The 554,450-nt window shown below is 48.4% G+C and overlaps 14 protein-coding genes, 1 long non-coding RNA gene and 1 other non-coding gene across 31 annotated transcripts; 9 read left to right on the top strand and 7 right to left on the bottom strand.

Moving 5' to 3' along the window:
- Positions 1 to 6,276: 6,276 nt before the first annotated feature.
- Positions 6,277 to 11,414, bottom strand: MSRB1 (methionine sulfoxide reductase B1). The gene is made up of 4 exons (XM_066640820.1): positions 11,304 to 11,414; positions 9,923 to 10,065; positions 8,888 to 9,002; positions 6,277 to 8,666 (listed from the first exon to the last, which is right to left on the bottom strand). The coding sequence occupies exons 1-4, from the start codon at positions 11,356 to 11,358 to the stop codon at positions 8,638 to 8,640; spliced, it is 342 nt and encodes a 113-aa protein (XP_066496917.1). The 5' UTR covers positions 11,359 to 11,414; the 3' UTR covers positions 6,277 to 8,637.
- A 17,452-nt stretch (positions 11,415 to 28,866) lies between these two features.
- LOC136663838 (testis-expressed protein 2-like) lies at positions 28,867 to 51,394 on the top strand. The gene is made up of 11 exons (XM_066640798.1): positions 28,867 to 30,210; positions 32,137 to 32,337; positions 33,261 to 33,591; positions 39,950 to 40,182; positions 41,558 to 41,704; positions 43,279 to 43,378; positions 44,829 to 44,961; positions 47,363 to 47,500; positions 48,723 to 48,935; positions 49,847 to 49,967; positions 51,235 to 51,394. The coding sequence occupies exons 1-11, from the start codon at positions 28,867 to 28,869 to the stop codon at positions 51,355 to 51,357; spliced, it is 3,084 nt and encodes a 1,027-aa protein (XP_066496895.1). The 3' UTR covers positions 51,358 to 51,394.
- Positions 51,395 to 54,021: 2,627 nt separating this feature from the next.
- On the bottom strand, positions 54,022 to 62,220 carry RPL3L (ribosomal protein L3 like). Its single transcript, XM_066640742.1, has 9 exons — positions 61,919 to 62,220; positions 61,021 to 61,189; positions 60,282 to 60,417; positions 59,192 to 59,378; positions 58,801 to 58,961; positions 57,702 to 57,803; positions 56,887 to 56,982; positions 55,604 to 55,723; positions 54,022 to 54,515 (listed from the first exon to the last, which is right to left on the bottom strand). The coding sequence occupies exons 1-9, from the start codon at positions 61,956 to 61,958 to the stop codon at positions 54,459 to 54,461; spliced, it is 1,068 nt and encodes a 355-aa protein (XP_066496839.1). The 5' UTR covers positions 61,959 to 62,220; the 3' UTR covers positions 54,022 to 54,458.
- Positions 62,221 to 68,699: 6,479 nt separating this feature from the next.
- On the top strand, positions 68,700 to 73,724 carry NDUFB10 (NADH:ubiquinone oxidoreductase subunit B10). The gene is made up of 4 exons (XM_066640457.1): positions 68,700 to 68,928; positions 70,772 to 70,910; positions 72,041 to 72,180; positions 73,470 to 73,724. The coding sequence occupies exons 1-4, from the start codon at positions 68,781 to 68,783 to the stop codon at positions 73,577 to 73,579; spliced, it is 537 nt and encodes a 178-aa protein (XP_066496554.1). The 5' UTR covers positions 68,700 to 68,780; the 3' UTR covers positions 73,580 to 73,724.
- A 1,861-nt stretch (positions 73,725 to 75,585) lies between these two features.
- RPS2 (ribosomal protein S2) lies at positions 75,586 to 80,965 on the bottom strand. Its single transcript, XM_066640456.1, has 7 exons — positions 80,778 to 80,965; positions 79,733 to 79,822; positions 78,931 to 79,038; positions 78,427 to 78,600; positions 78,138 to 78,297; positions 77,375 to 77,466; positions 75,586 to 75,717 (listed from the first exon to the last, which is right to left on the bottom strand). Exons 1-7 carry the CDS (start codon positions 80,958 to 80,960, stop codon positions 75,634 to 75,636), a joined length of 891 nt encoding a protein of 296 aa, XP_066496553.1. The 5' UTR covers positions 80,961 to 80,965; the 3' UTR covers positions 75,586 to 75,633.
- Positions 80,966 to 82,666: 1,701 nt separating this feature from the next.
- LOC136633684 (uncharacterized) lies at positions 82,667 to 83,663 on the top strand. The gene is made up of 2 exons (XR_010793282.1): positions 82,667 to 82,843; positions 83,422 to 83,663. It is a non-coding gene; the product is annotated as an uncharacterized lncRNA (long non-coding RNA).
- LOC136633851 (small nucleolar RNA ACA64) lies at positions 82,911 to 83,041 on the top strand. The gene has a single exon (XR_010793284.1). It is a non-coding gene; the product is annotated as a small nucleolar RNA ACA64 (small nucleolar RNA).
- A 3,786-nt stretch (positions 83,664 to 87,449) lies between the features above and the next one.
- TBL3 (transducin beta like 3) lies at positions 87,450 to 125,828 on the top strand. Its single transcript, XM_066640563.1, has 22 exons — positions 87,450 to 87,563; positions 89,756 to 89,807; positions 91,311 to 91,406; positions 92,108 to 92,155; positions 93,813 to 93,954; positions 96,630 to 96,714; positions 97,766 to 97,936; positions 98,821 to 98,896; positions 99,943 to 100,039; positions 101,376 to 101,581; positions 102,375 to 102,516; positions 103,422 to 103,480; positions 106,651 to 106,754; positions 107,587 to 107,728; positions 108,158 to 108,388; positions 112,201 to 112,271; positions 115,353 to 115,509; positions 119,788 to 119,846; positions 121,362 to 121,465; positions 121,762 to 121,833; positions 123,206 to 123,364; positions 125,547 to 125,828. The coding sequence occupies exons 1-22, from the start codon at positions 87,478 to 87,480 to the stop codon at positions 125,693 to 125,695; spliced, it is 2,508 nt and encodes an 835-aa protein (XP_066496660.1). The 5' UTR covers positions 87,450 to 87,477; the 3' UTR covers positions 125,696 to 125,828.
- Positions 125,829 to 127,456: 1,628 nt separating this feature from the next.
- On the bottom strand, positions 127,457 to 135,778 carry NOXO1 (NADPH oxidase organizer 1). The gene is made up of 8 exons (XM_066640797.1): positions 135,713 to 135,778; positions 133,416 to 133,496; positions 133,013 to 133,088; positions 131,820 to 132,000; positions 130,792 to 130,985; positions 130,066 to 130,170; positions 129,661 to 129,778; positions 127,457 to 128,111 (listed from the first exon to the last, which is right to left on the bottom strand). Exons 1-8 carry the CDS (start codon positions 135,776 to 135,778, stop codon positions 127,457 to 127,459), a joined length of 1,476 nt encoding a protein of 491 aa, XP_066496894.1.
- A 24,487-nt stretch (positions 135,779 to 160,265) lies between these two features.
- GFER (growth factor, augmenter of liver regeneration) lies at positions 160,266 to 166,124 on the top strand. Its single transcript, XM_066640663.1, has 3 exons — positions 160,266 to 160,439; positions 161,948 to 162,159; positions 164,025 to 166,124. The coding sequence occupies exons 1-3, from the start codon at positions 160,266 to 160,268 to the stop codon at positions 164,185 to 164,187; spliced, it is 549 nt and encodes a 182-aa protein (XP_066496760.1). The 3' UTR covers positions 164,188 to 166,124.
- An 11,345-nt stretch (positions 166,125 to 177,469) lies between these two features.
- On the top strand, positions 177,470 to 207,764 carry SYNGR3 (synaptogyrin 3). The gene is made up of 4 exons (XM_066609428.1): positions 177,470 to 177,693; positions 194,610 to 194,844; positions 201,427 to 201,563; positions 204,325 to 207,764. The coding sequence occupies exons 1-4, from the start codon at positions 177,595 to 177,597 to the stop codon at positions 204,532 to 204,534; spliced, it is 681 nt and encodes a 226-aa protein (XP_066465525.1). The 5' UTR covers positions 177,470 to 177,594; the 3' UTR covers positions 204,535 to 207,764.
- A 7,802-nt stretch (positions 207,765 to 215,566) lies between these two features.
- ZNF598 (zinc finger protein 598, E3 ubiquitin ligase) lies at positions 215,567 to 237,437 on the bottom strand. The gene is made up of 12 exons (XM_066640528.1): positions 237,091 to 237,437; positions 228,609 to 228,721; positions 226,816 to 226,945; positions 226,502 to 226,713; positions 226,096 to 226,313; positions 224,903 to 225,020; positions 222,240 to 222,415; positions 222,028 to 222,112; positions 220,681 to 221,453; positions 218,652 to 218,787; positions 217,859 to 218,003; positions 215,567 to 216,719 (listed from the first exon to the last, which is right to left on the bottom strand). Exons 1-12 carry the CDS (start codon positions 237,340 to 237,342, stop codon positions 216,360 to 216,362), a joined length of 2,718 nt encoding a protein of 905 aa, XP_066496625.1. The 5' UTR covers positions 237,343 to 237,437; the 3' UTR covers positions 215,567 to 216,359.
- Positions 237,438 to 294,781: 57,344 nt separating this feature from the next.
- On the top strand, positions 294,782 to 374,064 carry NHERF2 (NHERF family PDZ scaffold protein 2). Of its 2 annotated transcripts, XM_066640396.1 has the most exons (8): positions 294,782 to 295,077; positions 304,854 to 305,111; positions 348,359 to 348,538; positions 353,973 to 354,126; positions 358,859 to 358,902; positions 359,920 to 359,982; positions 368,853 to 369,021; positions 373,199 to 374,064. In XM_066640396.1, the coding sequence occupies exons 1-7, from the start codon at positions 294,799 to 294,801 to the stop codon at positions 369,009 to 369,011; spliced, it is 1,137 nt and encodes a 378-aa protein (XP_066496493.1). In that variant the 5' UTR covers positions 294,782 to 294,798; the 3' UTR covers positions 369,012 to 369,021; positions 373,199 to 374,064. The 2 variants fall into 2 exon arrangements, with proteins under 2 accessions (XP_066496493.1, XP_066496494.1); XM_066640397.1 differs by lacking the exon at positions 359,920 to 359,982.
- A 1,922-nt stretch (positions 374,065 to 375,986) lies between these two features.
- NTHL1 (nth like DNA glycosylase 1) lies at positions 375,987 to 389,518 on the bottom strand. 2 transcript variants are annotated; one of them, XM_066640893.1, is made up of 6 exons: positions 389,446 to 389,518; positions 387,454 to 387,689; positions 383,049 to 383,219; positions 380,495 to 380,654; positions 377,283 to 377,388; positions 375,987 to 376,436 (listed from the first exon to the last, which is right to left on the bottom strand). In XM_066640893.1, the coding sequence occupies exons 1-6, from the start codon at positions 389,498 to 389,500 to the stop codon at positions 376,313 to 376,315; spliced, it is 852 nt and encodes a 283-aa protein (XP_066496990.1). In that variant the 5' UTR covers positions 389,501 to 389,518; the 3' UTR covers positions 375,987 to 376,312. The 2 variants fall into 2 exon arrangements, with proteins under 2 accessions (XP_066496990.1, XP_066496989.1); XM_066640892.1 differs by having other exon boundaries at positions 387,454 to 387,692; positions 389,446 to 389,502.
- An 87-nt stretch (positions 389,519 to 389,605) lies between these two features.
- On the top strand, positions 389,606 to 448,937 carry TSC2 (TSC complex subunit 2). 12 transcript variants are annotated; one of them, XM_066640387.1, is made up of 42 exons: positions 389,606 to 389,662; positions 392,377 to 392,540; positions 393,215 to 393,301; positions 393,802 to 393,912; positions 395,197 to 395,341; positions 396,648 to 396,765; positions 397,932 to 397,980; positions 398,437 to 398,562; positions 399,868 to 399,941; positions 401,634 to 401,760; positions 402,129 to 402,272; positions 404,794 to 404,931; positions 405,856 to 405,959; positions 406,506 to 406,587; positions 408,303 to 408,458; positions 409,936 to 410,052; positions 410,194 to 410,316; positions 411,887 to 411,993; positions 413,170 to 413,323; positions 414,686 to 414,808; positions 416,109 to 416,243; positions 417,468 to 417,657; positions 418,927 to 419,020; positions 421,001 to 421,103; positions 421,918 to 422,012; positions 424,829 to 424,957; positions 427,601 to 427,765; positions 428,327 to 428,482; positions 429,238 to 429,350; positions 431,869 to 432,084; positions 432,809 to 433,024; positions 435,156 to 435,224; positions 439,380 to 439,540; positions 441,074 to 441,576; positions 442,100 to 442,175; positions 443,050 to 443,136; positions 443,999 to 444,185; positions 444,772 to 444,911; positions 445,898 to 445,976; positions 446,162 to 446,253; positions 447,337 to 447,435; positions 447,810 to 448,937. In XM_066640387.1, exons 2-42 carry the CDS (start codon positions 392,400 to 392,402, stop codon positions 447,972 to 447,974), a joined length of 5,496 nt encoding a protein of 1,831 aa, XP_066496484.1. In that variant the 5' UTR covers positions 389,606 to 389,662; positions 392,377 to 392,399; the 3' UTR covers positions 447,975 to 448,937. The 12 variants fall into 12 exon arrangements, with proteins under 12 accessions (XP_066496484.1, XP_066496482.1, XP_066496485.1 ...); XM_066640385.1 differs by having other exon boundaries at positions 435,129 to 435,224; XM_066640388.1 differs by having other exon boundaries at positions 424,826 to 424,957; positions 431,923 to 432,084; positions 435,129 to 435,224.
- A 3,122-nt stretch (positions 448,938 to 452,059) lies between these two features.
- On the bottom strand, positions 452,060 to 543,409 carry PKD1 (polycystin 1, transient receptor potential channel interacting). 3 transcript variants are annotated; one of them, XM_066640787.1, is made up of 45 exons: positions 543,284 to 543,409; positions 539,869 to 539,940; positions 536,364 to 536,533; positions 533,402 to 534,070; positions 532,534 to 532,717; positions 527,696 to 527,910; positions 525,900 to 526,015; positions 525,645 to 525,771; positions 522,953 to 523,227; positions 520,621 to 521,370; positions 519,559 to 519,690; positions 517,650 to 517,825; positions 516,063 to 516,196; positions 510,743 to 514,368; positions 509,089 to 509,235; positions 500,111 to 500,254; positions 496,808 to 497,087; positions 494,341 to 494,557; positions 492,556 to 492,715; positions 491,781 to 491,933; positions 491,114 to 491,258; positions 489,406 to 490,005; positions 488,899 to 489,052; positions 488,029 to 488,284; positions 487,691 to 487,886; positions 486,081 to 486,251; positions 484,087 to 484,230; positions 483,594 to 483,804; positions 480,970 to 481,096; positions 479,254 to 479,370; positions 478,991 to 479,040; positions 477,658 to 477,860; positions 476,877 to 476,982; positions 476,277 to 476,398; positions 469,599 to 469,801; positions 468,073 to 468,267; positions 467,713 to 467,852; positions 466,780 to 466,907; positions 463,702 to 463,876; positions 462,009 to 462,134; positions 460,572 to 460,746; positions 459,891 to 460,178; positions 459,304 to 459,438; positions 458,008 to 458,322; positions 452,060 to 454,600 (listed from the first exon to the last, which is right to left on the bottom strand). In XM_066640787.1, exons 1-45 carry the CDS (start codon positions 543,394 to 543,396, stop codon positions 454,028 to 454,030), a joined length of 12,915 nt encoding a protein of 4,304 aa, XP_066496884.1. In that variant the 5' UTR covers positions 543,397 to 543,409; the 3' UTR covers positions 452,060 to 454,027. The 3 variants fall into 3 exon arrangements, with proteins under 3 accessions (XP_066496884.1, XP_066496885.1, XP_066496887.1); XM_066640788.1 differs by having other exon boundaries at positions 463,702 to 463,873; XM_066640790.1 differs by lacking the exons at positions 517,650 to 517,825; positions 519,559 to 519,690; positions 520,621 to 521,370; ... (7 more) ...; positions 539,869 to 539,940; positions 543,284 to 543,409 and adding an exon at positions 517,405 to 517,467.
- Between the last annotated feature and the right edge of the window lie 11,041 nt (positions 543,410 to 554,450).

Genomic DNA, 554,450 nt, shown 5'->3' with positions numbered 1-554,450 from the left:
AACATTCCCTTATTTTGAGGAGGCCTCTGTGAGTGCCACCCACCTGCAGGATGCAGCACACGTCCCATTGGCACTGTCATGCCAGTGCTGGAAAGTACTGACATAAGGGTTTAGGATTGTGCCCTTAAGAGCTGATCCTGCACTGGAGAAGGGGGTGGTGGTGTCAGTGAAATGTTTCTTTCCATTTTACGGAAGTTAAAAAATTGCGTAACTTCATCTTCCAGAAAGTGGAGAAAGGAACGGGGGGGGGCGCCATCCTCATCCTGATTTTAACCAATAAGGAGGAATTGGTTGAAGAGGTCAAAGTAGTAGGAACCCTACTAGGAACCCAAGGAGAAAGCGATCAGGAACTGCTGGCATTCTCAAACGTATGGGAAACAAAAGGAACATGCAGTGAAACCCGTACATTGGATTCCAGGAAGGTTGATTTTAACAAGCTCAGAGAGTTGCTAGGCGGAATCCTAGGGGTTGATGAACTAATGGGAAAAGGGGCTCAAGATGGGTGGGAGCTCTTTAAGAAGCAGCTTCTAGAGGCTCAGGCAGAAACAATTCCTATGAAAAAGGAAGGGGAAGACTCCTCAAAAAACCAGGATGGCTCAACAGGCAACTCAGCAGTGAGTTGAAGATTTAAAAAGACATGTATAGGAAATGGAAGAGGGGACTGATCACCAGGGAGGACAGCCAGACAGCCCAGTCTTGCAGGAGGAGGGTCAGGAATGCTAAAGCTCAGTACGAGCTAAGGCTGGCCAGGGATGTCAAGAATAACAAGAAGACTAAAATACAAAGACAGATGTATGGGAAAATCCCCCGATGGGTGGCGCCATTGGAAGCATGTACCCGACCAAGTTTATTAGAGATAACAAAAATGATTAGATATGAAAATTTAGTGAAGAAAGATGGGAAATTAAAGACAAAAGAAGAATTGTTAAGGCAGCGTGTGGAGATGGACTGGTGGACTCGCCTACAATTAGACTCAAGATTTGGGAGAGACAAACAAGAAGGTTTCTATATGGAACATATTGAATATGGAGCATTTGATAGACTATTTCTAGAAACGAAAAGAAAAAATATATCCAAAAAATGTATATGTTCTTATTGGACTTTGAGATGCAAGAAGAAACAGTAAAGCAATGTATGATAAAATGGGCGCAAAATATAGGCCATAATATCACAATAGATAAATGGGAACAGATCTGGAAGCATAATATAAAATTTACTAGAGCAACAAATTTCAAAGAAGATATGTATAAAATGTTTTATAGATGGTACATGACACAAAAAAATTGGTAAAAATGAAACAGGATATATCAAATAGTTGTTGGAAGTGTAAATGTGTGGAAGTAACGTTTTATCATACGTGGTGGACATGTAAAAAAACACTATTGGAGAATGGTATGTAATTTAATACAAGAGATTGCTGGATTTACTATACCATTGAAACCTGAATTATTTTTGCTCAATATTACTTTAGATGTTATAGATAAAGAAAACGATGTGTACCTAGTTATTACGATTTTAACTGTAGCGAGGATTTTATATGCTAGATATTGGAAGGACGTTAAAATACCAATGAAAAATGAATTAATAGAGAAAATAATGAATGTGGTGGAAATGGACAGACTTTCAGAAGTTTTGGATCACCAACGAAAACCAACACAAATTGAGCAATGGAAACCTTTCTATGCTGCGTTGAAAATGAAGTTTTAGAAATATATGATAGGACGCTTAGATGATTGTACTATATATATATTATATGATATACGAATGATGAATGAAAAATGATATTAAGAAGTAAATTTAGAAGAGGAAATTAAGATTTTTAATGATATATTAATTTTAGTGATATATGAAAATGATATATGATTTCCTGCACTCTTTTTTTTGTGTAGTGAAGTGTGTTATGTTTTTTGTGTTACGTGTGTTTGTTTATATTTGTCTTTGTAAAATATTTTAAAAATAAAAAAAAAGAATAACAAGAAGGGTTTTTTTTTAGATATGCTCAAAGAAAGAGGAAGAGAAATGAGGGGGTGGGATTGCTCCTAGACAAGGATGGTGAATTAGTGTCTGGAAACCAAGAGAAGGCGGAGCTGCTCAACTCCTACTTTGCATCTTTTCTCAGAAGGAGGATTGTGCAAATGTGGGTGCTGGATCCTTGGCTGATGAGGGGATGTGCTTACATCCCCAAAGAGGTAATTAAGAACTGGATGGCACAGGACTGCAATTCAGGATTGACAGAGAACTAGTTAAAAACCACTTACTTGGCCTAAATGTATGCAAGTCATTTGGACCAGATGAACTGCCAGATGAACCAGATGAACCAGTACTCCTTTAGAGTACTAAAGGAACTTGCGGAGATACTTGCAGAGCCTCTGTCAATTATCTTTGAAAAATTCTGAAGGACAGGAGAGGTCCCACTAGACTGGAAGTGGGCTAATGTGGTCCCAATCTTTAAAAAGGGGGGAAAAGAAGACCCAGGAAATTACAGACCTGTCAGTCTGACTTCAATACCAGGGAAGATATTAGAACAAATCATAAAGCACACAGTTTACACACATCTTGACAACGACTCAGTGATCAACAGAAGCCAACATGGATCAGGTTACTAGCTTACTGGACTGTGGGGAAGCAGTAGATGTAATATATCTTGACTTCAGTAAAGCATTGGACGAGGTCACACATCCTAATCAGCAAGTTGGTAAAATACGGGTTCATCAGATGTATTCGCAACTGGTTGGACGGCTGTATACAGAGGGTGTTTGTCAATGGCTCTGCATCAACATGGAGGGTGGTTTTGAGTTTTGAGCCCCAGGGCTCTGTCTTGGGCCCGGTTCTCTTTTAATATCTTCATCAATGACTTGGATGAGGGGATACAAGGGAGCCTCATCAAATTTGCAGATGACACCAAACTGGGAGGAGTAGCAAACACAACAGAAGACAGTAGAAACCTTCAGAAAGACCTGGACAAAATGGAATACTGGGCTGAAATGAATAAGATGAAGTTCAACAGGGATAAATGCAAAGTTCTGCACTTGGGCAAAAACAACCAAAGATGCAGGTATAGAATGGGAGCTACCTGGCTTGGCAGCACTACATGTGAGCAGGATCTTGGAGTTGTGGTGGATCACAGGATGAACATGAGCCAGCAGTGTGATGCGGCTACAAAGAAGGCAAATGCAATTTTAGTATGCATTAACAAAACCGTAGCTTCCAAGTCAGGAGAAGTTGTGGTTCTACTTTACTCTGCACTGGTTAGACCTCACCTGGAGTATTGTGTCCAATTCTGGGCACCCCACTTGAAGAAAGATGCAGCCAAACTGGAGCAGGTCCAGAGGAGAGCAACGAGGATGATCAGGGGGCTGGAGGACAAGCCCTACAAGGAAAGGTGGTGGGAACTTGGCATGTTCAGCCTGGAGAAGAGAAGGCTGAGAGGGGATATGAGAGTTCTCTTCAAATACCTGAAGGGCTGTCATATGGAAGAAGGGAATCATTTATTCTCAGCTGTCTCTGAAAGTAGAACTAGAACCAAAGGGTACAGACTGCAAGAGGAGATTTCAATTAGACATCAGGAAAACATTCCTGACGGTCAGGGCGGTTCGGCAGTGGAACAGATTGCCGAGAGAGGTGGTGGACTCTCCCTCACCAGAGATATTCAAGCAGAGGCTCAACAAGCACCTGTTGGAGATGCTCTAAGACAGGGGTGCTCACACTTTTTTGGCTCGAGAGCTACTTTGAAACCCAGCAAGACCCGGAGATCTACCAGAGTTTTTTTACAATGTTCGCGCCATCATAACATATAACATTTATGTGTACAATGTATGTTGGTGTACCTTGCATAACTGCATGAGCCAATATTGCACAACACAACTTAATTAACTATAAACATTTTTTGTAATTACTTGAGTTTACTTTGATGACTAGCACTGAAGTGAATCAGCCAAGGATGCATAGTCCGGACAGTAGCTGCTGGCAGCCAGCCTCAAGCACACTTCCAAATGTTCATCAGTCATGGTGGAACAGTACTTGGACTTAATGATCTTCATGTAGGAAAAGGCTGACTCACATAAATAAGTGGAGCCCTTCCTGCCTCAGGTGCTCTTATATCCCTGAGGGCCCTATTGCCTTCAAGTGGCTGCAGCTGTGCAGCACGCTCTGCTGGATGCCCAGGCCTTACCCTTAAAGGGGCCACTGCTGACACCACATCTACCTCCTCACCAGATCTTCCTCGATTCCAATACAAGTGGGGGGGGGGAGCAGATCTCTATACAGACCAGTGCAAAAGCAGGGGAAAGGTGTGGGGGAGGGATCTCTATATAGACATCACAGCAAGACCAGTGCAAAACCCCTTGCACACAGAACCAACAGATGGAAGTTGGGGGGGGCAGATCTCCATACATACCAGTGCAAAAACAGGGGAAAGGTGTGGGGGAGGGAAGATATCTATATAGACATCACAGCACGAACAGTGCAAAACCCCTTGCACACAGAACCAACAGATGGAAGTTGGGGGGGGCAGATCTCCATACATACCAGTGCAAAAACAGGGGAAAGGTAAGTCAGCCCCAGTAGAGTCAACGGAGCTCACTTCCAGGGATGCGTGGACAGGAGAGAAGCCTGCCAGCGGCTCCACTCCCAGGGAGGAGCCTGCCAGGTGCTCACTCCCCGGGCTCACAAGCCTGCCAGGGGCTCACTCCCAGGGATGCGTGGACGGGAGAGAAGCCTGCGATCGACTCATTTTGCCTGGCGATCGACCAGTCAATCCCGATTGACGTATTGAGCACCCCTGCTCTAAGAGGATTTCCTGCCTAGGCTAGGGGGTTGGACTATATGACCTATTAGGCCCCTTCCAACTCTATGATTCTATGAACCACTGCCCTACATGTTTGCAACGAACTTGGCACACTCAAGAATGTTTTGCAGACAGAAGAAAGTGCTTGTTCTCTTCAAGAAAATATTCTTTATTATTATGATTATGATTATTATTACAGTCATATTTATGCAAGCACCCAAGCCCTGGTGTTAATCTGAAATGTTACATTCAAAGTTGCATTTTAAATTGCTGATTCTTCCTCTTGTGCCTGCCACAGGAGGCAAAGTGGCCAGAGAAGGAGTCACTGAGTGCAGATTAGCCATTAATACTGGTGGCTGTGAGCTCGATCACATGCATGTGCGGGCATAGAAAAGAATCCAGGAAGTGGGACTTCATCCACAGAGACTCTAAATAAACCTTGTGCTCTTTGGACTTTTATTTTTCAGCAGCTGGCGTGAAATCCCTTTCTTTTTAAAGTGCAAAGTCAAGAACAGTCTTGAAAACATTTGGGGCAGGGTTCTGGGCTAGCAACTATAGTGGGCCATCCTTACCTGCTAGCTTGGCATCTGCAGATTTCAGTATCCATGGATGCTGATCCCATGGCTGGAAGGCCTCCGAAGATCTAATGGATGCAACCGTAAGTCACTTCCAGTATGTGCCAGTGACTTCCAGTCACATCCAGTGGTGTTCTGAGGCCTCCTAACCAGAAATATAAATATCCACAGAAATATGGTATCCAGGGTCCTATAACTGATTGCCCGTGGATACCAGGATCCATTGCGCTGTCATTTGTCACGAGAGGTGAAGGACATTTGAGAGACTGCAGCTCATCTACTTTCAGCATGGAAAAATCAGGTTCTGCAAGTTTTTGGTTCATAAACCTGCAAGATCTGTTTGACCAGAGGCAACTGGGGTGTAAAAGAACCAGGCCTGCGAGGAAGAAAGCCTCTCAAACACTTCCAACTCTCTTTAAAAAATTGTTGTCTTTAGCTCCAATTTACACAATCAGGCAGACATACCAGAGACAACCAGACACTGTGGAGAACAGCCACCATACAGCTGAAACGAAAGATGGCTGTGTAACTCCATCCTGCATCACACACCCCCAGTCTGGCTAGACCGAATGTTTCATCTGACTACACAGTGGAAAAGTAAGCAAAACCAAATACTATCCACAGGGCATTTGTTCCAGGACCGCTCTCCTCCTCCTGGATTCCAAATTCTGCAGATAATGAAATCCACGGGGGAGGGGGGCTACGCAGCACTGCAACTGCTTATCTGGGGGCCATGCCCAATCCTTTGGAGGTTGAACATGACCTCCTCAAATGTCTCATGGATGCAACCGGAAGGCTCGTTCTGCCAGAATTCACCAGGCTGAACCGGAAGTGCCTTCTAGTCATGTCCGGGAGGTCTTTATTTAAATCTGTAGATGCTGACCCTGAAGGTAAGGAGGGCCCACTGTAATGGCAATGGGATTGTCACCAGTGGACACCAAAGACCACGTCTAAACTGCAAACACAAACTTAATTAGCTGTCTTGAGTTCCTGTAAGTGAAACCTGGAAATTGCTCATTGCAAGAAGGTGCTGAGAATTCTCAGATTTGGCCCTGAGAGGGTTGCTCTGGGAGGCAGGACACTGGATAGACAGGCCTTTGGCCTGATCCAGAACTACAGTTCTTGAGAAACCTTGGAATCATGAGGCCTGGAGAGTTGAGCCAACATTCCCTGTGGTGAGGTGATGGGTGTCATTATCCTCCCTTTTCCATATTTTGCAAGGCTTTATGGTGCTTCAAAGCCTCTGAAACATGCTAGGACAAGGGACTGTGTGCCAGGAAATGGCCCCTCTGTTGCCCCACTTTTAGTCCTCTGAAAAAGGTCTAGTCTGCCTCCAAGGTAAAGCTGTCATGTAGCAGTAGCCTGCCCAGTGTCAGTCAGTCAGTCAGTCAAGAATTCCCATTTTGCAAGGGGTCATCCTCCCTGTCCAGGAAGGAAGATCCCTCTGATGCAAAAGGCCAAGTGGAAGGAAAAGTTGCTGATGTAGAGAATGCATAATGAAGCATTATGCACAAGCCCTTTGCGCACAGAGAGGTATTGCTGGTTTCTAAAGCCTGAGCAAGGTGCAACAGGATGCGATCACCTTCATGTAGACTAATTTCACATTTGCAGGAACCAGTCTGTAGATTTAGGACTCACAGGAGTCCTGCAAATGGATAAGGAGCCTGTGTTTCAGATTGGTCTTGACCAGATGGAGATTCAACCATTTCTCAACCAAAAAGAAAAAAAAAAAGTGAGAAAATAATATCTGTTGTGCACACAAATTCAATGACAACTAGGTTGCCAGCTTTTTTCCTTGAAAAAGCTCATGTATCTTAAACAGAGGCCTGATAGGTAGACATTTAGCCTGTGAAGCAGTTCCTGGCAGGGAATTAAAAGCCTGGGGAAGCTTCTTCTGCTGCATATTAATATGACAGGCCATTTTAAAGCACAGGAGCCCTGCCAAAAAAGTAATGCTGACAACCCCAATATGAATTGCCTGGAGCATTTTCTGGGTAGCTCATCTAGACCTTCCTCACCCCTGCTCTCCAAAAAGGGTTTACAAGGAGCAATTCATACCATGATGCTATGCCAGAAATTGCCCCATGGCAATGGGGGTGGAGAGGGAGGGGGCAGCTCTTTGTCACACAGAATGTTTTTCAGATGCCACAAAGACCTGCCTGGGACTAGGACAGGAGGAGACAGAATAGCAGTCAGCAGGAAGGGTAGGAGTGGGCAGGGGGAACAGTCGAGGAAGTCTTGGAAGATGCAATCAGAATGGCTGGAGCACAAAAGCAACCCAAGGGCTTCCTTGTCAAGCAGTGTTCTAAGAGAAACCAGGGCATCCCAGGCAGTGTCAGAGTCAGGACTGGGGCACAATTTTCAGGGGATGCCCCAGTATCCTCAGTAACACTGCAAAGGAACCCAAGGCAGGCTTTTGGAGAACTGTTTCCATTCCTGAGTAATCAACCGTTGAATGCCTCTGGGCCCTCCAGAACCCCTGAGGTCAGGGGTGGTGTGACTCAGAACACCACCAGATGCTCTCTTGGAGCCATGACATCTGTGCGTCCCCACAAAAAAATCCTTACTGTGCTCCTCACTGTGCTGCTGTGAACCCCGGAAGTGCAGGACATTTACAGGGACAGTGCAAAAAAACCCGGCTATCCCACACTCCTGGGTTTCACAGCAGTGCAAAAGCTGTGTTATGGCCACAGAACATACCAACAGTCCACTGGAGGTGCGCAGGCTGATGTGCTACCTCATACTGCCTCCACCTCCAAATGCCCTCCCCCCCCCCCCAGGAAAACAAGTGCCAAGCAGAGGCCTACAAGATTAGGCAGGGAGTTGTGGCATCTGAAACCTACCCTGGACTGAGCACCACTGTGCTGGCTCTGGATCTCCAGGACCAGAGAGGCAGACAGCCTGCTGCTAGAAGACAAGCTCCGCTAGCTGGTCACTGGCATCAACTGGGCCTCAGCTGGGTGAGAAGCAAGAGGGAGGCAGGAGGCGGAGAAATGGAATCAAAACTTGGCTCCTGAAGATCGGAATGGAAGGCATGCGGCAGGAGATGGCAAGTGCTCTAATGAGCAAGGGATGTCCATTTGGGAGGAATGTGTCAGAGTCGGAAAGCATCTCAATTTCCCTCTGCAATCCTCAACCTTCCTCCTGCCAGACCTCCAAATGAAAACCAAGATGTTATCAGAGTCCAAGCCACAGGAGAAGGGCCAGCCAAAGGGTCTCATGTAGCTGGTGGCTGGTCGGGACTCTTGACAGCCAGCTTGACGAGCCACAGCCTGCTTACTCCCCCAGGTCCTTCTGGTTCTTGTCTGGAGAAAGAGAGGGAGAGAGCTGGGTCAGTGGCTGCAGGGGAACCCCTTGGCTCAGACTGCAATTCTGGTTTTCCACTTGGATGATTCTACTTCCCCTCAGTAGAGCCACAAACCCCTTTGCTCCCTGCCAGCATTCTGGGATTCGATGAGCTGAGACCTTCGCCAGCCAGCCAGCCAGAGAGAGAGGGGGAGAGAGCTCAGCTTTGCAAGCAACTCACCTCTCGAGACGAACCTGAGGGAGCTGCTAAAGATTCAGAAGCGAGACTGGCCCTTCTTTGGGCCGTCGTTGAGGAACTCGTGGCCCAGACCATTGCCGCACTTGCCACACGAGACCTAGAAGGGCCAGAGAAGGAGAGCTGTTTTGAAGAAATGGCCCAGATTTATAGCCCATCTCTCCTCATTGTACGGATAGATAGATAGATAGATAGATAGATAGATAGATAGATAGATAGATAGATAGATAGATAGATAGATAGATAGATAGATAGATCGATCGATCGATCGATCGATCACTGTTGGCATCCTTCAGTCTCGGAAGACTATGGTATCACGCTCTGAATAGTGGTTCTGGAACAGTATCGTCTCCAGTGTGCGAAGCCTGGGTAGAGTATAGAGAGGGTATAGAGTATAGAGAGGATAGACTGTTTTCCATGCAGCAAATCCCCCCTCTCCACGTTGCTGAAATGGTCCAATGGAAAGGCAGAGGCCAATACGGTTGGTTCCAGCGGCGTTGCAGGAGTTGCCAGAACGTGACTGTGTTCAGCCATGAACTGCCTCAGGGACTCCGGCTCTGGATTTTGCCTCGAGGTTGACTCCTGAAGCCTTTTCCACAACTGGATGTAGCCACACGGCAGTGGAGGTTTCGGATCAGAGTTTTCCTTCTCTCAGATGAGCTGCCTTCCCAGGCTAACGAGTCCCATCTACCCAGCTGTTTAGTCACCTCTTAAGACAAGTACAGCCAAACTGAGGGCCTATTCTTATCCCCAGCCCCCAGAGAATGGATGGATGGATGGATAGGGTAATACAGTGGGCCCTCATCCACAGGTTTGACATTTGCAGATTTGAGCATCTGTGGGTGCCAAGTGTGCACCTCAGAAAGCCTCCTGGATGTGTGCTGACTGCCACTCTTCAGTGGCGAGGGGAAGGCACTCTGCTCATGTTCAGAGATATGCTGCTCTCTCAGGCACTGAAAACACACACAAGGCCAGGACTCTGGTTAAGGTCAAATCCAGCCAGGACTCCTCTGCACGCACCTTTAGGGCTCCTGGGCGCTCTGGGTACTTGGAGACGCTGTCAGCATGGACGGTTTCAGTAAAAGCTGGCCAGGGGGAAGAGTGGGGGTACTTGGACTTGCTGGAGAAGAGCTCGTAGCCACATTTGGAGCAGATGTAGATGCCTGGGTCAAAAACCAGAGAGCCAAGAATGAGATTGTGGGGAGCCTAAACACAAGCTGGTCATAGTTGTGCACAAATGGTGTAGGCGGGAAGCAAGCCAGCTGGGAGGCAACATCAGTCCAACACCCGAATACCCTGGCAAGTTGATCCTGTCAGCCAGAAACCCCTTAGCTACCTTCTCCGGTGATCCCCGCATTCAAAACCATTTCTTTTCTTCCCTTCTCTGGTCAGATTCTGTTCCTTTTAACTTCCACTCAGGCAGGCAAGCTGCTGCATGAATTCCAGTGGCGTAAGAGCCCAGCTGGATCAGGCCCAAGGTCCATCCAGTCCAGCCTCCTATTTCTCACAGTGATCTGCCAGCTGCCACTGACAAGCCCACAAGTAGGAGAGGAAGGGCTCTCCCTCTCTCCCCACTGCTCTCCTGCAACAGGGATCTGAAGGCAGGCTGCCTTGAACCTGGCGGCAGCCCACAGCCATTATGTTTGGTGCCCGCCACTGGTCCTCCAGGAGTTTGCTCAATCTCCTTTTCCGGCCATCCAAACCGGTGGCCGTCACCACATCTAGTGGCACTGAGTGGTCGAAAAAGTGGATCAGGGCTCTGCAGGGGAAGGTGGTGGTGGTGGCCAACCTCTGCTCACTCGCTCTGGGGACCCTCACAGTGCAGTGGGCCAGGAAAGAGGGAAGACCCCAATCACTCCCTCCCAGGTCATCTGGGAGACCAAAACTACCCTGGGGAGGGGGGTGCCCCAAGAAGCTTCCCCAGAGCCCCGCTTGCTGGAAGGAGGGTTGATCTCTCCCTGCGGAGGCGGAGACCTCCCCCCCAGGGACGCACCTGTGCTAAGAGCCCCCCGGTTCTGTCCTCATGGCATTCAGAAAGGGGGTGCCTTGAGTGGGCATCTTTCAGCCAACGTGGTGCCCAGGCAGGCAGGCAGGCAGGGGAGGAGCAGAAGGCTGCAATCCTCTGCACTCTTCCCTGGGAGTAAGCCCCAGTGAAGCCAGTGGGGCTTACTTCTGAGTAGACCAGCCCCGAACGGTGCTGTAGCTGGGTAGCCAAATGGGCGGGCTCGCCTGCGGCCTCGGGGAATGGACTCCTTGCCCAGCTGGTGCGCCCAGGGCGGTTCTCGGAGAGGAGCCCGCGCCCTGCACCCTGCCACCCGGGACCCCCCCCGCCCCCGCGGGGGAATCGGGGCCCAGCCGGCCGCCCTCCAGCAGCCCTCCTCGGTCCCCGCTGCCCCCTCACCGGCCTCGAAGTGGTTCTGATAAACCTCCCCCCCGGAGAAGGCGCAGAAGGCCATGGCTGCGGCTGCTGCGGGCGCCGGACTCTGCCCCTTACACAACCGGCCGCCCGCCCGCCCGGCCCGGCTCCGCCTCTGGAGCGCGGTCCGCGCGGCCACCTGCAGTGCCAGCGGGGCAGGCGCCAGAGGGCGCTGTGGCGCAAGCGCGGAGGAGGCGGGCGGGGGCCTCGCACCCTTCAGCCCCCCAGATCAGACCTTCCAGTCAGTCCCCGGCGAGGCTCTGAGCAGGACCTGGACCCGTCCAGATGACCTCCAGGCCCCTCCAGCACCAGCCTGCGATGACCCTGGGCCAGAGCCCTGCCCCCTCCTTGCTCCAGCACCCGGATTCTGCCACCGCCAGGGAGGGTCTTCGTAGACCTTCGTAGATCTTCGTAGGATCTTTGGTGGGTGCTGACTGCTGGTGCAGTCATCAAAGAACAGAAGAGGAGCCCTGCTGGCTCAGGCCGAGGCCCCCCTAGCCAGCCAGGTGCCTCCGTTGCCTTTGCCCCCTATGGTTGGCTGGCCCACTGAGATCCACTGCCCCTGAACCTGGAGGCTTCACTTCCTTACAACTTACTGACCAAGCATAAAACCTGACACTTATTGGGTGTGTTTCAAGGGTCCAGCAAATGTCACATAGAAGAGCTTGCATTTCCTGCAACAGCTTTGCCAGGTAGGCCAGCACAGTTATCTTCATTATTGGGGCTGGGGGGAAAGCAGCTGGTCTAAACTGGCACCTTTGTCCCCCTTTGCTCGAATTTCCTTCAAGGAGCTCAACGTGGCATGTCCAGACCTATAAGAACAGCCCCACTGGATCAGGCCATAGGCCCATCTAGTCCAGCTTCCTGTATCTCACAGCGGCCCACCAAATGCCCCAGGGAGCACACCAGATAAAAAGACCTGCAAGGCTTCCTGGGAATTGTAGTTAAGAACATAAGAACAGCCCCACTGGATCAGGCCATAGGCCCATCTAGTCCAGCTTCCTGTATCTCACAGCGGTCCACCAAATGCCCCAGGGAGCACACCAGATAACAAGAGACCTCATCCTGGTGCCCTCCCTTGCATCTGGCATTCTGACATAGCCCATTTCTAAAATCAGGACTCCCCTGGGAGAATCATGGGAGGAAGGAGCTCTCTTGAGCTGTGCCACAGGAAGTGTGTGCCCCACCCTCCAAGGAAAGGGGAGGTGGAACATGCAATGGGAGGACCTGGCCAGGGATAGAAGAGGGTGCAGAGTAAGAGGGTGGGGGCAACAGCCCCCCCTTCTCAGTTCCAAAAACCTCCTGCAGACCAGGGATGGGGTTGGCTGGGCTGAGGCTGAGGGAGCCACCGTGGACATGGCCCAGCCATTCCCAAGGAGGTAAAACTACCCTGAGGCAGTGGAGGGGGGCTGCCCAAAGGTGAGGATCAGCTCCTCCTTGCAGGTCACTTAGAGGCCTCCTGGGGCTGCAGGTAGAACAGGACCTTCTCTGTGGTGGCACTTCACGTGTGAATTGCACCTAATGGCAACCTCTCATCATTCTGATGGCTGCCAAAGAACCACATTTTTAGGTTGCATTTGTGGCTTAATATTTTGTTACACACACACACACACACACACACACACACACACACACACACTTATTTGTTTGTTTGATTTTGACCCCGCCTTTCTCCCCAAAAGGCACCCAAACCCAAGGTGCAGATTAAAAATACATATACAATATTAACTATACATAACTATACATAACATAACTATACATAAACTATAAAATACATAAAACATTATTAAAAGCCAGCCAGTGGCAAACAGCAGCAGAAAACCAGAAGTCATTAAAGCATTGAATAACAGCCCAATCTTATGCACCTGTACTTAGAAGTAAGTCCCATTAGATTCAATGGGGCTTACTCCCAGGAAAGTGTGGATAGGATTGGGCTGTAAGTTAGTAAAAAATTAGTGCACAGCAGTTTGCTACCAGTGTGTGTGCATGTATTCCCCCCTATCTGCAACAATTATAACTGTGTAAAAATTGGAATAAGCTGTTTCCCCCCTACTTTTGTTTCCTTAGCAAAAGGAGCTAAAAGAAGCTTGTTTTATGTAGTAGTAGTAGTAGTAGTAGTAGTAGTAGTAGTAGTAGTAACTTTATTGTCATTGTGCTACAGCACAACAAAATTTATGCACCTTTGAGATACAAGCATAAATACTGTATATACTACAATTCCAACAATCACACTCTACACACTTACCTACACATTCTATACAACATGCATTATAATATAAAAACAGTATAACAGAATGCCCAGGAGTATGGTAATAACTATATCACCTTATTCAACGTAATTATGGCTGTGGGATAAAAACTGTTCAGGAATCGTGTGGTGCTGCTCTAATAGTTCTGTATCGTCTACTCGAAGGCAACAGTTCAAAGAACTTATGAGCTGGATGGAAGGGGTCTCTCAGAATACTATGTGACTGCTGCAGACAGCGAGATGTATAGATGTCCTCCAAAGCTGGTAGATGAAGGCTGATGATGTGTTGCGCGATCTTAATAATTCTCTGCAGAGCTTTTTTGTACCCTGCAGAGCAATTTCCGTACCACACCAAGATATCATAGGTTAGGACACTCTCAATGGTGCAACGATAGTAAGACACAAGCTGCTGCTGTGACAAATTTAACCTCCAAGCTTCCTCAGAAAATATAACCAATTTTGTGCCTTTTTAATCAACATACTGGTGTTAATAGTCCATGAGAGGTCCTCTGTGATGTAAATACCTAGGAATTTGAAACTAGCAACCCTCTCCGCCTCCTCACCATTTATGTATAATGGTGTGTGTACATCCCTCTTTTTCCAGAAGTCAATTATAAGTTCTTTAGTTTTTTTTTTTGATGTTGAGAGATTATTTTCTTTGCACCACAATAACAACTCCTGTACCTCCTTCCTATAAGCAGACTCATCATTCCCACTAACAAGCCCCACCACTGTAGTATCATCTGCAAATTTTATAATTTCATTGATGGGGTACAAATGTGTATACAGGGAATAGAGGAAGGGGCTCAGCACACAGCCTTGGTGAGCTCCTGTATTTAATATCAGAGTGGAAGAATGATAAGAGCCCATCCTAACTGACTGTGGCCTATTTGTCAAAAAGTCCTTTATCCACAGACAAATGTCTTGCTGTATGCCCAAACTAGTCATTTTAAAAAACAGCCTGCTAGGTAGAATGGTGTTAAAAGCAGAACTATAACCCACAAATAACAGCCATACATATGTACCCCGTTGTTCCAAATGACGCAGGACTGCATGTAAAACAATAGAGATGGCATCATCAGTTGACCTATTACTCCTGTATGCAAATTGACAACGATCCAAGGTGGGTGGAAGACCAGACTTAATATGTTTCAACACCAGCCTCTCAAAACACTTCATAATTACCAAAGTTAGAACCACAGGTCAATAATCACTGAGAGAAGCAACTACTGTCTGCTTAGGAACTGGCACTATAATAGATGTCTTCAAGCAAGTAGGGACAGAGCACTGTGAAAGAGAAGCATCAGAGATGTTTCTTATTATTGCTCTTTTTTAATTAAATGAAATGTAATCCACTCTGGGCACCTCCTGATTGAAGGGGTCAGGTGGGATATAAAAACTGTAAATAAATCATATATAAGAATCAATTCACCCCTGCTTTTTATCACAGTTCAACAGCAACAGGGGTTGCAGACATGAGAGGAAGAAGAGAAGCCCAGGTGTGATGATTGTGACCTGTGCCTCTGGTTTTATTTATTTCTAAACAGCTGCAAGACAGAGAGAGAATATTGCGCTGGGTTCCAGTTCCCAGTCGCTGCAACAGTGCCCGTGCTTGGGGAGCATAGGGTACGTGTCCGTTTTTGTTTTTTAACCCCTGAGATGAAAAAGGACTGACTGCCACAAGGGGGATACACTCAGCTGTCCTGAACTGACCCACATTGCAGGCTATGGAGGGGGAGACAAACCACACCCTCTTCAATTGCGATTGGCCCACTCAGCTTCACTCTCCTTGGTAAAGACAGAATGGAGGATGGGGGGCCTGAGCGTGCAGTGCGGAGGGGGCTCCAAAGGCCTTGGGGTGGGTGGGATGGAGTCTAATTTTAGCCTCTTCAATGTTGTGCATATGGAGAAGTAGGTTAGCACTGAGCTCTCTGCATAGGAAACTAGGCCCACATTGTGGTTCAATTGTATCCCTGCAAAATTGGTGTGTGTGTGTGTGTGTGTGTGTGTGTGTGTGTGTGTCAATTCCTTGATCTGGCTGACTCTGCCCTCCCCAGAGAGATTACAGGCAGCCTGCATATGCATTACCCAGGTGTCAAGTGGATTTGTCACCCTTGCTCCGGACATGCAGGGGATGGCATCTCTCAACTGCACCCCTTCCTCCCCCCCTGTGATTGGACTGCAGCAGCAGCAACATCAGCCCCAGCATGAGCTAAGGATGCAGCCCTCACTGCATCCCTGGCAGGGTTCTCTTTGTGCCGACCTGCAGTTCTTTTCTCCTGGCTCCTGGTGCCTGCTTTGGCCAGAGTGGAAGTAGCTGGAGCCGCCGTTCAGCTTAAATTGGGATCAGATCAGGTAGTGATGCAGACAGCCGGCAGCAGCGCAAGCCGCGATGCTCCTGTCGAGACTGGTGGATAATCTTGTGTTCATGGCTTCTCAGCCTCATTGAAAGGAACTGCTTTGGCCCAATGTCCTGGTTCCAGCAGGAAGTGGGGAGTCCTGATCCTGTGCCTGACAGAGAGAAAGAGAGAGAGGAAAAAAGACTGGTAAGCTTGATTGAGAACATGGCAATTTCCAGTTTGTTTTTCATAGTGTGACACTGAGTGCCTGGGACGTGCGGTGTGTAGGCACCACCTACTTAAGGAGCTAACTTTTAGTGGCTGCAATCCTATGCACACTTTCCTGGGAGTGAGTCTCATTGAATTCAATGGACTTTCTTCTGAGTAGTCGCGCATAGGATTGTGCTGTGACTGTTGGTGAGCGTAAAAGGGGTGGTCATCTAATCTGAAATTAGATGGTTAGACACATTGAGGTTTGAAATTCTCATTGGACCTTTGATTGATTGATCAATCAACTAATTTGGTATGTAAGTGGGGAGCTGCAAAGCTTTTCTCACTGAAGGGGGAAAATTCATTTGAAATGATGATCTTTGTAAGTCTGCAATCCTAAATGCACCTTCCTAAGTCCCACTAACATAAAGGGGATTGCTTCTGAGTAGATAGGACAAGGATTGTGCTGTTGGAGAGGTAACCTGTTTGATTGGCGGGAAAGTCCACAGGGCCACAGCTGGCAGCCACTTTACATGTAGATGGTGCCGGGTTCAAATCCCTGCAGGCATCAACAGGCAGGGCTGGGAGAGACTTTCATTGGCTGCTGCCAGCCAGTGCTGACCCGAATGAGATGGTTGGACCGAGGGTTGGACTCAGCTGAAAGCAGCTTCCTATGATCCTAGATGCACAGTCTGCCGGCCCCATAGAATGAAGGAATGAAAATGTCTTCCTTTTCTGTCAAGTGGCTTGCGACAGCCTCTGGCCAGTGGAGGTGGGATCACGTCCCTCTCAGCACCCTGTTTTGAAGAGACTTTGCAGACTTGTTCCCATTCTTCTGACTTTGGAGCAGGGCCTGGTTCAATTCTGCAGTCTTTGCCCTCCAATGTTGGAAGGAAGGTGGTCTGTTGGGCGCATCACCTGCAATTCTTTAGTCAACTGGAATTGGTGCCATCAATTGGTGAGAGGAGACGGCAGTACTGTTTGTGTCCCCTCTGGACCAGCTGCGTGATTCCTAGCCACTTGGAGCACTGAAGCTAAAAACATACCTGTGAAGAATTGCAGCACACCAAAGGAGCTGCGGGCACAAGACGGGTGGAAAGACGTCTCTCCTTGTGAGCCAGTGTGCAAAGGAAGCAATTATCCAGGTTGGGAATTGGTCAAAGAGCAGTCACCACCAGATACCAACGAACTCCCCATCAACTCAGGTGAGTTTTGTAGAGACTTTGAGGCAGAAAGAGGCTTTTCTTCGTGAAATGTCCTTCTCAGGACTGGTCCAAAGGCAGAAAAGAATGATTAGCAGGACTGCACAAAAGCGAAATTGAGGATCTTGTTTTCCTGGCGGCATAAGAGTCAAAATATAGAAATTGTGCATTGAAGACTGTTGGCAATAGTTTCCCCAGAGCAAAAGGCCCACCAATGATTGTCAAACGTGACTAGCTATATCCCTGCAGCAGAGTGCTGTCCCTGTTATGCAGGGGATGGATATAGCGGATAGTGTTGGGAGGGTAGAAAAGAAAATATTTCTTTATCCAGCGTGTAATTAATCTATGGGAGTAGGCTGTCTCTTGAATGCCAGATGCCAGAACAGCAACAGGATGCAGGTATCTTGCTGCCCTGAGTGCTTCCTGAGGCATCTAGTGAGATACAGGAAGCTGGACTAGATGGGCCTTTGGCCTGATCCAGCAGGGCTCTTCTGATGTTCGTAGGTTGTTGTTTTGGCCCTTGGTAACTGCTACCATTGCAGCCTCAATGCTGCTGCTGGCTGTTACTGTGGGTGCAGGCCTGTGGGACAAAGATTGGCTCCAGTGTATGGCTCCAGCAAATCTGTCAGTGGCTCTTATTTATTCATTACTCGATTGAGTAATGCAGTGCTTGTCCACATGCTCAGCACTTTACAAAGAAGAAGCAGACAGCTCACTGCCCCAAAGAACATACAACCTATGCTGCCCCACAACACAATGGACAGGAGAGAGATGGAGGCAGATGTAAACGGGGGAAAGGAGCAATTGTTTCAGTTATGTGTGCTCAGACTTCAGCCTGAAAAGTTTGGAAAATGCTGGATATTTCTTTATCCAGCATGTAATTAATCTGTGGAACTCCTTGCCACAGGACGTGGTGATGATATCTGTCCTAGAAGCTTTACAAGGGAATTGGATGGATTAATGGAGAAAAAATCCATCATAGGTTACAAGCCTATTACGTTGATAGAGTTAACAGAGTTATTACGACTCTGTCACTGAGTCTTATGCTTTTCAACATAACAAGACAGATCCAAGGAGCCTAACAGTCTCACTGTGCAAGTCAGGAAGACAACAGAGGGAGGGGCAAGTGAGCAAAGCAGGTTTGACCCAAAACTGCCTGAAATCCAGACATGTGGCTCACAGCAGTGGCAATGGCCCCTGAAGTACCCAGATTGCCAGGGGAGCTCCATGTATCCCAGTAAGCCTTGCAAATGTCACTTGCCAAGAGCACCAGATCTGCAAGCAGGAAGAGTAATAGCTCACTCTTCCTTCCAAACAATACCAAAGAATGCAAAAGAATGCAGGAGATGGATCAGGTTCAGGGCCCATCCAGTCCAGCTTCCTGCATCTCACAGAGAGAGACCCACCAGATGCCTCAGGGGGCCCACAAGACAACAAGATCCCTGCACCCTGTTGCCGCTCCCTTGCAGTTGGCATTCAGAGAGAGGCTACCTCTAAAACCTGGAGGCTGCATATGCCCATCATGGCATGTAACCTGTGATGGACTTTTCTTCCATCAATCTATCCAATTCCTTTTTCAAGTCATCTAGGCCAGACGCCATCACATCTTGTGGCAAGGAGTTCCACAAGCCCATAACTGAATCAGCAAAAGCCCAATCCCCTTTGAAAGCCATCTAGGCCTGGTGCTATCACACAGTGACTACAGCCACATTGAACACTTCCAAAAGCCCATGTTATAGGGACGGTGCAACTCAGAACACCACCTGATACCATCTAATGCTCCTCTGCTTCTGCACTACAGAACGAAACCAAATCCCTTTCCATGCTCCCTGCTCACTGTTGTGAAACTTGGAAGCTGAACTTCTGGGTCTGACAGCAGTGCGCAAGGAGCGCAGTAAGGAGGGGAATGATCTGCTTCTTGCTCAAGCGCGTGGGAAGCCAATCCTTTCTACTTACTTTAGTAGGAGGCTGGACAGAAGCAGTGGCTGCAGGCTTGGGGTGAAAGGCACACTGAATCTGCCACCCCCTTGAAGTCTCTCACTGACGAAGCCTACCTCAGGGGGGCTCAGGGATGGGGCTACAGGGTCATGTCACATGCACTGTCACCAGGACTGGTGCTGGTGTTTAAAAGTATCTGCTAGCCAGGAAAAGAGTGAGAGTTCATGAACTGCGCTCTGCACATGGGTGTGTGTGAAATCTAGACAAGGTCATCTTGAACAACAGTGACTCATCAAGTTCAGTATTCCATTAGTGCTGAGATGCTGAACTTTTCTCTAGCAAATTGGAGCTGCAGGTGTGTGAGTTTTTGGACTGTGGGGGGTGGGAGGGCTGTAACCATTTGCCATGCTACAGTCCCAGTTGGGATCAACCTCCCCACCCCTGCCTGCAGTAAGAAGTGCTTCCATAAAAGACCTGCAACTCCTGTGACATTTGGCGAACCTCTTGGCACCTGAGGCCCATGGGGTCGGGCAACTGGGTCCTCCAGGGCAGCAAATGGGGCAGTTCTTTGGGGGGGGGCCCTCCTGCCTGATTAGGTAGATAGGTGACAGCTACAAAGTTTGTGTCTTGTAAGGGTTGGACTTGTTGGATGCTGGCTATGCTGACTCCTGAACCTTCACTACTGGCAGCTCTGGAAGAACCCAAAAGCACCATGGCAGGGTGGGTGGGGGCGTCGCATACAACCCAGTGCAAGACAGAGGTGGGTGGGCCCAGGATCTCACCTAGCAGAAGGCTCTTCCATATATTCCTCTCTTCCCCATTGCCACCCCCTTCTGAATGCTACTGGGGTCTGCATTGGGGTCCAGAGGCAATGCCTCCCACCTCCTTGGAGTCCATCGCTGGCTCTCTGAGCAGGGCTATGACATCAAGCTAATTGATCTCAGCCATCTGGAAATGTGAATTCAGGTCAGTTGTGACCCAGGAAAGAGATGAAGGCAAGTCTATGGATGGCTCTCACGCAAATGCAGGCTGGTGGTTAAGCATGGCTTCTCCGGGCCTCTGAGCATACACCCACCTGTTCCAAGGGAAACCTCTCTTGGTGACATCTAAGATGCAGGTCAGCACAGTCAGACGTAGAGCTTTGGAATTTGCAGGTGCAGGACACTGTTCTGCCCTCTGGATGCTGCCACTTCAAATTAGGTCAGCTCCTCATTCTGGAGAGATTTCTGCAGTGCTCCCCTCCCCTTGGTGCAGAGTGGTGTTTATGATGGGTAGCAGGTGCCAAGCAAATGCCTGGCAATCAGAGGCCTTTCCCCCCTCTTGCTCTGCTGTGCACCCCAGACAGGTGAGAGGAGAGAGCAACAGATCTTCGAAGAAGCCACAGGTAGTCACAGCTTGCTCATTTAAGAACTGCAAGCAGGCCCATGGGGGGGGTGCAAGGGGTAAATTGTGAACTGGGCCCAGAATAAAAAAAGGGGGCCCAGGAACCAAAGGAGGGGAACCAAAAATTTCCTGGGGTCTGACATTTTCCGATCTCACCAGGGCCCAGTGATGTAGCTAGAGGGGGTGCAAAGCACTAAGTTTTGCAGGGAGCATCGCGGCAGCATGCAAGCAGCCCCTCCCCTTCAGAGCCATTCTGGGCGGTGGGAGCAAAACAGAGGTGAATGCTCCCACTGCCCAGAATGGGTCCAAAGGGGGAAGGGCCGCTGCCATGCTGTGGAGAGGCTCCCTGGGAAACTTAGCACTTTGCACCCCCTCTAGCTACGCCACTGGGTCTACATAATTTTGTATATAGTAATACTGTATGTAGCAATTGTGATGCAATGGAGAAGGGAAGGGGTTCAAAAGAAACTTTGTACCCCCTGATAAAATTCTTCTCGGAGGCCCTGGCTGCAAATGTTGTATCCCCTCAGCCACTCTGAATTAAGCTAGATTCATAGCCTTCTGTGAGAACCACTGTGTTAAAGTCCCTGTTAAGAGCCTCCTTTTTGGCCCTGAAATGAGATGCCCATCAGGGCTTTTTTTTTTTTTTTTTTTAAAAAGAAGCCTTGCAATGTGATGCTTTCCTATACACAGTGCCCCCTGACCCTGCCTTCTAATCCGATATGAAAAGGCCGTCCTCTGTTCTCCCTTTTATCTCTGCTTCTATTTCTCTCCCCCATTCATCTGTCTGCTCTGGTGTTGAATGATAGATTGTAAGCTCTTTGGAACAGGGACCTATCACCTTGTCTTTTGTAAAATGGTGTGTGTTGAGATGATTTTAAAATTACGAATCACTATACAGCATGAGAGATAACAAAGAAAGGGATACTCTGAGCATGGATGAAGTGCCGTTCCTGCACTGAGTGTTGCCACGATTTGTCATATGTAAAGGTGGGAGAAAACAATTTTATTTTTATGCAGGTTTTGGTGTTTCTAAAGGTAGAAATATTATTTTGAAAGCTGCCTTGAAGGCCCTTAAGGGTATAAGTGCAGAAAGTGGTGTTATGTGTTTTTATTTCATTATCACTGTTTTCTCCCACCTCTAGTCATACGTTTAATAACAGTAATCAAATGTTTGACAGGCTTCAGCAACACTCAGTAGTGAGGAAGAGGAACTTTGTCCATGCTCAGAAGTATTCCTTTCTTTATGATGACTTCTCCATTCTGTACTAAAGACATGACTTTGAAACTTGCTTCTGGGACTCAGCTCTACCTCGTGGGTAGCAAGAACTGGGTGATTTTCTGCTTTAGGATTCAGGATGCAGAGTCTCCCAGCTAGGTAGCTGTCTGCCTTTTATCCCAAAGCACATGTTCAACCCTCATTGCTGAAGAGATAAACTTGGAACCAGGCCCATCAGAGAGTGAGGAAGGCACTATGCAGATCCACATCTCTCCTCTGACTTCTTGCTAGGTTCTTGTCAGTGACCTGCTTTTAGCTTTGCAAACTGCATGTCATTCCGAGACACAGTGTGAGGCTGGGAGCCGAGGGAGATGAGATGCATGGTGAGGGGGAAGGTGAAGAGGTGCTGCAACACCCTGTATTTTTATTCATTTATTCCACCTTTATTGGCATAAAAACACCCTGTATTTTTAGCCTATCTGAGTGACTAGCATTTCAGCTAGAGACCAGCTCTGCATGCCATCAGCACTCTCCACCACTCTCCAGAGATGGAGACTCATTCTAAAGGAGGGAGGGGGTGAAATGCACTCCAGCCACTGGGCCAGAGGTTCCCAAACGTAGGTTAGGACCCACCAGTGGGTCACAACCTGATTTAAGGTGGGTTGTGAAACTGACAAGCGGATAGCTGACAAGGAAAATGTATGGAAAGAGAAACTGAGCCTCACATGTGGATTTACTTAAGGAGGAGGAACTGACCTGTAGCATGCATGCTCATTGCCTGCACATCACTTAGCTTTGTTTAAGCAAGTTTAAAGCAAGACATGCCCACACTTCCAGCAGAACTGTGCATAAAATGAGGTAATGTCATGGACACATATAACACCCCCCCCCCCGCTATTTGTTTAGCTTTCCCACCCCTATATGTGATTTTCTTATCTGCCGGGGGGGGGGGGAACCCTCACGGATACCAGGGCCACCTGTATTCTCAAATGGAGGAAGGCTACTGATTGCTGGAGCCCCAAAATTCCAACAAAGTTATGGGAGATAGAAAGAAGCAAGGTTTTGGCATTGTGGTACTATCAACAGTCTCACTTCTGCCTTCTCCAACAAGGACCTTCAGAAGAGTGAACAGCTATGGGTGCTTTGGGGGACTTCTTTGGATTTCACACCCAAGCAACCCAGCTCTTAGGCTTGGGCTCAGAGTCTGGTCTTTTTCCTCTCTCCCCACCCTGATCAATGGGTCGAGGTGGGTGGAAACGGTTTTATTTTTTCATGGATTTCGGTGTTTTCCAAAGTTAGAAGTGTGGAAAGTGGTGTTGTGATTTTTTTGCTAAGGACACATTTTTGTAAATTATAATTATAAATTATAATTGCTTTAGAAGTGTACTAGGTAGATTATATATAGGTGGTATAGTGTCACCTGATGCAACCACATGCATACAGAGGTGTTAGAGAATTTTTTTTTGCTGATTTGCATATTTTGGGTTTGTTTTTTTTTTAACAAAACTGAGAAGTGCAGAAAGTGGTGTTATGTTTTTTATTTCATTATCACCGAAAAACCCTACCTCTATAACGCCGTTGTACGAACTGATGGTAAGGCCACACCTGGAGTATTGCGTCCAGTTCGGATCGCCACATCTCAAAAAGGATATAGTGGAAATGGAAAATGCACAGAAGTGAGCAACCAAAATGATTACTGGACTGGGGCACCTCCCTTATGAGGAAAGGCTACAGCATTTGGGGCTCTTCAGTCTAGAAAAAAGGCACCTGAGGGGGACGGACGGACATGATTGAGACATACAAAATTATGCAGGGGATGGATAGAATGGATAGAGAGACGCTCTTTTCCCTCTCACATAACACCAGAACCATGGACATCTGCTAAATCTGAGTGGCAGGAGAGCTAGGACAAACAAAAGAAATTTTTTCTTGACCCAGCATGTCATTAGTCTGTGGAACTCCTTGCCACAAGAAGTGGTGATGGCATCTTGCCTAGATGCCTTTAAGAGGAGATTGGACAAATTTCTGGAGGAAAAGTCAATCACGGATACAAGTCATGATAAGTATGTGCAAGTTCCTGATTTTAGAAATATCCTCAGAATGCCAGATGCAGGGGAGGGCACCTGGACGCAGGTTGTTGTCTTGTATGCTCCCTGAAGCATTTGGTGGGCCACTGTGAAATACAGGAATCTGGACTAGATGGGTCTTTGGTCTGATTTAGCAGGACTCTTCTTATGTTCTTATATCAATGGGCCTTTCGTTGCAAGACTCTGAGAGTTGGAGCAGCACGCCAAGCTGTCTTGCCAGATTCCTTGGGAAATGGCTGAGCAGCCATGTCAATTCCACCAGTTTGAGCTTGCCTCCTGAGCTTGCCCTTCATCAAGGGCCAACGAAGTGAGCTCTTCATTTGCAGAACTAATAACGGTAGCAATTAGCTTTCCACAAGGGAGCCCATGAGAGATAATTAGCCATGGGAATTTCTGACCCTCACTGTCTTCATCCCAAAGTCACTGCCAAGCAAAGGACTTCACAGCACTTCCTGTTGATGAGAACAACCTGTAGCCAGTGGGCCTGATGAGCAAGGAGGTGGGAGTGCCCTGAAATGGAGTTTTCTTGTAACAGAAGCCAGCCACAGAATGTCCAACTGGCTTGCCCAGGAAGAAGACGCCTGTTATAAAATGCACAATTTGAATGAGTCCAGAATAGACTGTCTGCCAGCTGATCACCAGCATTCATTCAACTTTTCATTCTGAACACAAAAGATGGCCAGCAATGGATTCCTTGGGTGCCACTCCCCTAGGATCCAGCTGTCGGCACTCAGCAAGTGAGGGCAGGCTTCAGGCCATCAGGGACATGACCATCCAAAGAGTCCAGGAGCAAGCCATGGTTCAAGATCAGCAGAGGTCAAGGTCCAGAGCAGGAAGGAAGAAAGGCCTAAAGGGCCACAGCCAGGTGTATCATCAGTAGAAGACAAAGCTTGGGACAGCATCAGCATCAGCATCAAGCACATAGTCAAATTCTGCAGGACATGGATAGAACAGATAGGGAGATTATCTTTTCCCTTTTACACAACACGAGAACAGCCACTAAAATTGACTGGCAGGAGAGTTAGAACAGACAAATGGAACTACTTCTTTACCCAGCATGTAATTAATCTGTGGAACTCCTTGCCACAGGTTGTGGTGATGGCATCTGGCCTGGATAACTTGAAAGGGTACTGGACAGATTGAAGCAAGAAAAGTCCATCACAGGTTACAAGCCATGATGAGAATATGCATCATCCTGGTTCTAGAAATAGGCTCTGAATGCCAGGTGCAAGGCAGTGGCAATAGGATGCAGGTCTCTTGTTGTCTTGTGTGCTCTGGGAGGCATCTGGTACGCCACTGTGGGATATAGTAAACTGGATTAGATGGGCCCTTGGCCTTATCCAGCAGGGAAATTCTGACGTTCTTGTACAACTGCAAGCAGGGGTCAAGTTGATGCTTGCTTTATGGGGCCTGGGATTGGCCCCTGGTCAGTCACCTGACTGAATGCTCAGGCAGTCTGGTATATTGCAGCCTAAATGGCGGTCTTTCGAGCCACAGAGCTCCATCTGCCAGGCTGGCCGTTGGTCAAGGACAGAGATGGCACATCTGGCATCGGAATATGACTACTAGGAGCCGTGGTTGGAGACACACCCTTGGTGGAGATGGGCTTGCAGGAATGTGAAATGAAGGGAGAGGCAGGAAGAGGTTGGCGAAAGCCTGTTGTTAAATGGTTGCTTTATATTTAACAAGCTTGACAGGGGGCACATCCTCCCTCTGCCTAGCCAGCCATTGGCTGAGCTGTTGTGATGTCACAGAATGTTCAGTAACATTTTTCTTGCAGCAGAGGAAGAAACATTGGCAATTACAATACTCTCCTATTGTGGCTTCACAGGTCCCAGGGCACTGGAAAGGTATTCTGGAACCTGGGAGTTATGGTTCAAAATTAAATCTGGCAGGAGAGTTAGATCAGACAATTTTCTTTACCCAGCAAGTAATTAATCTGTGGAACTCCTTGCCACAGGTTGTGATGGTGACATCTGGCATCATTATGATGATGGCATCATTAGGTGGGTATGCTCTGTTCAGGGACTTTGAAAGTGCAAGGCCATAAAATCTACCAAACCAGCAATATTAGTATTTCTGGATAACTCTATTGTCCTCTGCTGATGGTTTGGGTGGCTAGGCTGGCGTCCTCCCCCTCCCCCCAGTGGACTGGCTGCTGCATTGTCCATCATTTCTACCTCTTGGCTGTGTACTCTGAGTTTCTCCTGGATGAAATGAGCTTTCTAAATCTGGACCATCATTATTGCCCGATCGATCGGACTCTCAGCAAGTTAATAACCTCTCTGGGGTGGGGGGGAGGTGCTGCCTATTGACTGTGTAGAAGCTACACAGTGCAGGCGGGCAGTGACTGGCAGCTGAGAAAAATGCTGAGCCCATGTGAGAGGGCACAGCAGGGTGACAGGCAGTCCCCTTTGTTCCAAGAGCTGAAAGCAGAAAGTCAAGAGGCAGGGATGGCAAGAGGCTGTGTTTGGAGATGCTCCCTAGGGGGAGTTATTTTCCCCTAGGAATTCCATATAGGGGACTGCATATTCTTGCCCATTTACCCTGAGACCAACCTGAAGTACATTACTGGAAATTGTGTGTTGCAGTGACACAAAGGCCCAAATCCTAACCAAATTTCCAGCATTAGCATAGCTGTGCCAATGGGGCATGTTCTGCATCCTGCAGTTGGGTGGCACTCCTCCAAGTAAGGGAATCTTTGTTCCCTTCCCTAGGAGCTGCATTGCACTGCACTGTGCTGAAAAGTGGGTTAGGATTGCGCCCAAAATGTATTAAGTGGAAAAGCTGGCAATAACTAATCAAATCCCCCTGAATATGTGTGCAATAAATATGTGAATAAATAAGCATATTTATAAATAAGCCAGGACTCCATTAATAATCAGGGGTGTGATTATACCAGGCACTTAAAAATCTGTGCCAGGAATTGCCAGCCTCAAGCACATTTGCAAGATCTGATTTGTTTTATTTTTCAAAGTGTGGTGTGGTTTTCATGGGCAGCAATAATCCAACAATTTGACATGTATTTATTTGGGTGAAAAGACCTTGGTTGTTTCAAAAAATTAGAATTCATGTTGTTAAGAAAAAAGTCCAATGTTTCCTTCTACTTTTTCCAGAACCATCAGGGAAAATGTGCCTAAACAGGACACATTGCTGGAGAGCAAGCCAGAAACAGCAGTTAAAAAACCAGGACCCTCCAGCTGCTTAGAGTTCCATTTGACTGCTGCATTCTTAAAGCAAACTCAGCCTAATCACAGTATCGATCTCAGCTGGAAACCCCTTATAAAGCTCTTTAATGTCTGTCCTTTTTAGGACTGAGAGCCAGGTATTGCTAACATGTAGAGCGGCTGCTTTCCTGTTGACATTTTGGGGATGCTTAACTATTTTGATAGTTTCTCTGTAAAGCCTTGGGAAATAAAACCAATTACAGGAAAGAACCTGTGTGGCCTTGAAATTTTTGCACACTGGGCTCTAGTGTTGCCCCAGCAGTGAGGATTCTGGCCAAGTGGGCTCTTTGCCAGTGCAGCAACTGTTACACTGCACATGCCTGATCTCATCTGATCTCAGAAGCTAAGCAGGTCAGGCCTGGTTAGTACTTGGATGGGAGACAGCCTGGGAATACTGGGTGCTGTAGGCTTATACCATGATCTTGGAAGCTAAGCAGGGTCAGGCCTGGTTAGTACTTGGATGGGAGACCGCCTGGGAATACCGGGTGCTGTAGGCTTATACCATGATCTTGGAAGCTAAGCAGGGTCAGGCCTGGTTAGGACTTGGATGGGAGACCGCCTGGGAATACCGGGTGCTGTAGGCTTCTACCATAGTCTTTCGAGACTGAAGGTTGCCAACTATTTAACCTGGGTGACCCCTGAGTTGAATGACTTCTGTGGGACTTGTGGGGCTGGCAGTCTCTCTCTCTCTTCCACAGCATTTTGTTTAGAGTTGGGTGCTGACTTGAGTATCTATCTAAGCTTGGATGTCCTTAAATAGAGATTATATAGATTTGTAGAGGGGAATTCAACCAGCAACTCTTAAGCATGATGGCTATATGGTATCTTCAGCTTATAGCCCCACTATAATGCTGGCAGGGAGGGCAGAATGGGGTGGATAGGGTGGTGATGTCATCGCCAGTTACTTCCAGATTGGGATGCCAGACACAATGCGGCCAACCCCAGTAAGAGGCTCAGGGTGGACGAGAGGGCTTTTTTGAGTGTGCAAAAAGTGTATGCTGGAGCTCTGCCCACCAAGCTGAGCTTCCTTCTGCTGCTTGTCATGTTGCATTGCTAGTCTTGCTGCCAGGAGGCAGAGGTCTGGGGGTCCCACGAATACCACTGGATGGGCACCACATCAAATACCACCTGGGGTATGAGTACCAGTGGTTGGGAAATGTTGATATATGGTATCTCCAACCAGTGGTGTCATTAGGGTGTTGTATAGGAGGCCAGGACATCACCCCCTTGATTGACCTGTCCCATACAGTTGGCGGAGCAATGCCCTGGGCACTGAAGCACTGTTGCCCCACCCTGATGGCTATACTTTGGATAGAATAGAGATATTTCAACATGGTTTGTTTCATTGCGTTCTGCATGAAATTAAGCATTGAATGATGTGTAACATGATGGTGTTGTTCGAAAATACCAAGATTTCAAAATTTTTGGCCAGTAGTGGTGTCAGCCCCCACGTGTGTCACCCGCACCCCCGAAGCAACGCCACTGCCTCCAACTTTCGATGCAGTCTGTTTCTGGATACCAGTGTGGGCATTACAGTGGAATAGGGCTGTTGAGATTATGTTCTGCTTGGGGGGGGGCATCTGGTTGGTCACGGTGAGAAACAGCAATGCTGGACTAGACGGGCTCCAACAAGGCTCACCCCCTTATTACCCTTCTTCCCTGTCTGTAGGTTCTGCATCAATGAGGATGTGAAAGATGGCCAGTCGTTCTTCTAAGATCGCATCAACTCTGCCTACAGCTAAACCTCCTTTCCTCCAGCAGGGAATTGCACCTTCCAGTTCCCCAAAGTTGCCTAGCCTGCTAGCTGGGCCCAGAAAAGAGGACAACTGGGAAGCCATGGATGGGAATGAGCTTATCTTTGCCTTAGATAAGGATGAGGAAGAAATGACTACTGACTCACAGGAAGATTTTCCCTGGGCTGAAAGTACCGGGCAAGAGGAAGCCCACCAAGCAGGGTCCACATGCCATGTGACATTCCCACTCCCCTCTCCTCCTGAATCCTATTTCCTGTCCGCCCTCCCCATCTCCAACTCACCCAGCTTTCCACCTCAGAGGTCAGTTGGCCTCATCAACCCTCCAGGCCCCAAACCATTAATCAACTTGGTGAAATCCCTCTCGACTGAAATTGAGCCCCGGGACAGCACCTCCTCCTCTCTCAAGCCCCAGCCACTGTTGAGCTTGGTTAAATCCATTTCCACTGAGATCTCCCGCCAAGAGCCCGAGGTGACGCTGTCAAAGTCAGACTCCAAGCTCAACGTCCACCTGTGGCGCCAGATCACCCAGCCGAAGAGCAAGGCCAGCGACTCCAGGACAGCCCCCTCCTCCCCTAACATCTCCCCTTCGGAGAGCAAGGGCAGCTTCTTCAAGGCCCAGGAGGCCAAATTTGAGGACACCAAGCGGCGGTTTTCAGAGGCCATGCAGGAACCCCTCAGTCGACTCAGCAAAATCATGGGGGATGAGAACAATGTTTCTCCAAAACACAAGGCGCCTCTTTCTGGCAACCATGCCCATGACTCCCCTTTTGGCCACAGCAGAGACCTCCCCATCTTGGAAGCTGAGAGTCCCAGTCATGAAACTGACCAGCACGGCACCATTTCTGCCCAGTTGTGCAGGCGGAGTCAAGCAGAAGAGTATTTTCCTGCAGAGCAGAAGTGGGGACCTTCTGCAAACTGTCGATACGAAATCTGCTCTTACGGGGACGTGATCCAGGTAGTGGAGGTGGCTCGGGACAAAGGTGGCGGCGGCTCAGAGAATGTGCCACCCCTGGAGGTCCTCCCTCCTGCCAAGCCTTGTAGCCGAGTGCCATGCAAAGCCCTTGCCTGTGTCGCCATCCTGGCCTACAACTACTTGGTCCTGCCTTTGCCTCCATATGTTTCTGGCCTCTGCCTTGGCTTGGCTTGTGGGTTCATGTTGGGCTTTCTGATTATTCTGCTGCTGGTGCCAAAGCGTTCCTGGTCTGCACAAAATATGCACCCATCTCAAGAGAAGCAGCCGCTGGAGATGCTGAATGGGCAGCAGCGAGAAGCCAACATGCTTAAGGTAGGAGATGCTAGAGATCTGCTGCTGTCAGGAGAGTTAGAGCAGACAAAAGGGAAAATATTTGTTTAACTAGAGTGTCATTTATCTGTGGAACTCCTTGCCACAGGATGTGGTGATGGCATCTGGCCTAGATACCTTGAAAAGGGGATTGGACCAATTGATGGAGGAAAGTCCACCAAAAGTTGCAAGCCATGGTGGGCACATGCAGCTTCCTGGTTTTACAAGTAGGCTGCCTCTGAATGCCAGGCGCAGGAGAGTGGCAAAAGGATGCAGGTGTCTTGTTGTCTTGTGTGCTCCCCGAGGCATCTGATGGGCGACTATGAGATGTAGGAGGCTGGGCTAGGTGGACCCTTGGCCTGATCCAGCAGGGCTCTTCTGAGGTTCTTCTGTTCTTAACCCATTTCAGACCAAATGTGTAAACAAAATCCTTGCATTTCTCTGATGTTTGGAGAATGCCTGTGGTGTGGGCAGTGGTGGCTACGAAATATGTGTACAAATTTCCTCTGAGGGTACCCCAATGCAGGAGCATCATGACCCAGCATGGCCCCTAATGTCGCCTTGGGTCTACTGCCTCTGCACCACCAAAAATACCCCAAACCCCGTACCAGAAGTGTGAGAGGTTTCGTGGCACTGCATGAGGAGCACGGCAAGGAAGGGGGCTCTCAAGTGAGTGGGAGCGGATCACTGCGGCTTGCCTCAGCTTCAGACTGGAGGGAGGCAGCAGCGGCAGACTCAGGGTGAAAGGCATCTCGAATCCACTGCCCTCTCAGATGCCTCACAATCTGCTGCTGATGCAACCCGCTTCAGATGGCCTCACGGATAGTGCTCCAATGAGAGGCTACCACTATTCTTTGGAAAGAGTGTGAGCCTGCCAGCTGCCCCTCCCCAGTGTCCAGAACTTCTATAGTTATGTGTTGCATTCATGTCTACCTCCTGATAAGACTCCCCACTGGGCACTGGGCCCATGTCTGGTTTACTGGGCAGTCCCAGCAGAAATATTTGCAAACTGGTGTTTGGGGGTTGGGGAGAGAATTGTCTGCTGCTGCTGCTTCTCCACGCTGCCCCCCCCCTCAAGGAAGCCAACTGGAAGCCCTGAACCCAGTGGGGAAGCTTCCTGGAAGTCAGTGGGGAGGAGGCAGCATCCTCCATCTTTCCTTACTGCTATGTAAACAATTTTTAGATGCCTGAACACAGCATCAGGGGGCAGGACACATCCAGAATTGTAAACTAGCACTGGTGGGGGGAGAAGGAGATGGCCCTGTGCTCCCATCACTCCCTTAAAATGCACCACCAGGCCCACCTATGGGGCCACACCTGGGTCTGGGTACAGAGGAGAGGCTGATTCACCCCCATTGTGGTGTATCTTCCTCCTCCACTCTGCCCTTCTTTTCTTTTTCAATACAGGTCCATCCTCATTATCCATGAGTTCACAATCTGTGGATTTGACTCAGCGCAAATCACCAGCCCAAGCTGGAGGGCCTCAGAGGACCTGCCAAGCGCAACTGGAAGTGTGTCCGGAGGTCTTCTAAGGCACATGGAGGCGGCATGAGACCTCCCCACAGCAAACATCAGAAAGTCTCTGAAAGGCACTTCCAGTTGCATCTGGGAGGTGCTTTGAGGGCCCTCTGCATCCACAGAATTGGTATCTGCAGGGGGTCCAGGAACGGATCCCCCGCGGATGCCAAGGGCAGACCTGTATAGGGAATGGGAGAAGGTGGATCAGTGAAATTGGGTAGGCTGTTAGAAGTGTGAGCCCCCTGCCAAGCTGCTGCCTGAGACGACTATCTCAGTTGTCCTTTTGGATGGAGTGGCCTTGGGCCTGCTTCAGCAACAGGTTACTACAGAGTCTACCGCTATGAACTGACAACCATGGCCACAGCAAGGAACGTTTATACGTCCCCACTCTGAACAAGCATTTCTCTCCAGGGGTGGATGAATGAGATGTATTTCTACGACCCTGAGATCTACCACCCATCTGTGACCCATTCTGTGTTTGTGACCTTGGAGGACTACACCCTGAAGCTCTCCTACCCCAAGAATAACATCCCCCGAAGGGCCACCTTCGAGGAAGAGATTGCCAAGCCGACTTTTGTGACTCACCGACACTATGACATGAGTGGCACGAAGGTAAGGCTCAGCCGGGGCAAGGGTGGCAGCAGTGAGCCACTGCTTCTCAAGAGGGGAAGTGCCTGCCAGCCAGCCAATCTTCTGTCCCTTTTAGGGCACAATCCTAACCCCTTGTGTCAGTGCTTTCCAGCACTGGCATAGCAGTGCCAATGGGACATGTGCTGCATCCTGCAGTTGGGTGTCACTTACAGAGGCCTCCTCAAAGGAAGGAAAGGTTTGTTCCCTTAGGCTGCATTGCCCTTATGCCAGTACTGGAAAGCACTGACATAAGTTAGGGTTATGATTGCGCCCTTAGTTGCACCCAGTTCACATATCAGTCAGATGAACAAAGCTGAGGCCGAACCACTTAATGCTTTTTTATCTTCAATCAGACATATAAATACCTTCATGTTTTTAAGCAGCATTGAGAACATCTTGCTAAACAGACATTAGAAGTCAAAAGCGTGATGGGATCTTTTTTTTAGAGTAGGCCCTCCTTATCCGTGGGCTTGGCATCCATGGAGTTGAGTATCTGCAGATGTAGAGCCCGCAGCTAGACGGCCTCAGAGGAGGGTCACAGGATCTCTCTCTCTCTCTCTCTCTCTCTCTCTCTCAAGTTTAAGTCATCTCAGCCTATCAGGGAGGAAGGATTTTCAGATATTCGCTGTAGATGTGCACATTTCTAAGCGGAAGGGCAGGTGTGATGTGCACACACATGTATGTATGATCATGATGCTATGTGAGCATCCCAGAAGAAGCCTGAAAAATATGACCCACACAGTGCCATTTAGAAGAGCTGCCCCTCTCTTCTCCCCTCACTCTCTTCTCCCAGCCAAACTAAAGGCCAGCAGCAACCACCATACAGGCAACCAGTGATAGGAGCTGTGCCATCTGTGGGCTAGTTGGTGGTCTCTGTGGCTTGACATCTCTTGTTGTTCTTCCAGGTCTTCCTCTTCCCACCTGGTCTGGCCCGCAAGAGGATGTGGAACAAGAAATACCCCATCTGTATTCTCTTCCCACCAGACCGAGATGACCTGGGTGGCAAAAGTGCCCCTGAGCATGAGACAGATCCGTCAAGAGAGAAAAGTGCGAGGTGGAGGCTGACTGCAGGCCAGGAGAGCCCCCTCAAGCACCCCACTGATCCCCAGGAAAGGACTCTTTACCTCTTTGGAAGGACAGGAAGGGACAAGGAGGAATGGTTCCAGCACCTGCTGAAGGTTACCCAGGCAGAAGGCCACCAGCTGCACCATGCTGGTCAAGAAGAAATGCGACTAGGTAAAGCAACAGGTTTCCCTTGACAAGTGGCATAGCTAATGAAGGTTATGCCCTGGAAGTGATGTCACTTCTGGAAATGACGTCACATCCAGACTTTTAAAAAAGTGAAAAATGGGGCAGTAGCATAGCTAAGGCATCTGCCATCCGGGCTCATCTGCCTTCCTCCACGATGAAATTTAATTTAATTTATTAAGTAAATAAATAAATAAAAAGTTTTCTGGTTAATTGACCATAACTTTTGATAGAATACAGATTGTCCAGCATGGTTTGTTTCATTGCATTCAGCATTAATTTACCTTTCAATGATATATAACATGATGGTATTATTTGTACATCCCAAGGTTTTGGCCACTGGTGTCCAGCTCAGCTTGTTGTCCCCCCTAAAGATAAAGCTTGTTACCCAATGCAGTCGCAGCACCTCTTTAGCTACGCCACTGCCCTTGACGCTTTTCCGCCAGGGGGACTTATAGCACAACTATATGCAGGTCTGCTCAGCAGTCAGTTCCGTTGTGTTAAATGGGGGCTAACTCCCAGGAAAGCATATATGGGACTGCAGTGCAGCCTTATTCTGTTTTAGGAGCTCAGAGGTTACAGTCCACAGTTCCGTGGCTCCTGGGCTTCTGTACAAGCAGTTTGGCCTGAATCACATAAGTACCACATTGCAGCACCACACCCTTATTTCTTCAGCAATGTGCAAAAAATACTAACAAGCACTTTGCCAGTTAATCTGCCTCATCCAGACATTCTCTCTCTCTCTCTCTCTCTCTCTCAAGGCTTGAATTCTGCAACCTGTGTTAATTATGCCAAATAAGCATGATTCTGTTTGCTTAAAAGCAGTATTTAACTGCATATACAGTGGAACCTCGGCATCCACGGTCTTGGAATCCACAGGTTCCCATAACCATGGATGCCTCCCTACACCTCAGAACAGCTCCCTGATGTGAACTGAAGAGACTTCTGGTTTGTGTCCATTACTTCTGATTGCGTTTGGGAGCTGTTTGGAGGGGGGAGGCAGTGGGCTGCGTGCCCAGCACAACTTCCAGGTAATCGCAAAGTCGCAACTACAACATCCGTGGATTTTAGTATCAATTGGTTTTATAAACCATTTGTATTGTATTGGCAACCTTCAGTCTCGAAAGACTCTGGTATCGCGCTCTGAAAGGTGGTTCTGGCACAGCGTCTAGTGTGGCTGAAAAGGCCAATCCGGGAGTGACAATCCCTTCCACACCGGGAGCAAGTGCAGTCTGTCCCTGGTCTGTCTCCCTGGCTATGGGCCTTCCTTCTTTGCCTCTTAGCCTCAGACTGTTGGCAAAGTGTCTCTTCAAACTGGGAAAGGCCATGCTGCACAGCCTGCCTCCAAGCGGGCCGCTCAGAGGCCAGGGTTTCCCACTTGTTGAGGTCCATCCCTAAGGCCTTCAGATCCCTCTTGCAGATGTCCTTGTATCGCAGCTGTGGTCTACCTGTAGGGCGCTTTCCTTGCACGAGTTCTCCATAGAGGAGATCCTTTGGGATCCGGCCATCATCCATTCTCACGACATGACCAAGCCAACGCAGGCGTCTCTGTTTCAGCAGTGAATACATGCTATAAATTTTATAAACCAATTCCCGTGTATACTGAGAGCCCACTGTATCTAGTTAATAGATTTAAAACACTTGATACATGTGTCGTATCCCAGTTATTCCAAGGAAATAATTCACATCCAAATGCATCCGAATAAAAGAATCCCAGCTGAAATGCTTCCTGATGTTGAACACATTTCCATTCTGGGATAGATTCTCAGCAACTTTTTCTTCTTTCCTTCCTGAGATCTCAGCAGTCCTCAACTGTGGGACCACAGTGGTTTGCAATACCAAGTCAATTCTTCCTGGCTGGTACAACCCTATCAGCAATGATCCTCTGTGATGGATGTGTTTACTAAAAGTCTAGGCACACCATATGCTCAGGCGACTAAATGCCTATTGGGTTGGAAGCAAAATGGGGAAATTCCAAAAGAAGACAGGAAGACAGGCAAGGAGGGAGAGGAGAGGGCAGTGGCCTACTTGAGCCATTTGGGTGGGTAAATGTGTTGCTGTGTTACAGGTCCCTCTTGTTCCTGAAGCTGAGAAGTCAATAATAAAGAATGACAAGGGTAGAACATGAAGAAATTACAATACAGTGGACCTTACTTATCTGTGGGGTTGGCATTCATGGATTTGAGTATCCGTGGATGCCAAGCCCAGGGTTGGCGATTCTCCGAGGAACTCCTGGAAGTGACCGGAAATGGCATCTAGTTGTATCCAGAGGTGTTCTGAGGCATGAGGAGGCTATATTAAATACTGGAAGGTATTTCTGGTTTGCTGGTGCAGCCTACTTCCTCCAACCCCCACAAATTTCATTATCTGTGGAATTTGGTATCCGTGAATTGTCCTGAAATGGATTCCCCACAGATACTAAGAGCCCACTGTACTAACACCTGCCATTTCTAGGCCAAAGCAGATATGACATAGAAGATCAATGGTTAGAGCTTGCATGGTTAGATCAATGGTTGCACGAGCGCTTGAGGAATCTCTTCCAGGCCCGGTCGATGCAAACGCATCCAACAGATGGGAACATTTCAAGAATGCCGTTTACAACAACGCCTTGTCCATATTTGGCAAGAAGACCAACAAGACGGCAGACTGGTTTGAAGCCCACTCTGAGGAGTTGACACCAGTCATTGAGGAAAAGAGGAGAGCTCAAGCAGCATACAAGGCCTGTCCCAGTGAGCGCAACCTGCAGGTCCTCCGAGGTGCTCGCAGCAAAGTCCAGCAGACTGCCAGGAGATGTGCTAACGACTACTGGCTCCAGCTCTGTTCCAAGATACAGAAAGCAGCTGACACGGGCAACATCAAGGGGATGTATGATGGTATCAAGCAGGCCGTAGGTCCAACACAGAAGAAAATTGCCCCTCTGAAGTCTGCAACAGGCGAGGTCATCCAGGATCGGGCACAGCAGATGGAACGCTGGGTGCAGCACTACTCTGAGCTATATTCCAGAGAAAATGTAGTCACCGAAGAAGCGCTGAACAACATTGAGTGCCTGCCTGTGCTGGAGGAGCTTGACAGTGAACCAACCCTAGAAGAACTTCACGTGGCCCTGGACTCCCTTGCCTTTGGCAAGGCACCTGGAAAAGACAGCATCCCTGCTGAAGTCCTAAAGTGCTGCAAAGAGATCATCATCACTGAGCTGCATGAAATCCTTTGTCTCTGCTGGAGAGAAGGTGGAGTACCTCAAGACATGAGGGATGCAAACATCATCACGCTGGCAAACATTAGCCGCCCTGGGTCCCTTTTTGGGAGAAGGGCGGGATAAAAATAAAGTTTTATTATTATTATTATTATTATTATCACGCTGTACAAGAACAAAGGTGACAGGGGTGACTGCAACAACTACCGTGGCATCTCTCTCCTTAGCGTTGTAGGAAAGTTGTTTGCCCGAGTTGCACTAAAGAGGCTCCAGGTACTTGCAGAGAGCGTTTATCCAGAATTACAGTGTGGATTCCGAGCCAACAGGTCCACCACTGATATGGTATTCTCCCTTAGACAACTGCAGGAGAAATGCAGGGAACAACGACAGCCACTCTTTATAGCCTTCATAGATCTCACGAAGGCTTTCGACCTGGTCAGCAGGGATGGCCTCTTCAAGATTCTCCCCAAGATTGGATGTCCACCCAGGCTCCTCAGCATCATCAGATCCTTCCACAAGGACATGAAGGGCACTGTTGTCTTCGATGGCTCCACATCAGACCCCTTTGACATCCAAAGCGGCGTGAAGCAGGGCTGTGTTCTTGCACCAACCTTGTTTGGGATCTTCTTCGCTGTCCTGCTGAAGCAGGCCTTTGGAACTACAACAGAAGGCATCTATCTCCGAACCAGATCAGATGGAAAGCTCTTCAACCTCTCCAGACTGAGAGCAAAGTCCAAAGTCCAGCTGAAATGTCTGCGTGACTTCCTCTATGCCGACGATGCAGCTATCACTACCCACTCTGCCAAAGATCTCCAGCAGCTCATGGATCGTTTTAGCAAGGCCTGCCAAGATTTTGGACTGACAATCAGCCTGAAGAAAACACAGGTCATGGTTCAGGATGTGGACTCACCTCCCTGCATTACAATCTCTGCGCATGAACTGGAGGTTGTCCATGACTTTGTGTACCTTGGCTCAACGATCTCCGACACTCTTTCTCTCGATACCGAGCTAAACAAACACATCGGTAAAGCAGCTACCACATTTTCCAGACTCACAAAGAGAGTCTGGTCCAACAAGAAGCTGACGGAACATACCAAGATCCAGGTCTACAGAGCTTGCGTCCTGAGTACACTTCTGTACTGCAGCGAGTCATGGACTCTTCACTCACAACAGGAGAGGAAACTGAATGCTTTCCACATGCGCTGCCTCCGACGTATTCTCGGCATCACCTGGCAGGACAAAGTTCCAAACAACACAGTCCTGGAACGTGCTGGAATCCCTAGCATGTATGCACTACTGAAACAGAGACGCCTGCATTGGCTCGGTCATGTCGTGAGAATGGATGATGGCCGGATCCCAAAGGATCTCCTCTATGGAGAACTTGTGCAAGGAAAGCGCCCTACAGGTAGACCACAGCTGTGATACAAGGCCTTCTGCAAGAGGGATCTGAAGGCCTTAGGAGTGGACCTCAACAAGTGGGAAACCCTGGCCTCTGAGCGGCCCGCTTGGAGGCAGGCTGTGCAGCATGGCCTTTCCCAGTTTGAAGAGACACTTGGCCAACAGTCTGAGGCTAAGAGGCAAAGAAGGAAGGCCCATAGCCAGGGAGACAGACCAGGGACAGACTGCACTTGCTCCCAGTGTGGAAGGGATTGTCACTCCCGAATCGGCCTTTTCAGCCACACTAGACGCTGTTCCAGAACCACCTTTCAGAGCGCGATACCATAGTCTTTCAAGACTGAAGGTTGCCAACTATAAGGTTAGAGCTCATCTTCGTTTTTTTTCTTTCCTTAAAAGGATTGGGTTCCCTTTGGGGAGAAAGGCAGAATACAAATAAATAAATAAATAAATAAATAAATAAAAACCACCATAGAGGCAGTGAAACCTAATTTGGATCAAAGGCATAGCATGGGGGGGGGGTGAACATAACTTTTTCTTCTGCCTTGTTTCTCTGATTTAAATTCCCTTCCCTAAAGCTTCTATTAGCTGGGGGGGGGGGGGGAACAGGGCCTTTGAATGTGCCTGCTTTTTTTCTGCTAAAGTTGTCATGGGAAATCAGGGAAATCAGGGAAATGGTGCAGTAGGTAAAGCAGGAACCTCCCCCTCCACCCCTGAGCTGCAATCCTGAACCAAATGTGTGTGTGTGGGGGGGGGGGGAAGTAAAGTCAAAGAAACCAAAAGATCCAGTTGTGGAACCCATCACATCTCATTTGGCTGTTTATCCAAAAATCCCAGACTGAGCATAGCTGCTTCTGGTTCTGCTAAGGGAGGAATGAAATGCTCCTCAGGGCATAGAAGAACCCTTTCCCTTATCCAAAGACCACAGGAAATATTCAGCCATCCCTTTGGCCTTTTTAGGTATAGCCTCTACAGCAGTGTTTCGCAAACTCTGGGTCAGGACCCACTAGGTGGGTCACGAGCCAATTTCAGGTGAGTCCCCATTCATTTCAATGTTTTATTTTTATATATAAACTTGATGCTACCCTGGTATGTGACTGCATTTGGGGAAATGCTACAGATCTGTACAAGTTACTATGTATATTCTTTTAACAATGATAGTAAATGGGATTTACTCCTAGGTAAGTGTGGGTAGGATTTCCGCCTAGGATTGTTAAAAATTTTCCTGCTTGATGATGTCACTTCTGATCACGGCATCACTTGCGGTGGGTTCTGACAGATTCTCATTCTAGAAGGTGGGTTCCGGTGCTAAATGTGTGAGAACCACTGCTCTGCACCCTTAAACCTGTCACAATGGCCATGAGAACCAGAAACTTGTGAGGCGGGGTTTTTCAGGAAGTTAGATACTGAAGCCAAAACCATCTTTTCCGTGCTTACAGAATACCCAGTGCCCAACTTATTCACTTATTTTATTTATTTTTCACATTTGTTTGCCACCCTTCCTCCAAGGAGCTCAGGGTGATGAACATAGTTGCTTCCTTCCTTTGGTCCTCACAGCAGCCATGTGAGGCTGAGAGACAGTGACTAGGCCAAGGTCACCCAGGAAGCTTTATAGCTGAGCGGGGATTTTAACCTGGATCTTCTGGGTCTAAGTCCAGTTTGCAAACTGCTACCATTCTGGCTCTCTGTTCCTCTCACTCATCTGTATCAAAGGCAACCCCAACTCCCTGTCCCTCTTTTTCTCTGACTCAGGTTTAGGCCAACTCAGCCCATCAGGGAGAGGAGCCCACAGCAACAGCAGCAGCAGCAGCCAGGGCAGCACAGAGGACCTTCCTTTGCTGGCCAAGCCCAAAGACCTTGTTGGAAATGTCCACAAGAACCTCCTCTTGGATTACAACATGTACATGTCCCAGATAGTCCCAGCAGCAGATGATCCCAGCCTGCCCAAGAGTCCATCCCACAGCGTGACAGGCAGCCCGACACCAAAGAAGGTAAGACAACCCCATTCCGGGTCTGGCTGCAGGCTAGGCCAGTGGTCTTTCTAAGGCCAAGTCTCAACCGGGGATGGCGTGACCCAGAACGCTGGCTGATGCCATCTTGGGTGCACTGCCCCTGCACTACAAAGAGAGCCAAAAACCTGACCATGCTCCATGCGCCCTGTTGTCAGACCCAGAAGTGCAGAATTTCTGGTGCTGTTTACAGGGACAGCATAAGTTTCTGAATTCTCTACTTTTTGTAGAATTTAGAGAAGTAGCTTGGCAAATTATATTCAAGTAGTGCTGAAGTAGTTCAGTAGTGCTGAACTACATTACCTGTAGTTCAGGTAATGATCCTGCTTCAAAAATCCCTCATTAAAGTGTCTTCCACCTCAGTCTCAAAAAGGAACCTTTTTTTAATACATGACTAAGGGGTGCAATTCCGAGGCACACAGGAGGGTTGCAAATGTGCCATAAAACACATTTGTGCCTCCTTGTGAGTTGGCTGGGCCAGCACAAGGATGCACGCTGGCCCGCAGAGGCTGAATCCAGCCTCCACGCCGACTTGTGTCGACCAAGCTTGGCTGATGCAAGGCTCTGGGGTGGGCGGGGAGGAGGTGGGAGGGAGGCATTCCGGGGCGGAGGAGGGCAGGGGGAGGGTGGTCTTGGGGGTGGGTGGGAGCAGAAGGTGGGGCTGGAACCCGGCTCTTATGCCAGTTCCCAATCCCCATCCCCGAGCAGCGCGGAGTGGCTTCAAAGCTGCTCCTTTCTCACCACTCAGGAGGTGGTGCAAGTCCAAGCAGACCCATTGGGGTTGTGGTGGCTTATCCAAGGGTAAGGGGAAGAGTTTCCCCTTACCTCTGGCTGAGCCACTTCGGGGCTCTATCTTGTGCTGGATACACTGCAGGCCTCCTGACCTGCCTGTTCCAGCGCAAGGTAGGATTGCGCTGCACAATGTATAAAATTATGCAAGGGATTTTCCCTCTCCCACAGCACCAGAACCAGGAGACATCCACTAAAATTGAGTATCAGGAGAGTTAGAACAGACAAAAAAAATATTTTTTACCTAGCATATAATTAGTCTGTGGAACTCCTTGCCACAGGATGTGTTGATGGTGTCTGGTCTAGATGCCTTTAAAAGGGAATTGGACAGATTGATGGAGGAAAAGTCCATTACAGGTTACAAGCCATGAGGCTATCTCTGGATGCCAGATGCAAGGGAGTGGCAACAGGATGTAGGTCTCTTCCTGTCTTGTGTGCTCCCTGAGGCATCTGGTGGGTCACTGTGAGAGATAGGAAGCTGGACTAGATGTTCTTAGGAGCCACCTTCCACTTGAAGAGCATTCAGGGTCCACTAGTGAGCATCTCTCTCCTCCATTTGTCTTTTCAGTTTCTTGGGGATGCAGATGTCACTTGCGAGTCCCACACGGCTTGGGCAAATGCAGTGCTCGGGCGCATGTTTTGGGACTTCCTGAGGGAAAAGTACTGGGCAGACCAGGTTTCCAATAAGATTCAGAAGAAGTTGGGCAGAATCAAGGTGAGAAAAGAGGCACTGTTGGTTTTTCCTCTTGGGCTTTGTGTCTTCCCAGTGAAATGTACCCAGGCCTGGGCTGAGGGTGACCAAAAACCTGATGTCACACTGCCCCATTTTTCCTCAGTGCCTGAGCACAGGAAGTCCTACAAGGTTGCTCCCAGCCTTACCAGTGCTCCCAACATCACTTTGGAGCTGCCATATCAGTTGTCAGGCTCTTGGTTCATCTCTCTGGCTATTGTCAACGCTGACTGGCAGGTGCAGTCCAGGCCTTTCTTCACCCCATCTGGAGATGCTGTCAGGCCAGGGTGACCAGACGTCCTCTTTTTCCAGGACATGACCTCTTTTTTAGCTTCTTGTCCTGGAAAAGAACTTAAATGTTCTTCTTTTCCCTGTTAGCAGGCAGCGCATAGCCTTCTTTTAATTAATAAATTGTATGTAATATAGTTTTAAATTTAATAATAAGTAATATCCCTTATTATTGGCAACCTTCAGTCTCGAAAGACTATGGTATCGTGCTCTGAATGGTGGTTCTGGAACAGCGTCTAGTGTGGCTGAAAAGGCCGATTCGGGAGTGACAATCCCTTCCACACCGGGAGCAAGTGCAGTCTGTCCCTGGTCTGTCTCCCTGGCTATGGGCTATGCTTTGTCTTCTTTGCCTCAGACTGTTGGCCAAGTGTCTCTTCAAACTGGGAAAGGCCATGCTGCACAGCCTGCCTCCAAGCGGGCCGCTCAGAGGCCAGGGTTTCCCACCTGTTGAGGTCCACTCCTAAGGCCTTCAGATCCCTCTTGCAGATGTCCTTGTATCGCAGCTGTGGTCTACCTATAGGGCGCTTTCCTTGCACGAGTTCTCCATAGAGGAGATCCTTTGGGATCCGACCATCATCCATTCTCACATGACCGAGCCAACGCAGGCGTCCCTCTTTGGTCCAACTAGAAGCTGACGGAACATACCAAGATCCAGGTCTACAGAGCTTGCGTCCTGAGTACACTTCTGTACTGCAGCGAATCATGGACGCTTCGCTCACAACAGGAGAGGAAACTGAATGCTTTCCACATGCGCTGCCTCGGATGCATCCTCGGCATCACCTGGCAGGACAAAGTTCCAAACAACACAGTCCTGGAACGAGCTGGAATCCCTAGCATGTATGCACTGCTGAATAAGTAATATAGTGTTTCAATTAACCACATGAAGTCAATATACGAGTGTTTTTAGCTTTTATTTTGTCATGTCTTACATTTTTCTTGAATGTCTTACATTTTTGCGGTGCTTTGTCCTCTTTTGTGGTTATGACATCTGGCTACCCTGTGTCAGGCTTGGAACATTCTGGAACATTTGGCATGAAAATTTGGTGCAAATGAGCTCAATGCCCAGAATGCTTGGCTGTGAAAACACAAATGCCAGTGTAGACTGGCACAGCCGGTACTTTTGAGAACTGGAACTGGAATTTGGTCCCTCATTCTGTACTGGGGTTCTTTGTGCCCAGCCGAGCAGCCTTGGGTTCTTCAGCAACCTGCTTCTGCCACTTGGATGTGTCAATACCACCAAGTTTTCCTCCTCTTTTTTTGTCCAACCCCAGTTGCCATACTTCATGAACGAGCTGACACTCACCGAGCTTGACATGGGGACATCCATCCCGCATATACTCAGTGCGTCAGGCCCACGTGTGGACCACAGAGGTAAGCGGTGATGTGGGGAGGTGTGCTTGGACATGCATTGATGTTCTTCTAACACTACTTCTGTTAATTCTAACTAGTGGCCCATCTTGCCCCAGGACACTCCCTGCCGCTCAGTAGCCGCTCCTAAGCCTGCCGGATTTTATTATGATCATTCAAAATATACGCCCACTACTTTGCAACAAACAAGCTCACAAAACTTGTATGCTTAACAAAATAAATGAGAAGGTAATTTTCTGGCCCCAAGAGGCTCCCAAAAGTAAAAGAGCCACAAGCAACAGTCATTAGGGTGGACTTGTGTTGGGTGACAGAGGCAGTTTTTCATCTTTTTCATCCTTACCACAGGATGCCTTTAAAAGAGGATTGGACAGATTTCTGGAGGAAAAGTCCACCACAGGTTTCAACCCATGATAAGTATATGAAACCTCCTGGTTCTAGAAATAGGCTGTCTCTCAATATCAGATGCAATATCAGATCAGATATCAGTGGCACCAGGATGCAGGTCTCTTGTCTTATGTGCTCTCTGAGACATCTGGTGGGCCACTGTGAGATATAGTAAGCTGGACGAGATGGGCCTTTGGCCTGATCCAGCAGGGCTCTTCTTATGTTCTTATGTTCACTTGCTCTCCTCTTGCTCAAGATAAGAGAACCCCCACTGAAAACATGCCCTGTTAGCAGGGAGGGTTTTCCCCAGCCCTGTTCCAGAGACCCTTTTGCTGATCAGTTCTGGAAAACCGAACCAGGGGCCTTCAAAGCGCAGCTACCTCTTGGCACCTGAGGTGGGATGCCAAATGCTGCTCTCCTTCGATGTGCCAACCTTGTTCTTCCAACTCCCTGGATTGTAAAGGGAAGAAGGAGACAGATCAGAAGAGGCCATATGGAGGAGAGGAGAGACACTCTAGCCCACCTCTCTCCTCTCCTCTGCACTTTCCCTCCACCCCTCTTCCTTTCACAAGCCAGGGAATAGGATTAGGAGCAGTGCAGGCAAGTGGGCACATTGGGCTGGAGCCCCCCACCAGCTTCTGTTGGCCTCTGGATGGCTGGCACTGCTTTGGAATGCTTGCTCTGCCTCTCAGCTACAGCTTCTCCCCAGGCCTCAAGCACACTCATGAGCTGATGAGTCTGCCTAGTCCACAATATGGGGATTCCCTTGCAGCTGGCGTGCCAGGGCTGGGGACTGCTTTTGTGCCTGGGGGAAGCTGACCAAATGAGAGGGAGAAGGGGGGGTACCGAAGGCTCAGTGTGCATCGTATGGATGGATCCTGAGACAATACTTGGAGCATGTGTACATTTCACAGCAACAAACCAGTCCAGGATCCCTAACAAGCAGCCTTGGATGCCACCTGTATTCTCAGAGCAGGCCTCCCATCCAAGCTCATTTGCTATTGGCAAGGAAGCTGACTCCCGCTCAGAGTCCCAACCAGCCTCCTGACTCCTTTCCTCTGATCCTCAGGACTTTGGGTGGACATGGAAGTGACCTACAATGGAGCCCTGCAGATGACCCTAGAGACCAAGATGAACTTGTGCAAGCTGGGCAAGGAAGCTCTGGGAGAAGAGGGCAGGAAGGCGGACAATGGCGGGGAAGGGTAAGCCCCCCCCCATCCTTTCTGGACCAGCCAAGAGTCTCTCATTGGGACAGCAGAAGAGCCTGGCTTCTGGATCGAACCAAAGCAGGCTTGTCTAATCTAAAATCTTGTGTCCAGCAGAGGCCCACCAGGGGTTCTAGGAAGGAGGGTGTGAAGGCAAATATGTGTGTGTGTGTGTGTGTGTGTGTGTGTGTGTGTTGTGTGTGTGTGTGTGTGTGTGTGTGGTTTGAACAGCACTGATTGAAATCTAGTCTTCCACAGTGTCTGTAGTTCCAGTTTTGTACACTGGACCCTACAGGCTCTACATCTGGATCTACAGGCTCTGCATCTGCAGATTTGAATATGTGCAGATGCCGGGCCCACCGCTGGAAGGCCTCAGAGGACCTCCTGGAAGTGGTGCCTGGTTGCATCCTCCCTGGATTTCATTATCCATGGAATTCAGTATCCATGGATGGTCCTGGAATGGATCCCCTGCAGATATCAAGGGCCCACTGTACTTCATTTCCCCAGCTCCACAATGCCTGAATTGAATGATGCCAACTTTGAACCTGTGCCACAATCAAAGGGTGCCTTGCACAGTCATCGTGCCTGTCCATTAAGGAATACGCACCAGGTGGCCCAGTGCGCTGATGAGCAGAATGAACTTTGCATTCTCAATAAAACTGTTGCTTAATTGCAGATGCCCAGAAAATCGTGATTTGCTCTTAGGAGCAGATCACATTAGACTACTCCACTAATGGGGGCAAAGGAATCCGTTACACTCCTGGACAGCCAGGTTAAATTTCACCCAGCGATGGCAGGATAAGGGAAAACAAGCAGAACAAGAAATCACTTCTGTGCCCACCCGCCCCTCGGAGGATTGCACCAGAGCAGCCATCTGTCCGATCAGATTATTCTTGTTTGTCAGGATAGGAGACAGCTGGATGGGTTCTAGGAATCATAGCGGAGATCAGATTTTGCTGGCCAGTTTGTGTATGGCTTTCCTAATTTGGGGGATCAAGAGCTGTTAGGAAATTATGTGATGGCTTTTCTAGATTATTCCTGCCCCCTCCCCCCCAAATGTTCTTGTCCAAAACAACTGTACGTTCACAACCAAATGCAACCCCTCTCTTGCTCTCTCCGGAATTGTAAAATGAAGTAACAATGAAGAATGTAGCAGGAACTGAAGTCTAGTTAGGGTTGCCACCTTTCTTACTAGCCCCTGCTCCCATGCCTTTAACTGTTGCTTAATCTGAAGACATGTGTGATGCTTGCATTTGGTTGTGAACCAAACATTTGGTTGTGATGGCAAAGGAGCTGTGACAGTTGAAGACAGCACTACCCCCCTGATAAAAATCAGTGCAGACCCCCTCCCCCCAGTCTGAGAATACACCAACTCACTTGCTCCTTGAGCTGCTAGAAAAGACAACATCTTAATCTGGGGAAATTAGGATGAGACTCACTCCGGTGCTTTCTCCCTCCAGCTTGCAGCCTAGGGTGAACTTTCAGGAGGCTGGAATACTGACCTTCCTTCAAGTGCAGGGCTGGCCTTAAGGAACTACTTGGCCCAATTGGAAACATTTTTTGTGGGGTCCCATGTTCACAGCCAAGCAGCACAGCCCTATGCTTGACTACACAGAAGTAAGTCCCATTGTCTTCAGTGGGGCTTACTCTCAGGAAAGGATGCAGAGGATTGCAGCCAAGGTCTGTAGAATCTTAGGATAAAAATAAAATCCATTGTAGCTTTTATATCTCTAAGGTAGAATGGAAAGCTATCAAAATGTGCGCTTCAGAAGTGCATGTGAGTTAATGGGCCACATGGATCGAAGCACATTTTAAAATAAAATTGCATACCAGGAAGCCTACCAGTAAACCAACAAAATCTATAGATTGCTTTTGAAAAGTAAATAGTTAGTGACTGTGAAACGGTTTGTAAAAATATTTTCTTTTTTCTTACTTTCTGGAAAGTAAATAGTTACCAAATCCCTTGTTTCAGTGACTGTAAAATGATTTATTGAAAGTATAAACTTTATGTATATTGTGACCTTAGCATGGGGGCCCCTCAGGCGCAAAGTCCAACTGGGAGCAATTGGTCCAACTGGCTTAAAGCTGTCCTTGTTGGGGAGGTTGGTGTGCTGACTTGACCATTGCACAAGCAAAGCCCATTAAGGGCTCTCAGGCCATACTGCCTTCCCCACCACAGATAAATCCTGCTCAGCCTCTTCTTGTATGTAGGTCACGGTCACCGGGGGTGCCCCTTCCTAATCCCATGTTAAGGGACTGAAGTGCATCACGCAGGCTGCTCCTGACGCATGTGGACTTGTGCGACTGCAGGTCTTCCAGGGCCTTCGCCAGGCGGGGTGGGTGCTGCTGCAGCATTTCTGTAGGGCCATCTCACCCATGCACACTCTTTTCCTTGCAGCTTGAAGCCCCGGTTGGTTCTGTTGGCGGACAGTGACGCTGAGTCCTCCAGCGCTGGCTCATCTGACGAGGAAGATCTCCCCGCAGTGGAGCCTTCAGGAGCCCCAGGAGAGAGGAACACCCCTCCCGGGGCTGAAGGGTAAAACCAGAGAGAAAGAGAGAGAGAGAGATGTCAAGGATAGAGCCAAAGAGAGAGGGCACCAAGTCTCTTGTTGTTTGCTCTGAACTGTTCTACTTGTTTGTTTCTTCTCAGCATTTATTTACCACTTTTCTTATGAACTGGCAGTAGAATCAGAACAAACCAAAGAAACCCAGCATGTAATTCATCTGTGGAACTCCTTGCCACATGATGTGGTGATGGCGTCTGGCCTAGAAGCCTTGAAAAGGGGAATGGACAAGTTGATGGAGGAAAAGTCCATCACTGCTTACCAGCTGTGATGGGTATATGCAACCCCTGGGTTTCAGAAGTAGCCTAATAATAAATAGAGTAATATGAAGCAGCAGCCTTTTTAGGCTGCTAACTCTTGGGTTTCATTGCTTATCTCTTAGGTATTTAAGCGTTAGCAGCATTAAAAAAAATAATGAAACCTTTTAGGTAACAGTACAAGAGACAAACCAGAACCTCAAAAAGAGACCACAGCAAAGCAGAAACTGCCAAACAGTAGGAGAGGAGTTTTCATTCCCTGCTGGAAAGCTGATAGGGAGGACTAAGTAGGAGCACTAGGCAGCACTACCTCCCCAGCCCCTGGGCTAGATTATGCACACTAGCGTTGGCTACATCCACCCCCTGTGGATGTAGCCCCCTGTGCAGTTTAGGGCAGTGGTTCCCAAACTTTTTTGACTGGTGGCTCGTTTGATCTACTTGGCCATTGGCAGTGGCTCCCCATTAGGGCTACAATCCTATACAATTGGCAGCAATCCTATACAGGGCAGCGGGTTTTTTGGCAAGGATTTGGTGGTTCCCCTGGCTGGTTTCCATGGCTCCCTGGAGACCCCCAGGTCACAGATTGGGAACCACTGTCTTAGGGAAACAGTGTTGGTTATTTATTTATTGTGTACATTTGTGTCTCACACTTCCTCCAAGGAGTTCAGGGCCGTCTGTATGGCTCCTTCCCCCTCCTTTTATCCTCAAAACAGCTCTGTGAGGTTCATCTGAGAGAACATGACTGGCCCAAGGTCACATGACTAAGCAGGTTCCGTGCCACATTTTGTGGTAGCAAATCCCACAGATTAATCATGCACAGTTATCGCAAGTCCTCCCTAATGTCCACCAATCCAGGTGCTTTGAGCTGGGCACATGGAGGGGGCTCCATCCCCCCTTTTTGTGGGCCAAGGCCGACCTTCATTCCCTCTTTCCTTAGCCATGTTGTCAGCAACAGCACCGGCCGGAAAATCCTACGCTTCGTGGACAAGATCGCCAAGTCCAAATACTTCCAGAAGGCCACTGAGAACGAGTTCATCAAGAAGAAGATTGAGGAGGTCTCCAACACCCCTCTTCTGCTGACAGTAGAGGTCCAAGAACTGACAGGCACCTTGACTGTGAACATCCCTCCACCACCCACAGATCGAGTCTGGTAGGAGACCAGAAGGCAGAGGGAGGTGAAGTTTGTGCCTTTTGATCAGGTTGGGGAGGCTTGGGTGGGGGGTGGACAGCAAAGGTGATGGGATGCAAGAACTTTCCTGGCCAGATCAGTCCCTGGATTCATCTGTGAACTCTGTGGTCACAGGATGTGGTGATGGCCAGTGGTCCAGATGGAGGATATGTCCAGGAACACTCTGAATATCAGTGGCACCGGGGGGGGGGGAGCTTTTCCACCCTTATGCAGGGGATGGATGGAACAGATAGAGGGATGATCTCTCGCACAACACCAGAACCAGGGGACATCCATTAAAATTGACTGGTGGGAGAGATAGATCAGATAAAACAATATTTCTTTACCCAGCACATAATTAATCTGTGGAACTCCTTGTCACAGAATATGGTGATGGTATCTGGTCTAGATTCCTTGAAAAGAGGATTGGACAGATTAATAGAGGAAAATTCCATCACAGGTTACAAGCCATGATAGGTATGTGCAACCTCCTGGTTTTAGAAGTAGTTTGTCTCTGAATGCCAGGTGCAAGGGACTGGCAACAGAAACAGGCCTCTTGTGGTCTTATGTGCTCCTGGAGGCATCTGGTGGGCCACTGTGAGATGCCAGAAACTGGACGGAATGGGCCCTTGGCCTGATCCAGTGGGGCTCTTCTTAGGTTCTTTTGTTCCACCCCCATGAAGCGCCTGGCTGGTCCTCATGGGCAACAGACTGCCTGATGAGTTGGATTCTTTTAGGTTCAATTCTGTGGCAAAGCGCATCTTCTGTGCTTTTGGCAGAACTTCCTTGGAGCAAAGGGAAATGAAATGCCAGGGAAGGGAAGGGGGTGAGAACGCGATGAGAATGGGCAGGCTGGAGTTCATCCAGGGTCTCTGTTTCACCTCCTGCTCCAGGTACAGCTTCCAGACCCCGCCACAGCTTGACCTGAAGGTCCACCCAAAGCTGGGAGAGCGGGAGGTCACCTTCATCCATGTCACTGAATGGATCGAGAAGAAGCTTCAGCACGAGTTCCAGGTACTTGCCTGCAGTGGTGGGGCATGGGGGGTCCGGCATTGGACTTGTCTCGTGGTCCAGAGAGGGCCTGGTCTGCAAGCACGCCCAGCATAGGACCACAGGAGGCCACTGTGGAGCAAATCTGGAGACCAAGGATAGCCTGCTGCTTCCAGGCATCACTGTGCCATTCAAAACGGAGGCCCTGTCCTCCCTGGTGGTCACCAAGGGATGTGGCTCAACCCACTGCTGGATGCGAGAGGCCAAAGGCCAAAGTGATAGGTAGGCTGCTCCCACCCTGTAAGCAGGCCAATGCGGGAGGTAGAGGGCAGCCCAAGCCCATAGTTATGGATGCAGGGGGTGTAGACAAAGACCCTTTGCCTGGTTCACCCCTCCACACTGGTTCGCAAGCTCTCTCTGCCTGTTTGTAGTCAGTAGTGTGTGCAGAGGAAGTTAAGGACTTGGCACAGCTCTCCCTGGGGTGCTAAGTCAGATGGCATCCTCTGCTAATGAGGAGGAGGGTGGTCATTTGGCCTTTGAAGAGCTGGTGCCCTGCCCCAGGCACCAAGATGTCATGGGCTTTTGTGCGACCCCATCTCTCATGTGGTGGCCAGGAGGAACAGAGGCCATCCTGATGGGGAAGAAGCCAAATGGCAACTGGCCCTGGCCAGACAGAGGGAAAGGCTTTGCTGCACCATCTCTTCCCCCCTTGCGTGGACATCATTGCACCATGTTTTCAGCAGCAACTTCAGAAGGTGGGGGAAGCTGTAGCCCATCATCACAGAGCAGGGGACAGAACCTGGCATGTTCATCCACAGCCCCAAGTCATAGTGACATAGCTAAGGCATCTGATACCTGGAGGCACAACCCATATACTCTCCATAACACCTCACCCCATATGACAGAGACCACTGGGGGGGGTGTCTTAGAGGCCTCCAAAAGGCAACCAGAAGTGCCTTTTGGAGATCTCTAAGACACCCCCTCAAGGCGCAGTACTCAGGGCCATGTAGCCCCCTGCACCCTTTAGCTACACTATTCTTGTGTCATCTTGCCGCAAGAGCCAAACTGGACTTTTTGGAGTAAAGAGGCCCTTCCTGGGTTTCAGCCTCCTTGATGCACTCCCGCGACTGTTTGATGCCCCTCTGCCAGCAGGAGTGCAGACCTGCCCCATCCACAGACCCCCCCCCCCTGCCACTCTGCTGTGCAACCCTGAGGCTTCTGAAGGCACAGGTCTGTGCAGACTGCTTAGCAGTTTCCTTTCAATCTGCTTTCCTTTCTCTCCCACTCCTAGAAAATTTTGGTGATGCCGAATATGGATGACCTCATATTGCCCCTCATGCATTCGGGGCTGCCCCAACCGCCCTCAGAGGGGCTTCTGAAGGATTTCCCCGGCAAAGGAGAGAAGAAATGTTGAGGCAATACCCACTCTTGGTGTGGCCACCCCAAGTCCTGGATGGAGTTGGATGAAATCCCTGGGCCTGAGACCCAGATGTTACCACAGCTGCTTTCTTGCCTCCTGGGTTGCCTCTCCCGATTCTGCACCGCTCCTTTCAATCCAAGACGTTTTGTGGCCCAAGATACCTTTGGCAAGTGAGAGAGGTTCACAGGTGGACGAAAGTTCCACCTTTCACCCCAGCAGGCACCAGACTCCTCCCAGTCCAAGCAACCATGCATATTTCAAAATCATTTTCTCCAAGAGGGAGTCCAAGTCTGCAGACTACCTGGAGATTGGACTACCTGGTCCCAGGTCCCACCTTTTGCAAATAACAGCCATTGTTCGTCCCGTCAACAAAATCCGACTGGAAATGGCTAAAGGAGACAGGAAGTGGCAGAAAGAGCCCAGGTGTTTGGAGAGTTGGTGGTGTGGGAGAGAGTTCAGTGTTCAGGCGGGCCTCCATTTGGCCAGACCAGAGCCTACAGATTTGGTGCCAAGCGGGGGACACATCAGATTGCCTGAAAGGGTTGGCTCTTTCCTGGATTCAGGCAGGGCTGGAGGTGGGAACTGACTTCAGGATGGGCTGGGTGGGGGACTTTCAAATGTCATTTATTGCTGTGAGATTGGGGACCATCTAAGGCAGGGGTTTCAAACTTGTTTCGCATAGTTAGTTGAATAGCATTCATGGTGCCTGCTGAGGGCCAGAAGTGATGTCATTAAGCAGGAAGTGATGTCATGAAGCAGATGAAGAACGCTTCATCCAAGAAGGAAAGCTTTGTTCTCACATAGAAACTTGTTAGCAACAAATGACAGAAGAGAAAATGTGCAAAACTGGAACATATTTTCAAGATATGGGAGAGCCCAGTTATCATGAGGGCTACCTTTCAGCAGTGCCGCTTCTGCCACAGCATCACTTTGCAGCTCAGCAGCTGAGTATCTGCAAGTGATACTTCAACAGAAGCTGCACTCTCCTCCCTCTCGGATTGACTCTTCCCCTGTAGCGTTCCTTGCCTTCTGCCATCTCTCCTTCCCTAATCCTTGGTAGAAGCAGCACTGCTGAAAGGGCGGCTCTGGGAGAGCCCAATTATAACAGGGACCCAATAAAGAGCTTCCAGGAACTGAATCTGGCCCACAGGCCTTATGTTTGACACCCCTAGTCTAAGGAAACCACTGTGGAGCCAGGGTGGTTGGGTTGCACAGGCCCAAACCAGCCTGCCAAAGGTTAAGGTGTCAGACTGTGCATTGCCCACAGAGAATTGTTGCTGTGAGAACACACAAAACCCCAGGAGTGTGGGAGTTTGCTTTCTCTGCCCTGTGGCAAGCAAGGTGGGGGTGTGTGTGCTTTCTTACCCCACCCTTGTCTCTTAACATGACATGTCAACATGACATGACAAGTCCCTTGTGTGATATTTCCCACCAGGCGAACATAGTGTAGGGGAAGCGGAAGTAGCCCTCCAAGGTGACGGCCTGCACTGCAGCATGAAGCCAGGTGCCCCCGGGACTGATTTAAACTTCCATTAATGCAATAAAACGATTTCGCAGAGCAATAGCTTTGGGGCAAGTTAATGACATGGTTGAGTCTAACCAAAGGGCTTTGCAAACCTGGAGTGATGGTGAAGCAAGAAATGGTGTGCGGAGAATGGCGGGAAGAAAATAAAGGTTTGCATCAATCCCTGGGAGTGTGTTTGCCTTTATTCTTAGGTCATGTCGAGGGGGGTGGCGAACAGAAGGATCAGCATCTACTAGTAGGTCTCTGGGAGATACTTTGCTCCCCCACCCCACAGATGTGGTGATGGCATCTGGCCTAGATGTCCTGAAAAGGGAATTGGATAGATGATGGAGGAAAAGTCCATCACAGGTTGCAAGCCATAATAGGTATGTGCACCCTCCTGATTTTAGAAATAGGCTACCTCAGAATGCCAGATGCCAGAGACTGGCAACAGGATACGGGGATTTTGAGGTCTTGTATGCTCCCTGAGGCATCTGGTGGGCCACTGTGTAGTATGGGAAATTGGAATAGATGGGCCTTTGGCCTGATCCAGCAGAAAGAGAAAACAGGTAGTGGACTTTTGTGTGAAAGGACTATGAGCTGAGTTCTGGTACTGCAAACAAATTCCTGGCCTCAGCATGTTTCAAAGGACGCCCCCTGGGACTTCATCCTAGAGTGTATGTCCCCCAACCACTGCTTTTCCATTGCACTGCAAAAGAACAGGCAAGTCTGTCCTCTAGTGGACACATGCAGTAGAGACTCTGGAATGGAACCCTCGCATAAGACAAAGGGTGACTGTCTTAAAATCACACAATGATAAAATGTTATAATCTACTATGAAGTAGATTATAATCAAATACAGATCAATCTTAATTTGCTCTGGAATATCAATAAGGGAGCCTGTGTCTGGAGGGCCTCAAGGACCTCCTGGATGCAACCAGAACTGCCTTCTGGGAGGTATTCTGTGATGTGTCCTGGAGGTCCTATGAGACCCTTCTGTGGATTCGATCATGCACAGAAATCGGTATACACGTGAGGTCTGGGAACCAATCTCCCACAGATACCAGTGGCCCACTGTACTTTTCTCAAAGAATATAAATGAAAGACTGGAAGCCTAATGCACCTCACCAAAGCTTGATGATCATTATTCTGAGGTTTTAATACGTGTCAATTTTTTTCCCAATGTCATTTTTTTTTTAACACTAAGCTGTTTGTTTAGCTTTCTACCTGAATCCTTTGCATACGTCTCTAGAATCAGTCAGTGGGAGGTGCTAGTTTTAAAACAGGGGAAGATTGAAAGACCCAGCCAAAGCCAGGATCTGTTCAGAGAGAGACAGAGAGACAGACAAGTGCCTGGGATTAAAATAGATTTCTAAGGGTCACTCGGCCAACATGGGCACAAATATCCCTTGGTCAGCTATTGATATAACTATAAAGCACTGAAAGGCTTTGGGTGGTGATTGAGGGCAATCCCTTTCAAACTGCAAAATACCACACGTGATACACTCGTCTCAGGATATTTGTGTTTGCAACTCTTGCTCACAGTGAAAGCAACATGAATTCCTAAAGTGACTTCTTAAGAGAACCCCCTTTACAATTCCTCCTGGGGCTCTGGCTTCCCTTTTAACAGATGCTTCTTCTGTGGACCCTGTGGAAACAGAAGCAGAAAGAAAATGGCCATGGAATCTTAAGCTGTTTTTTGCATCAGGAAAGGCAAGGTGGAACAAGGGATGCACAGTACCCACTCATCAGTTGGAGTTTAGGAAGTTGGAATCATGCAAATTGGTGTGAAAAAATAAAAGGGATTTGTTCTACTGGCTGCTGCTATGACAAAAGTATTTAAACCCGTATTCTCAGATAGCTGTTCTGAAATTTTCCCCTATCACACATCCTAAGAGGAAAGAACATCTGGGCAACTTTCAGGTGGAAGGTCGCACAAATTCTACAATGTACCTTCTGCTGTAATGATAATGGACTTCTCATCCCATAATGCATTTCCTGTTGCCTTCCCCTACAATTCCTGCTCAGGCTGGCATAACAGATCAAGAGGACATAAGAAGAGCAAAGGTGGGTCCACTGAGTCTGTGGCAACATACAGGTATAACCTAATTATCCACAGATTTTTCATCTGCGGTTTTATCTCAATGCGATGAGAAGGGCCCTTTAAATTAAAGGGGAAAGGTTGTTTAACAATAGCCTTTTTAATGCAGAGAGGGCAGCCAGCTGACAATCCATCAATCATTCTCTCTCCAGGCACTTAGAACAGCTTCACTCCTGTAAATGACCCCCTCCCTTCCCTGTGAGTATGTGAAAGAAAGATAATCGCTGTGCATTCTTTCCCAGCTCTGGGTAAAGGGAGAGATCACTGGCTCAAACCTTTCTAAGCACCTGGAGAGAGACTGATTGATGGATTGTCTGCCTAATGACTCTGTCTTACATCAAAAAGATCAGCAAGGCTGTTTTTAAATCATCTAGCAAAGGGACATTGTTTTTCAAATGGATTTGCTTTAATGCAATTTTTGCCATCCATGTGAGTTCTGGGAATGGAACCCTTGCAAATAATGAGACTCCACCTGTATTCAGGATGGACTGTGAGTCCTCTGTTTGAGTCCTGAATCATCTGCTAATTCACTTTTCTGGGTGGTGCTAAAACCAAGTATCATGAGAGGGAGGAAATTTTTACTCTCTCGTGTCACACCCAGGTTATGCTCAGTGGCCAATGGGACTAAGACGTACCATAAAAGCACGCTTCTCTTGGGCGGTCTGGAAGCAACCGTGGCCAAACTTGGAGGTCGTGTCGATGAATTTTAGCTCAATAGGCTCCAGGGCCCGCCGGCTTGTGTGCACCAGAAGTGACTAGAATGGGGGAAAGTGTTAGTTAAGCAAGGTTAGCAGCAACACATGTTCCACTGAATCAGTCGCATCGCATAGCACTACACTACAAACTTCAAAACTGGTGTAATATTCATCCTCCCCACCCCCCCGAAACTCTGGGAATTATAGGTTATGTGTGGGATAGCAACTGGGGATTTTCAACTAAGAATTCTCAGCATTCTCAAGGGACTGAGCTACGAATCAGGAAGTAGTTCAAATGTCACCTCTGCTATAAACTAACAAGGGCACCCTAGACTAGTTGGTCCCTCTCAGCCTCCCCCTCTGCAACATGAGAATAATTATATTCACTCACCTTACAGGGTTGTTGTAAGGATTCCATCTAGATCAGTGTTTCTCAAACTGTGAATTGGGACCCACTAGGTGGGTCGCAAGCCAATTTCAGGTGGGCCCCCATTCATTTCAGTATTTTATTTTTAATATATTAGACTTGATGCTCCCATGGGATGTGACTGCATTTGAGGAAATGTTACAGACCTGTACTTTTAACAATGTATATTCTTTTAACAATGATAGTAAATGGGACTTACTCCTGGGTACGTATGGGTAGGATTGCAGCCTAGGATTGTCAAAAATTTTCCTGCTTGATGATGTTGCTTCTGGTCATCACTGATATATCACTTCTGGTGGGTCCTGACAGATTCTCATTCTAAAAAGTGGGTCCCGGTGCTAAATGTGTGAAAACCACTGATCTAGATAACACAAGTGAAGCACCAGAGCTAGGCAACAGCTAAGTACAGTGGAGCCTCCTTACCTGTGGACTCGGCATCAACGGATTTGAGCATCCACAGATGCTGAGCCTGCACCACAGAGGGCCGGGTGCAACTGGAAGCCATTTCCGGTTTGTGTGGTGACTTCCAGTCATATCCAGAGGTGTTCGGAAGCACAGGGAGGCCACGCACAGCCCACCCATTTCAGTATCCGCGGATTTCATTATCTGCAGACTTCGGTATCTGCATCTGCAAAGATCCCCTACAGATACTGAAGGACCACGATATTCTTATTCTCATCGGCTCATGGGTCCATTGGTGTGAGCAGCACGGGACCCCTGCAAGCATCTCCCCCTCCCCCAGGAAGCTGTGTCTCCCTGACAGGTGCAAGCCCAGGACGAAAGAAGGGGGACTCACCTTTCGGAGAGTGAGCACCCGCTTCTTGGTGCCCACAACACAGCCCTTCACCATCACAAAGTCATTGTTGACTTCTCCGTACTTAGGGAACCCGCCCTGTGGGCAGAAAGGCCAAGTGAGTGGGGAGAAAGAGGCCGCACAGCTGCAGAGGACAGAGCACACAGCAGCCAAGGCCCATGAGGGGCCTTGAAACTGAGGCTGAGGTCCCTGTTCCAAAGATCATCCTCTGGTGGGGTTTGCACTGTTGCTCATGGGTTCCTCGGCTTCTTCCAAGTCTTTGCTGTGCTCATTTAAAATGTATTGAATTGTCCAATTACTGTATGTTCAGTAATCAGTAACAACGTACCCCCTCTTTCTCTTTCAAAAAAGAACCTTGCCTCCCTCCCTCCCACAATGCTACTTGTGAATTACCCTTCTTATCCACCACTGAAAACCGGAAGTGCCAGATGCCTCCGGGAGGCTTTCTGAGGCCCAGTGAGGCCGCATGCAGCCTCCACACACCTCAGAATACTTCCCAGATGTGACTGCAATGTGTTTCCGGTTGCGTCTGCGAGGTCCTGTGAGGCCCTTAGCATAAGAACATAAGAAGAGCCCCACTAGATCAGGCCAAAGGACCATCTAGTCCAGCTTTCTGTATCTCACAGTGGCCCACCAGATGCCTCAGGGAGCACACCAGACAACAAGAGACGTGCGGACCCCAGTGTCAACAGGGTCCTGGAATGGATCCCCATGGATACCGAGGGCCCACTGTACATTCTAAACAACTGACACTGACCCTCTTCTAAGACTCTCTCTGGTATCCTTCGCTCTCTTACCAGGGGCGTAATGGCTTTCTCTGTAGTGTCGTAATTGGTAGATGCATTGCTCCTCACCACTTTGCCATCTTCTATGCGCACCCCACAGCCAATGCGATAAATCTAATGACAAACAGACAAAATGCTGGTGTGTGTTCATATCAGAAGAATATGGGAGATCAGAGAGTCTACACGATGGGGGATTCCTATGAATGGCAGATGGACAGGAGGAATCTGTCTTCTTTCATCTCCACCACCCCTCCTCCTCTGGCTTCCAAACAATGAGTTTATATTTTTATCCGTTTCTCCAAGGAGCTCAGAGTGGCATGCAATCTCTCTCTCTCCCCCCTCCCCCCTCCCCCACTGCCTCACAAATTCTGCTTCTTCTTTACTTCCTCTTTTACCATTTCAGGGGTCGAGGGGTTCCATACCCTCACAGTTTATGGTCACAATAACCCTGTGAGGTTGGCTGGCTCAAGATCACCCAGACAGTTTTATGGCTAAGTGAGTGAAAACGGTGATACCGAAATAAAAACACACAACACTGCTTTCGGCACTTCTCATTTAAAACAAAAAACAAACAAACCCCCAACTAAAATCTGCAAAAAATTAAAACCATTTAATCTGGTTTTTATTGATTTTTTAATGGGGGAGTGCATGGGTGCTGTGGCTGCATCTGCTGACACTATACTACCTATATCACCTACCCAGTACACTTTTAAAGTTATTATAATTTATAATTATAATGTAAATTTTGAATAAAAACACATAACACCACTTTCTGTACTTTCAACTTGGAAAAACACACTGAAATCTATAAAAAAAATAAAACCGTTTTCCCTCACCTCTAGTTATGACTAAGCAAGAAGTTGAATCCAGGTCTTCCAAGTCAGACACACAAAGTACACAGGGTACTTTGCTGGGCTCAGGTAAACCCTCACTCAGAGAAAATGGGCCTGCTTCAGACACCTTGATCTGGTCTCTGGCCAGCAATTCTGTGACAGGCCCCAGCAACACATGAGACAAGGGAGAGGGTCCCACTCCGGCTCAAGCCCAGCATGAATGTGTGTCAAAAGAGCTGGAAGGGGGTGGCAGAAGTGCCCATCGGGAAGCCCAATACCTTCTTGTTGAGTTCTGTGCGGTGGTGGTAGCCCTTCTGTCCGGCCCGGGCAATGGAGTAGCCCACCCGCGCAGGGTGCCAGGCCCCAATGCAGGCCACTTTGCGGAGGCCTTTGTGGGTTTTCCTGGGGAGTTTCTTTGTGTGCCATCGACTCGTTACTCCTGCATAAAGAAGGGAAGGAGAGCAGCAGGGAGCCTTCCAGCAAGCCTCAAGCACAACCTGTTAGCCCTGAACCCTGCTGTTGTGAAGCCCAAGCACATTTAAACAAAATCACTCTCTCCCCTTTCTCTGCTTATGCATCTGTTTTCTAGATTGCAAGCTCCTTGGGGAAGGGGCCTGTCCCAAGTCTTTGCAAAGTTCCAGGTCCACAGAGGGTATGGCCCCTTTCTACCTTTCATCCCATGCCCCTTGGTGACCCCGATCACATCGATCATCTCGTTCTGGCAGAAGACGGTGTGCACAGCCACCTGCTTCTCCAGCTTCTTGCGGGCCCAGTCCACTTTCTGGGCTACGGTGCCCCCATTCAGCTGAATCTCCATGATGTGGGCCTTCTTCTGACGCAGTGGGAGGAGCTTCATCTACAACCAAAGAGCTCCATATTACATGCCATGGAGAGTCCAGGATGCTAGCGCTTCATCTGCTACTTGATTCACACCAGGACTCAGGGCCCACTGCCTTTCTACCAACTGAACAGGGAGGACTTACCCAAAAGAACCCTTGTCTTTGTTGTGGGGTAAAGAGAGTACTGGATATTCTGTTAGAAATCCTGAGCTTGCCAGGATTCCTTGGGGAGTGGGAATTTATGTTTTATTCCATAAAACAGACAATCCTTGTACCAGGTCCCAAACACTCCTGGTTTTTGAAAAGTTCATTTCTGGTTGCCCTATTTCGAACCCAGTAAGATTCTGGCCAGCGGTCAGCAAACTGCTCCCGGGGACACACGTGCACCTGCAGGACCTCCTGGCACCCCCCTTAGCCAGCAGCAGGCCAGCTGTTGCCACCCCTCCTCCTCCTCTTCCTGCTCCCTAGATATGACACGGAAGAAGGGGAGGGAGCAGAAGGGGACATGTGGAGGAGAGGAAAACAGGCACAGGGGTTTCAAAAGTGTGCATCGCTACACCTTAGTGGTGTCACAGGGGTGTCATGGGATGCCCCTAGTGACCCCTCCTACCTGTTCTCCCAAGCACTGCCATCTTGGATCTCATGAGATTTGGGCGCCGCCATCTCAGATCTCATGAGATCCGAGATGGCGGCGCCTAGCTGAGCCAGGAAGAAGAGACTGTGGGGGCATTGTAAGCCAGGTACATTTGGGAACCACTGAGCTAGGATGTCTATCTCTCCCATCTCCTCTCCTCCAGCTTCCGCTTCCACGCAGCCCTCTCTTCCTTTTCCAATGCAGGATGGAAGGACATGAGGTGTCCCCCAGCAACCTGCTGCCTGTTGGCCTCCACTGCTGGCCCCGGCTCATGGGAGGGGCTCACCTGAGTGTGCACGATGACACGGATGACCTTGCTGTACTTCTTCATGGCTGCCAGGTCTTTCTCCAGATGTTTCTTTCCTGCCTCATCCTGCCATTTTTTGCAATACTTCGTAAAGGCCTTTTTCTTGCTCTTGTGCCTGGAAAGAAGGGAAGGTTTCTGTGGGGAGCCCCAGACCACAGAATCTGAGCACTGCTGCAACATCCCAGCCAAGCATCAGCAGGCCATTTGTGTGACGCTCGCCTTGAGGGACCCCCAACGTGACCTTGGGGCTCGAGTAGGCAGCTCACCTCTCCCCCTGGAATTTTGCTACCATAGGTAGCTTAAGACACTGCTTCTTGTAGGAAACAGACCACAGCCGGCTTAAATGTAGAACTTGTCATTATAATTAAACTCCTTACTTTTTTCTTTCCAGCAGTTATTTTGATAAGAAACAGCAGGTTTGTGCATCTGCATCTAAAGCTCAGTCAATCACTATCAGAGGTTATATTACACCACAAAACCCCTTTGTGCATTACAAAACTGGTAGTGTAGTTGCCCAAAAGGAAGCAAATATTTGGAGGATGGAGGGGAGCTGCAGAATACAAAAGAATTTGTAGAGCCTGATAATTTCACTCGGCAGTGTCCATAACGACTAGAGAAGCTTTCTCTGTCTGGACACTGTGGATGGGGTTAGTCATAAAGTGACGGTTGTGGGAAGCATGTTGTCTCCTCCACAACCTTCCATGCAGGGAGGCCTCACCAGTTCTTGTAGAAACGTCTTCTACATTCGTCACTGATGTGCTCTGCAAATATGGTCTTGAAATTCCTCAGGCCCCGGGGTGTGTCGATGTAGCCCACTACTCCAACCACCACCACAGGCGGTGTCTCTATGATGGTGACAGCCTCCACTTCCTCCCTCTTCGAGACCTCTGAAAATTAAAGAGATGCCAAAGATGCAAATCCCTTGAGTTCATCACATGATACTTTCCAGGATTACTCAGTGGTGAGACTCTCTGGACTCATATGATAACACAGGCCAACAAAATAGAGGGTCAGAAAAGTTTTTCCCAAACTTTATGGTGGTTTGATATGAATTTGGGGTGTTGATTCCAAAAATGGCATCCATTTTGCCCTATCATGTCTAGTTCGGGAGATATAGTATAGCCTCATTAGTGCATGGTTCAAGCAGCTTCCTCATGAGGAAGCCATGGCATACGCTTCCTCATGAGGAAGCTGCTTGAGCCATTCACTAAAGAGGCTATGCCGTGTCTCCAAAACTAGATGTGATAGGGCAAAACAGATGCCTTTTTTGAATCAGCACCCCAAATATACCCAGGAATTGGTGTAATGTTTAAGGAAGCAAAATGTGTGTTGACCTGTATCATCAACATTTACTCATGGAAAGGCTACTAGACCACATTTCCATCTTTTCTTGATTTGATGTTTATGTCAAATCAAGACATGTCAAAGAGTAAAAATGAAAATCAAGAAAGCGATTCCATGCTGAATTTTGAAAATGCCCTGCCTCAAATGCTTGTTAAGACCAACTGATAGCCTTCACAGAAAATAGGAGAGAAGTAGAACCCTGACTGGTAAGTTTTGCCAGACTTTCTTGGGATTTTCTTGGAGAAACTGTGAATAACAAAACCACAAATTACTTAGCCCTGGCCTGTGAACTTCCCGCAGGATGTGAGTCATGCCGGCTTTGTAGCCCAGGAAGGCAGTGAGGTGGACTGGCTTGCTGGGGTCATCTTTGGGCCACGTCTTCACCTTCCCCCGGTGACGATGGCTTCTCTTGTGACAGAGGAAACCTAGATGGCCATGCCTAGGAGCTGAAAATTTCCGATGGGACTGGGGAGGGAATCAGAAAAGAAAGCAATTAGTTCTGTGATTCTCTAAAGGTTCACAGCTCAGTGACAGAGCATGTGCTCTTCAGAGCATGTGCTTTTTGGCAGGAATGAGCCGTGGACTTGGATGACTCGGACTCGAGTGCAAAAATGTGTTTTTCACAACTCATGGATTTAAGTCATATGTGTCAAAAACTTGGATGCTGTCTCAGGACTCAGGGATTTTACCCTAAAAATGAAAAGACTCAAATAGACTAGAGCAGGGGTGTCCAAAGTTTTTGGCAGGAGGGCCACATCATCTCTCTGACACTGTGTCGAGGGCCGGGGAAAAAAAGAATTAATTTACATTTAAAATTTGAATGAATTTACATAAGTTTACATAAATGAATATATTAAAGATGAACTTATATGAATGAATGTTGGCATCCTTCAGTCTCGGAAGACTATGGTGTCACGCTCTGAATGGTGGTTCTGGAACAGAGTGTCCTCTCCAGTGCGCGAAGCCTGGGTAAAGTAGGTATGGAGGATAGGCTGTTACCCATGCAGCAAATCCCCCCTCTCCACGTCGCTGGAATGGTCCAATGGAAAGGCAGAAGCCAATACGGTTGGTTCCAGCGGCGTTGCAGGAGTTGCCAGAACGTGACTGTGTTCAGCCATGAACTGCCTCAGGGACTCCGGCTCCGGATTTTGCCTCGAGGTTGTCTCCTGAAGCCTTTTCCATAACTAGATGTAGCCACAAGGCAGTGGAGGTTTGGGATCAGAGTTTTCCTTCTCTCAGATGAGCTGCCTTCCCAGGCTGACGAGTCCCATCTACCCGGTGGCTGTTTAGTTGCCTCTTACGACAAGTACAGCCAAACTGAGGGCCTATTCTTATCCCCAGCAAAAACTATATATGCAGTATTATCTTCATTTTAGATGTCAAAAGGGTTTTGTGGCTCCCGAGGTTTTTTTCCTCTGAAAAATGGGTCCAAATGGCTCTTTGAGTGTTTAAGGTTGCCGACCCCTGCTATAGAACAGCAGAAGATGCTTCAGAGATGATGAGATCCTTGTGACTGCCAGCCAGTCGCTGCTGCTGCAGCAGTGGGACTGGCCATCGGAAACATGCATTCGCACATGGAAGGCCGTGCACACATCTCCCGTGGCCAGCATGGCATTTCACCCAACGTCAGCCTTGCTAGCCACAGGTATGACCCAGTTTCTGCAGAATTGGTCTGTTGTGGGGGGCAGGTGAATGAATGACGGTCTTGCAATAGCTCAAGGCTATTGCACAAAGGCCTTGCACAAAGCAAGGCTGACCTTTCCTTTGCTGCCACTACTACATCACAGACGTGAAACAGCAAGCAGTGGAGGAAGCCCTTATCCCACAGCTCACACGAGAGGTCAAACAGTCACCCTCACTCTGAGAGCAGTTGCGTCGGGCCAGTGCGGGCTCCAACAAATCTCCAGAGGGCCAGAGGCTCATTGGAGACTGGGGACTCCCTGAGGGCCGCATTGAGAGGCCTCGAGGGCAGCATGTGGCCCCAGGGCCGGGGTTTGGGCACCCCTGGACTAGAGTCAAGACTCGCTTTTGTGCATGCTTGTGACTCTGTTCTTTGTGTGCTTGCTTTTCTTTCCCACCATTCTGCGATTCAACTCATTCTACAAAAAGACGGACTTGAGTCAAAATGACTCGAAAAATGCCTCATGATGGCCACTGTTATGACTCGTTTGCGACTTGAGTCAAGGAGGGTGGAGACTCAGGACTCAACTCGAGATTTGAAGAAGTGGCTCCAGCACATCCCTACTTTTTGGCATGTACAGTGGGCCCTTGGTATCTGCAGCGGATCTGTTCCGCCCCCTCCCCCCACAGATACTGAAATCTGTGGAGAATTAAATCTGTGGGGGACCAGCATGGTGGTGCAATAACTTACCTGATCTCCTCGAAGCCTGCTGGATATGACTAGAAGTCACAACTTCCCCATGTCTCAGAACACCTCCAGATACAATTGGAACTCACGGGCGTGAACCAGAAGTGACTTCTGGTCACGTCTGGAAGGCCTTCTGAGGTCTTCCAGCCACTGGTTCAGCATCCATGGATGCTCAAATCCACAAGTGAAAAGCCTATGGATAAGGAGGGCCCACTGTATACCGTGCCAGATTCGTTCTCTGGAATCTTCAGGTAACACCACATACAGTGGGCCACTTCAGGTTGGCTTAGCATTACATAGTGTTATTGTGACCCCTTGGCTGTAGTCATCCACATGGTGGTAATGCCCCATTTGGATTACTACAATGAATGGTATGTGGGGCTGCCCTTGAAGGCAGTTTGAAAACTGCAGTTGCTATAAAACATGACAGATAGGTAACTAACAGGGATCAACTCACATCAGTCTTAAAACAACTGCACTGGCTCTTGGCCCATTGCTAGGTCCAATTCAAAGTCCAAATGAACCAGCCTGGTTATAATATTTGAACTAAACAAGCAAATAAATAAGCAAGCACTCCTTGGCTTTTAAATCTGTGCTGGAAAAGATAAAGGGGTTTCTGAATACAGCCAAGAGCAGGCAGTGAAGAAGCTGAATTTGGTAGCATGTAAATTGTCAACATCAGGCAGATTCCTGTTAGGAGAATGGGAACATTACAACACAAATGCCTCTCTTTTCACTATCGAAAAGTCTGAGGCCATGTGCCACTTGCAGGCTTCAATTATCAACCATGAAGCACAGGAAGTTGGTGTCCAGGTGCCCCCCCTCCCAACACAAAGCTCTTATGGCACTACCATACCTGGATCAAAAGCACCCCCACAAAAGACAGGCGTGGCCCCCACCCACCCAAGCCAGTACTGACCATGATCAGATGTCTTCTCAGCTCACAGTGACTGCCGAGAAAGAGGCAACCGACAGGTTCCTCTGCCGTCTAATACCGAAGATGTTTCTCGGCCCCCAAGACATAAATTTAGCAGCTGGCTTCATTCTGATGCTATATTCATTTCAGACTCGGGCAGGCTGACAGGGGTCTGACACCACCAGCCAGTTGGGTGGAGATGAAAGGTCATCATGGAAGCACCGGGCTCCATTTACCATCAGGAAAAAAAAATAAAACACCTCTCCAACATGGCCCTGGAGCAGATGACAGAATAATTATCAAATTGCTCAAATAATCATCTGAGCATGCACAAAGTATTTTTCTTTTACTGCTGAACATCCAAAGACAGTCCACGTGTATCTTAGACTAAGAGGTAGCCTTGAAAATGTGCATCTGGGGCCCAGGGTCTCTTTTTTTAAAAACAGGAACCACCAAAGAAACTTTCATCAGTGTTTGTTAAGAACATCACAACAGCCCTGCTGGATCAGGCCAAAGACCCATCTAGTCCACCTTCCTGTATATCACATTGGCCCACCAGATGCCTCCTGGAGCACAAGACAAGCAGACATCCTGTTGCCACTCCCTTGCACCTGGCACTCAGTGACAGGCTACCTCTAAAACCTGGAGGCTACATCTGGGCACCATGGCTCTTAACCCATGGTGGGCAATTCTTCCATCAAGCTGTCCAATCCAGTCCCCTTTTCAAGGCATCTAGACCATGTGCCAACACCACGTCCTGCAGCAAGGAGTTCCACAGCCTAATTATATGCTGGGTAAAGAAATATTTCACGAAAGGATTTTCAGGTCAAGACAGAGCTGCCACCTTTTTCATTTGCCCTGCTCTTGGGCTATTAAGCAGCAGTCTATCAGATACAGCAGGAACATGCCCTTGAGACAACCGGTGAGGAAAGTTTCATTTAAGTATACTGTATTCCAGATGTCAGGGTTTGTACAGGAACTGGATCAGAAATAAGGGTTTCTATACCAATTAAAAACAAATACAATTAAGACCGTAACCAGTCTGAGAGTCACCTGGCCTAGCTCAGAAATTGTTACTGCATAAAAAGCCAGATATTATTTTTTTAACACTCAATTTTAGTGGATGTCCCCTGGTTCTGGTGTTATGTGAGAGTGTAAAGAGCTTCGCTCTAGCCACTTTATCCTTCCCATGCATAATTTTGTGTCTCAATCATGTCCCCCCTCTTTTAAAGGCTGAAGAGACCCAAACACTGTAGCCTTTCCTCATAAGGAAGGTGCCTCAGCCCAGTAATCATCTTAGTCGCTCTCTTTTGCACCTTTTCCATTTCCACTATGTCCTTTTTGAGATGTGGTGACCAGAACTAGATGTAATACTCCAGGTGTGGCCTTACCATTGATTTGTACAATGGCATTATAATATTAGCCATTTTGTTCTCAATACCTTTTCTAATGATCCCAAGCATAGAATTGGCCTTCTTTATTGCCGCCGCACACTGGGTCGACACTTTCATTGACCTGTCCACCACCACCCCAAGATCTCTCTCCTGATCTGTCACAGACAGCTCAGAACCCATCAGCCTATATCTAAAGTTTTGATTTTTTGCCCCAATGTGCATGACTTTACACTTCCTGACATTGAAGCGCACCTGCCATTTTGCAGCTCATTCTGCCAGTTTGGAGAGATCCTTCTGGAGTTCCTCACAATCACTTCTGGTCTTCACCACTCGGAAAAGTTTGGTGTCATCTGCAAACTTAGCCACCTCACTGCTCAAACATTTCTCCAGGTCATTCATGAAGAGGTTGAAAAGCACCGGTCCCAAGACAGATCCTTGGGGCACACTGCTTTTCACCTCTCTCCATTGTGAAAATTGCCCATTGACACCCAGTCTCTGTTTTCTGGTCTTCAACCAGCTCTCATTCCATGAGAGGACCTGCCCTCTAATTCCCTGACTGTGGAGTTTTAAAACTCAGTAGCCTTTGATGAGGGAGTTTTAAAACTCAGTAGCCTTTGATGAGGGACCGTGTCAAACGCCTTCTGAAAGTCCAGATATATAATGTCTACGGGTTCTCCCGCATCCACATGCCTGTTGACCTTTTCAAAGAATTCTATAAGGTTCGTGAGGCAAGACTTACCCTTACAGAAGCCATGCTGATTCTCCCTCAGCAAGACCTGTTCGTCTATGTGTTTTGAGATCCTATCTTTGATGAGGCATTCCACCATCTTACCCAGTATAGATGTTAGGCTGACCGGCCTTCAGTTTCCCGGGTCCCCCCTCTTTACCTTTTTAAAGATAGGCATGACATTTGCTATCCTCCAATCTTCTGGCCGTTTTGAGGGACAAGTTGCATATTTTAGTCAAGAGATCAGCAACTTCATTCTTCAATTCCTTAATAACTCCTGGGTGGATGCCATCAGGGCCCAGTTAATTTAAACACATTATTAAATTTAAAACTATATTCATATAATTTATTACATATATTTTATTAATTGCAAGAAGGTTGTGCATTGTCTGCAAGGGCCCACTCACAGGGAAAAGGAGGATATTTAAACTCTTTCTCAGGGCACAAGGCTAAAGAAGAGGACATCTTGTGGAAAAAGAGGTCACCCTGCCCAAAAGTCCTGCCACCCAGAGCTCTTTCCTTGCTCTGGGCGGTGTCCGTCTGGTGCGGGGCCAGTGCCAGGACAACCTCCTCTCTGGGTATTATGGATGCAGCTTACAGCACATTTGGGACACCTGGCACTGGCACCGAGGCCCACAGGATTGGGCCCTCATCTTGCAAGAGTTAAGAACATAAGAACAGCCCCGCTGGATCAGGCCATAGGCCCATCTAGTACAGCTTCCTGTATCTCACAGCGGCCCACCAAATGCCCCAGGGAGCACACCAGATAACAAGAGACCTCATACTGGTGCCCTCCCTTGCATCTGGCATTCTGACATAACCCATTTCTAAAATCAGGAGGTTGCGCATACACATCATGGCTTGTACCCCGTAATGGATTTTTCCTCCAGAAACTTGTCCAATCCCCTTTTAAAGGCGTCTAAGCTAGACGCCAGCACCACATCCTGTGGCAAGGAGTTCCACAGACCGACCACACGCTTAGTTGGAAGTAGTTGGAAGCAGTTGGAAGGCCTGGAAGTAGTTGGAAGGTAGAATGTAAGTTCTTCAAATAAATATTGTGAAATAATAACTATTTGACTTAATTAAGCAGGTGCTCATAAATACTCCCAGTCTCCCACTATTTGCTCCGCCTCCGTTTTCCTTCTGCGCTCTCTGCAGTCTCTCATGCCCCTGTTTTCTATGTAAACTCCTTGGGGCAGAGACTGAACTGGCCATATATAGATGGCTTTAATAGCAATACATTAATAATAAACGGTGCGTTTTGTTGGAAAGTCTCCCAGCAAACGGATTCCTGTGGCCAAGTATTCTATGGAAGCTCCTTGGGGCAGAGACTGACTTGCCCAGGGATGGCCATATATGAACAGCTTAACAGCAGTACAAGGATCATGAATGGGGAACTGGCACTTGTGGCCAGGAGGGAGGCAGCCAAGCCAGATCTGCTTCTTTCCCTAATTAGGCCTGGACCAGGGAAGGGAGCAGCAGGACCTTCACCTCCCCACCAAGTCCAACCCAACGGACCACATCTCCCAGCAACCCTCAGCGCACTTAGCTTCGCGAATCTCTTTGACATTTGTGCATACGTATTGCGCACGCGCGAAGTCTAGCGGCCTGGAAGCTCTGCAGCGCGCGTCCTGGGCCGCGCATGCTCAGTACCTTCTCCTCCTCACCGGGTCGCAGAGGCGGGAGGCTGCCATTTTCTTTGCCCCGCTTGCCCTGTCAGGCAGCCGCGATGCCTCCGGAGCCGGACCGGGACGTGTACAAGGAGCCGCCGCGCCGCACTCCGGCGCCCAACCCGGAGACGACGATCCCCAACCCGCTTACTCTGATAGAGAAGGTCTTTTACTACACCGTCGATGCGCCTGTCACCGCTTGGAGGGGTAAGTGGGCGGGGCTGTGTGAAGAGGGGCGGGGCTAAAGGGAGGTTTGGAAGGAGATCCCCCCGTCAAGCCGGGGCTGCGGGCGACCCCTGGGTGAGCCAGTGCGGGGAGGAGGGCGAAAGGCTGCGGGTATCTTGTGGTCTCACCCGGAACCGGGGCGAGCATCCACTGACCGTGACAAAAGAAAATATTTCTTTACTCAGCACGTGGCTGGTCTGTGGAACTCCTTGCCACAGGATGTGGTGATGGCGACTGGCCTGGACGCCTTTAAAAGGGGATTGGACAAGTTTCTGGAGGAAAAATCCATTACGGGTTACAAGCTATGATGCATATGTGCAACCTCCTGATTTTAGAAATGGGCTATGTCAGGTGGAAGGGAGGGCCCCAGGATGCAGGCCTCTTGTTGTCTTGTGTGCTCCCTGGGGCGTTTGGTTGGCCGCTGTGAGATACAGGAAGCTGGACTAGATGGGCCTGATCCAGTGGGGCTGTTCTTATGGGAGGGTTATATGGAGACGTTCTTTACCCAGTCTGTTGTTAATCTGTGGAACTCCTTGCCGCAGGATGCGGTGATGGCATCTGGTGTCATTACCCACAGTGGACTTCAAAGTCTTCATCGTCCCTCTTGCTTCATTGATTGAGATGTATAAAGTTATACATGGGATGGATAGAGGGATAAAAGGATGTTTTTCCCCCGCTCATACAATACCAGCACTAGGTGATACCTGCTAAAATTGTGTGTTGGGAGAGTTAGAACAGACAAATGAAAACATTTCTTTACCCAGCCTTTAATGTCATTAGTCTATAGAACACATAGCCACAGGATAGCAGTAATGGCATCTGACCTGGATGCCTTTGAAAGATTGGACAGGTTGGACAGATTGATGGAGGAAATGTCCATCACGGACATTTGTGAAGCTGTGAAGGGTGTGTGCAGCCTCCTGGATTCCAGGTGCAAGGGAGTGTCAGAAGGATGCAGGCATCTTGTCTTGTGTTCTGTCTTTTCCTGAGGCTGCTGGTGGGCCACTCACTGTGCGATGAAGCTGGACTACAGATACCTTTGGCTGATCAAGGGGGGATATTCTTACGATGTGGAAAGATGTCAGGTGAACACCTTATGCACCTGACCTTCCCACTCGGTGTTGGATACTTTCTGGGGTGACTGTGAAGTCATCTTGATGCAGTCCTAAATAGGTTAGTTGCTATTTACCAGGGAAAGGGGGGAGCAATGGGGGTTGCATCTCCTGCTGTTACAGCTGCCCTCCACTGATGCTGTTTTCCTTCCTGTTGCTTCAGGGCTGTTGCTTCCAAAGGAAAGGCATAATTCATTGCACAAGGTTGCATTTTGATGGGGGTAGGATTTGCATATGTGATCTTTGCATAAGGATCTCGAAAAATCCTTAGAATTAACATCTGCCAGAACACTGATCTGCCAGAACACTCTTGCATTTGCCACCACAGTTAGCAATGCACCAAAACGCTGACTAGCCTGCCTTTATGCCTCCTTAGTCCTTTGAGGCACATTGGTGCCTTTGGGAGATGACAAAGTGAAAATAGGAAGACTCAGGCTTCTCAGCAGTTTCAGGATTGCCAGGAAGTTATTTTTGGCTCACTTCAGGCAAGTAGCTATTGACAAGCCTGCCATGTTGCAGGTGGGGGAGGGGGCTGAGGCAAAGGGCTTGTGGGCAGTCGCCTAGAGCAAGATTTGAACTACAGCCACTGCTCAAGCTCCTAGTCCTCACACCTCACAAGCTTGTAACTAAACTAAGTTGTTGTGGCAGTTTAAAACAGTGCAGTTTCCTTTTGGCTTGTGTCTTGATGTGCCTGCATGTGTTCACTTCCACAGACTGGATCGAGCGCCAGCACGCCAAGAACAGAATTTATTACTACCACCAGAAATTCCGTCGTGTGCCGGACCTCACGGAATGCTTGGAGGATGACTTTGTGTGCTTCTATGAGGCAGAGATGCAGTGGAAAAGAGATTTGTGCGTATTTCTGCGATTCATCGCTCTTACCAAATAGAATTGGGGAGGAGGGAGGAAGGAAAGGTGAAGGACAGCCTTTTAAAGGCAAAGTGGCTTGCAAACAGAATGGGAGTTGTTTTATCCTACCCCAAGGAGTTTGCAGTAAATTGGCAACCAGAACTCCTGGAGATTTGGGTTTTGCTTTCCCTAGGTCAAGATCACTTCCAGAAACATCCCTGCTTTCTTGAAGTTGTCAGGAGACTTAGAACAAAAGGATAGTCTGTGTGGAATTCCTTGCCACAGGATTTGATGATGGTATCTGGCCTAGATGCCTTGAAAAGGGAGACTGATGGAAGAAAAGTTCATTACAAGCCATGGATGGGTATATACAACCTCCTAGTTTTGGAAATAGGCTATCTCAGCATGCCAGGTGCAAGGGAGTGGCAACAGGATGCAGGTCTATTGTTGTCTTGTGTGCTCCCTGAGGCATCTGGTGGGATGTAGGAAGCTGGACTAGATGTGCCTTTGGCCTGGTCCAGCGGGACTCTTCTGATGTTCAACTCTTCTGTTGATATTTTTATGGACATTTGGAATAGGGAAATTCAGAACACAGCTGGGATAGTGCTCAAGTTTAACTTCTCCCAAAATTGCAAGGAAGCAATTATGATGACTGAGAACTACTGTCAAGTACCTCACATGGCTGCCTTTAGCTAAATATAAGACCATAGCTATGAGGATGGAGGAAGGAGTCTCACAAGAAAATTTGGGCCCTTCTTCTCAATTTCCCCCTTTTGTTTTTCAAACAAGTTTGTGGCTCTTGGAGAAAGAAGGAAAAAAAATGCATATGTTTTTCTCCCTGACCTTTTAGGAAATAGCCCCATCTTCTGGTGTTCTGCCAGTAAATACCCAGCACTGGGATGACTGGCAAGCATTTGACACTTATTTGTAGTAAAAAATATAGTTGGCTTTAAACATTAAACTGCTTGCATTTGGGTGTTTGCTATTCTACACAGTGTATCTGTGTCTACCTCCCTCATCCCAGTTCAAATTTTTTTTTGCTGAGCCACACAAAATCCCTGAATATAGGAGCCCTTCTTACATCTCTCTGTCTCTCTGATTTTTTCACACTCCTGTTTCTCCTGCCCTGACAGCAAAGTTGACCAAGAGATCATAAAGATAGTCCAGGAACGGTTAGGCGCCTGCAAGCAGAGGGAAGGAGAGAGCTCCTTTCAGAACTGTGCCCAGGAGCTTCAGCAGTTCAAAGATGTGGCCAAGGCCTATCAAGACAGATGTGAGTCTCTTTCTGGCTGGGGGTTGAAGAAACAGTTTGGGGTTGTTATTTTGAGTCCGTTGCTGTGTTCTGGGTATGCTGAGTATTCTTAGACAGGGAAGGAATTTGGAGCGTCACCAGGGCAGGAGAGCTGGTTCAAAGGGTCTGCAACCAGGGGCAGGGAGCTTATTCATTTTTCCCAGTACAAATTTTCAGTTTCTTCTAAGCCAGGAGAGCCTCCTGCACATTGCCTTGAGCATCAAGGCCTTGTGACATCTCCTGAGCTCCACACAATAAGGATGAGTTGCCCCACAGGGCCTTGGAGGCCCTTCCAATGCTTGGGGTGATGCCAAAAGTTCACCAGACCTCTTCTGGAAGGTGGTCAGGGATAAGCAGATCTAGCCAGGCCAACCCACATTGCTGCCCTTGATAGAGCATTTGATTGGCCACTGTTGTGAAATGGGCTGACCAGGGCCTCCTTGACCTGATCCAGCAGTGCTCCTCTTGGTGTTGACTAAATTGCACTTCCATGTTTGGAGGTAGTGTGCCACCAAGCACCTGTTGCTACTGGGGAATAGAAGGTGCAAAAGAGAGCAACCAGAATGATTACTGGGCTGGGGCTCCTTTCTTAGAAGAAAGGTTACAGCATTATGTGGCTCCTCAGTATCAATAGAAGGCACCTGAAGGGGTATAGATAGAAACAAAATTATGAATGGGATGGATACAGGGAGGTTCTTTCCCCCTCACACAACCAGGGGACAGCCACTAAAATTGAACATCAAGCAGTTAGACAAGACAAAAAATATTCCTTTACCCTGTGTGTCATTGATCTGTGGAACGCCTTGCCACTGGATGTGGTGCTAGCACCTGGACTTTAAAAGCAGAATGGACAGATTTATGGAGGAAAAGTCCATCATAGGTTACAAACCATGATGTGTATGTACAACCCTCCTGATTTTAGAAGTGGACTACCTGAGAATGCCAGGTGCAAGGGAGTGGCAACAGGATGCTGGTGTCTTTCATCTTGTGGGTCACTGTGAGAGGCAGGAAGTTGGACTCTTAACAGCAGGAAAGATGTCATCTGCATGAAGACATCTGGCTGGGCCAATACAAGGCTTGTGCTGAGGGTCTTGCAAAATCATTGGCCTGTTTGAGCAGAGCTCTTACATAGTTGCTGTGAACCCCAGGCCTTCCTAACTTCTAACCAGCCTGGCTCAACAAAGTAGGTCTGCATTCAAATTTGGTTTTTGTATCTTTTGGATGTATGACAGATTCCCTGCTGCCCTTTTAAACCTGTTGGTTTTTCCTAGATGGTGACTTGGGTGCCCACGGAACAGCCCGCCAATGCTTAATGAAGCAGAAACACCGGATGATCGCTGAGAGGAAGAAGGGCCATGTGCCACAAGAGGCACAAGGTTAACTTCAAAGTGTGAATGTGATGAGTAGTGAATGTAGATGGAGGGAGCAGAGCTGTACACAAAGCACCAATGTGGTGGTCACAACTACTGTTGTCTGCAAGGCAGACCTGAAAATGCCTGTTGGAAATAAATCTTAATATGCAGATATCCCCCTCTTATTATTGTATATAAATGCATGTGGAGAAAAGGGGAGGAAGCTCAAGCACTAGGCAACAGAATATTTACACCATTTATACTTGATTTCCAGGACAAGGATTGAAGTGGCATTCTGTAGGAACAGAATTCCCTGAATCATACTTGCTCTCAAGCCCTGCTTCTCAAGCCCCTGCTTCCCAAGCTTTATGCCTGAACTAATATGTAAAGCAGTCCCATGAAACCCCTGAGTTGGCAATGGTTTAATCTTAAGAACAAAGGGTTTTGCTCTGAGGCTAAAAGACACCAGACATGCCTGTAAGCATCAATCAGTATCTAAAGGTATCAGTAGCTAAAGGCAATTTTGCAAGTTCTGACTGTTTTTTCTAAGTTTTTGCCAAGATTAACCAGATGCAGAAAACCACAAGCTTGCTTGCAGGTAGCCCAGGTTTGCTGCCAAACAAATATAGCTATAGTGTAAGTCTCACTTGCTTCAGCAGGGAATGCTTCATCCTCTCCGCCCTAGTGGCTGCCATCCAGGAGCCTTGTACCTTCGACACACACAAGTTCTTGAAGGCCACTTCACAAACTTGCATACATCTGCCTCCCTATAGCTTCTACCCTGTGCTTCTGAATTGACTCATGACCACCTGAATTTACTTATTTCTGCATTCATGGGGTGCCCCAACTCTGTTCACAAAACAGAGCCAACCAGAGATAGTAAACCTGAATGGTATGCCTGCTATTGCCACAAAATGTTGCCTCTTTACAACCCATCTGGCATCTGGCCTTAGCAGCTCAGGTCCTTACCCTTATTTCCCCACACTTTCTTCAAGTCCCTGAGCGTGCTCAGGGTCTTGTGCTGTCCTTTGCAATTGCCACATGTACCTGGAGAAAAACCCAGAGTTTGAAGTCAGTACCTTCACTGTGTGACCTCATTTCATATGCAAACCAGTGGACCTGGTACAAGGGCTGGCAACCACCACTGGCATAAATGGCTTTCAGAAAGAATTGAGTCCAACAGCTGTCAGCCCTGATGGCCAGAAGTGCAAATCTCCAGCCAAACCAATGGTCTGGGGGCTCAGCGTAAAGCAGCTTTATTTCTGTTCAGCTGGCATCTGAGTGGGCTGGCTTTATATGATCCTGCAATGCCAATCCCAATTTCTCTGTATAATTTTTTAGCTGTTTATGTACAGCGAGATCTTATCTGCAAATGCTGAGCCTGTGGCTGGAGGGCCTCAAAGGACCTCACAGACACAACCAGAAGTCACTTCTGGTTCACACCAACAACTTCCAGCTGCATCCAGGTGTGCTGAGGCACAGGGAGGCCATGCACAACCTCTGGAGGGTCCAATGCAGCCCATTTGGGGAGTCACTGCCACACCACAACTCTGGCCCCCAGATTTAATTATCCACCGAATTTGGTATCCACGGGGGCTCCTGGAACAGATCCCCTACAGATTCCAAGGGTCCACTGTATTTAGTATATTTTTTCCTTCCCTTTTTTTCCTCTTTTAAGTTGCAAACTTTCTTTTCACCAAGAAAAGGGATGGGGTTCTGATCCAATGATACAGCCTCTGCTGGGTGTAGTGGACAGTCCCGCACAGAAGAACCATCTCTAAGCACTGCCCATGCAAGTAAAGATATACTTCCTCTATAGCACTGGTGTCCAATCACCAAATAGCACTTTCAACTGCAGACAAGAACCAAACAGCAGAGGAATTTGTCAGACAGGACACATCTGGGTCAAAGTCCTTGTTTGGGCTAGTTGCTCTCAGCCTGACATAGCCCATTCAGGATTTTAACAAGAACAGAGTAATCCTGCTCCTGTATGCCACCCTCAATCCCAACAAGAAAAACACATTTCCCAAGCTGGTTCAGAAACTGCAGTGGTTGCGTGTTGCTTTATTTTGTACAGAGACTCTTAAGTAGTTGCCACAGCAGCTGCCTGGGTTCTCTGGACAGATACTCTGGAGGCATGTGTCTTGGCCAGATGGTCAGTGAACTCCTGCAGGAAAGGGAAGAAGTGAATCAGGAGTGCTCTGCTTTCATTGAAGGCTGCTGCATAAGTCAGCATGCTTTCCCTCTCATCATATATGTTGTATATGTATATATGTATATACACACACACACCACATCATATATCTGTTCCTATATCCCCTAGCAAACTGCATTCCTTCACTAGAGGCTTATAGATCAAAGAACTGGGACTAAACGCAAGGCTAGCTGGTATTGTTTTGAACAATATGGGAAAAGGCAAAATACCCAGTCACCAGACACTCCCCCCCACAAAGGGTGTATATATACACAACAATAATTTGAATCACTTTGACAACTGCAGATACTTGGGATTTTTCTGATCTGATCTTTGGTTTGTGAATCCTTTAGTGTCCACTTTTCACTTGATTTTTTTAGAGCCATGCTTTCAAAGGAAAATGTCAAAAGTGACTTTTTTTGCCATGCCTGATTCTATATACCCCCACTGCCCCCCATAAAATTATAGTTGAACATTGGGCATTTGCACTTCAAGTTGGATTGCACTCGAAGTGGATTGCACTTCAAGAGAAAAATAAACACCTGTAACTAGCTGTCAAGGATAATGCTATGTTCAAGCAACAGTGGGAGTAGTCTAGAGCAGTGTTTCTCAAACTGTAGGTTGGGACCCACTAGGTGGGTTGCGAGCCAATTTCAGGTGGGTCCCCCCATTCATATTTTATTTTTAATATATTACATTTGATGCTACCATGGTATGTGACTGTATTTGAAGAAATGTTACAGACCTGTACTTTTAACAAGCTACTATGTATATTCTTTTAACAATGGTAGTAAATGGGACTTACTCCTGGGTAAATGTGAATAGGATTGCAGCTGAGGATTGTTAAAAACATTCCTGCTTGATGACATCACTTCTGGTCATGACATCACTTCTGGTGGGTCCTAACAGATTCTCATTCTAAAAAGTGGGTCCAGATGCTAAATGTGTGAGAACCACTGGTCTACCAAATCAAGATACTGGATTTTTCTATGGTTGCATTTTCACTCTGTGTTCTTACTGTCCTAAAAACATTCACCAGGTAATTTATCTTGGCATTTAGGAGCACCATAGGCTCAGTACAAGCTAAACTGAAAGCAAAATGTCTGGGCAAGCTGAGGAGAATGAGTTAAGCAGTAAGGACATTCTGAGCATAGCCTCTAAAGATCACAGTGCACAGAGGCAGATTCAGATGGAGTACATGCTCCAGTTTCATGCTACATAAAGCTATCAAGCTATAGCAACATTACTCCTATGTGCCCAGGAACAAAGTTTATGGCCTAGTGCAGCCATTTTCAACCACTATGCCATGGCAAACTGGTGTGCCGCGAGTGGTCCACAGGTGTGCCGCAGGAATTTGGGGGAAGGTCATTTATTAATAGGGCCAATGGGAGATGTGAGCCCCCACTGGCAGCATGGTGTGCCTTGTCAATTGTCAAAAACCTGATGGTGCCCCATGACCATTTTAGTGCCTTGTCAGTGTGCCGTGAGATGAAAAAGGTTGAAAATCACTGGCCTAGTGTAAAGCCAGTATAATCAACCCTAAGTCCCTGAGAGCAACTGATAATAAAGCAACCCCTCCCCCCACTGCCTGAGATTGGGTCCCAATCCTCAATGGGATTCCCCCCTTTACCTGATAAGGAGACTTGGTGAATACAGTCTCTTTCCAAAGATCTGGGGTCAGGTAGCTGTAGGTCTTAGAAATGGCATCAAAAGTAGCCTTTGCTGGAGAAAAGACAGAAAGCATCCCAGTTAAACAGGGATTAATCCCCCAATCCACCACCGCTTTCCCCTTGGGGCAAATGAAGGCCTGCCCCTGCATGAAAGCTTGTTGAGTTCAGAAAGGAACAGAGAGACCATTTCAGAGTCTCACTGCCGTGCAAAGACAAACTCATTTGCTTTCCCTCTCGAAAAACGACAGTTGCACCACTAGAATCAGGTGCTGCTGAGCAGAGCTGAGAGGAACTGGAGCATCGCCCCAAGAGCTAAGAGCTGCTAGGCAGGATCCACCTACCAAACAAGTTGCCTGATCAGGGCAAACCAAGCCCTGCCCTGCAGCCTATGCTGGTTAACATTTTATCTGTAAAGCTTCATTAAACCAATGTAAGAAAATCATGTGCTTGGAACATATGAAAAAAATATCATTCAATAGCCAGTGTGCCACCATCTTGGGTCTCACAAAGTTTTGTGAGATGTGAGTGCTGCTGTTTTGGATCTCAAGATTTCACAAGATCCAAGATGGCAGCACTGAGCTGAGCCAAGAAGTAAAGGTTGCAAAGATAAGTTTGGGAATGGCTGTGTAAACCCAATCAATGCAGTCCATGCTTGACACTGCCATGTTCAAGCTAGGGCCAACTAGAAGAATTCAACTGCAGTTCACATGCACAGAAACATACCAAAGTTGCCCAGGGTGGCAGTGCAGCCCCTCGCTGAAGTGTAGCAGTCGTCAATGCCAGCCATCATCAGAAGCTTCTTAGGAACCGGGGCAGACACTATTCCAGTACCACGGGGCGCAGGGATGAGACGCACCAAGACAGACCCACACCGGCCTGTTACCTACATCAAAACAGAGAAACTGTTTCCATGTGTTCAAGAACCCTCAGCATTATTTTCATGTAAACAGGCTAATTCATAGCTGGTTTTTGTAAACCTAAGCCCTGGGTTTGCGGAATGGGGATGTTTTACCTTGCAAGGTACGGTGTGGGGCTTGCCAATCTTGTTGCCCCAATAGCCTCGCCTCACCGGCACAATGGACAACTTAGCCAAGATGATGGCCCCGCGAATTGCAGTGGCAACTTCTTTAGAGCATTTTACCCCAAGGCCGACATGGCCATTGTAGTCGCCAATAGCAACAAAGGCCTGCAAGGAAGTAATAGACAGTTAGACAGCTAACATCCCTTTGGCCAGACCTCAACAACCTTGAGTGTGCACACCACACCAAAGAATAAGGGCAAGCCAGGGCCGTGAGCTCTGGGCCATGAGCTCATTCAAGAAGTGAATGTAGCTTTCAAGCAGCTCCAGCTCTCGCACACTTCCAAACAGAAACATGGCAGGCATGTGCGTGGGCCTCCACTCTTGGAACTTTTGAGGAATTCCACTGATGATGGTATGCACTAACCAAAGACAGGAAGACTTGCCCACATGTGAAGAGGCTGGCTGTTTCTAGAAAGACAGCAGCGCCTGCCATACCTTAAACCTGGTGCGCTGACCAGCCCGGGTCTGTTTCTGGACAGGCATGATCTTCAAAACCTCATCCTTCAGTGAGGAACCCAGGAAGAAGTCGATGATTTCAGACTCCTGCAGGGTCAATGTAGGATAATCAGTCCTGGAGGCCCCACCCAGCTTTAAAGTTACTTGTAAGAGCCTAGTAGGAGTAGGCCACAGATCCCAGGCCCAGTCCAGCATTCTACATCTCACTGCACCCCACCAGATGCGTCTTGAAGGCTCACAAGCAAGGAAAGAAGGCAATTCCATCCTCCAGAGCACTGATCCCCAGAACAGGAATTCCATGGAAAGATGCCTCTCTGTTCAATGCAGCCATCAAAACAAACAGCCATGGATGCCCAGTGATACAGTGGGCCCTCTTTATCCATGGGCTCACAATCAGTGGATTTTAATATCCGCTAATGCCAAGCTGCTGGTGGACCTCAGAGGACCTCCCAGATGCAACTGGAAGGCAATTCCTGTTAGCTGGTGCAAACCCCCCCCCCCCCGATTTCATTATTCATGGAATTTGGGATCCACAGGGGTCCTGGAATGAATCCCTGCAAATACAGAGGGCCCACTTTATTTTTTTAAGGCCCCAAGTGTTTTCCCCACCACTAAGGGGGAAAACATGTCTCTGCCTACCTTCCCTGTAATCTTTATGGGTTTGATAAACCTGCACCCTGCCCTCCCAAGGGCCTTTTTACCACTGACTGCCTTCCCCATAGCAGATCCACTGCAAGGCTCTCCTTTCCTTTATTAGGATAAAGCCCCCGCCCAGCAATACCTTGATTGGAAGGGAGAACAGATAAATCTCTTCTAGAGACTTGATCTTCATGTCCTTCACCAGCCGCCCAAGCTTGGTAACTGGAATCCACTGGGAAAAAGAAAGTCAACCAGTTAAGAATCTAGACTCTTGGAAGAACAGTTCAAAGCAAGCGTGGCTTCTCCCTTCATGCTAGCTTTCTATTTGCAAGAAATTTTTGAGAAGCTTTAACATACATCATGCACAACCCTCCCACTTGTTGCCTGATACAGTATAGTCCTTTCAATCCCTTCTGCCACCTTGTTCTTCTACGTAGGCCAACCAGGCCTTATTTGCAAAAACTCTATTGTCAGTAAGGGAAGCAAGATTTGTTTTGTGCTGGTCGCTAGTGAAGCAGACTGGTTCAAATTCCAGCTCACAGCAGGTTCCTGAGAGGAACCTCAGGGCAAGCTGCTCTCATTGGGATCAACCAATAAAATGGGAATTCAAGAGCCAAGTCATAAGTTGATCCATTTGTGCAGGGTCGGCAGCTAACATCCCTTAGCCCAACTTGCACAAGGAAGTGCAGCATTGCCACCATTTCTCAAAGTGTGGGTTCAAAATCAGATACTGCTAACTGCTCTGTAAAGAGCCGAGCTCCTGCAGTTTGCAAGCTTGTGTTAATATAGGGAGTGTCTTTTCTGGTGTGTTATTTTTTCCAGTTCCATCAGTGACAGAATAGGGAGCAGGTGAAGGCTGGGTCACAGAACTCAGCCGCTCAAGCCTCGAGGCTATTCATTAGGGCTGCCTCATTATGAGAAATGGAATTGAGTTTTATGTAAATAAATAAAACATTAGTTTTAAATAAATAAAAATATTTCTTTCTAGATTACTTTTTCAAAACTCTTGTAAAGTTAGGTGGGTCCCAACACAATGTCATTTTAAAAAGTGGGTCCCAGTGCTTTAAACATTTGATAACCACTTTACTATTCCATTGGCGTGCAACTTTCTAGCACAACACAAGGCCCCACAGTAGGGTTTGCGCATGAAAGACAGAGAGAGAGTGTAGAAGCAGAGTCTAACTCACTTCTTTGTCTTCTGCTTTGCCTCGGGCCCCACGGCCTCTTCCGCGGCCTCTTCCACGGCCCCTACCCCGGCCGCGGCCCCCACTGCCAAAGCCTCCTCGGAAGCCCCCCCTGGCAGCAGCTCCTCCTCCTGGTCCACCGCTGCCACCACCTGCTCCTCCTGCAGCACCGGCGTCGTCCGCCATTTGCTGAAAAGACAAAACATGTGCAACTTTTTAGCATCAGGCAAAACCTGAAAACAACAAGTCATACTCTAGAACAGGGGTGCTCACACTTTTTTGGCTCGAGAGCTACTTTGAAACCCAGCAAGGCCTGGAGATCTACCAGAGTTTTTTTTTACAATGTTCGCGCCATCATAACATATAACATTTATGTGTACAATGTATGTTGGTCCTGGAGATCTACCAGAGTTTTTTTTTACAATGTTCGCGCCATCATAACATATAACATTTATGTGTACAATGTATGTTGGTGTACCTTGAGCCCCACTGAGTATAACAGGACTTACTCCTGAGTAGACATGCCTAGGATTAGGCTGTGAGGCTGCAATCCTAGCCAAACTTACCTGGGAGTAAGCCCCATTGAGTACAATGGGCCTTACTCCCGGAGTTTCCTCCCAGAGGCACCTGAAGGGGGGGTCGGCACTCCGTGATCTACTCATTTTGCCTCGCGATCTACCGGTAGATCGCGATCCACCTACTGAGCACCCCTGCTCTAGAAGTTACAACTAAGCCCAGGGAAACATGCATGAAAAAGACATGTTCTCCCCCATATGCCCTGCCCCCTGCCTTCTTTACATCCATTTTCAGCCCCTTGTCACCTAGACTAAACCAGTCTTTTCTTCTATTGAAAAGTACAATGAACACAAATGGCAAATAAGCAGCAATATTAGAAACCAAGAAAACCAAACCAGGCCATTGATAAATCTGTCCATTTTTGGCTAGTGTGTCATAGCACCACGTGTGCAGGCGTGACAATGACATTCTGTATTAAGACCCGGCATTTTAAGCACACACAAACTTCCATGAACTCTAGCAGGGAATTACTTCCAAGTAACACCCACAGGGACCAAGATGCACACTTAAAAGAGTGCAAGAAAACATATTGCAAATTAAAACTCAAGCTGTATTAGCTGAGATAGACTTCACAGGTATGGCTGGGACAAAAAACCCAAGTGCGCTACTGGATTCGCATATAGTCCAGCATCCCATGGGAAGCAGCCAGGTGGACACATCCACTGATAAGCCTCTTCCCTGTTCCATCCCAGCAAACACAATCCTGAACATGGAAATAGCCAAAAACCCACTGACCAACTGTTCCCCTCTTCTTTTGTCCAAACCACTTCATCACATAGCATGTGGCAGGGAGTCCCACAGGTTCACTTCAGGTTGCACAAAGGAAGGCTATTCTTTTGCCTGATCTGAACCCACTTTTGGGGGGGAGGATCTCCCCCTGCACGTCTACCACAGGGAGAGGTCCTCTCATGTGATACACTGAAATGCTAGCTTTCTGCTTGCAGGAAAGACCCTCGCTTGTCCCCAGGAACCGCGCGAACCTCGCCCTGCGCTGTCAAGCGCTATGGGCCCCTCGAGCGCGCATCTGCCCGCCCAGCGCCCCAAGCCGAGCCCGAGTGCAAAAGACCCCAAAAATATCCTCCTCCCCAAGGGGCCGGGACCCAACCCAAGCCTCTTCAGCCGCCCGGACCAGCACCGCCCTCCCCACGGAGAGGATGGTCGCGGATCCTCCCCACGACACAGCGCGCCGACTTACGTGTATAATAGACTAGAAGGCCGCAAACCGACCGCGAGCGCTATTTATAAGACTCACTTCTCGCGAGAGGTTGACCGCGGGACGTTAGTTCCGCCCATCTGTCTCACGCGCAGGCCCAGAATGCTTGTTCTGGGGTATGCTGGGGGGCCCCGGATCGAGCATGGGTTATAACGTCAGCCCTGAGCACGTGCTGCAGTCAGCAGTGTAAGTTGGAGGGTGTAGCCCCTGGCTGGGCTGGGAGCACGCTCAAGGAGAGCAAAACGCAGAAGGGGTGGAATTTGGTGCGTGTAAGGTAAAGGTAAGCGCTTTGCAAGCTGAAGCTGGGCTGGCCTGGCCTGGCCTGGCCTGGGAGGTTTTTGAAGGGCATAGTCTGAAAATCACCCCGGCCTCTTTTCAGTGCACTGGGGTGAGATAACTGTGCCAACAGCAAAGAGAGCAGAAAGCTTATTGCCCATAAGCCTGAAGTGTGGGCAATAAAACCCATGCTCTGATAGGTGCCACACATGCAGGTGGGAGAAAATGGCTTTATTTATTCCATGGATTTGGTGTCTTAGAATTGCAGAAGCGGAATTGTGAGTTTTTATTCAAAACTTGTGTTATAATTGCTTTAAAGGTGTGCTGCGGTTTGTGATATAAGTGGTATAGTGTTGGGAGATTTGGCCACAGTCATGACCCCTACATCCCCTTATTAAATAACAAATAAAACAGTTCAATTTTTTTAAGACTTTGGATGCTGTGTTTTTGTTTTGTTTTTTTACAAAAAGTGCAAAAAACAGTGTTGTGTGTTTTGTTACCAGGATTGCCTCCCACTTCTAGCTATAAAGAGAAAAAAGTGCTTAACAAAACTCAGGGCATTCATGTCTGTTTCTTTTTCAGCATCTCTGGAGGAGGAGCCATTCTGATATGAGCATCTGGCAAGAACTGGCAACACCATGCATCTTTGCACTCAAAAAGAGAGCTGCAGCATGGGTGGCCCCCAAAAAGTGACTGACTTCAAACTGGAGAAAAATTGCTGTATAGGTTCTGCTCAGGTTTGGACAGAGTTTCTCAGAATGTTTCCAACAATGTAATTTCAGGTCTGCACCTGAGTGAATGAATAAAATGCTATTTTCACATCATTGTATGTTGTTTTTGGCTATGCTGAGCATCTGAGTAAGGATAGCTTTTCTTATAGTGCAATCCTTGTACTGAAGTGGCTCTGGCACTCCCATGATGTTGGTGTAAAGTGTGAGTTGCCCAGCAAATCCTTAACCAGGCTAGCACAAAGTGGGAGGGAGAAACAAGAGCCCAAACAGGGTTAGAGCTAGAGCGGCAACCATGTACTCCCTCAACATTTATGGAAATGCCTAACAGTACCCACCAATAAGAGGATGACATCCTGGGCCACATGTAGAAAGAGTCTATCAATACCTGATGATGGGGGACACCTTGGGATACCCACCAGCCTCAGACAAGGAGGCCATAGCATTCCACAGCACCCTAATCCTGCATAGGGCAAGTTATTAAAGTGGAAGGGGGCTGGTCCAATGCATATGTGACCAGGGGTTCATGCAGGGATGTGTTCTCTCCTTGGAATGAGCTTGGAAAGATTCCAAGTAGACACACCTGGAGGCTAGCATGTGAGCCAGTTAGTGAGAACTCTGGGCAAGTAGATCAATCTCCTGACCTTTTATGGGACAGGCTTCCACATTTGTATCAGCTCATATAATACCCCATGGTCTTCTGTATCCTTGTGAAGTGTCTGGTGGTGGTCTTATGGGTAGATGAGCCCTTGCCTTGAGTCATTAGGAAGGGTATTGAGAACAAAACGGCTAATATTATAATGCCGTTGTACAAATCTATGGTAAGGTCACCTGGAGTATTGTGTCCAGTTCTGGTCGCCGCATCTCAAAAAAGACATAGTGGAAATGGAAAAGGTGCAAAAGAGAGCGACTAAGATGATTACGGGGCTGGGGCACCTTCCTTATGAGGAAAGGCTATGGCGTTTGGGCCTGTTCAGCCTAGAAAAGAGACGCCTGAGGGTGGACATGATTGAGACATACAAAATTATGCAGGGGATGGACAGAGTGGATAGGGAGGTGCTCTTTACACTCTCACATAATACCAGAACCAGGGGACAGCCACTAAAATTGAGTGTTGGGCGAGTTAGGACAGACAAAAGAATATTTCTTTACTCAGCGTGTGGTTGGTCTGTGGAACTCCTTGCCACAGGATGTGGTGCTGGCGTCTAGCCTAGACGCCTTTAAAAGGGGATTGGACAAGTTTCTGGAGGAAAAATCTATTACGAGTTACAAGCCATGATGTGTATGCGCAACCTCCTGATTTTAGAAATGGGTTATGTCAGAATGCCAGATGCAAGGGAGGGCACCAGGATGAGGTCTCTTGTTATCTGGTGTGCTTCCTGGGGCATTTGGTGGGCCGCTGTGAGATACAGGAAGCTGGACTAGATGGGCCTATGGCCTGATCCAGCGGGGCTGTTCTTATGTTTTTATGTTAATAGAGCCCAAGCCTAGCCATATCTACTCAGAAGGAAAACCCATTGTAGTCAATGGAGCTTACTCTCAGGTAAGTGTCCCAGGATAGGATTGCAGCCTGACAGTCCAATTCTGAGCTGCTGTAAGAACAGCCCCACTGGATCAGACCAATGGTCTATTGCAGGGGTGTCCAAAGTTTTTGGCAGGAGGGCCACATCATCTCTCTGACATTGTTGGGGTCTGAGAAAAAAATTAATTTATATTTCAAATTTGAATAAGTTTACATAAATGAATATATTGAAAATAAACTTATATGAATGAATGAAGGTCTGGCCTGTAAATATAAGGTCTATAAATATAAAGGCCTATAAAGGCCTTGCACAAAGCAAGGCTGTCCTTTGCTGACGCTGCTGCATCACAAACGTGAAACCACAAGCACTGGAGGGAGCCCTCATCCCACAGCTCACGCGAGAGGTCAAGCAGTCACCCTCACGCTGAGAGCAGTTGTGTTGGGCCAGTGTGGGCTCCAACAAATCTCCGGAGGACCAGAGGCCCATTGGACACTGGGGGCTCCCTGAGGGCTGCATTGAGAGGCCTCGAGGGCCACAAGTGGCCCCAGGGCTGGGGTTTAGGCACCCCTGGGAGTCTATTCAGTTCAGTCCAGCTTCCTGCATCTCACAGTGGCCCACCAGATGCCTCAGGGAACACACAAGACCTGCATCCTGGTGCCCTCCCTTGCATCTGTCATTCAGTGGTAGCCTACTTCTAAAACCAGGAGGTTGCCCATTGTGGCTTGAAGCTTGTGATGAACTTTTCTTCCAGAAATGTGTCCAATCCCCTTTTCAAGGCATGTAGGCCTTCAGATGCCATCACCACATATTTTCTTTTGTCTGTTCTAGCTCTTCCAACAATTTTAGTGAATGCTCAGTTTTTATCAGCGTGCACCAACAGCCTGCCACCAGCAGGAAGAGAAAACTGGTCACTAACTTGTTCAACTATGTTGCTTGCTGGGTCCCACCTTGAATTCGGGGTTGGAAGGTGGGCCCCAACTTTTGACAAGTTGATGATCACTGTTTCTGAAAATACACAGCCTTATCCTATGTGGGGAAATGAGCCCTGTCCACCGATGCCTGCACAAGACCTTTCCCAGTGCAGCACAGATACAGAATGGACATGCGTGTTGCAGCAGGAGTGCCATGGTGCTGAAATGGCTGCCGCGACAGCCTATGAGCAACAGAGCAGCCACTGGCAGTTCCTTGGAAGAAGGGGCCTTTCATTTCCTTCCCCCAGTTAAGGCAAGCAGCCCCCCAATGGGGCTACTTGATTCTACGGCAGTCCTTAGCTCTGGATGTGGCAGAGCAAAGCTCTGCTGCCCCGCCTCCCCCTGGAATGCTGCCTTCCCCCATGCCCACTCACCTCTCTGCCAGCAAACAATCTATGCAACCACTGAACCGGGGAGCACTGGTAACCCAGTGCTGGATGGCACTGAGCTAGCTCCGGCACTGGGCTGGTGTTGAGGGCTGCGAATGTGCTTTACCGCACGTTTGTGACAGTCACCGCCTCCAGCAGTACGAGCTCAGGATTGGGCTGTAAGGCTCTTATGTCTGGTTTCGGAGTGCATTGCTCAGCTCCAAAGACAAAAGATGTGGGGAACCATCCATGCTGGGGGTGTCAAACGTAAGGCCCGGGGGCTGGATGCAGCCCTCGGGCTCTCCCAGCCACACTCTCAGCTGCTCTCAGCTGCTGAGTTGTGGTGTCGCTGCTGAGTCACCCCTGTGAAACTCCCAAATCTTGGAAAATATTTTGAAGATGTGGATGCGACTCACACATTTTCTTTCTGTCTTTTGCAGCTAATGAAAAAAAGGTGAACAGGGTGTTTTTTGGGGTTGATGACATCACACCTTGCTTGATGACATCGCACCCAGCCCTCAGACCCCATGGATGCTGTACGGTCCGCTGCATGGAAGGAGTTTGACGCTCCTGCTCCATGCCATTGACAGACACCTGTGGGCACAGATCTGCAGGCTGGAGCTAGGGAGGCCTGGGTTCTAATGCCTCACCGCTTCCTACCTTGCAAGGTTGTTGTGTGTATAAAAAGGGGGGCAGAAGCGAGTGCCCAGCCTGGGCTCTGGGGAGAAGAGCCTGCTCTGGGCAGCGCCCTGGACGCTGTTGTCTCCCAGCCTGTCACTTCTGCCAGGGGGGCGGGGCCAAAATAGCCCCCCTTTGATTAGGACACATTTTACCGCAGAACTAAATGGAAGGGGCCCAATTTCCGCCCGGTGTCTAAAAACGATTTCCGGTTTCCTCCCAGTCCAGCGCGCTGAACCGGAAGTGCGACTTGTGGTCGCTCTAGCGCGTGGCGCTCTCTATGGTGCCCCGGCACGGGCGCTCTCTTTGACGTCACTGGAGCGCGCCGCCGCCGGAAGTCAACGATGCTTGACGAAAGCACGTGTGGGTCATGCCGGGAGCAGCACCCGGGAGCGTCCCGGGGCCCGCTGCGGGCTCCGCTGCGACCAGCTCGTCTCGTTCGAAAGTCAAGCTCGAGTAAGGGACGGGGAGCGGCCTTGTCCGGAGAATGGCGGCTGAGGGGAGGGGGCAGCGCGTGGCAGTCTCTATGGCAACGGGGGGGAGGCAAGTGGGCGCTCGGGCTTCGCCTGTCTTGGCGCCACCGCAGGAGCGGGTGTGCCCCGAGTATGAGCAGAGTGCCCTGCCTCTCGCTCACCTGAGGGCGCCAGGAGGCGACTGGGGGCTGCCCTTGTCCCCTCTCCTGCCCTGGGCCTCCCTGCTAGCATAAAAGGACCTCTGTGTCAGGCCCTGGCGCCCGTCCAGGCCGGCTTACCGCCCCCCTCAGGGGCCCGCAAGAGACCTGCTTCCTGGCGGTGGCGTAGCTGGAGGGGGGCGGAGCACTCAGGCTGGCGGGGAGCCTCAGGGAGGCAAGCAAGCGGCCTCTCCCCTCAGAGCCATTCCCAGCGGGGGGGAGCAAAATGGAGCCGTATGGCTTTCTCCCCCCCCAAGGGCTCTATTTTGCTCCCCCGGCCGGGAATGGCTCTGAAGGGAGGGGCCGTTTGCCCACCTTGCTGAGGTTCCCCGCCAGCCTGAGTGCTCCGCCCCCCTCCAGCTGCGCCACTGCGTCCTGGTGCCCTCCCCTGTGCCTGGCATTCTGAGCAGCTCCTCTAGAAGCAGGAGGGGGCACGTGCCTTTTCCTTTATCAGTCTTTCCGGTCCCCTTTTCAGGGCTTCCAGGCCAGGTGCCCTCAGCACATCCTGTGGCAGGGAGTTCTACAGACTGATGCCATGCCAGGTCAAGAAGTAGCTGCCATTCTGAGGTCGCCTCCTACAATCCACCTGCTTCCTTGACCTGTGGCAGGACCTGCTGCATTCTTAGGCACGCTAGTGGGTTTGGTGACCCTTTGGTCAGTGGGGTTGTGTGATGTGCTCGAAAAGGGGGCATAGCCAAAAATGCTTGTAACTACTGTCATTATGCTAAGTCAGACCCTTGGCTTATTTATTTATTTATACATGAATGCATATCCTCCTTTCCACCCTGCTTAAGAACATAAGAACATGAGAACAGCCCCACTGGATCAGGCCATAGGCCCATCTAGTCCAGCTTCCTGTATCTCACAGCGGCCCACCAAATGCCCCAGGGAGCACACCAGATAACAAGAGACCTCATCCTGGTGCCCTCCCTTGCATCTGGCATTCTGACATAGCCCATTTCAAAAATCAGGAGGTTGCGCATACACATCATGGCTTGTACCCTCTAAGCTTAAGGCAGCTTACAAATATTCCAATACAATAGTGCTAAACACATTAAAACAATTAAAGCCATAAAAACAATAAAACACAATTGGATCACAGATTAAAAGTTGGGTGGCCAACTTCAGAGCTCCTGGACCTTTAACAGTTGTGTAGAAGAGGGAATTTCAGCAGGGGCTGCTTCTTGTCTCAGATATGACAAGCTGCACCCGCTGAAATTCCTGCCTTACACAATTGTAAAGGTCCAGGAACCCTAAAGTTGAAAGGTTGGCCACTCCTGGAGCAGGCAGTGAATTACCAAGGGCTTGGGCAGGGATCTTTCCCCATAACTCTACCTGGCAGTCCTACTCATTGAGCCTGGAACCTTCTGATTGCAAAACAGGTGCTCCCTCACCGAGCTACATCTCTCTCATATACCAGGCTATAATGCATGTAGCTGCTAGGCCCAAATTGGAAGTGGGGGAGAAAGAAAGAAAGAAAGAAAGAAAGAAAGAAAGAAAGAAAGAAAGAAAGAGTTAGTCAAAATGTTTACATCTTACTTTCAGGTTCAAAAAGGGACTCACAGAACAGCTAAGAATGACCAACAGATCCAAACAAATCTATAAACTAAACAAACAAAATTGTCTAAATAAAAAAAGCAGAGCTGATAGCAGAAATTAGCACAAAGTAGGAGCTATGAAAGCCTTTGAGCACAACACAGTGAAAATGGTTTTCACCTGATGCTGAAATGTTATGCTGGGGGAGGGAAAGGGGAGAGATGAGTCTCCTGGGGCAGTGCCAACATTTGGGTACCACAACCAAGAAAACCATCCTCTGCATCCCCACCACCTAAGTCTTCAACAGTGTTGGATCTGGTCTCTTGCTACTGTGGTAGGGAGAAATTCTGCTCTTGCAGAATAGCTGTTTGTAATGCAGCTGTGCTGTGGCAAAACTGCCTCTCTCAACTCTCACTGAGTTGGTATTTCCTATACTTTTCAGGTATGTTGAGTCCAAGAGAATTGAGCCTTTCTACACTGGAGGGCGAGTGCAGGTAACACCAAGTTCTAATTTCCTTTCCTGTTGGCTTTGTTAGGTGCAGCTCTGAGGTGCAGAAACATCTGGTTTTCATGTAGTGTTTATCTTACTTGATGGATTTTGATTCTTGGGATTGTTGCATGATGTTGTTTTTGCTCTTTGTTCATGTTTGTTTTAATCTCACACTCATTTGTGTTTCATCATATGATGATAAGTTTGTTTTTGCAAACTGCCTTGAGTTGTCTCAGCAAGAGAGGTGTGGTGTAACATTAAAAAAAGCCTTGCTGGAACAGGGCAAAGGCCATCTAACCCAACACAGTGGCACACTAGCTCCCCTGCAATTAGGATTCAGGGGCATACCTGCCACTGAACTTGGAGGTAGCACAAAGCCATCATGATTAGCTGCTGCCAATAGACTTCCTTATATTTATCCAACCCCCTTCTAAAACCATCCCAGCTAGTGGTCATCAACCCATCTTGTGGCAATGAATTGCACAGGCTAATTATGGGCTGTGTTAAGAAGCAGCTCCTTTTTGTTTGTCCTAAATCGCTCAGCAGTCAAGTTTCATTCATTGAATGTTTGAATTTTGTGTGTGAAAGAGAGACTGTCCACACTGTGCATAATTTTATAGTTCTCAATCATTTCCCTGCCATAATCACCTTATTTCTCATAAAGTCCCAAACACTACCCTTGCATCGCTAGGAAGGTGCTGCAGCCCCATGTTCATTTTGGTTGCCCACTTCTTAACTTTTCCAGACCTACAGTAGCCTTCCTGAGAAGGCAAGTAGAACTATATGCATTATTTCAAATGTGGTCATAACACAATCTTTTATGTAAGCATATTATTTATTTATTTAATTTTTATACCGCTCTTCCTCCAAAGAGCTCAGGGCAGTATACACAGCTGCTTCCCTCCTTTTGTCCTCACAACAACCCTGGAGGTAGGTGAGGCTGAGAGAAAGTGACTGGCCCAAGGTCACCCAGGAAGCTTCATGGCTAAGGGGGGATTTGAACCTGGATCTTCCAGGTCTAAGTCCACTTCCCAAACCACTAATATTACAGTATTAGCAGTCTTATTCTTGATCCCTTTCCTAATTATTGTTAGCATGGAATAGGTTTTCCTCACTCTTGTCACTCTGGGTTGATGTTTTCATGGCGATTTGCATCAGGACCCCAAGATCTCTTTCCTGGTTTGTCACTGACAGCTCAGACCCCACCAGTATATATATGAGAACTTGGGATGTTTTGTCTTGGTATACATTATGCTAATTGTTCCTGGATCACAATTGCCATTTACGGTAGTTGCCTATTCTGCCATTCCCAGTTTGGAGAGGTTCTTCCCAATCTGCTTTGGTTTTGTCTCCCTGAATAGTTTGGTGTCCACTTGGTCACTTCACATTTACTCTGCACATTAGAAAAAGAAAAAAAGAGTGCTTTACATAAGTTGTAAAAGAGTGAAAGTAGAAGTAAACTTCCAGATGAGGTTTATCCAGTTTTTTTTCCTCCTTGTTCTTCTAGATAAGCCAAGATGGAGAATATATGTTTTGTACCTGTGGGAGCAAAATTAACGTACTGGACATAGCAACAGGAGCTCTCGTGCACTGTATCGAACCGGTAATACGACCAAAAAAAAGTGTTTTATCTTTCCAAAGAAGCTGTTGTCCTAATCCTCAGAAAAGCTACTCCTCTTCTGGTGGTAGCTGGTGTACCGCAGCAGCTAAAAGACTGAGCTGTAGCCAGGAGATCCCTGCTTCAAATTTTCTTCCACTGTGATTTCAAATCTCACCACTGCTGATGTGGCCTCAGTCAAGCTGATCGCCCCATAGCCTTTGCTCCTCAAATCAGTAATACAGGAGAAGTAAATCTGGTCCATTTCAAGGGATGGTTGTCAAACTTACTGAAATAATTAATGAAAAGCACTTGCTTACTTTCTATGTTCTTCCACTAACACTGCTGCTGTTCTCTTGTGAATGAGGGAATCATTTGAAGATTTCACATGAAGAAATGAGAAAAGTAATTGGGTCTCAGAGTACGGTCTGGGGATACACAGTACAGTCATTCTGCTGTATGAGGCCTGAGTGTGTCATTGCCTGGGAACCTACTGTCATTTCATTAGAGTTCTTTGATAGAAAAAAGATGAGACGTAAATGTAAGAAAATAAGAAGAACAAAAAATGAGGGGATTGCTCTGTGCTTCTGCAGTGGTGCTGGGAAATGACTCCTTAATACATTCTATTGAGCAGTTCATAAGATTGACCCTTGTGGTACAAACCACTTAATTGTTTTTCTCTGTTTTGGGTCTGTCTGTCCTCCTAGAGTGATCAAGATGAGATTACGGCATTTGCTCTGAGCAATGATGATGAGGTAAGTGATCATAGCATTGCGGAGCAGCGCTCCTAGAGCAGGGAAGAGCCAGGGGGCTCATGGTGGATAGAATGGGGTACCACAGTAGAAAATACTGAGCTCAGCCCATCGTGTTTCTCCTGCGCATTTCCCGCCAAAGCGAGTGGGGGGATCTGTGGTGAGCCAACTTCGCCCATGAGAGATGTTTCTGGTGCATTGTGCCATTTCTGCCTGGCATATTATTGAGCTAATCTAAGCAGCATTCACTTAGTCTCCTGTGACTTTGCTCTCCTGACAGCTACTTCCTTGTGCCCAAGTAGGGCTAGCGATCTGGTGGTCCACGGGTCATAATTGACTCACAAAGAGACCTATCAGGCCCCTTAGTCTGAACAAATTTGACTATATGTTCCTATGGTTCCCTTCACCCTGGTAGTCTGGTTATACAGTGGGCCCTTGGTATCTGCAGAGGATTGGTTCCAGGACCCCCTGCAGATATTGAAATCCACAGATGCTGGAGTCCTGGTGGGGGCAGGGTTGCAGCGCTGCAGTTACTTACTTGGAAGTCTCGCTGGGCCAGTAGCCCACTCTGTTGGTCTCCCCATGTCTCAGAATGACATGACTGGAAGTCACAGGCGCCGATTGGAAGTAGCTTCTGGTCACATCAAGAGGCGAAGCGTGGGGGGGGCATCTGCAGTTGCTGGAATCTACAAATACTGGAGGATCCACTGCATGGGCATAATATCTATGAAACTTAGCCTGAATCCTAAAATCTATCACAGTGGAGTAGGCAGTCTAGAAGGAAGGAGGGGGAACATGTGTTTTGCCTCTAAATTAAATGTTAACTTGCACTCCCACTGAAATCAGCTTAATATTGCACTGGCATCAGGGCCACTAGGAAGGACGGGGGAGGAAGTCTGATGTGTGCCCCATTTTCCAATTTCTGCCATGTTTAGAGCCTTCCACTGGCAGAATTGCACCAGCAAAATAGGTCTGCCAACCCAAGCTAGGGAATCTTCAGCATAGCACTGGCACAGGAGGCCCCAGCTGCATCTTGCCATGAGAGCTGGCACAGATGGCTACTGCCAAATCCTGAAACCCCGAGCCAGGTTTGCTCTCTGAAGGTGTGGATAGACTGCCTTTTGTGTTCTTGTGAAAAGGGGAAAAATTACAGTTTGGCCCTCCTTATCCACAAGTTTAGGACCTGCACATGTGACTTACCAAATCTCCCAGATGCTACCAGAGATCCTCTGAATCACCCCCTTCCCCATGGATTCTGCGGGTTCTTTATCCGCAGAGGGTCCGGGAATGGATCCCCTTTGGATACTGAGGGCCAACCTGTATGCATCCTAGCTGCGAGGTAGAGAAAGGTGTTCTTTACTCAAATATTACAAAACCAAAATGAGAGATGTCATTGTCAGAGCTGTCTTTATCTGTGTACCACTTTTCTGTACACCAGCATGCTTAAAGTGATTCACTGCAGACAAAATAGCAAATTTAAATAGACTGTTGAAACTGCTTTAAATAGGGAGTTGCTTATGAGGTACCTGGATAGAGAATGCCATGTGCACCCTTAGAATGCAGTTGTCCATCCCTGGCTTGATGGCATTGGAAGTTATTGTCTGCCAGCTGGCTTTGGACATTTCCCTTTAATTGTTTCCTCTTTTGCTTCTCGCACCAGATCCTTGTGACTGCCAGCCAGTCGCTGCTGCTGCAGCAGTGGGACTGGCCATCGGAAACATGCATTCGCACATGGAAGGCCGTGCACACATCTCCCGTGGCCAGCATGGCATTTCACCCAACGTCAGCCTTGCTAGCCACAGGTATGACCCAGTTTCTGCAGAATTGGTCTGTTGTGGGGGGCAGGTGTCATCTCTGAAGCATCTTCTGCTGTTCTATAGCAGGGGTCGGCAACCTTAAACACTCAAAGAGCCATTTGGACCCATTTTTCAGAGGAAAAAAACCTCGGGAGCCACAAAACCCTTTTGACATCTAAAATGAAGATAATACTGCATATATAGTTTTTGCTGGGGATAAGAATAGGCCCTCAGTTTGGCTGTACTTGTCGTAAGAGGCAACTAATCAGCCACCGGGTAGATGGGACTCGTCAGCCTGGGAAGGCAGCTCATCTGAGAGAAGGAAAACTCTGATCCCAAACCTCCACTGCCTTGTGGCTACATCTAGTTATGGAAAAGGCTTCAGGAGACAACCTCGAGGCAAAATCCGGAGCCGGAGTCCCTGAGGCAGTTCATGGCTGAACACAGTCACGTTCTGGCAACTCCTGCGACGCAGCTGGAACCAACCATATTGGCTTCTGCCTTTCCATTGGACCATTCCAGCGACGTGGAGAGGGGGGATTTGCTGCATGGGTAACAGCCTATCCTCCATACCTACTTTACCCAGGCTTTGCGCACTGGAGAGGACACTCTGTTCCAGAACCACCATTCAGAGCGTGACACCATAGTCTTCCGAGACTGAAGGATGCCAACAAGATAGTTTTTTTTAACCTTTATGCTCTTATAGGTCCCATTTTTATAATGCAGCTCCCTCTTGTAGCCTTTAGTTAGTTTTGTCATACATTCTTGTCCTGTGTTTTCAGATGCCTGGTCCTCTATGGTGTTTTGCCCGATTCCAAGGCCATTATCTGCCTGGAGAATTATGCCCACTTTAAGCAAATTAGCTCCCCTTCTTTCCCCCAACAAATGACCCTGGTTCTGCCCTGCAGTCCTGCTGGACCCCACCTCCAGGGTAGCTCGCCTGTTCAAGCTGCAGAGGTCCTCTCTCCTGCCAGCAGCCTCCCACCACTACAGCAGACCCTGGGTTGTCAGCAGGTCTTGGGCACAGCAGCCACACACCAAACTCCAGTGTCTCCAGCAGTCCATTAGTCACAAAGTCAGTCAGAGTATCCAGGGCAGAGTCCAAAGTCAATAAGCCAAGTCACAGTCCAAGGTCAGATTCCAAAGTAAGTCAGAGTGTCAAAGTCAATAAGCCAAGTCAGTCTCCTTCTCCAACCCACACCCTCTTCCTGCCTCAGGTGTTCCTTATATCCCTGAGGGCCCTATTGCCTTCAAGTGGCTGCAGCTGTGCAGCACGCTCTGCTGGATGCCCAGGCCTTACCCTTAAAGGGGCCACTGCTGACACCACATCTACCTCCTCACCAGATCTTCTGCGATTCCAATACATATGGTGGTCGTGACATCTGCTTATCTTACATGGATACTAAAGAACTCCCCCCACCTTCCAGAGGCACCCTGCTGGAAGGAAAAAAGGACAGACTCCAGAGGTGGGGAAGAGAAGAAGCCAGAGCTTGGGGGGGGGGGAAGGTGGGGGGGCAGCCACAGGCCAGCTTCTGCCCTGCCTGCCTGCCCTCCTTCACTCAGGCTGCAACCCTCTCCACACTATCCTGGGAGTAAGCCCCATTGACTACAATGGGACTTCTGAGCAGACAAGTTGGTTGGAGCTCTCAGGTTGCAGTGCTCTCCACACTTTCCTGGGAGGAAGCCTCACTGACTACTTGTGAGTAGACCTGCATAGGAGGGGGCTGAGGCTGCAGCCTTCCACACCTTCCTGGGAGGAAGCCCCACTGACTACAGCGGGGCTTACTTGTGAGTAGACCTGTACAGGAGGGGGCTGAGGCTACAGCCCTCCACACCTTCCTGGGAGTAGCCCAGGGACTACAGTGGGGCTTGCTCGAGAACAGACCTGCCGGGCGCAGGCTCCCACTCACCCGTCCTTGCGCTTGGCCTTGAGCAGGCTCCAAGGCTGCCATCCCAAGCACCCTTTCCTGGGAGTAAGCTTCATCCACTGTAATGGGGCTTACAACTGAGTAGACACGCATAGGAGCAGGCTCCAAGGCTGCAATCCCAGGCACCCTTTCCTGGGAGTAAGCCTCATCTGCTGTAATGGGGCTTACTACTGAATAGACACACAGGATATCTCCTCTGCTGTGGAGGAAAAGTCTCTCCTTGCACTGAGTGGGGACCTGCTCAGGGAAAGGCAGGCTGCAAGGGCTCGCAATGGCTGAGGAGGAGGGCGACCTGCTGGAGAGTTGGGGAAGGGAAAAACAGGGAGCTTAAGCCTGCAGAGTGGGCAAAATTGAAAAGGGAAACCAATGTGGGGCAGGAAGGGGTGAAGGGAGAGGAGGGCAGTGAGCTCAGGGGGTGGAGGGAAGCAGCCTGCCCTCCCAACACAGGCGCCTCCTGTCACCCCCTTTGCCACTTTCACCCAGAGGAGCTGCGGCAGACAGCTGAAAGAGCCGCATGCGGCTCCAGAGCCGTGGGTTGCCAACCCCTGTTCTATAGGAAGAAAAACAGCTTCTTCCTGGGACTGGTGGGTGAGAAAGGGGAGTCTCCTGGGTGATTTGTTCCACACCTAGTGGATTCGTCCCACGCTTAGTGGGGATTATTAGTGGGGGCCTACAGGCTCATACTTGGCTAAGTTCCACAAGGATCTCTTCATTAAGCTGGTAGTTCACTTCCTGTCTCCTTTCTCCTGTCAGGTGGCTGTGATAGCACCATCAAGGTCTGGGATATCACCAATGAGAACTGCACGCACAACCTGAAAGGCTCATCAGGGCTTGTCAAGTAAGGACATCAGTCTCCTAAGTGCCTTCTCTTAAACAGGAAAGTTTGTTCCAATATCGCAGGTTGCAGAGCAGCATCTTGTGGGGCTCACCTGCTCCAGTTCAAAAGGGCATGCTGTGTGGTGGCAGGCCCCATGCCCCTTCTGCCCATCCAGAACCACCACATTGCCTGGAGTTTCCTGTATACAATACTATGATCAAACAGCATGGTGGAACTTTGCTTTGTTATGAGTCTTGTAATGTAACTCAGGAGGCCTGAACTGGGATTGAGCTAGAGCACTGGTTCTCAAACTGTGTGTCTTAGCATCAAGGGCTCTATAGTGAACTTGCAGGGGCACTGTGGAATATCCCCAGTGGCCTCTTCTTACTGGCTTTCCCAGGTGGTGCCAGCTTGAATTACATGAGATTCAAAATGGCGGTGGCCAGGCGATGGGTGCCAGGGTGACCATGGTAAGAGATCTGGGATGGTGGAGTGGTTTGGGAGTTGAACTTAGACCTGGCAGATTCAGGTTCAAATTCCCACTCAGTACCAAAACTTCCTGGTGAGCTTGAGCTCTTTCAGTTTCACCTACCTTGTAGGGTTGCTATGAGGACAAAACGGGGCGGGGGAGGAACCATGTACACCACCCTGTGCTCCCTGGAGGAAGGATGGTATAGAAATGTGGAAAATAAGTTTGGGAACCCTTATTCAGACCTATGTCCCCAACATCTAAGAAAAAGGCTTCTCTCAGCATGACTGTTCTTGGTTGATGTGAAGGTTGCACTTTCACAGAGCTGGAGAAGCAAAAAGATAAGTTTTTCCCCCTGCTCTCAGAGTTTACAGTGTAAGTTTGGAGTTGGGGAAGACAGAGGAGGAGGGGGGGGTAGTTAGGCAAACGCATAAGAAATGCAGATATATTTAAAGTTGGGGTGAGGACTTGACTTATCTTCAAGTTCCAGTTATTCACAAGTAGAGCACCCCAACCTTTCTGGCTGTGTAGCTCAAGCTGGGCAGTTTTTACTCACTTTCTAAGAAGGCCCTTGGCCTGCTTTTGGTCTGTGTCCCTCCCCAGCATTGTTACGTTCCATCCAGACCCTGATAAGCTGCAGCTCGTCTCAGCCTCCACGGACAATGTGATTCGGGTGTGGGACCTGAACAGCAGCCAGTGTGTCGCCGAGCTCAAAAACCACTACAGCTCCGTCACCTCCCTGGCATTCACAGAGGACAACAAGACACTTGTCAGGTGGGAGCAGAGACATACCCCACCAATCAGGAGAGGAGCATCTCCTACCATTCAACATTTTCAGGTTTATGGAGTCTCAGTTTACAAGGAGTTGCTTGTTATCAAAACGATTTATAGCCATACAGCAACTATTTGAGGTTAAGTCACTGCGGCTGTTTCCATTTCACAAGCACGAAACAGAAGGTAGCCACAAATTGCATGCCCATGCCAAGACCATACTGTTGGTCATGTGTAGAGGTATAAAAACACCACACGTTTGTGTTTATGATATTTTCCAGAAATTATAATAGATTACGTTTTTAGTTAGAAATACTACTGTGGTTGCATCTTCTGACAGTATCTCGCCTGTCTTATATCGCCTGCCTAGTACACTTTTAAAGCATTTAAAATTAATAAAAATTAGAACTTGGAATCAGAACTTAGAATAAAAACACATTACACCACTTTCTGCCTTTTGAAATCTGCAAAAAAAAAAAATCATTTTCAAACACTTCTAGTCATGGCAAGTCTTAAACTCAGATCTCCCAGATCCAAGGCTGGACTGCTTCTTGCTGCCTTGTATCCGGGCCACGAGGAGATGGGTCAGATGGTTCCTTCTGTACTTGAGCTGCTTCACCTGTAGAATGGGTGCCATAACAGTGCCCATTCTCATGGCTCAGCCTTTCTTGAGCCTGCAGTTGGACCAAGATTCTTTGGTTCGAAGTAGCAGCAACTGTTACCCTGCGCATGCCCAATCTTGTCTGATCTTGGAAGCTAAGCAGGGTCAGGCCTGGTTAGTACTTGGATGGGAGACCGCCTGGGAATACTGGGTGCTGTGGGCTTATATCATAGACTTTCGAGACTGAAGGTTGCCAACCAGCTAACAGTGAGTTCCTTGATTGCAGCGCCGGTCGTGATAAAATCTGCACCGTGTGGGACTTGGAGACGAACAAGATCCAGAGAGTCATCCCTGTCTATGAGGTAATGTTTCTTTTTGCGCCTGCCTGGTTCTGGTGGGGGTTGAGCTGTGAGGAGATGAGACTAGTTCTCCAGAGAGACTAAGGTCCTCCTTCCTTGTTTGCGGGTCTTGGGGAACCGCATGCAGCTGCCCTTTGTGCCACCCCCTTTCTTATTAAGCTCTCAACTGTATGTACAAATAGTTGATTCAGTTTAACAAACCAGCCTCTGGTCCTGTTGGCTTCAGGGGCTGGTCTGCAGGGTGTGGGATTTCAGAGTAAACAAACAGCCTTGCCTGGATTCCCTTGAAGGTGAAGTGAAAGGGAGAGGTCTGGGGGTGGGCGTTGTAGAAGCACATAATATCATTTGCCTGTCTTGATGTGGACAACGCTATGGGCATCTTTCACTCGCATCACATTAGCAGAATTTTCAAATGCCTTGGCCATTTGGATGCAGAAGGAAAATTTCTTGCACAGCAAATGACTTTTTTACACTTGGGAGGAGTATCGTCCTCCTCTTTCATTACCCACGGTGGTCTTTTGAAGTCTTCCACTGTTCATTGTCCCTCTTGCTGCCTTGAATGAGGCATACAAAATTATGCATAGAATGGAGTGGATGGAGGGATGTTCTTTTCCCTCTCTCACAACACCAGAACCAGGGAATATCCATTAAAATTGAGTGCTGGGAGAGTTAGAGCAGACAAAAGTCATCATTTCTTTACCCAGCATGTAATTAGTTTGTGAAACTCCTTTGCCAAAGGATAGTAGTAATGGTGTCTGGCCTAAATACCTTTAAGAGGGGATTGGGCAGATTGATGAAGGAAAACTCCATCACAGGTTACAAGCCATGATGGATTTGTGGAGTGCCCTGGTTCTAGAAGTAAGCTATCTACGATATGCCAAATCCAAGGTATTGGCAACAGGATGCAGGTGTCTTGTTGTGTTGTGTGCTGCCTGAGGCACCTGGTGAGTCACTGTGTGATACAGGAAGCTGAACTAGAGGGCCTTATCCTTTGGCTTAATCCAACGGGGATCTTCTGATGTTCTTATGCCTTATTTCTCCACCTTAAGACTGTGGAATCAATGATCTTGTTACCTGAAGGAGGCGACTTCTCGCAGCTGGGGGTGAAGCAGCAGAGTGTTCATGTTCTTACTGCGGGAAGCAAAGGTGAGCCAAGCCCCTGGCATGTTCTTTCCTTGCAGCCTTAGGAGGGAGCCAGGCAGCGCCCTCTCTCAGCTGCTGGCTATCATGACATCCAGTCCTTCTGGGGACTCTTCCCTGCTGGAAGACAGAGATCCGTGGGGAGTCGGAACTGGATGAGCAGAGATATTGCAGGCGTAGAGAGTGATTATCATGTTGTCCTGAATGTTTAAATCTTATCCCCAAGTTAGAAGAAAACCTTGTGCTTTCCAAGGTTTCTCTTCCAGTCATGGTGTCTAGAAATTTGTCTAAGAATATTTATAAATAAAGTCATGCTTCCAAGGCTGTTGTACGTCCACACAATTGTATAGGGTGAAAAGCATACCTGCCCAAGATGTGTTATTGATCCCCATCACTTCTTCGAATTGGCTGCTTTTCTAACCATTCTATATAAGTTTGATATATACACACTCACCTCAAGAACAGTCTGCTCCCACAGGTGTTCACCCACTCGTTAATGTCCTCACGTGAACATGCAGAATCCTGAGGTCATGTAACTTGTTCCTGGCTGTGTTCTCATATTTGTGTTGTATTTTCACTCGATTGTGTGCAATTTTAACATTGGTGTAAACTTCTGTAAGGTTGTAGTGATAATGCAGCTGGAGAGATTTTTTTTTTTTTAAAGAGCTGTATAAACTTGGATTCTAAGATGAACGTACTCTGCCTGCTAAAATCCACAAATTCTATGTGGTCTGCTATACTGTATAGCTCTCTCCTTTTCAGTGGGGCTGAATCTGTTGGGATTGTTGGGTTTGTTTGTGTATTTAAAAGATTTGTATGGCCCTTCTCCCAAAACCGAAAGCAGAGAGTTGAGAATGGTTGAGTATAGCTGCTCCTCCGTTAGCATACAAGGATTTTGGCTAGCACAGTGAACCCTTGGAATCTGTGGAGATCGATTCCAGGATCCCCACAATTCTGCAGATAATGAAATCCATGGCGGAGGGGTCTGCATGGAACTATAATTGATTACCTGGGAGCAGCACCAAGCCCTCCAGAGGTTGCATGTAGCCTCCCCTTGCCTCAGAAGGCCTCGCAGATGCGGCTGGGGGTCGCATCTGGGAGGTCCTCTGAGGTCCTCCAGCAGCGGGCTCAGAATCAGCAGATATTCAGATCCATAGATGCTGAGCCCATTCGTAAGGAGGGCCCACTGTATTTGTAACCAGGGGAAGCCTGCCTTTAAAGTATGAAATGTTTAGAGCTGCATATGTTTAGAGCAGGTCTCATTTCCCTGCAAGCCTATGCTTCAAATCTTGTCCAGTTCTCCAAACACTGACCAGCAACTCTATCGTGTCCCCTGCATTAGGGATCCTCCAGGTCTGGGACGTGTCCTCAGCTAACTGCGTGCACAGTCAGTCACTGCCCTATCTTCTCAAAGCATCCTTGGAGGATGTTGGGGAGCATAGTCTTATGCACTGTGTTCTGGTGCCTGTGAAAAGTGAGGTCATCACCGTGAATGCTGACCACAACATTATCTTGTACGATGCAAGGACACTGGAGCCCAAGAAGCAGGTATTTGTCCATGGAATAAAGACTGCCAGGGGCTAGAATGCCATTGAGGGGAGGTGAACATGCAGCAGGGCCATGTTGATGGATCTGGAACTGTGGGGAGTTTTTCAACTTAGGACAAGAGTGACTAAAATGGGGCACGATCAAGGCTTATAAAAAAGTATGCAGTGCAGCGAGACAGAGAAGCTGTTCTTCCTCTCTCATAAAGTTAGGACCAATGAAAGGGCATCCAGTGATACTGGCTGTCAGGGGATTTAGGTAAGGCAAAAAGGAGAGGACTTTGTCACACAGCACCTAATTAGCATCTAGAACTCACTGCTGCAAGGGGACACATGGGTGATTTAGGCACAGTGGCTTCAAAAGGGGATTAGTTCTATTCATGGGGGTGGAGGAGGTTCTTGTCAAGATGGCTACATGCTGCCTGCAGGTTCAGAGAAAGCATGTCCCTCAATATTAGCTGCTGGGGAGCAGTGATGAGAGAAGAGTCTTGCCTTCCTTGCAGGCTACTGTCCTTTGCTATTCTTCTGGGCTTCTTGGAAGCCACTGGTTGGCCACTATAAAACAGGATGCTGGAAGAGATGGGCCCTCTTCGATCTGATCCTGCAGCCTCTTATGTCATCCTTCCTGGAGCCTGACCATTTTGCCTGTCTGTCATGCAGGCATGCGACCTTGCTTCCTTTGTCATCTTTGTGTGGGGAGGGGTTATTTGCCCTCTTCCCTGTGTTCTGGGGCTCTTCTTCAGCTAGCAATTTCTTCCCTAGGATAGTTTGCTCTTAACGCTTTTTTCCTCTTGCAGTTTTCAGGTAACAATGGGGAAGTGTTAGATGTTCGGTTCATTGGCCCAGGAGACTCCCACATCGTGGTCGCCACCAACAGCCCCCAACTGAAAGTGTTTGACGTGGCAACGTCTCACTGCCAAATCCTACACGGCCACTCAGGTAGGTATTGGAGCGCTTCTGTTGCTTGATAGGAGTTGCCTTAATATTGACTCGGGCTTATTGCTTAAATAGTTGCCATAGCAGGACATACGAATGCATGAAGCCAATTGATCTAGAGTAAGCCTAGCATTCCATCTAGCTCAGGGTTGTGTTGTGGCTGAGGGAGGCTCTTCAAAGGCTCTTTCCCAACACCTTCTACCTGTTCTTCATTGGAGATGCTGAGCTGGTAGGCCTGCGTTCTGCCAGGCTGCAGCCCCCAAGACTTCTGCAACCGGGCCAGAGTCTTTTACCTTCTGTTTGTGTTGCCAAGGCACAAAGGAAGTATTGTGTATAAATGCATGTCAGTGTGGAAGAACTAGGGATATTCATTTCTCTTGGTGAGAGTTTCCTGTGACAGTCAAACAATGTTGTGTTTAACACGTGAGTTTGACTGTCACAGGAAACTTTCACCAAGAGAAATGAATATCCCTAGTTCTTCCACACTGACATGCATTTATACACAACACTTCCTTTGGTCAATTAGATGTGTTAATGTCTTGAGGGGGTGACAAGAGTGAGAGATGCTAAAGCAGCTTAACAAGGTGAGAGTTAAAGATGACAGCAGTGCAAAATACAGGCATCCCTTTGTATTTGCGGATCCAGTATTGGTGGATTCAGTTATCTGTGGATCCGGTGGGCCCCCCACGCCCATTACATTGCCTTTGTTTTTGTTTAATAGTGCTGGCATTTTCCTTGTCAGCTATCACCTTGTCTGTTTTGCGACCCATAGTTTAGGAACCACTGGTCTACAATCAGATGACATAGGAACACAGGTCGCCCACCTTTATGTTGATCACCAGTTCTGCATGCCAGAATATCGCCACATCACAAATGCCTATTTTTTCTTTTTGGTTTTGTTCTAACAGACACTGTTCTTGCCCTGGATGCCTTCCGGAAGGGGATGATATTTGCAAGCTGTTCTAAGGTACTTCTCAGTTGAGGGTTTTGTGTTTTTAATTTACTGTTTATCTAAATCAGGGTTAGGGGCTCCAAGACTTAACCCAGGAATCACGAAGTCTGAGACTGACCCTTGGCCTAGATAGCCCCTGGGGACTGTGTCTGCTCTGGAGGCAGCAGAAGTGTAAAACATGGTACCCAGACATGTGATGGGCAGGATCCTATTTAGCTGCTGGGGGGCTCATGTTTGGCCTCGGCCTACTCGAGAGTGTCAGATCCATCTTAAGGCACCCAACCCCATCCAAGTAACTGACTCCAGAATCCCAAGGCTTGGACAACCTGCTCCTCTCATCTTGGATTTGGGACTGCCACCCCAGCCCCATCTTGGCCCTGAGAATGGGATGTGCCATTTTTGAAGGCAGGAAAGCCTTAATTCACAGACATAATGCCTGCTTGAACTAGTCTACAGAATACACCATAGTTTCACTTGTCTGCCTTCTGGAAATTAAAGTAAATGTTAATGCTATGTAGGAATTTTATCCTGTCGGCCACAAATTCTAGTCTGGTCCCATGTGATTTGGGGCTTCTATAACTGGAACTCTCACCACTCTTTTGTGAGTGTTCAAAAAGCAAGTGCCAAATAAAGCGAGATTTGGATTATTTGCCCATGTACACATTTCTTAACCTAAATAATTCCACACTGACAGCAAGGTGGGGGGAGTGGAATTTAAGTCTGGAAATTGATGAGGGGCTTAGACCCACCCACAACCCTCCTTCAAGTCTGCCTGATGCAACCCTGCTGAGTGTGCCGCCACCAGCAGAGTTGAGGGGGATGGTGACTAAAAATTGGACCTTCTCGATGGTGGCTCCTCATTTGTGGAATTCCCTCCCCCTGGAATTAAGAACAGTTCCCTCTCTGAAGACATTTTGGTGGGACCTCAACACCTTTTTGTATTTAGGAAGACATGTTATTAACATTATGGGCTGGCATTTTTACAGTTATACTCTTGCAAGAAAGAGAAAGCATTGAGAGTTCCAGGTGTAGGAAGTCCTGAGTGTGGGCCTTATTTTGCAGACCTCAAAGGCCAAGTGGGACAGTTCTTCCACTAGCACCCCATTTCTAATTGTGTCCTCCGTTTCTCCCCAGTGTTATGTGGAATTGGCAGAGAACTGCATGTCACCCCCCTTCTCAGGGTGAAGGAGCAGGTGCAATTTCTGCCTCTCTCCTAGGAAACTAACTGGTGCTGCTCTATAATTGCCACCTTTGGGTAGTTGCCAACCTCTGCTTGTTTGATGTTGGGGCGGTATATGCAGTTGGGCTGTTGGCTTTAACTTCAAGTTTAGCTCAGGAGCTGAGAAGCATCCGAAATATGTGGACCATCCAAGTGTTGGATTAATGGGAGTATTGTTTGTGTGACAGCAGATGTTCAGGAAGGCTGCTTTGAAGGAGTTCAGAGGGCTGTTTGATACACTTCCAACCTTTGCTGCTACCGCCCGCAGAAGGGTTTGGTGCCAAGCCGGGGCCCTCTTCTGGTTGCAGCCCTCCGCATCACACCACAGGGGCATCAAAGTTTCAGTTCCAGGCTTCCAAAGCAGGCTGTGGCTTCTCTACTTCTGGTTTTGCACCTCCTGTTTACAGAGTGTAGGGGCCCAGAAAGTTGTGGTTCTGAACCATGTTCTTAAAAACAAGCGGTTTTCAAGTCGGTGTGGATGAGACATGTTTGAAGCTTGCCTTCAGGGCCTATGCTAGAGGCAAAGCCTTGTGTTGCAGCCCCTTGGTGTTGAGCACCTCCTCAGCCATGATACTGGAGCTTTAGCGGTTGGCTCAGCCAGTGCCTGACCTGACTGACCCCTGCTTGCCTCCCTCCACCTACTAGCACAATACAGTGGGCCCTCAGTATCGCGAGGGATCTGTTCTAGGACCTCCTGCAGATAGCAAAATCCATGGATAATGAAATCCCTAGGGGCTGGCACAGCACCTGGGGGCCATTCTTGGCCCTCCAGAAGTCACATGCAGCCTCTAGGCCTCTTCAGAAGCCTCCAGTACATGATAGGAAGTCAGGAGGTCCTCTGAAGCCCTCTAGCCACGGGCTCCGCATCTGCAGATACTCAAATAAGTGGATACGGTGGGCCCACTGTGTACTGACTTGGAGAGGAAACAGGAGGTGGGGACTGGAGCAGATGGTATCCATGTTTAGAGGTCTCAAGGACGAGTTCCTGGCTCAGGTAGGAGAGGTAGAAGCACTGATAATAGCTGGGGTAGGGGGAATTGCAGAAGGGAGGGTCAAGTGATGCCCAGTGGAGGTTGGAGGGGAGCCAAAGCAAAAGAATAGAATGCAAAGCCATCAGATGCTGTGGCATCAGCATTGGTTAGGAGAGGGTGGCTGTTGGGGGTGTGGTTTCTTACAGCTTTCCGCTCCTGTGAAAGTTTGTGTATGATTCCTGGCTCAGGCACCATGTCTTGTCAAGACCAGGCTTAAACTTGGCTTTGTTAAGCAGATCTTTGGGCTTAGCTGAGCATAGTATTCCTTTGTCTTCTCTTTTGCTGACCTTTTTTTCCTAGTCCCTACTGGAATGAGTGTATTTATTTTTGCTCATGGTCCTTTACTTGAGTTTTCTTGTGTATTTTTCTTGTGTATTATCACTTCTTGGCGTTTTGGCTAAGATCAAGCGAAACATTCCCTTGTGTTAACGCTTTCAGTGTCAGCCCCTTTGAGTTACAGTGGGCCCTTGGTATCCATGGGGGAATCTATGGGGGAATCTGGGGGGAGTGTGGTGCTGTAATAGCTTACCTAGGGGCTACACCCAGCCTCGCAGCCTTCCCCTGCCTTGGAACACTTCCGTACATGACCAAAAGTCACCAGCACAAACTGGAAGTGATTTCCAGTTGTGTCTGGGAGGTCCTCTGAGGCCATCCAGCCATGGGCTTGGCATCTGTGGATGCTCAAATCCATGGATAAGGAGAGCCTATTGTATTTTGTAAGATAAAGTGGGATAGAAAGTGTTAGGAAAAAAAAATAGACGCCTCTTCCCAGTATGAGGGCTTGTGTTTGTGTGTTCTGAAGTTCTGTTCCCCTTCACACTACTGTGCACTGTGTGTCCAGTCCTTGTCCAGACCAATGCCATCATGAACAGAAAGGCCATCAAACAGGCATCTTTGAGCTTAAAAAAAAAATCTACCCATTTTTTTGATTTCAGGATAACAGCTTCCGAATTTGGCGAATGAAAAAAACTGGCGAGGTTTTCTGTGTTGCACAGGGGTTGGGCCATGTGCATGGAGTGGGCTCCATCGTTTGTTCCAGGTAATGAAATCTCACCCCCTTTGCAAAGGCCACATATTCTTCTTGAACCTTCTTAATTCCACAAATAATGAATTCCTGTTACCTGGCCAACTGAAAGTGTGTGCCTCCCTGCACCTCAGACATGACTAGAAGGCACTTCTAATTTAAGACACTTCCAGCCACGTCTGGGAGGTTCTGTGAAGCCTTCAGCCACAGGCTCGGTACCTGTGAGTATTGAAATCCTCAGATGCTCAGTCCTTGGATGAGGATGACCCACTGCATCCAAAATTCTACTGAAGACCTAGGAGTAGGAGGCGTCAGTTGGCCTGCGAGGGCCTTGGCGTTTGCAGATCGTGGCAGACGTAGCCAGTGCGCTGGTAAATCCCTCCCTTTGGATCACGTCTTACAGGTTGGGCTCCTTAGTTTTTGGTTTTTTTCCCAGGGCAGGTGAAACTCATTAATGAAACTCATTAATAATTAATTAAAGGTAACTCACCTTTGAGCTGGTGGTGGAGCAGAGATGATGAGCAGCAAGAAGGCCATAGAAATTCTTTGTGTTGTCTTGACTCCCCTTTGAAGTCCAGAGCCTGGGGCTTTTTAAAGTTTTATCATTCTGTAGCTGTGCCTTCAGCTGGAGGACTCCCATGTTTGGGAAGTGTTTTAGGAGCCCTTGAAATACTTGGCGCTCTTTTAGCCCTGGTGAAGGACAGAATCTCTCATCGGTGATAACAGGTTGAAAAGAGGTTCATTCTTCTGTGCAGGTGGAACAATTATTTTTTTGCTCTGGTGTTTTTGACCTTTAAAAAAGACAACTCATCATTCTTCTCCTGTCTGTTCCGGATCTTTTCTCCAGGGTCAGCAAGGGCTTTGTGGTCACTGGCAGCCAGGACTGTACGATCAAACTGTGGACTCTCCCTGAAATCCTCTCATTCATGGCAAAAACAGACAATATTGTCGTTCTTAACAGCAACCTGACAGTAAAGGCACATGACAAGGTAAAGCCACTGTGACTGTTGGAGAGTCTAGAAACTGCATGTAACAGTTAACATTTATATTCAGGTGTCCCTCCCCCTGTATCCTCAGATGCAGTATCTACAGTTTCAGTTATTCATGGTTCAGAAATGCCCCATCATGTAAATGTTTCATCTGCTGGTGTTTGCAGCCTTCCTGGGTCTCACAGGTTCTTTGACTACAAAATAGATGCAGGAACTCACAGGAAGTGAGGCAGAAGACTGAAGAGAACCATAGAGTTCAAAGAGCTTAGTGTCACATTTTTTTCAGTCCTCTTCCTCGCTTCTTGTAGGGTTAGCTACTGTCCTCGGTAGCAGCAGCAGGAACCATCCCATGCGGATACAAGGGGATGTCTGTAGTACTTGCCTTGCAAGAGAACGAAGTTGCTTGATGGTTCTCTCTGCTTTGTTTAGGATATTAACAGTGTGGCAGTTTCTCCGGATGACAAACTCATTGCTACAGGATCCCAGGACAAGTTGGCCAAGCTGTGGACCTGTGATGGTTTGGTGCTCTTGGGCACCTGCTGCGGGCACAAGCGGGGTATCTGGTGCGTGCAGTTTTCACCAGTTGACCAGATCCTGGCTACCTCCTCAGCAGACGGCACTATAAAACTCTGGTCTCTGCAAGACTACAGCTGCCTGAAGGTACCCCAGGGTTAGCAAAGTGTCAATGTGTACAAGACTCAAGCCTTAGGAAAAGAGTGTGTTGGAACAGAAAGTTGAATGCTAGGGCTGTATAACAAGGGCAATGTGATGAGGTCTGGCCCCATCCAGTCGCTTTCTAACCTTTTTATTTGCTTCCCTTTCCTCCCCCACAAAACCTGGATCTCTAAGAATGTTTTGCTTTTTTATTTTAATTGTTTTTAAAACTGCTTAAGATGCCCTATATTTTAGGAGGAGATGCAAGATATAAGTCTTTGAAGTGCAGGAAAAGCAACAGTAAAATTTTAACTATGGGATGCTAATATTAAAATTAAATATATGAAGGATTCAGATGGAACACTTTTTCAGCTCAGTTAAAATAATTCTTGCAGCAAAACACAAATACCGGAGACACCCACCCATAAGTTGATCTCACAGATAAGTCGAGGGCAGGTTTTGAGCCCAAAATCATGGAATGTTCTGTGATACTTGGATAAGTCAGGGAGAGGGGTTTAAGCTTAGAGGAGTGACTTACTAGTTTTTTCTGATTCTACCCGAGGCCAGATCCTGAAAAATAACCTACCAGTAATTAAGAATAGCCCTGCTGGATCAGGCCATAGGCCCATCTAATCCAGCTCCAGCTTCCTGTATCTCACAGCGGCCCACCAAATGTCTCAGGAAGCGCACAAGACAACAAGAGATCTAAATCCCTTACCTAAGAACTGTGCAGTCTCTAATATATTAAAAATATAGTAAAAGATCATAAGATACATTTTTATTCCTTAACTTTTTAAATTCTGATCTTCACACCCTTTTTGTAAGGGTGCACTCAACAAGGACCTTTAGGAGTGCTTGAAAAAGAATTGAATAATGGCAGAAAAAGGCAGGTAGTGCTCCAGAATGCCTTGGAAGGGAGGTAGCGAGTTGGCTGTGAAAGCCCCACCAATAGCTTGTTTTTGGTCATCAATTCATGTATGAACCAGTGATTGAAAACCAGCACAGTAAAAGAGCTGAAACATAATATGGAAAGTGATCAATCACCAAGAATTTCTCAGGACACTTTTCTCATAAAACAGTGAAAAGGCCTAGTCATCAGCTCTTCAAACAGATAAAAAGAGAAAATACTGCAATGAATACATGAAGTCTTAAAATATAGAGGAGATGAGGGCTTATATTATTCATATTAATTACAAACATTTTGCTAATATGAGGGGTACAATTTACGGAATGGGCTGCCAAGAGGTATGCAAGTGGAAAAAAGGTTGGGAATCACTGCAGGAGAACCATTAATCAAATCCTTCTTTATGGTGCCTGGTGTGTTAAGCCTAAGGTTCTACAGATAACATATATCTTATAACATAACTGGGACTGTGCAATTCAATTCACAGCAGAGAGTCAAGCAACAAGGAATTACTGTGAGCAAGAACAGCTGCATATAGTTGCAACCCTATTTACTCAGAAGTAGACCCCTTGCTTTCCATGGGTGGTATTCTTAAGTAATGGTGCACAGAATTGTAGCCTGGGACTTCAGGGAAATGAGGATTAAATCCTGGTGTTTAAAAAAAAAAGACCTTTGCAAAGTATTTGCAGAGGGTGCAGCAGCATTTGCAGAATGGTAGGAGGCTTGCTTGATTTAAAAGGAAACCTTTGGCAAAATAAAAGGTTAACTTTGACTGGAGTTTTGTCCTGGAGGAGTTTAACAGCCCTCTAATTATCTCTATAATGCATCTGCAACTTTGCTTGCAGAAGTTGCTTGAAAAGCCCTGAGGAAAAGTCTTGTCTCCTGAGTGATCTTGGAGGAAAGGCGAGGTGATGATCTAAGCTTGATTTATTGGCAAAAATTCTTGCCCTGTAGGCGAGTATCTACGGTAATATGTGTTGTGCAATCATGCCTATGCAAGAAATGTTAGCAAGACCATGTAGTCTTCTGACAATCCAAAAATTAATTAAAACCATATTTAATAATTATTTAGAATATTGCATGTTCAGAAATGGAGTAACTCTCTGGCAGAAGACAGGTACCTCCAAACCCCAAACTGGGGGCTAGATCCAGGGTTTGGAGAAATCCCTGCCCTCTGTGAGCAGAGCTTACTGTTCCGTCTCCACTCTGTTCATAGATCTGGGCACCAGGATGCTCTGGGCAGTTGCATCTGCCTGGACATCCTATTGCACAGCCTTCTGGGACACCGGGCAGCAGGCGCAAGTGCCCAGAGCGTCCCAGTGCCCAGATCTACTTGGAATACAAGCAGTGCAGAGGAGGAACAGTAAGCTCTGGTTCGAACAGGGACCACTTTTCTGTCCAACAGCTGTTGTGAGTTTAGCGACCGCTGCCTTAATGCCCTCAGGGAGGCAGACTTCAGCACAAGCAATGCCAAGGACCTGTCTGGGCAAGGCAAGACAGGAGGGGAAAGAGGGCTGTGAAGGTGTTACCAAAAGGGCTGTTTTGTTTAGGGGAATTATTACACTGCCCTTATTGGAACCTTAGTGTCGTAGGCTGGATAACAAGACGGAGTAATGCAGAGAAATTCCCTTTAGCTTAAAGAGGAGACTGAGAGAAAGATAACTTTCAACAAAAGATTATAGTTTTATTACAAAAGCACAAAGGTAAACATAATGCACAAGTGTATGTTTCTTGGTCCTAGTACTTGAATCTAGTGTACCTAGCTTTCATGGTGGTTGTGTGTGAAGAGTATTTGGTGCATCTGAGGAAATTAGAAAAAAGGAAAGGTTGTAGGGAAGGATTTTAGGGGTCCCTGATCTGCCAAACCCAAACTAAAGATGGGGAGAGAAGGGGAGAAAAAAGGGGTGAAGAAGGGAAAGAGTTCAAGGTGCAAGATAGTTACCTGTCCTGTAGAGCAGTTGGAGGGGGGGAGAGTCCTGTGAAGAGGACCCTCTGACACAACACAGATGTGTTGGTCCTTGGAGAGAGAGCGCCAGCATGTGAGAGGAAGCCCTCACTTAAAAGGGGTTTGCAGACAGTGCTGGTAGCTTGATTACTGCCACAGAGCAGGGTGCTTGGAGTGTGTAAAACATTGAAAGGATCAGGATGTCAGTTATCAGCAAAATTCAATGGGGTCTATGGCTGGCTTCCTAGATGGGGGAACTTAAGCAATACAATGAATCAGCAACTCAAGAAGGCAGTTCAAGTTTGCATACAGTATTTAAACAGTGATTGAGTTAAAACAATACAATGAATACAGTAATGTAGGAGACACTTAAACTATTATTTAAGATGCCAGACTTCTACCATAATTAATGTGTGACCATAGGGAGGTGGTGTTTGTGTAACCATGAGCTTGTGACTTGACCAAAGTTTTGGAAATGTGGCCTGTGTGAGAAGTTTAGCCTGCATGATATTTTAGTAACATAACCAGATATAGAGAGAAAATTACAACTAAAAGGAAAAAGGGGATTTTCACGTAACAAAGGGACTTTCCCTGCTCCCCTACTAGACTGGAACCCAGAGTGAGTCTTATGTCCCTAGAACAGAATTAGGAGCCTCAACTTGGGGGGGGGGGCGCACAGTGAACTATAACTGCCTATGGTTTTCATTGATGCTGGTTTCATAGTGCCTGCATTTTCAGCTTGAAGTTCCCCAACCCCTCTAATGCAGAGATGCCTCAGGGAATGGCAAGGACAGGCCTGTGCTTTAGGATAGCAACACATTCAAGAAGCAGCACAAAGAAGCAAAAACACAGTAATAAAGTGCAGGCACTGGCTACTACTGAAGGCTGGGACCCCATTTTTAAGGAATAAACAGCCCCTGCCCTCTCCACTTTTCTGTTCACGCTTCCCAATCTTTTATCTTCCAACAGACTTTCCAAGGTCACGATTCCTCCGTGCTGAAGCTCATCTTTGTGAACGAAGGGACGCAGGTGCTCAGCAGGTGCGTCCTCCTGATGGCCAGAGTGATGATAGCTTTGTTGCCCTTGATCATGTCCGCTTAGGTGCTCTAAAGCACTTTCCAGCGTTCAGAAAGGTCTTTACTGAGCATTGGGACGTAATGCTATGGAACCAATTCCTCCACGGCCAGAGAGAGTGGCAAAGGGTCACCTTCAGGCTGTCTTAATTTCACAGGCTTCAGTATTCCTTTGCTGTCTACCTTTCACTGTTGATAGGCTTGCTGCAGCTGCTGAGCCAACTCTTGTCAATTCTGTTGTTCTGGTCGCCAATGGCCATTGCTTTCTGTTTTTATTTTGTAGAATTCTTGGTTTCTTTACTCCTTTTGAGGAGGCCTTCTTGGGTGGAAAAGTTTTTGTTTGTTACACCTTCATGTACAATTTATATTTCTGAGCTAAATGGAACAGGAAAACCACAGGTCAGTAAAACTGTATGATGGGCTGGTTTGGACGATCCACCAAATGACCCATCTAATCAAATGGGGGAGACATGTTGGGGATTTATATCCCCCACCCCTGTGGTCCATCAGCACAATACCCACAGATTAGGGTTCACCCCAGTTATGCTCTCACAGGGTTAAGTGGGACAGTGTGCTGGTATGCTCATGTTCCTCCCCCACACATTTAGAATGGGTCAGTGGACATACGGTGGGCCCTTGGCATCAATGGGGGATCCATTCCAGGAGCCTTTGTGGACACTGGAATTCGTGGGGGTGGAGGTGTGCTGCTTTTACTCACCTGGAGGTTGCGCTGGCCTCCTAGAAATGACTGGAAGCTGCCGGCATGAACCACAGGTGGCTTCTGGTCATGCCCAGGAGGCTGTCTGTGTTCCTCTGCAGCACAGGCTTGGCATCCATGGATGCTCAAATCTGTGGATGCTGAGCCCGCAGTTAAGGAGGGCCCACAGTATTATCAACATGCCCAGTTGTGTCTAGCAGTCCAAGCTGCCACTGTCACTTATTTCTTTTTGTCCCACAGCCCAAACGTAACTGTCCATAAATACAGTTGTGCCTTATCATCCGCAGGGGTTCCATTCCTGGAACGCCCATGGATGCCAAAACCTGTGGATAATCAAATTCGTGGGTCGGGCACCTTGTTGTCCTCTGAATGCAACTGGAGTTGCACTCCATTTGTGTCCAGAGGGAGCAGGTCCAGCCAAACCCACAGGTTCAGAACCTGTGGTTAGATAAAACCGCAGGCCCTAAATCCGTGGATAATCAGTCTGAACCTGTATTCACATTTGTTTCTCTAACCATTGTCAATTAGAGACTTGCTATTTTTTTAATTAAAAATATAATCTACAGCCCCATGTTGCTCATGGACATTGTGGTTTGAGTGAGGGCTTCATGGTAGCCTGCTTTGCTTAGCCCCTGAGCAGAGGGGCACCTTTTGAAAGAAGTGATTCTTTTAAATTTCACAGAGAGAGAACAGCTGTCGCCAATCACCCTTTCGTTGTAGCGCTTCCTCTTTAGGTTGTTGGGCCCCTTGGGGACAGAGACTCCTCTTATTGCTTTTGCTATGTCAACTTCCGTAAGAAATCTCTTGTTGACAATCAGGATATTCTAAAATCTAAATAATAATAACACCCACTTACTTGCTTTGTTCTAAAAAGGCACTGAAAACATTTGGCATATTAATTTTATCCTTCCCAAAGAGCAGTATACTGATACTTGTAGGTATGTATGCTGCTTAGGAATAGTCACCTGGAAAAAAAGTTAATGGTAACTTTGAAACTGCCCAGTTTGATTACATAGTGCATCCATACATCAGCCTGCTAATTAATGTTATAAAACATTGCACTTTTAGAAAGGGGGATGTTTCTGCCAAAAATTACTGCCCTGTGTCACAGCCTGCGATGCATGACTTGTGGGGCATTGTTAGATGTGTCCTAGGAACTGTTCTCAATTCACATGGGGTGATAGTGAGATGCAGCAACCTTGACTAGTGTGCACCCCTCCCATAGATTAGTTTATGCCCTGGCATCTGCCCCAGGATTTTCTGCAGCGTTCAGGAGTTTCTGGCCACCAAAGTCATACAGAAAGGATTCTGAGAACACGGAAAACTTTTTGAAAACTGCTGGTGTTCTTTCCTGGAAGCTGGCTGGATGTTGTGGGTCATCTGATCTTGGAAACAAGAAGGAAAGATGTCTCTTAGGAAGCGTCTAGCAATACTGTGGGCCCTCCTAATTTGTGGGCTTGACATCTGTGAATTTATCCACAAATGTCGAGCCCATGGTTGGAGGGCCTCAGAAGAACTCCCAAACAGGACCAGTCATGTCCAGGAGGAGTTCTGAGGCATGGGGAGGTCATGCACAACCTCCCAGCCTTATCAGAAGGCCTTCAGGGTGTGCTAACAACATCCAGTTGCATCTGGGAGATGTTCTGAGGTACAGGAAAGTCACATGTGATCTCCCATCCTCCTCAGAAAGCCTCCAGAATGTGACCAGATGTTGCCAGCATGAACTGGAAGTCGCCTCCTGTCACATCATGGAGGCCTTATAGGAGGCCAGGAGGTCATACACAGCCCCCAGGTAAGGAATTTTGGTGCTACGCTGGCTCCACCCAGCAGATTTTATTATCCACAGAATTTGGTATCCACAGGGAGTCCTGAAATGGATCTCCTGCAGATACAAAGGGCCTACTGTATTCTCGGTTGCTCGTCTCTCCCTGTCCCAGCAGCACCTTACTTGCCCTGCCAGTTTTGCACCTGGGTACCTCCTCTCACTGGAGCCTGCACAGGTGTTCTGTTTATCAACAGATGCCTTTGCTGCCATCAGGCCTGGTCAGTGCCCTCCTCGGAGAAATCCGCTCAAAGGATGGCAGGCCAAGGCTATTTCCAGTGTGCTGCCACACTGATTCTTCATCTGAGGAGTCTTTTTATGAATTGACTCTTTTTGAGTATGGTTTGACTGTTCTGCTGCATTAACTTACATTGCAGTTGGTGTTTTTTTTTGTGATGAAGCATGCTGAGAATGTATTCAAACTGAAGGACAGAAGCCCCAAATGAAAACAGAATCCTGAAATGCCACAGACACTACCCTCTGACCTCATCTCTTTTTTCCCCCCAAGTGGCTCCGACGGCCTCCTGAAGCTGTGGACAATCAAAAACTGCGAGTGCGTGAAGACCTTGGATGGCCACCAGGGCAAGGTGTGGGGTTTGCACTCCAACAAGCAGCAGGACCTGGTGGTGACAGGCGCCAGCGACTCGTCCGTGGTGCTCTGGAAGGTACAGGCTAAACGGGACATTGAGCTCATGGCCGTCCTCCAGGGCTGGCTGGTCTTCTTCCTCCTCATGTCCCTCTTTTTCTTCTTTTTATGGTTTTCTACGATATACAAAGCCAATACCTAGTGCATTTTTATAGAAACAGGAGCAGAAAAGGATCCCCGTTGGCTGTGTCCTTCCAGTCTATAATAAAACAGGTGCCATTTCTGAACTCCATCCAACCATGGTGCTTGTCCGTTTCTTTGGAGAACCAGATTTGTCCATTTATTCATTTGGGCACCATCCTGGGCCCCTTTTGCTAACCAGCTGACCACATGCAGGTTTCCGTCATCGAGCTAATAGGATTTTTGCTGCCACAAGAAGATTTGCAGTAGCCCAGTGGTAGAGCATCCCACTTGGCACATGGAAGGCTTCAGCAGTCAAGCCCTGGCATCTCGAAAGGATCTCAGGTAGTGTCAGACTCTACTTGAGACCTTGGTGGGCAGCTGAGTATCAGCACTACTGGGCTAAATGGGCTGGTTGTCTGACTCAGGCAGCCTTCCCAGTCATTTAGGAGTAACGCAAAAATATCCATTTTTGGTCTCTTGCCGTCACCTGCCATTGAATGTGATGAGGATGTGTGTCGAGCCGTAAGTATCAGGTAAACACATTTAGATACTAGAAGGATTTTATTTATTCACTGAGTGATCACGTTATTCCCCATTCCCCACCCCCACATATTTACAGTGGGTCCTTGGTATTCTCTGGGGATCGGTTCCAGGATCTCCTTGTGGATACAGAATTCAATGGATAATGAAATTATCCATTTCATTATGGAATGGGGGTCCTGTGCTGGCAAACCCGAAGTGTCTTTCAGAAGCATACTTGAGACCTTCTGAGGCCCTCCAGTCATGGGCTCAGCATCAGCGAATATTCAAGAGTTGAAAAGCGATAGACAATGAGAAGTATAAAAGTAAAACAGGAGCAGCAAATCTGCAAGAATCAATTGCACCCCCCCCCCCCCCAAAGAGCTTGGGAAAACAAAACCAGGCTTCAGGCAAGCCTGTTGCAACAGAAAGGAATTCCATTGGTGACCAAAAATAATCTAGGTGGGAGCCAGGTGGATCTCCTGGGACAGGAAGTTCTGCAGGCCAGGCACAGCACAATGGAGCAGGTCTTCTCATGTACTCCTGCCAATCAAACGGTGGATGTGCAGAAGGGCCTTCTCAGCTGACTTGAACAACAGACAGGTTTGTGTGAGGTGATCTTTTCAAGTGTTGCTTTGTGTTGGGTGGTCTCAGGAACTAGTCCATGGACACCCCCTGCCCAGGCACCACCTATGCCTTTTACGAGATGCTGGCTTCCATGTCCCTGGCCCAGATGGTTTTATATTAATCCTATCTAATGCTTCCAGTGGTGCAGTGGGCCCTCAGTATCCACGGGCATCTGTTCCAGGACCCCCAGCATGTGGTGCCACAGGTACCTTGGAGTTGTGCACAACTTCCTTGTGTCTCAGAAAACCTCTGGATGCAACCAGGAATTCCAGTCACATTCAGGAGGTGCTCTGAGGCCCTCCACCTGCAGACTTGGAATCCATGGATATTCAGATATGCAGATGCCAAGCCCACGGATAAGGAGGGCCCCCTGTATTGTGACTATTATATTTCGTTATCTGTTTGCAGAGTGTTTACAGTCTCTGTTGGGCTGTCTTTAATTCCTGATTTTAAGAAGCATTGAATATGTGGGTACTAAGAGACAAAGGTGCCGCTGAAATGAGAACACAGCGATAGCCCTGCGAGGTCAACCCAATGTGGCCGGCTTAGCTCCGCACCCTGCTTCTCGCAACAGCCACCTAGATGCCTCTAGGAAGTACTTGAACAGGGACTGAAGGCCCCTCCCCCATAACTGATAATCAGTAGCTTATTAGTGTCCCTCCCATACCCAATCCGTGAATCCCGTTCTCTGCCCCTCCCCATGCCCATGTTCTTTGTTTAGCTTCCTTACCCTGGCTCGAAGCAAGTACAAGTGGGCCCTCTTTAAATGCAGGTTCGGAACCCACAGATTTGACTCGCCTCAGGTTCCAAACGCAAGCTAGAGGGCATGACCTGACTTCCCGGACACAACTGGAAGCACAACTGGTCGCCTCTGGGAGGCTTTCTGAGGGCCAGGGAAGTCGTGCGCAGCCTCTCAGAAAGGTTGGAAAGGTACTTCCAGTTTTTACGAAAACCAGAAGTGCTTTCCCAATAAGCTTCTGGACACATCCGGAGGTCCTCTGATGGACCAAACCTGCAGATTCTAGTATCCTTGGGGGGGTCCGGGAACAGATCCCTCACAGATACAGAGATCCAACTGTACTGTATGCATCTTCTGTTTACCAAGCACTGTGAGCTGGCAAGTTCCAACATTTGTTTAGTTTTCTCTAGAGCCTGCCTAATTGTTTTCCTATAAACTTGCTAGCTTGTAGCATTTGTTAAAAGGAAGACACATACAGTACTTGTTTTGCATCAGGTTTGACCCAATTGAATCTTAGAATGGACTAAGTTTAAACCATATTTTAGCAATGGGAAGAATTTTTTCTTCAAGCATGTCTTCACTTTAATTTTTTTCAAGTCAAGGTCAGGGTGTCCAGTAATATTGATATCGGTTCTTTTAATGTTCCACATTGGATTTATCTGCCTGTGATGTTTTCCTTCTCCAGTAACTTTTGTGCAGCCTCTTAATGATCCAGTGCAGGCCTCAGATTCCCACTCCAGTAAACGATGGATTGGGAGTGAGCGATATGTTTGCCTGTGCTTTTGTTTCCTCTTTCCCTCACGTGCACAGGTTTAGAGATTTCCTGGCTTCCTAAATTGTAGGTTGCTGTGAAATCCATATTGGGGAAACCTTAAAGCCACATGCATCCTTCTCCCTGTGTGTGCAAGGAGAGCTCAACTGGCAGTCTTGGTTTAGAACAAACTAGGATTTGTTGTCCATTTGAACCCAACAGATCCTAGCTTATTCTAACCACAGAATGTGAAATTGAATCCTAGTACAGTTGACCCTCGATATCCACAGGGGATCTGTTCCAGGACCCACCGTGGATACTGAAATCTTTGAATAAGTAAATCTGCGGAGCGGGGGGAGTGCAGCATTGTAATAACTTGCTTGGGGGGAGCACTCGACCCTCCAGAGATGATGCTTGGCCTCCTCACGCCTCTGAACACCCCCAGATGTGACCAGAAGTCACCAGCATGAACTGCGCACCCAGGAGGCCTTTGAAGGGCCTCCAGCTGCAGGCTTGGTATCCTGATGGTCAAATCTGTGGATGCCAAGCCCACAGACAAGGAGGGCCCACTGTATTTCCATTGTGGGAGTCTGGTGTCTCCTTGGGACTTGCAGAGCTTTGTCAAAAATTCCTCCTTTGGGTGTTATAAGACCTGTTAGTCTTGAATAGAACGAGCAACTTAACTAGCAACCCCCACTTATAATTAATGTTCTGTACAACATGAAGACATCAAGGCCTGCCTCTTTGTTAATATGTCTGTGTGGAAGTCAACTGTGATGCCAGTTTAAGACTCCCCAGTTACCAGCATCTTTCTCGGTTCAATATTGTCCAAACAGCATCTAACTTGCAGACCAGTCAATTTCACGAATAGTCTTTTGTTTTTCCTTTTCTGGAAGCACTTGTTGAGACTTTCTCTTTGGTAAATCTGTTTAGGGTTGCAGCCCAAATTCCCTTTCCCAGACATTCCTTAGTTTTATTTCTTTGTATTTCTATGTATTTCTTTGCATCTTTGGCTAGAGAAATGTCGGAAGAAGTGGCCATTTGTTCCTTGAAAGGCTGCCTGTGCCAAGCAGGAGAGCAAGCTCTGAAATGGTCTCGGTGGGGAAAATCTGCTCCTGATCTCTGGGCAGCATTGCCTACCTGTCGGAAAGAAGCTTTGAAGGGGCATTTTTCCAGAGCATCTTCCCTCTCTGACTTCTGGTTCTGTCAAAGAAAGAATACGCTGCTTCACATCTAAAGGCTCTCTTTGTAAACAAATGTCTAAACTTGGTGTCAGGATATGTAGCTGAGAGTGTTGTGCATGCCGGCTTTTAAACTTATGCGATCTCACATGACTGCAGGCTTTGGTGTGGGCTGGGTAGGGAGCAGGGTTGCTCGCTTCAAGGCATTTTGTATGTTTGAAGAGTGACGGCTGCTGCTTTGGGTCCCCTGAATATCTGCCAGGCTCCCACACGGTTCAGAAGTTCCGTCCCAGACATCAGCTGTTCCATTTGGCCATTTGTCTTTCTTTGTGTTTCAATTTTTCTTGTCTGTTAAAGGATGTCACTGAAGCGTTGCTGGAGGAGGCTCAAGCCAAGCAAGATGAGCAGATCCTAAAGTAAGTGTGATCAAGCAGCTTCTGCACTTTGAGTGCTGTGGGGGGCAAGCTGCAGAATTTCCCCCGATGCCTTTTATCACGCCTTCCAATAGAACTGCAGATGCCTGATGCAGGGGTCTGCATGTTGGACTAGGGGAGCCAGGTTCAGATCCCAACTTGCTCATGGAAGCACACTGGTTGACTTTGGGCCAGACACTTTCCCACAGCCTAATCTGTCACACAGAGGTTGTTGCAAGAATAAAAAGGGGGAATCAGTGCATACCACCCCTCAGAACAACCATTTTCAACCTTTCAACCTCACAGTGCAGTGACAAGATGCTAGAATTGTCAAGGCATGCTATCAGCGTTTTGACATAAGAACATCCAAAGAGCCCTGCTGGATCAGGTCAGACGCCAATCTAGTCCAGCTTCCTGTCTCTCACAGTTGACCCACCAGATACCTCAGGGAGTACAGAAGACAACACTCCCTTGCACCTGACATTCTGAGGTAGCCTACTTCTAATACCAGAAGGTTGCACATACCCATCATGGTTTGTAATCTGTGATGGACATCAATCTCTCCAATCCCCTTTTCAAGGCATCTAGGCCAGACGCCATTACCATATCCTGTAACAAGGAGTTCCACAGATTAATTACACAGTAGGTAAAGAAATATTTTCTTGTATCTGTTCTAACCCTGTCAACAGAGTTTTGAGTGGCTGTCCCCTGGTTCTGGTATTATTTGAGAGGGAAAAGAACACCCCGCTATCCATGCAATCCATCCCATTTTATACATCTCAGTCATCTCTCCCCCCCCCCCGTGCCTCTTTTCTAGACTGAAGAGCCCCAAATCCTGTAGCCTTTCCTTGTAAGGGAGGTGTCCCAGCTCGCTAATCATTTTGGTTGCTCTCGTCTGCACCTTTTCTAGTTCCACTATATCCTTTTTGTGATTTGTCAACCAGAACTGGACACAGTTTTCCAGATGTGGCCTTACCAGTGATTTGTACAATGGCATTATAATATTGGCCATCTTATTCTCAGACTCTTTTTTTTATTTATCCCAAGCATGGGCCTTCTTCACTGCCGCCGCACACTAAGTTGATACTTTCATTGAGCTATCCACCAAACACCTCAATATCTCTCTCCTGATCTGTCACAAACAGCTCAGAACACATTATCCTATATATGAAGTTTTGATTTTTGCCCTAATATTCATACCTTTACACTTACTTGCATTGAAGCACATCTGCAATTTTGCTGCCCATTTTGGTGAGATCCTTCTGGAGCTCTTCCCAATCCCTACACCCTGAAAAGTTTAGTGGCATCTGCGGACTTGGCCACCCTGTCATCCCTGTCTCCCTTGGCCATCCCTGTCTCCAAGTCATTTATGAACAAGTTGAAAAACACCAGTCCCAAGACAGATCCTTGAGGCACACTGCTTTTAACTTCTCCATTGTGAATAACTGCCCATTGACACCCACTCACTGTTTTCTAGTCCTCAACCAATTCCTAATCCTACTTGTTCTGCCCTTCCAGAGATCAAGAGCTGTCCAATTTGCTGCACGAAAAGCGGTACCTGAAGGCGCTGGGCTTGGCCATCTCCTTGGACCGACCTCACACAGTGCTGACAGTGGTCAAGGGTAAGATCCTGCAGGGAGAGAGAGAGAAGGGAAAACCCGTTGGCTTTGTCAGGGCTTAGTCAAAGTCCTTGTGAACAAAACAGGAACTCCCCTGCTTCTGGTTCTTATGGAGGTGCAAAGAACATGGTAAAGATTTTGGGGTTTGTAGCATAGAGGCAGCGGACCCAAGATGACATCAGGCAGTGCTGTGAGTCACGCTACCTCTGGGTGATAGGGGCTCCTGAGCACTTCTTTAACTTTCCAGTGAGGTTTTGCCTGCTTAGAAGTTCATGCTGATTGGCCATTTTCTCTCTTAGCCATTCTTAAGGAAGCCAATGGGAAAGAAGACCTGGAAAAGAACATACTGAAATTGCGGAAAGACCAGAAAGGTTGGTAGCCCTCTTGCAGGGATCTGTCCAAGGGCAGGTTTTTTTGGGGGTGGGTGGGTGGGGGGAAGCACACAAACTAGAAGTTACATAGCAGTCTGGTTTGGTTTAAAAAACAAACTAAATGAAAGCAGCCACTGGTGTCTGTCAGTGTGAGCAGAGGAACAATGGAGGGGATGCTGAACCTTCAGTCCTTCAGGTATCTTCCCCTTGTGACATCACTCTTGCATACACTCAACCACCAGGTTCCATGACCCCTCTCCCCCAGCCTCTTAGCGAGAAGATGGCTCCAGGTGGTCCCGTTGGCCCACAGTTGGAAGGAAGAGAAGATTTTCAGTCATTATGAAAGGCTGCAGGAGACCAGGCCCTGACTCTGCCTCCCACCATGTGCCACTGCTGAGCATTTCCCAACTGCCACCTCAACATTCTGTGGTTTCCACGGCATCTGAGCATGCTCAGTCCATGTCACACTGTCTTTTGGGATTTTTAGCTTGACTATTCCTTTTAATTTACAAATGTATGTATCTTTGTGTTCCTGGGGAGCCCTCATCAGTATGCCAAAAAAAATCCATGCCTGATTTGAGGGGATTGCTGTTTTTCGGACTCATTGAGATGCAGTTGACCTGTAGAGTTGACGTTTGAGCTAAAGACAGGACAGCCTGACTGAGTAGCAGCCTTGCATTTTGTGGCTTTTTGGTCCCCATTGACTATAACAGTTTCTCAAACTGTGGGTCGGGACCCACTAGGTGGGCCCCAAGCCCATTTTGGGTGGGTCCCCATTCATTTCAATGTTTTATTTTTAATATGCTAGACTTGATGCTACCATGGTAGGTGACTGCATTTGGGGAAATGTTACAGACCTGTACTTTTAACAAGCTGCAATGTATAAGCTTTTAAGGATGATAGTAAATGGGACTTACTCCTGGGTAAGTGTGGGTAGGACTGCAGCCTAGGATTGTCAAAAACTGTCCTGCTTGATGACATCACTTCTGGTCATGACTTCACTTCTGGTGGGTCCTGAAAAATTCTCATTCAAAAAAAGTGGGTCCTGGTGCTAAATGAGTGAGAACCACTGGCCCTATAACATTTGTTTCTCTGAATGGATAATCTCTTTCCCTGTCATCTGTCAACTAAGCTTCCTGCTTTGACATGTGACCAAATGAGCTCTGGCGCACCACATTTATGCTTGTTGGCCCCTACGGTGCTGCAGGACTCTTCCTTGGGGTTTGCTACATGCAGCTAGCTCCTCAGGGATGCTGGCAGTGGCTCTTGCATCCTGTGGCCTTGAGTTTCTCAGGCTTCAAGGTGCTGGTCTGTCAGCTGCCAGACATTAGTGGTGATGTCTCTCCCCTCTCCTGCTTTTCTGCCACTCCAGAGGCTGTGCTGAAGTTCTCCACCACTTGGAACACCAACTCGCGCAACTGTCACGAGGCTCAGGCAGTCATTGAGACCCTGCTCAAGCACGAAGCCCCAGAGTGTCTCTTGCAGTATGATGGGATCAAAGCGGCGGTGGAGTCGCTTCTGCCCTACACAGGTGAGTGCTGTTTTTCCCTTCCTCCTTGGGGGTCTGACCACTTTGTCAACAGAGATAGAAAAGTTCTCCACCATTTTTAAGTGTGTCTTAATTGACTGACTTCCTCTTCAGTCTTCTCTCTTTACCTGCTGCTTTTTACTTCTACACTAACTGTCAGTTTATGATTTGCATTTGGATATGCTATGCTTTTAATGTGCTTTCTGTTGTTAGACACCCTGTGATGCAAGTTGCAGGAAAGGCAGGCTATAAATCCCTGAATCAGTAAGTTCAGGCCCACTTGACAATTTGTATTCTTGGCCCACTTGTGTTCTTCCTTCTTTGAGAACTACTGATTTAAAATCTTTTGGGCTCTGGAGCAATGAAAAAATGCTGACTTTCCTTCCTGACATCAGGCCAGTCTGACCTGGGCTCTCCCCCTTTTACTAGAACCTTAGGGATGACTGTCTTTCCTCCTTGGTTTATGACAAAACTTACTCCCTGTCTGTCCATTACATTAAACTTGTAATGATTAACCTGCCCTTTCTCCAAGGCACAATTGGTTGCATTTTGTTGCTTTGCTCTAGTTGGGGCATGTTTTGCCTGCAGCAGTACTTCCAGAAGGGAGATGGGGGGCTTCTGCCTCCACCAGCAATGCTCTAGGGTGGCAACTTGTTCTCTTCTTTCCTTTCTCCCAACCTCTGAACAGCCATGCTTGTCCTCGGCCTTCTCTTTCCTGAGCCACCAAGTCCAAACCCAAGCACGTGCCTCCAGGCAGGCCCATACACGAATGGCTGGGTTCTGCCTGTTCTAAAGAGTTCTTCCATTAGGGATTCTCAGCTGCTAAGAAGGGGAAAGGGGAGGCCATGTTCTTCTCCTTAGGCTGCAATTCTTAGGCACAGGCAGCCAACCTGAAGAGCACTGTGTTGCCTAACATGTGGAGATGAGAGTAAGGGGGAGGAAGAGGAATGCTGATTTCTCATATCCTCCATTCCCCCCTCCCATTTGGTCTTGCCCTTATGTCATGACTCCCTGTCTCCACCAAGGCAGGAAACACTCTGTTCTGGAGAAGGAGGAAACCACCTCCTTTGGCAGGTAAACAGGCCTTTGTTCCTGCTTCCTCCTATCCCAGAAAAGGGGGAATTCCCAAGGACTGAAGTTGTCCTCCTGTGCTTGACGTTTGTTTCTTCACTAGACAAACAATGATTTTTTCCCCCCCAAACAACTATTTAACTTTAATCAACTCCAAGCAAGACTGCCCAGCTTCTTAGAGAAACTGCAGAGATCTACTACATGGATTTCTTTTTTTGTTTGTTTGTTTTTGGGTCTCTTGCTACATTCTCTTTCTCATTCTTGGGAGAAACCTCTCAGCACTTTCCACAGGGCCTAGCTTCAGGGAGTCCTTTCCTTCCTTCTTCTCTCCCCCATTCACAAAAACCCTGCAAGGTGGGCTTGGATGAGAAAGAGGCTGGCCAAAGGTCACTGAGATCTGTGTCTGTGGTGGGGTTTGGACCCAGGCGCTCCCAAGTCCTAACCAAACATTCTAGTCCTGTAAGCTAGTGTTTCTTGTAATTTTTTTTCAGGGAGTGTTCAGAGCCGTACGGTGGCTGTGTGGGGGCAGCTCTGGAGTGCTCATTGATGATGTCCCTCAGTGATGAGGGCCAAGAGGGTAGCTGCATGGGGCATCAATTCCAGCTGCACAGGGGAGGCTACCTATAGCCACAGCACTGCTCCAGCTCACATTCTCCCAGGGTGGAGCCCTCAGAAAGCTTCCCAGAACACAGTTTGAAAGCTGCTGACTTCAAGGAATAGCGGGAAGGGGAGCTGCTGTCCACCCCTGTGGTGTCTCCAGTGCAGGCACCACCCAGCATAGGTGTCATCTCCCCTGTGCTGTGCAACAGCCCCTTGTACTCAGTGGAAGCAATGTATGGCACCCAAAGTGGTTCAGCAGTGATTCTCGCAATGCCGAATCACTTTCTGGGTGGCCATTTTTGGCCATTTGGAGCCTCGGGGGAATGGGATAGCCCATCAGCCACCCAAACACAGCAGAGACTTCTGCTTGGCAGGGGCTCCAGTGGCATACCCATCACCCTCCTAGGGCATGTCACCCAGGGCAGAATGCCCACCCCACTCCCTGCTTATAATGCTACTGGTTTACCCCTGCCTTGTGAATTTCAGTCTAGATTTTCTCTTTTTTCTCTTGCAGAACGTCACTTTCAGAGGCTGAGCCGGCTTCTCCAGGCCACCACATTCCTTGATTTCATGTGGCAAAATATGAAGCTGGGTGATGTATCCAGATTGAATGAGGCCATGGATGTTCAGTCAGATCTGGATGTGAGTGATGGTCAGGGTTGAAGAGCCTAAATCCCTCATCTGCCCACAACCTACTTCAGCTGATTTGCTGCGCATAAAGATGGATCTACTCTCTATCAGCGGTGTTTTTCTAAATATTTATACAATAAACATGTTTAATTTTTCAAAGGCACAAGTTTATCTGTTGGATGTGTGTGTTGTGAATGCAGAATTATCATGATAGAGTAGACCCACAGAATCACAGAGTTGGAAGGGATAAATGGTTTACTATCTGCAGATTTGCTGTCTGCTGGGGTTTGCAGGAACTTAATCCCAGCGGATAATGAGAACTGACTGAATGAGCCCACAGGAGATCCATTCCAGGATAGATGCCTAATTTCGCGGATAATTAAATCCACAGTAGAATGCCTCAGAATACCTCCCATATGTGACAAACTGGAAGACACTTCTGGCCACGTCCAGGAGGTACTCTGAAGCCTGCCAACTGCAGGATCAGCATCCGTGGATACTGAAATTTGCATAGCAGGCAGATAAAGAGGATCCACTGTATATAAATACATCTGAATAAATGAATCTCAAATTCATAGCCCCCATTCCAGGGATCCAATCACATGCAGCAGTTCTTACAAAAAGCTTTGTCAACTTTGGACAACTTTATTTCACTACTTTACACAATATATTGAAATATATTAATGTCTATATTTAATTTGCATGCATGTACAGTCATAACACTAATACACTGCTTATTAAGAAAACTGAGCGTCCTTGGTAATGGTGGGGATTTTGTTAAATGTGATGGGTTTATATTTTGCAGAACAATAACTAAGGCTGCAATCCTAAACACACTTACATGGGTGTAAGTCCCACTGAACTGAACTTCTGAGTAGGATTGTGTTCTAAGTTACAAGAAACACTAGCTTACAGGACTAGAATGTTTGGTTAGGACTTGGGAACAATCTAGGATTGTGTTCTAAAAATGACTGACACATGGTTTATGCAGCCCTTTAGCTGACTAGCATGGTGGAGTGTTTGTGGGTTGCTGTTTGTCCAGAGAATTTGCAAATTGACAAGGGTTTGATTATGAGTAGAAGTGGGAAAAAACAGTGATAACAAAAACGTAACACTTGCTTTCCGCACTTCTGACTTTGGAAAACACCAAAATCCACAAAAAAGTAAAACCATTTTCTCCTACCTCTAATTATGACTGATTCTAGCCTACTCCTGTTCATCGGCCTGATCAAGTTATATAAAAATTGCTCAACATTAGAACCTTCCCCTGCACACTAGTTGAGGCTTTTTCTCCCACTTCTACATTGAAATATATTAAACATAATTGAAAGATGCAGCTCATCTCATCCCAAATTGCAGGAATAGGAAAATACTTTTAAAACAAAGGTGTATATAACCATTGAAAAATCTTTAAAAACTCAAATAAATATGAAGGGTATCTTACGGTGTTAGTGTCTGCATGTTAACCTAGAAGTTTTACTGTGTTCATTAGGACTTCTAGGTAAATGAACATAGGAGAATAGCCTGGACATAACATGAGCTACATGCTGTAGATAGTCTTTGTGAAAGATGGCCTTTAATGTATGCCCCGGGCACATTTCTCAGTTGGCCCCTGTTGAGCCTAAGCTAAGTTTCAAAGGCAGCATCTGAGAGCTCTCCCTGTAGGAGGAGTCTTTGAGTACCACTCCCCCTTGACTACACCCCTGGTCCTAAACATGAGCAAATCACAGGATATGATTTCCACCCATGCAAAGTGCAGGTGATGAAGTTGTCCTGTTTGCTCTGTGATGCCATTTAAGGCCAGTTGCATGAGTACGCCGGGGGGTCGGATTTGGGCCAAGCCCCCTGCACTGTCCTCTTGGTTATGGTGGTGCATCTCTGGAGGATCTCCTGGGTTGAGGGTCTTGGCGGCACTCTGGGGCCACCGAGCATGGGCTCAGCCCCCAAGGAACAAAGTGGCTTCGCTGGGCAGCCAAAAGGCTTCTCCTCAAACCCAGAGTTGCTCCACAGCTTGCTCGCCAGGGATACCAAGGGGCTGTCTGGACTCCCAGGGGTGTGTTGGAGGCTACCTATGGGGAAATTCCCCACCCTCTTGATCTCGGGTTTCTGGGACTGATAGAATAATCCCTCTTCGCTTAAGTTTCCTGAGCTGTCAGATGAGCTGTCTGTCTCGGTGATCAGATCAGAGCTGGTGATGCCCAAATCCCTGCTCAAGGACTGGGACCGGACTTGTCTCAAGGGAGAGTCTTGTCCTTCCCAGGTATGGTCTGGGGAATGAGCATGAGATACATCTCCATCAGAGCTCTTCTTGCTTGTAGGGCTGATTGCTCTGGAGAGATTTGGGGTGGAGACACACAGGCTGCCATGAGTGAGAGTCAGGAATCTGCTGTGTGGGTTTCGGTATGGCTGGAGGAACATGGAAGGGACGTAGCCAGCTGTCCTGTTGTACCTGGAAAATGCAAAATGCAATGGCACACTACTTAGTGACAAAAGTAGCACCATTGTGGCAAAAGGCGGTACAAGACATTTGTGTCACTGCTGCCTATCTGGGCTCACATGCATTCCAGTAATTGCCCAGGAGATGAAATGCCACTACCTGTTCAGTCTAAAGCAGGGGTGCTCAATAGGTGGATCGCGATCTACCGGTAGATCGCGAGGCAAAATGAGTAGATCGCGGAGCCCTGTCTCTCCAAACTGTTAATATGTCAGTTTCGTCTAGTGACTAGACGAAACTGACATATTTAGCTGACACTAAACTGACACTGAAACTGACACTTTAGCTGCTCTTCAGGCATGCAGCAACAAAACTGAGGAAACTGACTAGACTCTAGTCAGTTTCATCAGTTTCATGGTGCTGCATGCTGGAAGAGCAGGAGCTAAAGTGGGCGGCGGCGGGAGGGGGAGCTGGGCTGCACTGGACTGAGGCGCTTCCTGGGACTCCGTAGCGGAAGGGGGGAGGGGCGGGAGTTTGAGATGGAGTCGCTCTGATGGCGGTATCTGTCAGACGCTTCCTTCCCCCCTGGTAGATCTCCGGGCCTTGCTGGGTTTCAAAGTAGCTCTCAAGCCAAAAAGGTGTGAGCACCCCTGGTCTAAAGTTTTGCAGAACCAAGAACTGGTGCTCTTCTTTTGCTACAAGTCTCACAGTCATGTGCAGAACTATGTGCTAAGAAGGGCTGATTTTTTTCAAAGGGTAGAGTATATGCCGTGAAGCATGTCTTAGGTGAGAGGGTCAGCTCACTTGGGGGGGGTCAGGGGTCACGTCAACCTTTCAAAGCCTGTGCAGGAGAGGGCTTGGATCCAATCCAATCATGGTCCTTGCCTTATCAAAACTGAGTTCTTGCTATAATCCTGCACAGTCTCTTCTTGTTGTCTTGCCCCACAGCTCCTAAGGCCAGCCTAACCCAAGGTCCTACCTCAAAGGGTTGTCACAAAGGGACAAGAGTCAGGGGGAGATGGGGCAGGGGCTGGGCAGCAGCAATGGGCAGGCGTGAGCTGAGTGGACCTCTGGGAGCCTTTATCTGCCTCTTCACTGCCACTGCTCCTCTGCCTTCCTTGTTGGATTGAAAGGAGGGGAAACAGGAGATTTTTCAGGGCTCTAACACCCCATTATCCTCTGCTTCACATTTCCCTCTTCCATTTTGAATCCAGAAAGCAGGAGGAACAGCTGAGGAGGCTTCCAGTTGAGCAAACACCTGAGGCCACAACCTCAGCTGACCTCCTGGACAGGCTGGTCCTGTGCTGCTGTGTCTGTGGTTCATCTTTCTTTGTTAGCTGTGTTGGTGTTTTGAAAGTTAAAAGCAAAATGATGTGACTGTTTTATGCCAAATCATTTTTTGCAAGAATTCCAGCAGACAGGCTCCTGGAAACGGGTCCATCAGTGGTGGCGGAACTGAGATGGCATCAGGCGGCACTGCTGCAGCCAGAACCCGGTTTGCATCAGCAAGGTGGCTGCATTACGGGCCTTCAGTCCACAGCCTGAGATTCCTGCCCGTCCTTACCTAACAAGCCACCAGCCATTGTCAGATTTCTCCAGAGCTTCCACCACCACTCCAGTGTTCACTGAAAGCTCATCCACCTTCTTCGCCTTGTAGGTCCGTGTGACATAATACAGCAGGCCTGGAAGAGGAGAAGAGGGCTGCAGCTACATCCTGGCTTGTGGCTTGTTCCCTTGACAGCTCATTCATCCCAGGGAGGACAGATTCAGAACCATGGCTCTTCAGAGTCCTTCCACCACCACCACAACCACCTAAGATCCTTTCAACTAGCCACAGGAGCCCCATCAGTCCACTTTCGGCATGCTGGTCCATTAGGAACACTGGGCCAGATGCGCAATGGACTGGATCAAGCAGGCTCAGAATATCAGCAAGTGGCAGAGCTGCTCTGAAGTCCTGCCTGAGTGTTACCTTCTTCACTGTTTTCCCTGCTGTTGGCTGCCTCCACCGGCTCTTCCAAGTATGGGGCTGGGAACCAGGCAATTTGCTTCGTGTCGTTCTCCACCAGCCACCAGCCTGCAGGGAAAAGGAGCACGGAAGGGCAACAAGGAAGTCAGCTGGTTGCCCTCTGTCCTTCTTCTGACTCCTCCAACAGTGTCTTTTCTAAAAAGGGCACAAGGCTGGTGGAGGGATGGGCCAGCTCCATCCCTGATGAGTGAGAGCATTTTGTACATGCCCAGAGGCAGTTGGTTATTGCTCCAAGCAATCAAAGCCTGTTCAAAGGGTGTTCAGGAAGTCACCGCTTGGGAGAGAAATTATTCTGCTTACACCCCCTACCTTTCAGCACCAGCATTGCACAGCTGGGGGATGGGTGTTGGGGGGGGGGGAAGGTGGATAATCCTAAATGAAATGCAGCACATTAGTGTGCTAGATATGCAAGCGATCAAAGCACACACATATAATCTTCCAGTGATCCTTACAACAACCATGTAAGGTAGACCGCTGTCACTATCTTCCTATTGCAACTGCAGTCAGGGGGAGGATGGAGAGAACAATGGTTTTGGTTCAAATTTTTGGTTCAGTGAGGCTGGTCTGTCCGTGAGGCTGACTGAGGCATTGCTTCAGGACCACCTCATCTGCTCCTTCCCCCCCCCACCTCCAGCATTCTATCAGAAGCAGCCCCTCAAGGAGCCGTACCTGTCCTGTCTTTCACGAGCACCTCGAGTGTTTCCTCCTTGCTGGCTTTGAAGAGCTTGTTCTTCGTGTCTTGGGTCTCAAAGTTCTCAACGCATCGGTAACTCTGAGAGATAACCGGCTGCGTGATGACTGGGCTGGATGGCACGACTGCCTCTGCCTTCTGATCTCCGATGGCAGAAGGCAAAATTATGACACTGCAGCAAGGTAAGAAAAATAAATCAGGGGCTGGTTCTGCATCTCATTTTGAGCCAGCTTTTCCTACACAAAGTCATGACAGCCACTGACAAATTAAATATCGCAAAATACAATCAAACAACACAGAATGAAGGCCAACAAATGTGTTACTTTCGCAATCACAATTGCCTGTATTGCTTTATTGTGAATGCAAAAGTAACACAGACCAGTAAGACAAACACATTTTGCAATAGTGGTTATTCCAACGTAGACCAAAGGGGGCCTATCCCCACAGCACTTTGTGACTTTTGGCAATTTGTATGCATTCATCACATTAATGTGCCCATTTCCACCATGGAAGAAAGTTTCTCTGAGTCAGTCCCCAATCTGCAGTGGACCAGGGGTGGGCCAGGACTGCCCTCTCTGCGAGGCTAACTGAGACACTTGTCTCAGGTTTCAGATTGTGGGCAAGTGCCTATGCAGTCCTCTGACACTCTAGCCCACCATTCTCTTCTTCCTCTGAGACACTCTAGCCCACCACTCTCCTCTTCCTCTGCCATTCCAGTTCGCCACTCTCCTCTCCCCCATACTTCATCTTCCACACTCCTCTTCCTGTTTAAACCTAGGGAGGTAGTGGTTGGTGTAGCACTGAACCAAACGGGAGATGGGCAGATAGACAGATGCTGCTCCAGGCACTGGGAGACACTGAATCTTGTTTTCTACGCCAGGATCCCTCAGCTGGAGCCAGGTGCAACACAGTGAGTGGGTGGGGGAGCCAGATGCAAAATAGCTAGTGCACCCTGGTGCACATGTTCCCCAGCCCTCTCATAACCAACTTTCATATATGTTAGTACCTGTCATCAGGGAACGAAGGGTCCAGATCTCGGCTCTGTGCCTCAAAGAAGCTGATCACGTCTTCCCCCTGGGAGATTTTGGCCCCCGCCTTCAGCAGTTCCTGGCAATAGGTCTCCAACAGTTTCAGCCCCTCCATACATCGGCTCAGATTCTGGGTCTTCCGCAGCTTCAGATTTGCATCTTTGAAAGAGGTAAAAAAAGAAAAAAGCCTTCAAGGACTGGCTCCTCCCAGCCTTCTGCTGCCTTGTTACCCTTGACCAGGGGTGCCCAAACCCCAGCCCTGGGGCCACTTGCAGCCCTCGAAGCCTCTCAATGCGGCCCTCAGGGAGCCCACAGTCTCCAATGAGACTCCGGCCCTCTGGAGATTTGTTGGAGCCCACACTGGCCTGATGCAACTGCTCTCAGCATAAGGGCGACTGTTTGACCACTCGTGTGAGCTGTGAGATGAGGGCTCCCTCCACTGCTTGTTGCTTCACATCTGTTATGCAGTAGCAGCAACAAAGGAAAGGCCCAGCCTTGTTTTGTGCAAGGACTTTTATAGCCTTGAGCTATTGCAAGACCTTTATTCATTCATAGAAGTTCATCTTTAATATATTCATTTATGTAAACTTATGTAAATTCATTCAAATTTTAAATGTAAATTAATTCTTTTTTTCCCCAGCCCCCGACACAGTGTCAGAGAGATGATGTGTCCCTCCTGCCAAAAACTTTGGACACCCCTGCCCTTGACCATACTCCCTCTGTTTGTCCCCCCCTGCTGTTTAACCTAAATAGTACTTTATGCAGTGTGTAACGCCTTGCCACATGATGTGATGATGGCACCTGAAGGTCTAAGATGCCTTTAAAAGGAGACTGGACAGATTTCCGGAGGAAAAGTCTATCACACGTGAGAAGCAATGATGGGCATGGGCAACCTCCTGGTTTTAGGCTCCCTCAGAATGCCAGATGTAAGGGAGTGGCAACAGGATGCAGATGTGCTCCCTGAGGCATCTCGTAGGAAGATGCAAAAAGCAAAACTAGACGGGCCTTTGGCCTGATCCAGCAGGGCTATTCTGATGTTCTTTTGTTCTTAACCTGCTGTTGGAAGTTCCTTGGGGCAGAAGCCTCTCCACTTGCTTCTGTTACCCTGTAAAGCTCCATGAGTTCATTGGTTGGAGTGACAGGGAGTGGCAAACCTTAGATGCGTTTGTACCTCGCAACTTTGGGATGGTCCGGTCAGACTTCTTCAAGAGGCCGCTCTGAATGGGGAATTTGCTCTTCAGTTCTTTCTAAACCAGGGGCAAAGCAAGAAAGAAACTCATCAGATCCCTCCCTTCTCAACCAGAAAAAGAAAGGCATGCAACTTATCATTATTTATTTATTTATTTATTTATATCCCACCTTTCTATCCCAGTAAAGGACACTCAAGGCGGTTCACAAATAAAACCATATTAAAAACATAAAATATATAAATATATATAAAAATAAGACATTTAAAAACAATAAAACACAATAAAACTTGGATCTTTAAATTAAAATATGTTTAAAAAATCATCATCATTATCAACATCATTATTATTATTGCACATTGCATGTTTAGTTCAAAAGCAACTTACATGGAGTTTCTTAAACTCTTCAAATGTCCTGTAGATGAGAACAGTGATGAGGTCTGACCAGGATACAGAAAGCATATAGGCCTGGAAAAAGTGAAACAGAATGCATGTTTAATATAGGAGTTTATTGCTTCTTATTATTTGGGTTGCTTGACTTTTGAGATTGGCACATTTTGCTCCACATGGTTTGAGACCAACTGCTCCCAGCTGGTCCCCATGCCGAAGGGGGCTCCAGGATAGTGTTAAAATAAAATAAAAAATGAAATTAATATTTTTACTAAGTCATTTCACAATCACTAAAACAAGTGGTTTTGCAACTGTTTATTTTTCAAAGGTCACCCACACATTTTGTTGGTTTACTTGTAGGCTGACCTGATCAGCAGTAGTAGTAGTAACTTTATTGTCACTGTGCTACAGCACAAGGAAATTTATGCACCTTTGAGATACAAGCATAAATATATACTACAATTCCAACAATCACACTCTACACACTCACCCATATCTATACGACATGCACCATAAAATAAAAACAGTATAACAGACCATAATGCCCAGGAGCAGGGTAACAACTATATCGCCTTATTCAATGTAATTATGGCTGTAGGATAGAAACTGTTCAGGAATCATGTGGTGCTGCTCTAATAGTTCTGTATCGTCTGCCTGAAGGCAATAGTTCAAAGAACTTATGAGCCGGATGGAAGGGGTCTCTCAGAATACTATGTGACTTCTGCAGACAGCGAGATGTCCTGCAGAGCTGGTAGATGAAGGCTGATGATGTGCTGCGCGATCTTAATAATTCTCTGCAGAGCTTTTTTGTCCCCTGCAGAGCAATTTTCGTACCACACCAAGATATCATAAGTTAGGACACTCTCAATGGTGCAGCGATAGTAAGATAACAGATTGCAATTTTGTATTAAAATGCCTTTAGATCCATTTGGTCCATTACCTCACCTGCACTTTTGAAGTACACATTTTGATTCCCTTTCATTCTACCATAAAGGAAAGAAGCCGCAAGGTAAGTGAAATGACTGAGCCCTGAGCTTTTCAAGGAATTCCTGGCAGAAACTTCCCCACAGTCTCTGGGTTGGCGGAGTCAATTTCTGGTATCCCAAAATGAGGGCATCTCAGGTGGAGTGTCTTAAGCATAAGCAGAATGGCACAGCAGCTTTTGAAGATTTTTTTAAAGGGACTTAAGGTCAAAGTATCTCAGAGCATGTGCAGAGAGTCCTCAATGATCTTTTGCTAATTGAAAAATGCCCCTTACAGGAAGGAAGGAAATCATGATGAGAGCAAGGATGAACGTGACACTTTCCACAGCTAAATTGAGGAGGTTTGCAATGGTCGTGCCACAGCAGAAAGTGATGACAAGTTTTATAGGTTTGAGATTCAAGCCATAGGCATTGTTTTTGAGATAGGGTGGGGCGACACCCACATGCATCATTTGAGCAGTCTGGGGTTACACCGCTGAAATTTTGTTCCTAGTCTTACATTCAATGTTGCTAAATTGGTTTTTATTTTGACTTTAATTAGCAGTGTGGATTTGGTATCTCAAGAAGTTAAAAAAATCAATGAAAAAGGAGTGTTAACTTTACATGCTCTGCCAGCAAACAGGGAAGGTGAAATTGCTTGGAGCTGGTCAAATTCTGACCAAGTTGCCAATTCTGACTTTAGGGGAGATGCTGTTGGACAGTGGTGATTACACGAACTTCAGGTTTACACTGACACACACTAACCAGAGACTATCCCATGCAAATCAGTGTCTTTTCACTTACAGCGTCATACTTTCTCACACCAGAGATGACGCTAACTTGGCTACCTGCAGACATGAAGTGTATTTCAAATGAATTCCAAAGCACTATCATTGAAAGTTAATTCAATCAGGGCTGGCTTCAATTGCTCCCAGTGGGGTCCCATGCCTCGGGGGCCCCTGCGCTGGGGTCATCTACTCTAGCAATGTCAAATGCACGCACTGCAACACACACCCAAATGATTAATATTAGCTGATTTTTAGAAATCCAAAAAAGATAGTTTGTTCCCAACAGTGCTGTTCATTTACATTTTGAATTCTTTTTCTAAACAAAAAATAAAATCAATTATTTTACTAAATCATGTCACAGTCACTAAATGGTAATTAACCTTAAATTAAAAATTCAAAGTTCGTTAACCTTAATTTTATATTTGGTTATCTTTGGTTGCAACCTGTTTTGTGGCAGTCGATTCTCAGTCCAAAAGAGAACAAATGGTGCTGTAAGAGTTACCGTCCACCGTTCCAAACCTCCCTCACTCCAGCTTGGACTGACCTTCTGTTTCCTATGCTTCAGCAGCCCCACAGCTCTCACGTCCACTGGGAACCTGTCGCTGCACATCTTCCCCAGCCAGTGAATGCTCACCTCCAGGTGCTCACAGGTGCATTGCCAGGCCTCTTTGAAGGACTGGCCTCCTGCAGGCTTGGTATTTAGGAGCAGGAAGGAGGAGCCAGGGCAGCCAGCCCTGTGTCTTGTATTCAGCTTGGCTTCCTCCTCCACCCAGAAATTCCAGGGTCTGGCAATCTGTAGTTCTGTACTGCAAAAACAGATGCTGCCATTCTCAACAGTGCACTGCTATAGGACTCACTGTATCTGGACCAGAGCATCGTTGGGAACCCTGCCTTGTCATTGGCAGTGGGAGCGATGGGAAAAGCTTTCACCAAGGGCCATTTCGCACCATCCTCTGCAACAGGCCTTGGTAGCCGCTTATGGCATGAAGCCAGACTCCTTTACATGCAAATACTGAAACCATACCCCTGGGGGCTGGGGATAAGAATAGGCCCTCAGTTTGGCTGTACTTGTCGTAAGAGGCGACTAAACAGCCACCGGGTAGATGGGACTCGTCAGCCTGGGAAGGCAGCTCATCTGAGAGAAGGAAAACTCTGATCCCAAACCTCCACTGCCTTGTGGCTACATCCAGTTATGGAAAAGGCTTCAGGAGTCAACCTCGAGGCAAAATCCGGAGCCGGAGTCCCTGAGGCAGTTCATGGCTGAACACAGTCACGTTCTGGCAACTCCTGCGACGCCGCTGGAACCAAGCGTATTGGCCTCTGCCTTTCCATTGGACCATTTCAGCGACGTGGAGAGGGGGGATTTGCTGCATGCTGCCTATCCTCCATACCTACTTTACCCAGGCTTTGCGCTCTGGAGAGGACACTGTTCCAGAACCACCATTCAGAGCGTGACACCATAGTCTTTAGAGACTGAAGGATGCCAACAACTGAAACCAAAATCATTGTACAAAGGAATAAATATTTGCAGAGCTCATGTGCATGGATACGTGTTTCCCTGGAACGGTCTTGACGGTCAGCTTCCAACCAAAGTTTACAATTGTGACACACAAGGAAACAGTGACTTTTTGTGTGTGTGGCACAAGGAAGTGACCTTCGTAAGGCAAAGTGGGAAGAATTCTTGGCTGGGCAAGAGTGAGTCAGAGGCTGAGCAGGGGTGGACCACTCCAAAGTCCTTCAAGGAGAAGATGCCTTGTTTGTTCCCCCAAAGCATTGTTGCTATTTATAGCCACACAGCTTGCTTTGAACATAAGAACATCAGATCAGTCCCAGGATCCCATCTAGTCCAGCTTCCTAGATCTCATAGTGGCCCACCAGATGCCTCAGGGAGCACCCAAGACAACGAGAGACCTGCATCTTTTTCCCACTCCCTTGCATCTGGCATTCTGAGGTAGCCTCCTTCTAAAACCAGGAGGTTACACATACCCAACTTGTAGCCTCTGATGGACTTTGCTTCCAAAAATCTGTCCAATCACCTTTTCAAGGCATCTAGGCCAGACGCCATCGCCAAATCTTGATCCAGGGTGTTCCATGGCTGCCTTGCTCTACCTTAGCTTGCCATGCTGCTTCTGGGAAGCTAACTGCATTAGATGCCCTGACCCCTGTTTCTACCTCTGGTTTCTTGGGTATCTGTCTCCTTGCTCCAGAACCTGATACAGTGGATCCTCAGTATCAGTAGGCAATTGGTTCCACGACCCCCACCACAAATACTAAAATCCATAGGTGCTGAAATTCTTGGAGGGGGGTAGGGTTGCAATGCTGCAATAACTTACCTGGAGGCCACACTGGGCCCTCCAAATGTCACACTGACCTTCCATCCTCCTCAGAAGACCTCCTGGACGCAACCTTAAGGCACTTAAGGTGGCTTTAAGCCACCTTAAGTCACTTAAGATGGCCACATGGCTTCCCCATGCCTCAGAACACTTCCCAGATGCAATCGGAAGTCACTGACACAGACCGTGACTTCTGGTCATACCTGGGAGGCCTTCTGAGGTGCAGGCTTGGCATCCATGGGTACTCAAATGCATGAATGCCAAGTCGGCCAATAAGGAGGGCCCACTGACCCTGCTGAGGTGTGAAAGGAGCAATGTAATTTTGCACATGGCTGCAATGCCAGTGGCAAATCACAGTTGCCTGGAAGTGTCCTTGGAGCACCAGGCAACAGGTGATTTGCCACTGGGACTGCAGCCATGTGCAAAATTACAATGCTCCTTTCACACCTCAGCAGGGTCAGTGGGCCCTCCTTATTGGCAGGCTTGGCATTTGCACATTTGAGTACCCACCGGTGAATCTCCAGGCTGAGATGCTTGACAAAAGACTCCAGTAGCAGCAGTATCCAAGGTCTGCAGCCCTGTAAATCCGAGATGACACAATATTTGCACTACTCCAAGACATGAATGTCCATGCTACAATTTCCTTGTATGTCAACACAGATATAGTTTTTTTTCTTCTGATATCAAATAACTCCTGATCTTATTTCCTTGTAAAAACGCTGCTTTGATTCACGTTTCAAAATCATCATTTCCTAGTAGCCACCTTACCTCTCATTTGCTGGAGGCCTCATAATGCATGGGGACATGATACAAATCAATAATAATATTTTATCATCACCTGATTCATGCCATACAATTGGCCCTTGGTATCCACAGAGGATCCATTGCGGACCCCCTGCAGATAATTAAATCCACAGGGGGGCATCAGAGGACCTCCACATACGTCTCAGACAGGAACATACAGGGTGGGGAGGAAGGTGAGGCAGAGTCTCCCCACAGGAGTCCTTTGAAAAGTGAGGCTGTGTGTGAGGTTCTCAAGTGCACTCAACCTACACACTCTCCCAACACCCAATTTTAGCGGATATCCTCTGGTTCTGGTGTCGTGTGTGAGGGAAAAGAGCATCTCTCTATCCACTCTGTTCATCCCCTGCATGATTTTGTATGTCTCAATCATGTTCCCCCTCAGGCCTCTCTTTCTTAGACTGAAGAGCCCCAAACACTGCAGCCTTTCCTCGCAAGGGAGGTGCCCCAGCCCAGTCATCATTTTGGTCTTCACTGGTCTTCCAGTGCCATCAATTTTTAAAAGTGCAGCAAAAAACTGCACTCATTCCTCATTTCAGGCCTCAGCTTTGAAGTACGCAGAGTCCAAGTATTCTGCGTACTTCTGAGCACACCTAGAGTTCTTTTTCCTCACCACTCATGTGGCACCGGGGCATTTTGCACAGAGGCTGCCTTTCCAGCCAGAGGGAATGTCTTTTGTGGAAAGGCAAACCGCCACACCTGTTCATTTCAAAATAAAACACCACTCAAATTGCTCAAAGGGACAAATTAATTGCCTCGATGGCAGACAGCAGAATCCAGGGTTTGGCAGGGACTAGCCCAACGGCATCATTTTTTACAGGCAGTTGGTCAAAGGCTGCTGAGCTTTTGAGTGTAACCCTGTAATTTAGCCATCCAACGTCGACTGGATTCCCTTTGAGGTTCCACAAGATGTTCAAGGCCTTTGCCGACAATGCTGCTACTTCTTTTGCAGTGTTTATATCTGCAAAGATTATATGAGCCGTTCTGCCTAAGTGGAGCTCCCACACTCAGCGGCAACTGGGCTGGGGACAACAACAAGGGCTTCAGACCCTGCCTGTGGGCTCCCTGGATACTTTTGGTCAGGCACTGTTAGATACAGGATGTGGGACTAAATGAACTCTAGTCTGATTTGACAGGGTCCTTGGAATTTGGTCAGCCCTTCCATGAGGCATGACAGAGTTGCAACAATAATTCTCAGGAATTTATGTAAAAAGTATAAACTACCTTCAAGTAACAACTGATGGAGTAACAAAATTGAAAAAACTGTAGAGAACGAAGAAGTCAAAGTGCTCTGGGATTTTAGAATACAAACCAACAAACATCTGCCACACAGACATAACCATAATTGATAAGAAGGATAAGAGAGTCTGGATAATATACATTGCAGTATCTGGTGACAGTAGAGTAGAAAATAAAGAACTGGAGAAAATCACCATAGAAAGACCTTCAAATTGGCACAAGAAAGCAAGAATCCCAATAGTCATAGGGGCCTTGGGTGCTGTCCTGAAACAGCTGGAAAAGTGCTTGGATACCCTTGGGATGAGCACAGGCACCATCAGTCAATTACAAAAGGCCGTCTTACTAGGAACAGCACATACACTCCGGCGATATTTGTAACGCAACATCATGAAGACAAAAAATAGCTACCTACCCTAGGTCCTCGATAGGACTCGATAGGTGGATACAAACAAAATCCAGTCAAAAACAACATGACTGTGAGAAAATATAACAACAACATCAACAATAGATTGATAATTATCAATCTATAATTATAATTGATAATTATCAATAGATTGATAATTATCAAACAATAGATTGATATATATATAATTATATATCATTATATTTTTTATAATGATAATGATAATGATAATGATTAATATTTATTGCTTTTCAACAAAATGCAGCATATGGGAAACATGTAAACGTTTTCTGGAAGCAGAAAGTTTCCAAATGGCCATACAAGAGAATGCTATAGCTTCCTTACAGTGCAATCCTAGGCATATCTACTCAGAAGTAAGTCCCACTGCATTCAGTGGGGCTTTGCTCCCTGGAAAGCATGTATACAATTGCAGCCTCTGTATTAGAAAACAAGCATTCCGCCGGGCTGAACACACTTAGGACTAGTGCAGAACGTGTTTTGGTCAAATATCTTTATCATGCAATATCAATTCCAAGCGGAACAGGGGCATGTAGCTATGGAACTCGCCAAATGCTACCCCCTAAATCAGAATGATGGGTATTGAATTTGATTCCCTGGGATCCTTACCCCAGATGGAAGCCTACCAGGTTATCAAGAGAAGGCTTTTAGATATTCAGTGGCAGAGTATGCTAAGTGCAGCAAACAAGACTTGTTCACCATTGAATATTCAGTACTCATTTATGGCCAGTCAGCCTGCAAGGTACCTGTATCTCCTTGAATATCCACAGAAACTAAGGGCTTTCTCTTTGGTAAGATGTAATGTTATGCCTTCGGCTATAACAATTGGAAGATATAAGGGAATCTGTTTTAATGACAGGCATTGTGTGTGTAAGCTGAAAGAAGTCGAATCGCTAGCCCACATAATTTTGTATTGCCCACTGAACTCTGAAGCTCATTTGAAATTTTTAGACTCGTTGTTGCATTTAAAGAAAAAGTATGATGGCCATGAGAAAAAGATCCTAAAGTATATCTCATCAGTTAAAGGTTTCTAAGTCTAAGGGCGCAATCCTAACCAACTTTCCAGCACTGACTTAGCTGCAGTGCAGCCCCCAAGGTAAGGCAACAAACATGCCCTTAGCTTGAGGAGGCCCCCTTGACTACCTCCCCACTGCAGGATGCACTGCACACCACATTGGCACAGCTATGTCAGTGCTGGAAAGTGGATTAGGATTGTGCCCTAAGTCTACTCCCTAAATCTTGAATGACTGGAGAGGCCCACCCTGCTTTTTGGCACTCTGTACTAGAGGCAGTGGCACAGATTTGATTTCTTCGAGGGGATTTCCCAACTTGGATTGAGTCAAAGAGAAAGTATGTTGAAAGAGGCCATGCCAAATTAGTTTGAACTTCCTATCTGGCGCAAATTGCAAGTGTCAGCAGCTTTAGGGGAGTAATTTTGATGCCTTGTCCTTGGCCCCAAATCACAAACACCCAACATCACTTGAAAAAGAAAAAGGTATCCACAGTTCAAATCACAGAAGGCCCACTTGACATCTGGTTCAGTAATTCATCTGCTTTGTGCGTATTAAATATTATTGTGCCAAGGGAAAATGTAGGTCTGTGCTCCAAGTGGCTTACAATCAAGTTAGTGACGCACGTGAGACAGCAAGGTGGAGGGGAACTATTTGGAGGGTAAACAGGGGGAGTGCCTGCAATGTTTTCAGTGACAACCGGGAGGGTGTGGGGGGCCACAGAGGGCCTCAAGGAGGAGAGTTTGTGCTGGATCTTGGAATGCAGAGGGAAACAGTGAAGGGTGTTAAGAAGGGTCTTAGCATGACTGATGCAACAAGGCAGGTGTTCTGCTCATCATCCAGAGAAAACAGCCTATTTTATGTAGAAGACTCTCCACCCTTGTGTGTGAAAAACCCTGATCCCTCCCTCCATTTTTGCCTATTTCCCCCCTGTGTTGGACCTTTCTAACACCTGAGAAGCTTTTATGATGCCTGAAGTGGCTGCTGAATCATTATGTCCACAATTGTCCAGCCATGTTGCTGGTTGCTGCATGAGCATCTTCTCCTTCCCCATGTCATTGACAATCAAAGGAACAGGCTTGGAGCCAGCTCATTGAACCATAAGCAGAGCCCCGCTGGGTTATGAGCCCCGCAAAGGCCCATCTGGTCCAACTTCCTGTAGCCCACCAAATGCCTCAGGGAGCACACAAGACAACAAGAGACCTGCACCCTGTGATCACTCCCTTGCATCTGGCATTCTGAAGCAGCCTACATCTAGGCTACCTTGTAACCTATGAAGGACTTTTTCTCTTCAAAAATCTGTCCAATTCCCTTTTAAAGTCCTCTAGGCAAGGCGCCATCCTGATGCAAGGAGTTCCACAGACTAATTACATGCTGCGTAAAGAAATATTTTCTTTTGTCTGTTCTAACTCTCCCAACACTCAATTTTAGTGTATTTGTGAGGGAGAAATTTGTGTGAGAGGGAAAAGAACATCCATCCACTGTATCCATTCTCTGTATAATTTTATACATCTCTTTGGGACTTAGATATACATACAGTGGCTACCTGCTGGTGTTTTGCATCTTTTTAGATTGTGAGCCCTTTTGGGACAGGGAGCCATTTAGTTATTTGATTTTTCTCTGTAAACTGCTTTGTGAACTTTTCGTTGAAAAGAGGTATATAAATACTGTTAATAATAATAATATGTTGTTGGCATCCTTCAGTCTCGGAAGACTATGGTGTCACGCTCTGAATGGTGGTTCACGCTCTGAATGGTGGTAATAATAATAATAATAATAATATAAACCCCCCCCCCCCAAGTAACCAAATCCACAGGTTACAAGAAGAGGAATTACACACAACCCTTTGTGCATTTATCCAGGTCCAATGTCAGGAGCTCCACAGGGCTTGCCCACAGAGTGCGTGTAGGGACCAGAGAGGTGGAACCATGACCTGAATCAGAACAGGAAAGGAAATGCCCAGAGAAGCTACTTAAGGCTTTGTTTTAGTTGCTATTTGCATTTAACCTCCTCCCCTTCTTCCTTTTGCTATTGCTTTTCACCCTTGCATTTTTTAAAAATACCTTTGCAGCCCTGTAATAAACTCCTTGTATTTGTTTTTTTTCACTGCACCGCCTGGTCACATGTTTTTGCCATCATCTTGCATGTTGGTCTGGGAGCTCAGCATTTTTCTAAGCGCCTTGCAAACAAGGGACCCCAGCTGGGAGAGAAGTTTCCCCAAGGCACTGGGCTTCCCGTCCAGGAAGCCACCTGATGTAGGTTGGAAGGGGTCTAATGGGGTGGTGCATTCAGGGTGCCTTTCTCCCTGCATCTGCTGCCGTTTCCAGTGATGTATTCAAGTCCCTTACACCAAGTCTTGAGTCAAGTCTCCACCCTCAAATCTCTGCTCAAATTCTCAAGCTGAGTCTTGAGTTCGAGTTTCAAGTCTCTGAGCCAAATTCAAAGAAAAAAGTGAGGTGGTGGTGGGGTTTGTGTGGGGAAAGTTGTTACTACACACATGATGCAGGCATTTCTGGGTGCCTTCTCCCCACCACCCAGCTGATCATGGTGATCAAAGTGCCACAGGCAGCCTGGAGCAACCAGCAGCAGCATGCCTTGCCCAGGTGATCGTGCTCACTTCCAGATGCCCAAGAGGTCTTGTGGCTATTAGAACAGGACAAAAGGTGATCAGCCAAAAGAATTGCTGCTTGCAATTCTTGGTTTGCAAGCAACCCCGGCTGCTTGCAAACCAAGGCACAAAAAAAAACTTAGGCTAAAGGTTAAGATTGAAAGGAAGTTTACTTACAATCTGATGTAAGCTCATACAGACACTTACATCAAGGTTCTTGCTGTCCCTGGATGTGTGCAGGCATAATAAAAACAACAACTAACACCAGAGATGAGGAAACACACACCTGTGGTTCAGCAAAAAAAAGAAGCTATATATACACAAAGAGGAAATCAGCGAAGGACACACCTTTCACAATGACCATTAGAGGGACCAGATACAATATTACTTCAAAGAGTTAGATGTTCCCTCTGCTGGTGGATACTTCTCAGACCCAAATCCTGACCCACTTTCCAGCACTGGCAAAGCTGTGCCAGTGGGGCATGTGCTGCATCCTGCAGTTTGGGGGCAGTCATGGAGGCCTCCTTAAGGTAAGGGAATATCTGTTTCCTTACCAAGGAGCTATATTGCTCTTATGTAGGTGCTGGAAAGTGGGTTAGGATTGCACCCTCAGTGTTGCTATTCCCTAACAGTGGCACTATTCAAAAGCGCTGAAAAAGTAAGCAAGAACACACACACAGTGACTCAGATGCAAAAATGGCTTAGAGTCCTGAGTTGAGTCCAAATCTTTGATTGATGGGACTTCAGTTCGACTTGGGAGCAAGTTATGGGACCCAAGTTTGCAACACTTGCTGTTTCCCGCTGATGATCTGCTTCCCACTTGCTCGAGCAAGAAACAGATGGTTCCCTACCTTACTGTGCTACCTTACATTTAAATTCCTGCAAATGACACCAGAAGTACCACATCTCTGGCAGCACATGGCAATGCACAAAGAGAACAGTAAGAATTTTGGGTGTTTTGAGTGTGTGTGTGTTTTTTGAGGAATAAAGACAGAGACAGAGTCAGGCCCCACCCCGCCCCAAGATGAACTTTTTTTTTTTGGCTTGTATCCCAACTTTGGGTGGCAGCAGCAAACCTTTCCTAGTGCAGTCCCAGTTTACCTTGTAAAAAGGGTGCAATAGAGATCAGGGAGGTGCTGGTTAACCTCTCAGTGCTCCACCCAGTTTGCCCTCCAGCTACCCTTACCCCTTCTCAAAACAGCCTCATTCCAGGAAGCAAAGAAGCCTCAGCAATTTTCAGGAGGCCTGAAAGAAAAGTTTGTGTTTAATTGAGGGCATCAGCAGGCAGCAGCCAAGACTCCTTCCCATCAGCTGGACTTTTTACAAGACCTGTGGAAATTCCCTTGCTTCCAATAAAAGGAAACAGAACAAGCTTCCTCCTCATTTGCCACTGAAACAGCATCCAGCAAGATGGTAAACAAGAAAAGTTTGGTCAAGAAGAACCCTCATCTTAAGTTCCAGAAAACAAACAAACAAACAAACAAACAAACAAACAAACAAACAAACAAACAAATAATAATACTGGTACCGCCTTTCTGGTCATTGGATTACTCTTTAAAGCCTTTAAAGACTCTGGTCTTTAGTTCAGTTCAGTTTAGTTCAGTAAGACCTTTATTGGCATAAAACTCCTCTGTCTTTATTCAAGGCGGTTCATATAGACAGACTATCTCTAAACCCCCAAGGGGATTTTTACAATCACAGAAAGGTTCTGTCTTTCAAGAACCGCACAACATTTCAGATGGATCTTTCACGGTCTGGTGTCACTTCTGGCCCCCAGTTGCCTCCCACACTGGCTGACAAGCAGCTCCTTCATCTCTCACTTGAAGGGCAGCCAAGAGGCTTCTTCGCTCACACCAAAGAGAAGGTGGAATAACTCCGCTCAGTTTGTCAGCTGCTTCAAGGTCACAGAGCCGCCAGTGGCTTCAAACTGGCGACCTTCAGATGTTATCTTCGGGCTAAAGGAGGCTCTACCCTCTAGACCAGACCTCCTGCCCTCTAGACCAAAACTACTGCCAGTCAGCCAGCGGCATCACTAGGAGGGTGCAGGGGTGGGGGGAAGGACTGCACTGGGTAACACCCTCAGGGAGGTGACACCACAAGGGCCAAAGTTTTGGAAACCTTTTGGAAAATGTGTATTTATGAATAATACACATTCATAAGGTCTGGTCTAGAGGGTAGAGCAGGAGGTCTGGTCTGGCAGGAGGTCTGGTCTAGAGGGTAGAGCCTCCATTTGCCTGAAGATAACATCCACAAGGTCGCCAGTTCGAGGCCACCGGCACTGTGCGACCTTGAAGCAGCTGACAAGCTGAGCCGAGCTATTCCATCTGCTCTGAGCGTGGGAGGATGGAGGCCAGAATGTGAAGCCAGATCAGAGTGAAACATCTGAAATGTTGTGGTTGTTGAAAGATAGAACCTTCTTTCAAATTGTAAAAATCCCTATGGGGATTTAATTAGCCTGCCTATGTAAACCGCCTTGAATAAAGTGCGAACGATGAAGCAGCAGGGCAGACATCTAGAGCAACGATGGCAAAAGCCTTGTGCTGAGTCTGACCACATAGAGGCCAGAGTCCATCTCAGAGCCTATTCTAGGGCAGTGGCGGCAGCTAAAAGATCATACTTTTCTGCCGCCGTCACGTCCACGGAGAACCGTCCTGCTCCATCCCCCCTACCAATGGGGAGGAGCACACAAAGGCTCACTGTGACAAGTTCGCTAAGCACTTCGCAGACATAGTCAATCAGATCCGGCATGACTTGGACGCCACATTAGCAGTTCCTAGTGATGTCCCTGGGGCATCTGTCCATCCTATCTTGTGGGATTCTTTCCAGCTTGTAGAACCTGAGGCTGTGGACAGGATTCTCTGGAGTGTGAGACCATCTTTTTGCCCCCTCGATCCTTATCCAGTATGGCTAATTAGATCCACCCTGGGGGGGGACTGGCCAAGTGGACAGGGAGGGTGGTAAATAGTACTGCCACTGACCTTGAAGCAGGTAGTGGTTCGCCCCCTCCTAAAGAAACCCTCCCTGGATCCTACTAACTTGAACAAATTCTGGCCAGCCTCTAATATTCTAAGGCAAGATGATCGAGCGGGTGGTGGCGTCCCAACTCCAGAGGGTCTTGGATGAAGCTGATTATCTAGATCAGGGGTGCTCAAACCCCGGCCCGGGGGCCACTCGCGGCCCTCAGGGACTCACAATCTGGCCCGCAGGGAGCCCCCAGTCTCCAATGAGCATCTGGCCCTCCGGAGACTTGCTGGAGCCCTTGCTGGCCTGACACAACTGCTCTCAGTGTGAAGATGGCTGTTTGACCTCTCACATGAGCTGTGGGACAAGGGTTCCCTCCACTGCTTGCTGTTTCACATCTGTGATGCAGCAGTGGCAGTGAAGGAAAGGCTAGCCTTGCTTTGTGCAAGTATTTTTATAGGCCTTGAGCTATTGCAAGACCTTCATTCATTTATACAAGTTCCATCTCTAATATATTCATTTATGTAAATTTATTCAAATTGGAAATGTAAATTAATTCGGCCCCCAACACAGTGTCAGAGAGATGATGTGGCCCTCCTGCCAAAAAGTTTGGACACCCCTGATCTAGATCCTTTTCAGTCTGGCTTCAGGCCGGGGTTTGGAACAGAAACTGCCTTGGTTGCCTTGGTGGATGATCTACGCCGGGGAATGGACAGGGCAGTGCGTTCCTGTTAGTCCTGCTGGACCTCTCAGTGACCTTCGACACCATCGACCATGGTGCCCTTCTGGATTGGTTGGCTGAGTTGGGGCTTGGAGGCACTGTCCTGCAGTGGTTCCACTCCTTCCTGGCTGACAGATCCCAGAAGGTGGTGCTGGGGGATGCTTGTTCAGCATCCTGGCCTCTTAGGTGTGGGGTGCCGCAAGGCTCCATTCTGTCTCCCATGCTGTTTAACATCTACATGAAACCACTGGGAGAGGTCATCTGGAGGTTTGAGGTAGGGTGCCATCAATATGCTGATGACACCCAGCTCTTTCTCTCCTTTCCTCCTGATTCCAAGGAGGCAAAGTTCTGGACCGCTGTCTGGAGGCTGTTGGGAGCTGGATGTGGGCGAACAAGCTGAAATGGAATCCTGATAAGACAGAGGTTCTCCTGGTCCAGAAGTCCAAGACTCGGGTATTGGACTACCGTCCTGCTCTGAATGGGGTTGCAGTCCCTCTGAAGGAGCAGGTCTGCAGCTTGGGGGTGATCCTGGATCCAAAGCTGCTCCTGGATTCCCAGGTGGCAGCTGTGGTCAGGTGAGCCTTTGCTCAGATTTGGCTGATTCGCCAGCTGTGACCATACCTGAGTTGTTCAGACCTGGCCATAGTGACCCATGCCCTAGTGACATCCAGATTAGACTACTGCAACATGTTCTACGTGGGACTGCTTCTGAAGACGGTCTGGAAACTACAATTAGTGCAAAACGTGGCCGCCCGTGTGGTTGCTGGGGCTTGTCAGTTCGACTCAGTCAGGCTGCTGCTTCAGTGGCTACACTGGCTGCCAGTTCATTTCCGGGCTGAATTCTAAGTGCTAGCTTTAACTTTTAAAGCCCTATATGGCTCGGGTCCAGGGTATTTGAGGGACTGCCTCCTTCCATACAATCCAACCTGTCCTCTCAGGTCATCAGAGAGGACCCTTCTGACTGTGCCACCACCAGTGGAGGTGTGGGGGATGGCGGCAAGAAAGAGGGCCTTCTTGGTGGTGGCTCCCCGTCTGTTGAACTCTCTCCCCCTGCAACTGAGAACAGCTCCCTCTTTAGAGCAGCCCAAATGGGAATACTCAGATCTGTGCCACCTGACGAGGTGGCACAGATCTGAGCAGTCCGGAGCCGTGCCACGCTGTCTGGGAATGGGGTCAGGATCCGGCATACCTGAAGGATCCTGGCCCCACCTCCTGCTCCCCTCCCGCTTGCTCCCAGGAATGCCAGCTACATGCCCTCCCCCTGCCCCAAAATGCCTCCTTTCTGCCTCCTCTCTTCCCATATCCCCCCAGACTCCTGCATCAGCCGAGCTTGGCCGACGCAATGCACCCTTTCCCCAGGGAACACATTGGCATGGGGAAGCTGGCATATGTCTGTACGCTGGCCTATCTCCCCTTTGAGTGGTGCAAAAGTGCTTTACAGCACTTTTGCAACACTCCTGGGCCAGTACAAGGGACTTGCATTGGCCCAAGTGTGGGTCTGGATTGGGCCAGACTCAATGGAACTGACTTCTGAATAGACATGCATAGGATTGGGCTGTAAATCTGCCTTGTTTTGACGCCTTGTTTTGAGTGCCTTGTTTTGAGAATCAGTGATAAGGCAAGGCCAAAGGGAGAAGCCAAACTTAGGCCAGAAGGAAATACAGTAAAATGTCATGATGTTTTGTTCAAATGTATGTATGATGCCAAGATGTATCAATGCTGAATAGTGCTTATGAACCAAATGTTATGTTATGTAAGGAGAAAATGTATTTTGCTCAAGAAGCAGCCTTCTGCTCAAGCAGGCCCAGAGAAGCAGCTTTGCTCTCTTTCTTTCTGAGAGGGTCTGTTTGTGCAACAGGCCACTGTAAGCAACTTAATGCTAAATGTTTACTCATGTTTACTTATGCTGAAACTAATCATTTATGCAAATGCTTGTTCATGCAATGTTATGAGTAAATTAGTTAGGTTTATATATATGATCCCATAAGACAAACAGCAAGATTCATTTCTGCCCTCTCTCTGTTTGAGACAGTTGGAAGTAGGCAAAAGGTACAGCTATATATCATTCCAATTAAAGTGCTATTTGACAGCTAGCAAATAATTAGAGAGGACCCCAGCTAAAGGAATATCCAGTTTTAAGGAATGTCCAGGCAAATTGCCAAAGGAACTGATAAGTCAAGATGAGTGGCTAATTAGCAAAAGTTGTATTTTGAACAGTTTTAATTGTATGCAATAGGAAAAGCTAAGGTGAATGTTAGAATGTGATTCAACAAGATTCCCTTTTTAGCCAAATAAACAAATAAAGTACACAATAATGCTTAAGAACATATCAAATGCTAGAAGCCTGAGTGTTTTAAGCATTTCACAAATAAACAAAGGCAAATTTAGGGGTATGCTCAGAGGACAGAGAGTGGAAGCTGGTCAGGCAGTCCTGAAGGGTGCTGCTCTTGGCAGCCTACCAGAATGATGAGTTCAGAATGATCCAGTTGTCAAGAAGTTAATTGAATTGATAGATGGAGCCAGGCTGAACAGAGAACACACCCCCAAAAGCTTGGAAGTCAAACTGGACAAAAGGAGCAATTTGGATATAATTAAACCAGGAAAATAGCTTTAATAATGACTAAAGCTATTTTTTAAAGTACAAGTATGGTATTTTAAGTGAATTTAATAGGAATAAAAGTTAGTTGGAGTACATTCCAATTCTGTAAGATTCAAAGTCTTGTTTGATGTTTTAACTGAAACATAACTCATAATGAGATTTGAAATTAATGAGAAGTCGAAAGATGCACCGGCCAGGAAATGAGATAATTTAAAGAACTTATCTCTTAGTACCATGAAAGAGACATAACTCAAATCAGTTTAAGAAAGTTTGAGCTAAGCAGCCATTAATCTAGTCTCACTAATGAGGACACTTGTAAATCAAGTCCAGCTAACTAACATTGTGTCTCTAAGATAAGAGAAACACCTGCATATTGAGGTGATAAATTGTCTATGAAGTTGTCTAATTGGCCAACATTCTTGAAAGTCCACTGGTCAGCAAAACATTAATGAAGCTTCTAAAAGCTGACAGAAAAAGTTAAGTTTAATTAAAATAAATAAGAAAAGAGTTCTAAAAAGAGAAATCTTTATTTAAAAGTTAGTTTCCCTGTACAGAATAAATATATGTTTACTACTATACCTTGCTAACATCTCCTAAAGTACACATATAAGAGAAAACTTAGTTTAAACAATGCTGGCACACAGCCCTATGAAGCCTGGTACTAAGAATGTTAAAGAGATGGTCAAGGTCAGGCCAATAGAAGAATAAGCAGAGACAGGCAAAGACAGTAATAATTGGGTGAACAGTGCCGCCTCTGGACATGTTTTATGCAAATTTCTATTTTTCTTATTGGTCAGCTCAACCTAGCCAACCAAATGTCTGTAAAACGAGCTAATTAATTTCTAGCGAATGAGAGTGTGAGATTTAGAGACAAAGAGGCCAGAATACTATTTAAACAATGTACACCTATGGGAAGTTTGCTTTTTCTCTGGGACACTGAGAGACCACAGCTCTCTGTGTTCCCCATTTTGAACCACCAAGAGAAGCCCATTGCTGGCAATGAATAAAGCTTGAAGATAACCACAATTTCAGTCTGCTGAGTTTGTTTTGAACCCTAAAGACACCGTGCAACAGTGAGACTGTCAACGTCTCTTTTTTTAAGCATCAGAGGTGTAACACTGTCCTGGCACCTGGGCAGGGTCATGAATATGTACAGTTTAGTACTGAACTCTAGGGTTCGAGAACCAAGAACTCTGAGCACCCCAAACCCCGGGAGTGTACGATAGGCAGCGACATCACATGACATTGTGATGTCACTTCCAGGTTCTCTCCTGAGGAGCAAGCTCTCGCTGTGGCTGCTTTGGGTCCTTCTCCTAAGGAGGCTCCCCTTGGAAGGAGAAAGAACAGGGGAGCAAGGCTGTCTCTGCTTCCTCCATAACTACGATGGAGCCTGAGGTGCAGTCAGGTGTAGGGCAGGTACCCCTCAGGCCCCAGGTTGTAGATTCTACAATTCTATAATTATAATTCTATAATTAACATATTGTGTTATTCAAGTATGGTAAAAAAAAACCAATTCAAAATATAAACAGTGGAAACGAACACTGCTGAATTTTAAGAATTCAGAAGATAATTAAAATTGTTGATGTTCTCTATACAACCTGCAATACGGTGTTAGGTGTCTGTTGTAATGTGTTGTGTGTATTTGACAAGACTAGAGGAGATGACCCTAGCGCAAGGCCCTTAGGCACGGGGCCCAATTGGCTTAAAGCCAGCCCAGCCCACTGTCCTTTCACTGTTGCAGTCTCACATGAAGTCAGGCTGACTGCGTGCTTCGCAAGGGTATACTTCTCCATTCTTTTGGTGAGTGTGTCAGTTCTACTTTGGCTCAGAGATTTTTGCAGGGCCTCAGAACCGAAGACGTTCATCTCGCCAGACTTGCAATGAACGCTGCTCACCTTCGCATGAGAAGCAGCTCCTGTTTGGTGCCAAAAGTATGGCTGAAACACACCCAAGGGGGCAGTGAAAAAGAATGTATCACCTGAGTCAGGTGACATTGCACTGTACTTTCCAAACCACGGAAGATAAGAGGATCAAAGCCATTTCCTCGCCATAAAGGCCTGAAGTTGACATCAAGTCGGACAATACAGCAGCTCTCTCTCTCCACCCCCCATCTGTGGTTTGAGAAATCAGCCACAGCCTTCTATACAGATGACCCTCCTATCTGCAGGGGTTCTATTCCCCTCCCCCAGATATGGATACAGATACAGGGGAATTTATATAAATAGCGGCCCCATGCAGACTCATTACAGTTCCTTTGATTTCCATGGTAGCGCTTGCAGCACAAGTGTTTCTTACTTAACATTCTTGCTGAGAAGAACTGAGAGTGCAGGAAACCAGCCTGCACACTAGAGGGAGAGTACCTGAATGTTAACAGGAAGCAGGTCCCTCTGGATCCACGGATAAGTGAAACTGTGGATACTGGATCTGTGGATATGGGGGACGCCTGTATAAATCAGAGAAATCAACCCAAAAAAGAGCTTTCTGACCACAGCAGAGGAAGGGTAGAAAGACCCCCATACTGAGTCAGACCAGTGGTCCATCCAGCCCAGTTTGGTCTACACACCGACTAGCAATGGGCTCTGCGGGGTTTCCAGCAGGGGTCTTTCTCAACTCTACCTCGGAATGCTATTAGGAATTGAAAGATGAGCCCTCTACCTGACGGGCAGGTGCTTTGCCACTGTGATACAGTCCCCCCACTAGCCATAGCTGTGGCTGATGGCTTACACATTCTTCCAAGCCTCTACTGCAGCGGTTCCCAAACTGTGGCTCACAACCCACTGGTGGGTTGCGACCTGATTTTTGTTGGTTCACAAAGCGTAAAGCAGAGACTCCCATGAAACACAGTGATGAATAACAGTTAACTAATTGCCTCCAACCCCGAGGCCCTTCAAAAATCAGGTAGCTGCTAATTGCCCTACAAAGAGCTCAGCTCCTGCAGTTTGCAAGCCTGTGTAAATATAGGGACAGAAATGTTTGAGAATCTTTTTCTGGTTATTATTAGTTGTAAATGAATGAATGAATAAATAATTTCTTTTTAAAGCTCCTTTATTAGTCTTGTTTGGACCTAGGTGGGTCCAAATAGAGTTGTCGTTTTAAAAAGTGAGTCCTGGTGCTAAAAGGTTGGGAACCATGGCTCTACTGCATTTCAGAGCAATTTCTGTTGCCCAGAAGCACATTAAGTAGCATTGCCTGACACCAACTGGACATTCGAGAATTTAATTAGCCAGGAATCTGTCTCACGAAAGAAATGACCAGCCAACTGCCCATAAAGATATTTATAAGGCCAAGCAAGATGCAAGATCCCCGTGGCTCCTCTGTTCAACCCAGACAGCATTTTATTTCTCCCCTGACTGCACAAGACTCATTTGTGACATAAGAGCCCATTTTGGGTGTGGTGATTATTATCTGGGCTGCCACACTAGTAACTGCTCTGAGAGGCTCTGGGCTGCTAAAAGGCCAAAGCAAGATTTTAAACTGTTTGGAGGAATTAACTCTTGATCTGCTTTTGATCATTACTGATACAACAACGAGCTTTCATCCTGGAACAGTAACATTTGCTTGGGATCCTGGCATGGTTTAAGGGGAACATCCTTCTTCGTTGTAGCAGATTTTCCATCACCTGTGGATGCTCATTTTAGAAGCTGCTGATCACCCAGTATCCACAATCCATCTAGCATGGTGGCTTCAGCAGACGGATGCAGGAAGGAAAAGAGACATATGATGCTGGTGTTCTATTGGCCGAAGAAGAACTCAGTCCTACAAAGTAACTTGCACCCTGTTCGTGCTAGACCCTGTGAGTCTACACCAACATGCAACAGTCCTCCTGTTTCCTCCTACTTCACCAGGAGACAGGCAAAAGTCACTTCTCTCCAAAGAGACCCCCCACTGAGAGTGTTACCACCACGGAAAGCAAAATTAGCTACAATGTCTTTGTTGTCTCGTCTTGGGAGCATTGACAAGGGGAAAAACCAGAAACGCCACAAACAAAAGAAGCCCCTTGCAAAAACAAGGACTCAGGTAAGGGATAGATGACAGGTAAGGCAAGGCGAGGTGAGACTTACACCCATCAGTGAGTTCTGCTTCGCAATGGGGCAAACCCAGGATACTTTTCACACTTTGTTAGGACTGCAAACATTATTCATGATCTTGGAGATGCAGCAATCAATTCTTAAATTTGATGAAGTGCTGGAGGGGTCATGAGAGGATCCAATAAGGCTTTTATCCACTATAATTGAGTGTTGGGAGAGTTAGAACAGCAAAAAAAAATTTTTTTCTTTTATCCAGCGTATCATTAACCTGTAGAACTCCTTGCCACAGGATGTGGTGATGGCATTGGCCTAGATGCCTTGAAAAGGGCATTTAAAAGGGGAATGGACAGCATTTAAAAGGGGATGGGGCAGTGATAGAAGAAAAGTCCATCTCAGGTGACAAATCATGATGGGTATATGAAACCTCCTGGTTTTGACAGTCAGCTATCTCTGATATGCTAGGTGCGAGGGAATGGAAACAGAGGCAGATATCTTGTTGCCTTGTGATGCCCTGAAGTATCTAGTAGGCCACTGTGAGATGCAGGAAGCTGGACTAAATGGGCCTTTGGCCTGATCCAGTGGGGCTCTTCTTATGTTCTGATGTCCATTGTATCATGTTGATTTCTCACATCTCAGATGTTAGTGGAGATTTTGTTTGAATATTGTGAAACCCATCCACACCCTCCAGGTCAGGAGAAGACAGCCCAGTCCATTGAATCAGGAATTCCAAGCACAGGAGTGCAACTGTGCAAATGCAGTGGATCTACCCCAGAGTAACCGGGTGACACGTTCCACAGTAGTAAGTAGACCTCACTTTCAGCACTGATGCAGCTTGCTCTTTTATAATTATACAGTCATTTAGCAAACTAGAATTAGAAATAATTAGGAGTGTTATCATTCTTCTGGCAGACAGCGCTGTAAGGCACAGGCAGATGTACTGAGACGTTCCAAAAGGCACTCGGGAAACCAGACAGAGTCTTCATGAGATTGGATATACAGTTTGGAGTTTGGATATAGAGTGAGCCCTCCTTATCCACGGGTCAGCTTCCGAAGATTTCCATGGATGCCAAGCCCATGACTGGAGCACTCCAGAGGACCATGAGCAGAAGGCACTTACGGTTGTGTCCATGAGGTCCTATGAGGGTCCTCCAGTTGCAGATTTAATTTTCTGCAGAATTTGATATCCTCAGGGGGTCCTGAAACAGATCCCCTGCTGATACTGAGGGTTGACTGTATTGGCAGAAGTATGACAAGCACATCTTAAAAGTAATTGTAGTTCTTTTTAATTGATTGGACCTGTAGATTTTGATGGAAGAAAAATCTAGGAAGCTAAACAAGTGCTAAGTCACATAGTTGTGTTAATTTTTTTTTTTTAAGTATGTACTGCTTTCCAACAAGAATAGTGCAGAAAAGCAATTTACATCGTAAAATAAATTGGATAGTTCCCTGTCTCCAAACGGCTCACAATCTTAAAAAAAACAAAACAAAAAACACAAAGGAGACACCAGCAACAGCCACTGGATAGATGCCATGCTGGTGTGAAGTGGGACAGTTGCTCTCCCCTCACTAAATATATGAGGGAAGCACCTTAAAAGGTGTCTCTTTGCCCAGTTAGCAGGGATAATAGTAAATCAGCAAACAAAGAATGCCAAATGGCCAAGCCCAACCTCCTCCTTGGTGGCTTCTCTTCCTGGTAGCCTCAAAATAACTATTTTCTACTTTTTTCTAGTAGAAATGGAACTACTGTACTTTGTGCAGGTCTCTAGCCACCCTTGGCATTTTGCCCCCCCCCCCCCCGGTTGTTTTTGCACACACTCTTTGCCCCCTCCCTGTCACATACATTCTGTGACAATACAGTTTCAGGGTCATCCTGAAAAGGTTCAGGGTTGGAGCCATAAGGAGACAATTCTCCACATGAAGCTTTTTCTTGGCCTTCTCTTCATTATTATGATTCAGAACACTTATATACCACTTTTCAACAAAAAAAAGTTCACAAAGTGGTTGTCACACTCAAAGCGCAATGCTATCCAACTCTCCTGTGCTGATGCAGCCATACAGATAGGAATATGTACTGCAACCTACGGGGTGGGGAGGTGGGCAATCATGGAAGCCTCCTCAAGGTAAGATAATGTTCCCTTACTTCAGAGCAGCAGCAGCAGCGCTGGAAAGTTGGATAGGATTGGGCCCACAGTGTGATCCTATGCACACTTTCCTGGGAATGAGCCCCGCAGACAACAATGGGACTTACTTCTGAGAAAAGGTGACTAGGCGTGTGCTGAAAATCAAAGAACCACACGGCTCCCAGTCCCAAAAGGGCTCACAATCTAAAAAGAGACAGAAGAGACACCACGGCACTGAGGTGCACAGGGGCAGTTGCTTTCTCCCTCTCGCACCACACCAGAATCAGGGGACATCCACTAAAATTAAGTGTCGGGAGAATTAGAACAGACAAAAGAAATTTTTTTTACCCATTATGTAACTAGGCTGTGGAACTCCTTGCCACAAGATATGATATTGGCATGTGGCCTAGAGGCCTTGAAAAGGGGATTGTTCAGATGGATGGAGGAAAGGTCCATCAAAGGTGACAAGCCATGATGCAACCTCCTTGTTCTAGAAGTACATTCCCTCAAAATGCCAGGTGCAAGGAAATGGCAACAAGATGTAGGTCTCTTGTGCTCCCTGAAGCATCTGGTGGGCCACTGTGAGACCCAGGACTCTGAAACTGTATTGTTACAGAATATACGTGACAGGGAGTGTCACATAAACACCCGAGAGGGAAACGGCTGGCTGGAGACCTACACAGAGTACAGTAGTTCCATTTTTACTAGAAAAAAGTAGAAAATAGTTATTTTGAGGTTACCAGGAAGAGAAGCCACCGAGGGGGAGGTTGGACTTGGCAATTCTGCATTCTTTGTTTGCTGATTTATTATTATCCCTGCTAACTTACCCCTGGTAACAAGTTACCCACCATGTAACTAGTCTGTGGAACTCCTTGCCACAAGATGTGGTGTTGGCATGTGGCCCAGAGGCCTTGAAAAGGAAGGATGGAGGAAAGGTCCAGATTGGATGGCCTTGAAAAGGATGGATGGAGGAAAGGTTCAGATGGATAGAGGAAAGGTCCATCAAAGGTGACAAGCCATGATGGTTAAATGCAACCTCCTGGTTCTAGAAGTACACTCCCTCAAAGTGCCAGGTGCGAGGAAATGGCAACAAGATGCAGGTCTCTTGTGCTTCCTGAGGCATCTGGTGGGCCATGGTGAGAACTAGGAAGCTGAACTAGATGGAATTTGGGCCTGTTCTACCAGGGTTCTTCTTATGATCTCTGCTCAACAGAAGAGGTGTGCTATATGAAAAGGACCTCTTTGCCCAGCTATCAAAGTTATTTGCCCCTGAAAACAAATTGTGTGTAGCCTCAAAGATCCACCAGGGGAACCCCCATGTCAAATCAACGGAAGTTTAATTGAAATGTACAAGATTACACATAGGGATAGAGTTGCTAGAGGGATATTCTTTTCTCTCTCACACAAAACCAGAACCAGTGGACATCCACCAGAATTGAGTGTTGGGAGAATTAGAACAGCCAAAAAGAAAATATCTCTTTAACCAGTGTGCCATTAGTTTGTGGAATTCCTTGAACAGGATGTGGTGATGGCATTGGCCTAGATGCCTTGAAAAGGGGAATGGACAGCATTTTTGATGAAGTGCTGGAGGGGTCATGAGAGGATCCAATAAGGCTTTTATCCAGGGGACGTCCACTATAATTGAGTGTTGAGTGTACTCCCTGAGGCATCTAGCAGGCCACTGTGAGATGCAGGAAGCTGGACTAAATGGGCCTTTGGCCTGATCCAGTGGAGCTCTTCTTATGTTCTGATGTCCATTGCAATATGTTGATTTCTCACATCTCAGATGTTAGTGGAGATTTTGTTTGAATATTGTGAAACCCATCCACACCCTCCAGGTCAGGAGAAGACAGCCCAGTCCATTGAATCAGGAATTGCAAGCACAGGAGCGCAACTGTGCAAATGCAGTGGATCTACCCCAGAGTAACCGGGTGACACGTTCCACAGTAGTAAGTAGACCTCACTTTCAGCACTGATGCAGCTTGCTCTTTTATAATTATACAGTCATTTAGCAAACTAGAATTAGAAATAATTAGGAGTGTTATCATTCTTCTGGCAGACAGCACTGTAAGGCACAGGCAGACGTACTGAGACGTTCCAAAAGGCACTCGGGAAACCAGCCAGAGTCTTCAGGAGTTTGCATATACAGTTTGGATATAGAGTGAGCCCTCCTTATCCATGGGTCAGCTTCCGCAGATTTCAGTATCCGTGGATACCGAGCCCGCAGCTGGAAGACCTCCTGAATGTGAGCAGAAGGCACTTACGATTGTGTTCCTGAGGTCCTATGAGGTCCTCCATTTGCAGATTTAATTTTCTGCAGAATTTGGTATCCTCAGGGGGTCCTGAAACAGATCCCCTGCTGATACTGAGGGTTGACTGTATTGGCAGAAGTATGACAAGCACATCTTAAAAGTAATTGTAGTTCTTTTTAGCCAATTGGACCTGTAGATTTTGATGGAAGAAAAATCTAGGAAGCTAAACAAGTGATAAATCACACAGCTGTGTTATTTTTTTTTTAAATTATGTACTGCTTTTCAACAAGAGTAGTTCACAAAAGCAGTCTACATAGTAAAATAAATTAGATAGTTCCATCTCCAAAGGGCTTACAATCTTAAAAAAAAAATACAAAAGAGACACCAGCTACAGCTACTAGAATAGATGTCATGCTGGGGTGAAGATGGACATTTGCTCCCCCTTGCTAAATATATGAAGGTAGGTGTCTTTTTGCCCAGTTAGCAGGGATAATAATAAATCAGCAAACAAAGAATGCCAAATGGCCAAGCCCAACTTCCTCCTGGCTTCTCTTCCTGGTAGCCTTAAAATAACTATTTTCTACTTTTTTCTAGTAAAAATGGAACCACTGTACTCTGTGCAGGTCTCCAGCCACCTGTTTCCCTCTCGGGTGTTTATGTGACACTCCCTGTCACGTATATTCTGTAACAATACAGTTTCAGGGTCCTGGGTCTCACAGTGGCCCACCAGATGCCTCAGGGAGCACAAGAGACCTACATCTTGTTGCCACTTCCTTGCACCTGGCATTTTGAGGGAATGTACTTCTAGAACCAGGAGGCTGCATCATGGCTTGTCACCTTTGATGGACCTTTCCGCCATTTATTTATTAATTATTATTTATTAATCACATTTTTATACCGCCCTTCCTCCAAAGAGCTCAGGGCATTGTACATGGCTGCTCCCCTCCTTTTTTCCTCACAACAACCCTATGAGGTAGATGAGGCTAAGATGACTGGCCCAAGGTCACACAGGAAGCTTCATGGCTGAGGGGGGATTTGAACCTGGGTCTTCCAGGTCTGAGTCCACCTCCCAAACCACTACACCACCCCGGCTCGCTCTCTCCATCCATCAAGGAATCAAGGCCACATGCCATCATCACATCCTGTGGCAATGAGTTCCACAGATTAATTACATGGTGGGCAAAAATAATGTGTTTTGTCTATTCTAATTCTCCCAACACTTAATTGTAGTGGATGTCCCCTGATTCTGGTGTGGTGCGAGAGGGAGAGAGCAAGTGCTCCTGTGCATCTCAGTGCCCTGGTGTCTCTTCTGCCTCTTTTTTAGATTGTGAGGCCATTTGGAACTGGGAGCTGTGTGGTTCTTTGATTTTCAGCACACACCTAATCATCTTTTCTCAGCAGTAAGTCCCGTTGTAGTCTATGGGGCTAACTCCCAGGAAAGTGTGCATATGATCACACTGTGGGCCCAATCCTATCCAACTTTCCAGCGGGGGGGGGGGGGGTTTGAGGGTTGGACAGATTTCTGGAGGAAAAGACCATCCCAGGTGCCCAGCCGCAGTGAGTGTCTGCAGCCTCCTGGTTCTAGACCAGCAATTGTCAACCTTTTCCATCTCATGGCACACGGACAAGGCACACCATCAGGTTTTTGCCAATTGACAAGGCACGCCCTGCTGCCATTCGGGGGCTCACAACCCCATTGGCCCTACTAATAAATGATCTTCCCCCAAATTCCTGTGGCACACCTGTGGATCACCAGTGTGCCCAGCCACAGTGGGTGCCTGCAGCCTCCTAGGGTTGCAGGGGAAGGGAAAGCTTGTGGGCCTCCCTGAGTCTCCCCTGTGAGCGCAGGAAGCTCCACCTGCGCCCCAACAGCCCGAGGCCGCTCCCACCTGGGTACCACTGGGCACCCGAGCATCCTCCTGCCTCCCAGCGTTGCCACGGCAACCACCCTGGCGGCCCTCCAGGCCTTCCTCCGTGGCCCACCATGCTTTGCGCAGCCGCAAGATGGCGGCGCCCAGTCCCAGCGCGGGCCGGGCAGCCCCTGCTTCCCCGCTCCCTTTCCCCGTCCCGGGGGGGCCGCAGCCGGAAGCGGCCCCCGCCAGGAAGAAGCAGCCGCCCTGCCGCGCCTGCACGGACTTCAAGAGCTGGACGCGGGAGCAGAAGAAGCGGGCGGGCCCGGTGAGGCTCTGTGGGTCCCCGGGGGGAGGGGCGGCTGCCAGCCCGCAGGCGTCCCTGGGAGGCCTTGCGGGGTCGCCTGTAGGAGTCCGGGCAGTGGGGGGGGGGCGTGGAGCTGTGGGTCTGCCTTGCAGGCACGGAGGGAGAAGAAGGGGCTTCTCTTGCCGCGGGGCTGCAGGGCCTGGCCTGTGTCTGTCGCACGGGGGGGGGGGGGGCTCCGGGTCTGCTCTGTCTTGCAGAGTTCACTGGAGGGATCCTGGGACCTGGTCGGTGGCGTAGCTGGAGGGGGCGGCGCGCTCAGCCTGGCAGGGAGCCTCAGCGTGGTGGGCTTTCTCCTTCCCTCCTCCGTATGGTTCCGTTCTGCTCCCCCCCCGCCGGGAATGGCTCCGAAGGGAGGGCCGCTTGCCCGCCACTTTGAGGCTCCCTGCCAGGCTGAGCGCTCCACCCCCCCAGCTACGCCACTGGACCTGGGGAAGGGTCTGCCCCATGGCTGGGATTTAGCAGCCTGGCTTGGAAGGGCCTTTTGGGTGAGCTCTGTTTGCTAAACTCTTAAATGTGGGGAGGGCAGCACCTTTCTGTCTTGTAGGATTCAGTTCAGTCCCAGAGGGTCTTTTCAGCAGGGGTTTATTGAACAGTGTTCACCCTCTAGCAGTTGTCTTCAACCTTTTTCGTGCCACAACCCTAAGAAAGGCATACAGGATGAGATACATACATACATACCTAAATATGTATTTACATAAATAAATAGAGGATGAGACTGGGGACCCTCACCTTCCCCCCCTGGACCTTACCTGCCTACCCCCCACCTTCTATTCACCCCCATAATGCTCCCCCAGTACTGTTCACTGTAACTAAATATTCTTATTAGTGTAGTGGTTTTCAACTTTCAGCACTGGGACCCACTTTTTAGAATTAGAATCTGTCAGGACTCACCAGAAGTGATGTCATGACCAGGAGTGACATTGTCAAACAGGAACATTTTAACACCCCCATAAACAAAATCAAATAAATTAAGTAAATAAGTAAAGGTTTTTCTAACAGGTAGAAATATTCCTGCAGCCTTCTGCCACAGTAAATGTATAGCAGGTATGCTCAACAGCACAGCGTATTTTTCTGCAACTTCTTTGCCCACCTAAGGGCCCAATCCTATCCAGCTTGCCAGCTCCAATCCAGCTGTGCCAACAGGGTGTATGCTGTATCCTGCGATGGGGAGGGGCAGTCATGGAGGTATCCTCATGGTAAGGGAGTATTTGTTTTCTTACCTTGGGGCTACATTGTGGCTGCATCAGTGCTGGATAGGATTGGGCCCTAGGTTTCATTGAACATTTAAGTTAGGATAGTTTGTGCTGGTTGCATCATGTGGAAGAGGAGCCTAGGTGAAAGGTGCAATTGCTGAATAACCACACTTAGAATATAGGGAATTGCAAGCCTGCTAGATAGGTACGGTGTGCACGTATCACTGGTCTGCTGTCTCTACCTTGTTGCTAACAAGTACATGTTTTTCATCCCAGGCAACACAAACTCTGGAAGGGGGCGTGATGCCTTTTGGTTGTCCTCTTGATCGAGAAGAACTGGGGAGATGCTCGTGGTCTTTCCTTCACACAATGGCAGCGTATTATGCTGAGAAACCAAGTCAAATTGAGCAGAAAGAAATGGTGCAATTTATCAACTTGTTTTCCAAAGTTTTTCCTTGTGAAGAGTGTGCCGGGGAGCTAAGGGAGAGGTGAGTTAATTTATTGAGCATGTGAAGGGCTTATGTAGTATGCATTAAAACAAAAAACCCAGAAGTTTTACAGCCTGGGAACCTAAATTCAGCTCCAAGACAAAGCACAAACAGAGGGTCTTATGCAAACTGATCAAATTCTGTATGATATTTTTGATTCTGTATACTCTTGTCGTCTGCCTTTTCTCTTTTGCATAAGTTGTTCTGGTTTTGCTTGGCAAGGGGAAGGGCTGTTTCTCAGTGGTAGAATACAGTAATGAGAGATGTAATTTTTGGTCATATTTCCAGATAGGGCAGAGCAAAATTTGTGCCTAAAATCTGGGGAACTTCTGCAGGTCAGTACTGAACTAGATGAACATAAGAAGAGCCCTGCTTTATCAGGCCTAGGGCCTGTCCAGTCCAGCTTCCTGTATCTCACAGTGGCCTGCCAGATGTCTTAGGGAGTACACAACACCGCAAGATACTTGCATCTCCCTGCCATTTGCCTACATCTGGCATTCAATTACCCTTGCACCCCCCAACAAAGAAACCAGACTGTGCTTGGGTTTAACTTGAGCTACTTTATTAAACACAAGTGACCAAATTTTAATGCATGAAATCTACTGAACACACCTTCCCTCCCTTGCCGGTCTGGGGTAGGTGAAAAAACTGCCATCCATGGCCAATTCAGAAGACAGAAAAAAATTCTTATCTGGCCATGATGAGCAACCAGCTAATCTCAGACTGTATTTACCCCTCATGGCTTGTAACCTGTGATGGAGTTTTCCTGCGGAAATCTGTCCAATCCCCTTTCTAGGCATCTAGGCTAAGGGTATGATTTGGTCAAAGGCAATTTTCTATAGTCCTGAGTTCTTTTACTTTTTCAAATGGTTGCTTCCTTGACCTACTGGGCCATTGGCTGCAGCTCCCTATTAGAAATGCAATCCTATACATTGTATAGGGTGGGGTTTTTTTTGCAAGGATTCTGTGGCTCTCCTGTTTGGTTTCCACGGCTCTTAGTTTGGGAGCCACTGTCCTAAGTGGAGGGAACATCTTTATTAATATTGTTGAATGGCCACTGCATGAAAGACAAATGGAGGTATAAATCTGGACCCTTCCCCTGTTGCAGTAGTGATTAGTGGCAAAGAGGATCTAGGTTTCAAAATATATGTTCCATTGTAGTGATGCTCATTTCCTTAGTACAGGTATAGGATAAAAGGCATTTTCTTATTTCCTCTTTCTCTGTCCACTAGAGAGCAGAGTTGCACTAGACTATAATCTAGCATGTACCAGAACGAACTGTCAAACAGGAACTAGCCACGTATTCTTTTTTGTGTCGGGTATTTCTTGGATAACCAGCAGACCTCAGCCGTCAGAGCAACATGTTGGTTTCATGAATGCTTTTGTTATGCACTATCTAAACTAGCCTTCAGCATAGCTCTCCCTTTTTTGTCATCCAGGATGGCCCCAGTAAATTTGAAGCCTTCCCCTTCCTGTGTGTAATGGTACTGCCAGGCATGTACTGTGTACCCCTGGTATCCGCGAATCCAGCATCTGTGGATTTAACTCACTGCGGATGCCATGGAGACCAGGGGAAAGCCACTTCTAGTTTGCTCATTAAAGTGGAGCTGGCTTTCTGAGGTCTCCAGAAGACCTCTGCAGGATCTGCAGACCTCAGAAGACCAGCCACTTCTGATATGTTCATCAAACCAGAAGCAGCCGTGGTTTCGTGTATACATGGGAGTGGGGAGTGGGGAGTTCCTAGAACAGATCCCCATGGATAAAAGAGTATATAACTTCTATGGAATCTAGAAACCTTGGGATGAGATGGGCTGTACATGGACTCTTTATGGTTTTTTTTTTCTCCACCCCCCTCCTTCATACAGATTACAAAAAAATCAGCCTGATGCCAGCAGCAGGACCAACTTGACACAATGGTTTTGCCGGCTTCATAACGAGGTGAATGAGAAGCTGGGCAAGCCCAAATTTGACTGCTCCCTTGTGGACGAGCGTTGGCGAGATGGCTGGAAGGATGGCTCCTGTGATTAAGTGCCTTTGTGGACATATGATGGGGTCCACTGTCATTAAAAATTGTGATGATGATAATAATGAATGAGTGGCCAAGATCAAGCCTGGTGTGAACCTGAAGCAAGGCATATGACTCTGCTATTGTATTGGAGTTGATGTGACAAAAGGCAGAGATTCTAATGTGATCCCCGCTGATTCTGTTTCTGGAAAACAGGGTAACCTGCAGTTCTTATCATTTATGGGAAGCTGCTCCTGCTGATTGTGTTTTTTTTCCCCTTGACTGCCTGAGACTCTTTCTCTCAATATGTCTTTCAATTAACCAGCAAGCACCATCTTGGCAGTGCTTTTTCAGACTTGGAAAAAGATGTAGCCAAACCCTGCAGTGGCCTGAATGCACCTATCAAAAGTCCTAAATGCTGGTTTTGATTCTGAGGTGCCCACGGTGGTCCCCTCTGATTGGCATCCTTTCACTTTGTTTTCTTCTTTGTGACTTGTTTGTTAACAAAAGGTCCTGCTACAAATCGGGCTGATTTCTCTGGGGTGCTGTTGAGAAGACTCTGCAATTTCATTTTCACAGCTTTGGCTCTCAAAGCTGCAGTTTAATGGCTTGCTGACACCCCTGCAAGATTATTGCCCTCCCCCAGGAGCGGTTGTATTCAGTACTCTGAAATACAGTGGGCCGTTGGTATCCACAGATTCCACCATCTGCGTATGGCTCCCTGTGCTCAGAGGGCCTCTAGAACATGACGGGAAGCCACTTCCGGTCACATCCAGGAGGTGTTTTGAAGTGCACAGAGACCCACAGTCCATTCCATGGGCCTTCCTATGCCTCAGAACACCTCCTGGATGGGACCGGAAGTCATGGATGTGAAATGGAATTGGCTTCTGGTTGCATCCTGGAGGCCTTCTGAGGAGGCAGGAAGGCCTGTGGAGTGGGCTGCGGACCACAAGATAAGATGTTGCGTGGTGGAGAGGTAAGTGCCATGCACAACAAGGAAGCCTTTTTTGGCATGCAGTACTCCTGCGGTTTGGAGACTGTTGGTCTAGAGACGTAGGTCTGTTTCCTGCTGGGGTCCACAAACAAATTTGTTCATTTCTGGTACTGTTTTAGTGGTCCCTTCTAAGAGAGGCTTGAGTGGCACATTTAATGCCCAACTGAGTTTCCTCACTGGATTTAAATGGGTGCTCTCAAGCACCTTCCTAGCACAACCTGAGTGTTTTTCGCCTGGAAACACTAATTACATTCATTTTTATAGGAATTTCTAAAGCACTCTGAAGTCCTGTTTATTGCAAGTTTGGGAGAATTCATCATGCACACAGACCCACAGTGCACAGGGCACTTCCTGACAAGGAGGAATCAGTGTACGTGGCAGAGCCCTGCCATTAGATTTTGATGATAGTGCCTTTTTGCAGGGATGGGAGCCTAGACAATGCGAGTGACAGTTCCCCAGGAGAATGGACTCATCAGTGAATTCAGGGTATGGTTGAGCAAGCTTCCTTTGCCAAGTGATCTCACCATGTCACACTTTTTTTCTGCTTCCTCCCCCCAATCTAAGTATCCTCAAAGTTTGTGTCTGCTGCCTGACATAGACAATGGGATAAGGGTTTCTAGATCCTGTCCTTGTGGCGAAACATGCATGTACTAGGCAACTATCTGCTTTTCTTCCCCCCCACCTTCCTGTGGGTCAAATTAGCATCCCGCTGGTCAGGGAGGACTATGGCTCTACTTGTTGCGTTTATAGGTATAATTAGCCTCTGGGCAAAGATCAGGCTTCCCAGTGTGGCCTTTCACTGAGGTCATTGTGGAGGGGTAGTTTGCTCACAGAGAAGCAGGGTGCAAAAGATGATGAGTCTAAAAAGAATAAATGTTTTGAGTTGCTCTGTATGATTTCCTGTAGACATTTCTGTTGGCAGAGGACATGATTGACTTGAATGCACTTAATGAAGGCAAATGTAAAGTGTGTCTCAAAATGTATTTATTTCCTGTCTGACTGAATAGTGGTCGATATTTCATTTCTTCTCTTCACCTTCCTTAAAAAATTTTTTTTAAAAATACATTGCTGGTGTTAAGCCCCTGTGGCCTTGGAGGGAGATCATCTGAACATCTCTCTCTGCAAACCATTTTTGGACACATCATGGTCACAGAGGGGTGAATGAGGCATCAAATTAATTCACAGCATCTACTGATTTGCAGGCAGATAGCAGCATTGCCCACTCATTCTGAATCTTAGTGTTGCAAACTTAGGGGGTTTGGGGTGCTCTGAGTTCTTGGTTCTCAAACCCTAAAGCCCTCAATGCCCCCTGTTCAGTAGTACTGCCACCACCCTGTATGACACTGAGACCCTTTAGGCTTAATTCTATCCCTTGCAGGCACTGAGTGCTTTCTCCAATTAAAGCTTCAGTCCTCTAATTACTAGAACTCAATCAGCACTTGGTAGCTTGCTGAATGGCTAGGCAGGAGTCTGAATTTTTGTCCCCAACAGACAGTGAAACAACTTAGTAAAAGATATTTTAGTTTAATACATAAGGTTACATAAGGCAGCAAATACTAGAGGCATAAACATCTAGGAAACATATCAGCAATAAAATAATAAAGCTAGCTGGCTATCTCTATTAATCCCTATCTCTCACCTGAGTCAGCTTCTTATAGATCTTTTAGCTCCAGGCTACCTGTGAGGCCAGATGCCTATGTTGGACAATGGAGCTCGCCGCGTGCAGGATGTTGCACCCAAAACTTCTGTCGAGGAAGGAACCGGACACACCCCTTGGGGCACTCATTATACTTCTTATGCTAATAGTACTGAGGTGACTTCATACTTATTTAGACTGTCCAATCAGAAATTTTTGATGACAGAACCTTCTTGAAGTGGGTCTGGTTGCTAGCCCTCTTAGTTCTTACCGCTCCCAACTGGAGATCCACAGCTGCATTTCATCAGCTTGATAAGGCGCAGTTCTGTCTGCAAAGGTGCTACATTCCAATGGGTTGTAATTCTTGTCTGTCCTTTCTGGCCAGCAGAGGAGAGACAACAAACTTTGTGTTTGTTTACTCACATTCTTGCAGCTAGGAACTGCTAGCAACTTCTCAATTACTGACTTAGTTTGGTTCAGGCTCCACATGCTAACCAAGGCCTAACGTACATATTCACGACACTTAGATCAACTCAGAAAAGAATCTGAACTAAACAGGAACTCTGGGTTTTTTTTCAGCTGTATCAGCACACCAGGTCCAGGGACCAAGTGAGGCTGTGGGTGGGATGGGGTGCAGAAAAGATGGGGTCAGTGTTATTACAGTGACAGTCAGTGGTTAGGCAGACAGGTCTACTGCTGTCCTGGGAGCTGTGGCACCAGTGTGAATACTGGCTCAGTGTAGTCATGATCTTGGGCACTCCCAGCAGAAATTAGAAAGTGACACACACTCCCTAGTGGAAACCGAGGTAACAAATCTGCCTCAGTCCTAAGATGGGCATGAGAGGCCCTGGGCTCCAGCTTGCCTTTAACAGATAGTTAATGAGCAGGTCCTGGGACGGCCTTCTCTGTAGTGGCACAGCAGTGATGGCATTCTCCCTCTAGGGAGACTGAGAAGCTCTCTACCTCCAATTTTTATATGGGTGGCAGTAGTTTGTATGTTAAATGGTTTTGTGCTGTGTTAGTTGCTGCTGAATTCTTAAGTCTTCTTGGGGCCCAATCCTGTTTCAAGAAGGGGCTGAACTAAATGACCTTTGGAACCCCTTCCAAGTCTAGGATTCTATGATCCTAAAATCTGGCACTCAGTTTGAAGCTGTATAATTGTTGTGTTTTCCACTTTGTTTCTTTTTATCTTGTATATACTTATACAAATCTTGGACAAAATTTTAAAAAATTTCAAAGTGACTTTTTCCTCCTCAAAATGTTTTCCTTCTATTCATTTCTATTCTATTCTATTTCCTGTTTCCTTACAGGCCAAAGTATGCTGCTGTTCTGCTTGAACTGTAGGTAAAGTGGTTCAGAATCAGAGGGGCCTGAAGAGTTAAAAAATACTCATAAACCAGAACCAGAATGAAAGCCCATTTTAAAAAACTTGTTGGCTTATGTTTTTAACTCCAATTTCACAATATACATTTACACAAAAAAAACTTCCAGTATATAAAGATGCAATTATTATACGATTAAGGAAGCAAATTACGCTTGTCATGTTTGTTTTTCCCCCCCAACAGTGGTGTTTGATATCTTAACATCTAATCAGTGGTTCCCAGACTTTCTAGCACTGGAACCATCTTTTTAAAATGACATTTTAAAATGACATAAACCTAGGGACCCACCTAGGTTTATGAGGCTTTAAATAAAGGAGATCTAGAAAGAAATAATATTTATATATTTACATGTATTGTAATAATAACCAGAAAAAAAGATGCACAAATATTTCTCTCCCTATATTTACACATGCTTGCAAACTGCAGGAGCTGAGCTCTTTGCACGGCAATTAGCAGCTATCTGATTTTTGAATAGCCTCAGTACTTGAGGCAATCCGTTATCAGTGGTTCTCACACATTTAGCACTGGGACCCACTTTTTAGAATGAAAATCTGTCAGGGTCCACCGGAAGTGATGTCATGACCGGAAGTGACTTTCATCAAACAGGAACATTTTTAACAATCCTAGGCTGCAATCCTACCCACACTCCACCCAGGAGTAAGTTCCATTGACTATCATTGTTAAAAGAATATACATAGTAGCTTGTTAAAAGTACAGATCTGTAACATTTCCCCAAATGCAGTCACGTACCATGGCAGCATCAAGTTTAATATATTAAAAATAAAATATTGGAATGAATAGGGACCCACCTGAAATTGGCTTGCGACCCACCTAGTGGGTCCTGACCCACAGTTTGAGAAACACTGAGTTATCTGATTTTTCCATCACCCATGTTTTCAGTGAAGGTTCTGCTCAGGTGCTATGGAACCCACCCAAAACTGAGTCCGGGAACTGCTGATCTAGATATTTGTTAGACAATAGGATTTGAAAGTTTAACAAAGCAGACATTCAATGGTCACTTGCAAAATGATTTTGCCACATTTATGTGCATTTTTAAAAGGAACATTTTTTTCCAGAAAACGTTCTGGGTATCTTGGGGCAGACATCACTTTGACTGCATGGAAAATTTATCCGTACAGTGGGGCCTTGGTATCCTCAGGGAGGTGCCTTCCAGTTGCATCTGGGAGGTCTTCTGTGTTACAGAGAGATCTCAAAAGGCCTCAAGGCACCTTCCAGATGTGGCCTTGAATTCGCATATCTGCAAGGGGTTCTGGAACAGACCCCCTCCTTGTCTTGTCACAGCTCCTCCCCACTGGGCCTTGTGCCCACTTAAGGCTGATTAGTTTTCCTTGGTTGACTCACCAGTACAGCACGCAAAAGTCAGAGTCCAAAGTCAGTAAGCCAAGTCACAGTCCAAGGTCAGTTTGTCAGTCAGTCAGTCCAATCAGTCAAAGGTGCCAAGTCAGAATCCAAAGTCAGTAAGCCCAGTCAGTCAGTCAGTCAGTCAGTCAGTTCAATCAGTTAGTTAGTCTCTCCTCTCCATATTAACTCCTCCTACAACCCACAATCCTTTCTATCTCAGGTGCTCCTTATATCCTGAGGGATCTCCTTTAGCCTCTAGTGGCTGCAGCTGTGCAGCACACCTCCAGCTACCACCTGGGCCTTAATCCTGCATTCACTTAGAGCAAGGGGCACTGTGGACACCACACCCTATCTCCTCGGTAATATCTTCCGCAATGTCACTACACTCCTACAAATAAAAAGGATGGACTGTACACACTTTTTAAAGATAAACCATTGAACTTCCTTTTGATTTATTTAGACTGTGAGCGCCATCTCTGAGCATTTGATCAACTGGCAGCAAATGACTGCACCTTGCATAGACTGTGTGGTATTTTGTAATTCTTTTGACTATGTTGTCAAGCACCTTGCATGCCTCCCTGTTGGGCGGGGGAGGAATGGCAGGCTATATAAATAAATAAATAAATAAATAAATAAATAAATAAATAAATAAATAAATACAAATTTAGTAGGGCCACTGGAGGAGCCAGATAAACCTGCTTGCTGGTTTATATCTCCTGCTCTTCGGTCCATAGGCCTCCCAGGGTAGCTCGTTTGGAACAGCAAAACATGAGGACATTAATACCAGAGCTCACAGTATAGCACATAAAGGGAGCTGAATAGGGCAGGCAATGCTGAGGCCTACAACTCTGAAGGCTTAAAAGATGTGATAGGCTGGGCAAAATAATATACCTTTTTCTTAGGCTGGCCTCACAAAGACGTCAAGCTCAGTGCCAGGTGAGCTTCTGGGGAGCAAAGGGGATTCCAACCCTGGAGTGCCATGACCAAAAAGGCCCTGTTCCTGGTCAACATCTGCCCTAGGCAATGGAGGAGCTCCATTGAGGGTCTGGATCTGGCCCTCAAGCTGCCGGTTGACCACTGCTGAGGAAGAGGGATGTGATGCTTCTTTTCTTTTTCTGAAAAGAAACCAGTGCTAAGCCAAAGGGGGGATGTCCAGGAAGGAAACTCTGAACCCCGTCCTTCCAGCTGGAAGTCAAAAATAGACGCGGAGCGACAGTGAGCACTGATAACAGGGAAAGCACAAAAAAGCACCATAGGCCTTGAAAATGACATTTCTCTTAACTCCCCACTTGTGTGCAGGCACACACACACCTTTGCACACCTGCCCTGTACCCAGGGGGAAAGAATCTGGACATAGTCCAAGGGAGAGAATGGCAAAAAAAGGAGGACAAGGGACTTGGTTTCCTTACTTCTTTTTTCTTTTGAGCCCTGCTAGATCAGGCCCAGGGCCCACCTAGTCTAGCTTTCTGTATATCACAGCAGCCCACCAGATGCCTCAGGGAGCACACAAGACCACAACATACATGCATCTCTCTGCCGCTTCCCTGCATCTGGCATTCTATTTACTCTCACACCCCCCAACGAAGACACCAGACTGCACTTGGGTTTAACTTGGGCCACTTTATTAAACACAGGTGACCAATTTTTAACGTGTGACACCACCTGAACACACCTCCCCTCCCTCGCCAGTCTGTTTCTTTTCTCCTTTCTCGGTCTCTTTGGGCAGGTGCTCATCTTGTGCAATGGCTGTTCCAAGATATGTGGCATCTGTGGGGTGTTTCTGACCCATGAAATTTTTTTCCATGCTTGGTGCAATGGGAACCAAAGGAGGCAGCACATTCAGGAGGAAGGCAAGCCCTCAATGTCCCCAGTGCCCATAATTCTGGGTGGAAAATGTGTGCTTGTTGGGTCCATGTGTGTCCCATCCATGTCTGTGTCCGTCCGTGTGTGTGTGTGTGTGTTTCTTCCCACTCCGCAGCAGAGAAATGATGTCAGAGTTGTCATGGTATCAGTATCTATGGAACAAACATCATCATTGTGGTGTGTGCGGGGAGGGGCCAGATGGGGGCATTGCTGCAGCTTTGAGAGGGAGGGTATTCCTTGGCAACTGGTGACTTGGGGATCTTGGCACCTCTGGATTCTGGATTCACCACAAACCTGGCCAAGTGACCATCTCTTTGTTCTGTACTCCAGAGCTTTGACCATGGCTTTAACTCTTCCTACCTGCTCCCAAAGGAGAGGGGAGAAATCCACCTCTTTAAAATGCTCCTTACCTGGGAATGCCACACTGAAATTGTAGCACAACTGCATTTTTTTACATAGCGCACACAGCACACATAGACATTCATGTCTTTATTAAGCATATTTATAATGTGACAACTCTAACTGCAGTGAAATTGGGAACATCAGGTGGTTTGGTCACTAGAACACTTACATCACTGCTCTTAACCTTACCCTATAAGGTAGACCAGGATAATTATTTCCTCTGTCGCAAGTGGCAGGATTGATGCCGAGGCTCCCTTCTGAGTTTGTGGCTGAATTCAAACCTATATATATATGAAATACTGTCTCCTGAGTCAGGCCCTTGGTCAGTAGATCAGCATGGTCTACACTGACTGCAGCAGCCCCACTGGGGGTGTATATCTTGGGCCATCCCTGTGTCCTAATTTATTTAAGGTTCTGCAGGTCTGAGTTGCTTTTTACTTTTTTAACAGCTTCTCATGTCTGAGGTTAGAAAAGGCAAAGGTGTTGTTGAGCATGTGCAGAGTGCATCTCCTTTACCACTGCCAGGATTCCAGGGCAGTGCTCTTCAGCTGTCCCATCTCCCTTTGGGGAACTTGTCTGTGCACATGTAAAAATCAACCTTTGTGCAGTGACTATGGAGGAGTTATCACTTTAGAAGAGGAGCAGGTGGCAATGGCTGTCATTGCAGGGAAGGAATGAAACTATGTTATGATCTTTGGGGATGCAAGAGGTGGGGGGGGTCAGCGGGAGCAGCTTCTGAGTGTGTCTGTCCCTCTGTGTCCCTCCCTGTAATTTGGGCCTTGCTTGGTTCTCTTTTCCAGGAAGAGATTTTTTGTTGTTGCTTTCAACGGTATTCTCACTTCCGACTTGTGAGACCACATGCCACAGCCTATCGCAGCAGGATGCTTTGTGCTCACAACCTGACCCATTGTGGTACCATGCGTCTCCAATGGCACGGAGAAAGTCAGCTCTTATGTGGCAGCTGAGAGCTTGCAGCCAAGAGCACCTTCACTGTGAGCCATGAGATGCTGCAGGGAGCCTTTGAGAGAGAAGTAAGAGCCGCCCAAAGTCTTGGAGGTTGCCAGCAAGGCTGAACAGTACTGCCATCACTATCGCTAGCCTGAGGAATATATGTTATTTTTGTAGAACTCCCAAATCCACTAAATCAGTGTTTCTCAGCAATGACATCATTGCTAGTTACTTCTGGGTTGGGAGGCCAGGTGCAACACAGGAAACACTAGTAAGAGGCTCAGGGTGGATGGGAGGGCTTTTTCGAGTGCAGAAAAGCATGCTTTGGAGGTTTGTCCACTGAGCCAAGTCTCCTACTGCTATTTATTGTGTCGTATTCCTGGCCTTGCTGCTGGGTGGCAGGGGTCCAGGGGTCCCACGAGTACCACCAGGCACCACCTCAAGCACCACTGGTGATACCCATACCACTGGTTGAGAAACACTGCACTAAATCTTTAGTAGCTAGTAGTGACATAGCTAGAGGGGGTGCAAAGCACTACGTTTCGCAGGGAGCCTCACCGCAGTCTGCAAGTGGCCCCTCCCCTTCAGGGCCATTTCAGGCAGTGGGAGCAAAACAGGTGAACGTCTAGCTCCAAAGAGGAGGGGGAGGGACCCTTTACATTCCACAGTGAGGCCCCCTGGAAAACTTAGTGCTTTGCACCCCCTCTAGCTATGCCACACCACTTTAAAAAGGTCACCTTTGCCCAGTTGTCTGGCATCCGTTTCATCAGCTGCTACCTGAATATGAGAGAACACGGCATGCAAATATTTGCCTGCAGCATTTATAGAATGCTCTCTAATTGTTCCCGCAGCCTTGTGCATTTCAAAATGTCCGAGTAGAAGAAGACAACTCTGCATTGGAAAGTGTGCAGTGAAGCCTGCAGGCTGAGGGGGAAGCGGAAGAGAAAGAAGGAAGGTCTCCACTGCCTTTGAACAGTGTGGCTTCTGTTTTCGTCGTGTTTTATGGTCTTGTGCAGTGCAGTCCATTGTGCACGTTTACTTAGAAGTAAGTCCCGCCATGGGGCTTACTCTCAAGAAAGTATGCATGCGATTCACGGCCTGAGCGATGCTGTATTTTGATGGGCTGTACCATTTGCCTGGAAGGGGCCTTGGTGGGATATTGGGAGATGGGTAAACAGGAAACACAAAAACCGTTGAACTAAAGAAATCAGACAGTTGGAGGCTGGTTTGATTGAACCTGTGTGTGGGGGTTAGACTACTCTAGTTACCGGAGTTGTGTAAGATAACTTAGGGCCCAATCCTATGCTGCCCTTGCACAGGCCATAGAGCATGTTTATGGCACCTTCTGTGTAGGGAGTGCTGGCACCGGGCCAGTGCCAGTTGGCACTGGGCCCAGCACCAAATAGAGGATGCAGCATGGCACCAAAAAGACCACACTGGAGAGGCAGCAGTGCAGATTTTCGGGGCAGGGGGGAGGCATTCCAGGGCAGGGGGGGCAGGGGGCAGGAACCAGCCCAGATCCTATCCTCCATGAAAAGCACCCCTACTGAGGATAAGATTGGGCTGTTACAGTCCTTTTATCACGGGCCCTCAATAACCACAGGGGATCCATCCCAGACCATCTGCAAATACCAGTTTCCAAGGATAATCAAATCCGCGGGGAGGGCATCAAGGACCTCCTTGATACAACTTTCCCAGACCTCAGAACACCTCCAAGATACATTCGGAAGGCACTTCTGGACCGGTTTGCAACAGTGACTGGAAGTGCCTTCTGGACTCAGCTGTGAGGTCCTTGAGGCCCTCCAGATGCAGGCTCGGAACCTCAGCGTTGAGTGAAATCCATGAGTGCTGAACCCACAGATAAGGAGGCTCAGCTGTATTTCCAGGATAAGGTGGGGTTCAACCATTTTTTTCATGCTTCCTAAGCAACCCTGTGTGTCAGGCTCTCCAAGTCAGTTTCAAGCTGACGTGGAAACCTAAACTCCATCTTTCAAATTGACAAGCTTCAGGCTCTTGGGGATCTGCAGTATGTCCTGTTGTTCCCTCTTCTTTTGCTTATCACCTGGCCTGATGAAGAATCCTGTAGGATTCAAAAGCCTGCTGTCACTTTGTCAGTATTTGGTTGGTTGCAAAAAAAGCATGACAGTGGGTCCTCGGATTCTGCTGTCTGCGGATGCTGAGCCTGTGCTTTTGGGACTCAACTGGAAGACACTTCTGGTTGTGCCTGGGAGGTGTTCTGAGGCGTGGGGAGTTCATGGGCCTCGCTGTGCCTCAGAACACCTCCCGGATGTGACCAGGAGTCAAGAACCGGAGGTGGCTTCCAGTTGTGTCCTGGAGGCCTTCTGAGGAGGTGGGGAGCCTGTTGAGTGGGCCACAGGCCCAGTGCAGGCTCCAAGGGCTAGTGCAGCCCTAATATGAGTAATTGTGGCACTGTAACCCTGCTCCCTTGCGGACCACAGCATCTGCAGATTTCGGTATCCACAGGAGGTCCTGGAATGGATCCCCAGCAGATACTGAGAACCCTCCATACTCTCCTTCGAATTATGACCCAATCATTCTCTCTCAGGTGGGTCTCTGTGACCCACCTAACAGAGTCATTCTTGAGAGAAATGGGAGGAGGGGCTTAGCTACATGGGGTGCAAAGCACTAAGTTTTGCAGGGAGCCTCACTGTGGCATGTAAGCAGCCCCTCCCCCACCCCTTCAGAGCCATCCAGGTGGGGAGAGCAAAACAGAGGCATTCCTCTCTTCTCTGGGTCTTCTCTAGCATTCAGAGAAGTCAATGGGGCTTACTCCCAGGTACATAGGGATAGGACTGCAGCCTCTATGAATTGAAAGAAAAAAAAGGAGAGCTTGAATGAAACTATTTAAGAATGCTCCTATGAAAAATTAAACTCTATTGGCTTGTTTCAAGAAAAATAAATGTAGATTGTAAGCTTCTGTGGGCAGGAACCTTGTCTTCTCTCCTATGTAAATGGCAGTGTGATCCTATGTGTACTATTCAGAAGTAAGTTTCACTGGGGCTTACTCCCAGGTACATTTTTATAGATTTTTTTAGATTTAGAGACCTTTATTGGCATTAAACATTTGTATAGGATTATAGTCTGAATGAATGAAATTTAGCGGGGGCGGATGGGTTCCCTATTAAACCCATTTTTCTCAGTTGCTGTTTCCTGGTGTCTCTCACCTCACTGTCCCTTTTCAGAGACTGTGAATGAACTCTTTTAGGAAAGATCTAGTACTAGTTCCTTTTGGCAGGCAAACAGCTTTGGGAACTGCTTTTTGTGGAAAAGCAGCATATAAATTGTTATAATAATCATATGAAAATGATTAATCATAACACTGGAGACGCTTCATCGTCCCCATGGCGTGTCCCGTTCCTTTCTTAGAATTGCATCATTGTGGGTGGGTGTTATTCTGAGATAAGCCAATGGAGGTATTATAACGGCCAGAGACGCCGTGGTTGTAAAGCAGGGTATTAAGAGACAGACAAAAGAAAAGCGTGTCATTAATCTGTGGAACTCATACACAGCTCATATACAGCTAGGGGCCAGGATACTTGAGAGACCACCTTCTTCCATATAATCCAGCATGTCTTCTCCAGTCATCGGAGAGGGTCCTTTAACGAGTGCCACTGCCTATGGAGGTGGGGGTGGTGGCGGCAAGGAGTAGGGCCTTCTCCTTGTTGTCTCCTACTCTATGGAATTCCCTCTCTCTCAGTTTATGAACTGCTCCCTCCTTAGAGGCTCTTCAGTGGGGCTTAAAGACATTTCTTTTTACTCTCGCATTTTTTTGGGTTTGGGGTTTTTTATATGGGTGAAGGTTCTATGCACTAGTTTTGTGGACTTCTTTCAGTGTGAACTGTTGTTTTTCTGCTCTTTGCCTCTGGCTTTTAATGAGATTTTTAGGTTTTAGGGAATCTTAATGCTTATGTTTTTTATAATATATTTTCTGTTTTTATTGACTTGTTGTTAGCTGCTTTGAATGCCCACCAGGGAGATAAAGTGATAAATGAATAAACTAACTCCTGGCCACCAGGTGTGGTGACGGCACCTGGCCTGGATGCCTTGGACAGGGGATTGGGCAGACTGAGGAAGACTCCATCACAGGTCATGATGGGTGCATGTTAGAAGCCTGGTGTCAGAAGCAGGCTGTCTCCCAATGCAAGGAAGGGGCAGCAGGATGCAGGCCTCTTGTTGTCCTGTGTACTCCCAGGGGCATCTGGTGGGCCACTGCGAGGTCCAGAAAGCTGGAGGAGACGGGCGTTTGGCCTGACCCAGTGGCGCACTTCTGATGTTCTTATGTGCACAGCGGCAAGCAGGAAAGCGCTGGACTTCCATACCCAGGTGTCATTCATCTGTGGAACTCCTTGCCACCGGGTGCGGTGATGGCGCCTGGCCTGGATGCCTTGAAAAGGGAACTGGCAGAGCGAGGGAGGAAACCTCCCGGGCCCCTGCGGCCTCCTGGTTTGGGAAGCAGGCTGCGGGCCAGATGCGGGTCTCTTGTTGCCCCGTGTGCCCCCAGAGGCAGCTGGTGGGCCCTGGGAGGTTCGGGGTGCTGCAGGGCCCTTCTGGCGCGCCCTTCCAGCGTGCGCTCCAGCCGCGCACTGGGGCGCACCTGCGAGGGAGGGAGGAAGCCTGCCCGCCGCGCCGCGCCGCCCCCGCCCAGCGCAGCCCCTTCCTCGCAGCGCCCCGCCCGCCTGCACACGGGGAGCGAGCGAGGGGAGCGGCTGCTGCAGCCGGAGCGGAGCGGGGCGCGAGCCCGCAGCAGAGCGAGCAGCCCGGGCCAGGACGCCGCGCCAGCCCAGCCCAGCCCTCGACTGCGCTGCCGCCGCGGAGGAGAAGCATGGAGGGCGCCTCCTTCGGAGCCGGCAGGGCGGGCGGCGCGGTGGAGCCCCTGGAGTTCCTCCGGCGGCCGCAGACCATCCTCCGGATCGTCTCGGGGGTAAGCGCCGCCCGCGCCACCGGAGCGCCCAGGGGGTCTCGCAGGTGCGCGGCAGGTGGCAGAGGCGCCCCCGGGGAGGCGCGTCTCTGGGGCGCTGCTTTCCGCAGGCGGCGCCGCCCCGCTTCGGCATGCGGGGTGCGGGGGGGCCGGGAAGCGCGCCCAGCCCTTCTCCCGAGCAGGCTGTCTTGACCTTCCGGAGCCCTGGGGGGCGCTGAGCGCCCCACTCCTGCCGCAGTCACTGGCACGGCCGCGCCCCCCGAAAGGGCGAGGGCTCTTCTTGCCCCGCAAAGCCTTCCAGACAGGACAGTGTCCCCAGCCGGGCCAGCCTGGGTGGCCAGGAGAGGACAGGCTGCCCCCGATCCACCTGCACGCCTGGCTTGGGGGTGGGGGTGACCCAAATGATGCCCTGCTCCTTCCTGGGCTCTGAGATGATCCCACGCCCGTCCTGGCTGTGGCTGGGAAGGAAGGCTGTGTGGAGATGGGCCCCGATTCAAAGAAGGGGGGGAGGAATCCGGACAGCCTCTGACATCAGCCTCTCTTCTTGCGCCTGCATGTGACAGGGACTGGCAGGTCTCATGGGCCTTGATGCTGAAGGCAGCACAGGCCTCTGCGGGCAAGCTGGTGGCTGTGTTTTATGAGCACATTAGATATGCAATAGTAATAATAATAATAATAAGGTACAATAATAAGCTGTCTGATCAAAGCCCAGACACTTAGAGATGCTCACAGCCTAAGGACCTAAGGTGTTCCCTGGGATGACAACACCTAGTGAGGAGGGGATTTGGACTGGAGGCTTCCAACCCTTCTCCCGGCATCGTGACTCTAATCCCAAATCACCCCTCTATTCGCTGCAAGGGGGAACATTTACAAGCACAAAATGGTTTTGCAAATGCATGCTTTTCAATGCAGGTGGGGTGGGATGTGGCAGAATAAACGAATGCAACATGACCTGCACTGTGCAGGATGGTTGAGCAGGGTGGAACTGGGGTGTCGGTGGGACGTGCACCCTCAGTGTAAGAATAATGGAGTTAGCAGCAGGGACACATGAGTGCCCCCTTTCTCTTCTGTGATGTACTGGAGGATATGATGTACCCTACTGGAGGACTGAGCATGAAGGGGGAAAGCAGAGTCAGTGAAACAGCCTGATAAGCAGTAGTTTGGAATGGACATTGCAAAATGGAACTTTAGTGTCAAGACCAGAAGATGTACCCATTTCCACCTCCACAGTCAAGAGCTTCAGAGGTCTATTTGTCAGACAGGGCCCCCCCCCCCCGGCCCTGATGCAGATTCTTGCCCCTGGCAAAATTATAGAGAGAGTTCCAGGCACAAAACTGGAGCATTCCTCAGCCCTGATTTCAGCAACTTGGGAGAGGGGAGGACATTTAATTAGGAAGAGACCGCAGATGGGTCAAGGACCACAGATGGGTCCAACTTTCAGGTTGGGTCTAACCTTCATCTCAGTTGTACGCTGCTGTGTGGTGTGGATGGAAACATAAGAACATCAGAAGAGCCCCACTGGATCAGGCCAAAGGCCCATCTAGTCCAGCTTCCTGTGTCTCATAGTGGCCCACCAGATGCTTCAGGGAGCACACAAGATAACAGGACACCTGTATCCTATTGCCACTCTCTTGCACCTAGCATTTGGAGATAGCCTACTTCCAAAATTAGGAGGTTGCACATACTCATCAAGGCTTGTCACCTGTGATGGACTTTTCCTCCATCACTTTCCAATCCCCTTTTGAAGGCACCCAGGCCAGATGCCATCACCACATCTTGTGGCAAGGAGTTCCACAAGCCCATGACCGAACCAGAAAAAGACACTGGGCTGTTTTAGAAGCACATGAACCCTTGACTAGCGTCTGTTTCAGGTTGTGCCTGACAGCATATCAGCTCAGCGGAGAGTTTTCGAGACCCCTGAACATAGATCTGTTGTCTTGGGAAAATGAACTGCTTGTTCATTCATACATTTACAGTTTTACTTACTTACTTACTTACTTACTTATTTGATTTTTTTTCCTGAAACCCACTTAGTGAACTATTTTGTTAAATACTAATAATAAATACTAAATATTAATAATATAATAAAAGGTTTCTGTACCGCTTTTCTAAAACTCAAAATGGTGTTCAACACAAAATATACTGAAGATAAAAACATCAGAATAAAAACAGAATAAAAACATCCTGTGGCAAAGTGGAAACCATTAAAACAATTGCTAAAACACATAACAGCAACACAAGAGCAGATTAAAATGTAACCTAGCTGTAAAATAACATAAAAGCAAGCCGTAGAAGTTGAGGTCACTAGTGAGTACCTCCCTCCTCAAAGGCCAGGTGGAACAGATGGGGCTTCAAACCCCACTGGAAGCTATATAATGAGGAGGCTGCTCTCAGATCTTCTGGCAGCTGGTTCCAGAGGCATGGTGCCACCACTGAGAAGGCCCTGTACCTTGCTGCAATTCCCCTGCCTTCAGATGAAGGTGGGTAACCAACCTCCTGCTGTCCTCTACTTGGTCCAAAGGATGTCCAGGATGAAGGGGGAGGTGTTGCCAATTCCAGGCACCACCAAGGCAAGAACGGTTTGCCAGGGCTGGCCTAAGCCTGTCTAGCACCTGAGACAGTGTGCCAGTGCTCTCCCCCTTGCCTGATGATGTGCCAACCTCTGCTGCTGTTACTCTTTGGATTAGAAAAGGAAGGGGAGGCAGAGCAGAAGAGGAAATGTAGAGAGTTTCTTTCAACTCAATATTTGTCTGCACTGATAGTGCCTCTTTTCCAAAATTCCAGGCAGATATTTTGCAGACAAGCATGTTGTGAGCTCATGTGCTGTTCATGGCATGTGGGCTTTTATCTTTCCTGCCATGGCAACAATGCAAAGGTCTTGATGAATAAGCCTTGACCACAAAGTCTCCTCGAGATCTGGCCTGGTGTCAAAACCACTTTCTGGATAAATACAGAAAAAATTACAAGCAAATATTTACGTCCACCCAAACGTAGCTATGCGTTCATTAGTCATTCATGGTGCATTAGCAACTGAAGGAAACCACAAAATCTTCCCTTCCCGGTTGCCTGAGGGGCTTGTACTGGAGTCTGTGCCAGCCCCCAAGCCTGCATGAACCACAGTTTGAAGCTTTTCCCTCCTCAACTTTTCACACTGAGAAGCAGTGCACACATGTTGCAATGTGCTGGACGTTGTTGGCTTCTGGCTAGTAACTGTTGTGCACTTCCCGCACATAAGAACAGCCCCACTGGATCAGGCCATAGGCCCATCTAGTCCAGCTTCCTGTATCTCACAGCGGCCCACCAAACGCCCCAGGGAGCACACCAGATAACAAGAGACCTCATCCTGGTGCCCTCCCTTGCATCTGACATAGCCCATTTCTAAAATCAGGAGGTTGCACATCCACATCATGGCTTGTAACCCATAATGGATTTTTTCTCCAGAAACTTGTCCAATCCTCTTTAAAGGCGTCCAAGCCAGATGCCATCACCACATCCTGTGGCAAAGAGTTCCACAGACCATCCACACGCTGAGTAAAGAAATGTTTTCTTTTGTCTGTTCTAACTCTCCCAACACTCAATTTTAGTGGATGTTCCTTGGTTCTGGTGTTATGTGAGAGTGTAAAGAGTATCTCTCTATCCACTCTGTTCATCCCCTGCATAACTTTGTATGTCTCAATCATGTCCCCGCTCTGGCGCCTCTTTTCTAGGCTGAAGAGGCCCAAACGCCGTAGCCTTTCCTCATAAGGAAGGTGCCCCAGTCCAGTAATCATCTTAGTCACTCTCTTTTGCACCTTTTCCATTTCCACTATGTCTTTTTTGAGATGCGGCGACCAGAACTGGAAGCAATACTCCAGGCGTGGCCTTACCATCGATTTGTACAACGGCATTATAATATTAGCCGTTTTGTTCTCAAGACCTTTTCTAATTATCCCAAGCATAGAATTGGCCTTCTTCACTGCCGCCGCACATTGGGTCGACACTTTCATCGACCTGTCTCCTGATCTGTCACAGACAGCTCAGAACCCCTCGGCCTATATCTAAAGTTTTGATTTTTTGCCCCAATGTGCATGACTTTACACTTACTGACATTGAAGCACATCTGCCATTTTGCTGCCCATTCTGCCAGCCTGGAGAGATCCTTCTGGAGCTCCTCACAATCATTTCTGGTCTTCACCACTTGGAAAAGTTTGGTGTCGTCTGCAAACTTAGCCACTTCACTGCTCAACCCTGTCTCCAGGTCATTTATGAAGAGGTTGAAAAGCACCGGTCCCAGGACAGATCCTTGGGGCACACCGCTTTTCACTTCTCCTCATTGTGAAAATTGCCCATTGACTCCCACTCTCTGTTTCCTGGTCTTCAACCAGTTCTCAATCCGTGAGAGGACCTGCCCTCTAATTCCCTGACTGTGGAGTTTTTTTAGTAGCCTTTGGTGATGGACCGTGTCAAACGCCTTCTGAAAGTCCAGGTATATAATGTCTACGGGTTCTCCCACATCCACATGCCTGTTGACCTTTTCAAAGAATTTTATGAGGTTCGTGAGGCAAGACTTACCCTTACAGAAGCCATGCTGATTCTCTCTCAGCAAGACCTGTTCATCTATGTGTTTTGAGATTCTATCTTTGATGAGGCATTCCACCATCTTACCCAGTATATATGTTAGGCTGATGGGCCTATAGTTTCCCGGGTCCTCCCTCTTTCCCTTTTTAAAGATCGGCGTGACATTTCCTATCCTCCAATCTTCTGGCACCGTGGCCGTTTTGAGGGACAAGTTGCATATTTTAGTCAAGAGATCTGCAACTTCATTCTTCAATTCCTTAATAACTCTTGGGTGGATGCCATCAGGGCCCGGTGACTTATTGATCTTTAATTTATCAATGAGGTCTGAAACATCTTCTCTTTTAACCTCTATCTGACTTAATTCCTTGGTCAGGAGGGTCCGTTCGGGCAGTGGTATTTGCCCAAGGTCTTCTGCCGTGAAGACAGATGCAAAGAACTCATTTAATTTCTCTGCCATCTCTAAGTCTCCTTTTATCTCCCCTTTCTCTCCCTCACCATCCAGAGGGCCTACTGCTTCTCTGGTGGGTTTCCTGCTTCTAACATATTTGAAGAAGCTTTTATTATTCCCGTTAATGTTGCTGGCCATGTGTTCCTCATAGTCTCGCTTGGCCTCCCGTATTACATTTCTTTTGCGACAGTTTATGTTCCTTTTTATTCTCCTCATTAGGGCAAGACTTCCATTTACGGAAGGAAGCTTCCCTTTACGGCCTCTCTAACTTGGCTGGTTAGCCATGCGGGCACCTTTCTGGACTTAGTGGAGCCCTTCTTCCTTTGCGGTATGCACTTCTGCTGGGCCTCTATTATTGTTGTTTTAAGCAGCCTCCATGCACTCTGGAGAGATTGGACTCTTTTTATCTTCCCTTTCAACCTCCTTCTAACCAGTCTCCTCATTTGAGGGAAGTCCACCCGTCAGAAGTCAAGGGTTTTTGTGAGAGATTTGCCCAGTATTCTTCCCCCTACATGCATGTCGAAACGGACTGCAGCATGATCACTGTTCCCCAACGGCTCCGTAACATTGACATCTCTAACCAGGTCCTGAGTACTGCACAATATTAAATCCAGAGTCACCTGTCCTCTGGTGGGCTCCATGACTAGCTGCTCTAAGGCACAGTCATTTAGCATGTCAAGGAATCTGGTCTCCTTTTCGTGACCGGAACACAAATTGACCCAGTCTATATGAGGATAATTGAAGTCCCCCATGATTACAACCCTGTCCCTCCTTGTCACCTCCCTGATCTGTTTCTTCATTTCTAGGTCCCCTTCCGATTTCTGGTCTGGAGGACAATAGTACGCCCCCAGTATTACATTGCTCCACAGGCCTGGTAATTTAACCCACAGAGATTCTACGGTGGAGTCGGACCCACCTTCAATCTCTGCTTTGCTGGATTCTATCCCTTCCTTAACATAAACGGCCACCCCACCTCCAACACACTCCTGCCTGTCCCTCCTGTAGAGTTTATAGCCCAGGAATCCCACTGATTCTCCGCATTCCACCAGGTTTCCGTTATGCCCGCTATGTCAATGTTTTCCCTGGTCACCAGTCATCCCAGTTCTCCCATCTTTGCTCGGAGACTTCGGATATTTGCATAAAAGCATTTGTACATGGAATGCCCCTGGATGGGCTGCTTATTCGCTCCTATGTCTCCGCATCTTCTCATTGTGCCAAACCGTCTATCACATCAGATCATGCTACCATTCCCAATTTCTTCTCCTACTCTGCCTTTGTCTTGTTGTTCTCTAACCTCCCCATCCTTGTTGCATAGGGATGAGGAGTCCTGAACCGGAAGCCCCTCAGCTGCTGTCGGCCATCCCCCAGGGATCAGTTTAAAAGCTGCTCTACCACCTTTTTAATGTTATGTGCCAGCAGTCTGGTTCCATTCTGGTTCAAGTGAAGCCCGTCCCTCTTGTACAGGCCCCGCTTGTCCCAAAACGTTCCCCAGTGCCTAACGAATCTAAACCCCTCCTCCCTACACCACTGTCTCATCCACGCATTGAGACCCCTGATCTCCGCCTGCCTAGCTGGCCCTGCACGTGGAACAGGTTGCACTTCCGAGAACACTACCTTTGAGGTCCTGGCTTTCAGCTTCCTACCTAATAGCCTAAATTTGGCCTCCAGGACCTCCCAGCTACACTTGCCCACGTCGTTGGTGCTGACATGCACCACAACCGCTACCTCCTCCCCAGCACTGTCTACCAGCCAGTCTACGAGAAGTGATGTCTGCAACCTTCGCACCAGGCAGGCAAGTCACCATGCGGTCCTCACATCTGTTGCAAACCCCCCTCTCTATGCTTCTAATAATCGAATCCCCCATTACAAGAAGCCCCTGACCCCCCTCCCGCCGAGGAGTATCCTGAGTGCGTTCAGATACGGGCCCGTCCCCTGGAGAAGGGGTCCCCCCTAGGGGATTGTTTCCCTCCTCTCCAGGATGACGTCCTCCAGCCCCGAAACTTCCCACCTGGGCAGCTGAGGAGCTGCACACCTGAGGTTGGGACGAAGCCTGATTGTCCCCGGAAGTCTCCCCACAGTCCTTGTCTTCTCCAGGTCGGCCACCAAGGCTTCAAGGGAGTGGATGCGTTCCCTGAGACCCCGGAGCTCCTTGCACCGAGGATACACCCATGACTTATGCCCCAGAGCCACATGCCTGCATGCACCACCAGGATGGAGAGAGAAAGATCTACCATTTGATTTGGCTGGGCGTGTGGTGCTCCTGCAGTGTTTTGCTATCTCTGTGTCAAGGGTGCAAGTGTGCAGCATTGAAAGGTGTGTGACCACATACTGTGGGCCCTCCTTATCCACAAATTTGAGCATCTGCGGTTGCTGAGCCCTGATCACAGAGTGTGACCAGAAGAGGCTTCCATCATGTATCCAGGATGCCTTCTGAGGAGGCTGGTGCGACCTCCGGAGGGTTGGACACAATCTTGTGCCATGCTGCCCCCCCCCCCCGGCAGATTCCAGTATTGGAACCATTCTGGTGGCCTTGCTTTCCCCTTTGCTTGGCCTTTGATAGGAGCTAAGGCACGGTGGCCAACTTGTGAATAAACGTGCACGTGCAATTCTGTTTCACTTTCCATAGGACTCAATACTCAAGGACTCTTGTCAGCTTGGGGGAGGGGTCTGCGTTCATAAGATCAGGCACATTCTGGTAGCATTGCATTCCTTTTGGCCTGCCCTTGGAAGTGGACTGAGGCAGGGTCACCTGCTTGCAAGTAAACACACACCTGCGGCTCAGTTTCACTTTTGATAGGGCTCAATACATTTTCCTTATCAGCTATCAGCTTATCGGTTTTGTGACTCACCAACGAACAGGTGGGTTGGGCTAGACAGCAGGATGTGCAAAAACGTTGTGGTGTCCAAATGTGAGCCAATAGTGTGATGCGGCTGCAAAAAATGCGAATGCATTAGCAGAGGTGTAGAATCAGAGAGTTTGGAAGGCCATTTAGCCCACCCCCTGGGCTGAAATGTTCTCTGGGGCATCTCCAAAAGGTGTCCATCAAGCCTGTGTCTGAAGAACCCATCACTTCCCTTGGTTACCAGTTTCATTGTCAATTGGAGTCCCAATCTCAAGAAGTAATAATTCCACAATATGCTTTGCTTGCCTGACCTTACTTGCAATCCTGAATCCAGTTTTGGGCACCATGTTTTAAGGAGGACATAGCTAAGCTGGCACAGGTTCAGAGAAGGGCAGCAAAGATGGTTTTGGAAACCCTATGATTAAAACAGCTTTTAATGCTTAGGCCTGGAGAAGAGAAGGCCAAAGAGAGAAAGGAGAATCATCTTCAAGTATCTGAAGAGCTGTGATGCAGAGTGATGGTGAGGACTGTGATTTCTGAGGACAGGACTAGAACCACTGGGCTGAAACTACGGGGAAGCAGATTTAGGGAAGATACGAGGAAGGGTTTTCTCACTGTTTGGGCACTGGAGCAGCCTGTGTTGTAGAGTGATGGGGTCTTCCTCTTTGGAGGTCTACAAGCAGAAGCTGGATGGCCACCTGTCAGAGATGCTGTAGTCACCTACCTTGAGCAGGGAGCTGAACTCAGTGATTTCCAAGATCCCTTCTGACATTCTGTGTTTTTATGGCACTAACACTGGGATGAACCCATAGAAAAGTGTCTCTTATTCTGCGAGCGTAATGTTTAAAAAGTACCTTGTGCAAGGGGGCTGTATGGCTCAAGGAGCTCTATAAAATCCAGCATGAGTACTTTGCATTCATCTCGTTAGTTCTGTCTGGCCCTGATATTCTATTGTCCCTACACAAATCTGATGGTGCAGCCACAGTTGGAAGACCGTGTTCAATTCACCACATCTCAAAAAGAGTATTGCAGAGTTGGAAAAGGTGCAAATGTGGGCAAGCAAAATGATCAGGGGTCTGGAACATCTTCTTCGTGAGTAAAGGTTACAGTAATTGGGGGTTTGTTTTTTTTAACTTGGCCGAAAAGGCAATCAAAATGGAATATGATTGAAACTGCTAAAACTATGCATGGTATAGAGAGAAATCTCTCTCTCTCTCTCTCTCTCTCTCTCTCTCTCTCTCTCTCTCTCTCATGATATTAGAACTGGGCTGGGTCATTCATTGAAACTGATCGGCAGGAGATTTAGGACAGGCAAAAGCATACTTCACACAGTACATAAATACTGTGGAACTCCTTGCCATGCTATGTGGTGATGGCCAGTAGACTGGGTGGTTTTAGAAAGGGATTGAACACATTGATGGAGGAAGAGAGGTCTATTCATGACTCTAGTGGTGATCAGCGTTTCCTCTAAGGTAGAGTTTCTCAATCAGTGGTACTTGTACCACCAAAGGTACTTGAGGTGGTGTCCAGTGGTACCTGCAGGATTCCCACACCCCGTCACCTGGCAGCAAGACCAGCAGTGCAACGTGACAAGTGGTGGTAGGAGGCTAGGCTTGGTGGGCAGAGCTCCAGCATGCACTTTTCACATGCTTGAAGTAGTCTTTCCATCCACCCTAAACCTCTTACTGGTGTTTGTTGCGTCGTATCTGGCTGCCTAGTCTGGAATTAACTGGCGATTACATCATCGCCAGTTATTTCTGGTGGTACTTCTGGTGGACCATGCAAAGTGATGTGGCAGGGGACAAACGTTGAGAAACACTGCTTGTGCACAGACCCCTTTGCTAGCTGCACAGTGTTGCAGCAAGCCATGACCCTGCCTCTGGACATTCGGCAATGTCCTGATGACATTGCCAAGCTTCTGGACTGCAGAACTCCACTCTGCATGGAGATCGGCTGGGAGGTGTGTGGCTGCTGCACCATGTGCTTTTGAGGGAACACTGGTGTTATGGCTATGCGCTTCATTCAGGTTTGGGGAAGTCAGCCCTTGAATCCCAGTTGGAGGGAGCAATGGTGGGAGGGAGGAATGCCTTCATCTCCAGCTGTGAGCTTCTAGAGGCAGCTAGTGGGTCACTCTGGGAGCCAGAATGCTGCGCTAGATGGCCTTTGGCCTGAGCAGGCAGGGCTTTTCCTCTGCCCTTGCCCCAAATGAGCAAAAATTATTTCCTTCCCCCTCTCCCCTCAGCCCCAGTCAGGAGGAACAGCAGCAGTAAACAACGGACAGTTCGGAAAAGTGGGGGAAACTTGGAATTGTCATTTTTATCTGTGGAGGGTGAATAACCCAGAGCAGGCTCTGGGGTGGCCTCATGCATCCCCCTGCTAGTTACCCTATACAGCAATAGCTTTTATTTTTGTCTGGTTAGGGGCCAGAGCTTGAATGCAAGTCAAAAATTGATGGATTTCCAACCAGGTTCACTTTCAGCCAGGTCCAGATGTTCTGAGGTGCAGAGAGGTCACGTGTGGCCATCCCCGTGCTTCAGAACACCTGGATGTGAACTGGACGTCGCAGATGCGGAAGTGATTTCTGCTCGTGTCCGGGAGACCTTCTGAGGAGGCTGGGAGACTGGTGCGACCTCCAGAGGACCCAGCACTGCCACTCGCTACGTTTTTGTGGCACCAGCATCCTGCTCTGCATGGATGAAAGTCAAGCTGTATTTGAGCATTTCTGCGGGGCAATGTATGCGGAGAGAACCCGCAGATCCTGTTTCCGTCCAGCCAGATCAATTCCAAAGCCACTTGCAGTCAGCCACAGATTAAATACTAACCCTGCAGAGGTCAGGGGCAGGGAGCAGGTCTAAGCAGTCTGCGGATAGACAGTGCCTTGTGCTGGTGCCTTTGAGAAGGGTGCTGCTCGTGTGCAAACCAATGTTTCTGGCCGTTTTAGTGAATTAGGCAGGTATTTCTGACTTGGGGCAAGCCAGTGAATTCTCTTTTGGTTTGGGTCTAGTTGAAATTGGATGTCATCCGTTTCCAGATTCTTGCAGCCTGTCCCAGAGCAAAAAGGTGCAGCCCCTGAGCAGCAACAGCAGCAGCAGCAGCAGCAACCACAATGAATTTCACTTTTGCTTTAGGATCTTATTTTTTTCCTGAAGCAGCTGTTACTTATTCGGTCTCAAAAGAACAAAGGTTTCTGGAGTATTAGAAAGCTGGAAAGTCCCAAAACACTTCCTCTTTTCCTCCCCTCCCTACACTGTTAACTGGTTTCGTTTTTGCAAAGACAGTGACATTTGGTTGTCTGCTTTTTCTACACTTGTTATTTGCAAACCGAACAGAAACTTTTCCTTTAGATAAAAAAATGATATCGCCTTTGGCTGTGTCCCTTTTTACCAACTTAAGCCATTTCTGCCCAATGTTGCATTTACGCAACAGGGACCAAATGTGTACACACATGGGCCGGGCAAACATGGGGTGAAAAAAGAAAAAGGAATATGATACACTGGGCCCCTAATATCCACGGGGGATCCAGGACCCCCTCTGCAGATACCGAATTCTGTGGATAATGAAATCTGCAGGAGGACTCTGCAATTACTTACCTGGGGAGCAGCCCTCTGGAGGTTGCGTACGGCATCTCGGCCTCGTCAGAAGCCCCCTGGACACTACTGCAAGTGACTTTTGGTTCTGTGCAAACCGGAAGTGGCTTCTAGTCACATCTGGGAGGCCTCCTGAGGCCCAGGGAGGCCTCTCTGCACCTCAAACCCCTTCTGGACGTGACTGCAAGCCACTTCTGGTCATGTTTGGGAGGTCCTTTGAAGCCCTCCAGTTACGGGCGTGGTATTTGTGGACACTCAAATCCACAGATGCTGCATAGGAAGGGCCTGCTTTACATTGTCAAATGAAGAAAGCCACAGTGTGTTCAGGTTAACACCCCTAGTGAAAAAGTTGTGAAAAGAATATCAAACTCTGTCCTCAAACCCCCCCCACTCCATTGCCACTTTTCTCTTGTGTGTGATCTGCCAGCATCCTCTCCTCTCACCTTCACTTGTTCACCTGTCACCTTCGCTCGTTTCTGTGTGAGATTTTTCCCAATCCCACTGTCCTTGCAGTATCCTCATGGCAGTTGCAGTTTTTGTCAACTTCCTGTGACTGGTGTAGTGTCTCCTGAGCAGCTGGAACTTTTTTGTGACATTGCTGGATGTCACTCGGCCAAATCACAAGCAAAGATGGGTGGGCAACATGACACCCCTTGCCTTGTGAGGAGGGTGGCCCCTTTCTGTCCTGAAATGCTAAGATAAAACCAACCGCCCCCATTGCACCTTTACAATGCTTTTCACCACAACCAGCACCACCCCCCGCTCCTCTCAGCTTGAGTTTGTTTTGTGTTTTAAATAGGAACAAGGGTGCTGTATCTGTCCGCGTTTAGTGTGTTCAGTACAAGATGTTTCTGGGCAAAAGGTAAAAAAAAAGCTTGAACAGACGGGTAGTGAAATTGCACAGATGCCAGGCAATTTAATGCCTCCCCACTGTGTGTTGTGGAGTGGGCAGGGGTGTTTGTGTATGGAGGTGCCCGGAAACAGCAGGGCTGGTGTGGCTCAAATGTGCCCCATGTTTCTAGCCAGCCAGAGTGTCTTCATCTAGCCCAGTTCCTTGAATCTGGCAACACGTGAGCCTGGGAGAGTGTCTGTTTGAAACCAAGAGCAAGTTGCTAGTCCTCATTGTTTGTGACGACATTGAGAAAATGTTAGGGCAGAAAATGGACAGGAACCAAAGGGGTGGTGGGAATAGGCTTGAAAGAGAAGGTAAAATAGGGAATTAACAATGAGAGGAAGGCACATGACAAGTCCGTGAATGACATTGGAACAGACCAGGGCAAAGGATGATCTTGAGAAAGAAAAGACTAGTGAATCTTTAGGATGCTTCTCTTGGAATCAATTTTCTTGATTTTTAGGTTGCAAAGTGGGCACAACAGAAAGTGCAAGTAGGGTTGTCTGCAGGGTAGAACCCAGCATACACTGATCCTCCCAGGGTCACATTCTTCGGGTATGTAAGACTGTGCAACAGTCTTCCCTCCAGCAAATGCCAAAGCTCACTCTGCATTCCCTGCCCCACTCCCAGATCACTGGAATCCAGGAAAACCATAGATTTAGTCCCTGGAGCTAAAGTCAAATTTGTAAGGGCTCCATGGTTGGTGCCATGTTTATTGCATTAACCTGCAGTGGCCCCCTGGTTTGCAATTTGCATTTTTTAAAAGTTAAACTGTAGAACTTAAGAGACCAATTCAACTCTGCAAAACCCTTTGAGGAGAATCACCAGTGTGCATAAGCTTAGGCTATAGGTCCGTCTAATACGGCTGGCTGCCAGTATCCATCTGTTCTGGGACCCCCTGTGAATACCGAGATCCACGGGTGCTGGATCTGTGGAGGGGGGCCCTTTGTGGTGCCACAGTAACATACCTGGATGCTGCTCCTGGCCCTACGGAGGTCATGCCAGGCCTCCACAGAAGACTCCCAGATGCGACTAGAAGCCACTTCCAGTTCATGCCAGCGACTTCTGGTCACGTCTGGGAGGCCTGCTGAGGCCCTCTGCAACGCGGGCTCGGCAGCCACAGATTCCAGGCCTGGCAGATAAAGAGAGCCCACTTTCTTGCCAGGCAGTGACTGGGTTTCAGCTGGAGAAGGACCTAATGCAGCCCTTCTTGGAGGAGTGTCAGGGATTGAACCTGGGACTTTCTGTCTGAAAGCAGGTGATCTGCCATAGCCCTCCCCTAGTCATTATCACAAGATCTTCTTGGCAGTGTGACTTCGGAGTTTTCTCTTGTGTCCTCCCTTTATGAATGTCATGAGCTGAGGCCATCCGGTGCTCAGATCCTGTAGCTTAATGTGGATAATTGAGTTACAATAATGCACATGTGTTTCTTGCTGAGCATGGCCTGGAAGCACATCACTGTGTTAGGTGCATGAGAGAATGTGCACCATTATAAGAAATGCTGTGCTACTGTAGCGTCATCAGTGATGTGGGTTTTCTGGGAAATGTTCTGAAGCCCGAAATTAGTCGGGATGTGATTCAGCCTGTTTATTTAATTTGTATTTAATAAATAAAACTAAAACAACCCAACCATGTTAATTTTACATGCTGGATAAATACCTTAGATTTGGTTTTTTTTTTCTTTTTTCCCCAATAGACAACAGTGGTGTTTGGTTAGGGATTGGGGGAAAAATTCATTAAGCCCACTTAAATGATATTTAAATTTCAGGGCTTTCTTTAGAAACTATTTTCATTGAAATACGTGTTAATATTTTAAGACACAAAAGCTCAATAGCAGACAATCCGCTTATATTGTTTTAAATTCTAAGGGGAAAGAAATGAAGTTGTTCTCATACTAAATTTAGGACCCTGAAGAGCTGTGCATCATGTTGAGTGCATCCACAGGCTTGCATGTGCTTTCCCAGGGATGGCAAGAGAGAAGTGAATTCTGACTGTGAAACTGCCCACTTGGACTATTCTTGTAGCCGTCCGTTTCGTTATTCGTTTAGTTTCTGAGACGATCCATTTTTAGAAGTGTGAAAATTCTGCAGCCCCCTTGCTCTGCTTGGTGTGATCCTGCCACGATGGGACGTGCCTTTAGCTGGCACTCCTGTTAAATTGCATGTAGAAATCACGGCTTTTGAACCAACATTGGTTTGGGGATCATTTACTCTTGCCCTAGTTCTTTGTTAGTACCTTTCTTCTAAATACATATCAAAATGTATAAGGAAATGTAAACAACTGTAGCCCACTCTGTACCCAGCACTGAGAAGGAGCAGACTGGAGGTCTCCTTGAGGTAAGGGCACATTCACCCCCTTACTCCGGATGCACAATGGGGCTACTTGGATCTGCACCAGCAAAATTCTGAGCAGCCTCATGTTGGGCTTTCAGGCCCGGAGGGGGAATAGGATTCAGCATGGGCCAGCGCTGCTGATGCAACCCCCTCCTGGGCCCAATCCACTTTGTCTCCCCCTGCCCCATTACACCCCCTTCTTGCCCTCCCCCTGCGCCTCCCGTTGGGCGTTTACCTGCTCCATCGGTCACTCCTTGTGGATCTGCACAGGCCTTCCCATTGGTGCTGCCTGCTCTCTTTTCTGTCGCAACGTGCTTTACGGCATGTTTGCAACACCCTAGGCCAGTGCAGCGGTTGCTCCCCAGCCCTGCGCCAGGGGCAGAGGCCGCCTCCCCCATGAAAATCCACCCCACTAGTCACTTGAGGTTCATGGAGCCTTGTGCAACCCGAGCCCATGATGGAGAAGTCTCTCTGAAGTTCCCCGACGTTATAATCTGTTCTTCCGGAAAACTGGCAGCACAGTTTCTAACCCCTTCAGGAACCTCAGAGAGGCTTCCACGGGGTCCTAGAGGCTTGCGCCTGGGGCATTTGCCCCATCGGACCTAATGGTAGGTCTGCAATTGCATAAAATTGTGCTGTTATCCTGCTATTGTTTCCTGCTGGGATGAGTGAAGGAAATTGCGCAGATAGCAGGGAGCAGGACGTGAGCCCTTCCAACGTCCTGGTCTGGCCAGAAATCACCAGAGTGCTCTATTTTTGAAGACAGATTTTTTAAAAAATTATTTGCATTTGGTTGGGGAGAGTGATATCATGACCATTTCTGCCTTTGCAAAGTGCAGCTAGGAGAATAAGGTGACGGCAGTGCGTGCACTTATTGGGAGGAAGCCTCATTGATACAGTCAGACTGAACTTCTGAGTAAAGACAGAGAGGATTGCACTACAAAACAGGAAGCGTGGGAGGAATGGGTGGTGAATCCAGGGGTCTGCAAATCTGGCTTGGCTTCCTAGCCAGCCATTATTTCTAGTTGCCACGGACTCCATCTCCTTCCCCGTGTCCAGGACTTGGCAGAGAGGTGAGACCGTCTCTCATTTGTGCCCAGACCCCAAATCTGCTGCTATCGCCACCACTTTCCTCCAGTCTGCCATCAGTGCAGGCCACAATGTTCTGCTTCCTGCTCACATGAGTGAGAAGCAGTTTGCTCCCCTTCTTACCATGCTCCTTGTGCGCTGCTGTGAAAACCAGAATTGCAGGACTTCCAGGTTTCACCGCAGCACATGGGCAGCATAGTAAGGGTTGGGGGGGGGGTTGGTGGTGCACCCAAGATGGCATCAGGCTGCATTCTAGGTCATGCCACCCCAGGGAAACAACTCTTAAATTTTTAAAAAATCCCTGCAGTGTTGAAAACCAGCATGTCAGGGAGAATGGCAGGCTGGGTAACAGAGGGGCAGCCCAACCTGTGAGCTCCCCAGCGGCAGCCCAGATACAAATTGAGCACTCCAGGCCTTGGGAGCTGGAGCTCCTTCTCGTATGTTTGCTTTCCCAAAGCATGCCCTATGCCCTGTTTGCCTTCCCTGCCCTCAGGAGCATTTATTTCAGGCGAAAGACTGCTACGAATCGTATGTGGTGTTTATATCACCCTTTACTGTAAATGCCTCTCAGCAGTTCTGGGAAAAGGCTGTGAAAGCCGTAATCGCAGCAGACAACAGGCTGTCAGAGGCCTGCCATGGTGAGACACCCATCGTGAAGCCGCAGAGTCTGGGCGCCATTAAGGGCAGCAGAGATGTCAGCTGACTGATCGGGCCCAGGGGTCGATCGGACGCTCTGCTGCACAAGCAAGCACACCACTGTTTTCTCCAGTCAATTCCTGATTTAGTTCTATACTCCTGTGTGCTACTATTGTGAAAAATTTTGTTTATACAGTGGGTCCGTGAGGGATCCGTTCCAGGACCTCAATGGATACCAAATTCACAGATACTGAAATCGGTGGGGGGAGGGGGTATCGAACCAGAAGTGCCTTTCAGAAGCCTCTGGGAGGTCTTCTGAGGAATGGGAAGGCCATGTGCGATCTCCCCCCACTTCAGAAGTCCTCCCAGATGTGACTGGAATGCACTTCCGGTCATGTCCAGGAGGTCTCAGAGACCCTCCAGTCTGGGACCCTGTAGCTGGTATCTGCCGATATTCAAATCGGATTTCCAAGCCTGCAGTTGGGTGTTGTTCTCCCTCCTTGTTAACCACCTGCTTCAAACTCCATCTTGCAGGTCTTCTCCATAGTCGTGTTTGGCTCCATCATCAACGAGGGCTACCTCAACAACCGGTCCTCTGAGCTGCGGTGCATCTACAACGAGAATGAGAGTGCCTGCAACTACGGAATCGCGATTGGTCTAATTGCCTTCTTGGCCTGCATTTTCTTCTTGGTTGTGGACCTGTACTTCCAGCAGATCAGCAGCGTGAAGGACAGAAAGCGCGTTGTCCTTGTAGACCTTGGCTTCTCAGGTGGGCCAACAGGGGAAGAGTGGAAGGGTTTGTTTGGGGCAACACATACATGAAAACTGCCACCCTGCCCAGTTGGGTGTGTAACCAGAAGTACAGGATGTGTTCCTGGGAAACATGGGTACAGGAGTCTCCAAGATCCATGAATCCAGTTATCTGTGATTCCCAACAGATTGTTTATAATCACACAAAGAAACTGTGTACTTGCTTTAACCAGATACTATAAGCAGAAAGCTTATAGCAAGACAAGCAGGCAGGCAGCTTGCAGCTAGAGGGGACGATTCAGTGAACGTTAGCGGGAAGCACACTTGCTGAGTCGTCCCCTCTAACTGCAGGCTGCCTGTCTTGCTATAAGCTTTCTGCTTATAGTGTCTGGTTTAAGCAAGTACATGATTCCTTTGCATGACTATATACAACATAAACAAAGATAATGGGTGTGGGGTGGCTGCAGGGGCAGCAGAGGTAGGGTTCCCCCGTATCCATGGTTTCCTGTATCTGTGGTGGGACCAGGAATGCATCCCCCACTGGTATAGGGGGACACCTGTATTTTAAGGGTGTGATACAGAAGGATGGGGTTGGAAAAATGGTATGGACATGCCCAGCTGCCTTCCACAAGTCAGCAGGTTGGTCCAATGCTGGCCAAGTCTTCCCTGGTTCTCCAAGATTTCAGAGGTCCTTCCCAGCCTTGCAACTGATGATATTTTGACATGGTGATAATTGTGTTTGCCCAGTGATCCATTGTTCCCCAGTACCCATTTGGGAAGTTAAAGTTGGCCACTGGATCCTGACTAGGGTTGCCCACTGGAACAGAGTTTGACAGATCTCTGTCTGGATCAGACTTCTGTAAGGGTGGTGAAGCTCCCACCAGATCCACACTGTTGGTTTGTTTCTTTCCTATGCTTCCCAAGTGCATCACTTGACAGCACTGGTTCCTAAACTTGTTTGACTGGTGGCTCCCTGGATCATTGGCCGTGGCTCCCCATTTGGGCTACAATTCTGTATATTTCATAGGGCTGGGGTTTTTTATGGGATTCCACAGCTCCCCTGGCTGGTTTCCTTGGCTCCCTGGGGAGCCATGGCTCGGTTTGGGAACCACTAGTTTACAGCAACCCTCCTTCACATCTTGGGATCAGAGTCTGTCTTCTCTACTTAATGTCCTGTGTGGTTTCAGGTGCCAGGCCTGCCACTTGTTGCCAGCGACCTCTACTGCACTCACGGAGGCTCTAAATTCAATTAGACTGCTTAAATTCCTGCAGATTAAGGTCACTGGAGAGTCTGTGACCGTTTCCACTGAGTGAGGGACTTTCTCAACCCTGTTGCTTTGGTGTCTCTTTTGGACAAGGCTCAGTGTTCATATTTTTTGTGCTGGGGAAGCCCATCAGGGCAGATACTATAACAACATTATGGGTTATGGCACGATCTGGCTGGTTATGGACCCACCACAGTTAATTTCTAAATAGGCTTAAACTTTAGATGCTCTCTGTCTGGAAGCCGGTTGTCCAGGTTTGTGCCAGGATGGGAGGAAAATCTGAATTCCATCGCAGAAAGGCAGGATGACAGTAAAATGACAGTATGTTTATTTAGTACGGTGGGCCCTCCTTATCTCTGGGCTCTGCATCGTCGGAATATCCACAGTTGCCAAACCCATGGCTGGAGGGTTTCAGAGGACCTCCCAGATGCAACTGGACGTGCTTTCCAGTCACGTCCTGGAGGTGTTCTGAGGTGCTGGGAACCTGCACCCCATGCCTTTGAAGGCCTCCCAGAGGCTTCTGAAAGGCACTTCTGCTTTGCTGGTGCAGTCCCATCCCATTGTTTTCATTATTCATGGAATTAGGTATCAGAGAGGGGTCCTGGCATGGTTCCCTAACGGATACCAAGGGCCCACTGTACCAGTGGTGTGCACCTGGTGCTCTACAGAGTATCACAGACAAAAAAATTTCAACTGCAAAATTAGTAATTGCCCCAGTGTCCATTTCTGTTCTTGCAAGGGTTGGGTGTGGGTGGTGTTAACTACAGATTTCTCCTCATTACTTGTTTCTTTCTTAAATACTGAAATAGAAATTCAGTAAGTGAAGCTCCCCCCCACCCCCAAACACTAGAATAAAAGCTGATATGGGGCAATTCACAGAGATGCTGTTGAGGGGCAATTACTGATCTGTCAGTTTGGATAAACAGGAGGTAATAAAGCAGACTGAACTTGCAAAAAGGAATTGTTTAGTTTTAAAGTCACAGGAGCTCTGAACAAAACACGGTGTCTGTCCTGGACAGGCTGAAGCTGCAAGCGCACTTTTTTAAAAGCAACAGTTGTCGCAGGCAACAGGTTTGCACAGGATGCAAAAGCATAGCAGAAAAATTGTGTGGCAACCATATAGTCTGGAATGTATAATGTGGGATCTCAGGCAAAGAAGGAAGGCCCATAGCCAGGGAGACAGGCCAGGGACAGACTGCACTTGCTCCCAGTGTGGAAGGGATTGTCACTCCCGAATCAGCCTTTTCAGCCACACTAGACGCTGTTCCAGAACCACCTTTCAGAGCGCGATACCATAGTCTTTCGAGACTGAAGGTTGCCAACTATAATGTGGGTAAATAAAGGGTGACAATTCCCAAGAAAAGAGCTAGTGTGGAAGCAACCAGAGTCAGGGGACGACAAAGGTGGAAAGAAGGAAGAAGCAAAGGTTATGGGACAAAAGAAAAGAAAATATTTCTTTACCCAGCATGTAATTAATCTGTGGAACTCCTTGCCACAAGATGTGGTGATGCCACCTGGCATAGATGCCTTTACAAGGGAATTGATGGATGAAAAGTCCATTATAGGTTACAGCTGTTTATGGCAGGGGTTCCCAAAGTATGTGTCACAACACCTTAACACATTGGTGCACACTCAGAGGAATGCCACGGGATATCCCCAGTAGCCCCTCCTACCTGTTCCCCTGGGTGCTGCCATCCTGGATCTCACCAAATCTTGCAAGATTTGGGTACTGCCATCTTGGATCTTGCACACTTTCACAGGATCCAAGATGGAGGCACCTGGCTGAGCTGGGAAGAAGAGGCTGCAGGGGCATCGTGACCCAGGTGGGTTTGGGAACCGTTGCTTACATGGTTGCATGTTTGTGGCACCTTGTAGGCTGCATTCTGGGAGGGGTTCCGGGCCTAAGGGGCAGCAAAGGTGAGAAGCGGAGCTGTTTAAGGCTGCAGCTGGTGACTGTGGAACAGCTGAGGGAGTGGAACCACACTGCTCTATTTGGCCGAAAGGGAAATCGCCCTGCACGTGCTCAGAGGCACAGTCGTTTTTTCAGTGTTGCCTGGCATCTTCCAGGGCTGAAACTTGTCACTGAATAATGGCTTAGCCTGGCAAAGTTAGCCATCACTCAGGGTGAAGAGCTGCCTTCCTTCCTGATGCATGAGATTGTGTGACTTTGTGGCTACTCTGTAAGTAGTCATTTAAGCCACATAGGAATCTTGTGACCTTGTACAATGGGCAAGGTTCAGCCATTGCATCTGCATGTGCACTGAGGACTGCAGATGTGCAGGGTGGCTTTTTTTTTAATTTCTTTCAAAGATCCTCTTGTTTCTCTCCCGAAACCTGGTTGGAAATTCCTCTAGTGTTCAAAAGCTGCAGGGGAGTAGGACAAGTGTCTGCTTTTCAGAAAGGAAGTGAGCCACACCATGAACTCCCCCCTCCCCATGGAACTTGGCCAGCCCACGCAATTCCACAGACTATTATCACTTCTCTATTTTTTTTTTTTTTTTTTTGCACACGTGCCAGGGCTAGTTTTGACAGTTGGAAGACCCAAGTGAGAAAGAGCGTTTTCTGGGCTCCTTCTCTTTCAGTCTGCGAGAAGGTGGGTGGAGAGACCACAGGAAGCCCTAAAAATGTCTTTGCACATTTAAAACTGGCAACTTGGTGTGGGAGGGGGTCAGCTGAGTCTTTTTCCCACCGTGATGGTTCCTTTTGGGGGAACAGGCCAACAGCTGGCCTCCTCACCTACAGCCTGAAATGGTATCATTAGCTGAAGCGTTTCCACTTCACTCTGCAGGTGCAGAAGAGAGCGGCCAAAATTATGACTGGGCTGGGGCACCTCCCTTATGAGGAAAGACTACAGCATTTGCAGGGACTGGAATGCACTCACCATTCCCTGCAACAGTATCCTGGGGTTGCGGGGAGCCCTGCGCAAGTGCATGAGTGTCTGCAGGGCTCCCCGGCCTCCAGAAAGTGAAAGCAGAGCGATTGCGCTCCACCTCCACAAAACCGGAAGTGGAGCGCGATTGCTCCACTTTCACTTTTAGAAGGCTGGGGAGTCCTGCAGATGGTTGCGCAGGGCTCCCCAGACCCCCAGGACGCTGCTGCAGGGACTGGTGAGTGTATTCCAGTCCCTGCAGCCCCCCTTAGCGATGCGATCCTGGGGATTGCGTTGCTGCCTTCCCCCTGCCCCCACTGCCTCCTTCCCTCCCTTGCAAGGACTTACTGCAGCCTTCAAACTCCCTGAGAGTTTGAAAACTGCAGGTCTAGAAAAATGTGCCTGAGCGGGGACATGATTGAGACATGCAAAATTATGCAGGTGATGGATGAAAGGTGTTCTTTTCCCTCTCACGCCACCCCAGAACCACTCTGGTGGGGACATCCACTCAAATTGAGTGTTGGAAGAGTTGGAACAGACAAAAGAAAATATTTATTTGCCCAGCATGTAATTAATCTGTGGAACTCCTTGCCACAAGTTAGCACTTGACCTGGATGCTTTGAAAAGGCCATTGAACAGATTGTTGGATGAAAAGTCCATCCCAGGTGTCAAGCCATGATGGGTGTGTGCAGCCTCCTGGTTTTAGAAGTAGGCTGTCTCCGAATACAGGATGCAAGGGAGTCACCACAGGATGCAGGTCTCTTCTTGCTTTGTGTGGACCCAGAGGCGTCTGGTGAGCCACTGTGGAATACAGAAAGCTGGACTAGATGGGCCTCTTTTGGCCTGATCCAGCGGGCTGTTCTTATGTTCTTATTCTGCAGAATTTGCCCTCAGTATCTAGCCCTAAAACAAAAAGAAATGTTGTAATATTAGGAGGGGGCATGAGGTAAACCCACCTTATTCTTTAGTGTGATCATCGTCTGGATCAGGACTCCCTGACCTGCTTACAAGGATAAAGGCCAATGACGTAATCAGTCACATTAGCTTGGTCCTAAGAAGAGGCATTCCCTTTCACTCTCACACAGGAGGGAATGCCTCTTCCAAAACAGCAGCTGTTCTTGCATCTGGAAGCACTAGCTAAAAACCAGGGAAGGTTGCCTTTTTCTTCATAGCTATTGTTTGGCAATGAACTGGACAACACTTTATTTTTTCATATATTTGTACAGGTAGCAGATGCCATCTTGGAAGACGCATTCCCGCCTGTGGGGGTGAAAATGGGGAGTGCCTCTCCTAAGATGTCACCTGCCACCTGCTGTTTATAGAAGTACATATATGTATTAAAAATGGATACATGTGAGAAGCAATTTATAGAAGTAACAACATAAAACAATGGCTTCTTGTTAGCAACCTCTTTCCTTCTTAATTGAGACAAAAGGTTGCGTCAGCTAATTCAGGGGCTCACCTTAGCGTGTCATGGCACGCTCACAAAGACGCTGTGGGATGCTCTCAGTGGCCCCTCCTACCTGTTCTCCTGGGCTCCACCATCTTGGATTTTGCAAAATCTTATGAGATCCAAGATGGCGGGGTTCAAGTCTTGCACAATTTGGCTGCTGCCATCTTGGGTCTTGCAAGAGCTCACAAAATCTTGCAAGATTTGGGCACCGCCATCTTGAATCTCACAAGATTTTATGAGATCCAAGGTGGTGTCACCCGGCTGAGCAAGGAAGAAGAGGCTGCAGGGGCGTCTTGACCCAGGTAAGTTTGGGAACCACTGAATTAGTCCAACAGAAGAATTGATTTGAAATAGGCCTCCTAATTCTGAAGCCCCAGCCCTAGATGCGCAACTGCTCTGGAGGACAGCAAGTTGCTGAAGAGTTTTATTGATGCAGCCTGCACATTAGCCCAGCTTTGTGCTCTCCGGTACGTCACTCCTTCAATCAAACTGAAGTGCAGGTACAGCCAAAGGAAGGACAGCCTTGACAGTTCATTGTCCCCTGGAGGGTGATACAGCCTTATACAAGGAGGGTCACAAGCGGCTGGCGGCAATAGATTTGCCTTGTCTGGTATTTTGGTGCTGCCTGGCAGCTTCTCTCGGGTCTTCAGCTAGAGCTCTTTCCCAGCTCTGCTCCTGGAATCCTTTTACTGGAGATGGCAGAGGTTGAACCTGGGATCAAAGCACAAAGCGAGGGCTGTGCCCCAGAGCTGGGCTCAACCAGTTTTTTGAGTAGTGCTCATGTATTTTACTGATCGCAACCCAGCTTGTGACTTTCATTGTCTCCACACCAGGAAAAGCTTCTCCTGCTCAATTTTTTTCCCGTTAAAGCTACAAGAGCCTTGCGGGGGGGACGGGGGACGACCCAGCTGGCAGCCCTCTGTGCAGGAGGAGGGAATGACTTCTCCCGAGGTTCTGGGGCTGGCTTGACTCTCCCAGCAAAGCAGGACACTGATGGGCTTTGCTTCTCCCCAGGGTTCTGGTCCTTCCTGTGGTTTGTGGGCTTCTGTTTCCTGGCCAACCAGTGGCAGAAGACGCCAGTCAGCCCAAAGACCGGTGCAGACGCTGCCAGAGCCGCCATTGCCTTCTCATTCTTCTCCATCATCTCCTGGGTACGTTTTGGGGGTGTGGCGTGTGCGAGTTGCAACAGGAGGGAGTTCTATTTTCAAAAGTTCAGCCTTTCTCTGGTTTGCACTGCTGTTTCCTTGCCACCACTTTGCTCAGCTTAATGGGGGGGGGGGGTTAATAGAGATGGATGGGACCTTCAAGATCATCAAGTCCAGCCCCCTGCCACGATGGGGAGTAGAGCACCTTCTGAGGCAGACTGTTCCTCCACCGCATGGTTCTTGTCATCAGGAGTTCTCCCTAATGTTTAATCAAAATCTCCCTTGTAATTTAAACCTGTTTGTTCTGGTCCCGAGAACAGGCCTGCCCCACCCTTCCCAAACATTTATAGTTATCAAGTTGCCCCTTCACCATCTCCTCTCCAAACTAAAACATGCCTGGCCCCTTTAGCCTGACCCTCGCCATGCTAGTCGCCCCCTCCCCCGGATGGGGGAGGAGATGGGGTGGGGGGGTTGGTCAGGCCTGGGAGAGGGGTGGGATTGGTGGTGCCAGTGTGTACTGTTTCCAACACCCTCCCTGGACCTGATCCACCTGCATGTGGCTGCTGGGGCTTACCCAGGGGCAAGGAGAACAAATGTCCCCTTACCCTGTGGAGACCTCCAGCAACCAAAGTTCTCCCGCAGGATGCAGTGTGGCCTGTGCTGGTGCTGTGGCATCACCGTGTGGGAATTTAGTTAGGTTGGGGCTGTCGATAGCTTGGGCAGAATTTTCACTGTGTTGCTTTGTCGAGGCCAGAAGCCCACAATAGCCGTGACAGCAGGGGCCATCTTGGCTGAATGGCTCTCCTCCCCTTTTTGCTTCTCACTGCTGCTCTCCCCTTCTCCCTCTTCCCCTCTGCTCTTTTGCATCCAGGGAATGGGAGGACATGGATAGTGCAATAGGAGGAAGAAGGTAGAGCACCCACTGATGATATCCCCCCCAAGGGAGGGGGGACAGGCCGGCCACTGGCTTCAATCCAGGAATCCCTGGGAGGCACTAATGCCTGTGTTAGTGGTCCCTTCGGAGCCCACACGGCCATTTAGTGCATGATCCGGGGCTGCTGAGCTGCTGTGAAGGCTCTGACAGTCCCAGCAAGACACTCTTGACTTGTTCAGGACTTTCCTCTAAGCGCCTGTCAGGAGTTACAAATAGAGATGTTAAATGGGACGCTCTGATCTAAAAGGGGAGGGAAGCTCGCAAGACTCCCTTGCATCTCCCGCCGCCATTTCTGACCTGAATATGCAGAACCTCAAAAAGAGGGGGAGGGCAGTTTGCCAAGGAGGCACAGAAGAACCGACCCACTTCCAGCCCTGCTGAAACGCCAAGAGCCACGTCCCAGCCTGGCCCTCCAGAGCATGGACTGCAATTTATTGCTTTAGTTCATACCCTGTGTTTTTGGTCCCAGAGGATCCCCTCCCTCCAAGCAACCTTGGAAGAAGACAGAAGTCCTCTTCCCATTTTTGGTGTCCATGGCTGAAAACGGGGGGTGGGGGTGTCAACAAGCCCTGCTCCCAGATCCAACATGCTCAGGAGCTGAAATGTTTTAAATTTAAGGGCGTTACTCCCCCTGCAGCTCATTGGCCTCAGTAGGGATGCTGTCCCTGGAGGGAGTGGGGTGCAACAGATCGCACAGGGCGGGACTTGTTGGAGAGTTCCCCCCTCTCCGTAACCATGGATGAGGGCTAGGTGGCCAACTGTGAACCCAGGACAGTGGTGAGAATGCCTTTCTGTCCACAGGGTCTTCCAAACAGGGCACCAGTAAGTCCCATGATGCAATGGCCATGACATTAGACGGCTAATTTAAGAAAGGATCCTGTTTGTGGGAGGCTGCTCTGTTGAGAGGTCATGGCTATGCCCTCAGACCTCCTTTCTGGTTGCAGTCCAACTTTCCAGTGCCCTCCACAGAGCTGCCTGCCTGCCCGCAACCCAGGTGCACAGTGGATCCTCTTTATCTGCAGGCACAGCATCCGTGGATTTGAACATCCACGGATGCTGAGCCCACACCTCAGGGGGGTCAGAGAGTCTCCTGGAGGTGACCAGAAGTCACTTCCAGTTAGCATTGGCAACTTCCAATCACATCTGGGAGGTGTTCTGAAGTGTGGGGGCCTCTCAGATGCTACCGGAAGTTGCCAGCGTGAACCAGAAGTGGCTTCTGGTTGCCTCCGGGAGGCCTTCTGCTGAAAGGGTCTGGTGTGGCCTCCAGGTAAGTTATTGCAGCATCATGACCCTGGCACCCCGCAGATTTCAGCTTCCACTTATTTTGGTATCCACGGGGGGGGGGGCAGTCATTGAAACAATCCCCCACAGATACCACAGGCCCTCCATACTTTAGACCCAAATTGAAACGGTTCCACTTCCCAGGTCTCTCAGTTCAGGTTGCGTGCTGATTTTGTCTGCTTACTCCTCCGGAAGGCGGTTTGTGCTGGTCTCTGGTTACCTAATGTTGTGGTCAGGCTGCCGTTACCCTGTGCTTGCGACTTTTTCCTCCCTTCTTTATTGGTTGTTTTCCTTCATAATTGTTTTAGTGCCAAATTTCTTAGACATCCTGGAGTTGTAAGGAGTTGGGACAGAAATATATGTCAGCTTAATAGAGCTTCCATGTTCCAAGGCAGTCTACCCCAGAATCTTAGGTGCTGGGGAGGGGCTGAGAGCAGGGAGGGCTCTGACTTTCCTACCTGCTTGGGGACTGGGTTGATGGGCCAGCCACGTTGTGCCAATAGATGGACTGCTGGCAGGACACCTCTGAACCATTCTCCTTTTCCCTTCCAGGTTGCCCTGACTGTCAAGGCCCTCCAAAGATACCAGCTTGGGACTGACATGTCTCTGTTTGCTCCAGACCAGTTCCCCACCGACCCCAACGCGGGTTATCCGGGCTACCCTACGGGCAGCGGCATAGAAAGCACGGAGACTTACCAGAGCCCTCCCTTCACTGAGACCCTAGACACCAGTCCCAAAGGCTACCAGGTGCCAGCGTATTGACGGGCAGGTGGCGCCCTGGAGATTGTATAGAAAACGGGGGTCCGTGCCCTGAGAACTGGGCCCGGCTCCGTTCCACAGTGCAGTATAGTCAACTGATCAGTTGCCAGGTGTATTCCAAAAGTCCCATTTGTTTTTTGGGTTTTTCTCTTTATTTTTTTAACGTGGCAAGTGAACGTGCTGGGTTAAACTTCCTCCTCACTAGTGGTCCAGTGAATTCTCTGTACAGTAGCATTGGTTCTTGTCTTCCCTGTCCAAGGTATTTTTATATGAAAAAAAGCCCAACAGTGTTCCCTCTAAGTGTGAAAACTCTAGGAAGGCCCTACTCCTGCCTCACCAGCTGCCTGGACGATGTTTGATTGTGTAGCATTTGTGTAGCTGAAAGCGCACAGCTGAGCTGGTGATAGGCCAGCCAGAGAGAAACCCCTCTAGCCAGAGGAGTGGAGACTTGAGCTCAGGGCCAGCCCATCCCTGAGGCTGTCAGAAGTGGTCAGGTGGTGGATTGGTGCGCACGCGCGCGCATGCACGTGTGTGTGTGTGTGTGGCTGCCTTCATCCCTTCAACTGCCTGTGCTGCTCCTTCTCCTCCCTGGAGTCTGAAAGGAAAGGGGGAAGGAGCAGAAGAGGAAGTATGGAGAACTAGAGTGGCAGGCTAGAGGGTCTCTCCCCCTCCCTCTCCTTCACACTTCTCAAGAGGCAAGAAGGAAAGGAGGAGCAAGAAAATAGTGAATGGGGCACCCCCCTGCATGCTGGAATGGCACCCCCTCAGGTGCTGAGAGATTTTGGCCCCTCCCTTCTTTCCCCTCATAGTTTCAGGGCTAAACAAAATGGCTTCCACGATTTTTGTCAGAGATAACCTTCCACCTCATCCTGCCTCCATTTTCTAACATTCCCCTTTCAGAGTCCTAGAAAAGGTGGTTTTAAGGAATGTGCCAAATTTAAAAGCCAAAAAAACAATTACAGTATTTTTATTTTTGTGTCTGTCGGAGTCCCTGCGTCGGAGTCCCTCTCGGAGTCCTTAGCTGAGTGAATTGACACTGCACCTTTTAGCTTGTGGCGATTCTGCAGTTCTGGATTGCAAGTGGGGGCTTTCAGGTGGCATCTACATTGTTTTTTTAAAACCTCTTTAGAGTGGCATGAAATTTTTCCGATGGGAACAGTTCTGCTGTTCAAGTGGCAACCAGGACAAGCCTCTTGCAAGTGGAAATGTAGCACTTAGATCTCTCAGGTGCTCCCCTAAAACAGGGCAGAGCAGCTGGCAGCCTCCCAGCCATGTCCTGCCCCATGAGGGCTGGAGACTGGCTGCCCAACCCCCTCCCATTTTCCCCCATGCCAAAACCAGAAGTATCGGGTGAGAGTGAGAGGTGAGAGTTGGCAAGAGGAAGGCAGAACTGTGAATCTTGGGGAAGCAGCCGCTGAGGTGATGGACTGGAGCGGTGGGTTTGCCTTCTCAAAATGGTGCCTTCCAAATAGGCAGCAATTGCCACTGTTGACAGAGCATAGCTACTGGGTACCCTCTCTTTACATTAATGATACCAAAATCTTAACTCCTGCCAGCCTGTCAAGAGTTGAGGGGGGTCGAGTCAGGTTTATCTGTCTTATAAAGGAGAGAATGGATGTGAACATGAGAAGTTGGGTTGGCCAATGGACGTAAAATTGACTGGCCCACCAGTTGGGGAAAATGGCTGCCTCTTTGATGGCTTTTAGCAGCCGGGGTCGATTATTTGACATTGAAGCAGCTACATATGTTGTTGGTTTCCTTTTAGCTGCGATGCTGAGTATGGAAATCCCATAGCAGAGAGAGGGGCACCAGTCGGAGAGCATTTTGCGCATAAGAACCTTGTGTGTGTGTTGTTAAGGCATGTCCCCCTTGCACATGGTCCCGACCCTTGCTGAACCAGCAGGATATCTGAGGATACACTGCTGGCCTCTACTAGAGCTAGATTGGAACAACATTTCTGCCTTGAACACTGAGCTTTGGCCATGTAGATGGTGGAAGCTGCTCACATTTACCTTTGTAATACAGGTTTAGAGTCCACCCTTTTTATCTGCAGGGGTTCCATGACAGGATTTTGGGTTCCACTGATACACAAATCTGTGACCACTTTTGGTTTGTTTGACAAGCAAACCAGAAATGACTTTCTCCCAGTAGCCACATCCTTAGGCCCTTTCGATGTGTCTGAAAGTAAACAGATTCTGATGGAAATCCCATTCAAAGCATGAAGGGTAGCTGAACTGCAGTGGATCATGGTTCTAGCAGCCTAGCAAATGATACATGATGCCTGTTTGGTGCATGGATTTCTTTAGCTGGATTGGGGCCCAGGATGTCAGCTTGCTACATTTCAGTAAGCCCCAATCCTGCAATCAGCTGTTAAAAATAACATCTACTCCTTTAGTAGAAATTTTTTTTTCTGTCACGTAAAGTACGTATGTTCATTGGAAATGAGCAAATTCCAAGTTCCAAGGTACAGGCTGCCCTTTCTATCCACAGGACCCCTCACGGATTTGCAAATCTGCCAATCTGTGCCACTCCCGGTTTGATAAGCAGATCAGAAGTGGCTTCCCCCGGTATCCACAGTGAGTCAAATCCATGGATGCCAAATCTGCAGATACTGGAGGTAGACTATTCATACTTTCCAGGGCATGCATGTTCATGCCATATTCAAACAGACTTTTCTGAGGCACGAGAGGTCTTTAAATGGTGAATGTGCCCTTGATGAGTCAACAGATACAAAAGTTTCACAAGGCGAACAAAATTGACTGCCACTGAGGAGGGTGGCACTGAGGGTCAGCCTTGAAGGCTCCAGAGGGGAATGCAATTGAGTCAGTCTTGCTACCATTAAAAAAAAAAAAAGACTCCCACCCCTGAACAGAGGATGGTTTTCATACAGGGTACAAGCAGAGCTGTAGCAATATTGGCCTTAGAGGGAACACTCGCGTCGTAGCAGCACACAAAAAAAGAAAAAAAGAAAAAAAAGAAAAAAAAAACAAGCTGGTGTTTAAATATTTTAGGGGGACAAAACCTATAACAAACTCAAATGTTTCTTGCAATTGATTGTATATGTGAAATGTCTGTTCAGTACAGTGTATTTTTTCTAACTATAAAGAGATTCATTCCAGAATATCCTTGTATTACATGTAAAAAAAAAAAGCAAAACCAAGAGAGCTGCGTTCTGTTTTACTGGTGGAACTGTCTTGGTCAGTGGTGTTTGTTTGCTGTATATTACAATCTTGAATGTATGCACCTGATGCCTACATATGTATTCTCTTTTTTTTTTTTTTAAACCCACCCCAAACATTGATGGAAGACCTGACGGAACGGATGCAGTGGTTTGCCTAAATCAGGAAGATCCCATGTAGTATGTCTGCAGTCCAGGAGTTTCTCCTGTGTAAACCTTGTTGAAATGAACAGGAGCAGGGCACGACCGTGATGGTGGAAAGCACCACTTGGCTAGTGCCTGCAGTGATCAGGCTTTTGCATCGCTCCTGTCCGTTTTCATGGGTGTGCCACGGCAGCCAGCTCGGTTCACCCCCTAGTAGATCACAGAATCCACTTCCCAAGGCCTGAATTATTGGTGAGGGGATGGGGCTCGGGACTGATGGCAAAGCAGGCTCCCAAATGCTGAAATTGAGGGTACAAAAAATATGCAAGGCAGCCTATAGGTGTACAGTGTGAGCCTTGAAATTCCCCCCTCCCGACTTCACCTCTCCAAAAGTGAGCATTTCGGCCTCCTTCCACTTGCAGGCAAACTTTTGCAGCTGCGATGGGGTGTCTCAGCACAGGCCTGCCCCCTTACATGGGGGGGGGGGAAACAGCCTCTTTTGCAGCTTTTGAAAAGGCTAGTGGGGGGGGGGCAAGTGACACACACACACACACACACACAATTTTGATAAAATGAAGCAGAGGGTCAGCAAGTGAGGCCTTTGAAGCCTTAGAAAGGCATTTCCAGTTTTTGTGAAAACCAGAAATACCTTTCTACGGCCTCTGGCAGGTCTTCTAGGGCCTTTCAAGGCTCGGGGAGGCTGTGCCAACCTCCCTTGACCGCAAGGCCTGCTGGAGGTCCCTGCCTGCCTCAGGATCCGCCATCAGGGGTACAGGTTAGAACCCCCTCAAGGCATGGTACCCCAGGCATGGTACCCCTTAGCTACACCACTGGCTTGTGGATTTCAGCAAGGCTGGCTCCCCCCCTCCCCCCGCAGACAGGGTCTGCAAGGATCACACAGTGCAGCCCTTCTTGTATACAGGTCTAGCCTTTTATTCAGATTTGGGACCTGTGGATTCAACTCTCCAGGGGTTCAGAACCTGCAATGGAGGGCTGGACCTGAACTCCCAGAGGTGTTCTCTGCATCCAGTCATCATCTTGGCCCAGACCCGCTAATCCCTGGGGTTAAGTATTCACTGGGAGGGGAGGGACAGATCACCCCCAAATACCGAGGTCCAACTATAGAGGGAAAACAGCTCAGCTGTTCTTGAACAGTCAAAAGAAAGGACATAATCCAGACTCTACCTGCAGGGGCCACAGTTTTGGAATCTGTCATCTAGTGTCATTGGCGCTTTGCAGTAGAAAGCAGGCCTCAGTCCCAAGGGGTTCGCACTCTAGCACAGGCACAAGGGGGCAACAGTGAATGGGAAGGGGTGGTGCCCATCTAGATGGAGAAGAAATGTCAGTTCACATACATGTACCTCGGCAGAGTTGCAGGGTTTAAGGGGTGGGGGTCAAAGTTTTGGGGAAAAGGGTTTTGGGATTTCGAGGACAGATGGGGTGATCAGGTTGGGGTGATCAGGGGGTCTCAGGCTTTAATTCTCCTGGGAATTAGGAGAAATAAAAAGGTACAAAAAAGCTGCATCTCTGAAGGTGGGAAAGAAGGTGGAGAGGAAACATTTTCAAGAGAATGAATGTGAAGATTTCAGAGCAGCTGGAAGAACTGGGCTGGGCTTATGCTTGAGCCAGACCACAGACCCAGATGCCAGTGCAAAGCAATTGCCAGTTGCCTTCAGGTGGGGCCAGTCCAAGGTATTGGGCTTCACTCTGCTTTAAAGTCACAGCTCATGACAGTGCAGCTTTCAGCAAGGGAAAGAGAAATACAAGGTTTGGCTAGAATTGTTTTTTTCAGGAATTGCAGTGCCTGGTCGAGGAAGCCAAAGTGCAGAAGTCCCACCACACCAGTGGCCTTGGCATGCGATGCAAGATGCTCTGGGAGCCATAGGTTGACTGCCAAAGCAGTCTCTTCACCCAGTTTTGGCTTCCATGTTTTACACCAGAGGCATTCCCTAGAAATCAGCCACGTCACTTATTGCAGAAACCGCACGTAAGTAAACTGATAAAACCAGATTAGCCACTGGCCGTACAGGCACAGCAAGGGGTGTCACTTTGCCAAATTTTTATGCTACTGGGATAGAGACAGATTAACTCTCTTAGGAGAACTTTCAGCTGACTACACAGAGCAGTTATGAAAGCCCTCTACACACACACACCCCCATTGCCTCCACTGGCTTTTCTTGCAAAACACAGCCAGAAAAACCTGTCCTAGTTTTTCATATTCTGAGGGGTGAGAGAGGATAGGAGAAGGAGCAAAAGACAAAACCAGGCTCAGGAGCCCCTTTTTGCTTCCATTTCAGCTCCTTGCTGTTTGCTGCAGTACACCTGCATTTCAAACTCACATTCTTTTGTCATTTTCAGTAAGATACCAAAACTGTGAAGGTACCTCTCTTCCAAAGCAGACTGCTTAAAACGGGGGGGGGGGGGTAAATTGCAGTTGTTAGTAACCCAGTAATATGCAGTTATAGTAGACAAGGGAGTCTCGTGAAGATAGGTCCTGAAAAGGTTTACAGTTTGTTGTATATCACTTGATAAACACGTTGTGCGTTCTTTTAATTGTGTTGCAACTGCAACTTTTAATTTTCCAATAAAGATTTCAAAATGAAAATAATAATAATAATAAAAAACTTTATTTGTATCCCGCCCTTCTCCCTGAAAGGGACCCTGAAAGGGAAAAAGCCTTGGAACTCTTTGAAGATGCTGTTGGGAAGAAGGGACCATGGAGATTAGGAATGGCCAATGCTTGTTAAAACAATTTTGTTGACTTGCAAATAGCTGGACCACCTGTAGAATGAAAACCTGTTAGGCCACCTGTTAGAACCAAAACCAGGCAAGGACATTTTTACAGAGATTGTTTCTTTTAGGCTTCAGATGGCCAAAGACAGGCCTGAATGGACAGGCTAGCAACTGGTGACTTGTTTACAAGGCTAAACCAACTGTATGTGCTGCTTAATTATTGAGGACCAGTAACTGCAGCTTAAGACAGAAATAAACCACAAGTTAAGGGGGAGAAGAGGGTCACACTTGAAGGCATAGTGCAGCATTTTTTTTTTTTCATCACAAGGATTGGAAAGGCAGGAATTTTGTGGATGCTCAATAAAAGCAATAGATAGAACAGTGCTGGACCCAACCGCTCAGTCGCTCTGATAGTTGAACAGAGCTCAACCCAGTGCTGGATTTAGGAAAAAGCCAGTGGTTCCCAAACTGTGGCTCCCTGGGGAGCCACAGAAACCACCCATGGGAACCATGGAATCTTTGTGAAAAACCCACTGCCCTATACAATGTATAGGATTGTAGCCCTAATGAGGAGCCACAGCTGATGGCCCAGTAGGTCAAGGGAATCACCAGTTGAAAATGTTTGGGAACCTAAACAAAAGCTAAACAAGCTACAGTTTAGGGCAGGAGTTCCCAAACTCGCCTGGGTCACGACCCCTCCTCCCATAGCTTTTTCTTCCCGGCTCAGCCAGGTGCTGTCATCTTGAATCTCGTGAGGTCCAAGATAGTGGCACCCAAATTTCACAAGATTTCATGAGATCCAAGAGGGTGGCACCAAGTAGGCACCCCTGTGAGTGTGCCATTATGCCCTAAGGCAGTGGTTCCCAACCTAGGGTACATGTACCCTCAGGGACACTTGCCAGGACCTTTAGGGGTACTTGAATAAAGATGGAAAAAGGCAGAATGCTTCCTGGGGCTGGCAAGGCAGGAAGGAAGGCAGCTAGCTAGCTGCAAAAGTCCCACCAACTGCTGTTTTCTGGTCATCAATTCATGTATTATCAGATATGAATCAGTAGTTGAAAATATAATTTGAAATAACAATAACTATATTAACTAAAACCATTTTGCTGATATGAGGGTACAGTTTATGGAAATGAACTGCCAAGGGGTACACAAGTGGAAAAAAAATTGGCAACCAATGCACACTTTGGGAACTCCGGCATAGGGCCTCACAATCTGCAGGGGCCTAAAAAAATTTTTTTAAAATTGGGGAGGGGTCTTTTTTTCAAATGACTTGTGCAGAAATTTTGGTGTAGTTTTTTTTTTTGAACAAGAGGCCTTCAAGCTTTATACAGTGAAGCTCCTTATCTGTGGGTTTGACACCCACAGATTTGAATCAACACAGGTGCTGACCCTGTGCTGGAGAGCCTTAAGGTCCTCCCAGACACAACTGGAAGTACTTTCTGAATTCCCCCAGAAGGCCTTCTGAAGCCTGTTCACACCCAGGAGGTCATGTGAGGGCTGACTGTGGATTTGATTATCCATGGAAATCGGGATCCAGGGATGTCCTAAATTGATCTTCTTCAGATGCCGTATAGCTCTTAGGGCCTCACCAAGTCTAAATCCGGCATTGGTTCCACCTCAACCATTTTAATGTTACAAACTCTTTGCCAGTGAAACTGCCTGCCTTAGAAGGTGCTATTCTCCATCACTGGATAGAAACTGATCAGAGATGCTGCAGCCATAGGCAGCCTGCGTTGGCAGGGGGTTGGAAATGATCTTGTGGTTCCCTTCCAGCTCCATGATTTGATAATGGAAGGACTCCACGAGAGCAAGTATTCCTGAAAAATGGAAACCACATGCTCAGAAGAGATCTCAGTGCACTAAGGAATTGGTGTGAGTTTGGCATTGTGAGGTTTTGGCCATTGAGATGGCAGACATACTTGCTCCTTTCCCAAATCCACTGCAATGCTTGTCATAGCAACCAGCGGGCAGGCTTTGCAGTTCCTCCAGCATCCCCATTGCAGTTGCAGACACAGACATCAGTAGGTAGAGTTCTCTGTTGCCTGGTCCTTTGCTAAACTTCATTGCAGTTCTGGACACAGCCACTAGCGGGCGGGTTTCTCTGTCCCCAGGTTTACAAACTCTCAGGGACAGTTTCTTGTGGGGGCAGGGGGGAGGCAAAACCGGAGCGTAATTGCTGCGTTTTCACTTTTCAAGACCTGGGGAGCCCTGTAGACCCTTGCGCAGGGCTCCCTGCACCTCTGGGAGGCTGCTGTAGGGACTGCAGCCCCCTGAGCAATGTGATCCTGGGGATCGTGTCCCTGCCTTCCCCCTGCCCCTTAAGGGGAAAGTAGCCAGGGCTCACAGGCTGGGGAATCATGACGCCCCCCAGTTAGAAAAGCCCTGCCCCAGCCCAATGCAGTTCCCTCCCTAGCGCTAACTGAGGTGGGCTACTATTAGGAAGTTCTGTATCTGTTAATGAAGATGAGTGCTGATCGAGGCAACGGTTTTTTCTGAACTGTATCAGTGACAGAGCAGCATCCGAGTTCTATTCTTCTTGAAACTCTGAACAGCACTTTGCACATGCTCAGAAGCACCCTTGTCACCTTTGCTTCTCATGCCTTGACACTGAAAACACACTCTGGGGATAAACCTTTTGGTCCAAATGAAGTGGTGTCAAGATGTTTCTCAATGTAAATATTCTGAGCCAACGGATTGGTTTTGCTTTGGACTGCTAAGAACCCACAATGCAGAGAACAAACAGGCCAACCACACAGGTCTGGTCTCCATTTGAACATGGTTGGAGCTCAGTTTTGCTACATTTCATAGCATCCTCGAGTTTTGAGGCAACTGATGTCAATTAGTTAAATTAATATTAAAAACTCTCCAAACCCTGAGTTGATAATTAGTTTGCATTTGGGTTGTGACACCCAATTTAGCTCCGCATTTTTTGGGCAGGGGCACCCAGATTGAAAACTCAGATTTATACACCTGCCTCACTTGTTTATTGGCTCTGCAATGGCCAATAGTACAGAGAAGCTTGCCCTCTAGTGGCTGTGACCGGAACTGCAAAAGGATTGGGGAAGTCACAGACCAGCCTGCCCTCTAGTGGTTGGGATGACCAAGACAGAGAACTCCATCATGACTGGAACTGCAATGGCATTGGTAAAGCAACAGGTCCTCTTTGTTGCCTGTTCTTATGCCCATGCTGGTGTTTCTGCTGCATTGTAGCCTCACTATATGACCCAAGCCACACACACTCCCAAGTTCTAGATACACCTGAGTTGCCTGGGGGATAGCCGGCTGGCTTTCCTCCCAACCTCCTTTCCACAGAGGTGCAGAGAGTGGACCTAGGGGAAATAGGGGGGAAAAGCCCAGCATCCCTGGGTATGGTCCAGTCTCCCAGGAAGTCAGGCCTGGGCTCTTCCAGTTTGTGGGCAGCACTAGGCTCAAGGTCCATTTCTTGACTTCCAGCTGCATAATGTATTTCTGCTTAGGTGCCATTCAACCTCGAGCAAATGCACACATGCTTAAAAGAAGTGAGGCAGTAGATAATGGGATTCAGGTGCAGTCTAGACTGAGAATTCTGTGAGTGGAAATTCATTTTTGGCCTGGACAGGTGGGGGTGGGAGAAATGGTAAAACTTGGCTCTCTATCCTCCCCACGTTGGTCTAACGTGCCTTCCTGCAAACAAAATGAGGAGATGGAGCAACAAGCCAGCAAGGAAGGGAGAGATGTTCTATCCCTCGTCTTGCCCAGTCATGCTTGATTACTAGGCACACTGAAGCAAGAGACCTTTCCCACCCTTCTACACAAGCAGCACACAGCAATACAATATAGGAATCATTTTAGTACCCAATTATAAGTTGAATGCTTCAATCAAGCCTTCACCTCAATCTGCTGGGTGATGGTAAAAAAAATTTGAGAAGTACAGTGGGACCCCAGTATCCGCAGATTTGACTCATGGTGGCTGCCAGCAGATACTGGGGTCCAATTTTAAAGTCCTTTAAGCACAAGAGCACCAAAAATCAGGTTACCTACTTTTGTGCAATCAAATAGCGCCATTTCCAAGCCCCTACAGCAGTGTGGGTCAGGATCCACTAGGTGGGTCGCGAGCCCATTTCAGGTGGGTCTCCATTCATTTCAATATTTTATTGTTTATATATTAGACTTGATGCTACCATCATATGTGACTGCATTTGGGGAAATGTTTTAGACCTGTACTTTTAACAAATTACTATGTATATTCTTTTAACAATGATAGTAAACTTACTCTTTGGTAAGTGTGGGTAGGATTGCAGCCTAGGATAATTAAAAATTTTCCTGCTTGTTGGTGTCACTTTCAGTCATGACATCACTTCCGGTGGGTCCCAACAGATTCTCATTCTGTCCTGGTGGGTCCTGGTGCTAAATGAGTGAGAACCACTGCCTATATTTAGGACTTAAACATCAACTTCCAGGTTGCATGGAGGTTTCTTGCTCCTCAGAATGCATCGCAAGAAACCTCCTCATAACCCAGAAGTAGGTCTTTAAGTCCTAAAAATAGCTGTAGAGGCTTGGAAACAGAGCAGTTTGGCTATGTAGAGATAGGAAATCTGATTTTGGTGCGCTTTTCTTGTGTTTAAAGGGCTTTAAAATCCAGCCCTGATATCCATGGGGGTCCTGGAACAGAACCGCCACGGATACCAAGGTCCCACCTTGTATTTGCAATTTCTACTCCTCCACAATAACAAAAAAATTATACCCCCATCTACTGGTGCTTCTCTGATCTTTTCGGAGATAAATCCCAAAACATTCTCCAGGACTGCTTTGTGTGGTGCTATGAGAGGAACCTCCTATGACCAGAGATGAGTTTTAAAAGGATGTCCCTCCCCAATAAGAGAAAAGAACTTGCTGGAGGCAGTAGCTACAGCTCTTGCCAGACCCAGATCCTATTCCCCTCAAAAGAAGCCCCCAGAAGAGGGTGTTTCAAGGCACCAGACAGCAAAGCCGGGACAGTGAACATGGAACAGCATTTAATGAGTCAACCGCAGATGGTTCCAAACCAGTATAGATCCCTTCAAGACAGTGGAGATAAACCAAACTTGCATCACAGGGCGAGAAATGCAAAGGTACAGCAAGAAGGAAGGGAAAAAAGTTCTCAATGTGACTTTTCTTACATGCAGTTCTGGCCAAATGAAAAAGGGGTTATTTTGAGAAACGTTAAGTTTCGCAGAAAAGGCTGATGAACTGATTCAGATTCAAAGTGCCAACTCCCACTATGGGAGGTTCTGGTCCTGCTCACAGAAGACGGTGACTCTGCTCCATGAAAACTGGGGAAGGGGGTTGAAGAGGACAAAAGAGAGGCCCACAATACACCCCTCCCCAATTCCTTCCAAAACAGTGTTCCCGGCAGAGCCCCTGCCGCCTTAACCATGATGGCTTAGGAGTCCCTACTGTGCACTTTTCTGCAGCCAAATGGAGACCTTCCCACCTTAAAGGCTGACTTGATCCCCTCCATCCCACCTGTCCCATTTCTGCCAAGGTCAGAAGCCAACCCACCACCCCACCCCCCAACCCTGCTCCTCCGCAGCCTGTTCTGCATTTTGGAAGGACCAACCAACCACTGCAGGGATTCTCCCAACAGCCACAGCTGCTGCCAGCCGGTCCCGCCTTAGCCTACCACAGACTTCCATCCACAAATGCCCTGCAGCTCCTGCTCCGGGGCCGGCTGCCCTCCTTCTCCTTTCTGCCTTCCAAGAAGCGCAAATGTTAAGGTGGAGACTGGCTTTTATTGCTCGCCCGGGGAGAGCTAGCTGATGATGCGGCTGATGGCCTGCAGGGATGGAAACTCGTCATCCTCCAGGTGCAGGGCCTTGTGGGCAGCCAGGTCCTGTGAGGTCAGCACCTGCTGGCAGGTGGGGCAAACGCAGCAGTCTAGCTCGGCCCCTGAATCTGCTTGCCAGGGGCTCTTCCGGTTCTTTTTGGACTTGCTGGAGGAGGAGGGGCAGCCTGCCCTCCCCTGGGCCTTCAAGCTGTGGTGAGCGGCCAGCAGTTCCTGCTGTTTGGTCGTGTCTGGCAGCAGCACAAGGAGTTCATTGAAGATCCTCTTGAAGTTCTCTCCCAGGAGCTCCTGGCAACTCTGGTAATATTGAACTGCAGAAATCAGACCCTGGAAGGAGCAAGGAAGATAAGGGTAGTCAGGCAGGAAATCAGGGAGACAAGCACCCAGCCCCACTCATGCAGGTCTGGGGGGAGCGAAACATAAGAAGCAGATACTGCGGAGTATCACTTCTGGTGAGCAAGTCAGGAACAGGGCTGGCAGGGCCAGCCTTGGGTGCTGCAGGGTTCAATTGGAAACCGTTCTGGTGGGGCCCCAGGCTCACAGCCAAGGGCTGGAGAATCTGAGACAGATACAAAAAAATTATTGGACATATAGCTGTTTGTTTCCTGTGAGTAAGACTGGATTACAGCCTAAGATTTGACTGAATACAATGGGCTTACTTCTGCATAAAACACCACTGTTTTCAAACACCTCTAAATTATAGACTTTATAGCTTTAAGGTAGAATGGAAAGCAATCAAAATGTGCGCTTCAAAGGAGCATGCAAGATCATGGACCAAATGGATCTAAGCACATTTTCACATAAAACTGCATGTAGGTAAGGCTACAAGTAAACCAACAAAAGGTGTAGATTACCTTTGAAAAGTAAACCAAGTCTAGTCTGGTTTAGTGACTGCAAAATGAGTTAGAAAAATATTTATTGCGTTTTTCATTTTTATTCTATTGTGGGGGGGCAGGTGTGGGGCCCAATTGGAAGCAATTGATCCAACTGGTTCAAACCGGCCCTGTGGGCTGGTGTTGGGTACTGGCTCAAGAGCCCACAACTCCCTCGATGATGTCACCTGGCCCCCCGCCCCAGCACCCACCCTGATGGTTATGCATGAGCAATGTGCTCAGCTGAACACAACCCTGTCTTCCAGACGTGACTGTGGGGAGATCCATATGAAACAGACATCCATGAGACAAGGAACAAGGAGAAACTTGTGAGAGCCTCGTGCAGGCCCCTGCTTTCCCCTGCCAGCTGGGCTCCCCCAAGGACCACCTGGACACAAAGGATCCAGGGAGCAAACTCCCACAATGCCCCCTGGACTGCTAAGCAGTCAGACTATCAAGCAGGGCTGGGGACAGGTCCGGAGGGGGGCTTGGCAAGCCCAGCCCAGTGCTGCCACCACCACCACTATACAGGGGAGTCTCCTAAGCTGTCTGGCTGTTCCAGCAAGACCACCGTTCCGGTGCTTCCCCACTCACCTGCCTGAACTGCCCTGAGTACGTCTTGAATTTATTGAACTGGGATTCGTCATTTTGAAGAAATTCCTTTATAGACTGGATGAGCTGGATGTTCCTCTGCTGGAAGTTTTCCAGTATTAGGTAGGATCCCTGACAAGGTTTTGCCCTGTTTGGAGGGAGAAGAAAAACACAGGAACACAAACATTACTTGGAAGCATCTGAAGAAAAGGTGCCAGTTTAGGAAGCTCCCAAAGGGAGGCTTGGATTGGATGGGACGAGCCATTCAGATGACTACTCTGATGTCACATTGAGACCCTCTGAGGACCACGCTTAACTCTTTCCATTCCCACTAATTCCAAAATTGTGTGCTGGGAATACTAGAGAAACTGCAATTATTTTTAAAGTCAGATTCTCCTCTGAGTCCCTTTACCCAGACATAGATGGGGTTGCCTGCTGCACCCCTGTATGAGCCTACTACACCAACCTGGCCTCTTTCTAATCACTGGGCTGCATCAGGACCACCAAATCCTTCCCAACAGAACCAGACACCTTCAGGAGGCACATTCAGAGATGTGGGCAGAGGGCAGAATACTGGGGTGAATCCAATTCTTACTGACACACTCTAAAAGAAAACCCTCACGTACAAGAACAAAGAGCGACTCCAACAACATTCTGAGAGTCTGGAAATGGCACCCTAATCTCGATGAAACCACCTGGAAGGGGAAGGTCCCACAGCTCAGTGGCAGAGACCATGCTGGGCAGGTGCGGAAGAAGAAGGGGGCATCTGGCACTTGTAGGAGGAGCGCCTACTTACTCTTTCCCAGGAGTGGGGGCAGTTTCTGAGGCCCCGACAGGCGGAATGGAAGCAAAGCCGGGAGGCGGCTTGCCAGGAGGCACTGGCAGCCCTGGAGGTGGTGGAGGGCTGTTGAGCAGCACCACAGAGTTGAAACCTGGTGGTGGGTGGAAGAAGACAATGTTTAGAGAAACACAAGGAGCCCAATGTAGTAGCAGAAGAACTTTTGGTAGCTGTCAGTGTGAAGGGGGAAGCAGCGCAAGGCCAAAGAATGGCAGAGAAGACCTCAGAACATGGAGGGCCTACCTCAGGCTTGGGGACTCAGGTGCCAGTTTGCCAACAGCTTCATGTGTTCAGATGACTGGCAAGGTCTCAGCCCTGGAGCTCATGGGGGGGGGCTAGGGCAGCATCCATTTTTCCAGGGCTGCAAGGGAGGCTCTCACAGCCACTGGCCCTTCCTTGCAGCTAGCAAAACCCAGGCTCTATAGCATAATGCGAGAAAGCTGCCCCTCTGCTCTACCTGCCTACCAGGCCACAGAATGGAGTTCATCCTCCAGAACAGGGGTGCTCACACTTTTTTGGATCGAGAGCTACTTTGAAACTCAGCAAGGCCGGGAGATCTACCAGGGGGGAAGGAAGCGTCTGACAGACACCCCCTTTAATGTATGGAGCCCCTGCTGGAGTCTAGTCAGTTTCGTCAGTTTTGTTGCTGCATGCCTGAAGAGCAGCTAAAGTGGCAGTTTCAGTTTAGTGTCAGCTAAATATGTCAGTTTTGTCTAGTCACTAGACGAAACTGACATATTAACAGTTTGGAGAGACAGGGCTCCGCGAGCTACTCATTTTGCCTTGCGATCTACCAGTAGATCGCGATCCACCTATTGAGCACCCCTGCTCCAGAACATTTGCATACGATTTAGCTCGCTGTCAACCAAGCCCTGCTGCTCAGCCCTTTGGGGAAGCCCAGCTTGGTATCTCTCCTCCTCCAGCCAGCCATCTCCACAAACACTAGGCACATGACAGCCAAAAGGGCTGACATGAGGCACTTTACACATGCTTAGCGGCATGCTAGGTTGTAACAGAAATGTGGGTGTAGCCCAAAGCAGGGGACACTCGAGCCTCTGGATCCAAGTTCAGTGGCCTCGGGGGGGGGGGTCACCAGCTGATCCCCATGCACCTTTGAGTGTCACTTTGCAGCCAGATGCCGAGAAACTTCATTCTTCAATGAAAGCTTCAGTTTTTCTGGAAGCAGCTTCTGTGCCCAGCACCACAGTTGGTACTCCAGCAGAACTGACATCACTGTGGCGCCCTGGGTACAAGAGCCCCACTCCTTCCATACATTAATGCAAAAAATGTGTGTTACGATGTCTTACAGCAGGGGTGCACAAACCCCGGCCCTGGGGCACTTCCGGCCCTCGAGGCCTCCCAATGTGGCCCTCAGGGAGCCCCCAGTCTCCAATGAGTCTCTGGCCCTCCGGAGATTTGTTGGAGCCCACACTGGCCTGACACAACTGCTCTCAGCTTGAGGGAGACTGTTTGACCTCTTGCGTGAGCTGTGGGATGAGGGCTCCCTCCACTGCTTGTTGTTTCACATCTGTGATGCAGTAGCGGCAGCAAAGGAAAGGCCAGCCTTGCTTTGTGCAAGGACTTTATAGGCCTTGAGCTATTGCAAGACCTTCATTCGTTTATATAAGTTCATCTTTAATATATTCATTTATGTAAACTTATGTAAATTTATTCAAATTTTAAATGTAAATTAATTGTTTTTTTCCACGGCCCCCAACACATTGTCTGAGAGACGATGTGGCCCTCCTGCCAAAAACTTTGGACACCCCTGTCTTAGAGCATCATGGCACACTCAAAGGGGTGCAACAGGATGCCCCCGGTGGCTCCTCCTTCCTGTTTTCCTGGGCACTGCCATCTTGGATCTCATGAAATCTCACAAGATTTGGATGCTGCCATCTTGGCTGAGCTGGGAAGAAGAGGCTGCAGGGGTGCCACAACCCAGGTAAATTTGGGAACCACAGCTGTCACAGGACCCTACAGCTCTTACCTGGTGGCGGAGGCATTCGAGGGGGTGCAGAGCTCCCCAAGGCTGGGAAGTCTTCCTGAGGCAAGAGGGGCTCGCCAGCTGCCAGGGGCTTCTTCAGGCCAGGTGGCTCTTTGGATGCTGGGCAGGAGACTCCAGATTTTTCCGTGTGGCCATTCACAACAGCTGCAACTCTCCCTGACAGGATGCCCACAGGGCCCCCCAAAAGGGAATTGGCCTCCAGTGCCTTCTCTGTGGGAGGAGCAGGGGGTGGCACCTCCTGCAAGATGGCAGGCGATGCTGGCCTCTGCTTCTCAGAGCCCACCTTCTTCTTCTTGCCCACCTTGACGAAAGTTTGCGAACTAGAAGCTGCCAGCAAGGAGGAGACGTCCACCATCGTGGGGGTGCTGCGGATTTCCTGCATGGCCGTGTTGTCGGTCCCGCTATCTTCCTCGTCGTTGGAGGCAGCTGTGTTGCTCTTCTTGCTCCCTCTACTGCTGCCAGCAAGGGCGGGTTTCTTGGCTGGTTGGTTTGCTCCAGGGCCACTGGCTGGGACAGCTCGGACAGCCTTTTTACTGGAGCCGCTGTTCCAGGCAGAGGCAAGCGTTGACATTGTCTTGCTGTTTGAACGGACCTTGGACACCAAGGCAGGAAAGTCCTCCTCCTGGAAGGACGTCTTCTTGGCAGTGGCAGTGTACGTCAGGGACATGGTGGGAGTGAGCGTGGGGGTGGCCGAGGAGGAGGAGAGGCTTGGGAAGTCCTCTTCCTTCAGCTTCATCGATGCTGGTTGGTTGGAGCTGTGAGGTAGAGGAGCAGTGCATATGACAACCCACCAAGGAAAACCATGTGCAGTCTCACAAAATGTAAGACCTTGTGAAAGGCAGGGGCAGAAGAACTCCGCCCAGAGGCTCTCAGGGGACACTCCTGCCTGTTGCAGCAGCCTAGACCAAAGGGAGATGGAGGGCAGGGCCTGCTTCATAAACTAGACAGCGGCCAGGCCCAAGTGAGAGCAGCAAGACAGTGCGAGGGGTAAACATAATTTAACTACTGGAGGTCAACTTGTCAGGAGAAGGAGGAAGAAGAGCTGGGCCAGTGCCATTAATCCCCCCTCCCCCAGTTGAGATCAGGAAAATGCAGCAGGAAGCAGAAGGCAAACACAGGGATTACCTTCAGGAGAACACACACCTCACAACTCCCCTGTGCTCAAGGGAGGAGCCCAGTTAGAAGCGGGACAGGCAGCCTAGCACTGCATTCAGGGCCATTTCCCCACACAAAGGAGGGGCCAACACACAGACAGAATCACCTTGCACATGGGGATGACTCTGGCCATTTGACGCTGCCCACTTTTCCTCCACAAGCTCTGAGACTTACCTCTGCACAGAACCTGCAGCTGTCGAGCCAATGGCAGGAAAGTCCTCCTGGGTCAGGATGGCTTGTGGAGCGGTTTCCTTGGGAGCTGGGAAGGCAGAACAGAGACATGGTCAAACCCAGAGCGTCACCCATTCTTTTATGGCTCTAGATCAGCACCGGATAGGCAGCGGGCCAGGGCTGCTCCGTCTCCCACAGGCCACAGTGTGGCTCACCTGGCACTTCTGCAGGTTTCGGGCCTCGCTTGGAAACACCCATGTCTGAGTCCTTTCCGTCCTCCTTCCTGGCGTGGGAGCTATCTTCTTTGTCCTCCCCCCGCTTCTTGTCTTCTTGCCTCTTGGCAGCTACTGATGCCCGGACAGCAGCTGCAATGTCACGGTCCTCTTCTTCCCTGCAGAGTTTGGGGGCAGCAAAGTAAGGAGGGACCATTGTCTGCCTTAAAACTAGGGCTGCTCGAGGGGCTCTCCAACGGGCTGGGACGGCATCCCCTTTAACCTGAGGCAGAGTCAAGTGCCAGGACCCCGTGGGGGGAGAGGGGACCAGCGAAGGCAGCCAACACAAGACAGGACAGAAAGACATGGCATGTGCGATTTATCCAAGGCCCAGAAAGCCCCCTGCTCCACAAAGTCTTGCACGCCAAAATGCCACCATTCAGCCACTCCGCTCCCCACAGCAGCCAAGGGAGCCTCAGGCCAGGCTGGCCTTGCTGCTGCAGGGAGAAGACACAGAGGCTGACACTCAGCCACGAGTCTCAAACTGGGCATGCGCCTTGGAGAAGAATTGCCAGGAAGCTGAACTTTTGGTCTTAATCATTTCACCCAACAGCCTGTCAAATTTTTCTCTTCCAGTCTCGGAGTGTGTCATCCGCTAAAGCAGTGGTTCTCACAACTTTTAGACCAGGTCCCACTTTGCAGAATGACAACCCACTGGAAGTGACGTCATCAACCTGGAAGTGATGCCATGGCCAGAAGTGACATCATCAAGCAGGAAGTGACATCACTGTTCTCACCTAGTAGTTCATAAACTGCAAATGACAAGAGAAAATAGTCCAGCTCAGAAGCTTGTTTCTATTCTCACACCCCATTGCTACCAAGCATCCCACCTGTTCACTGTATTAAAGGGAGAGTATCTCATGGTGTTTTATTAGCTTTTATTGGGTTATTTCTCAGCTATTTACCAACAGCAAAGTCTAAGGAGAAAAAACCTATTTAAACCTTGACACGTATTTAAACCTATTTAAACTTCAGGGATCTGCTGAGGTTCAAGTGCCTGGAGGGGGAGGGAAGGGCAGAGCTGGGCTGGATGCAAGTGGGGAAGAGGGGGAGCTGGATCACAGGGCAGAGCTTGAACTGGAAGGAGGTGGTAAAAGAGAAAGCAAAACAAACATGCCCCCCATTTGCAGGGCTCCATTTGCAGCCCACCTCAAGATAATCCAACAACACTCCCTGAAGACACTCAGTAGCCACACTCACTCCTGTGCAAGCCACTCTTTTGCTCCTGGGTGGAGCTCTGAGTACACACAGGCAAGCTGGGGCAAAGGCAGTTCTAGCTTCAAAGATGGCTGCCTGCCCTCTTTGGCAGCTTCCAAGATGGCGCTGCCTGCCTAATTTGCCAGCTACCAAGATGGCCACACACATACATAGCATGATTAGGCAAATGCAGTTCCAGCTTCCAAAATGGCGCCAGCTGCCTAATTTGCCAGTTTCCAAGATGGCGGTGCCCATCTTTCCGTGACCCACCTGACCTCAGATCGCAACCCACCAAGTGGGTCATGACCCACAGTTTGAGAAACCCTGCTCTAAAGACACGCCTGAAAAGATACAGTCAGCAGTCTTCCCAGTATCAACCCAGGAGTAGTTGGGGCAGAGAGAATTGGGACCCTAGTGAATTGGGACAAGGGGAGAATTGGGACAAGGGGAACCCCCCCTTTGTGAAGACCCTGCCCACAGCTGGGAAGATCCAGTGGAGGCAGACCCCATAGTTTGCCTCCAGTGACAAGTTATTCTGGCCCTCAGCGAACCTGGACTTGTTGAGCCTCTACTTCAGGTGCCTGTTATGGATAGGACCTGGGGTGAAGAAACCACAGGATACCCTGATGCGGGGGGGGGGGGGGGAGGTGAACAATGCAAAGCAACTCCGGCTTTTCGTTACTGATAAAGTACCCATATTCTGCCCCCTCAGGATGTGGAACTCCCCTCTGGGGATGAGGTGCCCCTCCCAGTGACAACTGACCAGAGTCTCCAACACAGGTGGAGTCCCAAAGCGGCCCAGTACTACCACCTGCTGAAAAAAACATGCTAGTGCTCTTTGTGTACCCAAGAAAGTGGACATGGGTGCAACGCTCATTGTGCCCTCAACCCTTGGACACGAAGAAGGACCAGCCCCAAGCCAGGCTGCAAAGTCACAGGTGGAAACAGGTTCCACAAGAATGGTGCAGTCTTCCTTGAACTACTTTACAGATGGAATTTGTTGCAGAAAACAATATTAAGCATGCATCCATTCCACCTTGTTGTGGACTCCCACTGAAGGCAGCAAGAACAGAAGACAGTCAGCTAGTGGGGCACTCTGCAGAGGCTGTGCCCGTGCCCTTAGCGAAGCGGGTGTCACCACGTCGCTTCTTAATGCTCAACAGTATTTGCATTTGTTTAGCACTCCACGTCAACTACAGCATTTTAATGCAGTCCGTGCAACCCCATCAAAGGAAACTTGTATTGTGGCTGAGGCTAAGAGGGAGTGGCTTGCCTATGGCCACCTAGTGGTCTCACAGCAGAGGTGAGCTCTGACCTGGGGAAGCCTGCCTCTGCAGCTCAGCCTCTAGGCCAGCTCTCTGGATTTTTGTCCCTTCTCCCCGTCCACTACAGAATGGCTGCACCCTTACCTCTTGTACCGCCAGCTGCCTCTCCTGTTCTGCTGCCCTCCTCGAAGTCCCGATCGGCCTCCTCTCCCCTGCCTGCTGTACCTGTCAACCTCTTCATAGTCTTCACCACTCACAACACCTGGGACACAAGGAGACACACGTGACCAATCACAGCTTTCAGCCAATCATTCCTCTGCTTTAAGGGAAAAGTCAGACATCATAGCTGGTGTACTATGCTGAGCCACCCAGGAATGCTACGGAATCTGGACCCAATTCAGGTACTAACAACGTTTCTGCTAATCAAATGACAAAATTTTGCACAACCAAAAACTGAAGCCTGCAATCTGCTTAATTATGCAAATCAATATGACTGATTGTGTTTGTTTGCATAATTTATTCTGCTTCTCCCAATTCTGAGGCGGGGCAAAAAACACTGCCAGAAAGTATATCTTCCAACTGCTGAACATTTCAACAAATTCACTTTTCTGGGTTCTGCAATTCCACTAGGCAATTGCCACAAACACTCATGCTCGCCTTCAGAGCTACAAACTTGCTTTCTATAATAACACAGGCCTATAGGCATTTTGCTGTCTTAAAACTTAGATCTATTTTGGGGTATTTTGGGGATGCTGAATCAAAAAACGTGTTAACTGGTTTTGCCTAATTAGCTTTAGTTTGGGGGCACAGCATAGCAACCTTATATGCTGATTCAAGCAGCTTCCTCAGGAGGAAGGCATGGTGTTGGTTTCTTCACAAGGAAGCTGCTTGAATCAGCCTTTAAGGTGGATATGCTGCACCCCCCAAATGGGAGTCAGGTAAAACCAATGCCATTTCCTGATTCAGCACCCCCAAAATATCCTAAATTGGTTTAAACATCCTTGCCAACTAAAAAAAGGTGCTTTTGGGGGGCAGGCGTGTATTATTATAATTAATAATATCTTAAAGAGGAGCCAAGATTCTTGAAAAAGTGTGCTCTATACCCAACCTCACATTCTGTGCTCTTCTGATGCTTCCCCAGACTGGTGTGCTGTGGTTCATAGGGTCATGAAGAGTCAGACACAACTTAACGACTGAACAACAACAAAAAACCAAAACCCACACATCCCCAGGCATGCAAGATTCCTACAGTAGCAAGGGAACCTCATTATTATCCAGTCCACCCCCAACCTGAGGTAACATCTTCTCCCATCCTTTGCTCCTTCAGCCCGCCATACCCTCGTTCCTCCGCTGATGCCTTGGGGCGTAGTTGAACTGCAGGTCAATCTGCCGGTTCTGCCGGGCTTCAGCCCGGTTCTTGCTGTGACAGGCCGTCTTGTGCGCTTTGTAGTCGATTTCAGTCCGGAAGGCATGGGTGAACTGCTCCGTGCTGCACCGGCCCTCCTCACAGAGGAAGTGCTTCTCCCGAAAGTGTTCGCGGAGGTACTCATAGTCACTGCAGGGAGGGCCAAGGGATGTGTGTATGTGAGAGAGAGAGTCAGTTTGGCATAAATTTAATACACAATAAGACAGAATAAAATGCTATATGCTCCCTTGGCCAGCTGCTGCCACCTCCATTCTTCCTTCCTCCCTTTGTCCCCGATACCCAGATGTGAGGCTCAGATCCCACCGCAGTTCACACACCTGTAATATTCCTGAGCCCCATCAGAATCACAGAAATGGCAGAAATAGTGGTCTCTCCGCAGGTGCTTCAGCAGCTCATCGTTGTCCAAATACCGCTCATCACAAAATTTGCACAAGGGGTGGCCGCGGTGAGATGTGTCGTCAGGATCTCCATGAATCCTGTGCCGGGCAAGGTCCTTGCGTGAGTACCACTTGCGCTCGTACGTGAAGATCTGCAACACAAGAACACAGCCTGCTAGCTGCAAAGCAGAGGAGCGGCTCCTTTAGAGGCCAGCTGAGCCCCTCAGTCCCAAAGCACTCCTGCAGCCACTTGCCTTCAGGTGCTTCACACACAGCTTGCAGCAGAAGAGCTCATGCTGCTTCCTCATGTGTTGCTCCAAGTCCACAATGGTGGCGAATGGCCTGGCCTCCGGGCACAGCGGGCATTCATGCTGCAAGAGTTTCCTAGCAAAGGGGGAGAGGCAAGAGACAAGACCTGAATAACAGGGTAGAGAGCTCAGAAGGGCTCCTGTCCCCCTTGCCTTGGTGGTGGCTTCCTGGTCCTTCCCCAATAATTTAGCCACAACAAAACATTCATGGACTTCCAGGTGCCTTTCCTATGTTTCCTTTGCCCAGTGGTCCCCAAACTTACTGGGGTCATGGCACCCCTGCGGCCTCTTCTTCCCAGATCATGAGATCAAGATGATGGTGCCCAAATCACACAAGATCTCATGACAGCCAAGATGGCGGTGCCCACATCTTGTGAGTTTCAACATGGCAGCACTTGGGAGAGACGGTAAGAGGGGCGACTGGGCCCCCAAACACCTCATGCACAGTTTGGAAACCACTGCATTTATTGGAAAGGCTGTAATCTTCTAGACTAGAATCTAGAGCGCTTTAAGGGCATATTGTCTAAGCGCCTGGAGCACAAACTGTATTTCAGTTTAATCTTTACAGCAACCTGCACTTAATCTTGACAGACACCCTGTTTACGAACGCTGCACGTCGGTTGCACCACATCATGCACAGATGAGTTGCTGCAGAAAACTGGAAGTCCGTCTCCACCACTCAGGTGGGCACAGTGTGCCTACTGTGCCCAATTCATCCTGCATCCACTAACTTGCTGAGTGGGCAATGCAGCCCTGCCTCTTTGGAGGCAAAAGCCTGTTTTGTGCCTAGTGAGCTTTTATTAGGGGTTGCACACAGACCTTCATGCAGGACGCCTGGAGGTAGTGCTGGTCTGATTCACTCAGCACTGAGATTTGCACGGTAGAGTGATGGCAGTAGCTGGCCCTTGCTCAGCTTTCAGTGTCCAGGTGGCATCACCTTGAGGCACTGATGCCCAGGAGGCACTTCTTAGGAGCATACAGCCAGGTAACTTCCCTCACCAGTCCACAGCTCAGTTGGGTCACAGTTCCCTTTCCTGATACCTCTCTCTCTGCCTCTAGAACAGGGCAACTCGAACCACAGCCTGGGGGCCGGATCTGGCATCCACGCAGATCCATCCACCCAGTGAGTGGACCTTTCGGTTCTACCCAGTCGCCACGTAGAGTTCCTCTCAGTTGGGTGACAGGGACACTCTGGGCAGTTGCATCTGCCTGGAAGTCCTGTTGTGTGGCATTCCAGGACACCAGGCAGACGACACGATTGCCCAGAGCATTCCTGTCCTCCAAACGAGGAGGACTTTGTGCAGAGCCCAGACAGGGACCGCATTCTGAGTGCACTGTGGTCACAAGTTTGAGCACCTCTGCTCTAGATGGTGAAGGTTTTTTCAGAGGAAAGGCAACAAGGAGCCAGGCCGCAGACCCTCCTCTCAATGGCCTGCAGCTGAGGGTGGTGGGGTGAGAGGAAAAGGCAGGCAACAATAACAGCCTCAACTCCTTAATGTGGAAAGGGTGGAGACGATGCTCCCCCAGGGCAGGAGGGGTAGAGGTACCTCTGACATATCCTTTCCTTCTAATATTTTATATAAGCCGTTTTTTCAGATCCTTCTAGACTACAATCTATCGCAAAAGGCAGGACGCAAAATTAATACATGAAGTGCACCCACAGATGCTTTCTGGCTGTTCCTTTTCTGACCCAGAAGTCTGACCAAGTTACCCAAGGAAAGAAGCTATGGAAGGCTTACCTATAGAGAGCATATACTTTTCCATCAGTAAAATAGATGTCATATTTTTTATCGTGCTGCAGCTGGCTGAGCTCTATTGTTGAGAAGGATGTCAGCTTTCGGCCAAAGACCACCTGTGCCAAACACAAGGAAGAGTTAGAGAACTTAGCACACCCCAGACTGCAACAGCAGACATAGATATGCTCTAGAGGACCAGATCGAACGTAACTGACACTCCTGGGTGGGACCCCAGAGTGGGCATCAGACAAGTCATTCTCAAACGTGAAAAGTCTCAACCTCTCCCAGGTTCACAGCACAACCCAACACTGGGGGCTAGCAACTGTAATGGTCTGATGACCTGCTCCATCTTTCACAAATACAGCGGGCCCTCTGTATCCATGGGGGCTCAGTTCCAGCATTCCCTCTCCCCCCCCCATGGATACTGATTTCCACAAATTTGAATCCGTAGGAAGGGTCTTCCAGGACCTCCCAGATGCGACTAGAAGTGTCTTCCGGGTGCATCCGGGAGGTCCTATGAGGCCCTCGGCCATGGCCTCAGTGCCCGGGGATACTGAACCCATGGATAACGAGGCCCCACTGTATTCAAAATGGTGTGTGGGGTGAGGCAGGGCCTGGAGATTCCCACCATTTTGAGAAACTGAAGCATTATAGAAACAAAATAGACCAACCAGTCAGGCTTCTCCTATGCCTTTCTAGCTGACACAAATGGAAGAGGCACACAGGACCCCTAAGTTGCTCATCCCTCCTTTCAAGACTGGTATAGTCAGTCCAGAGAGCGGTGCCCTCCTTGCCATGCTAGTTAACAAATCATAATACTCAACACGGATAGAGCAATTTAAGTGCACAATGCTCTTCATCTGCATTAATTTATTTGCTATCTTTTCCAGCCACCCTATAAGGAAAAAGCCCTCTCAAAACGATGCTCTGCAGATCCTTATCTGGCCACCAACGCATTTTCTGACCCCAGTTGCATTATAATCACATGTGGGTCCCCTTCTCCTTCCTTTCCTTCCCTCACTATGCACCTTCTTCCTGCTGGATGAAGTAGCTGCTCGGCCGAGTCACTTGCCAAGAATGAGACACCAAGCAATCCTGGGTAAGAGAAAGACTGACTTGGGTGGCCCTGGCAGCTGAAAGTTTGGGGGCACTGCTGTAAAATGAAGAATATTATCCCCATAAATTGTAGCTTGGGAGCTGAGGCCAAGTGGGAGGGATGTGCTTAAGGCTCCCTAGTAGGAATTCATGGTGGAGGAGAGAGTCCAACCAGGAAGTCCTTATCCATGCAGCTGAAAGGAAGTGCCTCTGGCCACTGACACACTGTAAATGGAATGCATCATCAAAAGGAGGGACAGGGAAAAACCACAGGGGCCAGTCATGCAAAAGAATTGGGGTGGGGAGGAGAGAGCCCTTGGAAACAAACTGGGTCACTGAGGGAGAAAGTTAATTCAACAGGCAGCCACACAACTCTAAAAATGAATCCACTGCACCTGTCACACAGGCCAGCAGCTGACTGGCGGCTGACTCAAGAGATTGCCTGCAGCTTTGTTTGTACAAGCGTATGGGATCTGCTTCAAATGCTGCCTGCTCAACCTTTCAGTTCTGAGTGAGCTGCTGGGTCCCCTTCCTTGTCCCTCAACGCAAATGTTAAGGGCTGCCTTAAGCCATCACTTCAGAACAAGACTCAGGCTAAAAAAGCGCAGAGAAAGGAAGCAACTGCTTTGCTGTTATGGACCGATATCACCCCCTCTAGCTGGGATGAGTGCACTCCTTCCCCATTTCCCTTAAGGCAGGGGTGCCCAAACCCCGGCCCTGGGGCCACTTGCGGCCCTCAAAGCCTCTCAATGTGGCCCTCAGGGAGCCCACAGTCTCCAATAAGCGTCTGGCCCTCCGGAGATTTGTTGGAGCCCGCAATGGCCTGACGCAACTGCTCTCAGTGTGAGGGCGACTGTTTGACCTCTCGTGTGAGCTGTGGGATGAGGGCTCCCTCCACTGCTTGGTGTTTCACGTTTGTGATGCAGTAGTGACAGCAAAGGAAAGGCCAGCCTTGCTTTGTGCAAGGCCTTTTATAGACCTTGAGCTATTGCAAGACCTTCATTCATTCATAGAAGTTCATATTTAATATATTCGTTTATGTAAACTTATGTAAATTTATTCAAATTTTAAATGTAAATTAATTTTTTTTCCTGGCCCCCAACACAGTGGCAGAGAGCTGATGTGGCTCTCCTGCCAAAAACCTTGGACACCCCTGCCTTAAGGCAACAGTCCCAAACTTACCTTGGTCATGTTGCCCTTCTTTTGGGGCTGCCTCTTCCCGGCTCTCCTGGGCACCACCATCTTGGATCATACGAGCTCTTGAGAATTGCACAACATCTCACATGATGCCTGGGAGAGCCAGGAAGATGGGTGCCACCATCTTGGACTGCATAACATCACATGCGATCCAAGATGATGATGCCCAGAAGAAAGAGGCTACCGGGGACAACCTGCAGCACCCCTGTGAACACACGTGAAGGTGCTACGGTGCACATTTTGGGAATCAGTGCCTTAAGGAAAGCCTCAGCATAAAGTTTTAACAGGAAAGAGACACTTTGGAATCTGTGTTTTGTGGATTCTATAAATTCATTGCCCAATTTCCTCCAAGAACACTTGGGCTTAACTGGCCCAACTGCTGAGACTGGCATGCACCTGTCCATTGGACATCCAAGCCTAGGTGCAGTGGCCCAGGTAGTCATAAGCCATCCAATCATACCAATGGCTTCCCTGAGCCTGACTTTTCTAAGGTCAAACCCAAGGATACTCAGGTGTATTCTGGCTCTGCCTCCTCAGAGACCATATCTGTGCAAAGCCAAGCTCTCATCCCCCTCCCCAGTGACCAGAAAGGAAGGATTCTCTAAGCCAATACCAAAAAAAGTAACAGATAGGGAACCATGAGATTTAGACCCCTTCGGGATCTATTGAAGGCCTGTAATTTTGCTAAGATCTGCACCTGGGCACTGCCAACACTCAACACAGTTTGTTTTGTTTCTCCCAAGATCACAGTGCGCTACTCTGGCACTTCAAAGCACCCATAGCCCAGGGCTACTCTGCAAAGAAAATGGAAGCAAACAAACTCGGGCACAGTAAGGGAGGAAGAAATGCACAAGGCCAGCTGCCCCGTGCAAAATTAAGTAAATGCACGATGACACCTGGCCACTGATTTTCAACCACTGAGCCATAGCACATTGGTGTGCCATGAATGGTCTGTTGGTGTGTCACAAGTGTTTCAGGGAGGGTCATATATTTGTAGGGCCAGTAGGGGATATGCGCTCCTGGCTGGCAGTGTGGTGTGCCTTGTCAATTGTTAAAAAAACTGACAACATGCCTTGACTATTTCAGCACCTTTTCTGCGCCATGAGATGAAAAAGGCTAAAAATCGCCAGTGTAGACTGCAGATCATGGGAGGGAGTGGAAGGAGGGCTACTTTCTGCTCCAGGGATGTAAATTCAGTTGTGCAGAGCAACCATTTTCAAAGCCTTAAAATAGCAGAGGCTCCAGACTTTATCCTGGGAGCCCAGTTTCAGTGCTGAGCACCACCAAGGGTCCTGCCACTGCAACCTCACTCAGCCCATGTCTCGGTTGCTTCTCTCTGCATGGCCTTGTTTCCTTCTAGCTTTCCAGTCACTCATCTATCTTGGCCCTCATACCCTGCCTTTGAGTAGCACCCAATGGCGCTGTTGCCCTCGGCTGTATGCAGCCTGCTAATTGTCCTTACCACTATCAAGAACACTTTTCTAAAATGCAGCCCAGTGTGCTAAAATTAATATTTTTTTAATACCAAGTGCAACTGGGCAAGGGGATTTTATTTTTCTTAGACTCCCATCAAATAGATGACCCAGGAAAATAAGAATGGTGGCAGCAGGAGTCCTGCACTTACTATCCTGTCTTTACTCCTAAGTAAACCACAGTATTCAAAAGGTACACACTGGAAACCACAGTATTCAAAAGGTGCACATTCTGCCCAAGTCCCTACCCCACCCACAATGCCTCACAAGCCAAAACCCCCTGCCACCAGGCTTAGGAATACACAAGACTCAATCCTTAAGAGGGGACAAGGACCTTCTGGGTGGGGCATTTCCCTTCTCTACTTCCTGACAGATACTTTTTGAAAACTGCTTCCTTCTGGGAACACCCCACAGAGCATCAGTCCCAGCTTGCCCAGGGTTTCCAATGCCTTTTCAGCACGCAAGAACAGATTCACTCTGAAAAGAAGAGGATGACCTTCACTGAATGATGGTCCTAAATGTAATGCTGCACACCTAATAAAGGCAACATCAGGGGGCCAAGGACAGGAAGGACAAGACCAGAAGCTGTCCTGTTCTACAGCATGTACACCTTACAAGCAGGTCTACACTAGAACCTCCCTGCTGAAACAGCCACTGAAAATACTGCTGCCACCTTTGTGGGCACCTTTCAGCACAGAATGAATTGTTCGTCAGAGACACAGTAGACATCCCAAGGGCCCCAGTATCCAAGGGGCAGTTCTGCATTTCAGTAATCCAAGTCCCAAGTCCCTTGTACCACTAACTAGAACATTCTTTACATTCTCTTGCTCTTCATGAAGCTCTTCTGAAGGTCCACCCCTTTTCAGTATCTGACAGACTGGTGACTGAATTTCGAACACATGCTCAGCCCTGACACAAGGTGCACACAAAGACACTGCACTACCAAGACATGAAGCTGCCACATGACCAACACTGAAATCAAAGGGCAGAAACATGGCGTCCGACCTTATTCATGATGGCTAGGGAAGCATTAAAACAACAAAACCACTATTAGAGACACACAAATAGCCAGAGGACTCCCAGAATATAGTCATAAACACCTTGGAAAGCCCTGGAGAAAGAGCTGGACACAGGCCCCTGCTAAACCAGCATAAGAGACCCTTTTAAGTGGTGGCTTTCTTATATCAAGGAGGAAAAGAATGACTGCCCCAGAACAGCATCTCCGCAGTGGCTGTTTGCTGGGGTCTCCCTCTAAAGACTGGAAACCACCTTTTCATTTACTTAGCCACATGAAGTGCTTTATGAACTCTTGTAGAAAAGCAGTATATTAATTTTTTTTAACAAACTAAAAGATCTGTGGGTATCCGTGGGGTAATCCGTTCCCAGACTCCCCACAGATACTGAATTCTGTGGATAATTATATCCATGGGGGGAACAGGACTCCAGCAACCGGAAATGCAGCTCCAAAATGTCCAGGAAGCCACACAACCTCCTCAGGCATCAGAACATCTCCTGGATGCTTTGGAGAGGCATTTCTATCTGACATGACTTCCAGTTATCCCACATCTCAGAATATCTCTTGGATGCAACCAGAAGGCACTTCCAATTGTGCCCAGGAAGTCCTTGAGGCCCTTCAGATGTGGGTTTGGCACCCGTGAATTCATGGGTGCTGAACCAGCGGATGAGGAAAGCCAACAGTATAACAAACTTAGGTCATGAATAGTAACATCTATTTAGGAATAAACAAGGTACAGTGGGCCTTCCATATCTGCCAGGGGCTTGGTTCCAGGACACCGCACAGATACCATAATCTGCAGAGGCTGAAGCCCCCTGCATAATTTCAAGGCCAGCTGGTAGAGCAGGCAGCAGGAAAGCCTTGGAGGGAGTGGCAAGGAGGGGTGTCACTGAGGCCACTTCCTCTCGCAAGTGCGCAGGTGACTCCTCAGTCGCTGCGTGGTGGTGACAACAGCAGCCAAGGAGGCGCATGTGAGTGACGGGAGAGGTCCTTTCCACTCACGAGGATGCCGGGGGTGGGGGTGATGCCTGGTAGCAGGGAGGATGAGATTTGCCAGAAAACACTGCAGCTGCTGGCCAAGCTCTGCTCCGTCGGGGCGACTCTGGATGAAAGATGGGCGGAGGGACTGCTAGAAAGGTGAGAAAGAGCAGGAGGGGACGTGAGTCGGAGAGACTGTTCCTGCAACAGAAACAAATGCTTCTCCTTTGATGGACTGTATGGAGAGATAGCGCCTCAACAGCGTCATCAGAGTCCTACATTCCTCAGTGATGGGGTCTGAATCTTTGCCCCCATCATCAAATATTGAATTTTTGATCCACACCTGGCTGAATCCATGGGTAGGGATATGCAGATATGGAAGGCCCACTGTATTTATCAAGTTTTTCCCAGTCAAATATGAAACTCCCATTTCAGATACTTGTGGTCAAGGATTTTTCCCACTTCCCAATCCACACAGGCCTCCCACTGGCAAGCAGGAGGTGTGACATCAACGCTCCATACCCTCCATATCCTTTTCAAGCACAACACACCCCAAAATGATGGCTTTCCACTCCACCAAAGGAATGAGACGCCAAACCGATTTTACTGTAAAGAAAATCCATCTAGAATTACAAGGTGTTGAATAAGCCAAAAGGGTGGGTCTGTCTCTCCACCCCTTTGTGCATCCAATTCTATTTAATTTGCCTTCAAAGCCTCTCATTCCAAGCAGGCATGGGGTAAACAAAACCAAGAAGTGTATGAGAAAAATCTGTGCTTCAGTTTCACTTTCTGTGAACATTAAAAAATTTAAAAGTTAGTTCAAAGGTAAGAAAAAGTTGAAGGCCTATTCAAAGGGGCTGAGTGGGAAATTTCACCTGCCCAATCCCAGCCCAGTGCCCAGTCACTCCCGTTCGAAGAGCTCTGAGAAGAATAAGCAGAAACTGGGCTTATGTGGACTTTGTCCACTTACAAGTCAGCAAGTTGTCCAACTAATGTCTATCACTCCCTTCCTTAACTTTGCTACTATGATTGGGGGGGGGGGAGAGGCTTCCAGAGCCAAAGTACGGCAGATGCTTTGAAAAATAAGAGCACACATGAGCTAAACATAAAACACCACGTTGTTTGGTAGAATTAAAACCACTGTTTGCTGGCTGGCTACACCACTTCCAAAACAGAAGTTTCTGGTTAGGGCCCATAAGGGCTTCTACATACCAGCTGGCACAAGTGGCTTGTGCCCCCATTGGTGTTGGAGAATTAAATGTGGCCAGATCCTCAGCGTGGTTTTCTCAGAAATTAAGACCTGCTGAGTTCATGCTGGTGTTCAACTACTCAGATGTGCTCAAGACTGGATGGCACTCAAGCAGGGCCCATGTTGCTCAGCAAGCAGTGCCCCACAACGACCAACTGGAGATGCCTGAACAGCACACTGGCAGGACATCTGCATGACACCTGTTGCAAGTAAATTCCCCCCCACCAGAAACTAGTACCCCAATAGACTGCCGCTGCGCACGGAGGTTCCAACCACCTGTAGCAGACAATAACCAGGTCAGATACCCTTCCTCTTCCTCCAATGTGCTCAGCCTCCTTTAAACAAAGGCAGGCAAGTTCATCCTGCCCCAACAGCTGATTGTGAGCCAGTATTTTGAGGAAATTCTTAAGCAGAGCAAAACCCTTCACTGCTCCCAACCTGGCATACCAGAGCAGGCACAAAGGCCCAACCCCACTGCTAGGTCAGGGGTCCTTCCTCCTCTTTGGATAGGTACCTCATTTAAGAACAGTCAAGAAAGCAGCCCTGCTCAGTGAGAACGAGGCCATGCCCATCCTGCCCCAGCTGCTGCCTGTGCAGCAGGAGCTTCTGGGAAACTCCTGAGCACAGCGGCCCTCTGGGCTGCTTCCCGCTTGGCGCTTGGCACTCTAGGATAGACTGCCTCTGCAGAAGGAGTCTCCATCCTGCTGTCCAGCCAGAGCCTTTTCCTCCCCCGTCAGCCTGGGTCCCACTTTCACGCTCTATGGTAGGCTAGTGCAGTGCTTCTCTGCCAGCGGCACTTGAGGTTGTATCTGGGGCCTGGATGCCTGCTGTCCAGCAGCAAGAGCAGGAACGCAGCACCAGCAACCGCGGAAGGAGGCTCAGCTGGCAGAGTCCCAGGGCCTGCTTCTCCACCCACCCTGAGCCTCTTACTGGTGTGGGTCACTAATGTGGCATCTGGCTCCCACCCAGAGGTCACTGGCGGCTATATCATCACCAGTTACTCCAGTGGTACTTCGAATAGGCAGACCATGAAGCAGCACAGTCAAGGAACACGGGTCTAGGGCCACCTCTTCCTGCGCAAGGCGGCTCCACCTGCTGCCAGGCCCGGCCCTCCACTCCTGGCAATCTAAGGTAGACTGCCTCTGGGCAAGGAGGCTCCGTGCTACTTCTGGAGCAGAGATTTCCCTCCCTCCCTCCCTCCAGGCTGCTTCCCACTTGGCGCTCCAGTACAGGGGCCTCCGCACAAGGAGGCCCCACTCAAGAGGCTTTTCCTCCCCCTGCAATCTTTGCCTCACTAGGCGCTCGAGGGTAGACTGCGCCCACACAAGGAGGCTCCACCACTGCCAGGCCAGGCCAGGCCTCCCTCCAGCCTGCACCCGGGGTAACTGCGCCCGCACAGGAGGTTCCCCCACGGCCAGGCCAGGCCAGGCCAGGCCCTCCCCTGGGCGCCCACGGGCCCGGCCGCCGCCCCCCGCTGACCTGGGCAAGCTCCTCCCGGCAGACGGCGCAGTAGCGTCCCCCGCAGAGCGCGCGCATCCGGACGGAGCAGCGGTAGCAGACCGGGTGCTCGCAGCGGCCCAGCGCCACCACCTCCAGCTCCCCGCAGCACAGGACGCAGCAGCCGCCGGAGCCCGGGCCCTGCACGGGGGGCGACGCCGCCATGGCTACCAGGCCGCCGCCGCCGCCGCCTAGCAACGCCCCTCGCCCGACCAGAGCGCCGCCGCCCACCATAGAGCGCGCGTCCTAGAACGCACTTCCGGCCACGCCACAAGGGCGGCCCCCCCCGGGGCATCCCCGTCGCGGCACTCCCCAGTCGAGACTGGCCAGGCCTGAAACAAACACCCCGGATGCTCCCAAGGAGATCCCAAGCGAGTCGGGTCCTGAACCCGGAAGCGCCCCATCAGGATTCGGCGACTCGTCTCTCTCTATGTTTTTGGATCTATGCGCCAGAGTGCTAGTTCCTTGGCACGCGACGTATGACCATAGACATCAAAAGCCTAGAGCGGACCCCAAGCAATGAAGAAATAACATTAGCGCGTCCTCCTCAGGCGCTGGGCGGTGTCTGCACTACAGGTTGCTGTGCAGTTGGTGCTCCTGGACCGCCTATAGTCCACTGATGCTCAGGGCCGGCTCCATCCCAGAAGCCGACTGAGACAGTCGCCTTAAGGCAGCAGGTTGGCAGCGGGTGCCGTCTCTGTCCGCTGCTGCTCCTTCTCCCCTGGAAGAGGGGAAGGGGTGGAAGCATTTGGGGAGAGAAGAGTAGTGGGCTAGAGCGTCTTGCTCTGGGTGACCAGGTGCCCTCTTTTTCCAGGACAGGTCCTCTTTTCCAGCCTCATGCCTGGAAAGAACACAAATGTCCTCCTTTTCCCTGTGAGCAGGCTGCGCAGAGCCTTCCTGGAATTAATAATAAGTGTTTCTCAAACTGTGGTTTGGGACCCACTAGGTGAGTTGCAAACCAAATTCAGGTGGGTCCCCTTTCATTTCAGTATTTTATTTTTAATAGATTAGACTTGAGGCTCCCATGGTATGCGACTGCATTTGGGGAAATGTGACAGATCTCTTCTTTGAACAGGCTACTCTATATATGCTTTTAACAATGATAGTAAATGGGACTTACTCCTGGGTAAGTGTGGGTCAGGTTGCAGTTTAGAATCACTGAAAATTTTCCTGCTTCATGATGTCACTTCCAGTCATGACATCACTTCTGGTGGGTCACAACAGATTCTCCTTCTAAAAAGTGTGTCCTGGTGCTAAAGGTTTGAGAACCACTGATTATGTGTAATCAATTATATGTAATATTGTTTTAAATTTAATAAGTAATATAGTATTTAAATTAACCACATGAAATCAATATATGGGTGTTTTTAGCTTTTTTGTCATGTCCTACCTTTTTTTTTATGTCCTACCTTTTGGGGTGTCTTTGCAGTTATGATGTCTGGTCACCCTGTTCTCACTCTGCACTTCCTTTTTCCATCCACCTCTTTTTTCAGTTCAGACAGTTGGGGGAGCAGGGCTGGCACATCACCAGGTAATAGAAGGAGGCTGGGAGCAGTACTTGGCATATCAGCTCATTTACAAGGAGGTTCTGCGTTGGCCTTTGTTCTTGTACAGCGTGATGATGTTTGCATCCCTCATGTCTTGAGGTACTCCACCTTCTCTCCAGCAGAGACAGAGGATTTCATTGCAGCTCAGTGACGATGATCTCTTTGCAGCATTTTAGGACTTCAGCAGGGATGCTGTCTTTTCCAGGTGCCTTGCCAAAGGCAAGGGAGTCCAGGGCCACGTGAAGTTCTTCTAGGGTTGGTTCACTGTCAAGCTCTTCCAGCACTGTCAAGCTCTTCCAGCACAGGCAGGCACTCAATGTTGTTCAGTGCTTCTTCGGTGACCCTAGGTGACAGGGGTGACTGCAACAACTACCGCGGCATCTCTCTCCTTAGCGTTGTAGGAAAGCTGTTTGCCCGAGTTGTACTAAAGAGGCTCCAGGTACTTGCAGAGAGCGTCTATCCAGAATCGCAGTGTGGATTCCGAGCCAACAGGTCCACCACTGATATGGTATTCTCCCTTAGACAACTGCAGGAGAAATGCAGGGAACAACGACAGCCACTCTTTATAGCCTTCATAGATCTCACAAAGGCTTTCGACCTGGTCAGCAGAGACGGCCTCTTCAAGATTCTCCCCAAGATTGGATGTCCACCCAGGCTTCTCAGCATCATCAGATCTTTCCACAAGGACATGAAGGGCACTGTTGTCTTCGATGGCTCCACATCAGACCCTTTTGACATCCGAAGCGGAGTGAAGCAGGGCTGTGTTCTTGCACCAACCTTGTTTGGGATTTTCTTCGCTGTCCTGCTGAAGCAGGCCTTTGGAACTGCAACAGAAGGCATCTATCTCCGGACCAGATCAGACGGAAAGCTCTTCAACCTCTCCAGACTGAGAGCAAAATCCAAAGTCCAGCTGAAATGTCTGCGTGACTTCCTCTTTGCCGACGATGCAGCTGTCACTACCCACTCTGCCAAAGATCTCCAGCAGCTCATGGATCGTTTTAGCAAGGCCTGCCAAGATTTTGGACTGACAATCAGCCTGAAGAAAACACAGGTCATGGTTCAGGATGTGGACTCACCTCCCTGCATTACAATCTCTGAGCATGAACTGGAGGTTGTCCATGACTTTGTGTACCTTGGCTCAACGATCTCCGACACTCATTCTCTCGATACCGAGCTAAACAAGCGCATCGGTAAAGCAGCTACCACGTTTTCCAGACTCACAAAGAGAGTCTGGTCCAACAAGAAGCTGACGGAACATACCAAGATCCAGGTCTACAGAGCTTGCGTCCTGAGTACACTTCTGTACTGCAGCGAGTCATGGACTCTTCACTCACAACAGGAGAGGAAACTGAGCGCTTTCCACATGCGCTGCCTCCGACGCATCCTCGGCATCACCTGGCAGGACAAAGTTCCAAACAACACAGTCCTGGAACGTGCTGGAATCCCTAGCATGTATTCACTGCTGAAACAGAGACGCCTGCGTTGGCTTGGTCATGTCGTGAGAATGGATGATGGCCGGATCCCAAAGGATCTCCTCTATGGAGAACTCGTGCAAGGAAAGCGCCCTACAGGCAGACCACAGCTGCGATACAAGGACATCTGCAAGAGGGATCTGAAGGCCTTAGGGATGGACCTCAACAAGTGGGAAACCCTGGCCTCTGAGCGGCCCGCTTGGAGGCAGGCTGTGCAGCATGGCCTTTCCCAGTTTGAAGAGACACTTTGCCAACAGTCTGAGGCTAAGAGGCAAATAAGGAAGGCCCATAGTCAGGGAGACAGACCAGGGACAGACTGCACTTGCTCCCGGTGTGGAAGGGATTGTCACTCCCGGATTGGCCTTTTCAGCCACACTAGACGCTGTGCCAGAACCACCATTCAGAGCGCGATACCATAGTCTTTCGAGACTGAAGGTTGCCAATATCTGCGTTGGCTCTGACCAAAGGTAAAAACAACTAGCAAGCTTCCAAGTTCTACAGAACATAAGAACATAAGAACAGCCCCACTGGATCAGGCCACAGGCCCATCTAGTCCAGCTTCCTGTATCTCACAGTGGCCCACCAAATGCCCCAGGGAGCACACCAGATAACAATTGACCTCATCCTGGTGCCCTCCCCTGCATCTGGCATTCTGACATAACCCATTTCTAAAATCAGGAGGTTCCGCATACACATCATGGCTTGTACCCCATAATGGATTTTTCCTCCAGAAACTTGTCCAATCCCTTTTTAAAGGCGTCTAGGCTAGACGCCAGCACCACATCCTGTGGCAAGGAGTTCCACAGACTGACCACACGCTGAGTAAAGAAATATTTTCTTCTGTCTGTCCTAACCCGCCCAACACTCAATTTTAGTGGATGTCCCCTGGTTCTGGTATTATGTGAGAGTGTAAAGAGCATCTCCCTATCCACTCTGTCCATCCCCTGCATAATTTTGTATGTCTCAATCATGTCCCCCCTCAAGCGTCTCTTTTCTAGGCTGAAGAGGCCCAAACACCGTAGCCTTTCCTCATAAGGAAGGTGCCCCAGCCCCGTAATCATCTTAGTCGCTCTCTTTTGCACCTTTTCCATTTCCACTATGTCTTTTTTGAGATGTGGCGACCAGAACTGGACACAATACTCCAGGTGTGGCCTTACCATGGATTTGTACAACGGCATTATAATATTAGCCGTTTTGTTCTCAATACCCTTCCTAATGATCCCAAGCATAGAATTGGCCTTCTTCACTGCCGCTGCACATTGGGTCGACACTTTCATCGACCTGTCCACCACCACCCCAAGATCTCTCTCCTGATCTGTCACAGACAGCTCAGAACCCATCAGCCTATATCTAAAGTTTTGATTTTTTGCCCCAATGTGCATGACTTTACACTTACTGACATTGAAGTGCATCTGCCATTTTGCTGCCCATTCTGCCAGTCTGGAGAGATCCTTCTGGAGCTCCTCACAATCACTTCTGGTCTTTACCACTCAGAAAAGTTTGGTGTCGTCTGCAAACTTAGCCACTTCACTGCTCAACCCTGTCTCCAGGTCATTTATGAAGAGGTTGAAAAGCACCGGTCCCAGGACAGATCCTTGGGGTACACCACTTTTCACCTCTCTCCATTGTGAAAATTGCCCATTGACACCCACTCTCTGCTTCCTGGCCTCCAACCAGTTCGCAATCCACGAGAGGACCTGTCCTCTAATTCCCTGACTGTGGAGTTTTTTCAGTAGCCTTTGGTGAGGGACCATGTCAAACGCCTTCTGAAAGTCCAGATATATAATGTTCACAGGTTCTCCCGCATCCACATGCCTGTTGACCTTTTCAAAGAATTCTATAAGGTTCATGAGGCAAGACTTACCCTTACAGAAGCAATGCTGACTCTCCCTCAGCAAGGCCTGTTCGTCTATGTGTTTTGAGATCCTATCTTTGATGAGGCATTCCACCATCTTACCTGGTATGGATGTTCATCAGGCAGATAGTGAATTCTTCATCAGGCAGATAGTGAGCAAATGGAGAGGGAGGGAGGGAGGGGAAAAGAGAAGGTGAGCAAAAACACTCCTGGCTACAGCTGCCACTGACACCTCTGGGAGCACCCCAGCCTCTGCCCTGGATCTGGTAGGTTTTTGAATAAAGAATGGAAAATACTCTCAGTGATCCCATGGTTCTGGCAGCCTTTTGCAATTTGAAAAGTGCCAGAGTTCCAATGAACCTGTAGTTACATCCTTTGCCCTTGGAGCCCATTACTCTTGCCCCAATATGGAGGACCTTTGCTGAAAGAAATGCAAATGATGTCCAGGATGAAGTGTCAGTGGTCCAAGGGCCCATTTATTCATTTTGGTGTGAAGTGAGCACACACCAGTAGAATACCAACATCTAACCATCACACCACACGTATGGATGAAATTGCTGCATGATTGCCCAACCAAGGCAAGGAGCCCATCCAAAGCTATAGAGCAGTGTTTCTCTAACTGTGGGTCAGGACGCACTTGGTGAGTCCTGAGTCAATTACCGGTGGGACCCACAGAGCCTCCAGTGAAAACAGGCTGATGGAAAGATCAGGTAAGTAATTGCCTCAAGCTCTGAAGAGGGCTGCTAACTGTCCTGCAAACAGTTGAGCTCCTGCAGTTTGCAAACTTGTGTCAATATCGGGAGATCAATGTTTAAGCATCTTTTTTCTGATTTTTTTCCCCCCAAGTTTGTCAATGACAGGTAGTGTGCCCCAGGTGAAGTCTGGGGCACAGAACTCACAGCCCAGTCCTATCCAGCTTTTCAGTACTGGTGCAGCCACAATGCAGCCCCTTACCTCAAGGAGCCCTCTGTGACTGCCTCCCCACTACAAGGGGCAGTGCATTCCTCGCTGGCATGGTTGCACCGACACTGGAAAATAGGATTGGGCCCTCAGCCCCTCAACCCTTGAGGCTGTTCATTAGAGCTGTCTCACTATAAAAATGGATCTAGTTTTTTTTGCAAACAAACAAACAAGATATTATTTCTTTCTTTATCAACTTTTTAAAAGTCTCATAAAGCCTGGTGGGTCCCAGCTGAGTGTCCTGGTGCTAAAAAGTTTGAGTACCACTGCTGAATGTTAATTAAAAGGGCACTTGTAGGTTCTTTTAAGCAACAGCAGGTGGCATGATAGTACCGTGCAAAATAGCAACAAAGCTATGGAGGGGTTTGGGAAGGTGTTCAGACTTGCTCCATGATTAAACTTCCCCCATGCAAGTTCTGTTGTGCAGGTAGAAGGACAGCCATGCATGCATGCCTGCTCTATCTTAGTGCACTTTTAACCCTGCCCAGATGAGACACTGTTAAGCCAGACCGTGAAGCCTCTCTGATTGTGAATGCAGGCAAAGGCTTCTGTTCTTGCTTTGCCTGATAGAAAGATTACCTGTGTGCTGAGCACATGCCTGTGTGATTGGGGTGTTGCCTTGCTGTCAGTGGCAGCGCACTGTTTTCCTTGCCTGCAACCCCAGCTTCATGTGGAAGGAAACTGTCAGCGTCCTTATACAGATCAATGGTGCATATGTGCTTGTGGTGCAATCCTATGCTGAAGTTGCACTGATATCACTGCCATCAGCCAGTCCTAGTGCCACCCAGCCAAAAGGTGAGGGCAAAATGACAGCCTGCTGCAGGCACGGGCCACACTGATCTGCTTCCTGCTCCCTGAAAACGAGCACAAAGTGGATCATGTGCTTCCTTCTCCTGATCCATTCATTGGATGGTTTTCCCCACCCAGGACATTCAGGACGTGGATGTATGCAAAGGAACCACTTAAATTGGGGACTTTCTTCCTTCACATGTCTCTGTAAAGAACACTGGAAGTCGTGCACTTCCTGGTGTGCACAAACTGTGACGAAGCACAATAAAGGGCTTTCTTAATGCACATCATGGCAATGGTGGACCTGGGGGAGCAAGGCAATGAGTGGTGTCCCCGGTCACACCATGTCTGTGTGGGGGCCTGTCTGGCTGTCTGAAGAGGGAGGGCTTTCCAATGGATGCCTGCTGAACTTCTGACAACCTAGGCACCTGAAGCAAGGCCTCAGACATTGCTTGAGCATATGAGGGGAGTACAGTGGGCCCTTCTTATCCGCAGGCTCAGCATCTGCAGATTTCAGTATCCACAGGTGCCAAGCCCATGGCTGGAGGGCTTCACAGGACCTCCCTCCCTGCACTTCAGAACATTTCCCAGTCACAACTGGAAGGCACTTCCAGTCATGAACAGGAGGTCCTGTGAGGCCTGTCCCATGGATTTCATTATCCATGGAAACCGGTATCCACAGGGGCTCCTGGAACAGTTCCCTGGCGGGTATCAAGGACCCACCATACATTTCGTGTTGTGTTGGCAACCTTCAGTCTCGAAAAACTCTGGTATCGTGCTCTGAATGGTGGTTCTGGAACAGTGTCTAGTGTGGCTGAAAAGGCCAATTCGGGAGTGACAATCCCTTCCACACTGGGAGCAAGTGCAGTCTGTCCCTGGTCTGTCTCCCTGGCTATGGGCCTTCCTTCTTTGCCTCTTTGCCTCAGACCGTTGGCCAAGTGTCTCTTCAAACTGGGAAAGGCCATGCTGCACAGCCTGCCTCCAAGCGGGCCGCTCAGAGGCCAGGGTTTCCCACCTGCTGAGGTCTACTCCTAAAGCCTTCAGATCCCTCTTGCAGATGTCCTTGTATCGCAGCTGTGGTCTACCTGTAGGGCGCTTTCCTTGCACGAGTTCTGCCTAGAGGAGATCCTTTGGGATCTGGCCATCATCCATTCTCACAACATGACCGAGCCAACGCAGGCGTCTCTGTTTCAGCAGTGTGTACATGCTAGGGATTCCAGCTCGTTCCAGGACTGTGTTGTTTGGAACTTTGTCCTGCCAGGTGATGCGGAGGATGCGTCGGAGGCAGCGCATGTGGAAAGCGTTCCGTTTCCTCTCCTGTTGTGTGCGAAGAGTCCATGACTCGCTACAGTACAGAAGTGTACTCAGGACGCAAGCTCTGTAGACCTGGATCTTGGTATGTTCGGTCAGCTTTTTGTTGAACCAGACTCTCTTTGTGAGTCTGGAAAACGTGGTAGCTGCTTTACCGATGCGTTTGTGGTACAGTTGCCACCATACATTATTGGAAGGCAAAAATCAAAACATTTCAATTCTTCAGAATATGACGTGATCTTTGCTGTGTTTGGAGATGTTTTCAGTGGCCTGTACGATGTATCTAACCAGAAGAGGCATGTTTGGTGCAGGTTTCATTGGAGTGAAGAGGACGGGGGTTTGGGGATGAAGAGGGTGATGAGAAATGACAGGATGTGCTAGTAGTAATTACTCCATGAAACACTCTGTGGTTGAAATGACTCCCCTCCCTCCCTCCCAATCTCTGTCCTAGACTAATGATACTTTGACAAACGTTTGTCATGTCGAAAGAGGCATCAGCCCCAATTTGGGAGAGCAGTCACCATGAAATGAGACGGCGGAGGCTGATTGTAACCGGGCCATCTTGCGGAGTGTCGTTTGTCTGTGAAACTACGCAAGACCTCAAGTGATGGGGAGACGGTACATATACCACCGTAATTAAGCTTTGTGCATGTGTGCATGGGCAGGCAGGCGCACACGCTGTTTGTCACAGTGATGATCACCCTGGCAAAGCAAATGGGGCAGAACTGTTCTTCCAGCCTCTGTCTTCACAGTGTCATGTCAGTAAGGAGGCAGTAAAGGTGGGGCTAGACCTACAACTGCTGGAATCCAGCTTGCTGGGTGGGGCTGCTTCCAGGGAGTCAAACCGTTAACACAAGTCAGGTTCTGTTTCTGGATCAGCCAGTGTTTTTTCAACTCACCGATTCAGATGTTGCCGGCACAATCATAGGCATGTCTAAGCAAAATTAAGTTCCATGAAGACTGGTGGAACTTAGTATGTGTGCATAGCAATGGTTATTATTATTTTATTCACATCAAAATGACAACACAGCTGATAATGATTGTATACACACAAAAACCACATTTTAATAATAATAATAATTAATAATAATTAGTAGTAGTAGTATTTATATACTGCTTTTCAACAAAACGTTCACAGACCGTTCACAGAGAAAAGCAAAATAACTAATGGCTCCCTGTCCCAAAAGGGCTCACAATCTAAAAAGGTGCAAAAGAAGACATTCAGCCACTAGAAAAGACACTGTTGGGGTGAGCAGGGCCAGTTACTCCCCTCCTGCTAAATAAAAGAGGAGCACCCACTTGAAAAAGTGCCTCTTATCCAGTTATCAGTGTTTAACTGGGTTTCGTTCCCAAACCATCCACTGTGGCTCCCCGGGGAGCCATAGAAACTAATCAGGGGAGCAGCAGAATCCTTGCAAGAAAGCCTTATACAATGTACAGTTGGACCTCAGTATCCAAGGGGGATCCATTCCAAGACCCCCTGCATACAGATAAGTCCATGCCAATATGACCTCCAGATGTGATCAGAGATGTTCTCCATCAAATCAACCCTCTTCCACACTTACCTAGTTTACCACCAGGGATATCTGTTAGTGCTGCCGCTGTGGGATGCTAAATGTCCCATGAGCTGGTCTTTCTGCATGTCCTGCTATGACTGAATGGTCAAAGAGCAGCTCTGTGGACCGACCAGCATGGGTTTGAGACGCATCTTCTAACAGTGTATATTAAGAACGTAAGAGCCATGCTGGATCAGGCAAGGGCCCATCTAGTCCAGCTTCTACCAGATGCTTCTCGGAGTCACACAAGACAACAAGAGACCTGCATCCTATTGCCACTCCTTTGCACATGGTGTGTCAGAGATAGCCTACTTCTGGAACTAGGAGGTTGTATTCACCCACTGTGGCTTGTCACCTGTGATGGCTTTTTCCTCCAGAAGCCTGTCCAATTGCTTTTTAAAGGCATCAAGGCCTTTGATGAGTTTGATGTCAAACTCATTTCATGCGGAGGGCTGAAGTGAGCATTCATGGTGCCTGCTGAGGGCCAGAAGTGACATCATTAAGCAGATGGTGACGAGAAATAAGCACTTTGGTTCTCACATAGAAACTCATTAGCTGCAAATGACAGAAGAGAAAATGTGCAAACCTTGATCATAATTTCAAGATATGAGAGACCCCAATTATCACTCAGGGAGAGCCCAATTATAACGGGGGGAATAAATTGCCTCTGGGAGCCACATTCGGCCCACAGGCCTTACGTTTGACACCTCTGATCTAGGCCATCCTGTGTCAAAGAGTTCCAGAGATTAATTGCACACTGGGTAAAGAACTCACCCCCCTGCATTACAATCTCTTCGCATGAACTGGAGGTTGTCCATGACTTTGTGTACCTTGGCTCAACGATCTCCGACACTCTTTTTCTCGATACCGAGCTAAACAAACGCATCGATAAAGCAGCTACCACGTTTTCCAGACTCACAAAGAGAGTCTGGTCCAACAAGAAGCTGATGGAACATACCAAGATCCAGGTCTACAGAGCTTGCGTCCTGAGTACACTTCTGTACTGCAGCGAGTCATGGACTCTTCGCTCACAACAGGAGAGGAAACGGAACGCTTTCCACATGCGCTGCCTCCGACGCATCCTCGGCATCACCTGGCAGGACAAAGTTCCAAACAACACAGTCCTGGAACGAGCTGGAATCCCTAGCATGTATGCACTGCTGAAATAGAGACGCCTGCGTTGGCTCAGTCATGTTGTGAGAATGGATGATGGCCAGATCCCAAAGGATCTCCTCTATGGAGAACTCGTGCAAGGAAAGCGCCCTACAGGTAGACCACAGCTGCAATACGAGGACATCTGCAAGAGGGATCTGAAGGCTTTAGGACTGCACATCAACAGGTGGGAAACCCTGGCCTCTGAGCGGCCTGCTTGGAAGCAGGCTGTGCAGCATGGCCTTTCCCAGTTTGAAGACACTTGGCCAACCGACTGAGGCAAAGAGGCAAAGAAGGAAGGCCTATAGCCAGGGAGACAGACCAGGGACAGACTGCACTTGCTCCCAGTGTGGAAGGGATTGTCACTCCCGAATCGGCCTTTTCAGCCACATTAGACGCTGTTCCAGAACGACCATTCAGAGCACGATACCATAGTCTCTCGAGACTGAAGGTTGCCAACTAACAGGTAAAGAACTATTTCCTTTTCTGGTCTGTCAGGCGGAAGGCGAATGTGCTGTTAGTTACAGCAACTCCTTTTCCTGGACTCAAACCTGCCTGTCCAGCTCTCATTCTGGGTGTCCACAAAGTGAGGCACCAGCTGTAGCATTAACTTCAACACAACTTCAGCACAGGATTGCACTGTAAGACTACAATCCACAGCAAATTGACCTGCTGAACACTGTGGGACCTACTCCTAAGTAAGCATGCATTGACTAGCAAGCTAATGTGCTTTTCAGATTTACCTGAGATATTTTTTAAAATCTGTTTTTACCAATGACAAATGTTTTGGATGAATGAAGCCAGAACTATAAATGACCTAGCATCAATTTAAAAGGAGGAATAAACAACCCAATCTAATGCATGTCTACTCAGAAGTAAGTTCCTTTGGGTTTGATGGGGCTAACTCCCAGGAAAGCACATATAGGACAGCAGCTGAACATCTTAATTTAAAGCTAATTTTGCTGTTGTTGTATGGTGCTTGTGGAGTTTGGCTGAACAGTTGTCTCGAGGACAACCCCAACATTATGTAGCAGAAACTACTGTTGCATTTCTGCTGGCAGTCACATGCAGAGTTGCAACACCCCTCCCACCCCAGTGTGTGTTTGTGGGACAGAATAGAGGGCTCCTGCCCTTTTGCCCTTCCTGCTCCCACCATGGATCAGCTGTGTCTGGGCACACACCGCTCAAGTAAGACAGAGCCCTCCCACATTCACCACACATGCAGTCCTTTGTGCTGTGGTGTAGCTGTTCTCACAATCACATTTTCTCTATTAGTTGATCTGAATGATTAAGGCATGCGGGAAGCAAAGGTGAAGGGTGATGTGTGAACCCCGCCTGCCCCTACAAAGTGTGACTGTCCCAGACTAAGCACCCCATTCAGAAGTATCCTTGGGTAGCAATTGCCTTTGGGCACACCTGCCTGTGTTTTACAAGATGCATTTCACGTCCTGTAGTCACTCACGGCTCTCTGGAGGCCTCGCTGAAATCCTCCAGGCTTCCGTTCCTCAGTTTGGCATGGAGCATCTCAGCAGTGACTGCCTTTCTGGGTGATCTACAACCTCCGTCAGATGGAGGAACCAGAGATGAGCCATTCCCCCCAGCTGCGGCCTACCCAGATGAGCCTTTTTTGAGCCTTGAGTCAGGAGCTGTGCTGGAGGAGTGTGCGAAAGAACTGCGCAGCGACTCCAACACAATCCTCTGAAGGGCACGTATGTGTGGATCAGAATGTCCTTTCTTGCAGCTGAGACCCCAACCAGGGAGAAACAAAAACACCAGGGAATATGTCGTGTACAGATGCTCTTCTCTCAAGCGACTCTTTCTTGTCTGGATATGTTCTGAGAGGGTTTCTGCAACTGTGCCAGGTGCACCAATGCTGCTGTTTCTTGCTGAGGGTAGACTGCCTCTGATCACAGAGGTTCTATATTGCTGGCATCGCTAGGGGTGTTTGAAAATGGTTTTATTTTTCACAGATTTTGCCATTTGAAAGGCAGAAAGTGGTGCGATGTGTTTGTATTCCGAGTTCTCAGTTTTATTAAACACTTTTAAAGTGTACTAGTTTGGTGATACAGGTGATCCGATGCAGCCACAGTATTATTTCTAACTGGAAAAGAAATCTACTTTAGGGCGCAATCCTACCCTGTGCTGGAACAGGCAAGCCAAGAGGCTGGAGCTGTATCCAGTGCAGGATAGGGGCCTGCATTTTGTTGTTTAGTATATTTTCCAGAAATTAAGGGCGCAATCCGGAGAAGAACTTGTGCCAGCCCAGGAGGGTTGCGCAGTGTCTTTTGTAGTGGCTGTTTGCTGGTGTTCTTATGCACTTCTTAGATTGTGAGCTCTTTTGGGACAGAGAGCCATTTATTTGATTTTGTCAACCACTTTCTGAACATTTTTGTTGAAAGCAGTATATAAATATTCTTATTAGTAATCATTATAACCACAATGATAATAGATGCAGCACCTTCTTTGCTGCAGTGGCCAACCATGTACATCTCCCACCTCCAGTAGCAGCATTCAGAGGAAGACTCGCTCTGATGACGAAGGCTACCCCTGCCTCGCAAGGTTGATTACTGCTGGCAGACTCCTGGAAGAATTGCCCGGCTATATCAGGCCAAAAGCTCATTGGGTCCAGAATTCTATTTCCCATGTGCCCAAGCAGATGCCTCCGGAACACCCTTGAGCAGGACCAGAAGGCAACATGATACTCCACCCCCCACCTCTGCCCTGTGCACTGTTTGCTAGCAGCAGTTGATGTTCCTAAATGGAATTGGATGGAGATCTGCAGGTCTTCATGGGAGGCCCAAACTATCTCTGTCAGAAATGAAAGTTCATCTCAGGAGGTCCCAGGTTTCAAGGAGGAGTCCCTTGGCAAGATACTCTCAGGGGGCTGCCTTTCAGGAGAACCCCCCCCCCCCACTGCTACCAAGAGGGAGGGAGTGGGCAAGTGGGTGATAACTGCGCTTTCTTGTTTCCATCCATGGGGTGCCTGTCCACCGCTGCCAAAAGTTTCTGGGAAGTCCTGGACAAGCAGGTTCATATTTCTGAGGGGGTGTATTGAGAGAGGGGGGCGACTTTGAATCAGTCTGGACCCTGCTGTACCCAAATGCAATGCTACACCCTGGCTTTTGTTTGAATTGTCTCAAAACTGGTTTCGAGTCTCTAGCCCACTACTTTTGTCTCCTCCACACTTCCTCCTGCTCATTGTGAAAGTAATCTGTGCAACTCCTTGCCACAGGATGTGGTTATGGCACCTGGCCTACATACCTTTCAAAGAGGACTGGACAGACTGATGGAGGAAAATTCCATCACAGGTTACAAAGCCATGATGGGTATGTGAAACCTCTGGGTTTAAGAAGTGGGCTGTCTCTGAATGCCAGGTGCAGGAGAGTGGCAACAGGAGGCAGGAATCTTGTGTGCTACCCAATGCTTCTGGTGGACCGCTGTGAGATACAGAAAGCTGGACTAGATGGGCCCTGGGCATGATCCAGTGGGGCACTTCTGATGTTCTTAGGAAGCCAACTGACCTGGTCGGTCCCAGCTCCTCTGCACCAAAGCACATCTCCAGTGCAAGATCTTGTGGTGTGATCCCTAAGTCCACAAGAAGCCATCGCTCTCTGTTCTGGCCTGATGGAAACAGAATGGCGACTTTTCAGTCGGAGAAATAAAAGAGGGTAAAAGAGAGAAAATAGGCAAACTTTCACTACCAGGCCCTTGAAGTTAGCCTAAATCAGGTCTTAAAATTAGAGGCAACTGAAATAAAATCCTGATGAGAGTGCCTGAGGCTCTCTTTAGTGAGACTTCTCATACTTACTGCACCAGCCTAAGAATGTCTGCACAGAAGTCCCACTGAGCTCAATGAGCATTACTCCAGGGTAAGTGTGTATAGGATTGCAGCCTTAGGTGCTTTCCTGGGTATGAGCCTCACTGAACACCATGGGATTTACTTCCGAGTAGACATATGGCTAGGCTTGTGCTGTTAGTTGCAGTTTCTTGTTCATCACCTTCACTCTGCAAATGCAACTGAATCCGGACATGGAGTTTACAGGGGATGCTCCTTTTCCCCATTGGCCTTGATAGCCATGGGAAATACTAGTCCCTGAGAACTCCCTTGGTCATGGGTTTGACCAAAGGACAGAGGTGGACCGATGGACACACCCAGCAGGGTGCAGCTATATCTTACCTGGCTCACTGTTCTACTTGTTCAGGTCTCAGCTACACTTATGCCGTGGGGTCGAGGCACAGAGCTCAGAAGGGCAGGCTGTACAAGCCGACCCAGGTGAGTCAGAGCCGTGTGATGTATCCAGTAGCATAGCAAGCAGGAGGCATGGGGGGCGAGACCGCCCCAGGTGATACATCCTAAGGCGTGCCACCTGTGCCTTTGCAGAGGGAGGCCCCTGCCATGTTTGGTGGCATACAAGCCCTCCTGTTGACCTGAGGTGCCAAATGGCTATGTGTTGCTCCAGGTAAGGAGGGGGGTGTTGTATGGCACAAGGAGGTGACATCTGCCACAGGCAGCTGTGGCAACACCCCTGGACATATCAAGAGGGTGAAGGAGCACCATTCCACACCCATGCCCTTCTTTCTTGGCATTTAAATTGTCCTGCTCTTTTGCACTGTGAAGTTTTTTGTTTTGTTTTTGCAATGAAGAGAAATAACTCCTCCCCCCCCCCACATTGTTTTGGGGAAATATTCAATGAATATACCAAATCCAAGACATGCATTTCTGAAGCAGACAGAAATCCTCGCCCATCCAGCCTCCTGTCTTCACCCGCAACCAGCCAAATACTTCTGGGCAATTCACGAGAAGGCCACTGAAGTGCAGGTTCTCCTGTTGTTAGTCCTCAACTTCTCTTACACAGAGAAGGCCTGCCCTTGCACATGCAGGCTCCGTTGTGCCATCATGGCTAACTGCTCCATAAACAGCCCAGTGCTAAGGGCTGGTGCCACCACCCGGTACAGTGGCACTGAAATGGCAGCTGCTGTATCCTGTGGGGCCAGAACAGCAGCTGGAGGTTTCCTTGGGGAAGGGAACATCCATTCTCTTTCCCCACGTAGAGCCCCAGCAGCCCCGGTGAGTCTACTTGGATCTGTGCCAGCCCCTTAACTGGAGCAGAACTACGGAGAACTCAGGAGGGGGGATAGGGCTCAGTAGCAACCTCTGCCACTGTCCCTGCCCTCCTCCCTGGCCCAATCTGCCTTCTGGCTGGCCGGCCCTCTCCCAACCCTCGTCTTCCCCCCACCCTCCCCCATCCGAAAATGCCTGCGCACTGAGCAATGGGGACACTTACTGCTGGCTGCTTTTTGCCAGTGTCCCACTGGCATGGAGGCCCAGTGCCAACTGATGGGAGCCTCTCTGCCAGTGCTGTGTGTCTCCCACTGGTGGCAACCAGCACCGGTGCTGGTGCCTGTGGGATCAGGTTGCCCATAGGCTCCGTTGATTAACAGCTCAGAAATAAGTACTATTGCATTCATTGGGGCTTACTGCCAGGTAAGTTCGCATAGGGTTGCAGTGGGAGTACTGGTAGCCAAGAAGGAGCAGAATTTGTTTGATTTAATCTTGTTTTTAATGTGTTCAGCATCCCAGGAAGAAAAAAAGAGAGTTACACGTGATATTGCTAAGAAGCTGTTCTGAAGAGACTCGTTGATGTACATGTACCCCTTTCTTTGTGTGTTTCCCCCAAGATGTGCGCATGGTCAGGAAACAAGGAGTGCCCCTGCCCACATCCCAGCAGTTGGAAAAAAGAAACCACTAGAGGAGGTGTCTCTGGTCCCGAAGATCAGAAAAGTGCAGGGTCCTCAAGTGGCCTTTGGAGAATCTGTGCAATTGTGATGTGTGGGATCACAGCCTGCTTTCTTTCAGGGGCAACGATGTATGCTTGTGAACAGAAGGCACTTGGAAAATCTTCAACTGTCAGCCGTGGGAATACATTGCCATGTCAGTCCATTGGTGTTCAACTGGTGACAACTGTGGACCAAATCCTATCCAATTTTGTATTCTGTAGTAGGGAGGCAGTCAGGGGGGCCTCCTCCAGGTTAGGGAATGTTTGTTCCCTTTCCTCAGGGCTGCATTGCGGCAGCACCCGCACTGGAAAGTTGGATAGGATTGGGCCCCTTGTTGGCAGGACCCAGAACCCCATCGGAGATTAGATCTTGGGTTCAAAAATGCTGCAGAGAAAAAGAGAGAGAGAGAGAGAGTGGGTGTGTGTCTTTTTAATGTGTTCGGTTGACCATTTTCACCTGTCAGTTGCCTGAACCAAAGCCACACCTTCCTGTTCTGGCCTCAGTTTTCCATGTCTGTAAAATAGGCATGAAATTTTAAAACACTTGTAAAACATCTTCTACTTGGGTGGGGGGGAAGGGGCAGAATGAAAATTACAAGGCACACAGGGTGACTCCCCAAAACAGTCACACACACACCCCCATCCTCTGCTTGTATTTGGTACACTTTATTCTTCCCTGGACATCATCTGGTCATCTGTTCTCCCATCAACACCTGTAGCAACCAAAGAGAGTCAATTTGGGATTGTGGAGTGGGAACCATTCGCTGATCAGCAAATCAGTGATCATCTGTGGGGTGGGATCCATCCAAAGTGTGGTGGGATCTATTCGCTGATCAGCATCTGATCAGCAGCAGATTCTCAAGGGTTCCTGACTCTCAGTTATTAAACTTTCCTCTTTCCAAAAGATCTGTTAGAGTGTCCCATCTATGCAGGGGCAGAGTGACCTGGAATTCCACCTCTGCCTCAGGTCTGCCACCTCTGCGCTGCAGAACAAAACCCAAAACCTTTAGCATGCTCCTCATGCGCTACCATGAACACTGGAAGTGTGGGACATCCAGTTTCATTTACAGGGACAGCACTTTATTTACTTATTTTTCACATTTTTATAAAGCGCTCCCTCCAAGGAGTTCAGGGTGGTATCCTTGGTTCCTCCTCTCCTTTTGTCTTCACAACAACCCTGTGAGGTAGGTGAGGCTGAGAGATAGTGACTGGTCCAAGGCCACCCAGGCAACTTCATGGCTGAAGGGGGCATTTGAACCTGGATCTTCCAAGTCTTAGTCCAGCTCCCAAACCACTATACCATCCTGGCTCTCTACCTAGACACAACTGTCAGGACAGAGTTTCCACACTGCTCAAGAACTTTCAGATCTGTGAAACCTGGAAGTGTGGGACAGTTTGCTCCAGTGCCAAACAGCTCTTAGCAAACACTTCCTCACATCTATCTTAAATCTACTTCCCTGTAGTTTGACTCTCGTCCTGCCATCAGTAATCACAGGGAGTAAGTCCTCCCCTTCTTCTGCTTGCCAGCCCTTTAAGCACTTGAAGATGGTCATCATATCCCCCTTCCGTCTTCTTTTCTCCAGGCTAAACGCCAAAAGCTCTTTTAACTGCTGTACTGTATTCCTCACAGAACTAGGTTTCCAACCACTGAATCTGCTCCAGCTGACCAACGTCCTTAAAACACCAACATTCCTCGACCTGGGGTGTGGATTTAAAGCCCACTTGGAGTGATATCAATTTATATTTCTAGGCCACTTCTTAATCCAGGAGGGCCCCCAAAGCATGCACAACTACACTGAAAATAATAATATGGTTTATTGTCCTCAGTATTTGGGTGGACTCACCTAACTCAAGCAGGAACTCAAATGAGAGACCAGCACTCAGAGCTCATACCAGCTGAATTTTAAACTGCATGTCAGATGTAACTTTCCTCGGTCACTCTTGTGAAATGGAAAGTGGATCTGTGACTCTAAGAGCACATGCAGACGCATGAACACACAGCACAAACTGCATTTGGGTCACATAAGACAAGATGACCCCTTGGACTCTGGAATAACGAACCCCAAATAACTGCTCCAACCTGCTGCCCTGCTCACAAACACAGGCTGAGAATCCACCCTGAAGCATGCATTGAAACAAGGAGGAGGGGGGAATCCATTTTTTTTAGCTTCTCCTTAGCACCCTGGCCTGGGAGCAACCCATCTTCAAACAGATCCCTTAGGTTTGCTCCATTTGCCGGGGACGTTCTGGGCGGCTCTGTTACTTACGGTGTGTAATTTACCTGGCCTCCCCAGCAGTGTCCAGCTACTCGTGCGTGCGCATGGCCCTTTTCAGAAGTTTTGGGATGGTGAGAGGCAACATCTGGGGTGTCAAGCCTATTCCTGGGTTCCGGAGAGCATCCAAGAGGCCCCTGCCGGTGCGGCTTCTTGCTGAGGCCTGGTGTGAGAGTGTTCTCTTGCTTGGGTTGCCTTTCCATGGTCCCACCTTGGACCTCTGGTCCAGGGCTCTCCGTGGCTTGTCTTCCACTTTCAGCATTCGCTGCAGCCTTTGCCACTGAGTTACTCCAGAAGCAGACTCCTCTTCCAGCTCTCGGCGCTCCTTGTAAGGGGAGCATTTGGCCGACAACAGAAGCCCGGCGGCTCGCCCCACAGTGTGGAACTTAGGGTTGGGCTTCTGCTTGTACCAGCCTCCAGCTGCGAGGGGCAACAACATCAAGCCCAGTAAGGCGAAGGTTATCCAGGGCCCTCTGGACACCAGCCTCAAAATCATTTTTGGAAAGAAGGACACCGACTGGAGGGCTGGATCTGAGGAGGTTCAAGAGCAGGTGGAAGGCACTCACACTCCAAGGAGAGGCACAGGGATGCAACAACGAGGAGTGGAGGTGATCAGTTGACAACCAAAGTTGAGGCTGAATGGAGAGGGCGATGGAGATGGGCTCTTCCTTTCTCTCTCCTGCTTCTCCAACTGGTATATAAGCTCAAACAGGGGGAGGAGCAGCAAGCCCCTGCCTCCCCCTGTGGCTCCACCCTTTCCCCAGGGTATCAAGAGCTGAAATCTACCAGTGAGCAAGAGCCTGCCTCCCCCTTCATAGGTACCACCCCCACCCCCACCCCACGTTTTCCTAGCAAACATTCAAAGCACATGGCTTTTGCCAGCCTTCATCTGTGCCAGGGAAAGACAGACCAGGTGAATTTCTGCCTAGGAAATGACTAACTTTCAGGCTGGACTGTCAGGGGCATGACCAACAAGGTCAGGGCACTTGCAGACCTGGGGAGGGGGACATTCGCCCACCCAACAAATATTTGCAGTCAGCGACTCGTTAGAGGCTTGATGTGAAAACAGATGTACTCCATCTGGGTGAGATGAAAGGAGAACGTGAGGCTGTAGCCCAGTTCTCTGTGTCAGGCAGTTGCCAATGACCAAGGAACCCCCACATCAGCATAATAAAAAAGTCACAAGCCTAAGCAGGTGAAGTGGTGAGCCTCGTTGGCTCTCCCTTTGCCCCACACCAGGAGCCCACCCCAGCTTGCCTGGGTCCCAGCAGCTTGTGGAACGCGTGAAGGCCCTCAACACCCAGTTGGGTGAATAATGCACACCAGAGCATCACATCAGTGGGTGTCAGCTCAGGAAGCCACAAACACTGAAGCACAAGCACAAACTTCTGTGTGTCTGACTCAACACAAGCCTGTTTTTGCTTCTGCCCCAGAGGCATCGAGATGCTTGTGATAAAACGCAGTGATTCAAAGCAAAATGAGCGCCAGGTCGCTAATGAGATTTTAAGCAGGCGTCGTCTTGCTAAACCGAATCTCGCCTGACTCTGTCTTTCTCAGACTCTCTCTCTCACTTTGTGAGCACACACACCGATGCTCACAAAGGCACAGAGGTGCACCCCTCTCACTGGGCTTGCTGCCCTGCCTCTCTGAATCTCCCTGGCCATCCCCCTGCACGGCCAGGGTAGAAAATGGTGAGCTGTTGGCAGGGAAGCTGCAGTGTGTTTCTGCTGCAGGCGGCAGCCAGGCAGTCCCTCTTGAGGCATCCTCAAATGCTCAGGGCACAGTCATTCATGGTCCTGTCTTCAGATGGAGCCCAGCCAACTCCACGGAGGTGCAGCCCCCAGCGCTTCACCAGTGCTCATGGCAATACCAACACCACCCACTAAGCATGGGGCAGCAGCCTCAAGAAAGACCCACATCTGGATCGGATGTGTGAATAGGTTGGAACCACAACTCATCCAGCCCAAAGGCTAGTGGCCAGCGAAGCCCCCCCAGAGTGAACCAATCAGGGGGAGGCAGCAGAGGCAGGTCCAATGAGCAGCCACTACTTGGTCTCCGTCTCCCAAGCAGCTCCTCAACAGTGGGAACCAGCAGTGTCCATGACCAATAAGTGGTTGAGGCTGGTGGCTCTTGTGATGAACCTGCCCCCTTGCATGAGGAACAACATCATGCCAGTGCTGCACAACACACAGTGCGTTCACACACCCAAAAGTCTCCACCACACGCCTCTCTTACTTTCTCAGCTTCTCCGGGTCAACACCCTTGACTTCAAGGGAGTGGCTTTCTTCCCTGAGAAGACACACCCATGACAGATGTGGCACTCAGCACCATACGGTAGTCCCTCGGCATCTGCAGGGGATTGGGTCCAGCCCCTTCCCATGCAGATATGGAAATCTGTGGATGCTGGAGCCCAGAGCCAGTTGCACCAGGCCCTCTGCAGATTGCGGGGGCCTGCAGCCCACTCCCTAGGCCTCTCCGGGCCTCAGAACATCTCTTTGATGTGACTGGCAGCGACTTTCTGTTCACTCCACAACTTCTGATTACACATGACTGGAAGTCGCAGACGCGAACTGGTTGCATCGTGGGGGTATTCTGAGGCAGGGGGTGGGATCCGCAGTTGATCAAATCCATGAGTGACAAGTCCACAGGTAGGGAGGGCCCACTGTCACTGGAAAGCTCTCCCCCCTGCTAGCTTTCCACTTTCATAGCCAGTTGTTTGATAGCTTGGCTTCCGCTGGGGCTTCTTTTAATTTTTTTACAACTCAATTACTTGAAAAGCAAAGATACTATCTCTTTTTTCTGCCTGGGTTTCTGGTTGAGAGTTTTGCTGCTGCGAAGCCAGCAAAGCTGTATGTTTTTGCAGAATTTGCTCCCTGGGAGCTCCTGACAGTCAGCGCAGTGCCCTTGTTTCAACCTCAGCCAGGTTACCCACCTTAAGGCTCACTTTCCTGAGAGTAAGCCCCTCTGAAGAATGGTATTTACTTCTGAGTAGGCAAGCACAGAATTGTTTTGAAGACTTGCTTCTGAGTAGGCAACCAAAGGCTTGTGCTCTCAGTCCTTCAGTCGATTAACTGCTAGAACTTGGCTTCTCCTTGCACACAGATGCCCAATTGCTTCTTTGTTTTTTGGGGTGCTACATCACTGGGGCCCCCTCATGCTCATCGAGCTTTGTGGTCTCCTTTGTCTGTGGCCATTCTTTAAATTAAAAAAAAATGTGTTCCAATGGTGTGTTTCCACACCACTGCCAATGGGGCATTTTTGCACCAGTCTCAGGGGACCTCGAAAAAGAGGTAAATGCCTGCAGAAAAAAATTCAAGGGGCATATACCTGAAACAGAGGTGTTGCATATGCCAACACTAGTAGGAAAAGGTATCATTATTTGCAGCACTGTCCTGGGTACTGACATATAGATTCTTGTCTAATTCGTAGTCAGAAGCTCAACTCACCCAAGAAAATCTTTTTAAAAAAGGGTTTGCTGAGCACACAAATTCACTTGGTGGGACAGGGCTGGCTTCCCTTCTCTCTGCAGCCTGCTGAATAAATTCACTTGGTGGGATGGACACCCCATGATCTCCCCTTCTCTGGACAGAGGCACAATTTCAGTGCTTGCCATGAGTGCCATTTTCTTGTGATACATCACTGCTTTTGCCTTCTCTCCCAGTTTGAATCTAATGCTAAGTTTCATGTCCTGTTATCAGGGTAGTTTTATGTTCTTTCCCATGCCATACAATTGCAGCTTGGCTTTCATTTCCCAGAGCCTGGAAAATGAGATGATGAACCTTCCAAGGGAAAATCATTTGGAGATTAAATTATAACTTGCATCTGTTTACGAGAGGCGGTTGCTCAGGGGTAGTGTTTACGGCACTGCCACCCTCCACCGTCTGCTGGGCGCTTGCAGGGCTTTAATGCCTGATGCTGCCAGCTAATTAGCCAATTATTGCCAAGTGTGGGGAAGAATTTGCTGCCGTTGAATTAATGCATCAGAGAGATTCAACAACCGAGGACGACTTGGCTGCCGCTGACAGCGTGACACTGAAGTGCGCACTTCACTTTTTCCATTCATTTGAAACAAGAAAACAAGTTGATGGTGTAAAAATATATGGAGATAAATTCTCATCCAGCAGAGGGATTATGGCCTTTGCCCCAACATCAGTCTCAGTGTCACAGTGTCACTTTTGACCTGCTATGGGCCTGGCCTGTGCTCAGCAGGTAGAAAAGGGACATGGTGTGTGAGATTGATGTGGGCCAGTGTAGGCACATGCAAACTTCTGGGTTTCATAAACCTTCTGATGTTGTTTTGCTACCCAGGGGTAGCAGCTGCAGTTTGGTTTTAATGGTCTTCTTCATCTTTTGTCTGTTTCAGTAGTGTAGCTAGAGGTCTGCCTCCATTTTCCTCTCAATGCCAGGAATGGCTCAGAAGAGGAGGGAAAGAGGTGCCTGCAAAACAGTGCTTTGCACTCCCTCTAGCTACACTACTGGTCTATTTTGTTCTTTTCATAATACCACTTTTATGGGTTTTTTTTCCTGAAGCTGTTCAGTGGCTGCTGCAGCACAAAAATCCTCTTCAATAAATAATTTGGCATTTGCCTGATGAAGAAGGAGAATTATGTGCAACTTGAGACCTTGCACAATGCTGTCGCATCACCACATGCCTCCTCAGAAGTAAGTCCCATTGTGTTCAATGGAGCTTAGTCCCAGGAAAGTGCTTTGTAGGGTTGCAGCCCAAAATGACGTCAATCAGATACAATTCAGGCAAAACAACCTGTGTTGTGTCTCTAAGGGCGCAATCCTGACCCACTTTCCAGCTCTGGTGTAGTTGTGCCAGTGGGGCATGTGCTGCATCCTGCAGTTGTGGGGGCAGTCATGAAGGCCTCCTCAACGTAAGGCAATGTTTGTTCCCTTTCCTTGGAGTTGTATTGCCCTTACTTCAGTGCTGGAAAGTTGGTTAGGACTGCGGCCTAAGTGGTGCAAAGTGGGAACAGCAAAACCATCACCCCTGGCTTCATGTCTGCATGGCTAAGGGGGGTTTATGACACCACAAATGGAGGGCTGTTCATCAGCCCTCTGGAGACCTTCAGTCAGCAGTACAAACAAGCGGAGGGGGGGGAGGCACAGAGGAGGGAATGAAGGCTCCTCTGTTGAGAAAGGCAAGTGCTAGAATTAATTTCCAGGCATTGTCATGTGGAACTCCTGTGGAACTCCTTGCCACAGGATGTGGCAAGATACCTTTCAAGGGGGATTGGACAGATTTATGGAGGAAAAGTCCCTCACAGGTCGCAGCCTCTGCTTTAGGGGTAAACGATCTCTAAATACCAGATGAGAGGAATGGCAACAGGATGCAGGTCTCTTGTGGTCTTGGGTGTGCCCAGTCATCTGGTGGGATGTTTGATCCTTTGCATGCTCTACGGAGGGGGACATGTGAGTTGGGGATCCAAGTGCAGGTCCCCAGAGCCTGTGTGTTCTGGGATGAGCTATTCTGGAGCCACAGTTGGTTGCGCCGGCATGTTCTGTGCCCTCAGGCTTCTGGGGATCCTGCACACTGAGCAAGGATGAGTGTTCAGGTGCTCTCTGAGCGCACTGAATCATGCAACTAAGTGATGCCTCCTCTTGCCTGGATTCTCAGCTGTGGACTAAAGATCCACACACCCCATTTATTTCAAATGTTTCCATCCTGCTCCCTTCCCTTACTATTTCAGGGGCCCGAAGGGGGCCATCAGTCCACCCTGCATCCCATTACGCAGCATTTTCAGTGCTTGTGAGTCAAAGGAAATGCAAACGACACACATTGTTTCTCTCTGCACTTGAGTCAGAGGATATGTGAGCAGCAGCGCATGATTTCAGTCTCTCTTGGGAGCACAGCCTGCTTCTTGGTGTGGCTTTTGAGGTGCTTCTGTGTCCCTGGAGAGCAAAACGGTTACACGGCAGGCGTTTCTGGGTAATTCCTTTTAACAAAGTCATTTTCCTGAAATGGCAAGGCTGTGCAGAGCTCTGCACAAATCTTTAAAAGGACAAAAACTTCGAGGAAAGAAGGCAGGCTGTTTTGTTTGACACCCCCTTCCATTGCCCCCAGATGTGGCTGTTTCGCAACTGGCTCCATCATGTCACACAATTTTCCCAAATGTTCCTACTTAAAGAAACAGAAGGTGGTGAACTCACTTAGCACATCAAGTAAAGAAACTCACTAGAAATCTCTCGCGGAGCAAACAGGTTCAGGTACACAGAATGAAAAAAGGCATCATTATATCTATTTTTCTCTGCCAGCCTGTGGTACAGATTTATGCGCACAACCACTTTGTACAGTTGGTGTAACACTAAAGGCCGGCCCGTTTGTGGGGCCAATTAAGACTGTTGCCTCAGACAGCAGGTGGGTGGAGGGAACACACTTCTGTCTGCTCACTCACCTCCACTGCTCGTCCACCTCCTTGTCTCTGGATTGCAAAAGGAAGAACATAAAAAGAGCCCTGCTGGATCATGCCCAGGGCCCACCTTCCTGCATCTCACAGTGGCCCACCAGTTGCATTGGGGAGCACATAAGACAAGAAGATCCTGTTATCACAGTGGTTCCCAAATTTTTCTACTGGCAGCTCCCTTGGCCTACTGGGCCATTGGCCATGACTCCCCATTAGGGCTACAATCCTATACAGTACACTGTATAGGGTTGTTGACAAGACAGACTCCATCTTGACCCCTATATAAACTTGGTATGGCAACATTCTAAATTCTGCCCAGAACAAGCACTGTTTGTGTGAAATATGCAAGTTAGTTAAAATCAAGGACTACAGAAAGCAGTCGGAATTGGTTAAACTGGGGCAAGTGCCAGTTAGAGGGTACTCACTGAAATGATGTTGCAAATAGGGTACAGTGCTAACTGAACTATATAATGGAACTGCTTATGCTCTCTTATGAGTTCCTCACCCTGCGGGGAGGGGGAACTACCTTTGATCAAAGAATAGAGCTTTCCTTGCCAAGTCCACCTTTTGACTCAGCCTTCTTTATTTCAGCACATTACTTGCAAATGTAGGATCAGAATCGGGGGCTTCCCTCTTTCTGCTACATTTCTTGGCATCCCTGGGTGGGCTGGGTGTTTTCACTCTAGCAGACCATCCCAAGGGTCCTGGAGTACCGGTGAGTAATTCCCTCTCTAAATGCCACAGTGCCAGCAGAAGTCCTCTAGCAGGGGGCAGGATCTCCACCCGGGAGTCCAGCAGAGGTTGCCTGCGGGGAGGCGGAGGACGCTCCATGGGGCATAAGCACCCGGAACAGGGAAAGGAGATACCCCCAGGGTCCCCATTGGAAAGACGTGTCCAAAACCAGAGTGTTGGACAAGGGCACAGAAATATGCTGAAGCACGGCTCCCGGGAGTAAGAGAAACATTTAGATTAAGATAAGCTCATAATAAAGCACAAATGGGATCGCTTAGCCTACTTACCTCCTCCCTTACACTGAGCAGAGAGGACCAGTGCAAGAGGAAGTAAAAGGCAGAGAGGAACATTGCAACATTGATTGGAGGTCAGAAGATCAAGGAATAAAATTTTTATGGTTGACAGCGGCATCATCATGAGTTAGTATTATCTATGTGAATAGCTCTTACAACACATTAGTTTATACCAACTGGTTAAATGGAGGGAGAGCTCTGCAGTGCTGTATTACCAGTTTTATAAAGGTTGCTAATTGGGTAATGAGCAATTCATCAACTTCATTCAGCAGATGTTGCACAATGAATTTGTCAGGATGTCCTGGAAATTTTGAGAGTATTGGATCTAAGTGGAGTAAAGGAATATCCTTATATAGATTGCAATACAATAATGCGTGGGTCAGGCACTTTACTGTCTTGCTGTTACATGGGCAAAGTCGTGCTTCATATGGGACTGCACTGAATCTTCCAATTAAGAAGTTAGAGGGGAGCGTATTGCATCTCGCTAGGGTGAGGGCATGTCGCTCCTGTGGATTCCTTAGGAAAGAATGATAGCTAGCCATTCTCAGCACAGTTGGTAGTATACCAGTGTATAAAGGAGAACAGGTTTTTCATGTTGCATCATGTAATATTTGTTGCTCAATATCTAGCAGTCTTCCTTTGAGGAGCTTAAATACCTGGGATGGTTGAAGAGCTCCCAAGTAGTCCAGAGCAATACCCATGGTTTTAACTTTCTGTAAAAATAGTTTGAATTCAAAAAGTGAAAAAGGATCTGATAACATGCCCTTAAGGAAGGGATTGATATAACAGATCCAAATCCAAAACCTGAAAGAATGAAGCCATGCCACTATCTCTAGTCTGATAGCCCCTGCTTCTAAACATAAGACAGCATAAGGTACACAATGCAGTACAGCAAATACACTGTAAAGAAAAGTTGTCTGGATCCTTTCAACAGAGCTATTAACAGCAGACATCCAAATAGGTGAGGCAAATAACTGTTTGGACACAACCTTGGCTCGAAAGATCTTTACAGCAGCCGGGATAAAAGAATTGCCCCACATATGAAAAAACGGTAAATTGCCTGAGATGTCAAGTTTGCTGTGCTAATCATGGCTTGACAGTGAGTCACCCAGGATAGCTGATAATGAAAGTAGACTCCTAAATACTTAAATTGCTTAACTTGCTGGATATTTTTACCATTAAAAATCCAAGAAAAAAGTTTCCACCTTTTGCTGAATAGTAATTTTAGATTTATCGTAATTAATAGACAGCTTATTGCAGGAACAGTAATGGATGCAGGCTTTTATTAGATGTTTCAGTCCTGCCTTGGTACGGGAGAGTAACACCATATCATCGGCAAAAAGTAAAATTGCTATGGAAAGGGTACCTAGTCGAGGGCTATGACTGTCTATATTTTGCAGGAATGGAGCAAGATAATTTATGAACAAATTAAAGAAGATTGGAACAAGGGTGCATCCCTGCTTCACACCTTTGTTTATCATAATTTGTCTTGATAGTTTGCCATGCTGGGTTAATCTAATCCTGCAAGAGGTGTTGAAGTAGAGACTTTGTATCAGAAAAAGGAGTCTATTTTCTAGGATCTAGATTTCTAAAATCTAGGAAAGCATCATAAAGGCGGGATTTGGCTTGCTTTACCTGCTTGGATATTAAATGAGATAGTAACAGACGATTGCCCCTTTTCTTCTGAAGTGGCAGAGTTTAAAGCTAGATGAGGGGACTTTCAAAGGTCCCCCGAGGAAGCAGTCTCCTGGGAGGTACTTCCTGATCCATTGTGGAATCCCAATCTTGAGGCTGGCAAGACAAAGCTAAAAAGGTTTCGTGAGTTATTAATTAGGGGCTTGAAAGATATAATACAAAAGTATAACTGAGAGATTATTCAAGAAGAGAGAGAGCCCCCAGTACAGTTCTTGCAGCGCATTAATGACTCAGTGAAAAACCATAGCAGTCAAAGTCCTGAAGCAGCTCAGGCACGAGTGATAGCCAAACAAGTCTGCATGACCCATGTCTGTGGAGATTTTGAAAATGCCAGGAGTGATGGGCAACTCTGTGCCAGCTTTACGGGAGGATGCAAATAAGGTCTATCGGGCAAGGCCAGTAGCAAGTGCAAGGACACAAGTGAAAGCACAAGCGGAAATGCAGACAGATCAGAAAGACTCGGAAGGCAATGAAAGGACAGCTGTACCCAGAGGGAGTGAAAGCAATCAGTGACATGGAGCTCCCGGAAACCTTGAAGGACTTGCCAGCCTTCCTGGGGTTAGAAAGAGGCAAGACAGCTCAGGTTTACCCAGGAAGACAGGAAAAGCATGCAGGCAATAACTCCTGCTTTGGCTCTACACTCCTCCAGGCAGATCACAAGCTTTACGTAGATAAGAAGAGAAGGGCAGCAAAAGCGATCCTGATTCACGTAGAAGGTCCCTTGCAAAACCCTTGGTGTTCTTCTCAGAGCTGTTGGATTCCGTAGCTGGGGGTGGCCCGATGCCTGAAGGCAGTTGCACTCGCAATTCTGATGATAAAGGAAGCTCTCAAGCTGCTGCCAGGACCAAGCCTGACAGTAGCATCATCACCCCATGCCTTGCTAAAGACATGAAGGGACTGTACCGCTTGTCAAACAGTCACACAGTAGGTGCAGACTTTGTTGGTGAAGAATGAACAGATATAGCTTAAAACAGGGTTCCGCCTGAATCCTGCCACTCTCCTGCCCGAAACAAAGGAACCAACTGAACATGATCGTTTAGAGGCTATAGACCAGGGGTGTCCAAAGTTTTTGGCAGGAGGGCCACATCATCTCTCTGAAACTGTGTCAGGGGCTGGGGAAAAAAAGAATTATTTAACATTTAAAATTTGAATAAATGAACATAAGTTTACATAAATGAATATATTAAAGATGAACTTATATGAATGAATGAAGGTCTTGCAATAGCTCAAGGCCTATAAAAGGCCTGGGACAAAGCAAGACCAGCCTTTCCTTCACTGCCACTGCTGCATCACAGACGTGAAACAGCAAGCAGTGGAGGGAGTCCTCATCCCACAGCTCACGTGAGAGGTTAAGCAGTTGCCCTCACGCTGAAAGCAGTTGCGTGGGGCCAGTGCAGGCTCCAACAAATCTCTGGAAGGCCAGAGGCTCATTGGAGCTCCCTGAGGGCCACATTGGGAGTCCTTGAGGGTCGCAAGTGGCCCCAGGGCCAGGGTTTGGGCACTGCTGCTTTAGACCTTTGAAAAAATCCAAGAGAAGGTTTAGAGCCAATCCGAAACCCTGATGAAATTCTGTACTGTAATGGCTCGAGTTTTGTCCAAGAAAGAAAGTGTTACACTGCGTATGCCATAGTGGATCTACATGGGCAGAGTTAGAAGAGGGGGGTAACTCCTTTCTTCTTTGTCAGTGCAAGCTGCGAAGGTCATTGCAAAGACTGAAGTCCTGAAGGAAGCAGAAAAGAAACTTGTTAACATTTTTTTTTTGAACAGCAAATATGTGTACGGGACTCTTAAAGAGACATTTGATCAAGATCACCCAAGAGACTGCATTAAAGTGGCCACATGCCCTTCCAATTTCACTGGTCAAGCCTTAGGGGGAGGTTAAAATTGAGCCCTTTGAATTGGTGTAAGAGACCTTGGCCCCTGGTAGGAATTATGACTCTGGGACAGAGGGAGGCAAGAAATGTGCAATTGATAAAATGTGTGCAGCGTCTCTCCCATGCCCTGTTTTCTCTTTTCAGATACGATGCAGACACTCGACCCTTGTCACTGGACTCCGCCATTCATCCTGTTCTGCCCAGAGACTGGGTCCTGGTGGAAAAGTGGAAAGATGAGCCTCTTCAAGCCAAGTGGGACGGTCCATACCAGGTACTGCTGACAACTCACATAGTCCTCAAGATTGGAGAGAAGCAAGAAGCGGATACCTCATTCTCCTGTGAAGGTGGTTCCACCCCCCCCCCTCCAAGAATTGGACAGTTACCAGGGGGAGAAACCAAGGCGATCAAGATTGTCATTTAAAGGAAACCTTAGAGTGGAGATAAGTAGGAATCAGTGTAAAGGTGCTGGAGTGATTGAAGCACAATACTAGTATTTAATGTTGGCAACCTTCAGTCTCGAAAGACTCTGGTATCGCGCTCTGAAAGGTGGTTCTGGAACAGCGTCTAGTGTGGCTGAAAAGGCCAATTCGGGAGTGACAATCCCTTCCACATTGAGAGCAAGTGCAGTCTGTCCCTGGTCTGTCTCCCTGGCTTTGGGCCTTCCTTCTTTGCCTCTTAGCCTCAGACTGTTGGCCAAGTGTCTCTTCAAACTGGGAGAGGCCATGCTGCACAGCCTGCCTCCAAGCGGGCCGCTCAGAGGCCAGGGTTTCCCACCTGTTGAGGTCCACACCTAAGGCCTTCAGATCCCTCTTGCAGATGTCCTTGTATCGCAGCTGTGGTCTACCTGTAGGGCGCTTTCCTTGCACAAGTTCTCCATAGAGGAGATCCTTTGAGATCCGGCCATCATCCATTCTCACGACATGACCGAGCCAACACAGGCGTCTCTGTTTCAGTGATTTACTGTGGAGTGATTGCATAGAACCCATTAACGGTTCAGATACTTAGTGGGCCAAAGGTTCAAGGACATCTATACCTGTTCCCAAAGCCCTACGAGTAAGATCCCTTATGCACCAAGACGAATCACTCCTTTGCCTGGGTCCTGCATCATCCAAAGCATTGTGCCCATTACATTGACTAGAAATCCAACAACCAGGCTGAAGGAAACATAAAATTGGGCAAACGTAAACGTGGTGCCAATTTGCCAGAGCAACTCCTTACCTTTTCCAACACTGACTACCTCCCAGACCACTTGTTTTGTCAGGTAATCTGGGAAACTTACCTGTATTAGTTTGCAAGCTGCACAAAATGACTAGCGAAGGAGTTTGTGCTTTCCTGACAAGGTGAGAGGTTGTGGCTGTGTTTGCTCCTAATTGTGGTAAATGATCTTAACTGAGATTGTAGGTTCCCATCCCATCCCCTAAGCTGGAGCCCTACAGGTCACTGTTAACAAACTGGTACATTGGGGGCATATATAAGCAAGTGTTGGCCATGCACTCATAGGCAATGATCCCTCCACGAGCCAGAACCATATGTTCAATATTCTGGTCTACGCTGGATAAAGGAATGGTAAAAATTTCTTACAAAAGGTGGTCCAAAAAACCAACACTTTTTCAGTTTTTGCCAGTTACAAAGAAAGGTATTGTAGTGTCCCCTCTGATACCAGCACCCATTTTAGGAAAATGCAAGAATCATATTACTCACTTTGCTTGCCCTCACCAATGAGAGACTGTTAGCTCGATGGTAATACACCTGGAACATTGCATCCAGTTCTGGTCACCGCATCTCAAAAAGGACATAATGGAAATGGAAAAGGAAATGGAAAAGGCGTAAGAACATAAGAACAGCCCCACTGGATCAGGCCATAGGCCCATCAAGTCCAGCTTCCTGTATCTCACAGCAGCCCACCAAATGCCCCAGGGAGCACACCAGATAACAAAAGACCTCATCCTGGTGCTCTCCCTTGCATCTGGCCTTCTGACATAGCCAATTTCTAAAATCAGGAGGTTGCGCATACGCATCATGGCTTGTACCCCGTAATGGATTTTTCCTCCAGAAACTTGTCCAATCCCTTTTTAAAGGCGTCCAGGCCAGATGCCGTCACCACATCCTGTGGCAAGGAGTTCCACAGACCAACCACACGCTGTGTAAATAAATATTTTCTCTTGTCTGTTCTAACTCTCCCAACACTCAATTTTAGTGGATGTCCCCTGGTTCTGGTGTTATGTGAGAGTGTAAAGAGCATCTCCCTATCCACTCTGTCCATCCCCTGCATAATTTTGTATGTCTCAATCATGTCCCCCCTAAGGCGTCTCTTTTCTAGGCTGAAGAGGCCCAAACGCCGTAGCCTTTCCTCATAAGGAAGGTGCCCCAGCCCCGTAATCAGCTTAGTCGCTCTCTTTTGCACCTTTTCCATTTCCACTATGTCTTTTTTGAGATGCAGCGACCAGAACTGGACACAATACTCCAGGTGTGGTCTTACCATAGATTTGTACAACGGCATTATATTAGTTGTTTTGTTCTCAATACCTTTTCTAATGATCCCAAGCATAGAATTGGCCTTCTTTACTGCCGCCACACATTGGGTCGACACTTTCATCGACCTGTCCACCACCACCCCAAGATCTCTCTCCTGATCTGTCACAGACAGCTCAGAACCCATCAGCCTATATTTAAAGTTTTGATTTTTTGCCCCAATGTGCATGACCTTACACTTACTGACATTGAAGTGTATCTGCTATTTTGTTGCCCTTTCTGCCAGTCTGGGGAGATCCTTTTGGAGCTCCTCACAATCCCTTCTGGTCTTCACAACTCGGAAAAGTTTGGTGTCGTCTGCAAACTTTGCAACCTCACTGCTCACCCCTGTCTCCAGATCATTTATGAAGAGGTTGAAAAGCACCGGTCCCAGGACAGATCCTTGGGGCACACCGCTTTTCACCTCTCTCCATGAAAAAAAAAGAGCTACTAAAATTGGATTGAGGCACCTTCCTTATGAAGAAAGGCTACAGCGTTTGGGCCTCTTCAGCCTAGAAAAGAAGCGCCTGAGGGGGGACATGACTGAGACATACAAAATCATGGATGGGAAGGATAGAGTGGATAGGGAGACGCTCTTTTCCCTCTCGCATAACACCAACTAGGGCCAGGGGACATCCACTAGGATTGAGGGTTTAGACTGACAGGGGAGGGTGCTTCTTTGCTCAGCATGTGGTTGGTCTGTGGAGCTCCATGACACAGGATGTAGTGATGGCATCTGGCCTAGATGCCTTTGGAAGGGGACTGGACAGATTTTTGGAGGTAGAGTCGATCACAGATTGCAAGCCATGATGTGTGTGTGTGCAACCTCCTGATTCTAGAAACTGGCTCTGTCAGAATGCCAGATGCAAGGGAGGGCACCAGGATGCAGGTCTCTTGTTGTCTTGTGAGTTCCCTGGCACATTTAGTGGGCCATTGTGAGATACATGAAGCTGGACAAGATAGGCCTATGGCCTGATCTAGTGGGGCTGTTCTTATGTTAGCTTATAGTTCCAGTGGGAAAGATACCAGAACAGCGCTGTGATCATTTAATGTTAATGTTACAGATGAAACAATCTATGTGAAAGTCAGTGAGAGATTTAAAAGAAGCCAAATACAAAAAGAGTCTATCTATTAGAGCGAGTATTTTAACAAAACTTATGATTTCCCTAACTGGAATGACAGAAATATGTGATATTACACCTGCCTAGATAATGCCACTTGCATTTACTCAGTAACAGGGGACATAATAAATCGCAGTCTAGTGCAGGGGTGCCCAAACACCGGCCAGTGTCCACTTGCGGCCCTCGGGGGCTCCCAATCAGGCCCTTGGGGAGCCTCCAAACAGCCTCTGACCCTCCAGAGATTTGCTGGAGCCCATGCTGGCCCGATGCAACTGCTCTCAGCATGAGGAAGCTTGTTCAACCTCTCACCTGAGCTGTGGGACAAGGGCTCCCACCACTACTTGCTGTTTCACATCTGTGATGCAGCAATGGCAGCAAAGGTAAGACTGGCCTTGCTTTGTGCAAGGTCTTTCATAGGCCATGAGATATTGCAAGACCTTCATTCATTCATGTAAGTTCCATCTCTAATGAATTCATTTATGTAAATTTATTCAAATTTTAAATGTAAATTCTTTTTTCCCCTGGCCCCCGACACAGTGTCAGAGAAATGATGTGGCCCTCCTGCCAAAATGTTTGGATACCCCTTCTCTAGTGCAACAATATAAAGCACAATCCATTCCTACCACCCCTACTCCCTTGACTGTGGTACTTCAGACTATCCTTTGTTTCCATGTGGCAACATATTCCAGTCAGTGAAACCTAAACCAAGGAAAACTACACTGGGATTTCACTTATCTGCAAGTGCCCTGTGCTAAGTATTTCAGTATTACCCCTTCATGTACACTAACTAAGTATGCCTTCTTGAGCTCCCACTATGTTGGGCTGATCCAGAGAGCCCATCTGCTGAAGAAGCCTTTGCTAGCTTCTTAACCCTAGTAGCCCCAGAGGGATATTTCTTTGATTGTGGGACTAGCCTCTGCAAGGCATTGCCCCCAAATTAAGAAGGCATCTGTGAAGTTGTACTAAAAGTGCCGGACATAGAGTTAAGAGATAGTGGGCACAATCCTAACCAGGTCCACTCAGAAGTAAGTCCTATTGTGTTCAATGGGACTTACTCCCAGGAAAGTGAGGTTAGGATTGCAGCCAGTATCAGTTCCTCACATTCCAGTAACTTGGGAAGTTTCATACATAGAATCAGAAAGTCATATAATCCACTGACTAGAAGGAACACAGGTTTTCATTCCTTTATAGATGGTTCCTACCCTGGAAGACAGTTGCTGAATTAGAAAAAGCCATTGTCAACATTTCAAGAGAAATCCTTTCTCTGTTTCTCTTGAAAGGATTTATTGGAGCAGTACAAACCCTCCAAAAATCTCTAGTCACAAATAGATTCACTGGCCAGAGAAGTTCAACAAATTCACTGTGCAATGGACATTTTACTAGCCAAACAGAGAAAGGCCCGTGTGATAATACATGAACAATGTTGCTTCTGTAACAATCAGTCCGCAAAAATAGAGCAAAATGTGCAGAAAACCAAAGAAGCAATTCAAGTATTCCTTACCGCAAGTAGAGCTAAGTCAATAAGACTTTAAGATTAGTTGCTGCATGAAATGTCCTAGCTTAAAAACATACTTGTGTCAATAATGAGAATGGTAATAATTGGACTGTTGATTTGTGCTTTTTGCTATTGTGCTGGATGTTTTTGTGTCTTAAGTCTTGTTCTCCCAGCCCTGCACAAATCTGTAATCAAGCTCAAGTTAGTCATTATTTGATGCTGCATGCTAGAAACAGGCCAGAATATGACTTTAATATTAAGTAGTAGTAGTAGTAGTAGTAGTAGTAGTAGTAGTTTATTGTCATTGTGCTGCAGCACAATGAAACTTATGCACCTTTGAGATACAAGCATAAATAACTATATACAACAATCACAACAATCACACTCCGCACACTCACTCACCCATTCTATACAACATGCATCATAATATAAAAACAGCATAACAGACCATGCCCAGGAGCATGGTGACAACTATATCACCTTATTCAATGTAATTATAGCTGTGGGATAAAAGCTGTTCAGGAATCATGTGGTGCTGCTCTGATAGTTCTGTATCATCTGCCCGAAGGCAACAGTTCAAAAAAACTTATGAGCCAGATGGAACGGGTCTCTCAGAATACTATGTGACTTCTGCAGACAGTGAGATGTATAGATGTCCTCCAAAGCTGGTAGATAATAATAATAATAATAATAATAATAATAATAATAATAATAATAATAATAATAATAATAATAATAATACAGGTATTTATATACCACCTTTCTTGGTCGTCAGATTTCTCCTCAGACTTTATTCAAGGTGGTTTACAAAGGCAGACTGTTCTAAATCCCCGTAGGGATTTTTACAATAGAAAGTTTCTATCTTTCAAGAACCACAACATTTCAGATGGATCTTTCTGATCTGGTATCACATTCTGGCCTCCGGTTTCCTCCCACGCAAGCTGACACCGAAGAGCAGGTGGAATAACTCGGCTCAGCTTGTCAGCTGCTTCAAGGTCTCACCATTCACCTCGAACTGGCAACCTGCAGATGTTATCTTCAGGCAAACGGAGGCTCTACCCTCTAGACCAGACCTCCTGCCCATGATGAAGATGAAGGTTGATGATGTTCTGCGCGATCTTAATAATTCTCTGCAGCGCTTTTCTGTAGTCCTTGATTTTAACTAGCTTGCATACTTCACACAGAGCTTGTTCTGGGCAGAATTGAGAATGTTGCCATACTGAATTTGTCTAGGGGTCAAGATGGAGTCTGTCTCGTCAACAAGAGGGGGAATAATGTTGACGAGTTAAAATCAAGGACTACAGAAAGCAGTCAGAACTGGCTAAGATAGGACAAATGCCAGTTAGAGCAGGGGTGTCAAACTTGTTCCATACTGAGGGCCAAATAGCATTCATGATGCCTGCTGAGGGCCGAAAGTGATGCCGTTAGGCAGGAAGTGATGTCATTAAATAGGTCATAACCAAAAATAAGCACTTTTTCTCACTTAGGAACTCATTAGCTGCAAATGAGAAAACACACAAATTTTGTTCATATTTCAGGACATGGGAGAGCCTAATTTTTATGTGGGCTGCCCTTTCAGCAGTGCCACCTCAGCACTGCTAAGCAGCTGTGAGCTTGAAGGCCTGATAAAAAGCTTCCATGGGCCGCATCCGGCCCCTGGGCCTTATGTTTGAAACCCCTGAGTTAGAGGGTACTCGCTGAAATTATGTTGCAAATAAGATACAATGCTAACTGAACTATATAATGGAACTGCTTATGCTCTCTTATGAGTTCCTCACCCTGCGGGGAGGGGGAACTACCTTTGATCAAAGAATAGAGCTTTCCTTGCCAAGTCCACCTTTTGACTCAGCCTTCTTTATTTCAGCACATTACTTGCAAATGTAGGATCAGAATCGGGGGCTTCCCTCTTTCTGCTACATTTCTTGGCATCCCTGGGTGGGCTGGGTGTTTTCACTCTAGCAGACCATCCCAAGGGTCCTGGAGTACCGGTGAGTAATTCCCTCTCTAAATGCCACAGTGCCAGCAGAAGTCCTCTAGCAGGGGGCAAGATCTCCACCCGGGAGTCCAGCAGAGGTTGCCTGCGGGGAGGCGGAGGACGCTCCATGGGGCATAAGCACCCGGAACAGGGGAAGGAGATACCCCCAGGGTCCCCATTGGAAAGACGTGTCCAAAACCAGAGCATTGGACAAGGGCACAGAAATATGCTGAAGCACGGCTCCCGGAAGTAAGAGAAACATTTAGATTAAGATAAGCTCATAATAAAGCACAAATGGGATCGCTTAGCCTACTTACCTCCTCCCTTACACTGAGCAGAGAGGACCAGTGCAAGAGGAAGTAAAAGGCAGAAGAACAAAAAAGGTGGGGGGGGCCCTAGTGCCCCACCTGGAGGAGAAGAAGAAGATTTTCTGAGTAATAAAGTGGCTTTGTTTTTCATAATCACCAGCCCAGGAAAACCGGTTTCTGTGTATTCTGAGTGTGGATACCAGGTGCAAGTGGTACGTGTATGTGAGTACGGAGTGTGCCATGAGTCTTTACCGTGAAAGACCTGCGGTCGATCAAGCGTTTCAGCAGCTGACTTGGTGTGTATCTATGTATGTGTGTGTCTTGGAGTATTTTGTCATCCTGAGAAGGGGGATCCCCTCGCAAAGAAAATGTTAAAGATGTATTGCATCCAAGCCTGGTCACTTATCCTGCAAAATCAAACAGAGTGGCTGTCTTTGGCACTTTAGCCTTTGATAGGATACTTACTTTAGCCAAATTTTGTAGAGATATTGGGAAATGAAGTAAGCATCAATATGTGCAATTATTATTTTTTGAGTTGTGTAATAGAAATGATTCGTGTGATGCTTGTGGTTTGGGGATGTGCTTAGTGAACGCTGAATGTGTGAACTCAGTCCTGCAGCCTGAGTTGGGCTGAATCGGGGGGCTTCCCTCTTTCTGCTACAGGGTGGTAGTTGGGGGGGGAGGAAGTACTGCTGTATACTGCTGCCACTCCCTTGCACCTGGCTTTCAGAGGTGGTCTACTTCTAAAACCCAGAGGCTACATTTACCCATCATGGTTTGTAACCTGCGACGGACTTTTCCTCCATCAATCTGTCCAATGCCCTTTGAAAGGCATCAAGGCCATGGGCCACCACAACATCCTATCGCCAGGAGTTCCACAGATTAAGGGCGCAATCCTAACCTGCAGTTGTGCTGGCAGAACGACAGAAGCGCTGGTGCAACTGCAGGTACGCCGGTGGAGCGGCGGCATAACCATCCGCACCATCCGCACCATGGGCACTGGCACAAACGCCCCCCCCGGGTGCTGCGCCAGTGCAACTCGGGAGAAGCGCTGCGCCGACGCAGGACGCCCAGCACAAGGGCCATTGCAAGTGCTGGTGGCATGCCATGGAGCGGAGCAGCAGAGCCATATCCATATCCGTTCCCCAGACAGACACGCCTCCCAGAGGCTGACAGTGGCTGCGCCAATGACGGAGGTGGCACAGATTTGAGGAGACCCATAGGGGTCCATGCAAGTGCCTACAGCGGGGAAAACACTCAGCAGCCACGGACCGGCTGAGCCACTGCCCCAACCAGGCAAGGTTAGGATATGGCCCAACTCTGGCAACCAATCCCAATGCACCTGCCTCCCCATAAAAGCCCCACCCCAGGGCCCACACTCCCTCAGAGAACAGGGTGCGTGGCCTGGGGCTATGTCACCCTGTCCTCTCGGGGAGGGGCCTAGGTGGTGGGGAGCACTCCTTGCACACACAAACACACACAAAAAACACAAACACCCCACCCTGGCACTGGGTGCTAACCATACCATGTCTGTCTGTTCAGTTCTTCTCTCTTTGCAGGTTCCCTCCAACGGATCCTCCGGCCAGGTAAGAGGGGGATGGGACTCAGGGGGTGGGGAGCACTCCTTGCACACAAACAAGCAGCGCCCCCAAGCACTGGGAATGGGCCTGCACACACAACAGATGCTGACTGACCAGACTACTCACCATGTCTGTCTGTCTGTCTGTCTGTCCAGTTCTTCTCCCCTTGCAGGTTTGCTCCAACAGACCCTCCAGCCAGGTAAGCGGGGGGGGCACTGCAACCCTGCCCCACACAGCAGCAATCTAGGGCGGGTGTCCAGGCTGGCTGCTGCCCCCCAAGGACAGCACGCGGGTGGGTTTGCAGCCGGCCCTGTTCCCCACCCGCACCCCCACGGTGTGCCACACCCAGCCCGGCATCTGCTGGCTGTGAGCAGGTGCCTCCTATTCCCCATCAGGGCTCGCCAAGGGTGCCTGCTGCTACACACCTACCCCAAAGTAAGCCCAATGGGACCTGCCCTGGAGGGTAGTCTACAGGGGCTGACAGGTGAGCAGAGTGCAGCTGCCCTGGCTGCAGGGCCCACTGCTGCCTGCCTCTTTCTCCCCACAGGCTGCTGCCCCACCGGGAGGGACGCTGCCAGGCTGGAGGCCTCCAGGTCCCGAGGGGGCTGCTGCCGTGGCTGCTCAGGCTGTCAGAAGCCTCCAGCTCCAGGTTCCCACTGAAAGCTGTGGCCACAGGCCCAGTGCACAAGCACACCACACAGTCCCACCTGCAATAAAGTGATCAACACAGCCCCACAAGCCCAGTCCCCTGTCTGCCCACCCCAACACCGGTCACAAGGCGGTGCCATGGATGGGAGCTGCAAGGGCTGTCGCGCTGCCCTGCCATGCTGAAAGGCATGCCAGCAATGACGGGCGCCCTTGAAGAGACCGTAGCGCGTCCCCCACCCCTTGGTGTGATGAAGTAGTTGTTACGCGCCAAACAGACACTGGGGGAAGATGGTGGAGCGCCTGACCCACCACAGGGCCTGGATGCCCAAGGCAGCTGGTGTGCTCATCAGCACTGTCTCCAGGAGCCCCCATCTCCCCACCCTGATAGCCAGCACCACAGTCCCCAATGGGGCAGTGTGGCAGGCAATGGGGCATGCCATGGATGCATCACATTCCACATTCTTTGTCTCCATCAGGTATCATCACAGGCTCTGGGGCAGCACTGCATGGGTGCGGAGGGTGGTGCCGGGGCATGCTGGGACTGACTCCTCCTTGCCCATTCCTGGCCTGCAGATGCATCCTCCCCCCAGGGGCATGTGGAGACCCCTGCCCTCCTGGAGATTGACTGGCCATGGCTGCTGGGCATCCCCATCACAACAGCTGAAGCAGGCACTGTCGCCCAGGCGGGGGAGGGCATTGTTGCCCTGGATCCTGCTGACAGGGCAGTGGAGGGCGCAGCTGCGGATCCTGCCCTCCCCCATGGGGAGCGTGCCATCCGTCCTCGGGCCCAGGGGCCCCGGCCAGCCCAGCCTGTGCCCAGGACAGTAATATGCATGTGGGGCCAGGTGGAGCACACATGCCGGTAGGCCGGACACATGTGGCAGTCACCCTTGGATGCCAGCCGTGAAGGGCACATCACCCTGCTTGCTTCCCTGGAGACGCTGGGGCAGACCAATGAGGTGCTGGTCCAGGGGGTGAACACCCTGTCCGGGCACATGGTGACCGGTGACCGACATGGTGACCGACATGGTGACTTCAACCTCTGCTAGGAGCTATGCGGGAGGACAATCGCCTCCTCTTCAAGATCCGAGCTGCTGAGGCAGAAGCTGCCCTGCCACGCTATCCCTGTGCACATGCCCAGGAGCGGCAGCCTGCGCATGCCCGCACCGGCACCCCGGTGCTGCGTCCCCGCCGGCCCTGTGATGCAAGCGTGCGAGGCGCCCTGTCAGCTGCCGGCCCCAACACAGGTTCTGACATGCAGGCGGCCGCGACAGCAGCCCTGGGGAGCTACTGCCGTTACCATCTCCTTCGGGTGCCCAGAGGTCCAAGGTGCGGTGCCGGGGTGTGGTGGGAGCGGGAGGTGGGCCCTTTGACTGTCCAGGCCACACTCCTGCCCTCCTCCTGGCTGTGATACGACTGGTTGCGAGGGACGCGAGGGCTCGGTCGCCTGGCAGGCCCTGCAGAGGCGCGTCCCAGACGCCGGCACCGCCCCATTCCCTGTGTGCCTTTCCCCTCCATCTCCTTGGGTGTTTACGCCAGCCACCTGCTCCAGCACCTTTGGATGCAGCACAACTGTCGCCTCTGGATATGGCCTACACTGTGCCCGCACACCTGGCCCACTGCCTGCGCCCTAATTGTGCAAAGAGGGGAAGGAAGTTTGGAGGAGATGAGAGCAGGAAGCCAGAGACTCAAAACACATTTAAGAAAACTCAAACAAAAACATGGACGGCCTTGACAGGGCACAGCAAATCATTCAGGCCCAGGAAAGTCCAGGCTGATTCAAAGCTGCCCCCTCCCTCAATGCATTTCACAGACTGAGGCATTATCCTGCTTGTCCAAGGACAGTCCGAGAACTTTTGGCCCCTGCAGAAAGGCACTGCCTGCTGCTCTCAACTCTGACCCTGCGGATCCCTGCTCACCACCACAGAGATTACATTCCACTGTGGCTGCCATCACGCTCCTCCTGCTTTCTCCACACTGACTCTGTGGCAGCGAGCAGAGAGCACCGCGCTGCTCTCCTGAGCATGCTCACTTTGGAAAGGAGGACAGAGTGTGAAGGAGAGGAGAATGCTGGGCTAGAGTGTCTGCTGTGGGCCACCACCCTCTTCTCCTCTGCATGTCCTGTTCTGCTCCATTCCCGGTTTCCTTTCTAAGTACAGTGAGTTATAGCTCAACTATTACATATTGTCAAAGGACATCCACCTACATCTGCTGCCTGCTACCCTCCTTTACTCTGGAGTAGCCCGTCTGCCACTGTTTGACAAAAATCCAGAGGATGAAAGAAAGACTCCATTGTTCTGCAATACATTTCCACCAGTTCAAGAACAGAGGGTGATGGATTAGCAGTCAGGAATGCGGGTGCAGCCAGTCCTTTTGTTAAGCCAAGAAGCTAGTTGGCGATTCTTAACAACTGCCTGATGGCCCTGAATGGGGACCTCCACCTGGGCCCTGAGCATGGCTGGCCCAAGACCTTCATACCCACCCCCCGAATATATTTGCACTGCCTACAGACGTGCATTTGGCGTGCAGAAAGAGAGCGTAATTCTCCGCCCCACATGCCAATATCCATTCCCCTGCTTCTGAGTAAGGATTGCACACCTACGTCCACCAGGCTATGAATGAAGTGAGTCACAGGGCACATCATCGAAGCCTCTTTGAACAAAACGGAGCCCCAAATGGCGATGAGTCATGGCCGGTAATGAAACAATTTTCATTTTCATTTTTCTTTCATGGAGAAGAGGGGGAAAAAACTTTCAGTGACATACAGCACAATCCTCTAGATCAGGGGTACTCTCAGGGACCCCCAGTCTGGCCCACAGGTAGCTCCCAGTCTTCAGTAAACCTCTAGCCCACCAGACACTTGCTGGAGCCCACGTTGGCCTGACGCGAACTGCTCTTAGTGCAAGGGCCGACTGTTCAACCTCTTGCATGAGCTGCAGGCTGAGGGCTGCCTCTACTGCTTGCTGTTTCATGTCTCTGAAGCAGCAACAGCAGCGAAGGAAAGTGGCAGCTTTGCACAAGGCCTTGAGCTACTGCAAGACCTTCATTCATTCACAGAAGTTCCATCTCTAATATATTCATTTATGTAAATTTATGTAATGTGGCCCTCCTGCCAAAAGTTTTGGACAGCCCTGCTCTAGATCAGCATTTCTCAAACTGTGGGTCAAGAGTGGGTCACGAGCCAATTTCAGGTACTTTGAACATACAGGGCTGAAAATACAGAGCTGCTGGGCAGGACGGGCTCCCAGTGGGAAAAGAACATCCCTCTGTCCACTTTCTGGCTTGGCAGGGCTGGCCCATCCATGAAGCCACCTGATGTGGGTTGCATCAGGGGCAGATTTCAAGGGACCCAAGGGGGGCAGTGGATTGAGGGCCCCAGGAAAAAGTTTCCTCCTTCCCTAGGAGGCCTAGATCATGTATCCACTTCCAGGATGGGCCGAGGTAGTATTTAAACCACACAGAAAGGCTCTTCTCTCTGCTGATCAGCTTGTAATACGCAGGTCCATACGCAGTTCAGGAGCTCTCCAGTGCACCTATTTCATCTGCAAAGCTTCTGGCGCTCGACAATGAACGGCACTCGACGCTTTGGCCAAACGGCACCCACTTGTGGCAGACCCATTAGGCATTTGCCCCATTGACGCAACTGGTCTGCCTCTCCATGCGGTTCATAGGGAAGTAGTTCAGCCTCAGCAGGAGGCAATGAGATAACAGCATAGCCCTCCAACTCTGGAAGACTGGCTGGGCAGAAGAGCCCGAGATGATTAGTGTAATTGCTGCATTAACTGCCTCTTCCCTACTAGGCCGGCAGCGGAAGGAGGCCCTTGGATGTCAATTACCGAGAGAGAAACTCCAGGTCGGCATTTAGAGGACAAAGAGGTCCTTCAACCAAAAGGCGTGATGACAGCTGGCTCTTACTGAGTGCTGCCACCAGTCTGTATTGCCTACAGTTCTGGTCGCCACATCTCACAAAAGGGTATAGCAGAACTGGAAAAGGTGCAGAAAGGAGTGACCAAAATGATGAGTGGGCTGGGACACCTCCCTTATGAGAAGAGGCTACTGTGTTTGAGGCTCTTCAGTCTGGAAAGAAGCACCTGAGGGGTGGGCATGACTGAGATGTATAAAATTATGCAGGGGATGGATGTTCATTTCCTTCTCACACAACACCAGAACTGGGGAACATCCACTAAAATTGAGCGTTGAGACAGTTATAACAGACGAAAGGAAATAATTCTTGACCCAGCATGTCATTAATCTGTGGAACTCTTTGCCACAGGATGAGGTGATGGCACCTGGCCTGGGTGCCTTGAAAAGAGGATTGGACAGATTAATGGAGGAAAATTCCAGCACAGGTTACAAGTCATGCAACCTCCTGGTTTTAGAAGTAGGCTGTGTCTGAATGCCAGATGCAAGGGAGGGGAGAGGATGCAGGTATCTTGCTGTCTTGTGTGCTCCTTTGAGGCATCTGGTGGGCCACTGTGAGATACAGGAAGAGTGGATGGGCCATGAGCCTGATCCAGCAGGGCCTCTTACATTCTTTTGTTCCATTCTGTGCCTCTCTCTGTGTTGCCAGGAACTGGCTCCAGGACAAGTTATGGATCATCAAAAGCATTAGTAGACATCCCATGCTGGCCAAAAACCCATGAACTTCCAGAGGCCCACCTGGCCAACACCTGAAGCCTTCCACAAAACTGGCAGTGGGTTGCTATTGCCCTTCTGAGCAGCTGTGATGCCTGCAGAGGGGGCCTGCACTCTCTGGAGGGCCATAAAACCCCTGGTAAGTCTGAAAACAGTCTTTTTGTCCCTGGTGGCGGTGCTATTGTGGAGATGGTGTCACTGCCATCACCCTGCCCCTTAAGGGCGTAGAAACAAGGTTTCTCAGGCTGGGGCATTACGATGGCCCAGTCTGGGAATCTCTGCAATAAGGTGTTGATATGAGTCAGCTCTCATTTCCATGTTTCATAACACCCCTGCTAACTGGATAAAGAGGCACTTTTTGAAGTGGTGCTCCTGTTATGTTTAGCGGGGGGGGGGGGGGGAGAATTACTGTCCCTTGTCACCCCAGCACAGTGTCTTTTCTAGTGGCTGTTTGCTGGTGTTTCTTCTGCATCTTTCTAGATTTTGAAACTCTTTTGGGACAGGGAGCCTTTTAGTTATTTGATTTTGTCTGTAAACTGCTTTGTGAATTATCTTTGCTGAGAAGTGGTTCATAAATATTCTTAACAATAAGAATAAGCTGAGTGAGTGTCATCAAGTTGGCCACTGGTTTTTTAGAACATAAGAACATAAGAACAGCCCCACTGGATCAGGCCATAGGCCCATCTAGTCCAGCTTCCTGTATCTCACAGCGGCCCACCAAATGCCCCAGGGAGCACACCAGATAACAAGAGACCTCATCCTGGTGCTCTCCCCTACATCTGGCATTCTGACTTAACCCATTCCTAAAATCAGGAGGTTGCGCATACACATCATGGCTTGTACCCCATAATGGATTTTTCCTCCAGAAACTCGTCCAATCCCCTTTTAAAGGCGTCTAGGCTAGACGCCATCACCACATCCTGTGGCAAGGAGTTCCACAGACCGACCACGTTTTTGTTGGTTACTGATTTGTTGGGTGACCTGTGCTTTTTTCACTCCCCTCCTTGTTTTAAGAGAAAAAAGGCAAAAAGAGCTCCAAACAGTGTGCAACCACTCCAAGTGCTCCATAACCTAGAATTAACTGATGGTGATATCATCACGTCATCGCAATTACTTCTGGAATGTGTTGTATGGAGGTATAAACATTTTTTTTTGCCTAGGTGCCAGATGCCTTAGCTACACTACTGGTCCCGTCCCCTCCCGCCTCCCCAATCTGCTGCCTGGGATGATTGCTTCCGTTGGCCTCATGAAGGCCGACACACATAGTGAAAAAGCAGCAGTGCCATCTGCTGGCAATTCTTGGGAATGCAACCAGAAAAAAAGTGCACCAGGTCTCACCCACTTCCCTTCCAGAGTTTCTCATGCATCAAATGGGGCCTTTACTGACCCTTCACTTTTTCTTCCTCCTTTTTCCAATAATTGCTTCCCAGATTAGACTGAAGGTTCATTTCAGCATCCCATTTCCAGCCATAGCCTTCTGGGAGCGGGAAGCCCTCAAGTTGGGTACAAAGACAAAAACCCTCCCCTGCTGCTTGTCCCCTGCTGCTTGCCATTTGCGAGCTGCTGCTATTTGCAGGTAGACTGCCTCAAAACAAGGAAGCTCTGCGAAGTGACCATGGCTAACATACATGGTTTGACTTAGCTGGCATGAATGTGTCCAATTTTTTTTCTCCTAGTCTTCTAAACCACTAGCTGTTGCTGCATCTTGCTGAGAAATTTATTGGGCAAAAGCCTACTTCCAGTCTGCTCTGTTGGATCACTTTGAGTTCACAGGTCAAGAAAGAGGAAGGAAAAAGTTATCTCTCCATGAAGTTCATAATTTTATAAATCTCTATCATGCCTGCCCCATCAACTTTCTCCAGAATGAAAAGGCCTCAAATGTTTTTGGCATTCCTTGAGAAGTGTGAGATACTCCAGAGCCCTGCCCATTTTCCATGACCCAGAAAGGGCTTTTTCGGCTGCTGTTTGCTCTGAAGTCTCAAGTCATGTTGCTTTTTCTTTCTGGACTGCTGTGGTTGAGACCTGAGACAGGAAACTGGTGGATCAGGACTTCCTGGTGGAACACTGAGGCTGCGACCCTATGCACACTTTCCTGAGAGTAAGCCCCTTTGAACAGAATAGGATTTTCTTCTGAGCAGATGAGTAGAAGGTTGTGCTCTGCTTATTTGGCAGTAGATAAAAGCACTCCAGACAGCCAACTGTTTAGCAAGAGCATCAACAAAAAGATGTTTCTTTTCTTCTCTTTTTTTTTCCAAATTAGCTTGTTAGAATTTCTGATGCATCATTCGTCAGGTGTGGATTTGTAGATGTGTATACAGTGTTGGCTCATCTATGAGGCTAGTTGAGATAGTCGTCTTAGGCAATGGGACTTGGGCAATGGAGCTGCCTACCTCCATCTACCCACACATCCCCCATTCCCAGGACTGAAAAAGGAGGAGGAGCATGCTCTAGCTCACCTCTCCTCCACATTTGAAGTTTCACCCCACTCACCATTCCTCAAAAGACAGAGGAACTTTTAATTCTTTCTACATTGGAATCAGTTGTCTATAGAGGACTATTTTGTATGGATAAATGTTTGGATATTTGGAAATTTTTTTAAAATGCTTTCTTTCTTTCTTTCTTTCTTTCTTTCTTTCTTTCTTTCTTTCTTTCTTTCTTTCTTTCTTTCTTTCTTTCTTTCTTTCTTTCTTTCTTTCTTTCTTTCTTTCTTCTCCTTTACAGTTGTATTGCACATATATAATATTGTGTAAGATTCTACCATTGTATTGTGTTATTCAGTAATAAAGGTTTTTTAAAATGAAGCTTCAGCCGACCAATTGAGAGCTTCAGTGAATGGCTGTTGACCTGTTTTCTGGTATGACCAAATTGTTGTTGGCAACCTTCAGTCTCGAAAGACTATGGTATCGCACTCTGAATGGTGGTTCTGGCACAGCGTCTAGTGTGGCTGAAAAGGTCGATTCGGGAGTGACAATCCCTTCTACACTGGGAGCAAGTGTAGTGTGTCCCTGGTCTGACTCCCTGGCTATGGGCCTTCCTGCTTTGCCTCAATCTGTTGGCAAAGTCTCTTCAAGCTGGGAAAGGCCATGCTGCACAGCCTGCCTCCAAGCAGAACGCTCAGAGGCCAAGGTTTCCCATCTGTTGAGGTCCATTCCTAAGGCTTTCAGATCCCTCTTGCAGATACCCTTGTAGCGCAGCTGTGGTCTACCGGAAGGGCGCTTTCCCTGCACGAGTTCTCCATAGAGGAGATCCTTTGGGCCATCGCCCATTCTCACGACATGACTAAGCCAACGCAGGCGTCTCTCTTTCAGCAGTGTATACATGCTGGGGATTCCAGCTCGTTCCAGGACTGTGTGGTTTGGAACTTTGTCCTGCCAGGTGATACCGAGGATGTGTCGGAGGCAGTGCATGTGCCCATGTTTACCTCCAACCATGTTATTTGGACAAGGGGCCACAGAGCGATTTGCAAAAGAAATGCGACCAGACTGCCCAGCAGATGGCAGTGCCGGATCAGTTTTGCCACTGCTGGGAATAAAAGAAGGTGTGCACAGAGCCCTTCAGGAGAGAGGCTGTGTAGGCAGAGAATCAAACAGATTGATGGAGAAAAAGTCCATCAAATGTTACAAGCCATTATGGGTATGTGCAACCTCTTGATCCTAGAAGTAGGCTGTCTCTGAATGCCAGGTGCAAGGGAGTGGCAACAGGATGGAGGTCTCTTGTTGTCTTGTGTGCTCCCTGAGGCTTCTGGTGGGCCACTGTGAGATACAGGAAGCTGGACTAGATGGGCCTCTGGCCTGACCCAGCGGGGCTGTTCTTATGTTCTTAACTACAATTCCCAGGAAGCCTTGCAGGTCTTCTTGTTACCTGGTGTGCTCCCTGGGGCATTTGGTGGGCCACTGTGAGATACAGGAAGCTGGACTAGGTGGGCCTTGGGCCTGATCCAGCAGGGCTCTTCTTATGTTCTTATCCCACCCTTTCTTACAGGAGAGTAAGACTGAGGTACAGAAAATTCTGGTGTATGCCTGTTCTTTTCAGCAGCATTTGATGAAGCCACTCCAGCAACCCCAATTGAGAGAGCCTGGATGGTGTAGTGGTTCAGGAACTGGACTGAGACCTGGAAGATCCAGGTTCAAATCCCCACTTAGCCATGAAGCTTCCTGGATGACCTTGGGCCAGTCGCTTTCTCTCAGTCTTGCCTATCTCACAGGGTTGTTGGGATGACAAAAGGAGGGGAGGACCTATGCACACCACCCTGAACTCCTTGGAGGAAAGGCAATAGAAAAATGTGAAAATAATGTTGTGCCTGAGGCAATAGCTTCAGTTGGCCCATCGATGGGCTGGCCTTGCCTGTACCTGTGGTCACAAGGGCTGTGATGAAGTTCATTTGTAGCGACCCCATGCGATTGCCACTTAACAAAGTGCCAAGGTGTATTTTTCTCTTGTCATGTGGCCAGGTTAAAAAAAAAAGAAGATAAAATCACATGCATGTTAACTCTGGCAACCGCGGTCTGGCCACGGAGTCTTGCAGAGGCAGGAGTCGGACTCCATTGCAGCCGACGTTTCTCCCAGAGTTGAGGAAAAAGATTAATAATCCGGCTTCCTTGAACAAAGCAGCCCTGGAAATTTCCATATTCTCACATCTCTCCTGCCACAGACCGTGTGTTCCTAGGAGAGTTGTGCAAGCAAGGACTTGGACCGACGGTGGTGCATGGTTTTCTCATGACCTGTTTGCAGAGAGTGCGTGAAGCACAATGGATCTTTTTTTCCATTCCCAGGAGACTCCAAAAGGTTAAGCGCAAGAGGCTGCTGTGAAGCAGTGCAAATATTGGCTCAGGAGGAAAGCAGAATGAATTGGTTAGCTAGAAATCATCCTTTGCTATGAACGGCATGAATTCTATACTCCTTCCAAGGGTAGTTTCCTTTGCAGGAAGTTTTCCACAGTTACCTGTACTGTTGCCAAAGTACCATAATCTACGTCAAGGTTCAGTAAGTGCTTACACCTGGCAGTTGCATGTAGCACAAAGAGCAGATATAACCTGAAACCCCCCATCCTACCTGAAACACCCCTCCTACCTATAACCTGGAAGTCTAGTCCCAGATGTCTATGAGTCAATTGTGGCTATTCAGTGCTGAGGGAAAGGCACTCTGCATGCGTTCCATGATACTCTCCCCTTTAACTGAGCATGAAAAGTCAAACGAAGCTTTAAAATTAGCTGGGATCAGGGAACAAATTAATCCTGAAGGTATGCATTCCTATACATGCTTCCCTGGAAGTAAGCCCCATGGAACACAACAGGACTCATGTCTGAGTAGACATGCCTAGGGCTATGCTGTGAGTTCCTGTAGTGGCACCAGAAATGAATATAGGCAAAAGCAAAGGATTTGGGGGAGGGTACCAATCTTTGTCCCGCTTGTTCGAATTTTGAATGAGAAATTTTCATAAATTTCCAGTATATTTTGCATTACACTCCCTTCCTGAACATATTTTTCTTGATTGCATGGACTGCCTCCCTCCATACAATCTTACCTGTTTGTTCAGGTTAGCAGAGGGGCCCTTCTGACTATGCCACCCCCAGCAGAGGTGAGGGGGGTGATGGTAAGAAATAGGGCCTACTCAGTGGTGGCTCCTCATTTGCGTCATTCCCTCTCCCTGCAATTAAGAACAGCTGTCTCTCTCTGGAGACCTTTCGGCAGAGCCTCAAATTCTTTCTATTTAGGAAGGCGTTTGGCATCATGGGCCGGCACTTTTAATGAGATATAGTTTTAATAGTTTTATGTGATCCTGGTGGTCTCTTCAGTTTTATTGTTTTGTTTTTATGTTTAACATTTTTAGTATTGTTTTAAATTTCTTTTGTGTCAGTTTTTATTCTGTAAGCCCCTTGAGTGTGGGAGAAAGGCAGGTTATAAACAAACAAAAACAAACAAACAAATAAAAAGCCCTATTAGTTGTGGTGATGTCAAATTTCAAGTACACATGCTTAGGACTGCAGTCTTATTTTAATTCTCTCTTATGATTCAGCAATAAATCTAAAAAAGGAGGAGATGTGGCAGTGAGTAACTTCTTGTGGGGGGGCTCTTACTCACCCACACCCCACTGGTGCTGCCTATGTAAAGTACTCAGGGGACAGTTTCTTTGCACACGTGCAGACCTCCTTTTGAGTAATTGGATTTAGCAGCATAGGAACAAAAACCTTGTTACATAAACGGGATTCTTGGGTTGCAAATGGATTTTATTTGTTTCATCATAATCATCTATGTTAATCCGCTTCCTGAAAGCGCAACCAGCCCTCTTCAATCAGCTTTGTGATCCATAGAAAACAGCCTAAAAATACCCAAAGACAACTGAGCAGCAAAATCTCCTCTTCTCCTAGGGCGATCCAAGACAAAGGAGGTGATTGCTATGCCCCTGCAATTTTCCTAATCACAACATTGTAGGTGGCTAAATCAGTCCATTCTTCAGTCCAAAGCCAGGTAATGATTTATTTAAGGTCAACTAAAAGCCAAAAACAGCAAGCTTTTGGGTCCTACATTTTTTCAACAGGAAAGCCAAGGAGAAAAGAGGGGCATGTTATCAGAGCCCCCACAGTCTGCAGGGGTTTAGGAGACTTACCTGTAAGGCTTTGATCTGCCTCTGCAAGGTGTGAAACTCAAGACACACTAAGGATGGTTTAGACCAGTGATGGCGAATGTAGGTCATGCATGTCAAAGGTGACATGCCACAACGTTTTGGTTGACACACCAGCATTCATCAACACCTGAACACAACTTTTCACAAAAATTGGAGGTGCCTTTCTTAAGCCTCTAGAAGACCTTCTGAGGCCCAAGAAGGTAGCACATGCTCTTCTCAGGTCTCAGAACACCTCCTGGACATGACCAGAAGGTGCTTCCAGTCATGTCTGGAGATCCTCTAATGGCCCCCATACACAGATGGGCAGCCCAATCCTGAGCTGCCTGGAGCGCCCAGGCTTGGCAGCACTGAGAAGGACTGCTGCCGAATCCAGCGCCTCCTGCGCTACCGCGGGAGGTGCCTTGGGAGAAGGGAACGCTCATCCCCTTCCCCCAAGTAAGTTAAGCAGCCCTGCAATGGGGCTACTCACTTTACCACCACCAAAAGGTCAGCGGTAAGGAAAATGGGCTTGTGTAGGGTGCGCAGCCCTGCACGAGCGCCTTGGATCCTGCGGAGCAGAGCTCTGCGAATCCTCCTCCCGCCCGCCCCTGGCATGCCTCCCTCCACCCTCTCTCCACCCCCCGCCAGCCTCCCCAGAATGCCTCCTCCCCACCCCTGTCCACATCCCCGCCTCCCGTTCCACTGCTCTGCGGCCTGGGAGACCGCCGAGCTGCAGAAGCTGGGCGACCGCCCCACGCTAGCACCGGTGAGAGCCTGGCGGTGAACCCCGCAAACGTGCTTTATAGCACATTTGTGACTGTGGTCGGTGGCACGGCTCCATGCCACCGACCACAGGATTGGGCTCTCAATTATCTGCGGGTTTCAGTATCTACGAGAGGCCCAGGAACAGATTCCCCCCGGATACCAAGATCCAACTATACATAAATATTTTATTATTATTAATCATTATTGTCCCAGTCTCCAAACAACTGGTAGGCTGTGACACCACCATAAAAATAACAAAAATAGGAATACTCCATTCTCAGTATGAATTCAGAGAGCCCTCCTTATCCACGGGCTGGGCATCTGCAGATTTGAGTATCTGCGGATGTCGAGCTTGCACCATAGAGGGTCTCCTGGATGGTACCAGAAGCCACTTCTGGTTTGTGCTGGCGACTTCCTTCGCATCTGAACGTGACCAGAAGTCTCTTGTGCAAACTGAAAGTGGCTTCTGGTTGTGTCTGGGAGGCTTCTGAGAAGGCCAGGACCCCGCATTTCTTATAACCATCCTGATTATATGACAATGACGCAGGTAGCTCTCCCGTCAGGCCAGGAGGATGGCAAGACACATTGGACCCATGGAGCACAATCAACAGGAACTCCTTCTGCACATGCACAGAAGTTGCGCTGCCTCACCATTCATTTCCATGGGGTCTGGACAGGAAGTTCATTGGTGAAGATTAGGAACTTCCTCCTACTGAGCCAGGCTCTGACCCATCTAACTCAGACCCATCTAGATGGCAGTGGGCATCTTGAGTTCCAGTCAGGGGTCTTTCCCAACCCCAACTGGAGAGGCTGCCAGGATGCTTGAACCTGGCACAGTCTTCCTGACAAGCAAGGGAGAGATGCCCTTTTTTGTTGACAAGCCCTTTGAGGAAAGGTTGAGGGAACTTGCTGTGTTTAGCCCGAAGAAGAGAAGGTTGAGAGGTGAAATGATGGCACTCTTCAAATACCCAAAGGACAAAGAAGGGACAGATTTGATCTCAACTGCCACTGAGAGCAGAACCAGATCCAATGGGGACAAACAGCAAGAGAGGAAGTTCCGGTTGGACATCAGGGAGGAATTCTTGATGGTCAGGGTGGTTTGGCAGTGGAACAGATTGCTGAGGGAGATGGTGGATTCCCCCTTCACTGTAGAGCTTCAAGCAGAGGCTCAACAGGCACCTGCTGGAGGATTTGGGAGGATTTCCTGCTACAGATAGGGGGTTGGACTAGATGACCTTGTGGGTTCTCTGATTCTATGTAGTGTGTGGGGCAGTGTGCACTTTGGATTAGTCAGCCTCACAATAGGGTGAGGAGCCATTAATCTGCAGCAAATCACCTTGAATGCACTCAGGAGTGGCAGGCCCCTGTGCTTAAAAGTGCCTTTGGTGGCAAGCATTCAAAAACATGCCCCCTTTTCAATTCCTCCTCCGCAGAGAACATTGACCTGCGGGAAATGGCATGTTGTTCACAAATGGAACCCCCAACCAACAAAACGAGGCCTCTCAAGTGATTCCCTGCAGCTCCTTTTTTTCTTTTTCTTTTTGGCATTTTCATTCTGAGCTGCTTTGATGGGGGGGGGGGGATGGATATATGCCTGGCTCATTACTCAGACTTTCAAGGCAGAAAAAGGTTGTGTTGCTACTCATTTTTTAAATTTATTTTTTATTTTTGCTACTGCAACAGAAATATCAGGGTTTTGGATGCATTCTGCAGCAACAAAGTCTTCCACAGAACAGGCTTATAATTTTCCACACACTATATAGTTTTAGCAAGAGCTGTATTTAAAAAAAAACAGCTCACAAGCATCAGAAGACAACAGATTTATTCAAAATGTGCAGTTCAATGAAAATTCCAAAAGACATTTAAAAAACCAACGATGCCCCCTCCCGAGCTGCAACTGACCAAGGAGATGAAGCCAGTAGACATCACAGCAGTTTTCATGCCGAGGGAAACTGAAAGCCAAGCACAAATCACAAAAATGTCTTCTGAAACTGGCAGTGATCAATAACCACAAAATGACTGATGTTTGGACGGCTTCAGGAGGTGTGGATCTGGCCGGCATTCGATCCGACTGAATGCTACAAGAGGCCTGGAGTGAGCCAAGGGCCCGCTGGGGAATCCTGATGGGCGCTGAGCGTAATCCGTCTTAAGTCGCAGCTCAGGGGCAAGAAATCAGGTGGCACAGGGTGGGTTTTGTTGCAATGCCAAGCAGGGAAAAGAGATATCCATCTAGTGGGGAAATGTAACCCACAGAGCTAATCTGTGTGAGGCTTTAAAGGGCTTGTTGGTTTGTTGGGCGCTGTGTGGCTTAAACAAAGTGTAAATAGCAGCTGCACAGCCCCCAACATCCAGATTGGGATGGGGGAGGGGGCCCCCCGCTACAGCCTTGATCCAGATTTCCTACCCTCGCCCCTCCACTGCAGCTGTTTAGATGTTATAAAAGGAAACATTCAGGGGGTAAATGATGGTGTAGTGTGGCCCAGGGCCGGCCCATCCTTGAGGCCAACTGAAGCAGTTGCCTCAGGCAGCAGACTGGTGGGGGGGGGAAAGCCCACTTCTATCCATCTACTTGCCTCCACTGGGGAGTCCTTATGGCCACTGTCCAACCCATCATTGGATGAATGGAATTTAACCATTTTTCATCTAAATAGAAGCTTGATTCTCACATTCAGCTGTGGGGGGAGCCCTTAGTACAGTGGGCTCCTCTTCTGTGTCCTAAATAATTCATGGGTAGGGGGACAGAAAGCAGGGAAAGATACCATTCCTCTTGGACTCAGGCTGCAATCCTATCCACACTTACCTAGGAGTAAGCACTATTGATTATAATGGAACTTACTTTTGAATAGACATGTATAGGATTGGGCTCTCAGTCACCAAAGCCTCAGCCCCACACTGCTTCTACCCACCCCATTATCCTAGCCAGAGGTGCCTTCACCTGAATCTGACCATCGATTTGTCGGGTTCAATTGCCCACACAGCTTCCCTCCAACAGTTCCCCAAAGGAAAACAACTGGGACACTTTTAATTAACACTGAACATTCAGGGTACTGCAGGTCTCTGGGGCTGCAGATCTGAGAACTGGGACTGTCCATTTCATGTGAAAGGTTGATGATGGACTCCATCCCAGAGTCAGCTGCCTTTCCCCAAGTTCTCTGTGTACAGCAATTTGAGCAGACATGTGCTCTGGGATCCAAATCCTGTCTGGAGCAGGAATATTCACAGATATGTGAAGCTACTCATTCTGCAAAAAGCCTACTCATTTTTCTTAAATACAGAAATACGTATCTCCTAATCAGGATTGATCCAAGACCTCCTGATGCCAGAGGTGGCATGCCAAATGCTGCCACCTGATGGTGTGCCAGCCTCTGCCCCTCCCATTCTCCTCCCCTCCACATTTTGTTTCCTCTCTGTCCCCTCCTCCTTTTTCAATCCAAGGAGTGAAAGGAGAAGGAAACAAAAGGGTAGATAGATATGACACCCACCAATCTGCTGCTTGAAGAGACTGCTCAGTTGGCCTCATGGGTGAGCAGGCCCTTCTCCTACTATCCGCCCCCCCAAAAAAAGTGGGGAAGCCAGAGCAGCTAACCATCTGAAGAACATAAGAAGAGCCCTACTGGATCAGGCCAAAGTTCCATCTAGTCCAGTTTATTGTATCTCATAGTGGCCCACCAGATGCCTCAGGGAGCACACAAGATCTCTAGAGACCTGCATCCTGTTCTCTTCTCTTGCACCTGTCATTCTGAGATAGCCTACTTCTAGAACCAGGAGGTGGCACATGCCCTTATCACCTGTGACAGACTTTTCTTCCAGAAATCTGTTCAATTCTCTTTTGAAGGCATCTAGGCCAGATGCCATCACCATACCCTGTGGCAAGGAGTTCCACAGATTAATTCATCAATCACCTAGTGTCTGCTTCCAGATTCCCTGCAGCACCCCAGGGCCTCCAGATGCCCCATCAACCCCCTGCCACAGGAGAGGCAAATGCCATTTGACTTTATACTCTGAGAGAATTCTTTTTAGCAATTTTTGCAAACTTCTTCATTTTGCCAAGCTGGCAGAGTGATGTGTGTGTGTGGGGTGTGGGGTGAAGTGAGACCTCAGAAGTGAGGTCTCCCCTGAACCACTGCACACAAAGACTGCTAGGATAAACTTTTTTTAAGGGTCTGGTGAATTTGCCAGGGATTGGGGGAATCAAAACATCCCATTTCACCCCCACCTTTGTAAAACTCTGAAGTTCTTTTCCTCTCCTGTTATATTCTGCCAGCCTGCATGCGGTAAAACAGCATACATTTTGGGAAAAAAATATTGCCAGCAAAAGGACTGAAGTTTTGCAAATAAAACTGATGCAAATCTTGGGGCACTTCCAACACACCCACTGAATCCTCACTTGTCAGTAAACGTTGCCTAATTTGTTAGAACTGGCAATTTGCTTGACTCTCAGGGAGATCATGACAGCACCCCCAACCCTGTGAACCCAGCCAAGTCTTGCCACCCACTCCCAACCCTATTCCAAGCACTCCTGCACCGCAAAACCCTATGCAGGTCTACTCAAAGTAGATTTTGGCAGGGCTGACTCCCTAGAAAGTATGTTGAGGTTTAATGTAGTTACTAGGGAGTAAGGGCCCAATCCTATCCAACTTTTCAGTGCTGAAACAGCCATGCCGATGGGACATGTGCTGCATCCTGTGGTTGTGGGGCAGTCACAGAGGCAGTTGCATTGGGTGCTAGATTTTATTGATGGGTGACAACCAGGCGATGGGTGATAACTAGAAAGATGATCCTAGCCTAGAAGGGTCCCCTTGAACCCAATCCAGTCAGGCTTTTCTAAAGCCCTTACTTCTCTGAGCAAACATGTCTTGAACAGCCCTGCAAGACAGTAAGTCCAGTGATTTTTATGGGGACACCATCCTAATCACTCCCTCTACTGTCCCCTCTCCTTCAGCCAACCCCCCCCCCCAACTCTGGGTTCCAACACAAAATGTGCTGGGGCTTCAGCAGATCACACTTGCTCAAAAGGCCCGGTGCTGAGAGTGATGAAACAGCACTCTGTGCATGGCCAGAGGCACTCTTCTTTTTCTTGAGGGTTGATGCTGCTGTTATAAGAATCACTGGATCAGGCCATAGGCCCATCTAGTCCAGCTTCTTGTATCTCACAGTGGCCCACCAAATGCCCCAGGGAGCACACCAGACAACAAGAGACCTCAGCCTGGTGCCCTCCCTTGTTTCAGGTGCTGGGGTGAGGATGGAGAAGCAGGTTGGAGGCTAAGCCTGGGCTCCCTTCTTGGACAGCCTGGAGCAACTCACCCCCCACCTGTGAACTTTGGGTTCCAGCAAAGAAAGTGCTGGGGCTTCGGCAAGCCATTCTGACTCGGAAGCCCCCTGTCACCTTCCTGGGGTCCAAGTGACAAAACGGTGCCCTGCACATGGCCAGAGTTATTCATCTTTTTTTCTCTCCCTCTCTCTGTTTCAGAGTGGCTGCTGTTTCAGGCTGGGGCAGGGACAAGAAGTTCAGGGGTTAAGCCTGGGCTCCCTGTTTTGACAGCCTGGAGCAACGCAGTTTCCCCCCTGGCAAACTCTGGGTTTGTGCTGGGGCTTCAGCAGGTCATGCTGGCTCTAAAGCCCCCAGCTGCCTTCCCCAGGGCCAGAGAGTGATGCAATGGCACTCTGCATGTGACCAGAGGCACTCTTCTTCTTTTTTCTCTCCCCCTCTCTGTTTCAGGGCTGCTGCTGTTTTGGGCTATAGGGTGGAGATGGAGAAAGAGGTTTGGGGGCTAAGCCTGGGCTCCAAAGCCCACTGCTGCCTTCCGAGAGTGATGCAAGGGCGCTTTGCACATGGCCAGAGGCACTCTCCTTTCTCCAATCCATTTCTGGAGAGCTGCTGCTGCTGTTGCAGGCTACAGGGCGGAGATGGAGAAAGAGGTTTGGGGGCCAAGCAAGCCCCCTGCTGCCTTCCCGGGCTGAGAGTGATGCAAGGGCGCTCTGCACGTGGTCAGAGGCACTCTCCTTTCTTCTCTGCATCTGAAGGCTGCTGCTGCTGCTGTGGCAGGCTACAGGGCGGAGAGGGAGAACAGCCCAACCCCGTGCACAGTTCCCCGGGAGGAAGCCCCACGCACTGCAAGGGGGCGCACAGGCTTGGGCTACGAGGAAGCCCCCCAGAGGCTTGGAGACGGACAGCTCAGCAGCAAGTCCCCCGGCAGCGAGGGGGCAGGTGTGGCTGGCGGAGTCGGGGTTCCTGGGCTGGGCTGCGCTGCGCTGGTCCTGCCCGCCCGGGGGGGGGCGGAGGCGGAGGCGGAGCCGCGCGCCGTCGGCGGGGATGGAGCGGGGCCGGCGGAGGAGCGGCTGCCCGTGAGCGATGGCGCGGGAGCAGGCGGCGGAGGAGGGCGCGGGGCCCGGGGCCGGGGCCGGGGCCCCCCCGCAGCCGCCCCCCTCGCCGCGCCGCCGGCCGCGGCTGTGCGCGATGGCGCGGGGCGCGCAGGGCTACGGCTTCCACCTGCACGGCGAGAAGGGCAAGAGCGGCCAGTTCATCCGCAAGGTCGAGCCCGCCTCGCCCGCAGAGGCCGCGGGGCTGCGCGCGGGCGACCGCCTCGTCGAGGTCAACGGCGTCAACGTCGAGCGGGACACCCACCACCAGGCGAGCGGAGCGGAGCGCGGCCGGACCTGCCCCGGGACGGGCGCTGCTGGGTGGCCGCCAGGGGGCGCCCCGGCTGCAGAGACCAGCCGCCCCGGTCCGGGGGGGGGGAGGCAGCGGAGTCCCCGTGAGCCAAGGCAGGCTACCCCTGAGAACCAGATCCGGCCGGGGGGCACTCTGCACATGGACGGCGAGGTGCCGCCTCCGTCTGCAGGGACAAGCCACCCCGAGTCCCGCCTCCAGGGGAGGATGGGCGGCAGAGCCTCCATGTGCCAAGGCAGGCTACCCCTGAGAAGCAGGCCTGGTTTGGGGACCTCTGGGAGGTGTCTGGGCCTGGGGGGGTAGCAGGGCTCCCTTAGCAGAGGGGTCTCTCGGAGACTGGATGCCAGCGACAGGCAGGAGGAGAGGGCTCCTGCCTTCATCCTCCCTCTTGTCGAGCATTGGGCTGTCAGCTGACAAGCAGAATGCTGGGCCTCTCTGTGGGCCCCTCCAGCAGGACTCATGTTCGGTGATGAAGCCGCCCCTGCTAGCTGTTGGGCCAGGCAATTGGATGGAGCCTCCATGCCTAGTGATAGTCTGAATCTATCACTAGGGGGGATCAGAGGGGAAAGCCATCACCTTTTTGTCTTGCTTGTAAGAAGCAAGACCCCAAGGCATCTGTGTGGCTGGGCTTGTGGGGACGTTCATTGGCTGGATGCAGCTGTTGTGGTTTTTCATGCCAGCTTCCTGGCCCTTCTGGCGGAAAAAGGGTTGGAAGGCTTGGCTGCCAAATTGCTGGACAAGGTGGTAGAGCCTCGTGAGGAGAAGCTGGGCCCAAAAGGGAAGGTGTTGCCTTTTCCACCTGCCTGCCCCCTTCCTACTCTGTGGCTGCCAGTTAAGGGTTCTACCAGCATGCTTGTAGGTCCCAGAGAAGAAGGAAGTCCCTTCTGTTGCTCTGGGTTTTGCATAAACAGGGTTGCATGTGCTTTGAAGTAGTGGGCAAAGCAATCGCCTAAGGATCTCTTGAAGTTCTGGCTATTGAAGCCAAGAGGCTGGCAAAGCTAGTGTGTGAGAACAGACAAAAGAAAATATTTCTTTACCCAGCATGTAATTAGTCTGTAGAACTCCTTGCCACAGGATGTGGTGATGGTGCCTGGCCTACAGACCTTTTAAAGGGGATTGGACAGATTGATGAAGGAAAAACCCATCACAGGTTTCAAGCCATGAAGGGTATTTGCAACTTCTTGGTTTTAGAAATGGGCAACCTCCGAATGCCAGGTTGGCACCAGGATGAGGGTCTTTTCTTATTTTGTGTGCTTCCTGAGGCATATGGTTAGCCACTGTAGGATACAGGATGTTGGACTAGATGGGCCACTGACCAGATCCAGCAGGGCTCTTCTTATGTTCTTATGAGGTGTCCTTTGCTGACATCAGGAGAGCCAGAAGGTACCCTCTGCTGACATTGGGAGAGCCACATCTTGTACCCGTTGGGAGCTGGGCAGGTGGCCCCCAAATTCTCCCAGAAGAAATGTTTCACATGCAGGGCAAACCTGGGTTCATTCCTGAGGGGCATTCTCAGCAGGGTGCTGCAGCCAACACAGAATCCCTGGTGAGTCCCTTGTTTGTGTATGAATGTGGGAAGCATTTGGATTCGGAGTCTGGCTGTTGGTTCATCTAGGTCAGAATACTGGACACTGACCGGCAGCATTAGCTGCTCTGAGAGTTTTAGGCGGAGGCCTCTTACACCCTCCCTGGAGACACTGCCAAAGACTGGAGGTGCCACCTCCTGCATGCAAAGCTGGTGTGAGGGCCCCTCCCTTGAAACATGTTTACGTTTAATATCTTGGGTATGCACATGAACATGTACTGAGTGACAGGGCTAACTTTAAGCCAATTGAACTATTTGCTCTTAATTGGGCCCCCTGCACTAATGCAAAACTGAAAAATAAAATCAATATTTTTACTAAACCACCTCCCAGTCACTAAGACAAGTGGTTTTGGAAGTATTTACTTTTCAAAGGTAATATTTGCCTTTTGTTTGTTTTCTTGTAGGCTTACATGCCTGCAATTTTATATGAAAATGTGCATAGGTGTATTTGGTCCATTAACTTTTGGAAGCATCTTTTGGTTGCTTTCCATTCTACTATTTGTATTGGCAACCTTCAGTCTCGAAAGACTATGGTATCACGCTCTGAAAGGTGGTTCTGGCACAGCGTCTAGTGTGGCTGAAAAGGCCAATCCGGGAGTGACAATCCCTTCCACACCGGGAGCAAGTGCAGTCTGTCCCTGGTCTGTCTCCCTGGCTATGGGCCTTCCTTCTTTGCCTCTTAGCCTCAGACTGTTGGCAAAGTGTCTCTTCAAACTGGGAAAGGCCATGCTGCACAGACTGCCTCCAAGCAGGCCGCTCAGAGGCCAGGGTTTCCCACTTGTTGAGGTCCATCCCTAAGGCCTTCAGATCCCTCTTGCAGATGTCCTTGTATCGCAGCTGTGGTCTACCTGTAGGGCGCTTTCCTTGCACGAGTTCTCCATAGAGGAGATCCTTTGGGATCCGGCCATCATCTATTCTCACGACATGACCAAGCCAACGCAGGCGTCTCTGTTTCAGCAGTGAATACATGCTAGGGATTCCAGCACGTTCCAGGACTGTGTTGTTTGGAACTTTGTCCTGCCAGGTGATGCCGAGGATGCGTCGGAGGCAGCGCATGTGGAAAGCGCTCAGTTTCCTCTCCTGTTGTGAGCGAAGAGTCCATGACTCGCTGCAGTACAGAAGTGTACTCAGGACGCAAGCTCTGTAGACCTGGATCTTGGTATGTTCCGTCAGCTTCTTGTTGGACCAGACTCTCTTTGTGAGTCTGGAAAACGTGGTAGCTGCTTTACCGATGCGCTTGTTTAGCTCGGTATCGAGAGAATGAGTGTCGGAGATCGTTGAGCCAAGGTACACAAAGTCATGGACAACCTCCAGTTCATGCTCAGAGATTGTAATGCAGGGAGGTGAGTCCACATCCTGAACCATGACCTGTGTTTTCTTCAGGCTGATTGTCAGTCCAAAATCTTGGCAGGCCTTGCTAAAACGATCCATGAGCTGCTGGAGATCTTTGGCAGAGTGGGTAGTGACAGCTGCATCGTCGGCAAAGACTTTTAGGACTTCAGCAGGGATGCTGTCTTTTCCAGGTGCCTTGCCAAAGGCAAGGGAGTCCAGGGCCACGTGAAGTTCTTCTAGGGTTGGTTCACTGTCCATTCTACTACAGAGATAGAAAGTCTATAATAAATTTTATTGATATCTCTGAGATTCTATAGACCTTGGCTGTGAACCTGGGGCTCTGCAAAAAATGTTTCCAATGGGGCCCCACGTCTCCTAAGGCAGACCCTGCTGAGTGATGAAGAGGCCTTGGCACTTGGGTGCCTGCCGCGCCTCCCCCCTCCTCCTGTGCCTCTTCCCAGGCCTGTGTCGCCAACTTGCCTTCTCTCTCCCTTACCCTGTCACCAAGGAATGAAACAGTTTCAGCAGCTGGGCCAGATGTCTCCTCTGGGTGACGGATGGGCAGGCTCTGCCAAGATGGGTGCCGTGGTGTCTGTGGCTTGGGGGACGGAGAAGGCTCCCTTTAGATTTCATGTAGTGTCAGTGTGGTGCCTTCCTGTGTGAACTGAGGCTGGTGAGCTTCCAGGGTTCCCATAACTTTAGAACAAGAGAGTCGGAAGGTGTGGCTGTGATCTTGCACTTCTCACAAAAGTGCAACTCTAGCGCAGTTGCATCTCTTTCCTCTTGTGTGCCTCTTTGAAGCCCCATGGGTCAAATAACAAGTGACTTCTTAAAATAATTGTCACAAATGAAAGCTATAGGTTGGCTTACTCAGAAGTAAGTTCCATGGAACTCTTTTGGGTGTGTGTCTTCATAAGCATGCTCAGGGTGGCACCTCTGCAGGCCTGTCCTAGGCATGTTTACTTAGAAGTAAGACTGGCACTATGTACAGCATGTGTGTACAATAGTGGTCTTGGCTGCTTTGAGGCTGAAAAAAGGCTAGGAAGGAACAAAAATGAGCTTTGCACAAGTGTGAATGGTGTAGGGAGAGTGAACATAAGAACAGCCCCACTGAATCAGGCCATAGGCCCATCTAGTCCAGCTTCCTGTATCTCACAGCAGCCCACCAAATGCCCCAGGGAGCACACCAAATAACAAGAGACCTCATCCTGGTGCTCTCCCTTGCATCTGGCATTCTGACATAACCCATTTCTAAAATCAGGAGGTTGCGCATACACATCATGGCTTGTACCCCATAATGGATTTTTCCTCCAGAAACTTGTCCAATCCCCTTTTAAAGGCGTCTAGGCTAGACGCCAGCACCACATCCTGTGGCAAGGAGTTCCACAGACCGACCACACGCTGAGTCCTAACCCGCCCAACACTCAATTTTAGTGGATGTCCTTTGGTTCTGGTATTATGTGAGAGTGTAAAGAGCATCTCCCTATCCACTCTGTCCATCCCCTGCATAGAGTGAACAGAGAGCCTCTCCTAATGTTCATATAGGAGTTAGCAGCTGGCACAATGTCCCTTCATTTTGGTGCCATCCTCTGTTTGCTAATTCCAGGGGCACAAGAGGGGCTGAAGAATGGGGTTTGGCAGGTAGGGAGGGGATCTTGGGGTCTTGGCCCACCGTTCCCAACCAACTCCCTTACCAGAGTGGTTCTCCAGCAAAACTAGTTGCTGAAACCGATTTGCAATTACAGTAGTAATGCAAAAGTATTTTATATACTGGCTAGAATTAACTTGCACACAGTGCAAAATCCAGGGGGGAAAAGACTGAGTTTGGTATTGGACACAGAACCCAAAAGCGCAATTTTCTTTTGTTTTTTAATCAAGTTTCCAGCCACTGTAATAATAGTCTTTACGTGATGTGTGGAGTGTCTGGTGGGATCTCAGAGCCCAGGCTGGTGGTTAAGCTCTGTAAGATTTCAGGGTGTGTGTGGGTCAAAGGGTCCTTGCCCCCTCTTCAGGATGAATGCAAACAGATTAAATTATGCAATGCAATTTGGACGAATTAGTTACAGGTTGCAGAATTGCCAGCTCTTGGGGGCTTCAGGCAGAGAGGGGTCTTTCCTGGCCTGACCTGGAGATCTACCTGGCTAGCAACAGTATCATAAAGCAATCAGCTCCATGCCTGCCACATAGTCCTTGATTCATTGCCTCTAACTCTAAGTTGTGTGTGTGCCCCCTCCCCTGCTGTGATTTATATAAGAACATAAGAAAAGCCTGGCTGGATCAGGCCAAAGGCCCATCTACTTCAGCTTCCTGTATCTCACAGTGGCCCACCAGATGCCTCAGGTAGCACACAAGACAAGAGACCTGCACCCTGTGGCCACTTATTTGCATCTGGCATTTTGAGTAGCCTACTTCTAAAACCAGGAAGTTGCACATATCCATCATGGCTTGTAACCTGTGGGACTTTTCCTCCCTTGATCTGTCCAATCCCCTTTTCAAGGCATCCAGACCAGGTGCCATCACTACATGCTGTGGCAAGGAGTTCCACAGTTTAGTTGCATGCTGGGTTAAAAAATATTTTCTTTTGTCTGTTCTAACTCTCCTGATTCTCAGTTTTAGTGGTTGTCCCCTGGTTCTGGTGTGTGAGAGGGAAAAGAACATCCCCCTATCCACTCTCTCCACCCCCTGAATCATTTTGTACATTTCAATCATGTCCCCCCCTTAGGTGCCTTCTTTCTAGACTGCAGAGCCCCACCCACTGTGGCCTTTCCTCATAAGGGAGATGCTCCAGCCCAGTAATCATTTTGGTCATTCTTTTCTACCCCTTTGTAGTTACAGAGGGCAAGACCCACAGGGCTCAATCTGCTGGGATCTCTTGTTCATGACCCACACTGCATGAATAAAATAGCCAAGCACCTTGTAATTAAAAGTGGTGTCTGATGATCATGATAAATTACTCCTAAATGGTGGGGAGGCCAAGTCAGAAGCTTTCCCAGTAATGCAGAAGCTAACTAACTGTGTGTGCTTCACCATGTATGGGGGGGGGGGTTTTCTGGGATGTGAGGCTCTTCCTGCTTTGGTTCCTTTATGAGACAAGGGGGTGTCTTAGAGCCAGCTTGCCGGTAGACTCAGTATGCCTGGCATGCATCCTTAGGATCAGTTTTTGCAGGGAAAAGCAAATGGACAGGTTCTCCAGTGAGGGTTTAATTGCCCATCTGCTGCTCTGTGGCTAACCCCAATCCAGATCCCCCCCCCCCGCACTTAGGACTCCAAAGCCCTGCAGTAGTTGGCTGGCTTGCATCCTCGCCCTTGCCTCTGCCACTGACTTTCTTTGTGACCCTGGGCATGACCCTTTCTCTCTGCTTTGGCAAAGCCTCTCCAATCGCTTCATGCTTCCAGCGAGGCTCCCTAGCAGTGGGCATAATTGAAACATGCTTGTATTGTGGTTGGGCTGGAAGGCAGCCTAGCGGGAAGGAATGAGCTGTTAGGAAAATCCGAGTTTGGGGTTGTTTGGGTTTTCCCCCCAAATAGAGAGGGGGGGCTATGCAAGTAAAAGTCAGGCTTGATTGCCCAAGTCCCTCTTTGTTTTTTCCTGCTCTGCTGCAAGTATAAAAGCAGGTGCCCATTGGCATTCCAGCAGGTTAGCATGAGTTGCCGCTTTCTAACAGCCACTTTAACAAACAGCCCCCCCCCCGGGTGAAAAGAAGTCATTTCTTGGCAACCAGGCAGGGAAGCTTTTGTCACTGGAAAAGGGGGCTGGGGGGGGGCTCTTCCCTTCTTTCTTTCTAGCTTTTATTATTATTATTATTATTATTATTATTATTAACAGTATTTATATACCGCTTTTCAACTAAAAGTTCACAAAGCGGTTTATAGAGAAAAATCAAATAACTAAATGGCTCCCTGTCCCAAAAGGGCTCACAATCTAAAAAGATGCAAAACAACACCAGCAGGCAGCCACTAGAACAGACAGTGCTGGGGTGAGGTGGGCCAGTTACTCTCCCCCTGCTAAAAAAAGGAGCACCCACTTGAAAAAGTGCCTCTTACCCAATTAGCAGGGGTTAATTTTAACCCCTTTTAACATACCTAAATGGTGTGTATGGACAAACAAGGCAAGACTTTCTTTATCAGATAGAGGAGGAATATTCTTTTCTCTCTTGTACATTACCGGAACCAGGGGACATCTACTAAAATTGAATGGTGGCACAGTTGGAACAGACAAAGAAAATATTTATTTACCCAGTGTGTAATTAGTCTGTGGAACTCCTTGTCATAGAATGTGGTGATGGCATCTGGCCTGGATACCCTGAAAAGCGCCCTACAGGTAGACCACAGCTTCGATACAAGGACATCTGCAAGAGGGATCTGAAGGCTTTAGGAGTGGACCTCAACAGGTGGGAAACCCTGGCCTCTGAGCGGCCCGCTTGGAGGCAGGCTGTGCAGCATGGCCTTTCCCAGTTTGAAGAGACACTTGGCCAACAGTCTGAGGCAAAGAGGCAAAGAAGGAAGGCCCATAGCCAGAGAGACAGACCAGGGACAGACTGCACTTGCTCCCAGTGTGGAAGGGATTGTCACTCCCGAATCCGCCTTTTCAGTCACACTAGACGCTGTTCCAGAACCACCATTCAGAGCGCGATACCAGAGTCTCTTGAGACTGAAGGTTGCCAACACAAGATTGAACAGATTGATGGAGAAAAAGTCCATTACAGGTTACAAACTGTGATGGGTATGTGCAACCTCCTGTTTTAGAAGTAGGCTATCTCTGAATGCCAGGTGCATGGGGGTGGCAACAGGATGCAGGACTAGATGTGCCTTTGGCCTGATCCAGTTTTTATGAGCCATCTTCAGCTTTGCAAGGCTGGAAAAATAATTCTACTGCTTGCTGGTATAGTGAGACGTGGTGTAGCATCATGGTGAAGAGGGCAAGATCAAGTCTTGCCCAGCTCAAATCCCACCTCTGCCTTGAATTTTCTCACTAAGTGGCCATAGACAAGCCAATCCCTCTCGACCTCAACTTTCCCATCTGCAATATGGGAATAATAATATTAGCTTGCCTTGCAAAATGTGGGATGATTACTGTTGTCCCTCCCACCCTCTCACTCTGTGCAACTGCGACAGTGTTCCTTGTGCTTGCCCCTTAGGTTGCATGGTGCAGCTGTTGCAGGGAGTGAGATGAGATGTCTTGGACCGGCTCCATGTGTGGTGAAGCAGCAAAGCACATCTAAATGGGAGCAGAAGGCCTTGCTGGTGCGCAGGTTATAATGTTTGCAGTGGCGGCACCCGGCCAAGGGGAGAGGGAGGTGTTTGCAGCACCCTGACTGATGCCGTTATGGGCTGCGGTCCACAGATTTCTCACACTGGTGCGGTCTCCTGCTGGCAGAGGCCGGCTCCCTGACCTTGCCTTTGGGAGATGAATGAAAAGGCAGTTAGGAGTTCAGGACCATTTGTTCTTTGCCGCATTGGTGATTAGACTGTGTTGCCTCTCTGGCTTGAACATGTGGCAGCATGGAGCATTCCTTGGCTCAGAATGCCACCTCCGTTCTGACAGGCCAGCCCTGTGATGGGCACATACTCTTTCTGTGTCTAGTGATGGTGGTATATCCTGTTTTTTTAATTTTAAAAAAGTCACAAAGTGGTGTTACACAGAGCAAGAAGTGAAATGATCTAAAAAAAGACACCAGTTTAGGCTTAGGAAGAATATCTCACTCCCTGCCAAATATCGGAGAGCCCCCCCCCCAAGGTACCACTATGCCCACTTGACAAGGGTAGATAGAGGGATGTTATTTTCCCTCTTGTACGCACCAGAACCAAGGGACAGCCATTAAAATTGAGAGAGTCAGAACAGACAAAAGGAAATTACCCAGCGTGTCATTAGTCTGTGGAACTCCTTGCCACAGGATGTGGTGATGGTGTCTGGCCTAGGTGCCTTTTAAAGGGGATTGGAAAGATTAATGGAGGAAAAGTTCAATCACAGGTTACAAGCCATGATGGGTCAATGTAACTTCCTGGTAGGCTGTCTCCAAATATTAAGTGCAAGGACGTGGCAACAGAAGAGGATGTGGGCTAGTCTACCCTGAGCCTCAAAGAAGGAATAAACCTGCATAGGACTTACTAGCCCCGCCGGTTAATCAGTGAAAAATTATTAGCAGATTAATCCTTGAAATAAAGTGCCTCTTGTTTTGCTGTGCTTTCTGTTGGCATCAGATAGCCCCATTTTTGACAGTCTGTTTGCAAGCCCCAACCTTGTCCACCCGTCCAGTTTTTGTACCCTTGCAGCTCAGAAAACCATCAAGTCAGTTCTGCTCTCTGTACAGCCAAGCAAAAGAATAACTGATGCTGTCTTTTCCACCCAAAAACATTATACCCAAAGCTGTTTCAGCAAGTGAAAATTCCAGCATTTGTATCTGCATGGCACATTCTTGGTACTTCAGGGGTAGGGTTAGTTCAAGACCTCCTTGGCAGCTCTGGCCTGCTAAATACTATCCCCTTCACCTGATGAGATGCAAGTTGCACTCCTCTTGTCCACCCTTCTGCTCCATCCTGTTCTTCCTTTTCTGATCCATGGAGTGGACGAAGGAGGAGGAGCAGTGTAGGTGGGTGAGCAAGTGAGTATGTGACCGGAGGCAAGGGCCTCAGTAGGCCTCAAGAATGGACCAGACCTGTACCAAGGTGTTTTTTGGCAGCACCTCATGCTTAGAATCCTAGAATGTAAGAGTTGAAAGAAATGTTGGGGGTCTTCTAGTCCAGCCCCCACTTAGTGCAGGCAATCACAGACGCTTCGTTTCAGAACACTGCTTTCACACTCCCCCTTCTTCTTGCCCAGGTGGTGCAGCGCATCAAAGCCGTGGAAGCCGAGACCCGCTTGCTAGTGGTGGACAAAGAGACCGACGAGTTTCTCTGTAGCCTCCGCCTGACCTGCACCGAGGAGATGGTGCACACGGGCATTGTGGCAAAGGCCGATGCATTGCCGGTCAAACCACCCAGCAGTGACAATGGGGAGGTCTGGAAACCCCAGATGGAGATGGGCAGCCGGAGCAAGAAGAGGCACAAGCACAGCACGAGTTCGGAGAGCGGAAAGAAGGTAAGTCAATGGTACGGAGGCCGCAGAGGCACAGGGAGTGCTGAGCAGCCAGAGACTTCTGGGACTTCCTGGGACTCTGGAAAGAAAATAAGAAAATATTTATTTACCCCAGAGTGTCATTCGCCTGAGGAACACTTTGCCACCAAATGTGGTGGTGGTGTCTGGCCTAGTTACCTTGAAAAGGGGATTGGTCAGACCGATGGAGAAAATGTCTTATCGCCTGTGGGTATGTGCCATGATGGGCTTGTGCAACCTCCTGGTTTTGGAGGCATATCTCTGAATGCCAGATGCAAGGGAGTGGCCACATGATGCAGGTTTCTGGTGTGCTAGCTGGGGCACCTGGTGGGCCACTCTGTGGTACAGGAAGCCGGGCTGGATGGATAGATCTGGCCTGATCTAGCAGGGCTCTTCTTATGTTCATGCAGGTGTGCTTGAACATGGCCATTTCAAGGCATTCTGGACTTTCTCAGTCTGTTACAGGACTGGTGCATCACAGCTCCTATTAAGTATCACTTGTGTTCCGATTGGGCTTTGTCTCTGTGGCAGGGTAGCTTGGGGCCTGCTGGCTCCAGAGGCAGTGTGCCTCTTGTCAGTTGGTAGCTTGTGAGCTGGTGGAGCACTTGCCTAGACCTCTGTTTCTCCTGCTCGCTGAATTTGGAAGAACAGGACGTGTAAAGAGGGGAGAGGTGGGCCGTAGCTTTGGAGAGGCTTTCTTGTCCTTGTGTTGAGGGACTTGGCCACTGCACCGGATGCCTCTTGACTGCAGTGTGGCCAGTCCTACCAGCTGCCCCCTCCCTGAGGGAAAACTGCACTTTTGAAGGCTGAGCTTGAACTGAAAACAGGCCTTTTTGAATTTGCTTTTATCTAACATATGGAACTCCTTGCCACAGGATGTGGCAAAACCATTCTGATTTTGTGCATTACTTTAATCATTTGGTGTGTTGCGACTGTGACTGCAGTTCAGTTGTAAAAGCTGATTTTCATGGGAAGGTCTGAGAGTTAAAGGCATTGGCTGGTTCGTTTTGTGGGTCTGTTTTTGGTCCTGTTTCGGACAGTGAGAAAAATAATAATAATAATACAGGTATTTCTATACCGCCTTTCTTGGTCCTCAGATTTCTCCTTAGACTTTATTCAAGGTGGTTTACATAGGCAGGCAATTTTTAAATCTCCGTAGGGATTTTTACAATTGTGGTTGTGGTTTCTATCTTTCAAGAAACCACAACATTCAGGTGTTTCTTTCTTGATCTGGCTGCACATTCTGGCCTCCATCCTCCCACGCTCAGAGCAGATGGAATAGCTTGGCTCAGCTTGTCAGCTGCTTCAAGGTCGCACGGTGCCGGTGGCCTCGAACTGGCGACCTTCGGATGTTATCTTCAGGCAAATGGAGGCTCAACCCTCTAGACCAGACCTCCTGCCCTTCTGGTCGCCAGACCTCCAGACCTGTGCCCTCCAAAATCTTCTGGTCTAATAATGAACAGACTCCTTCAGCTGTAACATGTTTGAGGTTTCGATTATCTGCCCTCAGCCTGTTGCTTTTGGCCTGAAACTATAATCTCCAGGTGACTAGGCAGGAAAGTGTACAAAGGGCTTTTCTCTCCCCTTTTTTCCCCTTTCAGGTAGCTTATTGCTGACATTGATATGTGTGAGCAGCCAGGCTAGTAAAAGGAACACACCAACATTGTGTACTAGTGACTTGTTTGGTCTTCTCTTACAAAGCTGGTATAAATTTAGCCGATTAGTGGGTTAAAAGGGCTGATGATTATGTGACAATAGCCCTGCAGTTGGTTGATAGCTCTAATTATTTCATAGGCACCTTTCTACTGTAACTTGTTCCAAGCCAGAAATCCTGATGAAACTGTAGAGCTTGGCCAGGGACGGCCCAGCTATGAAGCAGTTGCCTCAGGCAGCAGATTAGCAAGGGGTGCCCATTTATGTCCCTCCTCACTTGCCTCCAGTGGGAGAAGCAGAGACTGGTACATTCCTGGGTAAGGGTGGGGGGCAGCATTTGGGAAACTGCCTTGGGAGGCAGGAGGGCTTGGGTCAGCCCTGAGTTCAGGACAGCGGTGTAGCTAATGATTATGTAACCTGGTGCCAAGCTCAAAACAATGCCCCGGAAGTGATGTCACAACTGAAAGTGACATCATGCCTGGGCTTTTTAAATAGTGAAAATTGGGGGGAAACCTGCTTCATCCCCCCAGCAGCTCGCCACCCACTTGGTCTGCCGCCTCCCCCCAGCCAGTGGCATAACTAAGGCATCTGTCTGCTACCTGGGATCAAAGAAGATCTGCAACCCCTCTTCCAAGATAAAATCAAATTTTATTAAGTAAATAAATAAAAAGTGTGCCCTCGATTGGTTTGAGACACTGTGCTAGGGTGAGGGACGGTTATTCTTCTCCTGCTAAACGTAAGAAGAGCACCACTTGAAAAAGTGCCTCTTTACCCCGTTAGCAGGGATAACTGCATTATGATGCATGGAAATGAGAACTGATTCATATTATCGCTTTATTGGTTCCATGCTGTATCATAATAGCATTTCATTGCAACATGTCAATAACATAATAACATCTCATTGGCTCTCAGAACAATCAGTCTCATAGGTCAGTTTTAAGAAAATTCACTTTTTGTTTCATAAGGCAGTTTTCATTTTATGATTAATTGGCCATAACTTTTGATAGAAAACAGATACTCCAATGCAGTTTGTTTCATTGCATTCTGCATTAAATTACCTTTCCAATGAAATACAACATGATGGTATTATTCATGCATACCATGTTTTTCACCATTTTGGTCACTAGTGTCAAGCTCACCCTAAAGCTTAGTGCCCAGTGCAACTGCTACACCCTGTACCCCCTTAGCTATGCCACTGGTTCAGGACACCATGTTCTGTCACCGTCTTTGTTAATTTCTTTCTGCTCTTTCCTGGCCTGCTGCTGCTGTATGCTGGATTCAGAAAAGAAAGGAAAAATCCAGAAAGATTTAGCCGCAGGTCAGGTTTAGGAAGCTTAAATTACAGCTGCTTAAAAATACCTTATGAGAGAGAGAGAGAAGGATTTTCAGTTCCCAGCACTAATTAGCCCTGTTGTAATCTCTTGGGGGGGGGGGAAGATTGTTGACCTCTTGTGCATCACAAACCGATCGGAGAGAGGAGTTTTTGTGCATCTGCAGTCGGGAGGGGTGATGGGGTGGGACGTGTGCTTAGCAGCGAGCCAACAGTTGGCTGTGGTGGGAGGCTGCCCGAAGAGTTCTCGTTCTGCACGTGTGCATGTTAATGTTCTGTTCTGTGTGCATGTTAATGTGAAATTCTGAGCCAAGGCGACCCGAAGACATTATGGACTCTCCCCCTTATTTTGCTTTCTCCTAGATATGCTTGAACCACAAGTCCAAAGCAACTCACAATGCAGGTTAAAACCAGGTTAAAACCCTTTGCAAGGTTGATGTAGATGCTGTACTTAGATTGCAGATTTAAAGGCCTTCCAAAACTGTAACGTTTTCTGACAGTCAGTGAGTCCAACAGATGCTTATCTGAAAGTGAGGCCCACCATGTTCCATGGGGCTCACTCCCAGAAATGTGTGTAAGGTTGCAGCCAAGCACTGTTTCAGAATGGCCAGGGAGGAAACCAACCTGATCTCCCTCAGGAAGGACGTTCACAGTTGTGGTGCCATTATCAAGGAGGTTCTGTGCTTAGCACCTATCAAACAAACCTCCCTAAAGGTTACCTTGAGAACAGGTGCTGATGGTTCTGTTTAGGGTACTAGAGCTCATTGCCGTCCATGATCAATGCCTATCACTCGCTGCTGCAACTTTTGAGATTTCACTGCCCATGCAGGCCATTTGAACTAGAAACTTGTTTTTTTTTTAAACACGAAAGTTGTCAAGAGGACCAGTTTTGCTCCCAATACTGTATTCTGCAGGAATGATGTGCTGCTGTGGAATAGAGGCCTGGACACAGCCCAGGTTGTAATACTTCTGGTGATTTTTATGGAAGTGTTGAAGATTGAACCTGGAACTTGGTGCAGGGAACGCACCAATTACTCTAGCCTGAATTATAGCCCCTCTCCAGAGGGTATTCTAGTTCAATGCAGGGTTGGCTTTTAAGGATTCAGAATCTTTCCTAGCCCCAAAGTAGTTTAGTCTGTACCTTTTCTCAGATTAACTCTTGAAGTTAGATTGCAGGGTAGCAAGCTTCCAGATTGTACGGAACTCCTAGTCAAGGCAGAAAATTGGAGATCTCAGATGTAACTTGGAGGGCTGACTATGCAGTCAGTTTTCAGCTTACACTGGAAACATTTATATAATTGGGGTCCAGTTTTGTTTTGCCTTTTCATTGTTTGTGACTTCCTAGAAAATTTTTTTTAGAGGATGATATGCTTACTCTCTTTACTTTACTAACTGAATATGTGGACCTTTTACCATCTCACATTTCCAAAGTGGTGGGAATTTATAGGGGAATTTTGTTTCTATGTAAAAGACTTTCTACACTGCCTTTCTGGGCCTCTAACCACACCATGATATAGCTCACAATGTAGACTAGACATTCAGTCTTTAAAAAGACATTTCTTATAAGCAGGAAGACTGGCAGGTAAAAAGTCAACAGGGCACCAGTTGAGGCAGGTGGGTAAGAGGAAGTCAAATCAAAGCAACAAATGGTCCCAGGCCAAATGCCTGTTGGGATTCTCCAGGTGACAGAAAAATCTCTGAAGTGGGGACTTACCAAATCTCTTGTGGCAAAGTATCCAGAGGCTCAATGCCACAACCAAGAAGGCCCTGTCTTGCTTTCCAAGACAGACAAAAGAACTTCTTTGGGGTTGCTCAGGTCCTGAGCAAAGTGGGACCCAGACTAGGGCCCTGGGCTTTTTTTTTTTTTTTTTTTTTAGATATGGGACACCACCAGCAATGGACAAGATTCCCCTGTTTATTCTGGCTTCTTGTAGAAGATGCAGGATGTGTTTGTGGTGGTGGTGGACAATGCACATGAGATCAATGGTGTGTGTGTCAAAGGTCCTGCATGTGATCTCTGAAGATCCCTCTCTTGTCCTCGTCCTCGTCCTCCCCCCCCCACATGGTTTTCTGCATTGAAGTCTTGCTCGGGAACTTTAGTTGACTGGTTGTTTTTGAATCAGGGTGTTGGCAGGAAACCCCTCCTGAGAAGGAAGGTCTCCGCCCCATCGCAGAAATATCCTCTGCAGCAGTATTTTTAGTGAAACACAAAGCAAGTGGAAAGGAACAGGAGGTAGGAGCAAGATTAGCATCAGGATGGGCTGGGCTGGGCCTGCTTTTGTTCCCGGGGAGACAAGCATCTTGGGTTGCTGGACTATGGAATGCCGGACTCTCACCAGAAAGGCTGGGCACAGAGGCATTCGCTGATAACGTTTCAGTTCGAAATGTGGAAGTTGTATGACCGTTCCCTTGGGTGGGGATCGGGCCTTTCAGAGCAGAGGACTCTCGTTTTAAAATCATGGTCCTAGACCTCATGTTTTCCTTGAACCACAAGGGATGGTGCCAAGGAATATTAACTATCTGCTTTTCCTATTAACTCAGAAAGGTGCAGAGTAACCCACAGTGAGGTAAAAACCGGGTGGACAAGTATGAGAAAGGGAATAGGGTTTGGGGGGAAGTCCAGAAATAACTGTGTGTTCCTTCAGCACAACCCTCCTTGGCTGGAGGCAGAGAACAGGGTTTTGAGAGTCTACAGTCAGGGCTGGCTGGTCGGTGAGGCCAACGGGTGCCTCAGGCGGCAGATTGGTGGGAAGTGCCCAGCTCCCTCGGTCCACCCACTTACCTCCACTGCTCCTCCTGTTCCTCTCACTACCTAGATGAGAAAAGGAAGAGGCTGTGAAGAGGAAGTGTGGGGGAAAGGAGAGTGGTGGGCACATATGTCTATAAAATCATAGAGTTGGAAGGGTAGCCCATAAGGTCATCTAGTCCAACCCCATGCCTGCAGCAGGTAATCCTCTAGAGCATCTCTAGCAGGTGCCAATCAAGCCTCTGCTTGAAGATCTCCAGTGAGGGAGAATCCATCATCTCCCTTTGCAATCAGTTTCACTGCCAAACTGCTTTGACTGTTAGGAATTCTTCCTGATGTCCAACAGGAATCTCTTGCAGTGTGTACCCATTGCAAACCGTGGCTGGCGAGGACCCCCTTGGAACACTTTAGCTTGCTTTAAAAAGTCAAAACTATTGTCTGTCTCCAGGAGTGGAAGGAGAAGCGTATGGCAGTATATTTTGCGGACGCAAGTGTATACACTCTTGTGTGCTTTGCTAATCAATCTGCAATAATCAGACTGTACTACAAAGATATGGAAAGGGCTTTACAATGAACCAAATTCTGGTGAATTATTTTTTCTCCCCCATCCCAGTCTTTTTTGTCTGACAAATTGGCCTGTAAAGGACTGCTCATTCTGACATCTCCCCTTACCGCATAATTCCGGTATTGTTTTTCAAATGGAGTTTCCTTTATTCAGGGAATTAATTGATAAGCCAGGGACTTTTTGGAGTTGGAAGAATATGAAATAGCTATAAGCCAATTAGGAATATGCTGGCAAGAATTGGGGCTTAGTGTGGGCTCTTATTAGAAGAAAAGGTCTTCTGAGTGGCTTGATCCCTATATAGCCCCTTCTTAATCTTGTACATCTGACTGTGTTAAGAGTCTGCCGGACAAACAGAACCGGCATTGAGGCCACTGAGAGCTTTTAACTCTCAGTGGGCATTTTAACTCTGTTAATGGGACTGGCAAATGTGGGGGATTAATGGGTCATTTGAGACTCTGAGCTTCTCTCAGAGGGATTTCCGGCCACGGAACTCTTAGTAGCTGTGAAGCCCCGAATTGACCAGGCTGGTTTTATGTGTGGCTGATGGAGCTGGCAGTTTTTTCTGGCTCCCGGGGAGCTCTAAGGTCAAGGAGGGACCCAGTGGCAAGTTGATGAGAACTTGTACAGGACAAAATTTTTTTGGAAATGTTTTTTATTCATTTGGAGCTGAATAGCGTGACTTGACACAGTGTCTGCAATCAGGGTTCCAGTGTGCAAACTAGTCAGGAAGGAGATGTGAATGGCTCTGAGCATGCCAAGAGTGTCTTTTTCTCTTGCTGCTAAGAAGCTAGCAGGCGCCCTCACTCTGAGATAATGTGGGAAAAGAGCTGACTTTAAGCCAGTTGGACCCCGTGCCTAAGGGTCCCCCCCAGCTAGGGTAATCTAGTCTTGTCCAGTACATACAACCACATACTGCAATGGACACCTAACACCACATTGTGGGTTTTATAGAGAACACGAATGATTTTAATTTTCTTCTGAATTCTTAAAAAGTCAGTAGTGTGGTGTTGATTATATTTTGAAATTTTTAAGTGTACATGTTGATGGCTTTCCTCTCTACCACAGAGAATTTTACCATAAATTCATAAAAATAAAGTTTTACCATAAATTGTATTTCCATCTCTAAGATTCTACAGACCCAGGATGTGAACCTGGGGCTCCACAAAAGATGTTTCCAGTTGGACCCCGCAGCTCCTAAGGTGTACGAACCTGCCTATGGAGTCAGCTGCCTCTTGGGCCATCTAGCTCAGGGTTGTCAAGCTGGGCCAGCAGCAGTGCTTCAGGCAGGGAAGGGGCTTGAAACCCTTGACTTCTGACGGGCGGACTTCCCTCAAATGAGGAGGCTGGTTAGAAGGAGGTTGAAAGGGAAGGTAAAAAGACTCCAATTCCAGAGTGCATGGAGGCTGCTTAAAACAACAGTAATAGAGGCCCAGCAGAGGTGTATTCCACAAAGAAAGAAGGGTTCCACTAAGTCCAGGAGGGTGCTCACATGGCTAATGAGCCAAGTTAGAGAGGCTGAAAAGGGCAAGGAAGCTTCCTTCTGTAAATGGAAGTCTTGCCCTAATGAGGAGAATAAAAAGGAACATAAACTGTGGCAAAAGAAATGTAAGACGGTGATATGGGAGCCCAAGCGAGACTATGAGGAACGCATGGCCAGCAGCATTAAGGGGAATAATAAAAGCTTCTTCAGATATGTTAGAAGCAGGAAACCTTCCAGAGAAGCAGTTGGCCCTCTGGATGGTGAGAGAGGGAAAGTGGAAATAAAAGGAGACTTAGAGATGGCAGAGAAATTAAATGAGTTCTTTGCATCTGTCTTCACGGCAGAAGACCTTGGGCAGATACTGCTGCCCGAACGGCCCCTCCTGACTGAGGAATTAAGTCAGATAGAGGTTAAAAGAGAAGATGTTTCAGACCTCATTGATAAATTAAAGATCAATAAGTCACCGGGCCCTGATGGCATCCACCCTAGAGTTATTAAGGAATTGAAGAATGAAGTTGTAGATCTCTTGACTAAGATATGCAACTTGTCCCTCAAAACGGCCACGGTGCCAGAAGATTGGAGGATAGCAAATGTCACGCCGATCTTTAAAAAGGGAAGGAGGGGGGACCCAGGAAACTATAGGCCAGTCAGCCTAACATCTATACCGGGTAAGATGGTGGAATGCTTCATCAAAGATAGGATCTCAAAACACATAGGCCTTGCTGAGGGAGAATCAGCATGGCTTCTGTAAGGGTAAGTCTTGCCTCACGAACCTTATAGAATTCTTTGAAAAGGTCAATAGGCATGTGGATGCGGGAGAACTTGTAGACATTATATATCTGGACTTTCAGAAGGCGTTCGACACGGTCCCTCACCAAAGGCTACTGAAAAAACTTCACAGACAGGGAATTAGAGGACAGGTCCTCTCATGGATTGAGAACTGGTTGAAGACCAGGAAACAGAGAGTGGGTGTCTATGGGCAATTTTCACAATGGAGAGAGGTGAAAAGCAGTGTGCCCCAAGGATCTGTCCTGGGACCGATGCTTTTCAACCTCTTCATAAATGACCTGGAGACAGGGTTGAGCAGTGAGGTTGCAAAGTTTGCAGACAACACCAAACTTTTCTGAGTGGTGAAGACCAGAAGTGATTGTGAGGAGCTCCAGAAGGATCTCTCCAGACTGGCAGAATGGGCAGCAAAATGGCAGATGTGCTTCAATGTCAGTAAGTGTAAAGTCATGCACATTGGGGCAAAAAATCAAAACTTCACATATAGGCTGATGGGTCTGAGCTGTCTGTGACAGATCAGGAGAGAGATCTTGGGGTGGTGGTGGACAGGTTGATGAAAATGTCGACCCAATGTGCAGCGGCAGTGAAGAAGGCCAATTCTATGCTTGGGATCATTAGGAAGGGTATTGAGAACAAAACGGTTAGTATTATAATGCCGTTGTACAAATCTATGGTAAGGCCACACCTGGAGTATTGTGTCCAGTTCTGGTCGCCACATCTCAAAAAAGACATAGTGGAAATGGAAAAGGTGCAAAAGAGAGCGACTAAGATGATTACGGGGCTGGGGCACTTTCCTTATGAGGAAAGGCTACAGCGTTTGGGCCTCTTCAGCCTAGAAAATAGACGTCTGAGGGGGGACATGATTGAGACATACAAAATTATGCAGGGGATGGACAGAGTGGATAGGGAGATGCTCTTTACACTCTCACATAATACCAGAACCAGGGGGCATCCACTAAAATTGAGCGTTGGGAGAGTTAGGACAGAGAAAAGGAAATATTCCTTTACTCAGCGTGTGGTTGGTCTGTGGAACTCTTTGCCACAGGATATGGTGATGGCGTCTGGCTTGGATGCCTTTAAAAGGGGATTGGACAAGTTTTTGGAGGAAAAATCTATTACGGGTTGCAAGCCATGATGTGCATGTGCAACCTCCTGATTTTAGAAATGGGCTATGTCAGATGCAAGGGAGGGCACCAGGATGAGGTCTCTTGTTATCTGGTGTGCTCCTTGGGGCATTTGGTGGGCCGCTGTGAGATACAGGAAGCTGGACTAGATGGGCCTGTGGCCTGATCCAGTGGGGCTGTTCTTATGTTCTTATGGTTTCCTTGTGCTGCCAGGAATTGAGCCAGGGGTCTTCTGCATGCAAAGTGTGTGTGTGTGTGTGGGGGGGGGGGGTGCTTCACCACTGAGCTGTGATCCTCCCCCTCCTCTGATGCCAGGGGGCAGGGTTTTCAGCTCGGGGGGGGGGGCATGGCATCAAGCTTTAGCCCTGAGCCTCTGATTTTAGAGATTGGCTTTGTACCTCTTTAAGGGTTGGTTTGGCCTTGACGATTACAGGCGGACCTTTTTATCCACAAGGAGATCTGTTCCAGGACCCCCATAAATACAGGAAACCTAGCCACTTTCAGTGTGCTGTGGCCTCAGAAAGCCAGTTTGTCGAGCAAAGTGGCTTTCCCCCACTACCCATGGCATCCATGATGAATCAAATCCATGAATTCCAGATCCACAGATGTAGTGATCACACTGTATAAGAATTGAGAAGAGAAAGGAGTGCAGACTTTGTTTGAGCAAAGAGCTGCAGAAAGAGTAGAGTGGACGACAGGATCTCTTTTTCCAAAACCTGCTTGCAAACGTCTTTTCTCTCAGACTTCCACTTCTGATTTCTGAAGAACCTCAGCGGGTCACGGCCCTGCTCACTTTCTGGGAAAGGCTTGCTGCTGATTTTTCCCTTGTGTAAGCAGCTGTATTTTCATGGATGGTCCCAGTGACGGAAGCTGGGAGGCCGAATGTGTTTAACCAGTACTCCTACGGGACAGTAGTTGGCCAGAGGAGGGAAGGAGCAGTTCTTGGGGCTGTTCATGTGTTATGCTGCAACCAAGTACAGAATATGATGCACTGAGGCCAGGTCAATATGCCTGTGTGAATGACTGTCCCTGCGTTTCTTTTGATAGATCAGTAACCACTACTGGTGGTTCCCAAATGTTTTAGAGGTCCTAGAGGCTGCTGCCTGATTTATAAATGCCAAGGGATATGACTGTAATAGTGATAGGGCAGCAGTGCTCCCCTCTCAAGTAGCAGCGTATTTAACCTATGATATGCATAGATGAATTCGCCCTGTCAGCTTTACGACCCACCAAAAATTGGGTCACGATCCACTGGTGGCTCCTGGACCCACAGTTTGAGAACTGCTAACCTTTACAATGCCAGAACCAGGGGACCCTGCTAAAACTGAGTGGTGGGAGAGCTAGAACAGGCAAAAAAATATCTTTCTTTTCCCAGTGTGTCATTAGTCTGTGCCACAGGATGTGATGGTGGCATCTGGCACATATGCCTTGAAAAGGGGGATAGATCAGGGGTGTCAAACATAAGGCCTGCGAAAGCTTTTTGGGGCTCTTGGCTGAGGTGTTACTCTAGAGTAGGTGTTACTCTGAGTAGGTTAATCAAATGGGTTAATCAAATTTATTTTTAAAATGTTGCTTTGCTCAGGTTCTTAGAAGTGTTTGCAAGTAACCTCAAAACTCACATTTCAGAGCGGGTGTGCATAGGACTGGGCTGTACAAGAGGCTGTAAGCAGGTGCTTGGTGATAGTGAATGTCATTCCATAATGAGCGAGAGTAGATATTTTCTAGGGCAGACATGCCTATTTAGGTCTGTCTTGAGTGTTCAGTCATGCTTGCAACAAAGCCTTTGTTGAGACTACTGGGATATGCATTTAACTGTCTTAATTTAAGCCTCAAAAGGATGGAACTTCCTGATTCTGTTTTGAATGTATTTTTCTTCTCTGGTCTTACAGTAGCTCTAGGAGGCTGTGACAGAAAGTGAAAGTGGCTTACAACAGCCTTGCAGTGTAGCCTTTCTCATGACTTAAGGGTTAAATCTACTAGTGAAGCATAGTAGCACCCTAGAGACATGCCCATATATTCCCGTATAACCTTTCTGCATCATCTTTCATGGCCTGCAGTTTGCTTCATCAGATGTACAATTGTGTAGGGGCCACAAAAACTTCTGAGGAAATAAATGGGTGAGTCTAGAATAATGCAGCAGCCCCTCTGAGAGATGCTGGACTTTGGTCTTTATTTAACTTTTGAGATTCAGTTGTGCATTTTTACTGTTGGTTGCCTTGAGACCATTCAACGGCATAAAGAGAGGGAGAAATGTTGTGATACATACCTACATACAGTACCTGTTGTGTGCAACCATGTGGAAAAAGTCCACTGGGGCCTATTCCCTTCCACGAAATTGCGTTGGGAGGGTGTAATCAGGGTGGAAAAACAACATCAGTGGTGCTTAATGCTCTCCAGTTCAATGCTCAAATTGCACAAATAGCCAATGATTTGCAGAACTAGCCAACGAGAAGGTCCAGGTTTGACAATCTGGAATGTGGCAGCCTAGCATCAGAGGTGTGCTCGCAACCCACGTGCTGCAAAGACCGCCTGCATGATCCAACTTGTGGCCCAGTTGTATCTTGGTGGAAAGACATGTGTTTGCACACATGTGATGACTTCCTCTTCCTGTGTTAAACAGGCCTCTGGTTATTTCAGCAGGAAACACCCCTCTCTCAGAGACTGAGACCTCTATGGAGTAGCAGCAGATGCTCTTCCCCTGGATGGATTAGCCCAGTGCTTCTCAACCTTTTTAGCACCAGGTCCGATTTTTAAAAATGACAATCTATCAGGACCACTTAGCTTTAAAGAAAGTAATCTAGAAAGAAATAATATTTTTATTTATTAATAATAAAAGTATTAAAAATAATTGGGATCCTGTACTCTCGAGGCTTTTAGAAACCTTACATATAGTATGTGTGTAGACATTTGCTAGACTCTCCCTAGAAATGGTGTTCAGGACTGTTCCTCCAAACCTTTACAGTCATTCCCGAGTACCCAGAAGTCTGAACTGGAGAGCAGTTGGGGACTTCCAGGCCAGACAAAAGGCTGAAACAGGGTTCACACATGATCTAAGGCACACCAATTACTAGAGAAAATTGGAAAATGTGACATTTTAATTTGAGGGAATGAAAATGACCTCATACCACAGGTTAGCATTCCAGCCATGAGAGTGATCTCTCCATCCACTTCTTATTCTGCAAACTGGGAAAGGGTATCTGCAAAGTTTTTTTTAAAAAGTGTTTTTGCAACCCACCAAAAATTGGCTTGTGGCCCCCTGGTGGGTTTTGACCCACAGTTTGGGAAACACTGGATTATCCATTTAGTTGCTGCTTATGGTTCTGGGGGAAAAGAAAAGAAAAAAAAATGTGTTTAATTACAAGGTCACTCCTTGTGGAGCATGGATCTTGCATGTTTGTTGTCACTGCAAAATGAGAAAGAGGAAAGAAGTGAAGGGTGGATGTCGTACCCATTACTCAGGTGGCAAAGAGTAATATTAAAGTGGATCTTAAACTTTAGGTATAACAGGTTCCCCCCCCCCCCGAAGTTTCATTAGTATCTAAGCAGAGTCACGATAACCATTTTTTCAACCTTGACCAACACATGTTGCAAAATGTAGTCTACATAAAAGCAAACACAATGGCAATAAGAATCTATCATGCCCTGTAGTTGCTCCAGTATCTTTTCCAGCAACAGAAATCCAGTGGATAGTTTCCCCCGTCAGAACTTTTCCAGGCCAAGAAAAGTATAACCTGCTAAATTGCTGCCCACTGTGCAGCTGTTAAAAGCACAGCAGCCCCGTTGGGGAGGAAGAGTTGGCAACCCCAGGCTGGCTGCAGGACAAGAGCAACAATAACCCTCCCTGCCACGTGGTGGAAAGCCAAGCATGCCTTCGCAGCTGGAGCCAAGGTGCCGTGAGAGATCATCTCAAACTAGTAAAAGTGTTTCTCTTTCCTGTTTCTTCTCTTCTCCATCTGTTAAAGGGTATGTTTTTAAGATGCATGTAACCTGTTCACACAGGAGAAATCTGTAATGATGCAGCACCAGTTGGTTGATGGACAAATGAGATTGGAGACCAATGAAGGAACCAGTGAACATGGGGATCGATGAGTGAACAAGTCATGGCAGGTCTATGAACCAGCTTGTTGTACTCTGAATTCCCATAGGAAAAAGGTGTAGGGGCATTTATGGGGTGAGCTTCTCAAGGAGCTTCCTTTTGGGCTTTTATGGCACTTGATTGCTCAACCCGTTTGAGATGGAGGGTGCTATAATTTTGCACCACACCAAGCATGCGGCAACCAACTCTTGGCATACTCTGGAGGCTAGGGCCTCAATTACCATGCAACTTGTCATTAGATTTGGTCATGGAATTGGTGTTCCCTTACCCACAGGAGACCTCTGGCACTGCCTCCTACCATAGGATGCAGCGGTTGCCATTTTTGCACCTCTGTATTGTGGGGGGGGGGAATGGATAGGATTGGGCTGTTTTCTTCTTCCTTTCCACTTGGTTGTTTTCTTCCAATATACCCTGGGTTTTGTTCAGTGGCAAATCTTCAGTCCCTTGAGCCCCAGGGTGCTCAGTGATAAATGTAGTATTGTACTGTACAGTACTGTTTTTCTATCATCCATTCAGTACTTCTAATGCAGTGTTTCTCAAACTGTGGGTTGGGACCCACTAGGTGGGTCATGAACCAATTTCAGGTGGGTCCCCATTCATTTTGATATTTTATTTTTAATATATTAGACTTGATGCTCCCATGGTATGTGACTACATTTGGGGAAATGTTACAGATCTGTAGTTTTACAGGCTACTCTGTATATGCTTTTCACAATGATAATAAATGGGACTTACTCCTGGCTAAGTGTGGGTAGGATTGCAGCCTAGGACTGTTAAAAATTTTCCTGCTTGATGATGTCACTTCTGGTCATGACATCACTTCCAGTGGGTCCTGACAGATTCTCATTTTAAAAAGTGGACTCCAGTACTAAAAGTTTGAGGACCACTGTTCTAATTTGTTTCTCATACTCTTAGCCCCAGATAACCTAGTTTGTGAAGTCACAAGTGTTGACCAGACTTCTAACATTTTATTTGGGGTGGGGGGGTGGGGACCAAGCCTTTGAAAACAAAGTAATTTGCTCTCTTGCGCTTCTGCTAGCAGAACGTTTGCCAAGAAAAGAAACCTTAGACTGTAGTGGCTGTTCTAAGAGGGCGTGGGGAGAAGCACGTTCTTGGTTGTTCTCTTGCTTACTTTTCTCTTATAAATTAGATTCCGTCTCCTCATTCTTCCCAACTCAGGGAGGGAGTGGATTCTCTTTGGCTGCTAAGGTGAAAACCAAGCTTATGAGGGATAATCAGACCTTCTGGGAATGGCTCTGCTCTCTGTGCATTTGTTATCTAGTAACCCAATTCGTTTTCCATGACTTGAAGGACTGGCTAATCCATGAGGTCAACTGGGGCAGTTACCTCAGGCAGCAGATGGGTGGAGGTGCTCACCTCTGCCTTCCTGGTTGCCTCCACTGCATCTCCTTTCCCCCGATCCTTAGATTGGAAGCGGGAGACATTGTAAAAGAGGAAGTGTGGAGGACAGGAGAATGGTGGGCTGAAGTGTCAGAGATGCTCTCATTTCCTCCACACTTCTTCTTTCTCTGTGCCCCCCTATTGGAGGTCTTAGGCTGATCCTGGTGATTTGTACCAATCTATGGTAGGTACAGAGACAGATTTATTCCTAAGTGTTCTAAAATCAGCTCACTTTGGGCCACGGGTGGCTTTTTTGTGAAGGAATAGTATGCATTTCTCTGTCCACAGCTTCCTTGTTCCCTGAAATGTGTTGAGTTCACTTTATCTGTTAGTTAATTTCATTCATTCATTCATTACATTGGTATCATTCCCACCCTGTGATCCTGGTTCACACATTTATATCCTTCAGCAGGTCCACCCAGCTGAGCTAACCCTGAACTCTCTGTACCAGAGGCAGCAACAGTTCCCAGTGCACCACTAAAGGGTGTCTTGGGAACTCAGTAAAGGGTTTTTTTCCCCCTAGGGCCCCTAGCAGCCTGTTGTAATTGAAGTAATACCATATTGCGTGTCTATTTTTTTTGTTCATCCTTTACAGAATCAAATCAAATGCTATGATTGCACTCTAGTGTACAGAGTGGTCTGTTTGTGGGTTTCATGAGCCCTCCTGGAGGTGGGGCTCCCTGCCTGGGAGGAAGAAGTGGATATGACATAACCATAGGTCCCCGCATTTCTCCCCCCACACCTTGCTGATCCTGGTTAATTCTGCAATGATGACTCAAGGGGGCTAAGATCCTGTTTCTCACTTGCACACCCGAGGAAAATTTATTGATTCACGGAGAGGCGAGCAGATGTCTGTACGCACGCTTAGTTTTTAAGCCTGCTCCCCTCCAGAAAGACTGCTTGCATGCGCTGCCAAACAACAAAGAATTGCATGAAACTCCAATAGGGAGGGGTCCCGTCTCAGGCATAATCTAACAGGGCTGCTCTTGGTCTTATCGGGGGCTCAGAGGCATCTCCATATAGGCTGCAGTCGGCTGATAAGGGCAGGGACTGCTCTGTTGGGGCCTCCCTTGAACTCAATTTCTGGTGAATGCATTTGCTTCATATGGTAAGCTGGTGCATCCCTTCGTAGTTAGACTGGGCAGGGCCGGCTTTAATTGCTCCCAGTTGGGCCCTGTGCCAAAGGGCCCCCCCCCCCGCACTAGGGTCATCTCCTTAGTCTTGTATGCAATTTTATATGTGTTTAGATGCATTTTGTCCATTAAATCACCTTACACTTTTGAAGCACACCTTTTGGTTGCTTTCCATTCTACCCACGCAATATAATATAATAAAGTAAATAATAATAAATAATATAATAAAGTCTATAATAAAGTTTATTGATACCTCTATGATTCTGCAGACCTTGGCTGTGGCCCTGGGGCCCTGCCAGAGATGTTTCCATTAGGGCCCCACAGCTCCTAAAGCTGAGAGTGGGCCGCACAGCTTCCTACCCTCACATACTTTCTCTAGCCCTGTTCAAAAGCCCCTGCCCTTTGTGTGTCACATCATGTGATGTAACTAGACACATAACAGTGTTCTGTGCACTTGGGAAGGCTGAAAAAGGCAGGCATCTTGGCTGAGCACTGTCTTCACACATCTGGGTGTGCAGCCCCTCCCGGCCTGCACACATTTGTCAAACCCAAATGTGTGCAGGACAGGATGCAGTTGGCAAGCACTATCAGCTCTCTAGTTTTGAGAGTTGTTACCCTGTGAAAAGTGTCTCTCCCGCCTCTCTTTGCCTAGTACATGTTCAGTTTGGAAGGAATATACAAAACAGAGCAAATGCCGTTGAATGTCTGAAGTCTGGCCAAGAAGCATGGTGTGTTCAGGCAGGAGTGTGCAGGCTTCCTACTTTCTAGGGACCCTTTCCACATTGGCTCTTCTGCCAGGGAACTCCCAGAATTTTGCAGAGGATTTTGAGGCTTTGCTTGCATGTTAAAGGTGATAGGGCAGCCATCTATGTGTCTGCCTACCTGTCAAGTGGGGGGTGGGTGAGAAAAATAAAAGGAGCACACAGGGGAGGAGAGCAAAAGAAAGCCCAAACTAGCCCCTCCCTGTGTAACCTCACTGTGCTCTATTGCTTTGCGCTATGGTTAGAGCATCAATTTTTAACCATTTTCACCTTACGGTGCACTGACAAGATGCTAGAATTGTCAAGGCATGCCATCAGTTTTTGGACAATTGATAAGGCACACCATGCTGCTGTTGAGGGGCACACGGACCCCCCCAATGGCCCTACCAATACATGACCCAAACTCAAACTCTAGCAGCACACCTGCAGAACATTCACAGCACACCGCACAGTGGTTGAAAATGGCTGTGTTAGAGTGTTTGACTAGGGCAATGACGGTGGTCCTATAACATGCTTGCCAAAGGTGACACACCATGACATTTTGGGTGTCTCACCAGCATTCATAACACCCAACAACTGACTTTTTTTGATCGTATTTCATTTTTGTAATTATTTGACGTTTCTTTATAAAATACATAGCCCCGCACATGTTTGGACTGCATTTTTTTTAAAATAAATGAATATGTCCAGAATTGTTTCTCTTTTGTTCAGGGAGGAGGGGTGTTTGACGCACCAGCAGAGTCAAGTTAGGCATTTTCCAAATTTTTGAGATGCCGAACTCAAAAGGTTTGATGCAAGGGAGGGCATCAGGATGCAGGTCTCTTGTTGTCTGAGGCATTTTGTGGGTGATTGTGAGATACAGGAAGCTAGACTAGATGGGCCTATGGCCTGATCCATCGGTGCTCTTCTTATGTTCTTATCACTAGAGTAGGGAGACCTGAGTTCAGATCCTCCCAGCTGCAGAAAAGTGTCCAGGTTGCCTGTGAATCAGTGACCTTTTCTCAGCCTAACCTAGTCTGTCATAGCCTCGAGTGGTGTTTTTGAGGTTCCTCCCTGTGCTTTCCTCTCTGTGTTTGCTGCCCTGAATTCCTCAGAGTGCAAGATGAAGGTATATTAAATAAATCTGTTTCCAGCTTGGCAACAGTACCAGAAGTGAGGCGGGCCAAGAGAAAATGTCTTGGAACAAGCAAGCACGAAGGAAAGTTCTGCTCCCCTCCTCTGTAAATTTCTTTGCACAGAAAGAATAGACTCCCCCACCTCTGGTCCGTGTGTGGCTGAAATGACTGGGGCTGCCCCGAACCTCACTCTTGTCCAGCCCTGTGGAACGTGCTCAGTGCTGCCCTGCCACTGCAGTTGGCACGCTGTGGGGAGCGGAGGCCTGGTAGCACGGTTGCCCTTTAGCGAGCTGGTCAGTTTTTCCTCATCTTTATTTTGAAATGTGTGCCCCGTCTTTCACCAGGAGAAGGCCCCCAGGCAGATCTCAGTATATGTTTCCAAATGTACCAGGGTAATGGCGCCCCTGCAGCCTCTTCTTCCCATTTCAACCAAGTGCCACCATCTTGGATCTTATGAGATCCAGGAAGGTGGTGCCCAAATCTTGTGAGATCCAAGATGGTGATGTCCAAATCTTTTTCCCAACATGATCCACTACTGGTCAGTCTTAGTAGGATATTTGAACTGGGCCCTTTGTAATTCCTGCCCCAAACTTTAAGTGGTTTTTTTTTGGGGGGGGGGGGAGTGAAGCAACTTGGAGAAATTCATGTTTTCCAGGAAGGAGTCTGTGGGGTTGGAGACATGTGAGGTGTGAGAACTTGGTGCACAAAATCAGTTGCTACCAAAACAGATGTCAAGGTCACCCTCCTTGCCTGGCTAAATAGAAAATACTTTTGGTTATTATGAATGATAATATTTATTCAGCAGGTGGAGTCCCAAAGTGAGCTGTTGGAGACTGTGCATGTTTAGTTGCTGGGTCTCGCAACAATGTGGTCCTTTGCTAGTGGTTTTTAATTTGATAGGAGCTTAGTAGTGGTTGTGGCCTTACGTTGCATCAAACAATGGTGTGTCCTTAGATGGATGCACCTTGTGCTGTTGTGCTCTCTCTCCCTGTCTCGTGTGCTCAGCTTGAGTCTTTCCTGGTTGGTGACAAACCATATGCATCCTAGCCCACAAACTGTGGTTGGCCCTTGTAATGCAAACGAGGTTGTTTAAGGTGGGTTTCATTGTATGAAAATGCCAATATTCCTCTGAAGTTGATCTCTGTCTGCATTGGCTTGAAGAGTGCTTCTGAACATGTACAGGCTGCCCTCTTCCACTGCCAATGAACTACTGTTTATAGTCCTATATATACTTAGTAGTCCTTCAGTATCTGTGGGGGTTCCGTTCCCTGACATCCCCCCCCCCCCCGCAGACACCAAAATCTTCAGATACTGGGGTCTGCATTGAGAGGAAGCTGGTGCTTAATTCCAGGGGAAGGGAATTCCATAAATGGGGCACTGAGAAGGCCCTATTCCAGCTGCCACCCCGCTCACTTCTACTGGTGGTGGCACAGTCAGAAGGGCTCCCTCAGATGACCTGAGAGGACAGGTAGGATTATATGGACAAAGGTGGTCCCTCAAATACCCTGGATCCGAACCATATAGAGCTTTAAAAGTCAAAACTAGCAGTTTGAATTCAGTTCGGAAATGTACAGTATAGCTGCCGAAGCAGTGGCCCCACTAACAAACCCCAGCAGCCACACGGGCAGTTTCCTCTTCATGTCTTTTACCTTCCTCCTTCATGTCTGTCTCCAGATCATGAAAGCGGAATAGCACTAACTGAATAGCAATAACTTCTGAGTTTCTTGCTCCTCCATTGTTGCCCCAGAATGCATTCTGGGGTGACAATGGAGGAGCAAGAAATCCAGAAGTGGGTCTTTAAAGCTGTCTTTAACCCTGAGAAGCTTGCAACCAGTGTGGTTTAATAGTGCAAAGGTAGGAAATTGGAGTTTGGTGCTTTTTTCCCTTGTTACAAAGCATTTAAAGGTGGACCTTGGTATCAGTGGTGAGTCAAATCAGTGGATGCCAAGGTCCCACCTGCGTTCTTGGGGAGGATGTCCTGCCTGATGCTTCACATATTTCCCCTCCCCACCCAATGGGCTTTAGTGTTAATTGGAAGATCAACAGCTTTAGGGGATTCCTTGCTGCTTCCATGCAAATCTCGACTCCCCCTCGGCAGCAGGTGCAGTGGATCTTCTGACAGCCGCTGCCTGGCCGTCCTGAAATACTTTGTACCCTCTTTGTAAGGTTGTTCTTGCTCTAAGAAGATAAGGCAGGATGGAGCAATGTGGAGAATGTCGACTGGCTGCCGGGGCAGCTGCTTCAGAACTTGCTGTACAGCGAGTGCTCCCAGATAAACTGCGGAGAGGAACCATGTTCTGTGCTGATAACATATGCCCAGTACTGGCTGCCCTCCCATCACGTTTGGTTCTGCGAAAGCCTGTACAGAATCCTTGAGCTCACTTGATCCTGAATAGCCCCCTCTCCCCCACTACCAGAGATGGGATGATTTAACCTGAAGTCACCAATCTGATGAAAGGGATGTGTCCTGCACCAGGCCCACACATGGATCTCCAGGAAAAGCACATTGTTCTCAAGATAGCTCTATTCTTCAGGCTGTAGCCCGCAGGCTGGAAACGGGTTCCTATGAGCACATCCAAACAGTGTTTACAGCTGTGTCACAGTGAAAGGTTAGTGTACCACTGAGTTACAAAGAGAGGTTGAGCTCCGTGCAGAGCCAGCCTCAGCCCCTCCCCAAGGGCCTGAGGCAAAAGCCAAATACTGCCCCCCTTACTCCAGAGCAGCGGCTCTGCCAGCCTCTTCCTCCCTGGACTGGAAAAGGAGGAGGGGTGCTGTGGGAGAGGAGAGGAGAGGAGAGGGCTAGAGCGTCAGCATTCTAGCCCAGCACTCTCCTCTCTTTCACACTTCCTGTTCAAATCCTGGGAGTGGGAAGAGGTGGAGGAGGAGCAGCAACAAAGGTAGGTTCACCCCATACAGTTGGCTACCTTGGGCAATGGCCTCAGCTGGCCTTATGGATGAGCTGGCCCTTTGCGTGCATAAGACCCCAGCTTCAGTCCCTGACCGCAACTCCAAGTAGGGCTGGGAGACAATAGATGAGTAAAGGACCTGATTCAGGATCAGCAACTCCGTATAATCCTATGTGCGCGTCTGCCACAAAAGGTGTGCACTCTGGTGTTGCATGATATAAAGCACAGTTTTTATATATTGCATTCATGTTGCATACCAAAATCCATGAGCTCTGCCACACTGAAGGGTGAGGCCTCTCACTGCCTTGCCACTAGAAACAAACAATTATTTTCCTGATGAAACAGAACAAACTTTGGTTAAAATCTCAGGTGTCCACTGGAGCCTGCCCTACAGGGAACATGGAGGGGGACTTGGAAATGGAGGCAGCTCAGGCCTGGGTACCTCAGTTGTTGCAGCTCATATTGGTCTTCAGATTTTTGTTGGCTGGTCTTCTCCCCCTCTCTATAGAACCAGAAATCCCCTTAGAAACAGAAATACCCAACAAAGACTTACAGAGGGCTCTTCACTCTGAAGCACTAGCAATGACATGACCCAGGGCCTTCTCTGTGGTGGCACCCAAGTTGTGGAAGTGCTTGTGGAAGGATGTAGGGTTGGCCTTGACTTACAATGGCCAGCAAACACCACAACTGAAAAGAGCTGGATCCCAACCCCTTTCTATGAAGGGTTTCCTCCCGCCTTTTATGAACTACACTTGAACCAGGAAGGTTTGCACTATGAACTGGTTGGGGCTTTTCATCCCTGGACCCACCTAAAACTTCCTCTTTCCTTTTGTATCTTTGTATCCCTTGCTATTTTTTTGCATTATTATATTTAGATGGCAAGTTTAATATTGAAGGAAAACAACAACCCCTGACTTGAAGGATCAGTAGAATGCTTAGCGCATGTTGTGTAATGCAAACAGAAGACCCATTATGTGGGCAGTGCAGTGATAGGGAGTTATGTGGGGTTGTTTTTTTTTTTGCTTTTTTGTTTTCATGTAAGCCTGAGGCACAGAACAGTCTATTTAAACATTTTTTTTTTCAGTGTTATGTGTTGGGAGGTTCCAATTTGCATTGGTAGTATTGGAGCAGGGGTAAGGCTGGAATTCGGGATTTTAGTTCAAGTTTTTTGCAACCTTGAGGAAAACCCTTTTCTGCCCCAGTTTTACCCATCAGCTAACTGAGAGACATATTTTGCAAGGACTTTATGAACCACTGTTGATGCTGCTTTTGAGTATATGTGACTTACTTGCTAGAGCTCTTTGAATGTAGGCAACCTGCTCCTGGCATGTGAGAGGCTCACACTGGTTAATGGACAGATGGGTGATGCACTAGGAGGTGGGAGGTGGCTTTTTGGTGCTGAGATTTGGGTCCGCAGCTAGTCCAGAACTGAGACCGGTGGGGACTGGGGTGTCACTGCCAAGCTCTTGATGTAGGAAGGAACTTCAGAGAGATCGTCATAGTTTATTTTAATGATTTTTCCTCCACTTTTGTGAAATAAGCACAAATTGGCTTGCAGTAAATAATACACAGAGACAAAAGGAGCCTAATATAAAGGCCTGACCCTTCCCCTCTAAAAATCATGACAAAAAGTAGCTGTCTAAAAGTGCAACACTATTGAGCTGATAAAATCAGAGTTGGAAGGGGACCTGCAAGGTTATCTAGTCCAACCCCCTGCCCTGCAGAAAGTCCTCCTAGAGCATCTGCAGCAGGTGCTGGTTGAGTCTCTGCTTGAAGATCTCCAGCAAAGGAGAATCCGAGACCTGCCTGCTTCACTGACGAACCTCCCTGACCATCTTTAATGTCTTCCTGATGTCCAGCCAGAACGTCTTCTCTTGCAGCCTGTGCCCACGGGATCTCGCTCTGTCATTCAGAAACGTTACAAAACAGTTTTCAGTTGGCATTTTGAAAATGGCGATGGAGGGAGCTTGATGTATTTTCTATGGAGGGAAATCCAGAAATATGGTGCTCTCACCAGTAGGGGCCTGTCCAGTTAAAGGCAGGCTCAAGGGAGGGCCCTCAGAAGCTGATCTAAGGTTTGTGTTTGACTTAAATGTTAATCCTTCTTGACAGCCAGGGGAGTCAGAGTAGTGGAGGAAGCCCAGGTTTACAAATGTTCCGGCTTAAGGACAGCCATCTCAGTGCTTCTGCACAGGTGCTGTCCACCTGGTCTTGTGTTTTTGCTCAGGTGTGATAGCGCTGTTCCGACTTACATTGGTTCTGACTTCTGGACTAACTGCAAAGCGCAAGTTGGGGACTACCTTATGAGGGATTCAGATATGCAGGCCTGTGCAAAGGAAATAGCCTAAAATGAAGAAAAGTGAGTTTCCACCTGCCTGACACCAAATGTCATGGATGGCACCACTGCCCTCACAGGCATGGCGCCCTGGGGCATTTGCCCCCCTTGACTCCCTAGGGACAGCAGTGCTCTTGTGGATACTGAGGGACTACTGTATTTATAGAATGTAGTTTGATCCTAGTGACAGCCATATTTTGGGTAGATTGATACGATTTGGGTGTTTTTCCCTGAAAGAAGTTACATCTTGTGCTGAGCTTGTGTTGAGGGATTTCAGGGGTGGTTTAGTGAGCTTAAAGGACATTGTTGAGCGATATGACCAGATTTAGAGGAGACACAGGGACAATCCTAACCAGGTCTACTCAGAAGTAAGTCCTATTTTGTTCAATGGGGCTTACTCTCAGGAAAGTGTGGTTAGGATTGCAGCCTAATTCTCTTCTAGTGAACTTGTTACTGTAACTGTTACTTGTTTGACTTCTTGTTACTGTAACTGTACAAACAGATGTTGCTGTTTGTAGCTAGAAAGGCGCAGAAGAGAGCGGCCAAAAGGTTTACTGGCAGGGCCGGCCTTAGGAGCTGCAGGGTGCAATTGGAAACACTTTTTCAGCTCTTAGCTTGGATGGAGCCAGACCAAGCAACAAAATCTTTTACTTCTGTGCCAGTGGAGAGGACTCCTGTACCTTTGGTGGTTGTGCAGAATAGGTGCCTGGGAGGTCAGCTGGAGAGAAGAGGGAGCACATGCCCAGCCTGCAGTGCTCCCCAATTCTTGCCTGTCGCTGCCCCGTCTGCAGCAGCTCACTCGGGAGTGAGATGGAGGAGAGAATGGTGGGGGAGCTGCAGTGGCGGAGTAAGAGTGAGGCACGCATGCTGCTGCCTGCATGGCACCAATTTTGGGCCAACTGGAAGCATTGGTGGGCAGAAGGGGCCCCCACCATGCACAGGGCCCAACTGGGTGAAATCTCCCCAATTGCCTAAAAGTCAGCCCTAATTACTAGGCTGGGGCACCTCCCTTCTGAGGAAAGTCTACAGTGTTTGTGGCTCTTCAGTCTAAAAAAAGGCACCTGAGGGGGGACATGATCAAGATGTACAAAATAATGCAGGGGGTGGACAGAGGGATACTTTTTTCCATCACACATAACATCAGAACCAGGGGAAAGACAGCCACTAAAATTGGATGTCAGGGGAGTTAGAACGGACATATGAAAATATTTCTTTACCCGGCATATAATTAGTCTGTGGAACTCCTTGCCACAGGGTGTGGTGATGGCTCCTGGCCTAGTTGCCTTTAAATGGGAATTGGACAAATTTCTGGAGGTAAAGTTCATCACAGGTTATGTGTAACCTCCTGGTCTTAGAAGTAGGCTATCTCTGAGTGCCTCCGTGAGTGACACCCAACTGCAGGATGCAGCACACGTCCCATTGGCACCGCTATGCCAGTGCTGGAAAGCACTGACATAAGGGGTTAGGATTACGCCCTTTGGCAACAAGTTGGTCAGGTTAGGGTGGAACCACTGGTTTATGCAGATAACTAACTGTACAAGCACACATCACAAAATAGGATGACAATGGGGATGTAATGTGCAAGGAGCCTGTACTGTGTGCCTCCACATGTGGGCCCCAGAAGCAGGAAGAATTTGGCACTGAGAAAGCATTAAAACTTGTGACTTGAGCAAATTCTGCATTCAGGGCCTGGGAAGAACACACAGTACTAGGAAGAGACCCCAGGGCCTGTCTTGCAAGTCCTGCCCCACAGCAGTGACTGCTCGTGCATGTTAAAGTTAATGCCCCACAGCCATAAGAGCTAGAAATGAGAGAGCCAAGGCTCCCACAATGTGGAATTCTGCCCTGGACAGCAATATGCCATTGTTTTAATTCTGTCCTGCTTGTTTTGTTTTCCTGTGGGATGCTCAGAAGCAGCTTCCTTTGGACGCCAGAGGGGCCTCCTCTGCAGGTTCTTGAGCATCCTCAAATGCCAAATGCTACACAATAATATGTTGCAAACAGCAGGGAAGGCCATCCCTAATTGAAATCTGCTTCGCTATTTTAATAAAAAGAGATCTTCTCGGTGTGTTGAAATTAGATACAAACAATAACTTTGTGCACAAGCAAAAATGGATCAAGTTACGTGTAACCCAAGACCCCGTTGTAATTTAAGTGGAAACAGCAAGGAATATTTTGAATGCTTGTGGAGAATGAAGGCCTTAGTACAAAGCAAGGGATCTGGGATCGCATCCTCTCCTTTTCTTCTGTAAATACAGGACCCAGACGCTGTGCAGTCCGTCCTAGACATTGCTCAAATCAATAAACTGAGAATTGATCACTGCAAGTTTGCCTGGGCTCTGTTTGATTTTGGGCACCTGCAGATTAAATCCAGGGCTCTGCATTTCCTGTTACGGTTGAGCTGCCAATCAAATGCTGGTTCAGCTGTCAATTTTGCCCCTCCCTCCATGCTTCAGGTGCTTGCTTTAAAAAAAAAAAAAAGTGTTGTATCGACATCCATGTGTTTAAATACTGTACTGTTGTGTTTTGGAAAATACACACACGCACGCACGCACGCACGCACGCATGCACACGTACTGTAGTGAATGTGTCATGGATGCTAGCCAAGCAGTGCTGTCTGCAACCATTCTGAAGCTGGAAAGAAAAGACATAGTTGAATTAATAGCATAGTGAGGATATATCCAAATTACGTTGGCTGATGTGAAAAGGTTATTGTCTGTTTCTTCACCCTCCACATTCAACAAGACACAGAAATCCGTTGTTGGGATTTCCCACGTGATTTCTTTTTAAACCACAAAGCCACCATGTGGTGCAAATTTGATCGGGGAAGTAAGAACTTGGGGGTTAGCCCTCTCCCCACTCTCTTTAACACTCCCCCCAAACTGTAGTTATGGCACCTGCTTTTAAAAAGGGATTGGGCAGATTTATGGAAGAACAGTTTTATGCTGTTGCTGTTTTATTTTTTTAATGTTATTGGCGTTTTTATATCTTTTAAGCCATTTCTACCCAGTGTCGCATACACACAACAGAGACCAAATATGTCCATCTGTGGGCCAGGCAAAAATGGGTTAATCTGCTCCTGTATCGTTTTACTTGCTTTTTAGGTTTTATTTAAATGTTTTTACTGTATTTTATCTTTGTAATTTTATTGTTGTGCACTGCTTTGAATGTGGGAAAAGTGGTGTAGAAATTTAAGTAACTAAAGTCCATCGTAATTTGATGACTGTGGGCAATCTCTGGGTTTTGGTTGGTAGCCTATTTCTGAATCCCAGGTGCAACTGCAGTCAGTTCTCAGTTCTCGTTATCTGCTGGAGTTAGGCCCTTGAAAAGCCCAGCAGATAGCAAATCTGCGGATAGTGAAGCATTGATCCAGTGGGATCAGTGGGGGAGAGGAGGGGGTGTTAGTGGGATGGGTAGCTTACCTGCAAGCAAAATCCAGCAGAGACAGGGAGCAGAGACATTAAGAAGCGAGCAGTGACCTTCCAAAGGCTGCAGAGACCTCAAAATGGCGCCTGTGACTAGCAGGGTCTGTGCTGGTCGTGGGCATCATTTTAAAGGTCTCTGGTGCCTTCAAAACCTCTCTGCTGGCTTCCTGAATATAGCAGAGACCTTCCAAAGGTAAGACTTTGGACTGACAATCAGCCTGAAGAAAACACAGGTCATGGTTCCGGACGTGGGCTCACCTCCCTGCATTACAATCTCTGCGCATGAACTGGAGGTTGTCCATGACTTTGTGTACCTTGGCTCAACGATCTCCGACACTCTTTCTCTCGATACGGAGCTAAACAAACGCATCGGTAAAGCAGCTACCATGTTTTCCAGACTCACAAAGAGAGTCTGGTCCAACAAGAAGCTGACGGAACATACCAAGATTCAGGTCTACAGAGCTTGCGTCCTGAGTACACTTCTGTACTGCAGCGAGTCATGGACTCTTCACTCACAACAGGAGAGGAAACTGAGTGCTTTCCACATGCGCTGCCTCCGACGCATTCTCGGCATCACCTGGCAGGACAAAGTTCCAAACAACACAGTCCTGGAATGAGCTGGAATCCCTAGCATGTATACACTGCTGAAAAAGAAATGCCTGTGTTCGCTTGGTCATGTCGTGAGAATGGGCGATGGCCAGATCCCAAAGGATCTCCTCTATGGAGAACTTGTGCAAGGAAAGCGCCCTACAGGTAGACCACAGCTGCGATACAAGGACATCTGCAAGAGGGATCTGAAGGCTTTAGGAGTGGACCTCAACAAGTGGGAAACCCTGGCCTCTGAGCGGCCTGCTTGGAGGCAGGCTGTGCAGCATGGCCTCTCCCAGTTTGAAGAGACACTTGGCCAACAGACTGAGGCAAAGAGGCAAAGAAGGAAGGCCCACTGCCAGGGAGACAGACCAGGGACAGACTGCACTTGCTTCCAGTGTGGAAGGGATTGTCACTCCCGAATTGCCTTTTTCAGTCACACTAGACGCTGTTCCAGAACCACTTTTCAGAGCGCAATACCAGAATCTCTCGAGACTTCCGAGTCTTCCGAGACTGAAGGAGGCCAGTGATGATGGGTCACTCCTGCACCTCGCGGATAAGCAAATCCATGGGTCGTGAATCTGTGGGTAGTGAGGATTGACTGTATCTGGTTTGTTTTGAGTGCTCTCAGAAGCATCTGGTGGACTTCTGTGGACAGGAAACTGGAGTAGATGGGCCCTGGGCCTGATCCAACTGGGCTCTTCTGCTGTCATTGTGGCCAGAGCTGGCCAGCCTGTGAGTCTCAGCTTGCCTGGTGATATGCCAGCCCAAAGCAGTCTAAAAATATCTTTTCCAGAGCACTCTCCTTTCAATGTACAAAAGCTTCCCCAGCCGATTGCCTGTGGGTGTTTGCTTGCCTCAAGCGACCAGACAAGTGACTTTTGACATAACTCCTTGAATCCATCCCAAGTCAACCCAGCATTGCTCTTGGCTCACCAGGGAGCAGAGGTGTCTCGGAGGAGAGGACAGACAGTGCACAAAGCAGTCTTTTGGCTGGTGCCCCTGTGCGTTTCCACAGAGCCTGGCTTGAGTGCTGCAGTGCCTGTCTAAATCTGACAACTGCAAAATGCCACCGTTCAGCAGAGGATTTCAGGACGCCTTGTCCTGGCTCCAAGCAGGGCTCCTGCCCGTCAGTGTCGCCATTCTGGGTCCACAGTTGGGATTTCCGCCTGGCTCCAGTTTGGGTAGAATCCAGGGTGTGAAAGCAAGGACAGCTGCCTGAGATGACCTTGTTGCTGTCTCCCAAACTGCTGGTCAGTGATGCAAGAGAGGAGTGGTTGTGTGGGGTCCATTTTGTGTCAGGCGGATAGAAACATTGGTAGGTATATGGCATGGTCTCTTGATAGGAACATAAGAGCAGGGCACTGGATCAGGCCGAAGGTCCATCTAGTCCAGCTTCCTGTATCACACAGTGGCCCAGCAGGAGCCTCGGGGAGCACATAAGACAATAAGAGACCTACATCCTGTTGCCACTGTCTTGCACCTGGCATTCAGACAGGCTACTTCTAAAACCAGGAAGTTGCACATACCCCTCATGGCTTGCCACCTGTGATGAACTTTTCCTCCATCAATTTCTCCAACCCTATTTTCAAGGCTTCTAGGCCAGGTGCCAGCACCACATCCTGTGGTGAGGAGTTTCACAGACTAATGACAGGCCAGGTAAAGAAATATTTTCTTTTCTTTGTTCTCTCTCTCCCACCACTCAAATTTAGTGGATGTCCCCTGGTTCTGGTGTTGGGTGAGAGGGAAAAGAGCATCCTTCCAACCAGTCTATTTATCCCCTTCATAATTTTGTATGTCTCAATCATGTACCCCCTCAGGCGCCTTTTTTCTAGACTAACAGCCCCAAGTGCTGCAGCCTTTCCTTGTAAGGAAGGTGCCTCAGCCCAGTAATCATCTTAGTTGCTCTCTTCTGCACCTTTTCCAGTTCCACTATGTCCTTTCTGAGATGTGGTGACCAGAACTGGATGCAGTACTCCAGATACTTACCATCCATCTGTACAATGGGATAACTGAGTTACATGTCTCACTGGATAGCAGTCTTGGAGCTGCCCAGGATATGCCTGAGAGAATCTCAAGTCTGGAAGGAGGACTCTCGTTGCAGAGATGTAAGCCACAGTTCCCTGTGACTTTCCTCCATCAGCCTCCAGTGTGGGCTGCCCACCATGAGCAGACGAGGTGTAGTGGCTAACTCACAAATCAGAACTTCCTTGGTTTGAATCTCAACTCTGCTATGAATTTGCCAGCAGCTGTAGACAAACCACACCCTCTCAACCTTGGTCTTTCCACCTGCATTATGGGGAGAAGAATGCTTGCTTATAGGGGGTTTCTAAGGGTTCCATCAAGTTAATACACATGATGTTCTTTGCACACTCAAAAAGAATGATACAAATGCCTTACTAGTCAATGGATTGGTGCTTTGAGCAGCTGTCATGTTTTGGAGGTTGGAGGAGAATCTCCCAACCATTGGCATTGCTAGGGATGTGTGGGCAGCACCTGGTGACACACACAGTGGGTGACTTCTGGCCAAAATTTTTAAAATCTTGGTATTTTTGAATAATACCACCATGTTATATATCATTCAATACTTAATTTCATGCAGAACACAATGAAATATACTGCGTTGGTATATCTCTATTTTTTTCAAAAGTTATAACCCAAAAAGCAGGGGGGTGGGGCAATGGTGCATTGCCCTGCTCGCTTACGTGAGTTGTCTGAAGTCTTTTTTGACTTGCATCAGAGCCTGGGCTGAATGAAAAGGTATGTTTGGAGAATAGCCTTATCACTCTGCACTGGCTCCCTTAAAATCAGCTCTTCAAATAAATCCTCAGAACAACTTATTTGGTAGTCCACCATGATTTTTACTCTCACTCTCACACTCTTCCTTGCTTGGTCACCTGAAGGCAGCCCTTATTTTGCCCCAAAGGCTATCGACATATCTGATCTACATTCCTGACTTTTCCGATTAGCTGATTTGTCCCTTTTGCTTTTCATTTTCTTGCTGAGAAAAGTCCATTTCTGGGGTTGGACCCAGCATAAGGCATGCAAAAGCAACCAAGATACGTTCCAAGCTAGCAACAGTTTCTTTACTTGGTTTGCAAAATGCCTTTAGAAGTTAGGGGTTCCCTTGGTAAGGTCTTCAAGCATTTTAATTTAATTTAATTTTTTTAGCGGGGAGCTCTAACAGTCTTGGCTGCTGCTCTTCAGCATCCCTGGTGCCCCTTGGCCAGCTGCTCCACACACATTCCCAGCACTAAAAGCAAGGAAATGAATGCTTATTTTTTGTCTTTTTTCTGCTTAAAGATCTCTGGGGAGTGGCGTCTGATGCTCTGGAGAATTGAGCCTCTTTTTGCTCAAGGAAAGATGCATGCAAGCTAATTAATTGTCCAGATGCCTCCTCATTTATCAAGGAGGGACATTTATGATGCTGGTGTTGTAGCAAAAGATGCTGACGTGGGTTTTCTTTTCCATCACGGGAGAGGAAAGCAATTCTGCCTTAGGAGCTGGACATGGTGTGACTGGCCCTGAAGAAAGGATGGGAACCTGGTCCAAAATGGGAGACACTGGCTACTAGCAATAATAAAAATAATTTGCAGATGAATTTGGGCTGTGGACAAACAGGGCAGTGGTGTAGGCATCTGGCACCCAGGGGTGCAAACATTTTTAACACCCCTCCTATACATTTGTTAAATCAGATTTCACACCCCAGGGTGTTTAACACCCCTCCGCAGCATCTAGGAGGTTGTCTGAGATGCAGGGAGGCAGCAAGCGGGCTCCACGCACCACATATCACCTCCCGGACGCTTAGGGTGGGGTTGTTAAATACAGGAGAACTGCTGGAGAAGTGGCATCCTCCACATGACGTCAATAGTTGAAAAGTCAATAGTTACAAAACCACTTGTGTTGGTGACTGTGAAATTATTTATTAAAAATAATTTATTTTATTTTTATCCCAGCGGAGGGCCCTTAAGCAAGAGCCCAGTTGGAAGCAATTGGTCCAGTTGGCTGAAAGCCAGCCCTTTGTACCGGCAACGGGAGATACCTTTGGAGACTGTCTTTGTCTACCAAAGAGGCAAACCTGTTCTGTTTTCGGGGCATAAGCACAAAGTTCTTGCATGAATTGCAGCCCTGCACGCTGCCTTGGATCATGGCCTCTGGCTTTGACCAGGCCTGCTGGCTCTCGTGCCCAGCCTAGTAGCCCTCTGCTTTCCTGTCCTTTTTTGGGGAGGGGGGAAATGGGTGGGTTGGTTATTCAGCTTTGTTCTCATGCACTTTTTTGTGAACCTGTTTTCCAGCAGTAAAATATTTTACTTCTGCTGAGGTTTGCACTGCGATTTCCTGTGGGATTAAACGGCTGCCGTTCCTCTCTGCTTTTTCTTCTGAATGGGCTGTGGCAGTTTCATTTTCTCCTGTGGTACGTGTCAGAACATGGTGGGGGGATGCATTTTTGGAAATGGCTGTCTGCCTCCAAAGCCCCACATGGGAAATCAGAGAATGCACATGGAACATGTCCCCCTCTTCCCCGGGTTGTGTTTTTCTTGACCTGGGTCCTTTAGCAGTGAGGCTCCAATGTCAACAATGCTCCACTTCCACCACAAGCCTGTGCCCCATGGTTTGAGGGTGCCATCAGGGCCCTCCAGTCAGCTGCCAAGGGCCAGTCCTTGCCCACCAGGTTGGGTAAAGCCTCAACCTGAGAATGCAGCAGTGGTGTTAACAAAGGGAGTCAGGGGGATATATTTTCCCAGGTGCCATACCTTGAGGGGGTGTCAAGCCAGCTCCCCCACTGGAGAAAGAAGCCCCCAGGTGTTTGGGGAGCTTCTTTCTCCAGCAGGAATGCCAACTTGACACCCCATCAAGGCCTGGCACCTGGTTTTTCAAATCACCTCCTGGCTATGGGAAAGTGTGTGAGTGGGGGGGGGGGGGCTGTTAAATTTGATTTCGTTATATGGGGGTATTAGATATTTTTGTGCTCCTGGGTGCCAGATGCCTCAGCTATGCCACTGGACTGTGGCACTTGTCTCCGCTGCCTGGATTGTGGCCTCTGTGTCTGCACCCTTTTCCTGACTGTTGCCTTGAATCTTGAAACCCTGCCTGGCCTGTAACTGAATTTCTAGCACTTCTGGCCTCTTGTCTGCTGGGTTTGGAATTCTGTCCGTGCTCCTTTGGAACCAGGCACCTTGGCCTGGCTCAGAACCTGATGGCCAAGTGCTGGGCCCTTGTTGAGGCCTGATGCTGGCCCATCCATGAAGCCAACTGAAGCTCTTGCCACAGGTAGCAGACTGATGTGAGGGGCGCCCATCTGTCTGCCAGCTTGCTTCCACTGTTCCTCCTCCTCCTGCATGGATTGGGAAAGGAAATGTGCAGGGGAGTAGGTTGCTGAGCCAGAACAGTGGAGAATGGGGGGAGCAGAGGCTGGCACAGCATTGGGTGAGGGGGGTAAGATTTGGCAAGCTGCCTCTGGCATCAGGAGGTCCTGGGCTGGCCCTGCCTGACAAGGTGGCTGCCAGAGCCCTGCCTCACAACTGCCTGTGTTTATTCATTCTGCCATAGCTTGTCCTGCTCTGAGGGTATGTATTCTTCAGCTTAAAAGAAGACTGTCACCTGTCCACCTGCCCTCTCCTCTGTTGTATAGTGCCATGTCTATGAGTGGCACTGTGTAGGGTCAAAATCATCACTGGTGGGGCTGAGGCTCCCTCCCAGGTTATAGCTGTGTGACTCAGAAGTCTTCTGGGGGTTGGCCTTAAAGCAACTGAGACATACAGTGAGCTCTCAGTATTCATGTGCTCGGAATCTGTGGATTCCAGCATCTGTGGGTACCTCTCCGTGCCTCAGAGGGCCTCCAGGATTCGACCGGAAGCCAGTTCCAGTTCATGTCTGCAACTTTGGGCTGCATCCGGGAGGTGTTCTGAGGTGCAGGGAGGCCCACGGCTCACTGCATGGGCCTTCTCTGACCTCAGAACATTTCTCAGACGCCACCAGAAGTCACGGACGCAAACTCAAAGTGGCTTCCAGTCATGTCAGAGTCATGCAGAAGTGAGAGCCCCCCTTTTGTTCCCACTGCCCAAAATGGCTCCAAGGGGGAGGGGTCGCTTGCATTCTGCAGGGAAGCTCCCTGCAAAAGTTATTGCTTTGCACCCCCTCTAGCTACACCACTGCCCAGGTTCAAAGCTTTGCGATCAACAAGAAAGTTCAGAGCACGGCTGTTATTCAACTCATTGAAACATTTCCTGTTTTCTGCTGTTTTTAAAGCGTTCTGTCCGGCAGACTGGAAATATTTGCAGATACTGGTGAACTTGCTGGCTCAGAGGCCCTGGGAAATATTCTGAGTTGGTTACATTTCTCAGGGAAGATCTGTGTGTGTGTTGCATAAGGTGATGATAGTGAAGCGTTAGATTGTTGCAAAGCTGTCTTCCTTTATTCAGAGCAGGAGGCTTCTCAAGACACAGGAGCAAAACAAAGGTTTGGAGGTGCCCAGTAGTCTTGTTGCTTTCTCAACTGGTCCCACTGCTTCACATGCAGAAGTTGAACTGGTGAAGCCCCTCCTGGCACGGTGGAGAGAGCTTTGTGCTTCAGTTGATGCCCAGCATGCCTTTTTTTTCCTTTTTGACCTGGTGAAGCCAGCATGCATGAATGAAGGAACAGGTTGTTCCCCCCCACCCCGACAAAGGGTGACTCGATGCCAAGGAGGACTAAAAGATGTGAAGAAGAGAGAATTCTGGCCCCTGCTGCTTTTCCCTCTTACTGTATTGTGTATTCGGTCTTAACAGCCCATGTTCCAATAGAGCTATGTGAAGCCCCCTACAAACTAGCTCTTCTGGTAAAAAAGCTTTGTGCCCCCTGCTTGTCAGCCTGTGCAGAACAGAGATGCCTCTGCCAGCTGTGTTTTTTAAAAAATCGGGGAACCGGAGGTTGCATTGCTTGTTGGAGAGAGGCCTGCTTCCCGGAGCAATTGTGATTTTCCCGGAGGGTTGTGAAACTACAGTCTCCGTGCCTTTTCTTGTAAAGTTGATCTCTGTAAATATTTAGCTTACATTTTTCAGCTGCTCCCAGCCAGCCATACAGAGCAGCCCTTAATAATGAGGCCCGCATCTGGGCGATGGGTGATCTAAGCATCTCCTGCGCATACTGGTTTTTCTTAAGGGTTCATACCGCCAAGCCTCTTGGAGCCGGCTGAGCAGGGTCTGCAGACACCCCCCCCCCCGATCTTCAAACTTGCTAGGCAACATCAAGGAAAAACATTTCAAAAGCACATCACTGATAGGTGAACCTGTGTCTTTGGGGAAATGTCGGGGAAGCCTCGTGCGTATTGGGTACTGAGCTTTCCTCCTCGTCAGGCATTTTGTGACTAATACAGTGGACCGGCTTATCCACAGGTCCAACTTCTGTGGATTTCACTATCAGTGGATGTGGGGGTCCCATTCTAAAAACTTTTTGAAAAGTAAAAATCCATAAGAAAATAACTTTCAAAATTGTGCAGCTCTTAGGGCAGTCTTCTGCGCTCCTGCAAGCCACTTTTGAGTTGCGCAATGCATTCTGGGGCAAGCCGGGGCCAAACGGGGGGGGGAGGTTCACACGACACAGAAATGGCTTATAGGAGCACTGAAGATGCCCAGCAGCTGCAAACAACATAGTTTTGAGACATGAAGGTAGGGAAAGCCAATTTTCTTGAGGATTTTAAAAAACTTTTTTTAAAAAGGGACTCCAGTATCTGTGGATATTGGTATTTGCTGGTAGAGGGCTGGACCAAACCCTGCAGATACCGCTTGTTTTTCTATCTGGTGCTTCTCTGAAGGCTTGAACTGTATCTTATTAACAAAGCGGGTCCATCCATCAGGACCAAGCTTCGTTTTATCTGCTTCAGCCAGCTAGCCAGCCAGGCGCTTTTGGGAAACAACAGGCAGGGCAGGAAGGCAACAACTCTCTTCTGTTGTACATCACAAAGATCTGGTTCACAGCAGTAGAGTGCCTCTGAACAAGGAGGCTCCATGTAGGTATGACAGCTGTCCTCCTCTGTGAATTACACAGAGAAAACAAAGAATTTTTGCACACTCGGAGGAGCCAATCCTATCCCAATTCATAGCAATGATGCAACCCCAAGGTAAGGGAACAAATGTTCCATCACAGCTCCCCACTACAGGATGCAGCGCATGATCTATTGGCATGACTGCATCAGCGCAGGAAATTTGGATAGGATTGGGCCCCAAAAGTGCTAAAAAGGTGCAAAGTACAGTGTTCCTTCAGTATCAGTGGGGGGTTGGTTTCATGACCCCCCCATAGACACCAAAATCCACACCAAAGACTGAAAACCTTGGGGGGCCGGGGGGCCAGTGCCTCAATAACTTACCTGAAGGCTGTGCCAGGCCCTCCAGCGGATGTGCCAGCCTCATCAGAAGACCACCTGGATGTAACCAGAAGTCACTTTTGGTTCGCACCGGCAACATCTGGTCATGTCTGGAAGGCCCTCTGAGGCACTGGCTTGGCATCTGCTGGCGGTCCAATCCATGGGTGTTGAGACTGCAGATGCAGAGGATCCACTGTATTATTATCATTCAGTACCTGTCAACCCCCCCACCCCACCCCCGCCCCGGTTGTATTTTTCTCCAATCTGAGAATCTCCACCCTTGATCATTTTGGTTTCCTTTCTTTTCTTGCCTTCCAGGTCTCCAATACCCTTCTGGAGATAAGGAAATTAGGACTGGCCCAGCCTTCTGTGCTCAGAGGGTGATCAGACAATTATTTGCTTTTGTAATCCAGCTTGCATTTTGGAGCAGTCAAAGCCAGTTTCTAGAATTACCAGGCCCAGGGCTTGTGTGTGTGTGATGTGTTTTTGAATGAGTGAGCCCCAGTGCACTGCAGTTCCACTGTTTGGAAGGAGAGACAAATGTGCTGCGTACGTCTTGAAGCCCTTGGCCCTTCCCTTCTGACTGGGACTCATCCAGCTTCATGCCAAGCATACTTTTCATTGACGAGCATTTACCCGAGAAATCGCATGCCGGAACGTGGAGCAACATTTGAACAAGGTTCAGATGTAATCTGGCCGGCTTGGATAAATAACATGACATCCTGTTTCGCTAAGCAACACAAAGCAGTCCAACAGAATGCAATACTGGAACCGGCTTTAGAGTCGATGACATGAGATCATTTTTTTAACCCTTCTAGTCCCCCCCATAATACTCACAGCAATTTGCAGATAAAAGTACACACCCACTGCATACAGTACATCTGCCCCAATAAACCCCAATGTACGTACTTTCAATGACACCACCACCAATGAAGGCTCTTGGTGTCTAGCAGTTGCAAGCCCCCAAGGCATCTACAGGCAGCTGTGTTTCTGGATCTCCCTCCAGCTCTTTGCCTGGACTTCCTTTCTCCTTCTGCCAAAGAAAAGAAAAACAGAACGCTGCATGTTGGCAGATCTTTCTTGGAAGGAGGAAATTATGACAAGTGACTACGTAGTTTGGGGGCTACAGTTCCTGGGAGCCTTCTTTCTGCAGGAGACTTGGTGGGGGGCAGTTGTCTCTCCTGGGGACGCATTGCACAAAGTGTGAGCATATCAAGTGGTGTTAAAGTCTGAGTCTTCTTAGCCCAGCATTGCCTGCGTGCTGGCAGGCAGTAGCACTCAGAGAGCCTCGGCCTGCCTACTCGGAAGTAAGACTCATTATAGTCAATAGGGCTTACTCGCAGGTAAATGTGGATAGGATGGCAGGCAAAAGAGCTTTGCCTAGTTCTCCTCCACAAGCTCTTTTTAGCTGGAGATGCCCAGCTGGCCCATCCATGAGGCCCCCTGATGTGGGTTGCATTGGGGTCTGGGGGGATGGCGAATTTGGGGTGCTTTTTGCCACTGCCGCCTCCCTCCAATCTGCCACCAATGCAGCTGCAATGATCTGCTTCTCAATTGCTCAAGCAAGAAGCGGATCATTGCTCTCCTTGTGCATTGCTGTGAAATTCAGAAGCATGGGTCTTCCTGTTTCACTTAACAAGGACAGCGCATCCCATACTTCTGTGTTTCATGGTAGCAACAAGTGTGGCAGAGATTTGTTGTTGTTGTTTTGTAGTGCAGTGCAGAAGCAGCAGACCCAAGATGGCCTCAGGTAGCTTCACCCCTGCAGAGATGCCAGGGATTGAACCTGGGACTTTATGCATTCAAAGCACATGATCCACTCCTGAGCTAGCGAGAGACTGGCTCTCAGAACATAACCTGCAGCTAGGCCTTGGCAACTGAAACTAGTCCTCTTCTTTACCAACCTTACAGCATAATCCTATTCATGTTTACTCAGAAGTAAGTTCTATTATGTTCAATGTGGCTTACGCCCAGGAAAGTGCATACAGTGGGCACTCTGTATCCATGGGGGATCCATTCCAGGTTCCCCTGCAGATAACCAAATTCCGCGGATAATGAAATCCACAAGAGGTCTTCAGAGGACCTGAAGGCACTTCCAGTTTGTGCTGGAGGCTGCGCGTGGTCTCCCCAGGCCTCAGAATACCTCCTGGATGTGACTGGAAGGTACTTCTTGCCACGTGCCAGAGGTTCTGTGAGGCCCTTCAGTTGCCAGCTTGGCATCTGTGGATACTGAAATCTGGAGGATAAGGAGGGCCCGCTGTAAAGCTTTATTCTCATACTGAAGATCACTGTCCAAATCTCTCATGCTGTGTTTTGTTTGCCTTGCCACAGCCTGCCCTTCTCTGGTTTTAAGAGGCAAGAATATTTGTTCTTTGGCTTGTGATAGAACAGCACAATTGCCCTATGATACTTTATCAGCAGCTCAAAATATACCTCAGCAGCCACCTCTCTCAGTGGGAGAGGACAGCCTGTGTACTGCATGGTGCCTTAGAGTTCCAAGTGCATGGATTTAGATGCATGCGCACTAGAGATGAGATGCGTCCATTCCCTTTCCGTAACTCCTTCAGACCCTGGTGAAGAAGATGAGCCCTGAAGGATGATGGCTCTGGCAGTTTGTGCTAACAGAATGTAACAAGGGCAAAAATGGACTGGTGCCTTGCTGGGACCAGGGCCGGAAAATCAGAGGAGCAGTCAAAGTGCACGTGTTAATGAGATGCCTTCAAGGAGCTCTAAAAACCAGGCGCACTGTACTTTTGTAACTGAGGGTGCTGAGGGGCCCTCCTGACAAGGAAAACCTTGCAATACCTGCAGGATAGGCTTTTATGGGCGGGCGCCACCACTGAGAAGGCCTTGCAGTGGCCTCCCCGCCTGCTGACCCCCACCCAACAGGGTTATGACCCACAGGTTGAAGAACATGTTACAGGCCATGGTTCAAGAACTGTTTCTGTAACTGTGCTGTTGACAGTGAATTACATTGTTGCCGTGTTTTGCTGCAATGCTCAGCTGTCAAATGCTGAGCATCAGCTGGTGCTTATTTCCCCTGACAACAGTGTTTGGGAGTTGCACAAGCCTCCAGCATCATGGGTCTCCTCACCGCCTTGTGCTCTGCTCTGTTCAGAACCTGGGTAAGTGGCTGAACCCGCGACCGATCCCTGCGACTAGCAAAATTCAAATGGTCAAGCCCCTTCTGGACTGTGCCACTTCAAGGTGCAGGTGGTGATGAGGTTTGCAGCCTCCCTACACGAAGACAAAAAAATTGCCTGTCAGGAAGTAGGTCCAGCTCTTTTTCTCTGTTCTGCTGGTTTTCTGGGGGGGGGATGCTTTCTTTTTGTGGGGAAATGTTGAAAAAGAGTCTCACAGTTAGGGAGACTGCAGACCACCTTCAATTCTGCTGATGGTAAGAGCAGGCTTTTGAAGAAAGTAGGGGAGGCTGTGGGTTTCAGAATGCAGATGCCTGGTAACTTCCCTTTCCTGCAGATCCACACAGCCTCCCCTTCATATTGGAGCAGAAGTGCCTGCAAACCAGTGCATCATGTTTCCCTCTAAGCGCTTTACCATCTTCATCTTCAGACCTGGAGAAGAGGAAGTCTTAGTGGGGCAGCAATGGGGTGTGCCAGTGGTAGTAGCATGAACCAGCCTGCCAGCTGACCCTTTTCAGAAGCCCCAGGGTGCCCCAGGCCTTGGAGGTTTGCTGGGGTGGGGGTCAAGTGCTGGAGAAAGGGCCTTTTCTGTGATGGGACCCAAACTCTGCAGTGTTGCTAAAGTACATCCATCTCTCACAGGTCTCCTATGGTTGGAGATGCAAAATGTTGGGGGGGGGGGAGAAAGTACTCCAGGTAAAACAATATGGCAGAATTCCTTGACAGCTGTTAGTGTGTGTGTGGGTTCAGATGCCAGTGAGGAGAGAGGGTCCTTGTCCCTCTTAACAGTTGGGAGTTGCAGGATTCGAACACAGGTCTGACTTAAAAACCTCCAACCACACTGCCTCCCTTGGATCTCTGGATTTGTTGCACAGTCTTCAAGCAGCTTGAGTTTAGTGACAGAGCAAACCTTCTGGTGCTAGCTGAGGCTGGTGCTCTCTCTCTCCCCCCCCCTTTATCTCCCAAATGGAATTATCGCCCGTGTGTCATCACTCAGCTTTCATTTCAGGGGTGTCCGCAACTACGGTGTCCGCCAAGAGCTTTGGCAGGGCTGTAGGTCCAGAAGTTTGGCTTGCAGAAATCTGAAGAAGCATTTCAAATGTGATTAAGATACAGGGGGAAAAGAAACGTGCAATTATGGATGGGCCTTTTAATTTGCCTGCAAGCTGGCAGGGTAAGACCAAAGGAGGAGGTCCCTCTGGCTGACCTGCTCTTATTTCAAGGAGGGGGGGATTACATGGCTGCCCTTTATGCACCCCAGCTTATTTTCTTTTGTTCTGGTGCCTGGAACATCTGATTTGTGTCTTCTACTGAGCCTTGATGCCTCTGCCTGGATGTTGGAATCATAACTTAAACAACTGTTCAGAATCAGGTCATTGTTCCAGTATTTATCAAACTATGGTCAGGACTCAATTTCTGGTGGGTCCTGCAGAGCCTTCAATGAAAACATGGGAGATGGGAAGATCAAATAACTAATGGCCTCAAGCCCTGGGGCTATTCAGAAATCAGATAGTTGCTAACTGTCCTGCAAAGGGCTGAGCTCCTGCAGTTTGCAAGCTTGTATAAATACAGGTATAACCTAATCCATTGATTTTTCACACACACACACCCGTTTTATCTCAAGGAGATGAGAAGGGCTCTTTAAATTAAAGGAAAAAAGTTGTTTAACAATAACCTCATTAATACAAGAGAGGGCAGCCAGCTGACAATCAATCAATCAATCATTCTGTCTCCAGCACTTAGAACAGCTTCACTCCCTGGCTCCCTGGAGTGAAGTTTTTCTAAACACCTAGAGAGAGACTGATTGATGGATTGTCTGCCTAATGATTCTGTCTTACATCACAAAGGTCAGCAAGGCTGTTTTTAAACCACCTTGCAAAGGGAAATTGTTTTTTAAATGGATTTGCTTTCTTGTTATTTTTGTCATCCACTGGAGTTTTGGGAATGGAACCCTTTTGAATAATGAGACTCAGGGCCCAATCCTATCCAATTTCTAGTGCTGGTGCAGCTGTGCAAGTGGGGCATGCACTTCATCCTCTGGTGGGGAGGCAGACACAGGCCTCCTCAAGGTATGGGAACATTTGTTCCTTTACTTCGGGACTGCATTGCGGCTGCACTGGTGCTGGAAAGTTGGATAGGATTGGGCCCTCAACCTGTTGGGAGATAAATCTTTCTTCAGGTGTGTTTTTTCCCCAAGTTTGTCAATGATAGGTAGTGAGGGGTAGGTGAAGGCTGGGTCACATAACTAAACAACTAAACCACTTAAGCATCAAGTACTCATTAGAGCTACTTCATTATGAGAAATGGATCAAGGTTTTTGCAAAATAAATAAAATATTACTTGTAAATAAATAAATAGTTTCTTTCTAGAACACCTTTTTTACACATCTTGTAAATCTAGGGGGTCCTGGTGCAAAAAAGTTTGAGAACCACTGTGCTAGGTCATTATTATTGACACTGGCTATCAGCAGCTCTCTGAGGATTTTTCTAGGCTTCCTGAAGATACTGTAAGGAATGGAATTGGGGACCTCTGGCACTCAAAGCGGCAGCTCTGCCACTGAGCAGTGTCCCCTGTGCAGTGTCCCCACCCTCAAGTTCAATCAAGGTCACAGAGTCTTTTTCAGTACCTGTGAAAATATCCCTTAGTGAGCGGATTGCATTAGCTTCTTTGGGGAAAAAAAATAAGTTTGTGCCAGTGTGCAATGCTCTCTGTGCGTGTGTGTACCAGCTCCCAACTTCCACAGCCGCCCCACCCCCCTCTTTCCCCCATGATCTGACTGCTTTGAATTCTGTCCAAAACCAGCAGTGCAAAACCAGCCCTTGCAATTGATGTGCTTTTTCCAAAACACTCTGGCAAAGAGGGACCAAGCGTGCCATGGACCACGTGCTCCTCAAATATTTTCCTGCTGTCTGTAGGCGTTCTTGGGTTTTCAGACAGCCAGAAGTATGTGTATCAGGTTGTATTTGTCCACTCCTTGCAATAGACAGTGTGTGTGTGTGTGTGGGGAGGGGATTGGTTCAGAACATGGTGCAGAGGGCAAAATTGTGCACGTTGATTTCCAGCTATGAATAACTTCCTCTTGTTGAAGGAACAGCTATTTCCCAGAGACCACACCTGGCCTGTGTGTGGCCCAGTGGCTTCCTTGTTGCCATTGTGGGGGCTGTGATTACCTTGCAGGAAAACCACCACAGCTTGGGGTGGGGAGTCAAAGGATTACTGGTGGAAGGGCACTGGTTTCTATGACCTTTTCAAATTGCCGGCCCCCAAAGCCTTCCTGCTGTTTGTCCAATCACGGTTTCCAGTGGAAACTGGAGAGAATCGAATCCCACTCTGTTAAAAATATGCAACCATGGATGGGGAAAGTTCTGCATTCAAAAAGGCTGCTTGCCAGTGTAAACCGCGGCTACAATATGTTGCAGCAAAGGAAAGGCACTTTTTGCACCTAGAATGTGTTGTGCAAATTGGGCCTTGTTGCCAGCTTGGCGTTATTGATGTTCTCTGTCTGAGGCTTGGGTGCAAATCACTTGGAATTTTTTTTTTTTTTTTGGCAAAGCGCCATGACAGCAGTGCTGGTCCTAAGACCTCCAGAACCCAAAGAAGTGTGTCAAATACAGCCCCCCTCATGCAGTGTCTTGCTTTACCCCCTAGCGGTATGCTGGTCATGGCTGCTTCTTGCTTCATTCCCGTCTTCATTTTCAAAACCTGAGGGCAGATGGAAGCGGAGTGGGTGGTGGGAGGTGCCGCTGCCAATCCACTTGAGGCGACTTTCTCAACTGGTCTCATGCAGGGGCCGACACTGGCTGAGAATTAGAGCAGGAGAAGCAGGATGTGCAACTATGATCACGAAAAGCCTGCTTTATTTAAATGTTTGCACATTTCAGACATGATGAACAGCTTGTCCTTGATCTCTGGGTTCTGACCTGACCCCACCCCATCCCTCTGGGGTAGTCCTGTAAGGGTGCTCAGTTTATTTAAAATCTGGAGTGGGAGAGGGAACTGAGCGGGTGTGTCTAATTTTATCCTTTTGTCATTTAGCAAATGCATCAAATTTGTTCTTTTGGGCTAGGATCAGACAATTGGCTTTTAAAATAGACTCAATTAGAGGAAATGTGTTTGTTAATCTGCCCCGTTTGGCCTCGGGAGTGGGAGGACAGGTGGGTGTCTCCATTTAGGGCTGCTTCCTTGTTGCATTTCTTCTCATTGTTACATCCATCTTAAAAAAAGAAAAGAAAACCTGGTTAAACAAACAAACAAAAAAGAGTAGGAAACACTAGCATGTCATTTTGGTATTTATTTTTGAAATGTAGGATCTGAACGGACAGGCCAAGGAGCTGTGCCCACGACGCTGTCACCTCAAGAAAGGCCCCAACGGCTATGGCTTCAACCTTCATAGTGAGAAGTCCAGGCCCGGGCAGTTCATCCGGTCAGTGGACCCAGACTCACCGGCGTACAGGGCAGGACTCCGGCCACAGGACAAGCTTATCGAGGTAACTGGTGACCACGAGTGCTGAAGTGCCAAGTGCAGAGGCCTTTGCCATCCGGCCCCTTGCATTTGCGTGGCACGGATGGTGCCACTAGCATTATGTCTGATGTCTGTAAGCCTCTTAGCCAGTGGCTTCCCAAACTTACCTGGGTCATGACACCCCTGCAGCCTCTTCTTTCTGGCTGAGCCAAGCACCGCCATCTTGGATCTCATGACATTTTGCAAGATCCAAGATTGTGGCACCCGAATCTCATAATATTCAGGTGTCATCATCTTGGATCTTGCGAAATTTCACAAGATCCAAAATGGCGGCTCCTGGGGAACAGGTTGGAGGGGTGACCAGGGACACCCCAAGGAGCCCCTATGAGTGTGATACAACACCCTAAGGTGTCACAATGTGCATTTTGGGAGCCCCTGCTCTTGGCAATGCCTCTAGCATCCACTTGTGTAGTGTTGTCAAGGGCCCCTTTGTCCACACAGTTTCTCTGTGCAGTTGGGAATCTGAGCCAAGAGCCCTCAATTGTATGTGCAGAAGTCAGGCTGGTGGCAATGGGTAATACTGATTTTTTTTTGCGGGGGGTTGTAGTAGGGATCACCCCTCCCCCAGTCCCCCCTCACCTGTTCATCAAGCATGCTGGCGAATTGCCCTTTTATTAGCCCCTCAGAAACTAATTTTTCAAGCCAGGATTCTGCTCTGGAGCAGGTGAAATAAGAATGTGATTTGGGCCGCCAGTGTCTGAAGGACCCTCTGACTCCATAAAAGGCTGTCCTAAGACCTCTCCACACCTCAGGTGACATGCCAGATTCTGTGCCAGGCCCTGCTTCTCGTGCATCTTGTTCTGTTTCTCCCCTTTCTTTTTTTCCAATCCAGGAAGTGTGGAGGAGAAGAGAGTGATGGGCTAGACTGGCTCTGACTCTCTGCTTCTTCACACACTATTTCTTCTGTTCTGCCCTCTTTTCCTTTTCCAGTCCAGGGAATGAGGGGAGAAGGAGCAAAGTGGAAGGCTGGAGGGGAGTATTCTCCTGCCAATCTGCTGCCTGAGATGACCCCACCTCCATTGGCCTCGTGGAGGGGCTGGCCTTGTGTGATGGTTTTGGCAAATCAAGCTTGTGGCCTTTTTTGAGGCATGTGGGACTCGTGACCTCTTGCCATCTGTCAAATTCAAGTGCCATCAGACCAGCCTGGGTCATGCTCACCTGTCGTGCACCCAGCATTACTTATGTGTGTGACCAAGAGCGTACAGAGAGAATAAATACTTGGACAATCCCCGGGGGCCGCGGGAGTCGGGTGTGGATCCGTGCCCTTGTGGTCATTGTCTCAGAGGAAGATGAGCAACAGTGAGGTGCCCCCACTGTGACTCCCGCCTGCCATCCCTGCAGTGACACCTGCTGTGCAGTGACACCACCCCAGGCATCTTCTTTGTCTCCCAGCACCTGAATCTTTAATGCTCAGGAGTGCAGCAGCAGAGAGGGAGGCTGAGGTAAAGGAAGTGGGGATGGGCACAGGAAGGAGGTGTGGGCATCTTTTCATGCCGCTCAATATGTCACTGATAGGCCTGGTATTATTAATTGAGCAGCCCCTGGCAGGCTTCCTGGAGCTTACAAAGAGGGGAAGAGGTGACCTGTGGAATTTGGAAACCTGATCCAGGTGCCCTGAGCATGAATGTTTGATGCTCGACAGCTCCTCTCTTTGGAGAGGTTCTGCCAGCAGTGTGCTGGACCCAGGGTCGTGATGCTGCCCGTGATTGCCTCTCAGAGCGAAGAGAATCTCTTTGTGTGCAATGGCGGTTTTCTTTTCCTTGCATTGTCTCACTCCCTTTCTTTCTCTGTCTGGGTCACCCTCAGCCGTGGCTGTACGAAGCAGGGCTGTGCACCTGTTTGAACAGGTGTAGGTGGCAGGTGCTCATGGGAGGGACTGAAGAGGAGCCAACGGGCTATAGCCAGCCCCCGAAACTCTTTCGTGAAGGGTCTTCGAGAGTTCTCCTTGGCTCCTGGCTCCGCTCCAGCATTACCTTCCCGTCTTCTCCTCTGAGTGCCCAAATGGGAGGAGTGCGAGAACCTGACAAGAAAGGCCAGCCGGGGCGTTGCTAGGAAACCAGAGGCCTGCGAAAGAGCTCCAGCCTTTGGTTTTATATTCCCACCCTTTTGCGCCGGCTGCTCTGCTGTGGCCTCCGTTGTTTAGGAAGGATGCAGCGGGTTCCCAAAGTGATAACTGAGGCAGCCTTGATTTGCTCTAGGACCGCCGTTTTCAACCACTGTGCCGTGGCACACTGGTGTGCCGCGAATGGTCCCCAGGACCATTTTGGAGAATTTGGGAGGAATTTGGCAGGAATTTGGGAGAGGGTCATTTATCAATAGGACCATTGGATAGCACAGTGTGCCTTGTCAATTGTCAAAAAGCTGGTGGTGTGCCCTGACCGTTTTAGTGCCTTGCCAGTGTGCCGCGAGATGAAAAAGTTTCCACTGCTCTAGGGTCTCCAAACGCTTCTGTATGAGGGCCACATTGTATATTTTACACATTTTTGCAGGCCAAAAAATCGGTTTTGTAAATAAATGAATGAAATTTAATAATTAATGTTTTACTTGGATCTTTTTTGCAATCAGCACCATATGATTCAGAACAAAAGAGAAATGTGACAAATACAAAGAAACAAGCCTGTTTTTAAACTGAGAAATGATATATGATGAGTAAAAATGTCAAACATTAGCAAGTGTTTAGCAAGACAGAAAAAAGTTGCTGCAGGCCGGATAAAATCTTGTGGTGGGCCAGATGTGGCCACCGGGCCATGGTTTGGAGACCCCTGTTCTAGGGCAGCATTTCTCAAACGTTGGGTTGGAACCCGATTTCTGTTGGGTCCCAGAGCCCAGTGAAAACAACAGGTGATGGAAAGATCAGATAACGAATTGCCTCAATCCTGGAGGCTATTCAGAAACCAGAGAGCTGCAAACTGCCCTGCAAAGAGCTGAGCTCCTGAAGCTTGCAAGCTTGAGAGATGCTTGTTTGAGCATCTTTTCTTCTCCAAGTTTGTCAATGATAGGTAGTGGAGGCAGGTGAAGGCTGGGTTGCAGAACTCAGCCCCTCAAGCCTTGAAGCTATTTATTAGCGCTGCCTCTTTATGAGAAATGGACCAAGCAAGCAAGCAAAATAAATAAACGTTATTTCTATATAAAGAGATAAATATATATTTCTTTCTAGATTGTCTTTCTTTAAAGTCTTAAAAAGCTAGGTGAGTCCCGAGCAAGCAGAGATTTCCACCTTTTCCATCTCATGCATACTTTACAAGGCACGCCATCTTTTTCTTTTTTACAATTGACAAGGCACACTGCATTGCAGGTGGGGGCTCACAGCCCTACTAATAAATGACCCCCCCAAATCATGCAACACACCTGTGGATCATGCAGCACACCAATGTGTCATGGCACATTGGTTGAAAATCACTGTGACAGAGGAGTGTCATTTAAAAAAGTGCTAAAAAGCGCCAGTGCTAAAAAGTTCGAGAACCACTTCTCTAGCCCACCAACCTCCTTTCCTCTGCCAGTCTGGCCCATGAGGCAACTGGACCCTGGCTCTTAGTGTTCCTTACTGCAGCACTGTAAGACAATTCAGAGAAATTAACCCCCATATTGGGGGGGGAGGGGGATTGAGGGGAACCAGAGTGTCCCCACATTAGCAAACATGATGTGATTTTGTTGTGAAAGACCAAGAAGGGAAAGAAAGCTGGTAAGGAACAAAAGCTGACTAATTAAGGGCCGGTTCATCCATTACCCCCAAACTGCACTGAACAGGAAGCAATAAAAGGGGCAGGAGCTGCAAGAGAAAAGCTATTAATTAAATTCTCTGGTTCCTTTGCAGAACAGGACTAACCTGTGAGGAAGCCATGACTGTGGGGACAAGCGTTGTGAGAGAATATTGCCCTTCGTGGAGCCACTAGTTTAATCACTCTCCCCGTTGGTTATAAAAAGCAATCTTTGGTGGCACTCAGTGGTGCCAAAGGGCCTGGATACGCTTCAGTTTCCACATGTGGCCCAACTCCCTTTTCCCCTTGGCCTTCTGAGCAGCACATATTTTTTTCCCTTACAAAGTGCAATGGTGCACAATGAGCTGATTAATTGCGCCCCATTGTTAGGTGATCATTGGTGCCGCGCCTGGATGCGATCGCCTTCTCTTCATTATCCAGACTGATAAAAGGACAGTCATTGTTTGCCAGGAGTGCGAGCCGCTCCGAGTGAATTCTGGCTTTTTGTCCTCGATTCAAAGAGCACCATCACAACAGAGTACTTCCCCATGTGTCTGTTGGCGCCTTTGTTCTGGAGGATGCCAAGCTCTTGCAAATGTATTTTTAAAATATGTATATACAAATTCTTTTTGTTCATTTTGCTTTGAAAACTAGGAGTGTCTCTCCAATTTGATTCTTGGACCCGAATCAATTCTGATCAGTTACATGGGTCAATTAGAATTAATTAATGCATTAATTAAAATAAATTAAATACAGGACATTGTATGTAATCTTTGCAGCTGTGCACAGGGAGCCTTGCAATGGTCAATGCAGATTTACCTTGCCTCCCCCTTCTGAGGCCTCATTTGTACTCCAAACCTATATATTTTATCCCTGTTTCACTGTCATGACTCCCCCGCCTGGAATCCTGGGAAGTGTAATTTGATGGGAGGGAGTGGAGATTTCAAACTTCATCCTCCTTCTTCAAATAACTGCAGTTCCCAGGATCCCTGGGGGAGAGGGAAGGACAGTAAAAGAAACTTAGTTTTAGAGTCATCTTTGTTGTTTGAGTTTTCCTGTGGCTTTGCAAACAAAGAGTACTGTAGTTCCAGCAGGAGTTTCATCCCACTTACAAATGTGTTTAGCAGAAAGCTCAATAATTTAGCAGAAGAGTTGCCATTGGTTGTCACATCTGAAAAGGAAGGAGATAGGCACCCTTGCCTATCTGCTGCCTGAGATGACAGCTTCAGTTGGCCGCATGGATGGGCCGGCTCTGCATCTGAACAGCTCCCTTCTTTGCTCATGCATTTAACTGCTCCTCTGGCCTGTTCCTGGAGGGTGGAGTGCTGGGGGAAGGAGCAGTGAGGATGTGGGAGCTGAAGTAGTGGGTGGGTCTGGGGAGAAGATCACCTGTGAATGTGTGAGGGATTGCCCCATATATTTATGGGGCAATGAAGTGCTGCAACACATCCCTCCACACTGGCTCTGCTCCCTTTGTCTTTTGAGACTCCAGAGAGGAGGAGGAGGAGCAGAAGGTGTGTCAAGGTGGGTCAGAGGGTGCCTCATTTGCACCCATCCACCTTGGCTATATTCCTCCTGCATTGTTTTAACTTGGGGGGGGGGGTGATGGTCTGGATCTTGAGTGGCTGTGCCAGAGCAGTGCCACGTGTGCTAACCTTGAACTGACTCTCCCCTCTGTTCCCCGGTGGTCTCTTTCTGCAGGTCAATGGGATCAATGTGGAAGGCATGAAGCATTCAGAGGTTGTGTCCCACATTAAGTCGAAAGAGAGTGAAGCCACGCTCTTGGTGGTGGACCCCGAAACAGATGAGCACTTCAAGAAACTGGGCATCGTCCCTTCTGAGGAGCACATCAGAGGTAAGGCATTCTTCTGGGAGCTGGCTATGGCACATGGGGAAGAATAGGGAAGGTGTCATAGGAGTGTTCTCAGTGTGTGCCTGAGAGAGTATGCTATAGTGTCTTCAGTTCTCCCTTGCACATGTAATGTTATCACCCTCTCTGGATTGAGACTTCAGTTAACGTAAACCAGGGGTGCCCAAACCCTGGCTGGGGGGCCACTTGCAGCCCTCAGGGACTCACAATCTGGCCCGTGGGGAGACCCCAATGAGCCTCTGGTCCTCTGGAGACTTACTGGAGCCCATGCTGGCTCGATGCAACTGCTCTCAGCGTGAAGATGGCTGTTTGATCTGTCACATGAGCTGTGGGATGAGGGTTCCCTCCACTGCTTGCTGTTGCTCATCTGTGATGTAGCAGTGGCAGCGAAGGAAAGACCAGCCTTGCTTTGTGCAAGGCCTTTTATTGATTGATTGGATTTGTATTCTGCCTTTCTCCCTGAAGGGCACCCAAGGCGGCTTTTATAGGTCTTGGACTATTGCAAGACCTTCATTAATTCATACAAGTTCCATCCCTAATATATTAATTTATGTAAATTTATTCAAATTTGAAATGTAAATTAATTCAATCCTCCTCCCCCCCCCCCGACACAGTGTCAGAGAGGTGATGTGGCCCTCCTGCCAAAAAGTTTGGACACCCCTGACGTAAACCAACCCTTGGGTCCAGGATCTACTTTTAATTCTAGGACTGTATGCTGAAAGTGGCAGGATATAAACACTTTTCCATTACAGTTGGCCATCAGTATCCATGGAGAATTGGTTCTGGGACTGGATACATACAGGACAAGGAAGAGGAAGATAAGAGTTGGAGGCTAGAGTGTCAGCACTCTCTCCTCCACACTTCCTCTTCTGCTCTCTTTTCCTTTTATAATTGAGGGAGAAGGAGCACAGGGGTGGGAGCTCACATGCCACTGGGTGTGACGACACCAGATTTGTTCCCTCAAGTGCCAGGAGTCTTGGGGTGACCCTGGGCTTACGTAGTTTGGCTTACTTTCAGAGCTACTGCAGCAGATTACAGTGGGCTTTCAGTATCCATGGGGGATCCATTCCAGGACTCCCTGTGGATACAGAAATCCATATATAATTAAATCTGCAGGGCTGCAGGGCTGGCATGGTGCCAAAGAACTTACCTGGGGGCCACACCTGGAAGTAATTTCCAGGTTGCTCTGGTGACTTCTGGTCGCATCCGAGAGGTTTTCTGAGGCCTTCCAGCCATGGGCTCAGCATCCGTGGATGCTCATATCTGGATGCCAAGCCCATGGATAAGGAGAATCCACTGTAAATCAGGTTTCCTGCTTTACTGAGGTTGCACAAGTGTTGTCCTCTAGATCAGTGGTACTCAAACTGGTGGGTTGCAACCCACCAGCTCGTGTAAAGATGCCCTGTTCCCTTTAAGGGGCAGGGGCAGGGGGAAAGCAGTGAAGCAATCCCCAGGATCGCGCCCTTGTGGGGGAAGGGGGCTATTTTTAAACTAAACTTACTTGCTGTCAGGGTGTGGGGGATGTGGGGAGCCCCGCAGAGCGCTTGCAGGGCTCCTCGGAGCTTCTAAATTGTGAAAGTTGCAAGCGCAATTAAATTGGAAGTGGAAAGGCAAGGTTGCCCCCGCCCCCGCCCTGCAAAGACTTATCCCAGGAGTAAATCTCCTGGGAAGTTTGAGAACCACTGCTCTAAATGCATCTGCTGTTTGCTCCTGGACCTAATGAGGATCTCATGTCACCAAGTGGGAGTGTGGAAAGAGCACTGTGGTGATTCTTTAGCACCTGGCCATGTCACCACAGCTCCTTGTACGCAGAATATCTTCTAAGGGCACCCTCCCTCAGTTGTGGGGTCCAGGCAACTTACAGGGGAAAAAAACTGAAGACCACTAGATGAGAACATCATCAGATAAAGGGGGAGGCATCTGGTGTACCCCTTCATATAGCAGGAGATTGTTCTGCTCAGGTTCTTAGCAATGGTGCTGAAATAGCTTTCACTCATGCCAGACCTCATGATCACTTTTTCTGCTCACTCTAATAAGAATATTTGGCTACAGTGAACAGTGCTGGGAGGGTGTAATAGGGGCAGGAAGTGGGTGGATAGGGTCCCAGGAGGGTGCAGGATTGACAGTGGGTTCTCAGTCTCATTATTTATGTATTTATTGGGGTTGTGGCACAAAAAAGGTTGAAGACCACTGCTCTAGGGGAGGATTTCCTGCTCATGGGGGGGGAGGGGGGCTGGACTAGATGATCTTTGGGTTCCCTTCCAACTTTGTGATTTCATGCAGACTCACTTTTCCAGAAACAAGTTAATGCACAAATGATGTTCATGTTGGTGGTAAGTGTGGAATAATTGTGCCCATAGCCTGAGTTCCTTTGCAGTGTGGTGGTTTGAGCTGCCTTCCTTTGCAACTGGAGGCTTGCTAGAGAGGAGACTTGCTCTGAGCATGTACAGAGTGCCTTCACACCAGAGCAATTGCCATCTGCTTCCCTGCACTGGGGATTAAAGGCAGGACTCTGGTAGGTGTCAGTTGTTCTGGCAGCCGTCCTTGAGCAAATTTAGCTGTGGCTGCTGGTCTCATGACATCCTTGGCTGGAGGTACCAGACAAGAGCTGCATTTTGCAAAATGGCAATAATTAGTCCTGTTAACAAGAGCTATATTCATGATTCTTGCTGCTGTCAGTGAGCAGTGCAAATCCTCTAGGGCCTACAAGTATTGCAAGCTGCTGCCTGCAGTGGGGGGGGGGGAGTCACAGCATCCCACCAAGCACACATTTCCCCCCCCCCACCTCTTTCTTGGCTGTGTGCAATGAGGAGCTCTCTGTGTGTGCAACACAGCTGTTTCTTATCTAGGCTGCGTTCTGTCTCCAGGATTGGATTGTCTCTTCCTGGCCTTCGGCAGAGAGAGAAAAAACTGAAAGGACGGCTTGGAACAATTCAGAGATCTTTGGGGGGGAGAAGAGAATGGTGTCAGATGCTGAGAGCGGGAGCAAACACGAGATAGGAGCCAGAGATATTTTTCTCCTTGGCGCGGAGGAGAATGAATCCCCTGTTCTTCTCTTGAGGAGATGTGGCTGGCTGGACAAAAGCAGGCATTAATGTTGGGTTGTCTCTCAGAGAGCCAGGACCTGGTTCTGAAATACTAACAACGCTGTTCAAATATGCTCCCTTGGTAATGCTTTTGTGCATTCAAATGACTGCTGAGTTGCAGAGTGGAAAGGTTTTGGATTTTAGCTTTGCAGGCACTCCAGAAATGGGTGTGTGTGGACTTTTATTTTGAGAAATGGCCGAATTCCTCCTTTTTTCTTTAGCGGCAGTAAAATCATTACAGGGTGATTCATTTTCTCCAATTTGGCATCTGGCGGAACCAGCATGTGGTGTAGGATGCTGGGTTTGAACTGGGTTGCTCTGCGTTCAGAAGTGGAGGTGAGAACGATGCATCTACCATCCAGTTTGAAAAAATAGCGACTAGAGACTGCCTGCAGTCTAATTTTAAAAATGAGACAAGTTGCTGATCACCCCCTGCCTGCGTGAAATTAAATTATGTTGGAATTGGCCCAGTAAGAATCATCTCCATGTCGTGTTTTCAATGATGTAATCAGAACATAAGAAGAGCCCATCTGGATCAGGCCAAAGGCCCATCCGTTCCAGTTTCCTGTAGTCCACAGTAGCCCACCAGATGCCTCAGGGAGTACACAAGGCAATGAGAGACCTGCCTTGGCCAAGTCATGTGGAATTACGTGAACGGGCGCAACATCCACAATTTCCACAGTCCTGCACTGTGTTTTCGACAGTTGTGGGCAGTGGGCACAGAGACTTATCACCTGATAGTGAACATAAGAAGAGCCCCGCTGGATCAGGCCAAAGGCCCATCTAGTCCAGCTTCCTGTATCTCACAGCGGCCCACCAAATGCTTCCGGGAACACACTAGACAACAGACACAACCTGTGTCCTGGTGCCCTCCCCTGCATCTGGTAACACAGGCCCACAAAATTGAGGGTCAGAAAAGTTTTTCCTAAACTTTATGGTGGTTTGATATGAATTTAGGGTGCCGAATCAAAAAATGGTATCCGTTTTGCCCTATCACATCTAGTTTTGGAGGTATAGTATAGCCTCATTAGTGAATGGTTCAAGCAGCTTCCTCGTGAGGAAGCCATGGTGTAGGCTTCCTCACGAGGAAGCTGCTTGAACCATTCACTAATGAGGCTATGCCGTGTCTCCAAAACTAGACGTGATAGGCCAAAACGGATACCATTTTTGAAATCAGCACCGCATATATACCCAGGAATTGGTGTAACATTTAAGGAAGCAAAATGTGTGTTGGCCTGTGTAATCAGAGACAGCCTACCTCTATCTTGCACATACCTACCATGACTTGTAAGTGAAGCGACAAGGAGTAAGATGTTCTCCCCCCCACCTAGATCCCCCATGAACTACTAGGCTCCATCAGCCTTAGGTCAGGCCTCCTTATCCAAGGTTGTTGCATTATGAATAAAGTGCCTGTAAAAATCAAGGGCAGCAACATTTGATGTTGGGGCCCGTCTTGGCACCTTTCATTGTTCTGTGCATGCCCAGAATTTCTGTATTTATTTATATTTATTTATTTACTGTATTTGTACCCCACCTTCCTCCCAAAGGGACAAGGTGGCTTATAACATAAATAGAAATACAAGAGTTTTTATGAGAGTTTCCACACAGCTGTGACTCTGCTTTGTCCCCAGGTGGAGTTCCTCAGCCCATGACCAACGGCTCAGCGCAAACCCAGGTAAGGGAGGGAGCACCTGTTTGTCTGTTCAGGCTGTGCATTGGAATTTCATGCCAAGATTTCATGATCAGATGTGCAGAAAGAAAAAAGGCGATATCTTGCTGGATCCTTCCCTGATTTCCCCCTCCCCAGTTTTCTTGATCTCTGGCATGCATCACCCCAACTTTCAGATCTCTCTCTGCAGACCAAGGGCTAGGCGGAGATGAAATGGTTAGCCTAGAGATGCAGTAGGCTGCTTGAAGGACCGCAGCGTATACAGTTGAACCTTTTATCCACTGGAGATCCATTCTAGGACCCCACGGATACAGGGATATGCGGATATGTGAATCCGTGGCCGCTTCCAGTTTGTGATCTCGAAAGAAAGAAAGAGGACTTTCTTTAAGTCTTTTGCTTCTCTTATTCTTGAGAACTCGTGCAAGGAAAGCGCCCTACAGGTAGACCACAACTGCGATACAAGGACATCTGCAAGAGGGATCTGAAGGCCTTAGGAATAGACCTCAACAAGTGGGAAACCCTGGCCTCTGAGCGGCCCGCTTGGAGGCAGGCTGTGCAGCATGGCCTTTCCCAGTTTGAAGAGACACTTTGCCAGCAGTCTGAGGCAAAGAGGCAAAGAAGGAAGGCCCATAGCCAGGGAGACAGACCAGGGACAGACTGCACTTGCTCCCGGTGTGGAAGGGATTGTCACTCCCGAATCGGCCTTTTCAGCCACACTAGACGCTGTTCCAGAACCACCTTTCAGAGCGCAATACCAGAGTCTTTCGAGACTGAAGGTTGCCAACCAGCCTGTTCCCAAGGGTGGCTGGAAATTGTTGACCAAAAGAGAGAACAGCCTTCATTTTACCATTGTGCTGTCAGACTTCTCTCCCCTTTAGAATCCCCCCCCCCCCGTTTTCTCAGGCAGCAGCACTTTTGCAAAATCCTCACAACAAAATGTCTCCTCCTTGTGCCCTCTGCCCCCCTGGGAGTTCAAAAGCCAACTCTCCTAGTAAACGTGCGCCCTGTTTCCATCCCTCACAGCTGAATGGAGGATCCGTGTCTTCATCCCACAGTGATTTCCAAAGTCCTGAGAAGGAACTGGAGGTAAAGGATACGATGATGATGGTGTTGGTGACTTGGGCCCAAGACTGAATAGCTCACCTCCTGTGGCTTTTGCCTTTTCTCTCTCTCTCATTGCCTGCCCCTGCAGTCTTCTGGACAGGCCAAGCTGTTGGGATCCTCTTCCCCCTTTCTTTTGTCCCCTGTTCCAAATTCTGCCTCTGCCTCTTCCTCCTCTCTTTCAGTTTCTCCTCCACCCCATCTTCTTTTTAACTCCCTGGTCATCCAGCCCTTGCTTTGTTGACTGCTGAGATAGACTGGGCTATGGTACCCTCCTTTTCACTGGCCATGACGTATGCCTAAACAGTGGCGTAACCAAGAGGGGTGGTGGGGGGCACATTTCCCTGGGTGTGACGCCTTCAGGGGGTACCAACCCTCACCCCTGACGGTGAACCCCAGGTGAATAGAAGTGACCTTCTAAGGCCTGTGGAGGCTGCACACAGCCTCCCTGTACCTCACACCACCTCCCAGACATCCCCTGGGAGTGTTCTGATATGGCCCCTAGGGGGTGCAAACACTTCAGGAGGTGCAAAAACATTTTCTGCTCCTCGGTGCCGGATCTCTCAGCTACTGCACCTGGATGAATCTCAGAGGCGTTTCTCCTCTTTCTGGCTGCCTGCCTCTGTTTTCCAAGCTTCTAGTCCCTCGCATGTAAGGCTCTCCACTCCAAAATGCAACTTTTTGTATTTCCTTCCCCGTTTGTTTTTTCCCCCTTATGGGCAAGCACTCATGTTTTCAGATGACTCTGTTACTTTCCCCAACTTCCAGTCCTTCTTCTGATCCCCCAGCTGTCCCTTTAACCCAGAAACACCCTCCCCCACTCTTTTCTACCACACACTGTCCCTTTTCCTTTTCTCTCTGTTCTGAATGTTCCCGAATGGGCGCAGCATTCGTTGGATGGCGGAGAGGCAAACTACAGACAGGAGAATTCAGAGGGCTTTGGAAAAAGCTTTTACTACGTTTTGCAAAACAGGACCACCACAAAGAGGTGATGGACCCTGAAGGGTTACAATGATGCAGGTTTTATAGAGCATTCTGAATAGAGGAGGGGCACAAAAGAGCACAGAGAAAGAGGGGTAAACATCCTTGGAAAATTACCAAGTAATCGGGTAGAGAGCAAGATCAGCATTTTTATCAGTTTGGAACGCTCTGTTAGGAAGCACGGTACAGTGTTCATCAACAGTTTATTTACATACGGGATGTCCATAACTGAAGCTTTGGTAATCAATTACACCACTTTACTCTAGTCCTTTCAGGGTCTCACATCCTTTGGTCTATTTGTTTATTGCCATCTGTCTGTCCTTGGAGGCCCATACTAGGCTTATCTTGTTTAGCCAGCTTGTTTCTGAGAAGGATGGTATATGCTGACTGGTAGTATTCCTGAACAAGGGGCAGAGAGAGGTGTGCTTTGAAGCCAGGCATTGTGGGTATCTTGGTATTGTGAGCTGGGCATTTTGTGGACATAAATTTATCACCCATTGTGACTTCAAGCTTGGAAACATCTGTTGTGTTCTACCCCAGAGGTGGCCGGAGTCAAACTGTCTTCTCTTGTTTTATTCCTCTGGGGACCCCCCAGGAAGAAAAAGGCTCAGGCAAGGCAAGCTGTTAGGAATGTGGAGATGCAAAGGAAACACAAATGTTTTCCACAGAATGAGTTAACCAATAACCAGACATCCTGCTCCTCAACTCCTCCAATTCAACACTTAATTACAGTCAAATGTAAAGGGAAATGTAATGCAAAATATTTATTTCCTTCCCTCCCCTTCTTTTACTGGGGTGTGTGTGTGTGTGTGTGTGTGTGTGTGTGTGTGTGTGTGTGTGTGTGTGTGTTACATGCAAGCCATGATTAGAGAGAGATAATTTGCTTTACAAGGGACCACAGAGAGGCTTGAAGGACTGCAGATGGCTGTGGTCGCTTTTAGCAAAGAACTGAGGAACTGGTTCTTGGTTTGCTGGCGCTGGAAGGACGCATTCTTTCCACACTGGGGGAGAGGGGGGAGCAGAATGCTGTGCTGGCTTTGTTTAGCTTGCTCCAGGAGCAACAGATGAGCCGTGTATTGTATTGTTACAAGCATTAGTTCAGTTCTGCCAGGCACCTAACTGGGTTTGCTTTGTTGGCTTGTCCTCTGAGAGGCGCTGGAGACCGAAGGCAGGAGCTTGGTTTGATTTTCCTGGCGGATGACTTTGATAGGCACAGGTGATGCTGGGAACACCCGTTGTTAGCCCTGCAGCCAGCCCAGATGTGAAGCAGGTGACGCAGCTCATGTTGAGTGGTGGTGGGCGGAGCAACAAACAAACTCTAATACCCTTCACCTTGTGTCTACTGCCATCTCCTTCCAGTCCACCGTGGACAGAACTTCACTGATCCGATTCCTTAGCTACCTGTCTCCAGGCCAAATCCTATCCGACTTTCCAATGCTGATGCAGCTGTGCCAATGGGGCATGCACTGCATCCTGTGGTAGGCGGGTAGCTGTTCTGCCAGATTCCCAGTCCAAGCTCGGCCTGGAGAATTATGCCCAGATTTAGCTAATTAGCACCCCTTTTTTTACCCAAGAATGACCCTGGTTCTGCCTTGCAGTCCTGCAGGACCCCACCTCCAGGGCAGCTCGCCTGTTCAACCTGCAGAGGTCCTCTCTCCTGCCAGCAGCCTCCCGCCACTACAGCAGCCCCTTGCTCCTCAGCAGGTCTTGGGCACAGCAGCCACACACCAAACTCCAGTGTCTCCAGCAGTCTCTAAAGTCCCTTTACCAATCAGTCCATTAGCCATCAATTCCTTAGTCCATTAATCCAGTCTGTCCTTCCTCAAGTTTTCCTCCTACTGTTACCCACAGCAAACTCTCCCTTCATCAGGTGCTTTTATGCCTGAGGGCCCTATTGCCTTTGAGTGACTGCAGCTGTGCAGCACACCCTCTGCTGAAAGCACACGCCTTACTCTTAAAGGGGCCACTGCTGACACCACACCCTACCTCCTTGCCAGATCTTCCGCGATTCCAGTACAGTAGCCATGGAGGCCTCCTCTAGGTAAGGGAATGTTTGTTTCCTTGCCTTGGGGCTGCATTGCGGCTGCACCTACACTGGAAAGTTGGATAGGATTGGGCTCTTATTTTGCTTCCTGATTTGTCTAAAGCAGCAGTTACAACTGTGGCCTGTTGGGTAACCTAAAACCTGTCCAGAAGTAGTGCAGTGCTTTCCATTCTGTGCCGCAGCCACCATTCTTTTTGCCCAGTTGTCTCACAGCCTCAGGCTGAGTAGCTACTTCTGATGCTTGTCACCCCAGATGCCTCTGCACCCTGATTTTCGGGGGAAGGGAATGCAGCTGTGGCATGGAATGGAAAGTGCCAGACCCACAATTTGGAGTCTGATCATCCACACCCCATTTTTGCCACTGAGGTTGGCACTTGGGGGGAGCTCCTTTTGGCCCCAAAACTGCCATTATCTAATCCCCACCATCAAACTATAGAATGAGTTCCATCAATTAAAATATGGGAAAATAAATGCTGGAATATTATTATCATTTTAAAGTTAACTTGTTAATGTTTAAGCTCGAAAGGGAGAATGAAGGAAATGAAAAGTGACAGCTTCTTTCAGTGTCAGGGTGAACTTAGGAATGCTACTAAACTTGCATGGTTGGAGATGACATATTGAATTAGGGAAGTTATTTTATTGTAAAGGCGTGTTATGAAGTATATTCTTCTCATTGATTATAATTAGATATAATACTGATTTTTCTAGTAGAGCTGTAATTTTTAATTTCTAACAGTTCTCTCTCTCTCTCTCTCTCTCTCTCTCTCTCTCTCACACACACACACACACACACACACACACACACACACACCCCTTCCCCTGAAGAACTGGAAGGTACAAAAAGCCAATCCCAATAGGACCCTCCCCCCCAATATCAGGTCTCCAAACACCAGCTGCTTCTGGAAAGCTGCTCTGATTATCTTTTATATAGAAGAATGGAGTAGAACTGTTTAGAATAAATAAATACTTGAGTTTTGTGAATGAATGAATGAATGAATGAATGAATGAATGAATGAATGAACCAACCTTTATTAGGCATAGATAGAGAAATCATAAAAGCAAACATAATTAGTCCTAATCCCATTTATCAAAAACGGAGTTAAGATACTAAATTACTAATAAAACATTTACAGTTCAACATAAAATATCAACATTTTTGACAAATTACATTAAGAAGGCTTGGAAATCACCAAAAGTAAAAATTTAGAAATTCCCTCTAGCACATCTGGTGAGCAGTCATTTAGGAGACACTTCAGTTTTGCCTCATCCGAAAGCCCATTCATTTTGCCGAGAAGTGGAGTCATGTAAGTGTGGCGGGATCTAGTGTGCCGAGGACAATAAAAAAGAATGTGTATGATTGATTCAACATTTCCAAAATTACAAGGGCAGAGGTGTTCTTTATATGGTATTTGCCTATATCTGCCTTCTGTGACCTTGGATGGAAACACATTGAATCTTGCCAAAGAGATTGCACGACGTTCAGAGGGGTTGATCAGAATACTCAGATAAGGAGCCATTTGCCCATACTTTAGCGGGATAGAGAAATTAAGAGGGGAGCAAATTCTAGACGCAAGTTCAAAGAGGTTTTGTTGCTCAATGTCTACCATTCTTTGCTTTACCCTTTGATAAACTTCAGGGAATGGATAGAAACTTAAAAAATCCAATGAAAAACCAATTGATTCGATTTTTGATTTAATTTGGCTATACCATTTAGAAGAACCAGACTCAGATAGCATTCTGGATAGGAGACTGCCTGGTTTCACGTTATAATGTAATTGCAGCCAATAGCGTATGGTTAAAAGCCATGCTCTTGATACTAAGAGCGATTGTCTCCAAACATAATGCAGAGTATGGTACAGATTTAGGTAAACCCAGGATAGCCCTCAAAAATTTAGCTTGGATACTCTCAAGGGTGTGATTTATAGAGCTAATCCAGATAGGGCACCCGTACAGGCGCTGTGCCGATACCTTGGCATTAAATACCTTGAGAGCAGCTGGTATATAACGATTGCCCTGACTTAAAAAGAATCGATTGGTGCTCTGCAAAGTGACACGGGCCAAGTTGGTAACTAATTTTTGATGAGTACCCCAGCAAAGATTGTAGTGGAAGTGAATTCCAAGGTATTTAAAGCTTTTGACCTGTTCCAGTTTCTCCTCTCCAATAGACCAAGTACCTGGGCTCCATGATTTTGAAAAGACCATAACTTTGGTTTTCTGAGAGTTCAGTTCAAGTTTGTTACATTTCAGATAGTCAGAAGTTCTATTTAAAAGTCGCTTAAGTCCAGTAGGTGTACAGGATACCAGCACTGCATCATCTGCATAAAGCAATGCTGGAATATGCATTCAACCTAGTCTGGAAAAATGTCCATCTATCTGAAGCAAAAAGGGGGTAAAATCGTGTAGAAAAAGATTAAAAAGAGTGGGTGCTAAAATGCACCCCTGTTTCACTCCCCTTTCAACCTGAATTTTGGGGGTCAATTTCCCCGAAGATGTAAATTTAATTTGGCAGATGGTGCCTGTATAAAGTTTCTGAATAAGAGTTAGAAGTCTAGGGTCTATATTGAGTTTAACTAGTTTGTCCCATAGCAGCGATCTAATAACGGAGTCAAAGGCTCCTTTAAGATCCAGAAAAGCAACATATAATTTTTGATTTTTTAGCCTTGTGTACTTGTCAATCAGATGAGCTAAAACAGCACAGTGATCAATTGGTGAAGATCCTTTTCGAAATCCTATCTGATCCCACCCTGGAAGGCCCAGATCTTCCAACAACAACAACAACAGTATTTATATACCGCTTTTCAACAAAAAGTTCACAAAGCGGTTTACAGAGAAAATCAAATATCTAATGGCTCCCTGTCCCAAAAGGGCTCACAATCTAAAAAGATGCAACACCAGCAGATAGCCACTAGAAAAGACAGTGCTGGGGTAAGGTGGGCCAGTTGCTCTCCCCCTGCTAAATAAAAGAGGAGCACCCACTTGAAAAAGTGCCTCTTAACCAGTTAGCAGGGGTTCCATCCAGGATAGCAGCTTGTTTAAGAGATGTTTTGCATAAAGTTTCCCCCCCCCCACTGATAAAAGGCTTATAGGTCTAAAATTGGAGGGATCACGAGGTCGCCTTTTTTGTAAATAAGCACTATAGTAGCATTTGTCCATTCAGCTGGTATTATACCTGTTTGGTCCACCACTGTGACTAATGAGGATAGAATAGGGGCCCACCATTCGGGGTCCACTTTCAGGATCTCTGACAATACCAAATCTGGCCCAGGAGCTTTCCCTTGTTTACTTCGAGAGACTAGCTCTATAATTTCTTCAGTGTGAGTTTTGTGTTTCACAAACCTTCCAAAGAACCTTGCGTCAGGGGAGGGGAGCTCTGACCTGAAAAACAGCCCACAAGGAAAAGCCACCCCTGGTCTGCCATTCAAAGTTGTAGGGCCTCTTGCCCCACCATCCTCACTGGCAAATACCTGACAAGTGTCCAAGGAGCATCCTTTGAGAACCACTGTTCTGTGCCCCCCTGCCCCTTCTGTGAGCAGCTGGGTGCAGGGCACCTCTGCACACGAAGCTGTCTTGAGCTGAGTCAGGCCCTTAGTCATCTACCTCAGTATTGTTTACTTTGCCTGGCAGCAGCTCTCAGGCAGAGAGTGATAAGGAGAGTGGGCCCTCCTTATCCGTGGGCTTGGCATCCATGGGTTTGAGTACTCGTGGATGTTGGGCTCTTAGCCAGAGGCCTCATCACCCCTCCAGATGTGACCAGAAGGCTGCTGTGCGAACAGGAAGTGACTTCCAGTTGTGTCCTGGAGGTTTCTAAGGAGGCCAGGATTGGCCCCCAAAGAAATTATTGTGGTGCTGCCCCCTAGCAGATTTAACTATCTGCAGATTTTAGTATCTGCAGGTGGTCCTGGAACAGACCCTCTCCTATCCATACCAAGGGCCCCCTGTATTTTCCAGCCCTGCTACCTGGGGTCCTTGCAGTGTAGATGCTGGGGTTCAGCTGGGAATCTTTCCTGCAGTGCTTGTCATCGTCTCCCCCCCCCCCAACAACAACTTCTGGTCCTCCCCTGTCTCAAGCTGCCTTCTGCTGAGACAGACCGCTGGTCCTTCCAGCCCTGAACCATCCACTCTGGCTGGCAGAGGCTCTTGTGCAGACAGGGGTCTTTCCCCCACTTGCTACCTGAGATCCTTTAATGCAAGAGGCTGTGAATGGAACTGGAAGCGCTTGTACGCCAAGCATGTATATCACCACCACCTAGCTCTGGCCCCTCCGACCAGCAGGTGGCACGTGACAGTCCATAAGGCAGAGCCTGCTGGATATGAGATATAGACATGGATAGAGACAGGCAAATGAATTAACCCTGGCTGAACCGGCAAGCTCTTTGATGCTCTGGAAAGTTGTGACCCCCCTTCCAGGTAACCTGTCAGCTTTCCAGCATCATGAGCTTTATGGTGCCCTAGCCATCTCGAAAAAGGCATGCTTGTTTTCATATTGCAGTTGGAGCTGCCCTTTCTTGCCGTGGAACTCAGTGTTAGCAGGGTGTCTGCGGCAAGGGCCACTGGGCCATATTACCCTGGGGGTTGAACATCTGTCTGAACTTCTCCCCTTCTTGCCCAAACACAGAGTCCTGGCCTTGAGGAGTGTTCTCTCTGTGTTTCCCCACATAGAACCTTTCAATTCAAGTCTGGGTCCATTCAGAGATAAGTTGGAGAACATGCACCCCATGCATAGCTTGAAAGCACGCATTGCGCTTGCTCTCTAGCTCCTAAGAAGATAGAGGCTGCATTTTGCCCATTGCAGAAACCACAGGACTAAAAGGTGCATTTGTCTGCCCAGAGGGAATGTTTGGTGTGGCAATTCCTCCATTAGCAGGTTTTGTCAAAACAACCAGGAGTCCTGTGGCCCCTTAAGGACAAACCATCCTTAAGTATCAGGACATCGGCATTTGCAGATTGCCATCTGTGGTGGTCATGAAACACACAAGGGAAGTTTTATTGAGGTTTCTTTCCAAGTGTTTCTTTGAGGAGCATCAGCAAAAAAAGGCATGCACACCTGTGGCATTGTGGAGTCAAAATGCCCTCTGTCTTTTTGCAGGCAGCAAGATTTGGGGGGTGGAGGTGGGTGGAATTCAGACATTTTTCTGAGTGAGGGATCAAAACTGGACAAACTTACTGGTGTTGATGTTGCAGTCGCCAATTTTTTTTTATTTTTATTTTTTGCCCCCAAATGTCTGCTCATTGTGCCACTAACATAATCACATGGAATTGCAGTGAGAGGACTTTTGGGTAGAAGAATGATAAAGGCAGCCTCTGGGGCTGCCTGGAGGTGCACTGCTGTGGAACAGGTGGAACACTGAAGAAAGATTACCCAGGTTTTTGTCCTCCTTGCTCCTTCTAATTTCAAGAACAGACAAAAGAAAGTATGTCTTTATCCAGCTTGTAATTAGTCTATGGAACTCCTTGCCACATGATGTGATTGTGGCATCTGGCCTAGATGTCTTTAAAAGCAGATTAGACAGATTTCTAGAAGAAAAGCCCATCACAGATTATATTCCGTGGTGGGTATGTGCAATCTCCTGGTTTCAGAAGTCGGCTGCCTTACAATGCCAGGCGCAAGGGAGGGCACCCGGATGCAGTTATTTTGCTTTGTTGTGTGCTCCCTGAGGCATTTGGTGGGTCACCATGAGATACAGGAAGCTGGACAAGAAGGGCCTTTGGCCTGAGCCAGCAGGGGTTCTTCTGATGTTCTTAAGCCAAAAGTTATCCTCAGAGGTGAGGGAGCAAGGCCTCTCCCAGCCTGTGTTCTCTGCTGCATCTGTTTGATTTTCCCCCTGCTTAGGTGGGAGAACCTGAGAAGAAGGATCCGTTTGAAGAAAGTGGCCTGAACCTGAGTCCGACGGCAGCGGAAGCCAAAGAGAAAGTGCGAGCCAAACGGGTGAACAAGAGAGCCCCACAGATGGACTGGAACAAGAAGCGGGAAATTTTCAGCAACTTCTGAGCCAGTCGAAGTAACTCCACCTCTCTTTCCACCCCCGCCCCCCCCCCCCCGCAACAAGACCTTTGCAACATGTGCACATCGATTCCTCCCCCCGCCCCCCCCCCCGACATGGGCATAGCTCCAAAGCACTTCATGCTCCGCTTTCTTCCTAGGGTTTTGTTGCTTTGTACAAGGCCGGTTTTGGTCAAGCCTCTCTTTATTTTGCAAAAGTGGTGGACGATTTCGAGAAAAAGGGAGAGGCTGTGACTGCAGGCTCAGCGTCCGAAAAAAGACAACAGCAGCAAGTTGGAAAGGCTAAACAAAACACATGCATACAGTATTTTGTTTTCATTTGGGGTCACTTAACCTGCAGTATTTAGAATATATTATTTATAGGGCCATTTTTTAATATATACTTAATGGTTTGTGGTTTCCCATCCCTTTTAGATGGTTATAATTTTTTTTTTTACACCCCAACGTGCATAGTTTCAGTGTTGTAGCTAGAGGGGGTGCAAAGCACTGAGTTTTGCAGGGAGCTTCACCACAGCTTCCATTTTGTTCAGAATGACTCTGAGGGGGAGGGGCTGCTTGCAAGCTGTGGTGAGGCTCCCTGCAAAACTTAGTGCTTTGCAGCCCTCTAGCTATGCCACTGCATGGTTTCTTTCCCCTGAATCAAAAGCAATGGTTTTTGGACCAATCTGGGTCTGCAGTGTTAACATCTTCATAAATGTGTTGGCTGAGCATTCCATGATTTGCTCTGTGGCTTTAAGTGTGGATTTTCTTTTTTAAAGGGGAAAGAAAAAGGGTTTCATATGTTTTCCGTTAGCACTTAGAACACCCTCCCTTGAAGCCCAGCACAGAACAGAGCTTTTTTTGTCCATCTTTTTTTTTTTCTCCCCGTGTCTCTTCCCAGTTCCCTGATTTTAACATAACTTCTCTAACTGGAACCCCCCCCTTGCCTAGGAGGCATTTTATGCTGCAAAATACCACAATTAGTGGTGGAAAAGATGTGGAAAGTGTGCAGTCTTGCCAATACCCCGGGGACAGGGAGGTCTAAAAAAAACCCCATGAATTCTGACATTTATAAAGAATTCTAATCTGAATTAATTTTGGCTGTAACAAGAAGCTGGAAATAACTCTTTTTAGCAAGACTTAATGGGAAGGCACAGCATGATGATTGTATGGGGGGTGCCACTGACATTCCTGGGGCAGTTGCTCTGGGCAGCTGTTTGGTGCTGGCCCAAGCAAGGGGCATCTTGAGCCAGTGCAAGCCAACCAAGACTTCTTTATCAAAACAGCACATTCAAGTTTCATTTCCAATTGCTTGGCTATTTCCGCTTCCAGGGCTTAAAACAAAACAAAAAAACCCTTTAGTGGTGTTGATTTTTCCACAACTGTGCAATTAATCAGTCTTACTTTCTGCTATTGGCACAAAGTATGTACTGTTTTGCCGCCAGGTGGAGAGACCTTAGTGGGTAGTAGCCTTTAAAGATTTCTGATCTGTCCATAGGCAACATCTGGGGATCAGAGATGACAGGCAAGGCATCACCTAAGTCAATCTTTCCCAAAGTGGGTCGTGACCCACTGGTGGGCCACAAGTCCATGTGAGGTGTGTCATTGGCTGGCCTTCATGCTTGCATTTGAATGGCTCCAAAACTGAATCATTCCAGAAGCATTGGGAGGCCCTGAAGGCTTTTTGTGAGTCACCCTGGGGTGGTGACCTACTCTATTGGCTCCTGCAGGCCTCAGAATGGCCTACAGAAGTCTCTGAAAACCACTTCCGATTTTTGGGGACAACTTCTGGTTTGCCTCCAAAAATCACTTCCAATTTTTGCTGAGGGCTATTCTGAGGCCCATGGAGGCCAGTAGAGTGGGTCGCTGGACCTGAGCAACCCAGAAGAGGCCTCTCTGGCACCACCAGGAGCATCACGACCTACCCTGGAGGTTGAGATGGTTTAAGATTGGGAACTGCTGACCTAAGTCTAATGTCTTGCTTGTAACCATGACACACAAGCTACAGCTTAATATCCTCTCAGAGTGCTTTGATGTACTGTACTGTTTGTTCTTAGGGAGCTGTTTTAATGAGGGATGTGCATGTGGGCATCCCCCTCAAGAAAGAGTGTATGCACTTACTCATAAAGACCTTTTAACCAAGGTAGGGCCCACTCCCATGTTTTCCCATAGTGCCTCTCTCTTCTGTGGCAGAGAGGTTTGCTTCTGGACTAGGAAGGCAAAGGCAAACTTATCATGAGGTGATCTTGGATTAAGGGCACAAGAGCAAGAGAGAGAGATGGCACACGGAACCCAGTCCACTTGAATGTTTTCCTGTGCAGGCCCCATGGGCAGAGGTAGCCCTTCGGTAGGGCAAGTGGTGCAGCCCTCTGGAACCCACGCTCTCATGACCAATGTACAGCTGAACCTCGGCATCTGTGGGGGATCCACTCCCAGACCCCTGCAGATACTCAAGATAATGAAATCCACGGCTCAGCCTTCACAGGACTTCCCAGATTTCACTGGAAGAGTCTTCTGGTTGTGTCTGGGAGGTTGTGTGAGGCCTCCCCGTGCCTCAGTGGGCATCCCTTTCAGATGTGACTGCAAGACTCTTCCAGTTGCGCCTGGGAGTTACAGTGAGGCCCTCCTGATCTGTGCTGTGTCAAGTCTGTGGGTTCCAAACCCACAGATGAAGGCCAACCTTGTTTGGCCATAATGTGGGGGAGTTCCTACATTAGTTGAGTTGCCCCAGACTCGTACCCTGCCTACATCCTTCTGGGGATGGCTCTGCCTATGGGAAATGAAGCCAAGCTGCACAAGAGAAATGGTGTCCTCTGCTGGGAGGGAGAGTTTCATGTGAATTTTTCTGCCTATGAAATTGGAACACCTTGGGATCCTGGTCTGAAAGACAACAGAGCAGTGAGGCCTGGGCTATACCTCCTACAGCCTTGCTGCATTTGACCTGGAGGAGGGCGGGGACGACAATGATGTAGTTCCATATTGAAAATGTGCATGGAGAGCACAAAAGTAAGAGGCACACCCTATGGAACTGCTACAGGGAGTACACTGTTTCTGTCTATGAGAAGATCACCCCTGAAATAGCCTTTTAGGATCACACCAGAGCAGAAATGGACATCTAAAATGCTTGGCTTGGATCTGCTAAGTTAAGAGAGGAGAAAGAAAACAGAATGCAAGTTTTGTTGATGGCATAACAGCTTGTCAGGGAGACTTCGCAGAGCTGTTTTCCTGGCAGCCTTTAGTTAAGCATCACTTCCTTTCTTGCCCTTTTTTAAAAAAATCACTTCCCAAAAAATGTTCTTAGAAGTGAATTGGATGGAGGCTTTTTTTTTTAAACAGTATATGTAAATGAGAATCATATAGGGTCATGATACCCTGTAATCAGGGCACAAATGTACAATGTATATTAGTATTTAAGTGGGGAAAAAGGTGTTTTCAGATGTTGTAAGATGAACAAGTGCCCTTTGATACAGATACTTTCTGGAACTTTGTCTACATTTCGTAAATGACGGAGGTGGAAATAAGGTGCCTTAGCTCATTCTTTTGTTTCTTTTGGGAGCTTGGGTTCCTGGTGGCAAAGCGAGATTGCTAATTTTGCCCCTTCTGTGTATGTAGATTTTGTTCCAGAGTGACCTTTTGTAATTCCGTGTTGTGGTTTGGACAGAAGGCTTTGAGAGAGAAGAAGCTGGGGGAGTCACATCCATATAGACAAGATTGGTGTATAGTCTTCCCCGAAAAGCTCACCCAAAATTCTGCACCAGCAGTATCCCAAGCAAACCTCCTATATTTATTGATTGTGCAAAACAGTTTGCCATAGGAAGGAGGTATTGAGATTGCTGCAGCCTGCCAGCCCTGTGAGGTTGGCATGAGTTTTGCAACCAAACAGAAACAAAACATCTTTCTGATTCTTGGTTCTGTGGATACGCGCTCAATACAAGGTCCATGCCACGCGCCCAAGGTGGTAGTCGGAGAATCTGGGTGCTTCCCTTTGGATTATTTTTGAAACAGTAGAGTTTCTAGCATATCTGTTAGCTGAGGAGAGCTTCAAAATATTTCCACTTCTTCCTTTGTCTCTGCCACCAAATCTTGCCAAAATTTGCACTCAATCATGCAGAAGTAAAATATGTGCAGCTGTGGTTAATTTGCATCCTTCCACCTGCAGAATTTGGATGTTTTTCCCCTCTCCCTTTTTATTGCAGAAGACATACATGGACTCCAGCCAGCTTCAGGAAGTGGGCCCTGGATCGTATCAAAGGCGCCTCCGGCTTATTCACAGGCAGCCTGGGTGAGCATGGAGGGGTCTCCATTGGCTGTTTCCACACCCAGATCTCTCTGGTTGGATTGGGACGACAGATTCTAGGAGGACAAGGGACGTTTTTGGATAGAATTGTGGCTTGGGAAAGGAAACTCTGCCAGGTCTCTGATTTTTTTATTTTTTCAATGCATCTTATTTGGCTACTCCAACAGCAGCTGAGGGTCAAGGATGTGCTGATACCTGCTGCTGATAGAAGCTTTTGTCGTCAGCTCTGCTTTGCTTTCCACATTTGTGCATGTTTTGGCCTGTTTTGCAGACGGAGCCAAACAACATTGTGTGAGCCTCCACTAGAGGCAGAGAGATGAAAATCTGTTCCTCCTGCCTTTGTGGATAAACACAGATGTGGTTTTCAAATGCCTTAATGATTATTTCTAAAACACTTATGGATCTGTGATGTGAGGTCTGGGGAGACAGTCCGGAGCAGAAGGTAGGCACAAATGATCTCAAGCTGAAATCAGGAATGCAAATATGTACACCGGTATAGGTTTGTGGAAGTTTCCCCCTCCCCAAAAAAGGGTTCTCTGCATATTCTAGGGAATGATTCCTAGCCATTTTAAAAGCTTTGCTGTCTGACTCTGTTTCTCTGCCATCCTGTATGCTCTGTAAGTTACACTTAATTCTGTTTTGCACACATCTGACTTAGAAACACACTAAAAAAGTTATTACAAGACCTGTTTATCTGCATTGTAAAAAAATGTATACTGAAATGTCAATAATAGAACTGATTTCTCATGTACAGTGAGCCTTACAGTGCTGGTGTCTGGGTTCATTTTTTCCTTCTGATACTATTCCCATCTGCTGCTGCTTTGGCTTTTGACACCCTCTTTGGATAATTCTTGGGCAGAGGTGTAACTAGGGTGGAGCCTGCGGGGCAGCTGCCCCAGACGTACGCCGGGGGTGCACATAACTGCCCTTCAGGTTTTGCCCTAGTTACAGATGAGGTGCTGGTGGTTTTTCACCCCCGTTCCTTCTCCTTCAAAGGGGAGCATCTACAGGAGAAGGAACGGGGTGCGAAGCCAGCACCAGGAGCACTCCTTCCTCTGGGGAGAACCCAGAAGTGGTGTGATGTCACTGCCCCGGGAACCAGAGCAGTGCATTAAGCCTCTGTTCTTGGGGTCCAGTGCCCAAGCAGAATTTATCTGGGCTCAGTCACTGGCTTCACATACACACCCTTCCTCTCCAAAACCCCTTGTCTGTTCTGGAAAAAATGAAATGAATCAATGGATGTCCTTTTCTTTGGAGTCAGTTAGTTGCAGGGCATCTTGTAATGGGCAGCTGCTCTCTGCCACTCTCATCTGGAAACTGGATCAGTAGGTTTGCTGCCACCACTCCAGTCTATGGAAAAACTGAACAGAAGGAGGTGTAGGGACAGCGGACTGGTAGGGAGGTGGGACAGTCCACTCTTAACACAGACCAGGAATGTTAAGCACTTACCTCAGCTGGGCAGGTGGGTGATCCAAGTCCATGCATCCAGCACACGAGTCTAGAGAGGAGGGCAAATATGCAAAAGGTGTGCATGACCCTGTAACCATTCTGGACATTGTCTTGGGTCTGTTGGTACAGGGATGGGGGGGGTGACACATCTTACTCCCTTGAGTGTTTCTCGCTCAGGGCAGTCAGGTGGGCTCACAATCCAGTGAACTGGCTCAATGCCAAGCTCTTTCTTTACTATCCAGTGGGGAGATAAATAGGGCAAACTACCCCCAAGGGCACCGTGGCTACTGCATCTGCATGACTCAAGGACACTAAACCCATTCAGGAGCCCCCTTAGGTAATAGGAAGGTCAGAAACAGGAGGAAAATTGGTGATTTTTCACCAGCTTCTTGGTGCACCTTTCAGTTGTGACTGTAGCCAGCTTAACTCAGGCACTATGGCATGCATGTTTATCAGTTAAGACCATCAGAAGAGTCCCGCTGGATCAGGCCAAAGGCCCATCTAGTCCAGCTTCCTGTATCCCGCAGTGGTCCACCAGATGCCTCAGGGAGCACACAACAGACATGCATCCTGGTGCCACTCCCTTGCACGTGGCATTCTGAGGTAGCCTATTTCTAAAACAGGAGGTTGCATTTACCCATCATGCCTTGTCACCTGTGATGGACCTTTCCTCCGTAAATCTGCCCAATACCTTTTTAGGGCACCTAGGCCAGGCACCATCACCACGTCCTGTGGCAAGTGGTTCCACAGATGGGTGACAAATGCCCTTTAAACACCATTCCCTGGCCCTGGGAGGTAGCATGGACTTCATGGACTTGAGATCAGAGGCCAAACTCCTTTGCTCCCCACTGTTTCTGGGGTTTCTGATTTTGCTCTCCAGTGTGCCTTCTGGGGCCTGTCGAGGGTCTGGGAAGATCTCAGTACCATACGCTTGCATGTTCCTGCTGCCAGTCTCCTGCCATCCTGGTAGCTCTTCCAGCTGGTGCACAAGAAACAGCTGCAGAAGCAGAGAGATGGTCTTGGATCACGCCAGGTCAGGAGGCACAGCTCCCTCTGTCCAACTACAAACCTTCAAGACCTTCCCATGGGTCAATGTTCTTTCTTCCTCCTGGAGGCAAGCCTTCCTGCAACAGATTGAGCCTGGCATGCTTGAGAAGAAAATCTGTTCTGTGTTGCTTCAACTCCTCCTTCCAGCTGCCCAAAGAAGCCAACAATCTCAGAAGTTTTAAAAGCTCTCCTCTTTATTAAACTGTTTCTACAATCACAACTGTGTTTATGTAGGAATAGGGTGCCACGCTTGGGATCTCTTTAGGGTCTTCCTCCTAGAGGAGGTTGCTGCTGGGCCCCTTATCCCCATGCCCGGGGTGGTGAGTGAGGAGGCAGCATCTTTACTGAGTTCAAATCCCACTTGCACAAGCCTTTAAACCAAAGGAGTCAGGTCAGCTACAGCATCCTGATCTGTGGGGAGGCCCCAAGTCTTGCTTTCACAAGAGTTTCACTCCTCCGTACGGTGGAAGGTCAAGAAAATGGCCCCTCCCATGGGAAAAGGCCAGAGTTGGGTTCCTCAGTTCTTCCTGGAAGCTGGGCAGATGTCCCTATTGAGACACTCCCCGCAGTGCGGGTGGACAGGGAGGCAGATCTGTTGGCCAAATCCCACCAGCAGCCAGTTGATCTCACTCCAGAGGTCCCTGGGGGAGCAGAAAGAAGGGATTTCATTTGTTGAAACTATGCCTATCTTGCCTTTCCATATTTGGCAGACCCGCAAGGTGACAAAAAGAACAAAGACAACATTAGCAGCAGAAGAAATGAAACAGCAGGGCAGGATTAGGCAAGCCAGCAGTAGCAGAGGTGGCTAAGAAGTCTCTATGCCAGTGTTCTTCAACCTGTGGGTCGTGACCCCAGTGGGGTCACGAAGGGGAGGGGGGTCATGGCAGCCGTTCAGTCACGGTCCTGCCTTCTCAAAATCAAGTTCTTGCACAGCCTCTTCTCTCTGTCTTGCCCTGCAGCTCCTAAGGACTGCCCTGCCCAGGCTGCTACCTCACAGGGTTGTTGTGAACACACAAGAAGTAGGGGAAACGGTGGGCGGGGCAGGCAGATCAGGGTCCAGCAGCCAGACAGGATCAACAGTCTCATATTTCATCTCTTTCGGGAGGGGGTTGTGGCACGAAGAGAGGTTGAAGGAGGCCATATGCACTCCTCTGAATACAGTGGGATTTACTTCTGGGTAGACATGTATAGGATTGAGCTGTCAACCTTCCATTAGTAGGCAGGCCAACATACATGGCAGGTCAGACCTGGCAGCTTGAGCAGGGGCCAAACAAACCTGCCAGGGACAAGCGTTATAATGCACCACGAAGAGGTCCACATACCTCAGAGACCAGATGGGGCAACAAGCAGTAATGGTAATTTCAGCCAGCCCTGGCCACCCTATTCACAAAAATCTCTTTCAAGGAACACAACCCCAATAACATACCAAGACTTTTGTTTGAGAAGTTGCCAAAAGCGATGGCATGTCAGAATGCTCAGAAGCTCACCTGGGAAGCCACTCTTCCAGAGCTTGTCTCGTTGCCTCAGGAACTTTTGTTTCCTTCTTCACCCACTTCAGCCTGTTCGAAATGCGGTGTACATGTGTGTCCACACCTGGAGATCATGGAGATTAGAATGGGAGAGTGGAGAAGTGTACCATATTTGGGGGTGAGAAGATTTCCTCAACCCAGCAAACTAGCATGCATCACACTTGGTTTTCTCTTTCCTGGCATCATGCTGGCACTCCCTTGAGTGCTGTACAGTGAGTCCTCCTTATCCACAGATTTGAGTATCTACAGATGCCAAGCCTTGGGAGTTCTTCTGAACATGACCGGAAATCACTTCTAATTTGTGCTGGCGACTTCAGGGTGCATCTGGAGGTGTTCTGAGGCTTGGGGGGGGTGTTTGCAGCCTCCCGCACCTTAGAACACCACCCAGGTGCAACCAGAAGTCACCAATGCAGACTGGAAGTGACATCTGGTCACGTCCAGGAGGCTTCTGAGGAGGCTGTGCGTGACCTCCAGAGGGCCAGATGCAGCCTCCAGGTAAGTTATTGCAGTGTGCCGCCCCCCTCCTGGAGATTATCTGCTGATTTTGGTATCCATGGTAGGTCCTGGAACTGATCCTCTGTGGATACCGAGGGCTCACAGTATCTGCTCCATAAATAATTCTGGTGGCACATCTGCTCGTGGCCTGTGCCTTGAAGCATGTGGTCTTCTGAGTCTTCCCAGCTCCAATTGCAACAGTTTTTTTTCCTCCTCTAACTGAGGCCTGGAGCCAGGTGCCAGAAGTTAAAGGCTGTGTTCTTGAGCGTGTAAGTCCCAGTGAATGCAATAGGACTTACTTTGAGTAACTATGTGCACAATTGTGCAGTAGATTACATAAAAGCCCCGGCCAACACTAATCTATTCCAGGGAGTGAGACAGGGCAAAGACTGTGGTCAGGGTTGGCTTTAAGCCAATTGGACCAATTGTGCCCCATGACTAAGGACCCCCCTGCTACAGTAAAATAAAAAAGAAAACTAATCTTTCTTTCATTAATATTAAAATTAATATTTTTAATAAATCATTTCATCACTTAAGCAAGTGGTTTTCTAACTATTTCCTTTTCAAAGATAATCTACACATTTTGTTTCTTTACTTGCAGGCTGACATGAATGCCATTTTGTATGAAAATGTGTTTTGGTCCATTTGGTCCATTAACTCACCTGCACTTTTGAAGTGCACATTTTGGTTGCTTTCCATTCTACTACTAGAGAGACTGTCATAAATGTTATTTTTACCTCTAAGATTCTACAGACATTGGCTGTGAACAAAAAAGGTTTCCAGTGGGGCCCCGCAGCTCCTAAGCCTGGCCCTGCCTTTAGTTGAAGAACCTTTCTCTCCCCCCCCCCACCTGTGTTCAAGACCCTCTGCCTCTGATGCAAACGAGTCAGGCCACTGGACAGTCTGCTCAGACAGGTAGTGGCCCTCCAGGCCAAGGAGAGCCTTTTGTTTTCTCTGGGATCCTTTCAAGTGGAGATGCCTCCAGCCAGGGAGTGGAGGCCTCCATAACTACCCTCCCACCACAAGATGCAGCACAAACCCCATTGGTACAGCTACACCAGGACTGGAAAGTTGGATAGGATTTGACCCTTAGTGACCCCGATGCTCAGATGGGACCTGAGCTCTGCCCCCAGTAATTGGGAGGGCCTTCGTAGTGACCTGGACAAACTGGGAGGGGGCTAGGCTCACATTAACCTGCAGGAGGCAGGGAAAGGGTTTCCTCATCACATGCTAGCTGACCCTTTTCTTAGAGATGTAGCCAGAATCTGAACCCAGGACCTGTTTGCTTCCCCACTCACCTTCTTCATCCCTGCAGAACACACTACACATAGGCCTGGATTGGTGGGGGAGGGGGAGAAGGACAGCATTAGCAGCTGACACTGAGACGAATGGCTCCAGGAAGTGTTCTCCCTTGCATAGGGTCAGGTCTCAGCCAGTTATGTGGGCTGCCCAGTGGCAGATTAAACATTAATAAGGAATGAACTACTGGGGGGGGGGGGAAACCTGGCTGCAACCAGCTTGACAGTGTTGCAAAGAGAGCAGCCTTTCCATTTGGTGGCCTTGGTGGTGACCTTCCCTGATTTCACACCAACCGGCCCCTGAAGCCCTCCCCTCAAAACCACTCATCAGAAATTGGTGTCCCCAAGTTCCCCATGACCTACAACTGCAACATGCACAGATTTTAATATTAATCCAAGCCTAAAAATGGTTGTCAGGCCATTCAAAACAAGGATGATGACACTACAGCACCACCTTCTGTTCACCGCAGGGTTCTGCCACATGAGTCCCAGCAGAGAGACTGTTCAGAAGCAGAGCTGTTCATTTGAATGCATTGGTGTAAGAAGTAAGTTGGTGTGACCTAGCAGGTAAGGGTCAGGAATATCCCGAATTCAGATCTCACCTTCGCCACAAACAAAACAGGATTTGTTCAGTATCAGCACAATATCTGCAATCTGGGGATAGTTGCACTAGCCTACTTTACAGGGCTATTGTTCAGAGGACTGCTTATTCCCCTTTGACGTATGGGGTGACTTTGAGCTGCTCCTTCTTTGCTGGCAACACAAGACACTGCCAGCCTGAGTCAGGTTCTTGGTCTATCTACCTAAGAGCCCAATCCTATCCAACTTTCCAGCACCAGTGCAGCTGCAATGCAGCCCTGAGGCAAGGGAACATGTTCCCATACCTTGAGGAGGCCTCTATGACTGCCTCCCCAACACTGGAAGCAGTGCTTACCCCATTGGCACAGCAGCACCAGCACAGGAAAATTGGATAGGATTGGGCCCTGAGTCAGGCTCAACACCAACACTGACTGGCAGCAGCAATCCAGGCAGGATTTTTTTTCTGGGATTGAAACTGGGACTTTCTGCATGAAAAGCAGGTGCTCTTCCCACTGAGCCACAGGCCCTTCTCCTGCATGTCAGTGCATTAAAACAAGCATTTGCCTCTCCAGAAAAAAATAAAAATCCTTCTCTGCTACCTTCTGATACGTGGAAACCTCGGCTTCCTAAATCCTGGCTGGGGCTTTGATTGCCACTCTGTATGTGTCCAGAGGCACACTTGCTACTTCAAGCACTTGTGAAGTAGGTCTCAGGGCTAGGCACAGCCCAAATGAAGGCCTACAGATTTAAGGAGGAGCGTAGCAAAAAAACAATTCCTCAAGAGCAAGAATACAGTACCAATTCCTGAGATGTCCTGCCAGGCAATGCCCATCACCAAATGAGCCATCTTGGGTCCAACCCCTGGCAGCTTCACCAGCTCAGGAACAGTCCTGGGAATGTCACTGGCATAGTCTCGCTTCAGGATTGCTGTGGTCTGCTTGATATATTTTACCTTGTTCTGTAATTGTGAAGAAAGGGACACATGGCAGAGGTCTTGTGGGCAAACAACTTGAACCAAGCTCATAGGGACGTAACTCTGGGGAATGGGGGACTTCCACCCCATAAATCTGCCTGGTTCCTTTTTGAAGGGGTTGAGGCCAGGTGCCATGACAGCAACCTAAGGCAAGGAGTCCACAGGTTAATTCTGTGCAGGGTACGGAAATATTCCCTTTTGTTCAGATTCTCGCCAGCCAATTTGAGTGGAAGTCCCCTGATTCTGGTGTTGTGCAAGAAGGAAAATAACTTCCCTCTATCCATCCCATGCATATTTTAATCTGGTCCGTGTCCCCATCCGGATTCTAGTGTTTCCTAATATGGCAGGTGTCCCATTCTGTAGTCATTCTGGTTGCTCTCTTTTGCACTTTTTCCACTTCTCCTACAGATGGGCCCCTATATCTTGAATCCGCGGTTTCAAATATCCATCGATCTGGGGGTACATGCCCCCCATCTGATAAAGCTGTTTAAAAGCTTACTGGGGTGAAGTGTTTCTTGTTTTAACAGGTCGCTATAAGCATTTAAGCTTATAACGTGGCATGAGCAGGCTGCTGGCAGCCTGAATGCTTGAGGAAACTAGATCCAACGCTAAACAGAAAGCAGTTAACTTCCTGTTTAGCATTAGATCTAGGTTTGTCAAGCTGCTGGCATCCTGCTCAGTGGTGTCACTAGGGTTCGCGTCACCCGGTGCGGGATGCCAGCGTGTCACCCCCCATGCAGTGGGCAGGGCAACACCCAAGGTGGTGGGCGTGGTGATGTACCATCACTCTGCCCCCACTGGTTTTTGGGTTGTACCTTTTGTTAGAACAAAGATAGAACACATTCTGCATGAAATTACGCATTGATTGATATATAACACGCTGGTATTATTCCTCCAAACTGTGATTTTAGTGATTTTGGTCACTAGTGGTGTCACCCTCCCCCCAAGGGTGTCAACTTACTAACACCTTATTGCAGCAGTTCTCAAACTTTTAGCACTGGGACCCACTTTTTAGAATGACAATCCATCCAAGACCCACCAGAAGTGATGTCATGGTGGAAGTGACATCATCAGGCAAATTAAAATAAATAAGTATAAATAATTAAACTAAAACAATTAAATAAGCAGAAGCCAGCCCTTTTCCACCAAGTGCCTTGGTGGAAAGGCCTCTGTAGCCTGCCTGCAATAACACCCCCCCTCCAAAACCAGTAAGGTTTTTAGCCCTACCCAGTGCCCAGTTCAATTTAAGAACTTCTGTTTAAACCAGATACCTGGCTTCGCAGGTCTCCAAAAGGTTCACCTTTTCAGCTGAAGCCTCTGTTTTGATCCATTTCAGTGGGGGGGGGGAAGCTGCCTTCTGGAGCACTTGTTTAGCTGCAGGTGCATAGGATCAGGACCATTCTGATAACCTTGCACTCTCCTTCACCTGATCTTCCACACCAGCCAAGGCACATTTGCTTACTCGTGAGTAAACGTAACCATGAGGCTTCGTTTCGCTTTCCATAGGGCTTAGTACATTCGTCTGCTTGGAGGGAAGGACTTCCTTCTCAGGTGTTTTTGGGGCTGCATTCATTGGATCAGGACCATTCTGGAGTCATTGGATTCCTCTCAGCCTGCCCTTTCCTATGGACTAAGGCATGTTCACCTACTCACGAGTAAATGCACTATACGGCTCACTTTCACTTTCCATAGGGATCCATGCATTTTTGTTCTGTTTTTTGGCCATAACTTTGGATAGCAAGGAGATATTTCACTCGGGTTTTTTGCATTGCCTTCCGCTCAAAATTCCACATCCAATGGTATATAATATCATGGGGTTACTCCTAACCACCACGATTTTAGCGTGTCACCTCCCAGTGCGCATCACCCGGTGCGGTCTGCGACCCCCGCACCCCCTAGCGACGCCACTGATCCTGCTCTTGTCACAGTATAAGCTTAAATGTTTACAGTGCCCTGTTAAAACAAGAAACACTTTGCCCCAGTAAGCTTTTTAATGATGCTAATGGGCAGGGTGTGCGTGCCTGTGTGTGTGTGAGAGGTAGTATTAATACACGATATTGATATGTTTCCTGTATCTGTGGCTTCTGTTTTGCAAGGGGTCCCTGGAACAGATTCCCTGTAGACATGGGGGCATGCCTGTATATCCTTTTTGACATGTGGTGACCAGAATTGGACACAAGACGCCAGATGTGGCCTGACCGTCAGTCTGCACAATAGCATAATAATAGCTGTTTTGTTCTCAACCTCTTTCTTAAAAAATGGTGAGGCAGACCACAGCCAAGATCTTGCTGACTGGGCACCCACCCAAGAGGAACACTTCCACAGCTGGGGAATCAAAGTCAACGTCCCTCCACACTCACACACAGATCCATCACTCACCTTCCAAAACCCCACAGGGTAAATGAGCTGGCCCAGAGTCGTGTCATCTGTCTCTAAGATGTGATCCACGCTGAGGCCATGCTCCCTCAGGCGCATCATGGCGGCCGAAGTCACCTGATCTTTGGTCTGGCTAGAGAGCATGAGTGACAACAGAACCTGGTAGCGCCTAACCTATGGGGCCGAACAGGAACAGAAAGTTGACACCACGGGTCAGTGGAGGTGACAGACTAGATAACCAGCAACAAGACCCTCTCAAAACCCAGCTTAGCTTTTGTTCAGTTTAGGTTGAATGCAGTGAAGGTGGATATGGGCAGAGGGTAAAACAGGCACATGGACGAGGGTTTGTGCCAGCTCTTTCACCCCTTTCTGACTGATCTGGAGGACATTTTGGTACGTCTCTCTTGCTATCACCAAGATGAGGGAAAGCCAGACGGAGAGGGGCCACCTTCAATACCTCCCTCTTGGATATGCAAAGGGGATTCCCTAAAATCTGAGGGATTTCCACTTGTGCAAAAACCAAAACAAATAACAGCCAGGACAACCCAAGAGTTTGAGGAACTGAGACCCAGCAAGCCATAAAAGAAATAAAAAAGAGTGCATTCAAAGTTTAACTCTGCAGTTCTTGGGATGTCTCCTCAGAAGTAAGTCCTAGTAATAGAGGTGCTTTTATTAATAATGACATAAAAACACATAACACTGCATTTTGGTTTTTAAGATATTTTCCAGAAATTAAAATAGATTACTTTCCCAGTCAGAAATAATACTGTGGCTGTATCTGCTGACACTATATTACCTATATCACTTACCTAGTACACTTTTAAAGCGTTTAAAATTAATAAAGATGAGAACTTGAAATAAACATACAACATCGCTTTCTGCCTTTTTCATTTTTTTCAAATCATGGAATTATGAAAAAATAAAACCATTTTTAAACACCTGTACCTTGCGTTATCGAGGCAAAATACAGTGGGCCACCTTAGCCATGGGCTTGCCCCCCACAGATTTGAAGATCTGTGATTGCCAAGCCCGTGCCTGGAGGGCCTCAGAGGACCTCCCTTCTCCTCCTGTGGTCAGGTGATTTCCCGTACAGAGGTCTGCAAGCCGAAGGGCAAGAGCAAAGCCGAGATGACATCCACCCAAGAGTTATTAGGGAAGTGAAGAATGATGTAGCTGATCTCTTGACTAAAATATGCAACTTGTCCCTTAAAATGGCCATGGTGCCAGAGGATTGGAGGATAGCAAATGTCACGCCTATCTTTAAAAAGGGAAAGAGGGGGGACCTGGGAAACTATAGGCCAGTCAGTCTAATGTCTTTTCTGGGTAAGATGGTGGAATGCCTCATCAAGGATAAAATCTTAAAACGCATAGATGAACAAGCCCTGCTGAAGGAGAATCAGCCTGGCTTCTGTAAGGGTAAGTCTTGCCTCACATACATTTTAGAATTCTTTGAAATGGTCACCGATGTGGATGTGGATGTGGGAGAACTGTGAATATTTGGATTATCAGAAGGTTTCTGACACGATCCCTCACCAAAGGCTGCTGAGGAAATTCCGCAGTCAGGGAATAAGAGGGCAGGAGTAGGAACTGGTTGAAGATCAGGAAACAGAGAATGAGTGTCAGTGGGCAATTCTCACAGTGGAGAGAGGTGAAAAGTGATGTGCCCCAAGGATCTTTCCTGGGACCGGTGCTTTTCAACCTGTTCATAAAGCACCTGGACACAGGGATAAGCAGCGAGGTGTCCAAGTTTGCAAACGTCACTAAATGAAGAGCAGAAGAGAATGTGAAGAGCTCCAGAAGGATCTCTCCAAACTGGCAGAATGGGCAGCAAAATGGCAGCTGCGTTTCAGTGTAAAATAATGCACATTGGTGCAAAAAAATCAAAACTTCACATATAGGCTAATAGTTCTGAGCTGTCTGTGACAGATCAAGAGAGATCTTGGGGTGCTGGTGGACAGCTGGATGAAAGTGTTGACCCAACGTGTGTCAGCAGCAAAGAAGGCCAATTCCATGCAGGAGGTGAACTGCAATCACTCTGTTTCAAGATTCCAAGCCTTAGGGAGCCCTGCAGACGGCTGTGCTGGGCTCCCTGTACCTCCTGCAGCTTCCAGCAGCCCTACCAACGTTAAAGTAAGTGAAAGCACCCCCCCTTCACAAGGTGATCTTGGGGGTCACTTCCCTGCCCTTGCCCCTCCCCCACAAAGACATACTGAGGGAGTAAAGCTCCCTCAAAGTCTGAGAACCACTGGGTTTCTGAGCTGTGATGGATCAGGAGAGAGATCTTGAGGTGCTGGTGGACAGCTCAATGAATGTGTCAACCCAATGTGCAGCGGTGGTGAAGAAGGCTAGTTCCATGCTTGGGATTATTAGGAAAGGAATTGAGAATAAGATGACCAATATTATGATGCCATTGTACAAACCGATACTAAGGCCACACCTGCAGTATTGCGTCCAGTTCTGGTTGCCACATTTCTAAAAGGATATAGTGGAAAAGGAAAAAGTGTATAAGAAAGTGACCAAAATGATTACTGGGCACCTCCCTTATGAGGAAAGGCTACAACGTTTGGGGCTCTTCAGACTAGAAAAAAGATGCCTGAGAGGGGACATACAAAATTGAGACATACAAAATCATGCAGGGGATGGATAAAGTGGATTGGATAAATTTCTGTTCCCTCTCACACAATACCAGAACCAGGGGACATCCACTAAAATGGAGTGTTGGGAGAGTTAGGACAGACAAAAGAAAATATTTCTTTACCCAGCATGTAATTAGTCTCTGAAACTCCTTGCCACAGGAAGCGGTGATGGCATCTCACCTTTAGATGTACAGTGCCTTTAAGAGGGGATTGGACACATTTCTGGAGGAAAAGTCCATCACGGGTTACAGTTGCACAACCTCCTGATTTTAGAAATGGGTTACCTCAGAATGCCAGATGCAGGGGTGGGCACCAGGACACAGGCTGTGTCTGTTGTGTGCTCCCTGAAGCACTTGGTGGGCCACTGTGAGATACAGGAAGCTGGACTAGATGGGTCTTTGGTCTGATTCAGTTGGGCTCTTCTGATGTTCTTATGACCTCCCAGATGCAACCAGAAGTGTCTTCAGGTTGCATCCAGCAGGCCCTCTGAGGAGGCTGGGAAGCTGCATGGAACCTGTAGAGCAGCATGGAACCTGTAGAGGGAACCTGTAAATTATTGCACCGCCATGCTGTGAATTGAATTATCCACAGATTTCAGTATCCCTGAGGGGTCCTGGAATCGATACCATGGATATCCCCCATGGATACCAAGGACCCAATGAACAGAGAAGATTGAGTGCAGAAAGTCAAAAGCAGATGTAAAGCTAGGCTGACCCAAAACAGAGTTTAAAAGACTCGTAGAAAATGAAATAAAATCCCTGAGCAGAAGCCGCTGGACATTTTCTATCTTAGCTATTCCAACTCCAAGAAAAGGGGGGAGGGTCTGGTTGCTGCACCCCGATGATTGGTGTCACTAGAGGCCAACAGCCAGCTCTTAAAAACCCAGGTTTGCTGCTGCCATAGGGTCACCTTGGAGCACCCCATCCCATCCCTTTGCCTAGCTGTGGTGGGCACCTGCCTATCTCAACAGGAAGGTCAACCAACATCCTTTGTCTCTAGGGAAGCCCAGATACGATCAAGCAAACTCACAAAGCACTTTCTAGGAGGGCCTTCGAAAACAGCGTTGGGATTCCAAAAAGACAGGGCTTACTGCAAGAACATAAGAACCCTGGCCAAAGGCCCATCTAGTCCAGCTTCCTGTATCTTACAGCGGCCCACCAGATGCTGCAGGGAACACACAAGACCACAAGAGACCTGTAACCTATTGCCAATTTCTTGCGTCTGGCCTTCAGAGATAGACCACCGCTAAAACAAGGAGGTTGCATAGACCCACCATGGCTTGTAACCCATAAGTTTGTCCAGTCCACTTTTTATGCCATCCAGGCCAGACGGCATCACCACACCCTGTGGCAATGAGTTCCAGACTAATCACATGCCTGGTAAAGAAATATTTCCTTTAGTCTGTTCTCCTGACACTCAATATTAATGGATGCCCCCTGAGAGAAGGAGATGTCTCCACTGCCTTTATGATGCTGGGACAGCAAGGAAGTTGGAGGAAAAGTTCATTACGGGTTACAAGTCATAGAAGGTATGTGCAAGCTCATGGTTTTAGAGGCAGGCTGCCTCTGATTGCCAGATGCAGGGGATGCAGGTTGTGTCTGTTGTCTTGTGTGTTCCTTGGGGCATTTGGTGGGCCACTGTGAGATACAGGAAGCTGGACTAGATGGGTCTTTGGCCTGATCCAGTGGGGCTCTTCTTAAGCTTTAGGGGGTGGGGCTAGGAAGGGCCTCCAATGAGAAGAAACTTTAGAATGTGTGCCAAGACATGCTTACCTCTGGGGGAGCACTGCTGTCAAAACATTTCTCAGCCCCCATCTGGTCCACAGGGGCATCTCTCTCCGCCCTCATTTCCCGGATATTGGCCAGCTGCTGCTCCCAATTTGGGGGCTCCCATTTCTGTTTCTTGGTTTCGTCTGCCTTCCTCAAGCAATGGTGCTCTTCAGATTCGTAGGCCAGGCTGACCTTCCTCCTCCTCCCAGGACTCTTGGGAGAAAGGACTGCTGCTCTTGCTGCTGAAACATACAAAATGGGGATTTCAGCAAACTGCAAACATTTCTTGAGATGCTGGGGCAGTTCCTCTGCATGACAAAGAGCCCATCTGTGGCCCCACCTATTTCCATGGCCAGTTCCCTCCAAGCAGACACAAAACAGCTCCCCTTATTTCCCTAATTTCCTCTCTTGCCTTTAACGAGGCTGTAGTTAAATGACTTTTTTCCTTTAATTTAAAGGACCCTTCTCATTTCCTTGAGATTAAACTGCAGGTGAAAAATTAATGGATAATTAGATTATCCCTGTAGTCCATCGGATTATCCTTAGGGTGCCAACTCTTTTCTCTGGCCCTGCTCCTCTGCTCAACATGCAAAACCCAAAAGGGTGTCTGTGTGTGAAACCTTCTTCTCCGTCTCTTTCCATGCAAGGGAAAAGCTTTGCTGGCTTAGTACCAGTTGTATCCGAAGGTTAGGCACCTGTTGAACTCAATGGCACTCCTGAAGAAATGTATTTGAGACTGCACTAATGGAAACAAGAACTGGCCTCTCTGTGGTTAGGAATGCATAGAATAGAGTTGCCACCTTTTTAGATTTTCTGGGCTCCTGTGCTTTTTATTGCTCTGCACCTAAGGATGGTCCTTCCTAACCTGGAAGGCAAAGTCCCAAGTCAAGGGAAACAGGGGGAGCTGATTTTGTGGCTGCTTGGAGGGAACTGGCCATGGAAATAGGCAGGGTGACAGATAGGCTCCTTTATAGTTGCACAGATAGTTGCACAGGCATAAGAACATAAGAAGAGCCCATGGAGTCCAGCTTCCTGTATCTGACAGTGGCTCACCAAATGTTTGAGGGAACACACAAGACAACAAGAGACCTGCATCCTAGTGCCCTCCCTTGCTTCTGGCATTGTCATAGCGCATTTCTAAAATCAGAAGGTTGTACATACACATCATGGCTTGTAACCCGTAATGGACTTTTCCTCCAGAAATTTGTCCAATCCCCTTTTAAAGGCACCCAGGCCAGATGCCATCACCACATCCTGTGGCAAGGAGTTCCACAGACCAACCACATGCTGAGTAAAGAAATATTTTCTTTTGTCTGTCCTAACTCTCCCAACACAGGCAGGGTGACCAGATGACATAACTGCAAAAGAGGGCCTTGCGTGGGGTACAAATCTGTCAAGTAAATAAGTAAGTAAATAAAAGAGGACCAGGCACCCCAAAATGTAGGACATCAAGAAAAATGTAGGACATGACAAAATAAAAGCCAAAAACACTCATATATGGATTTAATGTGGTGAATTTACACTATATTACTTATTAAATTTAAAACTATATTACAGATAATTCAATAATAGCAGGAAGGCTCTGTGCTGCCCAGTCACAGGGAGGAGAACGCAGACGGCGAGTCCTTCTGCAGGACAGGAGACTACCTGCCCAGTCACAGGGAGGAGGACGCAGACGGCGAGTCCTTCTGCAGGACAGGAGACTACAGCAGAGAAGCTGCCCTGGTCACCCTCACACAGGGAAAGCTTTGCAGGCTTCGCACCAGGCTGCATCCTTAGGGTACGCAGCCGAGGTCTTCAGGTGCCATCAGCACATCCTGTGGCGAGGAGTTCCGCAGGTTAACAGTTGCAATTGGGGTGAGAGAGAAGAAAGAGCCAGGCACGCCCCTCCTGCAGGAGGAGAGGTGGCGGCTGCTGCTGCTGCAGCAATTAGTATTAAAAGTATTTTATGAGGATGATGATAGTGCACAGACAGAGGCTCCCCCAGCCCCTCACCTGCAGCCTCCCGGTTCAGCTGCAGCCTGCAGGAGACTCTGCGCCCAGCACACATGGCTCTCCCCACCGGAACTACAGCCCCCGGCATCCCCCGCGGCGCCCAAGTCCGCTCTTCCTCTGCCCGACCGGAAGCGGGGCCGAGTGACGTCTTCCGCTTAAAGGGGCTGGCGCGGGTGGGGAGCCTGTCGGAGGGCGTGTTCTAGGGGGCGGCAGGAAGGTGAGTGAGGGGGCTGCGGGGAGCAAGCTGGGGGTGTTGGGGGGACAGAGTCTGAAACACCCCCCAGCTCTGGCCCCCAAAGATGCTCTGCAGCTGCTGTTGCCTGTTTGTGTGTGCGCATTTATATATGCACATGTATTCAGCAGCATTAAATTGTATTTAATTTAATTGTATTTAATCTGTGGAACTCTTTGCCACTGGATGTGAGTGTCCTCCAAGCCAATGCAAAGAGTAAACTGTGTGTGATTTTATATAGAAATATCTATATATAGTTTTATTCCTGGCATTGGTTTGGAGCACACTATACACACACAGAGTATATAAAATCCCACATGCATCTTGTGGCAAGGAGTTCCACAGATTAAATACAATTGCTGTGAGAGGGAATAAAACCTAGCAGAAAAAGTCAGGCACACTGCTTCTGCGGCTTTTGGACTTAATATCTTGCTCAAATTGGTTTTACTCTTTGCATTGGCTTCGAAAATATAGTCAGTGCAAAGATATGCATTGATTGATATGAGCAAGATATTAAGTGCTATTATTAAAGTAAACCTGTTTGATGAGCAAACTGTACAAGAATTTAAAATACCAGAACCTGGTTTTTCATATGACAGCATAAACCTCATGATCATCTTATGCTCTTGTTTCTCCTTGGAAACAATAACATCAAGAGAGTTCTTAATGGTGCAGTGCTGTCTCTCTTGAGTGTTTTGCTGTGCTGGCTCCATCTGTTCAGTGGAAACGAGCTTGGGCTGTGATAGGCCTGCAAGGAAGAAGGCGAAGCTTTGCTCTCTGGTGCCCTCAAGAGCAGGACTAGATCTTAAGGGTTTAAGATGCAGGAGTGGTTGAATATCAGGAAGAAGTTCTTCATGGTAAGGGCAGTTTTGCAATGGAACCAATTGCTGAGGGAAGTGGTGGATTCTTCTGCACTGGAGGACTCCTGGAAGAGGCTTGACAGGCCTTTTTGGAGATGCTTTAGAGCAGCGGCGCCCAAACTTGCAACCGCTGTGCACCTAGAATGGCCCCCCCCCCCCGTCCAGGCCGTGGCTTTCCTCCAGGACACAACCAGGGTTTGCTCCGGTGACTTCCAGTCACATCTGGGAAACAAGGAGGCTGTTTGCAACCTCCAGAGGGTTGAGCACAGCCTCCAGGTGTGCGGCTCATTATCTGGGTAGACCTGGGCACCAGGACACTCTGGACTGTTGCGTCTGTTGTCTGGCGTCCCAGAAGACTGCACAACAGGACCTCCGGGCAGACACAATTGCCCAGGGCATCCTGGTGTCCAGGTCTACCCAGATGATGAGCTGAATGGTAAGGTCCACTCACTGGGCGGATGGGTTCCTCTGAACCCTGGATCCAGCACCTGGGCTGGGTTTAAGTGGCCCTGCCTTAGAAAGTATTTTCCTGCTTTCAGCAGGAGGTTAGGCTGGATGTCATGGAGGACCCTTTCCGACTCTTCAATTCTATGATTCTATAAGCTCATAATATTACCTGATGCATATACAGGTCCAGCCTATTTATACATGGATTTGTTATACACAGATTTGACTCAACACAAATGGCCCCTGCAAATGAGAAGGAATATGCTGATTCCAGGAGAAGGGGCAAAATGCACCCTTCTAAAATCAGTTTTAAAAACTGAACATTCCTTTAACAATAGCATAGAGAGAGAGAGAGGGCAGCTGGCTGACAATCCATCAATCCTTCTCTCCCCAGTGGACCCCTCCCTTCCCCCCCAGCAGTGAAAGAAAGTTGATCACTTTGCATAGGTGAAGGGAGGGGCTGAGTGAAGCACCTTTGTAAGTGCTTGGAGGAGGACTGATTGATGATTGTCTTCTTAATGATTCATCTTACATCTCAAAGGTCAGCAAGGCTGTTTTTAAATCACAAAGCAAAGAAACTTTTTTAAATTGATTTGCTATAGTGCATTTTTTGCCATCCATGTGAGTGCTTAGAACCCACTCAAATAATGAGGCTCAACCTGTACAGTGGGTCTTCAGTATCTGCAGGTGACCTGTTCTAGGACCACCCCCCCCCCACAGATACCTTATTCCATGGATAATGAAACCTGCAGAGGAGGGGCTCTGTGGCACCACAATTACTTACCTGGGGTCTGCACTGAACCCTCTGGAGTTTGCACATGGCCTCCTTGTTTCCCAGGTGTTACTGGAAGTCACTGGAATGAACCCTGGTTGTGTCCAGGAGGCCTTCTGAGCATCCGCAGATGTTCAAGGATAAAGAGAGTCCACTGTACTTTGGTCCTGTGGGTATGAAGTATTGCCACTCACTGCTGTGATCCAGGGTTTGGCATGTGCTCCAATGTGTGCATGGAGCTCCTGAGAAGAATTGATACCCGCATGTGCTGCAGTTTTTGAGACCATTAAGAAACTGCCATGTACTGAGTCATGCCAGTGATCCATCTTGGTCAATATTCTCTATGCTGACTGGCAGCAGCAACTCTCCAGGGTTCAATCAGAGAAGGGTCTTTCCCAGCCCTACCTGTAGATGCTTCTGGGAGTTGAATCCAGGGCCTTCTGGTACTCTTCCATTGAACTAAAGCCCCCCCCTCATTTTTGGTCCCCAGGGAATAGGATGGAGTCCTCTGAATATGTCCATCTTTGGCGGAATTATCACCTGTTTGATTGTCTTGACAAATGTTTGTATTGATTGTGTTCTGCCAACAGTGCTCATGAGAGTTCTTCTTGTCCACCCAGCTTCCTCCATGGTTTCTTAGTCCATGATGGCCAAACCGCAGAGCAAAGACCCTGGTCTGAAGGAGAAATTTAAGAGCCTCTTGGGTCTCGGGCAGTCCCGGCCGAACTCCAAGTCGTCGGAAGGAAAGCAAACAGAATTTATCATTACTGCAGAAATACTCAAGGTGAAATGTGGAGCTTGTTGGCAGCAGCCTGAATTGAGATTAGGAGTCTGAAGGCCCACAGAGGGGGCAAAGTCTAGAACAGCAGGTTAAGACACAGAGCAGGCAGTGGGAACATGGAAGGCAGTCATTGCCCTGTGACTATTTGCAATGTCCTGAGTTTGCTTTAGGTGTCCTGTCATCAGCAAATGAAAAGGGCCTGGTGGTTGTTTTTTGGACACTACAATGGGGATCTGTAGGGGATCTGTTCCAGGACCCCCCCCCCCCATGGTTCTGTGGATAATTAAATTTGTGGAAAGCCCTCAGACAACCTCCAGGACATGACCAGAAGTTTCTTCCCCAGGTCTCAGAAAGATGTGGCCTCTGTGGGCCTCAGAAAGCCTCCTGCAGGTATCTGGAAGGCACTTGTGGTTGCATTCAAGAGGTCATGTGAGACCCTCCAACGTGGGTCAGCACCTACTTTAAATCAGTGGGTGCTGAACCCGTGGATAAGGATGGCCCCCTGTACTTGAGCAGAGATCCCAAAGAGATGATGTTCCTATAGAAATGGGTCCCATTTGCCTCTTCCTCCAGCATCACAATGCTCACAGTTGTGTTTTGGCATCACTACAATACTGTGGCATAACCGGGCTACAAATGACTTGGGATTGTCTAATGCTCTCCTGCTTTCCTTTCAGGAACTGAGCCTAGAATGTGGCTTGAATAATCGGATACGGGCCATTGGTCAGATCTGTGAGGTTGCAAAAACCAAGAAGTTTGAAGAAGTGAGTTTGTCCCAGTGCAGAAGGCTTAGCTGTCAAGAATACTCTGGGCAATAGAACCCCAAGTTCTCCCCCTTCCAAAACGAGCTACACTCCTACTTCACTATGAATGGGCCTTTAGAGATGGCTTTGGGTGGGGGTGGTAGGGGGTCAGCTTGTTAAATTGAAAAGAGACATCTTTCCCCAATAGTCGGCCTGCAGAGGTAACAAAAATCCAGGTAACAAAATCTCATATTTGTGCACCAGAAATGTGAGGCTGTTCAAGAGAGTTGCTTTCTCTTCTGCAACTGTTTGGAGGTCTCTTTCCCCTTTTTCTGTTCTTTCGGTGCAGAAAGCCCTGTAGGGGCTGTGAAGGACTGACGGCCTCCTGCACCCCCCATGAGATTTGGATATTGTGGAAATAATAATAGAAAGCAATGAATTTTTGGTGAGGTGATCAGGAATGAAAGGAGGGGTACCCAGACATATGGCTGAGGGTAATGCTGTCTGTTTTCTGCTCTTAGCATGCAGTAGAAGCGATATGGAAGGTGGTGGCGGACATGCTGCAGCCGGACCGCCCAGCAGAAGCCAGGCATGCTGTGCTGCATCTCTTGCAGGCCATTATTCAGGGGCAGGTAAGGTGTGATGTGCAATGCAGAGAAATTGAGCAGAGCTGATGTGTGCGGTTCAAGGAAGCATGAAGTCAACAGCCTCACGTTCCCAAGAGGCCGGGTCCTTCATCATTCAGTGGGAATACCTGGAGGAAAGTCAGAAGTGGAGGAAAGTCAGAAGTGGGATCTCCCAAGAGTCTGACTTGGGACCGGTGCTTTTGAACTTGTTTGTAAGCGGTATGAAGTTGGGAGTAAACAGCAAGGTGGCCAAGTTTGCAGATGTCACCAAATGATTTGGGGTAGTAAAAACTAAAGTAGACTGTGAAGAGCTCCAAAACGTGCCTCTCCAAACTGGGCGGAGGGACAACCAAACGGCAAATGCATTTCAGTGCCGATAAGTGTAAAGTGATGCACACCGGAGCAAAAGAATCCCAACTTCATGCCTACATTGGTGATGAATCAGGAAAGGAATCTTGTGGAGAAGAGCTCCCCGAAAATGGTTGAGTATCGGCTACTGCAGGCTACAGAAGACAAAGGCCACGCTAGGAACTTTAGGAAAGGGATCAAGAACTGCTGACCTTATATTGCCCTTATATGCATCTACTGTATGGTGCTGCCACTTTTGGAATGCTGTGTACCGTTTTGGTTGCTGCCACTCAGGAAGGCTGTTGTAGAGCTGGAGGAAGCACAAAAGAGGGCAACCAAAATGAACAGAAGGCCGGAGCACCTTCCTGATGAGAAAAGCCATGTAGTGTTGGGATTTTTAGCTTGGAAAAAGGCGATTTAGCATGATGGAGCATGTTAAACATGATGGAGAATGATAAAACTCTGCATGGTGTAGGGAGAGAGGGAAGTTTGTTTTTTCTCCCCTTCACATAATATTAGAATGAAAAATCATCCAGTGAAACTGACTAGTGGGAGATCTCAGACGGACAAAAGGACGTACAGTACTTCTTCGCTCAGCGCAAGTGCATATTATGCAATTATTAATGTGTAATTAGTGCATTCGTTGCCACAAGATATGGCAACAGCTGTAAAAGGGGATAGGACAAGTTCCCAGAGGGTATGAGGTCTATCAACGGGTGCTAGTCATGGTGGCTGTGCGCTACCTCTGGGTCCAGTGGCAACCTACTCTGAGTCCCAGTGGTAGGGGAGCAGTGGCGGGAGAAAAGCCTGCCTTTCTCTCCTGCCTGTAGGCTTCCAAGAGGCAGCTGATGGGGGCCACCATGGAAAATGAATTCTCAAGCTAGGTGGGCCTCTCTGGCCAGATCCTGCAGGACTTTTCTTGTGATGTTCTGTTCCTTACAGGGCGAAAGGCTGGGGATCCTCCGAGCCCACTTTTTCAAGGTGATCAAGGATTATCCTTCTAATGAAGACCTACACGAACGCCTGGAAGTTTTCAAGGCTCTGACGGACAATGGAAAATACATCACTTACTTGGAAGAGGAATTGGGTAAGCTTCCTTTTCAAACCATGATTTAGCAGCAGAGAGATTGCTCCTAGTGGGGATGTACAGCCATGTTTCTTGCCTTCAATTTCTCTGGAACGGTCTTGATGTGATGGTATACATCAAGTGGCGGCCACCGCAATCCCCGTGTGGCTGCCTCTAGGCTCGTTCGCACGTACGCCCCCAAGTAGGGGGCCAGCAAACACCTATGACTAGGGATGGGGAAGAGGGGCACCCGCCGCTTCCCTGTACTTACCAGAGTTCCATGTGCAGCCTCTCCTCCTCATGGCTTTTGCTTGGAATGGACGGGAGCAGCGTGCTCTGGGACGTGCTGCAGAGGAGGGAGAGCAACTGCCTGCTTTGCTCTAGGGAGGGAGGTGAGCTCCAGATCCTTTTTCCCTGCCTGAGCACCAAGATGGGGAGAGGCGATCTGGAGGTAAAATGAGGCTGCCACTGTTGCTGTCCCCAACCAGCTCGCTCTTGGAAAGTTAGAGGAAGATCGTAGCCCCAGTGCAGTGGCAGGCTTGAAGGGGTGGCAGACAGTTCAGCTGGGGGCTTGTCTGTCTGCCACCCTTTCAAGGCTGCTGCTCTATGCAACTGTTTCAGGTGGCTTCACGGCAAGGACAAACCTGGCTACGTCTACTTATGCTGTGCAAAGAAACATTATTGGAAAATGCTTCAGGATGCATATTAGCCATATTGGTTAATCCCAGATCTGAAGTATTCCGGATAGTTTGATATAGAAGCAAATTTGCACCTCTGCAGAAACAAATGATGTAAATGTGGTGCCAAAGCACTCAAGTACACTGTCCTTGACTGCAGCCTCTGCAAATTTCAGTATCCACAGATGCTGAGCCTGTGGCTGGAGGGCCTCACTTTCTGCTCACACTGGTGACTTCCAGGAAGTTCTCAAAGGCTCTCCAGCCATGGATTTCATTATCCACAGAATTTGGTATTCACAGGGAGTCTTGGGAATGGCTCTCCCGCGAATACTGAGGGCCCACTCTATTCATAAAAAGCCCACTTCCATTCTCAGGAAGGCTGTTTGGCTCAGTGCCTTGCTTGAGGAACCTGTGTGCTCTCTGGAAATGGGATGCTGGATCTGATGAGCCTGCTTTGGGCTGTTCCAGTGAGGCAATACCCTCCTCTTGAGATGTAGCAGGCAATCATTTTGATGGCTCTTGAGAAGTTATTTGCTACTTCTGTGAACACCCAGAGTCTAGAAAATACAATCAGAATTCACAGGGTAGCAATTTTCCCATTACTGAGAGTTTGGACTGTGCTGCATTAACCCTCTTTGCTCCCCCTTCAGCGGACTTTGTCCTGCAGTGGATGGATGTTGGGCTGACTTCGGAGTTCCTGCTGGTTCTGGTCAACTTGGTCAAGTTCAACAGCTGCTATCTGGATGATTATATTGCTAACATGGTCCAGTAAGACGGCTTTCAGTCTCCCATTGGCTCAAAGATTCCTGGTTAGAGTTGAAACTGACAGTCTGAGTTCTGCATAGACCTTTGCCTTTGATATTTTGTGCTTTGCAGGAAATGCTGGCCAGAAGGCATTTGGTGCACTTTTATCTATGTAATGATATTGCATTTATTTATTTTATTAAAAAAATAAATTTTGTCTCATTTTTCTGTAGCGAAGGCGAATGAGAAAGGCAGCTTCCTTAAACACTTCCTTAAAAACCTACCATAAAAGCATTTAGAAATACAACATATAAAAATAATCAGGGCAAAAACAATAGGAGCAAAATCCAGATTAAGCAATAGTGTAGCCAGGAGTAGAATAATAATAATATTGATATTATTAGTATAATAATAATAATATAATAACAATAATATTGGCAGAAAAAGAGCAATGAACGATAAACAATATGCAGGGATGGTGGCCCTCAATATCCGTTGGGGGTTGGTTCCAAGACCCCCTTCAGATATAAAAATCTGGGGATGCTGAAGTTCCGGTGGCGGCGTGGTTGTGATAACCACAATTACTTACTGTGAGGTCACACTGGGACCTTGGCCCTCCCCATACCTCTAGGAAGTGACCTGAAGAGACTTCTGGTTTGTACCCACAACTTTTGGTTTGCCTCCTGTTCACATCAGCAACTTCCAGTCACATCTGGGAGGTGTTCTGTGGTGTGGAAAGTCTCATGGATTGGGGTGCTCCTCGAATATCTAGATGTGACCAAAATTCATGTACACAAACTGGAAGTAACTTCCGGTCACTTCCTGGGGGTATTCTGAGGCAGAGAGGCCATCCATGGAGGTTCAAATCTTCAGAAGCCAAGACCACAGATGCCTAGGGCCTGCTTTACGGGAGGCCCAACCCTGACAAAGCCAACTGATTAAAAACTTAACAAAGCAGATGTGCAGCTGCAGCACAGGAAAGGTAGTAATTGACCTTGACTGCAGGACAGTAGAGGACGGCTAGAGAAGGCAACTCTTGGATTTGGGATGAGGGGTTAGGCAGACTTTCTATGCAGACCTGAGAACCCGGTTTTAGTATTCCTGCAGTGAAGGGTGGTGGGCAGGTGTTTTTGGTGGTGGGCAGGTGTGTTTAAAAACCAAACCACTGACCTCCCTTTTCTTTCCCTCAGCATGATCTGCCTGTTGTGCGTCCAGACGTCTTCCGCAGTTGACATTGAGGTCAGTGATGATGCAGACGTGATGGGTGTGAAGGAAGAACATTAGCATTGTTAACCGCATTGATTTAAAGTTGACCTGCAGGACAAAGTAAATCTTCGTCAATGAGGTTCTTCCTGCCCTCATGCCACCCCCATTCCAATTCTTTCTCAAAACCTGTTCCTTCCTTGACCTCCTTATCCCCAGTCTGGTAAATGTGGGTTAGGACACCTGCTTGCACTCCCCCCTCCCTTTCCCATCCTCTTGTTCTGTCCACTGTCAAAAAGTACTGCCATCTTGGATCTCACGAAAGCTCGTGAAATTAGGGCGCCACCATCTTGGATTTCATAAGATCTTGCAAAATTTGGCCTCTAAAGTCTCTATGAGCTTCTCTGTGTAAAACTATAGCAGTATTGACTGTGGAAGTGTGAAGAACCCCAGTGGCAAAAGAATCACACTTTCCCCCCTTTGCCCTCTCAGGTTTCCCTGCAAGTCCTGGATGCAGTTGTCTGCTACAATTGCCTGCCTTCCGGGACCCTTCCTGTCTTCATCATCACTCTGTGCCGAACCATCAACGTGAAGGAACTCTGTGAGCCTTGCTGGAAGGTCAGTGCCTCTTTCAGTGCTCATGTATTGGTTTTAATACATGTGCCACAGTGCATTAGAGCCACAGCCTAGCTTGTCTAGGCCAGTATGTAGTTTGGCCTGACTTGTTTGGGCTTGTTACGGAATTGGGTTTCTCTCCTTCCATTATACCATCACGTGTGTGAGATGGTATCTTTGGAATAGGAAGATACAGTGATTGGGGAATGCTTTAGGATGTGTTTGTTTCTCCCCGTACTGCTTGAAATGTAATTGTTCCTTCATGCAACCATGAAGTGTATGGAACTGTCTGGAGGTATTTGGTGGGTTAAAGTGTGAAGTTATCTGGAGTTAGTAGGAGGTAAATCTGCCAAGTCAGATGCCATGAAGACCTTGAGGAAGGAACCAGAGAGGATCCTTGCAAGTGGTGGTGAAGCAGAAGATTATCCTATTATCCGGACAAGAGCAAGGACCTCTCCAGATATTATTAATTGAAATTATGCCAAGTACCTGGACTATGTGCTGGGTAGATCATTGGCTAGCCTGACTCGACAGATTTTTGAGACAGAGTCATTGGGCAACATCCCATGAGGGGTTCCACATTTCTATCTCTTTAAGTAGGTAAGGCATTGCATAGGTGTGTGGTGTGCGACCGCAGGTGCTGCAGAGTGCTCTGTTGGACCATCCGTCAATCTGTTGCCCTGGACTTGGGCACTCCCGAGCCTCAGGATGCCCCTAAAGTGCCAGGCCCCTCTGCAACTCCTGTGATGGGTTTGCTTTTTTAATTTAAGAAACTGCAAAGAGAGAAGCCCAAGGAGATTGGGACCATGATGTGCAGGGAGTGAGCTTTAACTCTTTAGCCATGCAGTAGCCCTGATCCAAATTGAACCCCCTTCTCAGCACTTCTGCAATCGAACCTGAGAAGGAAGACCCATTGGTGCCAATGGAATGTCAAGCTGCCCTTGCTTTGGTGGGGAGAGGGGGCAGATCCACCACTATACATGTAAGATTCTATCTATGAGGGACTGATAAGGTGTGGGTGTTACTAGCAACTTCTGTGTGCACTTAAAAACAAACTGGAATTTTACATCAAGATAATCTTGATGAACCATCGAAGTTCAACTTGTACAGCTAGAATTATGCAAACATGTACAGAGTTCTTAATTTGCTCGAAGTAGTTTTGTCCCAAGCATTTTTTTCTGTTTATAAAACATTGTGCATTTCTTTGTTGCAAACTGAGCAATTTTTTGTTGCACAGTTGTCAGGGTTCTGCATAGGAGGCCTCTCCTAACCTTTTAAAAGCTACTGCTCTAATGTTTTGCCCTGCAGCTCATGCGCAACTTGCTGGGGACTCACCTGGGACACAGTGCCATTTACAACATGTGCCAGATCATGGAGGACAGGTGAGTCACGTCCCCTGCTATCATCACTTCTTGCTCTTTCAATGAGCTCTTTCTCCAATTAAAGCCTCAGTCCTCAAGTTACTAGACCTCAATGAGCACTTGGTAGCTTGCTGAACGGCTAGGCAGGATTCTGAACCTTTGTCCCCAACAGACAGTGAAACTTAGTAAAATATATTTTAGTTTATTAAATACATAAGGTTACACACTCTACAATAAGGCAGAAAATGCTAGAGGCATCAACATCTAGAAAACATATCAGCAATAAAATAATAAAGCTATCTCTATTAATCCCTTACTCTTGTCAGTTACTCTTGTAGATCTCTTGGCTCAAGGGCTACCTATGGGGCCAGGTGCCCATGATGGACAATGGAGCTCACACGCATGTGGAATGTTGCACCCAAAACTCTGTTCAAGAAGGACGCCCCACACACCCCCTGGGCACTCATTATTATACTTCTTATGCTAATAGTACTGAGGTGACTTCATACTGTCCAATCAGAACCCATGCGGAACAAAACCTTCTTGAAGTTGGCCTGGTTGCTAACCCCTCCTAGTTCTTACCCCTCCCAACCACAGGGTTGGTGTTGCTCCTATTTATTTTTTAAAAAATATTATGGAACAGGTCACCCAACAAATCAGTAAACCACCAAACACTAGGGAGGCAGTCATACCCCCCCTCCAGTTTAGTTCCTGTCTCACTCCAGGGTACACAATTGTGACGGGCCTTATTACTCCAATGCCACAGTTCTTCAGGTATTATGTAGTTGGTTAATAATTATTCAATCTGAGTAGCTCCTTGTGGAGTTATCTCAAGGGCATCTCTCCCAGTGGACCTTATCCTGCTATCCAGAACCAGAGTAGCTCCAAGCTGCGTGTGCAGACTCTGTGGTCAATCCTAAACAGGCATGGTTGTTTTTCCAAGGTTGGAAATCTGCAAGGCCATTGGGTAGGCACACTGGTGCGGTGGAAAGTGTGTGTTTCTCCAGCACTTTCTGTGCCTGCCATTTTGGTTTTTCTGCAGGAAGGAAATGCCTTGAGGTGTCTCACTTTGGCACTATTGACTTCCACAGTCCCTGATCCTGAGAACCACTAACCATGATGAAATGCGCAATGCTTCCATAGTATAGTAGTCTCTCGGTATCTGCAGTGGATCTGTTCCTGGACCTACTGCGGCTAACAAAATTTATGGATATTGGGGTCCACGTTAATAATGTTTTTAAAAATTTGTATAAAATGTTACCTACTTTAGCGCCACAAACCGTGCCAACTGCAGGGCAGTCTCTGGGACTCCTGGAAACCTCTTTCAGATCCATGACCCCCTCCCTCACCCCTGGTGCACCTCAGAATGAATCACTGAAGTGTTTCCCAATTCTGGGGTAAAACCAGCGTCAAGAGTGGGGGTTGGGAACCTCAGCATGACCCAGAAGTGGCTTCCAGGAATGTCAGGAACTGCTCTGTAGCAGGTGTGGTTTGTGGTGTTGAGGTAAGACATGCTTTTAAAACTTTTGAAAAACATTTTTAAAGGGAACGCTTTTTTTTTTTAAGTGGTGCAACCTGGAAGTGGCTTCTGGGAGCGCCAGAGATTGTCCCACACCATCCATGGTTGGTCATATCCATGGATGCTGAGACTGTGGATAGCTAGGGACTTTAAAATAGCCTTTAAAAACAATAAATCAATTACCTGTTTTCCAGAGCCTACATGGCAGACGCAGCGTTGCTGAGAGGAACTGTGTTCTTTGTCGGGATGGCCTTGTGGGGGGCACACAGGCTGCAGTCCCTCAAAAATTCACCAACGTCGGTGCTCCCCTCTTTCCTGAAGGTAAGCCTGAGGCCCACCAAATGCCAGCAGTAGACCTAGATTTGAATTCTGACTTGGCTGGGGAGTCTACCAGGTGACTGCAGGCCATGTGTGCTGTGCTTAAATTTTAAAGATGCATATCTGTCATTTGGCCGAATGTTTTCAGGGGCTTGGAATCAAGTCAATAAGAGCAATTTAAAAATAGATAGAACTGAACATATTAAAATGGTGTAGATGTTGGCTGCCTGTTGCATGAACAAATGAAAATACATTCCCATTGTGTTTCCCCAGCCAATTGGAACTAGCAAACGAGGTCTTGTGCCTCTTCAGTTTAGGCAGGTTCCAGTTTGCTAGTTCTTGCCTCGGGTTGGGGGCTTCTTTCCTTCCAGGCAATGACATGTCCAAACGCCGTTGTGTCTTATGAAATCGTCCTCTCCATCACGAGGCTGATCAAAAAATACGGGAAGGACCTGCAGGCTGTCACCTGGGACATCCTTCTAGACATCATTGAGAGGCTGCTCCAGCAGCTGCAGGTGAGCCGTGACCCTTTTTGGGAGCCTGGGGAACAAAAAGTGGTGGCACAGATGGTGAGGCAGGAAAAGCATTTTGCTTTCCTCTTCCCTTCTATATATCTGTGTGCTGGAATTTTTTTTCCGGGGGGGGGGGGGGGGTCATCCAGTGATATTGGCAGGGCTACAAGACAGGCCTGAGAGCTTGGCTTCACACAGTACAGGCATCCCCCGGTATTCCTGGGGGATATATTCCTACCCCCTTCCCACAAATATCGGAAACGGTGGATAAGGGGGGACCCCATTACCTTGTGTTGCTTCAAATGTCTGCATGAAGAAAACGTGTTGCTTAAAAGAAAAGCTATAAGCTGGGGTTCTCAGGAGTAAAATTCTTGAGAAGTTTGCACTAGCGATTTTGCAATCGCTACTCAGAAGTGGGTTGTGATTGTGGTTTTTTTTCTGAGTTCTTAACATGAGAACATAAGAGCCCTGTCCAGCTTCCTGTATCTCACAGTGGCCCACCAAATGCTTCAGGGAGCACACAAGACAACAGAGTTCGTCTGAGTTGTGATTGCGAATTGAGTCACACTTCTGAGTTGTGATTGTGAAGTCGGAAATGGGTTGCAATCTTTTTTCTTTTTTTTTAAATGTTCTACAAGCTGTGGGGAACCCTGCAGAGGCTCTGCAAGGCTTCCCACACCCCCTAGGCCACAGCAGCAAGTAACTTAAAAAACAGTTCCCCTTCCCCCGCAGCAGTGCAGTCCTGGGAATCATGTCACTGCCTTCCCCCACCTCTTAAGGAGCCAGAACCTGAGACTCTCAGGTTGGGGTGACTCAACGCCCCAGTTTGAGAACCTTGGCTATAAGCAGAAAGCTCATAGCAAGACAAGCAGCCTAGAAGGGAGACTAATAGCGATTGTTAACTTCCTGCTTCCTGTTTGCTCTTAGTGTCCCTTCTAGGCTGAAGTCTGCTTGCATACTTGTCTTGCTATGACCTTTCTGCTTATAGCGTTTGTTCAAGCAAGATAAGTTTTTCACTTTGCACAAATGTAATGAAGTTAAACAAAGGTAATGGGACCAAGGGGGGGATCACAGGGCACTGTGTATAACCTGATGTATGGAAACCAGGGGATGCCTGTATATAAAATTCACAGTACCCAGGAATGGCGGCAGCCAATGGCACGGGTGTCTCGAGCATCATTATGTGTGCGATTGAAATTGAGCTTGTCGGCTCTTTGGAGGCAGGGACCAATCCGTTCGCTTTTGCGCCTGTGTAAAGTGCCATTAATGTTACTGGTGCTATTTTTGAAAACCTCTGTTGCTGGAATTTGCTACTGTGTGCTGCACCTTTTCCAGAACTGGATCCAGGTCTGTGATCAGGACCAAGAAACGAAATTCCAACATATCAGGATTTCAGTCCTGATCAAGGGCACCATTTCACAGAGAGGCTTTTTGTTGTTGTTGTTGTTTTTTGGACTGATTAAACCAGGGGTGCCGAAACCCCAGCCCTGGGGCCACTTGCAGCCCTTGAGGCCTCTCAATGCAGCCCTCAGGGAGCCCCTAGTCTCCAATGAGCCTCTGGCCCTCTGCAGATTTGTTGGAGCCTGCACTGGCCCAATGGAACTGCTCTCAGTGTGAGGGCGACTGTTTGACTTCTCACGTGAGCTGTGGGATGAGGGCTCTCTCCACTGCTTACTGTTTCACATCTGTGATGCAGCAGCGACAGCAAAGGAAAGGTCAGCCTTGCTTTGTGCAAGGCCTTTTATAGACCTTGAGCTATTGCAAGACCTTCATTCATTCAGGGAGGTTCATCTTTAATATATTCTTTTATGTAAAATTATGTAAATTCAAATTGTAAATGTAAATTAGCTCTTTTCTTTCCTGGCCCCCGACACAGTGTCAGAGAGATGATGTGGCCCTCCTGTCCAAAACTTTGGACACCCCTGGATTAAACCATTCCAGTTGTCTCCATTTCAGATACACACCACAGTCAGCAAGGAGACCTCTGTGTCTGTCAGGGTGGCCCATCCATGAGGCAAACTGATGTGGATTGCATCAGTGGCAGATTGCAGGGTGAGAGCAGCAGATTTGGGGTGCCTTCCTCCCACTGCCTTCCTAAAGCACCCTGTTTACATTGTCCACAGTTATCTGCTTTCTGCCCAGGAAAAGTGAGCAGAAAGATCCTCCACCTCCTCACTGTATCCTTGCATGGTTTCCTCCAACCTGGCAGGACTTCCTGTGTTTCTATACAGAGACCATGTGGATGATCTTCATTTGCACTGTGTAAATAAAACCAGAAGTCTTCTCTTCCCAGGTTTGAGGAAACCACACAGCAGATTGTGGTAAGGGGCTTTTTCCCCTGTAGCACAGAAGTGGCTGTGGTGGACCGCGAGGCGGCATTGAGTGGCATTCTGGGTCGTGCCACCCTTGGTGTCTGTCAATCAGTAGATAGAGATGTGGAGGATTATTGGAAGCAATTCTGTGGGTGAGATGATTATCCCTGCCCTGCTGACTTCTAAGACAAGTTGCTTTTTGTGCCTTTCAGACACTGGAAAGCCAGGAGCTGAAGTCCATTGTCCATGACTTGCTGACCACCGTGGAGGAGCTGTGTGACCAGAATGATTTCCATGGCTCCAAAGAACGCTATTTTGACCTTGTGGAGAGATGTGCTGATCAGAGACCTGTAAGGCTTGGCAGCGTCTCAGAAATCCCATAACAGCTGACTTATTGTTCCTTTGGCGAGCGCAAAGTAGGAGAGCATGGCTCCTGTCCTGCACAGGGTGTTCTTCTTTCTCTGTGGATTAGTCATTTGTAATAGCAGTACAATGGGCCCTCCTTATCTATGGATTTGAGCATCTGCGGATGCTGAATCTGTACTGCAGAGGACCACAGAAGGCCTCCTGCACATGACCGGAAGTCTCTGACATGAACTGGAAGTGGCTTCTGGTCATGTCTGGGTGGCTTTCTGAGGAGGCTTGGAGGCCATGCATGACTTCCAGAGGGTCAAGTGTGGCTTCCCCCATGGATTCCAGCTTCTGCAGATTTTGGTGTCTGTGGGGGTCCTGGAATGAACAGTCCCTCCCCATGGATACCAGGGGCCCACTGTAGATACTCCTTAGCTCCTATAAAGGAGCTTCTTGCTTTTATTGATCTAAAATAGTTGTCTGCTGCTTTTCTGTGAGCTAAAGTGGCTTGTGAGTGCCCAAAAGAGTGCCAAAAGAACATGCCGCAAGGCAGAGGAAACCTGACCCTTCTAGATCCCTGCTGAGCCAGAGGACTAGAAGCATAGATCTGCAATATTGTTAACAAAATAAGAGTGTTTGAATTGGTGCACTGGCATCCAACAGTGTAGCTAGTGGGAGTGCAAATGACTAAGTTTTGCAGGGAGCCTCCCCACGGTGTGTAAGCAGCCCCTCCCCTTCGGAGCCACTCTGGGTGGGGAGAGCAAAATGGAGGCATCCTGGGACCTGCTGTGGTCTCCTTGGATATTTCCCTGCATCACTTGGTGGGGTTGCCACCTTCCAGCTCACCATTTGGGCACTCTTTCCTTGTTGAACTTGAGGACCTTTTAAGCACAGCCCCCCCCCCTTTCCTTTTTGTTTCCAAGGACTCTTCGGTTCTGAACCTGATAACCTACAGGGCACAATCCATCCACCCAGCAAAGGATGGCTGGATCAACAAGCTGCAAGGGCTCATGGAGAGGTTCTTCAGGTAGGTGTTTAAGGACGCAATCCTAACCAACTTTCCAGTACTGACTTAGCTGCATTGCAGCCCCAAGATAAGGTAACAAACATGCCTGTATCTTGAGGAGGCCTCCTTGTCTGCCTCCCCAATGCAGGATGCAGCACATGCCACATGGGCACAGCTAGGTCAGTGCTGGAAAATTGTTTAGGATTGTGCCCTAAGACATCCAACTCTGTGCATTTAAACACAATACCGATGAAGAGAATCTTTCTTCAGAACAAAACCTCTGCACTTTGTGTGTGCTTTTAAGTTCTGCCCGTACAGTGCTGTCTATTTAGGCACTTAAATAACTTCTTGAGCACATCTCTAATTGCATCTGGGAGGTCTTTTGAGGCCCTCCCCATGAATTTGATTTTCCATGGAGGTCCAGGAATGGATCCCCTTTGGATACTGAGGGCCCACGGTATTTAATTCATGCTGAAGTCATTTTAGAGTGATTCATGGCAAGGGGAGACAGTGGGCTTTCTCTGTCTCCTGCCCCACCCCAAATGATTGTCCCTTGTTTCTCCCCAGGAATGAGAGTCGAAGTGCAGTGCGCATCAAGGTCTTGCACGTGTTGTCTTTTGTCTTGAGTGTCAACAGGCAGTTTTATGAGGTGGGTCCTCTTTCAATGCTGGGGTAGCACATTGATGTGGCTAGAGGAGGCGGAAGGCACTAAGTTTTGCAGGTGCCTGAACACACCATGCAAGCAGCCCCCTCCCCTTCAGAGCCGTTCCAGGTGGTGGAAGCAAAACTGTGGCATTTGGCTCCGCGTTTTGCTCCCACAGCCCAAAATGGCTCCAAGGGAGAGGGGCTGCTTGCCTGGTGCATTCAGGTGCTTGCGGAACTTAGTGCTTTCTACCCCCTCTAGCTATGCCACTGGGGCAGCGTGTTCTGGATTCACATGCTCAGAGAAGCTTGTGTGTCCTGGGTGGGGGAGGGGGAACCTGCTCTTAAAATTGTCTCTAAAGAGGCAAAATGAATGTGGAGGATAGTGGCTAGAACTGTGGACCTTTTGTGCCTCTGAACCTTGTTGAAGCAGAACCTCCTCCAGTCTAGTCCAGCTTCTCCTCCCTGCCCCCACACCGTTTTATTGCTTGCATTTTAAAGTTTGATCTTTGCATTTTGGAAGGCTAGATAGAAGGTTGTCTTGCTTTTTTTAAGATGCCAAAAAAAAGGGTCCGGGAGGGTGCAGGCTTAAGGTCAAAAAGGGGGGCCAGGAGCCGAAAGAGAGCAACCAAACATTTATTGGGATCTTAAATTTTCGGATCTCACCAGAGACCATGGGGGGAGTGGTGCAAGGGGGTACATCATTCCTGGACCTGGGGTCAAAAAGGGGCCTGGGAGGTAAAGGGGGGAAGCTGGAAATTTCCTGGTATCTCAGAAAATGTTTGCATATAATGTGTGAAGGCTAGCATGCACATTTTGTGTAAGCCTGCATAGTTTTATGTATGGTAATTTGTAGAAGTTATGATCATATGAAATTATGATCGAATGGAGAAGAGAAAGGGCCCCAAAGAAATGTTGTAACCCCTGATAAAATCCTCTGGGGGGGCCCTGTTAAAAAATGGTGTTGAATACCCAACTGCAGATCCATGCAGTAGAACTCCACACGTCTGTATTTTGTGTGGGAGTGGTGTAGATCGGGGTGTCAAACTTGTTTCATACCAAGGGTCGAATAGCATTCATGATGCCTGCTGAGGGCTGAAAGTGATGTCATTAGGCAGGAAGTGATGTCGTTAAACAGGTCATAACCAAAAATAAGCACCTTTTCTCACTTAGGAACTCATTAGCTGCAAATCACAGAAGAGAAAACACACAAATCTTCATCATATTTCAAGACATGGGAGAACCCAATTTTCATGTGGGCTGCCCTTTCAGCAGTGCCACCTCAGCATTGCTCAGCAACTGAGAGCCCAAGGGCCTGATAAAAAGCTTCAGTGGGCTGCATCCGGCCCCCGGGCCTTATGTTTGACACCCCTGGTGTAGATTGACCTTGTCTGTAGTCAACCAGGAATGTTGCTCTGTCTGCCTCGTGTGTCCCCAGGCATGGCTTGAGGGTACACAGTGCAGTTGACTTGCTGGGCCTGAGCAGGTCAGGTCTGGTCTGCACCTGGACGGGAGACCCTCAGGAATCCGTTGTGCTCCCTGATGGAAGCACAGTGTGAGACAAAGCTAATGAGAAAAGACAGGTATATATCTGTCTTCAGAGTCTGCTGTGCAGAATGTTTGGAACATTCCATGTACTTCTTTAGCTAGCTAGCCAAGGAAGCAACCTTCAGTCCCAGTGTGCCATTTGCCAGCTCACACAAATCTTGTGTCCTGTTGCAGGAGGAGCTGATTAACCTTGTGGTCATCTCCCAGCTGGCACACATCCCCGAAGACAAGGATCGCCAAGTCCGCAAGCTGGCCACGCAGCTGCTGGTGGACTTGGCTGAGGGCTGCAACAGTCATTACTTTAACAGCTTGCTGGATATTGTCGAGAAGGTGAGGGGGCTGTGGGGTCAGCAGTGGTTCTGTGTTTGCACCAAAAGCCACTTGGAAGTGTGATCTTTGAATCTTGTGTGAGAAATGCAAGGTTGTGTAAAGGTACAGTGGGACCTCAGAATCCACAGGGAACCATTCCAGGGCCCCTGAGGATACTGAATTATGTTTGTAATTGAATCCACGGAGGGGCCCAACATGGCACCGCAACAACTTACCTGGCTCTCCAGAGGTAGTGCACAGCCTCCTGGCCTCCTCTGAGGGCCTCCTGGGTGTGACCAAAAGTGGCCAGTGCAAACTGGGAGTGCCTTCTGGCCACATCCAGGAGGCTTTCTGGGGCACTCCAGCCACTGACTCGGCATCTACCGATACTCAAATCAAAGGAGGGCCCACAGTATGTCTGAGAGAGCCTGAAATGTTTAACATCATCTAGGACAAAGGCCTCCTGAAACAGATGCTCTTTTATGTGCTGTGAATAACAGGGCTAGTGAACTTCCTGAGGCAAGGAGTTCCACAGAGTGAGTAGTGTCACTGAGAGAGAGAGACTGGGCAGGAAATCTGTCTCAGTTGGTAGAGCTGCCGCCTTGTATACCTGAAGGTCTGAGGCTGCCAGTTCGAAACAGCCGGAAATACCTGAGAACTGACGACACGCTGATATACTGATGAGCTGACCCTCAGGGGCAGAGAGGAGTTGCTGTCAAGTGGAGCATGGGAGGCGAAGAGCCAGTGAAAGGCCAGACCGGGAAGGAATCCAGCTAGAACGAGGAGTTCTATGAAAGATTAGAACTATTCAATTGTAAAAATCCCTACGGGGGTTTAGAATGGCCTGCCTATGTAAACCGCCTTGGATTAAAGTCTGAGGAGAAATCTGACGACCAAAGAAAGGCGGTATATAAATACCTGTATAAATAAATAAAATTTTGCTGGCCACTTTTAGAGTTTTGTGTTAACTCAGACCTGGACTTGTACTAGTATACATACCCCACATATGAGTGTGCATGTGGCTTTTCTGCACCTGGGTATACTTGGTGGGGACCTGGGGAAAGAAGCTCCTCCAGCCAGCTTGAATTCTCCTCATGCCTGCTATGGAAGAGAGAGCATTTTGTTGGACATGGGGAGACATTGCAGATCCACACAGCCTGCTCAGCTCTCCTTTTGCCTAGATGAGCTTCTGCATGACACAATACAGTGGCCCTCCTTATCCCATGGGCTTGGCATTCATGGACTTCAGTATCCATGAAATGGAGGACCTTGGAGGACCTCCTGGACGAGACTGGAAGGTGTGTCCACAAGGACCTCTGAGGCTCTTTAACTGCGAATTTCATTAATCCCCAAATTTGGTATCTGTAGGGGGTCCTGGAATGGATCCTCTGCAGATACTGAGGGCCCACTGTATGTAGGATTTATCCTTGTTGGTCCAGCACTGGGCATCATCATGGCCACTGGCGTCTTACAAGGACATCTGTCTCTTCCTGTGCAGGTTGCTTCCCGTTCCCTGCTGCCTTCTCCCGAGCTGGAGGAAAGGGACCTGCTTTCTTACTCTACCTCTTTGGAGGACGTAAAGACTGCGGTGCTGGGCCTTCTGGTCATTCTCCAGGTAAATACCACCTTGAATGTCCAGGCTGTAGATTTTGTGAGGATTTCATGAGTGAGCAAGAGAGCTCTGCAATTCTTTCTGTGTTTGTGTGGCGTGGGACTGAAATTCCAACCTGACGCAGTTCTCCTCTCATCCTTCCAGACCAAGCTGTACAGCCTGCCTGCCAGCCACGCCGTTCGTGTCTATGAAATGCTTGTCCTTCACATTCAACTTCACTACAATTATAAGTACAGCCTCCCAATTGCCAGCAGCATCCGTTTGCAGGTGAGATGGCACCCCCCTCCTGAAGCCCAGACTTAAGATTTGATAGAAAAGAATAAGAAACAGAGAATCTGTGTCAAAGAAAACATTTCTTGAGCCAGCATGTAAATCTGTAGAACTCCTTGTCACTGAATAAGGTGATGGTGTCTGGTTTAGATGCTTTTAAAAGGGGATTGGGCAGCTTGTTAGAGGAAAAGTCCATCACAGGTTACAAGCCTTGATGGGTATGTTGTTGGCATCCTTCGGTCTCGGAAGACTATGGTGTCATGCTCTGAATGGTGGTTCTGGAACAGAGTGTCCTCACCAGTGCGTGAAGCCTGGGTAAAGTAAGTATGGAGGATAGGCTGTTACCCATGCAGCAAATCCCCCCTCTCCACGTCGCTGAAATGGTCCAATGGATAGGCAGAAGCCAATACGGTTGGTTCCAGCGGCGTCGCAGGAGTTGCCAGAACGTGACTGTGTTCAGCCATGAACTGCCTCAGGGACTCCGGCTCCGGATTTTGCCTCGAGGTTGACTCCTGAAGCCTTTTCCATAACTGGATGTAGCCACAAGGCAGTGGAGGTTTGGGATCAGAGTTTTCCTTCTCTCAGATGAGCTGCCTTCCCAGGCTGACGAGTCCCATCTACCTGGTGGCTGATGGGTATACATAACCTGATTTTAGAGGTAGCCTCTCTGAATGCAAAGTGCAAGGGAGTGGCAACAGGATAAAGGTGTCTTCCTGTCTTGTGTGCTCCCTGAGGCATCTGGTGCGCCACTGTGAGACCCAGAAGGCTGGATGGGATGGACCCTTGACCTGAGGCAAGGAGCTGCCCAGGGTGCCAACATCTGCCTCTCACTCTTCCAATTCCATGTAACTTGACTCATTTGCTCCTTTAGTTTCTGAGATGTCCACAGGTGTGGCCCACCTTCAAGCTTATAACCACAATGACCAAAAACTTTTTTAATGGAAGCTCTGATTCTGTGCTCGAATCCCACTTGGACCAGATGGCCTCCTTTTGATGTCCCACATATACAGTTCTTTCTTTGACAGAGAAGGAGATCTGGCTTAGAAGCTCATGTACGTTGGGCCCTCCTTATCTGCGTATTTGAATATCTGCAGATGCCAAGCCCGTGGCTGGAGGGCCTTAGCGGGACCTCCCAGACACAACTGGAAGTGGCTTCCAGTCACTTCTGGGAGGTTTTCTGAGGTGCGGGGAGGCCACTGATTGCAGGTAAGGAATTGTGATACTGTGTGCCACACTGTGTCCCGTCCCCCCCGCGGATTCAATTATTCACTGAATTTGGTATCCGCGGGGGTCCTATTGCTGAAAACAGCCACCAGCAATAGCTTTAGGAGGCTGCAGAGACCTTTAGAATGTCTGTGGATGCAGCGATCAGCCATGGATAGCTGAAAAGAGTTGGTGGATAGCGCAAGGTAAGTGGCAAACGTTGCGCCCCTTGGATAAGCGAATCAGCGGGTAGAAAATTTGCGGTTAGTGAGAACTGACTGTATTTAACTGTAACCTACTTTGAAGCTGTTGGGGTGCTTTGTTGAAAGCCAATAATACTCCCTCTCCCCCCCTTTTTTTTTAGGTATTTGACTTCTTGCTGTCTCTCCGGGCTGACTCTCTCCACCGGCTGGGCCTGGCCACGAAAGTCGGCCTGGTGCGATTCAGTCCCTACTGCCTCTGTGACTTTGTGTAAGTTTCTCATGGTAGCAGCTGATAGAGAGATTTCTGGGACTTGGTCTCTGGGTCAGATGCTAAGCAGACATAGACTTCTTTAAAAGCATATATAACATTTATTTTACCTGTTATTTACAGATTAAGAATAGATTAGAATGGATACAGGTTCGAAGTTACCCCATGGTGGATCTTTGATTTCTCCCTGAACCACACCCAAAACTCCTTTACTTATACTCTGTGAAAAACTGCTGACCCACGTGATATTGCATATCATTTCTCTCTCCTTATTTGGCATACTGGTGTATGTTTCCAGCCCTCTGTCACATATGGAGAAGTTTCTGGCCTGCAACTTTTGATTACATAAGACTCTGGAATGTTCCTTTTGGGAAAGCTATGACGCACATGTTTTTCTCTCTCTGCAGGTCATCTTGACATTTTCTACCCTGTTTTTAACAGAAAAACACTAGTCATGCTTTTTCCTAATGTTCCTCCTCTGAGAGAAGTTAGGTTAACCCCCAAAATCTCTATCAATGCCCCTACTCTGTGGCCGGCTTCTGCAGTCTTTCAAAGCGGATCCCGGCCTGGTGTTTGTTGTCTTTGTTCAGGGTGTTCGGTTCAGGACCAACAAAGAGTCTGTTTTCTTTGCACATTATAAAATTATGGCAGTGGCTCCCAAACTTACCTGGGTCACAATAGCCCTAAAGCCTCTTCTTCCTGGCTCAGCCAGGTGCCTCCATCTTGGATATTGCAAGCTCCCAAATGGCAGCACCCAAATCTCGAGCTTTCATGAGATCCAAGATGGTGGTGCCCTGGGGAACAGGCAGTCGTGAACATCCCGTGGTGCTCCTTTCAGTGTGCTGTAACACTCTCCCCATGTGTGCTTTGGGAACCCCTGCTGGTAGCCCACAGGATGTACCGTAACATGTATTATCCTCTGATAGGCCGTTTCATGGTCTGTCAGTGGCAGTGTGTCATGATTGCCGTTGTAAAGCATCTGTGTTCAGAACTGTCACTTGCTGGGGAGCACCATTGGGGGAGGGCTATGGCCTTTCTGCCCTGCCCAAGGGCTTCCCAGGGGCGTCTGATCAGCTGCTGGAGGCAACTGGTTGCCAGACAAGAGGGGTCTTTTGGTGACAGGCCAGCAAGGCTGCTCTTACATTCTGACAACGACTTCTCCTTTTTGTGTTGAAGAGAGCCTGAGAAAAGGAGCTCTGAGAAGAAGCCGGCAGGAGCCCTTTCCCCGCCCTCCGGGAGTCCCAGCACACCTGCCCAGGGTGCTGCCATCCGGACCGGTCACCTTCCCTACTCACTGCTCTTTGGTGTCCTCCTGCAGTGCTTGAAGCAAGTGAGTGAGGGGCAGCCGCCCTGAATCCCAGAGCTTTTATCCAGCACCCCCCCCCCCCAGCTCATGGCAGGCGACAGCTTTTTCCTTCTTTCCTCTTTACCATTTTGGTTAATGTTGCCATAACTGTGCTGCTGCAAGCCTCATTTGTATTACAATTGGAACCATCCTTGTTTTCCCTGTTGGGTGTATAGCCTGGGGTGTCAAACATAAGGCAGTTGGGCAGATGCAGCCTGCGGAAGCTCTTTTATCTGGCCTTCCAGCTTTCCCAGCACCACTGCCAGCTTCTTTGAGCTGCTGAGCTGTGCTGAGCTGTTACTGCTGAAAGGGCAGCCTGTGTGATAATTGGGCTCTCCCACATCCTGGAAATAAGCTCAAGATTTGTGTATTTTCTGTCATTTGCAGCGAATGTGTTGCTAAATGAGAACAAAGCGCTTATTTCTGATCACAACCTGCTTAATGACATCACTTCCGGCCCTCAGCAGGCATCTTGTTTGCTATTTGGCCTGCTGTATGAAACGAGTTTGACACCCCTTTAACAGCAGTTCTAGCAACAATCATTGTGTCCGAAGCAGTTTTCCATAAAATTAGGTGCCAATTTTTAGAGTGATGCAGACAAAAGTAGCAAAGGACACAACCTTTTTAACCTTTTGGCTTCCCTAATGTTTGGCCCAATTCATCTCGACTGAGCAAGTCCACCCTGAGAGGAATCTGATTATGGGTTACAAAGTTTCTGTGGGGTCCCTTCCCTTCTCCATTGGATGACAATTTCATAAGATAATTGGATCATAATTTCTACAAATTATGATATATAAAATGATTTAGGCTTACACAAAATGTGGAATGCTCACCTTCACACAATATATGCAAATGTTTTCTGAGATCCCAGGCCACTTCCAGCTCCCTTCCTTTGGCTCCTGGGCCCCCTATTTGACTCTGAGCCCGGGTACAATTTACCCCTTGCACAACCCTCATGTGTCCTGAGTCCACTTCGTGCAATAGATTATTTCTAAGGAGCTGCCTTCTCTGTCTGGGATGGGGAGGGTATCTCTTCAGGATCTCAGGCACAGGTCTCCTTCCCAGCCCTGCTCTCTGAGGATCAGGTGCGCTTCTGCATTGATGCGGAGTGGACAGTCTGCGTCAAACCAATCTCTGCACCAAGGTGCAGAAGGTCCTGGGAGGCCTTGCAGTGGTCCTCCCCCAGCATCCCACACCCTGATGGTACATTGGGTGCTACCACTGCCTCCAGAGCTGAAGATTCAGGGCTCACCCCAACCAATGAGACCCTTGCAGTGTGTGTGGGCCCAGCCCTGAGCCCCTCCCCCCCCCCGGGCTGCAGCTCTCCCTCCTCTTCTTTCCCTTCAGGAGACAGACTGGAAAGTGCTGAAGCTGGTTCTGAACAAGCTGCCGGAGTCCCTGCAGTACAAAGTGCTCTACTTGACCTCCCCATGCAGTGTGGACCAACTGTCCTCCGCCCTCTGCTCTATGGTAAGAGCGGCTTCCCAGAGCTGGTTTCTGCCCCGGTGATTCCTCTCTGTGGCCTTGTCCCAATGCCATTTGAGCATTGAATGAGGCCAGTGAGGGCCGTGATGGGTGATGGCTTGGGTGGCTGACTGCTTTATGGCTGCAGACCTCGCTTCTCTAGGAAACCGGTCCATGCATTATGGAAAGTGCTGTAGGAAGCAAGTCAGGGCAGGGCAGTTTGGCAGTGGTACAGATTGTCGTGGGAGGGGATGGATTCTCCCTCACTGGAGATAGTCAGGCAGAGGCTTGACAGGTACCTGCTGGGGATGCTCTAGGAGGAGTTCCTACAGGCCAGGGTTGGACTAGATGGTCTGGTGAGTCCGTTCCAAATTTAAGATTCTAGGACCCCCTCATGCCTCTGATCAGTCAGCTGCAGAGCTCCTGCAGTCTCTGATAGAGAGATGCCTGCAACCAGCCTGCTGTGATTCTGACTCCTGCCCAGTCCTTTGCTGTGGCTCCTCACTCTTACCTCATTGCCTGAATGTGGATCCAGTTGCAGCCACTTTGGGTTACTCTCGCCCCATGGTTCTGGGAGCATCTTTCCTTACAACTGAGGGGTGTTTGGCAGCTCATGCTTCCTCATTTCCAAAAGAGTAGCGTCAAGCTAGGCAAGGTACAGAAAAGGGTGGCTAAAGTAGTCGAGAGGCTTTGAGCATCTCTCCTGCAGGAAGAGCTGAAGAATTGGAGCTGGCGGTGAGGTTGAGAGGACTGGACGACTCAAAGGAACTGATGGTGAAATAATGTATAATGCAAGGGACGGAGAGAGGGATAGAGGGATGGATAGAGAGATGTTCTTTTTTCTCTCGCACAATACCAGAATCGGGAAATTTGAGTGTAGGGCGAGTTAGAACAGACAAAAGAAAATATTTCTTTTCCCAGCATGTCGTTAATCTGTGCAACTCCTTGCCATAGGATGTGGTAGTGGCATCTGGCCTAGATGCCTTGAAAAGGGAATTGAAGAGATTGATGGAGAAAAAGTCCCGCACAGGTTACAAGCCACCATGACTATGTGCAACTTCCTGGTTTTAGAAATAGGCTATCTCTGGCATTCCAAATCCAAGGGAGTGGCAACAGGAATGCAGGTCTCTTGTTGTCTTGTGTGACCCCGGAGACATCTGGTGGGCCACTATGAGATACAACAAGCTGGACTAGATTGGCCTTTAGCTTGATCCAGCAGGGCTCTTCTGGTGTTCTTATGCAATGTTATTTGTGTGTGATGGTGCCTGTTAACCTTGAATTCTTTAAAACCAATTTTGTATTGCAGCTTACGGACAAAAAGATGACTGAGGGCCTATGGGGCACCCCAGACGGGTTCTCTCGCAACGACCTGCACCTGGCTGTGGTTCCGGTGTTGACTGCTTTGATCTCTTATCACAACTACCTGGACAAAACCAAGCAGGTATTGCATTTGGAGAATCCACCAGATCTTGCTGTGGATCAGCAGGGTTGGGTTCTGTGTTCATTTGTCCCAGGAGAATTTATTTTATTTACAAATTTATATCCTGCTTTATCTCCTGAGTGGGCATTCAAAGCTGCTAGGAGAAGGAACAATTTTGCAAAATTGGCAAGCATGGGCTAAGTTTTCATGTTCAGAGAACAGAATTTAGGGTTTTTGGCCCCACCTGCAGGATTTCATCTAGTTTTGTGAGTTTGTTTTTCACATTGCAAAGGGTGATGCTCATGGTTCATCCCCTCCTTGTGAGTTCAGAACAACCCTGTGAGGTAGGTGAGGCTGAGAAATAGTGACTGGCCCAAGGTCACCCAGGAAGCTTCATGGCTGAACTGGGTTTTGAACCTGGATCTCCCAGTCTTGTCCAACTCCCAAACCACTATATCAGGGCTGTCCAAACCTGGGTCTGGGGACCAGATCCAGGGTTCAAATGAACCCATCTGCCCCATGGGCGGACCTTACCATTCCGCAGGGTCGCAGCATGTAGTCCTCCTTGAACAGGAAACAGGGATGCTCTGGGCAGTCGCGTCTGCCTAGAACAGGGGTCTCCAAACTTTTAGGCCAGAGGGCTACATCAAATATCTGGCACGGTGTAGAGGGCTAGAAAAAAATTTAAATATAAAATTTATATAAATAAATTAGAGATGGAACTTAGATGAGTGAATAAATGAATGGGTTAATTCATTCAACCTCTCTGGCCCTTAGAACACCCTCCAGATGCAACCAGAGCACAGCTCCAATCATGTTCGGCCAAGTGGGCCAGAGGCTTTCAGGGGACAAGGGCTGGCTGCGGGCTGGATAGAGGCTCGCTGCGGGCCGCATCTGGCCTCGGGCTGGGATTTGGAGACCCCTGCCCTAGAATATCCTGTTGCGCAGCCTTCTGGGACTTCGGACAGCAGACAAGATTAACCAGAGCGTCCCTGTCCCCCAATCAAGGAGGACTTTATGCGGTGGCTTGGCAGAATGGTAAGATGCAGTCTGAATGGAGTCTGCATTTCCATTGCATGGTGGTGGTGAAGTTTGGCTGCTGCCGCACTACATAATCCTGTCTGTATGTCTAGAAGACTCGCCAGATACAGTCCTGCTGACAATAGCCATCTGAAACTCATTTTGTCTTATACCTACCTGCATCGTGCTCTCTCACACACAAACATCATCGTTCTCTTTGCCCAGCGGGAGATGGTTTATTGCCTGGAGCATGGCCTGATCTACCGTTGTGCCAACCAGTGCGTTGTGGCGCTGTCCATCTGCAGTGTCGAGATGCCAGATATTATCATCAAAGCCTTGCCAGTGCTGATTGTGAAACTGACTCACATCTCGGCTACAGCCAACATGGCCATTCCACTCCTGGAGTTCCTTTCTAGTAAGTCATGGTGCTCTGTTCTTGTTCTTGTGGGGAGGAAAGCCCCAAAGAGGCTCTTTCTGCTTCCTGAAAACCTCTTGAAAACTCTTGAGCCAGGATAGATCAAATTCTTGAAAACATAGAGCTGTGCTAGGTTCACTTCCAAGCTCAGGTGTGCTCAGAGATTCTTTTTTTTCTTTTTCAGACCACCATTATCTTTATCCAGTGTGTAATTAATCTGTACATCTTGCCACAGAATGTGGTGATGGCATCTGATCTAGATGTTTTTAAAAGGGGGTTGGACAGATTTATGGAGGAAATGTCCATACGTGCAACCTCCTGGTTTTAGAAGTAGGCTACCTCAAAATGACAGATGCAAGAGAGTGGCAGTGGGATGCAGATCTCTTGTGGGCTCCTGGAGGCATCTGTTGGGCCACAGTGAAATCCAGGAAGGTGAACTAGAAGGGCCTTTGTCCTGATCCAGCGGCGCTGTCTGATATTCTTATGCCCTCTTGCAGTCTGCTTTAGATTGACTCTGGTTTTGAAAGTGGCTGGCTGTGTAGCATTTGGAAGGAAGTGTCTTTGAGAATCCCAAGCTCTGAGTCCCCTTGGGAAAGTAGACCCAGGCCTGTAGCTCCAAAGAGGGGGCGGGCTGTAATGCCACAGGGGAGCAGCTTGCTCTGGATAAATACTTAGCCCAGTTTGTTTGAGAGTCTCTCCAATGGAGTTTGGGTGAGACTGCAGCTTCCTGTAAATGGGATGGCAGGGTGTGTGCAGTGGCGTAGAGTGCCTCTGGGCAATTCCCTGGGGTGGAGTCCCCCAGAGAGAACCTGGAAAAGATGTCATGACATCACTTCTGGTTCTCCTCTGAAGAGAAGAAGGTGGTGGCAGAGGCTTTGCAATGTGCCTGGGGCCCCCTTCCTCCTCTTGCAGGCAGGAACATCCAGGTGGTGGGAACATTACGAATTGGAAGGACGCACCAACGTGTTTCTTCCTGACAAGCAGCTGCTTGTTCATGCATCCCCTTTTGGCCCTTTCTGGTACCCCTGAAGGGGGTGCGTGAAGGAGTATCCACTCAGAGCTGGGTTGAGTGGCTTCCTCAGAAAGAGGTGGTGGCAGCCATCTTGGCCTGCCTGCCTCAGACACCCCTCCCCCCACGTGATGTTCTGGGGTGGAATCTGGGGTGGTCTGCCCTCTGCCTCTGCTAGCTACACTACTGCATGTGTGAATCAGGCCTGTCCTGGCCATGTTATCAGTGAGCTGACCTGACAATGCCTTTTCCGTTTTCAGCCCTGGCTCGCCTGCCTCACCTCTACAGGAACTTTGCTGCCGAGCAGTACGCAAGCGTCTTTGCCATCTCCCTTCCTTACACGAACCCCTCCAAGTATGTGGCTTGTGCTCTTTGGCGGTGATTCCAACAGTGCTTGTCGTAAACAAAGGGGGGTTTGGGAGCGTAGGGTTCTTGGTTTTCAAACCCTAAAACCCTCAAGGCCCCTTGCCCAGTAGTACTGCCACCACCCTGTACTTGCCAGTGCCTCGGTCCAGGGACTCAGAGACCCTTGCAGGTGCTGAGCTCTTTTTAATCAAAGCCTCAGTCCTCAAGTTGCTAGACCTCAACGGGTACTTGGTAGCTTGCTGAATGGCTAGGCAGGATTCTGAACCTTTGCCCCCAACAGACAGTGAAACAACTTAATAAAATATATTTTAGTTTATTAAGTGCATAAGGTTACACACTCTACAATAAGGCAGCAAATGCTAGAGGTATAAACATCTAGGAAACATATCAGCAATAAAATAATAAAGCTAGCTGGCTATCTCTATTAATCCCTATATCTCACCTGGGTCAGTTACTCTTGCAGATCTCTTAGCTCCAGGGCTACCTATGGGGCCAGGTGCCCATGATGGGCAATGGAGCTCACACGCGTGCAGGATGTTGCACCCCAAAACTCTGTTCAAGAAGGACGCCCCACACACCCCCTGGGCACTCATTATTATACTTCTTATGCTAATAGTACTGAGGTGACTTCATACTGTCCAATCAGAACCCTTGCGGAACAGAACCCTCTCGAAGTTGGCCTGGTTGTCAACCCCTCCTAGTTCTTACCCCTCCCAACTGGAGATCCACAGCTGCACTCCATCACCCTTGATAAGGCGCCTCTCTGTCTGCTAAGGTGCTAAACATTCCAATTGGTTGTAATTATCTGTCCTTCCTGGCCAGCAAAGGAGAGACAACAAATCCTTTTGTTTATTTACTCACATTCCTGCAGCTGGGAACTGCTAGCAACTTCTCAGTTACACTGTCTTAGCTTGGTTCAGGCTTCTACTGCCAACCTAGGCCTAACATGTTCTTATTCATGACAGTGCTGCCTCTCAGTGGGGGGGGGGGGGGTTTGACTTCATTGCTGAGCAACCCAGTAGCAGCCCAGCCCATCAGGCTAAGTCTACAGCATCTCAGTGGCTCAGGCTCTGCTTCTCCCTTCGCCTCCCACCCCACCTTGTGAGAATTCAGAGTGGGGAAGAAAGGCTGTGTAGTGGAGGCAAGAAGTCTTGGCAAGATCTGACCGTCTGATGCTCACTTTCTCCCAATACGTATGCAGAAATAACAACTGGAAAACTGCCCTGGGAGAATCCCCTGTATACCTCCCCTGGATGACTTCTGTCCTGCTGCTGCCCCATTCTGAATAGTACTGTGTGCTTGCAAACAAGACTTCTGGTTCCTTTGATGTCGTGCGTAGGACTTCCAGGAGCTCAGAGTGACACCTGTCACTTTATTTTATGCTCATAGCAACTCTTTGAGGCTGACTGGGCAAGAGGTACTGGCTATCAATCGGTCACAAGGTGGATTTGGACAGAGTGAATTAGGACTAGGAAAACTTGAGTTCAAATTGTGCACCCATGTCTTCCTATTCCTAATTCAGTGGTGTCTAACCACAGGGCTGGCCTTAAGCCAGTAGGATAAGTTGCTCCTAGCTGGGCCCCATGCCTAAAGCTGCCCCCCCCCCCCACACACACAAGGGCAATTAGTCTTGTATGCAATTTTCTCTTGAAATGTGCTTAGAATCCATTTGGACCATTATTCCACATGCACTTTTGAAGTGCACAGTTTGATTGTTCTCTATTCTATTATAGAGATGTGAGTCTATAATTTATATCTCTAAGGTGGTGCAGACCTTGGCTGTGAACCTGGAGCTCTACAAGAAAACGTTTCCAGTTGAGCCCCACAGCTCCTGAGGCTGGCCGTGTCTAACCACTACACCACCCTTTCACACTTCCAGTACTTAATGAGGAGTCTGGAGTGCCTTCCCGTGATGTGTGTGTTTTTGAGTTCTGTAACCTCTCTTCCTCCCCGTGCTCCTTTTCGCAGGTTCAACCAGTATATTGTGTGCCTGGCCCACCACGTCATAGCCATGTGGTTTATCAAATGTCGCCTTCCCTTTCGGAAAGACTTTGTTCCCTATATCACCAAGGTGAGCTGCTCTTGTGCTGCGGGTGGCAAGAGTGAGGTGTAATTGGGAGCAGGTGGGAAGGGCAGGGTCTGATGGGTGCTGCCCTCCTGTGGAAGAGGCTTGAGCCACTGCAGAGCCACATTGGGCTGACTTGTTTTCCTAGTGGCACTGTTACAGCAGGTGCCACCAGCCGCCTGTCCTGTGCAGATCGCTAGTCCTTGTTCATATACAGCCAGGCTTTGCTATGGCATAGATTAACACTGGGGAGGAATGTTTTGAGAACTAGAATTCAGTAGGCCCTTGGAATTTACAGGGGATGAGTTCTAGGGCCCCCTTGCAGATACAGAAATCCACAGGGGCCTGGCCTGGTGCTGGAATAACTTGACCAGGTGCAGCTTCCAACAACCTGGAAGTCATGCTGGCCTCCCAGCCCCCTCTGAAGGTCTCCCGGATATGACCAAAAGTTACTTCTAAACCAGGAGGCCCTCCTGAGGCCCTCTGCAGCATGGACTTGGCATCTGTGGATGCTGAAATCTATGGGTGCCGACCTTGTAGGTAAGGCGGCCCCTCTGTAACTTCATAAGCACTCATTGCCAGCAGGGTTTGGAAATCTTGTAGCTAAACCAGGGTCTCCTCTGGCTTCTGCCTGGGGATAATGGATTCCTGCTGCTAAAACAGAATGGAAAATTGAAACAGCAGTTTTGTCCTAAGGGAATTTGTCTAAACAACCCTGGAGTCCAGTAAGGAAGCACCCCCAGTGTCAACATGGCCCACACCAAATGCTCTCAGCGACTGCGATGTCAGGCATTCTTCTTGCCTTCCCCTTTTACGGCAGGGTCTAAGGTCCAATGTCCTCCTCTCCTTCGATGACACCCCGGAGAAGGACAGCTTCCGGGCTCGCAGCACAAGCCTGAATGAAAGGCCCAAGAGGTAAGTGACCCCTGGAGGCGGAAGGGGAATGTCTTGCTACCCTTGGCAGCAGTTTGATATGTTTATTTACTATGTTTTTATCCTATTTTTCTCCCCATACGGGGACCCAAAGCTGTTGACATAGCAGAAAAACATCAGAAGAGCCCTGCTGATCTGTGCCACTGAAAGCCCCCCTCCTGCTTTAGTGTTCGTCAGTGCTAGTTGTAAGAACCCGCTTTTGCCTTTTCTTCCTCCTGTAATGGTGAAGCAGCAGCCGCCATTCAGGTCCCCCTGAAGTTGGAGCTTCCGCTGAACCTTGGGACATTTCACCTGCTTTTAACACCAGACCGGAAGCTTCTTTGCCCCCCCCCCCCCGGCCTTCAGTGCCAGAAAGCGAAAGAAGCACAACTCTGCAAACTCATGAAATTTTTTTCCAAGAAGATGACAGTTGAACAGCACTGAAGTGGTCTGCAGTGGCCTTTTTGTTGTTGTTTAACTGTCAGCCGACAGTGCTTTTGCTTTTAAGCTGACTTTTCTTCAAGGAACAGAAATGTCATCTCTGTATCGTCCTTGTCCAGAAACTGCTGTGTCTGCCCTTTCAAGGACTGCAGTCGGCCTGAACTTGGGACTTACTAGCAATGGGGAGTTTTTATTCCGATGCCTCTTTAGTCTCCTGTGCTGTATGCTTCAGTAGCCTTTTCGAAAGCCAGTGTAGGGCATTAAGTCGGGGTGACCCAAGTGTCCATCTCCGCCTGGCTGTAAAGCATGCTGAGAAATGCAGAGCTCGCCTTACTGAGGAGGCTGCCGTCTTCTTTTTTGTCCCAGAGACACTTCTAACAGTGATATTCCTTGTCTAAAGGAACTTGGGGTGCCTCCATTCTGCCTATAAGGCTTTGAAGGAGCAGCCCCTGCTTGTAAGGCACACTGCACGTTTTTTGTGTGTTCCTGCAAATTAAAAGCACAGTCAGCAGAGAACCCTTAACCACCCTCTTGTGGGAGACTGGATCACCCCCTTTCCCCACTGGTTTCCCTACACTCACCATTTTCCTTCTGTACTGTGTCTCCTCTCATCATCCTCATCACCACCATACTTCAGCAGTTCTAATTTCACCATGTTGGAATATTACTGGTTCTTGTTTGTCATTGTTCTTGCCTTGCTAGCATCATGAGTTTTAATGGAAAATTAGCCAAGCTTCAGCCCTCTTAAGGGACATCTTTGCTTCCGCCTTCACTAAATGTAGTGATCACATTTAGTCAGGAAATCAATTAAAAAGCAGGAAAAAAAAATCCCCAAAAACCTGCCTTGTAAAACCAGTACTAAACAGGGGTCTTGGATCTCTCCTGCTCACTTCGACCTCTAATCCTTTGGCCAGTGGTTCCCAAACTTATCTGTGTCACGATACCCCCATAGCCTCCTCAGCCAATTGCCACCATCTTGGATCTCGTGAAATCTTGCAAGATCCAAGATGGTGATGCCCAAATCTCATTGGATTTTGTGAGATCCATGATGGTAGCACCAAAATCTTGTGGTTTTGGGTGCCACCATCTTGAATCTCATGAGATTTGGGTGCCTCCATCTTGGATCTTGCAAGATTTCATGAGATCCAGTGTGGCAGCACCACTAGGTATATCCCCCGTGTTCCTGTGCTGCGATGCCCCAAGGTGATGTGATGCACACTTTGGGAACCCCTGCCTTAGGCCTAAGACTTGAGAATGTTGTTGCTACTGCTGCATCTTGCACGTGTGTCTCTCCCACGTCCTGGCATCTTCTCAGGCATTGCTTGAGCCAAGAGAGAACTGTCAACTAGGCTGTAGGTAGCCCACTGAAGATGTTCCCCCAAGCAGGGCTAACATGTCCCTGAAGCAGGCTGCACCAGTGATTGGGAGGGCCCTGAGGGGGCATTGGATTTGTGGTGTCTTTGGCCCTGGGTCTGCCGACACCTCATTCTGACTGCCGCTGTTTCCCTCCCTCAATCCAAGAACTATCTGCTTCGCACTCACTCCAGTGCCACGCAGATAATTCCCCTGCTTGCCATGCTGCCTGCCTGCTGCCTTGAGATGTGGACGTGTGGGACTTTGGTGGAGTTTCCAATCCTGCAATTCCAGGTTTCAAGGCAGGGAGTACAGGAAGTGTTTCGGGTTTCTTTTCCTGCAGGAGTGGTAGAACTGTGCAGGCATTGGGCATCGGTTCCTCATTGCACTGGCCTTGCCCCCAGAGGAGCTTGGCATACATGCCCAGTGGCTAGATGAGTGTTGATTTTGTTTGTGAAATTGCTGCGGGCACTTCCATATCTGAACAAGAGAATCCATGCCCTTCAGTTGGCCTGGGAGTTTGGAAGCTGTTGGTGGGCAAGTTGAGCCAGTGTTCTGTCACGTGAGCCATGCCTGGCTTTTCATGATGTGTTTTGGTTGGAGAAGGTAAAGGGTGCATCTCTGTTCCCCGACACTGACTGGATGAGAGCGAGAGAGAGAGATTCCTCCTCTAGTGCACTCTAGTATTCCAACTGCCATTTTCAATCACTTCTTGTTTTACTTTGGGCTAATTTCAATGGGTTTTAGTAACATTTATCAATTTGGTCTGGGTGGGGAGGTGTGTTGGCTTCTGTTTGCTTTTGTTTTTGAAATGTTTTGTGTGTGTTTTGCTTTTGAGTTGTGCTTATTGTGTTTAATTTCCCCCTCCCCCTTTTGGCATCCTCTCTCTTTTCCCCCTACCCATCATCTTCCGGGACTCTTACGACTTTTCAACTTCCATCCGTCCCTCCAATGATTTCCTCCTCGCTGTGCAAATCCTGCCTCTTTGTGTGTGGGGGGTCTTGGTACTCCTTCCACCCTAGTAGTTTTAAGATAACCAAAAGTGGCAGGCACAGCTTGAATAACTCTCCTCCCGTGAAAGAGCTGAAAGAACCCTCGGCCGTTGATGCCTTCCGGTCCCGCAGCATCAGTGTGTCTGACCAGGCTGCCCGCAGGTAGTGCTTCTCAGAAAGGGGAGGGCCATAAGCGGCCCGCGGTGCTTGCGCTGATGGGGAGGAGAGCGGGGGTCCTTTCGGGAAGAAAGGTTTTGCATGTTGCTTCCTTGCATGGCTTCCGTAGTCATAGAATTGAGACCTGTCTATCCTGTCAGCTTGGCCAGTGTTCCACTGCATGTCTCGGGCTGAAAGCTATTGGCCTTTTGGCATGGTTCTGTTCTGCTTGTTTGCAACATCTCTCAGCTTTGTGGGAAGAAGGCCTAAGAGGTTGCTGTCTGTTCCAGTGTGACCTTTGTGCCAGTGGGGGGCTGTTGCAAAGGTACACCTTAGAGTACTGGACCATCCTGTATTGTATTATTTTTAAACCAGAGTCTGTTCCATGTCTTTCTGAAATTGATGCTCTGCTTCTTTGCCTGACAGCAAACGTTTGGGATCACGCCAGGGCACATCTTCTGTTGCTGCTGAGCCCCCAACACAAATATTTTCCCCTTGCTTGTCGCAGTTTGCAAGAAACAGTTGCAGAAATTGGATTCTGTGAAATATGTAATTAAGCTTTCCAAAGTGCTTCATCTGATGACCCTCCTCACTCTCCTGGGTGCTTTGGGGGAACAGCTTATATGTACGGAAATTATGGTCATGAAACAATTGGCTAATCACTGGCTAAGAACAGCGAAGATGAAGAGTGCTCTCGTGTCATATTGCTTCGCATTTTAGTATGCTAGGAACTGTCTGCTGAAAGAAATAGAGACACAATGTTAGGCCTGCATTTGGTTTGTGTTTTCTCTCACACTTGCCTCCAATAAACTAAGCAGATGAGCCAGAAATTATCCTTTTAGAAAAAAAAGGGGGGCATGCAGGAAACTCCCCCCCCCAGTGCTGCAGAATCTGATCATGTGAACCCCACCAAGGTCTTGTCCAGGCTGTGCTGGAGACCACATAGCTCATATGTGCATTACTGGACTGCCAAAATAGTGTACCAATTCAACAAAAAGCACCTCTAAAAATACAGGTGTGTGCTGCTTAGCGATGTTCTGCTTAAAGACCAACCACATATGGTGGTAGTTCAATTGTTTACTGTATAATATGTTAATCAAGTTTGCTCCATTACATTGATGCTATAGAATATAGACACTATACTGCATTCAGCCGCCTGAATGGGGCTGAATGTAATAATGTTAAATTATGTAGACGCCATACCACATTCAGCCACTAGATGGGGACATTGCATTCAGCCCCATTTGGTGGCTGAATGAGGTACAGCATCTATGTCAGCGTTTAGTGTTTGCCCCCTGCTGTGCTACTCTGCATAGTCCACTTATTGGACAGGAAGTAACTGGCGATGATGTCATCACCAGTAACTTCTGACGGGAGGCCAGACACAAAGAAATAAACACAGATTAGAGGCTCAGGCGGAATGGGTTGGCCTTTTCAAGCTTGCTAAAAGCTTGTGCTGAAGTTCTGCCTACTGAACCGACCTACTGCTGTTTGTTGTGTTGTGTCACTGGTCTTGCTGCCAGGCAGCAGGGCTCGAGGGATCCTGCAGGTACACCAGGTGGTATAGTACTTGTGGCGACAAGTACTATACCACTGGTTGAGAAACACTGATCTATGTAATGGAGTGAAATTGACTAGCTTGGAATACAGAACGTTGAATGTCCGCATATCAATGGAATCGCTTAGTGACAGGATCAGAGAAAATATCCCTGTCATTCAGCAAAGCACACCTGTAAAGTTTTTTTTGTTTTTTTTAAATCACTGGACTGTCAAATCACATCTGGTGGACCAGGGCAATTCAATCACAAGCAACAGACTTAGGATCCATTGTAAGACTCGAGCCACCTGGCTCAGCTTTGCCAACTCTGATCGGCAGCATCTCTCCAAGGCTGCAGGCTTGGGTCTTTCCCAACCCTGCTTGGTGATAACAGGTTTGAACCCAGGATCCTCTGGTGGCAAAACAGGGGCTCAACCATTGAATTGTTGCCTCCCTGAAGTCCATTACAGGGCATGTCTGATACTGAAGCACAAAGCCCCAGAGAGCAATCGGTAGCATACTATCAGCTTGCAGCCATTGGGTTCTGCAGCTGTTAAAATGAGGCAGTGCTGGGAGGCAGAATTACTTTATGTCGGCGGGATGGCTCATTCTGTGTTTCGGGGAGCCATTTGGTCCTCCCAGGTGTCCTGAGGTTAAATTCCTATTATATCTTGAATATTTTACACAGTGATGATCTGCTTCAGCTCCAAACCAGCACTTTTATGTTTCTTGGGAGGTTGTTTTTAAAGTGGCAGCTGACCTCTAGCAAGTACACCCCACCCACTTTTTGCCCCTGCATTGATAGTGGTGAGATCTCACAGTATGACTCAAAGCAAATGAAATGGCCAAAACTTGGCTTTCCTCCCCTCCCTTTATTTCATGGGGGGGCAGAGTGCCCTGTCCATCAGCCTGTGTTTCAAGTGGTCCTATCCATCGGCCTGGGGAAGTGTCCATCATAGAGCTGATTAAACAGACTCCAGAATTCAAACCCAGTAACAGCAGAGCTTCCCCCACCTGCTTGCATGCCTTCAAAACCACTCGGTGACTGCCAATCTGACCTTTTCTCTGTTTTGCGTGCCTTTTTGACATAACTCCAACCAACCTCTTTCCAGCCGGATACAGACTTCTATCACTAGCTCCAGCCTGGGATCCGCAGATGAGAACTCGATGGCCCAAGCCGACGACAGCCTGAAGAACCTCCACTTGGAGCTCACTGAGACCTGCCTGGACATGATGGCTCGATATGTCTTCTCAAACTTCACAGCTGTACCGAAAAGGTTGAAGCGTTTCCCCTGAGAACAAGTGACACATGTGCAGGGGTTCCCAAAGTGTGTGATGCCATGTCTTAGGGCATCACAGGATGTCTTTGGGGCTTTGCAGGACTCGCAGGATGTCCCTGGGGCCCCTGTTTGTCATGGGCACCACCTTCTTGGATCTCGCAAAATCTTGTGGGATTTGGGTACTGCCATCTTGGATCAAATGAGATTTGGGCACCACCATATTGGATCTTGTGAGGCTGTGCACAACCTTCCCTCCCCAAGCCTCAAACCGCTTCCCAGATGCCTGGGGGGCTTCTTTCTCTAGCAGAGGGAGCCTGGCTTGACATCCCCTTAAGGCCTGGCACCTGGGGAAATGCACCCCCGCCCCCCTTAATCACAGCACTGTGTTCTGGAACAGGAGCTTTCTAATAGTGGGAAGGGCTGTTTGCCTTGGCATCTGCTTTATGGGTGGCAGGTGCTAGAAAGGGAAAGATGGATTGAATGGACCATTGCTTGGGTGGAGCAGAATACTTCTTAGGTCTTTGGGCGTCATTGCTTGTGTTGTCTTGCTCCTTCCAGGTCTCCAGTGGGAGAGTTTCTGCTGGCCGGTGGGAGGACAAAGACGTGGCTGGTAGGCAACAAGCTGGTGACCATCACCACCAGCGTTGGGACGGGAACCAGGTCACTTCTGGGCCTCGACTCTGGGGAGTTGCAGAACAGCTCAGAGCAGGCCAGGTAAGCCTCAAACCTCTCTTGCCATTCACAGATGCTCAGTAAGAAAATGGGAGGAGTCTGGAGGGGGTTAGTGGTGTTAAAAGAAATTTGCGGGTGGTGGGAGGAGGGTGGCAGAGTCAGTACAATAGGCCCTTGGTATCCACAGGAAATAGTTTCCAGGCCCCCCACAGATATCAAAATCTGCGGATAATGAAATCCGTGGGGGAGGGGAGCTGCAGTAACTTACTTGGGGGCTGCACCCAGCCATCCGGAGGTCGTGCTTGGCCTACCCACATCTCAGAACACCTCTTGGATGCAACTGGAAGCTTCTTCTGGTCATGTCCTGGAGGTCCTCTGAGGCCCTCCAACCGCAGTCTCACCATCCACGAATGCTCAAATCCAGGGTCCGCTGTGAACAGCTACAGTGACAAAGATGTTAGATTTGGTTGACTGGGAGTTGGTGGGAGTCAAGCTTAAAAACCACTAAGCTTAAAAACGACTAAAACCTTAGACTAGACTGGGTCAAGGCAACGGTTCTGACATGACTGATCTGCAGCTACTGTCAGGTAAGTGATCTGCCTGGTGCTGGCTCTGGTGGCCTTGGGAGAAAGGAGTCTTTCCCAGTCCTTTTTAGCTGGAGAAGCAGAGGCCAAGAATTTCTGCATATAGCTTTGGCCCCCACCCTGGAAACTCTAAGATCTAACAGGCAATCCAGCAGAGAGGTCCCCCTCCTTAGCCATTCTGCACTGACAGTGTGTCTTGTTTTGTGTTCCCAGTCCAGATGCCGTCTTGCAAGTGCGGCAGACAAAAGAGGCCCCGGCCAAGCTGGAGTCTCAGGCTGGTCCGCAGGTGGTTCGAGGACCCCGCAACAGAGTCCGGTCCATGTCTGGTAAGGAAGCTCCTGCCTTGTCCTGATTCTGGGAGTGTTCAGGCCCGGGTGCTGCCGGGCTGTCATGCACCTTCTGCTGAGCGGAGAATCTCACGGCCTCCTTGCAAGAGTCAAATTGCAGGCAGGCTTGTTCTGAAAACAAGATATGGTTAAATGTTGATTCTCGGCCAGGAAAAGGGGTCTACCTCCAGCTCTCACACCATGAGGTCTGCTCTGGAAACCTCCCAGATTGAACTACTGCTGTGCACAGTACCTGAAACGCTTTCTAATCCTAGTTGGAAACTGGCTTGGCTGTTGACCGGGACTGGTCCCAGCTTGCTGGTGTCTAAACTGTACTGCTGGTGCCCCATCCCTTTTTTCTTTGCAAGACTGAGCTGGTGTTGCATTTAGAGCTTTGTGCAGCTTAGAGCTGGAGTACCCGAAGCAGGGCTGGCCTTAGGAGCTGTGGGGCCCAACTGGAAACATTTTTGGTGGGACCCCAAGTTCACAGCCAACTTAAACACACTGCTGACTTTTTTAAGAATCCAGAAGAAAATTAAACTAGTTGCTGTTCTCTTTAAAACCTGCAATGTGGTATTGGGGTCCGTTGCAGTGTGTTGTTGTGTGCATTTGACAAGTCTAGAGTACAAGTCTAGAGTCTTCCCTCCTCTTCCTCCTCCTAACTGCAGAGTAGCCCCAGCCAATTAGGGGGAGCTGTGCTGTGAGGGGATAGGCTCTCGCTGCTCTCCACCCCCTTCCCCGTCAGCCTGCCAATATCTGCAGTTGGGGCTGCTGGTAACCAAGGCTGCAGCAACTGGGGTTGCCCGCCAGATTGCCACCCTCCCTCGACCCCCTCAGTTGTGGGCTGGCTCCCCCCACCATCCTGACCCAGGGCCAGGCATCACTGGCCCTCACCCTCTCCCTCTTGCTGCTTCCCAGCCCAGCTTGTAACCCCCCCCCACTATCACACAGGATGAGGGCGGGTACTGCTGCTGCCAGCACCTGGGAGCTCAGCAGTGCAGCCAGCAGCGGTCAGAAGCTGCAGCTATTTGCAGCAGGGACCCCCGTTGCACTGCCGCAACCATATTGGGCGACATGGGGAAGGTTGTCACCCCCTCTGCTGGTGGAGGGGGAGGAGGGGTGCTGTCGCCACCTGGAAGCTTAGCAGTATAGCCAGCAGTGGTCAGAAGCCACAGCTGCCCGCAGCTGGAGTCCCTGCTGCACTGCTCCAGCTGTCTTGGGGGACAGGGGGCTGTTTGTCACCCCCTCTGCTGGTGGGGCCTGGGGCTCCCCTGTTTGTATGCCGCTGTTAAGTAGGTCACCTTGGTGCAGGACCCAATTTGTTTAAAGCCATCCCTGCCTCTTCAATAGCCTGTCCATACATTAAGGTCTTCTTTGGGGACCCTCCTGCAGTACCCCATAGTGTTGGGAATGCCCTGGGAATACAGTGCTTTTCCCAGACAGGATCACCAGGCGTCAGTATTGCATTTTCCATTCCAGGTGAAAACCCTTTATTGCCATGATGTTTTTTTTTAAAAAATTATTTGTGATTTTACTTTTTTTTCTTTTTCTTTTTTCAGCTGTCTCTTATTGTTAAAATAGATTCTCCATAGCTTCCGTTCAGGCTGGAAGAGAGAATTTTGCAGCCATGTCATTTTAGTTTGGCTCTCCAAAGGTGTCAGTGGACCCGCTCTCTGTCTTTTGGACCACCCAGGCCACCCTTGCAACCTTAAGAATAGTTTTAGCTGTGAGGGGCTCCTTTAGATGGGAGCTGATAGGACTGCTTGGTCAGTGCTTTAATTCTAGGGGGGCATCCACTAAAACGGAGTGTTGGGAGAGTTAGAGCAGACAAAAGAAAATATTTCTTGACCCACCATGTAAGTAGTCTGTGGAACTCCATGCCACAGGATGTGGTATGGCACCTGGCCTAGATGCCTTGAAAAGGGGATTGGACAGATTGATGGAGGAAAACTCCATCACAAGTTACAAGCCATGGTGGGTATGTGCAGTCTCCTGATTTTAGAAGTAGTCTACCTCAGAATTTTTATTATTAACAGTATTTATATACCGCTTTTCAACTAAAAGTTCACAAAGCGGTTTACAGAGAAAAATCAAATAACTAAATGGCTCCCTGTCCCAAAAGTGCTCACAATCTAAAAAGATACAAAATGAATACCAGCAGACAGCCACTAGAACAGACAGTGCTGGGGCGAGGTGGGCCAGTTACTCTCCCCCTGCTAAAAAAGGAGCACCCACTTGAAAAAGTGCCTCTTACCCAATTAGCAGGGGTAATGCCAGAATGCCAGATACAAGGAAATGGCAACAGGATGCAAGTCTTTTGTAGTCTTATTGGGCCACTGTGAGATGCAGGAAGCTGGACTAGATGTGTCTTTGTCCTGATCCAGTGAGACTCTTCTAATGTTCTAGAGGAGAAACGTGTGTGTAATATTCACAGTGTCTCTAACTTCCTTGATTCAAGACACAGTTCACTCCTAGGATGCTTTTAAGGACTGTCTGTGTTCTGAATCCTGCTGTGCAGGTGGCCACGCATTAAGAGTCGGCGCACTTGACAACCTGGCCTCCCATTTTCCAGCTGGCACAATGCCCCAGGCATTACAGAGCTCTCCTGCTGCTCGGAATGAAAAGGTGGTTTCTGGGGCTCAAGCTTCTCTGGAGAAGGAGAAGGCCAACTTGGCAGCCTACGTCCCTCTTCTGACCCAGGGCTGGGCTGAAATTTTGGTGCGGAGGCCAACAGGTAAGCTGTGGGGTCTGGCTTTAAAAAAAAAATAACATGTACAGTGGACCCACAGCATCCACGGGTCCGGCATCTGCAGATCTGACTCACCACGGATGTCAGCGGGGTCCACATTTATAAAGGGCTTAAAAAACAAAAAAACCCATATTTCCTACCTTTGCATGGTGAAGGCACCATTTCCCAGCCTCCAAAGCTCTTTTTAGCCCTGAAAGACCCACTTCTGGGTCACATGGAGCTTCCTCTCTCCTCCCAAGTTTGTGATGCATTCTAGGGCGAACTACCATATGGTCATGCCTCTGGCTTCAGGATTATTTTGGCGATCCATGAAAGCTTCCCAGGTGGTCCCCAGTAATGATAAGTGGCAGGGTGCAAACTCGGGCACTGCTTCCAGTTTTTCCCCCTCGCTGTGTGCACAGGGGGCAGGCTTCGCTCAGACAGGACAACAGCGAGGTCTGGTCAGTGCTCTGTCTGAATGGAGCAAGGACCCTAGAAGGCACCTCTGAATTCCCTGGAAGGTGAAGTGCAGGAAAGTTGGAGTGGACAGGCTTCCCACAAAGCCCTCTTTCTCAGGAGAGACTCACAGGAGGCCGTCTGGATGAGTCCTGGACAATAATGGTGTTGATAGAGAAGACTGTCAGATAGGTGCAAGGCTGTTCAGGGATGTCTGTCCTTGGCTTCCTGCTGCATTCCCATTGGTTCTCTCTCTCTGTGCCCCGCACTGAAGGTAACACCAGCTGGCTGATGAGCCTGGAAAACCCACTCAGCCCGTTCTCATCGGATATCAACAATATGCCGCTTCAGGAACTCTCCAACGCACTCATGGCGGCGGAGCGCTTTAAGGAGCATCGGGAGACCGCCCTGTACAAGTCACTCTCGGTCCCCTCCTCCAGCCTGCCCACAGGCACCGCCAAGCCGTCCCTCCTGGTGCGCTCCAACACAGGTGAGGCCAGGCAGAGGGATGGGTTGAGAAGCTGAGCTGCTAAATTCTCTGGGTTGCCATGGCGCTTATCTCAAGGTGTCCCGAAGAGGGTCCTTGAGGCAGCTTGCAACACAGTCAGGGCAACCATACAGGGATCCATTCCAAAACCCCTCACGGATACCGAATTCCACAGATAATTACATCTGCTGGGATGTGCACGGGGCTGGAGGGCCTCAGGACACCTCTTTAACATGACCAGAAGTTACTTTGTCACATCCAGGAGGTCCTTGGAAGTGCCTTCTGGTCGCACTGGGGAGGTGTTCTGAGGCCACAGGCTGAGCATCTGCGGATACTAAAATCTGCAGGTAGGGAGGATACACTTTTCAATCATTCAATGAAATCCTATTGAAATGACAGTAAATACTTAAAATTATGATAACGAAACCACTGGAGAAAGATGGAAAAGGAGTGAAGTGAGAGCTGCCTGTTCCGGGCAGAGTTGCTGTCAAGCCCCCCTTCCAGGGGCCCTGTTTTCCCCTTGTTGCGATAACTTAGCTGTGGGGAAAGCAGCAGAGCAGGGCCAGCCGAGGGGAGGGGAGGGGAGGCGGACTGCCTTGGGCAGTGGATGAGCACGCATGGCACCTTATGCCCACTGGCCATCTCCACTGCTGCCTCACATGGCCCCCAGCTGCCCCCTTGCCAGTTCCTTCTGGCTCTGCAGCTTGAAATAGAGCAAGGAAGCCTGGCAAAGCGCTACCCCACTCTTTTCCTCATTAGCTCTGCTCTGCCAGGCTATTTCAAAAATGGCATCGCAGACCCAGGAGGAGGAAGCAGTTTGGGGGGAAGGGAAACGTTGGCAAATCAGGAATGAGGCCCACACACCATCCCTGTGGCCGCCATCATGTTCTTCTCACCTGCATGCCAGGAGGAGAGAGGCCTTAGTCCACCTGCAGCTGCAGCACCCTCTGCAAGGACGAGACAAAAGTGGTGAGTGGACTAAGAAGGCCGTGGCCCCACCATGTCTCCTCACTCGAGGAGGTGGTAGTGGGTGGGCTGAGCCACTGCCCTGTGGCAGAGTTGCACCTCTGCAGGGGAGTTGGAGAAAGACTTTTGAGCCCCAGTTGCGGATCATAAATATTCCGGACTGTGTGTGCCTGTATCCAGGGTGTGCAATCTGCCTTCTTTTTGTGTAGTGATTTTTGTCAGATTATTCAGGTTTTAAAAGCTAGTTTCTATGCCCCAGTAAATTGTGTGGATGGGGTGTAGTTGCATCCACTTCCTTAGTCTGTCTAGTTGAGCTTCTGCTGACAACTCTGATCTGCAACCTGTATATGGTTATGTAAATTAAGTCTCTGTGTGTGTGTGATTTTTTTAAATTTTATTTTGCATGTGTTCCCTGCAACTTATTACTCTTTTGCCTAATTCCGACTCTCTAAATTGTGGGGAGAGGCATAGAGTTGTTGTGAAGCCCTCACTGGTCCTAGTATGGGGACGTTTTTCCATGCACCACTCCTCTGGCTTCTTGAATTTGCCCCATGCAAGTCCAAGCATCAGTGGCGTAGCTGGAGGGGGGCGAAGCGCTCAGTCCGGTGGAGAGGCTCAGCGGGGCGGACAAGCGGCCCCTCCCTTCGGAGCCGTTCCCAACGGGGGGAGCAAAATGGAGCCACACGAGGGAGGTAGGGAGGAAGAAAGCCGTACGGCTCCATTTTGCTCCCCCTGCCAGGAATGGCTCCGAACGGAGGGGCTGCTTGCCCGCTCCGCTGAGTCTCCCTGCCGGACTGAGCGCTCCACACCCTCCAGCTACGCCACTGCCAAGCATCTCTCTGCAGCTGTAAGGACTAGAAAGGTACCTTGTTGACCCATTTGTTAAACAAAAGATGAGCTTCTTAGTCTGTAGCCAGTTACACAGACTTGTAGCTCCCGGCTAGTCTGAAAGCCAACAAGCCCCTCCTGGCATTCTTGTGCCCCTCCCTTCCCCTACCACACCTGTCCTTTCCTATGTGCATGTTGTGGGGAATCAGTTCTTCCTGATTGTGCTCTTAAAAACTTATGATTTATTTTTTCTTTCTCCATAGAGTATCTCTCTCTCTCTCTCTCTGTCTCCCGTCTTCCTTTTTTGATGTAGCTCCTCCCTTGGTTTTTCCTTCCACAGTGGCCTCTTTCTCTTCCATGTACCTGACCAGTTCTCAAGAAAAGTTGCACAGGAGCATTTCCTGGGCAGGTATTTCTTTAAAGGAGTTGTTTGTGCATTACAAAGAGAGGAAGAGGGGGGAAGAAAAGCAAGTATGGCTATGTAGAAAAAGCAGCACTGCGATGGTTCAAGACTGCCTTTCTCCTGTGCCTCCCCCCTCCCCTCCGTGTGTCCTGCCTGGTTTATTGCTCTCGGCAAACTGAACCCCAGCTAGCATGAACATGTCCAAGCCAGACGTGGCCTCTCTTGGCCTGTGGAATCTCAGGAGAACTTGTTTGCAGAACGAGGGGGGCGGTGTTCTTGCTAGAAGCAGAAGGAACAGGACATGACCAGAAGTGTCTTCCGGTCACGTCTGGGAGGTCTTGTGAGGCCTTCCTGGTGGGTTTGATTATCTGCAGAAATCGGTATCAACAGGGGGTCCTAGAGCAGATCCTCTGCGGATATAGAGTGCCCACTTCACAACTTAGTTCTTCAGTTTTGTGAGCTTTTCAAATAACACTTCCAGTTGTGGTGTGCTGAAACTTTCCCTGTTCCACAAAGACCCAGCCATCCACCCCAGGTCTAGAAACATCTTGTTCTGTCTAAATAAATATGGAGGTGTTTCAAAATCTGCCAAGAGTGCAAGAAAGGAAAACCCAAACTGAAGTTACTGAGCACTATAATATACAACGCTTTTGGACACCCCAAATTGTTTAATTTCAAAGTGCAGTTCCAGAATGTATTTCATGCCTGCGATGGTAAACTCTCGTTTGTGATGATCCCCTTTCAGAGGCAGAGAGATTTGGCTAGTGAACCGTGATCTTGTTCATCTCTTGCACACACACACCTTCCTGAACTCCACAGAGTGACTCTGGAAAAGTTAGCTAAGAAGGGGCAGGCTTCTGGCTTGGACGGCTTAACCAATCAGCACAAAGCAGCGTGTTTGTGTGTGTGGTGTGCTAACTCTGAATTGCTGCTTTGAAGTGACTTTCGGGGATGCTGCCATCAGTTCTCTTTCTCCCCCCCCCCAAGCTACCTTAGCAGTAGCTGTTCTGGTTTCTTTCTTTTGCGTGTGGAAGATTTCTTCAAACCAATGTTTGTTGCTTTTGCAGCTAGCCTTTCCTAGCCTGTGCACATTTTGGGGGGCCTTCTGTCCTTCAGCCTTTTCCTTGGAAGTCTCCCCCACCAAAAAGCCATCAGCACCTGCCCCTCAGTATTTATCAAGGCTCCTAAAGCCTCTGTCCCGGTTTCAAGGTGACCCTTGTCTTGGAGGTCAAAATACCTTCCTTAGTCAGGCGAGTGCTGCACATTCATGCTTTCTCTTCTGTTTGTTTGCTTTTGGGTTGCCATGCTCCCCGCCAGCAGTTCTCTTTAAAAAGAGCTTTGTAGCATTAGACCTCAAGGTGGTGCAATGCATCAGATAATGTTTGGATGGCTTCACCAGGTGTGGATCTGGTTTCTCTCTGTTGATAGCAGACCAAATTCCCATAAATGTGTTCCTTTTCCTTCTCTCTGCCCCTGCCTCTGTTTTTTACCCCAAACTTGGGGATTTCAGATTTACCCTTCTGAAGCTGGCCTTTTGGAGAGGCTCAGACAATGGGATGCCTGTGAGAGGTCTGCCTCCCACACGACTTTGGGCTTCTTTGGACCACACTTTTCTCCATTCACCCACTACTTCTAAGGCCTCTGTGTGCAGTGAGATCAGGCTCTGGAAATTGCTGTCAGGCACTGAATCTTCCACTCTCTGCTTCACAATTGTGTTTGTGTTAATATTAGTACAGGTGTCCCCCGAATCTGCTGATCCAGTTATTCGTCCCCCACTCATTACCTTCATTTATAGTTGGCATCCTTCAGTCTCAGAAGACTATGGTGTCATGCTCTGAATGGTGGTTCTGGAACAGAGTGTCCTCTTTAGTGCGCAAAGCCTGGGTAAAGTAGGTATGGAGGATAGGCTGTTACCCATGCAGCAAATCCCCCTCTCCACGTCGCTGAAATAGTCCAATGGAAAGGCAGAGGCCAATACGGTTGGTTCCAGCGGCGTCGCAGGAGTTGCCAGAACATGACTGTGTTCAGCCATGAACTGCCTCAGGGACTCCGGCTCCGGATTTTGCCTCGAGGTTGACTCCTGAAGCCTTTCCCATAACTGGATGTAGCCACAAGGCAGTGGAGGTTTGGGATCAGAGTTTTCCTTCTCTCAGATGAGTGGCCTTCCCAGGCTGACGAGTCCCACCTACCCGGTGGCTGTTTAGTCGCCTCTTACGACAAGTACAGCCAAACTGAGGGCCTATTCTTATCCCCAGCCCCCAGGGGATCATTTATATTAGTGTGATGCAATTGTGTACTTGCTTCAACTTGACACTATAAGCTGAAAGCTTATAGCAAGACAAGCCAGCAGGCAGCCTGCAGCTGGAGGAGATGACTCAGCAAATGTGCTTCCTCTTTCCTGTTAACATTCACCGAGTTGTCCACTCTAGCTGCAGGCTGCCTGCCTGCTTGTCGTACCATAAGCTTTTGGCTTATAGCATCTGGTTAAAGCAAGTACACAATTCGTTTGTGTGACTATAAGCAACATAAACAAAATTAATGGCAGTGGGGGCCTGCTAAGATATTATTATTATTATTATTATTATTATTATTATTATTATTACCAGTATTTATGCACTGCTGTTTAACAAAAAGTTCACAAAGCGGTTTACAGAAAAAACCAAACAACAAATGGCTCCCTGTCCCAAAAGGGCTCACAATCTAAAAAGATGCAACACCAGCAGGCGACCACTAGAAAAGACCCTGCTGGGGTGAGGTGGGCCAGTTACTCTCCCTCTGCTACATAAAAGAGGAGCACCCACTTGAAAAAGTGCCTCTTAACCCAACTGGCAGGGGTTAACTGGGTTCCCAGATAGGGTTCCTCCTGTATCTGTGGTTTCCTTTATTCCCGGTGGGGCCGGGGCACATCCCCCCACGGATACAGGGGGATGCTTTTGTTAAGCCATGTCTACTCAACATTGCATATACACAACAGGGATCAAATGTGTGCACTTTGGGCTGGGCAGAAATGGGTTGAGAATTTATTTTTGCATTTCAACAAAATGCTTGCCAAGAATTTATATGGGGGAAAAGACATGGAAAAATTGATTCCTTGTCCCAGAGGGGCTCAATATCTTGACCTAAGGGAGGCGCCAGCAACTGCCACTGGGTGGGCCGCCTCGCTGGGCAGATTGGGACCCTTCCCACTTTCACAAATGCCTCGTTGCCCAGTTAGTTTTTTGTTTTCCAAAACACTGCTTTTATCTGGGTAGATCCAGAGTGGCTACAAAACCCCAGATCATGAAAGCGACTTCAGAAAATGAAACTGCTTGTTAAGGGAGCTGGGGGGGGGGGCATATGCAAACCTGACCAGCTCCTGATCTGCCCCCAGGGGTTCTCAGGAGGAGTGGCGAACATATGTCCATGTGTTGCACACGCATGTAGTGTGACAGTTTTCTGAACTGACCTACTGTCAATCTTCTTGCCCCAAACAGCCAATAGCGTAGCTAGAGGGGGGCGGCGCACTAGGTTTTGCAGGGAGCCTCCCTGCAGTGGTGTAGCTGGAGGAGGGGCGGAGCACTCAGGCTGGCAGGGAGTCTCGGTGAGGTGGGCAAGCGGCCCCTCCCTTCTGAGCCATTTCTGGCGGGGGGAGCAAAACGGAGCCTTCCCCCTCCAGCTACGCCACTGGAAACAGCACGCTCTCTGTTTGTGTGTGTGCTGTAGTAACAAACTCCTTGGTCACTCCTCCTGTTCTCCTTTCATTTCTCCTGCAAGTTGTTCCCTCTGCCAGTCCTTGGGTATTGATGCACCTCAAGGAAGGTTCTTCAAGGGGCCACGTGTGGTTTGCAGAAAGAAGAAGGGGCCAAATCCAGAACGAGAAAGGGATACTCTTGCAAGCCCTGAGTATCTCTGCCCCTTGAGGTCTCTGCCCCTGTCGTTCTTAGGAGGGGCCAGCCCCTGTGCGTGAGGGTTTGTTGGCCCCCTGTGATGCCAGAGAAGCATTTTCTCAACTTGGCTGTGAGGTCAGAGATAGAGACCCGAAACGTGCCCTGTGCAGGGTGGCCCCTCTGACTTGGAACCCACGTTGGGAAAAGGCTGGAACGTCAGAGGGTGGGAGGCCTTTGCCAGCTTGTCTCCTCTCCTCCCCTCCATGTTTCAACCACTGGCTGTGTTTCTTGGCAGAATCTGCCGTAGTTCTAGAAGAAGGAAGCCCGCCGGACGCAGAGTTAAATGACCCGAAGCTCCCTCCAGCCTCTCATAAGATGGAAGACTTTGAAGCCATGTGTCCAGATCAAGGGCTGGGGGAGGAGAAGTCAGCCAAGGGCCGTGAAGCCTACAGCCGGGTAAGGGCCCTCGGAATTGCTCTGTCTGGTTTGGTGGTTGTCATAAACCTAGGGGGGTTTGGGGTGCTCAGAGTTCTTGGTTCTTGAACCCTAAAGCCCTCGAGGCCCTTCTGCTCAGTAGTACTGCCACCACCCTGTATGTGCCAGTGCCTCAGTCCAGGGACACTGAGACCCTCTAGGCTAGAGACCCTCTAGGCTCCCTTGCAGGCAGTGAGCGCTTTCTCCAATTAAAGTTTCAGTTCTCAAGTTACTAGACCTGAATGAGCACTTAGTAGCTTGCTGAACTGGTAGGCAGGATTCTGAACCTTTGCCCCCAACAGACAATGAAACAACTTAGTAAAAGATATTTTAGTTTATTAAGTACATAAGGTTACATAAGGCAGCAAATGCTAGAGGTATAAACATCTAGGAAACATATCAGCAGTAAAATAATAAAGCTAGCTGGCTATCTCTATTAATCCCTATCTCTCACCTGGGTTAGTTACTCTTGTAGATCTCTTAGCTCCAGGCTACGTATGAGGCCAGGTGCCCATGATGGACAATGGAGCTCACTCACGTGCATGATGCTGCACCCAAAACTTTGTCCAAGAAGGAACCTCACACCTCCTGGGCACTCATTATTATACTTCTTATGCAAATAGTACTGAGGTTACTTCATACTTATTTAGACTGTCCAGACCCTTAGAGGAACAGAACCTTCTCGAAGTTGGCCTGGTTGCTAACCCCTCCTAGTTCTTACCCCTCCCAACTGGAGATCCACAGCTGCACTCCATCACCCTTGATCAGGCGCCTCTCTGTCTGCTAAGGTGCTAAACATTCCAATGAGTTGTAATTCTTGTCTTACCTTTCTGGCCAGCTAAGGAGAGACAACAATCCTTTTGTTTATTTACTCACATTCTTGCAGCTCGGAACTGCTAGCCACTTCTCCGTTACACTGTCTTAGTTTGGTTCAGGCTTCTACTACCAACCTACATAGTCATGACAGTGGTGCAGTGGGTAGGGGAGGAACCTTCTAACTGTGGGGGCTGTCAAGCCACGGGGTGCAGTGCCGAGTGGGGAGGTGTGGGGCTGGATGACTTTATCTGTTGTTTTCAGTCTTCTCGGTTTAATTTTTGTGCTTGTTTGGCTAGAAGTCTCCTGAATGGTATTGGAGGGGTGGGATACAGTAGTGGGGCCTCTGTATCCACAGGGGATCTGTTGCAGGACCTCCCGTGTATACTGAATTCCATGGATATTGAAATCCATGGGATGGGGGCCCTGCATCGCGCTGCAGTTCTTTACTGGGGGCCATGCCCAGCCCTCCAGAGGTTGCGTGTGCCCTCCTCAGAACGCCTTCAGATGCAGCCAGAAGGCACTTCCAGTCGCATCCAGGAGTTCCTCTTTGGCCCTCCAGCCGCAGGCTTGGTGTCTGCGGATACTCAAATCTGCAGATACCGAGCTCGCGGATAAGGAGGGCCTGCTGTACATGTGAATGAACAAATGAAAAGTTGTCCGAAGTCGACGGCTTTCCTTTCTTCTCCCCCACTTTCCCAGTCGTCTTCAACTTCCAGCCAAGAGGACAAATCTCAGAAGCCGGAGGATTTAGCAGCCACTGGCATCCCCATTGAAAGGGGCCGGCCCTTGGAGGACAGTCGAGCCTTTGAGGCCCTCTCTTTCCAACCTTCCCAGCCCCTCAGCAAGTCCAGTTCATCCCCTGAGCTCCAGACCCTCCAGGAGGTCCTGAAAGATGCTGGTGGTGAGGAACCAGCCGGGAGGGTGAACAGCGACCTGAAGTCCAAGTCTCGGTCTGGACACCTGGAAGGTGAGGCTGTGGCAGGGAGCTGGCTGGGCCAAGAAGATGACCGGGCCCCTGCTGGAACCAGGCTGGACTGTGGCCTCCCTGCCTCTTCTCCCCGCTCCCCAAGTGGCCACCGTCCCCGAGGCTACACCATCTCTGACTCGGCCCCCTCCAAGAGAGGCAAAAGGATAGAGAGAGATCCCTTTAAGGGCAGGGCAGCCACTTCCAATGCTGAGAAGGTGCCGGGGATCAACCCAAGGTGAGCGGTGCTTGTGGGAGGGGAGCGACCCATTTTTTTGTTTGACATTCTGCACTCATTCAGAGCCGGGTTCTGTGTTCAGGATAACTGTTGCACATTTTAGGAAACTTTTGTGCCTCAGTTGTTATAAGTGGGGCTGGCTCATCCATCAGCTGAGTTGGTTGCCCAAAGTGTGACAGGTTGACAGCTCTCTCCACCTACCTGTGTCCATTGCTCCTTCTCCAAGCACTTGAGAAGGAAGGGGAGTGGGGCAGGAGTGAGGGGCTGCAGTCTGTTACTGCATTGCCTCAGGCACCAGGACCCTGGTCCCAGCTGTTGGCTCCATTCTTCACTCTGCTGAGGTTTCTTTCCCCTCTCCCAGCCCTGCTTTCCTTGCCTGCTGTGAATTTGCTCAGCTGTGTTTTTGAGCTCTGTTGTATGCTTGGCCGTGGTTGCTTGCAGTGTCGGTGAGTTCCGCAGCTCTGCCACACACTGAGACTTTAGGCTTGATTGGGGCTGACAAGCTTTGATTTTCTCTCCATAGCTTTGTGTTCCTGCAGTTGTATCATTCTCCGTTGTTTGGTGACGAATCCAACAAACCTCTCTTGCTGCCAAATGAGGTAGGCCAAGCTTGTCATGGAAACATAATATGCATGAAACAACAGCTGTAGGCACAGACTTGTTGCAGAGCAAAGTCGGGGAATGGGAGAACAGGGTGAGGCAGGGCTGTTTAGGACTGGAGACCAATTCCTAGGGCAGCAGTTCTCGAGAGCGCTGCCTTGTAGGGATTCTTCTTCTCCTTGGTTGTAGAAGCCATGGGCATTCAGAGAACTTTGGGGGTGGCTGCTGCCACAGGCCGAGTTCACTTGGTGGAACTTCACTTTCTGCATGGCTGGAAAGTGTGCCTTGGCCTGGAACATGCCTGAGCGCTTCCTGAGCACAGATGAGGGGCACAGATGTCTTCCTGGGATCCACCACTCCGATCTTGTTGCAGTGGAGTCCCAACAAGGAGGAGGAGTCCCTGGGAAATCTCCAGGAGTCTTAGTGTGAGCGCCGCTGACCTGGACAAGTTGCTGGGCACTGTGCAGGTGGTGAAATCCAAGGGCTCTGAGGCGCCTCTCCTTCATGTTCCCATTCGCTTTCCCTTTGTTCCCACACTCTCTTGCCCAGCACTCCAAGTGTTTTGTAGCTCTCAGTTCACTCTGGGCTGAATTAGCTTCCAAAATCTGCTTTGAGAGAACCTGAGGCAAATTAGGTGGACTCCCCAGACCTTCTGATCCTTGGGAGAATGGGGAGGATGCCTCTGCCTTGGAGTGACGGTGCAGCTTTGATTAGTGATGCGGCACCAGCACAAGGCATGTTTCTTGGGGGGAAATACCTTGCTGGCGTTCTGCAATGAGCCACAGTGCTGGAGGAGGCTGTCGTCTCCCAAGAGGTGACGTGGGAGCTTAGCCACATTGGCAGCCACCTCAAGGCTTCTTGTTTGCTTCCTAGACCTTTGAGAGATCGGTGCAGCTCCTGGACCAGATCCCTCCCTACGACACCCACAAGATCGCGGTGCTGTATGTTGGAGAAGGGCAGGTAAGGGCTATACCAGTGTGAAGTGCATTTCCGAGGCCAAAGAGGGATATCTGTGGAATACACTTCAGGGAAGCTCCCTTCCTTCCATCCTTGGGTTGTGACTCTTCCCCCATGTCTGAGGTGGAAATCACACCAAGACCTCCAGGCGGAGCTTTGGTTCCCACAAAATGGCCGCCTCCTGGCAAGATCACAACTTCACTGCCATCTGGAAAATCCTGAGTTTTTCATTGATGGTTTTCTCCCAGGTTGTGATGCAGAAGCAAATTCCTGCTGAGGGTCTGGCCTAAACATGGAGCCGAAGGAGGGGGCTGGATGTTGAAGGGTTCAAGTGCCCTGGCCTCTATTGGTATGGGTGCAGAGCATATGATTGAAATACTCCCCTGTTGTTGGAAAACAGATAGAAAACCAGCACTGCAGGCAAAGGGCTGGCTTTGACCCCTTTCTCCCCAAAGAAGTCTTTTATTTTTTGTTAGGAGGGGAGATTCGGAATTGATATTCCCGCTCCCCATGATATCTCCCACCTCAGCATTTGATCACTTTGCCTTCCTCAAGAAGGTTTTCTGTGTCCAGGAGGTTTTACTATTTTCCATTGACTTGCCTAAATGAGGAGAAGCAGTCAGATGTGCCCGGGCTGGCTTCCAATTGAACCCTGCGCCTAAGGGCCCCCACCCTGTGGTCATCAAGGATTCTGAATTCCTTGGCTGTGAGCCTGGGGCCCTACAGCTCTTGAGGTCTGCCCTGGACTTGCCGTTCCTCCCCCCACCTGAAGTCTGAAATCCCAACTGAGCCTGCGCTCTTCCCCCCCACCCCGTGCCTGCTTTGAGAGTCCCCTCCCCAACTGTCTCCTTCTCCCTCCCTGCAGAGCCACAATGAGCTCGCTATCCTCTCCAATGAACACGGCTCCTACAGGTACACGGAGTTCCTGACTGGTTTGGGCAAACTCATTGAACTCAAAGACTGCCAGCCGGACAAGATCTACCTGGGGGGCCTGGACGTGTGTGGGGAGGATGGGCAGTTTACCTACTGCTGGCATGACGACATCATGCAAGGTACCCTTGATGTGAGGATGGGGAAGGTTCCTATTTCTACCATGTGGGGCCTCTATCCGGTGCTTGTAGCTCTGACAAACCCCTCATTCTTTTAACAATTGCGACAGTGGGTGAGATCTTTTCCTCCCTCTCTGAGGAAAGGATTTACCCTATTCAGGACAGATGCCGCCATCAACGCAGGCCTGTCTTTTATGCCCAAATTGAATTCTGTGCTGTATTACATGCGAGGATTGAGTTTTGCCCTTTTTCTGTCCTCACTGGAAAAAAGGAAACAAAGGTATACAGTATTTGTGAGAGATTTGTTTCAGGACGCCCCTGTGAATACCAAAATCCATGGGTCCTTGATTCCCAGAAGGGGGCAGGGTCCTGCTGCCACAATTATTTACTGTAGTGCTATGCCAGGCCCACTGGGGGTCCTGCAACCTGTGACCCACAACACTTCTGGTCCGGAAGAGTGTTACAGTTGCTTCCTGGAGGTCTTTATGAGGCTCGGGGAGGCATCTGTGGATGGTGAAATCCATAGAGGTTGAGCCTGTGGTTAAGGAGGGCCCCCTGTATCCCCTTGACTCTTGCTTGGCTTTTCCAGCCATTTTCCACATTGCCACTTTGATGCCCACCAAAGACCTGGACAAATACCGCTGCGACAAGAAACGGCATTTGGGCAACGACTTTGTCTCCATCATTTACAATGATTCAGGGGAAGACTTCAGACTGGGAACCATCAAGGTAAGTAAAGGTTGTGGGGCAAACCTGGTCTGGAGATTAGCTCCAACGTGGTTCTGTGGCAGACTTCCTGCCAGGTCAGGTTGCCTGGAGGCTATGAGATTCAGGCTACAATCCTAACCACACTTTCCTGGGAGTAAGTTGCATTGCACTCAATAGGACTTACTTCTGAGTAGACCTGCACAGGATTGTGCCCTCAGTGCTATAACTCTTGGCTCTGTGTTGGGTACAGTTCTGTCTACCTCCTGGAGCCCTTTCTTTTCCTGTTCATGTGTGGCTAGAAGGAATTTGCTTCCTTTGCAGAGCTGACAGAGTCCAAGAGAGCTTCGTGGGTAGGCCTGTGCTCGGCCTTGGGGCACGCTAAGTAGTTAGAAGATGTCTCTGATGGTGCTTTTAAGTGCTGCAGAGCCCCAGGTGGAGGTTTCTTTGGAGTGCCAAACCTTGCGTGCTCCTGCCCTGGCCAAACCAGGTCCAAGAACAAAAGGGGTGATTTCTTCAGTTGTAGGGACCAGCTGCTATATTGGGTAGTGGCGTAGTGACCATGTCTGCTGCCTGGGGCGGTGACTCTGGCATCACTATCACCACCACCGCCTGAGCATGTAGAGGTGTAAGCAATTGGTGCTGATGGGATGACATCACTGCCAGTTACTTCTGCGCTACAAGCCATTGACTTGACTGCTTTCTTGCTCCAAAAAGCGAAGCTGTGAGAAAGTGGGCAAGTCAAGCACAGCGAGGAAGGTGAGTCTGCGCTCAGCTCAGCTGATATTGCACCCACTGCCGCCTCCTCAAACACTTAGAAGCAGCAGGGGGAGGGGTGCGATCCACCATCTTGGCTGGTCTCATGGTAGCACCCCCTTACATCTTGGGGTGCTCCCCCTTGTTGGGAAACTTGGGGAATCTGGGGTGCCCCCCTTTGTCCTCCACTAGCTATGCCACTGGTGTTAGGGAACCCTCCTTAGCCTGCCTCCAGTGTTCTCCTCCCCCTCCAGGGCCAGTTCAACTTTGTGCATGTCGTCATCAAGCCACTGGAGTACAACTGCAACCTGCTCACCCTGCAGTGTCGGAAAGGTAGGAGGCAACCTCGGTCTCTTCCCTCCAAATTTCAGAGCATGGGAATTGATTTGGCACTCTGGGCTCTCTTGGGAGGAGGGGGTGGTGGAGAGGGAGAGAAACACAAAGAAATCCTCGCTCTGTTTTGCCTTTTCTTGTGGACTGACACTGAACTTGCAGCCTTTTCTCTCCCTCACGTGCAGACATGGAAGGCCTGGTTGACACGAGTGTCGTGAAGATTGTCTCGGACAGAAACCTATCCTTCGTTGCCCGCCAGATGGCTCTGCATGCCAACGTGAGTGCTGCTTAGGGGGCGGGTTCCCATTCCACTGCTGTGGGCCTCGGCTTCCCCACAACAGCAGTAAATGGACACGGAGCCCCCTTGGAGCCGCATTTCAGCTGGCTTCCGAACTTGGAGCCTGCAGGGGTCCCTTTGCATGTTGCGCAAGGCTAATGAGGATCTGTTTCTGGCCGCTTGGAGGAAGCTGCTGCCCGACCTGCCTTCTTGGCAAATGCGCTTGCAGATGTGGCTGTCTGCAAACCTGCATGATGCCAGACGCAATGGGCTGCAGGGATCCTGTGGTCAGCTGGCAGACCACTGAGATACAGAAAGCTGGACTAGGGGGGCCTTTGGCCTTATCCAGCAGGGCAAACCTACACTTGCATTGGTGTGGTGCAGCCTCTGCACAGAACAGCCAAGATAATGTGTTTTTTTTTTTAATTTAAGAAATGTATAGCCCACCTTTCCTTTCCCAAAGGCGGTTTACAAGTTTCACCAAAAACAATGAGGCTTGCAATAGAAATGATAAATACAATGATAGAAAAACAATGAGTTAAAAACGATCAATTTGGGGGGGGGGTTGGTAAAAGAAAAGGGGAGGTGGAATAGCAAGCATTGTACCCGGCACAGGAGGCAGCCCCTCCCCCCAGCACATCAAAATGCACATCACTTAAATGCCTGATGAATTAAAAATGTTTTGAACCCTTGCCAGAAAGCGGAGAGGGTTAGTTCTTAACACCTGTGAGTTTCATAGCTGGCAGGCCTCACCCTTGCACTGCCGTTTCCCTTGAGCCAGAGGTGGCACTTGCAGGAGAGCCCCTCAGACGGACCAAAGAGGGTGGGCTGGAACACGTGGGAGAAGGTAGTTCCTCAGCTGCCCCAGACCCTGAAGGGCTTTAAAGGTCAAAACCTTGAACTGCACCCGGAAGCAAATGGGCAGCCAGCACAGTTGGCAACGCAGTGGCCCAAGGAATCGAACTGCCTGGCTCCAGTAAGCCCCCCAGGCCATCACATGGTGTTCACTGGCCTCTGTTGTTTGACCGGTGGGTCATAGTGGCAGGCCCCATTGACCCCTTCTTGCTTCCTCCCACTCCTCAGATGGCTTCCCAGGTCCACCACAGCCGCTCCAACCCCACTGACACCTACCCGTCCAAGTGGATTGCCCGACTGCGTCACATCAAGAGGCTCAGGCACAGGGTACAGTTGTCTTGTCTTCTCCCTTCCCTCCCTCTCCTGTGCACTGCTTCCACCTTTGATGTTTAGAAGGGCAAGGGGGCTTGGGTAGGGGGAGAAGCCCTGGTGTCGCTCTCCCTTCATGTGGGTTGTGGGTGCTTGTGTACTTCACATGGCAGCAGTGGCGGTTTTCAAAGCGCTTAGTGGGGCGGCTCTGCCTCACCTCCCTCCCCCTACTGCACTCCCCCGGTCATATGAGACACCACCACCTGCCTCAGCCCAATATGCTGACAGCCCTGGTCTTCCTTCCAAGGCTGTTTGCAAAATGTGACTGAGGTGTTGTGTACTGCAAGTGCTATACATATACAACAGGGGTGTGTATTTTTTTCCCCTTACAGATCAGAGAAGAAACTCAGTACCAAGCCTCCAGCTTCCCAACCATGCACCCTCCTGCCCCTGCCAGAGCTTCTGCCCACGCATCCCAAGATCCGGCGCCCACCTACGAAACGGGCCAGAGGAAGCGCCTGATCTCGTCTGTGGACGACTTCACCGAGTTTGTGTAGGGGGTGAAGCTGCCAACATCGTGCCCCGGTCCAGCTTGCATGGGCCAGAGGTCTTGCCCCAAATCGGTGAACACTGGGGTTAGAGACTGTTGTCTTAGTGACCCCCAGACTGACCCCCTTTTGATTTTGGGGCACAGGCCCGACAGCAGTGGAAGCTGCTGCTCAGTTAAACCTGGCTTCTCTAGAGATGAAGGGTGCCGTGCGTTGAGCTCTTCCATTGCTGGCTGCTTTTTTCAAACCCAAGTGAATGGAAACAAACGCCAGGTGATTTGCTTTGTGCTGAAGTGGGGGAGGAAAATGTGGGGCAGCTGCCTGAGCAGAGCATCACCATCCTGTGAAGTGACTCTAGTGTTTCAGGCTGCCCTTGTGGACGTTCTCAAAATACGTTAATGGGGAGGGAAGAGTTGGGGTTTGGCTGGCAACTGTGAGTGCACATTTCTGCATCTTGCTCCCCTTTGGGGGGGGGGTAAAACTGTTTGGTGACTGTAAGTCCCCCCTCCATCAGTGGCCTGGGAGGCAGGCCTTGCTGCCAGTCATAGATCTTGTGCAGACACAAGTGTTCTGACCACAGATTTCAAGCTGGTTCATTGGGGGTCAGTCATACTAGAATTTTGCTCAAGTCCATTCCCAGTAGAATTGCCAGCTAAGCTTCTGCTGGTTATGTGGGGAGGGGGGGGAGGGGGGTTGAGAGGTTGCTGAACTGCCCCTGTGCAGTTGACACAGCCTGTGAGACAAAGCTGTCGGGAGAAAGAGCTTTTCTTTGCAGCCTGGATGTCTCCTGATTTTTCAATACACTTGCCTAAATGTGGTGTTCCTGTGATGTTGTGCTGAAGTTGTGCTGCTCCCTCAAGGTGACTCGTGCTGCGGATTCATGGGTGGGTGGTCAAACTGCACAGGGGGATCACCTTGGAAGCCCACCATTCAGCAAGTGGTTTTCCATACAGCCCCTCCAACTGCATGAATGGTAGCGTGTGTGTGTTTGTGTGTGTGTGTGTGTGTGTCTGGAATCATGTGGGTCCCAGCAGATGCTAAACAGCGGACCAGCTCCACCGTGCACTGCTGGTGTACAACTTCCATTTCAGCAGAGAGCTTAGGATGTGTGACATCCATGGAGGGAAGACGCCACCTGTGTTTCATTTTTGCTTGCATGAGACTGTAAGTGGTCCAGCTCTGGTCCATCTAGCTCGGTACTGACTGGCAGAGATCCCAGAGGTTTTCAAGCAGAGATGCTGTCAGAGCGTGCGCTGAGCCCTTCATGCAAAGCAGGGGCTCTTTCACCCAGTGATGTCCCCCCCCCCCCATTTCACAGTGAACCTTTTTTTAAGAAAAATGCCCTGTGCTTTCAGATTATGATGAACAGGCGTCACAGGAGCGAAAGCTGCCTGCCCTCTTCTTGGGAGAGGGGAAAAAGGGGGTGCCACTTCAGCAAGGTAAAATGTCCTTTCCAAGTTTGTCTTGTGTGGTGACTGTCCTGGAATACTTACCCCTACAAATGCTTTATCCCCTACAGTTGCTGAAAGCAGAGCTGAGGACTTGGCACCATATGGTCCCCTTCTGCAGTGTCCCTCTTGGACAGTGTTCTTCAACCTTGGGGTTTGAGACCCTAATGGGTTCCCAAAGCCTCAGCTCTGGGTTCACAGCAACTTACAGGAATGAAAAAGGTTGAAGACTGCTAGACCAGAGCACCATCAGGTAAAGGGAGAGGCAGCTGATGATTCCTTCAGGGGCCTGGACATCGTGTCCCAGTCCTGCTCAGGTTCTTAGCAAGAGGGCTAAGAGCTCTTAGCTTTCCCTCGTGCCAGACTTCATGGCAACTTTTTCTGTTCTCTCTGATAAGAATATTTGGTTTCAGTGAACAGTGCTGGGAGGGTGAACGAGGGTGTGGGGTGGGTGGACAGGGTCCTGGGAGGGGAGGGGGGCAGGAGCAATAGTGGGGTCATGGAACAAGAAAGGCTGAAGACCACTAGGATTCACCACCACAAGTGTGTGCAACATTTTATGTAAAATCCTCTTCTACTCAGAACTGACTGCACCAAGCAGGACATGAGTGATAGTCAAGGACCTTGCTGGTGTGTGGAATTCCATAAGGCCAGAGCCTTTTTTTTTTTTTTTTTTAACAGTGAGGCAAGATAGGATGGAAGTTAGAGGACTCCTGGCAGATGAGAAAGCCGTTTGCCCTCTTGATCTAATAACCCCCTTAGGGCTTCAAAGGGAGGGGAAGACAGCAGGTGGTAAAAGCCTCTTCATGGCTCTTTAGAAATGACTGCCATTGCAGTGAACCCCAGAGAAATCCCACCCCCGTGCCCAATTATGCTGCCTGGCCAAGCTGTACATAACTGATAGAAACACATCAGTCACCTACTCGACACTGCTGGGAGCATCTGTGACTGGTCAGAGCCGGGACTCCCAAGGGTGTAAAACTGGAGTACACTCATTTAAAAATTAGTCACCAAATCTTTCCCATTATTAAATAAAACACACATACACACACGGGTTTGTTGAGCCGTCCATTATCTGCTTTTAATTTGACTTTGTCATTTTTTTTTTTTAGGAAACAGTCCTACCCTTACAAAAGAGTATTTTGTATGCATGTTAAAAGTCAAGCATGTTGGTGTTTGTTTTGCTGCTGTTAGCAGGAAACTTCAAAAGCCCCCACCCTTAAGAAGCACAGCTGAGGATTTCCTTTTGGGGGGAAGTGTTAACTGGATGGTATTAAGCAGCAAGACACTGTTGGCATCTGTGTGGGGGTTTCAGGCAACAATAAATAAGAAAGCAGGGGGCTAGAGGTGAAGACCAAAATATACATTCAAGAGTTTGGCTGCAGGGGGAGAGACACGTGCTCTGCATTGGTGCAGGTCTTGCTGTGTGGCCAAGCGTCCGCTTCCTCCCCATTTGCTGGGAGGCTCAGGTGTGCTTCAGAATGTTTCCTGTTTCCCAACAGGAGAATTGCCCTCCTTGGCAAAGACACCACTTAGCTTGCTCCTTGTTTCCCTGATTTTGACCGTGTACATTTTTTTAGCCCTAAGAGACCTTTTTAATTTAGCAAACTACCACAGTCCCAAACTTCTTTGTCTGGTTCAAGCCATCCCTCTCTCGCGCCCCTTCAGTCACTCACCACATGCATACATCTCAGGCTCTATCTTCCCCAGCAGTCAAAGAATCGTATTATTTCTTCCCACTGTGCCAGCTGAGGCCTGCTCTTGTCACAGTCTACACCCGTTCTACAAACCGCATTTCCCTACCAGCAAGATAGGAAGGAGGGTGGCAGGGTGAAACATTTGCCCTGTGCCCTTCACCTCCTCCCACCTATGCCCTGCATTAAACATCAGAAAGCCAGGAGTCTTAGCGCACCTACAAATTGCCTCCCAGCAAATGAAACTGCATCCCCTTTCAAGCCGCTCACCTATTCCTTATCTAGTGGCACCCACTCCTGTTTCCATCAGACAAACAGAAAATACTCTCTTCAGAGCTGCTGATGAAACAGCTTGGAATATTATTTTAAAAATTTTACTTCAAAAATAGCACCCTTATAAATAATGAGACTGATATATAAAAAAGGTAACCACTCTTCCCCCCATTTGGGGGTGATTGTTGCAGGTATGCAAAAGTGTAGCATTTTTTTGAAAAATGTCTTTCTAGAAAAAAACAACTATTTTGCAGCAGTTGATATTCTGAACCAGCTTGCATGGAAACCCAGTCAGAGGTGGGCCCCTTTCAGACAGAGCAAAGTACTAGAGGTTATTATTATCAGGGCCTAGTGCACTGCAGGGGGTTCCTGCCCCCTGCGCTGGACATGGAAAGCACAAAAATCCCACCCTTTGGCACCAACCCCATGCATACGGCACCCCACCCCATATACCACAAAGGTTTGAGCAAGAAGGCTTTTAACATCCCTTAGTATTTTTTTAAATAACTCCTATCTACACCTACTGAGCACAGTACCAATGCTATAAAAATATAGCAAAACATACAAAAATATACATTTTTTCTCCTTGTGTAAAAATCCCATATAAATTACTTACGATATACATAACGTTAAACTGGCCTGTGGAATATGAGGACAGAAGGAATTGTGCCCTCCACAATTGGGAGGGCAGAGAGAAGGGATGCTGGGGGTGGGAGTCCCCCCCAAAGGTAAAGGGGGGGGTCAAGGGTCCAGAGAATACAGACCAGCTGTGGCTCTCTGGAGAAGGATCTTGGTGTGTTCAAATACGAGGGGAAGAAAAGAGCTTATTTGGAAATGTGTGACCTGCGTTTTGTTCCTGGGATACTCCAAAAGCACATCTGAACTGAGCTGCCATTTTGCAGTAATGTGCTGGAGCCCAGAGTAATATCATCTGTGTGGCACCTGCCACAGCACCAGGCTATGTTAAATCCCACAGTGCTTTGCAGCAGGGGCTGGGCAACATTGGGGTCTCTGCTTCCATTTGTGGCACCCCCCTTGCTCTTGCTACTGTGATCCTAAGGGAGCAGGGGTCCAGTGCAGCCTTGGCCTCTGGGTTTGGCACTCCAGAATGATCAGGCATGACTTGGCCTCAGAAACCGGGCTTGGCACACACATGGCTTTGGCCTCTGCTCTGGAGACTTTGGCGCTTGTGTGTGTTGCTTGTCCAAGCTCGATGACCGTATATGTGTTTGTCAGCAAAAAGTGCGTCTGCGAGGATGTTCCTTGCTCCTGCTCTGACACCTTGTGTCACCTGCCTGACAGACCCCCAAAAGTGCCAACCAGGAGAGAGCACTTGCACTCAGAGCCCTGGGACGGGAGGGGGCAGCAAAGCAGTGTGTCTGAGGTCATATTCCAGGGGCCTGTTTAACAAACAAAAAAATACTGCTTCCATGATATATTAGCCTGCTCTGATTTTTTAAAGTTGCATGTGTCATCATTAGCTATAGAAAGCATTGATTAAAGTGCTGGGCAGTAAATAAAAATAGTAGAACAAAGACAGACAGCCGTGCGCACTCACATCCTTGGCAAATACATAAAATAATATAGACCCACTCAGCATTCCTCAAACTATAAAACATTAGTGACCAACACAACACACTTAAACCCACTCGGTTCGATGGCAGGAAGAAGCTGATGGAAGGGCGAATCCCGTGAAACCAGCTCACAGGGTGGCCTGTTCTCCAAGCAGCGACGCTTCCCCACCTTTGCAAGATCAAAATGTTCGACAAAAAGTTCCAGAGTTCTGGGGCCCATCCAGATGGGAGCCTTGCCACGTTCAGGACTGTCTTGAACTAACTTCTGCCTTTAAAGCAAACAGCCCAGGCCAGTGGTGGTTCTGGACATCTTTTAAATATACCCAAGTTGCAAATTTGAGGAGGAAAGCAAAATGGGCATCTCTGATCCCTGCCGAGGGAGGGGCTCACCTGCATGAACGAGTTGCCAGCACGGGCCCTGAGCTGCTCTTCCTCCAAAGTGCATCGTCATCTCTGTAAAACCGGCCAAGTTCAAGAGGGAGACCTGCCTCAACACCAGGGACCCGCAGAATCTCCTCTTCCTATCTGGTTCAGCCTGCTGAACACTGGAGCCCCCTTGGAGGTGCTTCATCCTCACTTGTGCCGTCAGCAGTTTTGCAAGATCGCAACTTGCAAAAAGTGAACGGGTTGCATTTTTTCTAGTTCAGGTTCTGCTTCCTCAAGTTCTCTCTCCAAGAGCCTGCCAGGCCTTTTCACTGCTGTCCTGGGTAAGATTCCCCGTCCTCTTGCCCCCAAGTAGCTCGCACAGAAGTCACTTTCCCAGGCCCTGCTAGCTCTCCAAGGAAGTCCTAATACTGAAAAGGTGGCCCTGCCACGGGCAATCACAACGCACCACTAATAAGAGAAGCCGTGTGCTGCTGCTTCCAAGCCAACAGTCTTCAGGTCACGGCCGCACCCTTGCTGATGTCTCCATCGGCCCCAAGCGGTGCTTCCTGGCCTTACCAGCCTGGCCCAAGGGAGGAGGTGACGCTTTGGGCACCAGGGTTCCAGAGGCTGCCAAAGCCTCACCCACTAGTGCAAGTTGGACCCGCCAGTGACCGCCAGCTCCTTTGCCTAAGCCTGCAACACAGCTGTTATTTGCCACTGGGATGAACCCGGTTGTTGGCCCTTAGAGACTTCTTCCTGGTGGCCGGCATGAGTGAGGGGTGGACCTTGGGAGGAGAGAGCAGAGAGGTTTGGCTGGCGCGGACTATCCTGTTGGGGACGGAACTGCTCAGTGGCCGCAAGGGTGGGCTGCTGTCAGGGATCACACGTGCTGATGGCAATGCAGGATCCGTGTGTGTCAAACAGTACCGGCTTGCTGGTCGCTCAGGCCTCTGACTGGACCTCTTCCTGGCCCACCAGCTCTGTGCCCCCTCCAGCTGGCACTCAATGTGGTAAACGTCTTCAGCGGCCTTGTTCACACGGTCAAACTGGACAAGAAGCATCTCGAGGACGGTGAGGAGGTGCCGGATGTCCGTGTCCACTTCAGAACTGTCCCGGGTACTTGGCGCCAAGCTGAGTCCATCCAGCTGCCCAGAGGAGGTGGAGGCACGGGAGCTGTCAGAGGTGGCGCTGGGGGTGGAGCCTTCCAGCAACTGGGAGTCCTGGCTGGAGGAGCGGGAGGGGAGGGGCTCCATCCCTTCAAAGCGCACCTTGTGGCGGAACTGCACAGGAAAAGGTCCGTTAGCCATTTTCAACCTTTTTCAGCTCATGGCACACTGTCAAGGCACTAAAATTGTCAAGGCACACTCCCAGTTTTTTACTTACATTAAATTACTATATTACAATTAATTTTTAATTAATATAATTCATACAATAAAATCATTACATGTCAAAGGGCACAAGCCCAACCAGGTCTACTCAGAAGTAAGTCCTATTTTGTTCAATGGGGCTTACTCTTAGGAAAGTGTGGTTAGGATTTGGGGGGGGTGTGCCTGTGGAACTTACTTCTGAGTAGACATGCCTAGGATTGGGCTTTGGGTTGCACTTCTTGTTCTCAAATACAGGAGCAGGCCATTGGCACTTCTCTCTCCTCCTCCCGCCCCCTCCCACAGGGAGGTTCTCCCCTCATCTCATAACTGCAGTTCGCACCTCTCCTACTGTCCCTCCCCTCACTGGTCCTCCCCTTGCAAAGGTCCAGAATCACTTGCCTCCCATTCCCCCCCCATTGCCTGCTCCTGTATTTCAGAAAAAAGTGTGACTAGTAGACACTTTGCCCAATCCTAGGCATGTCTACTCAGAAGTTAGTCCCATATAGTCAATGGGGCTTACTCCCAGGAAAGTGGGGCTAGGAGAGGAACTTGAGAGCCCAGCCCAGCTCAGGCGTGTCTACTCAGAAGCACATCCCATTATAGTCAGTGGGGCTTACTCCCCAGGAAAGTGTGGGTAGGATTGCGGCCCAGCGCCCTTCCTCTGAAAGGCAAAGGCAAGGCAGGGAGGGTTGCTTTGGGGAGCTGCAGGTGACTTAGAAGGACCCTCAGCCAGCCCATTCTTAGGCTGGTGGCCTCAACAGACTCGCTGGTTTCCTACCTGCTTGCCTGCCCAGCTCCCTCCTTCTCACCAGCCCAGAGCTCCTCCAGGCTTTTCTGCTGCCCAATCAGCATGCAGGGCAGACAAGGGACTTGATACACAATCTTAGGCATGTGTACTCAGAAGTAAGCCCCATAATAGTCAATGGGGCTTACTTCCAGGTAAAGGAGGATCGGGTTGCAGCCTTCCTCTTGCTCACAGCAGGAGATGCAAAGCAGCCAGGGCTGCTCCTTTTTTGCTGCTGCCACCTGAGGGTCAAAGCAGCAGCTTCTCCCACACAAGGCTGCTGCCTACGTCCTCTGGCCCCGCGGCACACCTGAGGGGTGTGCCGTGGCACAGTGGTTGAAAACCGCTGGTTCAGCAGCTGGAGCTTTAGGAAGCGAAAGCAGGTGCATGCTAGCGGAAAACACAAAGCTGGTGCATATGCACGGAGGCCTCCCACTTGCTACTGCCTGCCTTTGCTCACCATCTGCTACAGGAGGGAGGGAGAAGCAACCGGGCAGGGAGGGCAGCACTGTGGCACTGCTGGGGGTTGGGTGGCCCTGGAGAACTCCCTTGCCAGGTTTAACACCACCGGAAGTGCAATAGTGAACCTTCCAAGCCCAGGGTGTCCAAAGGGCCAGCTTCGTTGCACATATGTCTGCCTGGACAGGAGAACTCTCCCTGAAGCCCTTCTCTAAACCCCCATCAGAGATGGTAGGTGGAGCCTGGAGAGAGAAGCTTTGGGGGTCCAAACTGTGGATGAAGACCCCCCCCAGTAGCTTTCCTAGCACAGAGCTCACTTCCTGTTGGTGCCAAGTGGACAGCTTTCATTGCCTGTGCTGGTCAACTAAATTTTGTCACTAGCTCTTGCTTTTAACTCATTTCTGCCCTGCCCAGCCCCACAAGGGCACACATTTGATTCCTGTTGCGTATATGCAAAATTGGGCAGAAATGGCTTAAGCCTCTTGTGATTTTAACTATTGCAAGCTGCTCTACTGGCTTTAAGAAATTGTATTATCAAGCAGCAGCCCCCCAAAAGGGTCCCGGATGAGGCTGAGTGAAGAAGCTGCTTTAAGAGGTGAGCTGGCGGAGCGAACCCGATGCTAACCCACCACCTCCCTGGCCCTCTGTTCCCCCAGCCACTTCACTGTTCCCCTGTGTGCCAGTTCTCTTCTTGCCGAGAAAGCAAGGAGGGTATTGGGAAAGAGCACCCTGTCTCTTCTTTCAGTGCCACTGCTAAAAGCAGCAGCAGGGCTGAAGGAAACAAGCAAGAGGTCCTGTTAGGATCACTCTGACGTACCGCCTCCAATACGGCTTGCCCAACCATGTCTGCAAAACTGGCTTGGCAAGCAGGCTGAGAGCAGAAGGAGCCTTCCTTTTCTGCTCTCATTACACTCTGCCCATCCTGCTATGGTGAAGCAGTTGGGTGGCAGGTGGATCAGGACATGTGCAGTACAGTGGGTCCTCCTTATCGCCCCGCTTGGGATCTGAATATTTCAGTATCCACGGAGGCTGAGCCCATGGCTGAAGGGCCTCAGGAATTTCCAATTTGCACCAGCAACTTCTGGTCACATCTGGGAAGTCCTCTGAGGCCCTCCAGCTGCTGATTTAATTATCCATGGAATACATCCACAAAGGGAATGTCCTGGAATGGATCCCCTGGGGATACTGAGGGTCCAATGTACATATATTTTTAAAGGAGCATGGAAAACTTGCGGGTTGCTCAGCGTGGGCTGGGCCTGTGGCTGGCATCTGAGAACATGGCAAGCTGCTCTGGGGAGGGCTACATGTCTCTCACAAACCCACAGGGACCAGGCCAGCCTGTCCAGTAAGCTGAGTGAGGCAGCATATTGAAGGGAAGTGTTCCTGAATTTGAGAAGCAGAAGAGAGTGGTGGGCACCACTGCGTGTCTCTTTTCCAGTCTGCTTCCTTCTTCCTTTTCTAATACAGAGGATGGGAAAAGGAGTCCTAGGGTGGGACTGGGTGTGCTGCCTCCAAGCTTTGGGGCTGGTCCAATCAGGAACACAAGAAGCAGTGCTAGATGGAGGTTTTCTCTTCCAAAGCACTGCCCCTTTCCTTTTTATTTAGATTTAAAAGAAGCAGCATATTTCTAGGACTCCTGGAGACACTGGCATGCTTGCCAGTATGTGGGCAATGCCAGCTGAAATTTTCAGCAGCAGAGGGATCGACCTTAAGAAATATTCACATGGTTAAGGGCAGGTTTCCAGCCCTCAGGACTAGCAAATGTTACACTAGGGCTTCCGAAGGTGTGTAGGACACTACAGAGCACTCAGAGGGGCACTGCAGGATGCCCCTGGTTGTCCCTCCCACCTGTTCTCCCAGGTGCCACCATCTGGGATCTCACAAGCTCTCGTGAGATTTGGGCACTGCCACCTCAGATTTTACGAGATTTTTCTTCCTTCTCCTTGATCGTGGTTAGCACCATCTGCTTCTTCCTGCTCTTGCCATCGCGGTCTCCTTGCAAGTGCAAGGTAACGGTGAACAGGAACCAGGGAATCCCCCACCTCCCCTCCCCAGCCCATCTGTATGCAGCGCTCACCTCCTTGCCTTTGCTGAACCCCATCCACATCTTCAGCCTCCGAACAAAGAGCTCCACCATTTCGTAGTCCTGGGACTCAAAGGCCGGCCGGTACATCTCAAAGTGCATCTCGCGGTAGTGGTAGACGAGCACCGTGGCAAAGAGCCGCAGGGCCACCCACAACTCCAGCAGGACGTAGCTGGCGCAGAAGAGGTGGGAGAGCCCCACGGGCTGGGGGAGGCAGAGGCGCCAGCTCAGGCTGCTGTGCAGGGCTGTGAAGAGCAGCTGGAGGCTGCTGCAGAAGCTGCCAAAGGCCTGGGAGTGAGAGGAGAACAGCTGGGGACAGAACAAGGCACAGGCGTCAGGACTCCTGGGAAGATCCAAGAAGGAGCACAGCCAGCCACCCGCACGCCCCTGGAACCCGGCTCAGCATTTGCTCAGCCAATTCAAACTCTGCAACCCCCCCCCCCCGCTCCCTCGCCGTAGAGGCCATTCCGTTTCCAGAGCTCCTCTGCTCATCGACTCCCTTCCTGCCCACGGCACACAGCTCCTCCTCGCCCAGCGCCCTGGATGAGGTTTCCCCCTCTGTGTCTGTCTTTAGCCTTTCCCCAAGAACATAAAGACATAAGAAGAATCCTGCTGGATCAGGTAAAAGGCCCACCTAGTCCAACTCACAGGGGCCCATCAGACGCCTCAGGGACACACAAGACAAAAAAGATCCCTGCATCCGTGGCCACTCCCTCACATCCGGCATTCTGAGACAGCCCCCTTCTAGAACCAGGAGCTTGCACATGCCCATCATGGCTTGTACCCTGTGATGGACTTTTCCTCCATCAATCTGTCCAATCCTTTTAAAAAGGCATGTAGGCCAGACCACATCCTGTGGCAAGGAGGTCCACAGATTAACTACACATTGGGTAAAGAACTATTTTCCTTTGTCTGTCCTAACTCTCCCAACCACAATTTTGGAAGATGTTCCCCTGGTCCCTCTGGATGCGTGAGAAAGAAAAGAAGATCCCGCTACCCTTCCTCTTACTGTCCCTTCTGCCCCCTCTTCCACTCAGCCTTGGGGGGCAGCAAAAGCCCAAAGTCTGAGTGCAATTTCTTGCATGTGGATTGCCAGCATGGGCAAGTGACAGACAAGCAGACCGGAACTGCCTCCTTTTATGCACTGTCCCAGCTGAAGCATTGCAGTTGCTTGTGTGCTTGGACTGGGGGTGGGCGAGTTCTGAAGCAGAATGCAAATTGGCTCTCAGGCACCCTTAGTGAACCAGACAGCCAACTCTCTCTGTGTGTGTGTGTGTGTATGAGACTTACCAGGAAGCCAAGCTGTGCATAGGCCAGAGTAAGGATGGAGAAGACCAGCGCTGCACCAAAGAGCTCCTTTGCAGATCTCTGTAAAGTCTTGCCAAAGGTGGACCATTGACGGATGAAGCGCAGCTGCTGGGAGGCCTTTGTGAGAGCAACAGATAGGGATTGGACTGGGAACCCCCAATTCCACCTTCCCAGCTCCATACCCAAAGGGACGCAGCTCCCTGCGGACCAGTCAAGGTCCCGAGATGATTTTTCTCTTTCCACAAGGCAGAAGACAGATAAGCTGTGAGTGGCATTAGAGCACCCAGTTCAGATACGTCACTTGGTCTCCGGGAGAGGAGGGGGGCCCCAACTCTGTAGGTTTGCCAGCTGTGCACACTAAGGAATGCCCCTCGCACTCCCTCAAGCAGTTCCACCAGGTGCTTTGGAAAGAGCAGGCTGGCACCAAGCTTCATGCACCAAGGCTGCAAGTGCAGCCAGTTTCAAGTCCTCAGCACACACTCCTGTTATCTTGTGCCTGCCTGCCTGCCTGTTCAGACAAGTGGAATGCCCCTTCTTTTTCCCAGGGTCTTGGCAATGCACAACTCTACCTTGATAGTCAGCAGGAAGAGGAGGGTGGCAGCTAAGCAGCTGAATGCTGTGTGAAGAGCAGCCACCTGGTAGAAGCTGGTGAAGCCACGCCGGTTCTTCAGGTACTTGGCCCACTGCCGGTCGGCCAGCGTGGCCTGGCTGAGGTGCACCACCACGGTACAAGTGGTCAAAAGGATGACTAGCCAGCGGCTGTAGCTGCTGCCCAGGGTGAAGTAGGCCCTGCCAGTCTCCTTCAGGGCGAGGCACTCTGAGACCACCAAGTAGACCACTGCAATCATGAGGCAGACCTAGAGCAGGGGGGCAAGAGAGACAGGCATGTTCCAGGCAGGCTTGCAGGAGGCATTCTGGCTTGTTACACTGAATTTAACCAGTGGAGACGTGTTCCCAAAGCCTCTGAATCCCACCCATGACCTTTCCAGAGCACAGAGGCCCTCTGACGGTGCTCCAATGATGCCCCAGGAAAAGCAGCAAACTGAATTCCAGCCTCCAAAGTGTTAACAGCACACCCGTCCCCATCCCTGTCCCCTGCTCGTCCCTTTCTCTCTTAGCTCAGGGACTTTGCTGCTCCACGTTCTGTACAGCCCCTGACACTGTGTGGATCCTGAATAAGCACCATCAGTAGAAACAATCACATTTTTCTCAATCTCCACAGATCTAACAGGGGGGAGGAAGTGACTGACCATCATGAGGAGCTGCAGTGTGACCCCCTTGCTGAGTGGAAGCAGCGGGACAGGAGCAATGGCCACGGCCGGCAGTGGGTGCTGCGCTGCTGGGAACTCCAGCCTCAGCGTGATGACGGCGTAGAGACCCAGGCCTGGGTTGTACTGGGTCAGCTCTACAAAGACTGCTTGACTCCTGCAGAGGGTGAGAAAGGTGTGATCCGCAGGGGCCCGAGGAAGAGAGCAGGCCAGGGGGTAATGGATTTTGGAGGCAGGCTGTAGGGCTTGTTTCTCGTCTCTGCTGTCCTTCCGTTTTCCACCATACAAAAATATACCAGTTGGTATCAGAGCAAGAATAAACATCCCAATAAAGCACAACTATCACACATAGACAGAACTTGTTAATGAAAAGCAGGAAAAAGGCTGTTTTTCAAAACATACAAGCATCCTGTTATTTTAAAATTATTAAAGAAAAGAAGCAACTCTTGTGATCGGTCTATTTTATTATTCAGAATATTTATATATTCCTGAATTTGTAACTATGTATAAGTATGCCAGGGGTTTCCAATGTTTTCAATCGCAGTGCCATGGCTGCCTCAGGTGAGCCACGGGGCTGGAGGAGGTAAACAGCGCGGCAGCACACATCCAAGGAGCAGCCAGCGAAGGGGCTCGTTGCAGCTACTTTGCATCTCATGCTCTAAGAAGTAGCCAGAAGCACCCGCTTCCTGCTGCCAAGTGGTCGTTGCCTGCCCCGCGCAGGCTGACTGGGCAGCCAGAGAAGCCTGGAGGAGCTCTGGATGGGCAGGAGCTGTGGAGCGAGTGCGAGGAAGCCAAAAGGCGTCAGGTGGGCAAGCAGGTACGAAGGAAGCGAAGCAGAAGTCTGTTGAGGCCACCAGCCGAAGGACTGGTTGGTTGAAAAGGGTCCCTGAGAGACCGCCAGGAATGGCTCAGAAGGGAGGGGCCGCTTGCCCAAGTCAGCAGAAGTGAGTGATCATGCTCCACTTCCGGTCTTGCGGGAGTGGAGTGCGATCGCTCCACTTTCACTTCTGCTGACCTGGGGAGCCCTGCAGAGGCTTGCTCAGGGCTCACCACACCCCAGGACAGCTGCTGCAGGGACTGAGGAGTGTACCCCAGTCCGTGCAGCCCCATTAGAAGGCAAAGTGGAGCAATCGTTCCACTTTCACTTCTGAAGCATCAGGGAGTCCTGCAGATGGTCGCGCAGGGCTCCCTGCGCTCCTGGGAGGCTGCAGGAGGCTCTGGTAAGTGCAGCCAAGACCCTGCAGCCCCCTGAGTGGTGCAATCCTGGGGATTGCACCGCTGCTTCCTCCCTGCCTCCTCGCTGCCCCCGCCCCTTAAGGGGAAAGAGGCCAAGGACATCAGGCTTGGGCGTCACGACACCCCAGTCTGAAAACCTCTGACTTCGGAGGTTCCCTAACCCACGACATGCACACTGCTTACATGTTGTTGATCCAGTTGTTTTGCTGGAGCTCCTCTAACCGGGCCTTGCTTTCTTCCAGAGTGGTCCCCAGCTCTTGGACGTAGCCACCACTGTCATAGAAGGCGAGGAAGCCCCAGTACCAGACTCTGAAACACAAGCCAGGCAAGAGGGAAGACCCCTCTGATCAAACAGGTTTTCTCCACCCCACTTTCTAATGAACCGGCTGCACCCACAATGCTCACCTGCCCGTCTTCCGGTTGCTCATCGAGAATGTCAGTAACTGCAATGGGCCTTGTGGGCTTGGCATCCATGGATTTGAGCAACTGTGGCGGACCAGCCTGCATCTCAAAGGGCCTCCCACACGCAACTGGAATCCATTTTCTGTTCATGTTGGTGACTTCTGGTCACAGCTTGGGGGGGGGGAGTTCTGAGGAGGCTGGCGTAACTCTGGGAGAGCCCAGTGGAGCCTCCAGGTAAGTTTTTGCAGCACTGGTGCCCTGCAGATTCCAGTATCCATAGGTAGTCATGGAACTGATCCCCCACGCATACCAAGGGCCCACTGTAATTTCTTGGCAAAGTTTGCCATTCCTGCTGCTCTTTGCTATGTATCTTCCGTTCCCCTTCACCTCAGAAATTTCCCCAAGCAATCATGTGCATCAAAATCCTACACAATTTTTTTTGAGCATGTGCACCTCTGGCTTTCCAGTCCATTGTCCCCCAACCTCACAAATTTTCCTTTATGGGGGGGGGGGGGTGGTTTCAGTAACCATCAACACCAAAGCTTTCCACAAACAGTGACCTGTTTCGCTTTCGCTTAGGGCACTCACTCACATGCTCAGGATCCTCTCAGACCCTCTTGTGGTGTTTATGTGAAGCTCTTGGCACCAATATATTGCTGACTAAGGGAAACGGTACTTGATGGCGCAGACTTCTCGGTTTCCAGGTCTGATTGCTTGTGACTAAGCAACCAGGACAGGACCTTCCCAGAAACACTAGCTAGTCAGAGAGAGGAGAGCTTAGCGCCACAAGCCAGAGGAGTGCTAGTAGGTCAAGACAGGAAAGGACTGCTGATGCTGCCATCATGTGCACGGCAGCATGCTCAAAAAACCTGCATGGTGTTTTGAGGTGCACAGCTGGAAAAGCTAATTACAGTGGGTGCTCCTTATCTGCAGGCTTTCAATATCCATGGATGCCAAACCTGCTACTGGAGGGCCTCAGAGGACCTTCCAGATGCAACAGGAAATCACTTCTGGTTTGCGCCGGCTACATCCAGTTGCATCCAGAGTGCTCCGAGGCCCTCCACCCGTGGATTTAATTATTTACCAAATTCAGAATCCATGGGGGTGGTGGGGGGAACTGATTCCCCCTGGATTCCCAGGGCCCACTGTATGAAAGGCTGCAGGGAGCGTGAGCCGCATCTTTTAAACATTCTGGAAATTGAAACTGAAAGCACATCAGACAACCGGCCTGTCAGGGACGCTCCAAGAAGGGGAAGTGACAATTCAAGAGGAAAGAACTGCAGAAACAGACTTGGCCCAACTTTGCAGCAGAGAAGGGAGGCTGAATCAAAGGGCTGAATCACAGCACCACAGGAGCAACAACAGGAACCACTTGCATGGGAAACGGGCTATGCTGGCACAGCAAGAGCTTCCTGCAGCATGGAAAAGCATGGGACGGTACACAGAGAAGCTGGGAAGGTTTGGCTCGCCTTACCCTGCCAGGTCAGGCGGCGAGTAGGCCCACAGCTGCGAGAGGTTGTTCGGGACGCTCTTCCAGCCAACCGCGTAAGTGGCCGTGTCAAAGCTGTTGGAGCCGGAAATGCATTCCCTCCAGGCTGTGGGTGGAGCTGCCCCGTCAAGAACACGGTGGACAGAACCCGAGCACTCTGCTGAAAGAACAGCCATCACCGTGTTGCCCCTCAGTCACAGCAGCATCACACTGTTGCTGACCCTTCCCTTAGATGCTCCTCTCTCAAACCATCCCTTCACGCCAGTCTCTGGGCTGAGAGAAGCCTCCATATCACAGTTTTCAGGGGCAGAATGAATGGTCCATGTAGGCTCACTGACAACTGGCAGGTTCCCTCTCCCATCGTACTGGAAGGCTAAACGTGCCCATCATTTGGGCATCAGGGGTGCCCGAACCCTGGCCCTGGGGCCAATTCGGCCCGTGGGGAGCCTCCAGTCTCCAATGAGCCTCTGGCCCTCCAAAGACTTGCTGGCCTGATGCAACTGCTCTCTGTGTGATGGCCAACTGTTCAACCTCTTGCTTGAGCTGTGGGACAAGGGCTCCCTCCACTGCTTGCTGTTTCACATCTGTGATGCAGCAGCAGCAGCAAAGGAAAGGAAAGGTTGGCCTTGCTTTGTGCAAGACTTTTTATAGGCCTTGAGTTACTGCAATCATATAAATTCAATCTCTAATATATTTATTTATGTAAATTTATTCAAATTTGAAATGTAAATTAATTCTTTCCCTCCCCCCCCCCGGCCTCTGACACAGTGTCAGAGAGATGATGTGGCCCTCCTGTCAAAAAGTTGGACACCCCTGCTCTAGATGACTAAAACAAGGTTGAACCCACATCAAGTACCTCTAAAGGCTGCATAGATACTGAGGGAAAGCAAGCCACTGGAAGCAGAATTATAACAGAGGCTCAATGCAGCATTTATTATCCAGCAATGCCCTCCCAATGGTCAAGAACAACCTCTAATATTTTCTCACCAGAAAGTCTAGTTCAGCAAAGATCATCTGCAACATTAATTAAAAGCTTCCTCTTCCCTTCATTTCAGCTTCTCTTGTCTGAGGGAGATGCTGAGTTAAATTACAAGTTTCCTCCCTTTATAATGAAATAGGGCAATTTTGCTATAAAGGTTATTCATTAATCCTCCAGCTGCTCTGAACAGGAAGCAATTTTTTCAGGCTACTGAAAAAACTCCACAGTCAGGGAATTAGAGGACAGGTCCTCTCCTGGATTGAGAACTGGTTGGAGGCCAGGAAGCAGAGAGTGGGTGTCAATGGGCAATTTTCACAATGGAGAGAGGTGAAAAGCGGTGTGCCCCAAGGATCTGTCCTGGGACCGGTGCTTTTCAACCTCTTCATAAATGACCTGGAGACAGGGTTGAGCAGTGAAGTGGCTAAGTTTGCAGACGACACCAAACTTTTCCGAGTGGTAAAGACCAGAAGTGATTGTGAGGAGCTCCAGAAGGATCTCTCCAGACTGGCAGAATGGGCAGCAAAATGGCAGATGCGCTTCAATGTCAGTAAGTGTAAAGTCATGCACATTGGGGCAAAAAATCAAAACTTTAGATATAGGCTGATGGGTTCTGAGCTGTCTGTGACAGATCAGGAGAGAGATCTTGGGGTGGTGGTGGACAGGTCGATGAAAGTGTCGACCCAATGTGCGGCGGCAGTGAAGAAGGCCAATTCTATGCTTAGGATCATTAGGAAGGGTATTGAGAACAAAACAGCTAATATTATAATGCCGTTGTACAAATGGATGGTAAGGCCACACCTGGAGTATTGTGTCCAGTTCTGGTCGCCGCATCTCAAAAAAGACATAGTGGAAATGGAAAAGGTGCAAAAGAGAGCGACTAAGATGATTACGGGGCTGGGGCACCTTCCTTATGAGGAAAGGCTACAGCGTTTGGGCCTCTTCAGCCTAGAAAAGAGACGCTTGAGGGGGGACATGATTGAGACATACAAAATTATGCAGGGGATGGACAGAGTGGATAGGGAGATGCTCTTTACACTCTCACATAATACCAGAACCAGGGGACATCCACTAAAATTGAGTGTTGGGCGGGTTAGGACAGACAAAAGAAAATATTTCTTTACTCAGCGCGTGGTCGGTCTGTGGAACTCCTTGCCACAGGATGTGGTGCTGGCGTCTAGCCTAGACGCCTTTAAAAGGGGATTGGACGAGTTTCTGGAGGAAAAATCCATTATGGGGTACAAGCCATGATGTGTATGCGCAACCTCCTGATTTTAGGAATGGGTTGGGTCAGAGTGCCAGATGTAGGGGAGGGCACCAGGATGAGGTCTTTTGTTGTCTGGTGTGCTCCCTGGGGCATTTGGTGGGCCGCTGTGGAAGCTGGACTAGATGGGCCTATGGCCTGATCCAGTGGGGCTGTTCTTATGTTCTTAATAAAATCAACAGAACCAGGAGGAAGCTTTTAATTAAACGCAAGAGGGCCCTTAATATCCTCAAAAGTACTTTGCCAAGCTGCACTGACTGGTGTTGTAACTGCCATGCATGGGCAATGACATTAAATGGATTCTGTGTAAACAGTGAGTGACCAAGGAATGGCAATTCTACAACACAGGAGTGGTGTGGAAGCAATCCAAGTCACACGCTACAGCAGAAGGTCACAAAACAAACTGTAAGTTTGTAACCCCTGCTAATTGGGCAAGAGGCACTTTTTTCAAGTGGGTGCTCCTCTTTTATTTAGCAGGGGGAGAGTAACTGGCCCACCTCCCCCCAGCAGTGTCTGTTCTAGTGGCTGTCTGCTGGTATTCCTTTGCATATTTTTAGACTGTGAGCCCTTTTGGGACAGGGAGCCATTTAGTTATGTGATTTTTCTCTGTAAACTGCTTTGTGAACTTTTAGTTGAAAAGCGGTATATAAATACTGTTAATAATAATTAATAATAAGTCCTTCAGTGACAGAGAAGAGCCTCTCCACTGACTTGCAGCTGACACTATTTGCTCTCAGCACTTGAGATAGCACGGGCTACAAATAAAGAAGAGGACTGAAGACAAGCTGGGGGAGAGCTCACTTAAAAACCTTCTTGCACATACCTTCTTGCAAATGAATTTGGCGCAGCTGTGGGGATCCCAGGGTGGCGCTGTAGATCCCCTGGCCAGACTGGTTGTCATACAGATAAGGCAGCAGTTTCTGCGACATCCAAACCCAGAACTCGTCAGATCTTTGGGTGCGCAATGGGAATAGAAAAGACGAGAGGGGAAAGTAAAGCAGGTGATCCTGCCATCATAGATCACAGAGTTGGAAGGGACTTACAAGGTCATCTAGTCCAAACCCCTGCCTGTAGCAGGAATTCCTCCTAGAGCATCTCTAGGAGGTGCCTGTCCAGCCTCTGCTTGAAGATCACCAGTAAGGAAGAATCCACCATCTCCCTTGGCAATCAGCTCCACTGCCAAACCATTCTTACCATCAAGAATTTCATTTTTGCCACCGATGATTAAATATAGCTCTGTGAAGACTGGGGGAAGGGGGGAGGCAGCTAGTAACACTTAATCTGAGTTAGTCACTTAAGTGGATTTCTTTACAAGTCTGACCCAGGGGATACGGGTCTTTAAGAAAATAAGGTGCCTCTAAAACAGTGCTTCCCAAACTTTAGAACCAGAGGTTCCCATGGACCAGAGGCAAGAATTGGAATTGTCATGGACAACATGCAGCGCCCCCTCTCCACACAAAAAACTATAATTAACTTTGTAATAATTAGGGTAGATTTATTATATTCGTTTTAGAAAAGATTTGTAGGTTGCTGCTTTCGTTACTGGCTGTGGCTGCAGGCGGTCTGTTCTCCGCCCTCTGGTGTCTGCAGGGGAGTGCTCACTTGGCTGGAAGTGATTGAAGGCAAACCTTTTTGTTTCCTAAGACCTTGAGGACCACTTTTCAGGCTCTTGCAGATCACCTGTGGTCTGTGGTTGGGAACCGGTGCTCTAAAATCCAAGGCCTGAATGTTGGGACAACTGTGTTTGAAAAAATACCTCTTAATGCGCAAGAACTGCTCACAGTCCAGCTGCTGCCTGATGGAGCTCTGCAGAAGGAATGCACGGCTGTTGTGGGAGGCATCGCCATAGTTGGTGAGAAGGATGACCAGCAAGAACAGCATGTAGACGAGGAAGTTCTAGTGCAAGGAGACAAGACAGACAGAGCATTCACTCTTCTGATGCTAGGAAGCACCCAGCCAAGGCTTGTATAAACCCCGCTGAATGCTCAGACTTTCCTTAAATCAGGGAGTCTGCTGGATGCCAGGTGCTACGCCAGGTTGTTGTCATGGTGCCCCCTTCCTCCTACCACCCTGTAAGCAACCTCAGAACATTCTGGATGATGCTCCTTTGTTTCACCTTCAGTAATCTGTGCAGAAGTTTCACTTTTCTCGCTTCTTCCTTGGCCTGGAAAAGAGCAAATCCCTGAGGTGGCCGAACCTTGCTGATTTTTTCTGAGATGTGCTCAACCAAGGGGTACTCCACCAAGGTGTCGTCCTCTTCGGGGTGCAGGCGTTTGGCCACCAGTGAGAAATAAATGGCCTCCAGCAGAACCTGATGGGGAGGGTGTCATTGCAGTCAGGGATCATTCAATCAACTGTCCAACCAATCTTTCATTGGCAGCCCTAATGATCCACCGCTGTGAATGCGCTTGGTAAAACAGGCACATTTGACAAACAAGCACACTGCACACAATGTCCTTTTCCACTACGGTCCCATTAAAGAGAGCATAATTATTTTTTGCTTTATTTTTGTTTATGAGGAGGGGTCTTAGGCCGATGTGACCACTGAAAGGCCTAGGAAAAGATGCTTTCATCTTCTTCCCACAGAAAATCAGCTGAGCATGAAGCCGACAGGAACTTGCCATCCATCTGGTGCTACACAAATGGGACTTTGGGGGTTTCTGAGCTGAGCTCACGCCCTTTCCCCTTTTCTTTTTATTTTGTGCTGATGTGGGGAAAACACAGCTGATGTTTAGGGCAAACACAGAACTGTGTGTGCTTGCAATTTTTGTCAAAAATTTTAACAATGTGAAATGATTACAATTGCATAGCCAGCTGCACACCCCATCTACTAGCAGGCTCTGGGGGACAAGATTGCCATTCCTGTGAATCCGTGAGCTACAATCTCCTGCTTTATGCTTCCAGCAACCACTTCTCCAAGCCCTGTTTGAGGGGCAGAAGAGGATCTGGAGATACTGGGAATGTCTACCAAGAAGCCACTGAGCATCACTGCGCAGATCTCCTGGCTTTAAATCCCTCCATTATCCATAGATGCATCTTAGTGGTATGCAAAGGCATTTTTTTAACTAGGAAAGACTTCCTTCAATTCAGTCAGGCCCCATTTTTCTGCCAAAGATCTCTGCCGTTTTCCCCAACTTAAGTTGTACTAGTGGTTCTGTTTCAGTTTTCTGTGTTCTTCCTGGTGTCATATCCTTAAAGGAAGATGTGCAGCTGGGAAAAAGGAGGGCCAAAGATTTGGTTTCCCTGGGAAAAGACAGGCTGGGTCATTTCCAGAACATTTCACTCTACAAAAAGTTCTGAAAAATGGTTCTCTGTTTTTTCGCTTCTTTGCCTGATTTATACCCTGCTACACCCCATAGGCTCAGAACAGCTTACAATGTTATTTTTCTTTTTCCCCCTCCAAGTCCTGCTAAACTCACATTTTTCTTACATGCACAGATGGTCTTGTAGGAAGACTTCTGTGCAAAAAGACACAGGTTTTGTGATATGTATGTATATTTTCATATTAATGATGTATGTGCCATGCAATGATAATAAAATGAATAGTAAAACTATTATTAATGCATGCTCAATAGAATTAATGTGGCATTTTTCTCCCTGAGTCTGTACACAAACACACGGACATACTCCACCAGGTCTTACCTTGAGGGGTTCCAAGAGCAAAAAAGAAGAGAGGAAGCTAAAAATCCCCGAGATAAGCCACATGAGGGCCACGCTGGAGGCGAAACCCACCCCAATCCACACAGAGACCCCAAAGCAGACGACAAGGACGACCAAGCAGATGGCATGAGCCAGGTACGAGCACCAGAAGGGCAGCAGGCGCTTCCGGAGGGCGTGGTCCACAACTGCAGGACACAAAAAGGAGGGGGACAGCAGTGGGAGTAGGGCACTATTTTGCACAATAGTGATAACAATGTGCCCAGCTCACAATATGGAAATATCCCAAGATGCCCAGTTCACCCATAAGGCTCTTCCCTGACCAAAAAGCTATCCCTCTCAGAGAACCAGTTAACTGTGATATTATGCCTCCAAGGGTGAACAGAAAGGTCCTAGACAAGGGCAATCAACAAACGAGGATAAAAAGGTTAGGGTAAAAGGGATGAGTCAGAGTGCCAGACCCCCTCTAACGGATGTCTCTGTAAACAAACTGCTGATGTGTATTGAATTGCCATCCTCAGATCAACATCCTGTACTGATAACATGCCGAATGTTGTTTTGGGTGTCTGCCTGTATGTTATTCTTCCCTATAAAACCTGCATTATTGTAATCCTTCGGGGTCCTCCAAGGGTGTGGAGGTCCCGTTTGCAAACAGTAAACGTTAAGAAGTTCTTTGAAATTCTCCTGTCGCCTGTTTGATTGCCTCTCCAAAATCCAAAGAACCGTGTGTGTGTTCATTCGGGCTCAGTTTATGGTGCCGTGACTGGGATTGGAAGGCAAGGCTCTGCAAGGATCGAGACGAAGTCACTGTAGGGGACAGCGCACCGCCAGAAGATAAAATGAGTCGGCTCCCGCACCCCTTGTGTGTGTGTCCTGGCGCTGGGTTGTCTCTGAATCTGACTGTCTCCTTCTGCGCAAGAAAGAGCCCAGGAGAACGGAACTTCACCCGCGGGAAGGTACAGCGCGCTTAGGTGAGAATTCTCTGTGGGTTCCCAGGGTGGGGACTCTGAAGTTTGAAGGGAGGTTTTAGTGGGAAACCTCAGTGGGGAGGGTGATTGTGTTTGTATTACTGTACATTTTGTTGTGTGTGTTTGCCCATCTCCGTGGCTTCAGAGCAAGGCCACGTGGTTCTCTGCCTGACTGAGTGTTGTGTGATTGAGATACGAATGAGAATATGAGTGTGAGTGTGTGTGTGTGTCAAGGCAGCAAACCCCAAGGTTTTGATGGATTGGCCATGAGTGAGTCACTGTTTTGGGCAGCCGGTCCAGTTGAGACCCCAGGCAGGAGGCTCCCAGGCAGGAGGCCAGCCCCTGTGACAATTAAGATGAGGCACTCAGAGCCTGGGCCTGAAGGAAGAAACCTTTTGAAATGCATATTGGATAACTTTGAGTCTCTGGGAAGGGGAAACCCCACCCTTCTGAATGGGCACATTACTGACCAGCTCAGTACCTTTCAGCAAAAGGTAATTTCCATATGTTGTTAACCAGGTCTCCTTAGTCTCAGGAAGGCATTAGACATTGAATCTTTCCTGAGTTTCAACAAGGCCCCCTCCCTTCTCTCCTCCAAAGTACTCAGTGTTCTGCTTGCCTGCCCCTTCCCCTCAGTGTTCCTGACATCCCTCCCTTTTATCTGCTTGGCAATTTCATATGATGTGTTATGTCTTCCCTTGTCTGAGAGACGAGATACAATTCGCTGTCTTGTTCATGGGTGCTCAGAATCAGGCTCATTTGAACTTAGTGTTTTTTAATGCACTTACGTAAGAACAAACTGCACTGCATGTTTGCTTAAGAAACACAGCCTGCAAAGACAATATAGGTGCCCATTATATAGATCAGCAAAACTGAGTCAGTGAGACCCTAGGGGTCAGAATACAAGCTAAAAATGCTCAGAATGATTTAGAGAGACCCTAAAGTATAGTTTCCAGCTACAATAATAACCATGATTTGCTTCCTACCTATTTAGGTAACTAAAAAAGACTAATTGCAGCTGCAACCAACCTAGACAGTTGTCAAAAGTGTGTTTCTCTTTAAATACAACCTTTAATCATTCTTAATAACTTTTGGATTTCACAGGTATGAAATGCAGGAAGTCTGTGCTTTCTGTTTCCCCCCCTCCAAGAGAAAGGAAAGCTGGAGAAACCCTCCTAGCCTTTGTGCCTCAAGGCATGCACAGAGTGCAAACTAGTAGCAATCTTTTGTTTTAACCCTTTTTTGTGTGTGTGTTCCAGCAACTAAGAAGCACTGTTCCTAGGGAACAAGGAAAAAGCCTCTAAATGCCTAACTTTGCAATGGCTATCTTTTGTTTTAACCCTTTTTTGTTTCAGCAACAAGTAAAGACAAAGAAAACAGCATTTGCCCTCCAGAGGACGAATTTACGTAATCTCATTTCCTTTACAGAAACTAAGCCCTGATGCCTATATCTGTATATATTTCAGTTTGGTTTAATACTAATGAAGTATTTCTTTTTCTAATGGAAAGATTGTCATGACAAATTCTTTTAATTCTACTTATGTTCTCCGCTTATAGACATATAAATACTAAAATGTTCTATATGTTCGTTGGATGTGTGTGTGTGTGGTATGAAAGAAGCGCTTTGTCTATCTTTGTTCTTGTTTGTTTTTGACTTATAGTGAAGTCTATCTTAAGTCCACATGACTTCCTTTCTGTAATAGGCCTGATATTCGTTGCAACAATTTTTTATTATTTTTGTATATTGAGCTCATTACCATTTTTGGTACCATGGTTCCTTTTTTTCTGTTTTTAAACATGTAAGAGTACTCTTATCAAATGTGCTTTATTTTCACACAAACCTCCCCCCCCCTCATCCAAGAGGGAGGGAACATGAAGAATAACCCTAAGATAATTGGACAAAATGTTTTGTTCCATTGATGATGGATATTTTCAAGGGTTACAGTCCCTCAGCAAATAATCTCTTAATGTTAAGCTTTCACCCCATTGTAAAAAGTATTGTGGTGAAATTAAAATTTTGCATTCTCTTAATTCTACTTATATGTTAAGAAAAAAAGGGGGGGGGGAAGAGAGAGAAAATAGAAGAGGAATGAACTGTGCAAGTATTTGCAGGACCAACTTGTGTCCTCCTTGAAGGAAAAACCCAGGTTCTCTCCAGCCCCCAGGGAATCAAAAGAGTTCTGAATAAGAAAAGAATAAGAAAAGAAAAAAAAAAAAAAAAGGTCAGATTTGGCTGACTGTAGTATGTAAAGTTCATGATGTGTTCCAGTTTTCCTCTGTCTTAATGATAAGAAATTGCACTCAATCAGAGGTAGCCCTGGACAACCTGTTTACTTTCTCTGTGGAGAATGTGTTAAAACACCTAACCTTCTGTGCTCAACAAGAATGTAAGCAAAGTCAGCACAGTGTCTTTCTGCTACTGTATTTGTATTTCTGTACTGTTATTACCTCTTCTCTAGTTCCTACAGCAAACCAACCAACAAGCAGGCCACGTACAGAGTTCTGTAACAACACCAGCCCTTTAAGGTTGAACAGTCCAAGAAAAAGAGAGAGAGGGAAAATAGAATTAAGGGCCATGTGGTCTGACCAAAGGAACTTTGAGCTAAGAGAAACTGACTCGGAGTACCAGACATAGCCAAGCAACTGACATATCTCTCTCAAAACAATTGATTGTATTTTCTCAAATCTAAAGAGGACTCCTACAGTAATAGGCTATGAGACAAAGCTTGGCCTGTCACCTTCTCCAGAAGAACCATACATGTACAGAGTGCCTTCATGGTGTTTTGGCAGAAGTCACAATATGTATTATTGTTGTTTATTGTCGTAAATCAATGTCTGTGTGCAGGTTTAAAGCTAGCAGATTGCCTCTATTCCAATATTGCACTCCCTGAACTGCTATTCTCACAATGTTTTAAGTTTCCTATGTTTAGTAAATTGTTGCATCTTATCTTTGTTTGAGACTAAAGCAGCTAAAAGAGTCTGAAGTATGTGCAGTATCTGAACGTTTGATATCAACAAGAGTGTCTAGGCAAAGGAGGGTGAGAAAACAAAGAAAGGGCCTGAACATCTAAGATCAAGTTAACTAAAAAGTTGTGGTAACAAGTATTAAAAATATCTTTAACCTTTAATTTATTCCAAGTGCTAATAGTTATGCTAGTTGTGTTTAACTGTTTGAATGTAGGGGCACAAGAGACCTGCACCCTGGTGCCCTCCCTTGCATCTGACATAGCCCATTTCTAGAATCAGGGGGGTGCACATACACATGATCACTTGTGGCCAGTGGTGGATTTTTCCTCCAGAGATTTGTACCTTTTCTATTGAAGGCATCCAGGCCAGATGCCGCCATCACATCCTATGGCAAGGAGTTCCACAGACCTACCACACACGGAGTGAACAAATATTTTCTTTTGTCAGTCCTAACTCATCTCTCCCCACACTCAATTTTGAGTGAATGTCCCCTGGTTTTGGTGTTATGTGAGAGTGCACGGAGAGCATCTCTCTGTCCACTGTGTCCTCCCCATGCATGATTTTGTATGTCTCAATCATGTTCCCCCTCAGGTGTCTCTTTTCTGGGCTAAGGGAGCTCAGGCGCTGTGGCCTTTCCTCATAGGGGAGGTGCCCCAGCCCAGCAATCACCTTAGTTGCTCTCTTTTGTACTTTTTCTATTTCCAATATCTCCTTTTGAGATGTCTCGAATGTGTTCCAACGCAGAGAAAGTGTACCCTGAAATACACTGCTTAAGAAACCACATTGACCCCTTGAGAATGTGTTTTGCTTTGCTAACTTTTCTCTTCTGCTTTATACTCAGAAATCATGAGGGCTTTACCATTATCATCTGCAGTGAGCTCCCAAAGCAGGGTCAGTGCAGCTAACTCCAACCAACACATCCACTGGACAAGCTCAAGCAAGTCCAGAGCTACATGGACCTAACTTGCAGCTAACTCCAACCAACACATCCACTGGACAAGCTCAAGCAAGTCCAGAGCTACATGGACCTAACTTCCAACCAATGCTGGTTCAGACCTAAAGATGGTTCCTACCCGTGCTCCTCTGAACTGAGACAAATGGTGGAGGCAACTTGGCGGCGAAGGTGACCAGACCTCTTTTCCTCAACCTGTGTACACTCACTGAAGAAAGAGATGGCAAGATAGAGGTTACACCGGTCCCTCGCCACATGCCCCCAGATAAACAGATGGAGATTCAACATGGGAGGTACAAGCTTGTCAGGTCACTGGCTATACACTACGTCACCTAGAAGACAGCTGCTGGAAGATGAAGAACACCTTGCTCACCTGATGCTGAAGAATATGTTGGAGTTGGACCTGCTGAGGGGACTCACGGCCGATGAATAATGAGCTGTTATGAGCATGCATGATTTCTTTGGATGAAGTTGTTTTAGTGTAGCATTTTTATTTCCTATTCATTCTATTATTTTCTATTTTATCTTCAGTTTGTGTTTGTTTTCCTGAATGTAATTCCAGTAACTTCTGTATTTTGTACCAAAACTCTGGATTATACCTGTATTTAGCATTAACTTAGGTAAACTTCACTTGAAAGTTGCTAGACAGGCTCTGGCACCAAGGAGCTAATATGCATTTTAGCTGACACTGCTGGCCCTGCAACTTGGGTAATTAAGGAAATTCCCTCCATTCATACCTTAACTTTCACTAATTTGCTAAAATTCCACCTCTTTTCTGTCCCCCTTTCTCCTTTCTGTTTTCAGGGGGGAAAACTGATAACAATGTGCCCAGCTCACAATATGGAAATATCCCAAGATGCCCAGTTCACCCATAAGGCTCTTCCCTGACCAAAAAGCTATCCCTCTCAGAGAACCAGTTAACTGTGATATTACGCCTCCAAGGGTGAACAGAAAGGTCCTAGACAAGGGCAATCAACAAACGAGGATAAAAAGGTTAGGGTAAAAGGGATGAGTCAGAGTGCCAGACCCCCTCTAACGGATGTCTCTGTAAACAAACTGCTGATGTGTATTGAATTGCCATCCTCAGATCAACATCCTGTACTGATAACATGCCGAATGTTGTTTTGGGTGTCTGCCTGTATGTTATTCTTCCCTATAAAACCTGCATTATTGTAATCCTTCGGGGTCCTCCAAGGGTGTGGAGGTCCCGTTTGCAAACAGTAAACGTTAAGAAGTTCTTTGAATTCTCCTGTCGCCTGTTTGATTGCCTCTCCAAAATCCAAAGAACCATGTGTGTGTTCATTCGGGCTCAATAGTCTGCAGGGCTGGAGCAAAGAACTTCAAAGGGCTGTGCCCCCTTGCTTGCAAGATACTTTCTTCAGTCTTAAGAACCAGATTCACATGTTCCTGAGCTATGCAGCCAATTACAGTTGCTGCTCGCAATACCAAAATCTGCGGATAATTATATCTAGGGGCGCTGGCATGACACCACAATAACCTTCTTGGGGGCTGAGCACAGCCTCCTGGACACAACTGGAAGTCACAGCTGAGTCACTCTGAGAGGCGGGCGGGTGGTGGGGAAGGGGCAGATCAGCAGGCATCACAGCAATTTAGGAGAAAGCCCATCACAAAAGAAAGGGAAGACAGGCCACCAGCTTCTAGGGAGGAACTTGGCTCTGAGTGGCCTGAAGGCATCAGAGTTCTTTTTTTTTCACCCAACTTTTGGGACTGTCCTATATTTCCCGGACAACTTCCAGTCACCAGCCACCCTCATACCTGTCCGTGCCGATTTGGCTGAGCGATTTGGTTCCCTGTCAGGAGCCACCACCACGGTCTGCCCTTTCTCGTTCAGCCGCTGCAACATGATTGTCTCTGTCTTCTCGCCAAGCTTGCTGGACCTGCCAGAGCCAAGCAGAAGCACCAAAATCCTTGAAGCTGCTCTTGCTGCTTCTAAGGTGTGGAGCTGGGAAGCAGGAGGAGGGGCGAGCAACAAGCAGCTGTGGTTGGGATCTGGGAGGCATATCCAGATGGGCCTCAGGCTCAGGGCTCCAGCAGGACGGCAAAGGTGCTGATTGCCGTCAAGTTTTTTGACAAACAAAACTGCCTCCGGGGTGGTGGACTGCAGAACACCCATGCCTGGAGGGGTTCTAGAGGGCCAAAAACTGGAAGCATTCTGGTCATGCTGTAGCACAGTCCGCCCACCGAGAAATTGTGCACAAAATCCTGTGCAACTTTGTACCTCCTTTTACCCAGTTACGGCATCTCTCAGACATCTGCCGTTTTGTTCTAAAACGCCTGGAGAGCAGAAAAGGGAGGAGTCTTCTCTTCAGGCCCCAGCACCCTCCAAGAATCCCCCTCCATCCCAGCAAGACTTACAGCCCTGAGATGAGGTCCGTTTCCACCCAGGGATTCTGCACCATGTCCTGAGGATGAGGAAGGCTGCCAGCTCCATCTGCAAGGATTTGCCGTATCAAGTCTTCATCTGCAAAGGAGAAACACAGATCAGGCTGCCTTAGTGCTTCTGTATACAGTGTTATACAGATATTTATGATGATGTGGATGTTGTAGTGGCTGTTAGTGTCAGAACAGGTCTCCAAAACACTCCCCCCCCCCCACGGGACTCTCTCTCAGAATGCTTCTCAGTCCTATTGTGCAAGTAGCTGCTACACACTGGGCTTTCAGCATCTGTGGTCTTGGAATCTGCAGATTCCAGCAACCACAGGTGGCCTCCCCAAGCCCAAGAACACCTCCTGTGTTGGTCAGGTGTTCCAAGACATAGGGAAGCAACTATGGGCCAGGCATTGCCTCTGGAGGTCCCAGTGCAACTTCCAAGTAAGTAATTATGGTGCTGTGATCCTGCCCCCACCAGGACTCCAGCTTCTGCGGATTTCAGTATCCGAAATACAGAACACAGGGGGTCCTAGAACCAATCCCCTGCAGATACTGAGGGTGCACAGTATTGTCTGGGATGGACAGGGACATTCTAGACAGGAAATGGACACATTCCGAAATCATTCCCAAGAACAGCAATATGTATAGCTTTCCTTCTGTCCTCACTTCAGATCATCCACTGGTGTGAAACACACCAGAGGTCAAAAGCTTAACTCTTACATGAAAGTAACTTTCTTGCAGAGAATATTCCCACCCACCCTCTCACCTGAAGCCGAGAAACATCTGGTCCGAGCTTGTGGAAAGCCGAGTGACAGGTTGTCCTCCTCTGTAGCCAGAGGTGCTTCAAGGCCAAGATGGCGGCTGGTCCTCCCCCTCTTCAATTTCTGGATGGTGTTGCCCATGATGGAGGGGTCGCTGAGGAGATCTGGCCAGCTAAGCAGGGCCTCACTGGAGTGCCACCGGATCAGGCTGAGCCAAAACAAAGAATATCCCAGAAAGAGGCTGAACATCCCTGAACAAAGAAAACCCCTTCAGCGGTCTCTGCTAGAAACACCACAAAAGAGAGTTCCTTGGCTTGGCCCCATCAACAGAACACAACTCTCTGGCCAGGAGACACAAAAAACACAGCCTGGGGCTGATTACACCCTGCTTACTGTCGCAAACTTAGAGGGGTTTGGGGTGGTCAGAGGTCTTGGTTTTCGAACACTCAAGCCCTCCCCCCCCCCGTCCAGTAGTACTGCCACCACCCTGTATGTGCCAGTGCCTCAGTCCAGGGTCACTGAGACCCTCTAGGCTTAACCCTTGCAGGCACTGAGCTCTTTCTCCAGTTAAAGCTTCAGACCTCAAGTTACTAGACCTCAGTGAGTACTTGGTAGCTTGCTGAACAGCTAAGACAGGATTCTGAACCTTTGTCCCCAACTGACAAAGAAACAACTTGGTAAAAGAGATTTTGGTTTATTAAGTACATAAGGTTACATAAAGTTACAGTAAGGCAGCAAATGCTAGAGGCATAAACATCTAGGAAACATATCAGCAATAAAATAATAAAGCTAGCTGGCTATCTCTATTAATCCCTATCTCTCACCTGGGTCAGTTACTCTTGTAGATCTCTTAGCTCCAGGCTACCTGTGAGGCCAGATGCCCATGGCGAATGGGCTCCCAACATACAGAATGTTGCACCCAAAAACTCTGCTCAAGAAAGACCCGGACACATCCCTTGGGGCACTCATTATTATACTTCTCATGCTAATAGTACTGAGGTGACTTCATACTTATTTAGACTGCACAATCAGAAACTTTTGAGGACTGAACCTTCTTGAAGTGCTAGCCCTCTTAGTTCTTACCCCTCCCAACTAGAGATCCACAGCTGCATTGCATTCCGGCGCCCCTCAGTCTACTGAGGTGTTAAACATTCCAATGGGTTGTAATTCTTGTTGCCTGTCCTTTCTGGCCAGCAAAGGAGAGACAACAATCTTTGTGTTTCTTTACTCACATTCTTGCAGCTGGGAACTGCTAGCCACTTCTCCGTTACTGACTTAGTTTGGTTCAGGCTCCACATGCTAGCCAAGGCCTAACATGTACATATCCATGACACTGACCTTTTTGAATCATCCAGGAAGAGATCTGTCTTGGTTTGCTCTGAAAAGGCCTGCAAAGAAGACAGAGAGAGAGAGAGAGAGAGAGAGAGAGAGAGAGAGAGAAAGAGAGATCAGACCAGACTTGCTCCGTGGCTGGGACCCCCCTGCCTTGAGACTGGAGCAATGTAGTTGCCTGTGACAAGACAGGGAGGCTCAGGAGGCCCAACGCCTTTGGTATCCCTTGAGCACCTGCATCAGAGCCTTCTCCTGCCATCATGCCTTACCTCTGTCCGAAGTCCAGGGAAGTTGAGGAACGAGCTCTCCAGAAGTGAGGAGTCCAGACAATTGTCAATCTCCAAGGACTGCTGGTCTGACTGGGTCAGAAACTGGCTGACAGACACCTGAAAGCAAGAGGAGAATGCTCAAAGGAGAAGCAGAGGAGAAGGATAGTTTCAGCCACATCACTGCACCAAGACAGAAGGGAGAGCAAAGTGCTCTCGTGGTGGAAAGTCTCTCAACCTTGTTCTGAGAGGAAGAGAGAGGCATCCAGCTCTCTACATTTTAACATGGCTGCCAAGATGGGCAGGGAGCATTGTGAGGATGGCCACTAGTGTCAGGCAGATGTTCTCACAGAACTGGCCAGGACTGCACTAACTCAGTTGTCCAATCAACCGAAGTAGCACCATCATGTCCCCGCTTCCCCTGAGAAAGGGATGGTGGAGCAAGGTTGATTGCTTCAAGCACTGATATTTGTATGGGTTTGGAAGGGAGGGTCAGCACCGACATACCCTCTAAGAAGGCCATCAGGTGGCTGTGCAGGGGCGGGTCTGGAGCACTTGGCAATGACACTATCAATGTTGTGGAGCTCTGGAGAACCAAGAGGAAAGCTTCAAGGGGCCTGAATTCGAGCTGCACTGCTATGCAGCTTCCAGGGAAGGCTGGACAGCACCTGCCCTCTACCTTCATCCTCATCAGACCTCTGAAATCTGAACCAAATCTATATATTGGAGAGGTGCCTCTGTTCATGTCATTTACTCTCTTTTTGGCACAAAGTTGTTGGCTTTTGGGGGGGAAAACCTAATATGTGCAAAGAAATACAATAGACCCTCACTATCCACAGGGATTTATTCCAGGAACCCCTGAGGATACCAAGCTCCATAGATAATTAAAACTGCAGGGAGGGGCAGATGACAAACCAGAAGTGCCTCTCAGAAGCCTCTGGGAGGCCTGCTGAAGCCCTCCAGTGCAAGGCTTGTGATCTGCATTGAGTCAAATTCATGGATCGCAAAATCATGGCTCAAAAGGGGCCCCTGTAAATCACTTCTTTTAATTCAAATTTTTTTCAAGTCAATTTCGCAAAACTGACACAAAGTCACAGTCAGTCCAAAATCATCCTTAAGCTTCCAGAAGTCAACAAACTGCCTCTCTGACGTTTATATAAGATAACAAGCCACAGACACTGGCTCTGTACAGTTACTTTTATAACACTGAGACAGTTCATTGTGTTTATACTTTTTGCAACAGCAAACAAGGCAAGGATCAAAGCAGCTTTCTCCGTTGATTATCCTAATAAATGAAAGAATCCAACAGTCTTATAACTTTTCACGAGCTGAAAAGTTCCAATTCTTTTAATTGCCAATTCTTTTAACTCCAAATTCTGGAACCTTGGGCAACCCCCCCCCCCCCCCAAAAAAAAAAAATTGGGATGAAATCTGCAGAGGTGTAACTACATCTCCAAAATCTGTATCCACCTTATGGGGAGTAACACGTTATTAACCACAAAATAAATTTAAAAAAATATCTCTTATTACTGCAAATCAAAATTGCATCCTGTGAAGTTTGGCCCTCAGTCAAATTTACTCCTGTGATCAACAAAGATTAAACTATAAATAAGAAGACAAGAGTCTTCTTGTGCATTCAATCTTGTGCATGAATTCTTTGGGACTAGTGTGTCTCTGGCTTTCAGTGCTAACACGCACACAGGCTCCCCACAGCATTACCTTGCTTCGCGCCATTCGGAAGAGGAACAGGAGGACCAGGTACAGAGGATAGACCACCAAGCTGGACACCAAGCCAACCACAACAGTCTCGCCACTGACTGGGATCAAGGTGGAAACAGCCACATTGCTGGAAGAGAAGGGATAAGAGAGTGGCAGGACTCAAACCTGTCAGGAAGCCACATCCTTGGCCCAGGAAAGCCTTGGTTCCAGAGGCCTTTTCCAGAGGTCATTGCTCAGTTCCAGATCTATCACCCACCAAACTCACTGGCCTTCTCTCCCACTTTCCTCTTCACCCCTTTGAGCATGTCTGTAATGCAATGCTCAAGTCTGAATCTGCGGAACACCTGGCCTTTATGTATTGAAAAGGGGAGTGGATGGAGGAAAAGTCCATCACAGATTACACAGGTCTGCAAAAAAAAATTTTTGGACAGCTGTTTTGGTTTTGTTGACTGATTCTTACATTTTTTGGTGCGCTGAATCCAAAAACGATAGCAGTTTTGTCCTGGGACGTCAGGTTTTCGAACAAACGGTGGTCATCGTTTTAAAAAATCTCTTAATGCAAATATTTTATTTGCATGAAAAATATTAACTCGTTTGCACAGGTGACAACAAAATTAACACCACACTCAAGTAGATTGCTTGTGAAATCGTCTTTTTTAAAACTCTAAACTTCTTTTTGAGCTTTTCCTCTTGTAGGTGGCTTCTGGAAGATCCCTATACAACATCCAGCAGTAGTCAGCCATCATCGTTACACTCCATTTCCCTTGATACCTTCTTTCCATTTCTTTTATATCTTGATGGAAACGTCCTCCCTGCTCTTCACTCACTGCTCCCAAATTTTCAGGAAAATAGTCAAGGTGTGAGTTGAGAAAATGGACTTTTAAGCTCATGGAGCAACCAAGCTTGTGGAACGCTTTCAACATTGTTTCCACCATTTCCTTGTAATTTGGGTCATTTTGGTTTCCCAAAAAGTTATTTATGACCACAGTAAAGGCAACCCACACTTCTTTTTGAGTTGGAGTCATTGAACTGATGAAGTCTTTGTCGGATATGAGTTTTCTAATATCCGGGCCAACAAAAACCCCCTCTTTCAGTTTTGCCTCCGTTAAACCTGGAAACTTGGATCCCAAGTACTTGAAGCATTCGCTATCTTTGGGAAGTGCCTTAACAAATTGCTTCATTAATCCTAATTTTATATGGAGTGGTGGTAATAAAACCTTCTCAGGGGGTACCAATGTATCTCTGAGAACATTCTTTTCACCAACAACTAGAGTTCTTGGTGGCCAATTTTTTTGCTTCCAGTGATTTTGTCGGTCTCTACTGTCCCATAAACATAGAAAACAAGGGTATTTGGTGTACCCAGCCTGTTGTCCCAGAGCATACACAATACTTTTAAATCCCCACATACCAACCAGTTTTGGTTTTGATAACCCACTTTCTTGAGTACCAACTCCAAGTTCTCATAAATCTCCTTCAAGTACACCGAAGGAGCAACAGGAATGGATGCATAACGGCCACCATTGTGAAGTAAAACTGCTTTTAAGCTTCTTTTGGAAGAGTCAATGAAAAGCCTCCATTCAGAAGAATCATACTGAATGTGGAACTGAGCCATCAACCCCTCTAAGTCAGAGCAAAACACCAAATTGCCCTCATGAAAAAAGTAAGACAGCAAGCACACTCAACAATGCAGTGACAATGCAGCAACAATGCATCAGGACCAATAAACATGTATTTTCATGTTTTTGGGAGCACTGGCAGTGAAAATAAATTTGTTTTTCCATGTTCAGTTTTTTCCCCCCAAGTATAATGAATTTGAAATTTAGCAATTTCCAGCTACCTGTTTGACCAGGCACATTTCGATTGTGAAAAAACCTGACGTCCCAGGAAAAAATGGTGGTCATTTTCGAATTCAGCGCACCAAAAAACATAAGAATCAGATAAAATTATGAAAACAGCTTTTTGGTTGCAGACCTGTGTTACAAGCCATGATGGGTATGTGCAACTTCCTGCTTTCAGAAACAGGTTGTCTGACATGCCTGACTGGGGTAAGGGAGTGGCAACAGAATGCCGGTCTCTTATTGTCTTGGGTGCTCTCTGAGGCGTCTGGTGGGCCACTGTGAAATACAGGAAGCTGGACTAGCTGGGCATTGGCCTGATCCAGCAGGGCTCTTCTGATGTTCTTATGTTCAAATATAGAGCAGGATTGGGGTCCCTGGATCAGGGAGGTCTCATATCCTGCTTTGGGCATTTTATGATCTACAGACAATCAGGTGGAAGCAGGCAAGGGAGGCAACAAGTAAACTCATGGCCTGCTCCAATCACAACATGCAGGAGATTAGGATTAGGGACTGTCTGAAAAGGCCCTCCCATCTCCCATGACATCTCCCATGCAAGACAGACATCTCCCATGCAAGCTGAATGCCACCTTCTTGCTCTCTCACGTCTCATGAAACCTGAACTTGGATCAAGCCCTTTGATCTTCCTCCAGAGGAAGCACCCCAAGCTGGGCATCAGCGATAGCCCCACAGTTGGAAGAAAGGAAGTCCCTGTGACAAGCGGCCATCACTAACCCCACACACCCTCCCAGCTGCTCGAGGAGAGAGGACTGGCTGCTACAAGCACACCTGAAATTGACATCTCCGACAGCACCGTACCACACAGCGTTGGCGCAGAGGAAGAGGAAGAGGAGGAGGCAGCAGCAGGAGGCTCTCTGGACACGGGTGAAGCGGCTGCGAGGGGGACGGTCCCACAGTGACAGCCAGATGTGCTTCTCAAAGAATCCCCGCTGCAACTCGCCAACAAAGATCCGCGCAAATCTTCTCAAATCGGTCTCGCCTATGGGGTGGCATAAAGGGGGTGCAGCGGTCAATCGAAGGGCCAGTTCGAAAATAGCAGCCCCCGCAGGGGTATTATGCTCGCAGTGAAGGGCATGTCATCCCATCCTGGTGGGACTTCAAAGCAGTCACCACTATCAGCTGGAGTCCAGCTGGTGCCTTCCTTTCTCCTTCAGAAAGGTAGATTCAAAACCACAGCTTCTGTGGATTTTCTAGGCAGATTTCAGTCTTTTTGGATTTTCGAGGCAGATCCAGGGTTCAGATGAGCTCCACCCTTACTTACTGGCAGCAAAGACCTCCCTCTCCACCAAGCCGTCGTTCTCCTCGCTCTCCACAGACAGCCAATCGTTCACCAGAAAGTGGTAGCTCTTGCAGGTCTGCAAATCTCTGACAATGACATGTTGTAGGTACCATGACGGATTGAGCCCTAAGCACCAAGGAGGGATGGAAGGAGGGGAAAGAAAGAGACACACACACACACACAAGTTTGGGATGTGTTCTTTTATCTACTTTTGAGATAAAAATAGATACACGATATATCTTTTGAGATATACCACCACTAATTCTCAAATATTTTAAACCACAGTGTTTTGGAAACTTTGAAAATCTTAAGAATGAAGCTTGTATTTGATGCCAGCTATACAGTTTTGGAAGCTGATATTCATCTCTATTATGTTCCTCATTCTGCTTTCATAGTTCAGACACTACTAAACCAAAGTACTTATACTCCCTGCAAAGTGCTAGCCATGAGCTGTGTCATAGAATTGTAAGAGCTGGAAGTGATCCACGAGGTCATCTAGTCCAGCCTCCTGCTTTTAACAGGAAATCCTCTAGAGCATCTCCAGCAGGCGCCTGTCGAGCCTCTACCTGAAGATCTCCAGTGAGGAAGACTCCACCACTTCACTGGGCAACCTGTTCCACTGCCGAACTATCCCTGCTGTCAAGAACTTCTTCCTGAGGCCCACTCAAAATTCCTCTCTTGCAGTTTGTCGCCATTGGATCTAGTTTTACTCTCAGGCAGTTAAAAACAGGTCTGCCCTTCTTCCATCTGACAGCACTTCAGGTCTTTAAAGAGCACTCCCAAATCCCGTCAGCCTTCTCTTCTCCAGGTTAAACACACCAAATTCCCTCAACCTTTTCTCGTAGGGCTTGTTCTCCAGCCCTCTGATCATCCTCGTCGCTCTTCTCAGAACCTGCTTCAGTTTGGCTGCATCTTTCCTAAAGTGTGGTGTCCAAAACTGGAGACAGTACTCTGACGCAAGAGTGTCTCCTGGCTTCAAAGGGATGATGGGAAAGAGAATGGGAGGAACCACTGACAACAAAAGAGAAGACCATTTGCAGAATCATTCTGCTGATATGCCTAAATTCTAGCCCTTTCCCCAGACAAACTTTTTTTAAACTTTGGGGGAGAGAAGAAGAAACATGTTCGCCAAGTTCACGTGGGAGAGCTTTCAAGTTGAAAGCATACAAACCAGGTAGAGAGGGGAAGGAGACTGGATTTCCTCCAAATTGGAGGGGATGTATGCCCCCAAGTATGGAGCAAAAGTGGGTGCTTGGAGTTACAGGTGGGCACCATCAAGCGCAGGTAGTCCAAGGGAAAACGACATAGCACCAGCTTCCAATTTTGAGGACGGGGGGGGGGGGTTGGCCTATTTCTCCTTCATCACGGTCACCCAGTCACCACAGTGTTCATCTTCTTTTTCTGGGCACAAACCGTACCACCCAGAACGCTCCTTTCTCTATGGACTTCACACTCGGAGAGAGAAGGCAAACAAGCCACAACGCCAAGGAAGAGCAGCAGGGCACGGGGCCCACACCTGCTGAGCAGGTGCCTGACAAAACTAACCCTGACTGTACACTCCTCTCCCTTGCCAACACACACATTGTGCTTCCTGCACAAAAATCTTGCAAGTTCATTTGAGCCAATGCGAGGCAGTTCGAGTACGTGTCTGATGCCCCCAACGACTGGGCTGAAGCACCATTCAGACTCTGATACGTAGCAGGGGAAGAGTCAATGGTCCGTGTTCATCCCAGCAGCTGCTCACTGGCTGTTGTGTCTAGTTTTTCTTTTTAATCAGAGAGCTCCTCCAGGACAAGAAATTATCTGTTCATTTCTTTTACCACCACATAAAACCAGTTTGTGCCCTCACAAAGCCTCTTCTTTTTTTCCTAGTAGAAAAGCGATCCATGAAATCCTAACAGATCCTGCAAAGACTCAGGCCCACAGGCTCAAGCTGGGCTGCCCAGCCTACTACAGCTGCCTCTGTCCACCCTCACCTTTGTTGTCGTGCCAGATCCGGATTTTCCACACACTGCCCAGGCTCTGTTCTGTGGCGATCTGGAAGATGTCGAGGCTGTTGCGCTGGAAGGCGTTCTCGCTGTCCAGGTGCCGGTGCCCAGATTTGTTGGCCATTCCGTACAGAGTGATCCCCACATGGGCCGTTGTCCCTGCGAGTAAGAAGGGTGTGTACAGCTTAAGGAGAAGCAGCTCAGCTTTGCCCATTGCACTTAACCTGCATCATGCATGTACCAGTTACAGCTTAAGCCTTGTATGGCTTCCAAAAGATGCACAGTTTAGCCTCCTGCTATGATTCAACCAACCCATAGCATGACCACTTTGAGAGGGTCCCCCAGCAGTCACCATGGGGCAACTCAGATCTGTGCCAGCTCTACAGCTGGTGCAAGTCCATGTGAAATGTGAATGTGGGTCAGAGCCAGGTAGGGGACCAGGATTAGGCAGGGGATGCTGCCAACTCTTCCCAGGCACAATCCTTCTTCCCAGGTACAATCTGCGCTCCTCCCTGCCCCACCATGTTCCATCACCAGGAACACTGGCAGATCTTTGGCATTCTGCCAGCACACTGGAGGCTGCTTTGGCCTCCTTGCTGGTGTACCAGTAGTGTGTGCCGGTGGCCCACAGGTGCATGATGTTGGTGGCTGCTTTACAACTGTCCTAAAGCAGTCATTACTGGTGCAACGTGTGTTCTGCCGGCCCACTTAGAATTGGGCCATAAATCATAGAAATGAAGAAGGGTTCCAACTAAAACTACTATCAAAACTCAACTTGCCACCAGGACTAATTGCTGTTGGTTTTTCAAGTTTTGAGAAAGAGCCACCGCATCCTTGTGGACGGTCTATATATACTATGCAGAAGGACAGGGCCTCTGATAATGATGCTGCACCCCTGCTGCTATCCAGAGCTCTTCTGCGGACTGGTTATTATTTACCAGTCACTGTTTCTCCACCGTGATGTTCCACACCCAGGAATCACCTCACACCAGACTTGGGCGGGGTGGCAGACAGGGTTGGCTGAATTCACAGTCTGCTTCCTCTCCAAAGGAGAGCGACTCTCTTCTTTGGAGAGAGTCATTAACTTGCTAGATTCCCACAGGGAGGGGATGTTTGACCTGGATCTTCTCTCCACAGTACGGCTGAAAATGTTTGGGTGGGGTCATTTTGCCCCACTCACAGCTCGACCACTTCAGTGACGCATTCCTCCCAAGGCGCATACCAAGTATCAGTCCACTTTCAGCAAACCAGTGGCATCACCAAGGATGACTTGCTCCACTGGTGCATGCTGCATTCCTGGGGACTGGGGGCTGCACTCAAGGGTCCCTTGAGTACTTCTGCAGTGTCTTTTTAAACAGTCAAAATACTGAATGCATGAACAAAGAAATGAACATACAGGACTTCAAATAATTAAAGAATGCAGGCAGAGCCCCCTGAAGCACTTGGGTTCCCTGGCATGCAATCACCAGGCTCAGACCACAGGTGAGGATCCTATGATGCCTGCCTTCACGCTGAAAACAAGGCCTCTTCTGTGGCTGCTACAGAATACACACAAGTTAATACTTGAGACTTCAGAGGTCCCCACAGCCGCTACTAACCTGACCCCGTACCCCAGCCTGTTTTCACCAGGATCTCATATTTGTACAGCCCATTCTTCCCACAGAACGGGATCACCCCCACTCTGTGAATGTCAATCAGATCCAGCTTATGCACGATCAAAGCTGCCACAGAGTACGTCACGACGCAAATGGCGCATGTCAACAGGACGATGTAGTTGAGCCCTGGGCCTGGAGGCTGAGCAAAAGAAAAGAGACAGGTCTTCGTTCCATTTGAGTCTCCTGAAAACTAATTTGCAAATATTAAATCTGAGCATGTTCTCCCAGGATTCCAAGACTGACTTGCTCCTCCAGCTCTCCCCCTCTTTGATTTCACTCACAGGCCGTAAGAACTGGACAGAGTGTGGTGGGACAAAGAGGCTTGCAGCAAAAGCTGTCAGGTGTTGGGTTAGGCACACAGCCTTCTCTGGAGTGGCCCCTTCCAAGGGAGCTATGCCTTCTGTCTTCCAGCGCTTCTCCTCTTCGCTGAAGTACTGGCACAAGGAGCTGTACAGACCCACAGTCACTTCCACAGGAGACCAGGCGAAGTGGTTGGTGATGTTCAGGTTATAGTCCCTCCCTGCAATGTCATCAGTGCTAACAAGAGAGACAGAGAGAGGACAACTGAACAAGAGAGGCACTAGAGGGTGACTAACAGGAAGTCCCTCTTGCTTCGTGTTAGTCTCTCTGTAAAGTTCAGGCAGGCTTGTTGAGTTCAGGCAGGTTCTTCAGTTAAGGAAGAATGCCGCAAGTGCTACTACAGTAAACAAAGATATTTGTAACGGGTGCATAGGAGGGCCGAAATCTATATACTGTTCTCATGTATCTGTGGTTTCTTTATCCATGGAGGGCCCCCCAGTACAGAACCCCCTTGGATACAGGGCCCACCTGTACTTATGCTGGCTGATGGGCCTACAATAGCTGCATGCTTTCCTCCCCATTTACCCTCCCAGCTGGTATCCAATCTCTTCTCCTTGGGTCCATATCTAAATTGCAAGCATCCCAGGGTAGAGGCCTGCCTGCTTTTCCACTGTAAAGGCACCTGCGCATTGATGGAATAATCATCACCACCACCATCATCCCCAATCAAGTTACATCTTCCCCTTCTCCTATGGGCCAACCTGGTTGCTTTGTACATGAGAGTAAAGGGGCCCCAGAGGCAGAGTGAGCCCTTTTCCTGTCACCCCATTCACCCTGGAGGTTCCACTTACACAGGGGGGACAAAGAAGGTGTAATGCTGGTGGTCCCTGTCCATATCGTCCAAGTGGATCCTCTTGGAGGTGGTGCAGTTGGACTCCTGGGGCTCTGGCGAGTGGTAGAGGCAGACAGCAATGAAGGGCTCTGGTTCACTCAAGACATAGCGGTCTGGAGAGGAAAGCAGAGTGGGACATCACAAGGGGTGGCAGCACAACAGCTCATTGCCATACATTCATGCTGCACACTTGTTGAATATCACCAACATTTCAGAGTGGACAAGAGGCCTCAGGCAAGACACTCTCAGTCTCAGCCCCCACAAGCAACACAGAGGCACATCCTGGCATCCTCACAGTGCTGTTGCAAGGATTACTAAGATGCAGGTGCAAAGAGTTAGGAACACTGTAAGGCACTATTTAACTGATAATTATTTTTGATTATTCCTTACTATTAGCAAGTTTCTGGGTGGGCAGAAACCTGACAAAACAAACGTAAGAATATACATTGGGTCCTGGAGCGCCTACCATTTAAGACACTGAAGGCGACCTGGAAATACAGCCCTGCTTCTCTGTTGCTGTTCTCCATGGTAACCACCACATTCACTGAGCTGCTTTCCTCGACTACAACTGTCCCCACAGTGATGTTCTTTGGACCAGGGTCCAGCACCATCACTGTGATGGCCTTCTCTGCATCCAGGCTCCCAACAGGGATTTCGGTTCCGTTGCTGTTCTGGAACTCCATCGATGCCACCTCGGAGGAGATGGTGTAGTTTGGGATGTAGCCAAAGGGGAAAGGGTTGTAGTCAACCCGGATCATGACCTGGACCACATCTGTCAGGTCAGAGAAGGTGGCGTTGAAAGCTGGCGGGATGGAGAACTGGCAGTCAGGGTGGTCCTCATAGCAGAGCAGGTTGAGCGGGTCAGACCGCTTCCCTTTGGCCGTGATGTTGCTCCCTACCAGCTCGAGCGGCTCCTCGTTGAGGACCCGCGACTTCATCAGGATACGCATCAGGTCCGTGGACAAAGAGTATGCTTTAGAGGCCACGTGCACACGATACGGAGCGCCGTACTGTTCCTGCGGCTTAGACTCCTGAGGGACTGCGTTGACGAGGTGGATCAAGTCCCCTGCAGAGAAAGTGGGAAAGACCATTGCTGGGAGGTGACCAGCAGGGCGGCAACACGCAATGAATCAACTAACGCTATGAGCACAAGCGAAACATGTGCATCTCTCCACCACCCTGATTAGGACCTAAGCACCTCCTCCTTCCCCTCCCACACCAAATCTGATGGGGAACATGAAGAAACTCCAGGGAAGGCAATGCTGGTCTGTGGGAATCAATGACAGTACTTTATCAAACCCAGACATTCAAGCAAACTAAAAGGTCTTGCATTTGCCTGCTGCTGGTGCCCGTTTGTGGTCTCGAGAACTGCTGTAATACAGGAACATCTACTCCGTATTCCCAGTTTTGCCGAAAAATACCAAGAATGGCATTTCCTTTCAACCCAGGAAAGCAGGGATTCATTGATTAGTGTAAATGACTTCTCAAGGAAAATTATATTCAGTTCCTTCAGGAGGTCAACTACTTTCAAAGCTGAAGGTCTGCAATACAGGGGGTACAAAAACCATGGGGGGGAGGGTTGCTGCACCATAAGGGCCCACTGGGGTTGTGCCAGGCCCTCCAGAGGTCATGCTGACCTTGCAGGCTCTTCAGAAGGCCTCCCAGAAGCTACTGGAAGCTGCTTCCGGCCCATGTCTGCAACTTTGGGTCGCATGCGGGAGGTGGGAGTGGGCCGTGGGCCTTCCCCTACCTCAAAACACCTCCCGCACATGACTACAAGCCACGGATGTAAACCAAAAGTCGCTTCCGGTTGTGTCCGGGAGGCCCTCTGAGCAGATGCCAAGCCATCAGATAAAGTGTCCACTGTATAAGCATTTATTTAAATCTTTGCAAGTTTGTTAACTTTGTCCCAGTTAACAGCCATCTTGAACCTGTGTTCAAGTGGTCCTGTGTTTGAGCTTCCAGCTGGATGCATGGGAAGCACCACTCCCCCCGAAGTGAATGTCCAGGGTTGTGCAGGGCTGTGTATGTCACGCATGCTGCTAGCACAATACCCCCAACTATCACAGATGGGTAGGAGACAGGGATGCACTGAACCATGCAAGCAGCCCCCCCCCCCCAAAAAAAAGCCTTGGCTTCCTTTCAACCAGGGCTCCCATGGGACAAGAACTGACCCATTATGCTGAGGATGTTGTCTGCAATGGTGGTTGGCGTCATGGTCCCTTGCATGGTCTCCCCCTGGAGAATGACCATCATGCTTTCCAGCTTCCTCAAGGTTCTGCTCAGGCACGGTTGACACACAAACTCCTTGTTGGCCACCTGCAAACACAAAAGCAGCATTCCTCGGTTTTGCGCCCAGCCACTTGCATTCCTAGACTCTGTGGGGTTAGTGTACAGTTTCTGGGCTCTGTCACTTGACTGTTCCCTGGACCGGGGCACCCACAAACCTGCCCATAAGAGCCAAGAGCCTTTGGCTCTCTTGGTGAGACAGGTGCTCAGCAGCAGACTGCCTCCGTGCAGCGCTTGTCTCCTCTGCAAAATGGAGCAGGGAAGAAACAGCAGGGTCTCTCCTCTCTACTCCTCAGCAGAAATGAGCTAAACACTCCTGCCCTCTGCAGACGCCACAGAATTCACAGAGATGGCTGATGGCGACCACAAACAACGGCTGACTCTTAATTTAAATCTGTATCCCTGGCTTATAGTCCTAATTTATTTATTATTACAGAGGTTGGCACGGAGCCCGTAACAGAGGGGCTTTCCCAAGGCTATCTGGCAAGCCCACCAAAGTGGCAGAGCTCGAGTTCACCAGTTGCTCCAGCAGTGGAAGGCAAAGTCACCCACCGTGCACTGAGCCAGAGCTGCAGTGATCTGCTGGATGTCATCCACCGTGTTGACGTTTAAGGAAATCAGGGTCTCCGTGATGTTCCTCCGGGTCCAGGCGCAAAGGTGAGCTTCGTTCTCTCCTTCCGGTTCCAAGGGCATGCAGAGCTCATACTTGGGGTGAGAATAAAATTTGATAAAGAAATATTACATCGATCAGGCCATCGGCCCAGCTTCCCGTATCTCACAGCGGCCCACCAAATGCCCCAGGGAGCACACCAAATAACAAGAGACCTGCATCCTGGTGCCCTCCCTTGCATTGGCATTCTGACATTCTTCAGGAGCAACGCTTTCTCTCATACAGTGGTGGGCATCTTCAGAAAGCAAGTAGGAGAACCTAAAACTTTTCCCTTGTGGGGTAAATAACTTTAAATAACCCACAAGGTGGGTGGGGATAGGATAACCTCTAAGATTTTAATTAGTATGATCATGTGGGCTAACCCCTCCTTCCTCCCTTAGTGTTGTTGTCCTATTCTGATTTGTAACAGTCAATGTTCCCTAATGGCTAATACTGTTTTCTTTTTTTTCCAATAGGAGAGCCTAATAATGACCCCCCTGCCCCCATCTAGTTGAGACATGATTCCATTTCCAAAATTTTCTGGCAAGATAGGAGAGGAATGGGAAAAGGCAACATAAGGGGATGGAGGAGATCTGGTCTTCTTAATACTTCCCCAACAACTTCCCTTCATCCACACCAGCCCTCCTCATCTCAGCGCACGGAGGCACTGCTTTATACCTCATTTAGGATGGTGATGAGAGCCAGTGAATACTCAATGACCTGCTGGGGGTCGCTCTGTTTTACCAAGCCCTGCAGGACCACCTCAGTCTGGTTGTAAAGCCAGTGTGGGAGGCTGTGGAATCCCTCTGGCGCACTGGGCAGAGTGATGGTCATGGAGCTGGAAAGAAAAAAAAACAGAGATCAGTGTCATATATAAAATTCCCTGAACCAAGAAAACCAGCCATGCCCTTGTCCCCGACTTGCTAGATTTCTAGGTGCAACACTGTGGGGGATCTTACGAAAGTTGGATCTAGAAATGGGTCCATTCTTCAAATGGAGCTGCTCCAGGTAATGAATCAGTTTGGCTCCCCTCCCTGTGCTAAGGAGAGGGGGAGTCTTGCAAGATAAACAGCACATCTTTGCATTTCCAATTTATCTCTCGCTGCAACTCATTCATCATGGCGGCAGCTATGTGCTGTTGACAAGGACAGGATATTAATTCTCCCTCGAGTCAGACAAACTGGACAGCGTGGCAGCTGTAGCTTCTCCTCTGATTTATACTCCAAGAACAAGTTTGTGTTTCAGAGAGTATTGATCTACCACCTGCCACCCACAGTGACACACTGCCTCAAAAAGAGTTGTAAATCAGGACGAGCAGGTATGTCCTCTTCAAGGTGGCCAAACTGCCAGGCAGGAAAGTCAAACTGTTTTTTGAGTGTGGAAAGCAGCAAGAGCGTAAGAGGAGGGGAGGGGCAGGAAGGACAGGCTAGCCTGAAGATGGGGGGCACACCCACAAGAGCCTTCTCCATGCTGCTATCAGGACTCTGCACCAAAGCAAACACTTCTTCCCCTTCAGTCTCACACTCTCTTCCAAAGTGTTGCAAACCACCCCGAGAAAAGGAGAGCACATTTTGTAGGAGATGAAAACTTTCATGAAATGCACCTGTCCATTTCGGCTCAGGACGACTTCATTCATTTTGCCCCTGTGGTTGATGTTCTGACAACACGCTGCAATTTTACAGTCCCTGTCCCTGACTACAAGGATAGCACTGTGTTAGCACCAATGTGAATTAGGTAAGTGTGACTTGCAGTGAAGTGACGCCAGGTGACTGAACACCTTGATGTTCAAAAGGTAGAAAAACTACCCACTGGGAAAGGAGACATTATTTGCAGTCCATATCTATAGTTAAGCTGTTCATCTCTCTATGGGGCCAGGATGATCATATCTCACACAAGGCCTGAGGGGAGTAACTGCTCAATATGGCAAATGCAACTCTTCCAAGTTCCAAACGGCAGAAGACATTTTCAGCCCTGCAACAAAGGCTTCGCCACAAGGATAAACTGTCCTTACAGAAGCATCCCTATAGGATTCCTGAATGATGGAAATTCACCCAGAATAATTAAGCTGAACATGCATTTTAGCAAGGAAATGGAGAACTCAGGCCCTACAGCAAGGGTTCCCAAAGTGTGTGTCACAAAGCCTTAGAGCTTTGTGGTATGCTCACAGGGCACTGCACGATGTCCATGGTCGCTCCTCCAACGTGTTCCCTTCCAGGCACAGCCATTTTGGAAATTGTGAAATTTGGTGAGATCCAAGATGGTTTGGGTGAAACCATCTTGGATCTCATCAAATCTCGCAAGATTTGGGTACTGCCATCTTGGATCTCGTGAGATCATTTCGAAGATGATGGTGCTCAACTCAGCTGGGAAGAAAAGTCTGCATAGGTGTCTTGACCCAGGTAAGTTTGGGATACACTGGCCTACAAGGAAGTTACTTTCCTTATTGTAAAGCAGGACCCTTACCTGTTGATGGCGACAACAGTCGCTCCAAGCTGATCCTGTACCAACACCGAAACAGACACCAGGAAGCTGCTCTCCTGGAATCCCGGAGGCAGGAAGGCAGCATGCTCGGCATGGCTCCCTTTGTACACCCAGAATTTCTCGCAGGAGCCGTCCCGACAGCGCTCAGCCAGGAGCATGTACACCAAGGGGGTGTCTTTGTCTTCCATGTCTCTCCAGCCTGCCAGCCAAACACAGGACATCGGCAGTTTGAGGGGGCGGCACACCCCTTTCTGCAAGAATAGCGGACAACCTCTCCCCATATTCCTCCCATCTTTGTGCACCTGGAAATCCAGCATTCAGAATGAGGTCTGCACACAAGGCTACTCTACGCACAATATTGGAAAACTACAAAAATACCTTCAGTTGAAGAACAGTTGATTTTGGACTTAGTAGAAATGGTTAAACTAACTATGCTAGTTAAAGAGAAGTCAGTAAATACTTTTCTGGATAATCAGAAACCACTCATTGACTTTTTGCACATAAAGGAAAAAAAATTAACGAATAAGGATACTTTAATCAGATTGAAACTATATGGATGGGACTAGAAAAAAGTTGATAACCTGGAAAGACATATATCTATATCTATACAACCTTTTAGGTATATGCCTCTTCTTACTCGTTTTTAATCTGTTTCTTTTTTCTTTTTTGGTTATTTGTTTTCTTGTCTTTTTGTATTATTTTGGGAATAAATAAATAAATTTTATAATGATGATGATGATAATGACGACGACGACGACGACGACGACGACGACACAACAACAACAACAACAACAACAACAACAACAACAACAACAGAATGAGTTCAGCACAATCAGCCTAAACTCCAGCCATGACTGAGCAGATCCTCCAGGCCTGACTCGGCAGTTGGCTAGTCCAGGTCTGCATCCGGTGATGTCAGGCATGGCAGGAGGGGCACATGCCCTGGGGGCCACTTGAAGGGGGGCACCAGTGTGCAGTTTCTATCAAAGTTGAGCAAGTGGAGGCTCTCATTGAGAACAAGGCAGGAGGGGCTACACGTTTTCTAAAACATTCCCCAAAAGTTAAACTCTCTACCCCTGTTTGCTGGTATTCAGGGCAGTACCATTTTTTTGCTTTAAAACCCTCCTCATTCATCCTAGCAATGATGACCGCACAAAACATCAACACTGAGGGTGAGTGAAGCCAGTTCAGAACGAGGGAAATGCCTGTTTAAAAATCACTCTGAATCAGCTTCGTTGACCTGTGATGACATCACACAATGCAATGTCATCATGTGGCCAAATCTGACTGGCTCTGTGATGACATCACTGCCAAAGGCAATTTGACTTGCAAAATGGCAACAGAGCCACAACTAATTGGCGATTAGCAAGAGGTTCACAGTGGTGCGGAATCAGGTCTGAAATGGGCAGCCTGGTAATCCCTTCTGCAGCACCCCCTCAATAATATCCAAAACTGATATCCAACAAGTAGGTGCTGTTGGGGGGGGGGGGGAGGAGAGAAAAGGTTCTTTAAAAAGCAGCCCCTCATTTAGCTCAGTTCTCTTGACTAAAGAGAGGGAAAATACTCCCAAATATTGAGTATTCCTCCTTTGGGAGGAACTGACTACTTCTTCAACTGTATTTTGAGCTGCTTTCTGGAAATCTGCCAGCAAGTAACAGAAGGGTCAGGACCTCTTAAGCCCTGGGTACAGGGCTTTGGGTTGAATTTGACAACTGGAATGCAAAACATGACAGCATTTTTCCTGTAGCCCAACACACTGTCAAAAGTATTACGTTGTGTGTACTTCCTGCCCTCTTCTTCCAGAGAGTCAAGGATGGCTTTTTATCCTAACAACCATCCTGCAGGGTAGGTCAATTTGAAAGACAGTGACTGTGCCTTGGTCAGACCAGCCATGGCTGAGTAGTGATTCAAATCCAAGCCTCCCCAAAGCCAATATTTTGATCCAATACACCACACTGCCACTCTCAATCCTCTGGTGACCCACCACACCACACCACACCACACACAAATACAGTGGGCTCCTGGTATCCTCAGGAATCCGTTCCAGGACCACCACAGATACCAAAAGCCGTGGATACTGGAATTCACAGGCAGTGGCAGCATGGCACCACAATTACTCATCTGAAGGCTGTGCCCATCCCTCCACAGGTCACACCAGCCCTCCCAGCCTCCTCAAAAGCTGCCCAGGCATGAATGGAAGTCACTTCCAGTTTGGCTGGCAAATTCCAGTTGTGTCTGGGGATGTTCTGAGGTGCACCAGCTGAATCAGAGGTGGCTTCTGGTTGCATCTGGGAGGCTGTCTATGGTCCTCTGCAGATGGGTTCAACATCTACAGATGCTCAGATTTGTGGATGCTGAGCCCGCAGATAAGGAGGCCCAATGAATGCAACTAGTCCTCAGGTACAGATCTGAAACCAGTGCCTGATGTCTCCTGGGCAGTGTTTCTTACCTGTGCACTCGAAGTGGATCTTGGCAGTCAGCGCCTGGACGGGTCCCACTGGTGACAATTGGCAGGTGCCCCCAAAAGGCGGCTGGTTTGGAAACAGGTCTATGGAGGCATATCCTTCCTCTCCGGTGGCCAGATCGGTGATGTGCAGGGTGAAGGTGTAGCCCTCGCCATCCTTCAAAGCCCCTGGCCTCAAAACCAGATTCATTCCAGTGTTGCCAGTAGAGGTGGTGGTTTTATTCAGGACCAGAGATTTGTTCTTGAAGCTGTGTGCTGCCCATCTCTATTCCAGAAAATGAAGGAATGGGATGGTGGGGGGAAGGGGCACAGCAAAGAAAGTTTCAACTTCAAAAATCTGAACATTAAAAAAAAGAACTTTCAATGTTTTCAAAGCAGAAGGATGTTCAACACCCAGCCAAATGTTTCAGCGATAACTCATGCTCTGTTCTCATGCAGTTGGGTCCAAGAGAACAGGCTGCCAGGTGGGACTGCAAGAGCCACTTCCAGCCTCTTGCATGATGTCACCCTCCAATGGAACATTTCATAAGAGGGAACAGTCAACACAGGGAAGAAAAATGTGGAGCCCTGGAGACTCTGCTGTGGTGTCTCATCGCTCTATTTTGGGGATGTGAGCTAGTGCAGTGCTTCCAAACCTTTCTAGCACTGGGACCCACACTCTATCACAGCAATTTTCAACATTTTTCATCTCATGGCACACTGACAGGGTGCCAACACTGTCAAGGCACACCAACAGTTTTTGATAAGTGGCAAGGCACACTGCCCTGCCAGTAGGAGGCTCACATCTCCCAATGGCTCTACTAATAAATGAACCTCCCCCAAATTCCTGCAGCACACCTGTGGACCATTCACGGCACACCAACATGCTATGGCACACTTTAAAAAAAAAAAAAAAAAAAGGGAGATCTAGAAAGAAATAATATTTTTTGTATTTATTTACAAGTAATAATAACCAGAAAAAAGATGCTCAAACATTCATCTCCCTATGCTTATACATGCTTGCAAAGTGCAGCAGCTCAGCTCCTTGTAAAGTGCAGCAGGTGAGCACTTTGCTAGACAATTAGCAGCTATCCAATTTCTGAACAGCCTCAGGGCTTGAGGCAATTAGTTATCTGAGCAGCCTGCATGTTAGAGAGAGGAGACTAACCAAACATTAACAAGAAGCAGGACAGTTCCTGCTTCCTGTTAACATTCTGGCTGTGTCCCTCTAGTGTGCAGGCTCCCTTCCTGCATGTTGCATTCCTAAGTTAAACAAGAAACTGTTCCTCTGTTAAAGAAAATGAGTGCTTCCACTGCTATGAAAGAAAAACAAATGAGCATTCCCTGAAAACAGTGGTGTCATGAATAAGTACATGTTAGGCCTAGGTTGGCAGTAGAGGCCTGAACCAAACTAAGGCAGTGTAACTGAGAAGTTGCTAGCAGTTCCCAGCTGCAGGAATGTGAGTAAATAAACAAAAGGATTGTTGTCTCTCCTTTGCTGGCCAGGAAGGACGAATAACAAGATTTACAACCCACTGGAATGTTTAGCACCTTAGCAGACAGAGAGGCACCTGATCAAGGGTGATGGAGTGTAGCTGTGGATCTCCGGTTGGGAGGGGTAAGAACTAGGAGGGGTTAGCAGCCAGACCAACTTCAAGAAGGTTCTGTTCCGCAAGGGTTCTGATTGGACAGTCTAAATAAGTATGAAGTCACCTCAGTACTATTAGCATAAGAACAATAAGTGCCCAGGGGGTGTGAGTGTTCCTGCTTGAACAGAGCTTTGGATGAAACATCTGCACACGTGGGAGCTCCATTGTCCATCATGGGCACCTGGCCTCATAGGTAGCCCTGGAGCTAAGAGATCTACAAGAGTAACTGACCCAGGTGAGAGACAGGGATTAATAGAGATAGCCAGCTAGCTTTGTTATTTTATTGCTGATATGTTTCCTAGATGTTTATGCCTCTAGCATTTGCTGCCTTATTGTAGAGTGTGTAACCTTATGTACTTAATAAACTAAAATATCTTTTACTAATTAGTTTCACTGTCTGTTGGGGGCAAAGGTTCAGAATCCAGCCTAGCCATTCAGCAAGCTACCAAGTACCCGTTGAGGTCTAGCAACTTGAGGACTGAGGCTTTGATTAAAAAGAGCTCAGCACCTGCAAGGGTCTCTGTGTCCCTGGACCGAGGCACTGGCAAGTACAGGGTGGTGGCAGTACTACTGGGCAAGGGGCCTTGAGGGTTTTAGGGTTTGAAAACCAAGAACCCTAAGCTCCCAAACCCCCCTTTGTTTACGACAAGTGGATAAGGGATAACCTTGGATACTGGATAACCTTGGAACCACAGATAAGAGAAACCTTGGATACCTGATCCAGTTCTGTGGCTACAATTGCTGTTTATTTGCATTTTGGCACACTCTGCCTTGCAGGGACACACTCCCATAAGGTAGCATACTCCCACAGGTGTTCCTGGTGGTTTTCCTGGCAGAGGCTACAATCCCATCCGCTGCCCCACCCAACCTGGAAGTAATTGTGGCGACGTCGTTGTTACCATAATTACCTCCGGTGGGCTGCCTCCTCCATTCCCCCTTTAAAATAAGAGGGAGGGGGCAGCCTAGGCTCCAATGAAGCTTTACCTCCTAGCAGCTTGGATGGCTGGAGCTTTTTCGCACTGCTGGAAGGCACCCAGGAGGCAAGTGCCACCCACCACCTAGGCACCTTCCAATGGTGTGAGAAGGCTCTGAAGGAGCTGTTAATACCACTAGAAGCTGTGTGAACGGCTCCTCACGTCTTGAACGGCGCATGTCTCCTCCAAATTGGGGGAGAAGTGCACTATTGAACTGCCAGGCGGGCTCCTTGACAGTTCTGAGAGTCACCTTCCTCTCCTCCCCTTCCTTTCAAGGGGAGGAGAGGGGGATGGCCCTCGGACATGGTCAGGAACCATGCCTAGAGCGGTTGCTAGGCGTGGTTCACTGTTGATCCAAGGGCTGCCCTCCTCTGCTCCCCTTCCTTTCAAGGTGGAGGGGAGGAGAGGAGGGCAGCCCTCAGATTGGCAGATTGGAACTGCGCCAACAGTGGCTACACTCCTGCACTAGTGACCTAGGCGCAGTTCTCCACCAAAAAGCCAGTGGGGGGGCAGGTTGAAGTGCTGCCCCCAGGTGCCTAAATTTCTGGCACCCAGGGTATTTGCCCCCCTTGTCCCCCCAGGTCCACCACTGGGCATACACAACTTGGACAGAAAGGAGCCATCTAGTAATAAGTGCGCCAGGCCCCCTTTCTCCTGGCCCAAGAAGCACCCAGCTGCCTCCTTACCCCCAGTTTAGAATTGTTCTGGCAATTCAGACAGGTTCCCTCCAGGTACACGTAGGAGCTCTGGCTCACTTCATAGACAGACTGGGCCTTGCAAGAGACACACTCCAGAGACACAATGGGGACCGTCCCCTTCTTCAGCAATACCTGGGAGAGAAAGGAAAATCAGCAATGGGAAGGCAGCTGCTTGGCTCAGTCCCCGCATTGAATCTTCTTCCAGAAGTCTCCTGTAGAGCCTTCCTCTCCCCACATGCAATGGCAACTGGGGGAGCCCCTGCATAAGTACAAACTGCAGAACCAGCCTCCTGCCAGTGGACTGCTCAGAAAGGCACAAGGGAGGCAAGTTTCGCTGTGACTGCCTCTGGGCTCCCACAGCTTTTACAGACTCATGGGTGGGCAAAACCAACAGCTCAGCTACTTGCTATAACAAATATGGCAGGAGTCTGCCACAGACAGGGATTCCCCCAGGCGCTGTAATGACTCCAACAACAGACCTGTGTATACAGTAGGCCCTCTCTATCCACGGGCTCAGCACCAGTGAATTTGAAACTTGTAGCTGGAGGGCCTCAGAGGACCACCCAGGTATGACCAGAAGGTGCTGGTTTGGACTTCCAGTTGGGTCCAGAGGTGTTCTGAGGGGCAGGGAGGCCACAAGAAACCTGGGGAAGGGGGCAGACATGGCCCCAGATGATTATGGTGCAATGCACACCTCCTGCAGATTTCATTATCTGCAGAATTTGGTATCTACAGAGGGTCCTGGAACAGAACACCCATGGAGTCTGAGGTCCCACTGTACTCTGTTAAAAATGAGAGCTTGGGCAAAACATGGCTTATCAGTTGCACAAAATTTCAATAATTCAGAGGACAGGTTGTGAATCAGCCCTTGTCCCTCTGGGGAGAAAGGCGGGGTAATAATAATAATAATAATAATAATAATAATAATAATAATAATAATAATAATAATAATAATAATATTGTCAAAAAAAACTGGCAGTTGCTGGACAAATTACAAGCGATGTTCGGCACTTCACTGGTCTCAATGCACACTCTTTGGCAAACAATTACAGGTGGGACCTTGGTATCCACTGATTTGGTATCCACCGATTTGACTCACCGCTGATACTGAGGTCCACCTTTAAATGCCTTGTAACAAGGAAAAAAACACCAAAATCCAATTTCCTACCTTTGCGTTGTTAACTATAATTTCATTCCTTTAGATTCCATTATTCACCCCATCTAGCAGCTGAATGCTAGTGTCTATACCAATGCATTTTGGGGTGATAATGGAGGAGCAAGAAACCTAGAAGTGGGTCTTTAAGGCTATTTTCCCACTGATTTGGTATCCACTGGTTTTTTGTTTTAATCCACTGGGGGTTCCAGAATGGAACCTGGATTGGGGGCTCTAAGGATGAGGACTGCAGGACTCCTACATTCCACCCTCGACAGTCTATGGGGAGACCCACCTGCTATTTACCAAGGATGCATTTAACAGCATATGTAGTCCAGCCTTTAGTTAGTAAAAGGTCAGAATCACCAGTCCTATCTCCAATGTATATCTCTCCATCAAGTCTGTTTATCATCCCAGGACTGCCTTCCATCCCATCACACTTGGCTCTCCAAGAGTGCAATCCTATACACCAGTGGTTCTCAAACTAGCCAGGGGAGCCATAGAATCCTCATGAAAAACCTGCCACTCTATATAATATATAGGATAGTAGCCCTAACGAGGAGCCACAGTTAATGGCCCAGTAGGTCAATTGAGCCACTGGTTGAAAAAATTTGGGAACCACTGCTATATACTCTCACCTGGGCGTAAGTCCCAATAAAGTGAACGAGCTTACTTCTGAGTAGACACGCACAGCTCTGCACTGCATGGGAGCTACACAGCCTGCTTCTCAAGGCACCAGAACAATTGTTGACTTCTCTCTGTCTCTCCCCTTATGCCTGCCTCTGCCTCGCTCTCAGAATCCAGCTCCCCACAGCTTCCCTGGCCAAATGAATCTTTCCAGCAGGAGGACCAAAGCCCTGTTTAAACAAGGAAGGCTGTTAAAAGAGCAGGAAATCTCTGTGCTGCAAGCAGGCTGCAGGCCCCATTCCTTGTACGGCCTCCGCACATTTCCTGCGACAGTCAAATCACTGTTTTGAATTCACGTCTGCAAGTTGAAGATAGTACGGAATGTCCTGGAAAGACTATCAATTTGACTTGGATTCTTTTTTTTCCTCTCCCTCCCCTTCCCTTCCAGCCTCCTGTTTCCAAAAAAGAAAGGGAAAAAAAGCCGATCAAAGCAGTAAGAGTCTCAACTTCCAGACGAACAAACTACATCCCTAACTGCCAAGCGTCTCCTGCAGCACTCTGGTGATAGAAACCAGAAGGTCCACTGGCCAGCAGATGCCTTCTGCTGTTCATTTTGTTCTTAGGCCCACCAATAGGAGTAGGTATTAAAAGAAGGGGGGAAATCATCGCTCTGCCTTTTCCAAGCCAGTGAAGGGGGCTTGTAGGAAAAGCACTGGAAAAAACTTAACGCAGTGTTTCTCAAACTGTGGGTCAGGACCCACTAGGTGGGTCACCAGCCAATTTTAGGTGGGTCCCCATTAATTGCAACGTTATTTTTAATATATTAGACTTGATGCTAACCCTGGTATGTGACTACATTTGGGGAAATGTGATAGATCTGCACTTTCATCAGGCTACTATGTATAAGCTTTTAACAATGACAGTCAATAGAGCTGACTCCTGGGTAAGTGTGGATAGGATTGCAACCTTTGGGATGTTTAGAGAATTTTTTTTTAAACAGATCACTAACTCCTTGAGTGTATTAGGAGGGTTCTTCTTTATCTGAAATAAATTTTTAAACTTATACTTATTGCAAACTTTTAACTTACTTGATTGATTTGATTTTGTTGTATGGGGATGTTAAAAATTTTCCTGCTTGATGATGTCACTTCCACCCATGATATCACTTCTCATGGGTCCCAACAGATTGTCATTCTAAAAAGTGGGTCCCAATGCTAAAATGTTGAGAACCACTGATTTGATGAATTTTCTGCATTGTTTTCACTACATCATACGTAGGACAGATACCTGTTCCTTCCTTCCTTCCTTCCTTCAGGGAGGGGAGTCTGAAGGACTGAGATCCTAGAGTGTACGGGTAAACATCAACACATCGCTGGGTCCAAACGGCCTCCACCCAAGAGTTCTGAAGGAACCCACACACAAAATTGCTGATCTCCTCTCAAAAATATGTAACCTGTCCTTTAAATCAGCCTCTGCGCCAGAGGACTGGAAGGTAGCCAACACAACAACAGCTTTTTAAGAGAGTCAGGAAATTACACGACACTCAGCTTAACATCTGTTCCAGGTAAATGAGTGGAAAACATCATTTAAAAATAAAATGCTTCAGCTTATAGGAGGAGGACTCTTGAAGAAGAACCAGGACAGTTTCTGCAGAGTTAAGCCTGCTGCCCTAACATTCAGGGTTTGTTTGAGAATGTCAAGAGGCATAATTATGCATGGGATGGATAGAGGGAAGTTCTTTTCCCTTTCACACCACACCAGAACCAGGGGACATCCACTAAAATTGAGTGGCAGGAGAGCTAGAACAGACAACTGGAACTATTTCTTTACCCAGCATATAATTAATCTATGGAACTTCTTGCCACAGGATGTTATGATGGTGTCTGGTTTAGATGCATTTAAAGGGATTGGACAGATTGATGGAGGAAAAGTCAATCAAAGGTGACAAGCCATAATAGGCATAAGCAGCCTCCTGGTTTTAGACGAAAGCTACCTCCAAATGCCATATGCAAAGCAGTGGCAACAGGTATTTTGTTGTCTTGTGTGCTGCCGGGGGCATCTGGTGGGCTACTGTGAGATACAGGAAGCTGAACTGGATAGGCCCTTGGCCTGATCCAGCAGGGCTCTTCTTATGTTCTTAGGTCAGTGGTTCTCACACTTTTAGCTCCGGGACCCACTTTTTAGAATGAGAATCTGTCAGGACCCACCGGAAGTGATGTCATAACTGGAACTGACATCAGGGCAGGAGGTCTGGTCTAGAGGGTAGAGCCTCCGTCTGCCTGAGGTAACATCCGAAGGTCGCCAGTTTGAGGCCACTGGCACCGTGAATGGCGAGGCCTTGAAGCAGCTGACAAGCCTAGCCGAGTTATGCTGAGTTATTCCACCTGCTCTTTGGCCGCTGTCAGCCTGTGTGAGAGGAATCTGGAGGCCAGAATGCGATACCAGTTCATAAAAGATCCATCCGAAATGTTGTGGTTCTTGAAAGACAGAACCTTCTTCGATTGTAAAAATTCCTATTGGGATTTAGTATAGCCTGCCTATGTAAACCGCCTTGAATTAAAGTCTGAGGAGAAATCTGACGACCAAGAAAGGCGGTATATAAATACCTGCATTAATTATTATTATTATTATTATTATTATTATAGTCGGTCCCAACCCATAGTTTGAGAAACTCTGTCTTAGGTGGATAGAGGCAATCCAGTGGACACTGTATAATAATAATAATAATAATAATAATAATAATAATAATAATATACAGTATTTATATACCGCCTTTCTTGGTCTTTATTCAAGACTTTATTCAAGGTGGTTTACACAGGCAGGCTTATTAAATCCACGCAGGGATTTTTACAAATTGAAAGAAGGTTCTCTCTTTCAAGAACCACCACATTCAAGCTGTTACACTCCGATCTGGTTTAACATTCTGGCCTCCATCCTCCCACGCTCCGAGCAGATGGAACAGCTCAGCTGCAGCTTGTCAGCTGCTTCAAGGTCGCACGGTGCCGGTGGCCTCGAACTGGCGACCTTGTGGATGTTAATCTTCAGGCAAATGGAGGCTCTACCCTCTAGACCAGACCTCCTGCCCGATTTTCCTCCTAGACCAGACCTCCTGCCCGTATAGCTCGATTTTCAAATATCTGTCTTGGTGGTCAGGGCTTTTAACTGGCTCATTGCTGATCTGGAGTTAGGGGTGCAAACACTGAAGTGGCCAACAGTGAAGTGGCCAAGTTTGCAGAAGACACCAATGTTTTCAGGGTGGTAAAACCCAAAGCAGATTGAGAAGTGCTTCAAAAGGCTCTCTTCAAAAGGGCAACCAAATAGCAAATATAGTTCAATGTAAGTAAGTGTAAAGTGATGAACGCTGGTGCAAAAACACCCCAACTTCACAGATACACTGATGGGGGGGGGGGTCTGAATTGTTGGTGACAAAGAACAAAAGAGATCTTGGGCTCATGCTGGTGAACTCCATGAAAACACTGAGTCCGTACGCAACAAAGGTGAAGAAGGCAAACTCCATGCTAGGAAGGTACGTTTGCGAGACCCTAGCGCTGATCGGTGCTGGGCTAGTTCCAGTGAATCACCAGTACTCCGCTGCTTGACAGTCGCATGAACCACCAGGTGGAGGAGAGGTAGATGGGGGCATGAGGGGAGGCGAGGAGAAGGCATTTGGGGGCAGGGGGAGGTGGATGGAGGGTGAGGAGGAGGCATGCGGGGGGAGGGGGCGGGAGAGAGCTCTGCTCCACCAGATCCTGAGCCGCTGTATTGGGCCACTGGCCCGACACGGAGGCTTCTACAGCAACCCAAGGGTTGCCATAGAATTGAGTAGCCTCATTGTAGGGCTACGTGCCTTACCCAGGGGAAGGGGACAAAAGAGGGCGCTTAGGATGCCACAGCAGCCATTTTTTGGCACAGCGGCAGCCCTGCATGCCAGGCAGCGCAGGATTGAGTGCTATTATAGTGCTTTCATATAAATCTATACAGTGGGCCATCCTTAACCACAGGCTGGACATTCGCGGATTTCAGTATCCATGGATGCGGAGTGTCCAGAGAGCCTCAAAACACTTCCCAGATGTGACTGGAAGGTACATCTGGTCACACCCTCCACAGATTGAATTATCTGTGGAATTCGGTATCCACAGGGGGTCTTGGAACAGATATCAAGGGCCCACTGTAGTTTCAGCCATATCATGTATCTACGGCAGCCATTTTCAACCTTTTTCAGCTCATGGCACACTGTCAAGGCACTAAAATTGTCAAGGCACACTCCCAGTTTTTTACTTACATTAAATTACTATATTACAATTAATTTTTAATTAATATAATTCATACAATAAAATCATTACATGTCAAAGGGCACAAGCCCAACCAGGTCTACTCAGAAGTAAGTCCTATTTTGTTCAATGGGGCTTACTCTTAGGAAAGTGTGGTTAGGATTTGGGGGGGATGTGCCTGTGGAACTTACTTCTGAGTAGACATGCCTAGGATTGGGCTTTGGGTTGCACTTCTTTTTCTCAAATACAGGAGCAGGCAATTGGCACTTCTCTCTCCTCCTCCCACCCCCTCCCACAGGGACATTCCCCCCTCATCTCATAACTGCAGTTAGCACCTCTCCTACTATCCCTCCCCTCACTGGTCCTCCCCTTGCAAAGGTCCAGAATCACTTGCCTCACATTCCCCCCCCCATTGCCTGCTCCTGTATTTCAGAAAAAAGTGTGACTAGTAGACACTTTGCCCAATCCTAGGCATGTCTACTCAGAAGTTAGTCCCATATAGTCAATGGGGCTTACTCCCAGGAAAGTGGGGCTAGGAGAGGAACTTGAGAGCCCAGCACAGCTCAGGCATGTCTACTCAGAAGTAGGTCCCATTATAGTCAATGGGGCTTACTCCCAGAAAAGTGTGGGTAGGATTGCGGCCCAGCGCCCTTCCTCTGAAAGGCAAAGGCAAGGCAGGGAGGGTCGCTTTGGGGAGCTGCAGGTGACCCCATTCTTAGGCTGGTGGCCTCAACAGACTCGCTGGTTTCCTACCTGCTTGCCTGCCCTACTTCCTCCTTCTCACTCTGCCCAGACCTCTTCCAGGCTTTTCTGGTTGCCCAATGAGCAGGCAGGACAGATAAGGGACTTGATACCCAATCCTAGGCGTGTCTACTCAGAAGTAAGCCCCATAATAGTCAACGGGGCTTACTTCCAGGTAAAGTAGGATCGGGTTGCAGCCTTCCTCTTGCTCACAGCAGGAGATGCAAAGCAGCCCCGGCTGCTCCTTTTTCCACTGCTGCCCCACCACCTGAGGGTCAAAGCAGCCGCTTCTGCCGCCCTTGGCTGCTGCCTGCCAACTCTGGCCCCGCCGCACACCTGAGGCTGCCGCTGATCTATGGGGTAGCCACATTTGGAAGACAGTGCTCAGTTCTGGCGGCCATACCTCTAGAAATATTTTGTAGAGCTGGAAAAGGTGCAAAAAGGGGCAGGCAAAAGAATCAGAAAGCCAGAGCACCTTTCTCAGGAGGTAAGGCTATACCATTTGGGGCTTCTTAGTTGGAGAAAAAGGGAAATTAAGGGGGTAGTACTAAAGCTTAAAAATTATGCATGATGTGGAAAGAGTGGATAGAGAACTTTGTTCTCCCTCTCACAATACTAGGGCCAGGGTCATTTATTTAAACTGATTGAAAAGAGATTTAGGATGGGTAGCAGACAATATAGCAAAGTACATAGTTTGTGAACTTTATAGCTACAGGATATGGAGGTCGTTGCCAGTTTGGAAAGCTGAGAAGGGGTTTGGACAAATTTTGCGGAGGACAGCTCCATCAATGGCCACTAGCCATGAAGGCCATGCTCATATTTAATTTGTTCAGCAGTTTTGACCTGCAACCTTCAGCCTTCTGCCCATTTTACAGATGGATAGCTGAGGCTGCAAGGGACTGGCTGGCCCAAAGCCGCACCATGAACAGCCCATTAAGAATACAAACCCAGAACTTGTCCTGAATCATAGGTTCATTTTCTATTCTGCTAGATTGCAGCACTCTCAACACATGCCTAGCAGAGAGCACTTTGTGGAAGGGATACATAAGCCATTTCCCCTGAGCTATGCTCTCATTATCAATCTCAAGTGCAACAAAGGCTCAGCTTGCCTCAAAGGCTCTGCTTGCCCCAATAGGAAAAAAAATATTTCACATCATACATAAGGGCAAGTAACACATCATTTGGTCTTAAAGAGTGTCAGCAAAGAATTCCCCCTTAAGTGTTTTAAATTTCAAAAGCATAAGCACATAATTGCTGTTATTTACAACAGACTATTATTTTTATAACATATAAACAAATTACGTATATTGTCTGAAGAATATGCCATTTTGCCAAGAAACAAACTTTCAGTTTTGCAAAAATCTGTTCTTTTTTGGTCCTTTAACATATGTTGTTAACTTGCACAATGCAAATTACCTCCCTTGATGGTCCACACCAGGGTCTACAAACCCCAGCCTGGGGGTCAGATGCAGCCTGTGGCGAGTCAGCCTCTCATCCCCTGAGAGCCTCTGGCCCACTCAACCAAACACAACCGGAGCTGTGCTCTGGTAGCGTCTGGAGGGTGTTCTGAGGCTGCATGCAGCTTCCCTGGCCGTTAGAACACCTTTTAGAGACCTAAAACATCACTTCCTGGTTTTCCCTAAAAACCAGAAGTCACTTTTTGTGCTCTCTGAAGGCTTCCTGAGCGTAGGGAGGCCTCCCTGGCCCTCTCCAGGTATTTCCTGTGAAGTGCTGGTTCTGAGGTATTTACTCCTGTACATTTAAGTAAGCTGCTTGTGGGGTGGAGGAATGGGAGCCCATATGAGTGTATGTTTTATTTCTGTGTCGGTGCTTGGAGAAATCCTGGAAATGTGAACCCATTTATTCATTTATCTAAGTTCCATCTCCAATGCATTTAAATTTTTTTTCCCAACCCTCGACACCATGCCAGTCATTTGATGCGACCCTCTAGCCGAAAAGTTTGGAAAACACACAGTTGGACCACATAAAAGTTCACACAGTTGACCAGTGAAAATCAGCAAGGATGAGTCAGTCTGGCTATTTGCACACTGAATGCTCGGGGTGGTACCCAGGGAGTTCAGTTGTTTTCACCAAGACATCGCACTTACACAGCACGCTTATGGCGGCAGGCAGAGGCCGGAAAACAAATAGAAAGAAGGGTCCAGAATACAAACCGTTTGATTGGTCGCTTCTGGAGTCATCCCTATTTTCCAGACGGTGAGGTCGAACGTGTATGCCACATCTGCTTCCAATATGGCTCGAGAAACGGTCACCACTCCTCCCATGGCCGTGAAGTTGAGAGCACACCCAGCTGATGAGCTCTGTGGTGCAGGAGGAGAAAAAAAGGGTGGGGGAGGAAGGGAAGGCATTCAGAGACCAGTACTGCTCTGCAGGGTCAGACCAAAGGCTGCTTCTCAAATGAATACACAACCCGTCTCTTACAGAGCACCTTAATCTTAGAAAATATGTCAAAGAAGAACTTAACAAAAAAAAATTACTCCACCCTCACTGGACATCACAGCCCAATCCTATGCATGTCTACTGAGAAGTAAGTCCCATTAGAGTCAATGGGGTTTACTCCCAGGAAAGTGTGGATAGGACTGGGCTGTCAGTCTCTAGTGCCCAATTTTTTTGTATGCTGTTGTCATAACAGCAGAAGACATCACTGTACATGGTACAAAAACATATGCCTTTGAAGGATCCATTTTGAAGAACACCAAAATAAAGATGGAAACTCAGTATTGCTCAAACTGTGGGTCGCAACCCACCAGCGGCCCAAATTTTGGTGTGTGGCAGGTCAGCCACAACCAGGAAGATGCAGGCTAAAATGGCAAGAGACCCACTTCACTGACCACGTCGCATTGTGCCCTGAATCACCCTGCAACTTCCTGGCCCCAAAATCGGGTCGCAATCCACCATCAGGCTGCAAGATTTGAGAAATGCGGCACATTACGGTCAGTGAAGCCGTTCATGTTCCATTTTACCTTGCAGCTTCCTGACCTCGGCGATAGAGCAATGGGTTGCTAAGGGGAGGAGTCTGAGAACCACTACAGCAGGGGTGACAAACATGGGCCCCTGGAAGCAATTTATCTGGCCCCCGTTGGGCTCACCAAGTTTAATAATTGGGCTCTCTCATATCTTGAAAATATGAACAGGATCAGCACATTTTCTCTTCTGCCGTTTGCAGCTAAGGAGTTTCTAGGTGAGAATAAAATGCTTATATCCGGCCACCCTCTGCTTAATGACATCACTTCCTGCTTAGTGATGTCACTTCTGGCCCTCAGCAGGCATCAGGAATGCTTACTGTACAAAATGAGTTTGTCATCCCTGCACTACAGTAACCATTCCGGCCCTGGCCTAGGGCATCTTCTACCATGTGTATCCTCTAACACGTGCCACCTAGATGCTGCATTCCTAACAGGGGAGATGCCAGGGCACAAGCCTGAATGGTAGTCAAACCCCGTTACTGAAGCCATTCTCCGTAATCAAGGATGTGGTTGGTGTTATTTATTAGGGTTAAAAGGCACTCAAGTCTCTAAAACAGGAACCCTGGAATCAAATCCAGCTCTTGACCAATCCACACGCCCTCCTGCCAACTGCAGAGGCAAAACTGTGCCATGGCTGGGCAGCATCTCTGGCCATGGTATTTATCCTAGTGGAGGGGGGAACATGTCCCACCACATCCAAGTCACAAGTAGGTCTTCCTGAAAAACTAGGATCGTGCTCTTTATGATAACAACATGCTCTGAACTCAAGCACCAAAAATAGAATAGAAAAACCAAGGCCACTCCCTCCTTTTCCCCAAATCAAAAGCCAAGGCTCACTTACCTTAGAAGAAGACACGCAGGACCACCGGTAGTTTAATGGCGTCTGCTCCCCGTCTTCCAGGTTGGGGTCATAGGATTTCTCCCCGTCCAGAATCAAGTCCCGGGTACTAGACCACACTCGGTATGATCCTCCATCAATGATGGGCACCAGTTTGTTCGGTGAGACGGTCACGTTGGCAAAGATGTTCTTGGACAGCGGTGTTTCTCCAAAGGAGACCAGGAACTTGAAGCAATAGGTCCCCAGTTCCAGTGCGAGCTTGGGGATGACCAGCTGTGGTCGGCTCACATCCACACTGGGCAGGTGGACTTCGGCAGCATTACCCAGTTGCAAGCAGCTAGGGGCCTTGTAGATCTCCCACAGGTACTCTGTCTGGTACCTGGTGCACCCTCTCAGGTCTATTTGCGCCTCCAAGTAATTCTTCTGCGACCGCTTCATGACTACCTGAGCAGGTAGAACAAGCTCCGCCTCTGGCTCCTCACACTCAAGCACCTGGACTGTGACAGTGAGCTGGGCAATGAAGAAGCTGATGAGATTGGTGGCATTCACCTCCACCAGGTAGTCCCCGGGCCTCAGATAGATGTGGTTGGCAGATGTTACATTTGTCCTTTGAGCTGGAGAACCATCCCCAAAGCGCCACCAGAACACAACTTGTCTAGCACTGGGCAACACAGATGCTTCAAATAATGTGGTCCGGTTCACAAAAGGGTCAACAGGCAGGAGGGAAAGCTGTGTGATGAGGTCTTGGACCTGGATCACGATGGTGATGTTCACGCTGCCTAAGTCGTTGAAAGCGCTGAGATGGACGTCTAGCTGCCCCGCAGCCTCCGGGGTGTAAGAGACACTTGAGCCATTCAAGAGGACCTGGTAACTACCCTGATCTTTCTCCAGAGATAACAGCCACAAATACGTCACTCGGGAGCCACTCTCAATTTCAGCAGTGAAACGCCTCTCCTCCCCAGTGGGCATGCCCGGCTCACAGCAGTCCACGATACGCAAGCCATGGATGGCCTCCAGCACCATGATGCGGACCTCAACATGCCCTACACTCACATGGTTCTCTGCTGTCACCTTCACTACATATTCTCCAACCTGGGTGAACGTGTGGGTGAAACTAGAAGCACTGAAGGGTGCTGAGAGATTCCTATCAATGCTCACCTGGTAGCTCACAGAGGAACCAGAAGACATTCCAATGACAAAGGTGACTTCTCCGCCAGGCTCCAGCACTTCCTTGCTCGCACTGAGTCGCAGATCTCGGATTGCATCTTGCACGGTCATGTTGAGGCAGACCACCTCCCAGCTGACCTCATTGGAGGCGTTGAGGCAGACAGAGAAGAAGCCAGCCACAGGGAACTCCAGAGCCACTTTCTGCCCGGAGATGGTCACGTTCACCATCTCCCACACCCAGGAAACATTGGACCCCCTTTCAAGCTCCCCAGAGAAGTTCACGTAAGACCCAGACACCACATAACTGCAGTTCGGCCTCACAGTCCTGATGCTCAAACCCACTACAGGCTCCTGCACATATACCACAAGTGTTGCATTGACAGCACTAAATTTGTTTTCCGCCATAACAGTAACCACTTTGGCTCCAGGACTCTGGAAAGAATGTGTGATGAAAAGGCTGGCAGTGGAAACAGGGACGGCATCTTCCAGGTACCAGGTGTACATCAAGCCAGTCCCAGCAGTGATGCTAATGGTCAGGTTAATAGAAGCGTTGACTGGTGCCGGGTTAGGAGAAGCAGCGGGCCTTAAGACCCCAACCTCCTCCATAAACTCTATGGTCTTGTTGACAGTTGCGCTTCCCAGCATGTTGGTGGCTTTCAGGTGGATGAGGTAGACATCTGCTTCCAGAACGGTCAGAGAAAAAACCCTGCCATTGAACATTTGGACAGGGTGACGTCCCTTCAGGGCTGTCCAGCTGTAGGAGATGTTTGTTCCATCCCTTACCACCGCCTGCAGCTGCAGTGTCTTGTTGGTGGGGAAATAGGTGTCATCCACAAGGTTGCCACCGGCAATCTGAAGCCCTTCGATCTGCTGCAAGACGTAAATGAAAATGCTGTCCTGCAGACACCCAAGCTCGTTCTCCGCCGTCACGATCACGTTGAACGTCCCAACAGAGCGAAATGTGTAAGAGATGGTGGAAGAGCCTGGGATGGGGGTGCACCTGTCGCACAGGATCCAAGAGTATCGAATGGCTGTGCCAGCCAGGAGGGTCGCTGTGAAGCTCACGGAGCCGTTCAGGGGCACCACTGTCCTGCTGGCATTGATGGCGAGCCCCTGGAGGCGCCTCTTCACTGTGACGTTGAGCCAGGCTTCATGGAAACTGACTTCGTTCCAACCCTTGAGGCTGATGGCATAGTGGCCACTCCTGTTGTAGGAATGGGTGATGAATTTTCCCAATTGTGTGGTGCCATCTCCAAAATCCCACAGATACCTGACTTTGCTTCCGCTAATGTTGGCAGAGAACAGGTAGAACTGTTTCAGTTCCAAGACTTTGGAGCCGTTGGATTCAATCTTGGCCACGCCAACAGGCTCTTGGACTTCCACAAGTTTCGTGTCGTTGTTGAAAGACACATTGTTGCAGACAGTCACTGTCACAAAGTAAACACCAGGCGTCTTGTACGTATAACTGACTTCTGTCCCGCCAAACCGGGCCGAATCATTGGCCCCAAAGTCCCACAGGTAGCGGTAAGGATATGGCGGCGAAGTTTCAACTTGGAACCTACTCTCATTGCCTAATCTCACAAAACGCGACTTCACCAACAATGTGACGTTGGTGATCTCGGGCTCCATGCAGACCACAGTGTAATATTGCGCTTTGTTGACCTTACTCGAGAGGACCAAAGAGAGCGAGAAGATGCCACTGCGGGTGAAGTTGTGCACTACAGTTGGGTCCCCATACACGGTGACGTTGGATGAGCCATCCCCAAATGTCCAGTCAAAGATGTATTCACTGGCATTACCCGAGACGTAGGCAGTGAGTTGTACTTCAGGGTGCTCCGGGATGCAAGAGGACGGTTCGATCTTGAGAACCATCAGTACAAAGATACGGACAGGAACGGCTTGGGAAACCGAACTCACCGGATTCACTGCAGTCACGTTTACTGTGCAGTTGATCTCCTTTAAATAGATGTGCTGTACTGACGGTTCAGAGCTCTCCACCACAGTCCCATCACCCATATCAAATATCCAGGTGATGTTGTCTCCTGTCTCCACAGAAGCATTGATCCAGACCAGTGTGCGCAGCTCCATCACATCGTCCACATCTACCCGCAGTCCGCTGATCTCTTCAAAGACACGGTAACACTGGAATGTTTCTACAGAGCTAATTGTGTTGTTGGCTCTCAGGCTGACGTTGTACACCCCTTTGTGGTCGTAGGTGTGAATGGCAGTAGGCTGGCTTTCCATAAACACTCCTGAGCCATCCCCAAAATCCCAGGTGTAGGAGACTCCATAGCTGGAAGGCAGAGGGCGAGCTTCGAAAGTCACAGGGCGACCTGCAGCCGGTGGCGTATCTGAATCTACTTCCAGAGCCACCTCTGTCAAGTAAGTGTAGATGCGGACAGGGGTCGAGTAAGTCAGATTCTCAAATTCATTGGATACTAAAAGAACCAGAGTATATTCACCTGCGGGGGGGGGGGGGGAAGGCAAGATTAGAACATTTCACCCTTGGGGAGGCAATATTAAGAACATAAGAACATAAGAACATAAGAACAGCCCCACTGGATCAGGCCATAGGCCCATCTAGTCCAGCTTCCTGTATCTCACAGCGGCCCACCAAATGCCCCAGGGAGCACACCAGATAACAAGAGACCTCATCCTGGTGCTCTCCCCGGATATTCAAACAGTACTCAGATTCCCCTTCTGTCAGGTTCACTGCCACACCAAGCCCTGGCCAACTACCATTCTAAATCATTTAAGAACCTGGCGGCAGGGCCTCTGAGAGGGTACGAAGTTTCTTCTGGGCCCCTTCTCTTCTCCACTGGATCATAATTCCTACAAATTATAATATCTACAACGCTAGGTGCAACCCTATCCAACTTTCCAGCACTGGTGTAGCTGTGCCAACAGGGTGTGTGTTGCATCCTGCGATGGGGGAGGCAGTCATGGAGGCCTCCTCAAGGTACGGAAACAATTTTTGCCTTACCTGAGGGCTGCATCGGCATTGGGAAGTTGAATACGATTGGTCTCTAAGTAGGCTTAGACAAAATGTGAACGCTAGTCTTGTCTTCACGCAATGTATGCAAACATTTTCTGAGATCCCAGTTCAGGTGACACCTGAACTGCAGCCTCAGGAGAGGACACTTTACAGCAGAGAAGGACTTTGGGGAGGGGGGAGTGGAAATGCCCCTACCAGTCACTTTTCTCCCCAACATGGTTCATTCTTGCAACGTAAGTACATGTCTGTCCATAAAACTCAGTAGGGAGAAAAGCAGCTGGGGAGGATCTCCAGGTGGAAAGCAGGTGACAGGGGAAGAGTAAAACACTCTTGATTTCTTGGCTTCCAGTCACTTTGCCATAAAGAAGGGGCCACCAGACTTTTGTGGCATAAGGTATGGCTCGGTCTTGAGTCTTGGCAGCAGACAGGACTATTTGGCATTGCCCAAGTGGTCCCTTTTCCTCTCCCTGATGCGGGGGACAGTCTCCACAATTCGTCTCTGCATCTTTCTGGGAACATGAGGAAGGCATATGTGATCCAAAAGTTCATTTCCTTGCCTGAGGCAAGACGGCCTCCAATCCTGGACACTGAACTTTGCCCATCTTTTGCCCCAAAGAGGAGACAGGACCCAAGAGAGAAGTTGATCCAACAGGGCATACAAACACCTTCTAGATTAGTGGCAGTCATTGTCCATTAAAAATCCCCTTAATGACAGCTGCCAAATGCTCTTCTAAAAAGGCAGACCTTCAGGTGTGCTTTTTCCTAGGACATAACTTCACAGCCCCAGGGACCCTATCAAAAGCGTGCACCACCTTTCCAAGGGTAACCTGAGCTCCCACAAGGATGGAACCCAAAGCAAGGTGCTGGAAGTAAATCTTTCATGTCAAGGGGGGCTTGCGAGAAAAGACAGGCTCAGAGGAATGTGCATTCTGAGTTCACACACAGCTCATGACCTAGCATATGCCTGCAAGGGGATTCGAGAAGGGGTAAAAACAGGACAGTGGAGTAGCCCGCAGGTGCTTCCTGCATTCGTTACTGTGCAAAAACCTTTGGACAGGTACTGTGTCTGTTCAATGACTGGAGGACAGTGGAGGCTGCCCTAAGAGGCACATGTGCACTTTGTTCAACAGGGCATGGCCCCAATGCCAAAAATCCTCTCACCTGGTTCTTGGTAGGTATGCGAGACATTGTGCTCAACTGTAACCTGGTGGACGTTGGGATCCGGCACAAGGAAGGATTCATCATAGGGAGGTCTAAACTGATAAACAACCTGCTTCCTATCCCCAAAGTTCCACCTGAAGAGCAGAAAGAGGATCAAATGAGAGGGGCAATTGTTACCAGCTAACGGGGAAGCTGAAAGTCTACTGCCTTTAGATCTGCAGGCTCTATTAGAAATTCCATTCGCTTCGCCCAACATTTATCTCATGGTTCTGCTTCTCTGCCAAGCAGCAAATATTTGGGTTTTCCTAGACAGGGATAGTCAACCTTGCTTAAGCAGGTGGGACTCTGTCCCATCAACCTCCCAGTGAAACCGTCTGATGCTCTTTGTTGGTACCTAGGACACAAAAGTCAAATACAGTTTCCAGAGATGATGATTCTGTATAGAGGAGTCTTTTCAGATGTCCATCGTGCCATTAAGTTACTTTGCTTTTACTACTAGAGATGCAGGAAAAGTAAAGAAGCAAAGGGCTTCCCCGGGCCACCTAATGCCTGTAAAGGCATTAATAAGTCAAAATAAGCATTTTCAAAAAACCCATAAGTCATGGGTTTTTTACTCTAAGCCTGGCAGAGGCTGCAGATGGACATGCACAGACTCTGCTGGGCTCAGACGCCCCTCTGAAGGGGGCGCACAGGGGGGCACGGATCCGAACCGTGGATCCCATATAGGTGGATCCGGGGATCAGCAAGATAGATACAAGATACAAGAAACCTTTATTGGCATATTGGCATATCGGCATATCCAAGCAGTATAGAAAAAAGGATTGGATGGAGGGATACATGAATCAGACAGTTCACCTCCAACCATGACCAACAAGGCCTTGCTGCCACATATCAACTATTTGAGACCATCATAGAAATACGTCTCTTAATTATCATATTTATATATTTGGCCACCACCCCAGAAAGCTCTTCATTTACCCCACTAAGGCTGGGAACAGCAGATATGGCCCCTCCTGTATTATTATACATACGATTGATCTATTTATTTATAATGCTTATTTATAACATTTAACCATTCAATTTATTTGCGAAGGACACATAATTACTAAGGGCTATATAGGAAATTTACAAACAACCCAAATCACTCCTAAGAACACCAGAAGAGCCCTGATGGATCAGGTCTGAGACCCATCTAATCCAGCTTCCTGTATCTTTCAGTGGCCCACCAGATACCTCAGGGAACACACAAGATTACACAATCCCTGCATCTTGTTGCCACTTCCTAGGATCTGGCATTCAGAGGTAGCCCTACTTCTAGAACCAGGAGGCTGCATGCACCCACCATGGCTTGTCACTGGTGATGGACTTTTCCTCCATCAATCTGTCCAATCCCCGTTTAAAGGCACTGAGGCCAGACGTCATCACCACGTCCTGTGGCAAAGAATTCCAGATTAATTACACTCAGTGGTCTTTCATACCAATTCCTTCTGAGGCGACGTGCTATACAGGACGTGGGGCCTTTCCCCATCCTTCTCATGTGTTGGAATGATGAGCCCAGCCAGTAAATAAGACAGTGTGAGAACTCACATGAAGCTGGCGTCCACCGCCGAGTCCACAGTAACCCTGGCTGCCAGCTCCACGGTGCTGTTCTGTGGAACGAGAGGTGGGATCTCTGAGATAATGAGGTCCTTCATCTTGTTCATCTTCTCCACTGTGATGTTGTAATCAACCGTGACGTTGCTGACGTGGTTGGAGGCAGTGAGCTGCAGAGGGCACAGGAAAACAGCTTTCTTACAACACAAAACAGACTTATCAATGAACTGAGAGGGCAGCTAAACAATGACATTCTCTGGCCATTATTCTCTTCATGCTCCACAGTGATGGCTCATGGAACTGCTTTCTGCCTCTTCCCTGTTCCCTTCTTTCTTTCATGGTTTAAAGTCACTTACTACAACTATGCCTTTCTTCGATGATTAAACTCCAAGAGGAAGACATGCAGAGCCCAGGCGGTCACCCACCCAGTCATCCAGCACACCTACAGCTGCTTAGCTTCAGCAATGGGGCTGCAGCATGTGCCTTCAGCTCATGCCCTGGGAATTACACCTGCATTAGCATGAACAATGAAGTAGAGGTGTTTGAAAATTGTGGTGTTTATTTTTTTAATTAAAATGCAAAACGTGACATTTTCTGTTTTAATTCACAAATTCATTTTAATTCACAAATTCATTCTGTGTTGATTCATTTCGTGAATTAACTGGAACAATTCCAGTGTTCCTTACTCATTACCTTTGGACAGAGGTGTCTGAAAAATATGGTGTTTTATGTTATTATGACAATGCAAAATGTGGCGCTTTGTGTTTTTATTTAGTTATCCGCAAAAACAAACACCTCTAACAGGAAGACTACCCTGGGTCTTCTGAAACTGTCTTTTGCAGACCCCACTAAAACCACAGTTTCAAATAATATCTTCCGGGCAATTCTGACTTGCTGTCACCACAGCATCAATGGAGACCTAACACAAAACACCCTGAACGTGCGTGTGTATTTCAAGGTAGGGCAAATCCATTCACACCTGCCTGTCAACGTCCCTCTTTCCCTGCCACCACTGCAAGCCCCTCTATGCATTTGCTCCAGTGCTGAATCTCTGGGGACATTTAGGAATTCTTCCTTTGCTATGAACTCTGTTCTTCTTCACAACTTCAGCTGTGGTGGGGAGCACTGTTTGTGAGGAAGTGAGCTGTGCAGACCTGCTCCAGGAAGAGGGTGGAGACAGATGACCATGTTAAATTACCAGCACATGCACTAAAACAGCCAATAAGCTGGTCATCAGTACTGTCTTCCCAAACAATAAAAAAACACAATGAGCCATCCGCAGGCTCAGATAAGGAGGGCCCACCAACCGCAGATGCCTCCCCGCATCTCAGAAAGCCTCCAGGATGTGACTAGAAGTCACTTCCAGTTTGCATCTGTGACATCTGGTCATGTCCGGGAGGTGTTCTGAGTCACAGGGAGGCCCGTGGCCCACTCCATTAACCTTCCCCTGCCTAAGAACACCTCTCAGATGCAACTAGGGGGTAACAGACACAAACTGGAAGTGGCTTTTGGTCACATCTGGGAAGCATTCTGAGGAAGTGAAAAGACCCATGAAGGGAGCCGTGGGCCAGTCTGACCTTCAGAGGACTGAGTGTAGCATCAAAGTTATTGTGGTGCTGAAACTCTGCCCCCACCTGGATCTCAAGTATCTGCAGATTCTGGTATCCATAAGGGGTCCTGGAATGAATTCCCCATGGATGTTGAGGGCCCACTATATTTACCATTCTGCTGCCTTCCAGGATGATACTGATAACCACCATACCAGCTGGTCATACAGACATTGTGCAATTATCATCAGGCAAAGAGCCCTCTCTAAGCCACCTCAGAGGGGTATTCAGTTGCAACAACTGCCTTTGCTTCCAGGTCTAAACAGCAACAAGATGCTTGGGAAGCCTCAGCTTACCGAGAGCTTGTATACAGCTGGTGTCTGGTAAATGACAAGGAAGACATCATTGTAGAAAGTAAAGGAGCGCTTATCGTCCACTGTCCACCGAAACGTCACGTCTGACCCAGCATCCATCACGGGGGTGTAGCTCTGCAATGGATGGGGATAACAGGTGTGATTGTCAGAGAGAAGGACAGACACGGCTTAGCTCAGCCCAGATCAGCAAAGAGCTGGCAAGCAGGTGGGCCTCGTCAGCCCCAAACCACTTCCGCTGAAAACCAGAGCACATTGCACAACCTGAACTCAGGACCATCTATCAACCACATCAGTCATGAGGGGAGGTCAGAGAAAAAGGAAGTTTCATCGTTTTGCTTCATTCGCACAATGGATTCTGCAATGTTTGCTATTTATGCACCATTAATAAATGCACCATTTATTCTGGTTTCACTACCTATGGGGAGGGAGCAAGAACAAAAAAACCCTATCCCAGCCTTTATAAAAAGAGCCAAGGTGGCACAGCAGTTGGAGTGTCAAACTAGGACCTTGGAGACCCAGGTTCAACTCTCCATCAGTCAAAGCTCAGTGCATGATTTTGGGCTGATCTCCAGGGCTTCCCATAGTGGGTTGAGACCACAGCTCATGCCTGGTGGGTTGCGACCTGAGTCCATCCCCCCACCCTAGCTTCTGGATGGCTCCAAATCGGAGCCATTCTGCAAGCATTAGGAGGCCCTGGAGATTTCTACCAGGCTGGCAACCCACAGTAATGGCCTTCATAGGCCTCAGAATGGCCTGCAGAAGCCTCTGGAAGTTACTCCCGGTTTTCCGAAGTCATTTCCAGTTTTACTGCAGGCCATTCTGAGGCCTGCTGGAGGCCAACAGAGTGGGTTGCTGGCCCAGACAAAGTCTCCGGGGCCTCGCATGATGGAGCAGTGCATTGTGACCCACCAGGGAGGATGAGGTGGGTCACTGTGCCAAAAGATTTGAGAACCACTGGTCTAACCTATTTCCCAGAGGTTGTTGTGAAGATCAAATTAAGGAGGAGTTGTGTATGTGGCTCTGAATGCATTCCAACCAACTCACCACACGGTTATTCAGCAAGACTCTGGTTTCCGGGTCCGGTGTTGCGCGGAGCCCTCGGATGGCCTGCTCGGCTTTCACCAGGACAGTGATGTTCTGGGAGCTGACGGCATTCTCTGCCCACAACACCAGCATGCTCACATTCCTCCCAATGCCCTCCAACACGACGACGGAGAACCAGGTGTCGTTGGTCTCCCTGGCACACTCAGCCACCAGTGACATGACTGCTGGCGGACAACTCCTCTCAAAAGGGAAGGTCTGGTTCCTGCCAAGCCAACCAGCTGTGGCCTTCATTCCAGAGGAAAGTTTCAGCACCAGCCAAGTGCTGTTGGTTTCCACATAGACTATGTCCCCTTGCTGGGGAGGGTAAATGACACGAAGGCCTGAGACCGGAGAAACCACCCAGAAATTGCAGGTTAGGTTGGCGCTGAAGACTCCATTGTCGACTGTGGCTCTCACGGCATAGAGGTCAGAGCGATCCACACCAAAGTTTTTTTTACTGATAATGGGAACCGTCTCTTCTGTGGCACAGAGGACCCTGAGGGCGCACACAGAGCCATTCCGCCAGCTGCCAGCAGCGTAGCGGGCAGGCAAACCCAGCACCCAGTCCGAAGAGTTCAGGGTGATGTAGCCCGTCTGGTGAGATGGTACTTGGCTTTGGTGGCAAAGGAGGAGAGCTCCGGGTCCCCCATCGTGCTGGATACTAACAGTATCACTGGGTCTGGCAAAGGAGCCTTTGCTTCTGAAGTGGAACTGCGGAAGAGAAAAGTCACCGTGAATACAAATGCCCCAAGCTCAACCCACACTACAGGGTCACAATGCATGATCGTTTTGCACCCGTATGTAAGTCAATCTCATAGACAAGTCAAGAACACATTAAGTAAAAAAATCATTAAATTCACTATGACCTATGGATAAGTTGAGGGTAAAACTTAGGGGAGTATGCAAGTCTTTGAATTACATACAGTAACTTTGTCTGAACTTACCTGAGCCCAGCTCTTGAAAAACCCATCAGTAATTGTTCTGAAGCAGCTCTTCTCCGAACAGGAAGAAAGGGGAAGGAGATTATGGAAGTTGTAGGCTTTGTGAGGAGTACAGTATTCCCATAGCAGCAGCCCTCACAAAGACTACAGTAATCTCCTTCACCTTCCTTCCTGTTTGGAGAATAGCGCCATTTCTGTCCTGTTTCAATACAAGGTAAAATAGCTCTGTTTTTTCCCCCTTTTTCCCTGCACATCCCACTTCTCTGCTTGATCTCCCCCCCTACCAAGCAGCTGTTCTTGAAAGCTGAGGAAGCCTTACAGCATTGACCCATGTATAAGTTGACCCAAGTTTTCAGAGTCAACTTTAAAGCATTTTTTTTATTTATACACAAGTATATAAGATAGTTCTGAACTCAGCTTTGGGGGAAGGATTGGATACTGGCCACACCCCCTCCTCCTGTCCCTGGACACTCCCACTGGGATTGATTGGAAGGCTCTTAAGGACCCAACAAGTCCACTCAGTTGCCCACTGATCCAGTGGCCACCCACAAGACTCCCAACAAATGACCCTGGACAACTGGGCTGTGGCACACCAGAAGCATAAAACAGGCACAAAGACACCTGGAAAGCACATGATACCAGGTCGCTCAAGCAAGTGTGCCATAGCAGATTTATAGGGGAAAGAAAACACTAGAAAGGGTCTCAGCAAGCTGGTGCAAAATCTCTCTTGAGTGCAAGAGAAGCAGTCAGCCAGGATAACAGTTGCAGGGTCAGGGAAGGGGTTGCTGTGAAGACCAATATTTATTTATTTAAAAGATTTATGTACTGCTTTTTCTATTATTAAAAGCAGTGTACAACCAGGAGATGAAACATTCTCCTCCTCAGGAGATTGAACATACAAAAATAAATAAGGGTGCAATTCTTGGACTTGCGCCAGCCCAGGAGGGTCACAAACATGCCGTAAAGCATGGTTGCATCTCTTTGGGAGTCAGCTGGGCCTCCTGGCCTGCCTGTTCCAGCGCAAGATTGCATTGCGCTGTAGAACACCTAATATCTGGCCTCCATCGGACTTGGAGAATATCTCCAGTACTACTATGCCACCCTTATTATTCAGTAACAATAAATAATGAGGCAGTCATTAAATAATAATGTCAAGTAAATAATGTGACATTTCAAGAATTCAAAGCGCTTGACATACTTTAGCTCAATAATCTTCATTCACAGGTCACTCTGGGCTGCACAGCTCTAACTGCGCTATGCTTCAATTCGAGAGTGCCTCGAATGTGCAACCCCCAATCCGGTTTTGGGGATTAACAGCCCTGCCTTCATTGTGGTTCTGCCCCACTACTTACAAGATACTGCGCTGAGGGACCTGGAGGTAAGATGAAAACTGACTCTTGCAGCACTTCAGTGGCGAGCTGATTTTCATGATGGCACGGAGGGGGAATCGCAGTGCTTGTGACAGAGGTGTTGGCACAAGCCCCCGGGGCACAGCAGCCCCACAGTGGCAGACAGGAGTTGGTCAAATGACACCACTGGAACCCGACTGGACATTCCTCCTGCATCCAAGTCCCATTCTCCTGAGAAGCGAGTTGTGGATCCGTGACATTCAAGACTTCTGTGCAACCTGAAACAAGGGGAAATGATTCATTCAGTCTCACATTTTTATACTGGCCTTCCTCCAAGGGTGATGCACAGGGTTCCTCCCCTCCTTTGGTCCTCACAACAACCCTGTGAGGTAGGTGAGGCTGAGAGAGAGAGAGTGACTAACCCAAGGTCACCCCAGAAGCTTCATGGCTGAGCGGGAATTTGAAGCTGAATCTTCCAGGTCCAAGTCCAACTCCCACACCTCTACGCCACCCTGGATCTCACCAGGATAAACAATACTTAGTCTTGGGCTTGACTGGGCACTGAACAGAGCTACAGAAACCCAAACTCCTGGTTTTGTCAAAACATGAAGCTCCCAGGAGTGGCAGGGCCCAATGCAGAGCACTTGTGGGGAGGGGGTTACCCTCTACAGGGCCCCACACTCACCAAGCAACCACAGTGACTACAGCTGCAGTGATCTCAACACTGTGATGGTGCTGCACATGATGTGCAGAAACCAAAAATACTTTGAGCAGTAGTGTAGCTAGAAGGGGTGCAAAGCACTAAGTTTTGCAGGTGCCTGAACACACTGCGCAAGCAGCCCCTCCCCTTTGAAGACATTCTGGGCGGGGGGAGCAAAAAGAAGGAGTTCCACCTCCATTTTCTTCCCCTGCCTGGAATGGGGATGGGGAGGGGTCACTTACACGGCGTGTTCAGGTGCTAGCGAAACTTAGTGCTTTGTCCTCCCTCTAGCCATACCACTAATTTGGAGGTAATGTGATGACATCACCATCACCAACTGGTAATGACATCACCAACTGCTTCTGGGAAGCCCATGTCTAGCCATGCGGACCCCGGGGTGGGCAGGTGGAGATAGCGCTCCACGCCACACCACACCATGACATGGACGATTGCATGGTGGGGCAGCAGCAGCGTGGGGCCTGTCCAGTTTTGGCTGAATCACTCTAAGGCCAGCCCTGTACCAGAGGGAAGCTTTGCCAGAGAAAGGATGGGATCAAGTCCCATGACACACACCCTATGGGGTGCCAGCAGCAGTTCAGGAGCTGCTGTAGCACTTCCCAGTGTGCCTCTGTCCACAAACTGAGAAGAGAAAAAAACCAGAATTCTTTGAGAAAGGAGAATTCTGTGACAGCAATTCTGAGATTGTGCCCAACTTTGTAGCTCCTCCCACTTTCCTGGATCTCAAAAGGTAGACAGGAAGAGAGCTGGAGGTCAGCCACTTCCCACCCCTCCACACTGCTGCTCCATCCCCCCTCCTCTTTTTCAAATCCAGGGCATGATCTCAAGCTCCTAATATTGAAGCAAGGCTTCAAAGAGCACAACAGGTTTCTGTCTCCAGTGCTTTTTTGAACTGGATCTATCCTCAGTACTGCTCAGAGAAGTCAAGGAGGGATTTCTGGACCAGACCGAGGGCCAAGGAGAAGAACTGGTGGGAGTGGGAAGATCATGAATGCAAATGAGCTCAACCCTCTCACTCTGGATCTGACCTTGGGGAGGAGACAGTGGGAAAGAAGGTGGAAAGGACAAAGAAGCCACAGACCCAGTTCACATGCTTTACAGCCCAATCCTAAGGCTGTTGAACAGGTGCTGTAAAAGTGCTGTAAAGTACTTCCTCACACCCTGGGAGTAAGCAGCGCCACATCCCACCTGACGGCCACCAGGACATGTAAGTGCTTTGCCAGGTGGTGAGGAGAGGGTGTTCTGGAGCTGGGGAGGGGGTGTTTCGGGGCAGGAGAGGGAGGGGAGGGGACGGTTCAGGTCCAAGAGGCGGCCAGGGATGACAGATGAGGCCTCCGCCACAAGCTAGTCCCTGTCCTGGGCCTGAAAGCTCTACATAGGGCTACTCGGTTCTACACTAGTGATTTAGCTGGTGAAGCTCTAGGTAGCCTCATTGAGGAGGTTGGAGGTTGACACGGGGTAAAGGAACAAATGTTCCGTTACCTCAAGGAGACCTCCTGCCTACTCAAATCCAATGCTGGATAGAGTCTGGGCTCAGAGGCCTTTCTGCGCCAGCCTTGGATAGGATCGGGCCGTTAGTCTTTGCGTGAGTGCAGCACAAGGTATCTGTAGTATCAGCTGCGTAGAGGTGTTTGTTTTTGTTGGTAACTAAATAAAGACACAAAACACCACGTTTTTTAAAGATCATAGGTAAGGAGGTAATGAGTTAGGAACACTGGAATAGTGTGTGCTATTGTGAATAAAGATACAAAACAGGAATTTTGATTTTAAATCAACACATTTTCAAAAATAACACCAGCATTTTCAAACACCTCTACACATGGGAGAAGTCAGGCCCCTGTGCTGACACAGAAAATGTTTTTAAGCCATCTAATAGAATGGAGAAAACATGACACCAAGCCAGTTGCTTTCTCCTTGCAAAAGCTTTTGGGCTGAAGTCAGCCAGAACTGCCAGTTGGCCATGCAATGGTGTCTCACCTTCCTTGTGTGCTGGACGATGCACCTGAAACCTGACCTGAACAGGCTGCTGCAGCTCCTGAGCCACAAACTCCAAGGCCACTAAAAAGCCCTCCTGCTGGAACTCCAAGCTGGGGAAGACCATCGTCTGGAAAAGAGAATCCCCAGAGGGTTTAGAGCACAGTGGGATGTGCATCAGGACATAGTCTCAGCGCAGGTGCCAGGGTCCTCCAGGGGAGGGATTTTGGCCCGAGGAAGGCTGCAAGCACTCCTCACCTCCACAGTTCCTGAAGGAGCCCCCAGCTGCTCCAATTCAGTGATATTTATCACGGCCTCACGCGCATCCAATGCAGGAGTGCCCAGGGAAAAGTATTCAGCATTTAAAAGGATTTCTGTGGAAAGGAAAGAGTGGAATTGCAGCAGGAAAAGGGAAAAAAGTATCTCCCTTTTTCTTACCGGAAATCTAAGTTATACAAAATCCATCTCTCTGTTCCCACTGAATTTTCTGCTTTTCAACCCCACAGTCTCAATACCCATAAATCCTCAGCAGTAAGACATAAGAACATAAGAACAGCCCCACTGGATCAGGCCATAGGCCCATCTAGTCCAGCTTCCTGTATCTCACAACGGCCCACCAAATGCCCCAGGGAGCACACCAGATAACTAGAGACCTGCAAGGCTTCCTGGGAATTGTAGTTAAGAACATAAAAACAGACCCACTGGATCAGGCCATAGGCCCATCTAGTCCAGCTTCCTGTATCTCACAGTGGCCCACCAAATGCCCCAGGGAGCACACCAGATAACAAGAGTTATAACATCCTGGTGCCCTCCCTTGCATCTGGCATTCTGACATAACCCATTTCTAAAATCAGGAGGTTGCGCATACACATCATGGCTTGTACCCCGTAATGGATTTTTCCTCCAGAAACTTGTACAATCCCCTTTTAAAGGCATCTAGGCTAGGAACATCCTTGATTTTACGAGACAGCAGCCTTTCTAAAAGGCTGCAGGGTGTGCATCAGGACACAGATCTAAATGCAGATGCCATCTAAGCATGCCACTGGGTGCCAAGGAGCAGCTAGATAGCAGTCACAGCTCAAGTCAGGTGTGAATGCATAACTGAATGCACTTAAGGGTGCATAATAACTCTCATGCCTCCTCAATGGCTAGCACGAGCATTTCCACATTCAGCCACTGTTTTTTATAAGAACATGAGAAGAGCCCCGCTGGGTCAAGCCAAAGGCCCACCTAGTCCCGCTTCCTGGATCTCACAGTGATCCACCGGATGCCTCAGGGAGGACACAAGACAACAAGCACACAAGACCTGCATCCTGGTGCCCTCCCTGGCCTCCCCCACCCACTGGCCTGCAACCATCCATCACGATCTTTTTGCCAGATTGTTTCAAATAGGAGGGCTCAGATAATTGTCTGCCGAGAAGAACTACACGAGATTGGAAAACCTGGAAAGAAAACTTGGGAAGGAAACCTGTCAGGTGCTTGCAGCACTGCTAGATACAAAAGAAAAGTACAGCAGGCTCTCCTTGTCTATGGGCTTGGCATCTGTGGGTTTCAGTATCTGTGGATGCTGAGCTCGGAGCTGGAGGGCCTCACAGAACCTCCTGGATGTGACTGGAAGTGCCTTCTGGTTGTGCCCAGGTGTTATTCTAAGGCCCTCCAGCCTCAGAATCTGTGGAATTCAGTATCCACAGGGGTTCTTGAATAGATCCCCCATAGATACCAGCGGTCCACATTATAGGTGCTCTTTTGTCTGATGGCTAGTAAGAAGCAAATTTGCTCCAGGCACCATATGGTCAAGTCAACTGAAATTTAAGAAGACAGGGAGATGGCTCAAGATTCCCAGAGATTTAGGAACAAGGGAAAGTATCAATGTCATGCACAGCTACCTGCCCTTCCCCTGATTCACAAAACTGGGGTGGGGCTGGGAATCATAAAAAATAGAAAAGAAAGTGGAAAACAGGAGAAAGCATGCAAACCACCAGATTCTTGTGGCATTTTTTTTTTTAAGCAGGGTCACCTTGGCCTTGCCCATGACTGCTTCCTATGGCACTCACCTGGGGGTGCGTACTCGCAAACATAGCTGTGCTTCACCATGCACAAGTCCGTGTTGCACTGGCCAGCGGGGCCCATGCGCACGCAATGGTCCGCATTGGAGGGGTGGGGCTCGCCCGGAAGCCAGTTCTGACAGCTCTGTAGATTGAACCCTTCTCCCTGCTGCAAAGGGCTGGGGCTTGCCGAATCGTTGAACCCAATCCAGACATCCAGGCTCCTGTGGGGAAAGAAAGTCCAAAAGAGACCAGGAATCCTCTAGTAGGCAGGCCACCAAGGACACACAGTTTTGCAGATACCATGAATGTACCGTGGGCACTCAGTATCTGCGGGCTCAGCGCCAGCGGATTTAACCATCTATGGATGACGCCCACACCTCAGAGGGCCTCCAGGATGCAACCAGAACCCATTTCTGGTCATGTCTGGGAGGTGTTCTGAGGTGTGGGGAGGCTTGTGCCCCGTCCATGGGCCTCCCCTTCCTTCAGAATACCTCCCAGATACAACTGGGAATCACAGATTCAAGTCAGGTTCAAGTGGCTTCTGGATGCATTCTGGAGGCCTTCTGAGGAGGCAGGGAGGCCAATGGAGTGGGCCGTGGGCCCAGCATGACCTCCAGAGGGACTGGCGCGGCCTCCAGGTAAGTCATGGTGGCACTGGGTGCTGGACTTCTGCATCCATGGAATTTGTTGTCCTCAAGGGGTTCTGGAACAAAACCCTGTGGATAATGAGAGCTCACTACCATTTATGACACCTGACTGATTTCATGATGATGTATTTCTTATGGTATGATGTGGGCCAGTGACAGGCAGATAGTAGGTTGGGATTCTTCCACGGTGTTTTTCCACGGTGGGATTCCACGGTGGTTTTTGTGGTGGTGTGCCAGCCTGCTATAAATTTAATTATCCCCAGATTTTTGTATCCACGGGAGAGGGGGCTCCTGGAGGTTTCTGAGTGGCATCCCCCAGTACCACTCCCCACAGATATCGAAGGCCCACTGTATTTAAGAATATTTACACGCTACTTTTCAACAAAAGTTCACAAAGCAGTTTACAGAGAAAATCAAACAACTAAATGGCTCCATGTCCCAAAAGGGCTCACAGTCACACCAGCAACAGCCACTAGAAAAGACACCGTGCTGGGGTGAAGTTATTCTCTCTCTGCTAAATATTAGAGGGCACAGCTTAAAAGAAGCCCCTCTCTGCCCTTCAGGCTCTTCCTCCACAGCAATCACACTGAGTCTAACTTTGCCCCACAAAACAATGGATCTCAGGGTTCTAGCGAAAAATAAAGCTGGATCCCTCAGGCCTGAAGTCTGCCCAACTTTCAAGCAAGCTATTTCAGGAAGAAAAGGTGAGACAGAAATTTCTAAGATGAATAAATTCACAGAATAAAGATGCACACAGAAGCTCAACTGACATGGTTTAGTGACACTGAAGGCTTAGGAGAACGACAACCTGATGCAGCAGGCCAGAGGATATGAAGAGAGATTGCACCTTGGAACCACCTCCCACCTTTATGTAAGAGGATTAATCAGAGAAACAAAATCAATATGCAGAGGTTGACTGTGTTGGGAGAGAAGGAGGGAGGCTCCATTGCCCAAGAGCCCCAGTCACTTTACCATTTCTGAAATACAGTGGGCTCTCGTTGTTCACAGGTTTGGCATCTATCGATCTGAATATACGCAGATACCGACTCCGCAGCTGGAGGGCCTCTGGGTTGCTTCTGAAAGGAGCTTCCAGTTTTTTGGCAAGCCAGAAGTGCCTTCCAGTCACATCCAGGAGGCCTTCTGAAGCCCAGGTAGATTGCACACAGCCTCCCTGTGCTTCAGAAGGCCTCCCCAACACTTCTAAAAGGCACTTCCTGTTTGCCGAAATGGGCCTCCTACAGATTTCATTATCTGCGGAATTTGGTATTCACTATATTCAGACCTTGTCCAAGTCCACCCCTACTTAGGCTAATGGGATACCCTACATGCACGACTCGCAAGGAGAAATGCATTCCTCTTTGCCGCCTGCTCGGACTCTGTGCCGATCATGTTGACAGATGAGGTCATCCTGAAAAGTGCTTTTGCAGCAGAAAAAAAAAGACGACAAAAATAACTCGCCCTCACTAACCAGCAGGTTTTCTTTTTTTTAATGACCTACAAAAATACATCCAAAGAACAAGTAACTGCTCTGTTTTGCTCCTGAGCTACTGGCATTGCTTGCGGAGACTGGGCTTGGAAACAGCCAGTGAGCTGCCATCCCCAAAGGCCCGGGGAAATTTTCCTGTCCTAATTCCAGCTATGATCTAACCGGGAGAGTCATTAAGAAATGACTGGATGGACGGCACCTCCGTGCCCCCCTCCCGCCTGCTGGCCACCAGTTCCAGCAGCCCCTTTGTGTGACTGTGCCTCGGAAAGGAAAGGAAACAAGCACCTTCTTTCTTGCGACTCAGCACCCAAGGGGCCCACGGCTGCCTCAAGGGGGGAAGCGGCACAAGAAAAGCACAACTCAGGAGGAGGAGGAGGGAGCCATCAAGTGATGATAGACGAGTGGGGGGGTTTGTTCTGGCTGCCACGCAGGCTAATGGGAAACAGATTGCCTTTCCAGTTGCTTTCCCACAAGAAACTGTGCAGGCTGAGACTCTTCCAAGAAAACGCTCCACAGCTCCACCATGCATCTTCCCTCGCCAAACTAAAAGGGGAGCCTGAAGGAAAGGGAGGAAAATGGTGCCCTTAAGTGCCTATCAAGCAAGGGGGGATAAGGCTGGGGGAGGCCGTGAGCCCAGCAAAAAGGGACTGCATTCTGAGAGTACTTGCCGCAGGAACTGCACTGAAGTGAAGAAGCAGGTCTCAGACTGGCTGGTCCCTGGAAGGAAGCAGGGCCAGCTTTAAGGTGACTGTTCCCAATTGGGCCCCACACCTAAGGAAGCCTCACGTGAGAGAAATCTGTCTTGTATGCCAGTTTATAGTAAAATGTGCTTAGAGCCATTTGGTTCATTAAATCACATGCACTTTTTCAGTGCATATTTTGATTGCTTTCCATTCTAAAATGGAGACAGAAAGTCTATCATAAACTGCATTTATGATACATGATTTATGAGAATCTTATCTCTAAGATTCTATAGACCTTGAATGCAAACCTGGGGCACCACAAAAAATGCTTCCAGTGGGCCAAGGGGTTCCTAAGGCCAAAGACACATATTAGTAATCTCGGAGTCCAACCCAAGCAATTGAAAATAACCCAAAGCAAATTTAGAAAAGTGGCTGCATCAATGTAATTGGGGGGGGGGGGCCACAGGGTGCCATTAAGATATTTGAAAATATTGACACCCACACTTGTACAAAAGGATGGTGGTGAATCCTCCCCCCCCCCCCCCGGCCAGCTGTCTTCTGCGCCTCCCTGAGCTGGAGAAAGAGGCCAGCTCTTTCTTGGGCTTGGGGGAAATCAAACCCAGAAATGCTAAGCAGTGTCTGGGATGTCAAGCGTGGGCTTTGAAGTGGAGCAGAGGCTGTCAGGGCCCAGCACTGGAGGAAACAGGCAGCTCATTTTCAGAGAGGATGAAAGGGGAGCAGTGCAACAGGAAGCAGCCACTAGAAGCAACAGCAAAAAGAAAAGTGCGCAAAGGGAATAAAGCAGGGGATACAGAGCATCCCGGATCTTGATTGGCTCAAACAGAAGCTGCTGTGTCCACCGACTGCAAGGCAGAGGGGGGGACGGGACTTGACAACAGTGTGAGGGTTGATTGAAGCAGAGCCAAGAAAAATCACACAAGTCTTGCGGAAACTCACAGTTTAATCCTATACAGTGGGCCCTCCTTATCCAACAGCTTGGCATCTGCAGATTATAAAATCCGCTTGTGCAGAACCCACAGCTGGAGGGGCAAAAGAAGACCAACTGGACTTCCCAGTCCAGCCAGACAACTTCACTGCCAGGGCACAGGCGACTGAAGGATCTAGCAGCAAAAACCACGGAGTGTCTGGTGGCACCCTCAAGATCAACATAATAATGATTTGTATCATCAGTAATAAATGTTGCTAAGGTGCTATAAGAGAATCTGTTGCTTTTCCAGACTCACTGGTGTCAGGATCAAGCCAAAGGCAGGTCCAGAACTTCGCTGGGGGGAGGGGGTGGGCGGGCTTGATAACCAGGCTGAAGCAGGGGGAAGAAAGTAATCCCAGTGACAAATAATTTATAAGCTGTCCTAGAGCTTGTCCTAGAGCTGTATAGTGGAGCTCTGCATCCATAGAAGCAAGTTTAATTTGGTCCTTATAAAGGGCAAAACAGCATGCTCCCTGAACCTGCCCCCCCTGCCAGCTGTCTGGAGGGTGTACATCTTTTTCATTTTGTTGGGTGCTGAGTCCTGGGGAAAACAATACATTTGTTGGGCCTTCATTATCTGCAGGGTTGTCATCTGCGGATTTAAGAATCCATAGATGCTGAGCCCATGGCTGGAGAGTCTCAGAACCCTCCCAGACACAACCAGAAGTTGCCAGCCTGAACCAGAAGTAACTTCTGGTCACATCCAGGAAGCCTTCTATGGAGGCTGTGAGGCCACATGTGACCTCCAGAGGGCTGGGCAAAACCCTGAAAAGTTGCTGTGGTGCTGGATTTAATTACCCATGAATGTTGGTATCAGTGGGGGGGGGGGCGTTCTGGAACAGATCACCCACAGATACTGAGAGCTCACTGTATGGGAGGATAACATTTGCAGGGCACGAAGAGACAACATGTCCACTACACCTTCCTGCAAACACCCCCCACTAGGCAGGCAACACATTTTTACCAGCAATTAAAAGACCTCCACAGGACAGAGGCTTCAAACACTAGCCTGCCTCTTGCATGCTTGCTTGCTCACTCACCTGGTAACCCGGGACACCAAGAAGCTCTGAATGTCAGGGCTGCTGACGAAGGCCAGGTTTCCATTTCCGTACTCCTTGCAATGCCTCTGGGCTTCCAACCACTCAGCTTTTTCTGCCCCCAGCCAGTAACAGTGGCCGTTACCAGGGAAGACGACGCTGTCCAAGGGGCACACCGGATGGACCACTGCAGTGGGGAGCAGCCACATGCACACTCTTAGGCCATACCCAGAAAGCTCAGGAGTTGCCCCTTTGCCTTTCAGCCCAGCCAACACTAACATGACAGTAAAGCGGTCCCTTGGAATCCGCGGAACTGGTATTCGTGAACTTGACTATTTGTGAATCCGCAGATGCCAGGGAACCAATCATGGGGCAATCTCTGGCACTGTTAGAAGCCACTTCTGGGTTGTGACAAGGCCTGCAACTCCCTCCCTCGGCCCAGGGTTACCACAGAATGCATTGCAGAATCATTTGGGAAACACTTCCTTGATTCAGTCAGGAATGGTCTGCTTCATGGCTGCTCAATGAGAAGCAGATATTCCCCTCCTTATTAAGCTCCTTGTGGGCTGCCATGAAACCAGGAAGTGCAGGATTTCTTGGTGTTTTTTTTTTTACAGGGACAGAAGTCCTGTACTTCTAGGTTTTGTGAAGGCAGCGCACAAAGAGCACTGTGAAGGACTTGGGTTTGTTTCGGTTTTTTGTGGCACAGCAGTGGCGGACCCAAGACGGCATCAGGCGATGAACCAAGTCATGCCACCCCTCCTTGAAGGGAGCAATTTATCTGGATGTCAATATAAAAGATAACCCAGGAAATGAAGAACTTGTTTCCATGGTGCATCATGACCAGGTCAACTTGCAGGCCTCCACTCACCTCTCCCAGGTTCTCTGTCCTGTGCCGCAATGCTATACTCGACCAAGAGGCCGGTTCCCCCTCGGCTCCTTATCTGTAGCCTCAGACTTTCGTTGGTCTTTACCACAGGAGGACACTGCAGCTCCAGCTCCTCTGGGAGTGCTACCACCGTGACTTCAGTTTGGGCTGAGGTAAACCGGCGGCCCACAAAGACAGTCGCTGTGATGTTGTAGCGCCCCGGTGCCGTGTATGTGTGAAGGACAGCCGTTTTAGTGGTGTTCACAAATATTGCCTGGTCCCCAAAGTCCCACTGAAGTGTGCCAACAGCAATTGGAACGCTGACATTCAAGGCCACCGATTGGTAAAGGCCGCAAAGGGTAGGCGGTCCTGCGAAGGAAACTGGCAGCTGAGCGGGGAAGACACTTGAGACGAGGGAAGGGCCGCCACAGAAGGGTCCAACGTGCGGCTCAGCACAAAACGACAAACAGTCTGCGGATGAGTTTGGTTCGAGGGCGACACCACACAGGCAGTGCCCCTCGTCACTGAAACCACCATAGTCCAGCTCTGCTGTGTAGCAGTGGGCACTACACGTCTCCTCTGTCATGTTCTGAGGAAGGTGCGACATGAACTGAACAATGGAATCCGGCAGTCCTGTGTGGTTGTCAGTCAGGCATGCAATGTGCTGAGCTCCTGGAGGGGACAGAAATGAAGATGCTTCATGGACATCACTCAAATAAGTTTCCCAAATCTTTCGTACGAGTACCCCTCTGTGGCAGAGCAGAAGCAAGAGCAGAGACGATGAAGCAAATTAGAGAGGGCGGGGGAGGGAAGGGATTCAGTGCTCTAATCAAAAAAGATATCTTGAGCAGACTAAAGTTATTTTTGTTCAGGTTGGCCATCCTCATCCATAGGTTCAGGACTCAATGTGGGTCAGGAGGCCTCACTGTACCTCACAGATGTGACCAGTAAGCACTTCTGGTTGCTTCCAGAGGTCCTCTATGCTCCGGACCTGTGGATTCAAATATCTGCGGGCCTTGGTATCCGCTGTGGGTCCAAGAATGGAACCCGCGCAGATACCGAGGTCCAGCTGTACTAGTTCTTTTTTTTTTCACTGAGATGCTAAGGTCCACCAACAGATGCCAGGTGATGATGGATTGATGGTGGTAAAGCCAGACTCAAAAGAGAGCCAGGATGATGTTGTGGTTTGGGAACTGTGACTGGGAGCTTATCTGAAGTTTGGGGAGGCCAATGCAGAGGGCCCAGCATGTCCTCCAAGTGAGCAACTGTGGTCCTGCGACCCTGACCCCCACCTTGGGCTCCAACATCCATGGATACAGGGATTTCATTATCCGCATTCCATTGTTCAGAAGACAAAAGGCTCTTAGCCTCCCCAAATCCATAACTTAACTCACCATCATGCACACGGTCCAAAGTTCAGAGATGGCAGGCTTTCTTCCCCTCAATTTACTTAGAATTGACTTGCAAAAGAGCCAGCTCTTTAACACATCCATTCAAAAGTTCCAAACTAACTCAATCTACCCCAGCCTAATGTGATAACAATGACTGATTAAATTCTGAACAAAACCATTGTCCTGATCCTTCAATATTAAAACATATTTTAAATAGAAGTCATAAGAAAAACTTTCTGAACAAATAGATTTTTAAGATATTCATAGCAATAAAAAATGCAATATTTCTAAAGTTTCAAATCACTATTTTTAGCCTAAGTCGTCAGCCCAGCTGCACATCAGAAGCAGCCCAAATACTCTTATGACAGTAGTTCCCAAACCCTTTAGCACCAGATCCCACTTTTTAAAACAACATTTTGTCGGGACCCTCCTAGGTTTACCAGACTTTAAAAAAGATCTAGAAAGAAATATTTTATTTATTCATAAGTAATAATAATCAGAAAAAACCCTCAAACATTTATCTCTCTATATTTACATATGCTTGCAAACGGATAAATAGCAACTACAGTATCTGGTTTTTGAATAGCCTCAGGGCTTGAGACAATTATCTGATCTTTATATCACCCTTTGGCAACCCACCCAAAATCAGCTCCTGACCCACAGTTTGGGAACCACTATCTTAGGACTTTATACTCTTTAAAGTCTTATAAAAACTCTTAAGACTTTTGGGAGTTGCAGTTAAATCCAAAAATGCATTCTAAGCCTTGAACATAAAGAAGCTTGCATAATCCCAGAACTTGTTTAACCAAGCTCTGAAAAAGCTTCCAGACTCAAATAACCCAACATTTTCAGCAAGAAAATAAATAAAAAAAAAAACCATGCTTGTTTTTCTTCTGTGCATGAAGAGATTTTTTTGAGCCTCTGGAAGATTCTTTCCCAGCTCCCTTTGCAAATGCCACTGGCATCCTAACCAAAGACGCAAACTGAACTTGCAAAGGGATCCAAAGAGAGTCTTTTAAGGCTATACACTTCCTTCCAGATAGCTCTGGAACTCAGAGTTGTTTTGTTGATGAGATGTTGGTTAACAAAATTGGTGAACCCTCTGAAACTGGGAAGAATTCAAGGGATTCAAAGAGCTTGTTTCTACTTAAAACTCAGATTTTTCAAATTCCAGGTTCGTCTCCAAACCCAAGATTAGAGAAGGTCACGAGCATCTTCAGTCAAAACTATGGCTTGAATAGAACAGCTCCACATCACACAAGCACCATTATATACACCGTGCATCCATGGTAGCCACGGGGGTCTGTTCCAGGACCCCCCCAGATACCAAATTGCAAGGATAATGGAATCCACGGGGGGGGGGGGCAGGGTTGCAGGGACTTTCCTGGGAGCCACACACAGCTTCCCCATGCCTCAGAACACCTCTCAGGCGTAATAAGAAAGCACTTCTAGTTGCATCCAGTAGGTCCTCCATCCATAGGCCTGTAGGAGGACTGTACTATATTGTGCTGGTCAATCATTATCAATCATCACAATCCACCTCTAGTTTGCCACTCTGCACACTCTTCTCTTACCGCAAGTGTCGCTGACGAACGACACATTAAAAAGTGGAAGGTCTGCCAACTCAGGAGGCTGGGCGCACTTCGTCTCCAACGGATGGATAACTCGAACTTTTCTCTCTTCCACCCAGCGGGGGAGCCAGGCAAGATTGCAGTCACAAAGGAATGGATTCAAACTTAAGTTTCTGAAACAGGCAGATGATCTTGTCAGTGACAGGCATTAATCAGCCCAGTATCAGCTGTCTTGCTCCTCCCGATTGCATCCCTCGAAAAGAGCTGCACACAGAGTTAACAACTAGCAAACCATACAATAATTATTATGATTTCCCCTTCCCTGAAAGAGCAGAATTATGCAAGTGTCTTTTTCAGTCCACAAATAATTGCTGTGATTCTAAAGAGAACCTAGGGTGGGTTTTGCATTCCAAAACCACCCTGCTACATCCCATTAAATGGGTGTAATCAGAAAGAGAATGCACATGAGTTTCCAGAGGGCTTTAAAAGGATCACAAAAAAATCTGTCAAAAAACCAAATGCAAATTCATAACCTTCTGAAACGAACAGTATTTATATACCGCTTTTCAACTAAAAGTTCACAAAGCGGTTTACAGAGAAAAATCAAATAACTAAATGGCTCCCTGTCCCAAAAGGGCTCACAATCTAAAAAGATGCAAAAAGAACACCAGCAGACAGCCACTAGAAAAGACACTGCTGGGGTGAACATTCTGAAATGTTGATTTAAAGAAGCAAAGGGAATTTTTTAAAAAGACATGCTTGTTGTGAAATGAGCATCCAACAGTTAGTACTTTGCAGGGGTGTCCAAAGTTTTTGGCAGGAGGGCCACATCATCTCTCTGACACAGTGTTGGGGGCCGAATTAATTTACATTTCAAATTTGAATAAATTTACATAAATGAATATATTAAAGGTGAACTTATATGAATGAATGAAGGTCTTGCAGTAGTTCAAGGCCTATAAAAGGCCTTGCACAAAGCAAGGCTGCCCTTTCCTTTCCTGCTGCTACTGCATCACAGACATGAAACAACAAGCAGTGGAGGGAGCCCTCATCCCACAGCTCACTCGAGAGACCAAACAGTTGCCCTCACGCTGAGAGCAGTTGCATCGGGCCAGTGTGGGCTCCAACAAATCTCTGGAGGGCCAGAGGCTCATTGGAGGCTAGGGGCTCCCTGAGGGCCACATAGAGAGGCCTTGAGGGCCGCAAGTGGCCCCCGGGCCGGGGTTTGGGCACCCCTGCTTTAGAGGCTGACAATTCAGGGCTCTTTTTGTAGTTACTTTTATTTTGGGTGCCAGGGACTCCCATTAAGGGGGAAGAGGATTACGGAGATAGTGCAGGGGTTCCCCAAGTCTGTCATGATGCCACGGGGCAGTGTTCCCAACCTTTTTTCACATGCGTACCCCTTGGCAGCCAATTTCAATAAACTGTACCCCTCATTATTAGCAAGATGTTTGCAATTGATATAGTTGCTGTTATTTCAAATTTATATCTTGTAATTGTAAATAAATGGTCCAATAACGGGATTAAGAAGCAGTGGAAAAATTCTTATAAAACATACAATAAATATTTTATACACAACAAATGTTCAGTGTGATCCTTGAGCTTGTTTTGAGGCACATTGAAGTTGGGTTCAACAGATGTAAGATTCAATCTAGGGTGTGTCAAGAGCCATGGGGAGGGGTAGAACTAGGAATCCATGGCTCTGTGCACAGCTGCCCTATGTGATGAGCCAGCAGGTTGGAACATCTCCTTGAATTGGGAAGGGTTCTGTTATGGCAGAAGTTTCATCCACCCACCCAGACTGGCCCGTCTCAGTAGGAAGAACTGTAAAGGTTTCCTGTTCAGGTGAAGATTGTGCTGGGATGTTTGCTCTGGCATGTTCCCTAGATCTAATGCTTTGGCAACTCCCCAGAGTCCAGTGGTTGTTGTTGTTACAAATATTTATACCACACTTTTCAACAAAAACTAAGTTCACAAAGCAGCTACTTAACAAAAAATGGTTCTCGCTCAATGGCTACCTACGGCTGACCCGACACTGTGACAAAGAACACCTTTTGGGAAGAAAGCTGCCTTTAGGGACACAACCTATTTCTTATGTGCATTTCATACCCATGGAAACTGTCCCCTGGAAACTGTTATTTTGCCGGAATGCTCAAAATTATCTGGTCAATAATTCATGTCCCTTGACAGGTACATGGATCCAGACTCTCCAGTAAGAGAATTTTAACTCAGGCAGATACACGTTGTTCTAAGGATAAAATAAGCAGGCAAACGCTGCCCTGAGCAACACGGAGAGAGCAAACTGCTCATGTTTATCATTCACAACTACGTGAGGTCGTTTGGGTCCAGCGTGACTCAACCAAGGCCATCAAATTGAGCTTTATTAGCTGCCTACTGCCACAAAAACAATGACAGAAAAAAGTGGATCGCTCAGACTTTCCAGTAGCCAAGCAACCTGTGATCTAGGCCTTAACTTAAAGCAGTAACCTACATTTTGAAATGCAAATTTAATCATCCTCATTTTTTACCATTATTTATGAGATTTGTGCACAGTCAGATGCGATTTACTGATTTGTTTTATCAGCTAATGGAGTCCTTCCCAAGGACCTGGGATATCTGGTTTTTATCCTTTTCTGATGTTATAAATATTGTTGCAAAGCTGTTCCCAGTAATGCTGCTTTTTGCAGTTGGTTGATGGTAACTTTTGTGGTCCCAACACTGTTCAGCTGCTCTGCAAGGTGTTATGGAATAGCACTTGAGAGGGCCAATCACCATTGGGATCACTTTGGTCTTCTTCTGCCACAGCCTTTCAATTTCTATTCGTAAATCTTTGTATTTTGTTGTTTTTTCCAGCTCTTTTTCTTCCACTCTGCTATCACCTGGTATTGCTATATTGATGATTTTGACTTGTTTTTCTTTCTTCTGGACTGCAGTTATGTCTAGTGCATTGCACAATAGATGTTTGCCTATCTGTAGTCAGAAATCCCATAATAGTTTGGCATCTTCATTCTCAAGAACTTTTTCAATTTTGGGGTCCCACCAGTTTCTGGCTGCAGGTAGCTTGTATTTTTTACAGATGTTCCAGCGTATCATTGTTGCGACCTTGTCATGCCTTTGCTTGTAGTCTGTGCGATCTTTTTACAGCAGCTAATTAGGTGGTCCAAAGCTTCAACTGTTTCTTTACAGAGAAACACTTGCTGTTATTTTTTCTACTTTTGCTTTTATTGCATTTGTTCTTGATGCCTGTTCCTGTGCAGTCATCATCATCATCATCATCATCATTATTTTGAACTAAGAATAACTAGCATCATGGAGTTGTTCCAACTCAATGGAACTTTTAGTCCAGCCTTTCAAAAAGGTAAAATCAAAAAGGGGTAGAGTTGTGTGCAATAAAGTTTATGAAAGGATTGAGAACACATAGAACTTTCCAGAAATCAGAAATAAACCCACCGCCATCCCCCAAAAAAGTAACACTCTCTTGAGAAAAATGAAACATGTAGGAACTTACATTTCACTTAAATTAAATAAATTATCAAATATTCCATCTTCTAACACAGAAATCTTGTTGTTGCTTATATTTCTGGAATCAGAAAGAAGAGGGGTAGGGGAGAGAAAACAGATTTATCATTAGTACAAAAACAACTTTGTCACCTTGCTCATCCCCCTAAATAGCAACTGTTCATCAGAAAAGAACAGAAAAACAGTTCATCAGAAAATTTAGCAGCAGCCATTAAAACTTCCTATACACCGAAATCCCGCTTCTACCCATATGGCACTAGAGTTGTGCGTGCCTCAGCCCATAGGCCTCACACTGGCCTGGTGCCCAGAGATGGAATTTCAGTCCTGGTGCCTTTTCAGACCAAGGTATCCTTATGGTAAAAAACAGTATAATTGTTATTGGCTACAGAATCAGCTGTCCCATTCAACCACCTCTCCCTTCTGGCACCAGGAGCCGACAGGCCCCAAGACACGTCAAAATCCTTCAACTGCTCGACTCTAAAGGGCTGACAACCCGCCTTGAGCTGGCATGGGCCCATGCACCTGTTTTCTTCAGAAATAAGATTATTGCTGCTCAATTAATGCAAAGCAGAATTCTGGCTAGCAATGGCCACAAGCTTGGGGGAAACCGAATTGGCTGAAAGTCACAGCCAATTCTAACTGATAACACCTTGGCCTGAGGGTGGAAAAACCCTACCACTGATTACTCTCAGATTCTGTGTAGGATTGATGTGATGGCCCCAGGGCAAAAAGAAGGGGGGAGGACAAGTCAAAGGGCACTCCCTGTACAGAATGGACCAGGGATGTGAAGCTTGTTTCATACAGAGGGCCGAAGTTGGTATTCACAGCACCTGCTAAGGGCTGGAAGTGACATCATTAAGCAGAAAGTGACACCATTAGGCAGATGATGACCAGAAATAAGCACTTTGTTCTCACACAGAAACCAGGGACGTGCAGTGGGCGGGGAGTCAGGTGAGGCAGAGCCTCCCCACCGGATTCCTTTGAAAAGTGCCGCTGCCGTGTGAGATGCCCAAGTACCCACAACCCACGCACTCCACGGCACTTTTCAAAGGACTCCGGAAGGGAGGCTCTGCCTCACCTGCCTCCACATCCACCACACATCCCTGGTAGAAACTCATTAGCTGCAAATGGCAGAAGAGAAAATGTGCCAATCCTGTTCATAATTTCAAGATAGGAGAGTCCAATTATCAAGCTGGAAGAGCCCAATTATAATGGGGGGGGGGATAAATTGCTTCCAGGGGTCGCATCCGGTCCAAGGGCCTTATGTTTGACACCCTTGGTATAGCCCTTTCTCCACCATTCCAGGGACTGCTTCAGCTTTTCATGGCCTGAGAAGAAGAATTGGTCCCAGACCCGAGGGGGGGGGGGAGAATGATGCATATAACATGGACTCCAATGAAGACCAGGCCTTTCCTGTGGAGACTTCTACTGCAGCACTTTCCCAAGGGTCTGCAAGGCCAGAAGGGAAGAAGCAGCACTCCAGCCTGAGGGAGCTTATAATAGGGCTCTTAACAAGGCCCAGATGGTCTGAGACAGTGGCATAGCTAAGGGGGTGCAGGGGTAGTAACTGCACTGGGTAACATGTTTTAGGGAGGCAACAACCTGAGCTTGACACCAGTGGCCAAAATTGTAAAAACCTCGGTATTTGCAAATAATACCATCATATTATACACCACTAGATGTGGAATTTAATGCAGAACGCAATGAAACAAACCACGGGATATAAATATGTAGATTAGTGATTTTCAATCATTGTGCTGTGACACACTAGTGTGCCACAGTCCACAGATGTAGCACAGAAGTTTGGTGGAAGGTCATTTATTAGTAGGGCTATTGGAGGGTGCCAGCAGTATGGTGTGTCTTGTCAATTGTCCAAAAACTGGTGGGGGTGCCCAGACAATTTTAGCACTTTTAGCACTGGTGCCATGAGGTGAAAAGGGTTGAAAATCTCTGGCCTAAATAAATAAATAAATAAATACATGACCTAGAAGCTCAGGCTTGAGAGGTAAGCTATAGAAAGGGACAAACGGGGGAAAAACCAGCATTGATTAGTCAGTGAATCGCCTCAGTCACAGATCTTTGATTAATTTAATGCCATTAAATATTTCCTTCTTTTTTTCTTGGAGGGGTCTCCAATGAAACACTTACACATGTAACAGGTGCGTGGAGATTGCTGTATGAAGAGAATGTGTCAACACTGTATTTTTTTTTTTAAAAAAGCACATCCTGCTTTTTCTGCATAAGGCCTTAAAAACGGTGCACAACAATACAAAAATATGAAAGCATGTGAGACACTCCCCCAAACTGAAACAAACAGCTAAACCATAAAGAAACCCAGTAGCATATTTGCCAAAAGAAAACACCACAAGAAACAAAGCTTCAGAGATTGAAGGCTATGCTGTCTCTACACTGAACAAAATCGACATTTAGTTTTCTGCTTATCCTAGAACTTTATTGCTGCTCTATTTTACTGCCCTATTGTGTTCTTGCTTGGTCTGATCTATTTTCAGTGTGTTCTAATGTATTTTATTGCTCATCTGCCCTGAGAGCTTTGGCTGAGGAGTAGCCAACCAACAAATTAAAACATTTTGTCCCAACTCAGAACCATGAAAAGCTGAATTCAGAACCTTGTGCAAAAGATGGGAAGGGAAATTTACCTTTTTCCCCCCCAGAATTTCTGCTGCTCCCATTAGATGCAAAGTTTAGCACAGTGTCTTGTTTGCAAAGGACTATAGTCAGTGGCATAGCTAAAGAGGGCAGAGGGTACACTGACCTGGGTACCAGACCTTGAGGGGGTGCCAATCCATACTGCCAACAGCGAACCTAAGGCAAAAAAAATCAGTCTAAGGCCTCCAGGAGACCTTCTGAGGCTTAGCTTCACTGCATCTCAGACCACTCCAGGATGTGACGGGATTGTGTGTGATTCTGTCCAAATTAAGTGGGTATTAAAAAATTTTGTGGTTCCCAGTTCCAGATGCCTTAGCTATGCCACTGAATATACTCTTGTGAGGCCTCAATTTGGACTGGGACAATGTGAGGTGGGGAATTCTTCTCTCCCCCTGACATTTTCTCATCTAAAATCCACCCCCTTCCAAGCTACTTGCATTATCACAGTGGAGAAGGGGAAGTAATTAAAGTCATCCCCTTTATGCAACAGAAATTCTGCTGCTGGCCATAATTCTGCAACTGACCACTTCAGAATTATACTTGCCAGCCAATCAGATACTTGTTTTTGCTCTGTTCTTTTAAATTAAAGTGGAGATTCTCCAGATGTCTTACAGGCCTAGTGCAAGGATGGAATTGCAGGATACACTCAGCCACGAGTAACAAGCACTGTGCCAAATTCTAAAAGGGAAGCTGCATTTGAGTGCTGCAAGATTATAAAGGACATAACCAGTACTTACAATTTCTTCAGGGAAGTCAGACGTGCAAATGCCTCAACGTTTAAAGTACTGATCTTGTTACTGGAAAGATCCCTGGAGGGGAGACAGAGGGGGAGAGAAAAGCTTGTCACCATTCACATTTATTTTGTCTTCCTTCCATCACCAGGGCTTTAAAAAGGCTGGCCTCTCTCCGCTTCATTCCAGACTCAGACAAAAGCTTTTTTTGGGCATGTGAGGGGTTCTCTCAGCCAAAGTCAACACTTTCAGTTGGAGACACTCAGCGCTCCCAAGTGCTGGCTTATCCATTGAGATAAACGAGGCCACATATCCACCCAAAGAGCTGAAAACAGTTCATTGGAAATGGACACTTCAGCGTAGTTACTGCTAAGTGCAAACACCAGTAATCTGAAACAGGACAATTCTAATTTCATGAAGAGCTGCTGAATTTGGGAGAGAGAAACTGAAAAGGTTATACCAGTTCAGGAATCAATCCACGATGATGAAGTTCAAACCTTACAAGGGTGTGGGGTATCAAGGAAGCACAGCTACCCTTGTTGTCATATTTTTGTGTATCATCCAAATTTTTACCTTCGAGAAGAACACAAAATGCTTTTATCTACTTAAGAGTGAAACTTTTGCGCAGAAAGTACATAAGACGTCAGAAGAGCTCTGCTGAATCAGGCCAAAGGCCCATCTAGTCCAGCTTCCTGCATCTCACAGTGGTCTACCAGGTGCCTCAGGCAGCAATCTGAGATAGCCTACTTCTCTTGGTCCATTGCCTGTGATGGACTTTTTCTCCATCCATCTGTCCAATCCTCTTTTCAAGGCATCTAGGCCAGATGCCAACCCCACGTCATGTGGCAAGGAGTTCCACAGATTAATTACAAAAAAATATTTCTTTTTGTCTCTTCTAATTCTCCCAACACTCAGTTTTAGTGGCTGTCCCCTGATTCTGACATTGTGTGGGAAAGAAAAGAACTTCCCTCTATCCACTCTATCCATCCCGTGCATAATTTTATATGTCTCAAGTGATGGGCAGGGAAAGGATACTGTTCACATATATCCCAATAACATCTAGCCTGGCCCTTCATTTGATAAAAAGCCTGGCATTTCCCAAGATCTCCCCATTTCCCAAGATCTCCCCAATCACTCATGCACTGCATAGGTTTTTTCCGTGCTATTTCACATTTTGCAACAAAAACTGAAGCAGGAACGTCAGATTTAACTCCAGATTTATCATTTTTCGGACCAAGTACCAACCTTCCCACAACAATTACCCCTGCTAATTGGGTAAGAGGCACTTTTTCAAGTGAGTGCTCCTTTTTTTAGCAGGGGGAGAGTAACTGGCCCACCTCACCCCAGCACTGTCTGTTCTAGTGGCTGTCTGCAGGTATTCATTTGCATCTTTTTAGATTGTGAGCCCTTTTGGGACAGGGAGCCATTTAGTTATTTGATTTTTCTCTGTAAACCGCTTTGTGAACTTTTAGTTGAAAAGCGGTATATAAATACTGTTAATAAATAATAAGTACCAACCTTCCCACAACCTTCCCAGCAACCTTTCACTTTAGCCTGACAGTTTGTGGCTGTTTAGGCCTTTTCAGTTTGCTTGTTAGGCTCTCACTTTCTACAAGCCATGGGCACAATTTGCCAATATACTAATGGTGACAGCATGTTAGCAGTCAGGCTGGAGTAAGAAACTGTCCCAGCAAACTTTTAATACAACTTTCTTTAAACCTCACACAGCATGAAAAAGAGCCACCCCCTTTCACCAGGAAACTCCCACATCTGTTGCATCCTAGAACAGTATCCTCTGAGACATTAACTGAACGTATGTTAAACTTTCTCACTCAGTGAAATCAAAATAAGTTTACCCCTTCAAGGAATGTGACTGGAGCAAATTATATACACTGATAGAGATTGCACGAGGCTCTGAGATTATCACTCCTCCAATTATGACATCTTGACCCAACGGGCAGCAATTTGAGCATGCCTGCATTGTGGTAGCCATCTGGGCTAACAGCCTTTTACAGAAGTCTAGAGGTTCACAGCTAAAGATTTCTCTACCTAGATCACATCAACCTCCCTTCCCACTTGCCATCTCTGCCCACTGGTTGCCTGGCCCGCTCTCTTCCTGTCAAAACAACATAAGAGCACAATCCTATGCTTGTCTACTCAGAAGTAAGTCCATGGTCTTCAATGGGGCTTATTCTAAGAAAAGTGTGCATATGATTGCAGCCTAAGGGCCTGATCCCATCAGGCTTGGCATTGGCACTCCGCCAGCGGTGCTGGCCCAACTGTTGCATAAGGCACTTTTGTGCCAGAAGTACAGGCGCACCTCTGGTGCTGGGCCTAGCAGCAGACAGCGCAGGGCCACGGCACCAAAGGACATGCAACTAGGGGACCCGGTGGTAAGTTGTACTGCTGACTGATGGCAGGACACTTTGGGGTGGAGAGTGAGGAGGGGAAAGAATTGGGCAGGGGGGAGGAGCGGGTCCGCAAGGGGGATGGAGACAGCGGCAGCTCTGCTGCCATATCCTAATTCCCCTTCTGGGCTGGGAATCTCGACACGGGTCTCCTCAGATCTGCTGACTTAATAGCGGGTGCAGGAGACCCATTGGGGCCACCTGGCTGCTACCTATTGTTTTCCAGTTTTTGGCCTCCATGCCCACAATTGCCTCTTCACCCTCTTCCTGCCCACAACACACACAGACCTTGCTTTCCCAAACTCTCATCTCACTTTCCACAAGCCATGGGCACAATTTGCCAATATGCTAATGGTTACAGCATGTGAGCGGGCAGAATGTGCGAGAACAGTCTGTGACATCACAGCAACTCAGGTCAGTGTCTGAGCAAGAATTCACGAGCAACAAGTTAGTGACAGGTTTTCGCCTGTTTAAATTTCAGCCTCAATTAAAATTCAGTCTAAAGGCTAAAAGTCTTTTTTTTTTTTTTAAAAGCAGCTAGTTCAACCACAGGAATTCCCGAAAGCAATTTCCCTTCCCTATGTCAGAAACAAAAAAAAATGAAAGTATTATTCTTTTCCTCTTTTGAAACCAAGTTAAAACATCGGGATAAATGAGGCCAGTCAAGAAGAACTTGTTCTTTGCCAAGACGCTAGCAAGAAAATATGAAATATTCAACAGATTTGGGGAGCTTCTCTGAAAGACTTGGGGGGAAAGGGAATGATCTTTCACTGTATTTATTTCCTTTTCTTTTGCTCATAGTTAAGCAGCACATTAAAAGGGGGGCTGCAGCACAGGACGTATATTTTTGCAAAGTTCATCTTTAACTCGTGTGAAGAAAGCTCAAAAAGATGGTTGGAAAGGAAGTCAGGCATTCCATTATGCCGATGACAACACACATGGAGGCCGCTGTGCAGAACCTGAGCCCCCATGAAGGAGCTGGATTCGCACCAAGGACCGTTTTTCTGTCTACTCCCACTCACCAGGCGGAGAACCAAGAACACGAGATTAGCTCTGGTGGATCAACACTGCTGCAGCTCCACTCAGCACCGCTTGGCCGCGTTCCGCTTGGTACGGCCTCTGTTGTTTTTATACTTCAAGCTGCATTTTCCTTGGCTCTCCGACGTGGACATCTAGTCCTGCGCTGCTTAGAAGGGTTTTCCATCTCCTGCCCCCAAAACCCTAATGATGGGCGGGGAAACTTCCAAATTCTGCCTGCGTGGGGAAGCTTCGCTTTCTGTGGGATCATTTGTCTCTTCCTCACATCTCCAGAATGGAGGGGTCCATTTCAAAAAGCATTTCAAGTCAAAAACGAGAGTGCTCTGGGGTTCCTGGCTGCTTGGCAGCCCTTCCGTTTATGCCAGATCTTTTTTCTACATTTATTCAGAAAATATTTAACTGTTTCCCAAGCGCAAGGTGGTTTATTACCAACACAGAGGGAGAGAGAGCAGTTAAATAGTTGCATGGCGACCAAAAGGCGTTTTGCACATGTGTCAAGGCACTGTCTCCATCAAAGGCACTTCCCATTTAAACTCTGGGAAAAGGCTCCTGCAGCAATGGCCACTGAGTCTTGCAGGAGACTCCGCGTTCTGGGCATTCAGGGATCTGCTCAGACTTCACATTCAGTAGAAGAGGGATCAGTAAGAAGGTGAGCCAAGATCTCCAGGGGATTTGCAAGGCTGTCCAAACTCCCCACCGTTTATCAAGAGTTACAACAACATAATAGATTTTTTTATTTGCTAAGTAAGGCTGCCGAAATAATGAAAGCTGGAGGAAGAAACCAGAAGTGGACTTTTGTGTAGACAGAATGAAAACTGAAAACTAATTCCTGGGTTCAGCACACTGGCACTTAATGGCATGCCAGTCCTGCTCCCTGAGCCACTACGGTGGAGCATCAGTGTCCGCAAGGGATCAGTTCCAGGACTCTCCATGGATACCAAAATCCACAGACACTGGAATCGTGGAGGAGGGGCCTGACATGACACCGCAATTACTCATCTGGAGGCTGCGCTCGGCCCTCTGGAGGTTGCGCCTGCCTCCAAGTCTCCTCAGAGGCCTCCCACATGCAACTAGAAGCCACTTCGGAAGAGGTGTTCTGAGGCACAGGGAGACCTGCACATGGCCCCCCATGCTTCAGAACACCTCTGGTCACGAGCAGAAGTCACAGGCATGAACTGGGAGTGGCTTCTGGTTGTGACTGGGAGGACTTTGGGGGCCCTCTGTGGTGCAGGCTAAGCATTCGCAGACACTCAAATCCATGGGTGGATAAGGAGGGTCCACTTTATACTGCACAGGGCAGAGCCTCTGAAACAGAGGAGGAGCTGAAGTCAAGTTCACCTGTTTCCATCTGAGAAAAGTGGTCATGCCGGCCTACCTTAAAGGGCTGTTCTGAGACTATTGAGACAAGTTGTGCAAACCAGATTTGCAAAGAACCACAGGGCCTGGTCACTCCTGGCAAGGAAGAACCGGGGTCAGAACCTCCAAGCAACCACACAGGGCAGATTCCATAAATTGTTTAATTATCACCATTATTAATTATTTTAGGCTACATATTATTAACTTGAGGTAGTACAGATTTTTGTGTCATTTTTACAGCCTGATTTGCAAAGGCTTAGAAGAATTATGTGGCTCAGCCCGACCTCCTGGGCTTCAGTGTGCAGGTGGGAGCATGTCTGAACTTAGAGAGCAATCCTGAGAGGGAGATGGGCCGACGCAAATCCCTTGCGCCAGCCCAGAGGTGTCGCAAACATGTCGTGAGGCATGTCTGCACCATCGAGCAAGGAGGGAACGTGCCGGCCTCCAAAGGCTGGCCCAAGCCCCGCAGGCCAGCAAAAATGATAAGCCCACATCGGCCAAGTCAGGCCAGCACGAGGGTCTGGGGGAGCAGGGAGAGGGCAGGAAGGAGGCATTTTGGGGTGGGGAGAGGGTGGACCAGTGGGCGAGCGGTGGGTGAGCAAGGGGTGGGGTCAGAATCCGGCACTTGTTCTGGATCCTAACCTCAGTCCCAGGTAACCCAGATCAGCTCTGGTGGTGTCCAGAGGTATTCTGAAGCATGGGAGGTGATCCTCTTGAGGTGGCGCAGATCTGAGTAGTTCCACTGGGGCTCCTGTGGCATTATCCAGGGCAAGGGAAGGAACTCCCCTTGCCCCAGGCTGAGCCGCAACTGGTCCCAACCCCTAGCCAGCCAGTCTTCCCATTCCAGTGCAGGTTAGGATTGGGCTGCTATTTTATTTTTTGCTAAAATCTTTCTATCCCACTTTCATCTTAAGGCTCACAGAAGCTAACCACACAACTCTTTTGCTTAAAAAAAAATCAATCACTATTTAGAAAACAGTCAGGTACCCATACAGAAATGGGTACTTCATGGAGAATTCTGGCTAGGCTGGGTCTTCCTCCTAGTTTTCCTAGGTGAGGATTTTGTTCTTTGAAATTAGGCTTTCTTTTATGTAAAACTAACCACCAAAAGCACTTTAGACTTAAAAATCAGAGCAGCCCATGTCCTGTGAGCCACATGTCCTAAAACGGCGCAGGGGGCTTCTTCTGAGCAGACCCCTGAACGCCCACAGTGGCCATTTTCCACACAAAGGGCACCTACTCCTTCCAGCACAGCTATGGAACCTCCTCCATGCCAAAGAGAGCTTGAATTGTGAGGCTGCCACAGTTGCCACAACCACGAGGGGCTGCTGGACCCCAACTGCTCGGCATCCCCTGAAACCAAAGTTTGTGCGAAGCTGGCACTCGGCCAGTTCACTCACTTCCCCCAAAATAGGTCCAGACTGTTCACTTTGTTGCTCTCGGGGCCTCCTGCCAAAACTATCACAACCTTGAAATATCTCCCCCTCCCCGCCACCCACATTCAAGGCTACTCAAGACAGCCAGGCTCTCGGCTGCCTCTTTTTGCACACACACTGCATAATCCCGCATTTCTCACTTCCTTCACACTCCCCACCTATTCTTTGGCATGGCCCCCTGGCCCCCACTCCCTCCTGAATCACGTACACATAACTGAAATAATGGCATATTCTTATGTTGTTTACATCCGCCTCTTATGGCTTGTGATGTGTTTAGAGTGTACTCCCCTCAGGGCAGGGACCTATATTCTTTGAAAAGCACTGTGCACACAGATGGGATGACATCAATAATAATCGCAGAAGTCGGTGAAATGTAGAAGCTATGCGCATGAAGCCCTTGCTTCAAAGCTTGTGTCGACCATTAAAGGATTGTGTCTGTCATAAGATCCAATCTGCTCTCTACCAAAGAGGTTCTCTTACACCCCACTTTTACCCAATGTTGGTTTTTGGGAACGCATAGGACGGCCTTCTCCATAGCGGCACCCACAGGGCAGAACTCCCTGCCCCAGGAACTGAGACTGGCTGCCATCTTCTTTCCTGCATTCTGAACGCCTTTTTGTTTCCACCAGGCATTTCAATCTCAGCTAGCTATTTTTGTTATTTCTTTGGTTGCTTAAAAAAAAAAAAAAAAATCTGTAGTCTCTTGCTTTTAGGTTTTGTTATTTTTCTGTTGAATCTTCCTTGGGGTTTTTTAATGTTCTACTTTAAGTTTTGAATTTAATTTTAATCAAGTTGATTTTGTTGGCTGCCTTGAAGGCTTACATAAATGGAAAGAAAGAATCCCATAAATAAAAAAAATTCCTGCAACAGTGAGTGCCAAGCATGGATTCTGAGTTAAGTGAGGAAGTTTCTCTCTTGTCTGTCCTGAATCTTCCTGCCCATCAATTTTGTTGGCTTTCCCCAAGTCCTAGTGTTATGAGAGAGGAAGGGAAGCATCTCTCTCTGTCTCCCTAACCACTTTCCCCACAACATTAATGAATTTATGAACCACAGCTTTCCCCTTCCCACCAATATGCTATTTTTTTAAACCAAAAATAAGAAATAAGAACATAAGAAGAGCTCCGCTGGATTAGGTCATACGCCCATCTAGTTCATCTTCCTGCATCTCACAATGGTCCACCAGATGCCTCAGGGAGCACTCAAAACAACAAGATACTTGCAACGTTTTGCCACTCCCTTGTACCTGGCATGTAAAAGATAGTCTATTTTCAAAACCAGGAGGTTGCATCCTGGTAACCTGTGATGGACGTTTCCTTCAGAAAACTGTTCAATCCCCTTTTCAAGGCATCTAGACCAGCTGCCATCACATCCTGTGGCAAGGAGTTCCACAGATTAATTACATGCTCTGTAAATAAATGTTGCTTTTGTATATCCTAACTCTCCCACCACTCAGTTTTAGTGGATGACCCCTGGTTCTGGTGTTATCCTATGGTTCCTCTATCTATCCTATGCATAATTTCATACATCTCTGTCATATCCTCCCTCAGGTGCCTTCTTTCTAGATTGAATAGCCCTCAACTGCTATAGTATTTCCTCTACACTACACAATCTTTTTTTTTCCAAACCAAAAATCCACAAACACTTAAGCCTGTCCTCGTAGATGGAGCCTTGATCATTTTGGCTGTCCCAGATAAAGGATATTGTTTTTGAGGTGGAGCACCTAGAAGGGTACACACAGTTCCAAACCTCTTTTTTCCACCCTACCATTGTCAATGCAGGTCAAACACTTTCAGCCAAGACTGGTCCATCCATGAGACCCACTGAGTTGGGTGCCTCAGGCAGCAGATTGAGTGGGAACACCTACTTTTGCCTGCCCACTTGCTCTACTGATCCACTCCTTGTATTGGAAGAGGAAAAGGGGGGTGGAGAGGAAGGGGAACTGTGGAGCGGAGGAAAGGAGAGGGGTTGCTTAGAGCACGGGTGTCCAAAGATTTTGGCAGGAGGGCCACATCATCTCTCTGACACCGTGTCGGGGGCCGGGGGGAAAAAGAACTAATTTACATTTAGCATTTGAATAAATTTACATAGGTTTACATAAATGAATATATTAAAGATGAACTTATATGAATGAATGGAGGTCTTGCAATAGCTCAAGGCCTATAAAAGGCCTTGCACAAAGCAAGGCTGGCCTTTCCTTTTGCTGCCTCTGCTGCATCACAGACGTGAAACTGCAAGCAGTGGCAGGAGCCCTCACCCCACAGCTCATGCAAGAGGTCAAACAGTTGCCCTCACGCTAAGAGCAGCTGCATTGGGCCAGTGGGGGCTCTAACAAATCTCCAGAGGGCCAGAGGCTCATTGGAGACTGGGGGCTCCCTGAGGGCCGCATTGAAAGTCCTCAAGGACCGCAAGTGGCCCCAGGGCTGGGGTTTGGGCACCCCGGCCTAGAGTATCTGAGATGTTTCTCACTTTCCAATCCAAAGAGTGGAAGGGGCAGAAGCTGGGGCACGACTGCTTCATGCCACCTCAGATCTGACAATGCAGCCACAACAACAAAGCACCTTTGATGCACACTGCTTGCAGAAATTCACTGCACATGAGACCCTCTCTTTGACACATGATGCTCCACGCATGCATCTCCTCCGGCACGACACAAGGGGGCTGCTGCTGCAATTGTTCCAAAGAACACAGCCCATGAAATTGCCACTGTAGTTCTGCCAAGTGTGAGGTCATGTTCCTATTATGTCATCTGCAGCCTGTTCTGCCTTTGTTTCTCCAAGAAGGGAAAGGGGGGGCGGGAGAGAGAGAAAGGCTGACTTTGGAGTCTTTTGGCGCATGTCACCCAGTCAGAGACGTAATGGGAAAAGCATCAACCGACAAGAACTGTCTGTACAGGCAGGCGCGGGAGGAAAGAGCAGACGCTGCCACTTTACAACCAGCAAAAATCAAAAACTGACAGGCCAGCAAGTCGCTGGTCCCCACAAATAAAGATTACAAATGGAGCACTTAGTTTTCGTGTCCATTCAGGTCTATCATCAATACTATCAATAGAATTTTCTCTGCAGAGGCAGATTTACTCCAAATAAACTGCACAAGACCAACTTTCTGTTACAAGCTTGTGGTCACCCCATTCCTGGAAAACCAATCCCCCATCCCTGACAGCATTCAGACAGCCAAGTACCCCTGCAGGAGTCCCTGGTTAATCAGGGCTTTCCTCTTTGCTTTCAATCCACTTCTTCCGAATGCAAGTGAATCATTGGTATGCCGTATACAAAGGCCTACAGTCTCTGCATCTTTCTGCCAATGGGCTCGCTTTCTGCTCAAAAAGGAGAAGGGGATAATCAGACAAGGCATCACGAGTACCCAGGGGCAGGATTTTTGAAAAACATGAGGGCAAAGTGTGCCCTTTACTTCTGCAGCATTCAGGGACAGAAACTTGAAAGGAAAACTGGAATTCTCGCATTCCAATGAGTGACCAGAGGGCCGGCTTTAGGAGCTGCAGAGCCCAGCTGGAAACATTTTTGGCAGGGGCCCAGGCCCACAACTAAGGTCTGTAGAATCTAAGAGATATAAACTAAGTGTGCAATCCAGAGAATGACATGTGCCGGCGTTTGCGCCTGCCCAGGAGGGTCACAAATGTGCCATAAAGCACGTTTATGCCTCCTCAGGAGTAAGCCATGCCAGTGCACGGAGGTGTGCCAGCACACAGAGGCTGAATCCAGCTTCCATGGCAGCTTCTGCTGCGAGCCTTGAGTCGGCCCGGCTGGGCCAACATAAAGCTCTGGGGTGGGCAGGGAGAAGGTAGGGATGAGGTGGGAGGGAGGCATTCCTGGGCGGGGGGAAGGGCAGGTGACCCCAGGGGGCAGGCAGGCAGGGAGCAGGAGGGGGGCTGGGATCTGGCAGTTATGCTGGATCCCAACCCCCCTTCCTAGGGAGTTCAGAGCGACTTCAAGCCGCTCCACTCTCCTCAGACTTGTGCCACCTCAGGAGGTGGCGCAAGGCCAAGGAGACCCACAGGGGCAAGGGGGCCTTACCCAGAGGTAAGGGGAAAAGTTTCCCCTTGCCTCTGGCTAAGCTGGTTTGGGCCCCTATCCTGCGCTGGATACATCGCAAGCCTCTTGGCTTGCCTGTTCCAGCGCAAGATAGGATTGCACCCTAAATGTATAACAGGCTCTACATCTCTATGGCAGAATGGAAAGCAATCAAAACGTGCGCTTAAAAATGAATGCGAGTTCATGAACCCAATGGATCCAAGCACATTTTAACATGAAAATTGGAGTCTACAATACGTCTACAAGCAAAATGTGTAGATTACCTTTGAGAAGTATATAGTTGCAAAACCACTTGTTTTTATGACTGTGAAATGATTTAGTAAAATATTGATTTTTTGTTTGTTTGTTTAGGAAAAAAGAACTCAAAAAGTAGATTACTCTAGCACAGGGCCCCCTTTAAAGCCAACCGACCATAATCACACAAACTTTGTAGGCCTTAAGCAATTCCTTTAGCATAAGGCCATTGATTCCTAAGCATTCCCTGGGGAGCACTGAAATTGTCACCTTACTTTTCTTGTTAGACAAACCGAAGGGGCACTCTTGTCCTAATTTCTTCACCGAATTTCCACTCAAGAAATGGACAGGAGCTCAGTGGTAAACCACTTGTTTTGTATGCTGAAAATCCCAGGTTTGACACCTGGCAGCATCTTCAAGGATCAACCGGGAAAAACTCCCCAACCTGAACTTCCAAAGAGTCACTACCAGTCAGTGCAGCAAATACTATAAGCTAAAAAAGTCAGCAAAAAGCAGTTGCATATGGCCACATGCCCACTGTTAATATATTATGGTTATGAAACCAACAATTGCCTCTCAATAGCGAGAAACCAACCATTACTCTACCCATGTGCTCCAAGAAGAATGAGCAATTCTCTGCACTTCTAAAAGT

This window comes from Tiliqua scincoides, chromosome 13 (genome assembly GCF_035046505.1).
Source record: "Tiliqua scincoides isolate rTilSci1 chromosome 13, rTilSci1.hap2, whole genome shotgun sequence".
Classification (NCBI taxonomy): Eukaryota; Metazoa; Chordata; class Lepidosauria; order Squamata; family Scincidae; genus Tiliqua; species Tiliqua scincoides.
This window is presented reverse-complemented; position numbering and strand designations above follow the sequence as displayed.

Excerpts from the sequence above, each read along its gene's own strand:
- SYNGR3 (XM_066609428.1), top strand. The coding sequence starts at position 177,595 with ATGGAGGGCGCCTCCTTCGGAGCCGGCAGGGCGGGCGGCGCGGTGGAG. Across the intron at positions 177,694-194,609 it reads TCCTCCGGATCGTCTCGGGG|GTCTTCTCCATAGTCGTGTT; the intron begins GTAAGCGCCGCC and ends TCCATCTTGCAG. Across the intron at positions 201,564-204,324 it reads TCTTCTCCATCATCTCCTGG|GTTGCCCTGACTGTCAAGGC; the intron begins GTACGTTTTGGG and ends TTTCCCTTCCAG.
- RPS2 (XM_066640456.1), bottom strand. The coding sequence starts at position 80,960 with ATGGCGGACGACGCCGGTGCTGCAGGAGGAGCAGGTGGTGGCAGCGGT. Across the intron at positions 78,601-78,930 it reads GTCAGCGCACCAGGTTTAAG|GCCTTTGTTGCTATTGGCGA; the intron begins GTATGGCAGGCG and ends ACTTCCTTGCAG. Across the intron at positions 77,467-78,137 it reads TGCCACCCTGGGCAACTTTG|CAAAGGCTACTTTTGATGCC; the intron begins GTATGTTTCTGT and ends TCTTTTCTCCAG.
- RPL3L (XM_066640742.1), bottom strand. The coding sequence starts at position 61,958 with ATGACTCACATCCTGCGGGAAGTTCACAGGCCAGGGCTAA. Across the intron at positions 59,379-60,281 it reads GTGTCATCGTGCACACTCAG|ATGAAGCTCCTCCCACTGCG; the intron begins GTGAGCCCCTCC and ends CTTTGGTTGTAG. Across the intron at positions 57,804-58,800 it reads GCACAGAACTCAACAAGAAG|ATTTATCGCATTGGCTGTGG; the intron begins GTATTGGGCTTC and ends GTTTGTCATTAG.
- ZNF598 (XM_066640528.1), bottom strand. The coding sequence starts at position 237,342 with ATGGTGGGCGGCGGCGCTCTGGTCGGGCGAGGGGCGTTGCTAGGCGGC. Across the intron at positions 221,454-222,027 it reads GCTGCAGGTTCTGTGCAGAG|CTCCAACCAACCAGCATCGA; the intron begins GTAAGTCTCAGA and ends TCTACCTCACAG. Across the intron at positions 216,720-217,858 it reads ACTCAGGGCAGTTCAGGCAG|GGTCTGATTTCTGCAGTTCA; the intron begins GTGAGTGGGGAA and ends TGCTCCTTCCAG.
- TBL3 (XM_066640563.1), top strand. The coding sequence starts at position 87,478 with ATGCCGGGAGCAGCACCCGGGAGCGTCCCGGGGCCCGCTGCGGGCTCC. Across the intron at positions 89,808-91,310 it reads ACACTGGAGGGCGAGTGCAG|ATAAGCCAAGATGGAGAATA; the intron begins GTAACACCAAGT and ends TTGTTCTTCTAG. Across the intron at positions 108,389-112,200 it reads AAGACTACAGCTGCCTGAAG|ACTTTCCAAGGTCACGATTC; the intron begins GTACCCCAGGGT and ends ATCTTCCAACAG.
- NOXO1 (XM_066640797.1), bottom strand. The coding sequence starts at position 135,778 with ATGTGCAGCGACAGGTTCCCAGTGGACGTGAGAGCTGTGGGGCTGCTG. Across the intron at positions 133,089-133,415 it reads AAGAGTTTAAGAAACTCCAT|AAAGAACTGAAGAGCAAATT; the intron begins GTAAGTTGCTTT and ends CCCCTGGTTTAG. Across the intron at positions 130,986-131,819 it reads CCTTCGTTCCCTGATGACAG|TGTCATAATTTTGCCTTCTG; the intron begins GTACTAACATAT and ends ACCTTGCTGCAG.
- TSC2 (XM_066640383.1), top strand. The coding sequence starts at position 392,400 with ATGATGGCCAAACCGCAGAGCAAAGACCCTGGTCTGAAGGAGAAATTT. Across the intron at positions 393,302-393,801 it reads AAACCAAGAAGTTTGAAGAA|CATGCAGTAGAAGCGATATG; the intron begins GTGAGTTTGTCC and ends TTCTGCTCTTAG. Across the intron at positions 428,483-429,237 it reads AACAGCTCAGAGCAGGCCAG|TCCAGATGCCGTCTTGCAAG; the intron begins GTAAGCCTCAAA and ends TTGTGTTCCCAG.
- GFER (XM_066640663.1), top strand. The coding sequence starts at position 160,266 with ATGGCGGCGCCCAGTCCCAGCGCGGGCCGGGCAGCCCCTGCTTCCCCG. Across the intron at positions 160,440-161,947 it reads AGAAGAAGCGGGCGGGCCCG|GCAACACAAACTCTGGAAGG; the intron begins GTGAGGCTCTGT and ends TTTTCATCCCAG. Across the intron at positions 162,160-164,024 it reads GCCGGGGAGCTAAGGGAGAG|ATTACAAAAAAATCAGCCTG; the intron begins GTGAGTTAATTT and ends TCCTTCATACAG.
- NDUFB10 (XM_066640457.1), top strand. The coding sequence starts at position 68,781 with ATGCCTCCGGAGCCGGACCGGGACGTGTACAAGGAGCCGCCGCGCCGC. Across the intron at positions 70,911-72,040 it reads ATGCAGTGGAAAAGAGATTT|CAAAGTTGACCAAGAGATCA; the intron begins GTGCGTATTTCT and ends CTGCCCTGACAG. Across the intron at positions 72,181-73,469 it reads CAAGGCCTATCAAGACAGAT|ATGGTGACTTGGGTGCCCAC; the intron begins GTGAGTCTCTTT and ends GGTTTTTCCTAG.
- NTHL1 (XM_066640892.1), bottom strand. The coding sequence starts at position 389,500 with ATGTGTGCTGGGCGCAGAGTCTCCTGCAGGCTGCAGCTGAACCGGGAG. Across the intron at positions 383,220-387,453 it reads ACAGCAGTGCTCCCCCAGAG|GTTAGGCGCTACCAGGTTCT; the intron begins GTAAGCATGTCT and ends TCGGCCCCATAG. Across the intron at positions 376,437-377,282 it reads CTGGAAGAGTGGCTTCCCAG|GGACCTCTGGAGTGAGATCA; the intron begins GTGAGCTTCTGA and ends CTGCTCCCCCAG.
- NHERF2 (XM_066640396.1), top strand. The coding sequence starts at position 294,799 with ATGGCGCGGGAGCAGGCGGCGGAGGAGGGCGCGGGGCCCGGGGCCGGG. Across the intron at positions 295,078-304,853 it reads AGCGGGACACCCACCACCAG|GTGGTGCAGCGCATCAAAGC; the intron begins GCGAGCGGAGCG and ends CTTCTTGCCCAG. Across the intron at positions 358,903-359,919 it reads ACGGCTCAGCGCAAACCCAG|CTGAATGGAGGATCCGTGTC; the intron begins GTAAGGGAGGGA and ends CATCCCTCACAG.
- LOC136663838 (XM_066640798.1), top strand. The coding sequence starts at position 28,867 with ATGGCCAGTCGTTCTTCTAAGATCGCATCAACTCTGCCTACAGCTAAA. Across the intron at positions 32,338-33,260 it reads ATGACATGAGTGGCACGAAG|GTCTTCCTCTTCCCACCTGG; the intron begins GTAAGGCTCAGC and ends TTGTTCTTCCAG. Across the intron at positions 40,183-41,557 it reads GCAGCCCGACACCAAAGAAG|TTTCTTGGGGATGCAGATGT; the intron begins GTAAGACAACCC and ends TTGTCTTTTCAG.
- PKD1 (XM_066640787.1), bottom strand. The coding sequence starts at position 543,396 with ATGGTGACAAGCTTTTCTCTCCCCCTCTGTCTCCCCTCCAGGGATCTT. Across the intron at positions 521,371-522,952 it reads GTCCCTCAGCGCAGTATCTT|TTCCACTTCAGAAGCAAAGG; the intron begins GTAAGTAGTGGG and ends TCTCTTCCGCAG. Across the intron at positions 517,826-519,558 it reads CAGCTGTATACAAGCTCTCG|CTCACTGCCTCCAACCACGT; the intron begins GTAAGCTGAGGC and ends TGCCCTCTGCAG.